Source organism: Centropristis striata, chromosome 23 (genome assembly GCF_030273125.1).
Source record: "Centropristis striata isolate RG_2023a ecotype Rhode Island chromosome 23, C.striata_1.0, whole genome shotgun sequence".
NCBI lineage: Eukaryota > Metazoa > Chordata > Actinopteri > Perciformes > Serranidae > Centropristis > Centropristis striata.
Window position 1 is genome coordinate 11,245,788 of NC_081539.1, and position 576,716 is coordinate 11,822,503.

Below are 576,716 nucleotides of genomic sequence, written 5' to 3' on the forward strand. Positions count from 1 at the left end.
TAGATGACTGTTCTATTTAACAATGGGCACAGCCCCTGCTTATCTAAACTCCTTTGTTCAGGTCCACAAACCCTCCCGCCCACTACGCTTTTCGATTGAAAGACGTCTGGCTCCTCCGCTGCTAAAGGCCTCTATGTTTCAAACCACACTCTTTTCCTCTGTAGTGCCCCAGTGGTGGAACAAACTTCCAAACTCCATCCGTTCTGCTGAGTCCTTTTCAATCTTTAAGAAGAGACTGAAGACCCAGCCCTTTACTGAACACCTTCACTCTTGATCTACACTAATGACTATGACAAGTATCAAACTGACCGCTCTTGCGACTTAAAAGCACTTGTGTCCTAATGGACTCAAATTTAACCCACAGCACTTACTGTTGCTATGTTTCTTGACTTTGTAAGTGGCTTTGGATAAAAACATCTGCTAAATGACATTGTAGAATTTTAAATATGTGGTTACTGTTAACTGAACTACTTGTTTATGTTTCGGAAAAGATCATGGTTGGGGTTAGCCTGGGGAAGAGACCTGCAAGCTCATGTTTCATCTTTTCTGACAGATTTAGTCCCCCTTCAAGTTCAGACAGATTTCTGCCCTTTCTGGCCAAAGCTCTGGTTGGGCCAATCACAAGCGTTTATCCAATAAGGTATTAAGTGGTTTTAAACGATGACTGACGGATAAGCAAAGTTAGTGTCTATCATTTTTTCTGCCCCTTTTTAGATGAAACCAAACCCACTTCATTATGATAAAAGCCTTAATGGCTGCGTTGGTAAATGTACTGTTTATAAGACTCCAAATTGGTCAACATCTAGCTATTTAGCATAACCCTTCATCACAGGCCCTCCATCACAGTCCTGCATAATAATGCCTGTATCTCCTGGCTAGTTAGCTCAACACATGGTTTTGTTGTTCTGATTGGTTATAGGTCTATCCTATTGTGTCCAGAGGTATTTTGGTCCATTCATCACAACTCTTAGGAATCAAAAAGGAACTGAGAGGTTCCAGACTAATCCTCATTTGCAAATTAGTCTGGTGGTGCTATGCAAGATTTGGGTTAAATAACTGTTTTTTTATGTAACTAACATCGTATAAGTGTAAGTTTCGTATATTATGTAATTAACTCATGCAAATAAGTTAAAATAAGTCAACATCATTTGGTTTCACATGGAACAATTATTTTCCAATAATATTCGAATAGTTTCCAGCGAATATTAATGTTCAATGTGTATGTGCTGGATGGTGTGCGTACCTTTTGAAAAGTAAGTGTTTTATGCACTTAATCTCCCACTATACGAATACATACTTCCTATGGGCACTGCACCAGTACTAAATAATGTAAGAAGTAATAACGAGCAGTTATATCTACATTTCAAAGAGATTTTGGTTATAATTGCACCATTGCATATCTGAAAGGAAAAAGAACCCAGTCGCACTTTTGTCATTTAAAAACAGTGCAGGTAACTCTTTCAGCCTGGTTACTGTGATCTCATACAAAGAGCTTTGTAACAGTAACAGAAATGGGATGGCACCATTTGTGGTTGGTTCCTGTCTAGGTGTTTTATCCATGGAACAAGCCACCTTGTTTTGGTAGACGAGATTAGATCATGATTCACTTCATGGAATCAATTTCACAGTGTATTACAGCAGCATCCCCTGCAAGATCAGTCTGAATGTCATTTTGGGGAATGATTTGTCTCGCTCCGAGTGCACAAGCATTTCCCCATGTACTGTACCTACACTCCTCAGTTTATCATATTTGCCCTCAGAAAATCTTTATTAGCGTGAAAGGCTTGCATTGGGTCTCACGGGAGAGCGGGCTGGCATTGATGCGGATGACAGCAGCAGTCTCTTTTCACACTCTGTAGTGTTGACAGACATGGAAATAGTAAAGATCTGTCAGGAAGCACTGCAGAACTGCTCGAGCTGCGCCGGCTATAAATATTTCAGGAAATAACAATCAGGGCTGTTTATTCTTTCCGAAGTTATCCATAAGTATGACTGACTTGTTTTGAAGATGCTTGTTGTTTTGACAGATTTCGGGGCTGACAGTGAGTGCTCCCTGTCTGTGTGCATGCTGACGTGGTGTCTGCCACCTGAAGTCAACAAGCTGCAAGTGCACACGGTGTACAGAGACACTGCAGCTGCATGTCAACGCTTGACTCTGTCTGAAATGTCTTATTTTTGTAAATTTGCACTTACTTTTACATCCTTGTTTTCATCAGGGGCGATATTGTAAAACTAAAGCTAATTATAGATTCAAGGATGAATAAAGTGCACTGCCACCATTGAGGACATATTTACTATTTAATGTTTAATGTAGTTCTATTCTATTTGTGTTAAGTCATCCACTTCAGACTGAAATATCTCTGTAAATAGCAATTATGGGATGAAATTTTGTTTAAATATTCATGTTCCCCAGAGGATGAAGCCTACTTCGTTTGGTGATCTACTGAGGGTTCCTTCTAGCACCACCTGCAGGTTAAAGTTTTCACTTTTCCTCTACATGTTTACCTGATGGACCACCAAGACATTTGGATAGAATGCACAGGTGTTTTAATGATCAATGAGCCTTTCAACACTATAAACGTGCCACTGGAACACAGGAGTGATGGTTGCTGACTATATATAATAGATATTCCATAAGAAAATCAGCTGTTTCCAGCTTTAATAGTCTTTTACCACATTGACAATGTCTAGACTGTATGTCTGATCATTGTAATTTAAAAAAATGTGCTTTTCTTCCAAAAATAAGGACATCTCTAAGTGACCCCAACATTCTGATCTTGTAATGTAGTTCTATCCTATTAGTGTTAAGCTGTCCACTTTGGACTGAAATTTCTCAGCAATTATGCAATGAAATTTTGTTTAAATATTCATGTTCCCCAGAGGGTAAAGCCTATACTTAATTTGGTGATCTCCTGAGTTTTTTTTCTAGCGCCACCTGCAGGTTGTAGGTTTTCACTTATCCTCTACATGTTTACCTGATGGACCACCAAGACATTTGGATAGATATTTACATACCCAAAACAATGGTACTGTTAATCTGACATCATAATCAGATCAAACCCTGCAGTCATTTGTTCAGCAGCTTTTTCTTGTTGTTGTTGTTGTTGTTGTTGTTGCTTCAAAGCCTGGAGCTTGCAAAAGCAACAAGGTTACTGTTCAGTTATAATTCCGTGCAATTATTTTCTCAAACAGATTGGAAGCTGTGAGCTAAAATTAGTGTCAGACAAATGAGGATTGATTTAGAAGCAAGCATTGATTACTCCGGTCATGACCAATGATTCTAATTAGCGATAGCCTTTAACTTTGCTGTCAGCGTCCTCATTTACTAAACTGGGTGATAATATATATAAAAATTTGCCTTGGATGAACACTTGATAGATGAAGTGTTTCTGCAGAATAGTGAAACACTTTTATTAAACTGACTGTAAATCAGGAGAGGAGTATCCTCGAAGATCATTTTTATAGTCTGAAGTGTTTTAATAACCTTTCATTGTATTTTTTTCCCCCAGAAAAACCCATCAGACTGCTTTTATTAAATTCTTCTTAGCAGATTTTAGTTTATTTATCAAGAGGCATCTTGAAAAATTGAGGCAAATTACTTGATGTTCTTGTTGCTTAAAAAGCAAATAATTGTTTAAGTAAAACAGGCTTGTAATATTCTGAATGCATTCTCACAATGGTATTTAATAAATCACTGAAACAACAATGACACTGATAAATCACCTCCATAAAGTGGAGGCAAAAATATATATATATTTTTAAATCTGTTTATCTAAGAAATGGCAGAGAGGGAAAAAGCCTTAAAATAACCAACAAAACTGATCCATGATACTTGAGAACACATCTGACACGTCTAAATGTAATGTTTAGGAAAGCAGGGCGAAAAGGAAAACAAACAATGAGAAAAAGAGGCAGAGGCGAGGCGTGAGGCCTTCCTGAGCAGGTGGCAGAGGCATCCAGATGCTGCAGAGAAGCAGCGAAGCAGATAATGTCCTGCCTAGATTACCTCGAGGGCCTGATTACAGTGGAGCGTCGTCATCTGGGTCAGCTCCAAGCTGGTTCTGCAGGGATCAGCTGTTCCCACTGTCGTCCTGATGGTCTGAGGTCTCATCTGTCCCGAAACACAGAGGTTTGAAAACATATTTATGTGTAGTGAAATTAAATGTAAATTTGGAAAATGTCACATTTCCATTTAGGGAAATGGTTATGCCTGTACTCTGTTACACCAAAAAATATCTCAATGGTTTAACATGCTGGATTCATGGAAGTGCCTTAAATCTGCATTCTTTCTAATGACCAACTGGGGGCAACTGGTTTAAAAAAAGAAGTCAGACTCTATAGACGTCTATTAGGGCTTTTCAACTGGGAGCTGGTGCTCGGCCGGAGCCCAGCCAAGGCTTTTGTGGTTTGCAGTTACTTCAACTTGCGAATCATATAAAGTGCGTTACAGTAATCCAGCCGAGTGGTCACGAAGGCATGGATTACTGTCTCAAAGTGCCGTGTTTGCAGGAGTGGTTTTATTTTTGCCAGCTGCCGTAGCTGGAAGAAACTGGACTTCACCACATCTTTAATCTGGCTGTCAAATTTAAGGTCAGTGTCCACTTTAACCCCCAGATTACTCACAATTCGCTTTTGATGTTGTGCCAAAGAACCCAGATCAACCAGGGGGGTGGCCACCAAAGACCATGACTTCGGTCTTTTTTTCATTAAAACTCAAGAAATTTGAGGACATCCTGGCTTTAATGTCATGTAAGCACCTTAAGAGTGGGTCATTAGAGTAGGAGTCAGCTTTTTTGAGGGGGACATAGATCTGGCTGTCGTCTGCATAACAGTGAAACGAAATACCATGTTTCCTGAGAATGGACCTAAGTGGGAGTAGATAGAGGGAGAATAGAAGAGGGCCAAGCATAGAGCCCTGCAGGACCCCACATGAGAGAGGAGCAGTGGAGGACTAACAGTCTCTGAGCCTAACACAGAAAGTCCGATGTGACCAGTAGGACCTGAACCATTCCAGTGCTGTGCCACTGATGCCCACCCACTGCTCCAAACGAGCCAACAGGATTTCATGGTCCACTGTATCAAATGCTGCAGACAAATCTAAAAGTACCAGGACAACACAATGACCAGGGTCAGTAGATAAAAAGATGTCATTAAAAACTCTTAAAAGCGCTGATTCTGTGCTAGCTAGTTAACGCAAGTGGTGACTTGGCGTTTGATTTGCGTGACCTAGCTCCACACTCTTATCCACATATGGTCACCCAAAGAAGATGGCAATGGCCAAAATGTCAAACTTTAGGCTTCAAAACGGAAGTCCACAAATCAGTGGGTGACTTTATAGTGGCTACATCCATTTCTGTTCCATACAGTCTGTGGTTGTCAGTCAAACTGTGTGCTGGCATCTTGCTTGCTCGGTTTCCTGTGGACATACCATGACCAATAGACCCCTTTATCAGAAAACGTCATACTAGCATCACACACGATTGTGCATGCATGCTGGTTGCAGAAGGAATCAGAAGTAGGCTTAATTCATGAGAACTTTAATTGTAATATGTTTTGAACAACAACAACATAGGTACAAAAGGTACCTATAAACTTCTTAATTTTTATACATATACATTTTTTATAATTGCCTATCCCTGAGTGACAAGTTGTTGTAATATCAAGACAGCATTTCAACATTAAAATAATAAGAACATTGGTTGCAATGAAAAGTAGTGAGCAAAAAATACTTTTGTCAGTCCGGGTTTTTGCAACTGGCATATGTGTGCATTGTCAATGTTTGTATACATATAATTGGTCTATAAATTAACATGGAGTCAGACAAATGTTGCAGTGGGCTCTTCAAACATTTTAACCACAGGCGTAAGGGTCATACAAGTGTAATAGAATTTTTTTTTTAAAAGGCTTAATTACCTAAAACTGGACGTTTATTTATTTAATTAATTAATTAAATTTAATCTAAACTAACTTAAAACATTGTCAAAGTATATTAGAACTGTGTTTATATGCAGGATTATCTAACTAAATCATCTGAAAACTCTGATTAGTGAGTAGGCTATGTGTTAATGGCTGCTGATCTGAAACATTTTATTTCTGACTCATGTAGCGAGCCTGCTATCTTTTCATCAGCTACCACTGTCTAACACTGTTAACCTAATTGGTACATGACTGCCTGCACACTGAGCAACTGATTATTATTGCTTATAGTGGTCATTTTGTCTCTTGATGGAACTTCCAAAATTATAAAGGCCAGAGGCTTATAGGCCTAATGATGACCAGTAACCGATATAGAGTAGATACTCAATCTTTAGACGAATGTGTTAGAGGATAATCTTTTCAGCTTTTTAACTTAAATCCAACAGAGGCACCACCAAAGCATCTGTACACAGTTCTTTTTTTTTAAAGTGGTGTTGCATGAGCGACTTATTCATAGTCAGTGTTTTACAGTAGATGGTGGTCAGCATGCCCTCAGTTTGGAGAAGCAATGTACTGCTGTGGTTGGGGGCAGCAGCAAAATGTATTTCAGCCACATAAAAATGGCCAACCATCAGTTTGTGTATGTCAAATTTAAAATATTCTCCCCACATTATCCTGCCGACTGAAGCTGTTACATCCATCCATCTACGCTCTCTTCACAGCCACACTTTGTGTTAATTTGTGACTTTGGTGTGAATGGGAACCAACCCTTTTAAACACCAACAAACCAATCCAAGACCAGCAACTCCCGTGTTCTAAAAAGCAAAATAATCGTTTTTGTCAAAGGAGTCTGGTGGCTCTGGAAAGACCATAACTGCTTCAATTCTCTGACATAAAGGGCTGTCTGACAGCAAAGTAAAGGGTGAAAATGGTCTAAATATAGCATTCAATTTGATTGGGCATGTGAAAAGGTATAGAGAGAACACAGAGTTCCTACATGTCCTGCCGCAATCACTGCAATCAGGCTCAGGCAGGCCACCTAGGCCTATGTACTCACTGTGGTCAGGTGGGCTGAGTGGAGGACCCAGTAGTTTCTTCTGTGTGACCTGTTGGCTAGTTAAAGGCTCAAATATACTTTCTTTTGAACCACACATACAAATAGACAACCGGCTGCGTCATAAACGTAAATGTTCACATACTTGACTATGTAAAATGTGTGTTACTTGAGGATTCCTCTAGAGAGAGCACCACATAAATCAGACCGCGTAAGGTCTCAAATAAAATACAGAAGTATAGCTTCCATATTTGAGTAATGTAAACAAACCTGATGATTGGTTGACAAAGAACGCCATTGTTTTTTCATAATTTTCCGCCATGCAAGGACGTACCAGTACACATAACCCTACACTGCTCCTAGCAGTTTTATGCATATTGCATCTCAATGGCATGTAGTGTTAATAGTGATCAAGCCACCGCAAGATATGCAAGCTGATGTCATGCATAAAAGCAAGTATATTTGAGCCTTAAGGGTGGAGGGAGAACTGATGAGTTTATGATTAGTTGCTCACTTTGGAATGTTGTTGGCATTCAGTCCCATTTAATGTCATTAATTTCCTGTTAAGATTAGATTTTAGTCCCTCTCCGGTTTACCTTACCCCCATGCAGTAGTACAGTGCTATTAGGGTGAGGCCCAGGTGTGGTATATAAAACCACTTAGGCATTACCTGTGGGAGAGTTGTTGCCAGCAGCTTGTGATGTAGCTGTGTTATTTCACTTATTTTTTCAGCCTTATTTGTTCTTTTTTCATTTTCTCCCAGGACTTTTGTTCTTCTCTTGTAGTTCTCTTGTGGTGTTGGTTAATAAAATGAAAGCCTTTTTGCATGGACTTCTGCCTCCCAAGCCGTTCTTCAAATCAACATCATTTTATTTTTTTGTTCACTTCCAAAGCCATACAGCCACTCTCAAATCCCTAATTTTGTAGAATTACTACCAGTGAAACAACACTTATATTGATTTTTTTGTCTAAAATATGCTTAGCTGCTGCACCCGTCCACAGCAGTACATTGCTAAGCTTCTGTGCCATTACTAAGTGCATCATAGAGCCCCACTTAAAAAATCCGAACTGTCCCTTTAAATTATTTGCATTCATATTTGTATTTGTCAGAACACGATTCATTCTTTGAGGGCCTGCAACTGGACATACATCTAAAATAGAGTAATTGGACTGCTTTTGGTGCTTTTTATAATATCTTCATATTTATTGAACTGCAGAGAGTGATCAGTCTTATCTAATTCTCAAACTATTCCTTTATCCAAAAACAGTGTACCATTAACTGAACATCCAGTTTTGAATACGTTGTGATGACGGATTCCCAGATGTTGACATCTTGCAGCAAGCCACAGTCAACATGTAGACATGTAACTCATTTTTACTATTTAATAAAAATATTTTTTACTATCCCTCTATGCCTAAACATTGTAATAGCCAAAGGTGTTTGTGTGTGTGTGAGTGCCAGAAGTGTAACTTGAGCTGAAGAATCAGCTGAGAGACACTTGGCAGTGCCATCGTTAGAGAGTGCAAACATAATTAACTAATCATGCTGGCTGACACGTTACAAATACAGATGTAATTGACTGCCAATGTGAGTTTGAAATATTCATACAGATGAGTTGCAATGGTTAGAGAGTGATACTGTAACAAACACAATCCCAAAACTAATTGGGTCAGCCACCGCTCAAAGAAGCAATTTGGAAAGCAATTACAGTCTCCAGTTTGCTCGTTAGCGACTGATAACCGCGCGAAAATGTCTAAATCCTCTGATGAATCTCACCCAAATGTGAGGTTTGCTCTTATCAAACTTCACGACACCTTAATCATCCCAGCATTGCAGGTAAAGGCGATGAATGCACAGATATTACAGCTACCAATCCTTGAATGAACTATATTCTGTAAGAATGTGTCCAATCCCATGATCCAATCCCATTATCACCAAAGTAACGGCCCCTGGCTGCATATGATCAAACACCGGATTTGTGCCTCTGAAGTTTCTCTGACTGAAACCAAATCCAAAGGAGTTGAAAATGGAGCGACTGATGTTGAAGGTGAATGAAATTGCTCACGCATTCATGCTTTTATAAAGGGTAGCATATAGAAAGGCAATCAGCGGCGCGAGGCTGGGTGATACAACATGTCATGCTGTCGTAATTGCTCAGTAATGGATGAATAATTGATGTCAAGTTTTAAATTAAAAGGTTATAATGAGTTCTTAATTACTAGCTTTTGTTTATTTAGTCAATATTCACCATGTTGTGGTGATCATAAAGGATCAGCTTTTTTAAATTAAACATTTTTCCCCCCACGCACCACTGGTGGAAACTGGTAATGCCCATAGTTTGTTTTAGGGTTTTCATATATCTGCCTCTGAGAATTCTGCCTCTACACTAATGCATTGGAGAGATTGTGTGAATTTTACATGCATGGCCTCCAGCTTTGGAAAATGAAAGTAGTGACTCCAGAAACCATGTGTAGGTCAACAGTACTTTCTATTTTTTCTAATAGTAAATATCTCCAGTAATCGCATTGAAATTCAGACGAAGGAGTCGATTATATGGGGATCATGAAATGTACTCAGAAACTCTGCAACCCCACGCATTTATTTACCATATTTTTTCCTTTTTATTTAAGCACCAACATATCACCTTTAAATACAGTTCAAATATCTATATCTGCAGTATATGAATACAGAGCTACAGGCAGTTACAGGTGTGGTTAAGGTTTATGTGACAACTGGTAATGAAAAGATGGTGGCAACGGTGTTTAGACCGTGATTGGCAGATGGTTTATCCAATCACCTGCCTTTTTTTGTTAAGTGCCTGCCCTATTCCAAACAGTTTCCAATGACAGCTTGTGTAACAAACCATCTGGCAGCGTCAGGTTATAAAATTCCAACTTAGAAACACTGACAGCGAGAACAGATTGCCTCCAAATTAGAAAGAATGATTTTGAAAGCATGCAAGGATTCAGTTTCCTGCAGTCAGCAAAATATTAAAGTTCATCCCCTGGGGACCGTTGATATTCACAGCAACTTTCATGGAAATTTGCCCATTGAGGCTTGAGATACTTTGTCATGGACATAAGTGCTGCTCAAGAGGACATGATGGTGTTCTCGACACAAGGTCAATGTAGGCTGCAGGTAGGCTGCAACCACTGTAAGCTTTATTTTATTATTATTATTTTTTTTATCCAATCTTTAGTTCACTGTTCCACTGGAATCTTTGTCAATTGTCTCAATAAACTTGTCAAAAAAAAAAAGACAAATCATCACAGGTATAGAGGAAACAAAATGACGTATTGTTGTAGGCCGACCCGTAAGTTCCCTCAAGCATCTCCACAGGGTCTACTGAGAATTCCTCTATGGGATTTTTGCATTGCATTTTAGTTTTGCAGAAAATAAGCTCTGTGGCAAACACACGTTTCTGATGCTTACACGTTTTGTTCAGCAGGAATATCTTCACAAATGGTCACCACTTTTATGATGTTTGAAGCGTTAATGCGGCCAAGTAAAAAGCTAACGTTATGCTATAGAGAACTACACCATGGTCGCATGACTTGAACGTCACTACTGTTAGCTTCAGACGATGTCCTACGGCGCGGCTGTGGCTCAGTTGGTAGAGCGGCCGCCTACTGATTGGAAGGTTGGTGGTTCGATCCCTTGACCATGGCAGCCTACATGTCGAAGTATCCTTGAGCAAGTTACTGAACCCCAAATTGCTCCCGATGCTGTGTTCATCGGTGTGAATTAATTCCCAGTGGTGGCAGGTGGCACCAGTGTACCCTGGTAGCCTCGGCCACCTCTATGAATGTGTGAATGAGCATAGTGTAAAACGCTATATAAGTGCACTCCATTTACCATTTATTTTACCATTTATCCAACAAGCTAGCGAAACCGTAGCCTAATAAATTGTTCATTAATCTAATCTACAATCTACAATCTTCCAAAAACATGACTAGGGGCTGTAAGGCGACTAGTGAGAGAGTTCCTGTCCTTGTCCGGTGTGATGACGTTTAATCTACCTGACAACCACTATAGACTCAGTTAGCCACTTGTGAATTTTGAAGTTGCTAACGTATTTTATGCCGTACAACAAAACAGAAACATCCCTTCAGCTTTTGTTTACCACGGACCTTATTTCAGGCTTTTAACCACAAACCCATTTAAAATCCTCATTTAGTTTGAGGGGAGAGACCCCGGGGTGCTGAAATGCTAACTTGCTTTTTGGTTTAAGAACTGATTCCCTATACATGGATGTATCCTCGCTTATAGCTCCTCCAGTGAGCCTCCTTGATCCTCGTCTTCAAGATGGAGCGCAGAGATCAATTTCTGGGTCACAAGCCGAAGGATTGAGGATGGAGGATCTAGGAGGCACAAAACTGGGAATTGAGACGAAGCTTTAGTCTTGTTATAATGTAATGAAAGTGGGAAAAAAAAAGTTCTTTCTGGCAAAGTCTAGTTCAAAAAGAATCATCCTCTGGGGACCATGAGTACTGCAACCAAATTTCATTGCTTGTATATCTTGACACACTGATTAACTGACATAATAAAATGCTGTTGTTCGCCTATTTATTTCTAACTGAAATATTATTAAATATAAAGCTTATGATCGTGGATAAATCCTGCTATGTTTGCCATACAGCAGCAGCAGGGAGACGCCTCTTCATCAACACCGCTGCTGCTTTGCAAGCAAATAATGATTCACAGCTCTTTCAATTAGCTCAGGGGTCCTAATATAGTAGCCAGGGAACAGCACATTGCCTCACCCATAAATCAAATGGAATTATAAACTAGAAGACATGCCAAGTGTGAACATGGAAATATATCCCACTTCTAAATATGCATCTACATATTCCATCAATTCATTCATACACTACCATTTCCACATCCATCAGTGCATAGCTTGATAAAGATTAGTCACAATGAGTGCCTTGAGTCAGCTAATGCTCAGCTAAATCATTAATTTGCTCCAATTAAAGAGGCGAAAACCTATTTCTGGCTCACATACTCAGTCTTTGAAACAGCTGCGTTATTAGTTGTTGATTAAGTTTGTTTGTGAGCTTCTGTTCATTTGCATTTTTGAAGCTCCTTACAATTTTCAGCCTCCAAACGGCATCCAGAGGCAGCCGGCAGATGGCTGCTATTCAGTGTTTATCAAGCAACACTAACTTTTATGTCTTTCACTCTGGTCTTCAGAGACTCATTATCAATGCTAGTTAGACAGTATAATAAAAAGGCAGTTCAAAGGTTGTACACCTGGCAGCCGAGATGAAGACACCTTTTTTTTATATAAATCTATAAAAAGACATGTACTATATAAGAAATAGCAGTTGAAAGGAACACATTTCAAGGTTAATCCTAATATGGGAAACCCCACTGGTCTGGTCATTCATCGAGGACACCCTGCAATCCTGTGTAAATAGACCATCCTGAGATTCTATTTGTACATCCATCACTTAAGCCTATTTTCTTTCATAGCCAGGCTTTATCAGTGAGGGGTGTCAGGGCCTGAGGCACAAGCCTACTGAAAACCATCAGAATAATTCAATCAGATTGCCCAGAGATCTCATTACAGGTCTGGAGTGGGACGCTAAGCATTACACTTTCAGTGTTGCCAGCAGAGGCTCTCTGAAGGCGGTGGGTCGGCTGATTGACAGGCTGAAGGTTCTTTCAGGGTGAGTTCATAGTTAAATTGCTTCCCGCTCCCCATTCTCTATATCAGTGCTCTGTCTCTCAACTCTCACATTCTCTGATACCCACTTTGAAGTCCTTCATGTAAAAGGTGTAGCAGAGCAGCCAATACACATATTAGGGTTTTTTTTTCTGGTTTTTAGATGGGCTGGAGATTCTTCAATAAAACCAGGTTTTCATTATAATACTTGAACTCCCCAGTTGCCCTTAGATAGCTCTTAAATAATGTATTTTTTAATGCAATCACTAACTTTATGGGTCTTTAATGACTTTCAGTCTGGTCCAGTTAAAGTATTGGTTGTAATTGGCCAATAGCAACATGGTTCTGGTAGGGACGGTAATGTTGCTCTGACAGTTAGTAGAAAGTAGTGGAGCAACCAACCATCTCAGCAACTATTGCATGGATTGCCATGAAACTTGGTATTAGGTATACCCTTGGTGCACTTGGTGACTTTGGTGCACTTGGTGACTTTGGCAATCAACTGATTTTCTTTAAGCACCACTATGAGGTTGGTGTTTGTAGTTTTAAGGCATTAGATCATGAAAAGTATTATTTTTAAAGAGTGAGCTATATTATATGTTTTATTGATGTATATAGTGCTTAACAATTTTTTAGACCAGCTGTTATAAAAACGAGAAAACATTAATATTTTAGAAATCTTTCAAAAACTTGTTTTTGCCGGCTCACTGAGCTTCTCTGAGAAGTCAGAAATTAATCAAGCAGAACATTCAACCACCAAAACCCATTTTTCTGTTCAGGAATGCAAGTAAATAACTATAATTTGACATCTTAATCAAGAAATAATGATGTGCTTTACTATTTTTACAGGTTTTTTTGTAAAACAGTAAATTTGAAAATTCAGTAATAACAATAATAAATATATTTAACATTAAAAATATAATTTGGGTTAAAGAGCTTCTACATACTGCTGTATTAAACATTACAGAAACATAAGTAAAAACACACGTATGTCTATCTAGGCAAAAAAGTTAGTGTATATTGTTTACTCTTGTTGATACAATGAATTGACGTTGGAAGTAAAATTACAGTGAATGTCGTTGTAACAGCGCTTTACTGTTCAAACAGAGCAGGGCAGAAAGTGTTATCGTGCATTTAATCATCTTAATTTAATAATAACATTTAATACAACAAAAGAATCACTTAAATTTGTTGAGTGCTCCTGCTGTGGTTTTGTATATTGGAGCTGTGTGTCACGCCTCTTTTTATACATCATGCATTGATACATTTGCTTGTTATTTATGACTAAATGTTATATTCACAAATCCAAATTCTTAAGCCTTTTTTTCACTTTTCAGATACATTTCCTCTTTGTTAAATGTAGGCTATAAATATTATTGTAAGCTTTACAAGACATTATAGTTTCTTTTATTCCCCCTGGCATGTCTGTTGACTAATCAATTCAGTAAAATTGTAAAAACTTTTCGAAATTTTTTTTGTATTCCGACCTTTAGTTCCCCTGAGAAAAAACCATCACGGGTGTTGAAAAGACTTCCTCAGAGTAAACACTGGTGTATCCTCACTTATAGTTCCTGCAGCGAGCCTCCTCAATCCTCAAGATATATTTTAGAATTTGGGATGTCTTCCAGATGGAGCGCAGAGATCCATTTCTGGGTCACAAACCGGAGGATCGAGGTTCGAAGCACGTAATTGGGAATTGAGAGGCAGTTTAGTCTTGTTATAATGTAATAAAAGTTTTTGTTTTTTTTAAGATGTGCTTTCTGGCAAAGTTTGTATCCTTAAAGTTTGGTACGTCATCAATCTGCACAATAACAACTTCTCCAAAAAATATTCATGTTATCTGCTTGACTCATGGGACTACGAATACCTTGCCACTTACTAAAAGCCCCACATATCATGTAAAACATCTTACCTGGAAGCATGTTTACTCAAAAGAAAATATCTTGAGATCACTGGATCCTTTTTCTCTCGTGCAGTGTTTCCATGGTGCAGAAATAGAAGTGATTTTTCAAATAGTCTCAAGGGCAAAGTGTGAATTGTACATTGTCAGATAAAAAGCTGCTCAGCGGCTACACGGCATCTAACTAATGAAATACAAATCTCAGTTTGAAGCTGTGCTAGGAATTTGGAGTCGGGAATCTCTTTATATGAGCCTAACTAAAGCATCAGGAAAGGAGACCGTGCACATTTTCTCCAACTAAAGTCTCTGCTGGGAGCTGCAGGTTTAATAGCTTCAGGTTGCTTTGCAAAAGGCTTTTAGGTTGTCCTGTTTTGTATTATAGACGGCATACAGTGGGGAAAAATCTTTACAACACTACCTACCTGCTGATATTCCTTAAATTATACAATTTAATTCCTTACTGACACATAATAACATATGTTTTATCCGTTGCACCTTGTATTTTTATTTTTTTCATTTCTGTCACCTCGCCTCTCTTACGAAGGTATAGTCCCTCCAACAGCAGCTTTCCCCGACTTCACTAACCTGTCCTTCTCCTGATCGTAGTCTCCCACTGACTTGCTCCATTTATTCTTCAATTATATCCCATTACTGGACCAGTACTGCAGACTGGACCATTTAGCTTTCTGACCCCTCTTTCTCTGTCTCTCTTTCCCTCTGTGTCGACCACTTCATGCGACTCCGTTTTAGACACTCAAAAAAGGAGAGTATCTACTGAAAAATAAACCTGCTCTCAATAAGGAATAACCTTTGCTGAATAAATATCAATCTCTGAAAATACTATTAGAAATATTCTTAATAAATATACATATATATAACTCTGAATAGATAACTCTTGTTTCAGATATTTTCTCTGCAAAAATAAACAGTATCAGAGCACATGAAACTCATTTTGAGTTATTTTAGTGAACTTTATTTCTCAAGTGACATATCAGTCGAGAATTTTTGGCTTTAAAGCTGCTACTGACTTCTGGGGAGACTTGGGAAGCACCAGATGATACATCAGAGTAACTACAGGGGGGTAAAGTTTAGGCCAATGAAGGTCAGCCAAATAAAATGCATGAAACTTTTTTCGTGTTTTCTATGTTAACCTAGAAATATGAGTAACTAGAAGGGTTAAAAAAATGTGATTGTAGATCTGTATAAATTATAAAAGCCTGATCAACTTTTAGTACCATTGCACATGGATATTCCATCCTTTTTTATGCCAGTGGTATGGAAAATTTTGAGTGTATTGAACTTGGCATTGGTATTGATTGGTGGGTGGGTGGCATGACTTTCAAAAGCCAAGATTTATTTGATATACAAAATAACAATACAGGATTGTTTCAAGTAATAAAATTCTTGCTCAATCTCAGTGCCATCTCAAAAGACCTTCTCATTGGTATTATACTAAAAAGAGTAAAGCTGACAATGAATAGACCAAATTTTAAGTTACAAGAAATAAAGTTACAAGAAATAAAGATAAAATGTGCAAAAGTAGATGTAAGGAGTAGATGGATGTAGCAGTATGTGCTTAAAGTGCTCAGTATATATGTATAAGTGTGTGTCTGGTGTATGTGTGGGGGTTAGCAGTTCAGTAGCCTGATGGCTTTATGTGGGCAGAAGCTGTCTCTGAACCAGCTTGTTGGTTTCCGGATGCTCCTAAACCTGGGGTCAGAGAGGATCTGCTGTGCCTTCCTCCTGCAGCTTTGGTTGGATCTTGGCTGGTCGGAGCATCAGACCTGGTCATGCTCTGAGCTGACTTGACTTGACCACCCTCTACAGAGCTTCTCGTTCGAGGGCAGTGCAGCTGCCGTACCCCGCTGTGACTTATCCATGCAATGTCTTGTTGCAGTAGCACATCATAGGAACGTAATTTTTCTTTTCTGCCAATCCATTTCAACATGGATCCAGCTTACTGAGTATAATTTTGTGACATTATATGAATTACAATTACTCTATAGTGCCATTGACAGGTGACCAAATGAAATGCATGTTACCTTAAAAATCTGGGGTTGAAAATAGCTGGAAACGTGATCATTTTACACATTATTGTACTGTAACATCACTGTATCCCAACTCGGACACTGTTTGGCTAAGATTCTATCAAAATTTCACATAAACTACAAATATAAATGATAATGTTATGCTTCCAATTAATTAAATGGTGTGAAACTAAAGTCTCACTTCTTATCTTTTGAACCGTATATTGTTTTAACCGTGTATGTTAGCGTCATTTCACCAACTCTAGAAAACCCAAGGCTAATGCTGGTCAATTAGCCGTCCGCTAACTGTATCCCAAATTGGACACTTGGATCTCCTTGCTGTAAAACAATGGGGGCTGCTGAGTTTTTCGGGGGGAATTGGATGTTTCTGGGTAACCCAAATAAATATCACCGCTACCAACCATCGTTATCAACACACTCGGACCGTACTTCCGTCCTTCACAATGAAATACAGTACAGTAAACATACAGATGTACTTTTAAGATCGTCCCCTGAGTGTCGCCCAGTCGTTCTTACTGCTTTCTGTCTTCATCGTTACTTTTGTATTGTAATTAGACATGTAAATCTCCATGTAGGTAAACTAAATTCCACACATAGATTGTTAAATATGTAGAGATCAATTATATCTCCACTGGTGGTGGCAATCTTATTCAGAATGACCGAGAAACACCGGAAAGTCCGGCATTGTCCGATTTGGGATGGTCTCTATACCTTTAATGACAAATCTGCTCAGATGAAAGTTCCAAAACACCTACGAAATGGACCTTGTGGTGAGACTGTTTGCTTCTTTACATTCCTTATATTTACTGGTAAACAAACTTTGTTGCTATAAAAATGTGGATGATAGCTGAAAAAATGCCAGACTTAATTGGAGAAATGAAGAATTTTCAAGAATCTATGCATTTTCTACACAAGTGTTCTTCTCCTGGTTGTGTTTTAATTATATTTCAGGGTCTTGTTGATGCATCGAGCATCATTTCTGAATAGTTTACACTTTTCTAATGAAATGTAACCAAGCTTTAAATTCCTTTACCACGGCGGTGTCGTCCCTGAGCAGCTTTCTTTCAGCTAATCCAAGGCTCTCGTCATGTGACAGATGAATGTTGGTAATGGGGCCACATCTTGCATACATTACATTAAAATAGCAGCAGAGAAGCGAGGAACGAACGCAGTGTGTGAATTCCTCTCGTGTTTCTTTTGCCCTCTGGCTGCGCTTGTTAGCGTTTAATGAGCACTTGATCATATGTGATGTCTTTTTGGTCAGCTAAGGATAACGTGGTGAGGAGTGGGAGGAGGTGAATGAGGTCTCCCTAATAATAACTTCTTCTCTTCCAGCCCTTTGGTTAAAAAAAATAAAATGCTTCACATTAAGGACAGTTCTCGCCTAAAGAGATGTGGGTTTGTGTTTGTGAGGTCAGGAGTTCAAATCCTACCAGTTTCCCTGACCGGCTGGGAGAATCTGGTTGGTGAGGTTGAATGAGTTACAGTCAAAGTGCCCTTAAGACACCTGGCCCTGAGCTGCTCTGCTGGGCAGTAAGCAGAAGACTGTGGTTGTACTGGGCAGCTCCCAGGTGTGAATATGTGTAACCTTATCAGGGGGAAACCATACCCATGCTGTGAACAAGCTTGTGTGCTCAGCAAACCTTCCTCTGCATAATTAACACTTGGAAAAATGAACTTGGGCGGATATGAGGTGAGGTCAGCCTGCTGCTACCATCTGTGCAAGCAGGAGTGGAGGATTTTTTTTTACTGTTTTGTGCTGAAAAACACTGAATCATATCCACACCAGCACATCCTCAAGACCCTCTAAAGCATCCAAAGGCTCCCGAGATCTCTAAATTCACACTGATAAAATGTGTTTTCAAATATTTATAAGGTTTGGCGCCCAGTTTCGAGGTAAATTTGCGAATATGTTGCAGCCCTAGGGTACATCTGCCAGGATAAAATATAGAAAATACCCAAACCTTTTATTGCAAAGTTCCCTTATGAATCAGTTTTTTATCCTTCAAGGACATAGAAATAAGTTTGTTTCCTTTGGCTCAATAAATATCAAATACATGCAGGATTAAGACTGCAGCAATATTACGAGATGCAATAAATGGTGACAGAAGACGTAAAACAATTTTTCAGATTACATAACTTAGAAATATATTGTTGATAAAAAGTAAAATGCATTGTAAAACATACATTACAATATATAAGACCAATTAAATAAATTGTGCAAATGTCTACTGCCCTGTTTGCAGCTCTGTGAGGCCATACTGACAAGAGGCAGCGTTTTGAACTAAATGCTAATGTAAGCTAATATGCTCACAATGGCAATGCTAACATACTGGTGTTCAGCAGGTAGTTTAGTTTGATAGCATGCTCACATTAGCTCATGAGCACTAAACTGTATGTCTGCACCGAGTTTGAGATTCATTGTGTGGAAATTTGTGCCAATCCATAGTAGATGTTGTAGATCGTTTCACTGGATGAGTGAATACTAGGAGCTTTGGCAGTGCTGAGGAAGACTTAGGGGATCACCAAAGTCAGTCTTGATTATCATCTGGAACCATAAACGTCTTAACAAAATTTCTTGAGTGTTTCCAGTATTTCTTGAGATATTTGTGGACAAAAGTGGTGGATCAACTAACCAACAGACCATGATGGTATAGCATATTATTATTGGATTTTAAAAGAAGAAGAATTACTTTATTAATTCCACAATGGAGAAAATTCAACCTCTCCATTTAACCCATCCTGTTTTCACACACTAGTGAACACGCTATGCACAAACATGGGCAGCACATTACTGCTACACTGGGATTCGAACCAGCGACTCTCCAGTTACAGGCCCAATCCCTAACCTCTAGGCAACAGACTGCCTTTTATGTTGTCACTTAGAATCAAGCAGACTGCTTGTAAATCTACTAGAGGCACAACCCCTGGAAGCAGCTGGCCACCAAGGCTGCCCGTAAGAGCGCCCCCGGCCAGATAACGGAGTTATATTTTATCGCAATATATTTCTATGATGCAGTGAAATATAGAGTTGGATTTGTTACTACTACTACTACTACTGTCCACTATTCCTACTCTTAAAGTAATGGAAAGATAATGCAGGTGTATTACTGTAAAGTGCTTCTTTTAGGGCCTGATTAAACAGAGTGCTGCCTTTCATGTTGAAGAAGCGTAGATTCGGCGGAGCACTTTTTGCAGTTTGCTTTTTAATGTGGCCAAGTAACCACCAGTAATCACCTTAGCCTTACTATTATTTTGCTGCAAAGTGAACTCACAGATCTGTGTATGACACGAGACCCTCAGAAAGAGAAGTGCCACCACCAGCTGGTCGATGAGCTTCGTCTGGAAAATAATCGGTCCAAGAATTAGTTTAGGATAAGTCTGGGACAGTTTGACAATCTGCTCTCAGTTTATCGGACAATGGGGAAAATAATGCGAATGACGTCAGGTGCTTTACTGTGCTGAGAGGTTTTTGCTCCTGCAAGGCATTTTTCTTCCTGCAAAAACTACAAAAGTAGTTAGCAAAACGCTTCAATCTCAGTAAAAAAACAATGACAAAAAGCTGCCCCAGGCTACTAAAAAGCGGCCTGCCTGATCAGGCCTTTAATGTGCAGCATGACTGGGTAGTAGAGGGGTATTTGTGACTTATTAATGATTGTTAAACACTGCAGGTGATGTGCTTTTACTTTGATATTAGCATTTAGCTTGACATTGACGTGCAAGCATGAAAGCAAACCCAAATACAATGGCACATGAATGTAAATTACAATCACCGTAAGCTTCTCTGCTGCGTCGATTCCAAACGTGTTATTGTGTTCGTGTCTTCCACATGAAGTGGAACTAAATGAAACTATTTTGTTCAGTCAGCAGTGAGGCTGAGCCGCCGTCTGCTGCTTCACCGGCTCCACTGCTCGCTCACTTCGGTCTGTGCCAGGGGGCTTTGTCCGTCCAGGAGATGCATGCTGTGTACTGAGCCCATCAAGAGAAACGCTTTATTGTAAACAGGGGAAGCTGAGGCCCATAATGAGGTTTTGGAAGCTGTGGAAAGTGGAGTGGGTCATAGCACAACAAATCAACAAGGCTTCACCGGGATAACGTTATCTGGCCCGCAGCCAAAGGATTACAGTAACGGGAGGAGAAAGGTGAAGGTTTTACACTTTATAGTCAGAATAATGACACACAAAACAAAAATTATAGGTGTCAAAGAGCTTCTTGTGTCACACGTTCTGTATCCTTGAGCACGCGTACTATGAGGCCATCAGTAAAAGTAGTAAAATTATAATCCAATTATTGGTTTATGGGTAACACTTTAAATCATTCGACTGTTAATGGAAGTAACTGCAGCATCCATCCCCTCATAATAAGTCATCATCAATAATTGTCTAGTTTAAAGTAATTGCTATTTAATAATGAGTCTACCCTCAAACTACTCATACATTTTATTCATGGCCTGTAGTGTTGCAGTCATTTATTATGGTTACTGTGAGTAATCTGTCCACTTTTGTGCCTTAGTTTAAGGTCTGAAGTCCTGAAATCCTTATTTTTTAAATATTTATAAAATATATCTGAAACACCTGTGGTATGATTAGCTACCAAGGGTTAACTATTTTTTATTTTTAATGTTCATATCATTCTATACTTTAATATTCTCCACCTTGTTTGTTTTATATTTATGATATATTTTACACTTCCCTTGTTTATACTGATCCTCCTTTTGGCTTTCCACTTGCTGCTGTAACAGTTCAATTTCCCCATTGTGGGACTAATAAAGGTTTATCGTATCTTATATTAACTTTATAATATTATTTGTGGCTAATTTCTATTTCCATTTGCTACTAGACAGGTTGGATTTCCAACCGGGCATCTCCTGAGGATCCCATGCTACCACGGGCCCCATTCTGACTGTTTGTTTGGGTTTTTGGATTTTCAAATTGACAAAAAAAAAAAAAAATGCTACAAAAGACCCTGTGTCAAATTAAACTCTTAGACCTCAATTGTTTCAATTAGTGTGTATTTACTGTATGGGTTATACTGAAAAAATAAGGTTTTAATCACATTGTGATACGTCAACTGTACTTGGGGGCATCACAGCATTGGTTTTAACATTTCAACCATAAACTGAAGCAGAAAAGTACAAATTGGCGCAGTAACGCCCCCCATCACAAGTCAACAAACAAACGTTGGACTTTCACCCAGGAGACTGGGGTTCGTGTCCAAAACAAAATGTGATTTATACATCACTGAACTTCCGTGACTCAAGTTTTGTGCATCACCTTTTTACGCAACTATGTCACTTCCGGTCATCATGTACTCCTTGTAACTTCCAGCTCTTACGTATATTTATTTACAGTTTAAACTGTCTTTTATAACTCCTTACCAGGACATTTTTTGCCCTAAACCTACAGCGAACCTTACGTTTATGCAGTAGTCACACTGTCCTCGTAAATACTTTACTTTTGGCATTTATGTAAATTTATTTACCTTTTTTAATGCCTTACTAGCTCTGCTCTACTCTGAACCGCAAAAAGGGAACCGCTCATATGGCTGGTATTGTCAAACGGGTTGGAGATCTTGTTGATTTTAACTTAACTAACATCACTAACATACGTGATGTAGAACATGACATACTTATGATCTAACGGCGTGACATACTTTGGTATGGAAGTTTAAACAAACATACTGATTTTAACCCAAACCATGACCTTTTCTGAAACTTAACGAAGTTGTTTTGTCGCCTTAAGAAAACCAAACTAGCCATGTGTTTAAAACTTCAGCTGTTACATTTAGGAAATGCTCCTGTGGGTCATTATATATAGTAGGCCTCCAACCCATTTTTCTCTTTAATTTTCTGGTCATCTATGGCTTAAAACATGACAAATCTAAACACGAGCTGCATACAAAGAGAAAGTTTTTTGTTTTTCTATCAATATTCAGTCTGCACGGTAAAAAAAAAAACATCTTCATTTTAATTCCAGTGATTTCACAAATATTATTTATTCTCTTCACACATTAACCCAGTTCTGATTGTTGTTGTAATAAAACAAAATGTCAATTACTTATGAATACAGAAAAGGATTGGATTATACTCCCACACTCTTCCTCATCATCTCCCATCTACACATTTCTAATCAAACAACTCTACAGTAATTATGGTATTTAATTTGCAGTGTAATTAATGGGATAATCCTTGTGTTTGGCAGTTGTCTTTGCCTCATTGTACAATAATCCTGATGGTTATCTAAGTCTATAAACAAATGAGTTGTAACAGTTGTTGAAAAAGTAGTGCAGCTGAGAGTTATTTGTACATAGGCCTGCTGTGATTCTTCATTCCAACACAGCTGTAATATACACATTTGTTATTAAAGGCATTTGTCACCAGTTATTTCTGTTGCAGGGTTCATTAAATCAGAGTTGTGTTTGGGAGTTTGTGGATGTAAATTTCTCTGTTCATTTGCTTTTCTTGGCAATTTGCATGAAGCCTTCAGCTTGATTGCCTGTAAAAAACCTATTAGATATTTGACCTATCAAAACGTAATCTCTGGTAACTGCGAAATGAAAATATATGTGATTTTTTTTTTTTTGCATATTAATCATGAAAACAGATATATTGCCATTACGCTGAGAAGTTGCCTGTGGCGTTTTCTTGAGGAAGCATTCTGAGAGAAAATTGATGTGAAAATCGCATCTTAATTGAGTTTCCGGCTCAAGGAAGGATCCATAATAGAACCAGCACCAAAATATTAGTTGTTTTATGCTTGAAATGTTAAAGGGAATCACACAACTTGAGGCAACTTTATTAGAAACATTTAGAGGAATACTAAGTGGTGGCGAGATGGATTGATGCATTGTATTCTTTATTTTAATCGAATCCTTTCCTATTATTGTCACTAATTATTCAGATGTTTCTTCTGATGAGTGGTTTATGAAATAATAACTTTTTTTAATAATTGATTTCAATAGTTAAAAGAAATGTGCATTTTTTTCTTCATACTTGTGGCATTCCTGCAAGTTTATATATTTTTATAGTGAGTAACTTACAATTGTAAAATTAAAGTAAAGAATAAGGTACATAAGAAGATAAATGAATAAAGAAAATAACAGTTGGTTGAGAAAAAAAAAGTAAAGTAAAAAAGTAAAAGTAGACTAGTATGATGCACATATATACACACTTAATGTAAATAGACAGGACTATCCCATATATACATACCTAAATAAATCTAAATATACATCTGCACACTGCATCTTAAAAACCCCCAGAAATTTCAGGGTTATACACCATAATATTATTTAATTGTGATTCTCATATCAAATCCATTTATTCCATTACTTCAAATACTGTTTTCCTTGATTTCAGAATCTATAGATTATTCTATCTATTTCAAAGATATTACTTACTTCTGACTGTACTTTTTTGAAAAAAAGAAGAAATAACTTTTGAGGATGAAAACTACATTTACATGATAGTGATGTCTCAAAAAGGTCATGATGGTATTAGATATTTCAATGGGTTTGATGGGATTTTATGGCATCTGAACAACAAAAACCTTCCGAAATATTTAAAATAAAATCATGCTCCTCACAGATCAGTTTTTTCCCCCTGTTACAGTAAAGAGCCAACATGCAGTCAGACAATCTGTTCCCCAGGAGCCTGCTAACACCTTCTATCACACACCATCAGCAGGATGTTTATTTTCCAACACCCTGCTGCTGATTGTGCTGCGGTGATTTAATGAGCAGAGAGAAATTGACTTTGCAGGGCTTGATGCTTCACCCCAGTGAGGTTAGCTCCATGGAGTACACATTATTGGTGGGGGAGCAGGCGTTTGCTGTTCACCGGGCTTTCTGATGCACGGACCAAAATGGTTACCTGGTGGGTCAGCTGCAGCAAGTCTCCTCAAGATGTCTGATTGCAGCAATCTCCTGTGTGTGCTGGTAATCACACATCAAACTGTGTACCCGCGCCAATTTGTATATGACTGAGTGCACAGCGGGGCATATAGGACAGCACCTGAGAGAACTCAAAGATTTATTTTATCAAATTTGAGCTTAAACCGACAACCTCTTCCTGAGATTATTCATGTGATACTTCTGAAACACAGTTGAGACGGTAAGTGAATATGAGCCTTGATTTAAGGACAGGGCAGCACCTGTAACAGTAAAGCCACTTTTGTAGAATTTGAAAATCTTCTTGGGGAAAAAAAGACATTATTCTAGACCACAACCTAGAAAACTTTGAGATGAAAGTGACAGTTATGCCGACATCCGTGGAACTTCACCAATGCTGCATTATGTCGTTATCACAATGGGCATATTGAGCTATTTTGCTAAAAGTTATGCTTTATATTTTTTTATGCCGAAGTACCCAGTGAGAACCCACGCTGACACGGGGAGAACATGCAAACTCCACACAGAAGAGCCACAGGCCGGAGTCGAACTGCTGTGAGGCAGAGTGCTAACCACTATATCACCCTGGAGCCCCTTTATTCGTCATAAAAGGTGAAAATATTATGCCAAAACCTGGTACTGCTGTCTGTATCACACAAGACTCCAACCTCTGTCGCCCAGGTGTTAGTCCTGTATTTCACCCACTGATCCATCTCGATTTCTATAAATCACCTGACTTTTTTGGCATTAAGCCCTGAAGGCAATCGACCTATCACCAAGGTCACAGTCTGCCCACTGTTTGCTGGGAAAGCACATAGACAAACCCTTACCCCCCTCCATGGATCCACTTGGTAGATAAATTGGCTAAAAACAACAAATAGACTGCACCACTCATCCAAAGGATATTTACATTTTTCTACAAAATGTATCAAATCAGAATTAGCATCACCATCTTAGAGTCGTAGGGTCACTCTTTTAAACACCTTTTTGTTTAAACACCTTTTTGTTTATCGCTGTATAATAGAACTACTTAGTTAAGTTTCGAAAAAAGATCATGTTTTGGGTTGAAATAACGACTCCCACACGTGACTCAGTGTCTTACATGACTTAGAACTGGGCACAGTACAGAGTTTAACTTAACTTGAGTTAATCTACAGAACTAGAAATAACAACACTAACTTTTAGTTTCACAGGGGACACGAAAAAACAGTCTACTGGATGACGTTCCTGGGTTTGTTTGATCCATGCATCCACCTCGACCTCTTCGCTTTGTGGACTTTGTCGCTCTTTATACTCGATTGTCTCACTTCCTCCTTTGCTCCCGTCATAATTACTGTGGCTACTAGAGGTCGCTGCTTCTCACAACAGACATCAATATGTGGAGTAATACTACTGTGGTGTCAGAATCATTGGAAAACTGTTTACCCAACCTCAAGTTGGAGGTCTGTGTTTCTGGGTTGACGGACGAAAGCAAATGTTGGGTTAATGGCAGCAAACTTTTTAATAATACATATCAATTCTTTGCACACAAGTCATTTGTAATAGGTGTTAGGTTAGAACCGTTAGTTGCTGTCCACATAGAGTGACCTAGACAAGTTATTTATTAGCATTTACCCTGCTGACATAGAGTAATGCAGCTTTTCCATGGCTTTAGGGAATTATTTGTTGTTTAAACGCTCCAAGCAATAAAACACAATGTATCTTCATTGTCACGTCGATGCTGTTGTAACATTTCGACTTAAGGCTCATGAACACCAATGTTGGAAGAATGACTTCCTAACTCAGAAAAACTTTTCAAGGACTACATGAATACAGCATAATACTGCATACTGCACCTCCTAGCTCACAATGACCTGGGTTATATACGAATAATAGTTCATAACTTTGCAGTTTAAGTATGAACAGTGAATGAGAACGGCCTTGTGTCTTTCATAAGATCTGAAAGATAAGTGTTTACTCTGCAAACTCCACAGCCTCCACATCCTCATTGTTATTATTTGAATCACTGAACAAATATGAAATGTGGCTTCTGATACAGGTCTGACATCATCTGGCTGAGTAGCAGTCCTTGTGATGAGTAGACTGATATTCATGTGTATAATCATTGGAGTGGCCCTTTAAAATGTCTAAACATTAGCAGAGCCATGTGCTCTACGAGTGCTTTCGAGTATTGCTTATATTCAGAAAAAAATCATTTTCTATGGATTTTGCAAAACTTAAAGGTCCCCTATTGTGAAAAATGTGTTTTTTCTCTTCTTTTTCTTCTTTTTTATACATATGTTTTTTAGTCATCCTTCAGCCAATCAGACCTGTGCATGTGGAAAGCTGAAGCCCCTGCATTGTTTTTTTACCCCTCCTTTTTGGTCTTCTGGCCCTCCTATGGGCAGTTTCAATCTGCCACTCGTTGGTGCGTAGATAAATGGTAAATGGTAAATGGACCTGCACTTATATAGCGCTTTTCTAGTCGCTTTGCGACCACTCAAAGCGCTTTACACTACAGACTGCGCTCATTCACCCTTTCACACACACATTCATACTGGTGGCAGAGGGTACCCTAAACGGTGCCACCTGCCACCATTGGGAATTCATTCACACACCGATGAACTAAAATGCAACTTTACTAACCCTTGATTTGCTCACACACTGATTTACACATCATATACTCTAAATTAGCTGTTCACACACGGCCAAAAGGCTTGAGTTTTATGACCCTTTGTGTGATGAGCTTCAACCCCCCCCCCCCCCCCCCCCCACACACACACACACACACACACACCTTTCCTGTCTTTTGTAAGCTGACTCTTTGTAGAACTCTACATTTTATAGATGTGTGCTTTTATTTGCTTTACTTGTTTATTTTGAATAAATACCGTTTTGATTACAAATGCTGTCTATATTAATATAACAATAATAATTATCTTCTGTGACAGGAATTCACAATTCCTTCAACCATTACTACATATTAATAAGGTGATTTGTGATTTTGTTTTGTTTTTTAATTTGTCTTCCAAATTAACAGTTTAGTAACTTTATGAGACTGATTTAGGTGAATTGGCTATATGTTTCGTTGTTTTACAGAATGGTGCCCCCAACGAACTGTGACTTAGAGCAAATCGAGTCATATAATTTATTATAATTAATTATTTATGATAATTATTAATAATTCTGATAGCCATCTAACCACACTTTTGAACCGTGAGATCTACACAAGTGTCACTCAGGTTAATCCTTACATATTTCATATCCTTATGGGAGGGATAGCATTTATGATAACGCCCTTTTTTTTTTTTTTTTACATATTTGACGCCCTGTGCAAGGTCATCATTTATTCATAAAAGAGGCATCCTTAATTCCCAACAGAGCCATACCCACTAGATGTGACCAAGCAACAGTAAAAGTGCCATTGGTAAGTTTGTATTTTGCTGCAAATCATAGAAGCATTGATGCAGGGACCATGTTTGCTTAATAAATATTTGTTAATTATGGCATAACATAGACCGTCAGTTATATGTAGATGCTACATAAATGCATACATGTTTCAGTAGCAGGCTGATTACTGCCCTATTCTTCACACTCTCAGCCATGTATCCAGTGTAGGCCACAGATCAATAAGTATTGATAAATCAGCCTTATTCACTGCCCTCAGCTTACAGCACCATATCTTATGATTCAGCAGATCATTTCTACACAGTGGCCCGTGTGTGTGCGGATTTGTTGCTGCAATATCTAAAGCCATGTGAGCCCATAATTAACATTTCCACTGGGATGTTTAGTGACCATCTAATAGAGACAAAGTGAATCCGAAACCAGCTCTACAAGTCCTGCGAGAACCATCATTTCAACTTCATTAGAATGCTTTCACCTTAAATTAAAAAGGGAGAAAAGGTTTATTTTGCCGACAGGAATTATAAGCAGCCTCTAATGTGGGTTCTGAGTTATTCAAATGCAACCAGACAATTTTGCGAGATGAAATAATATTTTCAGAGTCACACGGGGATTTGGGCCTTGAGCAAAACTTTGCTTTCATCACACCACTCTATTCATTAATGCAGTTTTGAACATGCTACCTTTCAACATCCCTCTGTTTAACACAAGGACACTTCGGTTTCAAGGTTGCATCTTATTTTATTGAGAAGGCTTGGGAATCACTTTTTGCATATGGCGTGTTATACTCCTTTTAGCCCTTGTTACTCAAAGGGAGGTCACTGTTTTGCATGAATGGAAGTTTTCTTTTAAAAGTTCGATGCGTCGGCGACAGAGGTAGAAGCCGACATTTGACATCGACTAATCAAATGTTAGCTTACGGCAAAAGAAAACAACAAAAGAAGTAATATATCTAATAAATTATTGAAATTTGACATTTAAAATTGAAATGAAAATAGCTTGTATGTATGTAGGAGGAAGTGTAAAGAGGCAATCTATTTGTTTGGACTTCACAAAACTTTTTAATTAAGCCTGAATCACTATAAAGGCGAACATCTTCAATCTCATACTCCTTCATCTTCTGCCTAATACACACAAGTATCCTTTCATAAATAAGCCTAGGCGTGGGTCATTAATAACAGGAGAAAGTCATTACATCTCTTCCGCATGCTGAATAATTGAGCTGCTGGTTGTGCGCTCACTGTAAATATGCTCATAAGCTCAGTTTTGGCTTGCAGTGCGTGGACCGAGGACACATCGGCCTAATCAGAGCTCCGGCTCCTCCCGCTGCTGCAGAGCGACGGCACAACCTTCATCACTGTTTTGGCTCGGGCGCATCACAACCTGAACAAACACACTTAATTGGATTAGCCTGCTGGATGCTGTGTTCTTCCAGTGTCCTCGCAGAGACAGCAGTCGCACACCTCTGATCTCCGAAGAGGCAGACGCGGCCTGTTAACAAGGCCGAACAAATCAGCTACAAGAACGGGCAACCTTTGCCATTTTCCACAGCCACGTCTGGAAGTTGACAAACCTTTTCATTTTTTAAATGTGAGGTTCTTCAAGGTCATGTTAGTGTTTAAGATGAAAAGCCTTTGAGGAGGTCTAATTGTCATTCATAGGAGAAAACGCTGTGTGGACAAAAGGCCTAGCTCCTTCATTTTTTCCTTTTTAAAATCACCTCAACCCCTGAAGGTTGCTGCAGAGCGAGCTGTTTAATGTACTTTTGGTGTTTGTTAATATGACTTCAATGTATCAGATCAATCGGTTGTATGGCTGTGCATCGATATGACACGAGTAAAAGATGCTGCATTCACTCACTCATTGAATTCATGCCTCTGGAAAGAGAGTGCAGCTTTTAAACCTTTCTTAGATTAAAAAAAATGTATTACAGCTAGCTGAAGGTCTCAGCTATCTGTGGCATGGACTTTATAAAAGAAGCGGATATAGCCAACGAGATATCACCCATTGGTTCCTACCATTTTAAAGCCCCAAGTTTGGCATTTTGGATGTAAATGTTATGACTGCGATCATTTTTGCAGACTGCTCTGCGTGTGCCCTGTGTCTTTGTTTTCTCACTTTCATATGCAAATAGAGGTGTGCCATAGCCGCTGGAGGATTGGTGGAAAGGTTCCACACCTTGGCCCGAGATTGTCTATAGCCGGGAAACCACCTTGTATAAAAAGAGCCAAGATGGCGGCGGTCGGGGGCAGCAGGCATTTCCTCATCCTTGACTGTTATCTTTCTTCCAATTCAATCCATCACTGAAGGTTGAGATTTAGATATAGTTTCTTTTGAGTAGTAAGGGTGAACTTCCAGGTGTTTTTTCCTTGTTTTCTCCTGTTTTATTAGGTTGTTTAGGTTGTTATTTTGGCCATAGTCCACCCTGAAGCCTAACAATATATATGTGTTCATCAGTTTATTTCTGTAAATACATATTTTGCCTTCCATTCAAATAAATCTTTGTTTGTGGCTACTTTGGATATGGGGAAGATGGGATCTCTTATGTTCTGTCCTGGGCACCCCTAGGCTGGAGCATAACAGTCACCCCATCTTGGTTTTTTCGAGCCAGAAGTGGCCATTGTTGGACTTGAAAGTTGTCAGCTAACGCTAGCACTGGTGAGCTAGGAGAGCAAGGTACAATCATAATTCAATATTAACAACCAACTCTTAAAGCCGGCTTCATATTTTACAAGATGATAAAAAAATGGGTGCTTATCTATCTGGCCATGCACCTCGTTTTGGTTTTATTGGCCCAGGTTAGGTGTCTGCTGCCTACTGCAATGCAATAAAATGTGAATTAAAAATGTCTAAATGACATTTAAAGAACTCAAGAGCAACATCACTTCACAGAAACAATGTCCTTGTCATCTTGATAGATCTACAGGTTGAGACTTCTTTTACAAGAAACACATCATCTGTCATTTGTTGCACTTGTAGGTCGAGGTAGAAAAGGCAGAAGTGACATTGTTTATGGCCGATCACACTAGAAAGTGGCACAGCAAAATTTAGCCACACATTTTAAATATCTCGGTGCATGGTGACATTGTGATTTAGCTTGTACTAAACCAGACTTTAGGAAACTTTAAATTTCAATTCCTCTACATCTCAGAGATAAATATTGTACTTTTGTTTTACAGCTAAAGTTACTTTACATTACTCGTTTTCATCCCAAGCATTCAATCATATGAAATGTGTAATACATGGTTTTCAGTGAAGGATGAAGAGTCCCTTTGCTCTGTGAAAATTCTCCAATATTTTAAGATAAAAAAGGATTTCAAAAACCCTTTTGGATCAGGTGGAAAATGTATCGTCACAAAGCTGAAACCAGGGCTGCTTTTCTGAGCTAAGTTGACTTTTTGTCAAACTAACTACAAACACACTTGGGATCATCTAATGCAGTCAGTTACACAAGCTATTGGCTGCTGGTGTGACAATACCTTAACAATGTACAACTCTTATCATATATCATCATATCATTGTTGTCTGTAACCAACCAGAAAGTGCTAAAGACTGCAGTTCCTCAAATGGCCACTTGAGACTGGCTCCAAAATTGAGTCACCCCATAGACACCCATGTTAAAATTCCCAAATTTACAGCAGGAATAAACATGTTTACAGCTCAGTACAAAAAACTGGGTCTCTACAGCTAGCCCTAACCCCAAATGACAACTATAATAATTCAGCACCAAATGTGTGCAACAAATGGTATCAACCCAAAACAATTTATGGGGCATAGTTGAACATGGAAATGGACTTCAGATAGCAACATATTAATGTTCTGAACCCTTATACACCTTAATAGGTTTAATGAATTAAGTCGTGTTTTTAGATATTTTTGAGCAGATCAACAGCAGCAGCCCGTCAGCTTAGCGAGCCGGCCGTATACACGTGAGATCACGCGATAATCCTGAACGTATGCGAGACCGCGAGATTCCGCGATAAACTGTGTGTGTATAAGGAAACAACAACAACAGACAGCTTACTTTGCTTCTCCAACCGTCTGAGACCCTTTGATTGATTGCCGGCTGACCTGCTGCCCCCGGGCATGACATAATGTTGATGTGAAGTAGTTTTAGACTGCATGAACTGCGTATTGTGTTTTATTTTGAAAGGGGGCAGAAGTGTTTTACGTTGATTCTGAGTCGGACTTCCTGTCTGGTGCGATCTGCTCTATTGAGATTAACGCGATTAGGCAGCGTCTCGCGGAGAAATAGAAGTCCTACCTAATGCTCGCGTAGAGACGCTGATGTGACGCTGCTGTAACGTTACGCAGCGCGCCCAGTGGAAATGCTCTCATTGATTAGAGTGTTACCTATTTGCAATGTCGTACACAACGCTGACGTGACGCTGCAGTAACGCGCCCGGTGGAAATCAGGCTTTAGGCAGCACCAAGGTGGCGATGACTGAAGCCACCACATTAGGTGCATTTCCACTATAGTCGAATACACGGAATGAGGCGGGTCTCCCTCGCTGAAACGCATCTAATTTGAATGTGAGCCATACTAGCGGCTGTTTGACCGGCCATTTTTTGGCTCCGTCAAAGAGCAGGGCCATTTTCTCCCCTGACAAAAGCCTGGTTGCTGATTGGATAGAACGCTAAGCAGGATGTGACGTAGGACTCGATGCCACAACACACGCGCCATTTTCTAAGCTGGCGAAGTAGCGAGTAGTCATCTCGTCCATCATCATTGCCACCATGTGCATGAACACAGCAACAAGAATCACAGCCAGCTCTGCTCCTACCATCTCGGCGTCTCCTTCGTTATTGTTTACGTTTGGCACGTTTCCCATGTTAAAGCCGTCGCATATATGACATCACGGTAGAAACTGTCACTAAGAGATTACGATGATCAAAAACCATACGTCACCTCCGGAGTCTCGTAAATCTCTCTGGGACCTTTTTTTGTAATGGAGACACACCGAGTAAGTGGACATTTGAGAGGGCGTGGCCTGAAACTTCCACAGCGGCCACTTTTTACCCTAATGGAAACGCACCTATTGAGTTTCAGAATGGCTCTTTACAGGAGTCTATGGGTGACGTGACGACTACAATACTATGTCCATGTTTTATATGTCTGCAAACCATTCCGCTTTTTATGGTGCACTTTATGCTCCAAAGAACCAGGGTTGAATAAAAAAGGATGCTACAACACAGTTTATTAGCCATAGCCTCATCGGTTTAAGACTCTCCAGCTCTAAAGACGGCTCGCAAATATCTTAGGATAGAGGTCTAGTCAGCATAACATGTGACTTTAAATTGTAAGTTTAACAAAGTTTTAGTTAGTTAAAGGTGATCAGGCGATAACCACACAGAAGAATGATTGTACACTGACAATCTAGTTGGTGATTTAGGTATGAAGATCTAGTGTCACATTTCTTTGATAAAAAGCAATTGGGAAATATTTTCTGTTGCATTTTCTACATTTAATTTGTCAATGTCGTGAGCACGGAAAATACCGACAGACACTTCAGAGACATCTTTTAAAACCTGGACCAATTAAAGCAGAACCATCGACGTGTCTGGATACCACTAAAGGTAGGTGAGAAAATCTGTTTTCTCTAATTTGGGTGAGCCGACAGCAAAGAAAAAAGGGTGCAGAAAAGATGCAGACAGCATGTGACAATGGTCCCAGGCTAGATTCAAACCGCACACATCACACGTAGCATTGTACAGTTATACAGCCCTATCCAGCTGAGACACACACACACACACAAAGATATTCTTTCAGCAATCATTAAAGAGTATGTATCTTTCCTCGGGCTGTACTTTGCTCACTTTTTCTCTGTTATACATCAAATCCATGCTCTCCTCTTTATGTTAACGTGTTTACTGCTTTATTTTCTCGTCTGAAGTTGTAGGTTCAAGCAAAAACAAATTGTCAGGAGGGATAACTTAGTGGAAAGGAAAGAATGAGGGCACTGTTTATACTTATTTCCTGTCAAAACTGTTCAGGGAGTCACTGTAAACTTTATTTGGCACTGACAAGCATGATTATGGGTGCTTGTATGTGAATATTAGCATGAACAACAATAGTCAACAGCAGTGTAGGAAGGAGTGAGTGAGCGGAGGGAGCATACATGTTGAAATAACGCCTTTGTTGTTGGGCTGCTCTTAACAAGCCCAATTACTCAACTGGAAACAGTGTAGTGATTAGAGTGTCAGGCTTTTTTCTCTCTGAATATTTCAAATAACAATCCACCCACTGCAGTGAGTCCACGTGTGATTGTATCATCAGTGTTTAACTTGCCTTTTGCCTGGCAAAGTTAATTAAACTGTCATTGTTTTAGAAAGGTAATCTTGATGCAATCTCCATCCTACAGAACATTTTTTAAAGACTTTAATGTTAAAGCAAAAACTTTGATGGCAGAATTCATAAAAGTGAGTTTCATTCTTATGCAAATGATGGAGGGAAAATAGTGAAGGACGCAGTGAGAATGACGCCTAAAGGTAAAAGTTTTCAAGCTGTGATACCTGAAAAGTCTTTTGATTTTTTTTTGCCGCTTTCTGAATGATGTCTTGTGAATATTTAAGTTTAAAATAGCAACCTGTTCTCTGCAGAGTGCAATATTTTCATCAGTCATTGCAGTGCTGGGGAGTATTTGTTAATATTGCATCATTCCAGTTTATTATGAAAGTTTGAAATACATGGCTGTCATTGAATATTGTTATAATTACTGAATATGAAGAGGGGGAATGAGGAAAAATATAATTGTGTGATGGAGGTTAAGACTCTTTATGTCTGTCAGTCCTGCAAGAAGAAACCTTCATCTTAAAGGGATAGTTCAGATTTTTTAAAGTGAGTATGTATGAGGTATTTACCCACAGTGGATGTATTCCCTGTTTAGATAATGTTCTGCACATTCCCAGTTTGGAGAACCAGACGCGCTCCAGTCAATAAAACTTATTTTTACCACCTAAACAAAGGCCCACCCTAAAAATGTTACATGTAAATTATGTGTATGCTATATTGACAATATGTCCACCAATTTTTTTTTGCTATCCACAGCCGTTTCATTTGGCACTACTTCTTCTCAACCGTAGAACTTCCATGTTCCTATACGCATAAGTGCACTAATATGCTTTGCACACTGTTGCAGATCAGCTGTTTTGGTCGGAATTCAGTTGCCAAGTTTTGTAAGAGACGACAAATACAAAATGAAAACAAGTGATTATGACAGCGACAATGAAATGCCGTTCAATATGGAGACAAAAGGATCTCGGAATATGAAGAAGAACTTTTGCCACAGAGGTCTCCCCTCCCAAACAAACAAAGAAAATTACTTTTTGTGAAACTTACATTTTTTACGTAACGTCAGTTGCTTGTAACTACTTCACTTCCAGCATTTATGTACATTTACTGTTTAAACTGTCTTTTATTACACTTAGAAGGATGTTGTTTGCCCTAAACCTAGGTCAGTGGTTTTGTAGCACAAATTCTCCAAAACTGGAGCCTTTTTTAAAACCGTACATGTATGTATAAGATAAGATGAGATATGACTTTATTTATCCCGCAGTAGGGAAATTTAGTTGTCAAAGCAGCTCAAGCTCAAGACGTTCACAAACATTCTATACACATTATATACATGCATTCGGCAATTTGGCATTTATTATTAATATATTATTTGTTGTGTTTGTTTGTTTGTTTTCCTGAAAGTACTTTGCATTTTACAGGTATTGCACATTGGAGAAAAATATATTTCAGCATGGTAAATAGGTTAAATAAGTTGTTGCTTGTAGTAGTATGAACATCAATGAATGGATATAGTAAAATATATGTGGAGATATACACAGTATAATATAAGTGATATAGGACATATATAATAATGTATATATGTATATGTATATATGCTATTTTTAGAACAATCCGCGGTACCAAGAGTCGCAAATCGCTATGACTTGTTATTGGTGGTATTACCAAACGGTCTATTCTGTCGTTTAGGTTGGAGATCTTGTTGCTTTTGCAGATGGAGACTGAACGGGCTGAACGATAGATAGAGGGGAAACTTCTGTGGAAACTAGACCCCAAGATGAAGCAAATAAAGCATAGGTCGGCAATAGGCGGCCCGCGGGCCAGATGTGGCCCGCAAGCATGAAACATCTGGCCCTTGAGGTTGTTTGAACTATATTGAAAAATATATGAAAATATAAATATAAAATCGGACCGACAGTCTCAAAAATGCTCTTTATTTAAAGATTTAATTTTCCAAAACAGAAAAATTTCCTGAGTCTAATAATAATGCTTCATCTGGATACGAGGGTGAATACACACATTAGCGATGTGCAGAGTGAACACTCATGCAAAGACAAATGAAGTCATTGGATAGCGCCTGGTGCTGAAATTAGCTGAAACTAGTCCACAGGTTGTCTTTCAAACAAAGCACATAGCGAAAACACGACTTCTTTCAAACATGCCAGATATCAAACAGACTGTGAAAAGTAAAACACGAGTTTCAAACATAAAGTACTCAAGTTATTTAGGCCTGTCTGTGGTGGCACCAAAAATGTAAACAATAACAATACAATTGCCCGGTCAAATTGGAGCAAATCAGAACAAAAAAGAACGAAGCAAAAATGCTGAATCCACTCGACCATGGGCTGGAGTGCTCGACGCTCCTGAAACGACAGAGCAGATGTGCGTGCTACATTTACTGTATGCTTAATAATATTAGGCCTAGCCTACAACGAGACAGTTCAGATTAGACACAATCCCTTGTTTAGATTACTCACCTAGTGTTAAAAGTGGCATCTCCCGCTTGTCACTATTTTCTGGATATCAGGTGAATTAGACGTCACTTTAATCCTCAGGCAGTTCTCGAGATTTTTGTGAGTCAGTCTATTCCTCTCGTGCGTTTTTATTGCATTCATAGCTGAAAAGGACGACTCACACATGTAGGTGGAGGGGAACATGGTCAGAGTGTAAAGTGCGACTGTCTTGAGGTTGCTGTATTCCTCAGAGCATAGTAGGCCTATCCATCGTTTCTTTTGCGTGGAGAAGTTGTCGGCTGGTTTTACTGCAGGGTCACGTATAAAGTCAATGATCAGCTCCGTCACTTCTCCCGCTGTCCTCTTTAGGGTGCTGAAATGTAGGAGCCTGCCGGTGGGCCGTCATATAATGGCTTGGAAAATATCTGGCCCGCAGCCAAACTTTATTGCCGACCCCTGAAATAAAGTGTGTAAACTGACTTGGTTCAGGTTGATTCAGACCATCTGCAGCACTTATGCGTAGGAACATGGAAGTGCTACGGTTGACAAAAAGTAGTGCCAAATGAAACAGCTGTGGATAGCAACAAAAATCTGTGGATATATCGTAAAAATACACAAACAGGTAAAACAATTTTTAGGGTGGGCCTTTGTTGAGGTGGTTAAACACGGACCATCATCTACTGCAGTAACACATTGACTGTGGGTAAGTAGTTCACACAACCTCACTTCAAAAAATCTGAACTATCCTTTTAAGAAACAATGTAGATTTTACGATTGTATTTTCTTTCCTTAAACCTGTGAATTAAGATATTGTTTTTCTTTTTTTTCCCCTTTCTCTTTCAAAGGATAAAATTCTCGACTATGGGTTTAGACATTTTGCCATTCCTGGATGTTATGAAATCCCCTCAAATCCCATTGGATAAACCCAAACATGCAATTTGGTCGACAAGAAAATAAACAGGTTGCTTTTGAATAGAAGGTGCAACATGTAAAGATTGTAAAACATGACACTGAAGACACAAAAAGGCTAATGTGTTCCTACAAATTACAAGCTCAGATTGTAGTCTCGTATGTAATCTTTTATTTTTCGGACAAAAACAGAAACATTTCAAAAGCCACGTCTGCTCAGGGAATAGACAATTTCATAAGACGACAGCAAAGCTCGGATGCAGCGGTAACATCTATTTCCGAGCGTTATCGCTTTGCCTCTGATTCACCTCTTCTATACCTTCCTGTCACCATGGCAGCAGCAATAAGAAGCAGTTTGATAACTCTGTTTCTTTATCAGGAGAGAAAAAAAGCCTGGCTGACATTTGGACTAAGATGGCTGATATAACATTGCGGCCGACGTTCATTCCACCTCTTTCAACCCACATCTTCATCTCCTTCATGCATGTATTTTCATAGACGAATAATCAGAGTGAGGACAGATGTTGTGATAAAGCTTTGGAATAAATTGTTGTAAGCAGCACTTTAATGTGAAAATGCAAGAATCTGACACCTTATCCTACATCTAGACCCCATCTCTGCTAAACCACATTAAAGACACCTGAAAAGGGTGACAGTGACACTTTTAATACTGTCATAAATATGTCGTTTTTTTTCCTTAAATTTAGGTAGGAGATTGTTTTAAATCCCTTGGTTTCTTCATCCTGTGAGGCTCCACAAATAGACCTTTTCACAGCAGAGATTTTGACAGCAGGAAGAAGAGCACAGGTGTAACTAATCACCTTAACAATGGCTCACCTGTTTCAACATGTCAAATATATGCCAGTGAAAATCACTCCCTTCCACCTGAATGCAGTTGCCAATTTTGATGTCATTATATTCTTTTAAATGGTTGAGAAATGGACATGGACATGTGGATAAATGCTTGAAATGGTGAGCTAATAAACTGATGTTTTTTTCTTTCTTTTTTTGCAAGAACAAAGACGCAGGACTTATATATAAATAGGAAGGTAGGGGTGAAAAAACAGTCATTGAAGTAGATTAACTGGTTGCACATGGAGAGGAAGACGCTTGGTGAATAATTGTGGCAGGGAAGCAGCTGTGCGGAGTCAATTTGGGCAAAGAAATATGTATTTGAGTCAATAATGATATTTGTGGCAGCAGTAGAAAAACAGTCTGTAGGAAAAACACAAGTCAATTAATAAAGAAAATAAAAAAGAGAAGATTGAGTAAATTAATAAATAAAAATGAATAAGGGCAGAAGGACATTTCAGTTAATCATTATGCTACAATAACAATATTCTTTTTAAGATTTTCTTGGCAGGTCCAATAGTGTTTGTGTCTTTTTTTAAGTTAGTTTTCTGTTGTATGCCTGCTTCTAAAGAGTGTAAGTGTGTTTGCAATAGTGTGTGCATGAAAAGAGAGATTTAAGAAGTTTTTCCTTCAATTGTTAAAATTGTCGTTGTTGTTGTTTTAAATACAGTTGAATATAATGGATGAACAGTTAAAATAGCTAAAAGAAATCAATAAACAGTGTAAGTAGTTTTTTGAAACCTCTAAAAGTTATGTACAAACGGTCAAAATAGTTAGTTAAAAGTACTGGCAAAATGGTTCTAAAAAATTAGCTAAAAGTGATGCGGAAATAGGTCAAATACTTAGCTAAAATAATGGAGAAATGGTTGCAATAGCTAACTAAAAGTGATGGATAAACGGTCAAAAAAGTAAACTGATAGTAATGGACAAATGGTTGAAATACTTTGCTAAAACAAATGGATAGACCGTATAAGTAATAGATTAACGGTCAAAATAGTTAGCTATAAACGTTAAAAATATTTAGCTAAAAGTGATGGAGAAATGGTTGAAATTGTTAGCTAAAGGTACTGGCAAAATGGTTGACAAGTAAGTGAAAAGTAACGGACAAAAGGGCGAAATGTTTTGCTATCAACATTGAAATACTTAAGGTAATCCATTACTTGGCGCATACAGCTTTAGCCATTAAGTATTAGCATTAATTCAAACGTCCCCAGAACAACCTAAATAATGACGTTATTTGACAACAACAAAAAAGAGATAGAAGATTGGAAACCTCAGCAATATTTAGCTCTATAAAAATTGGGGATTTTACTTCTTGTGCTGCACAAAGTGTATTTTTCCGCTGCTTTGTGGATATATAAAGTACATAAATTGCATACTCTGAATTCAAATGTCAAAATTCATTGTATCAGTGTAAAAGCAGTGCACTGCATGATAAATAGTGAGTGATTTCAAACACCCTTTAGGGTCTATTGTTCTAAAAGGAGACAGCTTTTTTTGACTTTGTGAGTCTCTGAACAAGGTTGTTGCCTCAGTAATATGGCTAAAATCCAAACTGTTTTTGCATTCGAAAAGGCGAGTGTTTCTCAGGTCATCATATCTTAACATTTCTTTTTGTGGAGGAAAACAACTCTAGTTAATTATTGGTTGATTTCAAAACACACAGGCACTCGTAGTAACTTTTATGACTCTATCTATTAAAGAAAGGTCAAAGAGAAGACGGCACCGGCTGCCCAGAACTCAGTTGTATTATCTGATCTTCCTATAAGGTTAATATAAGTGCCATAGTGGATGATAAGGTTGTAATGGGAATTTGAGGGCTGCGCCATCGTTAATGTTATTAGTTCCACCTTTGCTTTTACTGCAATGACAGCTCCAAACGTCTGCTGTGACGGAAATAATGGATTTCAGCACCAGGAAGATTTAAATCAGTCCCCAACCTAAGTTTGAGGAAAAAGATCAATTTATCTATTTCATTTAAGTAAACAAAAAAAATATGAATGTAAGTGAACGTGGAGGGTTTGGTGCCTGAGGAGCCCCCGCGCTAATTTATGTTCAATTAAATTAGTCATGTTGAACGTGATAATAACTCATGTTCAGCGAAATGATCATCCAACACTAGACGCTGATAGAATGTGCCATATCTTTGAGCTTGTGGGCATTTTTATTTTCTTAGTCATCACAGCTGGGGTGGACGAGCTAATTTAAAAGCGTGCAGCCTAAAAATATTCCTGCTAAAAACTGTGTGTGTGGTACAGTGAAATACACCCATGTATTGCTCATCATTTTACACCACAAAATTCACAATTTTTCTGTCTTATTAGTACTAAACCCAACTCACTCATGCTTCAGACGGTCACAGTGAAAAACATAAACTAAATGAAGTAATAAACCTTACCTATGTGTCAACTTTCAAACAACATGATAAAAAAAGAAGGAAACATTGATAAAATGTGGTGGGTTGTGTCAGGAGGCTCTGAGTCCTGCCCTCCTAGCAGGAGTGGTGGTTCTAGTAATTGAGGCTCATTATTGATGATTTGGTGCACCTGCTGTTTGGCCTATTTAAACGTCTCTCTGCTCCTCTGTTTTCTCTCTAGAAGGTGCAACCTCTCTGCAGAGGCCCCCGTCAGATTCAGCATGGTGCTCACATATAGCCCTGAACCTGTGTCCCAATTCCATGTGCCATGCTAAGCTAAAACTAGTTCTGTGCAATAATTTTGTCAAAATGACAAAATTGAGTGTCGTCAAAAGAACCTTTTCACAGCTAAAAATAAAAAAAAAGGAATACATATAACACAATATTTTCCCCCTTTTATACTTGCCTAAACTTTGCCATGATTAAAATGTTACAATAAAAATGCATTTAAAATATGGTAAAGTAAATGAATGGCCCACCTTCAGACTTGTTTTAACTTCACCTATTAACCCATTTAAGCCGGGAAAGCATTATCGCATTTGTACCATTAAAACCGGGGGCGCTGTTGGGTTATTCTACCATTAAAGCCGGGAAAGCAGATGCGTCGTTTTGTAGTTTTTTTCACCTATTTTCGGTCTCTTTGCCAATGAAGTGCATCAGAACACATGTGTCGCAATGCAACATGGGACTTTTCCAGAACTAAAATCACGGCGGAAGACGACTATAGCGGAGGGAGCTCAGATATAACAGGTATAAGCTCTCAAATACTTTTTTTGAATTTCATTTCTATCTGATACAGAGGCTGAAAAATCAATTATTTAGTCGGCGTTGACACTTGACCACTCACCCAGAGGTTTTACAGGCATTTTTTACAGGCGTTTTAGGCCTAAATGGGTTAAAATGTTTTGGTTTTTTTTAAATGTAAAAGCACTTTACTCTTTCTGGATTCTGGATCTTGCAATCCCATCTCACTGCTACTGGTGCTAGGTTGACCAGTGAAAGAGTAGTGCAAATCAATGGGAAGCACGAGGCTTTGCAGCCAGTTTTACACAGTGGCTAATGACATAAGTTAAATTTAACTTTATTTCCTGTTAATACAAATCTTTAAAGTACATTTATTTCTTGAATACTGACTCCAAGAACACCACTATGAAGATCAGGGTATATACTTAATAGAGCACTATCGGGGTCTAGAAAGTAGCACAATTTTCTCAACCAAAAAAAGTGATTATGTAGAAGAGATTGTTACTTCTCTTAGTGAGCCATTGCAGCATTTATCATTCACAATACTTCCTGTCTTTCATTGGGCTGGGATTTGGTTGTCAGGACTGTGCATGATTTCATGTAATAAAGAGTCACAGAAGAAGGTTAAAGTGGTTAAAGAAGGTTATTCGTTGGCTTAGCTTGGTTGATAATAGGACAATAAGTTCACAGCTTATTCAAAAGCTGTTTTTGAACTATCGACTCTTGACTCATTTGTATAAATCCTCACTCTTTAGAGAGACAAAGAGAGAGGAGGTTGAATAGAAGTTGATAGTACAATACAGCTAAAAACTGTGCGTCCTCTTCTTTTGACTCTCTGTTTCAGCGTGATACAGCCTTGACTTCTGAACAGACTTGCTATTGGTCTATGGTCAATTGATTTCACTATGAAATGTTGCCAGTTTAAATGTATGGCAGGACCAGGCCTTTAGTATGTCCAATTGAATTACAACTGCAGTTCAAACCCCTCAGTTTTTCTAAGAGTTAAACCCAGGGCCAAGTGGTTTTATGTTACATTCAGTGACTGTTGAGCTTCAGTAAAACATCTTCCTGCTTAACCGTGTGTGTGCATGTGTGTGTAGTTGGATTCAAGCCTTTGTTCATTCTTAAAAAAACAAACCTTTCAGCACAAATGGATTTTGAGAAGTGATTTAAAGCATGATGCAAAAAGCCTGAGCTCCTCAAGCAAAGCATTCAGAACCTATTTCTGAAACAAAAGTCTAGTCATGTTTTTCGTCTCTCACCTGGATATAATTGTAAAACTAAAAAGGTTACTTTTAGAAATAATTGGGTTGAGTTTAGTCTTTATTAGACAGCTGAGAGAGGGGGAGACAGACACTGGCTGAGCTGAACTTATTTGAAGCCACTTAAAAAGCAGACTTTGTGGGTTTTGTCCCATCTCCGAGTGTTTCTATTTATTTTTAAGACCCCCTTAACCCTAACAAAGTAGTTTTCTAGATCAAAATGCTGCCTCACTGCCTCATTTTGTAGCTTACAGATAATGACTATCTTGAAAAAAGTTCCAAGACGTGGCCACTGAAGCCAAGTGTGTCAACCCCCCTAGCCTGCAGTGTTTTGAACCATGCAGACCCCACCAGCTCGGTGATCCCTCTGGCCTCACTGGGGTCCCTGCTGGAGCTCCAACTCTGCCTCTAACTGTTTGTTTTTGCAGCAACTTGGCTTCTGAATCAGCTGCAGCTCGTGCCAGCGCTCCACACAGTCGAACAAGGTCGAACTTTACAGTATCCGCGTGTAGAAGGCCTTCTGCTGCTGCTGTACTTCTTCTTCTTTTTTATCTTTTTGCCATGGCTTATTGCTGTTATACTGCCCAGGAAACAATGAAATCCATAGCAGCCCTTGTCTTACATCTTATAAAAGCTCAGCCAGTCATTATGACTTCCCATTTGTCAGTGTTGCTTTTAATGTAACGAAGCTCAGCTGCTCATTGAGGCAATTAATTTATTTGGAACCATTTTCCTTCTAGTATGCAGAAAACTCATCGGGAACAACTGCCCACAACCTAATTTACTTTCCCAATCACCCAGCCGCTTCTGTGATGGAGTTTAATCAGTGTTATTCTTCAAAGCTTACTACATGTGTGAAAATAACATTTCATTTTTGACTTCATCTTGCTTCATGTACAAAGTCAGAAGAAATTCAAACATCCAGAATAACTGCACACCTTTCATTTTCAGGAGTTTTAAATGAACCCTTGCCAGATATCAGACAGAATTGTCAACTCGTTAGTCTGCTTCCATCTTTCGTCAGACATTGCTCCAACTCTGACTTTTAATTTCCCTAACAAACCACAAGAGACTTGCAACCTGAGAATGCTAACTTCCGAATTTGCGCACTGCTTACTTAAATGGAAATAAATAATTCAATCGCGCAACTCCTCTTGACTTTCCAAATTTTTGGAGGCAAAATGTATCAGTTATCTCAGTTATCTGGCTGCTACGACAGGCCAGGTTTAATCTATAATCTTTTTAAATTTCAAGAGAATGTGATTACTACAACTCACCTAAAATGGTTATTTTCCTCTTGCGGGTGACCATCATGTTTCCTTTGCTACTTTTAATATGGTGTACCTCAAGGCTCAATCCTAGGTCCCACATTATCCCATGCCACTATGCTGTTGGTATATGTAGATCTTACATTATAGAACTACGAAGCTCCATGTAGCACTCTAGCGTCAGTTTTGAACCTGCATGTAAAACCAAGTTAACGCTGGCTTATTTTAATTTAGGCATGTCAGTTATATTACGTAACAAACATTCATTTTATCCCAAACCATAATCATTTCCCAAAACCTGTGGCAAAAAAAAAGTGTATTAAAGTTTATTTTATGTGTTGCAGTCATGCATCAACAACATGTTGAATGGCAATCTATCATTTGATTCGCGCACGCTGCAAAAGTTTTCTGCAGTAAATGTAATCCCGTCATGAGATTACATTAATGTGACAATTTGAGAGTAAGAACGTTAGTGATCTATATTTAATGTGCAAAAAAGATGTTTTTCATCACTTCTTGTTTATTTAGATGAATTCAAAGCAAAAATAAGAACAATATGTTGTTTTCTTTTCTGTGACATTTGGAGACAATATCATCAAAAGCACCAGCTGGAAGAAAAACATTTTAGAAATCTCGTCTGTCGTGGGCTTCGTCTGATGTCGTAAATTTGTACCGTTATAGACTGTATTGTTAGGAAACTTGCTTTTACAAAGGACAAGCATCAGTGAAAATCCCAGAATAATATGCTCTACAAAGCACCAGTGACTGTTTAGAGAGCTCAAGGGATCCATATCCCCCCACTGAGCTGTGCCTCGCTGCATACAAAACCTCATAAACATTTTTAGGCTGTTAGTCCTGTAAGGCTGCTGCGTTGATGATCACAGCTCTGAGTATTTGGCATGTGGTTCTTAAATAAACAGTAATCCTGTTCCATTATGAATAAGGGGGGGTTGGGTTAAAGGCAACGACGAAGACTAAAAAAAGGAATGGTGCAAAAATGACTTTGCATGACAGGGGGGCACTTATTATCCCTGCCAGATTTAGCCATCTGTTAAAATCACTGTCACACTACCATTCAACTCATTCTAAATAATTTAGCGTCTGCTGACGTGGACAGTATACCTTCTGCTGCAAGATTCACACACTGTGAGGCAGCTATCAAATATTGAGAGCCATGTCTTTGTGTATACAGTGTCCTTCATGCTGGTGCAGGATAACTAAGAATATGTTACACATTCTGGATGTTTCTCCTTTGGAAAATATGAAAGAGTGATTGCAGAGCGCAGCTATATCCACAAGGATGCTTATGTGAACCAAATCTGGTAAGATTCTCTTTAATGTCAGGTTCCAACCTGTGATTGCACATTAGCTTGAGAGACTGGTGCTCTCCAGCACTGTAATTATCTACAGTAAGTGTCTTCAGCCAAGAGAATGGCAGCTCGCGCAGGCAGGGGGTGGACTTAGTCTCAATTAGTCTTCTCCGTTTCATCCCCTCTCCCTCCAGAGACATCAGCAACATGGAGACGGGCGTTTGTCCTGCCTGCAGCTGGTGGAACCATCCTCTCCTTGACACAACAGAGAAATGTCACAGAATGAAACGGGAAGCATTCAAACATTTTTCTTTGAAGCAAAAGCATTCGTTTTGAAGTCTGGTATTGCACTACAGATGAATTTGTGATCTGCAAACAAATTGCATCCTTTTGTGATGAAGGGACTCAGGAGTAACATCTGCTGCCGTGTGTGAAAGCAGCGTCTGATTGAGGTTTGACAGCTGACAGCTTTTGATAAGTCACTTATGACAATTTGTCTTTTTGTCTGCAGCGTTTATTTCTGCTGTTCCCATTAATGTTCAGTCTGGGGAAGGCCACAAACTAACACCTCGCTTTGTTGTTGTACACTATCAAACAGGTGTTTTGTTTCAGACTACTTTTGAATGTCCTTTCTACCTCTCATAATTAAAGAATAACCAAATATCTAGTGTCGTGGCAATTTTAACAACTGCACTAAGTTAATGGGTGAGCTGGCCAAACACAAAGCACTCAATACTCTGTTCAGCAAGTTTTATTAGCACATTCGTACTCCATACACCGCACAATTCCGCAGCATTGGCTTTTCAGCAAGACTCAATGCGGCCCTATCTTCATCACCCTATACAACACATCAGGACAGAGCCCCCTGATCTACATGTTCCCCTCAGTCATGGTGTGATCAGAGTTAAGGCCCTAGTGAGTTCCCACAAGGCCTTGTGTCTTGAATATCAAGTAGGTTGCCGCCTACTTCTTGTACCACCATGACAGGAAGTACCAAATTTCCTTCACACTAGTAAATTGAAGATAAACTTTCACAATATATAAGATCTCCACCCTGGTGGCTGAGCTGAACCCTGTACTATGAATGGATGTCTTTTCATTATCTGGCTTCACTCAACCTAACAACTGCAATCATATTAAGTGGTCACACAACAGTGGTAATCAGCTAACATTAAAGCAACAAGATCTCCAACCTTAACGACAGAATAGACTTTGTAAATTTTTGTCAATACCACCCATGGTGACACATTAGAGTGTTTCTCAAAAGCGGCTTGACACACATGTCATTATGCATACATGTGCAGTTTCTGTGATACAAAACAACTGAGCTAGGATTAGGGCAACAAAACTAACTGGTAAGGCGTGATAAAAGACAATTTAAACAGTAAATAGTTGTACGTAAATGCTGGAGGTGAAGTAGTAACAAGGGTGATGTGAGCTACCGTTAGTTACGTAAAAAATTTAAGTTACGTTAAAAAAAGTGATTCATAAAACACGAGCCACAGAAGTTACATAAATAACATAAGAATTATTTTGTTTTTGCCCCTTGTTTGTACAATCAGAAACATGGCTATTGCTGATTAATCTTATTCATGTTTTAATCAAGAAATTTCTCTGCGCATTTTGAAGATTCACATGAGAAAAGAAAAAAAAAATTGATGGAAACACCAAAATTCAATAAAACTTTCAAAAATGCGCATAAAGATTTTTACGCTCGCTTGAGGGTTTTTTTGCGTCTTTTGGAAAATAGTTAATGCAGGAGATGGGGAAGTGCTTTTCTGAATAAATTTTGACGTATTGAACATTTAACTCACACGACTGATCTTTAAAAATCGTTTACTTTTGTTTTCACACGTTCTCCTGGCTGAAAGTCTGTCGTACCTTCAGCAATATGGCAGCAGAGGAAAGTCTAAATAAGAGTTGCCTGTCTGTACAAACGCCCCATATATTGATGTTACTGAGGGGAAACTAGTCTGCAATATAGGGTAGGGTTTATAGATTATAAAAACAAGATAATTGGGATAAAACTATTATTGTGGCACATTCCTTTTCATAATAATGCTCTTGTTTTTTGTTTTCTTCTCAATCAAGCGCACCACCTTATTTGCCCAATTATAAGCGCATTATGAACCCAATTTATCAGATAAAGACAATTTGGAATCCCTTTGCTTCGGTTTTTAGACATTTCAGTAATAGGGTGTCAATTTTATGCATCGTGGCTTTTCAAAATAAGCATCAGTGTTTACAGGAAATGGTAAACTTTTGTCAATAAAAGTCCTTGAATAAGGTTAGGGTAAAAGAACAGAGTTGGGTTTAAAACAACTACATCCACAGCCAATTACAGGTTGACTCTAAATTCTATAACACAGGACACAAGCACCAATCCATGGGTCAAAAAATATACTGTACTGTAGTTAGCATAAATGTTAAATATGTGTTTATATGTTTTCATTAGGTTGTGGCAGTTCACTACATATTTTGACAAATATATTTTGATCTGATTTATTTTTTGTGAATTTTATTTAATTTACTTTAATGTGTATATATTAATACTATATTGTACATTATTTCTATTTATTTATCATGTACATACACTTGAAGTTCATAAAATCCACTGGTAAAAAATGTAATTAATTTTTTTACATTCAATAAATGCACGATGAGTTATCCTGTTAAATAATCTTTATCCCAATATTGACAAAAATATTTACTCTGCTATAATCAAGCAGACATTTCACTCGTCTGAGTACTTTAAACTTTGGAAAACGGCATCAAAATATCAAGAGGCAGCCTCACCTGACCTCTCCCGAGCACCTTACAGTCATGTACCGCTGTTAAAACAGACTGAACCTCCGGCAGGTACTTGCTCGCCGTACGTCCATTTCATCATGTTCCAATCCACCACAAGCTAAATGCAGTTACAAACGCTCACAGGGCAAAAGGCAGAACTGTCATTGTGACAGGGCACAGGGGTGTCAAAGAGGCAGGCGGCACTACAGGCAAGGTCTGCCAGTGCTATATGAGGATTGTGGCGACAAGTCAGAACAGGACAAAAGCTACAAATGTCTCACCAGCCCCTTCATGCAAAAATAACAGAACAAAGAGAGGGAATGTGCAGCAGGAAACTGGCATTAGGGAAGGTTTTTATGTAGAAAAATATCTCTTTTGTCACCAACCATGGTGCTCTGTTCTTTCTCAGGTCCTGCAGGGCTGAAGTGTTTTTATGTGATGGAAGGGGGAAAAAGGCCAAAGTCACTTTGACAAAGAAAATGTGGCAACATTGTCAGAAACTTTCATGTTCACTGGTGTCCAGTGTATAGAGACGCAAACTTTGTTTTCATGTGATATTAACTGAAATCCAGACGTTTTTCAGAGCCCCGTTTGTATTTTTTAAGTTTAGTACGTCTATTGTCTGCCAATTTTGGAAAATGAGTATCAAAGTCAAGGTTATACTTTGGTTCATTTGGCAATTTTGGCAGCAATTACGCATTTTCAAACATAAAAATCAAAAGTGGTTTTGAGCACAGCTCCAATTTTTTTAAACCAGAGTTTCTATCTGCAAAATGTTGGACTTAAATCAACTCAATTTTCCTCTCCAGTGGGATCACTGCAATCAGTGGATCGCTCATAGAGGTGAAGGAAATTTGCATGCTTCAACCCTGAAATGTGAAATTATCAGCCATCAGAAATTATTTTTTAGTTTGTTGTGAAGTGGGGTTTTCACAAACAAGGAACTTGAGTTGGTATCTTGGTGCATATCAGTAAACATTGCTCGGAAATATAGTTTGTCACGTCCTGCATCCATTTGACTCGCTCACAAACGCATTTTACCCCTTTTGGAGGCACAGTATTCGCTCAAACTGTGAAGTGTTATACAGCCCATCCATTTACTCATTTTTAAATCATGGCTGCAGATATATTCTAAACTCACCACCCACAATGCTTCCAGGCATTGTGAGCACTGACACCATCTGGCATTAAGTGAAGCACTCTAAGAAATGTGGCTTCTGCAGGGATGCCTGACTGCCAAGGGCGACTTGGGGCAAGTGTTTTGTAGTTGAAGACATGTTTACAGTGTCTAATAGATCGGCACGGGGCCAAGAATCTGACCGTCCACCTGAGGCCACAGCCGAGGGTCAAACAAGTCAGCAGAGTGAAATGTTGAGGTTTAATCACTGAAGAGTGAAGTGTTGAAGGGCGACTAGAAAATTTAAGCCATGAGCAAATGTATTTGCAGGTTGTGGAGCCATGTTTGTGATTTCCCTTTTTTTTTTTTACTACTGCTCCTTCTCTAATACAACTGCCAAGTCATTTTCTGATGATGGTTCACTTTAATGTCAAAACTCCTCGTCTGCAGGCTTGAGAAATTTGCATGCTAGGTATCATCTATTCCCTCAAGTCACAATCCCCATAAAACACGTTGCTTCCCCTCCCCTTGCCCCCTGCGCAGGTGACAAGCTAAAATGAGAGATAGCTCCATTTGCTTCCTATAGCTAATTGGATTAGTGCTTAAGGCACTACAATAACGGCTGAATTTAGAGAGGCAGGCGGAGAGAATGGGGGAGTGGGGAGCTGAGTGGTAGAGCCAATTTTCCAGTGAAATGAGCTTTGCTCCAGGTGAAGAGAAAACTCCTGCAGAGAAATAGAGAAGCTCTGTGTTGGAAGATTTTATGCTACCAGGAGCAGTAATGTGTCACAGAATTTACATTTGTTACAAGAAGGGGCACACAGTTGCATATGACATGTTTTATACCAATGCAGCAAATTAATTACATGGCAGAATATGAAATGATTGGATCCCTTATATGGCGGTCATGGAGAATACTTGAGTCAGATTAGCTGCAGGGTACCTGTCAATTTTAGATTACAGTGAATTTCTGATGCAGTCTCATGTCATATATCATAACTTAATATTCAAAGGTACATGATGCATTTAAACTAAATTCTGCTAGATAGCTTCAATTAAAAGGGTTTGCACATGGTTAGCACCTCATTGCAAGAGGGTTTGCGGCTCCTCTGTGTGCAGTTTGCATGTTCTACTTGTGTTAGCATGGTTTTCTTCAGGTTCTGCAGCTTCCTTGCACAGCCAAAAAATATGCAGGTTAGTTTAATTTACTCTAAATTGCCTGAAGGTGTGAAAGTGAGCATAAATGGTTTTCTGTCTCACTGTGTCAGCCTTGTGATAGTCTGAGGACCTGTCTAGAGTGTACTCCGCCTCTTGTCCAATGTCAGCTATAATCGGCTCCAGCACGGTGATATATATATTTTTTTAAATAAAGAAACAAATAAAGAGAGAAACACTCCAGATGCATACTACCATACTATTTAGCATGCCAGAAAAAGAAAAGTACACTGTAAAATTTAAAAACCACAGTAGTAGACACTTTTAATTTTACATGAGAAGTTTTCTACAATTTAAAAGTTTTATGGTAATTAAAAGTACGGTAATTAAAAGACCATATCATAATGTCACAAGGAGACAATTTCCCTAAAAATAAAGGGACTACTCAGTCTAAATTACAGTTTTTGCTGATATTTACATTTAAATATACAGTAGAAAACCCACTCACTGTATTTTTAAGGTGAAGTTCTGGCAACCACAGCTGCTGGTATTTTTACCGTAAATTAAACAGATTTTTTTTTACAGTGTATGTTAATATCATAGACTGAATACAAATAATGGACGTAGTCACCGTGACGTCACCCATTGGTTTGTGGACTGCCCGTTGGAAGCATCGAGTTCAGCGTTATATTCGTCGCCATCTTGTTTCTGATACGCGGAGCAGACCATATTTGGACTGTGGAGGAGTGAGAGGGATCTGATCACTGACTACAGCCTCTCTACACCGGCAACCCGACTGAGAGAAGCCGCTGCTAATTCATGTTAGCATTAACTCGAGCATTAACTGGGATGTTCATTTTGGCTAGCAAAAAACAAAAACAAAATGTACGTTACTTACCTCAGAAAAATGAACAGCGACTCCTTGGAGTGTCTATTAGTCCAATCAAACACTGAACAAAACATTCAAATAAACTGTTATTAAGTGAAAATACAGTGAAAGGGTCAAAGTTATGAGACCAAATCGGTTAACGTCCTTTTTTATATATATATTACTTTATTGACACATGGATACGCATTGTTCTGCTTCTCTCCTGATGACGGCTCGCCTTGTTAGTGACCTGTCAATCAAAGGTAGCCACGCCCCAAATCATACGATTCTTTGGGGCCATTATTTGAACTATTAACATCAAATTTTCTTGAAGATTTTTTACTAGCGTTTGAGACCATAGTGTTGTCCTAAAAAAAAAATTCTGAGGTAATAAATCAAGTGAGAAGTTTTCAAATTTTGCATTGAAATGAATGGACAGATTTTTTTGGCAGCCAAACTCAGCGCCCCCTGCTGGAATTTTCGGTAGAATGCAGCTTAAGGCACTTCCTGGTTTGCCTCCTTGCTCAGACCAGGAGGTTGCTGCCTGGTTAATATAGACTGCTCCCCAGAAGTGAAGCCAAAACCTCTTGATCGCCCCCTGGTGGCTGGCTGCAGTATAGCTCATAAACTCTGGCTCATGTCATATTTGCTAACATGGAGGGAACAATCTAAAAAATCAAAGTATATGGCAAATAAAATACTTCCAAATGATGGTTTCTGACATTTTAGGTAGTTCTTATCATGTTTATGAATGTTATGTTAATTTTTCTGATCAGTTTTATTCTAATTCATTATTTGATGCTATTAAACAGGGGTGTAATGTCATGATTGACAGATTACATTGTGCTTTGTGCGGGTGGGAACTCGATACTGCAGCTCACTACTGCGTAGACGCGCTTCCAGATGACCACAGTGTTTATGCAGTTACTCTCACTGCCAAAGGGGGGAGGCAAAAGTTCCACACTGCAGATTTAATGTAGCTTTAATATGACACACGAGAATATTGTTGTTCCTACTTTATTTTTCTGTCAGCGGGTGAAAAAATGATTACCTTTTTTTTTGGAGGTGGGTTAAGCAATCTTTTTATTCTGTTAAAAGGTTTTCTCAGTCTTGCTGCACCTTGGCAGGCTGCCTCAGAAATAATCACAGCAAAGTGATGGAGGTAGTTAGAAAAACAGCATACCATACAGTACAGGAAGTCCATTCAAGAACTATGAAAAATGATTTTAATTTGCATATTGGCATGAAACCCCCCCCACGCTCTTTTTGAAAAATCGTTTCCTTGACTGCAGCATTCATTATATTTGGTGATCCACCTGCAGCCACCTTTTCTGATAATTTTGTTGACAGTTTCTCAGTTCACCACTCATGATACCTGTAAATCTGCACAAAGCACCCAGCGCACTGGCAGCTCCAGATGGTAGCAGGAGGTAAGGTGTTTGCAAAATGTGAATATGCAGAATTTATGTAACCTGATGGAAACTCACAGTGCATACCGGTGTTTACAAATTAGCCTGTGATGCCTCATATGACAGAGACAATAGAGGCAAAATATTTCATGCAATAGTTTCAGTTTCAAGAAAAATAAGGTTTGTTGATCTTCTGCCCGAAATATTGGAGACATGTCAACATAAAAACTCTTTATTTTAGGTAAATACCCTAAGATAAACTGTGCAGATTTGGGTTTCTCACCAAAATGCAAAATATCTGATAAACTAAATTAAAGATTTTGCAGAGGAGATTTGGGGATACATTTGAAACATACACTGCCTGCAAGAAGACCTCTTTTTTTCATGCTTTTGTCAGTACCATCTGGCAACACGGACCAACAAAAGTATGCCAATCAGAGCCTAGAACTCATCCAAACTTTATGAGAGTAGCCAGAACTTGGCTGATTTTCAGATGAACAGTTCTAAATCTTGAATCTTTATTGAATTACCAGAAAACATGATATATTGTTGATGATACATGTATAAAGATATGGAGATTTTGGTCATATCAAGCAGTCTGACTAGTCAAATGTGAGAAGTGACCAGTTGTGTGGAATATAGTGAAGCTTTATTCATAGACGCATCTGAACAGGGTGATTATTGCTTTTTCCCCCTCCTAATAAACATAAAATATCAAAACATACATCATGATAAGTATGGTATCAGAAAAAACAAACACGACAGAATCATCTGATTGAGCAAATAAAAATACAGTAAGGCCAAAAATGAATTTATAATAACAATGTCAAACAACGGAAGTAAGAAAAAATAAATTTAAGTTAAAAAAAAACAAAAATCCCTAAGAATAAAAATGTTTGAAATTCATACCATTTCCTACAGTAATTCCACCTAAAATAATAATGAAAAATAAAAATACTCAACCCCAAATCCCATTTACACATTAACTACCCTACAGGACTGCTGACCACTTGGGTGGAATATAACCAAACCTTTTGTTGATTCAGAAAGTAGGTCAAATCTTTACAACTCACCCAAAACAATTTAGCAATAACATACATTGTGCATGAAAATAACCCAAAACTATATCAGGATGGCTTTCATGTGTAGTGCAAAAGGGCTATATAGAGTATATGCAGTTTATAAGCACATTATCCCATTAAAAACATCCACTGCACTTGCGGTTGAAGATGTCAGTTGTTGTGGTCAAATCAGTTTACCTACAAAAGTGAAATAAAATTGCACCTTATCAAGCCTCTAAAAAAAATCAATTACAGTGTCACAATCTTAAAGCTGTCCTTTCTTTGCATTGTTATTCTGCTACAGCTTTATTTCAAATGTGTCACCATTACCTATTATCTGTGCCAAAATGGGAAATACACTTTTATGCAGAGAGTGAATAAATGTAGCAGTCACTGTCAGGAAACGGGAGAGAAATCAGTTTGAGGCACAGTATTAAAACATGACATGTAATAGAAAATTGCTGAGATGCAATGGAGAAGACATGGACTTATGGCCGTTCTACGGTGCTGATTTATCTGATGAGAGAGGCAATTTAACACTTCTGCACTGATTTGTGGGTGTTCTTCATGCCCTGTCCACCTAGATCAATATGGGTGTCAGTGCTATGGCCTTAAATTACTGTTAGATGCTCATTACGAGGCAAAGCTCAATAGAATTGGGGGTGTTAGTATGGTTTGTGTATATGTGTGTGCAGTGCACCTGTGAGTGCATTTTTCTGAAGTGCCTGCCAATAAACACCAAGGCCATGAGGTGGTTTGAGTTGCAGAGGTTTAATCAACCAGAGGCATGATCTCTCCTCTCTCACACAAACACACATTTACACCCACACACAAGCCAAGGGGGGGAAGAGCAAACTCTCCTTGAAGTTACCCTCTGAAACCACAGGTCTCTAGGTATACAAAATAAAATATAGCAAATAATGTTGCAGTGCAGATAAAACATGAAATAGTATGTCCACAATGGGATGATCAAAGGCCAGAAAAAGCAATAAAAGAAGTGTGTCTATCCATCAACGGGCTACTGAACACCCAGAATGATCTCAGTCTCAGGTGGACTGGATGCCTGACAGAGACTCTCCTCTCTAAATCACATGGCTGCTCTCTTATTTCCTGGATGACTGGACAGTTTCTCCCCTCAGCCATGTACAAAACAAGCAACTTCTGAAAGGGAAACTTCACCAGTCACTCAATGGTGAGTCACATTTATGTATTATTGATTTTTCTTGTTCCTGCTCACAGCCACATCAGTGCATCTTATGAGGCTTTAAGAATTAATAGCACTCTGCACACACTTTGTAAACATAATAGCACTTCCACACTTGCTTTCTGCTTTGAAACTGAACTTTTTATGGGTTTACCAACTATATTCCTCACAGGCCGACTCCCTCTGCATTCTTTTCCGTGTCCTTCAAATGGAAACGTCCACTCGGGCTTGGCAAAAAGCAGTGAAAGTGAAAGTTATCAGCAAGCAGTTCAATAAGGTTAGCACAGCAGGTGGTAGCATTAACTTTGTGTTATTTCCAAACATAGAAATAGAGGAAAACTAATGTACTGCTGGACGCTGCATGACTTCAGATCTGAGAGTCTCATAATAACATGAACTAAAATAACAATGCATCATTACATAATACCAACTTCTGTGTTCTGCAAGGTAAAATTACTGTTTTTGGATCCACGAGGGAATTTTATTTCTTTTCCTGTCAGTTAAATTTAAATGTAGATTTTCAGGTCACACTGTGTCTCTAAATCATGTGAATTTGTATGTTTCTGCTGTTTTTTTAACCCTATTTGCTGAAATATCCATTTAATCTTAAATAAAATGGGGCTTTAAATGACTAGTTTTGAGTTAATTTATTTGTCGGGACCTTTTAGAAATGCTCAGATTGAAGCTGACACTATATATAAAACACGCATCGATCCTAATAGAGATTTTCCTTATGATTACTTACTTTTACTTATGATATTTTTATCGGTAGAGGAAGCTGGACTTTTAACCATCCCAAGTGATGCAGCCCAAACTAATGCATTTTATTATCGCCCACTCCTTTATTTTGTTGAAGAAATGTGATCTGACGTCTCAGATTCAGTGAAAATAATGAGTAAATACATGTGAGTGGAATTGAGTGTTGTAACGGCTTCAGTTCACCATCGAAAATGGCTGTAAAATATAAATATTCTAAATAGAAACACAAGTTAAATTGATACCGATGAGTACATATTGCTCTCTTTAAAGCCACCAGACCAAACTATGACAAAAACAGTAATGTATTGACATGTACAGTTTGGGACTGTGGAAACATAATATTGGAATATAATAAATTATAAAGTATATTAGTTTGATGCTTTGAAGGCACAAAATCTGCATCCAATTAAAATTAGGATAGAAAATACAACATTTGCCCGATTTATCGTGACTTCCGATACAAACCACAACCATTTCTGATCTTCTATCTGAACAATCCAGCATATTAAAGAAGGGATTTTAAAATACACTTGATGATAGTATAAGATCTTTAAGAAAAATATGGTATAGATACTAGTATTTTAGTCTATAGTTTAGAGAACATCATCGATCCAAGATGAAACTGACATAGATTTGTAATTGGGCTTTTTTCAGCTAGTGCCCCTGTCTGCTTTGTAGTGGTGAATCCATGTGGTACTGAAATAGTAGTTATCTTACTGATTAAGGATAAATGAGTCTGATTCTAACTTACACAAACCTCAGTCTAGTCTGCCTAATGTATTCAACTAAACAGCCACTCCGACATCCACCAATATTTTTTCTTAAATTTGTTCTGAATAAAGTTCAAAATCTGTCAGATTTATGAAGGTGTTTGAAGCTGCAGTTGAACCCTAATTAGCATGAGTAATTGCTCAGTCAATCCACATAAAAGGGTATGAGACTACAGCTATGTGCACAAATTGAAAAGTTGACAGAATGAAGAATGCCCAATAAAGCAGCATCGGACCCCAAACTTTACTAAGTTTTTTATTTTTATTTTTATTTTTTAAAGTAGTTGTGAGGTAGAGTTACTTCTGCAGGGGGAAAAAACACACCAAACAAGCTGTCATATTCAGCACCATCAGAAAAATATATAAAATAACACACAAAAAGGAGTCATAATAGTGTCCAGGTAGCTCATGTGGTAGAGCAGGAGCCTCATGTACTGAGGCTGAGTTCTCACTGCAGAGACCAGGGTTATATTCTGGCTTGCAGCACACAGCTGCAGGTCATCCACTCCTCCACTCTCTTTCTCCTGTCTGTCTCTGTGCTGTCCAATAAAGGCACAAAAAATACCACAGGCGTTTACAATTCAATAATTATTGGATGGAATTGATCTCAGTTAACTTAACCGATGTGAATTGAAGTGTTATGTTTCTCTAATTTAAAAGACTACAAGTCTTACATCATTACAAATCATGAAACATATTACAGTAATTTCAGTCTGAATTGTGCAAATAATTGGTTATTGGGTTTACTTTCAAACATGCACTCAAATGTGTGTAAGTGTGCTCTTTAGTGTGTAGATTCTGTCCTTAACTAAAAAAAAATCCTAAATAAGAAATTGTGATAAATGTTCTTGGGAAAACTGCGTAGGTGGGTTTTAAGACAAAATTTCTTCTTTAGAATGATTGATGAATGACGCCCTTTGCTACTATAAGGAGATGGAAATAGGGTTGGCAGGTTAACAAGAGGGATGACACCCCACCTCATTCCCCCTCATGTCGCCTACGGCTTGTTCCAGCTTCTCTTTAGCAGAAAAGGTGTTTAGCATGAGAAGTGACTGCTGTTTGGCAAAATGCAACATTAACTTTGTAAATATTGGCTGGAGCTGCTGGAGCATAAACTTACCCAAATCTAATTAAAAGCACAACAAAGTTGCCGGCATTAGCCTAAACTTTGTAGTATTTCCCCCACCAACAAGATCTCCAACCTAAACGGCAGCATTTCGCAGCTCCTGGCAACCTCATTATACATACACGTACGGTTTGTGGGTGTAAAAAAGGCTGCAGCTGAGGTTAATTTAGCCTACAAAACCACTTACCTAGGTTTAGGGGGAAAACATCCTGGTAAGGCATCATAACCATTTCACTTCCAGCATTTACTTACATTTATTTACAATTTTATGAGAATGACATGAGCCATGGAAGTTACGTAAAAAAAAAAACTATAGTAACGTTAAAAAACGTTTTTAAAAAACGGAAGTTACGCGAAAAACTGAAGTTACATAAAAAACGGAAGTTAAGTTAAACGGAAGTTACGTTAAACGGAAGTTACGTAAAAAACTGAAGTTACATTAAAAAAATGGAAGTTGCGTTAAAAAAAACAAAGTTACGTAAAAAGTAACTTACTTTTTGTTTTCCCACAGGACACCATCCTCATTCTCCTGGGTGAACGTCCTCTGTTTGTTCATCCCATCCACTTCCTCCACTTCCTCTCTCTCCTGCCCTGAGTGTAATATCCGCCACTTAAACTCCACATCGCCGTCTGTCCTCCGCCGTCATCTTGTGGATGAAGTAGTAATGACTGTCTAAAACGTAAATGTAAGTCGTATCTTGCAGCATGCACACACACCTTATATTGGTGTTTTTAAGGGGAGACCTGCTGGTCCAAGATACTATCAGAATCAGTGTTTATCCTGGCCTTGGATAGCCTTGGAATTAATGATGCTAACGATTGCAGCTTACAGTTTAGCATCCCTGGCTGAATGACGGTCAACTCTTTAACTGATGTTTCACAAGATAAATTCAAACCTTAGCTCTACCTTGTGAATTCACCGTAAGAGTTACGAGATGGGAAAATAGCAAACATTAGCATTAGAACTTTATTAGTGCCTGTAATTATTGTTATTGTAAAAGTATTTGTTTTACTAAATATAACAGAAGAAAATAAACTGTGTTTAAGGAAACTATAGAAGCCTTTTTGTTACTTTATATCGACTTTTGGATTACGAAGCACTCATCATTATTCACCATTCTAGCTTCATTCTGCCGTTCTACCTTTTATTTCCTGTCACTACCTTTCAAAATAAAAGCACCCGTTTTACAATCGGTGGCACCTTTTCAAAATAAAGGATCTCAAAATTGTGAAACACCTAGAAAGTATACAAACAATAAAAAAAACAAGCTATATAATACAAATACACCACAAAGAACCATGGTGAAGGTCATTTACATACAATATGTTTCATCCATTAATAAACGTTTCAAATCTGCATTTAATTTGTTTTAGCCTTTCCAAAACCCAAAACACAGAGTGCCCTCCAACCTCTTTACAAACCACAGACGCCATGTTTACTGACAGTCTACAAGGCAAACACAACTTGAAATGCAAGACATGCAACACACACCATGTCATGTGGCAACTGTGCTGTTGGATAACGTGTCCAACAGCAGCCTCCTGTTCCTCTTCAAGAGAATACCTCGACAGTATCACACTATCAGGCTACCTTGCTCTCCCAGACCTGTCACTGGCTGATGTGCTTGGCTGCCTGACTGTCTGAGGACACGAGTGAGACCATCCTAATGAGAGATAAGAAAAGAGAAGAGGCAAGTCTGTGTGTTGTACAGATGGGCTCACACTGGGAGGTGGAGCGAAGCTGTGAAAGCCTACTTTTTATGTATTCAGAAAAAGTATTCTGAAGTAACATTAACATTAAAGCCACTTCATCATTGTAAGTAAACAGGGTTGTGTTTCTATTCAGAGTTTCTAACCAAAGCACACAGTGTGCATCCAGCCTAGCAAACACACTGAATGCTTTTCATACCTTCATAAAACATTTGCAAAGAGGACTTTTTTATGTTTTGTGCAGAGCAACCCTGCAGTCTTTCTCTTCTCTTTTATTAGTGTGGTGCCACCTTTTAAAGCACATTTACGTCCTTAGCATTCTGCAGAAATATCATGGTATATAACAGAAAATATCACACAAACCTGCACAGCATACTTTTTCATATTGCTACTTATGGTTAAAGTACACATTAAACATACCTTGTGGGTTTTTTTCTTTAAAATTACATTTAATATATGAATAAATTAGTGATTGGTATTTAGTTTTATTTGTCCTTTCATCATTCTGATTGTGTTGCTTTCTATAAATTTATGTCTGCAACAAAATGCATAAATCTCAGTGTTTATTCAGATTTCTCTGGTATTATAGCATGTGATCTTCCATCTTGCCTTCATTTTTAGGCTTTTGAGACGAATTAAGCATCCATTCGACCTGGATGTTACCACATTATTGAATGAGCGTTTATTAACAATTATCATCCCATAAGTATGGCCTACTCTACCATCTAGTAGGTCCAGTAGTTTGTTATCAGCAGCGACCAGTTTCGTTACGTTAAGGCACAGAAAAAAAGCTGCAATCTTGTTTATTTTGGGCGAGAAAACTACTTTTCATGCTTCTTAATAATACTTCGCCCTTTGATTTCACACTCTGTAACGTCACTTCCACCTTGATGTAATTCCTAATCACTACAACGACTAGAGGGTGTCATCAACAATACACATTAACGTAGCATTAACAACAACCTACTGGACCTACTAGTACTTTTGGGATAATAACCACTAATTAATACCCATATCTTTTCTAATTTATGTATACCAGAATAGTTCAGCTGTTTCATGGAGATTTACACTAAATATATAGGTTAGGCAATAGTATTTTGTGGTATTTTTATACCAAATTTGTATCCTCCTCATATCTTTTAGTATGCAATGTTAGCTTGACCTTATACTTTTGTTGTTTTGCTGTTACAGACTCCCTGAATAAAATATTCATGCTGGTGAAGTTTCAGTTCGCTGTGCAATTAAAAGGCCTGGATTTGTAAAAGCCATAAGAGTGTTTTCTTTGGGTTGTGGGGGTGTAAAAATGTTTCCATATGGGTTTTTTTTTATGTATTACACATTAGCATGCTGTAGCTATTGATCCATGAACAAAGAAAGCAGAAACTTTAATTAAAAACAGGCTAATTGACACACAATTTATCATCATATCATAAAGAATTTTCTAATTTTCAAAACTTTATCTTGAAAAATGATCCACTGAGATTAATAACTGTTGTCAGAACACTTCACAGAGCCCAGTTGCTCATGTAGGAACATTTTGGAGACACCATGTTGCTAGAAGAGCACAGTGCATTCTGCGTAATTAGGATTTTGTTTGGCAGTGTCTCCAAAGCTTGTTGCCTCTGTAGATAATCCTAAAAGGCTACACAATGTGTTTGTCTGAGCTATGGGAGAACTGTGAACTCAAGCCTGAGCCTGTAAGCTGCCACAGAAGAAAATGAATGAACACCCACATTCACAACAAAGCAGATTTTAAGAGAGAGAGGCAGGAAGAGAAAAACAGAGGCAGAGAGGTGGTTGTTCAAGTGATGACACATAGCATAGCTGCCTTCCACAGCAGAGAAATTACTTTGGACACTGTGGTAAAACTTCTGGGTGTTAACTCAGCCCTGCATTTGTCCAGCAGTTGTAGTTTATTTAATGATCCTCCTGTTTACCCTTTGGCTTATGTACTTTTTGGATTTGCACCATTAAACTGTTTACATATCTGGCATTGTGTATATATTCGTTTTTTGCGCTTATTGATCATTTATATTGTTGTTTTTGCACATTTGCACACCTCCTTCTTTGTACTGCAACTGCTGCACATGGATTCCCCTCAGGATATATAGTTTAATCATATCTTACCTTTAGAAAAACAAATCCTCTAACACAAAAACCACATAGGTAATTTGTTTCTACCCTCTAAGAAGACCCACATGAGCATTTCCTATAGTAGCGCCCCTAGTGGCAGATACTCACAATGCATTTTTACTTAGTGGTTCTTAATTAAAAATGATGTGATTTGATTATTTCAACCTCAAACTCCTGGGCTTTGGCTAATTTCCTGTAATGAACATAAAATAACACATTTTCAATGACTTCACATTGTACACATTTATATTACACATTTTTTGTCAACTTTGCTATTTGTTTGTATCTGAAAGCTGGTTCAGTTTTGAAAGTTTACAAAACTACATTTACAGATAAAAAACCCAGAAAAAGTAAATTTTTGGATAATACATTACATTTATATAGCGCTTATTTAAACACTCAAAGACGTTTGAGTGTGAAATATATGAAATAATATTCCATACAAAGGAAACTATTGATTATATTTATAAAAAATCATGATCAAGTTTGTTATGTTGGTACACAACTTTATTTCCATAAGTTAAGCAGTCAATGTAAATAGTTCAGCGATGAATTTTTGTTTTGAAAAAAACAGTGGTCTTCTTGGTGAAAATCAAGTTTGTTTGACACATCTATTCACCTGCTTCTGCTCCCTCAGTGGATTGTCTCGCGCTTTATACTGTGTCACCTGACTTGTGGTGTCCAATACTGCTGCTGAAGGGTTTATATTGAAGTAAGTTGAGACATAATTAAGCATTTATTTTGTTAATTAACCCTTAATAGGGCAGTCATTGAAATACTTGCAAATTCCAAATTTCAACCCTAGAGAATATTGGAGGATATTACATACAGCCAGAATATGTAAAAAAAAAAAAAAAAAAAAAAGATATTTTGAGAATTTTTTTTACGAGATTAAAGTGACAAAACTACGAGAAAAAAATGCGTAGATTTGTGAGATTTAAAGTGGTGAATCTGGGAGAAAAAAGTCGCTTTTTTCCCCACTTTTCTCGTAAATCTGCGACTTTTTTCGCGCAGATTTGCCACTTTAAATCTCTTAAATCTGGGACTTTTTTTCTTGTAGATTTGCCACAGGTTTTAGTAAGTTGAGACATAATTAAGCATTTATTTTGTTAATTAACTAATGTTAATGATAGATTTATGATGAGAACAAATTTACACAGTGCTGAGCTGAATCACAAATTAATCTTCAGGTTCCCACTATAGTGTATATCACTTCTATATGGCATGTACTGTTGACCTGCTCACCCCCTGCCCCCCACCCTCACCCCTCTAAAACAATGAGGAAAAATGCCAAGAGGTTAGTTTGTGGCTCACAGATTTAGTTAACCTTGGGTAGAGCCACACTCGCTGTTTCCAATCTGTATGCTAAGCTAATTGGCTAACAGTCTTCAGGCCAGCATAATATTTAACAGACAGATGAAAAGATCAATATTACATTCATATCTAACTCCTGGCAAGAAAGCAGAGCAAATTAGGGGGAAGAAATTAATTATTTTTTTTAAAGTTTGACATTAAATAAATGTTGAACATCAATTTCATCTTACCTCTGAAATGTGTTAATATTCATTGCCCATGTTCCAGCTTTGAGCCGGCCATACATTAGTGGGTGAACCCATTGATTTTCATTTAATAGTTGATGACTTTGTGAGTCTGGGGCTCATTAAAACAACAACATGATGCAGATGCACAGCTTAGCGCCGTCAAACTCGCATCTCTGACCTCCAAGGACCACTGCATTTAACAGGGAACTGCCTCTCATTACTTATCCTTTATCTGCTGTCTCATTATACCCTTGTTCTGTTTTTTGAATTTTTCTATTACTGTCTTTGCAATGCAAATCTTCTGCTTAAATCAGCAGCTCCGTGTGTACAAAGGCAAGGGGAAAAATGACTCATCCTATTAGTGTTGAGAAATCTGTGCACTCGGGGAAGTAGTCAGGGTGTTAAAAGGGGAAAAGAATATTCCCATCATCCTAAATGCTTTTTTTAAAACTAAAGTATGATTTATAAAAGAGAGACTTCCTATAATCTTCGCAGCACAGCATCAGGTCTGCAGTAAACTAACGTGTATGTGCTGATATGCCTTCCTGGATGGTGGATGATAGCTCATGTGTCATGACTGCAGGCCTATCACTCGTTGCGTTTCCCCCGCAGTGTGAGCCAATATGTTCAGTAGACATAGATGTGGGCATTGCCTAATGGAATCCAGTCAGCATGGCTGATACCATCACCAAGTCACACTGCCAAGCCTCGATAACACCAGGCTCTCTCCCTCTTTGGAGCAATGGCAAGTGTCCTGGAGAGCCCTGCAGGATGTTACATATTAATACTTCTCGACATTTGCGGGGTGATAAGCAGCCTGGGTATAAATATTTCTTTTTATGAAACCACTTCGACACAGCTTCCTCATAGAAGACAATCTCAGGCTATTTTCCCTTCATGGACCTGTATCTGAAAACAAATGCTCTGTCCTCAGTAACCTGAACGTCTTAAAGAAGCAGCACCACATGAAGGTAAAGTTAAAGTACGAGGGAAGTTAAGGTTAGAATAAGTAACTTTATTGTATTATGTGGCACTAAAGGAATCATTTGACATTTTGGGACATATATAAGGGTTGAACTCTTGACAATTAGGTGGATGAGTATATGTGTGGTGTCTGACAAGTTTGCATATTTACCAAACTGGCAAAGTTTCCCTTTTATCTCCCCCTCATCCTCTTCCTAATCTATCAACAGGTATGAGAGGTGTGTGTGTGTGTGTGTGTGTGTGTGTGTGTGTGTGTGTGCTCTGTGTCATGTTAAACTCTTAGTTCGCCCCCTTTCTAGAGGACCAATTAAATGTGAAGGGTTTGATTTGAAACCCCTTTTGTAACTGCATACTGCTGAAATGTTACGCAGTACTGGAGAGAAAGATGCTCGAACTTCTGTTTCACAGGGACCCAGGGTGTTGCTGGTCCCAAACAAGAAGTAGATTGGGCACATAACCCAGGTAATTTGTTAATTAGTGAGCTTTGTGCTGTGTTACGCTGGCGTATTTGAACGTCTGAAAACATCTAAAACATCTGAAATAGAAAAATGGAGAGAGGTCTTCTGGAATGTGTTTCAATTAGGCAGGTTTTAGTTTTGATTTTTGTGTCAGCTATTATTAGCCATGTTTTATGTTGTCTAGAGACAAATTAATAGATAATCCTGCAAGACACTGACAGTAAAAAACAGCTGATCAACCGTCATGCAAGTTAGATGTTCACTACATCAGCAAAAACCACCTCAACTGAGCGTAAACTGCTACAGTCACCAGCTGTGTGTGTGTGTGTGTGTGTGTGTGTGTGTGTGTGTCCTTGTATTACTCATGTTGAGTGGACTTAAATCTGTTTACACAGTCACATTGTGGAGACTCGCCTTCCTTATGGGGACAAAATACAACATCCCCATAATGTAAATAATTAAATCTTTAGGTTAGAGGTTCGGGACAGAGTTTGGCAAGGTCTCCAGTAAATGAGTGCAAGTCAATACAATGTCCTCTAAAGTGATGGAAAACCAATGTGTGTGTTTGACCCAAGTAAGTTTTAAACTGAAGAAATGAGAGCCAACTGAAATGTCCTCTCTTCACTCTTAGACCTGTTTGGTGTATTAGACTAGGCTTAAAGGTTATGGTCACATGTAGGTTAGGGTAGTGGTTGGGTTTAGGCGTTTAGTAGGTTACGGTAAAAAGCAATGCATTATGAGTTTCTTCACAAAGATGGAAGTACAATAATTGTGTTTGTGTGAATTTTTTCTTGTACTTCCTACATAGTGAGGACCGGCTTTCGTACTTAACTAACCGGTGAGGACATTTTGGGAAGTGAGGACATTTCAGCTGATCCTTACATTTTAAGGGTTAAGACTCAGTTTTAAGGTTCTTGTAAGAATTAGGGTTAGGTGAGAGTGAGGGTGACGGCTGGTGTTAGATGTTTTTGCAATGAGAGTTAAGGTAAGGGAACACATTATGTGAATGTGGGTCCTCACAAAGAGAACAAGGATGGGTGTTGTTTTCTTTGCATGTACCTGTGTCTGCAGTTCACGTTTGGATTTTAAGGCAATGTAGCGTGCAGACTGAAACAAGTACAAACCACAGAAATGTGTGTGTCCCCTCTCTCTGTGTGCAGAGTGAAAAATGCATGTTCTATTACCCCATCAAATATGAATTGCAGTTTATAAGATCCCATTTGAAATTCCACATCCCAACTCATGCATTCCCAAATACTTTTCGCTAACATAGTCTGGGGTTTATTTCTGGAGCCAACTGATAGAGGCTGTTTACAAATGTGTGTCTTCACATCAAGCAAAAAAGGTAAAGGCAGACTGTGACAAAAAAAAGGCGATCACAGTTTTAAATGTGGAAATAATGAAGCAGAGCTACTGTATATGGAGATATATTTAAATGTGTGCATCAGCTAGCACAGTGCCGCATGAGTTATGAGATTGCCTGATCACTTGTCATGGGCTGGCATAAGGGAATGAGGCATGTGTCATATCTTGTTTAAGCAGCCTGATGCAGTGTGTGTTTTGGTGGATGGTTCACAGCTCCTCCTCAGCTTCTCATTGCAGCTCGTGTTGTTGAACGGTTCCTCCCCCCCGGCTGTTAACTGACTGGGAAACTTTCCCGCCGGATACCATGACTACGGCTGGCATCTGCGCTTTGCGCCGCGGCAAATGGAGGTCATCTGAAGAGACAGCACCCTTACCTCTTACTGTCACCATCACTGCTGCCATGGCTACACGAGCCGGGCAGACTCTCTAAGCCCTCAGCCATCCCAGCATGCAGTTCACCTCTCAGCAGGCTGGGAGCCGTGCATCCATTCCAACGTACATATGCTCATGCAGAGGAATTCAGGTGCCAGGAGACTAGAGCAGCATGTGCTTGCATCTCTTACACATCCAAGTCCTTGGGGCTTTACACATCCAAGTCCTTCCAGCTTGGCGTGGAGAGAAAAAACTACTGCAACGAACGAGTTCAGCACTCCTCTCTTGGCAAGTTGCCCACAGCATGAAATGATCAAAACACATTAATTATTCATCACAAAGTAAAGATTCCATATCTGTGATGTGTGCGCATCAACGGGGTGTTTTAAGATTTGTTTTCTTTTGCTGATCCCCTCAAAGTCCGTAGAGTTACTGTCAAAAAAAATTTAAGGATTTATCTGTTTGTGTTTTTCATCCCATGATCAGATTTCCTCAGGTTTTACGTCAAACTTTCCATTTAACATTGATCACAAGATATGACCAAACTGTTTCTCCATTCATTTGATGTATCTTCTCTTTCCAGTTCGACCACACAGCCTCATAAACACACTTTCATGAATGTAAATCACTATGTAACTGAACTAGAAAAGACCTACTGTGTCGTGATGTGGCTCTTTGTCTGAAGCTGAGGGCAGTAAATTCTGCAGTTGGAGGGCTGTGATGGGGGAAGAAGAAAAAAAAAAAAGACTGCATAGTCTCTTGCAGTGAGAGAGGAGGACAGGTACGGATGAGCCAGCAGTGGATATACAGCACAGAGAAAAGTCTTCAGCTGTAAGATTTCAGACATATTCAAGGATTTTGTGAAAACTTCACTGGCGGTTTAAAGATTGTTTCTATAAGAGCGTCGATTGAGGTCATCACTGTGTTCCCAGGGCTCTATGTTCTTGATATAAACTATTTTTGTACTGCAAAGATAGTCTTAACTAGTTGCTTACAATTGCAAAAGATAGAAGTGAGATCAGTGGCGGTTCTAGACCAATTTTACTGTGGGGGCCAAGGCCAGTGTTTAATCAGAGGGGCACATTAGCACATGAAAAAATGGCAAAGATGATATTTAAGCATTCAAAATCTTTGAATGTCTGTCTTGAAAAAGACACAAAATGACCAAAAAAGACACAAAATGGCCAAAAAAAGACAAAATAACTAAAACAGACACAAAATAGACACACAAATGACACCAATGACAAAAAAGACACAAAATGACCAAAAAAGACACAAAATGACTTGCAAAGACACGTAAAGACATGAAAAGGATTCAAAAATGGACAAAATAGCCCTATAAGACTCCATAGAGTCAAACTATTACACAATGTACACATTCTGGGTTCCTTTTGTGTACAATGAGATATTGTTTGAAAAAAAAAAAAGGTTAGAATAGCCCCTGTGTAGAACCGCCACTGAGTGAGATGGCTGTTTCAAATGTAGTTTGAATGTAAATTTCTGTTCAGCCACTGTGGGAAAATTAATGTATAAAGAAAATAAAAAAACGGAAATTGTCTTGCCTGCCGTTTTAAAGACGTATGCTTCAAGGAGTATAACATCAGTAGGCTGTGAGCTGTCGGTGGGTGATTTTAACGTTTCATGGAGAGAAACATACATTGCTGAGAACATAAAGCTCTTTGTTAATGTCCTGTTAATGTGTCAGATTAAGTGGCTATTAAGCTGGCGAGAACAGATACGCTCCCTGTTGATTTCAGACTCAATGTTGGAGTTACAGTTGACGGTATTTGCAGAAGTTTAAGACTTCAGCAGTGGTGGGAGGAGTAGAGCACACTTCACTTGGGTAAAAGTAGAAATACTCTGAATACTTTTATTTGTGGAAAAAAGTCAAAAATACAGAAGAATCTGTATGAAAATACCAGTTAATGCTGCAGGAAAATGACCCATACAACTCAAGTAAAATTAAATATGATATTAGATTGTTAAACAGCATTGTATTGTATTTTATTGAGTTTGAGCTAGTTTTAACTCTTGTCCTTATGAGAGACACACAATTTTTCCATCCTTTTTGGCTGCGTCAATGTTGTAGGTTTTTACTATTTTCCACCAGATTGAGTCACTTCCCCATGTTTGCCCTTGGGCACAAATACATGCCATTTTTCTGGGTTTCCAGGAAATTGGAGTGTTTAGTAATTCAATTAATTGCTGCTTTGTTGAAAAATAATGTTTTTTTAAAAAGTGGTTTTATGTAAAAAAAAAAATAAAATAAAAAAATAAATGAACAAATATACTGGTTTATTTTTTAAACCTGCACACACAAAAACATTTAATGTTTTGGCTATGTCAATAATTAACAAACACAAATATACCCCTATAATTTAACACCAACATTGTAGAAACAAACTTACATTTAAAGGGTTAAAATCTGAAATTGAATGAATATTTAGTAGTTATGCTCTGGACTAAAGTTGGTTAAATATTATCTCAATAAAAGTTGGAAATAACATATTTTTTTTGTCCATTTTGTCCTCTAATTGACATCAGAGCAACTTTTTAAATTGAGGGTTAACGTTTTTTTATAAGCACCTATTAGTTTAGTCCAGTAAAAATGTCCACTAAAGTACTTTAAAAGCTTTTCTTATGTTCTGAACTTCCACCACTTGACATCAGAAAGAAGGCCAGAAAAGTGCATCTACTTCAGTATCAAAATACATGATGACAATGCAAAAAAAGAAAAAATTGCAAGCATTATAAAGCTGAATAATTGTACACACCATCTTTAAAAGCCTGTTTTTCAATATTGCATTGAGCTAATGACAGTGAGGAGCGCACAAGATGAATTGACAGTGACAGTGGAGCCAAATGGCATTGCAAAAGAATCGAGAGCATGAATAACAAACCGAATCAAATATTAAATTCATTCAAAAGGAGATAACACTGGCAGTGACAGCGTAATCAATCCACATTTTGGCCTGATCTATTATGTAACAGCTCAGACAAAAGAACACAAATGAAGAAAGAAGTCGATTTCTTCTCTGCTGCGAGACCCATCTTCCTTTCACTCTCTTTCTGTCCCTGCTCATTCCTTAATGTTTCCTACCTCTTTCTGTTCTGTTTCCTCCAGATCACTTCCAGTCCATTTTCAACTGCAGTATATTACACTTTTGTGCGATAACGTGGTAGTTTCACATTTCAGAGTTATTTGCGGCGGGTTATATGTGCTGCCGCCACAGTGGAGAGACCGCCTGCTCAATTTCTCTCCTCGTGACAGATTTCATCCTCTACGTATCCATCTTTCTTACCAGCTTGGGCCACATTGCTTCTGAAATAGGAAGGAAAGGTCAGAGCGTTAATGCACAAAGTGACAGTAGATACATCACCTAAATCTATGGTGACTTTTGGCAATACATCCCACACATGGACACCCGATTTTCATTGGGAGGAAACGGGAGTGATGGGAGAGATTCGGAAATGAAAAAAATAAAGTATTTTCAGGGCTAGAAAGGGTTTTGAGTTCTAAATGTTAATGTTGTTGTTATAATAAGTAGATAAACAAAGTTATTCTTTCTAATATAAGAGATAATATAAAGACTCAATTTGCCATTAAATCAGTCTTCATTTCAGTAATTTAAAATCCAATGCACTTCATAATGGAAACACATCTCAAGAATGTGAATTTGAACCATTAAGAGACAAAACTTTCGACATTTTCTCTTAAAACACATTTGCATTTTAGCTTTTATACATTTTTCTCCATTGTAAGGATGGAGTTAACTCATTAAATGGCCTTTATAGCCTCACACATGGGTCAGAAGAAGCCTGCTCCGCCTACTATATGTGCAGATGGTCGTTATTGTTGTGTCGTAGAAGCTTCAAATAATGACCAAAACAGGCGACGTTCAAACGGAACATTTACTCTTCAATATGCTCCAAAGAAGACTATAGAAAAGTAGAAAAAGGGAGCATGCAACTCAACAGATTTTTTCCTGTTTTCAAAATAAAAGTATTCCGGTTAACACAAATTCATCTAAATACTAAATTACCAACAGCAGGCAATATTTCTTCACATATATAATATAAATAATGTTAATAGCATGTTTTAACATGTCGTTTTAAACTGTTTTAAACTTAAAAACTATAGATTACATTTAAATGGCCTTTTTAGCCTCACACATGGGTCAGAAGAAGCCTGCTCCACCTCCTATATGTGCAGATGGTCGTTAATATTGTGTAGTAGAAGCTTTAAATAATGACCAAAACGGACAACGTTCTTACAGAATATTTACTCTATAATATGCTGCAAAGAAGTCTATAAAAGTACAAAAACGGAGCGTGCAACTCAACAGATTACTTCCTGCTTTAAAAATAAAAGTATTACAGTTGGCATAAATTCATCTAAATAATAAATTACCAACAGCAGGCAATATTTCCTCACATATTCAATGTCAATAGCATGTTTTAACATATACATATCCAGTTTTAAACAAAAAAACAACAACTATAAATTACATTTAACTGGCCTTTTAGCCTCACACATGGATCAGAAGACGCCTGCTCCACCTACTATATGTGCAGATGGTTGTTATTGTTGTGTAGTAGAAGCTTATAGTGACCAAAACGGTTGAAGTTCAAACTTAAAATTTGGTCTAAAATGTGCTACAAAGACGACTTTAGAAAAGTAGAAGAAACTTCCTGTTTTCAAAGTAAAAGTATTCCACAAATTCATGTAAATACTAAATTACCAACAGCAGGCAATATTTCTTCACATATTTCATGTAAATAATGTTAAAAGCATGTTTTAACATGTCTTTTTAAACTATTTTAAACTAAACAACATAAATGACATGTAGTTACCTTAAACTTGAGTTCAAACTAAACAATTCACAGCAGTTATCAGCCTATTAAAACAAAAGTGAAACAATGGCCTAGCATCGGACAGTAAACACTGAGCTTGTCAAAAAAAAGCAGATTTATTATGTATGTAAAATTAAAATAAAAAATCTAATTATGTAATGCAGAGAACTGTAAAAAAAAGTACCAAAAAAATTCAAGGAAAATCCAATGCAATATTCAGAGGAAAAAATGTATCAAAAATCGCTCATTTTGCACAAACTTCCTGCAGTATTTTTTATGTACTTTTGGATTAATTGTACGTTTTTTAATGCTGTGCTTTGCTGTTATTGTTATGAATTGAATCTTATGAAATATCCATAAAATGTCTATTAGTTAAGGGTTGTCAGTTCACTCAATGATAGAAAAGGTTTCCTTTCAAGGAAAATATTGGGAACTGCTTTCCAGCACTTAAGATTTCCTCACAGTAAGTAAGAGGGCTCCAATTTCATACCATCATGCTTTATTTTACATTTATCCTGCAGATTCCAGCTAATGAAAGCATCTTGCTTTTGATTTGTCGCTTGGCTTCACTGGGTTGTGACTGCCAGTCGAATATTTATCTTGGAGCCAAAAAAAAAAAGTGGAAAATCAGGGAGGCAGCAACTGGAAGTAAGATGCCTTTGGCTCTCGCTGTGTTCCCAAATGTGCACATTAATTTGAAACAGAGTTTTTCAAGATGTTCAAATGTATAGTCTGATATTGGCTCTCTGCCGCTGCTTTTGCAAAATGTGATTGATGGCAGTTGTTGTTGTTTACTGTGCCATGTTGAAGTCGCTGAGAGTGAATGAGCCTGAAAAGCAACCCAGACTCTCCTGGCAAAACTGACTCGAAAATACTGTGGAAGGATGCAAATGTCAGTAAAATGAAGGATAAATGGGTGAAAAATAAGATGAAATCAAATAAGATAGAACTTTATTCATCCCAAAGGAGATGGTTGTGCACAAGATATGTGGTATACATAAAAATAATAACTAAACAGTTTAAAGGGGCATTCATTGATTTTTCAATTTCTCTTTTGTCATCGTTCAACAATGGAAACAATTAGTTTATTTGATTGGATATGGAAATCACAGTAGCGTCGGAATTGAAGACTTTTATGCAAAGGGGGCTTTTTTTAAATAGAAAAAAGAATCTACAAGTACATCCAAAAGCATTCATCCATTATCAAGCATCCAAACAAAATCTATTATACACCTTTTATTTATAAAGGTTGGTCGAAGTGGTTTTGTGATTAACCCTATGAAATCCTGGGCTATTATGTCCGTTAAAAAATCTGTTAAAAAATCTTTACCATGCCAAATTGGTATCAGTTTTTTCAGCACAACCTCACCTATATGTCCTGATAATTAATTTTTAACTTTGACTCAATTGATCAAAACATTTTAACCCAAAAGAAACAAAGGAAAACATAAAATCTGATCTTGATCTTGATCTTCTGTTTCACACAGAAATGTACATGTTAAAAATATGAACACAGGTTTAAAATTTAACATATAACAGGTAAAATGAGGATAATCTCTAGTTCTATATTTCTACACTAAATATATTTGACATTATCTCCGGTTTTACTTGGCCGAATTGCATCAAAAAAAATCTGGTATGGAGTTTCAAGCCAGAACTTTAGAGGGCAGCTGATGGCAAGGTTAGACATTTTTATGTCTTCACATCATGAAGAAGTAATGTGCAGGTGGTCTCATGGACTCCAGAGGGTTAAAGGCTGAATCCCATTACCACCCCTTACCCCTACTCTTTTCTCCTCCACCTTGTTTTTGCGTGTTCATGTGAGGAGTAGGGCTGTCTCAATTCTCATTTGGGTTAAGGGCTAGGGCCAAGGCATAGGGCTATGTAGCCCTTGAAATGAAGCTTCCGAGGGGCGTCCTGGTGGCTCACACTGGTAGAGCGTGTACCATTAAGGCCGTGTCCTTGCTGCAGCGGACCCGGGTTCGAATCCGGCCTGAGGTCCCTTTGCTGCATGTCTTCCCCTCTGTCTCCCCCTTTCTATCTGTCACTATCTAATGAAGCAGTAAAATGCCAAAAAAAAGAAATTAAGCTTCTGAAGGACCACACTTGAAAGAGAGGGCTCTGAGGAATTTCCCTGCATTCCCCGCTTAACCTGTCACCAATGTTTAAAGCCAGCTGGCAAACTTTTAGGCAGCGATGGCTCAAGCCAAGGAGTTAGTCGTAGCCGATGCTAATACTCCAGTGCTCCTTTCAGGTGGTCTCTTTTCTTAGGGGAACGTTCTTACCCCTACCACCATCAACTCTGTATTGAGGGGCAAGGGGAAGACTCAGACAGAGGGGAAGGGGAAGGGTTAAGGGGTGGTAATGGGATTCAGACAAAATGTTTTGTGAATACGGCCTCTGGTTTTTCATATCAAATGCATATCTGAAGTTCCCTTCAGCTCTACGGAGCTTTTAAGCAGCTTTCAGCTCATTGTTTCAGCTCTAAAAAATCTATTAATGTAGATTTAAGTAGCCCCATTTCATTCTGCACATACATACAAATGATGGCGCTGAGGAATGATTGAGAAGACAGTCACCAAAAACAGATGTATGCAACCTCATATCGATGTTTTGAGGCTTTCAACTCATCTCACAGTCGTCATTAGTGGTTTGTAACAACAACATTTCCAAATGTGTTTAAAAGCCCTGGAAAAACTTTGTAAGTGGACCTTTTAGATACGTTTCTTTTTGTCGGGGTGTCAAACAACTATTTCCAAGCTGAACAGTATAAACTGTTCCATTACTATAAGTGAATACATGAATAAAACCAACATTGTGATATCCCTGTCTGCCTGTGACTTGGTTTGTGTGGCTGCTTTCTTTGCAGAAACCGGAGATGGGCGTGGCAGAGGCCTTATCAGTAACGTGCCATCACCTGGACTCATCAGCTCGACTGGCAACACCTGGCTGCCGTGTGCCGTGCGCCTTTAAAAACCTTCTTGGAGCTCAGTTTCTGGTTTGCTCCTCTCTCAGACACACATTCTTTTGATGCTTTGGCTTGTTTAGTGCACTTTTCCTTACAATCTCACCTGCTGAACTCACTGATAACACATTACATTTTCCCTCTTATGCTGTTCTTTGAAAGAATAAATATTTTAATTGGCTTGGTTGGGATCGTCTCCCTCTTTTGTCAAGGCCAGTCTGTGACAATAATCTTTTGTGAAATGAAGTAACAGTTTGTCCTGTAACAGAACAGGTCAAGCTATTATCTCTAATGATTTCATAGACCACATTGTGGCTTATTCTTGTCTATCTGTTTAAGAAAACTTGACTGATTTAAATGTTATTTTTACGATCATTAGGGAGGGTTTTCCAGTCAGATTTCCTGCAGATTGCAGGCTGTTGGAGCCATTAGTAAGGAGGCTTTTTTCACACCCTCTGTCTCTCTCTATCACTCTTTGTCCTTGTGGGTGATTAGAATGCACCCTGGTTGTCTGTCTGCTCGCTCATTAATCACACAGCGAGGGACTGGGCCCAACACTAAATATACAGTTTGTCCTCATCTCAGCACTCCACACAAAGTGCTATTACAGCAGAAAACCACACAGGGTCATAAATGACTCATAAGCAGGGCTACGGGTTGCCTAGTGCTCGTTATAGTAACCCTATCAATACTCGACTCCCCTGCATTTATGTAAAATCTTATTCCCATTAAAACACTGGATGTAGCATTTTATAGTTGCTCCTGCACATAAATGCTGTGTACATTAGCATCACATTACGGGGCTAGCCAGCCAAAAGTTCGCTCAGAATGGCTAACCAGCTCCTAAACTTTAAATGAACGCAACAGTTGCACTTTTTTCTGTGTTTGTGACCTGATTCCACCTCATATGCATTTGAATTTCCAATCCACAAACGTTTATTTTTCACTCTTGTTTTAAATAGGTCTATTTTTTTTTTCATTAATGATCATTCCAATACTGAGACAATGAGAAGTGAAGGAAAGACCCAGTTTACAAAGTTCTCCAGCTCAAAGACAGTAGTTGGGACTTTTTTTTTTTTTGGACTGCAGTATCGTTTTGATCTGATTGTTCCACCTTAAATTGAAGCAGTGTTGCCAACATGGTGACTTTCTTGCTAGATTTAGTGACTTTTCAGACTGGGGAGGAGAGGGGTAGTTTTAATGGGGGGTAAGGAGAGGGTGTTTTAGCCTGAACATGACGTTCAGTGGGTATGTAGATTTTTTTTTTCTGGATAGCTTTCCTCCCTTCAGAAAAAAGAAATGTCCATTAATAGAGGCTTGTGACCTCGCTACCTCTGATTACTCTTATGAACTCTATGTTGATTAGTTGAAAGTTCCTATGTAATTAAATTGGACTAGCATAAAACTAACACCTTTATTTCACTGTCAGAGAAAGCAAGAAGTATATATATTTTAATTCATTCCATCATCTGGCCACTTTAAAGGACCTTTGGAGCTAGTGCTACCTAAATTAATTGGAAAAGAGGTGGAAACTCGAGACTTATTATAAAATGAAAGCTGTTTTATTTCTGGTTAAAAGCTTCAAAAGGCCCGTCCCCTAAACCGAACTGAGTATTTTCAGTTGATGAGGATACATCAGACAATTTTCTGGTGCGTGCTAGGGCAACTCCGGACAATGTCCACACAATCATGTCCAGACATGTCCAGAGTTCATATGAGAATTTCAGCTTCGGTGGGATGGGAAGTGTAATGTCTAACTCACATACTACATATTTAACAGTCAGAACTATTTCTGATCCTAATGCTTAAAAATAGGAAAGATGTATGAACAAAACTTGTCCCAAGACACACAAGAAATGTCTCACCATCAAAACACATTCATTCATTCATTCATTCATTCATTTATTCATTATCTGTAACTGCTTATCTGCGAGAGGCAGGGTAACCATGGACAGGTCGTCAGACTAACAGGGCTGAAACATAGAGACAGACATTCACGCTCCCATTCAAACCTACGGACAATTTAGAGGCACCAATTAAATCTAAGTGCATGTTTTTGGACTATGGGAGGAAGCCGGAGTCTCCGATGAGACGGGAATAACAATCTCTACACAGAAGAGCCGCAGGCCGGAGTCGAACCGGCGGCCCTCTGGCTGTGAGGCAATAATCTGTATTAAAGACTCATCTGTTTCCTTCTCCTCACAGATTTACAGGATTATTCAAACACAAAAGTTATTTAAGTTCTGAACTTTGCACACGGTCGTTATTGATATCCAGAAGATTAAAAAAAAGAGATTATCACTGATATTTTTTTGTAGAGAATATTGTATTGTATTGAAATATGCCAATGTACAACAAACTCTACGTCTTTTTGTATGAGTGACACTTGGTTTTTCATACTCAATAGATGTCATGTTTGCACGCTCATATTGTTTTATACACTGTTCAGAACTCACATATATGATGAATAAATGTTTATATGATTATATATATATATTGTTGTGATGTCACATTCACTTCAGTTAGCTTACTGTTTCTACAGCTTTCCATCATGCAATGCACATGCAGGTTAAGATGCTAACAGTGATAGATTTACCACACAGAATTTGTATTTAGTTTCTAAATGGCCAAATAGGAAACCCACTGTTTTTACTGTGATGTGGAGTCAGAGTACAATAGTTAATTTATTCTGAAAGAAATCAAAAGTTTGGTGCATTGATTGCTTGATTTTCATCCTTTAGAGAAGTCTGAGTGGAAGCATCAGCCCAAAGTTAACCGTTGAGTACCACGAATGAACTTTTCAGAACTAAAAGGTGACAAAGAATGCAAATGAGGACATTTTGTTTCATGAGGAGGGGAAAAAAGCAGCTGCAGTAATAAGGGCAGACAGCGTTCCTCCCTCCAGCCTCAGTGCTACCAATAATTTTCGACAGTCTTAAAGACGGAGGAGGATATTTGTGATTCAGAAAGGAACGTTCATCAGTCAACACCACTGCCAACACGCACCACAACTTCAAATAAATTGGCAATATGCCTTAACCACTCAAATACCAAGTCAAATCAGGTCAGAAGCTGCACCAAAAAGCAACATACTTTAATAACAAGTCATACTGAATATGCTGTGACTTCAAGGATATGATTAAAAAGAACAAGGACACTGTAATAAGGACCCGTTTTCATCCTTCTCTAATTATTCTGCCTCCACATTCAAAGAACCAACCTAAGGGTACTCATTTACCTGCAACCTAAACTCATCAGCCATTATTGGTGCAAGATTCACAGGCAGACATAATGAGGTTGTAGCCTTCCTAATGGAATACAACAATCTTTTTTAGATATTGTTTTCTGTCACAGCAACGTGTGGGACCGTGAATTGTTTTTAGCCTCAAATGTCTGCTCTTTGTATCAAATTAAGGCTCAGGCCTGCAGTTATTGTAGAAGATATATGTGTTCTTTATATGCATAAATGTATATGCATTGCATTCAAATTTGTCAGTCTTTAAGATTCATCCCGTTCTCTGGGGGAATAATATATGAGATTCATTCCCACTGGGAAATCTGGGAAAAGGAGCACTTTATTGATTTCACATGTTTAACTCAAATTAATGGTCATGGTGAATACTACAGTGGGTTAATCTTCTGTCTGAGGAAATCTCTGTGTGTTTACCAGACTGTTGGTCTAATGCTGCAGTCCATTGCAAGTTGGAAGTCCATAATTCTTTAAAAAAACACTTTATTCTGAGGACTTATTCCCGACTTCTGATCTAAATGCACCGTAGTGAATGTGCTCTGGAGAACATGCCACCCCCCCAGCAAACTAATGTTTGTAGATGCTTTTGAATCTCAGGGACTTAACCGAGGACCTACATCAATTACTGATGAGCGAATAATTAAAATTTAAAAATGCACCTTTTTAAGCAATGTTTTTATATGTTATGACCTTAATTTCTCAAAATCCAGTTTAAGACATTTTAAAGATCTGCAGGAACCCTATTAAAAGACACAGAAGGCTCGTACCGCATGACTGCAAAGACTTTTATCAAACACAAATCAATGAATGGGAATAGAAATGGCAGCTACAGCAGCTGTTGTTGCAACACATCTCACAACACGGTTTCACGGCATATATGTATGTATCGCCGTGTACAATGGCTCATTCTAACCATAACAAACATGTACGGTCCGCAGTTGAAAAAAAAGGCTGCAGTTTCTGTGGATTTATTTTGTAAAACCACTGACCTTAGGTTTTAGGCAAAAAACTTTTGTTAAGGTGTATAACAAAAAGTTTAAACAGTAAATAAATGTACATAAATGCCGGAAATTAAGTAGTTACAAGGGTCACGTGACTACCGCAAGTTACATAAAAAAGGAAGTTACTTTCAAAAACGTGATTCACGTAACTGAAGTAAACAGTGTAACTGAAGTAAACAATGTAACTGAAGTAAAAAAAAATTGTATTTTTGTTTTCACATGGGACATGAATCCTGCTCTCCTGAGTGAAAGTCTGCCGCTTGTTCGAATCCGCCCTGTTGAACTTCGCTTGGCTATCAATCACTACTACGTCAGCAAGATGGCAGCAGGCGCATTAAAGCGGACGGTGAAATACAGAGACATAGCTCGTTTTTTTGGCTGCCTGTACACGCAACTCATATTGACATTTTTGACGGGAGAACAGGCTGCCTGGGTGAAAGTCCTGGTTCATAATTACTATGGCTGATAGAGGGTGCCACAAAAAACACACATTATTGTAGTAGCCCAATCAATGGGCTGATAACAACCTACTGGCCTACCAGCAGGTGGAGCAGGCCTCTACTCAGTCATACTTTTGGGCCGATAACCGCTGATAAAGGCCATTCAGTCGTCTGAAATCGGGGGAGCAAATCTCAAAGAAGACCAAAGAAAAAGGCAACCATACAGTATAAGACAATAAACAATACACATATAATTCTATCCAAAATAGGCACATAACTAAAGGTAGTTTAAAGCTTTTCATAACCAGGTCTTTAGTGTGGAAAAACCACTTCATTTTCAATTCACTATCAACACCCAGCTGAATTATTCAGCTGTGCAGAGAATTCTGATTGATAAATAACACCTTAAGATTTCTAAGAATATAAATACTCCTTCGGTTTGTTTGTTTTTCTATTAACTGCCATGCTGCTTTTCTTATGTTTTACCTGTTGGTTGAACGTATGTATATACATTATGACACAAGTCGTATTATTTGATGATTAAATAAACATCAACTGGCACATATTAATATTCCTCCCTACAGCAAAGATGGAATATCCCCCAAACACTGTCAATCATCATCCTTGTTGTTGTTTTTCATAATTTCATAAACACCCAGCTACAAACCGTTCTTATTTCTTCATCCTGTTAGATTCAACAGTCTGCGGGGGTGAGTTTCCCTCCAGGTAAATATGCCTCCTGGGTGCGAGGTGCTGTGTTTTTCTCTGACAGCCTGTTTGCTCGGGAAGATGTCAGCGGTTCATCTGCAGCATATTCACTTTGAAATAACACTTAAAACATGGGAACAGTGTGTTTCTGCAGAAGCCGGTGGAGAAACAAGCTGCAGAACAAGATGCACCGACTGTATGAGTGTCTGCTGCGCCTTCAGTGCAGCGTCGAGGCTTTACAGTAGTGCAAACAGAACTGCTGAGCACACAGTGTGCAGTATTTGGCCAGGGCTTAATCTATGGAGCAAGCAATGAATCATAAACAAGATGTCTTATTGACTTATCGACCTTTACACACGTCAAAGTGGATGCCTGTTTTGTATCCACCCCCCACACGCGCCATTTCAATTTGAGCCACAATAATTCTCTGGATTGCAGCGCTCACATTTCACGCTTGATTTCATATTTCTCTCCACATTTATAGAAAAGCAGTTGTGTTTGCTTACGCAATTTATGTTAATGGCTCGGTAGATTGTTTTTGCTACGGCTCGGACCGCTGTAATGTGTGGGAAGTTGCTTTATAAAAACAGTTGTACCCTTTGTCACAGATCATCTAGCTTCGTTTCACCTTGGAGATGTGATATTTCACATGACCTAGAGCAACACTGTCCACTCTGCAAACATTATTTACTACAATCCTTTTAAAAACGTGTCATTACACGGTGATTAATGAATGCACACACTCTCCAGCCACTGCTGCCGCCACTGCTTCTGTCCATTCTAAGCAGAGTAGTATTGATCCGCAGCATCCTACAGTAAATACAGTAGCAGGTCGACAATATAACAATCGCTGCTGCAGTCAGAGCCACAGCTCGCTGATAACGACTACAGCAAAAATATGACTCAATTATTTGGTTTGGAAGAGGATGAGGTGATGAAAAAGAAGTAGAAAGGAATAAAAAAAAATATGCAGAAAAGATACAAAGATGTGTTGATAAAATGTTAAAAACTTCGTGAAAAATAACTTCACCAGAACTCAAGATTAAAAAACAAATTATTCAAGGGAAACAAATCAAATGACAAGAAATTGACAGCTCAAGGAGCAACCCAAATTTTTGCATTTTTCATTTGAAATTCAAACAGCCGTTCGAACACATGAATAATTAAAGCCGGAATATGTAACTTTCCGAAAAGGCAAACAGCAGAATCCTTGGTACACGTGCATGTTATAATTAGTCGGTTTTTTAACTTTAAAGTTGTTCTACTGTTACATTATGTTTAAAGGCATTATAATTAGGTTATCTGTATTAATTCAGGGCTACACGGTGGTGTATTGGTTAGCACTCTTGCCTCACAGCAAGTCCTCCGGCTTCCTCCCACAGTCCAAAAACATGCACTTAGGTTGAATTGGTGACTCTAAATTGCCCATAGGAGTGAATGAGAGCGTGATTGACTGTCTCTGTGTCTTCTCTGCGATAGTCTGGTGACCTGTCCAGGGTGTACCCCGCCTCTCGCCCAATGTCAGCTGGGATCGGCTCCAGCCCCCCGCGACCCTAGTGGAGATAAGCAGTTAAAGAAAATGAATTAATTAATTCAAAGTAATGAACTGAAGAGAAAATGTAGGAAACTGACTGTGCCATTATCTTGTTAAAAACTGTCACATATGTCACATCATATGCCTTTCAATTTCCAACAAGTTGTTTTTAACTGGTAATACAAACATCTCAGTTTAATACTGATCCCTCCATTTACAGAAGCAAACAAGACCATCAGCACAAATATGGCTATTTTTTATATGTCTGGTGTCCGATTCCGACTCCAGCCTGCTGCAGACAGACCCAGATCTGGCTCCGGGCAGGAGCACGGCCTCTCTGTTTCCTGGTGGTGGCTGGATGGAGAGGGCCAGGACCCGGAGCTCACCAACCTCCTTCTGGGTGTCAACACTGACATCATCTTAATGAGCCCGCTGGAGAGAAGGAAGGCACAGAAGAACCAGAACCAGGACAGAGCAGACCCTGCTGCAGTAAAATGAGAGGTCTTCTAGAGGATGTCTGGCAGCTGCTGATCTTTACGAAACAAGGCGGTGATGCTCATGGAAACACTGCCGGTTTGTCAACAGGGGGCGCCAGAATCAACACAAAATGAAAGTTTCTTATAGTAACTTTAAAAACACAGTCTGTAATGATTTTTTCCAGTTGATTATTATGATATAACTTTTTTTTTTTTTTTTTACTCTTTAATTTCCTTTTTAACTCTAACTCTGTTTTTAAATTGAGGATTTTTATTATTAGTAGTATTATTTTATTGTTTTTCATTGTTTTATTATTTTTTACTGTATTTGTGTATGATTTTATTGTATTTTAATAACTGTACAGCACTTTGGTCAACTGAGGTTGTTTTTAAATCTGCTCCATAAATAAACTTTGACTTGATTAAACAGCATGTCAATTCAACGAAAAAGTTAAGAATTCGGCTGTGTGTGTTACATTCAAAAACACTTTTACTAGTTTTTCTATTATGTAATTGTGAGCATGAATTAGTGTGGTTAACTGTATAATTTTAATTTGGTTTCCTTTTGTTGTTGTTGATATTATAATGTAATTTAATTGTTGGATGTTGCCTTATTTGTTTTTCTTTGTCTGCTTTAGGTTGCTTTTATTATATGGCCCAGATGCTCTCCCATTACTTTATGTATTTACATATCTATATATTTATATGTGTGTACATGTATAGATATAAAGGGGTATAAAACGTGGCTGGCTGCACATAATCTCCAAATTTAACAAGACCATCTTCCTTGTTCGTTAATATTCCTCACATGCTCTCGTGGAGCACAAACAGCTCTCGGTGCAAACACACAACAACTGTCCAAGCTGCAGAAAGTGTTTGTCTGTTAAAGCATCACGCAGCCAAACTTTTTTTGAATGAACGCTTCTGGAACAGCTTCAGCCCTGATGTGCCCTTCTGAAAACAAGTCCGGGGGGGTCGAAGGCGGTCGGGTGCAGATTTGGCAGGGCAAGATTCACTTTCATAATGACTTAGCAGAGCCTGACCTTATATGTCAAAGGTAAAGTGTGAAGTGGAGCTGAGCATGACATTTATGGGTCATATCTGCTGTAAATGATTGGAGCGCCCTTTGTCTACATGGTTGAAGCTAATGGGGATGTCAGGGAGAAGGTGAGGCCTCGTCTCAGTGGAGGAGAGGCATAAGTAAAACATTTGTGGGATTTTTGGAGCAGATATTGACACATATTGACAGACATGGAGATCAAGTGCGTGACATTTCTGTAATGTGATTGTACGTCTCTGCCCCCACGTGTGACAGGAGCACAATAAAGGTCAGCGCAGCGTGACCTTTGGACGGCGTCACCTTGCTGCTGAACACACAGAGCCGACACACAGCAGCAGGATGTACAAAGCTGCCCTTTTAAGACTCCGTCGTGATTGATCGGCCCTGAAGGCTTTACTCCCCTCATTCAGAGAATATTAGGTAAATCACTATCTCTGAAATTACACAGTTAATGCAGAGTCTTTAAAAAGAAACCGCTCATTAAGAGAGATTAACACCCTGTAATGTAGTCACGCTAATGGTTGGTATTCTACCTTAAATAATATGCAGCGGGCGTAATTACTGACACCATGAAAAAGTTTTTGCTGTGCATGCATGTGGAAGACTGCACAACCGCTGTTCCAGTGCCACTACTTTTAGATTTCACATTTTAATTAAAAACTACTTTGAACGCAGCCCCAGGAGGAAATCACTCAGAAAGAAAGAGCAAAAAAAAAAAAAACTGTAAACAAAACATTATCTAAAAATGTCAGCTGCGTGCATTTCCTCTCTCTTTCCGTTTTACTCTTTACGCACAATAAGAGAACAAGGTTTGACCATTAAACAGCCATTAGTTCAGCTGATTCACCTCTTCAAGGAGCAGCGTGGCCCGAGGCACTGTGATGCACTCTGGGTCGCATTATGGTTCAGTTACTGCAAAATCTCAAAGGTTAATTCAAAGTCAGCACATTAGTCTTTCGATAAATCATCCTTAACTCCTAATTATGTCCCTCGCTTGATTCCACTGTCAACAGTTAGCACAGGTAACAGCACTCTTTCTGTCCTCCAGCCACCTCACAACAGTAATGAGTTAACAAGCTCCCGTCCAGCTCTGATTAGCTGAATTTGATAAGCTTGTGCATCATGATGAATCTGGCTGTCATCCATTTTCAACAAGAGCCAGCAGCTGAAGAAGTTGAAGAACGTCTGCGTCCCTCTGCCTGCTCCCTTATCCACATAAGAATGAATTCACTCTGTCAGCAAGACTTGTCAGATATCATTATTAATGGGCATGTGTCCATATTTATGGGCTTTGGCTCAAGGATGAAAGGTGTATCTTAGTCATAACTTTCTGTTTCCCAAGTTTTATGAAATGTAGTTGATGGATTGAGATGCTCCTGGTTTAGCTTCCAGTCCTTTAGCACCACACTGTGCCTCGACAGGGGAGTGCAGCTGTTGTGCAGAGAGCGTGTGTGTGTGTGTGTGTGTGTGTGTGTGTGTGTGTGTGTGTGTGTGTGTGTGTGTGTGTGTGTGTGTGTGTGTGTGTGTGTGTGTGTGTGTGTTCTTGTACTTCCTACATAGTGAGGACCAGAACACGTTTTTAACCAACAGAGTGAGGACATTTTTGCGAAGTGAGGACATTTCAGCCGGTCCTCACTTCTTTAAAGGCTTTTTTGATATTTCAGACTTTGTTTTAAGGGTTAAAGGTTACATGATAATGATAATTAACTGAAACTGTATTGTGTGGTTACAAAACTTACTACAATTATAATGAAATTGTCCTTTGTTTTCATCTTTGTCAACTTTTTTCATACATAATGAAGATGAATAAGTCAAAGAAAATAAAGGCAAAATTTACTGTGACCTCTTTTAATCTCCCACCCAACAAATACCCCGTTACAAAAAAACTAAAACTAACACAAAAAATAATTAAAACTAAACTAAAACTCAAGCATTTAAAATAAATAAATACTGAATTAAAATTAGCAAACTGACTCTAAAAATTAACTAAAACTAACTGAATCTGAAAACAAAAATTCACAACAAAATGAAAACTAAAACTAATGAAAAATTCAAAACTATTATAACCTTGCTAGGGAATTCACTGTTCCAATGAGGGTCCTCACAAAGATAGAAGTACAAGAATGTGTGTGTGTGTGTGTGTGTGTGTGTGTGTGTGTGTGTGTGTGTGTGTGTGTGTGTGGTGTGTGTGTGTGCATTGCAAAGACCTGCCATGTGCATGTGTGGTAAAGTTAAGTATGTGTGGCAGTTTGCTGATTCTGACGTTTTTTTCAGAGGCTCAAGGTTAAGCACATAGTTAGTGATTGAATCTAGACAATTTAAGGCCTTCACAAGAAGAGTGATACAAATGTGTGTGGCGTTTTTGTTGAGCTTTTTCTTCTTTTCTTCTCTGTTTTGCTTTTTTTCTTCACAACTTTCCTGTCAGGCTGGTTGTTGCATTCCCCATCCACCTTAAAAATATAAATATATTTTCTTAATCCTACCTTACATTTCCTAGTGGCACTAACAGTAGGATTTTCCTAATAAATAAATAAACACAAGAAGGAAAAATAATCCCTCTCAAGCTCGATAAGCACAAAACAAACAAAAGAAGAAAAAAAACCTTCAGTAAGCTCTGCTAAGTTCTGCTATCTGGATACAAATGCCCATTAGCTACTTAAACTTAGGATAGCTGTGGGGCCGACTTTGAATCTTACGATAAGATAAGATAAGATAAGATAAGATAGAACTTTATTTATCTCAAATTCAATTCTGGTTACAAAGTTACAAAAACAATCACAATATAGGATAATATAAGATATAATATAAATATAAAAAATAAAAAATGAAGTGTCTAAGGAGTAAAGTGCAGATGACATGGAAGGAATCTTGTGTTTAAAAAACATAACAGAAATCATACTCATTGTGCCTTTAAGTAGCTATTGTCTATTAATCATAGACACAGTTTACATACAAGGACACTTAGTTTAATTAACAATTATTTTTGAATCACTGTAAAATATTACATGCTCCATAACATCAAGACATTCCACTCAGAATGATCCAAGTGCAAGAAATTGTACTAGATCATATCGCAAATATTGGGAATTGCCATTTAAATAGAGAGTGAATACTGCCTCATTGACCTTAACCCTAATAATAATAATAATAATAATAATAATAATAATAAAATAAAATAATAAAAATATATATATATTTATATATATATGATTTATTTTTTTGGGATGAAACTTCCTCTGCTTGGTTTAATAAGTGTAATAAACATATGAAATGAAAATGTTTCATTTCACATATCAATGTCATGTAAAACTATTGTATTTTATATGTAGGTCTTTCCAATGTACATGAAAAAAAAAAGTAACATGCATTTTTTTATGAAAAAGAGTGAATTATCCTCATTGAACCATGATCTATGAGAGGTAAAGAACACCATTACACTGAATATTGATTGAAATGGTTAGTAATGGAGTTAGTGTGAAATATAAACAATGCTATGAGGAGGGTTAAATGCTATAACAACCACTACAAGGCAGCAGATTTATAAAGAAATACATTCAATAACTATACTGGAGCCACAAATGCCAGAAGCATCGCCTGATATTCAACATGCAGATGAACAAAGAGACACACATCTGTCCTTTGTTTCAGCCGTCATATCCACATCTGAATTTGCCACACGTCACATAGCCGGTGATGAAAAAGTGATTATCTCAGAGGGGTTCCGTTCTGCAAAGCTAATTCGGAACGTGCATGGCAGCTAGTCTGTGATTAATACGGCGTGGATGATGGATTGCTGAAAATTTACGCCAGCTTCACTAGAGACTGACAGCATCATATTTTTTGTGTGAGTGATTGAAAAAACAAGTGAGTACAATTTAGTGAGGAGATGAAAAGAAGGGGCAGGGAGCGAGACAGGAAAGGTGTGTTCCACCACGGCTTTTGCCACTCAACTAAATTTGGATATAATTCAGCTTTTAAAGCGACAAAATTCTGCTTTTTCATGTCACAATGATGGGAAAACAGACGGATGTGACACTTATTTTGAGACTGAGAATAATTAAACTGATATTCTTACAAGATCCAGTCAAATTATCTGAAAACAGGCTCCAAACATCTCAGCACAACCCAGTCCTCAAAACCATCACACATGACCTGAAAACAATAATCTGGTAACGCTTTATATTAAGGTCCTTGTAAACACCATTAATTAACAAGTAATAAGGCCCTTGTAAGTCCTTACAATATGCTTATTAACATTATTGTGTGTTTATAAGCTTATATAAGTGTTAATAATGGCATTACAAACACCCATGACCCACCCATTATGTCTTTGCCATGCCTTTATTAATCTTATTTTGTTTGCTTATTGATATTAAAATATACTTTATTGCTCATCTATTATAAGTTAACTATAAGTGAACTATGATTTTTGCAACTACCGGATCTAAAGCGAGAACAATGCCTTATTACTTGTTAATTAATGGTTATTAAGGACCTTATTATAAAGCGTTACCGATAATCCTATGCAGTGCATTTCAAGAAAAAAAAGCCATAAGATGTTGTCAAAATTAATACAGATTTAATTTATGGATCCCCACTAGTGTTTAAAACAACCTTCAGTGAGTTTGAATAAGGGTTGGCTGTAACCTGCTGTGTTCGTTTATGGCTCTAAAGGTACAACCTTCCCTTATTTTTACCTTATTTTCATGTATTGCTATTTGTTTGTTTGTTTATCTTATTTTAATTTTTTTATTTTACTAACTTACTCACACCTAAATACATCTGTTTATTATTTCATTAACCACAGGCCTATAAAGAAATGTTACATGTGAAAAATATATAACTTCATGCTCAAAAAAAGAGATTTATATTTATTTAAAATAATAAAAATATATAAATACAGATGTGTATGTATCTAGTGAAATAGTAAATGATATAACAAACATATACATTGTAACAAAATTGTTATAATTAATGTGAAAAATAATAAAACTTTATCATAAAAAATGTGTATCGTGAAAATAATAAATTAAAATTAATTAATTAATTTTAACCTGATAGTAAAGGACATAAATTTACATTTTTGTAATTGTGTTTGTTTTTCTTACTTTCATAATCTCCCTGAAGATACACTGTTTACTGTTTATCCTTAATTTGATGCTTCATAAACACGAGTTGTGTCTTTAATTTTCTCTGCAGTGAGAAAACCTTGGAAAAATCATCTCATTCTAATGTTATGTGCATGATTTTATTTGAAAGCAACACCCTGTGTTTGATAAAGGTGAAAGCAGCAAAAAGGTCTATTGACATCCAGAGAAAATTCATATCAAAGTTGGCATTAAGAGGGAGCACTGAGGAGGACTGACTTGTGATCTGTGAGAAACTGTTTTCCATTAAGTTCAAAGAATGAGTTAAAGTGCTTGAAGATTGAGTCCACTGGGAGCTGTCAGCTAGTGGAACATGTTCTTTCTTCCTGACAGTCGCTGCTCTGTATCTCTCTATTGGAGGTTGTGTAATAGTTGTCTGAAACGTCATGTGTGCTGCTATCTCCTTAGCCGCGTCTCCCTTGATAAAAAGTCTCAGCAGTGCTAACCTGGCAGTTTCTTTATAAAAAGCTCCGGGTTTTCATGCTACAAATACAGCCAAAATGTGTCTATTTGCATGACACTGACTTACTCAAGGAGCTTGTCATCTTATGAATGGCGTAAAAAAAAAAAAGTGTCAAGATTTAGCTGCAGTGAAATTGTGGCTGCCAGCTAAGGTCTATTGGTTTTGAGTGAGAATTACAAGTGAGTACACTGGCTTACAGTGGCAGCACTGAATGTCAATCTGCTCCACAGTAAACCACAGTCATCTGTTGCAATGAGTGCACACTGCAGGAGAGGCAGAGTGGTGGTGTTTGACATGACACTGCCATCCAGTGGTGTGATCCATGAAGTCCCCACATCTACCACTGGTCATTTATGATGTACACTCACCGGCCAATTTATTAGGTACACAGGTTTAAGTGATTTTTTAAAGCAAATATCTTATAAATTGATCATGTACAGTGGTGGAAAAGGTGTATCTCAATAAATTAGAATATGATGGAAAAGTCTATTTCCAGTAGTTTTGAGACACTGATTTATAGGTTTTCATTAAATGTAAGCCATGGTCATTATAATTAGAAGAAATTCAATAAATTGTTTCATTTTGTGTGGCCTAGAGGTTAGGAATCTGGCTTGTAACTGGAGAGTTGCCGGTTCAAATCCCGGTACTGACAGGTCAAGGACTAAAGTGCCCTTGAGCAAGGCACCTAACCCCACTGCTCCTTGCATCGTGAGTTCACTTGTGTGTAAAAAAAGGATGGGTTAAATGCGGCGGTTGAATTTCCCCATTGTGGGATTAATAACGTTCTTAATCTATATCCATTTTTTAATTGAATTACTGACATAAATAAACTTTTCTACGATATTCTAATTTATTGAGATGTACCTGTACAAGTACTAATACCACACTGTGAAATGCCACTACAAGTAAAAGTCCTGCATTCAAAACTTACTCAAGTAAAAGTATAAAAGTGTCAGCATCAAAATGTACTTAAGTATCAAAGCTAAAAGTACTCATTATGGAGAAAGGACCGACAGATTGTTTTTTTATATTCTAAATAAATTATTAGATTATCGTTATTGATTCATTTATGTAAGCAGCATTGTAATGTTGTCTGGTATGGCTTTTTTTGATGACTTTATATATTACTTAATTTATTATCCACAAAACAGTAATCACTTTAAATGCATCATGTTTTTTATATTCAATCTCGACCTAAAAAGTAACTAAAGCTGGCAGCTAAATGTAGTGGAGTTAAACGTACAATATTTGCTTCAAACTGTAGTGGAGAAGAAGTATAAAGTTGCACAAATGGAAATAATCAAGTAAAGTACAAGTCAAAATTATACTTAAGTACAGTACTTGAGTAAATGTACTTAGTTACATTCTACCACTGCTGGTGAACACAAGATATAATAATGTGCTAGAACACAAGTTACATCTTGTCAATATGCTTTACCTTAACTTACAGATATATAGTTATCTAATAAGACAAAATGCTTGCTGCACCTGTTACGTTAGGCAAACTTAATGTCAGGATCGCACAGTTTTCCCATTCTCACTCTCAGTCAGACATATAGTCTAAATATATTATTAGATTATTTGTTGTGATGAATTTATGTAAGCCGTGTTTTCATTTTGAAAAGTAACTAAAGCTGGCAGTTAAATGTAGTGGAATAAAAAGTATAATATTTGGCCTTAAAATTTAGTGGAGTAGAAGTATGAAGTTGCATTAATGGAAACCTCAAAAATATACTTAAGTACAGTACTTGAGTTCCACCACTGGTTATGTGGCAGCAACTCAATGCATTTAAGCATGTAGACAAGATCATCTGCTGAAGTCTGCAGAGCATCAGAACTGTCTACAATGTATATAATGTTCCTAAAGTTTTTTTTATCATTTTTGTTTTAATTGTAAATCAATTTTACATTTCTACTTGCTCATATTGTAAATTGTTAATACTTAATTATATGCTTGAATTTCTAGTTTATACTGCTGTTTACTACTTATTGTTTTTTGCTATCTAATTTGCTGCTGTAACTCTTCAAATTTCCCCATTGTGGGACTAATAAAAGGAAATCTCAATCTTAAATTCAAGCACTTTTTAAGCATTTTCATGATGAGCTCATAGGTTGTTTTTTTAAAGTGTCTGTTAGCTGCAGCCTTAAAATTGTATTCTACAATTATCGATTAATAATTTGACAATTATTTTCTTGATCTATTCAAAAGTGAAAAAATGTCCACATCATGTTCTGCCATTTTTGCATGAAAAATAACATTAACTCCATTATTAGTTTTAAACAATAGTGGACGGCCATAAATTATAACAAAAAAAAAAAAACATGAAATATACTTAAAAAGGGGAAATGACTGTTTCATTTCTTGGATTCTGGAGGTGGGGATTCACAGAAATATTGTTTACTTGTTTGCTGAAAGGTTTGAAGCCTGGTGTCAACAAATTTGACAGCAAAATGTATTGAATCTTAAATATTATGAGTCTCAAAATAAGGTCTATTTATTCTATAATAATCAAAAAAGTTTGCAAATTCTGTCAGTCCACTAATCATTGCAGCTCTAACATTTGTGCACATCTGCACTACAATAACTGATTCAGAATGTATCATATTTTGCCTTTAACCAGTCTCCTGCGATTTGGATATTTCACGGATTCATTTTTCAGCCCTGGTTTCCAGCACCTTGTTGAATCTATGCTCCGATAAATTAAAGCAGCTCTGAAGCCAAAAGAGGCTCCAACCCAGTACGAGCATGGTGTACCTGATGAATTATGCAACTGAGAGAACTTCAATAACAATTGTAGTAATTAAACAGACAATAATAAGTTCTTTTGTTGGCATTTCTTTAATAAACATTTGCCAAAGGAGGAGGGAGGGGGACAAAATCATTTTAGTACAAAAAAAAAAAAAAAAAGACATTGTTTTTTTTTTTAACTTGGGTTACGTGTGTTTTTGTTTTGCTCATGATTTTACAACACCTATTGTCGAGAAAGGCATGTGGAATTTAAAGTGAAAACAGCCTTTCTCCATGACGTCGGATCAGATTTGCTGCAGTCGTCCAAGTGCTACCAGTCTGTCTGGAACTAACAGTCCGTATTCCTCAAATAGCTCCCTGCGCTGATACCTACGCCATCAACCCAATCAACTGAGCCATCAGTGTTCAACATAATCATGGCCTTAATAAAAAGAGGACACTACATTACTGGTCATATTCCTAATTGTGCCGATAAAGCACACCATCCATTTCCTTTCATAGCTAAAATAGTTTCCGCCTACTTCAGTCAGTAGTGCAAAACATTAATACTAGTCTGCCCTGGAGCAAATTACAGAAAGGCTAAGGTAGAGATTTAAAATTTACCCGGCCTGATAAATGTACACTCAAAAAAGGTAAAAGTTTAATTTAAAAGACAGCAGAATAGATTACAAAAAAATAGGAAAATGGTATGAGCAAGAAAAGCTCCTCCGGTGTTATTCAGCTGTCCTTCTGCAACGTACTCCACATTCCAGACTGAGGAGAAATACAATGCCTTACACAGATTTACAAACTGAGTGTGCATCTCCAGATCCCTCTGGTCTGGCCCAAGAGGCTTCGGGCTCACAATCGAGTCCTCCGAGCCTTTTTGTCCGTTGTCGCAAACTGCCACTTCCCGTTTCCAGTCTTTCAGAAAGGCAGGCCTCGTCCTCTGATTGTTGCCGTCGAGTTCACGTGTGGGACAAAGCCGAGGGGTAGTGGTGGCGCCCCGACTTGAGAAGGGGAGCCCCAGGGCTGTCCTGGCGCTTGGATGGGAGGGGGAGGAGGTACACCATCCTTTCTAGCCAGGGCGTGGTTGTACAGGTGGAGGGCGCCGGGGTTGGGCTGTCCCTCCACGGGTAAGGGGCTGTGATTGTAATTAAACCGGTGGTCCTTGTCCCCGGTGAACACCATGCTGCTGGGTCCGGTGGCTCCAGCGCCTGGAGGGAAGGAGTCCGGGTGGGCGGGGGCAGACGAGGAGCTAGCAGCCTGGCCGGGCCCGCTGAACACCTCCCTCAGAGCGTGAGGGGGCAGGCCTCCGCCCAACATGTGACCCATGTAGCCGTCCCCGAAGCCTGCAGGAGTGAAGGGTGGAGGAGGTGGATGGATGTAGTCTCCGCCGTATCCCGGCCCCTCTGCGGTAGGGAGGGGCGGGTAGTCTGGCTCCGGGGGTCTCCCTCCATCACCTCCACCTGCAGATGCAATGGGTGGAGCGTGGCCGGTCTTGGGTTCAGGTGGAGGCTGCCGGTAGTCCAGGTCAGCGTGTGGAGGCGGCTCTGGAGGCTCAGGTGGCCTCTGGTCTGGAGGCAGGATGGAGACTCCACCTACCTCAGACACTGAGACACAAATCACATTATTAAGACTTTTTCTTACGCTGCTCTAATGTGAATTTCCTTATTTCTTATCTCAGTCTTGACAAACGGTTTGGATAAATTAAACCTAAAGGTTGTCAAAAGTACAGATACTTTGATATCTTTCTTTATGATACCACGTGTTTAAACTATTACAATCTCTGTTAATAATACATTTGATAGTATTGAAAGTAACTAATCTATTAAAAAAAAGGGGAATAAAATTATTTTCAATCCTCTAACTCTTGAAATATCTCCGTTGTGGGACTAATAGAGGAAATTTTAATCTTAAATTCAAGCACTTTTTAAGCACCTTTTAAGCATTTGCATAGAAAAATATGTTTTTGTCTGAAGAATACAATTTTAAGACTGCAGCTAACAATTATTACCATTATTTGACGAACGGTTTGAATAAATTAAACCTAAAGTTTGTCAAAAGTACAGATACTTCGATATTTTTCTTTACGACACCATGTGTTTAAACTATTACAATCTCTGTTGATTATATATTTGATAGTATTGAAAGTAACTAATCTATAATAAAGCAATAAAAACAATTATTTTCAATCCAAGGCTGCACAGATATCACTATTATTAGTACAAACAGTGACTTTTTCTGCATTAGCAATGTGTGCAGGTTGATAAAAAGAAAAGAGTATCCTATTTTGAGTGATCTTTCTTGCCATGGTATCAAATGAGATATTTTATCATTTCATATATTTTTTTTAAGATAGTATTGTATGGAAGTTTAAAATTCCAGTATTTGGGCAACCTTATAAACCTGCTTTCTTTTACGTGTTAAGGATTATTTCACTGACACATGGTTATAAACTTTTTAAAACAAACTGACTTGCAGAACTACAAAAAGGAAAGAGATATTCCTCTATGTTCAGCTTTCTAACTGAAAACATTAAACAGAACCAGGGTTACCTGGAGACACCGGGCTGGGCTCTGGGGGCTGTTTGACCTCTGGAGGTAGCGGCTGCCCCCCCGGCGCTGCTCCTGCACTGTTGCTGCTCTCCGCTCCTTCCCCTCCTTCACTCAGCTCCTGCCTCTGAGCCTGCTGCGCCTGGAGCAGCTGGGCCAGCAGCATCGTCATGGCGGTCTGCGTGGCGGCTGCGGCCTCTCCTTCTGGAATACCCGGCGGAGCAGACATGGGGGGTGAAGGAGGCTTGGGCATCGGGGGCGTACGGGGCACTCCTGCAGGAGCGGCGGGCTGGGGAGGCTTGGCGGGTGCGGGTTGAGGAGGAGGCTCAGCTGGGTCGGTGGGAGCGAGGGCTTTGGAGAGCTGCTGTAATGTTTCCTGATTGACCTTTGTGCCCATGGACTGGACAAACTGGGCCGTGTTTACTGAACTCTTGGGCTGGCCCAGGAAGTTTAGGAGGACTGCTAGCTGCTCCTGGGTTAACTGAGAGTTTGGACCCTTTGGATCTGAAAAGAAACACAAGAATTAATCTCCAAATGAATCTTAACCTTGGGAACACAAATCTGATATTCACTGAAAGCTCTACTGTATATCACAATGAATCAAAATGGTTTTAGAGGTCTTTGTAACAGTCTCTGAAACAGTTTATATGCGCTTGTTTTTGTTTTATACAGATTCATGGTCATTCAGGTTCTCAAGGTTATTAAAATACAATAAATAAGATGGTTTATTAATATGTCTTATAAAATGGTTGGTTAAATGTATTTCCTTTTGAGAGACTTTTATTGTGAAATATAAGGGTCTGAGATGAGGGTATTGTGGCAAATGTGAGGTCGAAATGTGAGGCCGGGTCAGTTTTGTTATGGTTCAGTTGCATTTCGGGTCAGAGAAGAAGTAGAGAAGGCTGTAGAGGAGAGCACGCAACTCAAGAGTAAAAATTCTACAAGTGGTCCAAGTGGCGCACGCGGTAACTTTCTGTTTGTATGTTTACAATGATAATTAACAGTGAGTGGGAGTTGCATGTGTTTTCAAACGTGTATGTCTTTATTTATTGTAGTTTTCACAGTGTCTGCTGAAGTACAGAGAGAGAGAAAATAAACCTTCAAGACATCTGTATGAATCGTGGCCATTTTTTTGTTGGACCGGTGTAGTTACAGTCATGAAATTAAGGGGGGACAAATGGACAAATAAGAATACAGGTCCACCTGACCAAAGAAAAAAAACAGTCATAGATGTGAGGAATACTACAAGTTAAAGAGTTTTGTTTTTTTTATATATTTTTGTTAAAAAGGTGTAGGAAACTTGAGTGCGCCCCTTTCTAAACTCAAATTCAAGCACTTTTTAAGCATTGTTAAGCTTTTCCAGCAACTTACAGCTGTGGTAAATTACAAAGCATAATGACTTCTAGCCTATAACAGGGTTGGATATTATGCTATAAAAAGAAAACTAAATGATGTATATGTAAACTTGGCCTCCTGTATAATCTAAATTTCCAGCAGTTTCAAGCACTATGTTCAAAATCCAAGCACTTTACCAAACTTAAAAACACCACATTAAAGTGTTTCCAAGGATTTTCAGCACTCATTTTATCTGTCCTTGTCATAACCTCTGAAGGCCATGTGTCTATGGAGAATATGGGCATAGACAACACACTGAACCAAGTAAGTTAGTGAATGAATGAGTATTAAAGGACAAAGTTTTTTTTTACCAAGCTAAACAAGCTCTGCGACCTTTAAGACTAATCTATAAATATTAAGCAGACAACAGTTGTACTTGTTTTGGATACATTGCATAATAATCAAATCCTACTCCATTAGCAGCAGCACTTTTTATTCATGCAAGTACAATTCACCCGTGGCTGTTAAAGCTAATAATGAGACATTACAAATACAAACTCACCCAGCAGTGCAGAGGCAGCTGCGTTCTGAGCTTTAATACCTCCAGGAGCGGGGAAGCCCTGGGGAGTGTTACTACGGCTGTCGTCAAGGCCCAGCTCTTTACGGGGCGCCTTAGGGGCCGCCACTTCCTCCGGCATCTGCTTCTGTCGCCGGCGTTTCTTACTCCACAGCTCGTGACAGTCCTGCCACAGTGGAAGACTGGAGAGATGGAAACAGATAACGTTATAGCGCTGGTATTACAGCGTGAGATAAGCGTGTTGATGCAACGTGAGGCAAAAACATACTCCGGCGGGGGCATCTTGTCTGGGTCCACGTCCTTGAGGAACTCGCTGCTCAGCGCTTGTTCGGCTGTGCAGCGTTTGCTGGGGTCCAGGTTCAACATGTGGTCAAACAGATCCAGGGCAGATGGAGGGATGCTGGACAACAACAGAGGCACGAGATATCAGTATAATGCACGGCCCGATCTTTAAATATTCAGTTTGACAACATGTGCGTTAACTTACAAAGCAAACTCCTCCCGTAGCCGTCTCCTGTACTGTTTCTTTGGTTTCATGGTGTTGAAGAAGGGAAGCTTTATTACATCTGGCCAGACTGCAGGGCAGGGGCTGCCACATATCCGGCTTCAAGAGAGACATTCATTTGTCAGGGTTCGTACACTTTAGCAAGTGGTCAAATTCAAGCATTTTTATTAGGGAGGTCATGAGTCATGTTCACTTAGGAAAAAATTGATTTACTATGTACATTTACAAATGTTCTGATTTGTTTAAATTGTATGATATGTATGATGTTCTGCTTGTTTTTTCCATGTTGTAAGGCGACCTTGAGTGCCTTGAAAGGCGCCCTATTAAATAAAATGAATTATTATTAATTATTACTGTAAGAGGGACCACCAGGAAATTCTATGTCATTTGGCAGCCATTTATTTCCTTTGTTGAAAGCATGGCAGCTACTAACATTTCTATGTAACCCAAATTTATATATGTATCTGTTTTTTGTTTTGTTTTTTTCTTTTCTCTCTCCGTTGTGATTTCCTTTTTTTTTTTTATTTATCTAGTTTGTGTATGTGTCGGTGTCTGGATGTATTGAAATTAGCTTGGGGTCCAGTACTTGTGGGTGGGGGGCATTGGGAGGTTTGTTTGATTGGACAGGAACTAGACTTGATTGTCTCATGTGAGAATTGTATCTTCTTTGTCTGATGTATTTGAAAAATTTGAAAAATAAAAAAGACCTTGATCAAAAAAAGTCAAGCATTTTTCAAGGACTTTCAAGGTCAATTTTTAAGCTTTTCTAGTATCTTACACCTGTTGTAAATTGCATGTTTTAGATGAGTACTTACATACTAAAAAGAGGGAGATTTCACTTTCAACCATACCAACAACGATGGTATTACACTTTTAGGAGGAACGGTCTTAATTTCAGATAGGCTACTCATTATTTTTTACATTGAACATGTGATTATCTATAGTTTATAGATGGATATAGTCAGATTGCAAGAGAAATACAGTAAGCATTTCAAGTATTTACAAGCACTTTATCCAAAATCAAAGCACTTTTTAAACCTTGAAATACAACATTTAAATTCAAGCATTTTCAAGGATTTCAAGCACCCATATGAACCCTGATTTGTTAAAGAAGAACACTGCGATGTGTTTGAGATATGTAGGACATCTTGACTGCCAATTATCTAGAGTGACTTCATGACAACACCCAGAGAACTGGCTTGACTTGTTGCTTTAAAGTTCATCACATTTGCTTTCATTAGAGCTTATATTCTGTCCTCCCTGACTAATCATTTTGCATTGCTGATAAAGTGAGGAAATTAATGAGAGCTGTCTTTATAGAAAAAATGACTCGTGCCAACTTTCAGGGTTTCCCCCAGCAGAGGCAGGCAGCCTCCGCTCGATAATTCACAACCTTCACCTTTCCTCTAACGACGGCAGTCATAACAAAGCAAGTGACATTCGCCTCAGTCGACCATAGAGCTACGAAACCACAAGATGTGTTTTGATTAATGATCAGTGGAAAAAATGAGTGCTGCTTTATCTTCCGTTCTTGGTCCATCTCGAGCTTGAGTGGGTGAAGTACGGTGTGGGAGCAAGTCAAGAGTTTGTTGACATTTAATATGGAAAAACTGATTTAAATTTGAGTTTAAACCTTTCACAACCTCTACTTGTAATCGTTTAACATAACTGTATTTTACTTCACATTTTAATAACCTCAATGTTTCTACAAAATTAATTTTTTTATGACTTTTATAATAATGCCTCTGTTAGTAGGCCTCTTTGTTTTTCTGATTGAGGGGTGAACCTCATTTACAATGACAATGAGTCAATCATCTCGCAAGTACAAACAAAGGTTGAATGGATAAATTAATTCAGCATAAATTTACCTGATCAGCTCCAACTGGGCAAGCTCCTGATTGGCTTGAAATATTGGCTTCTTTGTGAACAGTTCTCCAAGAATGCATCTGCGAGAGACAAAACGAGATGCAATTCATCATTATAACTCGCTGAGCGGATAATCAAATAACATACAGCAAGTAAAGTGAAATCAATATGCGTCCTGCTCTTACCCGCAGCTCCACACATCGATAGCCGGTGTGTACCTCTCTTCTCCCAGAAGCAACTCTGGGGGACGGTACCATAGTGTAATCACTTTATTGGTGTATGGACGACTGAAAAGGAGAACAAAAGGCAAGAGCTGTTAGCATTATCACACGGGAGAGAACGTAAATATGAAGGTGAGACAGATTAACAGGTGTGGTGTGTATCTACGGTGAGCAGAGACTCACCTCTCTTCAGAGTTATACAGCCGAGCCAGACCAAAGTCTGCCAGCTTTATTTGACCTCTGAATAGGAGGAGGAAAAAACAAATTAAGTGTGGCTGGGAAATCGTGTGTGGCCATGCGATAAAACATAGTATTGGGGACTCACTTGTTATTGAGCAGAATATTGGAGCACTTGATGTCTCTGTGCAGAAAGTTCTTCTTGTGGCAGTAGTCGAGGCCCTCCAGCAGCTGTCGCATGAAAGACTTGATGTGGCTCTCGTTGAAGTGGACCAGACCGGACTCGAGCAGACCCATCAGGTCGTGGTCCATGTACTCAAATACAAGGTAGAAAGCACCTGAGATGACAGAATAAAGATTTGGTCATCAGTGTATTAGGGTTGTCACGATACTAAAATTTTCAACTCGATACCGATACTCAGGAAAATATTCAACACCATTTTCGATACCACAAGGATAAAAACAAAGACCCCAAAATTTAACAGAAATATTTTTAACAACAAGAAAAATGCAACATGTTAAAATTAACAGAACCACGGGTTAAATATTTATAATAAAAAACTGTTGTGCAAAAAGAAACTGCAACTATGATAACAAGCTTCAGATACTCGATACTTTTGAAAATGAGTATTGTATCCGGATACAACGTTTTAGTATCGATACTTTTTTGAGTATCGATACTTTTGACAACCCTACAATGTATTAAACAAATTGATGATGTGTGGCAGGATTATAGAGTAATTAGGAGTGACAACATAATGCACCTTTATCATTCTTGAAGTCTAGAGCATCTTCTTTGTCTGTGACGATCTCCTTCATGTTTATGATGCTCTTGTGGTTGAGTTGTCGTAGAATCTTAATCTCTCTGATGGCTGTGATTGGGAAGCCCTCCTTTTCATTGTCCAGCCGAACTTTCTTCAAAGCCACCATTTCAGCTAGGGAACAGAAGAAAAAACAGCGTGTGAAGACTACAGTCATGGTCAGGTTTTTCTTTTCTTGCAACCCCAAATTTCCCCTCACAATTTAATGGGATTTCTTAATTATATGCTTCCTGTAAATAGTGTAATCTACAGTCATGGAAAAATGATAAGACCACCCTTTGTTTTCTTCAATGTCTTGTTCATTTTAATGCCTGGCACAACTAAAGGTACATTTGTTTGGACAAATATGATAACAACAAAAATAGCTCATAAGAGTTAATTTAAGAGCTGATATCTAGCCATTTTCCATGGTTTTCTTGATAATGACTTTGGTAATTATCAAGAAAACCCTGGAAAATGTTGTTGTTTTGTAATTTTTTCCATGACTGTAATGTCAAAATGTGTTTTGTGCATATACAAAATACCAATACGATGGTACAGGACACACTGTAGGATTAAGTTTAGATCTGTAGGATGAGAATATCCTCATTACCAACCTCTATTTTACTTTATTAAGAATAGATTGAGGTTTCCAATGTTGCTGAAGCTATATGAATGAACCTGCAGCTTCAAAAACACTCACCGGTGTCTTTGTCTTTAGCTTTGTACACCTGACCGTAAGTGCCTTCTCCTGTGATTCCAATTATTTCAAACTTGTCCACACAACGTTTACCCCAATCGATCTCCGTTTCCTTAAACTCGCCGTATCTTGGGCCACAAATTCTGGAAATGATAAGGAGATATATCAGGGGGAGAAAAAAGTGCATAAACAGCAAACAATACCAGAAGAAAAGATGGCATAGGACTAATTAAATGCACGGCAACATACTTAGGTCTTCGGCGAAGAGTTTGGGACTTTTTGTCGTCGGGCGGGCTGCGTGGGGAAGACGTGCCGCCGGGAAGTTCAGGGGGGAGAGGCAAGTCGGTAAGAAGCGGACGGGCCTTTCTGTCTGACTTTTTCTTCCCTGAGAGCAGGCTGTCCTTCAAGCTGATAGACAGAGAGACAGAGAGTGAGAGTTAGTCTTGACAATCATGTATAAAAGATTCATAAGAATACTAATTGGCACAACAACACACCCATACCTTTCTCCTTTATCCATGTGCTCAAGAATAGCTGGGGGCAGCGGTAGGGATGCCAGAGAAGAGATGAGTGGACCAGCGGTTCGCTCCTTGTCTCGGCTCGGTCCGTGTGCTGGTGCTTTCCTCTTGTCCCGATGAACAGAGTCATCTCTCCCCTTTCCGTCTCGGTCCCTGCTGGTCTGGGGCTCAGTGGTCCTCTTGGACGTCCTGTCTGAGGGCGACTGGGGCTGGCTCGATGTGGGAGTTCTGGGACCTTTCTCCGGTTGCGGCGGGGAGGGAGGGCGGCCCTTCCTGGTGGTGTGATTGGACTTGGGGCTGGGCTGGTGAGCGGATGAGGCGGGACCCTTGGTTGGAGTCGACGTGTTGCTGGAGTTCTTGGCCTTGGCGGCTGCTTCTGCGGCTTTGGCCTTCTTCTGCTTGCTGAGTTCGGCAGCGAGGCTGGATTTGAAGGTGAGCGTGCTCGGTGAGAGGCTAGAGGGGCGGCTGCGAGAGCGAGAGTGGCGGTGGCGGCTGCGAGAACGTGAATGCCTTGTGGATGAATATGGACTTCTGCTACGTGACCGCGCAGATCGCCTGGAAAGAAAATTACATGGGACAACTTTTCAGATTTTGTTTCAACAATAGAAACTTCACGTGACCGTTCAATTTTCATACAGAAAAACATGTGGACATCTAATTATAAATACACAACTATAAAGTGAGTTATTACAACAATGTCACAGGCAGGCAAGGGCGTAGGTTTCGAACACTGGGGATTACACAGATTACTGGTCTTTCCCCAGAGCAGTTCAAACTTCAAACTGAATTTATTGCATTTTTAGGCACATATTTACATTGTGTTTTCCTTTACATAAATTAAGCCATTTTTAAAGTTCAAGCAAAAGGTGACATTTCCAAAATAAAATGAAATATACTGCCATAAGGCTCTTGGGCATTCTTAAATATTTATTATCCTGTTATGCCTGCTGAGTCAACACACATCACAGACTACTTTAAGGCACTTCAGGGGTCTATGAGTCACGTTTTAGCTGTTAGTACTCTGCAACTTTTTCTCTCACGTAAGAGACAGTCTGGTCAATAGGTTCTTGGAAAGACACGGCAGTAAATATTAACAGAAAACACAAGGCCTCAAAAAACACAAGTGTGGCCTTGTTTGGGCTGCACCATTATTTACCACTGTCATCTAGTGGAATGACGGTGTTTAAAACATACAACATTCTTACACAAGGCTGAACCTTAAAATCTGAAGAAAAGCCTGTTTGTGTCGGCACACAACTTTTTTGATAATAGTTTAATCATTAGAGCAAATTTACCAAAAAATGGCAGAAGGTGCCAATTTCAGCCTAAACACTGTTGCTGTTTTATATAATTATAAACTAAATATATTTGGCATTTAAAGACATCACTTTGGATTCTAGGAAACTGTGGGGACACTTTGACTATTTTCTGACATTTAATAGACATAAGGATGTAAGAACTCACCTGAAATCTGGACTTGGGCTCATGGATTTTCTGTATGGGCTCCTTGATCTCTTGCGGTTTCCATGAGGACTTGAACCAAACTCTCCTTGTTCATAGGGACTGTGTCTGCCATAACTTGGGGACCTGCGCCAGTTTGCTGGGCTCGCTGGGGACCGCTTCCTTTTGTTGCTGGAGTATGAACTGGGTGACTTTGGCACATTATATGCCCCATACCCATCTGCATCCCGGCTGTAATAAGCTGAACTCGGAGAGAGTCTTTTGCTCCCATAAGTTGGACTTCTCCTAGATATTAGTGTGTTATAACCACCAGGAGATTGGTAGCTATAAGAGTATGCTGTCCCATAGGGACTTTCTGATTTGAAACCAGGACTTCTCCTGTATGCCCTGAGTTCTTCACGGTCTTCTCTGTAAGATTGTGGCGCATCTCTGTATGCAGATGGGGGCTCTTTGTCAGATCTTGTTTTACTTTTGTGCCTTTTCGAATCCCTTTTATCTGCAGATTGTGAGGACTGAGATGTCCTCTTACCATTCCTGTCACTGCTCCTTGTAGTGTCTCTGTGATTTTTAGAGCCACTAAGGCTACCTCCACTCCTGGCTTTTAAGGAGTCTCTCTCGCGGCTCTGGCGGTCCTTTTTCTTGCCTGGCTCCTTCTCTTGCCTGCTCCTCTCAGATGGTCCTCTAGTTTGTTCGTCCTTGCTAATGCACAGTGCCTCCCGATCTCTCGGGTGACTCCTGTCCGGGGATGCTGGTCCATTATAGTCACCAAAGTCAACATCGCTGAGTCGGTCCACTGAGAGCCTGTCAGCATGGGCGTCAAGTTTGGGAGAGGGGCTCCCAGAAAATCGCTCAGACTGGGAGCTCACGTCGTCATACTCTACCAGTGTCCGAAGTTCAGCGTCTTTATCAAAAGCTCCTTTACGATCAATGTCAGGGTCTCCTGTTGTACCGGCATGCCACAAGTCTCTCCCCTTGGCCTGCCTGCGTTTCTTTCTCGTAGACGCCGACGACCGCCTCTTCTCACGGTGTCTGTCCCGCTGAGCAGCACCGCTCCCCGGCTTACTGCGCCTGTCCTGCCTGGTAGCGTTTCTCTGAGCAGAGGGGCTCCGACCCCGACCCTCGCGAAGCACCTCTGGATTAGGCATTTATCTGACAAAATAAACCCCTTTCCCCACGTTGACAATGATCTTTAATACTATACACTTTACCTAAACTATGTTCCTTGTTGTGTCGTGGAACAAAACATTGGGCTAACAGGCTAGTTAGCTAAGCAAATTCACAATCAAGACAGCCAGCCAGCTAGCTAGCTAAATCACTTAACATTAGCATTACAAAGCTAGCTCGTTTGAGGTTCAATTAAAAAGTGAGTTACCCCCAAGACGGTAGTCAATTCATGACACTTGCTGCCTGTAGATTCCGTCACATAAAGTCCACAATATGGTGTGTAGCTATAGAGCAAGCAACCATTGTACTCCGGGACGGAAATCTCCCAGATTTGCGAGCTAATGGTTGTCGGTTTAGCCAGTTAGCCTCCAAAAGCTAACCAGCTAGACATTCCACTTCATGGTCAAAGCACAGGCCCAAAGCCGATCTAAATATAAAATCCACTTCTCCCGTTATGTGACAGTCCGTGCAAGCGTGTAAATCCATTAACCAGATAGTGTTAAAGTTAAAGTGAGAAACTCCGTCTCCTTCTCACAAACTTCCATCACACTCCAATGTGCAACAAGGAAGTGAATAGCACACGAGTTGGAGCGCCGCTAGCCAGCTAGCCGCTAGCACAGTTAGCCAGCTAGCTTTCTTTTCTCCTTGCGTGGAGTTCAATGCAACTCAGTTCAGATGCAACATAACAATGCTGTTTAAAAAACACGTCTGCCTCCGCGGATCCCGCCGGATTCTCGCCCCCCTTTCACCGCCGCATAGTCCAAAAGTAGCAGGCGTGTTTCCGGGCGAAAAATGGCTTCACAAATCGTTGAATTTATTTCAAAATATTGTAACTTTGTTCGCAATGTGGCTAACGGTACAAGACGCCAGGGCCCAGACAGCTTTCAAACTACAGGCCTGGTGCGTCGGTGTGAACCAATGAGACCCGTCTGCGTCATCCAGATCAGCGGTTACGTCACCGCCAAGGGAAACCCCTACTATCAAAATATAACATAAGTAATATTGTGCAGGATTTTTGGATAGATTTGAGAAATCATTTATCAAACTTTCTTAGTGTCTCATACCTATTCACCGAAAAAGATGTTCTTTGTTATTTTACTCATTGTGTATAAAGAACAAGAGAGAATTAAGAAATTGGTTACAAAACAGATTTGTTACAAACAGATTTCTCAAAGCTAAGCCAAAGTTTAAGGCGTTTTTACTTGAATTCAACTATCTTCTTACGTCTCTCAGAATTGTAAAATAAACTATTTCTATCTCGAACTCTCGAACTATTTCTTCAATATTATGACAGCCTGATGAATGTATAACCTTAATTTCTAATAACTATATGATTTTTATCATTATCAGTGAATGCACAGGCTTTATGTACTTCATACTCTCTGCATGACCAATGTATATACCTCTTTTTCTTTTTTTTTATTATTCTTTTTATTTATTTTCTTTTTTACTACAATTTCTCCTGATTAGTTCTTTGTTTCGTGGCATTTGTTTCTTGTAATCCCTTTTTGTCTGACCTCATGATTGTAATGTTCCTTAATTGTCAATAAAGACAAAAATAAATAAATAAATAAATAACATAAACTGCAACAAGAATGGGACAATAACATCATGAATAACAACGTAATTCTCACATATAACACATAACGTTTATAATCGCATAACTCATTTTTTTCAAGTTTTGCAGGAAACACAAAAAACTTAACCAAAAGTGTAACATATGACATTTATTGATCATTTCACTCAAAAAGAATGTAACAAAGGTTGGCTATTGGCATAGTAATAACACTGTGTGTAAATTATGTAACTTAAGAGAAATAAATGACTTAGGCAAGTTTTTGAACATGCCTTTGTGACTTGAGCAAGATATGGTAACACTTTATTTTGAAGGTGTCTACATAAGAGTCACACAAGCCTGTCAGAAACATGACATGACAAGTATCATGAGCATTAATGTTACTTCAAAGTGTCATTAATGTTCATGATGACACATCCCATGTCATGTTTATGACACGCTCGTGTCACTCTTATGTAGACACCTTCAAAATAAAGTGTTACCATATCTTGCTTAAGTCAAAAGGCATGTTAAAAAATTGTCACATTTTATTTTGACTTAGGTATAATAAAGGGGTAAAGTCACATGATCTGATCAACTGAGGATGTAGATGATTTTACCATAGGTGGCCGGCGTCATGAGGAGATGATTTAGACAAAAAAAACCCAATTATGACAAAAAAATGAATGTCCTCTTTTAGATTAACTAAGACCTTTGGGGATGGTTTTGAGTCTTATATAAGATAAGTTTGTTCTCCAACATTTTGAGACAGATTTGCACTTTTCTGAGGTTTGTTATTATAAAAATGCAGATGTTTGCACTCTTTCACTTTTATTTGTAATGATTATTAAACAAAAATATTTTTGTAAGTTATTACATTTTTTCAGGAATTGAAGTCTCACACAATTTATTAAACAACATAAAAGCTTTCAAGACATTATGGTACATTTTTCTCAAAAACCTTGTTTAAGCTTCTTTTTATGTAGTTTTTACATAACTGACCTTAATTTCTTGTCTTGTACTCAAGTCTATATTTACCTTTATTGTTGTTGAATGCTACATAAAATACACCTGCTAAACACTTTAAACAACAAAGAGCTGCGACAAATTTGATTAAATTACTTAAAGTATTACTGTATTACTGGTATTGTACAAAGAAAAATACAAAACATATAACATATGTATGTGTACGTACACTACTTAAACATGTTTATATTGTCTTGTTTTTAATTCCCCCCTTTTAATATTTTTTTACTGTATTTACTTTTATTTATCTTCTTACTCAATCCTGGTCTATTTTATATTATTGTTAATATTCTCTCTGTGTCATGGGTCATGTTGTTGAAAAGTGGAATTTCAATACATTTTATAAAAAATATATTAAAATATTGACCACGTTCACCTATCTCTCCTCTTTCCTAAAGCTTTTAGACACCCCTAAATATTAATCCATGTGCATGTTGACTGCACTCTCCTCAATAATGTCACCAGCAGTCTGCATAGCACAGTAAATGCTATTTTTAAAACTCAAGTTCCACTGTTATAAAACAGCATACAGTAACTGCACCATATCCATTTCTGTACTATGGTAAATCAATACTTCCCCTTATCCTGCTCTGTGACATAACTGAACCTTCAGAGGTCCATAAATGCAGCACAAAGAATCAGTGTGATCATGTAAACTCAGCAATAAGAACAATGTGTTGCAGTCCAATTTTTCCTTAAATACTGCCAACCAAATTTGAGGTAAAGTCATAACAAAATTACATAATAAAGTGAGAAGATATATTAGAGAACTCACTGCTTTGATAGTGTAATTATGTGAAACAATTCTTTGAATCCCAACACCTGCATACTTCTCTTTTCTATTAATCAGATGAAGGTAAATTTAGTGTTCATTGACAAATGAGCAACAAAATGTAGAAAAAGTCCCAGAGGAAGCTTCCGCCTGCTCAGTGTAATAACTCAAGTCAAGACACAGATCTCCACACAAAGAATACCTGAATACATTTGGAAAATGTTATTAGTAATATCCACTTTATTTGCCATTTCCAAATAACTCACAAAAAAATGAATTGAAATGTAAGCTTCACCTCTTGCATTCACAAACAGATAGGCTACATTAGTGGTTATGTTCAAAATAAGTAAACATGAAGGAAAACATTTAATTGATGGCATACATACAACCATCCAACCAAAGACAAAGATATCTATTCTTTATTCCAAGGGTATTTATATAAAAGGCAAAAAAACAAGTTATTTGAGGACAGTTTGCTCATAGCTTTCACACAAATATCTGTTTTAGTATCACCCCTTAAATCTCGCTGAAAATATTCGGGCCATCAAGTCTATTAACACGAAGACAAAGAATTATGAATGTTTGCTTCTGGAAAAATAAACACTGAAACAAGAATTAGTGTTAAGCCAATGTTAGTGTAAGCAAGCACTATGGTGGTCACTTTAAGTAGCTTCACACAGCAGTTAATGTAAATGGCCGTAAGCTAAGGAGGGTTTGCCATAACAGACTGTGATTCTTACACTATATGTCAGTTTCTGCGCTTGTCACTTTAACTTTCAGTTGTGTTTCAATCACGGTCATGGTGTACTGGAGGTTAGCCCTTAAAATATATTTACCAAAACTTACTTTCTAAACATTCTGAAGCCCAAAACATTTTGGGTTTTGCCTCGCATATCTTAAAACTCCAACTCTCCACTGTGTGCTTTTCAGTTTACAAGAAATACCACGGACATTCTTTTGCATTACTGTGTTTTTGTACAATTAGCACACTGAAATATATGACAAACAACGCCTGTAATCAAAGCCAGAAAGTGCTCATGTACATGTAACTCAGGGAAGCTATTAAACAAATGCTTTCAAATATTAAAAACAGCTCACAATGTTTGAATGATGTTTGATTTTCTTAGCTTAGATGAACTAGTGCACTCACTGACAGTTTCATGTTCTTTCCTCTTTTAACATTTTTTAAATTTTTTTGCATAGACTCCATTGTTGGGTGTCCTAATGGTTAATGAAATCATTTTATGTAAATGGTTAATTGTTTCTGTCGGCATTGTACACAAACACATTTACTATTTAAAGGTACACTATGCAGGATAGTATAAACTCATACAAAAATAACCTTTTACAATTATCACTTCTTACCCAATATATCTGTATCTGTATTTTCTTTACATTTTGCTGTGTTTGGGAGGTTTCGGAGTGCCATTTTTCAGGAACAAAGCTAAAACCAAAAGAAAACCAAAACCAAAAGAAAAGTTCACAGTGCGAACAGAAAACACATATAGGAAGGCGAAACAACATGTGGACAAATTTCGTTTCAAAACCAGAATAAATCTGGGGTTTGCTTCATTTTCATTGAGCCGAAGAGGGGCCAAGTTTAAATGTTTTGTTTATAAACATTAAGCGACAATTCCTGCATAGTATGCCTTTAAACTGGAGAGTGAAACATAGCAAACACATCTGGTTGGTGGTCAGATTTTAAAATATAATAAAAATTAAATAAGTTATTTATATAAGTTAAAAACAAGTAAAAGAATGGCTCAGTCATAAGGGGAAATAAGAGAATAGATGGGCAGATTTCACAGTGTGTTTTGGTCTATGTGACTTAGCGGTTAAATCACATATAGCATTCTCATTTTGCCAATTTTTTTTACACTGCTTCAATCGTCACTTGCCTGTAAAATGACTTCATGAGGAGCGGGAGGAAATGAACAGATCAGGTATTTCATTAAGATGTCACTACAGCTTTATAACACCGGGTAGCCTTGCACAAAATGGAGCAAAGGTAAACAAAAAAAGTAGTCAATGACCTCTAAACTCTGCACATCAGTGGCAGGCTAAGATTACAGGCAAACAGAAAGGGTATCGGGGGGATTATTCACATTCACAATGGACAGAGAGGCAACAGTGATGCACTGTACATGAATTACTAAATCCCTCGTAACTTTGCATTTCCACCCGAGGCCATTCTCAATGAAATTCTTAAAGTTCCTCCATCAGTTTTACAAAGACAGTTTCTACACAAACACTGCTCACTATAAGTTGTCATTCACTTCCATTAATAAGTGGGCACTTGTTTGTACTAGCTAGCATTTTTCTTTGGTGACTGAGAGCAACTTTTTTGGACAGGTACCACCTCGCTACCATCAAGCCCGCATTCATTTTGTAATATTTTTTACGCCTTAAAATCAATCTATCCATTAATTTATTCCCACTCGAGTCCCTATTAAGTAAAAAAAGAGAGACTACAAGCTTTGTGATTAAAAGTCTGAGCCAGGAGGAGCAAAATAGGGAAAATAAAATATTTTCATGACTGGAAGCTATTTATTTTATAAACTTTAGATGACAGCATGTAAAGGATGTAGTGTTATGGAATCGCCTTTTATCAGAGCACCAGGGATTCCTTGCAACGAAAAAAAAAAAAAAAGGCAATAAAAACCACTGGCCAAGTGAGGTAAAACTTCTGAAATGTTATAATTGAAAAAGGTTCAAGTGTTGTAAAATCCCTCGTGGATTTAGGGTAATGACCAATGTTGTTTGTGCATTTGAGAGCACTCAAGTGAGTGACGCAAAGGGGAAAGGAAATGGAAATATTAGTGCGCTTATCTTCCACTGGTTGATATGATAGAGGACGAGAGAAGAAAGAAGACTTCACAGATAAATATAACTGTTCATAACCTTACCACGTAGTAAAATTGAGATGTAAAACAACAAATAGGAATGGCATCAAATTCCGGCTCCAAGTAACGATCCTTCAATTAAAATGCTTCATAGTTTCACCAGTGCAATGTACATTTCCTTGGTGGCACTTGATGAATTCTGGGTTGACACTACACTGAGTCTGTTCACCTACATTTCCTACCCAAGCTCCAGTTCCTACATCCCCATTTAAACCTTGGCTCTGACACTTCTATCTTTTCTTTTGAACTGCACAGTTGTCTGAATATATTATACACATCAAACTTTACAATGAAAGGTTTTGTAACTTTTTAAGGCTTAGCTTCTTGACAAGCTTAAAGCCTAAATTAAACACCATCCATTTATTACACTCTGTAATGTGGTCAGAATAAGAGAGAGAGAGAGAGTACATAAATTATTTGGAGTGTCAGCACATAAAAAGTTAGAGCTATAAATGGTGTATGGAGTGCCACCTTACTACTTCCTGACGCACGGTCAGATGTCCTGTTAGCTAGGAACAGAAAGTCATGGTCAGGTATGGGCACAAAATAAATGCAAAAGTCTGAGAAATGTATATATACATAAGCAGCTGTCCTGCTCTCTGTCACCACTATAAAATACAGCATCTCTCTCTAATTCTCTTGGCCAAACTTTTACTTTTCTTCTTCCCGTTCTTCTCTTTGCTGTCCTCCATTTTCCTCGCCCGGATCTCTCGCATCAGGTCAAAGAACACCTGTTAAAGAAAACATAAAAAGGAGAGGTTCACGATTATGTTTGTACATTTACACCACGCTACTCCTACTTTTCAACCCTTAAAACAGAGACTTTTTATACAGACAGCTGCCCTAAAAAAGGCATTACCAGCACCTCATGTATGAACAAACATACACAAAGTATTTTTAATCTTCAACTCACACTGAGGATGAATACGCTCATAACATTTTTTCAATTTTGTAGCTTGATTGTGGACTTTCCTGCAACTGTCTGCAACTGTTTTTAGCTTTGGTCATTTTAAACAGCATTTTTACTTATTTGTTCATCTTTTCTGTTATCTGTATTTTGAATTTGTATTTCTGTACTGTGTGTAAATGTACTCGTCATCACTGTATATGAGGGAAACCTCAGTGCCTTACGAGTTTAAATAAAGTGTATATAATTCAGGGATACAATATATTTTTACAAAAGGCACCTTTTAGGTTTGCACTTCATTAATCTCAGTAACAAAATGAATCTGTTTTGTTTGTTCTTGTTTTTAACAATAAAAAAAAATTAAAGCATTTTTTTTTAATTATTCCTTTGTGTAATCTTTTGTAGTTTGTTTTTTAGGAAAAAATCGTAAATTGGGTGTGTTGTGAAAAGATTAGAGGTATTATTTGTAGGCCTTTATTGCCTCTCTACATCTCTACAAGCAGATGTGCAGTTAATGCTGCTACTGGCTACATGTGCAGGAGGACAGCTATTCCCCTGTCCTGCAGCGTTATCAGCCCTACATGAAGCGCTGGTCATGTGATAAACCATTTTGGCTTTTTTGTTGAGAAAAGTGTGAGAAAATGCTGCAATTGTTGTCGTCCATACAATTTAGATATCAGTTCAGTTTGACTTAATACTTTGTTGGTCAGTCTGTGGGTTTGACTCTCATTGTGGAGAAATAAAAAGACTGAAGTGAGAGGAACAGACTGAGAATCTCTTATTTGACAAAAAATGTTTTGATTCAATTTAAGTTTGTGGACACAAAAATGCAGTTCAACAGTTAAATCTCAATATATTGTATTGCAATACTCACCATATCTCAAAATGCTTAAAATCGCAATAATATCATATTGTGACTCAAGTATCGGGATAAAATCGTATCGTGGGACCTCTGCTGATTCACACCTCTAGAAAACAGATTTTTTTTCTTCTAAAAAACGTTTATTTGTAATGAAAACCCAGTCGTACTGACGTAGCCGTAGCGGCTGACACTAACCTTGTCAACATTGGCACGGGTTTTGGCAGAAGTCTCCACGTAGCACACGCCCCACTGCTCCGCACGTGCCTTTGCCTCGTCTGCGCTAACCTGCCGTCGGTCGTCCAAATCTGACTTGTTACCTACCAAAAGAAAGGGCACATTCTCGTCCTCCTTCACTCGCAGAATCTGCTCTCTGCAAAAACAAAAAAAAACTGTCATTCAGCCATGAATTATGTAAATAAAAACAATACACTTGCTAAAGTGGCTGCATAAAAACGGTAGAAAATACAGTGGCCTTTAATGATGTTGTAGAATTTCTAAACAGCATACACTGTTTATGCATTTCAGCCAGGGAGGAATGCCTAATGGTCACTGTCATTAAATCGTAATGGATGGAAAACTGTCTCGTTAAAATATTGTGTGCTACTGGACCTGAAGTCGACTGTTGCTGCAAATGATTCCAGTTCTGTGATGGAAAATACACAGAGGAAACCCTCGCCGCTGCGGAAGTAGTTATCTCGAATGGCTGCATAGTCCTCTTGTCCAGCTGTGTCAAGGATGTCGATCTGTACCTCCTCTCCGTCCAGCACCACTTTCTTCCTGTAACTGTCTGCTTTGGTGGGCTCATAGTCTTCAACAAACTGTGATAGGGGAAAATGTTGTGGTTATCCATTATGCAAATGGAGAATTGTCCTACCTCAACAACTCGTGATTTTTATTTGATTGTTATGATGCACGTTGCTCACCTCATCATACATGAACTGAAGCGTGAGGGCTGATTTCCCAACTCCACCACTGCCCACCATTATCACTTTGTGAAGGGCTAGAGAGTTCTGCCCTTTTGGCTTAGCAGCTGCCATGGCTCTGTGTACTGAGAGATCCGAGTGTCAAAGGTAGAAAGTTCAAGGCGGAGCTGGAGGTGGAGGGAAGGATTGTGAAATGAAGACCGTAAAATCCAGCTGCAACAAGGGGCCAAATGATAATTCCTGGGGAGAAAAAAAAGAAAAAGAAAGAAGACATCCTTAGATATTTCATCATCATTTCCGAGGCTCTGGATTCCATTTCTGCTGTTAAATTGCAAAGCCATCATTGTGTCTCATAGCAGTAAAATAAAACTAGGAGAAACTGCCATTACACCATAAACGTAGTGCAGAAGATTATTCTCTGCACCTGGTTAAGACTACAGTGAGATAAAATGTGGTAATTACCTCACTGGCACCAGACTGATGCATTAGAAACTGTTTTATAATCAGTATCTTTCATTATTATTCCACCCTGCAGCTATGTGTCTGCAGGAAGATTATATGTCCCTTAAAGTAGCTATAGTGGATACTGTTCCTTTACTTTTTCTTGGCAAGGAAAAATATTTAATTGCTGAGAAAATAATAGCAACATGTCCCCATACACCATGTAGTTATTATGTGGGTGAATTAAACAAAAATATCTGCATGAACATTAAAGTTTAAGAAAAAAGGTCCCCCAGAAATGTGCATTCATCACATTTAATCTTATAGATCAGCAAAATGACAAAATTAGAAGCTACCTCATGAATGTAAATGCTATTTTGCAGCCAACCTTCACATGCTGGATATCAGACTAATCGATTAGTGTAACTAAAAATGTATAGTAGTAGTGAAATTCAAAGAATCAATTTAGTCAGTTTTTCAGCAAAGAATCCTAACACTTTCAGTTTCCATGTCTCTTAAATGTGAGAAGTTTATACTATCCTGTGTACATAATAATATACAAAATAGCTTTTTTGTATAGATTTTTGATAAAACAAAGTATAAGACAACACCTTGGGGTCGGCAGGTTTCACAGTGCATGTTTCACTGTTTTCTGACATAATATTTCCAAAACAAACAGTAGAGATAATCAGCCGGTAACACTAACAAAAATAAGCATTAGTTGCAGCCCTAACAACCACGTCATTTGCAAACCTGTAAATACTGCTTGAGGCATTCTTTGAGAAAACCTAACAACCTCAATGATAAATAGTAAACTTAACTATTGTACATCATGACAAACACTTAGCAAATTCCACTAACCCAAGAAGAACCTGTGAAACTCACTTACCAAAGAAATATAACTTTTTTAAAAGGTTCTGAGTAACATCTGGCAGTATTTTCCAAACTTTGACAGGACTGGATAAAATCTGACATATGCCAAAGCCATTTAGTGGTTACTTTCCCATACGGGATGGTCCAAAAAAGACTATGTGAATACCATGAAGTGTGTGTTAATGCTCTTTTCCTATCATAGGCCTGCACAAAAACTCTGGGGATCGGGGATAAAGATGGGAAGGCAGCCAATAGGTCATTATCCAAATTAACAAAAGGGGTGTATGCACTTTAAGTCAATATTAAGATTTAGTGCAGGAGGCTATGTACTTTTACTTAAAACCATTTAAAAGCCCCACAGTAGGTAAATATATCTTGTAACAAACAGTTTGTAGTGGGTTTGCTAACCCATATACCGTCACACTGTTAAAATAATCGCCTGAGTCATTTTTTGTCAAAATTGGGGTTTTTTGCCTAAATCATCTCCTCATGACGCCGGCCACCTGTAGTAAAATCACCTACATCCTCAGTTGATCAGATCATGTGATTTTACCCCTTCAAGATAATGGCCTATGTCAAGTGTGTGACTTAAGCGGATTTATTATGCCTAAGTCAAAATAAAATGTGACTTAGACATTTTTTTGAACATGCCTTTGCGACTTAAGCAAGATATGGTAACACTTTATTTTGAAGGTGTCTACATAAGAGTGACACGAGTGTGTCATAAACATGACATGGGATGTGTCATGAACATTAATGACACTTTGAAGTAACATTAATGTTCATGATACTTGTCATGTCATGTTTCTGACAGGCTTGTGTGTCTCTTATGTAGACACCTTCAAAATAAAGTGTTAATATATCTTGCTTAAGTCACAAAGGCATGTTCAAAAAATTGCCTAAGTCATTTATTTCTCTTAAGTTACTTAATTTACACACAGTGTTATTACTATGCCAATAGCCATCCTTCGTTACATCCTTTTTGAGTGAAATGATCAATAAATGTCATATGTTACACTTCTGGTGAAGTTTTTTGTGTTTTCTGCAAAACTTGAAAAAATGAGTTAGGCGATTATTTTAACAGGGTGACGAAATGTTAGGCAAGTTAACTAACGTTTACAATAACAAAAACAAGTATGACCTCATAATCAGGCGTAACTGTAATTAGGTGTGTCATCTTAACCGCTAAACACGTTCATGAAATTGACTCAATAACGTTAATAACAACAATACAACAAGATGGTTTATACTGTTAGCTGACAAAGCCACAATCTCTCCTTGAGATAATAGATTGAGATTGAGATAATAAATAACACTGCGCAATCCTCTAATAATCATGTTAACTTATTAACATGTCAACAGCAGGTAAACTAGCTAGCAGGTTGACTACAGTGGAGCGACGTGGCTAACAGGCTAACTAACCAACCCGAGCAGGTTAACGCCACCTGGGCGTTAATTAATTGACATGAGAGGGAAGTTCAACATGAAGATAGCTGCTCATATGAACAGACAACCCCCTTAAAAAAGCACATAAGCAGCAACAGATGTTCGGTCGATCCTCGCTAGCCACAGCTAGGGTCATGCAAAAAAAGGGCTAGCAAGCGATAACAAGCAGCTAATCACAACTAAATGATGCAGCGTTTTAAAAAATAAAAGAGAGCGAACATGAGCAGCAGAAAGCGTTAAAACAGCAGTATTTATGTGACTGACGTGACCTACCGGGAAATTAAAGAGTATTCACCTCGGTACGATGTTTCACGGAGGTTGAATTATGGTGGCAAGATGAGAAGACTCAGCTAGCTACTTGTTAGCTCATGGCTAGCTCTCGTGCTAACTCCGGAGACTTAGCAGCAGACCGATGCACGTCCTCCTGTGGGCTTGGCTCCGTCTGACAACGCCCGCCCGCCTGGGACAACCAGTCTGGTTCACTTTTTGTCTAAATGTAACATCCATTTGTCAATAAAAAAAACATAGCATGCCACTTATGAATAATAATATATTTTTCTGATTTATTTATGTTCCCGTTTGGACATGAAATACAGATTAGGGGTTAGTGGAGTGAACATGGATAATTGATTAATTGGATAATCCGCATAAATGTTGGCACGTTTGTTCAACTGGAGACCCTTTGTCAAGTCAGCAAGAGTGATAAGCGCTCAGGAGCCAGGTAATGTTGGCCTAAAGTTTTTGTATTTTATTTTCAGGCGAGACACCACATGCAAAATTGTTTTTTTTTTCTCAAGAGATTATAGGCTTTGCTTTCCTTTCAGATTAGTGGAAAGAAAACCTCCAAAGTACAAATTTAGGTGTTTATTTTGCTGCATTTCGCCGATTTGCGTCTGTAGATTTCTCCTAAATTGACCAAAAGTTTGCATTAGATCAAGCATTATTTGCCTTTTTTTGCACAAAATTTAAGAAACAAACAAAGAAAAGAATACAATTAAGGTTGAGTAATCAACGGGTTACATGGTGCTATCTATTTGTTAATTTATTTATTTGTTGCTCTTTTCTCATCTCTAGTGTCTTGCATAATGTACAAAACTTTGCAGTAGATGTCTTTAAATGCCCTTTTCCTAAAATCAGTTATTATTTTTTCAGAGGTTTGATCAGGTAAAATTCTTGTATTGCAAAATAAGAATTGTCTTAATGTAGCCTAAATTAAAAAAAAAAAAAAAAAAAAAAACTGGGGAAGGTTCATTGTATCTTAAAAAACTAAAAAACTCCCCTCCCCTAAAATAAATAAAAAATATCACAAAAATACAGAAATCGAAAAAAATGCAATAATAAATTTAAGCTTTCAGATGCTGATTTAATATTCTTACTGTTAGGTGTTTTATTTTCTCCTTCTGTAGGCCTTAATTATGAAGTCCATAATCTCTGAGCTGCACTTGAAGTTTGCAGAAAAGACATGGAATGAAACCTTTCAGCTTGTCCGAAGATGCATGGTAAGACAAAGTCCAGTAAACGTTACGTCTGTCTTCATCACCTTGTTAGTTTTCCCACCCCCCCACCCCCTCTTTTTTTTTTTTTAACATACCACAGTGCTAATCGTGGAGATCACACACAATTCCCACTGGGTTATTTGAAGATATGCCCCTTTATTATTGCTATGCAGGGATAAGTGATGGTTGCCTAAATAAAATTATGATGTTATGAGACTTGTTACTGGATGGCTTCTCTAATATGATGATGTGCTGCAAATCAGGAACTGGTGTGGTCATGCACTGAGAGTGAGATCATCTGTCCTGGAACACACGAGTCTTTGTTGAATCAGTTAGTGCGTTGACGGTTAGTTGTTTTTTAACTTGCCTTCGAGGCCTGAGCTTTGTTCCTGGTATGTTTTTGCCACTGCCCTGCTGGGTAAAACAATCACTATCTGTTCATTGCAGGATGCATCACTTGCAGATGTTTATCATTTTACAAGTTTAGGGCCAAACATGCAAAGCTTCATAGATGCTGGTGTCTTTTGCTCAACAAAAAGGCTGCTCTCAAGTGATTTTAGCACTGCTGTACTGACTATGAGAGGGTGTGTTAGTTTTCTTTAGATCCATCATGGGTGGAGCTGCAGGACAGATAATACTTTTGGATTAATACAAAGTGGAGCTTGGCAGTGGTCAGTCTCTGGAGCCTCGTAAAGAAACTTGATTACTTGGTGGTCTGAAGTGTTGTGTGGTCCAAAGGGATCAGGCAGCTGGGGATAGTCATACAGTTTCCTGCCAGGAGTGATGCTCAAGAGGACTTTTATAGCACCAAGATTCTCAAAAACAATGCAATGCTCGCTGTATTTTCACAGGCAGCCTCTGTGGCTTTTAAAAACATACCCATCCCAAAGTGCAAAGCATCCAAATGTCAACATTCCCCTCTGCCATGGTGTCATAGGATGGGCTGGGAGGACCAAACACTGTTTACACAAGGATGACTTCGCCACACAACTGCTCCATTGTGTTTTCTTTTTCTTTCCTTTGTCCCCCAATAGGACAAACCCAAAGATGAATCCATTCCCTGTAAGCTGCTGGTTAGATCACTGGAAAGGCTCCAGGAAGTGTTTAATGGTATGATTCTGTATCTAATGGAATGCCATTTAAGTTAAAATAATATAAATACATTTGCCAATGAAATACATGTATATCTTAGATCCTGAAATGAATAAATGAGGTAATAGATACACAAATGCATTTATTTATTTAATAAATAAAAAGGGCTATGAAATAAGCCATGAAGTAAATAAATTGGGCAATAAATATGTAAGTAAATTTACCTTTTAAATAAATTAATGTCTATAAAATAACCCTGAAATAAATGAATGAGACAATAAATATAAGAATTCAATTTCTTATTTAATTAGTAAATATGGCTATAAAATAAATCCTGCAATAAATAAAGGAGTCAACAATATATAAATACATTTGGCTATTAGATAAATAAATAAACATAGAATAAAATAAATATGCCTATAAATTAAATCCTGAAATAAATAAATGAGACAATAAATATATTCATTCATTTTCCTATTTAATTAATATATATGGCTATAAAATAAATCCTGGAATAAAGTAGCCAAAATGTATATTAATTTGCCTATAAATAAACATAGAATTAAATAAATATTGCTATTAAATTAATTAATTAATTAATTAATTAATAAATGAGGCAATGAATAGATACATTTGCATATAAAAAATAACATGGCTATGAAATAATGGAATTAATACATGTGGCAATAAATATATAAATAAATTTGCCTATTAATTAAATAAATATGGCTACGAACATAATCCTGAAATAAATTAATAAAACAAAGAATACACAAATATATAAATAAGTACACACACTTTAATAAATGTTAATTTTTATTTTAAGGGAAAACATTTTTTAATAATTCCAAATGTCTTTACTTCAGCAGCTTCCATATTATACAGTATGACCTTCCACAGTATGTATTAGTACATGTGACTGAGTTTGTCTCTGTGTGTTTCAGTGTCCTCCATGAAGACCATGAGGTCTCGTCTGGAAGTGATTGCCAAACAACAAGGGTAGAGTTGCGATATTTGACTTTAAAGCCCTACAATAACTTTTTTATTGGTTTAATGCTCTTTAATGACCATTATAGAGCTTAATTTCTCCAGTAATAAAATATTTAGTGGCACAAATTTCCTCCCATATTCCCGCTCTGTCCTCCCTAGAATGGGTTTCCACATTACTGAGGCCACATGCTACCTGACGGCTGATCTGTTCTACCTGGAGGTGGTGTTGCTGCCGTGTGGCGGGGTGGAGGAGGTAAAAGTGGCTCCACACGGAGGCTCCCCTGCTGTAAGTGGACACTGCCGTTCAAATTACTCCCCTTCGCTCTGCGTGATAATAAAATTAAATTGTCTTGCAGCCCAGTGAGTGCTTTCTACAGCTGCTGAGGTAAGCACTGGAGCGATGGTAAATTTTAACGCTGACATTTTGCTTGCGAGCTGCAGATGACGCCGTTATAAAAGAGATTACTAAAAGATGAATGGTTTTAGATGCTGATTGTACTGTTTCTACACAGGTCAAAACATTTTGCTGAGTTCTCCATGAAGTTGGCAGGCCTCTTCACCCAGTACAACGTCCCTGGAGACAAGTAATTCCTCTTAAAATATTATTCAATCATTAAAACTTTTGGCCTCTGGCAATCATTTAGTTTTTATCTGCATTGGTCTTTTTTCATTTGTTTCAGTGAAGTCAAATTGAAATTACTTGCCTCTCTGCAATGCCTTGTGAAAGACTTGGAGCAAATCTCACATTTGCCGAGGTAAGTGACGGAAGATCAGATAGAAACTTTATTCTGGGGAAAAACTGTTGTGCAGCTGTACAAAGTCGGAAATGGTGCAAATGTATAGAGTTTGATTAAGAAAAAGAATATCGGTAAGATGCAAAAACAAATGTTCTGATGCCAGAAATGTAAACAGGTTAATGACCAAAAACTTTTGTGCAATAAGTGCTGCAGCGACTAGTCGGATCAGGCTGTTGTCATTCACTGTTTGTACATACATTATGAAAAATAATGCACTCTAATTCAAAGATAACACGCTCATCATGAGCTCGGAGGTGCAACTTTTTCGCCCCATACTGAAATTTGTTTGGCGCCGACCCCTAGTGGCAATAGTAATTATGACAGGAGCAAAGGATTTTAAGGGGATGCAGTATAAGGAACAGAAAGATCCATTTAGGGAAAGTGAGCATCAATTTCTGTATGTAAATACATCATAGTCTTTGTTGATCTATGTCACCTACATAACTACATCCAGTAGTTATGTGCAGAAGTCTTTTTTTTTTGTTTTTTAACCAAACCTCGATCTTATTCCAGGCTATAATCAAATTGTTGCCTAAACAAAACAATTGTAGATGTAGCAGCCTTTTTTTCAGTTTTTATGTCTCCAATGTTTGTGCTTTTTTATTTTAGTAGTTGTGCTGCAAATGTGATGTTTATATTCTTGTCTTTATGAGATGATCTGGTTGCAATACATTTCCCAATTGGGGATTAATAAAACTTTATAGTTGTAATCTAAAATCTGGATCAGCAGAGTTGTTTTGATTTCAGGGTGCCAAAGGACTCTGACCCCCAAGTGGACATGATTAACAATGGCAGGATTGGGCATCTGATCACTGGAAAAGAAGGTACAAAACCAAGAAGAAAAACACAAGTTATGCATATATATTTTTCTTCAATTAATATTTAATTCATCACTTTAGATTGCCCCCTGTCGATCCAGTTCTATATCCCCCCGAGTGATGAAATAAAACCCACAGATTTACGTAAGATTTTGGCTCCTTGCTTTACAGACCTGTTAAATGTTCGCATGCATATAGGAATATGCCTCATGCATTTATTGTCTTTATCGTAGTTTTTCCTCTTTGTTTTGTAGAAACGACTGATGCAGAGACGTTCATCCAGGCAGCACAGGTGACTGTAGGCGACAGCGATGTGACCCACAAGCTTCAGATGGCGTCTGTGATCCCACTGCCTGCACAGCTGGATCCCCAGGGGTGACATGTTCCCGTTTAATCTCTCACTCAACAGGATACTTTTCACTTTACATCCCACTGTGAATGTGGATGTCACATTGATGAGGTATAACTGCGTCCTGTTGCAGTCAGCCCGTGTTCCTGCCAGTGAGTGAGGCGACACATGAGACTCTGCCTGCCTGCTTTCTGCTCAGACTGCAGCCAGCAATACCAGTGATGTCATCTTTTGTAAACAAGCTCAGCCAAATTACAGGTCAGTGTGCAGATAACAGGTTTAAAGGCTACAGGTGAAGAGGGTAAACCATTTAATTAATAGTTATGGCCATGACACTTACACACTTACACTTGCATTCACCCTCCTGTTATGTTGCAGGTCAAATTAACACATTTCAAAGTTTAAATTATTTTTTTTAAATTGCTAAGTGTTTTTTCGTGATGAAACTTCTTCTGCTTTTAGTTTAATCAACATATAAAATTAATGGTTCATTTCACATATTTGTATGTCGTGTTAACTTAAAAATGTCACTCCATTAAAACAGAAACAAATCAAAATATATAATTTTAAAAAATCAATGTCATGTAAAAGTATTTTATTTTATATTTTGATTTAAATTACATTTACATTTTTTTTTTTTTTTTTTTAAATGAAAAACAAGTAATCCTCATTGAACCATGATCTGTGAGTGGTAAACAACACTATTGCACTAAATATTAATTGAAATGGTCAGTAATGGAATTAATACTGAAATACTCTGTTTATTGGAATTTTTTAGTTTCTGACACTTTTGTATCATTAAACATGCCCCGGGTCAAATTGACGCAAGAACATTGGGTCAAGAACAACAGCTGTTCCTGAGAAACGAACATAACTGGAGAGTTAAGATAATTTAAAAAAAAATGTATATTATTAGATATGTGCTAATTTGCAAAACAGAAATCTAAACATTAAATAAAGCCAGGTTCAAAATTATTGTTTTTTTATTTTGTTAACATATTACATTCAAAGGTTTTAACAGAGGTAATGTTGCAATCTCTTTTTATTACTCCAGAAATTTGGTATTTGAATTTTTATCTCGAACATGTAAAAGATTATCATACAAACAAGGAGAAAAAACATGAAAAGAAAGTAACAGTTTCAAACATTGAAAAGCTTAATACAGAAAAAATAATAAAACACTGAGTAAATCATCTAACATGTCCGAAAAGGAGTGGGAAGAAGTGCAAACTTAAATCAAAGTTCTGCCATAAAAACACATTTTTTCAAAACGCATGTTTGGTATTAAAATGTTCTATAAAAGCGATAAAAGATACACACACACTTAACTTTTCAGTTTTATTCCCATCTGTATTCTGAAGGTTTTGGTCATGTAAGTGCTACTAAAGTGGAGATTTCTGGCTCAGATTATGGGAAGAAAACGTTTTTTTTTTTTTTTTTTTTAAATGGCCTTTACAGATGTGTCTTATAAAATTCCATATATTTTGCAAAACACGACAGGTGAATAGAGTAAAATAATTAACTTTTTATAGTTAATTATATATATAACTTTTTATATATATATATATAATATATAAAAAAAACATGGAACCTTCCCAGTTGATTATATACATTAAGACAGTTATTTTTTGTATTACAAGTTTTCTGAAATGTTATGTTTAAATATGCAAATGAGCCATGTTTAATGCTAACTTTTGGTACATTATGGAGAAATCTACTGACGCTGATAAACAAGAAGACAAGTTATGGTAGCAAAACAGCCCAAAATCTCAAACTTGACCAATGCATAAAAAGTGCATGTAGTGTCACGCTTTAAAAATTCTTTATTTGAATATAAAGTCAACAAGCACGACCCGATCATCATATGCTCTCCTGCTCCCTCTGTGTGATATTTCATAGATGTGGCCATACCAGATGTTGACCTGCAGTGGGCACCCTTACCCAAGCTTCTGATGAGACGTTCAAGTGCACACAGCCACAGGGAGACATTAGATGAGCAGGATGCTATTTCCACAGTGGTATGTGTCAACACCACACAGTTAACCGGGTTCATCTCAAGCTAAATTATGACACAAGCTTTCGATGTACTGTATGATTCAGCACTTTTTCTCCGTCCAGCCTCTTCCTGGTGGCGTGATGCACAGTTATATCCTCCCTGGAGCTGCATGGGAGGCGCCTGCCCAGAGAGGGACTGTAGTGGACAGGGTTCCCTTCACCCTGCCTGCACATGTCCCGGCCCTGCTGGAGCTGCTTCGTCATCAGTGCGTCATCAACGCCCTGCTGACGAGCTGCGTCGCCGCTCCTCAGTGTGCCAGGACAGGTAGGAGACATTTTTAAATCACAGGTTTGGTTAAAATGGAAGGTCATCCATGCATTAAAAATCTAAGAAAATGAAATTAGTGAGTTATGTTATTGTTTTAATGATGGATTCTGCTTTCAGGTTCGGCTTGTGACCGACACTTTGAAGTCCTGCCGGAGTCTGAGAGCAGCTTTTCTGTGACCTTCCATCGACCTGACACCGACTCCCTCGCTGTTTGTAAGCACTTTAGAATCTACGCCAAAGGCCTTTTTATCTGATTGGTCTTTTGTTCTTTGGCAGATAAATCTGCAGGGGTGGAGGAAGGTAATAAAAGTAGAAATATGTCCCCTGTAACTGTTAGATATTACAGTATAATATAATTATTTCTCGTGCAATAATATAAAAGCAGGATTTTACTGGCATTGTTGGGTGAGGTGGAGCTCAGTTTGAAGTAAAAAATATTTTCATTACGAATTAATCACGATTATACAGAGCCAGAAGTTACACCTCCTGTTTCTCTTGCCAACCAAGGGAAAATAAATCAAAAGAATTAAAAAATATTAGGAAAATAGAAAAATAAAGAAAATCCTTTCATTTATGAAGCTGAAACCTTTTTTTTTTTTTTGCTTTTTTTTTTTCATTCAAAATAAAATTATCAATGTTGCCAATCATTTTTTTGACAGTCAACTAATCATTTTTAGCCGTTCTTGTAAAAATATATAAATAATTGTAGGGAAATAGATATTGGAATTATTAAAAAAAATCCCCCCCAAGTCCTTTAATTTGTGAAGCTGAAACCATGAAATATAATATTTTTTAATGAAAAATTACTTAATAAAAATAGTTGCCAATTTTTTTTCAGGATTGTAGTGAATTATGTATTGGTGTAGAAGTACAGAATGGCAAAGAAAAAAGACTCAAGTAAAGTACCTTAAGTGCAGAATTAGTTAATGTACTTAGTTACATTCCACCACTGGAAATCTTACTTTTATTAATTTTTTTTGCCCACAGTACTGGTGAATGTACCGGATCCTCATCAGATTACCTGCACTCTGTTCGGAGCAGGAATAGGGAATGCTTCTATGGATGAACACCTTTCAGCTGTCATGCAGAGGTATGACTTCATGACTTACATCTTCATTTCATACAGTTTAACAGGATGCAGGAGGATAATGGCTCAGGGTTTCCCTTATGAGTACATGTTGCATCATGAGGAAAATTGACTTTAACATCAGATCAGTACTTTAACCCATTTAGGCCTAAAATGCCTGTAAAACCTAGCCTGGCTAACACCAGACCAAATCTCATTGGAGATTAGGTCTGGACACCTTCAATGCTTTTCTCCGTAGAGGAGGTGTGGTTTACGATCCTCCAGAGCCGTTTATTGGACGCTTAGAATGTCTATCAAAGTGTCTGTAGGTAGCTCTTAGCCAATCAGATCAGTTATACCAGATGACGTAGTAGAGCAACAGAGATGGATGTTTGTTGTGTGTGTGTCTGTGAGAGAGTGTTGTTTGCTGCAAGATTATTTATTTTCACGCTTTATTCCCCCTCATGTCATTCTGCCACACACATCCACTGATTTTATGGGCAACAAACAAACAACAAGAGATCACCAGTGGTGACCAGCGGTCTCGGCAGCGCCGAGCCGCCGAGACCGCTAATAGCCCCGCTACCGGTGATCTCGCTACCAGCCGGGGGACAGCGGAGCCGCCGAGAGACCTTTCGCCTTTCAACTTTCGCTCTAAACTATTTAAAACACCGTCTACAGCTAAAGAGAGTTTCGCGTCTGCAGCAGCCATTTTGGATCCGGAAAGCTTCCAAGTGCCGAGTAGTACGCGTCATCGTCTCACCGTCCCTCCCCGCTCTGTGATTGGATCCTTAAAACAGGGCTAAGATCTCCCTCAAGTTTCCAGACCCCGCCGCAGTTTGAAATTAAATTAGAGCGCGCAAGGCAGTCTGGGTATACCCAGGCTATGTAAAACCTATATTTGAGAGCTTATACATGTGGCTTTTATAAGAAGTTGAGTTTATTTGTCCAAACCTTCAATAAAGTTTTTTTTTTTGTTTTTTTTTAAATCAACGTGTTGCATTGTGACACTCCCACATGTATTCTGATGCATTTCATTGGCCAAGTGACCGAAAATAGGTGGAAAAAACTACAAATACTACAAAACGACGTATCCGATTTCCCGGCTTAAATGGGTTAAAAAATGTGCCAAACTCTCCATCTTTGCATTCTGTCCACTCAGGTCCATGTCGGTTCCTGTCACCATGAGGACGCTGTACAGCAAGCTGGAGGAGCTCACCTCTGCTCCACTTTCTCCCAGCCGCCCGGCCGCCACAAAGGCCGAAAATGACCACTCATCTCCCTCGAGCACCGCCGCGACCGACACCAACGGCGCCTCGACCATGATCCCCCAGAGTTCAGCCGTGCCAGAGGACGGCTTCAGTGTTTCTGGTTCGGCCTGCTATGGCATGTCTGTAGCCAAATCTGAGCTGCTTCCTGAAATAAACACAAGTCCTGCTGTCAACCCTTATCCATTCCCTGCTGTGGGTGTGTTCTCAAACTGGATGAGCAGTAACGGCCAGCTGTCAGAGCTGATCTGAAACCGCATGTTTGTTTACATGACTCATGTCGTTTTTTAAACTTCAATAAATATTTTGGTAAAGTTTTTTTCCCACCTAACATGTCATGTGTAACTTATATATTTTTTTTATGTCAGCTTAAGATGCTGTGAAACTGCAGCAGTTTGTCTTTGCAAAAAAAAAAAGAAGCTAGATTTAACATCCTGTGACTGGATGTTTTCCCTTGATCTAAAGAAGTTGGGACGCATGCACCAGGTAGAATGCATCAAATGCAATAAATAAAAGTTTAGTTTGAATATTAAATACATTTGCACTGTATTCAATTGAATTTAGGCTCTGTATTCTGTTTTTGTTACGTTTTTGACAGCGTCCTAAATTTTTTGGAAGTTGTACCAAATGCTTCTTGGAGCCTGAATGTTTAAACAATAATACGATACTTTCTGACGCTGTTGATAAATTAATCTGAAGAGTTTTATGTCCCAGTGTCCCCAAAATATCTCCAATATTCCAACTATAACAAAGCTACTTGGTCTTTCCTCAGGATAAGATATTTCCAAAAGTATCTCCAGAATTTAACTTGTTTTTGTAAGTGACTTTTAACTTTAACAATGGCAGAAAAAATATCAAAATGAGGGTAATTCTGAAGTATAAGTAGTCCCTTGGGCTGATTTTGCTCCGTGTATGATCACATCCATCTCCTGCAGAAAGCTGAAGTGTTTCTCGCGATGCATTCCAGTGTGGCAGAGATTGCTGCCTGTAAAGGTTTGAGGTTTGGCATTTGACCTCACTCAGACAGCCAAGGGCTGGGTTGATTGGTACCATGTGAGCCAATCAAACATTGTTAAAGTGCATTCTTGACGGTTTGTAAGAACAAAGTAGAGATCAACACAATCAGAATAACAAACTGCTGGATGCATAAATGATATCAAGGGCAGGGCTCGATTTGTGATCTACATAAAATATTACAGATGTGTCATGACTTCTAGCCCTCTTAGTCATTTTTTCCCCTTTTTAAAATAAAATTTCAGCACAATAAATAAATGGCAGTAAGGGTGAAGGGTGTAGGAGTTTAATACCTTTGTGGAATGGAAACTTACTTCCTATGTGCCAGCCAGGACAGCTGCCAATAAAACACACACACACACACACATACGTATATGTATATATATATATATATATTATCAGACATTTTTGCCATGTAAGGAAGAGAAGCAAAATATGCATCATAAAGCTCCATGAAGAAAAAATAACTGCACTTTTAAAGAAAAGCAAAAAATATTGTGCAGTTCCTTGGATCTGTAGATTTGTCCATATAGCTAAAACTAGCATTATTAGAGTTTACCAGGTTTATACCAGACTCCATTCATAAATCTTCAGATTTTGAATGTGCTGAAATGGAGCTAGAAGAAACATTTTACTTTATATTCCCTACTTTTTTTTATACTTTTTCATCGACAATTAAATGAATAAACAAGTAGACCTTTGTTATATATTTCGTTGAGTCATATTATCCCAACAATTTTCCCAACAATTTTCAAACCAAATTAGTCATTTGGGCATGAGTCAGCATTGTGGTTTTCTGCCAGAAGTTGCCATAAATTTACTTTTTGTCCAGTTTTAAGCTGCATTTTTATGATTTTAGTCTTTTTTAACTATATATTTTAAGCGGATGAAGGAATTTGGTCATGTGATGTCTGTCGGTGTCCTCTTTATAGTAAAATATTTAAGGTTGAAGCAAAAAAACACTTACAACCACTTCTCTAGACACATTTTCTCCACTAATGTTATTTTTATTCTGTGTCCAGCTTCAGTTAAAGGTATTTACATTGTGTTATCTATAATGGAAGAAATCTGACCCTGTGACCTTTTAGGAATTTGATCAACTGGATTAGATGTGTGATAAAATCCAGTGGAGCTATAATAAACTGTGCATCTAATTAAAGAGTCAAACTCACTATAGACCTAAATACCACAAGATCCTTGTTAGATCTGCAGGCTGTGTGCATTTAGAAAGGAATTTCAACTTGTATGAAGAATATTAAGTCACCTGTCAACAGCAGACAACTGGTTTTGTCCTGCGACTTTACTTCCAGATATCCAATGACCTGTACGCCTGCTATTCATAGACACATTCCCACATGTGCGGTTAAACCATTCTCTTCTTTCAGCACGCCTATATCCTCAGAATATTTAGGAGATTATGTGTCCTCAGTTCTGATTGGCTGAAGTTCTTAGAGTCACACCTGTGGTGACATAACACTTAAATATTTATGAGGTATATAGAGGAAAATTGGATCATCACTGCTTCCATTATGTCAGCTATAGACTATGAAAGTAACATTTACTCAAGTACTGAGCTGAAGTACAAGTTTGAGGTACTTTGCTTGAGTATTTACATTTTGTGCTACTCTATTCTCCTCTCCTTACTTACTTTTTGCTCCACTATGAATTATTTTTGATCAATTTAGTTACTTTAAAGATTCTGATTAATAATGAAAAATGCAATGAACAAATAGCCTCCATGATGGTAATGTATTGTTAAAGGATAACAGGAAAAAAATCTAAATATAGAGAAATTATAAGAAAAATAGCAACAAGAAATAAGTATGTAAAAATGTATGCACTATACTGGAATATATAAAAATAATACAGAAATAAGGAAAATTTAAAATAATAATAATACATTACATGTGTAAAATACTAAAATAAATAATACTAAAATAAAGAAATAAATGTTGTTCAGGCAAGTAAAGTAGAAATAAGAAAAATGTTATGTCAAAATAAAAAATAAAAAATAAAAAATGCAATGAAGAAAATAGCCTACATGATGGTAAAGTATTATTATAGGACAACAGAATGAAAATACAGAGAAATATAGAGACATTTTTAAGAAAAATAGAAATAAGAAATAAGTATGTAAAATGTATTCACTATATTGCAATACATATTACAATAATATAGAAATAAGGAAATTGCAGTAGTAGTAATAATAATAATAATAATAATAATAATGATAAATAATAATAAAAACAAATACTACTACTACTACTAATGATAATAATAATAAAAACAAATAATAATAATAGTTTGTATTCTATATTAAAATATTACATGTTGACCAGGGAAGTAAAGTTGAATAAATAAATATATCAAAATAAATAAATAATACAATATATAACCAAAAGTGTACAAAATAATTAATATTGCTGAAAATTGGCTCTACAAATATATTGGTTGATATATGTGCAGTATGAATGCAGTTTTATGACAGAAAACCAGATTATTAACAGTTGAATTATTGCATATAATTATTTACCTTTTTGGTAATGCACAGTTGAAAATATCTATTCTGAATAAATGATGGGGTTATAGGTGCACATTGTGACACTTTTGTACTTTTCCTCAGAAACCTGAATGCAGGACTTTAACTTGTAACTGTGGCACTGCTACATTTATTTACTTAAAAGATGTGAGTAACTTGTTCCAGCATTGTTTCTGAGTCACTGCCTGTCTTTGGCTTATCTTTCTTTAAATATCCACATCTCCCTCCCTGGTCTGCGGTCTCTTTAAATCCAGCTCCAGTGGAGGAGAGCAGCGAGTGCTCACAAAGTTGTCTGGCCGCTGTGATTGCCCGCACTCTGCCTGATAAACAGCTGCTTACCATTTAGGGCACTTCACAAAACTTTTTCCTCTCCGAACTCCTCGAGAGATTTTTTGTGTGCGCGTACGGCGCTCTTTGTCCTCTGTGGATGTTCAGATATAGAAAGTCTGCACCGCTGGAAGCTCGAGTGTGGACTCTGAAGGTTTGCGTAATGCTGAGGCGTCCGCTGCTCAACATCTGGATTAACTATTTGGAGTCAGAGCTAGCGGCCCTACACAAAACTCTGCCTGTCTAGCCTATCTTTATGGAAAGACTGCCCTTTTCTCTGGAATTTAACTCCTTTTGATACACCGAGTTTTGCGCATAGATTATGTATTCTTTAAAATGGGTGCGAACAATGGAAAACTGTATGGAAGCGAGGGTAAGTGCTCTAATTACCACTTTAAGACACGTTTTATTTGAATTCCACTTGAAAGAAAGCTTTTATATAGAACCAGACTCCACAGAGACTGCCATGTTGCCGCTATCTGCCACACTTTATCTCCATACAGACAGCAATGTGCGGTTTCTTGTAGCTTTCTTGAGTTTGGACATTAGCGTAAAACTAGCACTATTCACCTCTATATCTTCAATTTTCACCCAGATAAGTGTTTTCTCTCTTTGTGTAGACTTTATCTTAAGCCAGACTCCATTCAAAAATCACCAAATTGTGAGAATATGTGCTAATATGGAGCTGATAGTAACATTTGGCTTCAAAGAATCCACTTTTTATAGGCTACTTTATAAAGATGTGCAAACTTTATATTCTTCATATAAGATGCAGAGTGACATCTGCTGGTCACATTTCAAACACTTGCATTACAGTATAACACTTCTAGCAACTTCTCTTGATTTATTTTACCCATAATTTTCTCCAGAAAAGTAACTTTTAATGCCTGTTTAGCATTTTACAGTGCTATAATGAAGTTGTAGGAGGGAAAATGTCATAGATTTTATTTTACATTTAAGTTGGTAGCAAAGGTGATGTTTTAGTCTAGTAACAGTGTCAGTTTAAATTAAATATCCCCTCACACAATGAGTCAACATGAATAACTGCTGACTTGGCATGGCAGCCAGTTCATCAGACACCAAGTAGCCTAATTTATGGATTTTTTTTAAAAGAGTGTATCCCTGCAGGTCTAGTGGAGGCGGGTCACAGAGTGCTTTGGCATGTGGGCACTCAGTCTTACACTCTTATCTTGATAAGAGCCAATTCCACAGATTTTTGTCCTCAATCCCTTTACCCATTTGTTGTTTACGTTGTTTGATTTGGCAGCCATTTCTTGCATATTGGTCAATGCCATGTGATCATTATGTAAACAAAAATATGCAGATGAAAAAATGTCATGCTGATTGGTGTTGGGGCTCCTGCAGAGATGGTTTATTATAGTCGATACACCCTAAAATAATATATTTCTTCTGAGTTAACGCTCGTTTAATAAATATTTTTTGACCTTAAGTAGCCCTCCTGCAGCTGATTATTAAGAGATTCTGACTCAGGTTGCAATTATCATTATTGATTCATCTGCCAATTCCTTTCTAGATGAGCGGATTAATCATTTGGTTGATGAAATGTCAGAAAATTGTGTGAAAATGGTAATACTAGATGTCTTTAAATGTCTTGTTTTTGCAGTCCAAAACTCAAAATATTCAGTTTAATATGATATCCAACAGAGAACAGCAGGAAATCTCCATATGTGAGTAGGTGAGAAAAACATTTGCAGCAGTTTTTGCATGAAAAAATTACTTTTTCACGCAAAAATGATCAAACTAGTCAATTAATCGTTGCAGCTCTAATTCTGACCATAATGACAATATGGATATTGTTCCTCAGGCTCAGATGTTATCCCTTAATTATAGGTAAAACAACTTACTAATGATAAAAAAAATATTGAAAAAAATAAATATCACCCTTTTGGCTCATTACCTCCAATCAATAAGGGGCCAGTTATGGACTATAAGATGAAAAAAAATCATTAGTAATGAAGATCTGATGGCCGAGGAGGCAGAGAAATTCACTTTCCTGCTATCAGACACAGTCAGAAAATGATTTCACCCAAGTGGAATGCAGCTTAAAACCAGGGGAGAACATTTTTTTGTGATATTATAATAACCGAAATCTATATCTCATACCACAGAATTGATGAAATCTCCAAACATGGCATTAATGAGCTCAGCAGGACAGTCCGACTCACCTTCATTGCTATGGGCAAGATCCAGTTTGTACCAAGATATTACCTCCTCTCTCCCCCACTGTCCATCTAATCCCCAGCATTACTTATTCATAAAAAAAACTGCGGTCCGACTCAACCAAACACTTGATTTCTGTCTCCAGAGCAGAAATGTTTGCATAAATAACATTCCAGTGTGCTCTCTTCCTAAGTCAATAACTGCTGAGAAAAGATTGGAAGTCCTGATGTTAAAAATAACAAGTGGACCGGCTCCACCCAGGAATCTTGCCTGTTCAGGTGCACCAACAGATCCTATCTCACTCTGGAGTCTTCTTTGAGCTGAATTTGCAGCATTCCAGCCTTTTTTTTAACTCTCATTAGTTTAACAGGCATTAGTCAGGTGGGAAAATATGATGTAGGCTCTGCAATATTCCTGCTGCACAACTCACCTCTAGTGAGTCTTAAAGGGATATACCATCTCAATATGTATTTACATTCTGTGACTTTATAGTAGTTTTCTCTATTAGTGGCAGAGTCCGCCATTTCCTACTTTATTTATACTACGTTTGTAGCATGACAACAGATTGGGGTTAGAAAATAAGATAATTATTGACTGAAATCTTTATAGAAAAAAAACCCTGAAATGAACTATTCTGATAATTGATTGATCGTTTTGAGTGGTTAAATGTCAATACTCTCTTGTTTCGGCTTCTCGGATGTCGATATTTGCTGGTTTCAACAGTCTTCTACAACTATAAACTAAATATATTTGGATTTTTGAGCTGTTGATTGGACAAAACAAGGTGTTTGAAGCAATACCAGATTTGATACATTTAAGCATTATTATGGGTAATAGTCAATATGTATTTTTATTCTGTGATTACCTCACTATATATTAGTTTCTTCTGTTAGTGGCGGAGTCCGCCATTCCCTATTGTATTCATACTGCCTGTGTGAAGCATGAAAACAGATTGGGGTTAGTAAAAAAAGCGAATTATTGATTGACATCTTTATAAAAACAACCTGAAATGAAATATTCTGATAATTGATTGATCATTTTGAGTGGCTAAATGCCAATAATCTCTTGTTTCGGCTTCTCCAACGTAAATATTTGCTGGTTTCAACAGTCTTCTACGACTATAAACTAAATTTATTTGGATTTTTGAGCTGTTGAATGGACAAAAACAAGGTGTTTCAAGATGCAACCTTCAATTATAATGGATATTTGTCACTGTTTTATCTCATTTAGTAGACAAATCAATGAATGAATTAATGACACAAAACACATTAGTTGCACCCATTCCACGCTGGTCTACACACATATTTACTGTCTTTTTCCAGAAACAAAATAGTGCCAAGTGAAGTGTTTGATATTTGTGGTGGAATGGGTGGCCTTTTAGTGTAGTTTTGTGGAGTAAAACCTTGTAGTTTGGTGACCCCGCCAGCTTGCAGGAACTATATATCAACAATCGGAAACCATCCAGAACTCCGACACCGGAGCTTGGAAAGTAAGCTAATAGCTTTGCATCCACTATACTACTTTCAATCAACTACTTAATGTCCAAAATTCCAAACTATCCCTTTAATTCTCCCTTTTATTGCAAGATACAGTAGAATAATATCTGATTGAACCCCTTTAAACCCCCAATAAGTACAAGTGCAAATGTAAACTTTTGCAACAGTTTGTTTGGCTTAAACTCATGTTGTTTTTAGGGCGGCAACTAATGTGTCAACCAGTTAATTGATTTTTCTATAAAATGTAAGAAAACAGTGAAAAATGTCTTCTATAATACAGGGTTGCATCTTCAAACACCTTGTTTTGTCCATTCAACAGCTCAAAAACCCAAAGATATTTAGTTTATATTCGTAGAAGACTGTTGAAACCTGCAAATATTTACATTGGAGAAGCTGGAATAAGAGAATATTGGCATTTAACCACTCAATGATCCATACATTTTCAAAATAGTTAATTGCAGACTGCTTTTATGAAGAAGTCTGTCAATAATTAGCTTTTTTCTAACCCAAACTTGATTTCATGCTGCACAGGCAGAATGAACACAATAGGCAGTGGCAGACTCCGCCACTAACGGAGAAAACTACTATAAAGTGAGTTAATCACAGAATGTAAATACATATTGAATTGCTATTGCTAATAATAATGCCGACTCTTGTATGTGCCAAATCTGGTATCGCTTTTATGAAACTCATCAGGACTGTAATTCATTCAAATTATTCCACATTTTCAGGAAAGAAAATACTGAATAATATTTATAGTATCTGCATCGTTTTAGTGTCTCAGACCAGCATCTCAGTTACAAGTGCAGAGTTCTGCAGTCCGTCTGTCCACATCTGTTTTCAAGTGTGATTCCACAATTAATTACACACTGGTCACAACTATGCAGCAACCCTCCACCAACACATTATATAAGCATAATACAGGAAGCAGGAGCTTTTCTGAAAGTTGTTTTTCCATGAAAGACAGAAAACAATCGGCCTTGCACAGACACACACATGCAGAGAAGAATCAGCTCACTATTAAGATGTATTTGCTTGCCAGAATTATACTTTCAGCTCTGCTCAGATATTAGAAAAGTGGACATCTGCAAGCTCCTCATGAATTTCTGAGTCATTTCTGGGGACTGAAGGAGCCGCACCAGATGTGCCGGCTCAGTGATGTCACCGCAAAATGTCATACCATATGAGCTGCATCGCTTTAAAGTGATTTTATATGCAACGGTGTGATCGTGCGGCCGAATGTGGACTCGCAGGTTGCATTTTTTTCCCAAGCTTTCGTATTTCTTACTGCTTATTTCGGGAACTGTCTAGTCTGTTTAGGTGGCTGCGCTTGATGTGCATGTGGGTGTGACTGTTTGGGAATACCTCTTCTTCGTGCTGGGTGAAAGGCGCATACTTAGTCTCAGGAAAGCCACAAAGCTGCATTTATGATCTGACAGAGGAATGAAATGCCATAAACAACTACTCCACAGGCAGCCTGCAGTCACCATGGCAGTCGAGCCACTCTAGAGCAGCAGCAGAGGCACACATTTGAAAGAATATCTCTTTGAAATGTAGCACTCCTGTGTGACTGTATGAAAGTCTGAATGCAACAACACAATGATAGCTCTTAAATGAAGCTGTAGAGTTAATAAAAAGCACTTTCATGTGGCAGTCAGGCTGTTGACCTCAGAAGTACGCAGCTGATGATACAGTTTATTGTAATCACTCATTAAAGAGATCGCTTGTTGGTATCTTGAGTGTTTCCTCACTGAGGGGGATTTCTGGAGACTTTACTCTTCTTCCAAATATAAAAAAAAAACGGACACTTACTCAAACAAACCAGCAGAGACTTTGTACATGTGCCAAACCCGAACCATTCATCCAAAAGTGAGGAGCATAAAAGTCACGAAAGCAGAGACTGATGGGCTTTATATTTCCTTACACGTCATACCTCCTTACCTTATTAAATACACCTTATCTCTGACAGAAAGGAATTAAGCATAAAGAGTGTTTTCTCTGTTTTGTGGTAAATCCTAAGTGCAGTTTGTCATCTTAAAGTTGCTACACTTTGTCCCAGCAAGTTTTGTTTTTCTTCCCATTTCCCCTGCAGGTAAAGGGAGCTCAAGCATCTCTTCTGACATAAGTTCGAGCACAGATCACACACCAACCAAAGCTCCAAAGAATGTGGCTACCACCGAAGGTAAGGCATCTGGTGCTCATTAACCAAACTCCCCTCCCTTCTTCTCCTCCTCCTCCTCCTCCCACCACTCTCTTTGCTCCTCATCCACTCTCTGTACTGCCTATTTTTGGAGAGAAACCTGCGTGTTCCTGGGATAACCCTACACTGAAAACAAACTCACAGCTCCCATCAGAAACCAAAGGCATTTCTTGGGCTTTGTTTGAGGAGGAGAAGAAAAGAAAAAAAAACCCTCCTGGGTTCTCATTGTGGAAGAATGCTTATCTAAACTGTGGTCGTATCAGGCTCAAAGCGCTGCCAGGGAGGGAGGTACGTGTGCTCGAGAGAGAGGGATTTTGCTGGAGAAGGTGTAGGGAGTGAAACTGGGAAAAGAGCGCTGCACCTTCTGTTGTTACTCCTCTCCATATGCAGCTCTCTGGCTCCCTCTCGCCTCCCTTGCCTCCTGCCTGTTCGGGCACTTTTCCAGCCCCTGGCACAGCGTCTGTAGGGAACCGCTCCTCTTTGTCAGGAGTGTATGTGTTACGAATGTAAACTGTGTGCTCACTGTAATGGTTCAAAAATACTTTGCAGCTAACTGATGGCTTTAGGAGCCTCCTGTCAGCAGAGTTTTTAAAAAAAAAAATCTGTCAGTCAAAGAAGGAATTATATTTTATATTTAAAATAAAAAAAGTCATAGATTAAAAGTAGTGCAATGCCAGGTGTTGTTTCCTTTCTGTACTGAATTTGGGCTTGTGCTCTCTAGGAACTCGTAGTTTGTTATGATAAAAGATTTGCTGAATCCCTTTATCAGCAACCAAACAGAGGAACATCTGCACTTTGTAGGGCATAGTGCACGCCGTAGCTGTGCAGGCTGCCTTTTTTCTAAATCTGGGTCAATATCTTGGCTATTTAACCCCCCAAACCCTTAAGTTTTGGGCTATTTTGGCCGTTTTGTTGAATAGTTTTCATTCTGCATGTACAGTCATGCAATAAATTATTAGACCATTGTTCAATTTCTTGTTCATTTTAATGCATGGCACAACTAAAGGTACATTTGTTTGGACAAATATAATGATAACAACCAAAATAGCCCATAAGAGTTTATTTAAGAGCTGATATCTGGACAATTTCCATGGTTTTCTTGATAATGATTTTGATTATTAGCAAGAAAACCATGGCAAATGGCTAGGCCGATTGTTTTCTGTCTTTCGTGGAAAAACAACTTTCAGAAAAGCTCCTGTCTTTTGCTTATATAATGTGTTGGTGGAGAGTTGCTGTATAGTTGGAAAAGTTTCAAAAAAGTTATGTGATTTAAACGGCACCTCCAGAGAGGTGGCAAAAAAAGGGCAGTTTGTGCATGATGCACCAGTTTAATATTGTGGCCAAACGGTGGAATTACAACTACCGGATCCATCATGTGATGCCATGGGACCCAAAAAGTATTTTTCCCATAGACTTATATTGGAAAATAGATGTATAAAACAGCCCTTATTTAAATGATTATGTCCTAAAGGTTGTAAAGTTCACTAATAGCCGGATTTAGAAGTCTTTTCCTTTATGTGAATGGGTCCGAGGAGCTGGGAGGCGTGGCTTAAGGAAACAGTAGGGCGCTCGCTCTTTGGGCCCAGAGCTGCAGAAGATCTATTGTTATTTTGAACAAGGAAGTCAAACTTTTGGTCAAACTTTCAGCTTGAGGGGGCACTGAGCAACTTTCATATGAATGAATGGGGCTCTGCCTCCAACTCTATCCAGTTCTCTTTATACATCCATAGTGTTGCACGAGTGATGATTCTCTCTGACCAATCAGGGGCTTGCACTGTTTTAACTTCACCTTCTAGTACTCACTCAGCTCACTCAGAACCTCGTCTAAGGTAAATAGGTTCGATCCACAACTTTTGCTAATAGAAAACCAAAAAAGAGCAAGCCGAGTTGAGTAGAGCTGTGCTGAGCTGTGCAGAGGAAATGCAGCATATATTGCATCCTACAGCTCATTTATAGCATACCTCACAGTGCTTTACAGGTTTTGGGAGTGTGTTAAACTTCCACTGGGCAGGAAACATTGAAAAAGAATGAGTCAGACAGTAAATAAGAACCCCCAGTGAAGTAAGCACCAAAAACCTTATCAAACCCCCCTCAGATTCATTGTTGTCTCTCTTCCTTTGTGCTGTGGTCTCTTTCTTTGAGATGACCGGTGACTCACCGACTCTTTTGCACACTCACATATACACTGAGCTCGTTCCTCTCATGCATTGTCATCACCAATCTTAAATTTGCTCTGGCATGATGAATGTAGTATTCTTGTGGTTTCGCAGCTGCCCACAAGAAAACAAATAGCAGTGAGAGCCTGTGTTTATAACTGTCACTCAGCTGAAGATTTCAAGGTGATTCTCAGAGAGAACAAAGCGCCGGGCCAACTCCTCGCAAGACGTCAGCTTTTCGATTTCACGCAAGATGTGTGTCAATTAGTTTGTTTTAGTGAGGTTAATTCACTGATTAACCTCACTAAATATAGAGCGAGATGTACCGTCCTCCTATGGGGGGGTGCTTTAAGCCGGGGCAGATTACTCATTCGATGGAAATGCTGACTCACTTGAGGAGCTGCTGGAGTATTTTGGGGAAATTGATAATTGTTCTGAATGTGTCGACTTGGAGAACAACCTGTGCAGATAGAAATATATAGACAGAGCAAAGACCATAGCCAGTGGCTTCCCCACCATAATTTCCCTCCTGTGTTATGACTGAAATTGTTATTTTTTTTCTCCATGCTAAGTGGGAGTAATTACATGGTCTGGAACCACCACGGCCACAGTCAAATCCCCCCTCCTTAAAAAGACACACATATGCACGTACACACACACATACACACACAAACACACGTTCACACACTCACACACGGTGGCAGATTACACAGTCCTTGCCCACCTCGTCCTGTGGTCCACTAAACTAATCAGGAAGCAGTCTGGGCTGTTTCCCCACCACACACTGGGAGTATTCATGTTAGGTCCTTACACAGTATCCCCATGCTGCAGGAACGTCACGGCTGCATTAATACAGTTAGTTAGGTAGTTACAGAGTATACAATTCTGCATATTTATATTGTGATTTTTAAAATATGTTAAGAAAACAAAGACACAGCAGTATACAAACTGTTAAAAAAATCTGTCTGCCACAAATTAATTAATTTACATAACATGTAAACTATTAAGATAAGATAAGATAAGATAAGATAAGATAAGATAAGATAAGATAAGATAAGATATGACTTTATTTATCCCGCAGTGGGGAAATTAAGTTGTCACAGCAGCTCAAGATTCAGACACATTTATGTAAAAGACAGAATAAGAATATAAAAAAATAAGATATATACATACATTCTATACACATTACATACATACATTTCTGCTATTTGGCATTTGTTATTAATATATATTTTTTGCGCTTGATTGTTTTCTTTGAAGTACTTTGCATTTTACAGATATTGCACATTAGAGAAAGAATATTTCAGCATGTTAAATAGGTTAAAACTCCACACAGAAGAGCCGCAGGCTGGAGTCGAACCGGCGACCCTCTTGCTGTGAGACAAGATGCTGACTACTGTAACACTGTGTAGCACGAGGTAACAGAGGAAGTGGACCACATCATCAGAAACTCACTTCTAACTTGAGTCCAACAGTAATCGAATCATGTTCAGTAAAATGTAGAACAACATAGTTTCAGTTTGTAGAATATTTACAGTGAGAAACAGCACGCCATGCAGTTATTCCGCCATTATTGTTTTGAATGCACTCGGTTGTTGTCCACATGCTGCTGCTGCTCTGTTACACGGCACTACAGTCTCCTCCAACTTTGTTTTCCGCAAAGCCAGACTGCCATGTGAACTCACAGACTGAGGACGCCAATACTACACCATTGCAGAATCAGTATGAATGTCCTACGGGGAATGACGGCAGAGCTCGTTACGGTACTTTTGTGGAAACGCAGTATGAAAAGGGCTAAAGGGCTGATGAAGGGCAATTTCCACATAAACACTCTCCTGTTGTGAGCTACAGCTTAGGTAAGGTTGTGCTTTAAATCTTCTGGATTCAGCTTTTCATTTGTAAGAGAAAGATTGTTATTTCCTCTTGCAAAAGACACATAATCTCCCTTCAACATTAGTCAAATCCAAACCAGAGCCTCTGAGACTGAAGAGCTGGACACTGCACCAAGTCTGCCCAGATTGTTTCATTTTTCTACAAACAAAAACTGATGTCACCAGAAGATGCGATAATCATCTCAAAACTCTTCACATAGCCGCTTTAAACTCAACAAACCATAATATTAAATAATTGTTGAGCTCTAATATCAGCACACAGATGGAAAGTAGGCCATCGCCTGTTACATTTATTCCCATAAAATCAACATTAGAAAGTTACACTCCTTCTGCTCCTGAAAACAAACCAAGTCGGGGCAGTCGTCTGGCAAGTTTCTGCAACATGTCTCTGTTTTCATTTATTATTTAGACGGGCTTGTGGTGGCCTGACCCAGTTGCTTATTAGCCGCAGACTGAAAGGCACAGTCCTGGACAGTAAATCCTTCCTGTGGGATGAAACTGAGTATCTCCCAGCAGGGGTTACACTGCGACCCTGTCTGGGCCTCAAGGGTTTGCTTTGGCACAGCCGAACTCTGGGTACTTTAGGAATGTTGTTCAGACACGGCCGGAGCTAAACTGACAACACCCTGAGATGTTCGGCCTGTGTGTTTCAACTCTCCAACACGGTTTTCATCCTCCTATATGTAACGCAGACTCACAGGGGGTGTTGAAGCAGCCATGCTTTGGGGTCAGCTCCTTCACCCGTTTATAATGGCACCAGGAAGGTAGCTGAGAAACAGGGAATGGTGGGAACAATGAACATGCCGACTTCCTCTCCGTCTGCCAAGGACCACAGAAACAGTGATAACAGCGACGGGGGAAAAGCTGACTCTGTCCTTCCATGACAGAAAGCACTCTAGTAAAGGATTACACTGATTTATATCCAATTCTCCAGTTAGAATTTTCGGTAACGCTTTATATTAAGGTCCTTGTAATAACCATTAATTAACAAGTAATAAGGCCCTTGTAAGTACTTACAATATGCTTATTAACATTACTGTGTGTTTATAAGCCTATATAAGTGTTAATAATGGCATTATAATACAGCTTATAGCAGGCTATAAGAGATTTATAATAAGAACATTAATAAAAGCCTCATGAGTATCTTATAATTCTTCATAATAGCATTACAAACACCCATAACCCACCCATTATGTCTTTGCCATGCCTGTATTAATCTTTTGTTTGCTTATTGATATTAAAATATACTTTATTGCTCATCTATTATAAGTTAACTATGCACTTGTTAACAGTTAACTATGCTTTTTGCAGCTTAAGGGATCTAAAGCAAGAACAATGCCTTATTACTTGTTAATTAATGGTTATTACAAGGACCTTAATATAAAGCGTTACCAAATTTTCTTATTTACAGGTTTCTGTTTCCTGCTCTACTGTTCAAGCAATTAAAATCAGGATCACACCACTCAGATTCAGAGCAATTATGGCCAAAAATTCAGACAGTGTTTGACCTCAATTTGTCATTTTATCATAATGGAAGAAAATCAGTTCAACATGTAGGACATGTCACAAATCCCTTAAAGAACGATTAGCATGTTAGAAATGTTTTGCCTCCTTAAAGGGGAAATATTATCCTCATTTTTAGGTATATACTTATATTTTGGGCATGTACTACAACATTTTTACATGCTTTAATGTTCAAAAGACACATCAGCAGCAATAGTCTACTTAACTTTGCATCATGTGGTGAAATTTTTCACAGTTAGTGGTTAAAAATCGGCAAAGTTTAAAACTTAAATCTGGTCAGTTTCAATTTACCAAAGAAGATGAGAAAGATACCAAAAAATGTGATGCCCTGTTAATCAAAAACAATAATATTTTAATATAGAAACAAGAGAAAACCCAAAAGAACCTTAAATACAACAAATAAGTAAATAATGAGAATATATGTTTAAAAGAAATAGACAAGATTATTTAAATACAGTGGAATTAAAGTCTGTTTGTAGACATCTACATTCATCGAAAAAAATATTAAACCACTTTTTTTTCCTTCGATTTCTTGTTCATTTTAATGCCTGGTACAACTAAAGGTACATTTGTTTGGACAGATATAATGATAACAACAAAAATAGGTCATAAGAGTTTAATTTAAGAACTGATATTTAGCCATTTTCCATGGTATTCTTGATAATAACCAAAATCATCATCAAGAAAGCTGTACCTGGCATTAAAATGAACAAGAAATTGAAGAAAACAATGGTCTAATAAGTTTTTCCATGACTGTATAAGTCAAGTCTTGAAGGAATTAAAGGCATCATGATCACCTAATCCATCATAAATTGTGTTTTTATTAAAATGTGCAAGGTTTCTGTAATTCTGGCAGCAATGAAATATGAAATATGAAGTCAGCTGTGCCTCTATTGGCTTTTTTCATCACATTCTGCTTCTTCAGCCATATTCCCACCTTCCTCAAACCCATTCGGTGCCGTACTCCACCTGTCCACCAGATGCCCTGTGACCTCTTCCTCCTGTCCCAGTCACCTGACTCCCTCACCCAGCCACGCCCCCCTGCAGTCACCTGACCTGCTCACCTGTTCCCACTTCCCCTCATCAGCCCTGCAGATAATTAACCATGCAGCCCCTTCCCACTTGCTCTGTTTCTTGCCTTTGCTTCCTGATCCTCTTTATTCTGTCATCTGAAACCTTGGATCTAACCACATGGCCTGGCATTTGTTGCTTTGCACTAAACATAGCTGATCTTTTCTGATCACTGTGTGCATGCACTCACTTGGTCTCTGTCCTGTTAAAACCCTGCATACCTCCAAAAAAAGTCATCATGGGAAAAAGAAAAACTTGCCCAGTTCTAGAGTTTGTAAACGATGCATTTTTTTTAGAGAGCTTCAGTCAATTCAGCAAGTGCCCCAAAAAGTCACTCTCAAGTAGTGATGGCCAGAAGACGCCTCATGAAGCCTTGAAGCTTTCCAGTCAATTGTTTTTTTTAAAAAAAGCTTAATTCCTTGACACTTCATATGCTCACAAACCCCCCTGCTGGTCAAAACTTTGACTGTATTTTCAACTATTTGTGATGGCCTCTTGCCTGTCCTGCAACAGTGTCGGCATGGGAATAATCACTGCCAAGAACAATTAAATTTTTGTGTTGTTCATTCTTTTTATCTGTTTCTGATTGTGTGGGTAATGGTAATATCAATGAAAAACGAGTGAAATAACCTCATTGAACCATGATCTGTGAGAGGTAAAGAACACTGTTGCACTAAATATTGATTAAAATGGTTAGTAATGGAGTTAATGATGAAATATAAACAATGTGTATGCAGATCTTTTAGTTTCTGACACTTTTTGATAATTAAACACGCCCCGGGTCAAATTGACCCACAAACATTATTGCTGTTCCTGAGAAACGAACATAACAGGAGGGTTAAAAAACAAACAAACAGACTTTAACACAGAAAACCACTGTTTGTTTCCCATTTGCAAAAGCACAACAACAAAGGGCCTTTAACCTTTGCAAAATAGTCATTTTCAGGTGTTTCCAATTACACCGACTAATAAAAACCTAATGTTTTTTTTTACTTGGCTGGCTAATGCTGGAATGGCGGACTCTGATATAATAATATTACACACCCCTATTATTGATCAGTCTTGGTTCACAGTTCTTCCCACTTGAGGGTCGCCTGTACAGTCTAAACAGCCCCTCCGTGTCTCCAACATGTTAATATTTTTGCCCTCCCAAAGGCAACAAATCGCTCACACTTCATCTGCAAACTAACCTCACACACTGTCGACCCATTTGCTCGTGTTTACTCAGGCAGATATATAGTGTTTCACTGTTGATTTTTGCCGTGCCAAGTATGAAAGAGTCTGCAGAGAGGTGTTTGTGTGTGTCACCGCCATTGGGACGCTTTCACTGCAGAGAGGAGATTTAAGTTGTTATCCTCCAATGTAACTTTTTATCATCCATCAGTAGCGCAGTATATCTTGTATGCCAAACAGTTCAGGGCAAACTTTTTAGCCCTTGTGACAAATCAGTACGCATTCGTTCTGCTGCACGACAGCTGTGTTGGAAGTTCTCGCACAGGGAAGAGAAGTTTGTTTACATGGAGAAGCATCTGTTTTTTGGAGGGAAATGTTTGGCAGGTGATTGACTATTTTATGGCGGATTAGAGGAAGCTGTGTTGTAGGTTGTTCTCTTTTTATGCAGAGGAATTTGCAGCCTTGAGAAGTTGCGCTCATTAAATGCAGGCAGTATTGGTGGAAGAAAAGCCTGTCTCCTTTCACTATTCTTTCTTAGGAGACAAAGCAGCAGCCTGCAGTTATTTTAAGGCTTTTTCCAACAAGCCTATTGCAATTGCAGTGAGAAATATCAGCTCTTTTACTTCTAATCCTCATTGGAAATTGTCTACGTAAAGAGAGAATACAGAGAGGCAAAGAATGCCAATGCTATTTTCCCCAGATTTTCTCCATCAGCTGTCCTCGCTCCTCCCCCTTCCTTTCTGCCGCTCTCGGAGCCAGGAAATCTGAGCGAAAAAGCACAGAACAAGGCGGTGAAAGAAAAAAGAAAACAAGTGAAAGCAGTTTAGCGAAGGAGATGGAGGAGGAGGGGAAGGAAAGGCAGATCTCATAACTCTTCTCTGATTACTGCTTCGTCTTCTCATTCTCTGTCTCAGGAAAGGAAGCGCCGGCCCTGTTGTTTTCAATGCCATTTTCCCTCAACAGGGTCACATTTTTCAGTTCTACTACAGCAGCGTGTTTGACAGGAGTTGGGAAAGACGCCACCTGGCTCAAAACACACGCTTGCTTCCTGTAAGATTTTGGCTCGCGAGCGTAATGTTTTTACTGTGATACACCTGGGTCTTTGGGCTTTTTCATGTGGCAATATGACCACAGTTGTGCACCAGCTGAACTGACACATTGGACTTCCCCTCCCCTTTCTTTCATTCTGTGGTTTGTTTCATTACGTAAGCAGAAAAGTGTCAGTTGTGGCTGAAGCTGCAATGGTACAAAAATGAGGGGAAAATTTCTCTCTAGACAGTGTTCTTAAAGGGGGTCTTGGTTGGATAAATTGAACCAGAACAGCTAAAGGATTTTTTTTTTCCATTTAAATATCAATGTGTGGTTGAATTTAGCACCTGGCTCGTTCATATGAAGGAAAAAGATCATTCAGAAGTTTGACTTCATCTTTGCATAAATGGAGAAAATATTTATTTTGGTTGTCAAGGACCAGGACTACGACAGGGTATTAGGACCAAGTATGAAAAGAAATGAAATAAAATACAGGCACAGGGAAGGGGGGTAATATTTAGAGAAAAAAGTTGCAAATTTATGAGATTAAAAGTGGCAAATCTGCAAGAAAATGGTCACAGATATAAGAGATTAAAAGTGGCAAACCTGCAAGAAAAAGTAGCAGATTTACGAGATATAATGTGGCAAATCTGCAAGAAAAAAGTCGCAGATTTAGGAGATTTAAAGTGAAAAATCTGCAAGAAAAAAGTCTCAGATTTACGAGGTTAAGATTGGCAAATCTGCAAGAAGAAAGTTGCAGATTTACAAGATTTATAGTGGCAAATCTGCAAAAAGAAAAAAGTAAGAGATTTACAAGATTGAAAGTGGCAAATCTGTGAGAAAAAGTCGCAAATTTACGAGATTAAAAGTCGCAAATCTGCAAAATCATATGAACACACTCATGAGAATAGTAGAGTTTGACAGAAAATGTTAATGGGCATATTTCTTAGATTTTCAAGATTTTTTTGAAAGTATTATTTAGGCTTTTGGTGTTTAATTTTCCCTGACATGACCTTTCCATCTTGAAAAATAAGTAAAATAGGCTTGTTAACATTTATTTTGCCTGATTTCAGATAGAATTGTGAACTTTTTAAACTACAGTTTTCATATTTACTCAACTCAACTTGGCCTCGGCATCCACATTCTTCCTGTGGCAAATGTTGAGGAACTAAATGTTCTGGTGGTCATGAGCTGGCTGTGTGGTGTGCAGCTAGTATGATGGTCCTGCACAATGCCATCTTCAGTCTGTAGATAAATATTAATAAGTCCAGTGAAAAAACAATTACAACCATGCATAAGGTCTCAAAACCTTAATTCAGCGAATCAACAGAGGTTTTATAAAGCACTTTTTTCATAGTTTTTCACTCTCCCTTAAGAAACATTTTGGACAAAAACAAACTCTTTCTGGAGTGAAAGTGAACCCCTTTTTCGTCGGGAGTGTATAACCACAAAAGTTCCAGCACTTCCCTTGTTCTGTTGCTTCAACCACATGAGATCATTACATTTGCTCCTCATCACAATCAAATCAACCGTTTAGGCCAGCGCTCGCTTTTCCATTCCTGTGTGATGTGCAGTTCTTCTTGCTGTTTGAGGAGGGTAACGTTGGCTACACACAGCAGTCATTTAACACGACTGTCACTCCACACTGGAACCCCCCTTCACACGGCACTGCCAGAAAGGATCAACTGCACAGAAATGCATTTCACGCACATGATTCTCTGCAGAAAAGAAGTTGTCTTTGACATCCTGATTTAACAACCTGTAAAGAAAAGATGACGTCATGTTGAATTTGCCAAAGGCCAGATCGGTTTAACGTGATGCCAAATTGCTTTTGGAGTCCGACCTGTCATCTCTATTCTGGAAAATATGTGCTGTGATGAATGGACACACGCATTAATGCTCATTTCGGACTTTGAGAAGATCACGCCTTTACATTTGGCTTTAAGATATCTGTGCGTCTGCTGTCCTCCTCAGTGGAGGATTTATAAAGTGACGAGGCCAGAGTGCGGAGACGTTTGTGTCTTTTGAACTGACAGAAGGGCTTTAAGAGGCGGAAAACTCCCTTGAGGAAATTAGTCGTGTTGCGGGGAAAGAGCGTAATAGTTCCTGGCGCATGTGTAGCCGAATCTGTTGCTGCACGAGCTTCAAAAAATGAATCCTCGAGACTGAGTGAGTGTGAGAATAGCTGCAGTGCAGAAGTTGTGGAGTTTTGGGGGTTGTGTGGAGCTAAGGAGTCTGTTTCCTGTCCAAGTGTGCACATTGTAAAGGAACCAGCAGGCCCTATTGTCTTTCAGGTTGTCCAGTGACGTAAGACCTTCCTGTAGTGAAGGCTCTTGCTGATAGCCCAGCCGCCACACTGTACGGTAATATCAACTTCCATGTATTCAATAAAACCCAAGACAGACCCAGATGTTTTTTATCCCAGGCGTTCTCTCGCAGTCGGATGTTTCCCTTTAAAAAACTGGAGCACGTAACCGTTTAGTGCTGATAAATCAATTCTCCTTCAGTCAAATCCCTGCTGCCTGGTTGTTTTTTATTAGCTGATTCTTCTTCCTTGTACACTTTACCCCTCTTGCGTTGATTTGAATTTGATTTCCTGTCTTATGAGAACAAAATGAGCATCTCCGATTCTTTCGCATGCACCACACCACCGTGTCACGGTCTTGGCAGTGAAGCTTGTGGAGCAGGAACATGTCACAGGGCTAATGGCATTGAGGTAATGGATTGGTCTGTTCTGCCAGATGCAGCAGTAATAATCCTTCGAGCTCCAGACAGGGTCTTAGCAGAGCTTCACAGCACTGCAAGATCCTGCATAGAATCCCTATAGCTTTAGTTTATGACCAGACTGCGTCAAAGTCTGGATTGACCCTGCCTGTGCACTTGTCTCCGTCTCTGCTAAAGTCTGCAGACTCTTTTGCCAATTTATCTTCCCTCTCTCTTTTCCTCTTGCCCCTATTTTCTTTTAGAGGCCCTCAAATGACTCCCTAAAGTCTGTTTTTGTGCATTGCTGCTTCTTTTTTTAAAGGTTCATCAGGTTTTTGTCATTAGGGCGACATCATCCCAACATGCAGCTGCAGCCTCTTCATCACAAAAACATCTTGTCTTCTCAGTGATCACTTCCATTGATTTACATTAAACTTCTGGAATCAAAGCGAGATCCAGATGTGTCTCAGAAGTAAGTTGATGTTAATGGGATCCTGCTGCGGCACTGCTGTGGATCAGCTCAGATTTGGGTAGTAGTGGCAAAATGATTTCAGCCAAGTATGCCTTTCTGTGGCTATACGCACATTCAAAATGCATGAGTTTCTCTTTCATTTCACCACTGTTCCGTTGTTCTTTGTCCAGGGTAAAGACCAGATGTTCCACTGTTTCTCCTCTGATTTCCGAAACCAAACTGAATCTTCCACCATCTGCACTTACAGTGCCTTCAAGAGCATTTTAACAGCTGCATGGTATTTGTTCTGTTAATGATAGGTTTGCAGTGATACAGAGATATAAAACACGACACCACACTAGTTAACTTATACAGATTCCAGCAGTAAACGAGAGTTACAAGAAAGTTTATTGTTTCATGCTCAGAGTTTGGAGCTGTCGCTTTTCCCGTCAGCCGTTCATCTGATTGACTTCACACTTGGGGGGTGAATTGCTAAAGACTAGAGAAAGTTCAGTGTCAAGTGCAAGCTCTTGAGATCTACTGAACATATTTGTTAGTAGTGTGTTATGTACACACTGCAGTGCATTGAGAGGGGCTCCCTATAAACTGTTCCACTGTTTTTCCTGGAAATAGCCTGGTCCAAAATAGCTGGCTGTCGGTTAATGATGCATGTCCTCTAGCTCTACAACTGGATGCAACTATGTCATGGCAGGTGTATTGCTCAGGACCCAAGGAAGGGCAATGTCATGAGGAAAGCTGTTGCTGCAAGAAGCAGAAAGTGAAGAAAAAAGTGTTATTTTTTGTTATTTTATGTTACATAAAGTTATGTACATAGGTTGAGTATGTTAATATAGTCAACATTGAATTTTTTTTCACACGTGACACACACACAGCAGGCTTCCTGAGTCAAAATCCTTTTTGTTTGATCAATCCATCCACCCCGATCTCCTCCCAGCACGGACTATGTCACTCTTTATACTACAGTCACTGGAGGCCGTTGCCTAACAATATACGTAAATACAGCCTTTTCTTGGAAAGTGAATTTTTCTGCTCCATACTAAAATTGATAACTGAGAATATTGGGAGTTTTTGTGAGGCAAAATGACTTTTTATTATATATAGACAGGACAACTATATCAGAATGTAGTAGTCATACTAGAAAGTTGCATGCAGTTGTTTGTAGTTGTTTCTGTTTTGAGGGAAATTTTATTTAGAAGGTGTGTTTGGAGGTAACTGTTGATTAAATGTGACTCAAAAAATGATGATATACCATCTGTACCTGATGAAACACCTTTGCTTCTCATTGCCACACAGGAATGTGCTTCATCTGTGTTGTTTTATTACCCCAGGAAATGTTTTTGCATTCATACCTTGTATGCCTTAATTCCACCACTCTTTATTTAACCTGTGGCTGCATGTCTAGCTTTGAAACAATCGTCTTGTAATTGCAAATACATCACAGTACAGCATCATCACAGAGAAAAACAGCTCACACACTGCTGAAAAAGTCTTCCAGATGCAAAAAGGATACATTTACTTCATATCCAGCAATTAAAGAGTGTTAAAAATGTGAAAGAAAGGTGAAATTTTCAACAATTAGATCATTTCCAGCAAGGTCAACAGTGCAGAATCAATTGTCACTTGTGACAGATGCCTTACTCAGCTAGAAAACAGATAGCACCTGGGCATCCATAAAGAGACCCAGGTGCTATCTATCCTGAATCCAGTTCAACCAAGCAACTGCAAAGCTGTCTGCATTTAACTTTTCCCAGCAGCTGTGTGGAAGTGTGACTCTGAGAGAGGAAGAAGAAGAAGAAGGGGGTGGATGTAGTATAATTAGTAGCACTCTGTTCCTTCAGGGCCTGGAGCTCTCTTCTGATCAGTGACACATGTAATTACGCAATTTGGAAGTTGCTCCTTCTTAGCCAGTGGCATACGAGTTCGTCTCCTGCGTGCAAAATCCATCGCATTAGCTCCGACTTGGACAACAAAGAAATGCATCCATCTAAACTAATGACTGTTTCTGTGTCACGCCTGCCTGTGGAAAATGTAATTTTCTCCTGCATGACAAGACTTTTGTAGATTTTTCCCACAGAATTGATACTTGAGTTCTGCTTTTCAACTAAAAATGTATCAGCTTTAATGCATTATTCTTATTGTTTAATGAAAAGAGGTAATTGGGGGGGACCATTTGGCAAAAATAGACTGATTTCCACTTGTTTGTTTTGCTCCGTGTTGCAGAGAGTGGTTTTCAACCCTGTTGGATAAATCCTCAATCACTGGGTATTAACTCAGGAATCTTGTAATATTTTTGGTGTACGTGAATAAACATAAAAACCCAGCACCACTATTGTCTTGACATATTTGGACAGGTGTGTGAAATTGAAATAGATGAGGTGTTTATAATGACCTCAGACCATTAAATCCTTTGTATTAAGCTAAAAAATACACAGGCCAAGATAAGCAACATGACCTCAAAGAAATAATCCTACATATCTAAAGTTGAACTAATCATAGGCAGACCACCCAAGAACATGATGCCTAAAACTCAAACTGAGGTCAACCATGTCAAACAAGAACAATTAAACCTTCCTGTAAGCTGAATTAAATGAGTTTGATAAATATTTTCAACACGCGATGCATTTTGGACTGTGGCACTTGTCGTTTTCCTCGAACCTGGATGCGAGTGAGAGTTTTAAGGCACACGAGAGAGGAGTTTTAAAGTAGCCGTGAATCGGTGGACATGTTCCCCAGAGAACGAGTCTGCGGATGTCATCAGAGGCGAGGCGGGAGGCAGACCAGCCGAGGTCTGGAATACAGATCTGCAGGACAGTCGTAAGGATGGACGGTGTCACTGCCCAGCTGTCTGTCCCTGCACACAAATCCACATGCAGGAGGACAGGCAGGATGCGGCCCATTTCTCATGAAGATGCTGACATGTGCTGGGTGTAGAAACAGCTGACAGTCTGTCCGGAAGCGTCCATTAACCAACACAGTTCAATCATGGTTCAGTCTGCATGACTGGGACTAGAAGTGTGTTGATATAGTTACATTAGGGTAAATGTACGGGAGTGGCATATAGGAAAACTACCACCTCATCAGTTATCATAGAGCTAACTCAACAGATTCTGGCAATTTCAACAATCATATAATATCATAATAAATATTTCTATGTAAGTTAAGCTGAACGATATTTTTGATCAAAATAAGAAGCCAGAGGAACCCAAAATCAAGTGTCAAAAGTTCATTTTAGCCCATTTCTGGTCGCATTACCACAGGATCTGAAAAACCAAGATTAAATAAATTAGACTGATAAAATCTTAAAATTAAAGTTGAGTGATCATGACCCCTGTAGAATGAATTAGAACCTACTAAATGATTTTCTTCCTGTGAACCATATTCTAACAGCTAGCAAATTCAGTATAACTACTTTAAATATCATTCTCTCTGTTCTTCTCTATTTATCTTACTTTTATCTGAGACTGTCCTCCACCAAAAATGCACCAGTACGTCGTTTGTACAAGCAGTTTGTTACGACCTATATTTAGAATTGTTTGGTGGCAACCTCTCGTGGCCATAGTAATGATGCAGGATGGGATGAGAATGAAGGAGGAGGTGATAAAGAGTGATAAAGCCCGTGTATGGAGGGAGTCAGGGTGGATAGATGGGTCAACAAATGCAGTACTTTGACCAAGTAGGCCGCTGTTTGTGTCCCATGTGACACCAGAAGTCAAAGTTCAGTTATTTTAACTTGCATGAAATACTTAAATCTCATACATGATGTCCGTTAACTTATGAATGTTAACCATGTGTTTAAAACTGTGGCCCCTGGGTCAGATTAGAGGGTAGGAATAAATTACCCATGTGGTCGTATGGGTTGGAGGAATTGAGCTTTTTGTTAATGTTTCTACCACATTTTACCTCTAGGATTATAAATTAACTCTTTTGACTCAAGGAAGAAAGATTAAAAGATTGGTAAAGTTACTGAGTTACTAAAAAGGAAAAAAAAATTGACCGAAATTGATACATTTTCCTTGGGAACATTAGGCAAGTTCAAGACGTCCTATAAAATTCTTGAAAGAGAGTTAAATGTGTAAAATTAATTCTAAACATATTTAGAGATTTGGGCCATTTTGTCCATTTTTGAACACTTTTCTTTCTGCCACTTAAAAAATGTTTAGTCAGAAAGTCAAAGTCTACTTTATTGTCAATTTCAACATATGCACAAGTATAGTTTAAGTATAGTACAAATATAGTTTCAAACAGTTCCACTTCACTTTCACTTTGACTTCCTGGATCAACATTTTGAGCCCAAACATAAAACAACATAAAACATGATTTGGAAAATGTTATTTTTTAGTTTCAAAATGACGATCATGCTGAATGAAGAATTTTAAATGCTGGTTTCAAATATAATATATAAGAGGTTAATGAGGAGAACATCTAGTTCTATATTTTTATAGTAAATATATTTGACCTTATCTCGGGTTTTACTTGGCCTATCATCATCATCAAACAAAAACTGGCATGGAGTTTCAAGTCAGAACTTTAGAGGGAAGCTGACAGCAAGAAACACACTGCTGAAGTTTTTACATCATGATGTCATGAAGATGTAATGCACCGCCGCTTTTGTGGACTCCAGTGATATATTACCTTTTAAAACAATAGTCTTAACTGAACACTTTGAAAATGTTCTGTGAAGACAGCTCACTGAGAAAATAAAAAATGCAGTTCTAGACTCGCCCCTATCATCTCACAACTATTAGTCTCAACATACTGAATAATCTTTATTTTGAAAGATGATAACACATTATTTTTTGCCCATAACGCCTGCAGACCCATAGTTGGACAGCTGTAAGTGACATCATACTCGTGACTACTTGAAATGCTTTTAGTGATGACTATCAATCCAACTGAGCTCTTCCAGATTGGACAAGATGTGTTGGAGGGGTGATGAGGAGACGCAGATAGCATCAGAGAGGAGCACTCAGTGTCCCAGTGTGATGGGTCGACCCCGGGAGTCAGATCCCGACGCACCGGTTTACGGAGGCGAAGGGATCCGCCGTCTCACGCCACGGTGATGCGATCCAGCCACCGCTTCTCACAGCTGCGTCTTCAGTCGTGGCGGCAATCAGTGCACATCTGTCAGGAGGGCCTCAGTGTTTACACAGGGCTAACCGTACAGTGTCAGACCCAGCACCAAACGCCTCAGCTGGTCGCTTTGAAGCCAGAGTTCATCTGATGCAAGAGGCCCTGTGACTGCGGCCCGAATGCCGGGAGATAAACGTGACACATTTTTTCCCAAACATTCAAAAACATGATAACGAGATCCATGGAAACTCCTCTTCATTGATGATAAAAGCCGGTGTGGCTGTGGCCCCATCACGATGAACCCTGCACGCTTTGGCATATTCCCTCAGCTTTAGTCTATTTTTCTTATTCCCACAAATATCAGAACAATATAATGTGACATTATGACATTTCCAGCATACATAGAGGGAAGTATATTTGGAAAATGAATTTCAGTGATCTAAAACAGCAGCAGTAACAATCTGGTGTTATTCCTTTAGAATAAACACAGAAGAGCCATATGGTAAGAAATTCATGATAATAGAAGAAGTAGACTCAAAGGTCCAGAATGCAATGCAGCCACAACTCATGTTGTGTTTAAAATGGGCATATCACCTATTTAAATGTTTTAAAGATGGTCTGATCTGATCTCAAAAGTGAAGCCAATATGGAGCGTTAGCTTTACATTCTTTCTAATGGCCAGCAGGGGGCGACTCCACTGGTTGCTAAAAGAAGTCTGATTATATGGAAGTAAACGCTTTAGCAATTGAGACCATAAACTAATGAGGAAAATGTTTACTAGTTTCAAGTCTTCTTCAGTACAGCATGATGTTTATTTTGTAAATAATGGTCCCAGTTGGAGAGAAATAGACGATATAGCAGGGTATGCTTTTCCACTTCATGAAAGTTAATTGTACATTTTGGTGGCCAAAAATTGTCTTTAGCGTTTGGTTGTACTAAAAGACACTCCAAGCTATTTCGTTTTAATTTCAGGTGCAACATGCCAACCTTGCTAGATAGCACTTATGTAGCCTCATCTTCCCCAGCTCCACCCTATCGTCCAAATATGGTCACTTCTGGCTCCAAAAAAAACATGATGATGACAAACTACCAAACTCAAGGCTTCAAAACCACACCCCACAAACCAATGGTTGTTGCTCCAGAGAGAACTTGATAACATGATATCTGACTAACTGACTCAAGTGATGTCACCTAAGCTCTGTAGGTGATGACAAGGACTTTAAACCGATGCAGTTGAACGAGAGGTATCGTCTGTTTCAAACTGTCTATCTTGAGTCTCAAATCTGTGGAGTATTCTTTTAAGTGGAGTACAACTCAGCCTGTGAAAACAGCTGTGCAATGTCTTCTGTGGCTCTGAAGGGAGCTTTGATGAGTCTTGAGAAAATAACCTAAGGGTTATCTCACTTAGGGCTCGGAGTCTACCAGACTGCATTACAAACTGGGTGCACGGAGTTCGAAAGATGTTGATGTCTACCGTGCAGAGAGGGTCCCATTAAAACATGCTGCAGGTTGCATTTATGACATATATGTGATATGAGGGCCAAGATTTTTTTCTATTTATTTAAACATTATGTCATTTGTTGCTTTATGCACTTTAATGTAAAGCACATTGGGTTTCCCCTTGCTACTGTATATACTGTAGATAAAATTCTCCCCTTACCTAAGAGTCTGGATATCTCAGCCTCTGCTGCTTCAATTTGGACCGTTCTTTTTCCAATCTGTCTCATACGAGTCCCCCGACTTTATGTAATGTAATACCAAATCACTGGAGTACCCCTTTAAGGTGCTAAGCTACGTTTTTTTCTTGCATGGAAACTCTTTCCTTACTAACAGGATCACCATTAGCTGCTCTCTCCACCTCTGTAGAAACCCACCGATGACAGTACGGTCATTGTGTTTTTAGTTGTCAAAAGTCATTCTGGGAAATGCAGGAAATGAAGAGTGCATGACTCAGATTTAAGGAAAGTACAGCGAAACGTTGAATTACAGTTTTCATTGCAAAGTTATTCCTGGAATGTATTCAAAGTAATTAATGATATGAGAAAATGTTTCTTAAGGTGGATTTTTCCTTTGATCGAAGTTTAAACAGTCTGCTGCATATTGACAGATGGTGTTGAAGTTGGCTTTCCTAGTTTGCAGTTTGGTTATACAAACATTCAGTTTATGAAGTAGTAGACTTCATTGCAAAAGTCTTAACACTTTAAAACCTATGCGATTTGTGAAACCTTTTAATTGCATTATTAAGAGTGGTTCAATTGCCTTTTCTACATCTAGGAACATATAAAACTAGGTCTAGTTTAAAATCAACAGTTCTTAAACTTGTCATACCACGACTAGATTAATCAGACTTCAGAGGCAGCTTAAAACAGAACGTTTGGTCAGTGTCCCTCTGTGTCAGATGTAGATGGAGAAGGCACCAGGCTTTCCATTACCTGTAATTTTAACACATTTTCAGAGCAACAAATGTACTAAGAGAGCAAAGGTCCGCTAGGGCAGGGAATGGTGCTTGATGGGTCAAACAAACGTGCAATGTGCAATATTGTATAATATTATAATATTGTACAATATAGCTTGACTCTGTGCACTATATTTATATGTATATAATCATATAGTTACAGATTTTATATTCATACAGCTACAGATTTTATATACTGTGTTGTATTGTATTGTGTTTCTTTTTACTTGTATGTTTGGCTTGACCAGGCCTCAGTACTTAATTTTGTGCCTCATCATGTGCATGCATGTGTTGTTGGTATGACAATAAAGAATTCTTAATCTTAATCTTAACACTGACTGTCCCTCCCTTTTCTCTCTCCACACGTCTTATTCAGGTTTAGACTCCAGCACTCGGACTCTGAGCACCCCCAGCCCGGGTCTTATCCTCCCATCCAAGTCGTCCTCCCTCTCCTCACCGGCCCTCTCCAGTAACGGCCATGAGACCAACTCCTCTTCTTCCTCCTCCGCCCCCGCCGAGACGGTCGCCGTGGTCCACTCCCAACCCGGCACTCACACACGCTCCCGCCAGTCGAAAAGCCACCACCACGCCCCCATCGACCTCCTCCCCGACCACGCCCTCCTGCAGATCTTCTCCCATCTCCCCACCAATCAGCTGTGCCGATGCGCACGCGTGTGCCGCCGCTGGTACAACCTGGCGTGGGACCCGAGGCTGTGGAGCAGCGTCCGGCTAACGGGGGAGCTGCTTCATGCTGACCGAGCCATCAGGGTGCTGACCCACCGGCTGTGCCAGGACACCCCCAACGTGTGTCTCACCTTGGAGACGGTGGTGGTGAACGGCTGCAAAAGGCTCACCGACCGCGGGCTGCACGTGGTGGCTCAGTGCTGCCCGGAGCTGCGCCGCCTGGAGGTCGCCGGCTGTTATAACATCTCTAACGACGCTGTGTTTGAGGTGGTGTCCCGCTGCCCCGGCCTGGAACACCTGAACCTCTCAGGTAAACAAAAATGAACTTCTTTAGCATCTTGATTAATGGTGTAATGGCTAATGGTGGCCTCTCTCATTTTTATTACTGCGCCACTACATCATGCACATGTGTGGATTTACCTCAAAGAATTCCTCTCCTCAAACCCTCTCACTCATTTCTACCAAAGCTGGTAAAATCATTAGAGGAGCAGGAGAAGCTCTGCCAACCTCCAGCTCCCATGTGGGAGAAGAAAGGCTTTCTTTAGCTGAGAGCAGAACTTACCTCAACGTGAGTAAGGAGAGCGGTCTGCTGCTTTCATTAAGGAAGTGACACAAATAACATTGACTTGGACAGGACAGCGAGGTCTGCACCATTAGCAGGAAGTAAGCCCTTTGTTGTAAAAATAGCCTTGTGGCTTTTATTTGAAAAGGCACAAAATAATTTTAAAAATCAAGTCTGTTTTTGACTGGTAAGGACATCAGTCTTTGATTATTTTTTTCCTCTGAAAATTTACCACAATTTGGTTTTCTTGGACTTGTTTGCACTTCAACATTTTCATGCTTCTTGTTGAAGGCGTGTAGCCAAATACAGCAGGTTTTACTGTGGCGCCCTCAAGTGGCCGCTCATCTTAAAGGGAAGCTTCACAGTTTATTCCAAGTCATATACACTGAAACAGCTTTTGTCATCGGTGTCATTTCCACTCGTGATATTGGAGACATGTCCCCACCACTTTTTGAAATGGCTGATTATGTCCCCATCATTTTAAATATAGAAGAAACAAAGGAAATTAAATCTAGTTGCCAACTGAATCTAAAACATGCTGCTGGCTCGGCAGACTTTCTGATCGCATGACATAAAAGTCATGTTAAATCTTTGCATTTCAAGTCTTTTTCATGACCATTCAAGAGTTTCTTTTTCACCAAGTTTCTCTGTCTGGTAGATGTAAATGTCTGGATATTTTACAATATGTTAATCATATCAGATTGTCCATCCATTTAGTGAAATTTAATGGATTTAACATGTTGAAACGGACCAAAATTTTTGAAAGCAGTTTCAAACGAGGACAGACAGCCGATGGCAGACCACACTAAGAATGTTTGAAGAGTGTGCCATTGGCTTTGAGAGCTCCTCTCTTAATGTGTTTTCATTTAATATGGATACATATACAGTCTGAGTAAGACTGATTAAGTAGGTTACAGTCTTTTAAGATGGAAATTAACATTATGATGGAGCCCTGACTTGAAAAACTGTGAACTTATCCATTGAACATAACAAAAACTTTTGAGAAATAATTTCAACCTCTGCTTCCTCTTCCTCCAGGCTGCTCCAAAGTCACATGCATCAGCCTCACCCAGGAGGCCTCCCTCCAGCTGTCCCCTCTGCACGGCCAGCAGATCTCCATTCACTACCTGGACATGACCGATTGTTTTTCCCTCGAGGACGAGGGCTTGCGAACTATCGCCTCCCACTGCCCTCGCCTGACTCATCTGTATTTGCGCCGCTGCACCAGACTGACGGATGAAGCCTTGCGCCACCTGTCTCTCCACTGCCCCTCCATAAGGGAGCTTAGTCTCAGTGACTGCCGCTTGGTGGGGGATTTCGGCCTGCGTGAAGTCGCCCGCCTGGAGGGCTGCCTGCGCTACCTGAGTGTGGCCCACTGCACCCGCATCACTGACGTGGGCATGCGATACGTGGCCCGCTACTGCCCCAGACTGCGCTACTTGAACGCGAGAGGTTGCGAGGGGCTGACAGACCACGGCCTGAGCCACTTGGCCAGGAGCTGCCCCAAACTCAAATCCCTGGATGTGGGTAAGTGCCCGCTTGTGTCGGACAGCGGGCTGGAGCAGCTGGCCATGTACTGCCAAGGCCTGAGGCGAGTGAGTCTCAGGGCCTGTGAGAGCGTGACAGGCAGAGGACTGAAAGCTCTGGCCGCCAACTGCTGCGAGCTGCAGCTCCTCAACGTGCAGGACTGCGAGGTGTCGCCAGAGGCTCTGCGGTTTGTTAGACGCCACTGCCGGCGCTGCGTCATCGAGCACACAAACCCTGCTTTCTACTGAGACGGGGAGTTCTTGGACTGCTCTTCTGACAAGTGGATGTTCTAATATTCCTGCTCCGGAGTTGGCAGAGTTCAACGGCCGATGTGTCAGAACTGGTTGAAAACTGGTGTGCAATACTGGCCAGAATCTGTCTCCTTAAATCCGCTTGGTGGCTGAAAATACTTCCACGGACTGTATTTAACATATTTATCTGTAAAAAGGCAGAAAAGAAGTGCAGTATTTCAGTTTATTACATCCTTCAACATCACAATGTAACAACATGCTACAACTCTGAGCACTGGGTACAGTTGTGTTGCCATTTAAAAGCATTGTAATATATTTTACTTCAACAACTTACGGCCCTGAAACATAATCACTATCATACATTACAGCATCTATTTATAAACGACAAGTATCTTCAGACTAAACCACTAAGAATGTAGCTACGAAGCAGCGACTAAAGCAGATCTGGTGATTTTTAAGACAGTTTCACTTTCTTTATGTTGCATATAATATGTTGCACTTTATGCAATTGTGCTGACAATCACTTCAACTGAAAGTGTCATCATTTTTCCATTTTCTGTAAATTAGTTGATTTTTTTTTTTTACAGCCAAATAGAAACAAACTGTTGTTGAAATTAACAAAGAACACATTGCTGCTATAACTGTGCCAATAAATTCTTCAAAATCCGCCTCCACAACTGCGACTGCTTTACTAAACTCCTCATTACAGTCTGAAGGATTTAAGCCTGCACATGTTTGTGAGTCATTAAGGTAACTGAGGAATATCCAGGAATACCATATATGGATGTTTTGAGGTCTAACGTGTGTGAGATTAAAGGGCACTGCTGCTGAATAAAACCTGCTTGTTGCATGACACCGTAGTGAATGCACCTGTCTTTTCTCCCTAAAGGTACACAAACAAAGCATTTAGTTTTTAGATCTGTAAGTCATTATTCCTGCAGCTACATTTATTGTTTCAGCACCAGGCAGCTATAGAAAACCTTCTCTTCCACCTGTTCTTCATTGCTGTGCTCCTGCAGCATTCCTTGGCTCGAGCAGGCGAGTTTGTGACCTAATCAAAATAACAAATCAAAACAGGAATATTTGCACAGATTTAGATGAGGGAATTATTTTTGCTGCAAAAACATTCTGTCCATTAGAGAGTTCAGGACCTGCAGAGACTCTAAAGACAGGTGCTGTGTGAGGACACTACAGGGCAACAGGTGGACGAGTATTTAGGCTTCCCGTTTGCTCTTCCCCCTTTGCGGTTTGCTGCCCCCCAGCCTGCTGAGCCCTGGGAAGTGGTGAGGGACGCCACAAAAATGCCTAAAATGTGAGTAAACACATGTTCCTGTAGCTTATTTGGTTACACAAAGAAATTGAACAAACTTGTTCCAGACCATAGGCATTAAGTGTCATCTTTGGCATAGATAGATACGGCACAGTCACTAATGGGTCAAAATACACTCACCCGCCACTAAATTAGGTACACCTTGCCAGTGCCAGGTTTGACCCCCTTTTGTTGTAACCCTCCTGTTTATGTTGCGGGACGAATCAACCTATTTCAAAGTTAAAAAATAAAAATAAAAAAACGTTAAAAGTATTTTTTCAAAAAAAGAAAAAAATTAAAAATGTAAAATAAAATGTTTTAAAAAATCAATGTCATGTAAAACCATTGTATTTTATCTGTAAGTCTTTCCGATTTACAAAAAAGTTTTAACATGGTTTTTTTTTTAATGAAAAACAAGAATGAACTAGGACTGCAAGCAGTACTGAACGGGCCCTCGAAGTACACGCGTGTCGGGGCATGCTGCCGTCGGGGTGTGTGCGTTACAGTGTTACAGTGTGGCCACGGTACCAAATATGAAATTAAACTGCCATCACAGTGCCACCTAGGGGCCGATCAATAAAACCTTAAAGGGTTATCCTCAGGAGGGCATTGACAATAATTGTACCAAGTTTTGTATAATAATGCACAAACTATCCCTTTAATCCTCATACAGTGTCTGAAGGAGGACTCTTAACTGATATGTATAAGTTAGAAGAGGCAGGTAGCAATGGTGGAAAGTAACTATGTACATTTACTCAAGTACTGGACTTAAAGTACAATTTTGAGGTACTTTTATGTAGGTACTTTATACTTCTACTCCACTACATTTTGAGGCATATGTTGTACTTTTTACTCATCTACATTTAGTTGACAGCTTAAGTTACTTTTCAGGTCAAGATTTAAAATGTTTTTTTTTTTTTGTTTATTTATTTATTTTTTTTATTTTTTTTATTTTTGTTTTTTCATTTTTTTATTTTATTATTTATTTATTAATTTTAATTTTTTAATTTTATTTTTTTATTATTATTTTTTAATTTAATTTTTTATTATTATTTTTTTATTTTTTTTTATTTTTTTTTCAACGCTTCTGCGCATGTGCAGCCCCGTGGCGCTTCTGCGCGTGCGCGGCCTTTTGGCGCATGCGCAGAAGCGCCATGGGGCCGCACATGCGCAGAAGCGCCACAGGGCCGCACATGCGCAGAAGCGCCACGGGGCCGCACATGCGCAGAAGCGCCACAGGGCCGCACATGCGCAGAAGCGCCACGGGGCCGCACATGCGCAGAAGAGCCACGAGGCCGCACATGCGCAGAAGAGCCACGAGGCCGCACATGCGCAGAAGAGCCACGAGGCCGCACATGCGCAGAAGCGCCACGAGGCCGCACATGCGCAGAAGCGCCATGGGGCCGCACATGCGCAGAAGCGCCACAGGGCCGCACATGCGCAGAAGCGCCACGGGGCCGCACATGCGCAGAAGCGCCACAGGGCCGCACATGCGCAGAAGCGTCACGGGGCCGCACATGCGCAGAAGAGCCACGGGGCCGCACATGCGCAGAAGAGCCACGAGGCCGCACATGCGCAGAAGAGCCACGCGGCCGCACATGCGCAGAAGCGCCACAGGGCCGCACATGCGCAGAAGCGCCACGGGACCGCACATGCGCAGAAGAGCCACGGAGCTGCACATGCGCAGAAGCGCCACAGCGCCGCACATGCGCAGAAGCGTTGAAAACCCGCGCATGCGCAGAAGCACAGGAAAAAAAATAATTTAAAAATTATAAAAAAAATAAAAACAATTAATTAATTTAATTAATAAAAAAAAAAAAAAACATAAAAAAATTTAAAAAAAATAAAAATTAAAAATTAAAAATAGAAATTTAAAAATGTAAAAAATGTTTAAATTTTTTACATCCCTTCCCTACATGCTGATGAGCACGTGCCCTCCATGATTGTTTTTGGACGTCACCATATGAAAACATCAACACAAGATGTGAAAACGGCCCAAACTGTCCGGTGCCCAGAGAAGAAAAAAAGACAAGAAGAGGAGGAGAAACGAGACAAAGACAGAGGTAACGTTACATGAAACAATTTGTCTGTTACAGAACGTGATAGTAACCTGGCTTTTAACATTAAGCTACATGATTCGCTGATTGCTAATCAATAAATAGCTAGCGTTAACTGTTTTAACATCAGTGGAGGGGGCTAAGTTGTTATGGAAAATAATAATGTAGGTAATTACAGTACTCCCACCCTACATTCCTCTGGGACATTTGTAAATATAAGATCTTTTAAGCAGTTGTTTACATTTCTTTGCATTTTTATTGCCTTCTGGTTAGCTAACGTTTACCCACTTTTCATTATCACAATCATTAATGTTAATAAAGCAATATCACATGAGAGGGAATGCTGTTTTGAATATCAGCACTGCTGTGATTCGGTCAAAGATAACCATAACATAACATTCTCATATGATATACTGCTACTTTGCATTCTGATATTCAGCATTTCACTGTGATGATGACAATAAATTGAGTATAATCTAATTTGCATATCAGTCAACATCATACATATATCTGGTTTTTCATTTATATTATATGATATAATTTCATTTTATTTCATTTTATTCCTGGAATCATATGTTTTTATTATTAGACTGTAATACTCAATGGTGTCACATACTCCTCTCTTTAGATGCCTTGTTGAAGTTTCTGAATCCCCTCTGGGCCATCTACCACATCTACTGCTGCTGCCTCCACCTCAGCAACACAACCCACCAGTGATGCAGCAGCATCAAGTGGTCCTCCCGTTGCCTCCACCTCAGCAGTAGGATCTCCTTTTTTGTAATATAGTTGTTAAAGTCATTACTGGTTTCTTTAATATCTTGTTTTGTGCAGTGCCTTATTTATGTTGTATTTCTATTTTGTTTTATGCAACTTGTTGACACGTTTTATTTGTATTTGTTTTTTGTGTGTTTAGTTAGATCTTGTACTTTATGTAGGCTATTTATGAATGTACTGTATGTAAAAATGATTGTATTTCATATATTCATTTTTAATTTTTTGTATTTATTTATTTATTTATAATTTTGTATCTTGTTAACTATTCTGATTGTGAATTTGCTTTCTTTAACTAAAAAAAAAGGTCAAAGACAAAGCTCTTCGGTTTCTTGTGAGTATATACGCTACACTGGCGATGCAAGAGGGGCGCCACCTAAAATCTTGCCTAGGGCGCCAGATTGGTTAGGGCCGGGCCTGATTAAAGGGATAGTTTGTGCATTATTATACAAAACTTGAACAAACTTGATACAAACTTGAACAAATTTGTGAAAACTCTAGGCGAAAATGGGCGTGGCCTATATCACGAGATTCAGCACAACTCAGTGAACGCGTGGATATAAGGTTTTTGAATGTGCGATAAAGTATGTGGGAGTTATTAGCCAAAACGCACTTTCCTTTATTATAACGCCACCTTGTAGTGGAAATTCAGGATGACAATAGATTATAAAATATTTCGCCAAGTGTGACTTATATTTAAAGTTTCATGAGTTTTTGGGTATGTTCAGGCAGTGAAAAATGCGATCATTTGGGAAGAAAAAAAAAATCATTCGAAATACAATAGGGACCTCGCAGGTCGTTGCCTGCTCGGGCCCTAATTATTCTCATTGAACCATGACCTGTGAGAGGTAAAGAACACCATTGCACTAAGTATTGATTTAAATAGTTAGTAATGGAGTTATCAATTAAATATAAACAATGTTGATTGAATGAGTTTTTAGTTTCTGACACTTTTGGATAATTAAATATGCTCTGGGTCAAATTTACCAATGAACATTATTGCTGTTCCTGAGAAACGAACATAAGAGGAGGGTTAATTCTTCTTGGCATAGATTCAACAAGGTGCTGGAAACAGCCCTCAGAGGTTTTGGTCCATATTGACATGACAGTATTCAGATTTGTGGGCTGCACATCCATGATGGGAATCTCCCGTTTCACCACCTCCCAGAGGTTTTTATTGGATTGAGATCTGGTGACTGTGGAGGCCATTGGAGTACAGTGAACTCATTGTCAAGAAACCAGTTTGAGATGATCTGAGTTTTGTGACATGGTGCGTTATCCTGCTGAAGACGGTACACTGTGGTCATAAAGTGAGGGACATGGTCAGCCACAATCTACTATTTTTATCTTCTACTGGGCTTTGGTCTAATTTTATTAGCTTTCACCAACTTTATAATATTAACTTGTAGTAGAAGCTGTAGTAGTAGTGTTTTATTTTTTTATTACCAATCATTGGACACGTGAACAAATCTTGTATTAACTAAAATGTGTTGGCTTAGAACAATACAATTCATTATAAAGCACTAATTAATGGTCTGTACACATGCAAAAGAGGTTTAGAGCAATTTATAGATTATTATTCATGATTACAGCTACATTATGCTGTGTCACTTTTTAGTGTATTTTTGAGTTTTTGTGCGTTATAAACAACTTATCAATGAATATACTAATTATAATTTAATTAATAAAATATATATAATTAAATTGTATATATTTATTATATACTCATAATAATATTATTATTGTTATTATTAATTAATTAATTAAATTAATAAAATGATTACAATTACTATAATTTTATATATTTATCTAATTTTAATTCATATAAAGTGTAATAAATAATAATATTTTCTAATATGGGGCACCGTAATAATACCTAGCATCACCTATTGTTATGTTTTGGATCCGTGGGAGGTTTGATAACATGTTTTCTCAAACAAGGAACCTGAAAAGCTAAACTGGGGTGGAAGTACTACAGACATTTTGAGGTAGAGTGAGGGAAAAAATCAGTTGTTGCAGTTTCTTCTGTCTGCCAGCAGAGGTCTCTCATGATCCAGAGATTTCTCTATGCTTCTAATGGTGATACTGTATTTGTGTGAAATATTATCCCACAACCCAACCAAGTGACTAGTTGTTGTATGCTGTTTTTAAAAAAAACCCAGAGATAATCATGCACCTGGACCAAATCGCTGGCCTTCAGTCAGTTAGTGACATCAGCCTTTAATGGAGATCTAAATTTCAGTCACCATCTGGCGGCATCAGCGTCTCTATGTTGGTGAGAACGAAAGTTGATGATCACAGACCTGTTATATACAGAATATATAAATATAAAAAAGGGAGATTATTTATGAGCATTTTTTATTTCAGTTTAAGGCATTTTTGGGGTCCAGCTGTTGAGGGCGTGTTCCTGAAAGGTTTCCCTGAGGTTTTGTTTTTTCAAGAGCCAAGAATTCCAGAAGCTTCCTATGCTGATGGGAGTGACCAACCAAACTCTCAAAACCTTTTTATTTACTTCAGTATTTTTCTTTTTGTTTGCATTTTACTACCTGTTGGACACTTGCACCAACTGGCAGTTACCATACTATGAACATTTACATGCATTTGCACCACACAATCAGTTTTGTTTTGTTTTTTAATAATAAAAAAATGCACAGAGGAGTAAATATGTGACACCTTGATAGTATATGATATGTATGTCTCTTGTGTTATCGCATAGTACTTTTTTGTTTTTGTGTAAGTGAGAGTCCAGCCATTAACACACATGCACTTACATTTTTATTATTTCCATGATAAATAGACAAGAAACAGGAAAATATACTTTAAACATTCATAAATATACTGCAAAAATAATTGCTCTTATATATATATATATATATTGTCCTTCTCCCACAACCCCATAACCCTTCCTCTGCCAGGCCTCAGGTATAAATGAACTAATACTGAATGAATACTTGCAGCAGGAGCTTAAGGTACTCTTTTACCAAGGTACTTGGCGACATGATGCAAGTTCTCCCTGAGCACCTCACAGAGGTGCTTTACCATGAGTCAGAATCAATTACAGCCTTTGTCGCCACATGACTTTTTATTTTTATAAAAATTCCCCCTGACAGATGCAGACGTGCCTGTGTATGTCTATGAGTTTCAGTATTCCCCTCTGGTGCACAGCGGGACACTTGTATGTTACTTTTGCACCGGGCACACTATACTTACAGGCAGAGGCGGGACCAAGTCTTTGTTTTGCAAGTCACAAGTAAGTCTCAAGCCTTTGCCCTAAAGTTCTGAGTGAGCCAAGTCCCAAGTCAAGACCAATAAGTCTCAAGTCAAGTCCCAAGTCCAACAGTTTGAGTATTGAGTCCTTTCGAGTCCTTTTCGCAACAGAGTAATAATATTGAATCATGGGTTTTTTTCCCACTAATTTAGCAAGGCTGCTAGCAAAGTTACTTAGCCGAGAAGCTAACGTTAGCGTTCATTCAAAACTTACAGTTCTTTGTGCAACTTCAAATGTCGTACGAAGTTGGAAGTTGTTGTGTCCGTCTGTAATCTTCGACCCACATTGTTTTGCATACTGCAGTTCATTTTTTGTTGACCACTTCGTAGTTTTTATACCCAAACAAAACGATCTTTGGTATCATTTTTGCCAACTGACGCCATTTTGACAGTTCTTCTTCATTGGTTGTCCTGCAATTTGATTGGATGGATGCTGTCGGATCAAAATAACGTGGGTTGAATTTGATTGGATGTTGTGCCGACAGCACACGTCAGACACAGCGAGAGATGCACACATTTACACAAAGAGAGATAAAGCGGTCCTTAGTAACAGACTTTTTAATCTTTGGATTTTGGGGAGAGTAGCAAGTCTTTTCAAGTCAAAAGGCTCAAGTCCATGTGAAGTCAAAAGTCACAAGTTATTAGTTCAAGTCGAGTTGCAAGTCTCTTTACATTTTGTCAAGTCGAGTCAAAAGTCATCAAATTCATGACTCAAGTCTGACTTGAGTCCAAGTCATGTAACTTGGACTCAAGTCTGACTTGAGTCCAAGTCATGTAACTTGAGTCCACACCTCTGCTTACAGGTCCCTGAAACAGGAAGATCATTCATACATGTTAATAGTGTTTGGGCAGTGAAATAATCTATACCTCCCTCAGGACTTGTGTCACAAGAAGAGGAGGATCTGAGCATGAGGGTATTTTATTTCACTCTTTGCTGCTTTTCTCCTCCTGGGAAGTGTTTACACTAGAGCGTCATATTACTAGTTCACAGACTGTTTAAGTGTCTTTTTATGAGTTTGCTTCCTAGGTCTCCTAATGGGCCAGGACTGGTGGTTTGACTACGAAGAGCTCAACTTGAAGCTGACCCTGCAGCAGACAGTCGGCCGAGGACTGAAACAGAACACAGCTTGCCTCCTTGATGTCGTCCTGACTCATAAACTAACAAAGTCTGCTAATGATGAACTGTGATCTGAGCTGTGCGACATTCATAGTCACACAAAAACTAAAGAAGAGGTTGTTGATTTCACGGTTTGGCAGCAAGAGTGCAACGTCTTTGTAGCTGGATGTGGTTCTTGTTAATCTGGCGGACCTCCCAGTTGGCGGCTTGGTTTGCACAGGTGCATTCAAGTGCAGGCTGCGGCGATCGAGTCCGAGTCACCTGCAAAAACCGCAACATCATATTAAAGCCTCCATGTCTTAACTTTATATTTACTGAAGTGAACATGGCAGAAAACAAAGCACATAAACTCCAGATGGTTGGAAGAGATTTACCTGAGATTTGAGGACACAGAGCTCATTGTGAACTTTCCTAAACTTCTTCTCTTGTTCCAGATATTTATCCTTTAGCTTCTCTCGGTCTTTGCGCTCCTTCAGAAAGTCTTCCTTGTAGACTTGGGCCTGAAAGTAGACCAAAAAATAAACTTTATATATGAATTTAAACGAGCAAGTGCATTAAAGGAATCATTACAGACATTTTTTTTTTATTTCTTGCGTGGTATCATTGTTCTCACCTCACTCTTTGCAAGAAATTAGTTCATTTCCTAAAACAATTAATTTAAAAATGCACATAAATGATGATGAACAAAGCTCACCTGGTGTTTCCAGACATCCTGTAGTGTTTCGCTGCTCACATCGAGAGGCTGAGTCGTCAGAAGTGCCTCCTCTAGAGCCTGCACAAACACATCAAAGCAACTATTATACCACTGTTGTTGCAGGGAACAAACACTCAAAACACCTTCATTCTTCAGACTATTTTCATTCACTGTTCATAGTTGTACCTATATAAATGTATGCACTCTCATTCATAAATAACCCATGATATTGTGAGCCTTGAGGCGTAGTTTATTAAGTGCAAAATCAATGTTTGTTGTAGACAGCGACTTCTAGTGGCCACAGTAGGTATGACAGGAATGAGGAAGAACTTTGAGCCGGGACACCAGTTTTTGTGACTTAAAGTCAGTAGTGGAATGTAACTAAGTACATTAAATCAAGTACTGTACTTTACTTGAGTATTTCCACATATGTAACTTTATACTTCTACATTTTAGGGGCAAATATTGTACTTTTTACTCCCCTACATTTAGCTGCCAGCTTTATTTAGTTTTCCAGTAAAGATTTAACATGAAAAACATGATCAATTTAAAATGCTTATGCGGGTTTAAAAATTAAACTTTAAAAGTATATTAAGTAATTAAAATAAGCTCTACCTTAAGAGTAAAGCACTGCTTACATAAATGCATCAAAAATGATAATACAATAATATATATCTAGAATATATAAAACAATCTGAGTGGGGCCATTCAGCATAATGAGTACTTTTACTTTTGATAATTTAAGTACATTTTGGCACTGATACTTTTGTACTTTACCTTCAGTAAGTTTTGAATGCAGGACTTTTACTTGAAGTGGAGTTATTTCACAGTGTGGTATTTGTACTTTTACTTAAGTGAGGGATCTGAATACTTCTTTCACCACTGCTAATAGTCAACATTGATATTTTAAGTTAACTTTCAAAAAATAACTTTAAAACCTGATGTTTTTTTCCTAACTTTAACCACTTCATCTTGCAGCCTCAACCTAACCAAGTAGTTTGGTGTTAAAAAAGCAAATATGTGACGTTTCACAACATAAAATGCTTAATATAGCTATTTATTGTTATTTTATTGATGCATCTTTCTATTTTTGCTTCAGACTTTTGCTCCTGTAACACTGAAAATGTCCCCGCTGTGGGACTAATAAATAATTTTATCTTAACATTCAGGACTTACCTTGTTCAGCCGTCTGATCTCCTCTCGCTGATGCTGCCCTTTTCGGGTCAAAGTGCTGTTTTTCTCTCGCAGCTCTTTCGCCTCCTCCTCTGCTTTTAATAACTCATAACCAGTCTGAAAGAATTTTCACAACAAGATCAAATTATTACGCAGATTTTTACAGATCTCAATCCATTAAAACACCTTGAATCGAATCAAGAATTAAGATACATGCTCTATTTACCCATGTGTGCTCTTTATCTTTTACGTTTTTGTGTAGTGTGACGTTCTTTTGTCCTTCTTCACACATCTCTTTAATGTTATCTTGTTGCAGTAATGCTTTTAAATCTCTGACCTGTGGTAAAAAAAAAAAAAACACGAAAGAAAAGGACACGAGGCATTAGATCACCAAAATAACATTTGAGTAATAAAACAAGCTCCTGGGCACAGAATTTACCTTTTCTTTGTAGTACTGTACCATGGTGTGGTACTCTTTCGCCCATTTCTCATTAATAGAAAGAAGCTGAGTAAAAGAGAGAGAACATGAATCTGTTAAGTACTGAAATGTACATGTTTGTTTAAGGATGAGTATAAATCTCACTTCTGAAATGTGCTCACCTCCTCCTTCTGCTCCTCCAAGATAAGTATCTGTGATCTCATTCGGACGTCACTGCTGGCAGCTTCTGACTGAATCAAATACAAAAGAAAAAAGAGGAACTATTACAACGTGGCACTGGGTACATCCATTTATGACTGCACGGGCAATTATGCAACATCATGATATCCACCGACTTCCTTTTACACATTTTTGGAAGTTTTGCCTGGGAGAGTTTCCAGTAACACAGACAACATTTCTGTCATTTCATTGCGGTCGGGTTAATGGACGTATCTTCCACTGTTGCAGCTATTAATATTACCTGAGTGTCTCCCAGCAGACTGTCGGGATGATTAACTGCAGCCATACGAAGCCTTTCTCCACTGGCGGGGCCAGCCACACGAAACTCATACCTGAAACATGAATCACAAGAATAAAAATGAAAAAATTAAACATTTTGCATTTGATATTAACCTTTTGAGTCAATTTTTCATTATTTTATGTTCTTTTATTATGCTTTCTATTGTTTTATTTCCTTTTTATTGGATTTTGCTTTAATTCTTTACCATGTTTTGAAGGTTCCATACAAATAAAATAAAATATTATTATTATTTTTCGTTTTATAATGCTTTATACCTCTCCTACACTACATTTTAGAGGTGAATATACAGTTAAAATGTACATACTTTTTACTGCACTACATTTATTTAAAACGTTGATGCTGTAATTGCTCAGAATACTTCTGTACTTTTATTTAAGAAACATTCTGAATTCAGGACTTGTACTTGTACTTTATATCATATTTTTATACTATATTAATAACAATGATAAACTGCATTTATTTTGCATTTTATCTTCTAAACAATTATCCAACATACTTCACAATGAGATGAAATACAATTAAATGATAATAAATATAGATAAAAATACAAATAAATAAATTAAATACAATTCATGCTGAGATAAAAGGTATAATTATACTGTTATTAAATAAGAATCTAAATACTTCTTCCACCACTGTAAGACAATATATTATATTAAATACTCTGCATGTAGTAATAATAATATGTGTTACCTGTCGATGTTCGGCAGTGATGGATACAGTCTGTGTGTCTGTCTGTCGGCTGTGGTCTGTAGTTTCTCCACAGCTGGCCTGTCCATTTGGTTTTCATGTAGTGACTGTCCAAACACACAGGAGAACATATGATATACATCATATACATCATAAAATCCTTGCTTAAAATATTTATATGGCACAATTCCGTTTATATAGGATCTTGATATATGAGCATTTTATTTACAATGCTTATTTTATGTTATACAAAACTGACCTACTTATTCATTTCTCTCTAACACTTTGCTTCTCTATTTCTTTCTTTATTATTTACTTCACTGTTTCTTGCTGCTTTATTTTTAAAAAAAATATAAAGCGTCTTTGAGTACCTTTTAAAGTGCTGTAACAATACAATGTATTATTATTAGTAGTAGTAGTACTAGTAGTGGTAGTATCCTTTCATCTCTCAGTGATAATACAATAGCATCATAAATATTAATGAAATTCATGAAAAACGATGTACTTATACATATTACATTATATAATATACAAAAAAGCATAAGCCAACAAATTAAGCAATAAAATAAACCAAAGACAAAAAAAAATAAAATAAAAAAATATTTAATATACGATTATTATTATTATTATTATTATCATCAACAATAATGATGATGATAATAATAATAATAATACACTTAAATATATGCAAAATAAAAGCGTATTTCAATTCAATATATGAAAATAATAAAATAAAAAAATATTTTAATGAATATATATAGAGACTTTAAAAAACATATTGTTGTAATATTAGGCTATTAATTAAAGCATTAAGCAAGACACCTTTAAGTCTCTGCTCTTGAGATATAAACTTTTTTACATTTCTTAGAACTGTCTAAATAGAGCAGCGTGCAGAAAATGTCACAACCATAGACTGTATAAAATAGGTCACAGCCCACTCAGAAGAATGGAATTATCTCCTCACCCACGCCGTTACCTAAACTCATTCTGCACGTGGAGCTCTGATATCTTCACACCACATCATTTCACAATAAACACACATAGAAGAAGAAGAAGTATGTCCTTTATCTGCTATTGATGAACTATTGAACTGTGTAGACTGAGGAAAAATCTCTAAAGTTCATTAATAAAACTTTTTAGTAACTTTCTAAAACATGCAGAAATGACCAGAAAACAATGATTAAATATTAAATCTCACCATCTTGTTATTTTCCTGGGTCCTTGTCTTGCTCAGATCCCACAACAGCTGGATTTGAAGCAGCTGCTCGCTCCGCACGTTGAGGTTATAGGATCCTCTGTGACGTAGAAGAACCGGTCTCGTCCAATCAGCTGCTGGGTTTCCCTCGCGTGGCTGCCGCAGTCACAGTCAGAGCCGCTGACGGACTTTTATTGAAGGAAAGGAAAGTACAACTAGCTGATCAGCGGCTCGAGCGGTAATTATCGATGAGTTATGTATGGATCGATGACTAAGCGAAATATCTGAGTCTGCACTGCAAGAAATGACGCACAGCAGGGGTATTTCGTTTTTAAGCAATGTATTTACATTTATTTATTTATTTATCTATTGAAATGTTAATCCTATACGGCTGCCTGACGTTTCTTAGTCATTCCTCAGCGTTTCTTTACTTTATTGTATTAGTTTGAAGCTTCAATAACAATAGATTCATAAATATTCATAGATTTAATTTAATAAATGCATGAAAAAATTAAACTTGCAATAAAAGACAAGAGACAAAATAATTATGAAGAAATAATAAATATTTATATGTATAAAAGAACAAAAAAACAATTACCATTACATTCATTTAATTAAATGTGAAAAAATAATAAATGTGTAGAAAAATACCTTAATTAACTCTATTAGTATTAGTATGAGCCTATTTTTTATGTTGTATAATAATAAATATTGTATTATTATTATTATTATTATTATTATTATTATTATTATTATTATGATTATTGTTGCTGTTGTTGTTGTTATTAATAATAACAATCAAAATAATAATAATATAATAATAATATAATAAATAAACGAAATAGGAATAAATAATATAATAATATAGAATGAAAGAGTAAAATAAAAACAACTATTAACTCTTCCATTATTACAAGCAGAGCCTATTTTCTATTTAAGTATTTCGTATAATAATAAATACATTTTTAAATAAATTACACCAAAGATGGTATGCAATAACATAATAATATGGATATGAATATGAATACATATAAAAGACACATTAAATAATATATAATCAAAGAGTAAAATACAAAATTGATAATAAAGAATATTTTAACAACAGAAAATAAACACTAATTTCATCGTTGATCTTTCCAAATAAGGACAATATTAAAATTAAAACTAAAATAAATTAAGTTTTATAAATGAATAAACTACCAATAGTAATGAAGCCTCGTTTACTTCAGTTCTACTCAAGGTGGAAATGAAAAATCGTCATTTTTTACAGCGGACCGCCTGCAGGGTGAACTTGTCAGTGCACTCTGTGTGTTTTCTTCCTGGATGGTTGAAACTTCGCACACCCAGAAGCCGGAAAACGTTTTATGAAAAAGGACACAGAGTGATAAATGTCAAGATGAAACTGTCCCACAAAAAACACACCAAAGGAACCTAACGTGCGGCTGCGGGCTGTGGGAAAATCACACATCTCGCAGGGTTATCAAGTTACTCAATGTGTTGACTCACAGCGGACTTGTTTCAGGGAAGAAGGAGAGGGGAAACCACGCCGCCGCTCCTCCTCCAGTAACCGGCACTCAGAGCAGGGGAGGCTGCTCCTTTATTCTTTCTAGAAACATGTGTTACTGAAGCCTTATTTGCATATTAATCACGTTTAAATCTGAAAGACCCCTTTCTTCCATTAGATATTGACTCAAAAAGAGACACAATGCCCGGATGTAAATACAGAATCCCCCTAGTGAAACTTTTGCACATTAAGGTAACTCGTTTAACTTTTTTGGTTGGTTTTCTTTGCTGAAGTGGGAGCTTCCACCTTCATTAGTTTTAGCAGATGCTGGGAAGGTTTCAGCAGGGTATTATTATGGGGTGTCCCACTTCACCAAGAAAACTTATTTTAATGCTAGAAACGAATTGTCCTCAACAAGGATTTTTTTATATGTTGGGAAAAACAAAAGTACCAAGCCAATGCAGTTTCTTTAGTTGCAAATCTTTAGTTTTTCTAAATTCTATATGGAAATGCCATTAAAAAAAATAGCTAAATCACTTTTTTTTCTTCAAATATTAAGCATACAATTGACGTGTATTTATGTAATTGTCGAGTATTATTCAATTGCTTAATGGTCTTGAATGTCAAATTATAGTTAATTCTATGTAAAAAAAAAAAAAAAAAAAAAAAGATCATATTAGGCTACTGAATGTAAAATCAAGGCAACTTTCTGTTTATTTAATGTAAAAAGAAAAAGTAATGAGTCTTATTTTCATATTAAAGTAAAAACAAAAAGTATTTAATCCATATTTTTGAAGAAATTATCTGTAAAATAAGTGTTTGGCAACTTTTGTTTATTTATGATTTTCTTTTTTACCGTGTATAATAGTCTCTGTGACCGGTCTAATTATAAGGAAGCCCAATTGGGAAAATCTTAAAGGATAAAGTTCAACATTTTGGGAAACATGCTAGTTAATTTTCTTGCTATGAGTTAGATGACAAGGCTTCTATCATAAATATAAAGCTTTAAAGCTAAAATGACAGGTAGCTTAGCTTAGCTTAGCTTAATGTGAAGTAAGTACCTTGCAGGTGAAGCTGCTGCCAGTTAATTACCGTAAATTTACACAAAACTTAAATAACTCCTCAATAACAACCTAGATATGATATTAAAGATATTTTTAAGAGTCCCAAACCCAAGATCACCTGAACTTTTACACTTTAAAATGCAAAAATGGCTCATCAATTATTTGAAAAGAAGGTTGAAATAACTTTTTTGCTCTGTGTAAAATGTAAATAGCTGTTTGGGGTAAAGTGGCAAGCACATATAAACCCAGAAATAATTTAAATTCAAAGTTCAGTTGTGGATAAAAGTGTTAAAACGTCACTTTAACACTTTAATGTACGAGGAGGAGGTGGATGAGGATTATCACTAGTTGGTAGCAGCGGTGGTGACTAAAACCGTGACCGTGTTTACCGACACTACAGTACTTGTCACAGTAGCCCATGCTGTGGTTTCTACAGAGGGGGCCCTTTCTAAATGTAACACCTGTGCAGCGTGTTCCCAGCACCGACAGCAGCCCGTTTACGGTACGTGTGACACAGCAACAAGTCACCAGAAAGGAAAGAGGAGGTTGATCACTGCACTCCTTCTTCCTGCCACAACACTCTCAAAGATTCACACTTTGACTTCCTGTCTGCGTCGCCATGTGAACGCCCTCGCCCCACACACATCACAGATAAGACATCTTGTGGCCGACACCTCCAAATATAAAACCAAAGGCAGGTGTCATCTTTTCACAAGCACTTTCTATTCTGTTCAGCGGTTTAGTGGTTGAAGATATTTGCATACAACCTCCAGTTTCACCTGAATCAAAAAAGAAAGAAAAATGGAAACAGGAGCAAGACGTTTGCTAAAGTGCACACTTATTAAATGTCAGGGGGGAAAGGATTTCTCGTAAGTAATTCAAGAAGTTTTCTGTTTCTGTGTGGTTGATAGAAGAGCCCACAAAGGTCACTCAACTTCATAGAAAGTAACACGAGATTAATTTATTATCATTGAGGAATCACTGTCATATTTGTGTCAATCTGTTTCTGGAAGAACACATAATTTATTGTTTTTTTCTAATTCAAATCAAACTTAAAAATTCTACTTTTGTTTTGCTCAGATTATTTATTTAACAGGTACAAAAAATATGATTTACTTTTTCTTCAGACTTAAATCAAACTTAAAAATTCTGCTTTAATTGTTGCTCAGATTATTTATTTCACAGGTACACTCCAGTAATGTATGCACATTCAAAAACTGCCCAAAAAGTAAATAAATTGTTCTTTTATTTCCCAAAACTGTCACTTGAGGATCATTTCACACAATTGTTTTGACTTTTACCACAAAGATAATTTTACCATATATTTAGCATTTTATTTAAACAACATTTTCTGACTTAAATCAAACTTACAAATTTCGATTTTATTTTTGCTTAGATTACTTATTTTACAGGTACAAAAAAAATATTACTTACTTGTTTTTTTCTGACTTAAATCAAACTTAAATATTGTGATTATTTATTTCACAGGTACACTCCGGTAATATTTGGACATTCAAAAACTGCCCAAATAGTAAATAAATTGTTATTTTATTTCCCAAAACTGTCACTTAAAGATCATTACACACTTTTTTTTTTACTTTTACAACACAAATATAATAATAATAATTTCACCATATATTTAGCATTTTATTGAAACATATTTACATTTTTGACACAAAATAAAAAGTGAGATCAGTTTAACATGATTTTATAGAGCAGACCTAAAAGCGCATTATATTTGACCACAAATCAAGATTTAAAGAAACAAAAAAAGAAAAAGAACCTTTTAAACAAAAGCTTGTCATATGATTAATGTGCTAATAAATTCTGTATAAAAACAATACCTGGATATGAATATTAGATGTTATAGGTCAAACAGGTCAGTGTGTGAAAAAGGAGTTAATAAGAAAAAATAATTGGTATTTGCAGCTGTTTCTTTATCTGATTTATTTTATAGGCTATCTCTACGGATATTGTAGTTGAACTTACCTTGTCACTGACTTGCAGCTATAAGTAATGTTTTTTTGAGTCACTATATCCTTCAACTCCTGTAGAGTATTGTTTTTTTCACACTTGTCCCTGAATAGAAAAATATAATATCCGTATTATCAATTATGCCTTGTTAGTCTTTGTACATTTTTTAAAATCTAGTTAAACAACTAGATCAGAGCACAGCAACACAGCAAGGTAACACTAAATTGATGCATTAATAAAAAGGAGTGTGGAAAAAAAAATCTGAGAAATTAGAAAATCTTACACATTCTTCTTGTCAGTGATTAAAACAACATTGAGGTCCGTCACCTGGTCGGGATTGAGGTTCTTTACCTCAATGGCAAAAACACTAAAAGCAGAAACAGCATTATTTAATCAAATCAGCATATAAGTTTATAAATAAAAGCTAAGTAACATAAAGACATAAAGGACTAGAACATTTTTGGGGATTTACATTTTGCATATGAAACAACACAAACTTAGAAAAAGGGTTATGCATTTTTCTAGCCATCACTTAAGAGGTCATAAAACTGTCAGCACAGTGAGTGTCGTGCTGTTTACCTGGTCTTATTGTATGGATTATCCCAGTTACCATTTAGCATTGCTGTTACGACACCACCTGCATATTCTGCAAACTGCAGACATAAAAACATGATGTATTATTATATGTAATTTGGACTTTGACCACAGGTCTACCTCAAGCAAAACACAAGCATATGCGTATATTTATTTTATTTTTTAAAGGTTTTTTCTCTCTCTTACTGAACTGAAAGTTTTAGTGCTAATGGTCAATTTTGGTGATCCAGGAATGAGGCTGTGCCTGAATAAGCCCTAAATGCATTACAAAGTATTTCTCTGTATTTTTAGTATATTAGTAAATATGTCTGAAGCAGCACTCGCGCCTACCCGAGCAGAGGCACGTCTCCAGAATGAAATCACAGGGTTGCTCTCCTGGTCAATTTTGCAAAAAAACTCAAAGGTGTCTAAAAAAGCAAACAGAGAATATGTCGATAAAATGATTCTTATTCACTGTTAAAGTTTCGACCTACTGAAAACACCTAAAACCAGTGTTGGAATGTATCTAAGTACGTTTACTCAAGTGCTGTAGTTCAATGAAATTTGGGGTATTTTCACATTATGTGGGCTAACTTTACACTTCTACTTCACTTTAGAGGCAAATATTGTGATTTTTACTCCATTACATTTAGCTGACAGCTTTAGTTACTTTTATATAGTATAATAGTATAATAATGCATCAAAAATAATATATTGGAATATATAAAACAATCCGACTGGGGCCATTCTGGGGCAATTTTTCTGAAGCATAAAAGGAAGGTCTGTGTTGCTGTAATTGTAATTACTGCATTTTGCTGTATTTCATGCATGCAACTTGACAAACACAATTTCTAATGTTATCTGTTGCACAGTGTCTAACAACTCATACAATTGATGTCCTTCAGGCTACACCAGGTCAAATCGTCCAAGATAGATCCCAGCAGAGTGTCCTCCAGCGTGATAAGACAATCCTTCGTCTTCTTAGTGTAGTCATGGACCAGCCCTTTTGTGCCTCTCCAGAGCATTGTCTAACCCCCAAAAAGGAAATATTGCATTGTTAAATGTTAAAATGCACTATGGAACTTAAGGAAATCCGCATTTATCACAACTCTTTACCTTTTTGTTGTCATGTGTGAAACGGTTTTTGTCCAAGAACTTATCATAGTTGCTCTCAGAAAAGTTGCATGGGGCGATCTTTACATAGGCATCTTCAAAGGTACGCAGCATAACTTCACAACTGAAAAATAAATGCAAGTGCTTCATGGATAAAACGTTAATCAGGTGCATTCTGTTGCTCAGGCCTACCACATTGGTTGAAGTTGTTGTCAATGCCAAAATCATACTAAAATGTATTCAAATAGAAATCCTAAGATGCTTACCTAGGGCTCCTTGGCTCTTCCTTGAAGTTCCCACATCTCTCTCTGAATGTTTTCCTGAACACGTCTGTTTGTGATAAACAGCACCAGTAGAATCACAGCAATCAAAGCAGTCCCAATGGTGACAGATCCACCGACCACTTTACCATTCATTTTTAAGCTGTTTCTAGGAAACAGACCCTCTGAGGAAGTTTTGATCACAGAGTTGTTTCATAAAGAAGTGCTATCATCAAGGAAATTCATCCCCTCATCAATCTTCAAGAGAAATGGTTTTTAGATATTTTTTTGCATGAAAAGAGAAAAGACATATATTGCTTTAGGTATTTAGACACTTTGCTATAAGACTCAAATGCAGCTCAGGTGCGTCCCATTGCTCTTTATCATCTTTCAGATCTTTCTACACCTCACTGGATTCCACCTGTGGTAAATTCAACTGATTGGAAAGATACACAAGCCTGGCTATAAAAAGGACCATGTTGGCTTCAGTAGAAGGAGTTTTTTTAAGCAACAAAGTCGTGTTGAATGTTAAAAATAATTATTTATGATAATTATTAATAATTCTGATAGCCATCTAACCACACTTCTGAACCACAAGATCCACACAAGTGTTGCTCAGGTTCATCCTTACATATTGGAGGGATCACATTCATGATAACGCCCTTTTTTTTTTCTACATATTTGACGCCCCTTGCAAGGAATTATTTATTCATAAAAGAGGTATCCTAAATTCCCAATACAGGTCAAGATTCAACATGAAAAACATGATCAATTTAAAATGATGATGGATTTTTTATAAATTAAAGCTCATAACAGTATATAAAGTAATCAGAATTAGCCCTATCTTGTCAATAGTAAAACTCTGCTAACATGCATCAATAATAATAATCCAATAATATATTTAGAATGTATAAAACAATCTGAGTGGGTCCATTCTGCAAAACAAGTACTTTACTTTTACTTTTGATACTTTAAGTACATTTTGATGCTGATACTTTTGTAGTGGAGTAATTTCACAGTGTGGTATTAGTACTTTTACTTAAGTAATAAATCTGAATAGTTTTTCCACCACTGCCTAATACAAGAAACTTAGACACTGTCCAACAGATAACATTACAAATTGTGCCCGTCAAGTTGCATGCATGAAATGTCAAATAACTCTTACCCTCGCTGCTCTTCAGTCCACACCTGGTCAGATTTTCCATGATAGATCCCAGCCGAGTGTCCTCCAGGGTGATAAAATGGAACAGGTCTGTTATGCTGCTCCAGAGCATTGTCTAACCCCAAAAAAGTATATTATGAATTGTTCAATGTTATATTGCATTGTTCAACTGAAGGAAATCTGCATTCATCATGACTCTTCACCTTGCTGTTGTTATGTGTGAAAGGATTATCTTTCAAGAGCTGATCATATTTGCTCTCATGAAAGTTGCATGGGTCCTTCCTTACATAGTCATCTATAAAGGTACGCAGCATAACTTCACAGCTGAAAAATAAATACAAGTGCTTCATGGATAAAACGTTGTGCATTCTGTTGCACAGGCCTACCATATATGTTGAAGTCGTTGTCAATGCCAAAACCATATTTATTCACAATACTAAATTGTATTCAAATAGAAATCGTAAAAGAGGCTTACCTTTGGTTGTTCGGCGTGAATTTCTCAGATTTTTCTGTGAATGTTTCACTGCCCTTGGCTGATTGATAAATACACCGCACCAGTAGAGCCGAACACACAAGCAAAACTAGGCAATAGGTGAAACATACTAAGCTGTCTTTAGAAACCATTTTTAAGCTTTTTCTAGGAAACAGAAGCTCTGAGGGAGTTTTGATCACAGACTTGTTTTATAGAGATGTGATATCACGCGCCAGTGGTCAAAGGTTGTACACAAAAGGCTCATCTGTAATCTAAATGAGTTAGATAGACAGACACAGACAGGTGGAGGCTGTACATACTGTCCAGCCTGAGGAGTTTTAAAAAGGTATTTTATATTTTTTACATTTAATAAAGTATATTTGATGTGATTTGTGATCATGCACAATGTAATAGCAACTCTAGCAAAATATATTTATTTCAGAGTGAAAATCAGTCTGCAAAGTCATTTAAATGACTAACTAATATAAATAACCTTCAGGGGGAAAATATATATATTTTTTAAAAGGTAATGAATCCACTCATCAATCTTCAAGAGAAAACAGAGTTTTTAGATTATTTATTTTTTAGCATGAAAAGAACTGAAATATATTGCCTCAAGTATTTAGACACTTTGCTATGAGACTCAAATGTTGCTCAGGTTCTTCCCATTGCTCTTGATCATCTTTCAGATCTGTCAACACCTGACTGGATTCCCCCTGTGGTAAATTCAACTGATTGGAAAGATACACAAGCCTGGCTATGTAAGGACCATGTTGGCTTCAGTAGAAGGTGTTTTTTAAGCAACAAAGTCATGTTGCTCCATGCTAATCCTGCAAACTAACAAAAAATTTAGATTAAAAATGTCACATTCAAGTGTTGCAAGAATAATATAGGTCAAGGTTTTTTTTCTGAGCATGGCTGCAGTAACATGATGTTTAAATGCTCTTCAGGCTTTCTCTGTTCAGCGGTTTAGTGGTTGAAGATATTTGCATACAACCTACAGTTTCACCTGAATCAAAAAAGAAAGAAAAAATGGAAACAGGAGCAAGACATTTGCAAAAGCGCACACTTATTAAATGTCAGGGGGGAAAGGATTTCTCGTAAGTAATTCAAGAAGTTTTCTGTTTCTGTGTGGTTGAAAGAAGAGACCACAAAGGTCACTCAACTTCATAGAAAGTAACATGAGATTAATTTATTATTACTGAGGATTAGCTGTTATATTTTTATCAATCTGATTCTTTTATGACTAAAACTAAAATCCTGCTTTTATTTCTGCTGAAAATATTTATTTTACAGGTCAAAAAATATATAATTAACTTATTTTTTCTGACTTAAATCAAACTTAAAAATTCTGCTTTTATTTTTGTTTCTTTTATTTCCTAAAACTGTCACTTGAAGATCATTACACACAATTGTTCTAACTTTTACGACAAAAAGATAATTCCGCCATATATTTAGCATTTTATTTAAACATATTTCAAATTTTGACACAAAATAAGAAGTGAGATCATCAGTTTTACATGATTTTACAGCAGACCTAATAGCACATTATAATTGACCATAAATCAAGATTTAAAGAAACGAAAAAAATAAAAAGAACCTTATAAACAAAAGCTTATCATGTGATTAATGTAATAATTAATTCTGTATAAAAAAAGCCCAGATATTAAATATTAGATGTTATAGGTCAAACAGGTCAGTGTGTAAAAAAGGAATTTAATCTGCTCAACATAAGATAACATAATAATGACTTTCAATGAGTTTAATGAGAAAAATTCAAACAAAATGGTATTTGCAGCTGTTTCTTTATCTACTTTCTTTTTTGATCTTTTCTAATATTGCAGTTGAACATTTAGTTCAGATGCTTCACCAACAGGCTCCACATGCAACGTTTTCTTTAATGCACTGCCGGACACGAGACCTACAAACAAAATGAAGTTTACTGTGTAAACACAAACAAACATGGTGCAATGTCATTTATTATTTGCACAATGAGCTGTAGTGAACTTACCTCGCCACTGACTTGCAATTATAATCAATTCCTTTTTGATTCACTATATTCCTCAAATTCTGCAGAGATTCATTGTCACACTTGTTGCTGAATAGAAAAATATATACAGAAAAACAATTCCTTTATTATCAATTATGCCTTGTAAGTCTTAGTATGTTTTTGTTTTGTTTTTAAATCTAGTTAAACAACTAGATCAGAACACAGCAACTTAACAGAAAATTGAAACATTACTAAAAAAGAGTGTGGTAAAAAAAATTGTAGTAAGAAACTAGGAAATCTTACACATTCTCCTTGTCAGTGAGTAAAACAACATCGAGGCGTGACACCTTGTAGGCATGGAGGTTATTTACCTCAATGGCAAAAACACTAAAACCAGAAGACAGCAATATTTAGAAGGATTACACCAAATAAGCTGATAAGGGGCTCTTATAAGTATCCAAATGTATGCTGAGTAACTCCTGACATAAAGGACTAGAAGCTTTATTGGGAGTTACATTTTGCACATGAAACAACACAAAATTAGAAAAGGGTTATACATTTTTCTAGTCATCACTTAAGAGGTTATAAAACTGCCATCATGGTAAGTGTCGTGCTGTTTACCTTTTCGGATCGTACGGATTCTTCTGGCTGCCATCTAGCATTGCTGTGACGACACCACCTGCATATGCTGCAAACTGCAGACATAAAAACATGTATTATTATATGGAATTTGGACTTTGACCACAGGTCTATCTCACCTTTTGCGGGGAAAAAACACCAAAAATATGCATATACAAAGTTCTTTTTAAAAGCTTTTTTCTATCTCTCTTACTGGAATCACAGTAAATCAAAGTGCTAGTGTTAAATTTTGCTGATCCGGGAATAAGGCTGTGCCCGGAAAAGCTCCCAGATGCATTACAAAGCATTTTTTCTGTATTTTTAGTATTTTAGTTTATAGTTTTAGTTACTATTTAACTGGGAACGCAGATAACACAGAGTCATGTGTTAAACAGCTATAGTTCTGTACGGTAAATATGTCTGAAGCAGCAATCTCACTGGCACCTACCCGAGCAGAGACACGTCTCCAGAATGAAATCACAGGGTTGTTTCTCGGGTCGATTTTGCAAAACAAATCGAAGGTGTCTAAAATAACACAAGCAGAGAACATGTTGATAAAATGTTTCTTATTCACTGTTAAAGCTTCAACCTAAGAACACCTTTTACCAGTGGTGCACAAATTACATATACATAAGTAAAGTACTTAAATGCAATTTTGAGTATTTTCACATTATGTACTTTACACTTCTACTTCATTTTAGAGGCAAATATTGTACTTTTTACTCCCCTACATTTAGCCGACAGCTTTAGTTACTTTTCAGATTGAGATTTAACATGAAAAACATGATACATTTAAAATGATGATTGATTTTTATAAATTAAGCCACATAAAAGTATATTATGTAGTTAAAATGAGCCCTACCTTCACAACATTAAAACTCTGCTTACATATACACGTCAATAATAATAATCCAATACTTTATTTAGAATGTATAAAACAATCTGAATGGGGCCGTTCTGCAGAACAAGTACTTTTACTTTTGAGTACATTTTGATGCTGATTTTACTTTTACTTATAGTTGAGTAATTCTGGAGTGTGGTATTTTTTATGTGGTACTTTTACTTAAATAAAGGATCTGAATACTTTTTTCCACCACTGCCTTATACAATAAACTGTGATTGATATCAAAATATTCCCATTTTACTGAAGCATAAAATGCAGGTCTGTGTTGCTGTAATTGTAATTACTGTATTTTGCTGTATTCCATGCATGCAACTTGACAAACTTACTGAACTAAAATACAAATGGGATCACAATTTGTAATATTATCTATCTGACAACTCTTACGCTCGCTGCCCTTCAGTCCACACCAGGTCAGACCGTCCATAATAGATCCCAGCAGAGTGTCCTCCAGGGTGATAAAACAACCCGTCCCCTCAGCGTAGTCATGGACCAGTCCTTTTGTGCTGCTCCAGAGCATTGTCTAACCCCAAAAAGTGTATTATGAATTGTTAAATGCTAAAATGCATTCAGAAACTGAAGGAAATCTGCATTTATTATGACCCTTTACCTTGCTGTTGTCATGTGTGAAAGGGTTATCGTTCAAGAACTGATCATAGTTGCTCTCAGGAAAGTAGCGTGGGTCCTTCCCCACATAGGCATATTCAAAGGTACGCAGCATAACTTCACATCTGAAAAATATATGCAAGTGCTTCATGGATAAACTCATGGATCAGGTGCATTTTGTTGCACAGGTCTACCATATATATTGAAGTTGATGTCAATGTCTAAAATGTATTCAGATAGAAATCCAGAGAGGCTTACCTATGGCTCTGTTGAGGGAACTTCCCACATTTCCCCTTGAATGTTTTCCTGAACACGGCTGTTCGAGGAATAAACAGCACCAGTAGAATCACAAGCACAAGCAAAACGGTCACACCTCCCCCGATCACTTTACCTTTCATTTTTAAGCCCGTTCTATGAAATAGAAGCTCTGAGGAAGATTTAAATCACAGAGTTGTTTGTCCATCTAGCTAGCGTGCTTAGATTACTGATAGCAGCCTTCTGTGTGCAACCTTTGACCACTGGTGAGTGATAGCACGTCTCTACAAACACAGACAGCTGATGCCTACAATGTAATAAATTATTCTGTAGTCATTTCATTTTACTTAATATATTTGATAAAATGTATTAAATATAAATGCATCAGTTGTTTAAGTAACTTTAATATAAATATGTTTGAGATAGAACCTACTCATTTTGGTCACATTAAATATAATCTTTATGTGTATATAATTCTAAATCAAGAGAATTTTGAATGAATTCAACACAATAGAATTAGTCCGTTTTTAATTGACAGGCACTTCCTGTTAAGTTGTTATTAACTCAACTTGTAAAGTAGTTAGATTTAACTAATAATATTGCATGCAATCTGTTGCCTCAATTTTATTGAGTAGCTATTGTTTATCTTTTTTTTACAGTGTAAAATAACTTCACCCTGAGAAGTTTTAAAAAGGTATTTTATATTTTTTACATTTAATAAAGCATGTTTGACGTGAGTTGTGATTACACACAATGTAATAGCAACTCAGGGGAAAAAATATTATTTAGATAAAGTAAATTAATCCCCTCATCAATCTTCAAAAGAAAACAGGGTTTTTAGATTTTTTTTTTTTTGCATGAAAAAACTGAAATATATTGCTTCAAGTATTTAGACACTTGCTATGAGACTCAAAAGTAGCTCAGGTGCTTCCTATTTCTCTTGATCATCTTTCAGATCTTTTTACACCTCACTGGATTCCCCCTGTGGTAAATTCAACTGGTTGGAAAGATACACAAGCCTGGCTATGTAAGGACCATGTTGGCTTTTTTCAGTAGGTGTTTTTTTTAAGCAACAAAGTCATGTTGCCCCATGCTAATCCTGCAAACTAACAAATAGATGAAGAAAGTCACATTCAGGTGTTGCATTTCTATCATCAAACTCATCAAATTCTGAGCACGGCTGCAGTAACATGATGTTAAAATGCTCGTCATGCACGAAAAAAGTTAATTACAATCATCTTGTTGATCATTTTTAACAGACTGATATCTAAATTGGCGCAAGAATGTTACATAATATGTGCTGCATTCAGAGTGGTGCACAGATTCATAACAGGTTATCAGGAGATAATAATTGTGTAATATTTAATCATATGAGGCAGTAGTCAAGGGTCAAAGATTATCTTATTGGGGAAATCATAAACCGACAATTTTAATTTACCTAATTTTGTTTTGGGTTTTTTTGTGCTGGGTGAATCATGTAAAATGTGTTATTTTTCTCATAAAATAACTATTACACAAGAATCATTGTCACACTTTAGAATCCAAAGACAACTTCACAACCTCATATTTTAAAACATTTTATTTAAAAAACATTGTGCCACCAGGAGGAATGAGCTCATTATTTGGACGTAATAAGATAGCAGCACTGGTATTTTACCTCACAGCACCTGCACAGTACATGACGCTTTACTGCATTATTGTTTAGATTTGATTTTTTTAAAAAGATGAAGATTAAAGTTAAAAAGTTGTATTGTAAAAATGTTTCAGTGACATTTGTATAAAACGACACATTCACTGGCCCACAGAAACTAAAAGAATAGAACATTATTTCATTTACAAAGACTTTTTACAGAAATAAACTCTAGACAAATATGTACTTTACAGCTGGTTAGTGTTTAGTTATCATCTTCACCAACAGGCTCCACAGGGTTTCTCTGGATTAGAGCTGCACTCCTGAATCTGAGCTCTGCAGAGAGAAAGAGAAACAAGATGCAGTCAGCAAACTGTGAGCACAGAAGACGTCCTCTCACACCAACATGCTGTACTTACTCAGACACTTCTTTGCAGTTATATTTAACTCCTGGATCCAACTCCTTCTGTAAATTCTTTAAAGATGCATTTGTGCAGTTTGTCCTGAAGAGGAGACAGAAAACATGACATTAGGATCAAGTATGTCTTTATGGTGCATTTATGTACTTATATCAATCAAAAATAAGGGGAAAAGTACATTAATATTGCAGAAGGCATGTGTGTCTTACACAGTGGTTTCTTGTGTGACCAGAACAACATTCAAGTTTTTCACCCGGGGGGAGTCCAACCTCTCGAGCTCGATGGTCGCAAAAATACTGACAACAAAACATAAAAAGAGCACAATCAACTCACAGTGAAAAAGAAAAGAATAAGGAAAATAATAGCATGCAAGATGGGATAAAACCTAAATTCTCAGCAATGTGGCATTTTATTTCACTCAAAGGTTCAATTTTTAGGCATGAAATCCCCATATACAGCCACCAGTCCACAACTATTTCTTATACTCTTATACTTCTTATTTTCTTATTTTCAGTTTGTCCTTGTTTGTATTCTGCAGTTCCTCCTTAAGTGCCAATTTAAGGTCACACGCTAATCTCAGAAAATTGTTTATTGTTGCAAAATGTCTTAATCTTTTTTTTTAACATGAAATTTTAAAGGGAAATTGGTCTGATAAACAAATCCAAGAGAAATGCACACAACTGAATAATTCAGAGTTAAAACATTTATTTATGTATTTATTTATTTATTGAACACTTTTATTTTTGACAATTTTGTTAATGCATATGGCATACATTTTGGCAGGGGTGTGAATTTTTTTACAATAAAAATAAGAAAAATTAATATTAATACAATGTATTTATTTACAATTTATTTGTGTTTAAGAAGGGGATATTTTCATCCTCCTAATGTCAAAAGTGGGGGATTACTTTCTTAATCTGCCATGCCCAAAAAAATAAAAAATACAAAAGGATCAGTGTTGTTACTAATCATTGACATTTCCTATATCCCTGTGATTTGTTTATTTTTAAATTTCCCCTTGTATTAAGTATACAGAAAATAATTATTCATTTTTTTTATTAAATAAAAACATTTAAAGAGTTTAAATGATAAAATAGTAACATTTTTTGTTATAATCACAACTTTGGTTCACAGTTGGTTCAATAAATATCTCAATGATGTAAAACATAATATTAATTACATATTATTATTATGGAAATTCTCTTTTCTAAAGATATTGAGGCAACTCTGATACAAAACACAATTAATTTTACAAGAACATTGATACCATACCGTGTGTAATCCACAAAAGCAGTCTTAAAGAAATGCAGAAACATGCACATTGTTTTTAATTATGGCTGAGAATGAGCTTCTGAAAGTCAAAAAACCTGTAAATATCAGAGGTGCAGAGAAGCTCACCTTGTAGGATTGAATGGTGTGACGATTGATCCATTTAGCATGGCTGTGACTTGACCGCAGGCGGCATCTGCAAACTACAGACATGAAGATAAAGTTAAAGAATATGCACTTTAGATTAATACGACAGACTCACTATTTCTTTTGCATTTTAGACAATTATGAATCATGCAGCAGAACATACACTGTACATTCATACTATCAACTGTGCCCTTAGCTATCAAGCTGCTAAATGCTACCGATAGCAGTAATTAGTCATTTATTTATTCCAGCCATAAGGTGGAAATGTATTTATTTATTTATTACTCTTCCCCTCATTTTGTCCTGAGATTGTTTGCACTGTGGTCCATTGGGGACTGGATATTGCTGCTACCCTCACACTGATTTGTTGCCACTGACAGAGGGAATTGTTTGGTTTATGTGCTGTCCTGCTTTTGTTTTGTTTGTTGTTTTGTTTTTGCTTTGTCTCGTGCGCTGTCTGACTGGAGACTGCAAATTGAATTGCCCTATTTGGGATAAATAAAGTTGTTTGAATTGAATTGAATTGGGTTTAACTGTAGAAACAGGTCAAATGGGTAAATAATCTGTTGATAAATAGGAAAAGATGCTAAATTACACTACTTTTGCCATTATAGGAACTATCAGAATTAATCAGCTGAACAAACATGCACAGAAGCACAAAAAATAACCACAATTTATGAGAAATCACTGAAATATGAGATTGTTCCAGAATCCCTTATTATGAAAGGTATAAGGCTGAATAAATCATATCACTAAGAGGCACTTTTATCCCACTTTTGTTTGATTTACTGTCAAAATAATGCCGTCATTTTAAAAATCACTTTTTCGATGCAGCTACAGGAATTCAGGGATTTTCCAAGTGTATTAAAAATCCACGAGTAGACAAACAATTCCTGCCGCAGAACGAAACGCAGCCCTCATACTGATTTTTATCGGGTACACTTTGGAAAACAACCAGGTTGTTTGAAGGACTTTCCCCCTCGAGGAAATAACTCACAGCTGAGATAATGAGTAGGTGAACAGCAGCAACACATTCCAAGCAGAACAACAACTTTCCGCTCTGCAGAGACTTCACCGGCTATAAAAACTGAATTGTAATAATATTGAATTACCGAAACTTCTTCTTCTTTCTTGTACTTCCTCTTTGTTTTTCTGACCCAGACACAGTCATGCTACTTTATTTAATGCTGACTGTATGTCACATGTTTAAATGTGTCTATGTAGTCCAATAAAGTAATTTATCTGCTTTTTAAATACTGTACATACTTTGTGCCATTGTTAGCCTAAGTCCCAATTTTTTTTTTCAAATTTAATCATTAGTTATTGTCCTTATTCTAATTCTTAGCCAACTGGGGGCAGCAGAAACAAGTTGTGAACACAATGTTGACAAATCAGCACCTTCTAGCTTCTGGCTTTACCCGGATCAAAGTAACAGAGGACTGGGCATTTGCTGTTCGGGCTCCGAACATTTAGAATAGAGAATTTTATCTGAGAAAATCCACTGCCCTCTTTTAAATCCTCTCTCAAGACCAACATTTTCCAATTGATTGTTTCCTCAAATATTTAATTTGTTCTTTTATGTCTACTTTTATCCATTATTTTAACTCTCAGCTCTTTTTTTATATTTGAATGTGATTTTGTTTTTGATTGTTCTCCTGCTTTATATATTTGTCTTTGTTCGTGAGGCACTTTGGAGCAGTAGTTTTTGAAAGGTGTTATAGAAATAAAGTATTTTTAAAGGGTCAGTGTGTAAGATTCAAGCATTTAACTTATTTACACATTTAGTGTTTATGTAACAACATGATTATTCATTTGAAGTTTTGTCCACCTGAAGAATGTAAGTCACTTTCTTTTATCACCGTTTTTGGTCTCTACCTGCTGAGAGTAAATGTGTGTTTCTTTAGCTGCCAGATGTTCTACTATTTTCACCAGCTGTGTGTATCTGCTGTTTGCTCCTGAGCAGGTGGTGTACAACAACTTTTTACAGCTTTCATTTGAACAATGACCTGAAACTCACTCACAAACCCTGTAAAGCTGAGGATTCTGCAGATTCAGGTAGCAAGTTTATATCGGTCCATCACACCAAACAACAGCTTTCACACTGTTTCCCATATCGTCATTTGATGCATTTTAATTGTAAAAATATCAGTTAAAGCTGCAGCTGTCTGAGGATAAGAAAATCCGAGATTTGACCAATTATCTTGCTGCATTTTAAACTCTATAAGGTGACATAAGGTTGGATTTTGGCGCTTTTTCGTGAAATTGATATATACGTGAAACACTTTCTTACTACTACTCACTTACTCTAAGCACCATGAGAATGTGTACCAAATGTGATGCCAGTCAGCCACTAGGCAGCGCTTTTTCACAAAATTGCAAAGTAAAAAAAAATAGCAATTTCTAGCACAGGGGTTGGCAACCTTTACTAACAAAAGAGCCATTGTTGGACAAAAAAACAGAAAAAACATGGGAATGGAGCCACAAACCTTATTTTGAGTCTTACAATGAAGATAAAACAGCCTGCTAAGTCTAAATTAGCCTACCAATATTACTAAAAGGTCATAATAAGTTTTATTATTATGATTTTGTCAGAATGCAGCGAGGACCCGGGTGCAAATGAGAGACTGGACCCCAAAGAAATGTCTCAGGAGATTTAGAATCAAAAGGGAAACACAAAACAAGACATGAAGTTGGCAAAATTTAGAGGTTGATGCACCAGGCCGTAGACTTTCGTAAGCTGTAATGCACATTTTAGTTGTGACTGTATATAAGCGAAACATTTTTACAATTGTAGAATACTAATTGCTTTGGGCCTATACCAGTGATGAATTAAAATGACCCCTGTTCTAGCGGAAAAGCTTCCCGTAGGCTGCAGTAAAAACAAAAAGTGTTGCCTACACAACAATTACTCCTATTAACACGAAAGTTGGTAAAGTATTTTCCGATGCTGCACTGAGGCTTTGTGCTAAATGTGATGCCAATCAGCCACCAGGTGGCACTGTGCAAAAATGCAGAAGCTACAAAGAAAAAACTTGGATGCATACAAAAAGGAATGTCATATCTCCGCAAAGTTCTGTCTGATTTACATGAAACAAGGGCCAGTAGTGTGATGCCACACTACGGCCCTCAGCTAAATTAAGTGCATAACACAAAAATGTGTTAACTGTTGGTTGTGTAATGTCAGAAAATAATTTAAAACTCAGACAAGCCAAACCGGGGCTCCTCTGAATGTGTGGGTTGTCGCTGCTCGCTCAGGAGAGAGCTGCACAATGTGGCTCCATGGAGACCGACACAAAGCCTCATTGATGAAGAATCAGGCTTAGTGACCTTTTTCTTCTCTCCTCTCCATCATCATCACTTTTACACAGAGGAGATTTCACCTTATGCTTCACATATGTGTTATTTTAACCACAGTTTGATCCCACAACTGTCGTGTTTTTTGGCAAAACGAGTGAATTCTTGTGGATAACTTACAGCAGCTGAGGCTCTGTTCCAAAATGAGCGAACAGTGTTGTTCACACAGTCTGTCCATCCTGGGCAGCCGGTAGTGAAAGTTTCTAGAAGAACACACACAGAGTTGATACTTCTTTTAGCATATCAATGTGCAATGTAGTTGATAAGATATCACAGAAAGACGTAACATATGTGACTAGTACAAACATAACATCGTCTAGCAATAAAACATTTATAAGAAATCGTGAAAAGCATCCCATAGAGATGCTTTTAGCACTATAATTAAATTATGATGTCAACCATTCAGGTATGTAGTGCAGGGTTACGCATGAATACGGGGTATAACCACCTCTTTTTCTCCACAAACCCACCAGAATATAATATAATACTCCTCACTAACCTCCCATCTACCTTGTAGTGCAGCCACCTCATTAGCTACCACTACACCTAGGCCTGTCACCATGACCACATTTTGTTGGACGATATATTGTCCTTAAAAAATATAAGAAAAGAAAAAAAAATATTGACATTATCGTCATTTTCCTTGACTTTGTAGAGAGCTTTAACAAATTTGGGAACTGCTGCAAGCAGGGTAAATAGGTTCCTGGTTTCAGATAGTTTAAAAAGTGAAATAAATGCATGTTGATGCCAGAAGTTAAGGTGTTACTATGATGACATGAGCACCTGAAGTGACATAGTGTCAACCTTGAAATGTGACAAGAACTCCGGTATCCTGGTGGGTTTGTTTGATGCATCCACCTCCACCGCCACCTGCCTGAACAGCAACTTTCCATAATTACTACGACTAATACAGCAGCCCATTCAATGGGATGATAACGACCTACTGGCCTACCAGCAGGTGGAGCAGGCCCCGATTCACTCATACTTAAAGGATGATAACTGCTGATAATGCAGATTAAATTGTCTGATATCATTTAAATCAGGTTTGAATGAAAGTACTACTCTTGTTTTTGTTTCCTTTTAACTTTTAATCTATTTTGTAAATGATGAACCCAACTGAGTTAAACTTTACCCAGTTGTGTTGAAAAGCACTGCACTTTTCAGACCTTTTTTGCCCAAGGCACAAAAAAGTTCAAGCTAAAGTCTTACTGTCCACTTGGACATGAAGTCGCTAGCCAGTGAGGAAAAGTAGCCAGCCAGGGAGGCCCGGGGAGCCTGCAGTTTTGTAGCCTAAATTCAATAAAACTGCAGCCTTTTATAATGACGCATTATTTTTAGAATGCTCCGCAAACGGTGATATGGGTTGTTTTAAAAGAGGGCTAAAATGGGTTATTATGGGTTGTTTCAGCAGGTGCAAGTGATGTCGACTGCAGTCAGAGGCTGTTTAACCAGCTAAGCCACTGCATCTCCATCTAACTCTTTTTGTGCCTAAAGCTAAACAACCTGTGGCCCCTTGACAGCATTATCCAGGTGTTTAAAATGGCAATTATTACATTTAGGTAGGACACGATGATCTCCTGCTGCCAATAGCAGACACTCATTTTGGCAATACTGCATTAATAGTGTATGGTTGTCACAAAATTTCACGGCACAATTGAGCTTGTCTCATGGCACACCATTCGGGAACCACTGGTCTTTTATTGCATGAAGAGTCTTACCAGGGCTGCCCTCCTTTCCACACCAAGTCAGACCATCCATCACAGATCCCAGCAGAGTGTCCTCCAGGGTCAGAAAACAATCTTTCTTCTCAGTGAAGTCATGGACCACATCCGTCGTTTTGCTCCAGAACATCATCTAACACGTTAAATAAAAAAGGGAAACAGTAGTTATTACTCTGCATTTAAAAGCTATCATGAGTGGATAATGTGCACACAGATGGACAGTGTTGTGATGAGCAATGTTTTTTTACTCTGTTGCATGCAGGTTGGAAGGGGGCTGCAGCAATGAAGGGGTCATAGGCTTCCATGGGAACTTTACAAGGGTCCCGTCCTACATAGGACTGTTCAAATGCATCCCAAATCTTTGGACAGTCGTATCTGAAAAATAAATGACAGTGCTGTATAGTCTCGGGGATGTGGGTCAGCCTCATTTTGGCTGAAAAAGCTCAAGTGAGGGGTAAAATCTGGATTATAGTTTATTTACTGATAAAAGTGTCACTTTGTTTGTGAAACATGAGCATAAAGAAACTATTTCAAGCCAAAAAAAAGTCAAAATTGGCGAAATTATGATACATAATGCGGACGAATATTATTAGTGCTTGTTACCAGCCTCAATTGGATACAAACTGCTGAAAAGTAGCAACAAATTCATTGCAAGCACTCATATTTTTTAAAGATATTTTAAAAAAGCACACCTGTATATTTTACAACCCTGATTACAAAAAAGGTAGGACACTGTGTAAAAGTAGAATCAAAGTGTATAAATGAATAAATAAAATGTAATGTTGTTCCACAGTTAAATTGAATATATGTTCCAATGGATTTGAAAAAGATCACATTCTGTTTTATTTTTATTTTAGTCAATGCCCACAACTTTTTGGGGACTACATAGGGATGCACATGTGTTTATGAATAAAGAACATATGGTGGAAAAAAAGTTTTAATGTGAAAACAGAGGTTTTTGTCAGGATCTTTTTTTGAAGTATTTGTTGTTGTAATACTTATTCAGGTCCCTAGAGGCTGAAGTTTTCTCCCAGGTGAGTTTTAAATGCAGGATTGCACATACTCTCATTACACGTCATGCAATGACAATGAAAGGCTTTTTATTTTATTTTTATTTTATTTTATTATATTGTAGCCAAGGTGTTTTTAGAGTAAATGATGAAATTAAAACTCACCTGGAAGAAAACAGGAGTTATATTTAGAACATGTGGCATTGATTTACAGTCAGCCCCTTGTGGCCAAAATGAGTACTACAACAACAACCACTTGTAAATAAAATGATCTTGACAAAATAAACATCCACAAAAAACTTTTTTGTGTTCCAAAATGGAAAAAAAAAAATTTGTACCTGAAACCCCTTTTCCCTGTTAATAAGTCATAAACACAGGAAAGAAAACATTTTAGATCAGACTTTTTTTTTTAAATGAAAACCATATTTTTTTCTCACTCTCCTCAAGGCTTCCATACTTCCCCTCTTCATTAAAAATCTTAATAAACATCATCCAAAGAAATTGTGTCAACACTGTGTGTAAAACTCCCTACGCAATATGCCCAGTGTGTATTTCCAGTCAATATTTGCTTAATTACAGTAGATAAGAGTGAAAGTACAGGGCATTTAGAAATGTACACATTGGACACTAACAATGTGCATGCAGAGACTAGTCCATGCATTTAATCATTGACTGGGCTGAATTCCAACTTAACTAAAATTTTCTTTTCCTTGGAAGTGCGTCTTATAAGTCACACCTCCCTGTTTACTTCAAGTGAAATGTGAATCATCATCAAAAACTGCCAATATTACTCAAGCTTGCAAGCAAGTATGCGCACACACTGACTGTTCAATAAATCACTACATCTGCATCTTAAATTGTTAGAGAAAAAATAGAATATGTCTGTTAACATACACTCACAGGTAGCTAAACAAATGCCTTTGGGGATGAGATTTGCTTTTTAGCTGCATTACATTACACATAAATTCATTTCTGTTATTTAGCCAGCTCTCATTGATTAGAATTGGAGGGACAAAATAATAAAAACACCTGCCAGTTTAATGCAATACAGTTAAAAAGCCCCCCAAACGGCATCATCCTCCAAAATGACCAAAAAGTTGAATTGAACTGCATTAGCTAGGTGTACCTAATAAATGGGCAATAACATGTAAAGGTCGCCCATGAAGTTATCATTTTTGTTTTATAGACACAATTCTCTGTTCATTTTGGTTTCATTTTCATTATTATATATAACGTTTTGAGAAGATATAAACTTTAACTTTATTAAAGAGGTTATATATATATATATATATATATATATATATATATATATATATATATATATATATATATTATGTTAGGCCTACTGAGTGTCACAAATATTTAACATATCTTAAATTGTATTCCTAATTGAATTATTCTCAGCCTCCGTGTTGAGTGAGGTGCGCCACTTTTTCATACATGATACTTTTCTTGACATAGAAATAATAAATTAAAAACACTTACTCTTTGAACGCTTTACACCTAGAAATAAAAGTTGTCTTAAGGCTGTCTGTGTTCTTCCGCAGCGTCAGTCCCAACACAACAGCGACGATAATAATGAGTAGCAGGACAGCGAGGACACTCAAAATAAGACAGCGTCTCCTCCGTCTCTTCTCCGGGGAATGGTCCATTTCAAAAGCTCTCAAAAGGGACAAATATGACAGTAAAAGTTTGGACGGCAGGTTATTTTTGTTGTTGTCAATGACACTTTGCTCGCGCTCCGGCGTCTATTTATGGAGGTGCGCACACGCGGTGCGCGCGCACGTGCGTTGGCTCGCGGCCAGTTCGGCTCAGCTCCAATCAGGACTGTGATGTTATCTGCTGAGGTGGAGCTGTCCAAAGTGGGGTCCGAGGGTCACAAAGAGGCCGTCGTGCAGTGGTGGAAAGTTGTATTTACATGAGTATTAATATTTCATGCTACTTTAAAGTAACTAAGCATATTTATTCAAGTGCTGTCAGTACCAGCGTTGAGTAGTTGTCTCATTTAGTATTTTTTACCTATGCAAAGACTGTAGTCTATTTGCAGCGCTTTTTCTTATTGTGTTGTGTTGTGGTCTTTGCAGCGAGTTTTTTAAAAGCTTTGCATGTGTTGTGAAATTGATGAAAATGTTTTCTTAATTTGCTTGTGTTTTGTGTATTTGCATGTGTTTTCTTAAGTTGCAGTGCTGTGAGCTCTAAGGGCCACCGTAGTGAAGGCATGCCCAGGGAATGCCTTGGTAAGAAAGCCACACACACACACACACACACACTTGACCTTTCACTTTTGTGCACCACGTGTTGCTCCGTGCATGCTGTGCTGGGCAGTGGTGGCAAAGGAACTATTTACTCAAGCATTGTATTGATGTACAAATCTGCTGTACTTATACTTTACTTGAGTATTTCCATTTTACTCTGTTTTATACATTTACTCAATTACATTAATTTGATAACTTTCATTACTTTGCAGATTCAGAATATGATAACACATAACCAACAAATAAACTGTGGTACATTATTATAGATTATTATAGATAAACTTTTTTATTTATTTATTTATTCAGTTAACTGTTTCTTTTTTTTCCTTACATGAAGGTCTAAATACAGTTTCAGCACCTTTTTTAATGTTGTAAAATATAATTCAGGGACAGAAATAAACACATGAGGAACAACAAAAACAACTACATTTTTTTGAGTGTAAAGTTATTAAAAATTAATTATTTTGAGTACTTACTGTTAGTAATACTTTTTAATTTATTTTTCTAAAGGTCTAAATACAGTTTCAGTAGCTTCTTCACATACAGTAAAATTTAATTCAGATATACAGAAATAAACAGGATTAAAACAAAAACAATTGTTTTTGTAAAAACAAAATCAGTGAATTTGATTTTTGGCTGTATTTTGTTTATTCAGTTTACCTTCTCATTCAATAAAATATAATTTAGGTATAGAAATAAGCAGATGAGAAACAACAACTAAAATAAAGCATAACAATTAATTTAGTAATATTTATTGTATTTTATTTATTCAGTTAACTGTAATACTTATTTTTCTTTTTGATAAAGGTCAAAATACAGTTTCAGTGACTTCTTCACATACCATAAAATATACTTCAGATATATATAAATAAAAAATCTAAATTAGAACAAAAACAATAATGTTTAAAAAAAAATCCTGTATTTTATTTCTTCAGTTTCTCATGAAAAAAATATAATTTGCGTATAGAAATACTGAATTGTTTATTTGTGGCTGATCATTATGTCCCCCAAAAATAAAAAGCAAATTCTAATGGCGTCACCTGCTTTGACTACAGAGACCTCCTACCTCCTTGTGCTTCATTCACAAAGCACAAAAATGTACCAGTAGTAGCAGCAAGCATAAACAAGTTTGGACCTATCTCTCTCCTGACTTTGTGGTTTTTCACTTTGACTGCTCTTACTCTTTCAACTCTTTGTATCAGGTCATGTAAGTTATTTTAAAGCCAGGAGCTGTGACAGTAGGTGGGTGAAGTTTGGGCAATTAAATTCTTAAGAAAGCTGTGGTTGAAACTTAAAGGTCATGGGAATGCCATCAGTAGTAAAACATGTTGAGAAATGCCACAAACTAAAGGTTAGCCATTACAGTAAACAGATTCTTTATCTCTGTTTTGCAGGATCTGTAATGACTTAATGATCTAATAAAATGTATCACCTGGTGGATTTCCAGCACTAATCTATCTATAAAAGCAAGAAGCTTCTGAGTGTGTGTGTGTGTGTGTGTGTGTGTGTGTGTGTGTGTGTGTGTGTGTGTGCGTGTGTTTCTAGGGCATATCTCGCTGACCGTTAGTCAGACTGACCTAAGATTTTGTATGTGGCTTGCGCATGGCACGGAGGTGTGCATCCTCAATTTTGAAGATTTTTTCATTAATTTTTCAAAATATGATTATCTCTGTAGGACGTGTTGCAGCATTGCACTGTTTCCGATCGGACGCCTTTTAGGGGAGTTCCGCCCCATTGTGTGATAGGCCTACACCTGGTCAGTAACACAATTTGCTCTGGATTTACACGCCTGACTCATCTCGTCTGTAAGTCTATTTAGCCGACCTATCTTTTAGAGTTTTAAAGTGCGCTGCAAGTTTCGATTTTCCAATTATATACAAATAGTTTCCAGCGAATATCAATGTTCAATGTGTATGTGCTGGATGGTGTGGTACCTTTTGAAAAGTAAGTGTTTTATGGAGTTGCAGACGTTGTAGTGGTCTGCATGTAATGTGCAAATTCTGTTATTCGCGATTAGCATGCTAAGCAGAGATTTAGCTTTATTCACTTCTTATGTTGCAATACTCTGTAATTCAGGGATGACATTCATGTTGCTTTGCGTAATGCCCATAATCATTTGATATGAGATACTTACATGAAATATAGTATGTCAGCTAATTGGGTTCATGTTAATGTACTTTTAGTGCAGCATACTGCATAATGTGCTATCTCACAATTAGCATGCTAACGAATACATACTTTCTACGGGCACTGCACTAGTAAGCATAAATCATACGTGTGAATAGTGATGGCAAGTAGGCCTAAATAGATTTTCTCAAATAAACTTTGTAAACCTTTAGTTTTGAGATTTTTTAGATACTCAGCTACATTTCAGAGACAAATATTGCACCTTTTCCCCACTGCATTTATCTAATAGCATTAATAACATGCTGATTCAGATTAATAATGCAAAATATAATTAAATAAACAAATAAATGACATATTATTATGAGATATATATAATTATCCCCAGTTGGGAAATTACAAGTTTCCCAACGATATTTAAACGTATAAAAATTAGCCTGACATATACCAGCAGCAAAATTAAAGTAATGTACACATAGATGCATTAATAATTATAATATAATATATATTATTCTGAAATGGGCCATTCTGCACAGTGAGTACTTTTCTTTTTGGTACTGTAAGTAACTAACAGAGTACTTCTTCTGCCACTGAAAGTGATAAACCTGAAAGTCCAGTTTTGTCTACCTATCTACAATCTACCTATTGTGAACTAAAAAGCAAATAGCTCTGGTTGCACAGTGCATCTGGGTGTGTCGGAGCCTGCGGGTTCACACTGATAAAAACTCTAAACAAAACCCTTGCAACTCTTGACTCTTTGAAATTCTTACAACATTTTTGGCACTTCCCTTGAGATCTTTGATCCCATAAACACTCAGCAGCAAACACACGGTGCTATGAGGCTCAGGGCGAGAATGAGCTGCTTGACCCCATTTAACCCCTCAATCCTCCAACGGATGAACGCTTTCAGAAAACACTTGAAAGCATGAAATTCAAACTAGATTTTGACAAAAATAGGACATCAAAATAAGGTTACAATAATCCACAGTGAGACTATGATCATGTCAGGTAATATTGCTTTAGTTATGCATTTTATAAAACGAAAAGTGAAACCAACGTGGACGTGCCTTAAACCTGCATTCTATCCAATGGCCAGCAGGGGGCGACTCTACTGGTTGAAAAAATAAGTATCTTTGTATGTAAGTCACTTGATTTTTTACCTCAGTTAACATTCTCATAATGAGTTTATGTTCTCCACTTCTAGTTTAAGTCTTTTTCAATACAGCATGGTGTTAATTTTGTAAATGATGGTCCCATTTGGAGAAAAAAGACGATAAAGCAGGGTATGATTTAGGGCGGGTCTACCATATGGTTGCCATATCGCTACCACAGAGCACTGTGTGTTTGTGTCTTTGAACTCTGACCCTTTCACAATGTGTTTTCATTTCACCAAAGTTAACTGGAACATTTTTGGTCGCTTAAAAACATCTTGTTCAAGTGTTCGGTCGGGCTAAAAGACAATCTAAGGAGTTGGCTGTTTCATTTAGAAGAACAATCGTCCCTTGCTAACCAAGCTGGCGCTAACGTTGGCTAATGACTTAGCATCATTCTGACTCCTGATCCGTTCTGCTCTTGTACTGGTTATAAAACAATAATATGGCAACCAAGATAGTGACTGCATCCACCATTACTATACAGTTGATGATTTCACCCCTCAAAATGTCATTTAAATTAGCATCATCCAGTTGAAATTAAAGCACAATCTTCAGAATCCGATCAATTTTGAACTCCAAGAGGCTTTGAGGTGTTTTCAGAGTACAAAAATCTTTTAATATCAGAATTTTGAATCTGTGGGTGATTCAGGAGAATGTGACACTCTTTCTCTGTGAGAAGCTGTTTGCACACGAGTGGCAGGAAGATGGTTTGTGGTTCTGGATACACTGAAGGATCATCAGGGTCCTGTGGACAAATATGACATCTGTCACTTCATACTTTTATCAGGAAGTTCATTACTAGGACATAAACAACATCTGCATCTGTATCACACTTCATCTACCTGTTATCTATCTGTCTGATTAAGATAAAGGCGTGACAGCCCTGCTGAAAGGGGCTTCAGGTCACAAAGATCCTCTATGTTTTGTTCTAGAGGGTTTCGACTTGTTGAACGTGACTTACTGGTCGTTGTCTGTACACGTCCAGCGGAAACCTCTGGACTGGAGGATCTGGATCAGGTCCAGAATGGATCCTTCACCACATGATTCTCTGTAGAAGAGGAGAAACAACGGGGCTTAATTTGCCACATTAGTCAAGATAAGGGTTCAGCTAAGCTGTAAGAAATGGCGATGTAAATAATAATCATAATAATAATACTTTATAGATTTATTACATTACAAGCCATGAAAGAGCGGCTCGTTGGTTGCCAGGTTCTGAATCCTATCCTTTCTATTTTTATTTATTCATTTTTGCCAACCACATTTTTATTGTTTTCCTATTTTAAATTCATTCTGGAGGGGAAATAAAAAAATATATATGTGGAAATCAAGTAACTGAAATATTGTCTATCCATCTAAATCTACATCTACATAAATGTAAATAAATTCATATGATGACATGGAATAAAATACAAATATAAATGTGAATAACACAGAAAATGATTACATTTTGTGTGTGCTTATCTATTTGTTAATTATTCAGTTCCACATTATTGTTGTGAAACATGCAAATAACATAACATCGTCTTATCATTCCACCATAATAAAGTCATAAATGTTGAAAATCAGTTAATAGATATTTGCGGACTTTAAACCTCGTTATAAGCCATAAAAGTTACAGTGACAAGTATTAATAAGGTAATAAATGGATTTTAATCAAGATTGTCTTCATGTTTTTCCAGAAGTTGTCCACTGGAGAGACTTCCCAGTGAATAAAGACACTAAAAAGATGAATTTTCTGGTGGAAGAACTTGCAAGAGTAATATTTCACAACCTGGCAACTTCCTTCTTTTAACTGATCTTGGCATAAGTTAGTCATTAGTCACAACATGAAAAAGAAAGTTGGACGAAAGGTTGACTTTCACAAGTTTTATGTGAAAGTCAAATTTTACTGCAATAGAAAATATCAGCTGTATTTATCCTCACATAAAAGGTCCTTCTAGGTTGGTCACCACCTTTATGTTGACATAATCCACCCTGCAGGGGTTCAGACTGTCCAGTTCAACACTTCCAAACATGCTGCGAGATAAATAAAGAAAAATAGATTATTTTATACACACTCAGCTAACACTATAACTAAAATATTTGCTTTAGTGTTATAAATATATTACCTTTTCCTATTGAAGGCATTCACAATGGAGCCATTGAGTAACACAGTGATGTTGCCACATGCCATTTCTGCAAACTAACAAACAGGTGAAGAAAATCGCATGAGAGGAATTATTCCACTGCCGTTTTTAGAGCAGTATTCTGCCTATGAACGATAACCAACGCTGTGTGTTGGACATTAAACTCACATTCTGCGAGGCTTGCCTCCACAAGGAATACACCGGATGGTTTCTACACGCCGACCACTTCGGACAAGAGCTGAAATCAAAACCTGTGTGTCAAATTCACAGCTATCAGTTAAAAGAAGTGATAATATTCAGATGAGACATGACTGAATGGTGAGAAAAACAAGTCTAGCTGTTGTGTTGATACGCAACACCATGCAGTTAATCACTCAGCACACTGCTGTAGTAAAAAGATCCTGGAGGCACGTGGGAACATATGGGAGCAGCTGCCTGAGAGATTACAGTGTCATCTGTTCAACGTGTCTCTTCATTATAAAAACTGAAATCTAGTTATAAAAATGCATGAATAAAAGCTATTTTTTTAGAGAGATAAAAAAAATGGTTAAAGACAGTTGGTATATTATTGGTCATTTAGTGTACATTATTATTATTATTATTATTATTATTATTATTATTATTATTATTATTATTTCTGTACTTTATTTTTATTTTGATGTATGCAGTTTAACTGCTTACAATTTTTTAAAAACAAAACTAAAGGACTGTAACAAAATAAACAAAGAATAAAATAAATATAAAAATATCTATAATATAAATATTTTTAAAATATATTATATATATAAACAATAATAATAATAATAATAATAATAATAATAATAAATAATAATAATAGTAATAAACAGATTATTTTAAAACTATTTAAAGATGCATTCATTTCCTTTTTTTGCAAACAAATGGAAACAAAAGCTCTAAACACACACAACACTGACTAGTTAAAATGCAGCTCTCATTATCATTTATTTATGTTTCTGTCCACATGACAAATGTAAAACATTTATAAAGTCACTTTATTTTGTAATAACTAATCAGGAACTTTTTGCCTTATCCTTAGAGAAGTATTTTTGTAGTGTAAACCTAACAAAACTGCAGCATTTAACCACATGTAACACTTAGTTTTAAGTGACTGGGCCTTGATTGAGCTGATAACAACCTACTGGACCTACTAGAAGACGGAGCAGGCTCCAAATGGCCCAATTTCTGTTACAGAAAATGTTCTATCATGATTGAGTTGCTGCAGTGTTCAGGGCCTCTCCAACAACTCACGAGATAAATGTGAGGATTTCTGAGATAATTAATCAGACAGGAAAGAAGAAAATTTCTCTTTTGCTCCTGCCAGACTCTTCCCTAATCTGTTTTATTGTGAATATATTTGAGGACACAATCTGTCTTTAATGAAGCTGTTCAGAGAATATAGATAAATGTGACCTGTGATGAGGGGTCACAAGAATTGCATTGCTTTGAACATTATGTTTCAGTTGTCTTTTTCTTGTTAAAACTAGAAAAGACCTACCGGAGTCTTTGTCTTGTCCACACCAGACGAGGTCGTTGAACATGTAGCCGACCAGCGTGTCCTCCAGAGTCCAGAAGTGACGCAAAACAGCTGCGTAGCTCTGCATCAGCGTCCTGGTTTTACTCCAGAAGAGGAACTGGAGGAACAGATGGGAAGATAAATATAAAGAACTTCCATCTAATGAGTTATAGATGAATAAAAACATATATATGTGGTTTTGGAGCTCTTCCTCACCCTGTCACAAGGCCAGGTTTGTGGCATGGCATAAAACATGTGATGATAATCCTCCACCGTCACATTACAGGAGGACTGACGGACAACCGCCGCCTCAAACTGTCTCCAGATCTCCTCACAGTCGAACCTACACATCAAGGTTAGGCGATTAATTAGATGAATGACAGAAAATAATTTTAAAAAGGGAAATATTTTGTAATTGCAGATTCTTAACTGTGAAAAAACTGTTGCTTTTCTCTGTTTTTGATCGCTAGTTGGACAAAACCTTGGATTTTTTTTTTTTTTTTTTTTTTTTTTACAATTCAGACACTAAACAATTATATATTCATTATTTTTTATATATGTATGTATGTATGTATGTGTATATATATATATATATATATATATATATATATATATATATATATATATATATATACATGTCACAATATTTGTTCTGATCTGGACATTGCTTTGCCCAGTATTGTTAAAATAATTGATTATTTTCTATTTTGGTAAATCATTTGATTGCTTGATTTCTGCTTCTCTGTTTTTTGACTCCCTGGTGTCTGTCTCTGTTCTCTGTCTCTGTGAGTGACGCAGGTCAATATCAAAGGTCAAACCTTGGGTGTAATATCTCTCTCTATGCGTTTATATTAAATCAGGCAATAGGATTTTGATACAATGATTATGTTTGTGTGTTAATGTTGATTTAGAAACTGTGATTATGACATCCAGATGTATTGATGCACAATTTGTGAGTGTGTGTATGTGTGTCTGGAGAGAGCGATGACCACAGAAGGCCGAATGAAAATCCCGTGTGAAGCGATCTCTGTAAAGACATAACAAGGCAGAATGTTTGTCCTAAGAAAGTTTGTTAGCAGGTCAGGGCAAGGCAAGGCCTTGTTCCGGCAGCAAGCAACCAGGTGGCATGACGTTCGGTTGTATTGATTAAAACTGGCGAATCAGCGGATTAAGAAGGCGGAACTTCCTGGAAGAAATCGACCAGCATGTTTTGTAAACAAATGTTAGTATTTTAATGGGTTCTGGGAGAGAGACGTGGTTCAGACTTCACGAACTGAAACCCGTCTGTTTTTTATTCAGGGACATGAGTTTTTGAACCCGGAGAATCTCTGTAAAATGCAAATTTTTTGACGTATTGTAATAAAACTATGTTAAACTGAGAACTTCCACGGCCTCCTGCTCTTCATTCCCCATCAACGATCTGCGCAGAAAAATGGTGAGGTTTTTTCTGTTGGTGACAGATTATTCAATTTTCAAGGTTTCCTCATGCAATTTTTCTAACAGTATCTAACAGTCCATTTTTAGATCACCTAAAATTGATGAAAGTACATTCATGTTTATAAAATGTCTTCTATATGAAATATATTTGTTTATAATACATATCTGTACAGCATTTGAATAGCTTTGATATATATATTGTCCTCTTAGTTATGTCTGAGATATAGACATTTTCATATCATACTATATTTAGTATTTGGGCACATGGGACTTCTGTTTTATGCCAGAAATAAATGAAATAGAAAAAAGCACTAGATATACTATGGTCAACAGAAACAAACCCTCACATTTCAGCCAAATGGTTTTAAAAATGGTTCAAATGGTTTGAAAATATCTTGTGCTTACAGGCAAGCCCAGAGAATAATATTAAACTTTCAGCTGCAGGCACAAATTAACAATTAATTAACACAAGTTAATTAATTAATCATAAAATATGCCAAAATTCTCTTGTTCACTTTTCAAATGAAAATATTAGCTTTTATACTACTATAACATGATTGTAAACTGAGATATGTTTCGGTTTTGGACTGATGTTTAAAAAATACAAGACATGTAAAGACGTCACATTGGGCTCTGTGATACTAAGACATTATTGATTATTAATCAATAATGATGATAATCATAAGTTGCAGCCCTTTTAATGCACATATGCATATGCATGTATGTTTTATTCAACTACCAGGTCAGATCCTCAAGACATAAACTGCTAACTAGGGAGGAATAATGCCCCTAATTAGTATGTAGGCTAATAAAACACTCATTTACACTCACACTCTTTATTCAACTACCAGATCAGATCTTCAAGACATAAATTAAACACAAAAAATTCAGAAACAACAGACAAAAGGCAAAAATCCCAAAATATCCTGCAAAATGACACTTAATAAATGTTCTCGCCATTAAACAGTCAGCTAGATGTTGAAAGCATGATTTACCACCTCCTAAATGTGTATTTTTTTGGTTTTATATTTGTATTTTGCAGACTGTGCATTTTCTTTTAGCTATATCTTGCATCAGCTTAGTCTCACCTCATTGGATTTTGCAGTAAATTGGGAGGATTAATGCCTCTAGTTAGTATGTAGGCTAATAAAACACTCATTTACAAACACTGGTTAAATAACTTAACATCGAGTTTGGCTCTTGAAAAACTGACCTACATTGGAAAGAGGGCTTCTGAATTTTATAACATTTGGAAGATATTTCTGGGACTGTTGAGGAATGGAGATATGGAGGAGGCGGTGGGACAATAACATAATGAAAAATATCTAATTTGTTGTTGGGAATGTAACCTACAGTAAGAATACATACCACAGTTTAATTTTTTATTTTTTTTTATTTTATTTATTTGTTTTTGTTAGTTATTTTTTGTTATCTTCGTAAATGTAATAATTCATTTGTTTTGGTCCTTTTCTGTATTATTGATATTCTAATTATTGTTTTCATTGCTGCCCTATGTTTGTGAAGTTTTGGTTGTTGGATGTTGTTATATTAACACAAAAACCAATAAATATATGTTTAAAAAAAACAACAAAAAACACTCTTTATTCGACTACCAGGTCAGATCTTCAAGACATGAACTGCGAATTATATGCTATTTACTAAATGTAAAGTAAAATATAAACATCAACAGGATGGTAGTTAGTAGTGCATCTAATTTGCATCTAATAGTGCATCAATAAACCATGACCTGACATATGAAATGAGATATCTTTTTTTTTTTTTTTATAGACTAAACAAACCAAACCAAACCAGATGCCACTGAAATGTTCATGCACGAACTAGTGTCAATGAGGCCTTGAATTACCCCTTGCATAAAACGTCTTGTCATATAAAAGCATATCAGTAGATGCTCTGGTTCAACAGTCACCCTCTGTGTCTCAGTGAGAAAAGAGAAGAAAAAAACTCATTCAACATTACTTCAAAACAAGTGTTACTGTCCCTAATGTGGTCTTTGAGGCTGCTCTGATCATTCTTTTGGACTTTTTTTCTGTTTTGGGGAGGAAATCTTTCATGTCTTTCAAGTTTTGAACTCAAAAGTCATTACATCTGCACTCAAGACTGTAAATGTTATAATGTGAGTGCTGGTACATTACCTCAAGCCGGGGTTTACAAGTGTGACGTAATTGTAACACCTTCCAACCACAATGTGTTTAATGTTGGGGGTAGTCCCCAGCTGTGCTCGCAGTGGACTGGGGCAGAGCAGGCACATAATAAACCCTTTGAAAATTGGACACAAAGACGGAAAGAAGAATACATTATCTGTCACATTTAGGAGGGGCGCATCAAAGGAAGGAAAGAAAGAAATGTGGGAAAGTTACTTACATATTGTCACGCAGATCATTACAAAGGACGCAGATGTTTCAGGGGAGCTCATGGGACCCTGCTGGGCCTCGTGTTTGCACATGCCTTTATACGCCTTACTGTTGATCAAAATGTTTTCTATCAGTTCAATTCAGGTCAGTAGGTGTGTGTTTGCAGTTGCATGATTGGCTGAAATCTAATTTTCCTGTGGCGTGTACATAACTTTCTTCCCACGTTTTTCTTTTTGTCTGGAGCTGTCAAACCTGGCACCTTTTCAAACCCCCTGCAGGAGTTTTTAACCCATATTGATGGCTGACCTTTAGAGCACAATAAGCATCCCGGCATATCAAGGAGATACACAACGGATACGCATTTTTCTTTTAAATTACAGTGGTTAGCACATGCAATCTTAAAATATCACATGAGTAAACAGGTATGCATGCCCAGTTTTGCAAATCAATGAGAAAACAGAAGTGTGCTCACCTGTTTCCATGCAAAAGGCTAAATTGCAACAATCGGCTTCAACGTTGCGATGAGAAATGCTTTCCTCAGGTTAGATTTCTGCACAAATTGAGTCCCGTTGTGTTGCTTTGTGATGTGTACCCTCCACTCAGTTCTAATGGCTGACATGCCCAAGAGACTCCTCTTCATATGTTGCAGCAGACAAAGACATTCTTTAAGCACAGTTGACGTGTTTTCTTCAGCCTCCTGTTGCAAAAAGTAGATCCACATGACTCCCATCATGGTTCCAATAACAGAGTGTGTGCTGTTCTCTGCAGCATGGTGTGATGGGCTGCAGGAAGAAATATGACAAATATATGTTGCTGTCTGTGCTATTGGATACACTGAATCATATAAACAACGAAAATGTAACACTGAGTCATTTTCCTTCATTCTTCACAGTTTGTACTTTTACTTTTTATGAGGTCTTGTGCTCTTTTCTATCACTGGGAATGGCAGTAACCTTAACTAACTTTTCCTATATAACAGTTTTCTTTTTTCTTTTCTTTTTTACACACATTATATGAAAGCATATCTTGTATTCTCAGAAATAAACACAAAAATTTAATCAAAAACAACACAGACAAAAGGCAAAATCCACAAATACCCTGCAAAATGAAACTGACTTAATTTTCTCGCCATTACGATACAGTTGGCTAGGTGTTAAGTGCATGATTTTCCACCTCCTAAATGTTTTTTGTGTGTATTTTCTTGGTTTATATATTTGAATTTTGCAGACTGTGCATTTTCTTTTAGCTATATCTTGCATCAGCTGCTAAGCTTAAACTCACCTTATTGCATTTAAAAGTAACTTGGGAGGAATAATGCCTCTAATTAGTATGTAGCCTAATAAAACACTCCTAGAACGTGCTAATAGGTAAAAGTTTACATGCTTGCACTGTAAAATAGTTAGCAGTGCAACATGTTAGCATGCTGTTTAGCTTGTGTCACAGGTCTTATGAGAAGGTCTTGCTCTTTAACCCTTAAAAGGGCACTCCTTGAAATACTTCCAAATTCCAAATTTCAACCCTAGAGAATATTGGAGGATATTACATACTGCCAGAAAGTGTAAAAAAAAAAACATAGGAAAATAATATTTTGAGAAAAAAGTTTACAAGATTAAAGTGGCAAATCTACAAAAACAAAAAGCGCAGATTTATGAGATTTAAAGTGGTGAATCTGGGAGAAAAAAGTTGCTTTTTTCCCATAAAACTGCGACTTTTTTCGCACAGATTTGCCACTTTAAATCTCTTAGATCTGCGACTTTTTTTCTTGTAGGTTTGCCACTTTAATCTAGTAAATTTGCAACTTCTTCTCTAAATATTACCTGAAGTTACCAAATATAGTTATTTGCCTGACAAAGGGTTAACTATGAAACTATGACTATCATGAGGAAAGGATACATTTCATCATTGACGTGTAGTGTTTTCAAAATATCACAGATTTGCCAATGAGGCATGTTGCAATAAACTGTCAAACATTATGTCATTTGTCACCAAATATAAAGAAAACTGCTTTCAAAGTGGGATTCAACTGAAAGTGATTTTCATTATACCACTTTGTCTTAAAGTATACAAAAAATCACATTACTCTAGCTTGGAGGAGATAGATTTAATGTATGTCTAACTGTTGCCAAACTTTTCATTAACTGCTTGTAATGATTTTCTAATTCTTCCACCTCTTTGAGAAATAAAAGCTGCCTGAGGTTAAATCTGTAACACAGCATGAAAGAGATGGTGCCCTTGTGTTTTTAAAGCTAATTGCATTGTTGGTGCTCCAGCACAGGAGGACAGGGCGTCTCCACAGGACATGAAATGCTCTGAGGTTAATAATCCAATATAGCCTCAAAGAAAAGGAAGCCAAAATTTAATCTGGATCTTAAAGCTCTCTTTTCATACATTCAATGCTTCATTGACAAACGAAAATGCTTCTCAACTACTTCATGCCAGTAAAACAAGCTTTTAAGAAGAATAATAGTAATTTCCACAGACATGTTAAGTGGATGCTGTCAGATTCCTTGCCTAGATTTTGTGTTAGGATACTAAAACCATTATTTCACTACAATAAATGTTTTTTAAAAAGTTAACAATTTTGTTTATGCATTAAGGAATGTGTAGAGTGTTGTTTATTTTTCTTACTAGAGATATTTAGCAATTTGGTGCTCTCTAAAGGGCGTTTATTTGTCATTATCTCCGCAGGAAATGTTGATAAAATGTGATAAAAGTGGGAAACAAATTTGCTTTGAGGCAGAGATGAACAAATCATGTCTATCATGTCACATCTGCGCTTTTGCTGCATCAGTCCCTAGCTCTACAATAACATATAGCTGCAACTATCATATAAAAATGACATGATGTTGCCTAAAAAATGTTTTCTGAGACCAGCAGCCACATCAGAAACAGAATACTCAAAAAACAACCAGTTCCTTACTTTTGCGAAGCTATAACCAGCAAATATGTTGTCTATTACTTGATTAAAACGAACAAAACTACCTTGCTAGTTGTAAATACATCTTCAAAATCTTGATATGAACCATTTCATTTAAAATAATTTGCATATTAGACATTATTATGTCTATGAGAACAGGTTCTGACATGGATTTCATCCTTAAATGTCAACTAACCACACCCACAGTGGCCTGCAGCAATAAAAGCCTCCATGCAGCATCATGTTTGACATCTTACAGCTGGGTGGCATCACATTCAGTGTTACTGCTGCCCCCTTCTGGCCTAAACAGGGATTGTATGTATTTACATTGGTGGTTTTACAAACTCTTTGAACCAAGAGATCCCACGAGAGTATGGCTGCACAATTTGGCAAAATATTTAATTGTGATTATTTTGACTATTGTTGTAATATGACTCGTGATATTTTTTTCCCTGTTAATATTTTCTACTATTTGGATGTTGCACTGGTCCATATTGCCATTTTGATTAGATTAATTGTGCAGCCCTCTTTAACTGTGATTTTTTTTTTTTACAATTAATAACAATTTTTATTTTTTATTTTTACATTACATTTTATTGTATTTTATTGTATTTTTATATTTTATTGCTTGAAGTATGCCTAGGTTGTTCTTTTTATTTAATTGTGTTGTCATTGTCTCTGTGTGTAATGCTGCTGCTACACTGTAATTTCCCAGCTTGGGATAAATAAAGTCTATCTATCAATCTATCTATCCATCTATCTATCCATCTATCTATCTATCTATCTATCTATCTATCTATCTATCTATCTATCTATCTATCTATCCATCTATAATTAAAAACACAAACAAGGTTAGAGTATGTGTCATATAAACTTACATCAATATTAAGTGAAATAATCAGTGGTTTTATGCTATTTCTCTGTGTGGATTTGCACATAAATATTTAACCTAAACAGTTATAAATAAAAGAAGTAGCACTTAATGATAAATAGTTTTATTATTTAAAACTTGGACACCATTAACTGTGTTTCGGTGTAAAATAATTTCTCTGATTTATAATAATCCATAATAGTCAACATTTCTGACTGCCCTATACCTAGAAAAGTCACATGCTGCCAAGTGTCTTTTGCTATTGAAAATGGCAACTGGATTTTTTTGGTTTATGTCCTGTCCATTTCCTCTTGATGTTTTAAAACAAAACATAAAATATGGTAAATGCAGCATCATTTTCTAGCATGGTGAAACATTAAATATTAAAGTCTGTCCTTGAAACCTGCATTAAAGCCATTCATCATATTTGTTTTTGTTTTTTAGATGACAAAGTTTAACATGGTCTCCATAAGAACTAAACTCAAAGCCTGGATAAAGCGGCTCTGTGAATGTGGTTTGGACTCTGTGGAGGAGAACTGCTGAGTCAGAGATGCTGTAAAAGGACAGAGCCCCAGCTTCGTGGTCCAAGAATATTCCCACCCTCGAAGACGGAGGTGCTTTTAAGTCAGTGCATTCATCGTTGTGCCAAAAAGAAAATCCAAATTCAGAACAGTCCAAGCTCCAGGAGAGCTGATTCATTCCAAACCGACTGTCGTTGCTCCCACCTTTCCTGCCAATGTCTTTGTACGACACTGCTACACAAACCTGCTCCCCTCTCCACTCTAGCTCCCAGTAACAGCGTCCCTGCAGGCCCTGGCTGCACAGCACCTCCTCCCAGTAGTCAAACCTCTCTGTGTGGTCGGGGACAGACAGAGGGTGCTCCAAATATGTAGCTTCAGTGCAGTCTTCAGAGAGGCCGAGCTCAGGGTAGGCAGTGTTTGGGTCCAGAGTGAGATTCTTCCAGTCTGGTACAAAAAAATACAATAAAAGTGTTTTGCTGAAGAAAGGGGGAAGCTTTTCTTGTGAAAACAACCTACTTTTACACCCATGAATACACACATACCAGACACCTACACTCACAAGCACTTGTATATTTGCACCTTATATTCCCTTTTTCTTCCTTTAAGCATTTATAATGCATATGGACACCAATGCATTTGTCTTGTTTTCCTGTTTTTTTAAAAATGTTGCCACCAAAGCATAAATGTTCACCTTATGACTGTTTTTGATTAAGAAAGACTAGCAATACTAGCAAGACGTCGAATTACTCTGTTATAAATAAAAGTCCTGCATTAAAAAAACATATTTACATCCTACTAATTTACTAACACCATACTATATGTTTTACTTGATGTTTTCTTGTTTATGTTAAAGATTATTTATTTAACCCAGATGTAACATAAAACAGGTAACAGTAGTGGAAGAAAGAGTGGAAATAAAAAATATCAATAAGCTGCAGATCCAAGATATAAAAGGTATAAAAGATAGCGATATAAAAACTCACACTTGTGGAAATCATCCATTGCTGCAGCATTTCCTTCTAAGTCTGACAGCGAGGAAAAGTTAAGTTTGAGCAGTTTCCTGTAAATAATGAATGAATGACAACCTTCTAGCCAATGGGCGCGGTGAATTTGTATACTGTGGCATTTATTGACCAATGAGAGCGGGAGAATTACCTTTAGTCCCGCCCATCTTAAAGCTAGCTAAAGTCAACAGTGTGGAAGTCAGTCAGTCCGTCTGTTAGCTGGTGGGTTGAGTTATCGTTAGCCCATTAATGTAATATTATTGTTGCTAGTTAAACGTTAAAAAGAGACATTAAAAAGCTACCTAGCTAATCCATTAATTGCATATGTGTAGCCGTACTTGTCATGTTACTCAGCGGCACTTTATTTGTGTAAAAGCTAACTAGCATAGAGAGCTAGTTGTGCTAACTTGACATTTTAATAGATTTACTTGTTTCTTAATTATTTTTTTTCAGCCAGGATCTTGCTGTATGTGAAACTTTGAATGTGTATGAAACTGAAGTGTCTTTTTTTTTTCCTCTAACAGGAACTTCAACGTCACAATATACCTGGAAATATAACGTTGTATACTCCTCATCCTGTATCAATATGAGTGATCCTTGGAAAGAGTGTATGGATCACTGTGTGGAGGTCACCAAAGCGGCTGGGAAGGTGAGCAAATGCTACTGTAATTGGATATAATTGTATTGTGTGTGTGTGTGTGGTACAAGATTTGCATCCACTTTTATTTGTTTCATTGTGGGATCTGTGTTTTGTGAAATCTGTGCAGGTGCATGATACAATTATAAACAGGTCAGTTGATGCAGAGGCAAACCCCTCTCAACAACACTGCTCTCTAAATCGTCACCCTGTTAAAATAATCGCCTAACACATTTTTTCAAGTTTTGCAGGAAACACAAAAAACTTCACCAAAAGTGTAACATATGACATTTATTGATCATTTCACTCAAAAAGGATGTAACACTGTGTGTACATGATGTAACTTAAGAGAAATAAATGACTTCGGCATTTTTTTGCCTTTGTGACTTAAGCAAGATATGGTAACACTTTATTTTGAAGGTGTCTACATAAGAGTCACACAAGCCTGTCAGAAACATGACATGACAAGTATCATGAGCATTAATGTTACTTCAAAGTGTCATTAATGTTCATGACACATCCCATGTCATGTTTATGACACGGTCATGTCACTCTTATGTAGACACCTTAGAGTAAAGTGTTACCAATATTGGTGTCAACAATAAAACACTGATAAACTAAACTGATAACTAAACAATCTTCCTCTAGCTGTTCTTTGCTGGGTTCTTATCTGATGCCTATGAATGTGGCAAATTGTCAAAGAAGTGATGATCTTAAAGGGGTAAAATCACATGATCTGATCAACTGAGGATGTAGGTGATTTTACCATAGGTGGCCGGCGTCATGAGGAGATGATTTAGGCAAAAAAAACCCAATTTTGACAAAAAATGACTAAGGCGATTATTTTAACAAGGTGACGAAATTTAAATCACAGTCAACTATACTATAATGCAGTGTAGAGACATATGTAGCACTGGAAAGAAGAAAATAAAAAGCCAAAGTAGATTTGATTAATATCTGGCTTTACTGGCAATAAAAAGAGGAAGACACAAATAAATCACAGCAACCAAAATATAAAAAAAACCCACATCTATTGTACGTCTATTGCACGTCTATCTGTCCTGCATGGGGGATCCCTCTGCTGTTGCTCTGGCTGAGGTTTTTCCTTTCTTCCCTTATCCTCTGTGAGGGTCAAATGACAGAGGGTGTCATAACCTGTACAATCTATAAACGCCTTTAAGGCAAATTTGTGATTCTGGGCTCTATATATTAAATTGAACTGAATAGGTTTGATTGTAACAAACTAGATGTCAATAAATATTTGGTCACGATCTAGTTTGAGGCTTTGACAACATCATTCTCGAAACCTTTATGCAAATAAAACTTAATAAAAACAGTTGGAGAGATCTAATGTTTTGAACACATTGTGGTGTAGTAACAGCACATTAACAAAGGACCTGAAAGGCATACTGGGGAGAATCCTACTATTTAAATCTGTTGTTTTTCTCATGAAACATGAATTACAAATGTGAAGTTGTAATCCCTGGAATGAAGGCAGTTTCCAATTTCATTTTCATTTCATTTATTAGGATTCACATTAGCTGTAGCCGAAGCAGCAGCTTTTCTTCCTGGGGTACAAACGTTCGTCTTGTAAATTATTCTTAGCTGGGGGTTTGTAGTAAAAAAAACTGCTGTTATGACAAGTTCAAAACAGACTCAGGCAACACTGAAGATGATTCATTTTGATAATCGGGTCAGAGAACTGTTAGAACTGTGAGAAAGCATTTCATAGAGGAAGACAGGAAATTTAACAAAAATGGCTTTGAAGTTGAGATGCAACAAATGAACCTTCTTTATTTTCAGTTGGCTCCTTTTGTGATACAACATTTAAAATAAAATGCAGAGATGGATGATAGACAGGATCAAGCAGACTGAAAATGACTATTTTTATTGCTCAAAGCCCTTCATAAAGCAGAAATAAGGGTTTACAGTAAGTTTAATCTTATGTTATTAATGCGAGTATAGAAGGTTAAATTGTCATCCAGCTGTTTTATACGGAGATTTTTATTAATTCGGTTCCATCTGTGGTTTGATGATAAGTGTTATCTACCTACAAAATGGGTATCCCTTCAAAGGAAAGTTACGGTAATGTGTATTGAACATAATAAAGACATTGGAGCTTACACATAATCATCTCTGACCCGTCACTGCCAACGGTATGTAACCCACGTTAGGCTTAATTAAAGTAGCAGATGTAGTCAGTCATCCAAAAAATCCCCTTTCTTAGTTTGTGGTTGTTGTGTTTCTGCCAGATGATCCGCGAGGCGCTCCAGAAGGACATCGCCGTCATGCAGAAGAGCTCACCAGTTGACCTGGTGACTGAGACGGACCAGAAAGTGGAACAGCTCATTATATCCTCCATCAAGGAAAAGTACCCCACTCACAGGTAGAGAGGCATGAGAGGCGGTTTATGAACTGAAGTACTGCAGGACAGTGAAGTGTGACAGTGTATTTTTATTCACTCACTCAGAGTTCAGTCCTTGTTTCATTCTATGTTTCTTACTGTTAACTGTTACAAGGTATTTAATGCTGTATTTCACTAATCTAATGTGGAGTTCTCTATGCTTTGGATGTGGATCACAAAAAGCTACTTACTCTCTGTCGCTAAACACATGCAGCTTTCAAAATAAGAGCACGGTGTGTTAAGAGAATCCACCACAGAATTTACAATGAGACTGTCAAAATAAGATGCCTTAAATAAAACATAGAACCTTTATTCTCCTTTACAAAATTTCATTAAAATATGCCCCCGGAACCCCTAAATGGTTATTTGTATTATTTGCTCATACTCAAGAGTCAAGAGTAAATTTTTTTTGTATTTGGCAACTGTTGAGATTTGCACTTCAAACTACATTTTAGATTTTGAATTATTTATACAGACAAAAAAAAAATCATGTTTTAGATATCTTTTTAAATATTTCCTAATATCGTCAAGAATATCGTTATCCGGAGCATGTTTACACTCTTACTCTTACCATTAACACTGGCAGGGCTGTAGCCAAGAATTTGGAAATACTGATGTCATGAACCACAAACAACAGAAATTAGACACCAAAAATCGAATCGTCTTAATAATTTGTATTTTTTGAAATATAACGCTATTTATTTAGTTAATTGTAAATATAAAGATCTTAATGGCTTGCAGTGTCTTCTCTACACTTTGTGAAATACACTCTGGTGGGAATACTGAATCCATTTTCTGTTGATTTAAAGAAACATACAGTTGGGGCGTTCCCGGTGGCACACCTGGTAGAGCGCATACCACAGAGGCCCAGTCCTCGTAAGCGAGCGGCCCGGGTTCGAATCCGGCTCGGAGCCCTTTCCCGCATGTCTTCCCCTCTGTCTCCCCCTTTCACTCTCAATATCTCTCCTATCAATAAAGGTACAAAATGCCCCAAAAAAAAAATCTTAAAAAAAAAAAAAAAAACATACAGTCATGAAAAAAATGATTAGACCAGCCTTGTTTTCTTCAATTTCTTGCAACTAAAGGTACATTTGTTTGGACAAACATAATGATAACAACAAAAATAGCTCATAAAAGTTTAATTTAAGAGCTGATATCTTGCCATTTTCCATGGTTTTCTTGACAATAACCAAAATCATTATTATATTAGTCCAAACAAATGTCCCTTAATTGTACCAGGCATTAAAATGAACAAGAAATTGAAGAAAACAATGGTCTAATAATTTTTTTCCATAACTTTATTATGGACTTTAACTTTACTTTACTTTATATTAGACTAAAGGCCCTTTCACACTTGGACAAAATTCAGAATATTTGTTAAGATTTTTTTCACTTTCAAACTTTTAATTCCAAGCCTTACACAAATTCTCAAGTTTCGTGCATTCCACTGAAAAGTTAAGCTTTGCACCATCACCCAAATATCAGTTAGTCATTGCAAGTGTTGTTTTTACGGTAATAGACACCAGGAAACTTACTGTATTGGATATTTGAACAAAATACAGATTTAGAAGGGGAAGAATACACCAGTTACTGATATCGCATTCGCAGCCAGTATATTTAATGGAATATTGAAATGAGCTGGAAATTAAAATAATACATATATATGATAATGCAAAGGCACTGAAATATCAAAGTTTTGTATTCAGTGTGGGTGGATTGATTGATTGATTGATTGATTGATTATATGGATTATCAGATACTCTGAACACAACTTCCTTCCAACATGGTCCCATAGTGTTAAAAGACAAAGAAAACAGAAAAATCTCAAGAACAAAACAAAACAAACCAGAAACACCTCATCAAAATAAAATAAAAAAAACAAGTAAGTACAACAACAGCTAAAATATTTATGTCATTGCAAATGATTAGTATATGAATATGAATATCCAGCAAAAATAACTGGAGAATGTTTACTTGCTCCAGGACCTTGATCTCCGTGGTAGCTACAGCTACAAGGGAAACTCTACCTCATATCACATATTCTAGACTTCCCTTTTAGTAGAAAGGGGAAAGTAAACACAGCCGGTAGACCTTATCAAGTGCAATAGCATTATTGATTTTACAGCTGAGGTAACAGTCGTATAGTAAATAAAAAAATGTTTGTTTCTGGGGTTTTTTGGTCTGATTTTGCAGCTTCATAGGTGAGGAGTCAGTCGCAGCAGGCGCTCCCAGTGTTCTCAGTGACAACCCCACTTGGATCATCGACCCCATCGATGGCACCACCAACTTCGTTCACAGGTACCGCCTGCGCTTTAATGCTGTGTAAACCATCAAGGAACGTGATGCAACACTGGATTCGTTTCATCTGTCGCTCCTTATCTATTTTTATCTTTTAATTAGGTTCTTTCTTGGATTGTCCTCTCTGTCAGGGATAATTAGACGACGTAGATGAAACTGAACTGATAATAGAAAGTGATTCCTCCGAGCTTAAACCTAAAGGGAGTTCATTAAAGGGATGTTTTTTTATATTGTTTAATTGCTTTCTCACAGGTTTCCATTTGTGTCCGTATCAATTGGCTTCACCGTGAAGAAAGAGGTAGGTTTGATTATTTGTTAAGCACGTTTTTTCGACACTGTAACACCTTTATAAAAAGAAACATTAACATGCTAATTAGCCTGATAACCCAGTGAATTTACAGTACAGTACTTCTCGCTTTTTACACGGCTGTTGTTCTATTCTTAGCCCTCCTCCCACACTACATTCATCACTGCTGTTTTCTGTGCTGCTTCTTGTTCTTAGATAGAGTTTGGGATTGTCTACAGCTGCATCGAGGACAAAATGTACACAGCACGGAAAGGAAAAGGAGCGTTCTGCAACGGAGAACCAATCAAAGTTTCAGGACAAGAAGGTAAATGGAGACAATCACACCAGACTTCAGTGTTGCAGTTTCAAACAAATCCACCAGGTGGAGGCAGTATCACAGCCAGATCTCCACAGTTAGCCTTCAATACCTCAATCCTGATTCCAAAAAAAGTTTAGATACCGGAAAATGGAAATTAAAATAAAAATAAACATAAAATGTATTGTCTTTGTACGGTTTTCAATTTAATATATTTCACAAAAGATGAGCAAATTGTCTTGTTCTGCTGTAAAAATGGATCAGGGTTGTAACCAATACTCAGTTTTTTCAGGGGTGTAAACAGGCTTGTTGACTGATATTTTTCGTGTTTTCATCCAAGATATCAGCCAGTCTCTAGTGCTGACAGAAATGGGCTTCAAGAAGAATCCTGAGCAGTTCAAAACAATGCTGGCCAACATCAGGAGCATCCTCACCATCCCTGTTCATGGGTAAATATACACTCCTTCATATCCAATCCTTGACATTTCCGTCCTGTTTGATCTAGTGACTCCCGTGATGCGAACTTCAGCAAACACTGCGAGCAGCTACTCCTCTATCAAAAATACAACAGAAGAGTAGCCGCCGGTGTATCTGTTTACAGTGCAGCCAAACAAAGTCATGTTGTTTTGATAAAGAATTCCACCAGAAATAATTGCAACAACAATCTGATTTTATGTTGCACAGGGTGTGAGTAGTTTCCCACACAGCAGCAGGGAGCTGTGAGCTGAGGTCGGAGGTGTAGCAGCCTGTTGGCTTCAGATCTCTGTGGCGGCCCCTTCTTTTTCCATTACTCGCATAAAAAAAAGAAATACAAACAATCCACTAAAGACAAATGCTGAAAACTAGCATTGTCATGTTTTGTAGATACTCATTCAGTGAGTCATTGTGATCAGCACGAACCTCAGTGATACTAGAGTCCGACTGATTCTTGAGGCTGATGCCGATACTGATTTTAGAGGGGGAAAGTTATAGATGACTGATATGGTGGCTGATATAGTAATTGTTTGAGCTGGAATAAAAATAGGCTTTTTTTTTGTATGTATATTTTGCACTGATTTTTCACCACTCTGCAAAGGTACCCAGAGAGCTACTTTCTCAAACATAAGATTGAGATTAAGATTAGGATTAAGATTGAGACTAAGATTTCATTTATTAGTCCCACAGCAGGGAAATTTCAAGAGTTACAGCGGCAAAGTGTAGAGCAAAAAACAGTAAACAGCAGTATAAAGGAGAAATATAAGAGAGGTACTGGCAAATAAACAAGTAAAAAATAATAAAAAAGTATTAACAATTGACAATATAAACAAGTAGAAATATAAAAAGTGTTAACAATTAAAACAGTAGCTAAATAAACATAATTACTGTTCAGTCAATTGCTGCCCATTTCTTAATTTTTCAAGCAATATTTTCTGCTTTATATATTGTGTAAATAAAGGGTTTTGTTACAGCAGATATCAGACTGCATATACACTGATACCGATATGCCTTTAATATCATCAATATCACCGGTATCGGCCAATAATATCTGTCAACTGGTATATCTGTCGGGCTCTAACTGATGCATTGTGTTTCCTGTTGCAGCTTCATAATAAAGGCATCAGTGGAACATGCTTTTCATATGAAGTGGCAGTAGGATTTTATCAATAAATACAGTCATGGAAAAAATTATTAGACCGCCCTTGTTTTCTATTTCTTGTTCATTTTAATGCCTGGTACAACTAAAGGTACATTTGTTTGAAAAAATATAATGATAACAACTAAAATAACTCATAAGAGTTTAATTTAAGAGCTGATAACTAGACATTTTACATGGTTTTCTTGATAATGATTTTGGTTATTATCAAGAAAACACTGGATTCAATGTACATATTGAAAGTACTATATAGTGGACCACCCTGGTCCCCCACTGGTTAAGGTGCAAACCACATGACCTGCAACTATCAAATAATGGCAAAAATTCAAATAACCCCTTTTCTCTTATTCTTAAACTACTAAAATAAGAAAGGTAACAATACCAAATGCCATAAGCAAAAAAATTGTATCACATGCAGAGTTTAATTCCATGAAAGTATTTTATTTGAAACACACGCTAAACTTTCAATAAACCATCTGGAGGTAAACAGTTTGTCACGTGCAGTCAAATGCAGAGCCGACATCCCATTTCCATCCACAGGATCCGCTCCCCGGGCAGTGCAGCTGTCAACATGTGTCTGGTGGCGTGCGGCTCGGCGGATGCTTACTACCACATGGGCATCCACTGCTGGGACATGGCTGGAGGGGCGGCGGTCGTCACTGAAGCTGGAGGAGTTATCATGGACATCTCAGGTGAGTCATTGAACACTTGAGCTAAACTTTTTCCGAGCTGAGTCACTGCACGAAATGAAGGAAGTGGGCAGCACGGTGATTGACTTGTGGAGAAACTGCTGAAGGGGATTGTGAGATTGGGCTGCAGACACAACAGAAGTTATTAATGTTTATGAATTATTTATTGTTGCTAATTCTCGTTGTTATTGGTTTTTATCCCTTTTTCTGCACGCAAATGCCTGTGAACCAGTCAAAAATGGAGAACAGGACAGCTGGTGGCTTTAATCTTGAAACAGGAAGAAACAGAGTTTGAGACATTTTGAGTTAAATTTGGGCAACACTGCTATCGACATAGCATCTGAGTTTTAGGATGCTAAGGAAGCTATAAAGCCAGAACTGTACAGCTTACAGTGGCAGGACTCCTGCCAACACACTACCTTTATATATAATTAAATGTAAGGACTGGAGGGGTGCATGTTTGTGGTGGAGCAAACTTCGTTTCATGAATAGTGATGAATTTCGCCCCGGAACAGTCTTTCCTCCTTGGATAATATCTGAAGGTTATAGCTTACTGATCACCTCTCCTCCTCAAAATCTGATCCTGCAGTGTCAAATTTTTAAACGAGTGGGATGATGATCTTGTAAATTCATCGCCCACGCCTTCATCATCTGATTTATAACGGTCTTTACCCTTGCGACCCACTTGGCAACTGTTCTGCTGTATGAAGGACGGAGCTGCCAAAATAAAAAATACATAAATAGAGATTAATTGATTTAAAAAAAAAAAAAAAAAAAAAAGAGCATAAATAAACAATTTCTTGTTAAAATGTATTTAAAAAATGTGAAAATTGCAAAGAAAAAAATATATGAATAATAAAATAATAAATGAAATTAAATAAATAATAGAAAAAGTAGAATAAAAATAAAGAAGTCATTTATTTTAAACAGGGATATCATCAATGTATATTGCATTTTGTTATTTTATTAATGCTAACACACACACACACACGTATATGTATATATATCTTGGTGCATTTTACGTAAAAATGTATGTATTTATAGAGTCATGTATGTACTCATTTTAGATTAGCTTCCGTCCTCCATATTCATACTTCATAATTCATAATTTAATCTGATCATGATTAAAATACTAAGTCTCATTGAATTGTGGTTTTGAAGAATCAGGACACCCATATTTGGTGCTACATCATCTTTGCCTAGGTTTAACTGTGCAAAAAACCTATGGATTTTTTAGATTTAACCCCGCTACAATGACTTTTTGACCAACCAGCATGTGACATCCCAAGTTAAACAGTGCAGAACTAAAAGAAAAGAGTTAATTCTATCAGGAAAGAAGAGAAGTGATACCAAGTCTCTATTAGTCAACAAAGTGGCTCAACAAGGAATTTAAATTCTAGAGAAATGTGGATAATTCAGCGCTGACTAATGGCTACATCAGGAGCAGAACCGTAAGGGGCTGTCAGCTGGTTTATTCAGGTTAACACAACACACATTTCAATTGTTAATTTTACCGTTGTGTACCAACAAAATGTGAATTTAAACTTATTGCACTATTACTTACTTCTTCTTTCCTCTTTGGTCCAGGTGGGCCGTTTGATCTGATGTCTCGGAGGCTGATCATCGCCAGCAGCAGAGCAATAGCGGAGCGCATCGCCAAGGAGATAACAGAGTTTGATGTTGGCAGGGACGACACAGATGGCCAGTAAATTTCTCACAACTTTACAGATATTTAATCACCCGACTGTTTTGTATTTAACAAGTCACGATTCCGTCTTTGCCTTAAGAACCAAAACAATAAAGTTACCTCTGAAGAACTCTGAAGTTTGTGAGCGCGTCAGCGCTTCAGACTTCTTTTCATTGTTGTGTTTCTGCACTTTGCCAATCACAGATTCAGACTTTTTTTTATGTTGTTACTTATTTAGACAGTATTGATGTGAGGAATTACGCCTGTGTGTTCTAATACACACTTGTTTTTAAGCCATATTTACTTATTTATTTGTGTGGACAATGCAGTCAGAACAAGATCATGGAATTACTTTGATAACATAGCATTCAGCACTCCTGAAGTAATTTTAGTATATGATCAGATGTTGACCAAAACTAGGAGTTGGGATTAAGTTTTGAAGTATAAACATAGAAATTTGTCGGTGTGTGTGTGTCCTTCACATATCTTGAGAACCGTTCATCAGATCTACTTCACACTTGGCAGATGTTTTATTGGAGATCAAAAGCACGTGCAGTGTCAAAGTTGGTGCAATTCAGACACACGACATTCAGACACACGACCTGCAGAAATGGGGGGCGGGGCTCTGGGCTCTGCTGACTGGATTGAGCATGTCGTCCTGCAAAATCTCTTCCCTAAATCCATGCTCTACTTTATACCCGCGGTGGTTTTGTTAAAGCCCATGACTAATACGCCTGTTTGGAAATGAATAGCTATAACTCACCAGGGTTTGTGACCTTAAGTGTCTGCAACTTGGGTGTGTTTTACAAGAGCGGATTTAGTGATTTGGTGCTCACACCTTCTTCTTTACTTTACACCCTTTCCTTAAATTAGCACTCAAGTACTCAAAACTTCTCATCCAAAGTAAAGAAATATTAACTACAAATATTAAAACTATTAAATTACACACAGCAAAAGTCCTGCATTCAATTTTATTTTTAAAGTAAAGAGTAAAAGAGAGGTATTATCCACACAATGCCCTTAAATGTACCTAATATCTGTTCAAAGTGGAGCTTCTCATTCTAATATAATGCTGAATAGTTTAATGCATCATATTTAAATTGTTATATTAAGACACAATACATACTGTTGGTAGAGTTGCAAATATTCAAGTACTTTGGGCACCTTTTGTAAGTCAATCTGACCTACTGTGAGTTAAAAAACAACATATTTGATATCTAAACATCAGATTAAATGTACAGCTGGTTGGGGCACCAGACAGTTTCCTGCCTTGCTTAATGGTAAAGTCTGCCCATGGTGTTTTTCCATCAGTGGTCAGGACATGGGTGTGTGTCGCAACTATGTCACGAGTGTGACGCTGTTTGGGTGAGCGTTTCTCAAGAAGATTGCAAACAGCAATATTAAAGGAAAAAAAACCCACAATGTTTTGAACGGGTTCATTGCGTGTTCAGTTAAAGATGCATTTGTTTACACAGTAAGTAAATTAACTGTAGTGCCATCCCATTTCTAGTTTGCACTATTGTTATTGCAAGAATTTGTACACACTGTGTGCATATAAATGCTGTACTGTATAACTTCTTTATTAGTTCCAGACTTGAAATACACTGGTATTCTTGAAAACATGTTTTAATATTGTGTTGTGTAAGGATGTAATGAAGGCAGCAAATAAAGAGCACTATAAATATATCTGTGTCACGCCCACCTCTTTCATACACAGCATAGATGGATAAAGTAATATCATTAAAGCACTGTGGAGACAAGTGACAGCATGCATCTGCATGTTGGATTTGCTTGAAGACTACATTTGGCAGCAGGAGGTAAACTTGAGTACAAACATTAGTGCAGAAAATGCTGAATTTCTTTAACCAAACATGGGCGTGGCTAAATTTGTGCATTCCACGTTGTGACTCGTTCTTGTGAAATTCGTAAGTGCAGAACAGCAGAACACCAAAGACATAGAAAAACAACAATTCATACTAAAGTCTGCCAAGACAGCTTCCTTCACCGTGAGAAAACAAAAGCTGCTACACCAGCCTATATCTTCTGAAATCTGATATTATCTAGGGCTACATTGGCGAATGGAAAATCCCCCTGTACTCAATCTCTAGCAAGCTCCTAAACACCTTCCTGACATCCTGACAGTGGCCTGTATCAGCCGTGTGTTGAGAACATAAATAAATGTCCTTATTTGCTCTGACCTAGAAAAATGATAAACCGTCTTTTCTCCTTATAAAATCTATAAAGTAGAAAATATGAAGAAAGAAAGTGTCTCCTGTGGCAAACAGGAAACCAAATAAACAGAAAAACAGGCCTCTGACACTCCATAAAACACTAGAAAAAAAACACACTGACTGCTACCGTTGTGATTTAGTAGAGAGATAAAAGCATTCACAGCCATTACACCATGTAAAATTCTCTGCTGCATTTCCCCTGCCCTTTCAGTCACTGCTGCAGATACTGCACATGTAGAGCGGTGGACTGCCCCCCGGGCTCATGTGCTCTATGAAATAGCCCCGAGTTTGGCTCTCCACGGACTATTGTCTCTGTTTTTTTTCCAGTCTGTGTTCGCTGATGACTAACAAATGGTTTTAAAACACTTTACTTGAGCAAACTGAGGTCTTATACCGCTGCGGCCCCCTCCTCAGAAATCAATGGTCCATGTTAGTCTGCAGCAGGGGGTTCAGACGTAATCACCAGTGTTGGGAATGATTTCCAGAGTCACCCAGCTGAAAGTCCTCATGTCAACTGCACCTTTACAACAACACCTGCTCATATTGTAGCTTTCATTCTTAGCATTTCTTTACTTGATTACAGAGTTTTATTACACAGGTTTGTATACTTGTGTTTCCTGTTTGCCATTAGGAAGTACCAGCTATTGTTCTTTGAAAAGCCGGCGAGGCTGTTTTCCTGCTACATCATAAAAAATGGTCCCCTGGAGACTGGAGTCATTTTGTTGTAATTTTTAAACAATGTTAGCAGTTTTCTTTCTGCAACCCAATACGTCTTTTTGTGCTCTGCCTTTGGCTTCATCGGCCTTCACATTATCATGTATTTCCTTTATTTTCTTTAGTTAGGGATGCACAGATGCTGGATCAGATATCAGGCCGATACTGACTCAAATAGCTGGGTGCAGCTATAAAGTTCTCTATTACTGTTTTTTTCTTTTTTGATAATATTTTTTTTAAATCTAAATAACAATTTAGTATGTTTTTCTATTTAACCTATGCATTTATTTGTTCCATTATGTTTAACAAAGTTATTTAAGTCAAGCCTGATGTTACTTTACACATAAAAGAATGATCCCAGTTTCTTAATTGACAGGGACCATGTACAGAACAGGTTCTATACCAGAGTTAGCTGAATAGCTAATTTGCATCTGTGGTATCTTATCGATACTCAAGTTCAGGTATCAATATCAGGACTGAAAAAGTCTGAATTGGTGCATCCCTAGCTTTATACGCGCTACCTGTATGGTCATGTCAATGTCGGATTGAACGGGCGGTCCACAACTTTGGTCTGAACTGAAATATCTCAACTACAGTCATACTAGATGTTTGATTATTTTCATATTTGTCCAATAGTTTTGGCCTCTGTACAATAAACAATTTATAATGCCCTATTAAAGTGCCATAATGTAAGATAATTTGCCCATTTTGTGACACTTACAACTAGCAGTTGATTTTAATCTGTGCTTGTCACATTTTCATCCATTTCCCAGCATAAGGATAGCAAAATATTACCTCTATTCAGCCAATCAGCTTATGACAGGCTAGGATGGATGGATGGATGGATGGATGGAAGAAAGATAGATATATAGATAGGAACTTTATTAATCCCTCGGGAGGTTCCCTCAGGAAATCGCACTTCCAGCAGCACCAATACAATAAAATAGAATAAAAGTTAAAAACTAGAATAAATGTGCATTACAGAATGCCAATAACAATATAAATACAAGGAAATAATATACAAAAAGAAATACTGTACAATATTTGATGATGAAAGTGACTTGCGGCTTAAAAAACGACAAAAAGAACGCAAGTAGATCTGTATAGATGGATTATATTAATACATGTTTTGTAAAATTTAAATGTATGCCTATTCTCATGGTTATGACTAAAGTACGATAATTTCCCTCAAAATCAGATAATTTCAAGTCTTTGTCATGATAGTTAAGACTTCCCATCTGCCAACGCTGCTCATCCAATATTAAAGGGTTTGTAAGGAACTTTGTATTCACATTTGAACCCAACTGACTGGTGATCCTCGTCTCTTATAGTACCACCATGAGGTGAAATGCCAGAACAACTATTGAATGGATTGCTATAGAATTTGGTACAGATATTCATGGTCCCCAGAGGATGAAGCCTACAGACTTCCATGAGTTGCACCAGCAGCAGGGTCACATTATTGGTTTTACTGAATTATTTGAACACGTATTGGAGAGATTAAAAAAATAATTGGTTACTGACACTCATGTTCCATAGAGGCAAACCCTCAGTTTGTTCTGTACTTTATGGCCAAATTCAAACTCAAAAGGGACTTATAGAGAAGTCTAGACAGGAAACAACATGTCTGAAGCTCCCTGCTCATCTTTCAGGGCGCACCATTGACCTTCAGCAACGCCAGCATCATGGCAGGCCTCAGTTACAGCTGTGATTCCAGGGAACCAAACATCCAAAACATCCGTCATCCTGGATAAATTATTCATAACAGACCTGCCAGGGAGACAGCAGGACTGATGTATTTGTTTTGCTCGTCCTATCACTTCCCTCAGCCTGTCTCCCAACATTTTAGAGAGCGCCTTATATTTAGTGCACAACAGGGACAGCAGGGTGACAACCGCTCTCCTGCTGCTCTCGGTCAAACAAAAACTTTCATCAAACCCCCTCTTCATGATACCACATACTGATCTGTTAAGTTAAACAGAAGTCTGTTTATTTTGGCTGCACAGCTTGTGAATCAGGATTTCTAGTGAATCCAGTAAATTGTGTAGCAGGATGTCAACATTTCCTGCCAATGTTTAGAAGTATAATATGTAATTTCTCCACATTGAAATGTATGAATAGGCCTATGTTATATATTTTGTTGAGTTTTATACTCGTACTAATTTTCAAACCCAAAGAAATCTGTCATTTTAATCAAGATAATGTTCTATACCGTTCATTTGTCATCGTTGTGGTTTTCTGCCAGAACCATACATCAACTTTTTATCCAGTTACAGGCCCCATTTTTATGATGCACTTCTGGTTGTTTATAACTATATATTGTAGCTGGTTTTTAGTCTTTTAGTCATTAGCCGTCTAGATCTTAAGTTGCAAATGTTAGCTGCTTAAAGTGAAACTGCTTCATTCATTGTGTTTATGGATTTTTATCACCTGGTCTGTTTGTTCTAGAGAAGAGGAGACCTCTATGGATAATTCGGCTTTTGGTAAAATCCTACAAGAACTTCTGGATGTTAAGATATCAGAGAAACATATTGAGCAATTGTGAAAGGCAGCTCATCTCGCTGCCCCCTCTGGGACGTCCTGTGTGTTCCAAACAGTGTTGGAAAAACATTGATTTTTATGTGAAACTGCTTTATTTTGTATTTTTTCTTCTAAACAACAAACACTGAAGGAATCCTGATGGGGAGAAGCCGACTGCAGGTGCTACAGGCCATAGCTCGACCACACTCAAACGCTGTATTTTCTTATTATTTGATTGAGTGACTCCTGGAAGCAAAAATCACATATTGTGTGTTTTAAGTGTGGGGCTTGAAAGTCTGTTGCATTCATGCCTTTACCAAACAAGTTCACACAATGCTAATTAAGCCTGGAGCTGCCAGGGAAAGCTCTCTGAATTTCTCGGTTTACCAGAGTATTTGGTATCTGTGGTGACTTTCCCGTGCTGACATGCTTTCCGGCTGCTCTTGGACTGGTTGGTAGTCACCCGCAGGCGTACAGTGTGTAAGTAAGCACACAGTGTTTGTGTTGCTACTCTCACTGCCAGAGGGGGAGAAAAACTGCAGCACTGCAGGTTTAATTTAACTATTATCACATAATAATCCATATTAGCTCATTAACTTGCTATAAGATGGTCACATGTTGCAGTGGATTTGCTGTTGTAATCATCCTGTCTTCACTAGTGCACCAGTCAGAACAGGTTTGACGTGTTCCAACACATAAAATTGAGTTACGTAAGGTTTGGCAGTGATGTATATCATGTCTGAACGAGCCTGGGAACATAGAAAACCCAGACTGGTTCTGCTTTTTATAGTGTCTAAACAATGTTGAATCTCATGCATATTTTCAGATTTCAGGTTGTAAGCACGTAAAAGAAACATAATGTAATTTTCTTGAGACATGCAGCTTTTACCACAAATTGATCAATCCGTCTTTCAGCAAGGTATGACTTCCTGCAAGGCAACTTTTGGTGCTTTACGACAAGAAGGTTGAAGATTTTTTTAACTCCCCTTTTGGCCAAAGGGCAGCCTGCATTTGAATGAAAGAGGGAGTTAAAATATGTTACTTTAGGGCCAAAACATTGCACATATTCAGACTTAAGCACACTTTATTGTAATGTGAAAATGGCTCATTTTAATCATTCCCACTATTGTTACTTCTACTTTGCAGTATCTCCAGATTCTCTTACAGATGAGGAGAATTAATGGGCATTTAACTTAGCTCACCTTGCAGTGAAATGTAAAAATAGCACGCTTCAATTTGTGAACACTTATGATGAACATTTTGACAGATAAATGTAGAAAAGGACACATCTAGATCAGTGTGTCTGCAGAATATTATACTTTCATCCAGTTCATGAGGACATTGCCAGGGCTTGCACAGTAAGAGACGGGCATGCATGCACATATAATCCATGCTGACTCACCAGGGGGCCATTCAAAGTATTTTCTACTAGTGGAACACAATAAAAGGACATAAAGGAAAAGCTCAATAGCTGTGAAACTGTCAGGAAGTATAAAACTGACAGGAGCTTTTGTTTGTTATGCCAAATCCCATGTTAAAACTTAGTCAGGAGCTGGAACGTACACTTATTTCTCCAGAAAATGCCGGATTTTCACCAGATTTGTGAGGTTTATGAGCTGACATCAGCAACAAGAGCACGGTATTTGAATGCAGCAATGTTGAGCATGTACATGTGCGACACAGACAAGCCCACAGCAGGGTGTGACTTTCTGAATGACAAAAACAAAAAATTTCCACTTGCTTACATTAATGCACATGATGCACTTAAAGTACAGTTAAACGACAGCATGTTGTTGCAAGTCGGCCTTCGTAGACAGAATGTTTTCTTCTTTAGGTTGCTATGAAGAAACACATGAAGGCGGTGCTAGTACTTTTCCCACTCTGTCATGCCAGCCTACTTTTTTCATTGCTTCATCCCCCAAATGAAGTAACTTAAGGTTGCTGTCTTTTCAAAAGAAAGCCCACTGGCATAGGAGCTACCTTTGAGAGCACCGCCTCACCTCACCTCACAAGTAAGGCCTTCTTTTATTTTATACACATTTATACAATATACAGTTAACAGTGCATGATACATGTGTAAATGTGAGTGCTGATAGATATAAAGTTATTATAATCATAATAACTCAAACTTTTTTGACATTATTGTGTAACTTATCACCAAAAACTCTTTGTGACGGTGGATCTTTCATAAAGCAGCAACTATGCAGACACATCATTTTACATGAAGAACTAAAGTACAGCATGTTCTGAAACAAAAAATGACACGAAAACAAAACATTCACATACAATTTTTATCAACCATCATCAAACACTTAGTTTTACTATTAGTTAGTGGAGTTTTTTAATATATATTAGACTGCCCAGTGATGGAATCAAACTAAATACACTCAAGTACTAAACGTATGTATACATTTATGGTACTTTTACTTGACTTGAATGTTTTCTTTCTGCACAACTTTATACTTCACTACATCACAAAGGCAAATAAATTACTTTTTTACTGCACTACATCTGTGACAGCTTTAGTCACTATTCAGATGACACTTTTTCATCCTCTTTCGGTCCAGTGAAAACCATGTTTCTTCCAGATGTGTTGGCTTTGAATGTGATAAACTGAAGGGTGAAGTGTTCCGGAGATAGCTTACTTCTTAAACTAAATGTCGAACCTGTGCCACACCCTGTTTCTTAAAACCGATCCTCCAACATCAGTGTTACTTCACATCTTGAAGTCTTAGACCTGTGTCCTCCGGTGGTGATTTCAAACAGTGCAGCACAGACAGATTCCAGCTGCGGAAGTGTTGCATAACTCTCCGTTGTAGTGTGCCAAGCATGCAGGATTAGAAGTATTGTTTTTTCATGCGTCAGAGATTGGGCGTCACCACCTTTTACACCAGACATGCTACAACTACTAAAAGCTTCTCATTATTTTGTACTCATTTCAGTTTGTGAATGACATCTGACACTTTTTTTTGCATTAATCAGTCATTGCCAAACTTTTACTAGCTTTTTTTCATTTTACAGGTTCTCCTCAGTAAGCCCCCCATACAAACATAATGGCAGATGACGAATGGCAAACTGCGTATGAATTCGCTGTTCAAGTGGCGAGAGCAGCTGGAGCGGTACGTAAGACCTGACAATGAGTTTATAGTATATACCCTATTTTATCCTCATGATCCCTAAGCATGTGCCCATGTTGTTCCAATTGTTTAGGTAATTAGAAAAGCTGGGGAGGATGAAATAAAGATCCAGACAAAGAGCTCCACTGTGGACCTCGTCACTCAGACTGATGAGAGGGTGGAGAAAATTATCATTGGCTCTCTTAAAGAACAATTCGGAGAAGACACACACTGGTGAGACATGCACACAGACACAATCACAGCTGCATATGAATATTCGTACTGTTGGTGTCATTTCTTGATATTTGTCATTGATTCTTCTGTGCTGCAGTTTCATTGGAGAGGAGTCAGTCGCAACAGGGAAGCCGTGTATCTTAACTGATAAACCTACATGGATCATAGACCCTGTGGATGGCACCACTAACTTTGTGCATGGGTAAGATGTCAGATTTGCCTTTTTCGTTAGGTGGCGACCTCTAATGGCTGTTGTAATTATGACGAACAAATGAGGAAGTGAGGTGACAATATAAAGGGTGACAGAAATCCATTTAGATGGTTACAGGTGTGATTCTAGACCATTTTTACACAGGGGTGCCAGGTAGGGATCACAAGCAAATTTACTGGTACCAAATATAATGACAAAAATGTATTAAAAAATTGTATAAAATCCTTGAAAATACCACATTAAGAAACCAATACCTTGAGGAACAGTATAGAAAAGATAATGCTGTGGTTTGCTATCAATAGCCATGTTTCAATTAGAATCAAACAAAATTTGAATGTTGCATTAAAGAATTTCCATCAACTGGTTTAGAGCAAATAAACAAAGCTGAATTAATATACTTTGGTCTGAAGATGGCAGTGTAATGTGTTGCTGTAAGCTTATCCGTCAGTAAACAGCAGAAGACTTACACACGTTATGGTGGCAATTACTTTTGGCATCGCCCTTACCAACCGTAGAATCACTATTGGACGGGTGGTGGGTGATTCAAACTATACAGGACCTTAACCCAGGAGACGTGTGTGTGTGTGTGTGACAAAGACTCCAACTTGAGTAAACTTACCCAGTTATTTTGTCACATGGTTATGTAACAACTTTATGTCACAACGTCTTTTCAAAGAACCTAAACAAGTTTGTTTTGTTACCTAAACATAACCAAGTAGTTCCATTTCCAATGTTAATCATATGTGCTTTAAACAGTCACATTCACTTGTTTTAAACTGTGACCTTAAATCACACAGTCACATATGCAATCTTAAGAGTTATTAGGAAACAGCCTGTCCTTTGTCTGAAGATGGGTGAATATTCACAGTATCTAAATATGAAGCTATAGCCAGTTAGCTTAGCTTAGCACAACAACTGGAATCAGGGGAAAACAGATTAATGAAAAACACATATGTTTATTTCCCAAAAAACTCCTTCAAGGAAGTCTCTCAACATCATTTATTAAGTGTTTCTGGGGGGGCCTTTAATAGATGCATATACAGGTGCATCTCAATGAATTAGAATATCATAAAAAAGTTTATTTATGTCAGAAATCCAATTCAAAAAGTGGAAATAATAGCTGTTGATGTGTTATTCTGGGAATGTAATAGGACATGAATGAATGTGCAAAAATTAAACCAAAGGTGGACTTTTTACTCTTATCTCCCTTGTTTTCTTGCTAGATGTGCACACATGGGATGTACAGGTGCATCTCAATAAATTAGAATATTATAGAAAAGTTTATTTATGTCAGTAATTCAATTCAAAAAGTGAAAATAATACATTATATAGATCCATTACAAACAGAATGAAACATTTAATGTCTTAATTTATTTAATTTCTTCTAATTATAATGATTATGGCTTACATTTAGTGAAGTTCTAAAATTCAGTGTCTCAACAACAACAAAAAAATTAAAAAGACCAATTTTAAAAAGTATGTTTAATATGGAAATGTTGGCCTCTGAAAAGTATGTCCATCTATATGCACTCTATACTTGGTTGGGGCTATTTGACTTTGCTATTTGATTTTCCATGATATTCTAATTTATTGAGATGCACCTGTTGTAAGAAAAATGTGCATTTTCTTCAGGCTATGTAATCAAACTCTCACTCAACTACTTATTCACAGATTCCCATTCGTGGCTGTGTCCATTGCCTTTGCTGTCAATAAGCAGGTATGTTGAATCAAATAAAAGTATTTTATCCGTGCTTGGTCTGTAGAAGCTGAAAGAAAGATGTCTGTTTTCAGTTGGAGTTTGGTGTGGTGTACAGCTGCTTGGAAGACAAGATGTATAAAGCCAGGAGAGGAAAGGGAGCTTTCTGCGATGATGAAAAACTCGAGGTGTCGGATGTAAAAGGTAACACTGTCATATTTCTTTAAATTGACCATCATTTGCTTGGCCTTGCTTTTAAAACCTCAAGGTTACACATTTCTGTAACCATAAATATTCAAGCAGAATCGTCCAGATTAAAAAGGTTACAAAAAGGTGTATATGTGAGTGTGTACCTGTACAGTCACACCTGTAACAATATTAACCCTTTTGGCATGTTGTTTTTACAGAAATCAAAAAGTCCATTATCATATCTGAGCATGGGACTGACAGGAGGCCAGAAGTAGTATCCAAGATCTTCTCCACCATGCGGAGGATCCTCTGCATCCCGGTGCACGGGTGAGTGGTCAGGACATGTATAAACTGGCTTATTTCTATTGCTGCCATTTCACTTTTTGGCATTTGTTTTACCATATTATAAATGATCGTGCATTAGAAATGCGTAATTTCTGAAAACTGTGCCATCACAATGTAGTTCGCAAACCAAGCCTTACAACAGTTCCTGCACATAGCCACAGCTAGCCATAGCTAAAGCAAAAACTTAATATATTAAGGCCTTTTTTATGTTGCTGTTTTATTGGTGAACTGAAAAATACCCATTTAAATTTATGGTAATTTTAGTTTTCTTTGTTCCACACATATAAATTAAACTACATCCAATCTTGACAAAGTAAAAATGCAGCTACTTATGCTCCTGCTTAAGCTAACTAGCTTAGCAGAGTATCATGTTGTCTCGAAATTTGATGTAGTTATGATATCTTGAAATATGGTGCATTACATCGAAAGCCCTTTAGTTAGATAGATAGCCTGTTATCCAGAAAACAAAAGCCCCTTGCTCCCAAACATATTTCCCCGAAAATACACACTCTCCTTGGAATTTTTTGCCTTTAGCATAGCATACAAAGTCATACGTTATATTAAAGGAGTCTGGTTGGTAGAAAGGCTGACAGTCACTGACCTCCAACCATTACAGTATATACAGTCATGGAAAAAATGATTAGACCATTGTTTTCTTCAATTTCTTGTTCATTTCAACGCCTGACACAACTAAAGGTACACTTGTTTGGACAAATATAATGATAACAACCAAAATAGCTCATAAGAGTTCAATTTCAGAGCTGCTATCTAGCCATTTTCCATGGTTTTCTTGATAATACCCAAAATCATTATCAAGAAATTATAATTATATAATTATATTTGTCCAAACAAATTTGCATTTACTTGTACCAGGTATTAAAATGAACAAGAAAATGAAAAAGACAAAGGTGGTCTAATATTTTTTTCCCTGACTGTATTTTCAGAGCAATGAGCCTTCAGAACTGTGGACTTTTGTTTCAGGGATAATGGGCCATTGGATTTATGGGCTTTAGGCCAAATGGGACATTTTTCAGACAATTGGGGTTTTGGAATAATGGACTGTCGTACCAGTGGGAACACCCCAGTCAGTTTTAGGATGTTTCATTTAAAAATTTGGAAGAAACTGCAACTTTTCTAAATGTTACACAGTTTTCCTGCCAGCCTGTTTTTTCTTTTCTCTTCACTGGCCTTCATCTACAATTACAGCCTTTGTAGGGCAGTGTAGCCTACTTGCACCATTCATTTTTAACTGTCCTGACAGGCTCCGTGGATCAGGGACAGCTGCCACCAACATGTGTCTGGTGGCGTCCGGAGCGGTGGAGGCCTTCTTTGAGATTGGGATCCACTGCTGGGACATCGCTGCTGGAGCAGTTATCGTCCAGGAAGCTGGTGGAATACTACTGGATGTTGATGGTGTGTATGCTTTCAAATCCAATCACAGAGCGTCAAGTAATTATGCAGCTTTAAACTGAATGCAAAGTCTTACAACTTAGTAAATTAATGAGAACGTTATGAGAACAAAAAAGCAGGAATTGTTTTTTGGTGAAACCCCACTTAATAAACTCTTTGTTTGGCAATTTAGGCGGCCCGTTCGATCTGATGTCTCGAAGGATGGTTTCAGCTAACAACACGGTTATTGCAAACCGGATCATCAAGGAAATTGAAATATTCCCAGTGGTGAGGGACGACGCTGAGGCGGCAAAGGAATGAGGATGTCTAATTGCATTCTAAAATGAGTAGAAGAGGAAAAAAGTCCAGTAAATAAAGTCAATGTGCTGTAATCAACACTGATTGTCTTTTAATTTTGCATACTGGGTGTGTTTCATCAGCTGCACATTTTAAACTAAAGGAAGTCTTTCAATTCAGTCACCAGCTCAAGTGACCTCAAGAAAAAGTGCAAAAGTATCAGAAACAAAAAGTTAAAGTGATCGTTATGCAGTATGGCCCACTTCAGAATGATACATGGGCTAATACTGGATTATCATTATTGATGCAGTAACACTTTAGTGTTACAGCTGGTCAAGGTCGAGCTAATTTTAACAACTTTATATACTGCTTGGTACCTTAATATATAATGATGATATCACATTTTATTAGATGATTGTATTTTGTATTCTCAATTTGGATCTGTAAAGTTATTAAATAACCGTACTGGAGTAAAAAAATGTCCCTCTGACATGTAGTGGAGTATTAGATGAAAATACCCAAATACTTGTAGATAAGTAAAGTATTTAAGGAAATATCCTTAGTGAAATTACAACACGGTCACATAAATACATTTATTAATAATAATGCTAATAATAATCATAACTTTATTGAGATAGCACCTTTCACAAAAGCTACACAGTGGAATTAATGAACAACAACAACAACAAATTAAAAACAAAAGTAGAAGATATGCATACACAGCAAGGCAACAGAGAAAGCAAATCAGTCAAGAGCAAGTCTAAACAAATGGGTCTTAAGCTTTATTATTAATCAGACAAAATCCAAAGGGAGAGAGTTCCGAATGTAATGACTGTTTTTTTTCAACTCTGGTCAGTAAATGTTTAATGACAGCCGTTGTGAAGTGTTCAGTTTCCACTCATACTGCTAATATTTTAACATCAGTTAAAAACAATCACAGTTTTTGAGGTACACATTTTAATTTTAACTGATTAAGACATGCAATCTGAATGCAAATTAGGAGCCCGAGTGCATAAAAAAGCATCTAAATAGAGCTTATTTATCAGAAAACGATCCTGGGGGATGATTCCCACAGGACCCTCCTAGTCCCTGGATGTCAGTCCAAGAAACGCCCCTGGTGACCTCCAGGTTACATTTGATTACTCCTTTGGGATTTTCTGTGATCACAATTATTGATTGAAGAGGGAAACAGGTGTGATTTTGCACTTTTTATACAGTTTTATACAGCACGCATGTCTGCATTTGATTGACATTAATTATTCAGTCTATAGACCCAAATCAGGGTATTTGTCTTGGTTGAATTTTTTTCACAATTTAGAACTGTACCATGTCAGACTGCATGAGAAGATTGATTCGTTTTTGTTTTTAACTGGATTTCCAATCAGTGAATTAATCTCAGTCTCATGTGACCCTAATGTGTAATTATCTGATGGAAATGAGTAGAATTCTGTCAGGGTGATTACCCTCATTAGAGGCCACAGTCCTGAGCACATAGTGAAATCAATGTTGAAGTGACTTTATAAACACAGGCTCCTGTCTTATGTCATATAATTTACTCACATTGAAAATCACCATATTGCCTGGGAGCCTCTGTTTCAGCCTTATTGCTGTTTACTCAATTTATTACACTCATATCACCGTTCACCACTAGAGGCCAGTAATGCATCAGCAATTAGATGGGATCATCAAGATCCTGTCATTTTACATTGCTGGTTGAACTTGCAGTATTTTTAAAAAAATAATTATTTAAGTTTGTACTTTAGTTGAGTTTAACAGCATGCTCTTAAGCCCCTTAATGCTTTTTCAACACCTTTTCTGGTCTCGCAACGAGAAAAAAATGACCCCACCCAAGAGATGAGGTCATTTTTTCCCCCATGTTTGCTCTTGTTTTTCTGATCTGGAAATTAAAAGTTGGCCATGGGATCGGCTGCAAATGAAGAAAAAGCAAAAGGTGGAGGAGCAAGCTGAGAGCGAAAACTAACAGCAACGGCGAATGGAGCAGCAGCAACAACACAAACAGCAGGAACAACAACAGCAGCAGCAATAACAGCAGGAGGTTGGGGGGATGAGGAGTGTTTGAACTGGTGCCTTTGAAACATAAATAACTGCAATTTCTTGTATAATTATGCCACTATACATCTGCCACCGCTGTAGTGTATGATGATGTGTGTGATACTCTAATAGAGATGTTTTTTTTTCTGTCTTTGAAATGGCAGAAATCGAATTCCACAGCACTTTGAGCATCAAATGTGTAATTTGAAGCTCTTTTTTTCATTATCATGTAAGGGGAAGCGGATGAAATAACATGTTGCAGCAGAGTGGGGCCAAATTATTGTTGCAAATACAGTACATCTTAACATTTGCTTGAACTTGCCCGGAGTACCAGATGGCTGGAATTTGCCTTGTAGGACAACACAGTAAATGCCACGGAGGTCAGATGACCACAGACAAGTTCATAAAAGTCAATTTAGCATATTTATTCAAAACTATGAGGGTTTCCTTCGCCATAAATCATAAACATTTTATAATCCAAGGACATTAGGACAATGGTTACATAATTGAATTCACCTATATTTGATGTATTGTGTTGGCTGAGTAAATAAGTAATTTATCATCTAACAGTTACAGTAAATCAAGTATCGTAGTAGCTCTTAATCAATTTATTGTGAAGGGTTTCAAAGGGAAATTACTTAAGACTTGTAAGATGGTTGTATATCCTACTAGACACAATTTTTATAGAATGCATTGTATATAAACAATGTGTATGAAGAATTAATAAATGGTGTTTAACACACCATACTGTATGGTACTTGTAAGAATGTTTATGGATATTTACAAGGCACTCCTCCCCCCGTAAGCATCTATAACTGACGGATAAACAGATTTATTATAGAGTCATTGACAATACAATATAACAATAAGTGTTTTTAAAAAAACTTCTGACAACTAAGGAAACTTCATCTTGCGACGAACCCAATTGCATGTAGCTGAAAGCATGATGAGTTTTCAAACATATTTAGCAGCAGAAAATAAATGTGTTATTTTAAAATAAGGATGTGTTCATAATTGGGCAAATATGATTATGTGTTTGCAATCATTCATTACCTGTTAATACACACCAGTTACACGTGCCTCATTGATGAGGTTATAATCACTGATAAAAATTCAAATAATTATTACATGGCTTTTTTAACACCCCTAATACTGATTGATTGGTTAATTAGGCTAGGTCTGGTATTTCACATTAACAGAACACAGCTATGTATGACATTATAACCCTCTGATTGCAGTTTTGTTCAACCCTAGAAACTAACAGACTACTTTTCTTTTCTTTTTTACCAGATGTCATAATAAAAGTCATTTTTTAATCAATAAAGTGATTTAACGACTTATTTTGTTAGTTGCCATTTAATAAGTGGGATAATGTCAAGCCATCTGGTATTTACTGGGAAATAAACCTCTTCAGGGTAATTCACTGTCAAGATGTATTTGGCAATAAGGGGCTGTAAAGTAAATCATCCCTTACATAGTGTCCTTATGTGTACTTGTGGGCACAGCACCTCCTGTTGGCAGCAGAAAAAAAAGGTTATTATAGCTATACAAAGTCACTTAGAAATTAAAGCTATTCTGGGTTAATGCATGACATAAAAATGTTGCTGCTGCTATTTCTTGCTATTCCACAAATCAAGTCAGTGGCTGATTTGTATTATTTTTAATCGGATTTTAATTGGCTTCCACATTGGCAATGTCAAAAACAAGTACGCATGCTCAACGCTGATTGGCTGTCGCTCAGCTTCAATTTGATTGGCTGTGGTCATTTCTTCGAAGTTATTTATCAGCCGTTAGGAATTCCTAAAAAGCCTAAAGTGAAGCTAACTGCGGTCACCATGAACGATGTGGATTATCTTTTACAGCACGGATTTGAAAGTCTATCTTTAAGAGAAAAACTTGGTACTAATCACCGGTGCTCACCAGGTCGCGGTATAGTCATAAACCGCTACGTTTGGTAAAAATATTTGGAGAGGTTTTCCAAGAAAAAAACGGCTAACGCTAACTGCTAGCTTGTTTGAGAGGGCAACTTCTTTGCTTTGCTTCATTGTGTGATGGTACCTGGCCAAGAACAGACTTCCAGGATGCTAAGCATTTTTCTAAGAGGATTGCAAAAAATATAAAAGCCGCAGGACTACGCAGTGAAATTGGACTTACTCGGCAGAGGAAACAGCTACCCGGATGGACAGCGCACAGGCTGAGAACAGGTAATGTCAAGTGTCAGTCATTATGAACCCTCCGAACCCCAAGCCGTTTCTTTTTACATTTACTATGGTCTTGTATTTCACTGCAATATCGTCACCCTGTTAAAATAATCGCTAATAAACTCATTTTTTCATGTTTTGCAGGAAACAAAAAAAACTTCTTTGCTATTGGCATAATAATAACACAGTGTGTAAATTATGTAACTTAAGAGAAATAAATGACTAAGGCAATTTTTTGAACATGCCTTTGTGACTTAAGCAAGATATGGTAACACTTTATTTTGAAGGTGTCTACATAAGAGTCACACAAGCCTGTCAGAAACATGACATGACAAGTATCATGAGCATTAATGTTACTTCAAAGTATCATTAATGTTCATGATAACACATCCCATGTCATGTTTATGACACGCTTATGCCACTCTTATGTAGACACCTTCAAAATAAAGTGTTACCATACCTTGCTTAAGTCACAAAGGCATGTTCAAAAAAATTGCCTAAGTCACATTTTATTTTGACTCAGGCATAATAAATCCGCTTAAGTCACACACTTGACATAGGCCATTATCTTAATGGGGTAAAATCACATGATCTGATCAACTGAGGATGTTGATGATTTTACCATAGGTGGCCGGCGTCATGAGGAGATGATTTAGGCAAAAAAACAAACAATTTTGACAAAAAATGACTAAGGCGATTATTTTAACAGTGTGACGATATAGAAGTCCTTAGATGATAAATAGATGTTGGGGTTAAGGTGAAGTGTTAGTAAAGAGGGTGATAAATATTTAAAATAATACCCAAACTTCTTTTTGCACCTACTAATAGCTAAGGGACAGGTTTGGGTCAGATTATTTTGACATGTAGTCAGTTACTGAATACAAGGCGGTTTCTGTAAGAAGTAACATATCCTATTGTATAACATATAAATGTAATCTAATCTGAATACTTTTTTATTACTTCAAAATCAGACATTGAAAGTATTGCCCCTTATAGTAAAAAAAGATGGACACAGCCACCAAACTGCACATACTCTTTTTTTTTTTTGTCTTTAAACATCTCAAAACATTTTCAGTGCAAATAAAATGCTTTATTTATTATATTTGGCATTTGCCATTGGTTAAATCAAATCACCTTTACAAAAACAACTTATTGGTCAGACACACTTTTTATGAGTTAAAAGCATTGGTTATTGTGAAAAAACTCAAAAATAATTTTAAAATTGCCATATTTCAAAGATGGTATTAAACATGTATTTAAGATATCCTAGATTATAACTTTAATCTAATTGCACTTTTTTTCAAATGTAATATAGGCTGATTATAGTTACTTATTGTTTGTAACCTGGCGACTACTACCAAACCCTATCAAAAGATACAAATGCAAGAAGGCCAGCCAACTAGTACTATTTAAAGAGTATATAGAAACACGATAATCAGCCTTTTATGGCTCTATAAAACCGTCCAAATTGTCTTAACAGTTATTTACATTCAGTGTGAGATTAATTATTTGAGTGTGTGATCATGAGGTTTCCACTTGCTAATTGAGAACAGCAATTAGTATAGAAATAAAACAGCAGGTATGAGGCAAATAAAGAGTAATACAAATGAGCTCCTGACCCGATGGACCAATCTAACACCAGCTGAAGATGCTTTAAAATGCACACACAAAAATCTGAACCCCCCTAATAGAAACTAGGCTCAAACACTTTAGATAATGGGACCAGAAACAGTGACCAGCAAATTGGTTGTTAACAATTACACTCAACTCCCATTGTGAAGTTCGCTTCATTATTCCAAGAATTTTCTCACTTGTAGGAACTTTTCTCTCTGGCACTTGTTATTAGTCACCTACTGAGTCTGGCAAAAAAAATAAATCAATAGCCAGCATGGCTGTCTCCCCGTCCAAATACTCCAACAGGTACAATCTCTACCAAGATTTAGCCAAGTGAGTAATTTATTGGTGTTTTGATTGCCTGGCTGGAGGTGCAGCTTGTGAGGCTCGTGTTATCAGGTGATTTTCAGGTGCTTTCAGGTCCTGTCGGATCCGATGAAGATCTCGCACATGCCACAGACCTGTAACAGTTTTAGTTGGACTAGATGAAGAGCAGAGGTGTACAGAGGTGTTAGTGTGAACCTTATATTAATGAATCTCAGCAGAGTTGGTTCCTTAGATTTTTGAGGTTGCTGTACTTTCACAGTGTGAAAGTAAAGCATGAGGAGTGCTGGAGCTTTCTATGAATAAAGCTGAAATGGGCCTCTCTATTAAGACTGCAAATGATGATTTTTACCATTGATTGATTTTTGTAATTGGTTGGCCTGTGAAACATTAGAAACCAGTGTAAAATGCTCATCACAAGTACCAAGAGACCTAGAGTTTGTGGTACTTATTTGTTATTTTGTGTGAATGAAGTGCTACAATATGTTCTGACAATATGGTCTATGGTCTGGCTGGCACTCCTCATGCTCAAAAGAGCCCAAACCATTATCAATGACTCATCCCACCCCGGCCACACCATTTTTGTTACCCTCGGGCAGGCGATACAGGACAATGATAACACATACAAACAGACTAAAAACAGCTTTTATGCAAAGGCCATTGCATTGTATGTATGTGGACGTGGATTTATGTGCTATTTATTTTAAATTCTCCATGTTTTTTTTTAATCCCTTTTATCTGTTTGATTTATGTTTTATACTATGCTTTTTTTGTTACATAGTATACATTTGTTTACTCCTGCACTGAGTATTGCACTTATTTCGTTATGCATTGCAAAACGACAAATAAAGATATTCTATTCTATTCTATTTAAGGTTTAGAGCCCAGGACTTTGACCCTACACTGCAAAAAAAGGGGGTCTAAAACCAAGATAAAAACACAAAATCTGAGGGAAATGATCTTGCTGCATGGACAGATAGTTTCACTTGACAAGATTTCTTAAATTAAGATTGTTAAATCTAGAAATAAGCATGTTGAATGCTTAAAATAAGAAATTAACTCTTAAAACAAGATAAATTATGTAACACTTGTAAATCAATTTTTTTAACAAATAATTTACAATGCACTCTGCTCGGGCCAGTTCATTGCTGCTTGCAGCTTTACTTTATCTTGTTTTAAGAGTTAATTTCTTATTTTGCGTACAACATGCTTATTTCTAGATTTAACAATCTTAATTTAAGAAATCTTGTCAAGTGAAATTTTCTGTCCATGCAGCAAGATCATTTCCCTCAGATGAAGTGTTTTTATCTTGGTTTTAGACACCCCTTTTGGCAGTGCAGTATATTGATTTCCTGTATATGGCCTTTTCCCTAACCTTAACCAAGTGTCACCAGTGCCTAAACATAAAAAAGTTCAATAATGCTGCAGTCACAATGAAAGAGATAATTAAACGGGCGCACGGGAGTGCACTGGATGCTCACACCTCGGTGGCTGTCACAAACACACTCGGCCTTCTCTAGTCACTTTCTCCGGTCACCTCACTGGGATCATCATCATCATCATTTTGGCAATATGTTAATCAATTCCGAAGATTGCTGTAAACATAGAAGTGCTGCGGTGACAATGCTGTGCATAATGCTTCATGATGGATGCCCAATCGGTTGTGGCTGTGATTGACCATGACTCACTGTAAAGAACCATTGATCTGCTGCTTCATTACTATGCATTGACATCCATGAGGTGCTTTGTGTTGACTAGTTTTGGTTGAATGTGGGTATGTAGAGGGTGGGCTAGTCAGCTAATCCACTCGTGGACATTTCCATGTTCTTTTGAGATTCATACAAGCACACACAGTTTTATGAATCATTATATTCTTTCGGGTTTCCTCATTTGTACGAGTGCAAACATTTAGTGAGGATTCTTTGTAGAATTTTAGAAATGAGGCTTCAGGTTGATCATTTTTTGTGGTAGCATGGCTTTACAAAGAAAAACCGTGTTCAGACACTTTTATAGAGGGGTAATTGAGCAAAGGCGGCTGGAGCAAGACCAAGACGTTAGTGTTAAAACTTAGAGCTGAAACCTGGAAATGACAACACGTTGGCTCTGGCTGTTAATCAAACTGCAAGTGGAGAAAGCGTTTCAATGAAAGCAGTTGAAAGATAAGTACAGCACTGATTCCAGGCAGGCAGGATAATTTACACTTTGTCTTTCTTGTCCACGAAAAAGAGGTGGCAATCATCTCATCTGTATAAATTATATATGATATAACAGAATATTATGTTTCAATTCAGCAATCAGTATTGCAGAGTGTATACTGTATACTATAATCTGCAATCAATAGTGCTGGTAGTGTAAGAGAGCTGAGAAATGGGCTGCTACTTTTTTCCTGGTTTCATAAAGTTAATGTCCAGAAGTGTGTCAGTAAGTGTAATAAAACTGAACACACAGACCATCACAAGCACACAAAAGCCCCCAGATATCCACTAAGAGTCCATCTTTTCTGGTTCAGTAGAGCCAGAAACAAAGGAGGCTGCAGGAGATTGAGTCTGCAAATCCTGTGGGTCCAGCCTATAAAACCACAGTAAACAACAATAACCATAATCAAAATGGAAAAGGCAGGAACCCTTTAATTTGTGCTTGTTACCATTAGCTGTCATCATTAGGTAATAGAGGCCTGTGGTCGCCGTAAGTGCATGATATAATCATACACATCACTGTACATCCAGTAATTTACAGAACAGTTCAGTTCCCTTTTGGTGATTTGCAGGGATTATTACACATAGTAAACCCAAGTTTAATTTCTGCTTCTATCTCTTCTCTTTCCCGTCTACTTTTTGTCAGTCAGTTCAAGTCATGTTATGCAAAACATCTGAAGCAAAGCCAAAGAAATTAGCTTGTCCTGGCCGACAGCCATATTGACTCGGGGGCTCCCAGTCCCAGTTGTTTTTGATGCGCTATTACGCCAATAATAAAAAAAAAAACTTGAGACACATTTCATCAAAGCATACGCTGAACTTATGCTTTCTATCTGGAGCGGATCGATGCTCATAACGCTCCTTGAGGAAATGAGGGAACGGTCCGGACATTGTAATGAAATCTAAAACTGAGAGTTTTACGAGCTGCAGCGTCTGAGCGGTGTCTATCAAAAGCTGCTCAAAAGTGGTGAATCAATAGAGATATTAACATCGCACCCCCACACAGATATAGACAAAATCAATGATGATAATCCTAAGTAATAGCCCTTGAAGCCTTTCTTACATTTATTTAGCGTCTTTTTTTTTGTCCCAGAGAGGTTTCCCTGACATATTAATTGCGTGCCTAAGTGCTCTACTTTCTGAGCACTTTGATTTATATTCTTTGTCTTGTCTGTCCATCATTATTGATCCGCTAAACACACACTTAATCTTTGCTTTTTAATACCAGAGATTTAATTACGTCTGCTGATAATGTACTATTTGTCTGAGTGTACACATGTCTTCCTCACTAGCCGCCACATGTCACCTGTCCTCATGTGTTACAGTCTAAGGAGTTTTTTTAGTGCGATCGCAGCAGTATGGGCATGTATGTACACAGTCCCAGTAAATTACCCTCCTCCAGCAGCATGGTGCCCTATAATGCACTGGTCTATCGCAACTGGTTCCTCAGTGTCATTCAATGTGTTTGCGATGTGAGGACGAGAAATCAATATCCCTGCCTGGTGCTTGTGTAGGCGTTAGCAATTAGCAGTTACAGCCTCAGACCAGTGGCAGATGGATCAAACTGCAGTGGGGGAAGGTTTCCTATTAATCGCTAATTTGACAAATAACCATGCAAAATGTACCAGTCTCACCTTGCACTTCGGCACTTTTAATTGACAGGAGTGGAAGACATCATAAAAGTTCTGAACTCCTAATTGGAGAGTTAAAGAAGACATCTGGTGGTATAAAAATAAATTGAATCAACTCATATATTTTGCCTGTGTCTGCAAAGACTGATTCAGCTCTTCTGAAAAACATCCAGTCAGTGTTGTTATTTTAAGTATTTTTCCACCTCAAGATCTGCGTCATGTTCTACGTCACCAACATAACTGGGTTCAGTAGTTAAACCAGTAATTAAATATGGAACAGTGTTTCCTCTAGGCCTTTTTTCAGCAGCGGGGGTAAAAGGGTTATTTATCCTGGATGGTGTGTGCATCTAATTATCAATCAGCAATTTAGAAATTATAAAAAATGACACTTGACTGCAAAACAAGCTTTCGGACCAGTGTTTCCCATCGGATTTTCAGAGACTATGATGGGGGACCTGAACAAAGTAGGGGGATCCAGACAATTTTTTTTGCCCTAAAAGCCTGAATTTGGTGCCTCTCCAAAATTGTAATGCCACTATTCCATCGTAATCATTGCATATTTTAATGAATTATTGTAAAAAAGAATAACAGTTCTTCTGTTTTATTAATTAAAAGGCATCATATTTTGACAGTTTCCTTGTAGATTATGTGGTGGACTCTGCTAACATATCCATGTGCTCTTATTTTAAAAAGTGTGTTTGCTTTTATTTTAAAGGCGGGTCTAACACGTCCTTATTGTAACGCTCAGTAAAAACAAGCACCTGGAAAACAAGTGGAGGTTGACTGACCGCAGTGTGCTTTTGTTCTATTCCAGTAACGGGAGCTAGCCATCCACTCTAACAGGCAGTCTAACCTCACTCAGAAACTCCAATCATGCTGACAGAGAGCTCGCGCTGTTACGGTTGTCATGACATCTCAAGTGACTGACGTCCTGGCAGTGTTCCATTCGCTCATCCTTGCCGCAAGAGAGTGGAAGACTGTTTGGCGGAGCCTCCCATTGTGGTCACTGCTACAGAGTAAAAAAAAAAGCCCAATTCCCTATTCTGAAGTTGCGGCGGGCGTAATATAGCAGCGGCAGGCCACCGCTACCAAATGATTACCTAAAATCAACTGTTTTCTGTGAAGACAGAAATGTATTTTGAAAGGCCAATCACGCCGCCCCTAACACATTCAAAAACTGGGGCTATGGGTGTATCTAATGCTGAGGGACACTGACAAAGCACCGGTATTGTACAACTTGCATGTGAGAATGTGTTGGGTCATATTGAGATTTTGTCTTATATCCTTCAGAGATGAGGCGATGCTTTCAGGTGGAAGAGGCAAAACAGTGCTACCTTGCTAACCTTGCTAAGAATGTTTTTAAAATAGCCCCAGACTTTATATAGAGGAAACGAAATGATTTATTTTTGAAGGCCAACGTGGAAGTAGAATCACCATGGGGTCTATTCAGAATTAGCCTATGGGATTTTTGCATTGGATTTTGTATCATGGCAGAAAATAAGCTCTTTGGGAAAAACACACGTTTGTTCAGCAGGATAATCTTCACAAATGAACACCACTTTTATGAAGTTTGAAGCGTTAATGCAGCCAACAGAAGTAAAAAGCTAGCAAACTACCCCACAGTCGTGTGTCTTGAACGTCACTACCGTTAGCTTCAGACAGTCTCAGGCAGGCTAACCAGAGTTTCTGACAAGCTTGTGAAACTGTAGCCTAATAAATGTATTAACCTAATCTACAATCTAAATACCTGGTAAGAGCACTGAAAAAAAAGACTAGAGGCTGTAAGTTCCTGTTCCTGTCCGTGTCTGGTCTGATGATATTTAATTTCCCTGACAACCACTGTAGTCTCATTTAGCCACTTTTTAGCAACCACCTTTTTAAGGACATGTAAAAACTTCACAGTTTGGGGTATTTACTTATGTATTTTATGTCGTCAAACAAAACACAAACATCTCTTCAGCTTGTGTGAACCACAGACCTTATTTCAGGCACCTAACCTAAAACCCATTCAAAATCCTCATTGAGTTTGAGAGGAGAGACCCCAGGGCGCTAAAATGCTAACTTACTTACCGGTTTAAGAATTAATTTCTATGGAGGAATATGAAAAACTACAGGTCATATTTTCAAGAAACTTGGTAGAAGTGTGTAGCAAAGGCCAACAAAGAACCCATCGGATAATGGAACAGATCCAATCCACGGGGCAGGTACACAATTTATTTTTTTTCAATTTTGAAAAAAAGATAGGACATTGTGAGATAGGACATGGCCTTGGCTGAGGTGTGCACTCTTTGTGTGCCCTTCTGGTTCCAAAATGAGTTTGAGCACATTTTTATTTCTAAAAAGCTAGATGTCTTGTGAAATTCGCCAAAAAGGATGTCAAGCAGCCACTCATCCATTCAGCTCTTATGTGGGTGGCCCACAAGCCATCGGCTAGACCGTGTCACCTTGTGTCACCCGTGTGACTGGAAACAGTCACCACCCCACCCCCCCAACTTTAGAGAGAACGAGATTATTACACACGGGGGAGTGACCACGGCTCGGCAGCAGGGCAACCCCAAAGGCAAAGCATCTATGCATTTGAATAATCTATTGCACCAACTCACACATTTGCATATCTGGGCACTTCCAAGTCACTGGGGCACTATGATTCACTTCCCCGTGCCAGACTGTGTTGTTACTAGTATGAAACATGATGGATATTAAGCTTGTTTGAATGCAAGTTCCCTCATGAATCTTTAAGGCCACTGTGTAATAGGAAAAAGAAAAACAGAAAGCGACACCATCAGACTGTAGAATTACTTTGCTGTTTCATTCAGAGACATCAGTGATTGGGGGGAGGTAAGTTTTGTCCACGAGGAGATACCTGACAGGGCTCTAAATTGTGAAGAAGACTGACACGAGTGTGAATTTAACAATTGCCAGTTAGAGTGTAAAGAGAGGTTGTGTGCTGTGCAGTGAAGCAGCTCCTCCATGCTCTCTGGCTCTTACCCACCTCTCATGGATCCTGTAATGGATACAGCCTCTGAAGGATTTAAAGATGGCCAGGCTGCTCACCTGTTAAAAGAGAGCTTGCACGCCAGTCTGTCATCTGGCAAACTTCTACAAAGCATGACTTTTCTGGTGCAAACAAATGATCCGGGGGTTGAGAGGGGATATTTGTTGTTGTTCGGTGTTGTACACATGCGTGGCACACAATAAAAAGTAATTAAATCTGTACTCTGACCTTTTGTGATGTTTTGACAGCACTCTGCTGTGTATTCAACACATTTTTTAAAATGAATGTGGGGTGTTCGAGCGCTGATATCCACCAGTGCGCTGCACTGAATCAACAGAAAGCAACGGGGAACACTGTGTAGTCATGCACTCACCACCGAGGTTATTGTGAGGATTGTCTAGGAAGAAAAAGAAGAGCACAGAGGAGCTACAGGAATGAAAGATGTTAGTCTGCCAGTTTGTCACAAAAGCGGTGTGCTCCTGTGTGATAGACTGGCAGACCGTGCTAGCTCAGTATCCTTGGGGACACGCAGGCTACTGTTATAGAGTCACAGTTTTTGAGAAGCTCCTCTCATTTTCTGAAGCAGAGACACAGAAAGAGAAGAAGGGAGAGAGAAGCCAGTGGGTCGTTGTCTTGGAGCAGACATGCTTAAGTCTTGTTAGGCTGCTTATGTCTGTGAAGGTTTATGGCCTGTGTCGAGCAGAAAGTCCACAATCAACTATCATGACACGGAGGATAACAAAAAAAATGTTACACTGGATGGATCCTCTCAGCAGCGTTTGAGTGTGTTTGAAGAGCTGCCCAAAACTTTTGTATAATGACATCGAGCAAAGCATCAGGACATTGCTGGAGGAGGTGAGAATAAGAGCCAGGCTTCCGAATTTTCGCTTGACACTGTGTGTAGTCAATTCAATTCCAGTCGAGTCGAGTTTATTTTCATAGTTGGACTCAAAACTTGGTCTCGGAGGACTTTTCTATCAGCACAGAACACCCTCTGTCCTTCGACCCTTGATTTGGATGAGGAAAAACTCCCTGCATGCACTAGTAATAAACTTAAATCATCAATCTGCTGCTATAACAGCCTCCACTACCACCAGGAACCTGGCTGCAGGGCTTTGGTCCCATTCAGTGAGGTCGGCCACGGAGGTGCAGTTCATTCCAAACGTGTTGAACTGCGTTGAGGTCAGGGCTCTGTGCACGCCAGTAAAGTTCTTCCACATCAATTAAGGAAAATGTTTCTTTCAGGGCCCAAGTTGGTGTGTTTGGGCAGTTGTGTTGCATCAAGAACTGTTTGCTACCAAACTGTTGCCACATAGTTGGGAGTAGGGGTGGACGTTTGGAAAAAACCTGCCAACTTGAGCATCTAGAATGTTGACGATCAATTAATCACTATGTTTTTATACATACTCCAGTATGTATATATATATATATATATATATATTAGGGCTGCACGATAAATCGTTAAAAAATCGCGATCTCGATTCCCACATACACGTGATCTAATTTCTACACACGTCGATTCTGAAGCATTTTATACCTGGAGCTGCATCAGAAAAAAATGCTCCTATTATCTCCCGGATTTTTTCAAGCGCCCCCAAACGCTGCTGCGTTTGGGGGCGCTTGAAAAAATCCTCCCTCAACCAATGGTAAAGCATCTTTACGTTAACACGTGATTCAGTGGAGGACGCCCGCCTGCAGTTGAGCGTTTTGGAAAGAGTGAGCTAAAGCGGAGGAAAGTCGCCAGTAAGGAGGGTTGAATGGATGGCGAAGAAAACCAAAGCTGTAGTGGCGAGAGTCACCCACCGTCCCGAACCGACCTCGTGCCCAAAAAAGGTTCACATTCGGCGGTGTGGAAGTATTTTGGATTTCAGCCAGACGATGACAAACAGTGTGAGGTGCATTGTAGCGTGTGTTTTGCCCTCATTGCGGCGCCGCAAGGCAACACTACAAATCTCTACAATCACCTTAAACGTCACCACAAAGTACAGCATGATGAAGCCGTACAAGGCAAGAAACAAACACAGACGTCAATAACCGGAACCTTGTACAATGCGACGGCATACCCACTAAACTCCAGTAGACATAAGGAGATCACAGCAGCTATCACATATCACCTAGCCAAAGATATGGCCCCAATAAACACTGTACAACATACACTCTACGTTCTAAGGAAATCAGACTGTTTGATGTGCATATGATGATAGGAGGAAGTTGTTATCACCTGCATGTCTTAATTTTAATTTTTTATTTTTGTTAAAGTAATTTATCTTCCAATGATTTAACTACTAATATGCCCTTGCCAAAGCACTGTTTTTTTGTTTTGTCAAAGTTCATCAGTGCAACAAACATTTTGTGAAAAAAAATCGTGCCAGAGAATCGTGATCTCAATTCTAAGCAGAAAAATCGTGATTCACATTTTTTCCAGAATCGTGCAGCCCTATATATATATATATATATATATATATATATATATATATATATATATATATATATATAAAAAATAAAACAAAACAGAGGGGTAAAAAAGCACAAACAAGAGTCATCTGTGCGATGGGGACGAAGAAGAATGGAGGGAGCAGCCAGGGTGAAGAGCTGCCTCCTCTTATATATATGTGTGTGTGTGTGTGTGTGTGTGTAAGTAAAAGCCTGTTTTGATAACCGATGCTTTTATTTTGAAAGGACGAAAAAAGACTTCCTGTCGATCGTAAAACTAACTCAAATGAGATGAGACTGTAAAGATAACGTCAAGGAGTTCAAGGTTTTATTTTATAGCCCCTGAAGAAGCATGAGGTTAGTTTTCACAGTATTTTGTGTTTAAATAAGTTTTGGATAAAATTAAACTTAATTAAGTAATTTATGCTAGCAAGGTGTGATATAGTAAGCTAGTTTTGCTCAAATTAATACTCTTGTATTTCTGTGTGTTTTATAATTGTTGTTGCAACTTTCAGTTTGCAAACTTTAGCTTGATCCAATTTAATTCTCAGCTCATTGGCTTATTGACGTACGGCCACAGAACTGAATGATCGGCCGTGTTTCAGTTAAGTGAGTACTGATACGCAGTCATAGATACAATTAAAATAATAAAACACACAAATCTATTAAAAATTCCACGTGATCGACCAAATTCTTAACGACTATTAATCTATCATCGATTAATTATTCAGATCCCTAGATGCCACATAGTTGGGAGCACACTTCTGTCTAAAATATATCATGTTGTAGCATTAACAATGATGCAGCTCATGTGTTGAGCAGGGTTGTGTTGAGTGTGTATGACTAAATATTTACCATCACTAACAGATTTTTTCCTCTTTTCTGTTCATTTTTTCCCCGGCCTTTTCTATCTAATGTTATGCCCTTAAAACCACATACTCTATATATAGGCCCATAAGATTGCTCTTTAAAATTAATTATTAAAGATTAAAATTGAATTATATTTAATGCCTCATTATAAAATGAAAATGATGGGTAATAATAGATTATGATGGAATTTTTACGACCCTTGATGGGCAATGGTAAAGTCTCTCAGGTCTGTCCAAATAGTCCAGTTCCTTATTTCAAATAGACTATTTATTAATTGAGTTTCCAGAAAGTAAAGTAGTACCGCTGTAAAAGCCAGCCGGCAGAGAACAGATACAACATGCCTGCAAACAGTAAAACACATCACCATAGTTTTTTCTGTTTATTTGGCATGCACATAGTGAAAAAAGGATTATTATTATCTCAGGGGAATCCCCTGACTTAGAATATGCATCTATAATATGGCAAATTTCACATTTACCCATTTACTGTAGATATGTTTTAATTATAAAATATTGAAATTTGGGGCATCCCGGTGGGTCATGGGTAAATCGCATAGCAGGCTTAGTCCTTGCACTTAGTGGGCCCAGATTTGAATTAGTCTCGAGCCCTTTCCTGCAGGTCTTCTTCTCAGTCTCCCCCTTTCACTCTGTATTTCTACAACTGTTAAAGTAAGCCGAAAAAGGCTAAAAAAAAAACCCATATTGCAATTTTTTCTGCTGGTCGTAGAGCCCTAGATATCATGTACATGATTCCCTTCCATAGTGCCATTTCATGCCGGGACATCTACGGCTCTGTAATTTCTCGCCTGCACTATGAACGCGCACAGATCTTTACGGAAATATAGTGGGACATTTGCGGGACCGCACTTTGAAAGGGCTAATGTTAAACCAAATAACTACATAGAAAAATAATAGTATTGCAAATCCATTTTAGGTGTCTGAAAAAGGGTAGTTTTATATCAGCATGTATAGTTTTAGTTTTAGTTTAAGCAGCTCTTAAATAAGAATAGATATGGATCACACATAATTGGATGATTTCTGTTTCCGCTTCCTGCTCGAAGCTACATCTGGTTTCTGATCTGATCTCTGCTGTGCAAGTTCAAATAACCGTGTGTGACAAATTTTTAGTATTTTTAAATCCTTAGTTCTGTATTACCTTGAACATTGTTGTTTTTTTGGCTCTGATGTGTTTTTAAATTTGTACTTCTTCTGCTGGGGGGAAAACAAACTTATGGAGAGATAAATAAGGGAATAATAGTATGAAAAACTGCAAAGAAATAAAAAACAAACACTGTTGTCATATCTTGTAAAGCTGTTTACACGTATCGCCCACACAACATATCTGGCTGTAGCATCGTGGTAGTAAAATCTGGCAGTAAAACATGACGGCTATAGAGTAAATGCTCAGGGCAGAGGTTGAACAGGAGCAGGATGCTGCCCCGCTAAATAGCTAATTTCACTTGGTGCCCTGTTACTGTTGCTTAGATACTGTGTGATTCTAATTAACAGTTTTGTGATTCACATGCTCTCCTGTTAACCTCAGTTTCCCACACTTGCTACTACACTATTATAGTTTATGAGCCTCGGTATTGGGATGGACGCTAAATTAAAGATAAAATCCAATTTTTCAAATCATTGCCTAAATTGCTAAAATAGAACGTGTGCTGTCTTTTGGATAGAAACTCAGTTTGTTGGCAGATCTGCCTTTAAGGGTCACAGACTAATGACCTCTCTGTAGGTACCCCTTTCTTACTTGTTATTTTTCGTATTATAACACCACATGATTACATAAAATCACCATGGTGTATTATTTCACCAGCAAACAATAAAACTCCTTTATATTTCCTGAAAGCCTGAATGGCACCCCAGGGACTGGAGCTCTTTTAGCGATTAGGATAGCTGAACTCTCACAGAGTCTGCTCTTTGAATTAAGTCCCCCTCCCGTCTCCAGCCGGCCTCTCACTAGGCTGCTCTTGCAGGCTAATTGGCCTCGGGGTTGACGTGCAGTGTTTACCAGCGGTCCTCTGGGAGCCGGATGAACCAGTATAGGGGAAGGGGTGCTGCGCCTCCCCTACCATCAGAGCCGGCTCACGGCATGGACCGCTAGTCCTCATAACTGTCCCCTGCAGTGCCTGGTCGGGACTGAAGCTGTAGCCTCAAGTTAAAATATAATTTTTTATTCTGAGTTCATGTTAGGTGGCTTGAACAACACAGTAGCAGGAAATGCAGGAAAAACAAACTCTGGATCGCTGATTGCAGACATGAATTATGTAAAGATTGTATTTCTTTCTACGTGATAGTATAAGGTGTTGCATTAGCATGGAGAAGAGGAGGACAGAACAAAACACTGGTGTTGAGGCTTGAGGAAAACGGGAAGGAAAAAAGCCAGAAGTATTACAAGCCAGACCATTTATTAGTGGAGCACATTTTTCTATATAGGCTACTTGGCGGTGTAGTGGTTAGCACTCTCGCCTCACAATGCATGTTCTCCTGCGTCAGTGTGGGTTCTCTGTAGCTTTCTCCCACTGTCCAGAGACATGCAGCTCTAAACTGACCGCATGAGTGAATTAGAGCGTGAACTGCTATCTGTCTCTCTTACCCTTTTTCGACCAGAGACGGTTCTTGGCCGGTTTCAGGCCGGCGCTCGTGCTGGTTCACCATTGGTTCAACTTGTGACCCAGCTCTGAACCTGTTTGCTACGTCAATACGTCACTGTTAACGTCTGTCTGTCTCAGCCCTCAAGTATAATAACAACAGCAGAGATGTCTCTACAACACATCTTTGCTGCTCATTTTAAAAACTATGGACGCCGAATACATTCTTATTAACACTGAATGTGAGATCTTAATGTTGGACTAGCTAGCCCGCTAATGCTAGCATGCTAGCTCGCCTGTGTCAATCACATTGCAGTTAAAAAAATCAAGTGAATTAATGATACATGTTAGTTGGTCTCTCTCAATGGCACCTAGTTGGTCTCGGTCTTAGTAGCCTGCTAACGTTAGGACGCTATTGATCGCCCGCTAACGTTAGCACACTAGCTAGCCCATATCAATCTGATTGCAATTAAACAAATCAAACAAATGAATGATACACGTTAGTTGGTTTCTCAACGTCACTGAGTTGGTCTTGTTGGTCAGATAGCCCCACCCCCAGCCCCTGACGAAAGCGGTTTACGGTTCAAGACCAGCAAAGAGTTGGTACCGCTGTGGAACCAGCTTTCCCGGCCGGAGGCTGGTCCTTTGGCGGTGGAAAACCAAAGATGCGTTAGCAATTAATTAATTTAATAATTAATATATATATATATATATATATATATATATATATATATATATATTATATAAATTCACCAAAGTTGAACTTGTCTAATGCTAACCCACCTAAACCAGGTGGGTTTTAAGGTTATTTTTCAAACTGATACATGTCTGTCTTCATAAATATTAACTGTCATTTTAATTTTCTGTTGTTACTGATAGTGATGCTTTTTAATAAATATGGATGGAACTATCCATGCAAATTTCAAGTCGGCCACAGATCTCCAGGGCTTGGTGTGTGGGTGCCAAAGAAAGCAAGCGGCGCTTCCCATAGAAAGTAGAAGACAGAGTGACTGTGCCCGTAACGACACCAAAATATTTTTTCTGTTCATTCAGCTTCGGCACTGCTGATCATAGAAGGGAAAACCCTGCTTTTTATGAAATACATAAATTCCATGATTTTTTGTGTTTCACAGTTGGTCCAAAGCAAGCATTGGTAAGAATGAGAAAATACTGTAGGATTACTGGATTGCCTTTGTATAGCAGCTTTTCTATGAAAATCATGTTTTCATGCAAACTTATTCATTTATAAAAAACAAGAGCCTCATTGCAAACTGTGATTCAAGGCTGTAGCTGGCTAAAGGCTGCGATTAATTCAAGGCTAAACTATTCAATAAAAGTGACATTATTTACATTTGTGCACAGAGCAGTTCTCTCCATAAAGCCATGACATTTAGAAAATATATATTTCCAGTGTATATTGTCCAGGGAGTAGATGACAAAAGTCAGAAGTGCTGTGACTCTGCTGGAGTTTGAACACCGGCTCATTTACCGCATTTACATGTCGTCTCACCCCGCCTCCAGCATTTCATTGTTCCAAATCGAGCAGCAGTCAATGAAACTGGCCTCGCAGGCTATCGGGACTTTGACAGTAAAACACAGTGATATTGATACTCATTTTATTGCTGATACTAAGGAGAACTGGCTGCCATGCATCTTTGAAGTTGGCCTGACGAAGAAGCTGTCTCCTGTACAGCCACTGTTGAGACTATGAATGGGAATCAATGATCGATCAATGGTCATTAAGAATTTGGTCGATCACGTGGAATTTTATCGATCTTTGGATTTTTTAATCTTAATTTTAACTATGACTGCGTATCAGTGCTCACTGAACTGAAACACGCCGAGCGTTTAGTTCTGCGGCCGTACGTCAATAAGCCAATGAGCTGAGAATTAAGTTGGATAAAGCTACAGTTTGCAAACTGAAAGTTGCAAAAACATTTAGAAAACACAGAAATACAAGAGTATTAATTTGAGCAAAACTAGCTGACTGTATCAAACCTTACTAGCATGAATTACTAAGTTTAATTTTTATCCAAAACTTATTTTTTAACACGAAACACATTTAAATATGCAAGATTACCGTGAAAACTAACCTCGTGCCTCTTTGGGGGCTAAAACATAAAACATTAAAATCTTTGAGGTTATCTTTACAGTATCACCTCACCTGAGTTAGTTTTATGATTGACAGGAAGTCTCTTTTTGTCCTTTTAAATTAAAGTGTTATCAAAACAGACTTTTGCACAGTTCTGTATCTGTTATTTTGCCAATGTATGCATGTTTTACATACTTGAGTATGTATGAATACATAGAGATTAATTGATTAATTGATCTCTAACGTTACAGATGTTCCAGTTGGCAGGTTTCTTCCAAACGCCCATCCTTAGTTAAGACCTTCATTATACAATAGCTAAAGGCTGATTCCAGCAGACCAGCAGCTCTCCCAACGATTTTCAAAGTACATCTCCGCTCCCTGGACAGTAAACTAAACTACCTGTTTACACGATTACATGCCTCTATGTACCTGCACTGCACTGCATATAGATGGATCACACTTAATAGTTTAGTCTTGAATTAGCCGCAGCCGTCAGCCCGTGGTGTAGAAGATGTGTGTACACTCCTGTATGTCTGCAAACAGCAGGAGTGCCTGCTCTCTGATATGACCTGGGATTGGCAAAAGTCTCCCGTCATTACTTTCTGAAGCAGAACAGAGCCCAGTGCAGGTGCAGAAGTCTAGTTTTCTCTCAGACCACTTTAATTATACTGAAAGGTTAATGTGGAATTTTTTTCCCAGCGACGCCAAAATCTTATTACAAACTTTTCTTTAAGTGCAAAGTGCTTTTTCTTACAAAGGGGAAAGCATATCTCGTGGAAGGTTTTTCTTTCTTCACAATGCTGCGGCTGACATGACAATGAAAATTTCTGCTTTTTTTCCCAATGTCACGCAATTCATTACAAACCTAAGGTTAAGCAACTCCTCAGAGCCCATATTTTTACATCACAATACCACAATAAATACTCCAGTTCTCCCTATCGTCAATGTCAAACTAAAGCTCTTTTCTACTGCAGGCTTAAGTATGGAAAATGCATTATAATTTTTGAGACAACTTGCTCATTTCACAACATTTTGGTAGACCAGACTTCAATTAAAACTAATGTATTCTGATCACTGTTTTCTGTTTATTTGTCAACTTCTCAAGCAGCGAGAAAATCTTCATCTGTTACATTATGCTCTCTTCTCACTTGAAAACTCGCTTTGAGCACAGCGACATTGTTAGCGGTTATGAATGGGACGCACTGATGGAGAGTTCCTGCTTCCAAAAATGCTGTAGAATCATATTGTCTGTAAATTAAGCAGACACTCTTGGTTTCAAACGGGCATTTGTTTCAATTATCCAGATAGAGCGAGAAGCTGTGCAACCGCTTTCCTTAAATCGTTCCCTGATTGAATGGGAAGCCAGATGGGAAGCACTGCATACAGAGAGAGAAAGAGGGAGAGAGAGAGAGAGAGTCGACAAATGTGCTCCTGGTGTAAGGCATTCACAGTGGCTGAGACAAATCAATTACAGATAAATGCCATGTGCACCAAAAGAATGCAAAGGCTTTTTCAGTAGTTTTGGAGTCAATCGAAAATGGGGCACAGCTTGAGCGTCTCTGACCCTGCGAAGCAGAAATATGAAAAATACCAAACAATGTCAAAATTACATGTTGACACGCTAAAATCATCCTAGGGTCAAACACTGTAACGTTTTTTCTCCACGGCAGTTGTTTCTTTGTTCCAAAAATTGGCCAGTGCTTCTAGGAAATTCCACCAAACATTTTCGGAACAGAACTCCATAAAAGAAAGTCTGCAAATTAATGAGAACATGCGCCTCCATCCTCTGGGATTTGTAGCATTATGCAGTAAGTCCTGGATTATGATATTTCACAGGCAGCAAGAACTGCACATCCTTAACAGGAATGGCACCCTAATTTCAAATTAAAAGTGCGATAGCAAGCTTCGGATGAATGACATCCAAAACCAAGCTGCCTCAAAAATGCTGAATTTGAGGCTTTCTTTCCTTGTTTGTGTGACAAGTGAGTCCACTTTCTTGTTGCTAATACCCAATTAGGGAGATGATTATTGATTGAGGTGTTGAAAGTTGACTGCTAATCTCCCTCCTCTCAGGTTGAGGCGATCAATAGGTGAGTGTAATGAGCAACCTGGTTTCTCAGTGCTAATAAATGGAATTAGATTTGGACTGGATACATATTTGTAATACAATTGACGGAGGATTTGAGCTGTAGGTACTCAGGATTTTCTGTTTAACTGACATGAAAAGGTGAACCGTTGCGTTTTTGCTTGCCAGTTTCACAAAAAAGTTCATTTTGCGTGTGCAAAGTGCACAAATTTGTGCCCAAAAGCTATTTCAGGACTGCTACTTAAAAATGTTCCATACATATCCACAAAGCCACCTCTGAAGTTCAGTCTTGTGCTTTTATTTAAATTTTTAAAACCCTTGGGTGCTTATAAACAAACAGTGATTAAGAGCGAAGGTAAGCTAATGCCACCAATAGCTACAGAACAGCATGATTATGGTTAATTACTTCCAGAAGGCAACCTCCTCCACTTTGTTTTACCAACTTCGTTATGATGAAAGTGGCTCATGAATGAATGACCCATCAAGGGCAGCTAAACAATCAAACAGTGCAATCGCAGGGCCATTATAGTAAAGAGGAATTTGCTCTTCAAGGACGATACAATTGTTCTTGACATACAGGTCCTACACCATCGCTTTGATTAGCGTTAATACCTCAGCGAGGCATCTCTTTTGAGTTCTAGTTGCCATTTTGAATTAATTCCTGTCTTCCAGTGTCCTGTAAAACACACTTTATATACAACCAAGCAACATCACCTGTTTTCGTGTAAAGAAAATGTCATGTTTGCCTCCTGGTTGTCACTTTCCTCCGAAAGGATGCTACACTGTGCCATGATGAAGTCTCTGTGGGCCAACTTCTGTTTTCAGACTGTATTAAAATGCAGGAAAACTTTAGGAAACATGACACATACTCCAGCACATTAAATCTCAGATTTTTCAGGCTTGCAGACTTATTGTAGAATGCAGAGATGTGTGACAGTTGCTATATAAAAAAAAAAATATCTACTCAATGTCTGTAATGATAAATAAAGCCAAAGAAGCTGAAGGCTTGACTATAAAATGTTTCAAGTGGTGACAGTTCAACATATAATTGCTTCATATATTGGTTTATCCAAGTCATTCATTTCTTTTTATATATAGGTATCTTGTAAAAATGTTAAATATTTTTGTTGAGTTGCTGATTATCTTTTCTTGATTTCACTCTTCATTCCTAAACACTTAATTTGATATTTGAAGAAATGCCTAAAAATGAGTCATATTTATAGCCTCTGCCAAGGAGGTCATGTTTTCATCACGGGTTGTGCGTTTGTTGAGCAGGATTATGGAAATACTAGTGGCCCAATAATTTGATGGAAGGGAGGATCCAAATTACGGCCCAATTCACAAATTATTTTCTCTTTTGTGATTTGTGCAACATTTTTGTGGTGTTGGAAAAGTTCCTGACTGGAAAAAATGACATTAATGCCTGCCAGAGTCTGAATATTAACATTGTGACTAAGACGTTTTCAGTTTAAAATGCTGAAAATGTACCAAATAGTTCACTAGAGCCCCAAAGTGATGTCTTAAAATTGTTGTCTGATAGCCAAAGACATTCAGCTTACTATTAGATCAAATAAAGCAGCACAGCCTCACATTGGGGAACCCGTGATGAACTTTTTTCCCCCGTAAACAGCGACTCAGATGGTAATTAATCATCAAAATAGTTGCTAATGAATTTTCTGTTTATTCTCCGCCTGATACTTGACTCTTTTAACCATGATAATGATCTTCAGATTCTGATAAACAGTGCAGTTTTGTGATGTCTTAATCATTTTTAATAGGCTAATGGCCATTTCTAAATGTTTTGAAAGGCACAAACAAACAATGTAGACTCTTAAAAACAATAATATTAATAAAATGGGTAATTTTGGAATATATTTTTCTATTTAGAAGTTGTTATTGAAGGACACCTGCACATAATGTGTTGCTGTTACTGGAGGAATCCGAATCTGTTGGTCCTTTCCAATAAAAAGGCCCCTCTCTTTGCCCCCTTACTTCAGATTTGTTTTATTTACTATGTTGTGCAACAGAAATGTGCATTAAATAAAATATATTCAGCACATCTTCATGCTGTAAACAAATACTTACAAGTCAACACTTTCAACTGGGTTAGCTTTCATTTTCCCTCCCTTTAAAGTTTGGACTTTTCCTACTTGCCGACATCAGTGGAGAGTCTTTACAGGTACTCTCCTGCAAAAAGTTTGCCAGCTCATTTGCAAAGCTAGGTTAAGCTTATGTAAACGAGATGCATTCTGAATACGTTGGAGGCCCGGAAACAAACATTTTCCCCTCCTCCCCTCCCCTTGACAGACGAGTGACAGCTATTTAAATGCAAACTGTCATTAACAAACACAACCCTGCGCGACACCTGCTTTAATCACGGCAACAAAGGCGCAGCAAGTGGCCGAGTAGGAGCCCCCTCTCTGTGTGATATTCAAATGATGGGGCGGTGCAACATACAAAAACAACAACATCAAAGAATAGGCTGTGCAGGGAGAGGGATATGCTGCACTATGTGCCTCCTACCACCACTGTTAATCAGCTTCATTTTTAAAGTGATTAAAGCAAGAAGGGCTGAAAGTCACTAAATCGCTTACCCTTAGAATTGCAGTGCTTTACTTCAAATCTCTTTTTCTACTAGCTGTTTCCCGCAGCCCACTTTCACATTCTTTTCATGCAGCATTCATCAAGGCTTCTGGTAATTGTATAAGACCACTTTAATATGGGTTGAAATATAGAACACTCCATGATCACTGCGATGTCAGGCATGTTATTGAGAAAGTATTACAAATGTAGTTAGAAGAGTCGAAGCAGTATATTCTGAAATTTGGGGAATTGTTTCGCCTTGGACATTGGCCTGATTCGTCTTGGTTGTGGTCCTGTCTTGGGTTGTTGTTGTTCTGCCCGGTCATAATTTAAATGAGGAAGTCTTTGGGCTGTAACATCCTGCATACCGGCCAAGGACAGTGCACTTGTAACTAATGCATGGCATTTGCTTTGATTAGTTTTTGTCTCTTTTGTTGTTGTTTTCAAAGCACCTACCGCACAATATCCAGCTGTATTTGCTGCAAATTCGCTATTGTTTGTTCTACCACAAATCTGCACAGTTTGAGCTCATCAAATTAATATAATCATTTCTCCTAGTGTATCCTTTCACTTATTTGTTCCTCAGTTGGTGTGCATCTACTGTACAAAAAAGATCGCATGCCACTCAAAATAATCAAGGGACCGAGTCACTTTTATAACTGTGTTTTTCTGTTTTTCTTCATTTCTTTTTCCACATGTACAAGCTACGTTAACATTTGGATCAAAGAATCCACCAAATGGTATCCTCTATACAAGATTTTGAGTACAGGTGCATCTCAATACATTAGAATATGATGGAAAAGTCAATTTCCAGTATTTCAAGTCAAATACCCCCAACAGAGTATGAGTGCATACACTAAAAGACTACCCTTGTTTTCTCCTTGCTTTCTTGTTTATTTAATGAATGGTGGTACAACTAAAGGTACATTTGGATGGGAAAAAATAATGATAACAACAAAAAAATAATAATAAGAGTATAATTTAAGAGCTGGTATCTAGCCACTTTCCATGTTTTTTTAAAACGATTTTGGTTATTATCAAGAAACCATGGAAAATGGCTAGATACCAGGTCTTAAATTATACTCCTTGTGAGCTATTTTTGTTGTTATCATTATATTTGTCCAAACAAATGTACCTTTTACCAGGCATTTAAATGAACAAGAAATTGAAGAATACAATGGTCTCATTTTTTCCCCCCATGACTGTAGATGGACATACTTTTCACATAAACATACTTTAATAAACGCTCCATTGTAATATTACATTTTTTTGAGACACTGGATTTTAGGTCTTCATTAAATGTAAGCCATAATCATTATAATTAGAAGAGATTAAATAAATTAAGACATAAAATGTTTCATTATGTGTGTAATGGATCTATATAATGTGTTATTTTGACTTTTTAAATTGAATTACTGACATAAATAAACTTTTCTATAATATTCTAATTTATTGAGATGCACCTGTATATCACATGACAATTTGTGAACATCTAAGATATGAAAGAAAATCCACCTTTTGTTTCATTTTTGTTTCATTTTTGCACATTCAATTCCTATTGCATTCCCAGAATGACGCATGTGTATCAGCAAATTTTTTTTTGGAGTAAATGCTTTTTTTGATGGATTTCATGAGCAAACCTTGACATTTAAACCTATATGTTTACAGATTCAGAAGTCGGTTTTATATGTCAGTAGAATCCACACAGTCTGAGCAGCTTTGTGCCACATTTAATTCAGATGCGTCACTGATTTGACTAATTCCTGAAGTGAATCATGCATCTGTCCAGCAGATCTAGCAGCAGCAGACTTGTGCATGTGTGTCGGTTCTATCGCTATGACTTTGGAACCGATATAACTGCGATTATTAGACATCTGGTACAAGAACAGAAGAGAATAAATCACGAGCCACTCTAACTAATCAAATTTAATCACACAACCAGCCTACTGGAAATAATTAATGGACACAGCATATAACACATATCTACTTCAATCTGCTGGGAATTCTACCTCCTAAATATTGTAATTATATGCAACAACATGTTTCATACACATATGTAGAAGAAAAATTGATTGTCAAGATAAATCAATACAAAGATCATTTACTTAGGTAGAGGAAAATACTTAATTACAAATGTATTTAAAATCCTTTTAAGAGAAAAAACAGCAAAATGTGCTTTTTGCAACAATAGAGGAATTGTTTTTGTTTCTATTTATAATTTAGCATTCTCACAGTTAGAGTGCATTTTTAGACTGCTATCATAATATGAACAAATATACATGCCCACATGTTATGATTACATTACTTATGATCAAAAAATAGTCTACATTGCTACGACATCCTAACAGCAAGCAAGAGCAGACATAGCTTGGAAGCTAATATTAACTATACACTAACAACTAAAAAGGCCATCTTGGCATCAGGTAGATGTCAATTTCTCAACAAAATATCCAACCTAAAAGACAATAGTTTTGTGTTTGTCAATACCATCCATAACAACATAAATGAGCGTTTGTCAAAATGAGCGTTCAGCAGCTCAGGGTACCGCGGATCATTCTACAAATAGCACACACGCTATTATACATACACATACGGTTTGCGGTTGTAAAGAAAAAGCTGCAGTTTCAGTGAATTTAGGCTACAAATCCACTGACCTACGTTTAAGGCAAAAAAAACCAATTGGTAATACATTATAAAAGACAGATTAAACAGTAAGTATATGTATGTAAATGCCTCAAGTGAAGTAGTTACGAGGGTGACGTGACAAGTAGCCAAGTAACGTAATTTTACATTAATTCACAAACCGTGAGCCACGGAGGTTACGTTTTTTACGTAAGTATAGAAAAAAAAGTAAGTTGCGGAAGTAAAGTTTAAAAAAAAGTTAGGTAAAAAGCCGTTTACTTTTGTTTTCACATGGGACACGAACACCGTTCTCCTGGGTGAAAGTTTGTCATTTGTTGTTGTACCATTACATCCGCAAGATAACGGCAGAGGACAGTCTAAAACATAATTGCGAGTTGTATTTTGCTGCATGTATGTTTTTGAGGGGAGAGCAGTCTCCAATTTCTGGCTATTTCACAGTAGTTACATTGAGACATGAGAGACTGTATGGGTTGGCCAATCTAGTCCCGTCAGTTACTGTTGGTTAAACACTTGTTGTACCGTAGAGCGAGTGACTGGAATTATTCAGAGAAACATTTTTTTTCTTTAGCCATTGTTTAAAAGAACCCAACAAAAGTTGCAAAGCCAGCATTGTCTAATGTGTTCAGAGAATTATTCCTCCAACAAGAAAAAAATCAAAATGTTCAATAACAGAAAAGAGGTATTTTAGTGGCCAGTGTAGATTTGAAATTATTTTGAAGCTGTTATACTTGTCGTACAAAAAAATGCCCTCTGTGACTGATATGAATAAATCTGACATTATTAGACTCTTAGTAATCCATGCATTTTTAATAACTTTATAATAATAATTTTGCTGTTGTCGAGGTTGAGCTAGTTCTACCTGTATTATAGACCGTTTTTGTGATAGATTAATGCTATGACCCTCTGGTCAAAGTGTCACTGAATGAATCTGAGGGGTCGTGAGATAAGGAAATTATGTGACAGAAATAATTAACATTATTTTTAATCTGACATTTCACTCACATTTTGCTTTGTTTTTTTTTTTTTTTTAAATAAAGAATAGTTTTACCTCTTTGGGCCCTGAACGGTTATTTAGATCAAATCATCTGAAGTTAAGAGGGTGAATGGCTCTCTGTGGAACAACTTACAATTAATTTGCATTTCCTTCGGCGATTGACTGAAAATTCGTTTGGAAACTATAAACACATAATACATGAATAAAGGATCCAACCAGACAGACCGAATTATTTGGAAACCAATGGTTTATTTTCAAGTTCCTTGAATGTTTTTAATGAAAAACCTTAATATAAAACAGCTGTCAGAAAAGTATAGCAAAAAGTCCAATAGTCCTCCAAATTTCAGTGGAGTAGTGTATGGAGTGTCTTAAAATATTTAAGTAAAGCACTTGTACCTCAAAATTATACTTACTTGAGTAAAAATACTTTACCCTGCTGTTACCTTTCATCAGTAGTAAACAGTTCTTTAGCTTTAAATTTTCCAACAGTTCAAACTTAAACACTTCCACGTTCTCGCTGTGAAATCTCTTCACACTATAAGATTAGACCTTCAGTGTGCACAAAACGGCCGAGCCATGACAGTGAATGATGGCTTTATTTAAAATCATAATACTTTTAATAAATGAAGTACAGGGTGCACTGCGAACTCGTAAGACGTGATTAAATACTCCGGTCCCTTGTTAATTAGATTCCTTCAGGTGTTAACTGCAAATGCCAAGCCTCCCAAAACGCACCGGTGGTGAGGTCTGAACAAAGACGGCAGACTATAAAGAGGCCACTCTCGATGTCAGGAGCAAAATTTCCTTTATATATATCGGCCCATGAAGCTTATGAGGCCTTGATCAGATGAGGATTTGGGGGCTTTGTCTCACGGCAGATGTGCAAAAAGCCGCCATATCCACAAGCATGACAATCTAGGTGACATTTAGAGAAGAGAACCTGTGGAAGTCACTTTCATAAAGCCATCGATCTGTAACTTGGCGATTTAACATTTGTGACAATGAGTGAGGAACTGCAGTTTTATTTCGTCTTAACTTCACAGTCATTGTCATTATTATTATTGCATTTTTTGACAGTCTTCTTCACACTGAGAGCAGGGCTCATAAACAGTTGACAGAATTATACAGAAAATCTCTAGGGCTTAAGTGGATCACTGCTTTTCTTTGGCAACGACTAAGTTGCAATTACAAAGAAAGACATTAAGTCTGTGACATGATACAAATCTGTATATCAAGGATTTAGATGTCTCATTTGTCCCTCTGGGGTCTATCTTGGATGGAAAACAGGGTTTGATTCTTTGCGTTCCCATTTGAATTCCGAATGCATTTATACATCACAGAAAGCACCTGAACAGCACAATATCGTGCTTATATTGTTCTGAGCTCGGACACAGGCAAGTGTGGGTTCAATTTAGCCTCCGCTGTGCATATGAAATAGTAAATAGATGTGCTCTTCGAGGTGGAAAGCATCAAGTAACTCTGAATATTGAATAACAGCTCTGCTAGAAGGCTGCTATTTTTGCTTACCTTTTTTCTTATGTGCGTGTGTGTTGTATTTCAACACAAACCCTCCTCAACGCTCTTTGTTCTCAACACCATGAACTGTATTTAACTCTCTGAACCCACCTCCTCATAGCCGTCAGTAAACTCTTTGCACCTGCTTGAATGTTTGCACCACATTTGATGTGATGAATGACAGCGTTGTCTTTGTACATGATACCGAGTGCGAGCAGAATGCCAGATGAGCAGGAGGTGCTTTAATTCAACCACCACAGGGTGAAACGATATCCCGGCTGATACAGTTTATTGTGGGTTTTAATATTAATGTTAAATTAATATTATATTATATTAATGGTTGAGCCGGTGAGGTCTAAAGTGACTAAGGCAGCTAGGCCTTATGCATGAGTAACCCTGCAGACTGACATAACGGGTGAAACAGACCGGGGCGACGAACATCAGCTGGTCGTCTCGCTCAGTTGGGAGACTGTCTAATAACATCCTCCTCATATTCATGCATTTTTTCCTCCTGTTTTTGTCTTGCTAAGAAAAAGGTCCTTGAGCATCAACTAAAACCAATCCCCTCCCAAATGAATTTACCAACTTCTTGATGAATCCTTGGTCACAAACAGCTGTGTTTGTTTTCCATCCTTACCCCTCCCACACACTCTGTCCTTGGCGCTTTTGGTCTCAACCTTGGCTACTTGTCAAGTGCACAGGGTTCACTCAATTTATTTGGACTTTTTCTTTTTTTTGGTTATGAAAACCAGTCAGATGCAGCTGCTGATTGCAAGGAGGTGCGGGATGTGTTAAGCACCTCAGGGCTGAAAGGAAATAATTGATTTTTGCCTACAAGGTTAGAAAGAGTGAACTTTGAAAACCTACACAGGCTCAGCAGTGCGCCAATTAGTGGTTTTGATTTGGTAAAAAGCGTGCAGGAACCTCTCTTCTTGTTTGCCTGAAATTGGTGGGAATTATCAAGCATAAACAATGTGTCAAACAAAACCCCTCACATTCAAACCGTGTGTCTTTGTTTGAACATTTTAAGCTCACAGGAAGTGTGTTTACACAATCGGAAAAAAGTATTTTCTTAAAAAACTGCACATATTTCCTTTGGCATTAAGATCAAATACAGATATTTTTAGCCCCCTCTCCGTCTCTTACCTCGAAAGCAAGTGCGACTTTTAGTGAAATTAGAGAAGTTGCTTCACAATGGCATCTCCTGTGACTTCTATTTATACTTTTCAGCAACATATATTATTAAGCATCAAAGGCTTTTGTCAGCATATTTATAATAATTTTGATAATTTCATCGGGTTGTGCATTTCATTATGCGAGGGTAAGAGGGAAGTGGGAGTTTTATTGTCTTGAACATAAAAGAAAATATTAATAACTGTCTCACTATCGGTCACTTTGCATGCTGTTATGGGCTTTAAATAAGTCCCTGTAGATATCTAAGCCAAATGCAGTGGTAAGCAGATAAACACATCTGTTCTTGCAGAATTTACTGCATTAGGAGACTCCTCGAGCTTCAGGTGAGTTTTTCATTTTCTGTGATGGAACAGCTTCTAAAAACGATGATTCACGGCTGAAGTAAACGCAGCCAGCTCAGTGTGAGTCGGCCCATCCGTCTTTTCACCCCTTCATTGTTTGTACTGTAGAGCAGGTTGCTTCAGAAAGCAATCAAGATCTGTCTATGAAATGTTGGTTTTATCTGAGCCTGTCCATTTACCAAACTCCTGTGGAGCAAACTGAGGGAGAATGCACTGGGCAGTTTAAATGACACAAGTACTGTCGGATCAACATATCTTAATACTTACACCTTACCTTAATCCACCAACATTATAATGTAGTAAAAGGTCATCAGAGTTAAAGTAAGACCATATCAGGGCTAAAACGATTCCTTGAGAAACTTGCGAAAGGCGGGGTACACCCTGGACAGGTCGCCAGGCCATCGCAGGGCTGAGACATAAGGCATGTTTCCATTAGGTACTTTTCCCTCAAGTGAGCCGCTATGGGTGTGGCTTGGGAGAGAGGATTCGCACAACTTCACCGGTTAGCAGCTCAGGTAGCGGCTCAGAAAGTACCTGCCTCGGGTAGGTACTTTTCTGAGCCGCTATTAACTAGTCGATGCTGATTGGATAGGGTTGAGGCGGGATATGACTTGAGTAGAACTCGACACAACCACAACATAACAGCACCATTTTTAAAAGAAATAAGCAGAGCAGACTGAGAAGACAGAATCGAGAACAAGAAACCAAAGAAGAGAAGATGATGGACAATGGAAAAAGAAAGCACGCCGACTGTTTGGATTTGTTACGTCGGTCTGTTGTCAGCGTCGCGTCACTGACGTCACGGTCAAATTTGTTGCTGAATAATCACGTATGTGTCGCAGAATTATTTACGTCACATTGGAACTCCGTCTGTTAGCTGCTATAAAAGTACCTGTATGGGATCAGAGGCCAAGGAGAACTAGTAGTGTGCGTAGCCAAAACACTCACTTTCCAAAACGTACTCAGTGGAATCATGCCTGTAGAGACAGACAACCATTCACGCTCTCATTCACTCCTACTGGCAATTTCGAGTCACTAATTAAACCTGAGCTGCATGTCTTTGGACTGTTCGAGGAAGCCGGAGGACCCAGTGAGAACTCACGCTGACATGAAGAGAACATGCAAACTCCACACAGAGGAGGTGCAAGCTGGATGTGTTTCCACACGGATCTTATTACTGTCACACAAGGGGCTTAGCTGATCAAAACATTGAGGAAGGAAGAGAAAATAGCGAGGGCAAAGAGAAGAGACAGAACAGAGAAATTGTCAAAGTCTCTGCTGAAACTAGCTTACCACAATAGCACGACATCAAGGCTTTAGGATCTCAATTGAAAGCATCCAGTCCATGGAGCCGACCCAGTGTATGGTAATGCCAATTTTAGCATTCATAAGGGAAACTTAAATGCTCCACATCAATGCAATGCATGCACCATATGAAGCATTTGCAGCTAAAAGGCACTCGGCCAAGCTGCCTATGGTCCGCTCCATTAAAGAATGACGCAAGAGACTTTTGCAGGCTTGCTGTCCCAGCTGCAGTGACAGAGAGCAGGCTGAATACCTTCAGAGCCTTAAGATCTAAATATCAATATGATAGTTACACACACACACACACACACACACACACACACACACACACACACCAACCTAACCCATCACAGTGTATAAAATACCACAGAAAGCAAAATATGTGGTGGTGCAAGTTGCACCAATGAAAGTCAAACCTTAAATGTAGTCTGCATTTTGCATAGAGGCAACTCAACAAAATAGCTTTCAAAAGCTTTTGATGACAAAAATATGCATCAACTGCCTTCTCGACCTGCTGGTCTTGGTTGTCTTTTCCAGTTGCATCTTTGGGATCCTGAGGAAGGTTTCCAGCATGACTCTGTCCGAGTGAGGAGTAAAACTCACACAGGCTCTCTAAGGAGTAGGTGTTGATGATGCTGCTGGCAGCATGATTCCATTTCTGTTGGCATCAGAGGGCAATTTGAGCAAATATACCACTTGTAGATGTTTGCTCTAGGCAGCTCAGGTTCTGAAGGGTCCCTGCCGGCCATATCCTCAGCCAACACACTTTAATATGTATCCTCATCAATAACATCCTCTGAACTTTGGGATGCCATCTTGCTGTTGGAAACTAGTATGCAGTACAAGTAAAGACAACACGAAAGTCCTGTATTTGGTCGGCATCTTGAGCATGCCGGTTACCTACTGCAATCCAAGCTGAAAAACCTGGAGTTCTTCCTAGCCGCCAACAAGTCATGGTCAAGTTAAATAATTGCACTGGGTGCAGGTAAAACAACAAACTCAGCTTTATCTGTCAATACAGTACACACTCAGAAATGTATTGCTTCAATTGACTATTTACCATAAAAACTGATTGGACATTCAAATAAATGGTAACATTTTTTTCTTTGAAGCAAGCTGGCCTTACAGCTCCCCTCGTAAACTGACAAACAACCTGTAATCTTAAACCTATTTACATTGTGGTCCTTGACAAGAAAACATAAGACATGCACTTGAAGATAAAGATAGTTAGAAGTACGGACTGTGTCTATAATTCCATAACATCATGCTATTTTTATATGCTAACAGTGTGTGAAAGGTTTTTGTATGTCCAAAACCGTAGTATGAAACCACGACCATTGAATTGCATACTATTTCAGGTAAAATATTAGTATGCAATATAGTATGCAAACACTGCACACTACGCCGTGTATTGTGTAAATATCATACAATGCAAGGCATTGGTGAAGATAATGTTCAGAACAGACAATGGTGGAAAGCAACCAAGGCATAATTTATTTATTTTGCATTATTATTATTATTATTATTATTATTATTATTATTTATCTTTTTGCGTGTGCCACTGCCTTTTGTTTTGTTTTCTTGTCTTGATCTGTATTAGAGTTGCAAAATTCAAAAGTTGGATTTTACTTAATTTTTGAACGGGCAGGGTCGAGGTGGATGAGTAATATATAACTCAACATTCATGTTTTTGTTGTTCAATGAAATAATTGATTGTTCAAGAAAATAATTAAAACTTTATAAAGTTCTACTTACAAATAAATCTGTTGAAATAGAAAGTATTAATTTGCATGGATATCTGCTTATGACAAAAACAAAATGTTATATTTATGTTTGGATATGATACAGTTTGTTTAAATTACCCCCAATTTCCAGTTAATTCCCATAAATTTCCATAATTCCAAAGGAAATTTTCCAATTTGAATATTACTTCATAACTTCCCATAGAAAGTTTCTGGAAATTTACAGAAAATTTCCCAGCCCTTTGCAACACTAATCTGTATGTGTATTATTCTGTATGTGTGGCCATGGCTGGCCTGTAACAAGATTAAGCCAGTTCCCCCCTTTCAGCTGTTAGAAAATGTGAACCGCCAGAAGAAAAACCAAAAACTTGGGTTGAGTTTGTCTGCTATGAGAGACAGTGGAGCTGGTAAAGCTGAGGTTGGCACCACTTTTCCATGGTTATAGGTCTCCAACAAAAACAGAAGCTTAGAATATGGCATTTTTTATTCATTCTATGAGGAAAAAAGTAAAAATCTTTGTGTGTTTCCCGAACTTGGAGTTTGAAGGAAAAGTGCTTTATATTTCTCTTGCACTCCATTTTAATCATTTAAAAACATTGTCTTTCAGACTATTTGTATTTTGTGTAATAACATGCCGTTGCTCCACATAACACACAGCATGTGAGCTTCGAAAAAGAGGTCCAATCTGAGAAAATAACCAGAAAGAAGCAGGAGTGGACTGTGCAATCATCGTTGGGAGCCATTGCTTGGGGGACATCGAGTCAGATTTATGTGAAATGATTTAGGAGATAAAACCAGGATGTGCTACATTTTGGCGTGTACATATCCATTTATGTAATTAACTAGGAGTGCTCCCGTTAGCGACAACGGTTAATAAGCTCCAGTGGGAACACGGGGAGGCAGGTGAACCCGTGGCCCTGGAGATGTTAAACACAGATGAATAGATGCCATAGCACACACACAGCCTAGTAAATCAGATAAAATGAGCAGTGGAACAGGACCCAAATGGGCCTCACGGTAAAAACTCAATATCACATAAATGGACAGGCCTCTCATAGATATTGGAAACTGGTAACCTTGCCACTGTAAGCTCACCTTTTCTATTGCTCACACGCCCACTTGTACATTTACAGGCTTTACCTTCTCGACGTCCATTTCAGCCTTCGAAACCTTTACACGTGCGGGCTGGCCTTAATGGGCAGTTGGCTTAATGAATGTATAATTTTAATGGCTCTGGAAACAAGACCGTGACAACAATATATTATGAAGCTATGGGTGGTAACTGCTACATTCCCAGTTATCAGGTGAGGTACTGTGGCCTCAGGGTATAGAGGCCAGAAACCACAAGAAAATGCAAGGTCACAAGCGTGTTGTTTATTTGGAGGAGAGGCAATGACCTCCTGAACCCTTTGCACCTTGTGAAAACAAGCAAGTTTTACTGAGATTTCGATAAATCTGCTTCAGGGATGACCCATTTAAATCTTGTATTTTGTGGTATATTCCTTTGAGACACTTGGAAATCCTTTACTGCTTCCTGTAGCTTTGAATAAATCTCAAATGGATTCTCCTATATACATCAAGCTTGGCTATTACTGTTTTTATTTTTTCAGACTTACATTTTACTGTTTCTTACTCGGGTGTGGAGGGAAATGTCAAGATATTGAGACTAGCAGGAGAGGAAGCCACTAAACATTTATGCAGAATCCACATTGAATTCAAAAGTTTTGTTATGAATGAATGTCTCTCTGAATTACTTTTGGAGTTTAAATATGAGACCAAAATTCTACTGAAATAAATTGAATAAACTTAAGCCAGAATTATTTTCTATTGACCATATCTTTGTCAACAAGAGGTGATGATTTACTGAGAACATTGCGAGTTCTTTTGTGATTTTTATAGGCAATCCAACTTTTAAAGTTAGTTGGAAAGACACCTAAAGACAAGACGATACAATAGGTAGGTTAAGGCCACACAATGAATCAAAATTGTTATCTATATTGCAATATTGACTAGTGCAAAATCCTAATCCCAGGAGGTGCAATATTTGTTAAAAGCTAAATATTTATTAAAATACCAGTCTGAATATAAATAATAAACATAGTCACCGTGATGTCACCCATTGGTTAGTGGACTGCCCGTTGGAAGCATTGAGTTCAGTGTTACAGCTGTTGCTATCTTGATTTAAATCCATCGGCATCTTTGTATCTAAAAATAAACTGTTAACGCTAAAACAAAATGTACATCACATCAAATATGTGGATCATCTGAGGCGCCACCACCTCGAGGCCTATAACAACATACACATTGTTTGCTATCCAACTGTTAATGTTTAAATTGAGACGTATGTAACATTTGTTATCATTGTGTCATTTTTATCATGTAAATGGGGGGAGAAAAGGTAATATCGGCTTTAAGAAACGGCCTAAAAATCGGCAGCACATATCGGAGATCGGTTAAGACTGATGTCAAAATAATCGGTATCTGCATCGGCATTAAAAAAACAGTATCGGTCGACCACTAATTCTGAGACAAAAAACAACAGCTATTTAGACGTACACAGTGCCGTGGATACACATTTTTTTCTTTCCTCATTGACAACTTGCAGTGTTAGAGACCTGTCATTCACAAGGTGGCCACGCCCCACATCACACCCTAATTTGTTGTCTATTTTCTTCTTAATGGGACCATTATTTACACAATTAACATTGTATTTATCGGAGAAGACTTGGATCGAAGTGATTGAGACCATAATGTTGCCACAAGCTTTTTTTCTGAAGTAATAAATCAAGTGAGAAGTAGTCTTATTTTGCATTGAGATACATAGGACCGGGGTTCTTTGCAACTGCCGTTGGCGACCCCTCTTGGATTTTTGAAAGAATGCAGGCTGAAGGCACTTCTGGATTTGCTTCACTGCTCAGACTAGTAGGTTGCTGCCTGGTTTGAATGAAATACTGTGGTGCTGGATGTTTCAGTCCACAAATCATATAATAAAGACTTGAAAAAGAATCTTTGGTTGGTAGAAATACTCTCAAAAAAAAATAAAACAAACTTAGAATAATGATGCAAAAATGATCATTCTCTCTTATCGTGAATCATATTACAATTGCAGTATCAATCAAAATAATGCAATCAGATATTGTTTCCAAATGGTGCAGCCCCATAATCAGTGGTCTGCTATGTCTCTTTGGCAAGATATTTTTTTCTGACTCTGTGATTTCCTAATCTGACACAGTGATCATCGCGAAAGATAAAAAATATTGTGTGTTCTGATCCCGACATCACAGGTCAGTAAGAAAATCCTCATATGAAGCGTAAAAAATACACACTGTGCTGACAATGAGGCACAGTTGCAGGCTTATATATTCTCTTCAAACCAAACACTGTCATATATCATTAGGAGAATATTCTACACACAAATGTACCAGAGAGAATAGGGAATAATTAAACCGTTTGATGCCAGAAATATCCATTTAGATTCATAATGCAAGAAAACAGAGCTGAGAGTATGAAGAGAACTGAGAGGAAACACACCATGACTGTGACGACCAACACAGGTCATATTATATAGAATTATACAGTTTTTTTTGTGTTAAATCCGCTAAATGATAAATTAGGGCCAAGAAGTTTATTCTTCTTCCTTTAAAATAAATAAAATTGTAAACAGTAGACAGTGTAGAATATACTGTAGGCCATTACTTATATACTTCCAGTCTTTTTGCATAATTCGCCTCACGGTTATCTTGCTATTTTTATGGCCTTTGTAATTACAAAATAATGGCTTGAACTTCTCCAGCTCAACTATCTTCACTTACATTGTTATAATAATAAAATAAAACCATGTAATAACCCCATAACATGGCACTAATCAGAAAAGTGTCCCCCATTTAAGTTGGCCCTAATTGCATAGAGTTATGGTCTATTAGATGGGTCTAGAATAGCTGCACTTGGCACTTTTATGAAGTGGGGATATGAGAGAGAAAGTGTGGGAAAGAATGCTTTTCGTGGTGTTTTTTATTTTATGAGCTTTTCAGTAACTTTGGGCCAGACATCCCCTCGGCTTGCCCTTTTACTTTGCCTATTCATTCCTATGATTTAAATAATGAAACTCCTGTGTTTTGCCTTTTAGCAGTGCTCTTGTACATCACAGTTGCACACAAGAAGAGTGCTTGGATCACCAGTCGCTGTCACAAAGGACTTTACCGCACAGCGGAGACAAAGATGGAAATTCTTTTTTCAAGCAATGTCACCTTGATAGAATCACAAGACTGGAGTTCAAGATTTCTCTGGGAGTCACCGTGCCGCGTTGTTACGAGCACTTTGATGCCATGTAAGGTGTCAGTTAACAATAAGAAATGTATTTCTTGACTTCAGGTGCATGGAGAGGCGCAGTAGGCTCTCATCCTTTAAGTCAGATGAGAGACTCTCCCCAATGACCATTAATGTAGAACAAGAAATATCGTCTCTAAGTTATGTGCTCTTATTTTGGGAACACAGGCCTGATTAGCATACTCTTCCACCGCACAAGTCCCTTCGGTGGTGTTTGGATGATTTGCACGCCGATACGTTTTCATAGATTCATACCACAATTTCAATAAAACAGGAGTCCGGTTGCTCCTCCAGACTTCTCACTCCCGCCCTTTCTCCAGCCCTCTCACTCACTCCTCCGTCCTTCACACTGCTCATATCCAGCTCTGCAGCGGTAATTAACAGCAGCGTTACATCTGGGGAGATACTGCGAGCTATGTCAGAAAATTAGGCTGTGGAATAATGAGGGTTGAGGGACATGTACTGTACTGCTGGTCTGTAGTGCTGCATTAAAATCAAAGGGCTTTCACAGCTAATTGGAGAGGGGTTAAACTGCTTGGCTGCCTCACCCCTGTCCCGAGCCCTCCGCCCAAACCCGCCCCTTAGGACATGAATGCCTCCCTTTTTACAGTAATTTCGTGTTTCATTTCCATACCAAAGTATGATTTTTTTTCCCTCTTTACAGGGGGAATGTGTGGTGGTGAGACACTGTTGAGATAACTTTGGCTACACTCTATACTGAGCCAATTTAAACTACAAGCAATTGCTACTTGTTATGACTTTTTTTCCCCTCCTCTTTCTGGGACCGGATAGGCCGCCCAGCTGGGTTGTTTTCTGTTGAATGGCCACCAATTACCTCAACGTCCTCGCAATTGACCATAAGATACACACAGCATAAATCAATGCAATGCTCCTTCATTTGAGCCGACCGGCACGTTGGCACACACAAGTGGAATTAGCACAGCACGGAGAGGCGACACCCCTTGCTCCTGCCTCCTCCCTGGTTACAATGATGGCATCAGCAGCATGACACTGTATAATGAGCACAGCCACGGTCCACTGCTCAGAAGAATACAGTAAATACACACCCTCTCCATTGTGTTCGGGCAGTGCTGAGCAGCTGCATGGTGCCACTGTGAACGTCTGCATGGCGGCTAATTACAAGTCAGCACTTGTATTTATATATATATATATATATATATATATATATTTTCGGGGGAAATCAAACCAAACTATGCTTTACTTTTGATATCAAAACATATCCAACAGTCAGTGTTTGTTTTTCACACTGTTCTGTACATTCTGCATCCACATGGCATTTGTGCTAAATGATCATAATGATGTGTTTTAATTACAGCAATGCTTTTTAGCTACACTTATAATGATAATGATGTTTAATAGACTAATATTAAAGGAGATTGGTACTGCAGGATCAGTGACCATGGTAATGGACCACTAATTAAGCATAATGACGTTATAAAAACATGATAATTATGTCATAAACAGTATGATAGCAGATTAAAATGTATTATGCATTGTGGTGAAAGTGTTTGTGACAAGTGATATTACCTTCCTCCCTTTTTTATACCCTATCTATTGCAATATAAAGTTCTTGCTTGATTTGGTCATCAGTAGTCCTGCAGTGTATGGCTAGGTGTTATGGAGAAAATCAAATATAATATAATATTTTTCACCAAATACCTTAATATTGACACTGCAACAGTATCATAGGGTTGACTATCAGGCCAAACATTTACACAGTGAGATGTATACATCAGTAGTCTGGACTAAATATTGTACTGGAACCTCATTTTTGAATAACAAGTGGCATTATCAACAAGAGAAGACAAAAATGCCTCTGAATAGACCTACAAGAAATCAGCAACAAAAGGAAACCCCCAACCAATAGAAGCAGTGAAGCATGTAACTCAGTGCTGAGTGACACATACAGGTTGGGGCCAGGCTGCAACCTCCTGGTCTGAGCAGTGAAGCAAGTGGAAGTGCCTTACGTCTGCATTCTTTTTGATAAATGCCAGTGGATGTCAACACCGTCGGTTGCAAAAGAAGTCCGGTCCTATCTATCTCAATACAAAATGAGACTATTTCTCACTTATCTGAGTAAAAATGCTTGTGTCAAGATTATGGCCTCAATCGGTTGTTTCAAGTCTTCATCAATACAATATGATGTTAACTATGTAAATAATGGTCGCATTTAGAAGAAAATTGATGATAAAGCAGGGTATGATTTGGGGCGTGGCTACCTTGCGTTTGACAGGTCGCTATTTTGGCAATGCCACTACATCCACTTTTTATATACAGTTTATGGTTGGGGCTGTGTTTGTTCTGTTTCCAGCAGGAAATACATGTCGACCTGTTTACAAACAACATCATTTGAAAGTCTCAGGCCACACCCTCTCAAATGTCCGCTCACTCTGCGTGTCTCCATTACAAAAAGGCCCCCAGAGGGATTTACTGGACTCCGGAGGTGGCATATGGTTTTCACCGGAGACGCAACTGTGGCTGTCGTCACTAACTGTGCACAACGTCTGCAGCTGATCATAAAGTAGCATGGCTAATTATGCACAGCGTCTCCGCTGATCATAAACATAGCCATCGTGAATTAACTGGCATCGCTAACAGTGCACAGTGTCCAGTGCTTGTTATAAACAAACCGAGATCTCCAAGTGAACACCTCCAGAAAAAGTCGCTGGTTTTGTCACAAGTTGCTTTTTTAAAAAATAGTCGCTAAGGGGGTCTGAAAAGTAGCTAAATATAGCAACAAAGTCGATAAGTTGGCAACAGTGCTTCGCCGGCTTTTACAAATAGCGTCTGTTATTGTGGCGTCGAGTACTACGTCACATCCTGCTTAGCGTTCTATCCAATCAGCAGCCAGGCCGTTTTCAGGGGACGAAAACGGCCCAGCTCTTCAACAGGGACAAAAAAAGTCCTGTCGAAAGACCGCTCCGGATGGCTCATATTAAATTAGAGGCGTTTCGGCCTCATTCAGGGTATTGGGCTGTAGTGGAAACACCCTTATAGTTTGTTCCATCTACTATTGTTTTTTTTTTTAAACAAAGGACAATCTGTATCTGTTTGTGCTACCTTTGTGGAGACTTTACCCTCCTGCCCTGATGGAAGCATCTGGAACTCAACCTATGTATAAAGGTTTAGGCTCCAAAACAGTTCTCTGTGCCTTTGAAATGACCCTCAGCTTAGACAGGTGTTGAAAGTCTGTAAATAGCAGCCCCAGTAACCTTATGCCAGCCTCCGTGTTATTATTCTATTATCTTCTTAAATATAGACGCAACTCATAACCCTTGACTATATTACAATAACTCATCTATAAGCATTTGAGAATGAATACTACTCTAGGGAAGCCACTCCACTCCACCACTTCATCCACTTTCAAGTAATTTAATGCAAGTATTCGACATCGGAATGACATAAAATGCGATCGATTTTAGATTTTCTTCTCATTACCACCCATGTGCTTAGGAACACCTGTTAATAAAATTTATTAGCAGATCTGTAACTGTTAAACGCATTACTTTTAAATGGTAAATAAAGAAATACTCTGACAGCTACTTTTAGGATCAAATTAAACCACATTAAACAACATCCAAAATGGCATATATTTAAATCAACAGCAGATACCAGTCTAAAAATAAGGGAAGAGTTAAAATGCTTTCCAAAAATCTGAAGATGATAAACTTCTTTGAACTATCTTGTTTATAATCTGTGTGAAATCACTTTGACAGTGAAGCTGTTTATAAATGTGAGAAAATGACAACAAACATCACTTCATGAAAATATTCAGTAATTATTTTTAGCACACACACAGCCCAGTAAATTAAAATTTTAATAAAATGACTATAATAATAATGTGATGGGAGATATGCATTTCATTAAAACTATCTAAGAGCCGTGAGAGCTTCCAGGAAAGGAGGATAAATGTTTTCTCCTTGCAGGTATTTTGAAACAGTTTTTTTTTGCATGTATGTAATTACAAAAATTCCATAACTTCATGACAGTTTGTTCTTAAATTAATTTATGCTCTATGGTAATGGTATAGTAGCTCATGTCCTCAAGGATTCATCAAAAAGCCATTTTTAGTGAGTTCATGTTCTTTAGAAAACACCTGCTGATTATCAATGAACTAATCACAGCATGGGAAGTTTTTGTTTGTTGTGCTCATCACAGAAACGTGGCTTGTGTTGCTAAATTACGGCTAGATGTTTTGAAAGTTGTAGCAATGGGGACTATTGTTACTATTACTGCTGATATGAACAAGAGGTAGAAGCAATGTGTGTGAAAAGCAGGATTTCAGTTATCTGGTTACTGGTTGTTGACCATGCAAATCTGTTAAAGTCTGACATATTTTAATCTTTTTGGTCTGGAGTAATTAAGTATCTCCAGAGAAACTAATTCCCTCTTAACTGCACATCTCACTACTGCAAAAAAAGCACAACAAGTAAAAATGTATTGTATGAGCCAGCAATAATATGTTAAAGTTACTAATGCATACTGTTTATTCTACACTGCAAAAATTCTGTGCAAATTTACAGTAAATTTACAGTGCTGTATTTAATTTTTTTTTTTTTTTTACAATTTCTTACTCTATTTTAGAAAATACAGTGTATCACTAGAAATACATGTGCAGTATATTACTGTATTCTTGAAATTCAATACACAATACTGTTCACAGTTAAGCCAGTAAATTACTGAATATTTACAGTACACTCTAAACCAGGGTTATTCAATTGGGCCAGATTTTAAAACCAAGAAATTTAGCTGGGCCAGATATTTGCTGTGGCCAGTAAACCAATAAACCAACACCAATGTATGCAATGAAAAACAAGCAATGTTTATTAATTGTTCCCCTTTTAAATGCGGTCCCATCTGATACAGGCACATCTAAAAAGTGCATTAAAAAACAATAAAAGCAATACTTTATTTACATTTTGAAATAATAAAAATAAACACATATTAATAATATATTAAAACAAAAAAGTGCATAGTGGCAATAAAATTTTTTCCCCCTTATGAAATAAAGTAAACATTCAAATATGTGGCATTGCCTCACAGCAAGAGGGTCGCCGGTTCGACTCTGGCCTGCGGCTCTTCTGTGTGCAGTTTGCATTTTCTCCCCTTTTCAGCGTAGGTTCTCACCGGGTCCTCTGGCTTCCTCCCACAGTCCAAGAACATGCCCTTAGGTTTAATTTGGCGACTCTAAATTTCCCATAGGAGTGAATGACAGCTGGATTGTCTGTCTCTATGTGTCTGCCCTGTGATTGTCTGACTACATGTCCAGGCTGTATCCCGCCTCTCGCCCAATGTCAGCTGGGATCGGCTCCAGCCCCTGTGTCCCGAGTGCAGATAAGCGGTTAAGGATAATGAATGAATGAATGAATGAATGAATTAATATGTGGCATTGTGGGATGTATGTTACTAGGCCACCCCGAGCGCTGCGTATGGCTGAAGGGTGTGAAGTGTGTGTTTTCTTGGGTTTTCTCTGCTTTTCTGGCTTGACTACGGCCACTCTGGGCCTCTTGGGGGTTAATCCTGGGACGCATGTCAATACATAGAAATAATGTCATTCTCTCAAAATTAAGGATGGGCGTTTGGAAGAAACCTGCCAACTCGAGCATCTGTATCGTTAACGATCAATTAATCAATTAATCGTCGCATGCATGCATGGGCAAAATAAAAGATATACATACAGTACTATGCAAAAGCCTGTTTTGATAACTGCCGCTTTTATTTTGAAAGGACGAAAAGAGACTTGATCCTGTCGATCGTAAAACTAACTCAAGTGAGATTAAACTATATAGACCGTGTCATGGAGTTGAATGTTTTATGTTTTAGCCCCGAAGAGGCATGAGGTTCGTTTTCACAGTAATCTTGCATATTTAAGTGTGTTTTGTGTTTAAATTAGTTTTCTATAAAATTAAACCTAGTAATTCATGCTAGCAAGGTTTAATTAATTAATACTCGTACTTGTAATTCTGTGTGTTTTATAATTGTTAGTACAACTTCCAGTTTGCAAACTGTAGCTTTATCCAACTTAATTCTCCGGTCTTTGGCTCATTGACGTACGGTCGCAGAACTGAACGCTCAGTTCAGTGATACTGATATGCAGCCATTGATAAAATCAAAATTTAAAAATACACAGATTGATTAAAAATTCCGTGTGATCGACTAAATTCTTAAAGACCATTAATTGATCACCATTAATTATCCCCATCCCTAGTTAATTCCTAGTAATAATGGCATTCTTTTAAAATTCTGTAGTCACATATTTTTTCTCCCACACTGCATTACAATATACGGTATGACACTGTATGACATCATTACAGTAGAGTACTGTTCACATTTCACTAAATTTACATCTAAGCTTTTACAATATATTGTTTTATCTGAGGAAAGGCCTATGGCGAGAATAATTTACTTGTTTCAAGTCGACAGCCGCATGCTGTGCTGCTATGAGCCAGGGGGCGCCACCTGCTCCCCATGGAACTGCCAACCAGGTCATCAGCAAATACCGTATCAAAAAATGAATATAATATTACAAATCTATAAGCTTTGATGATGCCATCCTTAAGCTCAATAATCTGATGATATTTGACCAGGATTTCTCCCATCTGTCCAGGACAATAAAATCTTCCCGGACACATGGACCAGCACCAAACCCAACCATCTGTTCAGTTATAGGTGCCGCCTAGACCCTTGAAGTGAAAACGAGTCATTAAAATATACCTTTTAAACACGTTTTATTGTGAAGAGTTTCCAAGTCCTGCAGTTTAAACTGCTGCTGTACCTGTGGTGTCATTTGCAATATTGGATAAGTAGTAAAAAAGCTGATTTTAATAGCTAATTTATAGCTGATATATACTTGGATAATAGTCATGAATCTTGATCTTATCTTATAAATCTGGGTCAAATAGAGCCCTCTCATTGTACTTGGCCAAGAAGGTGAATGAGGCCCAGATGAAGTCAAATTTATTGTTTTCATACATGAAGCGAGCATCTTATGGCTCCACAAAGTCAGCGACCCATTTATTATCCGTGAAGCAGCTGATTTTATGTCCTTGTGACAGCACATTCTCGGGTTTTCTCTTTGATTTCCATCTTTCAGAAAGATCGGCTCCTTCTGTCCTGGGATACCGTGGAAACATACTGACTGTAAATTTTTTAAATGGCTGGCATCTTCCCCTTTAAGTGTCAGTGTGAAGTGAAGGTGTTTTTATTTTAGCAACCCGAGTGTGTCGTATTATATATTGAAAAGCACCTTCAAAATAGAGCTCCTCATGTTTGACTTCACCCTAATAAGGTGTGCTATTTTCCAGCTGCTGCTGCTATTGTTAGTTTTTTTTATTATTATTATTATTATTTGTGTCTGCTAGAGAGCTTCTGCTGTCACTGTCAGTCATTAACAGAAGGCACAATGGGTCCTGACAGATGAAAGAAGCAAATTAATTCAAGACTGATATTAGAATCTGAAGTGTTACCATCTTGGCATGAGCGGGCTGCATTCTTGGAATCTGCTTATTGCATTGGAAATGCGTCCAGAGCTGGAAGACGAACAAATCAACAAAAATGAACAGGAAACTTGTTTTTTCCAATCATTCTACAGCACATAAATAGCATCAGCATGTCCCGAGAAATAAAACGTGTGATGTCAAAATGGCTAATTCTTCAGATATTTCAAATGTTCCCTGGCAGTAAATTACTTCCTCTGTGGTAGTTTTTGTGGGTTTGAAAATGGTTTTCAGACATCTCGGCACAGGAGTGTTATGTTTTTTTATGCTTTGCATCAGAAGGATACTTTAAGAAAACAATCCACATAATGTTGTTGTGAAAGTAAAAGCTAAAATGTTCTTTTAATCTGCTAATTTATCAAGTCGCTTTACTCAAAATGTCATGAGACTCCATTATAACTGCCTACCTCTATTTGGACATCATCCTTCCAGTCTCTCTATTCTGCTTCCCGATTATGTTCCCCGTCCAGGCGATGCCGTTGATATGGGAGGGAGGCCATAGCTTTGTTCATTCCCAGAGGGAGCATGTGAGGTCTGCAGGCTGAAGCAGCTTTTCTCTTGTCACAACTTTTCTTTTTGCAGTCGATGAGGCGGCCAGTGAATGCAGTGAGGCTTCCACTTCGTTTAAATAGAAAGAGAGAGTTTTGCATGGAGATTCACTGGAAACATAAGTCTCTTTAAACATTCAAATGTGTCTTTCACAATGTCTAGGACAGTCCAGCACGATAACATGAGTACTGTACTTCCGAAAGATAGAAAAAAAGGGTTAATACTCAAAGCGCTCGATTCATCTGGATGTAAAGCCTTGTGCTTATTCCTTCTGAAATGAATGGAAAACTTACTAGAAATAATTATAAAGGGCTTTGCTTTAGGCTATACAGGTTCAAAATTAATAACACAAGCAGAGAGTAGAGCTGTTTTGATTCGAAGAAAGTTCGGATACAGTTTTTCTTTCATACTTTCGCATTAAATCTCTTTAAACCTTTTCATTGGAAATTTGTGTTAAGTCTAGTGCATCATGAATCAACCAAACTGTCCTTGGGCTGAGAGGTTTGGTGCATTTTGGTACAAAGATAGTTTAAGCCAAAAAAAGTAAATTTTCCTAAAGTAATAATCTCGTCTACTAAGTCACTGTCTGTAACTGAATGAGGTAATACAATGCTGATTGAGCCAATGGTCCACTCATTAAAGCCCTTCAATTTGCAGTATTAGGCCTTGCTGTGAACTAAGTGAACATTCAAATGTGTCTTTTACAATGTTTGGGACAGTCCAGCATGAGTACTGTACTTCCGAAAAGTAGAATAGTGAAAAGAGTATTACTCAGAGCGCACATTTCATCAATATGTAAAGCCTTGTGCTTATTCCTTCTGAAATGAATGAGAAAAAAAATTACAAGAAATAATTATAAAGGGCTTTGCTTCGGGCTATACAGGTTCAAAATTGATAACACAAGCAGAGAGTAGATTCAATTAAAGTTCGAATACAGTTTTTCTTTTCTTCTTTTGCATTCAATGTCAATTCAGAGTCTTTAAACCTTTTCATTTGAAATTTGTGACTGGATGATTCAAGATTCATTATGCAACAGAATGTCCTTGGACTGTGGAGTTTTGTACTTCATGGTTCATCGCTATTACAGCAAAAGTTATTCTTAAAGTAATAATGTTGTCTTTGAAGTCTGAACTGAATGAGGTAATACAATGCTGATTGAGTCCACTAATGAAAGGCCAGTATTAGACCCAGCTATGAACTGGTATCTGTGGAGACAAAATCATTAGCAGGCCGATCCTAGCAGTGGAGAGGTGATCACAGTGGAGCATTTAGCGGCCAAAAACACAGCTAAAAGGAGAATGAATATTGTACCTGAATTAGTAATTCCAATGACAGGAAACAGTTTGCTAAGAACTTTACCATTTCAGTTCTATAAGGTGATACACACTATTAGATGTGGGAATCAGCAGAGGCCCCATAATACGATTTTATCCCAATACTTAGGTCACGATACGGTATTATTGCGATTTTAAGCATTTTGCGATATGGTGAGTTTTGCGATACAATATATTGTGATTTAACTGTTTAACTGCATTTTGCGTCCACAAAATGAAATTCAATCAAGAATTGTTTTGTCGAATAAGAGAAAAGTCTCATTTCCTCCAACTTTCCTTAACTTTAAGCTTCACTGCTCTGTATAGCTACGGGATGGCCGTGTCCTTGAAATAACGTTGTGACAGAGTCACATACATGGGTTTCAGTGTCTTTAGCATGTAGCTAAACCATCATAGCTTTGCAGCATTATTTTGATATCCTGACGCACACTGTGGGAATCAGATTCTGTTAGAAAAATTGCATGAGGAAACCTTGAAAATTTGAAAAAATCTGTCACCAACAGAAAAAACCTCACCATTTTTCTGCGCATTCTTTGATGGGGAAATGAAGAGCTGGAGAACGTCCAAGTTTCTCAGTTTAACAAAAGTTTTATTACAATACGTCAAAAAATGTGCACTTTACAGAGATCTCCGGGTTCAAAATTAACTCATGTCCCTGAATACAAACAGACGTGTTTCAGTTCGTGAAGTCTGAACCACGACTCCCTCCCTGGAACCCATTAAAATACTAACATTTGTTTACAAAACATGCTGGTCGATTTCTTCCAGGAAGTCCCGCCTTCTTGATCCGCTCATTCGCCAGTCTTCTTTCATACCGTCACACATCAGGCCACCTGGGCAATACAATCACTGCTGCCCATAACAAAGCCTTGTGGCCTGCTAACAAACTTGTTAGCACAAACATTTTTCCTTGTTATGACTTACAGAGATTCTCACAAGGGATTTTCATTCGGCCTTCTGTGGTCTCCCCACTCCAGACACACATACTCACACACACACACACTCACACTCACAAACGCACATACACACACAGCAAAAACTGTGTATCAATATATCTGGATGTCATTCTTTGTGATTTATAGAATCTTAATCAGTTTAAGCAAATGGAATATATGTAATTAAAGTAATCATAGTTTTCTACATCAATATTAACACACAAACACAATCAATGTATCAAATCATATTGTCTGACTTAATATAAATGCATAGAGATATTTATTACAGTTAAGGTTTGACCTTATAGTGACCTGCGTCACTCACAGAGAACAGAGACAGACCACAGAGAAGCAGAAATAAAGCATAAAACCATTTACCAATATAGAAAATAATCAATTATTTTAACAATTCCTTAGATCTTCTAATTTCATATGATACAGTATATTTCTTAAAAGTGAGCCTGCTACGGCCTCCGGGAAAAAAAAAAAAAAACGGCGAAAATACTGACGTTAAATAAAGGCTAAATATGAAGCTTATTCACTTTCTTGCTGAGGGTTAGTTGATGACAGGGGTCGGCAACCTTTACTAAAAAAAGAGCCATTGTTGGACGAAAAAAGAGAAATAATGTCGGAACGGAGTCGCAAACCTTATTTTGAGCCTTACAATGAAGATGTAACAGTCTACAAAGTCTAAATTAGCCTACCAACATTACTAATAAGTGATGATGAACATTTATTTATATGATTTTGTCAGAAAGCAACGAGGAGCAAGTGCAAATGAGAGGCTGGACACCAAAAAAATATCTCAGGAGATTTGGAATCGAAAGCTAGTCTAGCTGGAGAAACTCAAAGCTAGACTTGATGTTGGCAAAAAGTTGATGTTAAGGTGCCGGGCTGTAGACGTTTTAATACCACTTATAGGGAAAACAGAAATAATTGTTCATGTATTATGATTTTTTTTTGTCACAGCCACAGGGAGCTACTGCAGATGGCCTAAAGATCCACAAGTGGCTCGGGAGCTGCAGGTCCCCCCCCCCACCCCCCAAAAAAGACTCTAAAAAATCTTTCTAACCAAGCTAAAACTTGGCATCTTGTGTGTTAATTCCCTACCAAAACCGACAAGTAAAAACATCAATTTGTGGTCAGCAGCAGGAATGGGCTGTTTCCCCCTGCTTTCTGTCTTTATGCTAAGCTAAGATAATCAGCACCTGGCTCTTGCTTTAAATCTTGTGTACAAACATGACAGTGGTATTGATCTTTTCTTCTTACTCTCTGCAGGAATGCAAATATGTGTTTTCCCCAGCTATTCCTCGACCAAATGCTTTGCCTTCACAAAAGAAATGATTGTGGGTGACAGGCAACCTGAGTAAAACCACAATCAAGTGAAATTATCACAGAAGCCATCAGAATTTGTTTGACTGCAAAATCAAAACCTCAGTAATTTAGCGTATGGTGGCCATTAGATTATTCTTCTTTTTTTTTTCAAAAATCCATTAAAATAGAGTGAAGAATGAAAAAAAAATTGAAAAACACAGCAGCATCTGCAGTAACTCAAATCTGCATTCAGTCTCAATAATGAAATTTGAAAGAAAGCCCTTGAGAGATTAGGGATTCCCCTTTGCCAACAGATGTTTGTGAAATGAAAGAGTTTCAAAGAGAAGAGGCCAGGGGAGGGGCGGAGAGGCAGGGCAAGAAAACAAGCAAAGTGTAATCTTGAGATGGAGGGAAAATGTTTGGATTCTCTCCGCATTTGCGCGGTGGGGGTAAGAGGACAATGGATGAGGCTGATTTCTACATTGTAAATGTGCAATCCCCCAGCAGAGGAGTGCTGCATCAGGATCAAGACTTAAACAATGTCGCCTTGCCTTTATCTTGCCGCCACACTCTCAAACGGACCTGCTGGAATTGACTCGCAGTCTGTTATTCCCAAATGCCTGAATCACAAGCAGCTCCCTCTCATTCAAGTGCAACTTCATTACTGCTTGAAATATGCTCCGATTCAAGCATACATCGCTATTATATTCCTTGGCTTGTGTGACAATTTAGTTTACACAGGGCTGCCATTTAATCACAGTGAAATATATCTTTCCGTAGCGCCAAAACGCGTCTAAAGTTAACTTTGTGATAACCCTGGAAGGCCAACTTTAACCTTGAGCTATGATAGAAACATCAAACAACGTGAGAATCTGAGAAAGAAATTGCTTTAAGATGGGGAGATACAATCTCCCATTCGCCCTCTGTACAAATTCAACTAAAAGAACACTTGTTAAAGACCTCCACTTTATTGGACCCAAGCTGTCACATCTGATAAAGCTCACTGTAACGGAGTGGGCGACCCAGGGACAGCAGGGAGACCGGGGAGATTGGTTGGTGCCAAACTCGCCTGACACTAAAATGCACCTTTAACTCAGGTTTCATCGGATGATCATTTCAAGCTGGAAAAAGAAGTCCCAGCCTCAAAAGGCAGCCGACCCTTACCTTAAACAATATAATAGCTGTTTAAAATCAGCTCCAAATGACAGACTTTGCTGCAATCTGGGAGCAATATTTGCCTGGAACACCTTGGACTTTAATGATGGCCATGAAACCACAAATGAGCAAGTGAAGTCTTCCAGTGTGGAATCAGGAATGAACACATTAGCGTGCGCTGACAGATGAGTCTTAATTGTTACCTCTGGCAAATGGGACTTCACACAAGAGAACAAAAGCTCTCCTCCCAGCGCCCTGTTTGATGCAATGTGACGATGACCTTGCTGCAATGCACCCTCCGCAAGATCCTTAAGAGTTTATCTTGACAGACTCCCAAAGACTGTCTCTCAGGTGTCGCACTGATAGACCAATTCATTTAACTCTGTCACGATCCGGGGCTTTAGAGGCTGCTGCTTGATGAATCCCTATTGTTCCTCTGCCTGTCTGGCTGTTTGCACTCCTTGAGGCGAAGCTACATTACTGTTTCAATAGCCTTTAGACTATTACCACAAGAAAAAACGGCGCTATTTTCATTGAGCATTGTCCTCTCTGTCCTATGTGCGATACCATGGTAACAATGATAATGTGCGCAGCCGGATAAAGGAAACGTGGGTTGCTTGAAGTCTTCCATGCTTATTAAATAAGTTTAAGTGTTATGTTGTCTACAGGTGCTGTGATTATATGCCTTGTATGTTTACTCACTGAGTGTTTGCATACAATTTCCTCCACTACAGCTTCACAAGAACAGACCCAGAAAGCCTGTTTTTTTGTTCTTATTTTCCACCATATTGTATTGAATTGTACATTGAACATGTACTGCATGTATTCAGGAGCTGTGCATCCAGTTTGCCTCTGTTAAAATAGAGAAATAAGTCAATATTTTTTATCTTTGGTTATTTCATATCTTGATAATGATACATATCACAATATAGCATTTTTTTCTTGTCAATTCTAACAAATAAATAGCTAATAATCACATGGTAAAGCCTTTTTTATGTACTCCTGTGTGAATGATGAACGTGACTAATAAAAAAAGTACTGGGTAGTTTCTTATTTAATTAAAACTTTTATGTCAAATGAGTAGTTTCAAGTCAAATTACAGTGAATAAAAAAATCAGATTTTCTGAGAAATCTGAGTTACTATGTGCTTGTTGGTATCAATTTAGGCAGCAAAATGTGTATCACGTTATCTTGATTGCATCATGATATGTTTCCATTGAAAGGTGATAAAGTATCATATTTGATCATTGCATATTTAATCAGGCAACACGGTAGTGTAGTGATTAGCACTTTATCCTCAGAGCATGACGGCCCTCTTTTTGATGCTTACAGTGTTCTCCCAGTGTCTGTGGTATCTCCAGACCCTCCGGCTCTCTCCCACAGTCCAAAGACATGCAGCTTAGGTTTAATTGATGACTCTGAATTACCCGTAGGAGTGAATGAGAGCATGAATGGTTGTCTGTCTCTATATGTCAGCCCTGGGATAGTCTGGCCTCCACCTCTCGGCCAATGTCAGCTGGGATTGGCTCCAGCCTCCCACAACAAGAGTCTGGATAGGCAGTTAAGGAGAATGAATTAATGAATTGTTGCCCAGCATTATGTCTGTATGCTAAATATAAAGATCCAGTCCAAGGACGGTTAGTTTGGCTTGGAATAAAGACTGGAACAGGAGAAAAAAACTAGCCTATTAGCATATGAGCACCACTAAAGCTTACTAAACAAGTTGGACACACACCAAATCTCTCAATGTTAATAAAAGTGACAAATAAATAGTGGATTTGCCCAAAATGTAATGGCGTCCTTGGCCCATCCTTCTACAAATCTTTATGATAATCAGGCCAATAGTTTTTTTTTTTTCTTTAATCCTGCCACAAACCAACAAACTGAACTAGCTTTCAGCAGCAGCCGGTTAGCCTAGCTTAGCATAAAGACTAGAAACAGCCTGGCTCTGTCCAAAGGTAACAAAACCCAACTCCCATCAACTAAAGCTCATGAATTACATCATATCTTGTTCCTTGTCTGTTTCCTTCCCCTTTTCACTCTTTGTGCTAATTTAAGCTAACTGGCTCCCAGCTGTAGCTTCATATGTACCCAACAAACGTAGGAGTGGTATCAATCTTCTCATCTATCCCTTGGAAAGAAACCAAATAAGCCTATTCCAAAAATTGTCGAGCTCTTCCTTTATCTATTGTCCTCTTGACTGTCTCTTGTGCATTGAATACAGCAGCGTGACAAAGGAGAGTAAAAATAAGCTGCAGTCTTGTCTTTGAAAGATGATTCTTGTAGCGGAAGACGGTAAACGATAAGAATGATTTAATATGTGTGTTGAAAGGTCAAACACAAATACAAGTTTATAGATTTGAATTCCGTTTGAAAAGTCCTTTTACATCTTGTTTTACAGTAGCTATACAACTGTGCAAGCAAAGGTGCGAGAAGAGTTATAGTGTGAAGTTATATTTTCTTTTTTCTAACAAAAGTACATCAACTGCCCTTGAACACAGCTGCATCTTCAGCTAAACAAAGGAGGTTCATTTTTAACACTGAGCCAAGTTCTGTGAGATAAATACAGAATTAGCTCACTTTTGCTCACATTGTGACAGCATGATTGGCACCCTTGTATTTGGTAACTAAATAGTTATAAATAGCACTTTGGAGAACGTGTTTGAGCGAGACTTCCTTCACACCAACACAATGCATGTTAGAGGCTCCATATGGTCAGCAGGAATGCTTGAACACTGTTTGAAAACCCAGTGCTTACAATGATTGTGGTAAACTTCACACAGCGTTGCTTCATATGAAAGGATACCAGAGGGATGAGAGAAATAAAAGATCAAAAGCGAGGTATGTCCAGTTTTCTCTCATGGAGCAACTTCCCCTCTGCTGTTACAGTTTCACTTTAACCAACTGTTTTGGTTCCAGATAGCTAATATTCATCTGAGAACACAGATAGTTAAGTATAGGAAAGTGCAAAGTCGACTTTCCTCAGCGTGTCACCAATGCTTCCATGTAATACATCAACAGATCGCCACAAGTGGCTACATCTCACTGTGCACACTCATTCCGAGCAGCTGGACAACCTCATTGCCAGGCGGGGAGTGTGTGAGGAGTGCGAGTGGTCTTGCCTGGTTCAGGAGTGGGCATGTGGGTGTTAGATGAGCCATTGATCCTTCCCAGCAGGCTTTTCCACCAGGCGATTTCTCCGCTCGCACACCCCCTCCCCCACTCCATTGACTTTCTGCCATGACGTTCCGCTGTCACGGCAGGACCTGACATTTAATGATCCTCTGATGGAGTAACGTCACATTTATCACTTTCTGGCAGATGTGACGGGGCAGAATCTGTGCAGCGAGCATAGGCCAAAGCAACAAGCAAACAATATAAGTCGGGAAGAGGAGCTGCACTCTGACTGACAGTGGGAGTTATTCAGGATAAAGTCCCCACAATGATCCCAAGTGCCCCAAATTAGACAGATGTAGCAGGACAGTCAGGCATTGTATTTTGAAGGGAAAAAGTCACACCAAGGCAGCCCCACCCTGGCTGAAACTCCATCATGCTTTTTCTTTTCTTAAATATTTGTCCACATTTTAAATGGTAATCCACCTGTGATAAAAGCAATGTTCTGCATTGAAAGAGTTTGGCCAGGTTGTGGCATTTTTTTTTTGCCTTCCCAAAACCAAAACCACAAGAGCAAAACTCTGAGGAAGAGATTAAATAGTTTGTGTATGTGCAGCCAGACATTTCTTTAACGCTGACTCAGCGCCATGGCGAAGTGAGACTACTACATGGATAATTAACTCTTTGGTTACAGTAGGACATGCAGCTTTAGCCTCAGTCTTCTAGCATTAGGACCATGTCATGTAGGTAGCTTTCAAGTGCGAGTCATATTTGGATTTTGCTGAAGCTCCTTTTGATGTGTACTAAAAATATGTTAAATTGTAGATGTTAAATTATAATATATATATTTCGTAGTACTGCCAAAAGAATTTTAGCTCACTATGCATGCTCAGAATCTTCTTTGGAATTTGTTTTTACGTTAGATAGATATTTTGAAAAATCTCAATTGGGTGGACAGAATTTTCCTTTTTTTTAAACAGTGGGGAAAAATGAATATTTGTAGACAGGGCTCAAAAACTTAGAGGCAGAATTTGTTATAACCAACCTATGGCGCTAATGTTTGTTGTCAATTCTCATTTCAGCTGGTCAAGTCGATGTTCGAAGAAGAAAATTGAGAATTTTTTTTGTACCACTTTTTGAAGTCAAAGACCCACTTTCAGTCACTTGCATCTGGAAACAGGTGATTTTAAAGTTTTCACCTGTGCGGTTATAGTTCATGACCAAGCAGGTGGTCTAACCTGTCACCTAACCTCCCATCTGTAGGAGAAATAAAGGAGGAAATATTTAATAATAGATATGTTGAGCTCTTTTTAGGAAGTTATCTGTGTCTGTACCAGAAGACAGAAATAGTCATAGAATTTAAGACAGCTGTATCCATCTGAGACGAACTCCTACACTAAGATACTGAAAATCTAGCCCGAGTCTTTGGCCTGCGGTTCTCTGAATATCAGAAATAAAAATCTTATATGCTGAAGTGATTCGCATACTATTTGGCGAGTACAAAAACATCCCAAGTGCGCTCTAGCCTCAAGCAACCGGTCTGACTTACATCTGAAGGGAAAAATCTGCACTGTAAGTTAAAACAGCGACTTTAAGGTTGGATAATTATGCATACCTCCATGTGGCAAATCGCTGCACAAAAAAGCTGTCGAACAAATTCTGACCGGGGAAAAAAAAAAAAGAAGTAGAAAAAGCTAAAGAAAAACAATGTGGAAGGACACTGAAAGAGATGTGTTAATTTACAAAAGGCTTGAGGAAGAGTTAATTAAGCCAGCTGCGGGAATGGGAGAAAGTGCTGAGTCCTGGAGACACAAAATATTTATTCATCAGCCCATTAAAGTTTAATTCCTTTTTTTTCTCCCTATTTTTAAAAGGGAGGGAGAATGGAGGAAAGCTTTGAACATTTGACCTTATATGTAAAAGTGTAGGGTGAGTCTGAGGAGCCCCAGGGATTGTTTTAATCATTAAGAACCAGCAGAAAGAAAAAAAAGAAGAATTTGCTCTATTGGAGCGAACTTTCATATTATTCAAATCAGATTATTGCAGCATTTGATTATTCCATTTTCCTGTAAAATTGTTATCATGCTTGGGCGAGAAAACAGATATGTGACAGCTTGAGCAGGTGACCTCTTTCTGGAGGATCAATAATTGCTTGAGACAAATGGTTACATGACAGAACAATGACAGATCTCTGTGTCAAGCAGCACGCCTGTCCGAATCCAGCTCCAAATATCCATCATGTCATGTAACACTTCACTGTACTGTAGGTAGCCTTCCTTCAATCTGCGTCTGATGAAAGGATGAGGCCCGGCTGAGGAGGAAACAGTCGTGTGCTTGATTTGTCTGCAGCCTAATTATATGGCAACAAACGAGTTGCCAATCATGAGAATATATTGTCTGGTTTTATCTCAGGAACTCATCAAGTCAACCCAATTAAAAGCTGCAATGAGAAAGACATCGGCAGTGAACAGGGCTTTCATTCAGTTAATTCATGATTGCCAATTAAAATAGAATAGCGTGCAAAGTTGTAAAGCTGTCAGGAGGGCCAAGCTAAATTACCCTTTTCCACTTTGAATGATGGATGCGTTCATTGCTCTCCCTTATCTTATTTATTCTCTGGGCAGAGGAGGGAGGGAGAGGGGGGACAAAAGCAGGAACAGTTTAAAGAGTGTGTCGCTATTGAAGAAGGTTCCTCCTTTTGGAAAACCAAAACGCTCCTGTGGAAGATTGTTTTGCTTTTCTGGGGTGAAAAAAACTTAATTAAATCAAGTACAGTATCCTAGATCCATGCAGATGGCCCAATTTTATTTCACAATCACTTATGAGAAGACTGCAAATTATGTTGCAAGTCAGTATTGATATTGATATTGCAGGTATATTAATATGCATTTTTATTTTCACCAATAGTACCAACAGAATCAGCCCATCCTGACAGCATAAATCAAGTTATTTTGCTGAAACACTCCTAAAAAGTCTTTGTTTGTGTCAACACAACGCTTTAAATGCCATTTTAATGTGTCCACAGCAGTTAAAGTGAAGGCAACTTATCCTGGTTGTGTCTTCTGCACCATTAGCCACTGTTGCCATACTATTGATGGCCTAATTAAAATGTGTCAGGCTGAAATATGTCACATTTTTTTAAAGGCTGAAATTGATAGCTCACATTAATTTTCACTTTCTCAAAATGACCTTTAATTTCGCTCGCCAAATGCAGGCTTGTGTCTACACCGGCACACCCTCCCGTTCCCGCTCCTGAAACAATATGTCAAACGGCTTTGACAACACACGGAGGAAGCCGACCGTTTGTCTCAAACCTCAAATTGAAGCCGCTCAGGTTTCAAATATCCACCAGAAAATGATATGCAACCGCCTCCCTGCAGAGTCCCGGTGTCCGGTGCTTTCGTTTTTTTCTGTTAATAACTTATCACTGATCTCAGCCCACTCCCTTCTGCAATTTGTTCACTTTTGCTCCTTTCCGGGTAGCCCAGCTTTTAAATCCACCCCCTGGGATTCTGTCTTTGTGAAAGCAAAACAACCCCCAGATCCTGACGTGTCGCTGTGGAGAGGTTTTCCCTCAAACAGCCAGGGAGAAAGTGATAGTTTCCATTTGGAGTTTGTTCTCATCCTCGGGAGACGTGCTCCACAGGTCAGGCTCTTTGCAACAGATTAAAAGAGAGTGTCACTAATGTCACCCGGCCAGGGAATCAATGGCATAGCGTAGGAAATGAAAGCTGTGACGGACGTGGACGACCACATCAGCTCCTGTCACTGTGTGTCCGCTCAGAGTATTCTCTTCATCCTGGCAGCTGCTGGGGACCTGAGGGGAGGGGGGCTCTGTCAGTTGGAGCCAGTGTGGCCCCGGCACGCTCCTGAACCATGGAAAGCCCACTGGGGCCTCTTTTCGAAAAGGCTTACAGGGCTTCAGACACTCACACCATCAGCGCAATCAACTTGTGCCACTCTGGGCTGAGCTTTACTGCTGCAACTTTTCTCATTTTCAAACGTGAGGTTTGTCCTCACATGAGAAATCAAACTGTTACAAGTTGGAAACAGAGAAAAATTAAGTGAAAATGGGAAATAGTGAACGGACCGAAAGCAGTTATTTACTCTTTTTTTGTTTTGTCTGTTCACATTTATAATCAACAGAGCTCATTGTTGCCTTCATATACTGATTGCAGCCATTTTTCAGACAGTGGTTTTAATTACAGTTTTTCATCCTCCATTTATTTCCTTGCCTCTGTGAACATGGAATCCCGTACATTTAGATGTATACATGTGTTGTCACTGGTATACAACACCAGTATAATTTTTATTCGCCCATCAAATGGCCGTTATCAGCTGTTATTAGCCTTATATATGGGTTAGTAGGGCCCAGCTCCACTCACTAGCAGGTGCTGAAGGTTGTTATTAGCCCTTTAAATGGCTGGTCACAGTTTTGTTAGGTCTTCCTTTCAGTCTCATTAGGTTTAGGTGGCAAAAATACGTGGTTAGGTTTAGTAACAAAAAATTAGATACTGAATGGTTTGGATTAATTGCCTTAAAATTATTTATAAACTGGTCAAACATCGTGGTTAGTTTTAGGAAAAAAGACAACGGGTAGGAATATATACCTTATGTTACTAAACATACATGTAGGGACAATTACAAGATAAAAAAAATTAAATTGGCCTTATATATGGGTTAGTAGGGGCCGGTTCCACTCACTAGCAGGTGCAGAAGGTCATTCTGAGCCGTTTATATGGCCGGTCACAGTTTTGTTAGGTTTCACTTTCAGTCTCATTAGGTTTTGGTGCCAAAATATGTAGTTAGGTTTAGCAACTAAAAAATACATAGTTAAGTTTAGGAAAAAAATGGAATGGTTTGGATTAAACATCTAAAATTGCTAATAAAGAGCTGAAACTATGGTTATGTTTAGAAAAAAAGGATCATGGATACGTTACTAAGCGTACATGTAGGGATAATATCAGGATATAAAAATGACTCATAAAATGATTTTTTATTTCACTCTTCACATGGTTAGTGACCTGAACGCCCCCTTGTCTCTGATTGGCTTACCCTGATATTGTTATCTTAAACTTAACTAGTCTTACTTCTCAGGCCTAAACCTAACCAACCCAGTCACCTTTCATTAGGCACATTCTAGCAGCTGCAACAAGTTAGTCTTTTCAGATAATCCAAAAAAAAACAGACTACTTTATTCTGACACTGCTTAGCTTACAAACTTAAAATTTTACCTTTATTACTTGTGCTTTTAAACAGTTCGTTTCACTTTAACTTTACTCGAGAAAAAGCATAGAAAAGGTTCAAGGTCCTTTTTTTTTTCTCCTTTTTTTTTAGAATTGGTGGTTGTGGGCATTGGATGTTTAGGGGGAGATAGCAGGTCAACAATACATGCCACATAGAAGTGATGAACATCATCGGAGGGCTATGAACCTTAAGATTAATATGAGATGCAGCTCAGCACTTTATGTCAAGTTGTTCTGGTATATTTAATAAAAATGACTTAATTGATTCATTATTTATTGAAACCTATTAATGTGTATAAGGGTTCATAACATTAATATTATGCTTTCTGAAGACCATTTCCATCTTCAACTATGTCCCATAAGTTTTTGCAACAAATTTTGGGTTGATACAATTTGTTACACACATTTGGTGCTGAATAATGCAATTTTATTCATATCGAGAATGAATAGAAATAGTAAAAAAGAAAACCTTCCAGAACATAACATCAATAGATCAAGACCTTTGAAACAACATAGTTAAATCCATGCTGTGATTTGGGTTCAAAAACTTTGTTCATTTGGGAGATTTCTGTATTTTCAGCGATTGGATGACGAGCAGGCCGTGTGAATGCTAAGTAGTTTCAACAAGTGTTTAGCGTAGGGCTGTTGATTTTAATCTGACTGTGGTGAAAAAGTACTGGAAAAACTGCAAATATAGAGTAGAGAGATACTATACAGTGGACATTCTTTTTACAGGCATTTTTAATGTAGCACTTCCCACAAAATAATGTAGCATGAAAGGCTTCTTGGTCTTGGATGTGGGCCAGCTATGTTAACCTTTGTCAGTTTACATTACAGCAGATTAATTTATTTAAATAACACTTTTGCTCTTATTTTTCTCAGTTTTGGAAAGGCTAGAAGAAGATTCCAAAATACAGATTACAACTCTTACTGCAGCCTCATGCCCGCTGCTTCAACAAGCGGAGAAATTCAAACCTTGACAGGCCTGCTGTGTCTAGTTATAGTTGTTAAGCTATAATTGGACAGTAGCTGTTTGGATGGGGTGTTTAGCAAACAGTCACCCCAAACCAGTGGCCACGAGGGAAATCAACAATTTGCAAAGGACGGTTTTTGGCAGTTTCATCCCTGATTCTCAAGTAGCACAGGGAGTTTCATAGTTATGCTGTCCTGAAAGTTTATTCCATTATGAGTATGCGCCGAGAAGCAGCGTCATTTTAACAAATTGAGGTATTCCACACTTGACAGCAAATAGTTGTCCTCATTTTCCCATTTTGAACACAATCTGCTACCCCTCGAAAGTCTATTTTTACGCCTAAAACAATGCCTTACTTTATATTCACTTTCTGTGTTCAAGAAGAAAAAAATATTGGTAATGTATTTTGTTCTGCTCGCCCTCCACCCACTGACTCAGCAAGTGTTCTTGGCTCGTACAATCCCATTCACATAACGGCAGAAAGAACATTTAATGGGTAGAATAGAAACTCCTGCAGTTAATGAGAAACATTTGAAATATGCCCGATAAGAAGAAGAAGACCTGAGTTTTCCACCTGCATTTATTACCCAGTGTATTCAGTCAGCCCGGCTCCTCATGCGTGCCTGTGTATTCCCATTTGACACTTGTTGGTTGATCGACTCCATTAGATTATCACTGTTCATTTCCTTTTCTGGAGATTGGGAACTCACTTCTGTCACCGGCAGGACGGTTCAGGCACCGCAGGAGCACCACATTCAGCTTGACAGGACCGCATTTGATTTTCAGGAACGGGACGCATCTGCTGACGCAAACGCCACCTGGGCTGTTGGTCGTGCTGTTTGTGTTCACCTGTGTCTCTGCAAGGAGAATAAAAAGGCGCTGCTTGTTTCCTTGTTACATGGTGGCCAGGAAACACGGGGGCTCGTTGAAGCAAACAGAATGCAGATGCTTGTGGTGTGGGAAAAGGGATGTGGAAAGAAGAGGAGCAAGCAGATGAAGGGATGGGGGGGATAACAAGCTCTTTGCCAGCCAGGCAACCATGAGTGCTATTGCTCTGCTGGAGTGAATGCAACAGGCCCGGGTTTTTCAGCCTGACTACTGGAGCATGTGAACACACATCTTCCCCGCCATGGGAGAGGAGACTGTCATGACAAAGCCAATGCCTTTGCCTCGACTATCCCTTCCTGCTCCTCGTCTATGTCTCTGTCTCATCCTGTCCTCGTTTCTGTCTTGTTTGTGCTTACTCTCTGTTTGGCTCTTCCTTTCTTTCTCATTGTATATAACACAAGGTGACATTATTTTCCCTCTTTTCAAAATGGAAAGAAAAGCATCTGGGTGATATGCAGTCAAGGCTTGCTGTCAAAAGCTTGGAACATTTGCCACCTTTTGGGGAAAATCCTAATTGAAAAACCCTGGCTCTGGAGGTGCAACAAATAAACTAGAAATGTATAAACTAGAAATGAATACAGATGCATTCTGATATGCAACTACTACAACTTACTTTTAAGAAAGTAGTTTATTGAAATGATTCTGTTTGTTAACATGAAGGAACAATTTTTTGAAGAATTTGAGGAATGGCTTCAGAGGAAACTTTTTCATTTTGATAATTCTCATAAAATCTATCTTCTGTTTGCCTTGCAGAGATGAAAGATGGAATTTGAAAGTTGTAAGTAGCTCCTTCACAGAAGGTGCCAGCTGTAGTCACCTTGGATTTACAGCAGTTACAATGGATACAAGGATTCCAGTTTTAAAATATTAAAACTTCTCAAACTACTCCTGTAGCAAAACACTTCCACTTGTTTGCCCTTCATCGTGCATGCTTAATACTTATAGTTACACTTGTTCTATTTGAACACAATGCACATAGATGAGCCTCTCAAGGCTACATTAGCACCTGCATTATGCCCTTCAGTTGATCAGAACAGCTCAAATATTATTGCATGATCCTGCATATTGTTGTAGCAGATATTTATTTCCATGAAGAAAATGTTTCCTTTGCAATTGCAAATTTGTGGACTGCTGTTGTGAACCCTCCAGTCATGTTAGGCACTAACTACACCTTCACTACTTCAGTTTAATCAATCCGTTTTATTTGTCACATGGAATTGTAGAAACTTGTGAATCCTGTCAGCTCCTTGAACTTGTGCATTATTAATCATAAAGCAAACGCTTTCTCCCTTCTCTTGCCAGACTCCTCTGTTCTGTCAGATCAGTGAATAGGAAAAGAGTCACCTGTTTGAATGGCACTCTCCAGTATTTCACAATCTAGCCAAAATTGGGTGAAAAACAAAGCATAATAATAGTGTTCAAGGTCCTTTTTTTGAGAATTGGTGGCTGTGGGCAGTGGATGTTTATGGGGAGATAGCAGGTCAACAATAAATGCCATATAGAAGTGTACTACTAATAACTAACATCATCCCACATGAAGAAAACTGGGCTCACTGTATCCAAAAGAGTCTCAGCTTTCCAGTGATACCCAGTTTATGTAATTCTAAGTCTGTTCAGGGACCTCAGTAGGTCCTAATGTATACTACATGAGAAAACCTATGTAGTTTTTGACCTAAACTGCATGTTACAGCATAAAGTAGGCATGTATGTTCAGTGGAGACTTGTGGGAACCCAGAGAGCCTATTTTCATTAAAATCACATGATGCTTTCAAAATAAAGTATATTCCTAAAAGTAGTTAAAGTTCTTGTATAAAACTGATCCCAGTAGCGGGGGTTGTCCAGCCCACCATCCAGCACCTGCATATTGGCGTTGGTTTTGCCTGTCCATGTGGTCTGGATCTCAGCTGGTGCTCATATTCCCCACCTTTCCCTCTGTGTTTCCATCTATACATTAGTAAACCTCGACCGTCTGGGTAGCAGAGTTGTCAGGAGGAGAGCTCACCAAGCGATGAGTTGATTTGTCTATCCTGATGAGCGACTTGTAGTCATAGTCTGTGCCACTGTTGTCCAATATCAATCACAAAAAGTAGAACTAATACTTGTAAAATAGATGTAAGGGCATACATTTGCATGAATTTAGCATACATTTATCTGAGCTGACGAGGAGGAGACTGGCTATACGTTCACGCCTTCAGTAGTGATTGATCTGCCTCCTTTTCACCACACTACAGTTTGTCTGAGATCCAGTTTAACAACATTGTCTGCTGCTTCAAGCTAGCTAATGAATGAGCATAGGCTTATGCATTAATACAGAAACAAAGAATTTAGCTACATGTTAGGCTGTCAAATAGATGTTTGGTTTGGACTAGGCATGGGCGTTTGGAAGGAACCTGCCAACTCCAGCATCTATAACATTAACGATCAATTAATCGATTAATCGCTATGTTTTTATACATATGTATACAGTACTATGCAAAAGCCTGTTTTGCATAGATGCTTTTATTTTGAAAGGACAGAAAGAGATTTCCTGGCAATCGTAAAACTAACTCAAGTGAGGTGATACTGTAAAGATAACCTCAAGGAATTGAATGTTTTATGTTTAAGCCCCTGAAGAGGCATGAGGTTAGTTTTCACAGTAATCTTGCATATTTAAGTGTGTTTTGTGTTTAAATTAGTTTTGGATAAAATTAAACCTAGTAATTCATGCTAGCAAGGTTTGATACAGTAAGCTAGTTAGATCTTGAGAACGTAAAGAATAAGGACCAGCACTTCTCTGTGCAATTAGGGTATGAAGTTAAAACTTTATAACCCAAACAATGGGCTAAATAGGGATGGGAATAATTAATTGATCGAATAATGGTTGTTAAGAATTTGGTTGATCACATGGAATTTTTAATTGATCTGTGTATTTTTTATTTATTTTATCCATCAGTACTCACTGAACTGAAACACGGCAGAGCGTCAGTTCTGTGGCCGTACATGAATAAGCCAATGAGCTGAGAATTAAGTTGGATCAAGCTACAGCTTGCAAACTGAAAGTTGCAATAACAATTATAACACACAGAAATACAAGAGGATTAATTTGAGCAAAACTAGCTTACTGTATCAAACCTTGCTAGCATGAATTACTAGGTTTAATTTTTTCCAAAACTTATTTAAACACAAACACACTTAAATATGCAAGATTACTGTGAAAACTAACTTCATCCCTCTTCGGGGGATAAAACATAAAACATTGAACTCTTTGACGTTATCTTCACAGTTTAATCAGGTGATTTAGTTTTACGAACGACAGAAAGTCTTTTTTTCGTCCTTTCAAAATAAAAGCTTCTGTTATCAAAACAGGCTTTTGCATAGTACTGTATATACAGCATGGCTTTATTTATTCCCATGTCGGGAATAATCGATTAATTGATCGTTAACGGTATAGAAGCTGAGTTGGCAAGTTCCTTCCAAACACCCATCCTTAGAGCTAAAACGGGCTTAAATACTCTGTAAAGCTTAGTGAGTCTGGATAATGTCTGTGAATTTGTCGTTGAACAAACTCCTTTACACAACATGCAGTCATTTATCATATGGAATAACTTTATACAAAACATTTTTTGTTATTTTTGGTCAGTGGAAGAAAAATGACAGCTGTGAATCAAATGAATTTTGGCATTTTAACCCAGGGGTTTCAAAAGCTATACCTACATGCAGTGTACATTATAGTATATTATAATGGCAGTGGTTACAAGCAGGATCCTCTGACAGCCTTATTTCCCTTTTGCAGAGATTTTGTAGGTGCAGATTTGAGTGTGAATTGAGAGCACAGCCCAGGCTGACACCGCTCAGTGACACACAGACCGCTGAATGCTCGCAAGTTGGTGTGTCATTAGGATTCGGATCAGGATGCTGTCTCAGTCGACACAAACTGAGGTGAATGAACATGTCTGTCTGCAGTGAGACGTTTCTCTTTCAGAACCTGCTGTGACGTGTCTGAGGAGGAAAATTGCAGAGGATGACCTCTGTACTTCTCTGTTATCTATCTCAAGTATTTACCTAGATTTCCCCCCCTATCTTAAGTGTTCTGTGTCTCGATCCTCCCGAGAAAGAACGAACGCCACTTTACTTCCAGATGCGCTTTGCTGAAGTGATACTGCCTGACGTGATATGAGAGATGCCACGAGTTCATGATAAACTTTCAGTAACATTGATTATCCGCACAGATGCAGAAGATTGTCCTTGAAGAATGACTGTCTCTGCAGCGTTGGCAGACCGTGTCAACAACCACCAAGTCATAATTTTGCTTGCGTGCAAAATTGCATCTGCAAGCATGACAACATTTTCAACACTGTATATCAATGAGGATTAAGACAATTTATATATGAAGGGTGCAAGCCGAGGTAGTGTGCTGCAGAATCCTTGTCAGGGAATATGAGAAAAATATAAAATACCTAAAAAGGGAGAAGGGATGATAAAAACCTGTTACATTAAATTATTCGAAGTCTAACCCTCTGGAAGACAAGTTCTAAGCTGCAACTCAGCAAGATTGCCATTCCTCCCCCGTAATCTATTTAACCCCCAGGGGAACAGGAGAGGTATGGGCTAAATTAGTGTAATCTGAATGAGGGTTTCTTGAATATGGTGGTTTCAGCCAGTGAGGGATTGTATCCGCCTCCAGCTTCAGTGGCCTGACAGACAATGAGGATATGACCATCTGAATCGATACAGCCAATCCCCCATGATTAGGTCATCCATTAGTTCACTTGATCTTTCGACCCTCTTACATAGCATTAGATGAAAATGTAATCGCTCAATACTTGCTGGATGATTAGTCCAAATCCCTGCGTCTCAAAGAGGAGAAGCAGGAATGTTTTGATGCAGCGTATGCAAATAAGTCCGGCTTTTGTATTTTGGTCATGGTGCCGGAGTCAGGGGGACGCCAACTCCCTGGCCTTGTCCCTTGAACATCAAGGCCCCTCTGCTCCCTCTGATCCCCGGCTCTCTGCAGCCTTATGAACACCATGTAGTGAAATGCATGTTCACATACTGTGTGCAGTGCAATGCAAAAAAAAAAAAAAAGAAGAAAAACCCACTCCGGCTGAGCCTCTCTGAGAGAAAACACTGCGCCTCAAAGTGTCTGAGCTCAACAGAAAGAAAAATCAATCAACGCAAAGAATTAGAATAAAATAAAAAAACAATTAAGGGGGCATTTTAACTTGTGTGCAAATGTCTCGGTGCAATTATGGAGAAGAGAAAGAGTCAGAGATGAATTAGAACAACCACTAAATGGAATTCGGTTTGATGATAAATCAGGATCCCACTGTCAAGATCACGGTGTGAAAAAGGTCACTTGCTTTGAATCATTGCTCCGGCAGCACTAAAGAACGTGAAGGCCAACGCAGTGCAGTGAATTCTATTTTCATAAACTTAAATTTAATTAAACTGCAAATGCAAGGACATTTTTAAATTTAAATGTGTATTTTCTTATGTGCATGTGCATAATAACAAGAGCCAGATCATGTGTGTCTGCCTCAACATTACTCTCCTGCCCTCGCTTGCTGTGCCCGACTATCTTTGTCTCTGCAGTGCTGTGCTAAAAACGCATGTTATGACAGCTCTTTAGCTGTGAGCAGAGCGACATGTTTTCTTTAAATGTCCACTGGGGAAATCAATACCTTGTTTACAGCTGCAATTGGCCAGTCAATGTTACAATCATCTGTTTCCAATGACAGTAAAAGGCTGTTACTGGAATTATAATGTCAATTGTCTTTTAGCAGGTCAGAGATTGACCAGCAATTAACATTACTTATCCTGAGTATCAATCCATATTTATACGTCAGTTAGAGCAGTGATATCCAACCTGGAGTGCTTGTACCTGAAGAGACAGTTGTCAATGTGTACGTGATGAGTTTTTAGAGCAGCTCATCTAATTAAAGAAATAGATGTGACAATTTGACATGTTGTGATTGAGCGTGTGTGAAAACTTGCAGAGATGTCAAACAGTTGATAAAAAAGTTATGAATAAACACATATAATTATCTAAAAGTTCTGCATAAACAGTTGAGGTGTTAAGATCAAAGTTCTGCATGAACAGTTAAAATTCTGACTTCTGAATGTAATGGGTAAGCAGCAGAGCCCTGCAGATATGGGATTTTTGAGACAGATTTTAGAGCTCTGAAATTGACCAATTACTGAAATTTTGAGGTACAATGAACATAGACCGTCTCTGTAACAATTGTCCAGCGTTTTTGCAACGATATAACAATGCAAAGGTACTCATAAGGCTGCTATCTTGAATGTATAACTTTATTATAGAATGTATCACATTTTCTATGTTACGATACAATATATAAAACAAAGAAATAGAAATAGAAAGAAATTTGCAAACTGTAGCTTTATCCAACTTAATTCTGAGCTCATTGGCTTATTGATGTACGGCCGCAGAATTTAACGATCCGCCGTGTTTCAGTTCAGTTCGATTAAAAATTCCATGTGATCGACCAAATTCTTATCATTGATGAATTATTCCCATCCCTACTAGCTTAAAGTATTGGATAAAAATATTGGTTGAAATAAATAACTTTAAAAATTGATAGGCCTAATTATCTTTTATAACATTTATTAGGGCCGGGACTCGATTAAAAATATTAATCTAATTAATTAGAGGCTTTGTAATTAATTAATCGCATTTTAATCGCATATAAATATTTGACCTGAGAACAGTGAGAAGTAATTTTTTTCACATGGATTTTTAGTATACCTTTGAATAATGACTAAATACATAAGCTCAAGCAACAAAAATATTGTTTATTTTTGTTCAAGTCAGACAGAGCAGTGCAATTTTTGCCATTAAGTGTAGCAATAGCATATTTAGATATATAGTACATTTCAGAAATTCAGGTAGCCTATAGGTAGGTAGACCTTCTGTACACTATAATACTTTGTTTTTTTAAGTAAAACACAATCCATGCTAGCTACCACACTAGCCACTAGCTGCACACTAGCTACCACACTAGCTGCTAGCTGCACGCTAGCTACCACACTAGCCACAAGCTGCACGCTAGCTACCACATTAGCCATTAGCTGCACGCTAGCTACCACACTAGCCGCTAGCTGCTATATGTTTTGCATTGAGGTGATACTTGAGGCTCGATGTGCTGCGGTGATATGTGAATTCCTTGTTGCATAGCAACACAACCATGCTCTTATCGACGCTTCCATCAGTTCGTTTCTTGTAACAAAATTTCCCATCCATGGGGCTAACCAAAGCTGTCTCATCAGCTTCTTCGTTCATGTTCACTGTGGTTTGTTGTTGTCTGAACTCATGAACGCTAGTTGGTGCTCCACTATAATCGGTCTGCCTGAAACTCATCCAGTGAGAAACGTTCCGCGGTGCAAAAATAAGTGTGATTAAAATGCGTCAATTTTTTTAACAAGTTAATTTTTGTGTAATTAATTAATCTTAATTAACGTGTTAACGGCCCTACAATTTATATCTTTAAGCAAAAATAAGTGTGATTAAAATGCGTCAATTTTTTTAACGAGTTAATTTTTGTGTAATTAATTCATCTTAATTAACGTGTTAATGGCCCTGCAATTTATATCTAAGAGATATACAATTACTCGTATTTCTATCAACATACATATATATTGCACTACTGCCCTGGAGGCACTGTATTTTGTTCTTTACATGCCTGCAAGTAGAAGTAAAGCTGATAAAAGCTCTTATACATGTCCAATTTAAAATACCTAAAAACAACTGTTTTTTTGTTGTTGAGTTGTGTTCTCACATTGTCCCAAACGGTTCCGGCAATTTTCAAACCGAGAGAAATCTGTCATTTCAATTCACGACACACTTCTGGTCCTTTGCCTATCAATGGTGCCATATACGCTTTGCACATGCATTGTGATTGTCTTTCATATCAATACACTTTTTAGATCTTGGTCAATTTATTGATACTAGTGCAGTGCCCGTAGAAAGTATGTATTCGTATAGTGGGAGATTAAGTAGCTTTTTCAATTATGGCCAAATGAGGTTGTGTGTGAAAGTGGGATGTACAATGAGGTGTAATACCTTGCATAGTGTTAATATACAAAGTGTTTATTGGATAATACATGAATGTACATTGAGATATAAAGAGACACAGAAATAGTTATTTTAAGAAAAAGGTATAGGAGGGAATAAGTTTACATGTAGCACAAACAGATGGATGTGAATAATGTGAGTAAGGGTTATTAGGTGTGTTGTGGAATGTGTAGATTGATTGATAACTATTGTGTTTCATATATTGTGGCTATGTAGACCACGACAACGTCTGCAACTCCATAAAACACTTACTTTTCATAATGTATACACACCATCCAGCACATACACATTGAACATTAATATTTGCTGGAAACTATGGAAACTACTATATATCGAACCTTGTAGCACACTTTAGAACTCCGAAAGATAGGTAGGCTAAATAGACTTACAGATGAGATGAGTCAGGCATGGAAATCCAGGCGTCCGATCGGAAGTGCAATGCCGCAACACGTCCTACGTAAATAATGATATTTTGAAAAATGAATGAAAAAATCTTCAAAATCTGTGATGCATTCCTTTGTGCCATGCGCAAGCCAAATACGAAATCTTAGGTCAGTCTGACTAACGGTCAGCAAGATATGCCCTAGACACACACACACACACACGCTTCTTGCTTTTAAGATGTATAGATATTTTAACAGCAGGAATGATTTTAGTCGCTGAATGTCTGGGTCCTAAATTATCAAGGGAACAAGCTGGTCAAACGTTGGCAGTTTTGGCTCCAGCCTCTCCTCCGGCGTACCAAACCGCATTGGAGAAACACCGCTTTTTGACGTGACAATGCTTATTTCAGTGTTTCAATCACTTTAAATCACTGGGTCGATTTGTTTTGGAGAGGAAGATAACTGCTGATAATTCGGCTCCTGGTAAAAACCTCCTGACCACTGAACACTGAGAGAACTCTAACCAGGAGAAACCAATTTCAATGACGGGATTGCTCCGTCTTTTGTTATCGTGAAATTACATTTAGAAAATTACACATGGCACATTTAATAGTTGAGATAGGTAGCGTATAATAATGGAGATGTCTGGCCTCAGACATGCCAAGTAGTGGTACAAACTTGACCAAACCACCTACACATATCACCTTAGCTCATCTTTCTGTATAAAAGCCATAACAACTCATGTAAATATTATGTGCAGCTACTGAAATGCAGTATAAAGTGTCACATATTATGCAAAATTCAAACTTGATTGTCCTTGAAGGTCATATTTTATTAATGCTGGATAAGCTGCTACAGTAACCCTTCACTGTTTTTCTTGTTAGCGTGTGAACAAAAAGACCCATCAAGCGGCGTGTCACAGGGGAGCAGATAACAGTAGGCCAGGTGAGCGGAGGTCAGAGCATCCTGATGCGGGGAGGCGGCGGCGAGGGTGGAGGAGGTGTAATGGAGGCATGGCAGTTAAATGCCGGGGCCGGCCGCGGGATCCGGAGGGAACGGGACGCGGGCCACATCACCTCAGGCATCTCCTGACCGCGAGTGATTGATGGGGAAGAGCTGACGAGCCGGGCTCCCAATGTCACTCTCCAATTAAATAACTCTCACCGCTGAACTGCTGCCTCCCCCCTCTCACCGCTCACCCCCTCCTGCGATACACCTCCCTCTCCTCCTCCCTTTCACCTCTCCCTCTATTATCACACACCCACTCTCCCTCTGTACTCTGTCTTCCCTTTAAGTTGAGTTCTTATTTAGTCCAGCTTTCCTCCCTTTTATCATCTTGGCATTATGCTCCTTTATTTTCACCTCAAACATTATTCTCCCTCTCATCCCACTGCATTGTTCTGTGGCTTATTTTTACCTGTCCATTGTCCCCCGTGTCTAATTTCATTTCTGCTAACTGCTCTTCCAGGTATGACAGACAGAGGCTGCTCTTTCTATTAGTTTGGGTCAGTGATCCTTTTCCTAAATGACAGAGAGAGCTGGGAAATATTCCGTCTCTAAAATGCAAATAATACGGAGACAAACACATGGAAACTAAACCCTTTGCATGAATAATGATCAAGGCTGTGTTTAAACTAAAATGAAATGTTTCCTTATGCGAAAACAGGTGTAAATATTTTAATATAATGTATGTAAAAAATTCAAAGTGTTTGCCCTGACAAGCCTGGAGGAGTCTAGTGTTATATTCAGTGCAAATGCATGTGTTATTAAGCGGAGATGCTGGTGCAATGCTGTATGTTTACTGTCCCTAATTAGGAGTGTAACTAATACTGGTTTTGGTTTCAAAGGTCTGGGAGTGTGGAGGTGCTGTAGTTTACAGAGGCCAGACTCACGCTGCATTCTTCTGTCACTGCAGGAGCTCGGTTTGCAGCTAATTGGATGAAAAACAGAACTGTGGATAGAAATGAGCATCTGCATGGAAGTGCACTTAAAAAAGTGGGTATTTAAAAAGTCAATTTGGAGTTTGGATTATGCAAAGAAATGTGACAAGTTGAATCTTCAATGATGATATACACAATGCAATTGCTTTGCACTTTTAAAAAAAATCATTATTTTAGCCCATTTTGTCATGTGACTTGCAGGATTTAATTAATTCTCAATGTGGAGGGGGGAGGTGTTGAGTTTCTCTCATTGGTTGAAGGTGTCAAGAATTTTGTATTGACTTTCTTTCCACCAGCTAGGCGATCATTTAGCAGTACACATGCCATCTGCTGCCAAAAACCTGGCAGGTTTGGAAATTCGGCTCCTGATTCTCTCTGCCAAAAACGCTGCGTGTGTTTCTGGCTCCCAGCTCGCCAACTTATTTTGGTCAAACTATTTCGACAGGCTTCTCTCCACTCCAGTCGGCGAGCATTTTTGGCTCAGATGAGAGCGTTTCCTGTCTCGTCCTCTTCGCTGCTGCGCGTCCCCCTGTTGCCTATGTAAGAGAGCGATAGATACATACCCAAAACCCTGCAGCTGGGGTTCCCTGCACAGAGGCAGTACTGCGCAGGATACAGAGAGAGAGAGAATGAGAGAGAGAGGGAGGGAGAGAGAGAAAGAGAGAGAGAGGGATCAGACTTGCCACATCCCTGCCAAGGGTGAGCATTTACGCGCGATCCAGTAGCCGATCTCCAGCAGCCCTGCTCTGCCACCAGGACTAATTTCATCATGAAAACTTTTAAACTCTTTATTTTGACATAAGCCGATATATTCTGCGTGGTCTGTGGAGAGAGAAAAAACACAACTTTTCGCAGCAGACACCATCTGTGCGGCGGTGAAGTTATTCCATCTTCTTTTGGTGAGTAATTCCAATTGATTTCAATCATGTGTCGACTTCTGCATCCCCACAATGCATCTGAGTTAATTTGTGGTCTACTTATGTATTCTGTGCATTTATGTCCCGTCTCTTATTGTGTAATTAGTATTCCATAGACACTGGTTTCCTGCGGCGGCCGCTCACTGACATTTTTACTGTCGGTTTCCGTGCTGCTTGATTCCCATCATGTGCTTATTTGCCATCTTTTCCCTCTCTTTCTCTCTATCTATCTCTCTCTCTCTCCAAATCCCAAAGTTGTTTCATCGATCTGTGTTAATGACGCGAGCTTTTTTTTTTTTTTTTTTTTTTTTTTTTTATCGGACAAACGTCTTATCGATCCGGGAACAGGTGCGCCCCTGCGAACTTTTCCCCCCCTCTGCATTGTGCAGGTGTTGACAGCTAATGCGCAATGATTGATACTTAACAGGAGGGTCAAAGCAGTCAGGTCACACCGGTGCGCAGGGCCGAGCAGAGGGCTACCTGCTGATTTACACTGCAAAGAGTCGCTGAGTGCACAACTGGGCTGCAAGATCTCATTTTATTAATGAGAAGTGGAAAAAAAAACTGCAAGCAGAGTAAAAAAAAAAAAGAGGGAGAGAGAGAGAACTTATATTCCATCAAATTAAGGATTTTCTAAATTAAAAATGTGTCCTATTTCAGGGTAATATACCTCTACATGTTTCGAGGAAATTCATGAAACTCTTCACTGCAGTGGCAATGAGACAGGAACTGGCAGAATATTCCACTTATTTAAGGAGACATATAATAAAAATGACTTTTAATGATGGTTATTTATTGCAGTGCAAGTCTTTTTTTTATAGCAAAATGCACTAAATGATATATCTGACTGTATTTTGCTGCCTGTAAGCTCTACAGTCCCCACAGTTATAGGAATATACAGTGTGATATAGTTCTGCATAACCCATCATGTCATTTATAATTCATATTATCATGTCGCTGTTTGTGTCTGTGCTTGTGTGGAACTTCAGCTCTCACTTTAAGGACTTTTAAAAAAAACCCATATTCATTAGTCATTGCAGTTTTTGCTTTTTATCGCAGGGATATAAATTAAAATGCATGACTGACACCAGATAGGATTCTGTCTGTGTCACACCTTTTTCATTTATCAATTATCCACTTCACCCTGCCACTTCAGCATCTTTTGCCAGAGTTATTAAACTAAAAAAAAGAGGCACACACAGCAGCATGTGTATTAACCTCTAAAAAGCCCTCTAGTGAACTCTTTACAGATGTTGCATTGTTTTTTCTATGCAGCAACATACTGAGTCAGATTCAAATCTACTAGTGAGGGATGCGAGAGGAATTCAGATGAGTTTGAGATCATAAATGTGGGGGACCACCCTTTGAACTGGGTTCATGCTCTTGCATCAGCAATACTCTGGACTATCTGAGCTGTAGGTGTCCTTGAAGAGGACCCACCAGCTACAGCGTTGTTGCTCTCTGGCTGACCCTCTGCTCTGCTTTTCTCCCTCCAAAGAGACAAACAAATGTAGAAAGGTGCAGCAGAAATCAATGAAGTGGCATGTTATTGGAAACTGCTCATATGCTGCTGCTCTTTATTACAAACGGAGCTTCAAATGTCACAAAAACATATCAAAAAAAGCTCATAATCTACTCCCTTGGTCAGCTCGTGCAACACCATAAACAACCTTTATGAAGTGTCTGAAACCGTAATTAACTTAGCAGTTTGTGTTGTGTATTCCAGCCCATGAGCGAAGACACTGAATGATTGAGGAGAATATGGATCAGAGGAAGCGTGTGATTGGTTACTGAGCGCTGTAGCACTCGTAATCCTGTTGTGAGACTGGCAAATGGGATTAGAACACTGTGTGTAAGAGAAACAGAGCCGGGGGATGACTGGGAGGCTTTACATTCACGGCTTTATCTCACATTTTCACTTAATTTGGCGTCATCGCTTTGACACCTTGGCCCGGCAATGAGTCTGCTGCTCCACAGGGGAGTCCAACGTGGACTTTGACCGCTTATTAAAGGCTGGTATTGGCTGACAGAGGATGATGCTTATATTTGAATATTTCTAAAATGATAAAAAGGAAACAGTTTTAAAGGATTTGGCATGAAAACATTGCCAATGCTTTAAGGCATGATCCTCACTTTTCATCAGAAGGCTAAAACTGCCTTTGAATAATAGGTTTGATATCTGCTAGTTAAAGCACAATGCCTCTGTTTTTATCACACTTGTGTCAGTCCATTTTTTTAGCTCCACAGTCATACTTGAAGACATGAGGACTGGTTTTCACTCCTGTACAGTGTAAAAAAAAAACCAACTTCCAGCGAGTGAGATAATCCATCACAGTCGACACAACGCCTTCATTTGTTTTTGTTGTTTTTTTTTAGCCCCAAAGTTTTTTTATTTAGCTTTTCTGCTTCGTTGTCACTTCATTGTGCCCGAGTCGAGTGTTTTCATATCGGCACTGCGTTACGTTACGCTCTGCTTACTGTCAATCACCTGACACCAACAGGAAGAAGAAAAATAGTCCTGAGAAAACACACTGGTGAAACACTCTTGTCACATTCATCTCTCTTGTGTTCGTCTGCGACTACAGAAGCTCATTTCAAGCTAGATTTGACGCTTTTAATCTATATGATGATTAACAATAGAAATGTATTAAAAAATTGATTCCTCCACAGCATAAATCGCTTAATAATTTGGACAGTAAATCAGCAAAAACTCATTTAATAACAAGCCAATATCTGCTGCACCCATAACTACATTAGTGTTATCTCCAGTCTGGATCTCTTTTAGCAAAATGAGAAGCATTAACCTGGCCGCTTGGCTCCAACTGACCCTGCGCCGATTCTCTCCTCCACAATACCACCGCTGCAACCTGCCTCCACCACCCGTGCTGCCCTGCAGCCAGATCTGCTCCACTTTCCACCTCTACCATTAAATTGTCATGCAGAGGCAGTCACTTTGAATGTGTGTCTACGTGCGTGCACGCTCAGCCTTCACGTGTATTCATATTAAAACAGATCAGAATGATTGTTTCCACAGATTTATTGCATTTTGGACAAAGTTCTACCTTGCAGGCTTTTTTTTTTTGGGTGCTTTCTGCACTTTGAGTGAGAAAAAAGCAAATAATTCAAGATTCCTCCATTAAGAATTTGAGCATTTAAAAGCAAGGAATGCTTAAAATAAATCCTCACATTCTCCGCTTCCCACAAACATCTATGTATCTGCAGAGGTGACAGTCGCACCACTGTTATTTATTTCTGTGTTGATTATTAGCACCGGGTAATGACTTTACGATGGCAAAATATAACAAATCACTTCCACAGGATGTGTGCTCTGCTGTTTTTATTTTGCTAGGGGGAACAGAGAGGAAGTGAGATGAGAACTGAAGAATCTGTGTGGGAAGAAAGAGGTCACTTTATGCCAAAGCAATTACCTTCCTCGTCCAGGTCCCTGCCAATACTTTTCGTAAAGGAGAGAGAAAGAGAGGTCAGCGAGGAAATAAATATACGTGCTCTCAGTTTTCTTAACGTCTGCTTTCAGAAGACCTCCTGAAGTTTAAATGCCATTCGTGAGTCAGAATCATCCCGAGATATTGCATAAATTTGCCGGCGAGTGCTTCTGCATGTTTTTATGTTTCTCCTACAAAATATTTATCGTGGGGAAGTCATTGTTACGTGTCAAAATGGACAGATGATACCAGCGATATTATGAAGTTTATGTAATTGCTTGACTACACAGGACTGCCAGGATGTGTTGTGACATGAAGAACATTATCTGTCAGGAGCTGATGCTTTTTTCTGCTTTGACAAGTCTTCATGTTCTGGCATCTTGGGGGATCTGTCACGGCATGACGACGGCAGGGAGACAGATCCCCCTCGCATGTGCTCAGGCCGGCAAACAGGCTGCTCGGAGTAGAGGTCAGGAGCGCTCGGGCCATCATGCTGCTGACAGCTCAGATTTATTTTTAATCTCGGTGATGAGCGCTCGCCACACAGATCATGTGGCTTGTTAGTGTTGAGTGGAGAGCCTCCGCAACCATTAAGCCACGCTCTTATACAAAGAAAATGTGACAAAATAATGACCTTGGTGAGGTAAAGCCCAGATAATTGGGATCCAGCTGAATGGCGTTTGATTGTTATTCCACGCAGCCACTGTTGTTTCACTCGCTGTGAAATCTCTTGCAGGTCGTTTCCCTCCCATCTTACCTTTATTAACATTTTGACCTCGCCCAACTTTCCTCCGCCATGTGTGTAGTTGTGCGAAGGTCATTGTGTTGATTGCATGTACAATATTTACTGTCTGTTCATTTTTGACCAATTTCTCCATGATTGGTGAAAAACGTCATTATCATTGCATCAGCAAGCACATTACTTGCTGTCTAAAGTGACTGCGGTCACAGAGGCAATTTTGCTGACGGTACTTTCTCTCTTCTCTCCTCTATGTCTTTGTCTCTCTCCTTCTCCCCTCCCTCTCTCTCTGTTCTGATAGGTGCCAATTATAAAGCCTTTGTGCTGAAGCCTGCCCGGTCGCCACTGACCCAGCTTTAATGTCAACTCTGTGGCTCCTAAGTGGAGGGAATTACCCCACTTTTAGTCTCCAATCAGGAAAAAAAGAAGAGCAACACAGCAAAATGCAGAGCTTGACTCTTTTTCAACCCGTGCACTCTTTTCAGGGTCTGACTGCTCTTGCTCGCTGGTGAAACACAGGGTCAGGACAGTGTGGATAAAACCCTGAGGGTTTTGACATTTCAGCCTCACACAGTCTTTTTTCCTTTTTTCCCTTTTTTCCCTTTTTTTTTGCTCCTCTTCTGGCCTCGGTGCTTTTTGGAGGTGGCCCAGATGATGGGGTGGTGTTGCTCAGGCATATGCACAGCCCTGGCTCTCCTGGCACTCCTGTTTCCCTTGCGGGAGAGGGGCTGCTGGGGGCTGAATCCCAGCTCTGGGGATCTGGAGAAGTCCCCACACTCTGATCCAGACCCCTGGGAGGCCCTGCACAGGCACAAACGCAGCTGGGTATGGAACCAGTTCTTCGTATTGGAGGAGTTCACAGGAAACGAACCACTCTATGTTGGCAAGGTAAGCAATCTGTGGCTGTTAATGGGTCAGTATTAGCACCGCTTAACAATATGTTGTTACATGCACATAAACCAATCTCATGATTTACACATACCCTATTTTTTGCAGCTATAGCACCATGTTTTGTGCACCTGTACAGTAATACACATATCAATAACTTCTTACCATAATGACCTGCAGAATCTGGGACACAGCAGTGTTTTACAGAGTTGTACATATTCCCAATGCCCTATATAAAATGTTAAATAAATGAAAAGGAGAAACACAGACAGCGTAGGAAGGCGTTCTGCATTTATTGCAGCCAGGCTGAAGTATGTGCTCATACAACTGTGCAGTTTTAGTTTAGAGGCCGCTGTTCGACACGACAAGGTAATTTGCATCGTAATTAGTCACCAGAAAAGGTATATATATTACTCAAATGTGTCTTTGTACAGTAGGTGTTCTGTCAAGGTAGAAGCGGATAGATCAAAGTAATGTGTGTTTTGGCAGATAAATAAGTATGGAACCTTCACGATGTCACAAATGGCATAGTTAACGTGAGGGTGAACTGACAAAGTGACTAATCATGCAGATATGTGATATATGAGATTTGGTAACAGTGCTGTTTTTTATCATGGATCAGGTTTCCTCAGGTAAAAATGTATGCAGAGATGTGAAAGAAGGATTCAGATACCACTATCTCAATTTAAAAAAAAATGTTTCTGTTATATCTCTGTATTATTGTAATTGGTGCACTGCTGTGTTGTGTTCTATGAGCTGTTTTGACCTGATTTATATATGGCAGGGTTGTTTAATTAATGATGATTCACTGTATTGTATAAGCCTGTCTTCTTTGTAAATCAACAAAGTAACTCGCAATCTGGGAACCCATCGGATGCCATTCTGATGATGATTCAGTGCAGATTCTGCATTCATATGTACATATTTGTTTATAGATATGAAGTAACTAGTAACTAAATCTGTCCTATCCATATAGTCAAGTAGAAGATGGATTTTTCTCTCTGAAATGTAGAAGTATGAAGAAACATACAGGCAAAGTACCTCAAAATGTACTTAAGTACAAAACTTAACTTAACCTAATATATTTATATATGTTAGATACATTCAGTGGAGTGAAAACACATTATTACCTTCTGAAACGAAGTGAAATAGATGTACAAGACAGTATTGAAATGAAAGAGTCAAGCTAAAAGTAGGCTTGAAATGTACAAAACCTGAATGAAATACTGAGTGACAGTCTGCTGATGGAAGTAACTAGTTACTGTAGCTGCCAAAAACAATGAATGTAAAATAAAATGTAATTATTTCCTTGAAAATGCAGTGGAGTAGAAGTATAAAGCAGAATGAAATGAAAATACACAAGTAAAAAAAGGCACAAGTACCTCAAAATCTACAATACTTGAATATACTGCTTGTAGATAAATGTAGTGCAGTAAAAAAAACATTTCCTTCTGAAATGTAGTAAAGAAGTTGTACAAGACAGTGTTGAAATGAAAGAGTCAAGCTAAATGTATGCACAAGTACCTTAAAATGTACTTAAGTACAGAGCCTGAATAAAATATTTAGTGACAGTAAAATGTACATTTTTCCTTCAAAATGCAGTGGAGCAGAAGAATAAAGCATCATGAAATGGAAATACACAAGTAAAAGGAAGGCACAAGTAACTCAAAATCTACAAAAGATGAGTAAACTACTTGCAGTTATATATGTCAGATAAATGTGGTGGAGGAAAAAAATACATTTCCTCCTGAAATGTAGTAAAGTACATGTACAAGACAGTATTGAAAAGAAGAAGTCAACCTAAATGTAGGCTCAAAAGTCCAGAACCAGAATAAAATACTAAGTGACTGTCTGCTACTGGTTGTAACTAGATACTATAGCTGTCAAAAAAAGTAAAATGTACATTTTTCCTTGAAAATGCAGTAGAGTAGAAATATAAAGCCACAAGGAAGTCTAAAATAAGTATAATAACTATAAATAAGGAAGTCACAAGTACCTCAAAATCTACAAAACTTGAATATACTGCTTGAGTCTACATAAATACTGAACGACTGCTACCGAAGGAAACTAGATACTATAGCTGTCCAAAAAATTGTAATGTAAAAGTAAAATGTACATTTTCTCTTGAAAATGCAGTAGAGTAGAAGAATAAAGCAGAATAAAATGAAAACGCACCAGTACAGGAGAGGTTAAAGCTCCTTAAAAATGTATTTGACTATGAAGTTGAATAAACTACTTGTAGATATATATGTCAGATAAATGTAGTGGAGTAAAAAAGACATATCCTTCTGAAATGTACTAAAGTAGTTGGAAAAGACAGTATTGAAATGAAAGAGTCAAGATAAATGTAGGCTTGAAATGTACAGAACCTGAATAAAATACTGAGTGACAGTAAAATGTACATTTTTCCCTTTAAATGCAGTGCAGTAGATGTATAAAGCAAAGTAAAATGGAAATATACAGGTAAAAGGACCTTAAAATGTATTTGAGTACAGAACTTAAAAAACAAACTTGAAGTTTTCTATGTCAGATAAATGTAGTGGAGTTAAAGAACAATATTTCCTTCTGAAATGTAAAGGAAAAGTAAAAGATGCACAAACTTGGAATGGTCAACTAAAATGTAGGCACAAGTACCTTAAAATGTACTTCAGTACAGAACCTGAATAAATTAACCTAATTACAGTCTGCTACTGCAAGTATACAGGTACTCTTGTTGTCAAAACATATGTAAAAAGTCAATTGCAAAGTCAAAGCATCAAGTAGAATGTAGGAACAATAAATTAAAATGAACTTAAGTACTGAACCTGAATAAAATACTTGGCAACAGTCCATTGAAGGTAACTAGTTACTATATCTGTAAAACAAATGTGGCGTACAAGGAGGTACAAGAGGTAGGGGGAAAATTCAATACAGCATAGTATCGTGATATTTTTTGTGCCAATATTATATCAATTCATGGTCGCCAAGTATTTATGTTTAGCATTCCGGCAGTTTTTGGCATTTTGTTTTTTGTTTTTTTTGCCAGAGGCCGCAGTGGACTCAATTTTAGGAATATACTGGAGATACTGGTACCATATGAAATTAGATCTAAGGAATCTATAGGCCCCATGCGTCAGGATATCGTGTTGGGAATTTGTCAAAATAACGCTGCAAAATTAGGCTATTTTTTATGTTTTTACTCAAAAAATATTCAGAGCAGTCTGTGGGTTTGACTCTCACTGTGGAGAAATAAAAAGACTGAAGTGAGATGAATACACTGAGAATTTTCTCTTGATTTAATTTAATTTTGTGGACACAAAATGCAGGAGAACAGTAAAATTGCAAGATAATGTATCACAATACTCACTCAAGGCTTAAAATCGCAATAATATCATATTGTGACTCAAGAATCTGGATAATATCGTATCACGGGGCCTCTGCTGATTCCCACCTAGTACAAAGTAAAAAGTACTATAGTATAAGTATGAAGCAGAAGCAAATGAAAATACTGAAGAAAAGTACTACTCTGTTACCTGCCAGGTGACATTAACATTCATAATATAATAACCTCTATTTAGTTTTTAAAAAAATACTAATGTTGAAGTTGTTAATGATGAATTTGCTGGTTTCCATCACAGTGTTGGGTGTACACAGAGCTTTCAGCACCACTGTAAGTGGACAGCTCCTGCCTAGAAAATGGCTCCAGTGTGTGCAGTGCAGGCCAGATGGGTCTTGGATTGCTCTCTAGATCCCTGTTATCTTGGAGAATTTTCTGGTCTTATTATTAAATTAGTTTTCATCTTTCCGCTCATCTGCAGGATAATCATTCTCATCTGCATGTATTTGCCGGGGCTGCTCTCACAAGCCCATTTCCTTGCTGTCTCTGAACTGGATTAGCGTCTCCAGCTGGAATTAGGATACATTTGACTGTCCTATTGTTCTCCCCTCTATTTTTCGCCAGAGGGATGCTGGAGAAAAAAAGCATCTAAATCAGAATGAGCGTGTTCGCGACACTGCCGGAGTTCAGCTAAAGGTCATTTCTTGTCCGAGCCGCAGTTTCTTAAAATCCCGCCTCGTCTGATCTCTCTCGTCCCCAGATATCTACTCCATCTGACTTGTGCGGAGAGTATTTTTTTTTTGCTTTTTGAACATCTGTTGTCTGATTCAGTTGTTGTGTCCTTGTCCTGCATTCCCCATTTGAAAGTTACAGAAGAGAGGCCGGTGCAGTCGTCAGGAATTTCAAGTGCTTCTTTTCTTTTACACATGCTCGTGTCTGATTGCTTTTCTTGTTAGTAAATCCCGAAGGACGTGAACGGGCTGATTATTTATTCATAGATGTGTAGAGATCTGCTTATCCACGTGGAATATATGCATTTGCAACCCATTTTCTAACAGGTAGTTTTTTTTCCCCCATACATGTATTGATTGTTTTTTTTTTTTTTGTATGTATGTGTTTATAGGGGTAGCCCCAGCAGTCTTGGGCAAAGACAACATGTAATAAGCCAGACTGGCTACATCTTTACATCTGACCCGGTGCCCAAGCTCAATCCAACCCTTTCAGAAATATGAAAAATCAGATTCATTTACTCCCCGTGGGCACAGCAGGCTGCCTGGGAGCTTGAGAAGCTGTCACGTTATTTGTTCCCTAAGATCATAGTTGTCACATAGTGTGTGTTTGTTTGGTATCACAAGGACACGCTGCCGCTGATGCAAAAAGTCTGGGCGGGACACCCTGACCTCGTGACTCAGTGTGAGCGACACGGAAGGTCCTGCCGTGTCAAGAGAATGACCTTACTAGAAATCATTTTTTTTATGTAGCTTCTGCAAAAAAAGAATAAAAAATAAAAAAAAACACTGCTTCATACTCAGCTCCAACATTTCCAGCAGGTTACAGGCAAAAACCACCAGAGTGACATTAACAGTAATTGCTTTTGTCAGATTTGTGTGGGTATCTAATACGACAAACAATGGGATGCTGTGTCCAAACAATGGCGCAGTGGCTGCACAATTTGGTCATTTGTTTGGCTGGAAGCAAAGGGAAATATGATATAGTTGCAAGGAAATGGGAAGTCATCACTTTGGCCCGGCTGCTCCCTTTGCATCTGCAGTCTGCTTGGCTTTAATGCATTCTGTCAGATTCTGAATTTCACAACCAAATGTCCTATTATGCCTTGGCACTCTGCCTCGGGTAAGTACACTGGCCTGGAATCAGCTGCAGTCACATCAAGCCAGTGGAAACACACTTTAAATAACAAACTGCACGAGCCCACCGCCCGCAAATTGGTGACGCACGTATTTAAACAAGCGAAAACGCCGGAGCAACTCATCCACTTAACAAACATTTGCTTGTAAACACGATGTGATTAACATTTTCTGCCTGGTGTTCATGTGACTAAATATTTGCAATTGTATAAATGTAGCAATCTGTAGCTTCTGCTGAATAAGCAATGTCAGCAGGCGGCCAGTTCTGCAGCACAAGTTTGGATCTTTGCTTTGTTACAGCTCCAGCTCACTCCTCGTTTAAACTTTGGAATATCGCTTGTTAAGGACATTTTTTTTTCATGGATCTGTTTATGTTCAAGTTACTGGAGAGATTCACAGTGCTGCCTCACATCACAGGAGGTTCAAGCACAAAAGTTGCTTGCTGAATCTCGCTTTATTTATAGAGATGTCTTTAAATTTGGCAGTCTGGCTAACCGTCAGAGTAATGGATGGACTTATTTCACCTTATAATTCAGGCTGCACTCAGGCTCACACTCACACATTTCTTCCAATACAAATAAAATAACCTCAAATGGGAAGCAACTCTTGATGGAAGAATCTCATATAGCTTGCTGTAGGGCTGTGGCCCAAAAGTCATATCCCGATATATTTAGGCTGAATATTGATATACGATATATTTATTGCAAAGTGAGACCAAATGTTCAGTCAAAGTCAAAGCCAAATATGACATGTCACAAGTACTTTTGTTAAAACCCTTTATTTAAGTGATTCATTTAAGCTCCATAAAGTGCACATTTAAATGAAAAAATATCTTAAATACAAATAGCCTACGGAATAAAAATGTTTTTCTGAAATAAATATAATTATATGAGAAAAGAATAACGAACATTACAAAATAACTAAATATGACAAACCCTTTTAAGGGCAGCATTTATATATAAAGAAAGAAAATACATTTTAACAATATCAATATATGCGATATGGTTTAATAACATATCACATTTAAAAATATATCGATATATCTTTTTATGTCAATATATTGCCCAGCCCTAACTTTCTATGCTTTGTCAAATCTTCAAATGAGGCTGTAAAGAAAAGGGAAATCACTTGTTTCTCACATTGCAACATAACACATTTTAATTGTCCTGTTTGCAACAAGTGGCGCTGTTTGATTATATTTATTGCAACAACCATGATGCATTTTTATGAGCATGCATCATGAGTAATCCTTGACCTGGTAGCAAGAGCCTGGTGTTGTGCATGACAGTAATTCAGTTTAATAATCAAACAATTTGCATCATGGGCATCAGGGATAATCCCACAGATAATTACAATGGAGCCAGCATAGCATGTTACTATGCAAGCTACTTGATTAGCATTCTATTAGACGCTCACTGTCAAATGGGTTAGAATCATAGAGCACGGGGCGCTGCAGCAAAGGTCAGTCTCAATAGCATCTACTCACACTCGCTGGTGCCGCAAACACATCGGCACAGCTGGGGAGTGGTGAGAGCAGCATGTTGAGCCGGAGAGGAGGGTGATTCGAGCTGACAGGGGGGGACATCATACACACGGTATCCAGGGACAAGAGCTCACAGAGGGGGGAGCTCATGAGACGTTCTGGGGGCCTTTGGGAGAGTGGGAAAGCCTTTATCTGAGCCAGAGAATCAAAGAGGATGAAAACAGCAGTGTAAACTAGACCAGAGGGTAGTTATCAGCCGAGAAGGGGAAAGGACAGGAGAGGAACATTGTTTACACTCTCTTTCTCACATACAGGGAGCAGACGGGAGTCGACATCAGCAGAGCAATTTTTAGATGTCCAGTAAAGAGGTCGGGACAAAGTCAGGAGTGAGTTGTGTAAACTGAGGCTGATTCAAGACCAAGGAACATAAACTGTTTATGTTCCTTGGATGTTCTTGAATCAGCCTCAGTTCAGACAACTCTGTCTTTCAGAAAAGTGTGTAAGAGTTTATTTAATAGGTCAACAGAGAATGTAATGTAAAAAAGACAATTCATAATTAGTTAGTTTGTCAGAAGGACTGCAGAAAAATATCATGCTGGTTTTCATTAAGCTTGATGGAAGGGTGGGCCGAGGAAGAACTCATAAAATTTTAGGGCGGATCTGAATCATACAAATTAAATTTCCCCTTTGTTAACATTGGAAGATATGTAATTTGTGCTGCACTCAAGTGCTGTTCCAAATAATCAGAAAAATGTGTTTTTAGTACCTTTTTAGGATTGCGATATTTTGCGTGGCAATATAATATTGATTATCGAGTATCGATATTTATCGGCCATCTGTATTTTCCCAGAGGCAATAGCGGGCTTATTTTTAGGAATATACTGTATATATGAAACTAGAAGATCTAAGGAATCTATAGGCAGAGCAGTGAAACTTAAAGTTGAGGAAAGTTTGAGAAAATACTGCAGTTGTTCACGTCCATACATGTTTGATATCACTTCAGTTCAGTTTGACTGAATACTTTGTTGGTCAGTCTGTGGGTTTGACTCTCATTGTGGAGAAATAAAAAGACTGAAGTGACATGAATAGACTGAGAATTCTCTTTTATTTTCAATTCTTGACTGAATTTAATTTTGTGGACGCAAAATGTAGTTAAACAGCAATAATCACCATACTGCAAAATGCTTAAAATCGCAATAATATCATCTCGTGACTCAATTATCGGTATAAAAACGTATCGTGGGGCTACACGGTGGTGTAGTGGTTAGCGCTCTCACCTCACAGCTAGAGGGTCGCTGGTTCGCCTCCCGCCTGCAGCTCTTCTGTGTGGACTTTGCATGTTCTCCCCGTGTCAGCGTGGGTTCTCACCGGGTTCTCCGGCTTCCTCTCACAGTCCAAAAACATGCACTTAGGTTTAATTGGTGACTCTAAATTGCCCGTAGGTGTGACTGAGAGTGTGATTGTCTGTCTCTATGTGTTAGCCCTGTGATAGTCTGGCGACCTGTCCAGGGTATACCCCGCCTCTCGCCCAATGACAGCTGGGATCGGCTCCAGCCCCCCGCGACCCGATTGCGGATAAGCGGTTAATGGTAATGAAAAAAAAAAAAAAAAAAAAGAATATTTCATGACCTGATTTGTTTCCTTTGCACTTTACACAACATAAATACTGGACAGAGCTGTCAACGTGTTCTTTAACCGTTCTGAAAAAATTATATGAAAATAAATATTTGTATTGTTCGTGTTGATTCCACATCCAAGATGTTGGAAAAACGACTTCCCAATCAGGAAATGGGACGATCAAAGGACCATGCAATGCACCACTGGCCTTGGCGGATTCTACTTCCACAGTAATTTACTGTGGTAAAAAGATAAAATTAAGCTAACAGCGCAGTCACTGTAAATATTTCTTCCACATCTTGCGAATGACAAATTCAAAATGGAATTCAAAAATCAAATCCGAATGATGTTATTTTGAAGAAACAATTGGCCAAAAATCTTTTGATGGGGAAAAAAAAACATTATAGTGCAAAAATGATAATTCCCTCCAACATCATGAGTCATATTACTGCTAAAATCAGTCAAAATAAGAGCAATAAGACTTTTCTTCCAAATATTCAACCTATTTTGTAGTTGTTTCTTTCATCTGGATTAGTTCTTTTAAATACGACCACACAGTATAAAATGTCTTTCTTTTGAAAAGCTGTCTAAGTTTAGCCATGCAAGACTTCATGCTGTTTAAAGGCTGATTAGACATGATGTCCCCAAACTGTACAGTGATAATAATGGTTTACGTGTTCCCAACAGCAACAATTCTTACAGGAGAATGCGAGAGACGTGTCAATTAAGCACAGTTTGTACATGCCCACGCAGTCCAGAGAAAGGTCTAATCAGGCAACATCAGAAAAACAACACCTGAGTGGGTGGACTGAGGGTCTGCAGGGGTTTGCAGCTGCTTCGACCCATAAGCTCCAAAGCCAAATTTGCTCCAGTGGGTAGCTTACTCTCTCTAAATTTGATAAATCTGTCACATTAAAAATGTTGTTTTCGAGGACAGTGCGTAAAATGAACTACAGCCCAGCATTTTCTCTTTTTGTTTACAACATGTTTACAAAAAAAGACCTGTCAAAACAGGCAACAGGCAAAGACAGAGGCATCCCAGACATTGTGAAAAAGGGGTGTTGGTCGTGTTCTGTGATTTACGTCACTTATCACAGAAGCAGTTTGTCTTTTTGGCAATCTTAAGTTGTTATTTAGAGCTTGGATTTACTCACTCTCCCCTCGTCTCACCTCATGGCTTCGGTTCTTCAAATTTATGGTGGTCTGTTGATGCCGTGGCAAAAACAAAGCTACATCACTGTGGCTTTGGGCTCTACTGTAAAAGATAAATACTCTTTATTCTAGCTGGTATTATTGTAACTTAATTAAATATTAAAGAGTATTGTAGGGGGATAACAGTTCTGAGATAGTTTGGAGTTGTTTCTTTTTTTATGTTCTCTGTCTGAATCCTCTTTTATGTGCTTTTTTTTTTTGTCTGAGTATGGCGTAGCTGAAGTTTCCTGAAGTGCTGATGTATTGGATTTTCCACATCCCCAACAGGTCTGATCTTGAATAATTCAAGAGAAGTCCTCGGCCTGTGCTGAGAGTATAGACGTACTATGAATACACACAAAAGTTAAGTTTTTAGATCACTCTATTTTCCCTCTTCGAAGTGGATAACAGGTGGCCTGGAGACTATTGTGTTAGGTGTAACAGTAGCATCAAGCGTTCTTCCCCATTTCAACGGATATTGTAAGCGCGGCGGGGCCAAACAGCAGTTCATGCATAACAAGGAAGTCTGTTAAATGCCAGCCACTTGTTCCTCCTAGAAGATTTTGTGGTTTAAAGAAGAGGTTGGAAGACTATTTACCTTGAGCAAAGTATCTATTTTAGAAAGCAGAAAATGAGAAACAAGAGACAAATCTGTTGCTCAGGCTACTTGACTTTTCTGCACAAAGACTTTCTAGAAAGGTGCTAATTTTTCATGCACTACCTAATTGCATTTTACATGATATCTGTATAAAAAGAAAGCAGTTTGATGTGCGCGTATCTGAAATTGGTTTTCATACAGCTTGATTCACTACCAGACGAGAGATTGAGGAATTACAAATGTTTCCTTTCAGTACAATTGCAGAGATATTGAGTTTCCTCATCTCTATTATTACTCCTCTTACTACAGATACCTTCAGAGAATTGCTTATTGTGTCAAGCGTGTTTTGAGATTGATTCATTATGTATTACCCGCCGTTGCTTATGGGACCCCAGGTTTAAAGCCTATCAAACCTCCATCGACTCTAACAAACATTGAAGCTCCATCGTAATTAGATTATTTGCCACTTTTTGCTGCGGTCTAATTTCAGAAACATCAAAGTGAAGAACTTCAGGTTTCCTTTTTCATGTAAAGGGCGGAAGAATAATTTGATTAACAGACGTAGATTTGTGAAGGTGAAACCCAATGACTTGGTACAGTAAAACCTTATCTGGGTTTCTGGGAGGTGATGCATGTAACTTTATGTTGGAAAGTACCATTAAAGGAACACTACACCATTGAGTCCCAACCAGCAAAGGCAAGAATATAGACAGAACTGGCAATGCGGTTGAGCCGAGGCCCATGATTCAATGAGTAAATTGCCACATTGAATAGAACGTGTGTTCAAAGACAACAGTTCCATTTACTGCAGTAAATTCCCCTTAACCCTTTATCAGTCAAAGAACTATATTTGGTAACTTCAGGTAATATTTCGAGAAAAAAAGTTGCAAATTTACTAGATTAAAGTGGCAAATCTACAAGAAAAAAAGTCACAGATTTAAGAGATTTAAAGTGGCAAATCTGTGCGAAAAGGGTCGCAGATTTACAAGAAAAAGTGGGAAAAAACCAACTTCTTTCTCCCATATTCAACACTTTAACCCTTAATAGGACACTCATTGAAATACTTGCAAATTCCAAATGTCAACCCTAGAGAATATTGGAGGATATTACATACAGCCAGAATGTGTACAAAAAAACATATGAAAATAATATTTTAAGAAAAAAGTCTACGAGATTAAAGTGGCAAATCTACAAGAAATAGAAATTCGCTTTTTTCGCGCAGATTTGCCACTTTAAATCTCTTAAATCTGCGACTTTTCTTCTTGTAGATTTGCCACTTTAATCTAGTAAACCAAGTTGCAACTTTTTCCTTGAAATATTACCTGAAGTGACCAAATATATTTCTTTATAGTTAGTGCCTGATAAAGGGTTAAATAGACAAACCCAAAAAAACATTTTCTATGGTATTTTATCATATACTGATATACAGTGATGATTGCTGGAAAGTACGTATGTTGGTGTCGTCCAATGCCAAGTCTCTTTTGATCATATGATAAGACGATACGATATAGGATAGCTAGCTATAGAATAACACGAGGCGTATTTCCATTTGGTACTTTTCCCTCTACTGAGCCGCTATGAGTGTGGCTTTGGAGAGAGGATCCGCCCAACTTCACTGGTTAGCGGCTCAGGTAGCGGCTCAGAAAGTACCTGCCTTGGGTACGTGCTTTTCTGAACCGCTACTAACTATTCGACGCTGATTGGATAGGGTTGAGGCAGGATATGATGTGAGTAGAACTCGACACAACCACAATATAACAGCGCCATTTTTAAAAAAAGTAAGCAGAGCAAACTGAGACGAGAGAATCGAGAATAAGAAACCAAAGATGTTTAGCAAAGTCCTTAATACAAGATTAGAACCCTGCCCACTGATATCCATCTTTGGGGTATCTCCCGTTCCAACTAGTCTCACTAAAGAAAATTCTGATGTTATTGCTTTTGCCTCGCTCATAGCCCGCAGACGTATTCTATTACATTGGAAAAGCCCAAACGCTCCCCCTGCCTCTTCATGGATGAGTGATTTAATGTCTTTTCTGTCTTTAGAAAAAATTAGATATTCCTTGAGAGGCTCAGCAGCCAATTTTTTTATAAAAGATGGCGGCCTCTCATCACATATGTGAGTACCCTCACCTCTCTGGACCCCAACTGAGTTGATTTGATGCATCCAATTTTCATTTATTTCATTAACGTATTTTTTTAATCTTTATTTTTATTTTTTTAATGATAAATACTTACTTGCCATCCTGTGTTTATTTATGTATTGGTATTATTAGTATAATTGTTAATGTTTCTGTTTCTCTGCTTTTTTGCCTCCCTATATATTATTATAATACTATGTTTTTTTGTTTTGTTTTGTATTTATTTTTCTTTTTGTTTTGTGGGTTGTCTTTTTTGTGGTACTTTGTTCTAATGTACCCTTTAAAAACAAAAATGTGGAAAACAGCTGTGGGATAAGTTATGTCTTGTACTGATTATAAATGCTAACTTCCAATAAAAATATATTAAAAAAAACCCCAAAAAAACAAAGAAGAGAAGACAATGTCTCGATTGTTTGGACTTGCCGCGTCGGTCTGTTGTCACTGTTGCGTCACAGACGTCACGGTCAACATGGAAAGGTTGCTAACTGGTAAATCTGGGCAGAAAATATGATTTGATAAGACCTATAATGTAATAGTACATCATTGTGATTAGGCATGGAACATAAGTAAACTTTGAAATTTGTGTGAGGCTGATTTTAAGCATGTTGCCAATAAACTTTCCAGTAAACTTCATCCTGTGTCAGTTCTAAGACCTTAAAGACACACAATGCAATGGGAAATTTGTGAACTCTAACTGGCAAGTGAGAGGAGAACCTTAAACTTGCCAAAATGAATGGATAAATGGTCAAAAAGTTCTAGTAGTTGTGGTAGTATGACTTAAAATTTTTCCAAACCTACTAAAACAACACAAAAAATCTACAGCAACGCTAGCAGCTCTGTAAGAATGCTTAAAGCTAACATGCTCACAAGGACAGATTTTTAGAAAGTATATTGTTGACTTGCATGCTTACATTTCTTAATTAAACCAAGCTCAGCTATGGCATATGGGAATGTCATTAACTTAGTAGGTGATAAATCAGTTTAGATAAAAACAATCTAGCACCAAAGTTATTACAAGTTATCCTGAGGAGCAGATGAATGGCTGTACCAAATCTCATGGCAGTCTATGTAATAGTTGTTGAGATATTTCAGTGTGGATCAAAGTGGAGGCCTACCCCTGGAATGGTGCTGTTAACACGGCTAAAAATATTGCAACAATATCCACTTAATAGTGTTACCTTCTGAATATCCTGTTTAAATCAGTTCAATTGTCTATCCAGTGATACCGGAGCTCATTTGACAGGCATATAAAGGTTCATAAGACACTGCTCTACAACATCTGCAATTGACAGTAATTGATTGTTACAACAAGCTGGCTGTTTGTGATTCATATCAGTGGTGGAAAGTTCTACTGTAATAATAATTTGCATGCACTTTCTTTGTTTACAATAGTGCACCGAGGGTTGATTCTGACGTCAGACAGTTTTTGGGGAAATGGTAGAAGGAGAAGAAATACGTAAACGAGTTATCCGACTTTCTCACCTTAACTTGATTACCCTCAGTAATCTGCTTTTGTGTGTGTGTGTGTGTGTGTGTGCGCATATGAATGTGTTCCAATTGCAGCTCTGCTAAAGTAATGTGAAGCCTCCTCTCCTCCTCCATCCCCTACTCTTTATACAACCCAACCCCCACACTCTCCTCTAGACATTTACCATCCAATGGATGAAGGGACCCTAATATGCTAAAACCGGGCATGCATTGGCCACCTCTCGCTGTAATTAAATTCAGTCATAATGAATCATAGCCCCTAATCCTAAAACAGGCTATATTTCCACAGGGAGGAGAAATGACCTACATGTACTGGAAAAGCTCTTAGTATAGCCTTTCTACTACGGCTTTTTTACTTGGCATTTGCTCTCAAAACACACACAAACTTCACTTTGAGCTGTGATGAAAGTAAATGCAGCAGTGCTGTTCCTTTATATATTTATATATATAAATAAATAAATATATGGGTAACGCTTTATAATAAGGTCCTTAATAACCATTAATTAACAAGTAATAAGGCATTGTTGTCGCTTTAGATCCGGTAGTTGCAAAAAGCATAGTTAACTTATAGTTAACTTATAATAGATGAGCAATAAAGTATATTTTAATATCAATAAGCAAACAAAATAAGATTAATAAAGCCATGGCAAAGACATAATGGGTGGGTCATGGGTGTTTGTAATGCCATTATTAACACTTATATAAGCGTATAAACACACAATAATGTTAATAAGCATCTTGTAAGGACTTACAAGGGCCTTATTACTTGTTAATTAATGGTTATTACAAGGACCTTAATATAAAGCGTTACCAATATATGTATATATATCACACTGGGTGACGTTAACAAAATGAGGTAGCAGCTTTAAAAGATTTGCAGCAAGTCACAGTTTGCAAGTGTTTCTTAATAATCTGGTCAAATCTTTTTTTATTTCTGAGTCTGGTTCCAGCTAATGTTTTGTGACTTGAATAGCAATATGATGTGCATCGGCTCATTGCTCTTTGGAGAAAGAATCCGTGCATAGTAACACCAGGCAATTAAGGTATTGTATGAGCCAGTCATCGCACTAATGTTGGTGATTCACAATGGTGCCTCTGTACCTTTTGCTCTTCGAGGTGTATTTTATCATTTGCAGACCATGTTGGTAGCAGCCCAAGACGCTGTCACTGGCTCATTGTGTAAAAAAAAATACACTTGGCAGCAGGAGAACACAGAGATAATACCTACTTTGTTTTGCTGTTTTGAATGGCCACGGATGGAGAAGAAATAGTGCACTTGGTCGCGTTAATTACGATTTCTATCTTTGTTTCGCATGTTTGAATCATTGTCTTGAATTCATTAGTCTTTTTTTTTTTAATTGCACATAGTCACTAATTGCATAAAAAAATCTGAAAAACATATTTCAAGCTTTTACTCGTGCCTAATAATAGGGCTCCTCTACCATTCGTGTGGTAATGGAAAACATATTTTTCATCTGGGCAGATTGGATAGTGGTTTCTGGTAAATATGTATATATTCTTCCTTCCACTGCATATTTGTCAAAGGCCTCAATTACACTTGGTATTAACATGTGATATGTATCTGGATAATGACATCCCAAGTTTGTCAATTTATTTCTTTTATAAAAGAGTTTTCTGTTATTTTGATTCTGCCCAGCTGTAATGGCATAACCCAGGTCAATGGATGCCACAGGCTTCTTTAATTTTACATTAATGCTCGCTACTGTGATTTCTACAATTAGTTTTTGTTGGAGATATACCACCTGCTTTAGTAACACGTGCGTTTGGCTATGATGGCTGCCCATTGTCATTACCTGCTTGATTAAGGGGCCTTACATATCATCTGCAGTGGTGCCACAGTTACTTGTCATGATTTTAAAGTATTGGACAAGCTTTGACCCAATGCGTAAAGCCACATGAATGTCTAAACCAAAATTTATGCTAAATTGTCTGAGACATTTCACCCAAATCCACAAATGTCACCTTCATGGTGGCGCCAGAGGAAAGGTCAGGAATCACCAAAGTCATTAGAATTCATTGTCTGGGCACCTTAAATGTCTGAAATAAATGTGTGCCAATCCATCTAAGAGTTGAGATATTTCAGTCTGAACCACCAGTGAAGCTGGGGAAATTCAGTTGTGCCATTTATCCGAAGGTATTCCATTCAAAGCCGAGCTTAACAGACAAGTAATTCATCAGAATGTAAAAAATGACCTTGGCCCTCTTCATCTGGTGTGTATAGGCATAGCTCTAAAAGCATTATTTCCCAGATACCAGCTGCTTCAGTGAACAAAACTAACCTCCTCTCATCACTAACTCAACATGAGTTATTTAGAAAATATGATCAAGTCAGGATCTTACTTTCATAGCTTCAAGGCTAATTCATGAAATTCAGAACCACAATAACTGTATTGGAAAGATCAGGTGGGTGAATTGATTCTGTTTCTTTTGATTCTCTTAGCCCCAAAAAAATTCAATTTCAGGGACATCAGGGATAAGTGAATCTTAGGTGGTGCAGAGATGTGTGTTGTTGTTCTTTTCCATACACGACTCTAGTTTTTTATGTCCATGAAGGACATTTTTCTTTCATGTGGCCAGCTACAAAACTTCCTATGGATGATTTTGTAAAAGGGACTACTTTTATAACAATTTCCAAACTATTCGTATTAAACTTAACTTCCAGCCAATGGGATCTCAGCCTTAAGGTGCCGATTGATTTGGACCCATATACAATGTAAATTAAGAGGTGCAAGACACATTTTTTCCTCCTCCATTCAGACCAAATTTCAGTCCATTTCAGTTCATTTTTGTCCTTCCAGTCGATATCACTTTGACACAGCCTGAATTCAGTTAAATTTAGTGGCTCCAGAGAAGTTTGAGGGATTTCTGTGAAGATATCCTGTTCTTGGAACGGAGCCCATTCATTTTCTATGGAGGAGATGAGTTCATAGTCTGACAGTGCTAAATTATGCCGAGGGGCTAAGGCTATGCAAAGACTATGTGATGATTCAGAGATGGATTGGGCTATGATCTAAAGTTGTTATTGAATTTGGCTCCTGATATCCCTCACAGTGAAGAATAGAGTCAGGAGAGTGATTTGCTCTTTTTTTTTTTCTTGGTGCAAGACTAAATATATTCACTACTGGAGGGATTGTGTACACATCAAAAGTCTTCCATCCCAAAGGCCCTCTCATGTTGGGGTTTAATAAGGTATTTTATTGTTTGAAGTAGTACTGCTTGTTTGAGTTGTTTATAATCCCTTTGGATCGTAGCTGCACTGTCGGTAGTGTAAAAGAGATGGCATTATCCTTGTGTTCGTCTTTTCTTTCCCACCAGCGCAGCGTCTTCGGTCACACTGTGTAATCCAGGTGGGCTTTTTCTTTCTTTCCCCAAAGAATTAAAAGAAAGGCTTGAGTCACAGGGCTCTGAATTCGTATTATATACTTCAATGCCGTTGGTGGGCGATGGATATGTTTGTTGGTTATAACAGAATGGAAGGGAAATGGAAAGCTGGGACAAGGAAAACAGAAGAAATGCGTAGGTCTAGAAAATATCTAGTGATATTCAAGTGGAGCTCACATAACACGGCTGCAGTCCTTGAACGTCTCACGGTGAAGTCTGTATTAACGACACTGGATTTAGTCAGCGGTCAGTCGATCCTTGCTCCGTGTTACATCAGTGCTGCAGAAGTTCAAACAATTCTGCCAAGTTTGAAAGATTCTTTGTTTCTTTTCTCTCAAACTTTTAACAACTGGAACAATGTTGGCCAACTACACCAATGACAACAAGGTCAAAAAATAAAAAATCGAATTCAGACCCGCAGACGAACTAGATAAAAGTCCTTGGTCCTTCAGTGACGAAATTCGTCATCTCAGGCAGTATTTTGTTGTGTCTTCATGGTCCTCAGATCAAAGTTACCAAACAGAAGTGGAAAGAGACATTTCAAAAGTTTCATTTCAACTTTTTCGGCAGTTTTTCTCATCCTTTTTACTGTATTCAACTAACTTGAAGTATTAGCGACTTGTCGACACCTTCGTTGTATAAGTCAGTGAATTCAATCAGACAGTTTTCATCCTGTTTGATTCATTCAATACCTTTCAGAACTCCGAAGAAATAACTTTGTCCAGAATTTTACAAAAGGGCAGAAATAGCGATACAAGTGAGACTTTTGGTGTATCTGTTGTCTTCTTTCTTATCCTGTTCCCATCTTGCGACCCCCCAGAATAATCTTGTGATCCCTCTGAGATCACAAGAATGGGAAGCAATTCTAAAATTCTGACCTTATACCTTTTGAACTTGATTGCATGAAATATTTTTGTTACAAGGCTTTTATTAAATATTGTAATAGTAACTTAAAGAGAACTGTAAATACAGAACACTATATCACTTCTTCTTGTCATGTCATAAGCTACAACCATTCTGGGGCTTCTTGTTCGAGTTCTTCACTAAGGCCCTTAATCATCCATGTAACCCAGACCCATTCACCGTGTTGTTCGGGGTGGCCAGTCCTCTCAAACTCAATGAGTCTTTGAAATCTGAAAGGGCTCCTACATTTGAAATGTGGTTGAGAGAGCTGGGAAATGTGTTACACTTGGAGAAAATCCGGTACATCATATCGGCTAAAGAGGACATCTTTCTTAATATCTGACAACCTTTTCTCATTTAATGTCTAAAAACTGAATTAGTGCTATTCTGTTGCTGTGCCATTTATTTTATACCCATTGTTATGAAAACAATAAAAAAAATACACAAAAAAGAACTAAATACAAACAACTCAGAATATTGTTACTGAATGCACCTTAGGTTAAATCTGTTGACTAGCAATTTGTAATCTTTAATGCAGTTTATGGCAAACTTATTCACAAAAAAGACTGTAGCTTTTGTTGAGTTGTTTGAGGCTTTTCTTTATTAAAACAAAACAAAATCTTGCTCTTTGACAAAGGAAACACATCCTAAAATTTGTGTAATTACTTAAGTCAATTTCAATTATGATTGTTACATTTTCTTAATACCAAACAGAATATTTACTGTGAGTTTTAGCTGCTTTTTTATCTGATTATCTTTGTCTGATGTATCACTGTTTTGTGGATGAAAATAAAGGAAAAAAAATCATCATATTCATCCTAATTAATTAACTGTTGGTTGCCTTATTTGTTTTTTAAATTCAGTTTTGTAGTCTAATGGAAAAACCAATGGTTATCATTTTTACAGTCACTAGGTGATAAAAGAATCACAGATAATATGCAATACTGAATGTGGAAAGTTCCTCCACTGAGTCTCCTTTACATGCAGAGGACAGGCTGCAGCACATAACTGGACCGACCAGAGAGGTGATTCCCACATGGCCACCTGACATGAAAAATTGGTATAGATACAAGCACAGTTTGACTTCTTTAAACCAATGTCCAGCAGAGCAATGTGTCAAATATTTGAAAGAGGCTCGGGACATAAATTATATTTTACTGCACTCCTCTGCTAAAAACGCTTCACCTCTCAAAACTATTAACAGCAGCAGGACATGAGGTGATCAGAATGTGAAAAAGATGAAAGACTTTTCAATCTGCTGACCGAAATGGAAATAACCTGCAACTATGTTGATGGTCCAATAATGGCAATTTTCATTCAAAAATACATACAACAAAAAGAGCCTTTCGTTTCTCAATTTTAATTAATGTTAAACTGAGATATCTTTTGGTTTCAGACTATTTTTCGGACAAAGGAAGACTTTTTCAAGGGCAGCTTTTCATTATTATCCGACATTTTTTAGACGATTAATTAATAATCCGCGTTTTAATCTATATCGAAAATAAGCATTAGTTGGAGCCAAATGTCTTTTTCAAAATGATTTTTAAATGTGAATAAATCTCTTTATTAGAGAATAGTTATGTGTTTGAGCTGAATGTATATTTGTGTTTTTTTTCTTCACTGTCCCTGAGACTGTCATACAAATTCTCAAAAATCCAATTATACACACACAAAGGCCTACAGAAGGCAAACTGAAGGTCTTTTAATTGTAAGAACAAAAGTGGCATTGTTTGTTTATTAACTGCTAGCTGATATAATATAACCTGTATGTGTCAGCCACGTGTCAAAAACTGAGGAAAAGATGGACTTAATTTTCAGTATTTTTCACACATCTAACAGTGCAGAGGATAGATAGCACAGTATGATGTAGTGCAGTATTTATTTCAGAGTCTGGCGTCAACACGGTGATACAGTACAGAGTGGACATGCATCAGCCGAGCTATAGGCTTTCATTATAATTAGCTGTGGACTGTAATGCAGATGGGTAAATGCTTTGTGGGGTCATTTACGTCTGTTTTATTTTCCTGTAGATGATCAATTCTGCTTTACATGGCATCCCATCAATTAAAGTACATCTTATAAATCTGTCTGCTCGCCACGAGCTCTTGGAGCATTTACATATTGATTTTAAGCATTGAGTACGCTGGCCAAATGCAGAAATGTCCAGGTAGATTAAAAAACGTGTGGTGTAAAATAATTTTACTGTTCTTTTCTGAGACACAACTTAAGATTTACTTTACCTCCCACACTAGGTTAAAAGTTTAAGCTTGAAAGCCTGAATCGACCACCTACACGGGTATTAACCGTAACTGGATTTAATACAGGAATAAGGGTCTTTAAAAAGTCTACCATAGATTTAATTCACTGCTTTTTTAAGATCTAAAACATTGATGTCAAGAGAACTTCATACAGGCAAAAATAAAATCAATAGACCAGAATGCACCCACAAGACATTGTTGAGTTAGGTCTCGAAACACTTGAACTTTTGCTCTTACTGTAGAAATGTTTCTGAATTATCTATCACTCTTTTCTCTGTCTACACATAAAGGCCATACAAGCAACTCCAAGTACATTGTGTGAGTGTTTTGGGAAATACAGGAACATATTTAGTGAAGACGAGGAAGACTCGCTCAGATTAAATGTAGAAATAAGCTGTTATACAGCACTTGTACTGAACATTAATAATGGATGGCAGACATAGTGTAAGCCTATGGTTTTTATTTGACCTCTGTATCGACTAAATAGCATAAGTGAACAAATCTTATCCGGATCTACATCGTGCACATGCATTTTGTACATGTAAAAGTGATGGAAATGCAAACATGCTGCACTTTTTGACCCGATTCATGGTAAATGTCAAACTCAGTTATTCAATTCATTACAGACCCATTGCATCTGATTAGCTAAAGAATAATATGCACTTTCACCCACATGGTGTCCCTGATAACTTGTTGAAAATTTGTTGTACTTATTATAATGCAGCAGAGAGATTTCTAACACTCTTTTAAAATCAATTAAATCCAATTTTATTTATCTAGCCCGACATAATAAATCACTTCAAGTTTGCCTTGAAGGGCTGTCTGTACATAATTTATTAATTATAATAATATTAACTTTATTTGTATAGCACCTTTGATACATACAATGCAGCTCAGATGACACCCTCTGCCCTTTGGCTCCCACAAAAAACAAAATGCACTGTAGTTTTCAGATTCAGACCTTCACGGGTGGTTTCATTCAAGGATATTAGCAGTAAGAGTTAGAAAGTAGAAACGTCTTGCTTGACGTGATTGTGATTTTTTTTTTCTTAATTTAGTCTACTTTCCAAGGATTTACTGAACAGAATCATGTTAATGAATCCCCCCGAACATTGTGATAACCTCTGATAATTCAAATTGGTTGAAATAACCATTGATGCTAAATAAAGCATGACTGAGACTGAAGATGAAAACCTACATATCCTTGTTTTACCATAAGCACAAATACAAAGCACTTGTCCATATCAAGATATTTTACATTCATCTTCAAATAGTGAAATTCTGGGCCGATGCCGACACCAGTATTTGTTGTTGTTTATTTAGTTGGTGTTTATATTTATGACCCCTTTTGTGTCAGGGAAACCAAGAAGTCTTCCTTATAAAAAAGAACTCAACTGTTTTAAAGGACTGTTTTGTCCAATTGGGATTGCAAATAAGCAAAACCAGATTTAGCCAGTGCAAAATTGATGTGACAAGCATCGCCGGATAGCAATGTTTTATCCTTAAAGTAATTACTTGTATTTCACTTTAATGAAGAAAAATCCATTCAGATGTCTATAAATGAACTTCTAAACTGTTTGGTAATAACTCACATTTAAAAAATAGAGCGCCACAGGAATGAGTTGTTAAACCCGGAAGTAAGATAGCATTTTAGCGTCCTGGGGTCTCTTCTCTCAAACTCAATGAGAATTTTGAATGGGTTTTTGGTTAAATGCCTAAAATAAGGTCTGTGGTTAACACAAGCTGAAGAGATGTTCTCGTTTTGTTGTACAACATAAAATACATCAGTTAGTCCCCCCACTTTTGAAATTAAAAGGCTGTTGCTAACAAGTGGCTAAATGAGACTACATTGGTTTTCGGGGACATTAAACGTCATTACGCTGGACACGGACAGGAACTCTCTCACTAGTCGCCTTACAGCCTCTAGTCATGTTTTTCAGTGCACTTGCATACTCTTGTAGATTGTAGATTAGGTTAATAAACAATTTATCAGGCTACGGTTTTGCTAGCTTGTCAAACCCGCTGGTTAGCTAGGAGATCGTCTGAAGCTAACTTGAAGCAATGTGACCGTGGAGTCGTTCGCTATAGCATAATGTTACATTTTTACTTCTGTCGGCTGCATTAATGCTTCAACCATCATAAAAGTGGCATTCATTTGTGAAGATTATCTTGCTAAACAAAAGGTGTAAGCATCAGAAATATGTTTTTGCCACAGAGCTTATTTCATGCAATGATCCAAAATCCAATGCAAAAATCCCATAGACAAATTTTCAATAGACCCCATGGAGATGCTACTTCCGGGTTGGCCTACAAAAAAATACATTTCATTTGCTCCCTATTGTGTGCTTGATTTTAAAAAGTGGTAGAAGTGGGTAAAGCAAAGAAGAAGAACCCAAAAATTCCATTGCTTTCTTTTATTTTATTGTTCTAAAACCATTAATTGACCTTATTTCAGATAAATGAAGAGGTAAAAGTATGAACATGTTGCCAGCAGTCCTGGTTTGATTTGGAATCCTCTACCACAGAGAGTCATGATATCTCTGCATTGGCCAAACTTTTGCTGACTCTTCATCTCGTGGCCTCGGGGTCTTTTCAGCAAACGGTGGCACATCCAGCAGAGATGTCATGCTCACTCTTGTGCTGTCTGGGGTACTTAAGGCAGCGACACAGCGACAGGAACAACACATTGGTTTCCCACAAGCAGCAGACAAAATCAAAGTTGACTTGTTCTTGACAGCGAGATTCCCAAATGTCATGTGAGCAATAGATGGAACACAGTAGCCCATAATACCACATTTACTCACAAAGGAAACATACCGCCTGAATGTCCAGGGTGTCTGCCCTGCTCAGCATTTCCTACAAATGTAGTGGCCGGGTTCTTAGGTTCAACTCCATATTATCCATTTGAGCAATAGACTGCATGATGTGTTGTACATATTGTAGTTCAAAAATAAGAATAGGTAGCTCGCTATACTAATGTCACGGTCATATCCACAGGAAAGATTCTCATGGTCTGTTGTTCAACACGGTATCGGTTGGCAACAATAATAGTCCTCAAGTGTGTTATAGGTCTATTCAGTTGCTTTTCCTGCATTCTCTATACTATACAACAACTACTGCATTGCTGTTGTTGTTGTATCATATGAAAGGGACATGCGAGCATTTATTCAGACCAAGGTTTACTGGACTTTTTAAAATCCTGGCCACATACACAACTATCAGGCATATGTTTGAAATAGAGGACAATGGACAAAGAAGCGGTATGACGACCAGGCAACATGTCTGTACAAGGACGTCAATGTTTTTCAGCCATAATTGTTACTTGAATGTTCAGTGCTATTTTTGTCAGATCTTAACAAATATAGATGACAAGAGTTAGAAAGACAGACCTGTGCGGGATTTATCAAAACAGATACAATACTCAAGATACACAAACGGTTACCTGATCCAAACAGCAAGAGCAGTTCATTTTCTATTCCTCGTTCTATATACCTAAGGTTCGTGCTTAAAGTCTGACTCATGATTTGCTGTTTTATTCCAATCTGGTGTATTTGTTGTGGAAAATCTTAACAAATCTAGACGACAAGAGTTTCTTAGAAAGAGAGCCCTGTGTGGGATTCAATCCAAAGGTATCAAAAACAGATACAATACTCAATATACACAAATGGGTACTTGATCCAAACAGCAAGAGCAGTGCATTTTCTATTCCTCACCATTAATTATCATCCAGCAACTTTTTGTAAGATGTGTGACATGCTAGAAACTTTTATATAGCCGTATGGACACATAGGTGTTTAACATTTATATACATTTTCCAATGAAATCTCCATGATTTACAAGTTAGAACTAGATGAAATATCATGGGGTTTAAGTTATTTGGTTGATCCTGAGGGTATGAGGATTATGAATGTTGTATAGCAAATATAGAAAGTTTGTAGAAATCCATTCAATCTAGTATTTGTTGAGATATTTCCTTCTGGACCATAGTGGTGGAGTGGCAATACCTCACCCTTAAAATGACTCTTTGTATGACTTACTCACTCTGTTACCTTGAAACTTTATTTTTTGTTCATGCCTTCGCAATGAATGGAAAGTCTGAAAGCAAGAGTAAATCCTTGATGAATTGAAGTAAATGGAGGCCGCATTTAACGACTCTGTTTTCAGATTCTGCTTTCGTGACACAGGAAGAGTAATAGATTTACAAATGGTCATTTTAATGATGAAGTTCTGCTTTCATTCAAGTTTAGTTCACTCTAAATTCGCTGCAGCAGGGATTTGCTCATGTCTAAGTAAATGCAGATGGAAGTGTTTCAAAGTTTAATCCTCTGAGGGCACCTGTTACTTAGCTGATGTGCCTGACTGATGTATTTCTCTATTAACACACCAGTTTCTGTCTTATTGGCCCGGAAGATGGAGAAGCTTCACAGGCTCATCAGAAAACCCCTTCACGCTTTAGCTATGACTTTTACTAAAGGCCACTTTCAATAAATGTCAAGCTCCAAACATTGGTAAACAGTTTTAGCTCTGATCAAATTCCAGAGGGGTGGTATACACGGTGAGGTTGCCATGTCTGTACGATTACAAGGGTTCCACTTCGGAAATGGCACATTAAACAAATGGAGCATTTCCCACTGGTGAGGACAGTATTTATTCCCAACACTGAGGAGGCCTGCCCTTTCACTTCACGTCCCACTCAACCAAACCTTGAGCCCCTCCCAATCCCAACCCGTCCCATCTGAAACTAGGATGAAACAAGTCCTTATCAAAGTGCAGCTTTATTAGGGTGAAGACTGCTGAGAATTAACAAGAAATGATGGGCAATGACATGCAATAAATGTCTCAGACCGAACCGGGCTCTTTGAGATTCCCTGGCCAATGTCCCAAACCCCCAGCAACAGTTTTTATCTGTTAAACATAAATGGTTAAGTAATGCCAGTCTCTCGTTCTTTAAATTGTGTGATTTATGGGTAATAATAAGGTGGTTATCATCCTCCTGATCCACATCTCCAATATTTGGATTGTTCATTGTCCTTGTCGGTCATCTTCATCCGTGTATTGTAGGTGAATAGCGCCCGAGAAGAGATTATTGATGTCACTGTCATCAGGCGGTCACCTCCGAGTGCTCGGAGCGATGAGTACTCTTCACTGAACAGGTTTTTAATCAAAATAATGTGTGTCAAACACCATCGAAACCTGCTGTAGAGAGCTTGAGTGCATGCGAAAAACAAAAGTAAACAAACATAAGGCAATTATGCTTCCCCAAGCATTCAAAAAATATGTGAATGACATGAAAACAGTGTTTGTTAAAGGCACCAAAGCAAACATGGAAAGAAGAGGAATTGAAATGCTGAGAACACCTTATGTGATTATTTTATTCTTTGAAAACAAATATTTTTTAAGGCACATAAACACAAAAACGGATATGTTTTAATATTTCATTTTTCACAGCTGTTTTTTTCAGCTGGATATCTGTTGACTGTATAAGCATGTATATACTGAACATTCCCATGGATAAAACGCTGCTACACAATGGGGTTTGATTGATAATTTTGGCACAATGGGTCACAAAGGGTACAAGAATGGGAATTATTGAATGCATGAATAATTAAGAGAGTTTCTCTATGGATCCATGTGGATATTCACACCACAGAGAGAGTCTGCAGCTGTGCTAGCAGGTCTGTGAGACTGTACTAAGACACAGCATGTTAAATACTAACGTCAGCATGTTTACAATGAGAATGCTAACGCTATCAGACATTTTACTGACTACTTATCATGTATTTTAATGGTAGTTATATGTATTTGATGACATTTGGCAAATTGGCATCATTAAAACTTGTGCTCTGCTCTTTGCTTTTGGTCATTCTCAGGTCAGTTACAAGTATTACTTAAAGTGTAACTGCACCCCAAAGTCTGAGCCTAACTCCATTTGCTGCATAGTTGGAAAATGCTAAAAAAAAAAAGTTGGCCGGCTGCTGAGAGGAGCAAGGGGGGGAAGGGCTGAGGAGAGGGTTGAGTGGGTGGCAGGCCCAATGAATGTGACCAATTTGTACAAACTTTTCCGCTGTCTGCCGGTCACTTTTTTACATTTTTTAAATATTCATACCCTCTTGTCCCTCCATCGCCTTGGTCTGTGTTGCCAGGTTTCCCAGCATGCTTGGTATAGTAAATTAGTTGCTTCCCATTGACGATGAACAGGTTTTGTCAGCCAAAGGGTTGGGTTCTGTTCACATTTGAACCGATATCATTACTGGTACCAGAACCTGAAATATGTAGCAGTACCCAACTGTAGTTTTTTTCTGTACTTTACTGTCCCTGTAATAACAAAAAACATAATTTCAGTTGTAAAAACAAGTCAGAACTTCTCAACTTCAACATTGTTATTCTATGTTACTGTTTCTATGTAGCTCCTGACTGTCCCGAAAATGAGACTAAAGCATAGAGGTGACAGAGCCTTTTCTATTGTGGCCCCCAAACTCTGGAATGAGCTCCCTCACAAATCAGTCTGACCCCTACACTGCCTTTTTTTTTAAAATCTCTTTTAAAACCATCTGTTCTCCCTGGCCTTTGAAGTCTCTGTCTGTGTTAACCATCTGTATTCTGTAATTTTTTGCTTATTGTTGTGCAGCGCTTTGGTTAACACTGTTGTTTTTAAATGCGCTTGATAAATAAACTTGTATTGTATTGTATTATATTGTACGTTGAGAAGGTAAGATTAGATCGACCATAAAAGTCAACAAATGTGCAAGATGACTTTCAGCATATTTTTTGTTTCCAATCATTTGGCTGTGAAAAAACATACTCTAAACCAGATGGGCTTTCAGGTACCGAGATGAGGTATTGATTGATTTAACGTGAATCTGTAGTACTGATGTAGTTTGGTTGGTACCCCTAAAAGTACCACGTTTGGTCCCCAACCCAAGTCATCAGTTAATCCTGCGCCATTAACTAATGGTACTTCCTGTTTGCCATTCATGTACAGACAACTATTACAGGGTTACTTTTACACTGAAGGAAGCTTTAAAACCTGGTGAGTCTTATGCAAGTTCTTGGGTTATAAGAAGCACCTTTTTTGATGAGTTCTAAGTGGCTTTATGGATTTTAAGAGTCTACAGCCGACTCTGCTAGGCTGCACTTTGGCACAGTGGTGCTTTAGATCACCCAAGTCGGTAGCACTCCTCTTCTGCAGACCATGAAGTTCTGAACAAAGTTTTATCAAGATCCATCCAATGATTGTCACCCACTCTGATCCAGACTGAAACATCAACAGACAGATCTGCGATTATCAACTACTTTGAAGTGCTGTACTGAAATCCCTTCCGAGGCAGTTGCACACCACTTCACAGTTTAATTAATGTGACTTTGGCAACTCATGAGCGCCGTGCAACCCCAAACCACCTGGATGGGTTTAAATGTCTTGGAACTCTTCATGATTATCAGTCAAAAGATGAGTTTGAAGATTAAAACTCCAAAGCCTTCCTGATATAGGCCTATATATATCCAAACATGTATAATAAGGCCTTTATAAATGCATTTTCTAATGGCATCTTTACACTACAGTAGAGTGAATGCCACTCCATGGTGTAGTGGAAAAACCCTCCTCATTCTGGCCACTTTTTAAGGCGTTTTAACAAACTGCCAGGGCCTTTTTCATACAACAGCCAATGGGGAGCGGCTGCAAGACAGATGGAACAGCCACTTTGGAAAGGCCTGCCATTTTTGTTGGCAGAATGGAGCTCTTTCCAAAGTTGTAGAACATTTTAACTTTATAGATGTGATCACACATAGTGGACTGCTGTTTTTGTGAGCAAGCTTATCACAAGGATTCACCTCACACACCTGACACTATGCTATATAAAGAACGTAACAACAGAGCAGGTAGTATTAGTTTTGGATGGATGATGGATGATGGATCATGGATGATTTTAAGAAAAAAAACATTAAAAGGCTTTTGGCTTTGATGAGTATGGCATTAAAATACTTTTTTTTCCTTTATATGATGACAAAGAGTTTCAATCAGTTAACTCTATGTGAGCATTTGCCTTGCAAAGTTCAATGCTGAGACATTTTTTAACCATAAAATGCAGATTAATGTCCATATTAACACTCGCACTGATGTGTGCCGTCACAGTAATGTATATAATTTAGTTTACAGTTTAGTGAATGCATTTAAATGTACAATACCCCTTTAAGTAATATATATATATATATATATATATATATATATATATATATATATATTATATATTTTTCTTTTTACCTCTTTACATGAAATGTGAAATGATGGTGACAATGTAATTTGTTCTTGACAGATAAAGTGTATATCTTCTCAAAACTTTATTGATCAATCTCTTCTGAACATATCACAATGAAAATGAAACCACAATAAACAGTGGAATGGGTGTGAAAACAACATTATTCCAACTTTATGGGCGACCATGTATGTGACTTCCAGGTGAAAATTCATAAATGACCCAGCAGTATGTAAAGTAACTATATATATATATATATATAAATATATGAAGATAAATTGAATGTAGCTCCATATTTACCAGCTACGACATTAAAACAATGTCATGCATCAGTAATTATAATCTAGTAATATAATAAATATGCTTATATTATAAAATTAGTTCATCAAGAAAGATATTTTCTCTTTGTATTTCTATTCAAACACTAAAAAAAACCTGAATTTGCGTACTAAAACCACTAAAATGTTCTCCCCTGAACTTTTTACTACGGTTGGGTGTTTTGAAGAAACCTGCCAATTCGGGCATCTATAACATTAACGATTAATTAATTGATTAATCCCTATGTTTTTCTACATACTTCAGTATGTTTCAGTGGGTACTGATATGCAGTCATAGATGAAATTAAAATTAAAAAAATACACAGAACGACAAAATTCCACGTGATCCACCAGATTCTTAACAACTTTTAATCAATCATCGATAAATTATTCCCATCCCTACCCTCTACACCAGATCTGGGCATTAGGGAGCCCGGGGGCCACATCCGGCCCGATTGCTTTCCCTGTCCGGCCCGCGTGAGGTTACCCCGAAATTAGAAATCAATACAACCACAGTGCTTTTATTTTGAAGGCGATTTACATATGTGCATGCATGCATACCGATGTGCACATATTTATCTTGTTAAAAACACTTTGCTTTTTGCACAGGGTAAATAAATGGTTTGTTTACTGCACAACATACATATAACACTATATTATTTTTGTTGTTTGAATGTATGTTGTGTTCAAAATAAATTGTTTTTTACATTTTTTTACTGCTACATTTGACTTACTCCACACTAACATAGTCTTTTCATAACATATATCCTTACCACTAACAGCTCTAAAACCACATAATTTACTGCACAAAGCGATGAAATTCATATTGAGCAGAATTTAGTTCAGAGTATTGGTCCGGCCCTCCGCAGCCTTTACAGTATCTCATGTGGCCCCTTGGGAAAATGAATTGCCCACCCCTGCTCTACACTGTCAGGAATAATGTGCTTAACTCTCTACCTTTAGGGGCTTCACATTGGGCCGGTACAATCTAAAGTAAAGCTTTTGTACCCTTGACATTGGCTTGAAAACATATACTGTATGTACCTTTTTGCCCCTCAAAAAAGAACACATAGTTAGTTAGGGTCCAATAATTCACCCTTGGTGGTACATTAATGTATATTGTTCCCTGGGGGACAGAAATGGACTCTGCCCCTATTTCTGATGGGGCTAATCATTGGACCTCAAGGTATGTACCAAAAAGGTACATATATGTTCCCAAACCAGTGTCAAGGGTACAACAGCTATACATTAGAGGGTACCCCTAAAGCTATACATTCAGCACTTAAGCAATTATTTCTGAGAGTATGCCTCGAGTTTAATATCTGATTATGAATGAATGAAGCGTTTCATATTGACCTGGAGCGAGGACACATACACTCAAGAAAAAATGTTTTAATTAATTACCGAACAGTAATGTTACATATTATTTCTGCCTTTCTAGCAACTATTTGATCTGACTGTATAGCCCTTAAATTCCTTTGGATAATAAAGGTTGCTGTGAAGAAAGATGAGACAAGTGCAGCATTTTTTAAACCGGACACTTTAAGCTCAATAGGACTCAGGAGAGAATCAATTCACAGTGATTCACAGAGGAGGGGAAAAGAGTGAGTTGGTTCTATAGTAAGCCGTCTTGTCTGGTTAGAATACAGTGTAGGCTGTCACAAAAGGCAGGCAAAAAGACACATGCAATTCTGTAGCATCTCTCAGATAGTAGATGTATTATGTTATAGTAAAAATGAATTAACAAGATTAAACCTGAGTGTGGCAGCTCCCAAAGTAACTAAAATCTACATATTTCGATTAAGATTTTGATATAGATTTGGCTTCTTTTTTTTTTTTTACTTTTATGTCTACCAGACTCCATTTATAAAGGTGACATTTTTATTGCCTTCAGAATGGAAATGCTGTATAATTACCCTACTTTAAACAGTAAAATGATAAAGGTAGTCTTGTTTGTTTCAAATCGTATTTAGCTGTTTAACATTCAAAAGGAAGAAAAAAAGGTACACTTAACCTCAGTGTACACTTTCCTACACTTAATTTTGAATCTAATTTAATAACCATTTATTGCACACATGCTTCTTTTTTTTTAAGGCCCACATTTCTCGTAAACATGTCACAAATAAAACATTTCAATCTTGAATCCTCCTCGTGGAAGGACCTTGGTCCAATAATGTCTTTGTTAGCTTTAATTTATACTAAATTAAAATGCAGCTGAAACACCAATTAAATGTATAACTACAAGGGCATTCAGAGAGTGCAGACCTCCGTCTGGGCCATGCCCTTTCTCGCTCATTTCACTGTAGGAAATGTGAAAAAAATAATTAGTGTTTCTGCCTCATAATTATCATCTGCTGTTGAATATAACGGTTCTTCCTTTAGCCTAGGCTTCCAGTGAGTTTCATGACGATTTGACCAGTAGTTTTTCTACAAATGCACAAACCAACGAGCAAATCAAACTTAAAATCTGCTTTTAAAATGTGTCAGGATTCTGTGCAGACATTATAGACTGGTGCATTTTAATAGGAAACAATAGTATATGTGTCAAATTGTGATAAATTAATATAAAAAAACTATCTATAATCCATGACCTAGGGGTATAGTCAATAGGGATTTATAGAAACAGTGTTTCAGTCGATTCAGTGGGCTGTAACGATGGAAGAGCCAGAGTTTGAGCCTGAAACTGTGAGTCTGGGACAAGAGGTTCAGAACAGTATGTCAAGTGGTATTTATAGCCTGCTGTGGCCTCTTATACTGTACTGTATGTCCTGCACTCGTCCCCAGCAGCTCTTTTTGTCACAATTGCATCTAGTTGTTTTTTTTTCAGTTGTGTGGTTTATAAGCCTGGAGCAATGTCACCAAAATAAACTTTTTTTCCCTCCATTTTATTGGAGCATACTTTGCAAACATAGTTATCAAAACTCTGAGAATATATTCTCAATTTTTTAAGCGTCTTGTCCTCACTTTAATTTCAGCCAATTGGTTCATCAAACTTGGATCAATAACTCTGGTCCTCATAAGCCTAAATAACCATCATATTTGCTTGTAACTCCAAAACAAACAATGCATGAGTATTAAAGTTTGTTAGTGTCCCAATCTACTAAATCTGATTAAAAGTTTTCTTTGTTATTTAATCAATTTTTTTTCAATCTATTTTATGTATTGATTAAGAGGCTGTTGTAACTTCTCACTTGTCAGTTTCACCAGAAACCTTTCAGATTAATTGGATATAGGGCTTGGCGATATATCAATATAAAAAATATATCGATATATTTTTAAATGTGATATGGAATTAGACCATATCGCATTTATCAATATAAATTTAGTTAAATTTTTCTTTTCTTTCTTTATATATAAATGCTGCTCTTACTAGGGTTTGTCATATGTGGTTCTTTTGTAATGTTCGTTATTCTTTTCTCATATAAATACATTTATTTCAGAAAAAGATTGGCATATTTTATTCCATAGGCTATTTTTATTTAACATATTTCTTAATTTAAATGTGCATTTTATGGAGCTTTGATTTAAAAATTAAAAAAAGGTACTTATGTTGTCATACAGTATTTATGTTCACGTAAATAAACGGTTTCAATAAAGCTACTTGTGACATGTCATATTTGGCTTTGACTGAACATTTGCTCTCACTTTGCGAATATAATATTGGGAAATATATCGTATATCCATATTCATCCTAAATATATCGGGATATGACTTTTGGTCCATATCGCCCAGCCCTAGTTGCCAGCTTCAAAATTCAGATGAAATGCATTTTGCAGAAGTTTCGAGGCACAGCTACATTCTTAATGTACATATAATCCATCATACATCTTGAATGCAGCTATTCATATAAAATAAATCTTCTCATTCAAACAGTCAAGGTTATCCTGATAAAGAACATGTGCAATACATTCATATTTGAAGCTGGTGAGAGACTTTGAAAGGCTGATACAAGCAGTACAAAAACAGATTTTTTTTAAAAAGTAATATGTAATTTGCTTTTTCAGCTTGCACTCGAGTCAAATTGATACAACCTTATGTTCAATAACGATGTTTCTGTCTGAATGGGTTTTTTTTCCGATTTTTTTTTGTCAAGTTTTGTTATTTTTCTTCATTTTAACCTGCAGATGAGAGGAATAACACGTATTGTGGCTCCCGCATGGAGAGATGGTTTATTTTATTGACACCACCTGGTATGGAAATACAGTTTCCCCCTCAGTATTCACGTTTTGATTTGTCCTTCAATAGACTGTCAGTTGTAGCCTGTACTCACTTGCACATGAAAAAGAAAAACAGTCGTCACAACGATAGCATCTAAGGAGCCTTTTTGTGACAACAGAGCTTTGATTCACTCCTCCATAATACTTTGAAAGGGATGCCTATTCCTGTCTTCCATTTATGTGCATCTCTGTGATGAGGGCAGCTGAATACCACACACACACACACACACACACACACAACATAAAAAATAAGTGAAAGCTTGCCCTGATTGCTAGCTTGATTACTTTCATTGATGTGGATGACAAATCGGCATGGTGGCAAGGCTGGCACGCCACAAAAAGGCAGCAGGGCAGCAGATTGACAGGCCTGGGAAGCACTCCTGCATGTCTTTAATTAACATGTGTGTGTCAAGGGCTACTCCAAACACAATGTATTGTGCTCAAGTAAATTAAAGTAAATTTTCGTCTCATTTGAAATGGATGTTAAAGCTCATGTTGGCCAGTAGATAAGCAGCTTTGATGTGACAGATGCTGCAGTGCTGTAAAACCTGTAGTTTTTCATTTGTGTCTGGCTGTATATATGTAGTATTTTTAGAATGACTGAATGACATTTTTATTATTGTGTCATGCATACTGCTGTGCTATGTTTCTTACAAGACACAATAAATTCACACGAGGCAGGACCAGCAGGAAAACAGGGAAAAACAGCATCTTTCATGGTCCATTCTTCAGACCATTATTGAGTACGACTAAATTCATAAATCACTGACAGAATAATTCACTATCTAGTGCTGGGGGGGAAAAAAATCAAAAATAAATACTGATTAAACAATCTATCTTTTGAGTCAAAGTTAGCGGACTTAAACACGTCAAAATTAAACACAGCCATTCGCATTTTTGTTCATCTGTACAGCAGAATATTTCAGGCTTTCGTCAGGGCCATTTCATGGAACATTAGCTCTCTTAAATTATATGTACAGTACAAAAGAAAATGGGACTCACTTTCCACTTCACCCAAATCACAGAGCTCACAGACGTTCAGTGATACGATGGCATGTGTCTGCATTAATACAGCTGCTTAGTACTTTTACATAACACCAGAAATTGAAATTTCCCATTTCTGTTTCCAAAGCCATCATTTTAATGCCTGTCACATATCTATACCGTCACTTGACCACCTCTAGTTTAATATTATGCATTTTATATCTAAAAATGTATTTTGACTAATTACAAACTGACCATTTCTCAAATGCATTATTTAATATATCTGCATATGCTGTCTGGTTAATTCCAGTAATTTCTAATAGATTTCAACCAGTCAGACATCTTTAAGTTATCTATAATGACACAGAAATTATCACTCTCTTTTAAAATTTTAACATAATGAGTGATATCCACAGTGCACTTATGAATAGGCAGATAACTTAAATTAAATTTAAGATGTTTTAAATTTAGTCCTGGACCATAGAGTTGTATGGGGATCTCATGAGAGAATAATTTCATTTAAAACTCCAGATATCATATCTGTTATATTCTCCATACAAATCAGTGGTTCATTCTTACTGTTCAGAATGTAATTTGAGATATATTGACTTGCAGATATGTTTTCAAATATTTTAAAGGTTTGCTACAGATTATCATTTATCAATACACTGTTGGTTATCTCTTGCAAGCCCTTGTTTTTGGCCTTTTTTTTTAACTTTTTTTGTCTGCTCCATTGTTTCCTGTCAGATCAGATTGTTTCGGAAGCAGAGCCTCTTGTGCACCACAGGCTGCATTATGTTTCAGGGTTATATTGAGTGCAGCCTTTTGTACGAATACAGTGTACTGACACCCACATTCACATTCATTTATTATGAAAATACGGACAGGAAATTGAACGAGTAATTGAATAAATATTCGGATCGGATCTTAAAATTGTGTATATGCCATTGTTTTGCCTTTTCTAAAATTTCTTCAAGCCCATTTCTATGAAAACTCCAAATTCTTTCCCCCCACATGGAATCACAAGCATTATCTCTCCGGTGTTATGACTCAGCCAGCAGGTGCAGATATGAGCTGCTGCTGTCGGATGGAGACAAAGTGTATAAATGGCAGTCAGAATTCAGAAAATCATTCTGACTTTGATTGAAAGCCGATTCTCGTATGTGAACAGTCGGCACGTCGGAGAGGGAGAGCAGTGAACCCTGCCTTATCCTCGCTGAAAACTGCCTCTCTGCATTTTCATATTTATCCTTGAAAAAACAGCTATCTGTGCTGGCTTTGTACCTGCTGTCAAGCCATCACACACATCTGTTTGTGTATATTTATCAGTCTATTAAACTGCTGCCTTCGCTTATTGTGAAGCAGCTTATTCAGGACAGAAAATAGAATTTCTCCTTTTTTTATTTTGCTCAATAAATTACAAAATAAGCGTGTCGCTCTTTTGATGAATATTCAACACATTTTTACCGTTTAAAGTGACAGTGTAATACACACATCTTGTGCTTTACCTTCAACTGACGGTTCAACTGCTTTTATTTCTTGCATTCCGGCAGGCAGTTCAACTGCCTGCAGGCTTTAACCTTAAAACTGAAAATGCTCCCAGGGAAATAAACTGACACAGTTCTACTGACACTTCACCTCCTTTCAGTGCTTAAACAGGAACTGACACTTGAAATGCTTTTGACTGAAACCTCAAAAGCCTTGAAGTACTTCAACTTAAAACGCAACTGCCGTATAATATTTATCATGCAAATAATTCACATTTTACGATATTTTAAGATTGGTACACATGCAACAAGAAAACATTTTTACTGAAGCCTTTTTTAATTTCATAATGTGAGAAGCCTCCAAAATGTGTTCATAAAGACTTAAGTTACACACTGGAGTATATATATATATATATATATGTGTGTGTGTGTGTGTGTGTGTGTGTGTGTGTGTGTGTATGTAGCAAAGGGGCCTTGGGCCAGATTCAGAAAATAAAATTTCACCTTTTTAAATTTTGTTTTCGTTTATTGCTTGCAGTTCCACTGACACTTCATCTCCTTTCAGTGCTTTAACATGAGCTGACACTTCAAATGCTTTCAGTGTTTCAGTTTCGACTGAAACTTCAAAAACCTTTAAGTTCTTTAGCTTAAAATAAAATAATTCACATTTAAGATATTCTGAGTTGTTTATACATGTAGCTTTTGGTGCATATGAAAAAAAGCTTTTTTTAAATGTAATATTAATTGAATGTTGAATCATATACAACCCAGGTGCATACAGAATCAAAAAGGATTCCAGTCACTATTATCAACCTTTTTAACTGTCAATTGCTGTAAAATATTTGTTAAATTGAGGTTTTTACATGGAAGTTAGCAGGCGACCACACGACAGACTGTGTTCCAAATTACTTGCTGGAGTAAAGTTAATATACTAATATGATAATATAAGATTTTTATTTTATTTTAGCACTTTCATGCTTTATTAGATGGTGATGGGAATGGAAGAGGAAGACATGTAGCAGATTGGCCTGAGGCCAGATTTTAGAATTAAATTTCACCTTATTAAATTTTGTGCAAAAAAAGTGTGCAGCTTTTTCAGTAAGAATTTAACTCTTCTTTACTGTGACACTTTCACTATTTGTCAAACTAAGATATAGTTTTTATCAAATTTAACCTTTTTTTTGAATGGTGAATTCTGTGCCTTACTCAGGAAACTGTTACTGCAGAAAGAATTCTCCATTGCTATAAAACATCTGCTTATTTTCTCTGTAGGTAAGTGTAATTTTTAGCATGACAGCCTGCCACACTTCCAATGACATATAAACCTCAGATACTTAAGGGAGTTAAGCTAAAAGGAAAGTAAAATGTCTCCTCCTGCAGCATCCGATATCTTTGTGCTTGAGAATGTTTTTTTATCTGGCAAAGTAAATAACTTGCAGTTATTCTGGGAAAATGGACTGATTAACTGCAAATAAGCCCAAAAAACATCACTTCTGCTGAAAAAATATATGCATCTTTGTTGGAGAGATATCTTTGTTTCAGTAAATCTCTTAAATTGCCTCACAAATTGCGGATAGGTTTATGTTTTTATATTATATCTTCATCTCAATTTCATATAGCTCCGGTCCAAAGAAGTATATGTAATCATGTCATTTTGAATGTTTAGCTGAATATAACAACGCTAATTTTCCAAAACAAAGCAGACAATCCAAACATTATGAAAAAGTGAAACATAAAGACGTGAAACATTTAATTTAAGGCGTCCAACTTTAAGCCTTTGTGTACAGATCCCAGGCATCTATACACCACTGTGTGATAGCTAACAGTTTCTCCATGGTGATCGCTAATTCCCCACCTCCCAACTTGAAATGAAAGGAGGAGAGGCTGAGCGGCTGAGCCTCCCTCCGAGCACGGCACCATGGCTACTCACCAGAACATGGCCGAGTGAATAGATGAAAAGCCAAGCATGTCAGTGACAGCTGCACCGAAGCCCTCGTCTACATTTCAGCTTCCCTTTGTAGCAGAATGACCCTTTTCCCCCTCTTCCTCTGTATGTGCGCTCTATGTCTGTTTTATTGTATGAGTCTGAAGTCCCTGCTGTGCCGTGTAATAACCTTTATTTACCAGCAAACTTGTGATTTCTGCTGGATAAAAAACATTATATGTTGTATGATTTACGCTGTGGGGAGGCTTATTATGTGCAACTTTTATGTATAAAATCAGGAAACAATGTCAGAGTGCAGCCTTTCACATTTTATTTTTAGGGTTGTTTGTGAAACATACCTTGCTCGCTAAGCCCCGATGTTCAGCTGCTCTGTGCAGTATCTTGAGGGCGATTGTTGATTAAGGGCTCTTGAACAGCGGTGTACCGGATCCAGTATTGCTCACAGGTTGCCTGTAGGTATGGACTTTTGTATCCATTCTGGATTGTGCACAGTCCATTGAATAGAAGAATTTGTACTCTCCTCAAGGGAGGTGCAAATACAAAGCTTGCAACATACATCTCGGGGTTTGAGCGTGTTTATTTTTATATTTATTTCTATTTTTCTACTTGCAGTGCACAGAGCCAAGCCAAATGGGCATACAGAGGAACAACACAGAATTACACACTTTCCAACAAGACTTTTCATGTAGCATATAATGGTGAAAATGAAAATCGGAAAGCTGGAACACATTGCGAAGCAGTTCTAGTGGTAGGACAAGCATGTATCAGTGGTTTGTTACGGGTTCTTTTATGCTTTTTACCCCTCTCTCTCTTTCTCTCTCTCTCTCTCTCTCTCGCTACAAGGTAAACAAGCAAACACAAAGCTAACAGGCTGTTCCCTGGAGAACTGCCTGCATACAAAGCGATGATAAGTGTCAGCACTGATTTCAGAAGGGTTTGTGTTCAGATCCCACCCCTCCCTCACAATCCCTAAGAGTGCCTTTGAGCTACACCGCCGTGCTGCATGCTGTGTTACACTCACCTCAAGAGAGGCAATGAAAAGAATTACACAGGAGTCTTTACATTTTTTGCAAATGAAGCAACTATGCTGCTCGGTAAAGGTAATAAGAGTTGAAACTTCAAATACCACCTGAAAATGAGCAGTGGCAGTTTTAAAATGGGTTAGATTAATGAGAGAGAAAAGTATTTGACCAGGCTATACTTTTAATAAGCCCTGCCAAGCTATACATATTTTATGTAGCCCTCAGTGTTGATGAGATTTGGAGATGGAATATGTGGCGACAGTTGCTACACTGTTGTGTGTCCTACTAGCAGGCAGAGAATGGGAAATGGAGCAAACAGTTCACTGAAAAGACCACATAGTGTGCTTGACCCTTGACCAGGCTTGCATGCTTTGTGGCCTGCCAGCTTTGTCCTCCCTGTCCATGGCATTTACCGGAAACAAACGGCCACGGATGGCTTCCTCAAGATTAAATGTTGACTCTTCTCCACCGCTGACAGTTTACCTCAAGTTTGCTCCTGACAGCAGGAGATGGTGAATAAACATGGTGAGCTCCATGAGGGAGGCGAGATATGCACGCTGGGGCTTGAGGACATAACCAATGCAATCATCACGTCTCTAACGCGGCATCCATCAGCCGGCTGATAGATTCCATTAATAAAAGACCTTTGGTGTTGTATCCAGTGTTCGGCATGTACTCCTTCAGTGCCACCAATATAATATTGACCTAATCATTCTCCTCCCCTGCAGCGCTGGCTTGGAACCTGAAATACCATTGTTATTTATCCCATAATGAGATGTTGACATTTACACATAAATTGAAGGAAGAGTTTGAGCAATAATCCTGTGTGAGTACATTGTAATATAAAAAGAAATGCCACATAATAGGCTTTTGTCGTTGCGTTACACAATAAACAAGAGAAGCTACTTAATTGAAAAGCACTGTTTGCACAATGTGCGTGTTCTTTATTTGTTCTGTTTTGACAGTAAAAAGGAATTATCATAATGATAAAAAATAAATTACAATAATTTCCTTTCTGCAGTTATACAGTAGCTGTACTTTTTCTTGGATCAGGTGTGGTAAGGATATCGAAATTTCAGAACTGAAGCCCTGACTCTGATGCTTTTATCAGCTGTAGTTGACCTCAACTGGGGATCGTGCAGCGGTAGGATCTTCCGAACCCTAATGACGATCTTCTGAACCCTAATAACAATCTTCTGAACCCTAATGACGCTCCTCTGAACCCTAATAACAGTCTTCTGAACCCTAATGACGCTCCTCTGAACCCTAATAACAGTCTTCCGAACCCTAATGACGATCTTCCGAACCCTAATGACGATCTTCCGAACCCTAATGACAATCTTCCGAACCCTAATAACAATCTTCTGAACCCAAATGACGATCTTCCGAACCCTAATAACGCTCTTCTGAACCCTAATAATGATCTTCTGAACCCTAATAACAATCTTCTGAACCCTAATGACGATCTTCCGAACCCTAATAACGCTCTTCTGAGCCCTAATATCAATTTTCTGAACCCTAATAACGCTCTTCTGAACCCTAATGACGATCTTCTGAACCCTAATGACGATCTTCTGAACCCTAATGATGATCTTCCGATCCCTAATGACGAACTCATTCTAAGACATCCCATCTCCCTGCTTACTTAGGTAGTTAAAGAGCACCACAGCTATACACGGTGCCTGCTGGTGGAGGAAAATTCACCTTGAGATGCAGAAGCCTCTGGCTGTTTTCTGGCTGTCATTTGGTAGCACGCTTCTTCAGTGTCACTTGGAGTTCAGGAACAACGCCTCAGGCTCTTGAGGAAAGAGACCAGTCTGACAGGGAAGCTCCAACTGATTGGCGAACTTTAGATTCAGAAAGAGTAAGACGGATTTTCCGTCCAGTTCCTGGAAGAGTTGATCATTACTTCACTAGCGCCAAGAATGTGTAGTGGTAATCAGGTTTACATGTGTTTGGTAACTTGAAGAAGGTTAAGTGTCTTGGAAGGTTCTTGGAAGACCTGAGTTTGCATCTCCAGGAGTGATTTAGGAGCATTGTTGGTGATGATTATGCATGGTCACCCATTCTCGGTCCCATTGGATAACCTGAAGCAGCCATAAGGTCTCAACTGGCACAGAAGTATTTTTGCATTAAGTGTTTCCTAGTGCAGCTTTCAGAATCTAACCCTTAAAATGATGAGATAAATATTTTATGGGGAATCATTTTATATTTAGTTTTGATGAAAGAAATACAATTCCATTGATCAAAACAAAAGTAGTGCTTTTAACATTAGCTGTGGTTGAGTTTTATGTGAGAATAATAAGCTTGTTTTGTCATTTATAGCAAGTGACAGTGTCGTTAAAAGTAATTTGCACCATTTTTCTTTCATTTCCTTCTGTTTAGCACAATGAAAATCACTGTGGATTGGTGAAATCATAATATTCCAACATGAAGCATTGATGAGATCTGTGTTGGCATTCCTAGCAAAGATTTAAGAGCTTTCAAACAACAAAGTAAAAGAGTAAAATGTCCTGTTTGGTAACATTGAGGTTGGGTTCTGCTCCTTCAGGACTAAATAAGACCTTTTGTGAATCAAATCAACATTTTTGTAGTTGTTTAAAACTGCTATGCTCATATCTGCTGTTGGAAAAGTTTTTTTTTGTGGAAGTTATTCTTGTATTTCTACTTTTTGCTGACAATTTAGTTCTTTCGGCCTCAGGAGGCGTCTAGCACACCTTGAGGTGTTTTGAGGTTTACAGATTTTACACAAGGAGTTCATACACTAGCGCTCAAAAGTTTGGGGTCACCCAGAAAATGTCTCTTGTTTTCCATTGAAAAACAAATTGTTTTAGTCATGAAATGAGTTACAAAATGAATCGAAAATATAGTATAGACATTGACAAGGATATTACAGCATCAGTGTTAATAGTTATTATTTTAATGTGTTTCTCTTGTGTTTGTTCAACTTAATGGAAGTGAAATACTAAACATCTGGAGAACCATATTAAGTCTGCAAAGTTCACACTATAGACATTGTTGATGTACTTGGCACTTAACAGAAACCATTTGTCTGCATTAGAATATGCAAAGTGTGGCTTATGAGTAAGTAGGGGAAGCAACTTGTATCTTAGTTTTAACAGGCAGACAGATATTCGGCCCAGTCCTTTCTGATTTTCATAGATTTGGAGGCAATAGGATGCAAAACAATTGGAAGATTGAGAACGCTGTTGTAGTGTAGATATTACAGGTTCAACTGAAGCCTTATTCTTTACACTTAACACCGAATATTGACAATCAGGAATAAACAAAATCCTGTAAAAGCTTGCTCAGCGTGCTTTGCTGTTAATTGAGGTGTTTTGTCACGTTGAAGGTATTGGGGTAAAGACAGAAATACGCACTCTGCTAAATACTGACAGATGAAAAATGGTCCATGTGTCCGTCTTTAGAAACCAACACTGGCCTTCCTCTCAGATATATGGCAGCTTCTGTGATTGCTCTGATGTTCAGAACATTGAAGGGGTTGATGGCCATCAGACAGCTCCGACTTCAAACAGGATTATTCAAGGCTGGGTACTTGTCATGGTAATTTGAATGCTCCAAAAAGCCTCAACTGTTCTTTCTTTAGAGTTGTTCAAGGATTATTTTTGTTGGAGTCGTACTTTGAGGAGGGGTCTTAAAGTCATCTTTAAACTTGTAACTCTTTCTTCTGAGATTAAAACTCTGCCATAAGAAAAAGGTTGTAGTAGTGACTGCTAAGGTTCACTGATACAAATGTAGCTTGTCTGACTTCTTTGTCAACCTTTATTTATGGAACATTAAAACAACTTCTATTAATATTCTTGCAAAGAAACACAGGTCAGATTTTAAATTGCTAGTCCACATGCTTTGAGCTGAAATCATTTGATATAAAGACATGAACTTGACTGTTATTTGGTCTGCTGCTAGTTTTTGACAAGGATCTTTTATGTGGCCTTTAAAAAGGACTGACCTGACAGCGTGGCCTCAGCTCTTGTTATTGAGTCTCTAAAATCAAAAACCTGTAGAATCATTCTCGCTGTGAGAAGTATACCAGGCTGGTCTTAATGGCTATGAGAGGGAACTTTGAAAAATATTTAAGCTTTAATAAGCCAGATGTCATCTCATACAGATATGTCATTGAGAAACGTTCACAGAGAGTATTCACATCTTCCAAACCATCTGTGCTCCTTTTATTCCAAAGGGTAGATCATGAATAAAAGGAATCATATCATGGAGAATTGAGTCCAGCTTTCACCCATTAGAGTATTTATTCAGTGCCATTTAAAAGATTATTAAAAACTGTACTACTTGTGTGGAAAAGAAAAGTGTCTACACCTGAGATCAGTATCATTTAACCCTCTAAGACTGGCAGACATTACCTTCTGTAAGAGGCTGTAGCGGGCTTCGTTTTACAGCTGGAATCACATTAAACTAGATGATGGGAATTTATTGGTAGCAACCTTAGGCGTGTTTCCACTAAGTACTTTTTGGGTACTTTTTAGAAAGCAGTTGAGTGTTTTGGCTACGCCCTAGTTCCCCTTGGCCTCTGTTCCCATACAGGTACTTTTGTAGCGGCTAACCGACGAGATTCGAATGTGACAACTGACAATTGCCAAATATATTTAGCTACTTTTTGGACCCCTCTTGCAACTCTTTATCAAAAAAGCAACTAGCGACAAATCTAGCGACTTTTTCTGGTGTTATTGGAGACTTGTTTCTACTCTTCTTGATGAGCAGCAAGCGCCGTCCCAAAGCACTCACAAGGCTGTGAGTCCTCCCGCAGCAGTCTCTCCCAGCTGCAGTCACAGCAGGAGATGTTAACCCCTCAGCGTCCAGTCTGCAAATTAATCACGTTTGCACAAAGTCGCCGCCTCAACCGTATCCAATCAGCATCAACTAGTTAGTAGCGGCTCAGAAAGTGCCTACCCGAGGCAGGTACTTTCTGAGCTGCTACCTGAGCCGCTAACCAGTGAAGTTGGGCAGATCTTGGGCGGATCCTATCTCCCAAGCCACACCCATAGCGACTCACTAGAGCAGGGATGGGCAACTTAAATGCTGGAGGGGGCCACAATTTTTCATTGACAGGCGGGCGGCTGTGGCTCAGTTGGTAGAGCCGAACCGAAGGTTGGTGGTTCGATCCCCGACCATGGCAGCTACATGTCCAAGTATCCTTGAGCAAGATACTGAAACCCAAATTGCTTCCGATGCTGCGTTCATCGGTGTGTGAATGAATTCCCAATGGTGGCAGGTGGCACCAGTGTGCCCTGGTAGCCTCAGCCACCAGTATGAATGTGTGTGTGAATGGGTGAATGAGCGTAGTGTGTAGTGTAAACCGCTTATGATAAAATCGCTATATAAGTGCACCCCATTTACCATTTACCCATTTACACTACCACAGGGCCACATATAGGACCGTGCACTTAAAAAGATTTCATGCTCAAATGCATGTAGTTGTACTGAGGGCCACTTCAAGTGAGGGTGCAGGCCGTGTGCGGCCCCCGGGCCTCCAGTTGCCCATCCCTGCATGAGAGGGAAAAGTGCCTCATGGAATTGCGCCTCATGATGCTCCAAAGTTAGACTACATAATGTTGAAGGGAAAAGTGACTTGGCCTTTTTCAAAGTGGTCCCTTGAAGAATGGCTTAACTGGATATATGGAGGGATTATTAAACCATAAGTATCAATTCTCAAATGGTCAGAAATGGTTAAGCTTTGCACAAAATAAGTGTTAGTGTAATGTTTGAAGCCCTTCTACATTTTACTGTAAATGTTCAAGATTATTACAGATTTATGACAAGAATAACTCGACACACAGTGCTGAGCTGAATCTTAAATTAATCTGTTGGTTCCCAGCTTTGAGATGATGTACACGACTTCTATGTGGCATCTGCTGTTGACCTGCTATCTTCCAAACACATATCAGATCCCCTGCCTCTCATGACATTATAGATTACATCTCCTGGTCGACAAAAGATGTTATTGAGTTGCATCCATTAGAAAATGTAGGCGTCCAGTGTTTTTGGTTCCTGGACAAAAACAAATAAAGTACAAATGTCCATTTGATGAATTATTATTGTGTTTTGTAAGAGCTTTAACATGTTTTTACATGTGAGAAGAGCTACTTATTGATGGAGGTTTTAATGGAAAATTGCTGGTTTGATCATTTGTAATGACCATTACATTAGTTAGCAAAGCCACAATGACATTACAGTAAGTGGCACCATTTCATTTCATTCCATTCCATTATTTTGTAGCAAAATGCAAATCACGGTGGGATTTTGTAACATAATGAATTCATGAATAAATACGGCATGTTTTGATCTTCTGATCTGATTCAGATGTTTGTCCAATAAACATGGTGTGTATTTGCTTGTGTTAGTGTGTATCTGCAGTGAAATTGACATAGTGTAAATGAATATCTCATATAACATTTACATATTTTAGTAGCATTTAATATGAGATATTTATACATTACATTAAATAGGATGAGTGACGTGAAATATCCCAGTTAAAATTCCAGCTTAATCAATTTAGCTTGTTATCTCTGCATAGGTAATGTGCATCATTCAATAACTGCTGGCGGAACAATCCTTTAAGACAAATACCCTCAAGCCATTCTTTATTAAGCACAGAAACATGTAAAGAATCTTTTACTTTTTTTATAGAGTGGCTGTAATCTGGTGTTCTTTTATCTTTCAGCTCCACTCAGATGTGGACAAAGGAGATGGCAAGGTTAAGTATGTGTTATCTGGCGAGGGAGCCACCTCCATCTTCACCATTGATGAGAACACAGGGGACATCCATGCTACAAAGCGCCTCGATCGGGAGGCGCAGGCCTACTACACACTCCAGGCTCAAGCTGTAGACCGAGTCACCAACATACCCGTAGAGCCCAGGTCTGAATTTGTGGTCAAGGTCCAGGACATCAACGATAATGAGCCAAAGTTTCTCGACGGACCGTACTTGGCAGGAGTTCCAGAGATGTCACCTTTAGGTAAGCCTCTCTATTTGTCTTAAATATAATTCTCTCTTATGTCCTCCCTCTCCCAGTTCTATCCTTTTACTTTATCCCTCTTTTCTACTCCCTCTCATACTCTCACTTTCTCTTTGACTTGCCCTCGCTCCGACATCTGCATTTGATAATTTTCCACCTCACTGAATTTGTCTTCATCTCTCTCAGTCTTTAGGTCATGGGGGAATCGGGAAGTTTGCAATATTAATTTGAATCCAGTGTTCGCTTTGTAACGCTCAATACGTGCTAATCACATCGGGCCCAATTTAAACTGCATGAACTTCTAGCGCATGAGCTCCACGTCAATCGAGGTCTAGGTTGAACTACTTGGATTTTGCCAACCCTTTGCCAGAGCATGGAGGTTTATTGTCTGCTTTGTTCTTTTCACTAATACTGCACAGTGATACTTATGTCCTCTTGAGGCCTTTGAGCTTTTAAACACCATTAGTTCGGATTTTGAAAAAACAATGATGTGGAAAGAAATCTACACCAAGCAATTCATTAGAAATCGAAAGTACTTCACAAAAGATATTGAGTGAGATAACAGAATGAAAAAGTCAAAGTAATACAAGTCAGTAGTCAGAAAAGTGTTGAAGATCAATTAAAAGAATGTGGTGTTTTTTTAAGCTGGCAAAATATTAAAAAACCAACAATGATGAACAGAAATGTTTTAGCTAAAGCACAGTGGATGAAAGCAGCTTCACCATGCTGTGTTTGAAATCTAACAACAAGCAGACAAGTGCCAGATAGGGTTCATGTTGTTGGTGTAAATATGGTTTTCAAACATTTAGGAGGTTATAAACATTTATTTATCAGTTGCATTAGAGTTTTTAGTTTTTGTAGAATTACCAACATTTTAAATATTTTCCACTTGGTTATCAGAGAGTTCTTATCCACCGGATTAAGTCCTGTTCCAATTCTTTTCTTTGGGATGTTTCTGTACATCACCCTTTGGGCACAAAGCACAAAAAAAATGCAAATATAGAGAGGCAAAACGCCAAACTGACAAAGCTTGTTCCAAACCAAAAGTGAATCTGGGATTGGTTTCACTTCTGTTGAGCTCGGGAGGGGGGACCAAGCTAAAGCGACGGTTCCTGCTTAGTCTTCCTATAATTACAGTGCTACTTTAAACTAAATGCTAACGTCATGCTTATGTACAAGCTACACCAAGTACAGCTCAATCTGACAGGACTGTTATAAGTCATTTGTATGTTTTTAGTTACAATTCAATCCAAAAGTTGTTGAGACATTTCACCCAAAAGCACAAACACCAACCAAATGGTGACAAAAAATTCAGAGTATCACCAAAGTTAATATGATTCCTCCTCTGGGGACAATGAATGTCCATCTCATAGTTGTTGAACAGTTAAATTTTAACAAGAAGTGGTGGACCAAGTTAGCAACATTGCCATTTATAGAGCCTAAAAGTTAATATTCTGTTGATCACATTAGCATTTATTACTGCAGATATGTCTTTTATCAGTCTGTTTTAAATGCAGTCCCAGGGGAAGCGGTGATATAAGCCCCTGTCTTTAACTTACTGCTTCTTGCTGCATGGTCAAGATTTCCTCCAAGCTTTAGAACGGGTCACGCTCGAGCTCAAAGTGCTAGTAAATTCAAATGAGCCACAACAACATCCTGAGGCTTTTCAACTTAGCAGGTGTATAAGAAACAGAGAGAGTGACCTCCATATTGATAAGCCATCGTGTTTGTGCTCTTTTTATGCAACTTAACACAGCACTCCAAAAAAAATCTATTTACTAAAGCTTGTTTGGGTCATTTTTAAGGGTTTGTTTTCCCTTTCTTAGTCTGACTCTCTATTTTACAATTATTGCTATTTAAATGCTACATTTTTGCCAAAAGGAAGTGTGTGGTTCTGAGCTTTAGATGCTGTTTTTGTGGTGTTTTTCAGCCAGTGTATTGTAATGAAGTCTGATGTGCCTTAATTTACATATTTATCACCTCACATATGCCAGCACAGACCTCTAGGCTTAGCAGTGTTGATGAGTGACGCATGCTTAAAAACTGACTCAAGCAAAGTTAGGGTCTGAATCAGGCTTGAAGGCCACGGGCATGTTTTCCACAAATTGGGCTCAGAGTTCACACTAGCTGGTACACTGCAGGTACCTCTCAGCTTAAACATGTGTGAGCCAAACCAAAACACTTCTGTCCATCCATAAAACACAGCAGCACGGACACCTCTAACTTCCTGCAGCTCCTCCCAGGGGTTCCCAAGGCGCTCACAGGCATGCTGGGAGCTGTGGTTTAATCACAAGTAAGCTATGAGTTATGGGATGGAGGCAGGTATGAACTTGGGTTTCAATTGACAGGAAAAGGGTGATATGTGGTAGGTTGCAATTTGTGTGATTTAAAACTGTGGTCTCTAAGCCTCCTTCTAGAGAGCGACTGGCCTGTATGTTTTAGATATGTCCCTCTTTCCTCTTACTAGGGATGGGTGTTTGCAAGAAACCTGCCAACATGAGCATCTATAATGTTAACGATCAATTAACCGATTAATCGCTAACCTTTCTACATACTCCAGTATGTATAAAAACATGCATACATGGGCAAAATAAAAGATATATACACAGTACTATGCAAAAGCCTTTGATAATGGATGCTTTTATTTTGAAAGAACAAAAAGTGACTTCCTGTTGATCGTAAAACTGAGATTAAACTGTAAATATAACGTCAAGTAGTTCAATGTTTTATGTTTTAGCCCCTGCATATTTATGTGTGTTTTATAAGTTTTGGATAAAATAAAATCTTCATGCTAGCAAGGTTTGATACAGTAAGCTAGAGTACTGATACACATTCATAGATAAAATTAAAATTAAAAAATACCAAGATCGATCAAAAATTCCACGTGACGACCATCGATCATCGATTAATTATTCCCATCCCTACATCTGATTTGAATGATTTGTTCATAAATAAGCAGTTGAAGCTTGTGAAGGGCTTAATAATTGTAATAATTAAAATTAGGTGTGTTAGAGTAGAGAAATACCTAAAAACATACAGGGCAGTAGCTTTCCAGGAGCACGGTTGGAGACAGCTCATTTAAAAAACATAAACAGCATTTTGAACCTGGGGATTACTGTAGGTGAATGACAAATTATATGTATTTCCCTTTGAGGTGTTCCTGTTGATTATTAATAGTAGTCATTTATTAAAATGTATTCAAATGCAGCTACACAATGCATCCTCTGAGAGTGGAGTAAATAATTTGAGATATTTGATACCGAAGCCTGAACATAAACAAAAAATAATTTGTCAGGCAGCACAATTTGCAGCTTGAATAATAATGAATTATCAGAATGGGAGTTAGCAATCAGTCCTCTAACAATGTTGAAAAGATCTGAAGTAGATGCAGATTAGTCAGTTAACACAATCAACTTAACTTTGTTCAAATGTGATAGATAAGGCACAATCGGCATCAGGTTTGTCTGAGAATGCCTTTAAGGAGTAACTTAAAGGGACAGTTTGGATTTATTGAAGCGTGGTTGAATGAGGTACTTATCCATCGTCAGTGTATTACCTGCAGTCCACGGCGGTCGGCACGCCCCCAGTTTGGAGAAGCAGGCAGGCGAACTGACACAGAAGCTAGAAAATGTACTGCTGAGGAGGGGGGCAGCAGTAAAATGTGTTTGTTTTTTTTCACCTTAAACAAAAAAACCCAATATCATTTAGTTTGTACTCTATACTTAGAATGCTTTCTCTAGGTTATTTTGACATCAGACAGCCCTGTCTCGGTTTATGCTTGGGGAACTGAACCCCTTATTGATGCCTTCTTCAATGCCACCACCCCTTTGACAAAAACAGTAATTTTACCTTGCAGAACATGAGAGTTAGTTTGTTTGTGTTCTTGTGTGACTTTGGTCCTTTAGAGGGTTAGTTTAGATTCAAGTTACACAAGGTTCCGATCTAAGACAAAAAAATAAATCTTCGTTTGGTACCGTGCAAAAATTCACACCATCATTTTAATACATTTATTCTGGTACTTGTTCAAGAGACCATTTAGTAATTCTGCAATCAATCATGTTGCCACCCAGTCTTTGGTTTCACTATTAATACTGTATTCATATGCATAACTCTCACTGTAATTTAAAAGGAGAGACTGAAAATGTGTGACAAAGAGTTGTCGGATGATTGAAACGCTCAGAGCGATATGTTGCTCTTTAAACCAGCAACGACAGATGTTTGGATGTGGAAACAACACCAATATATTTTCACTTTTTAAGTTAATGGAAAACTTGTTAGCCAGTTAGTTAGCTGTTAACACTCCCAGGAGATACAGAGCAACGTCATCTTTCAATATATTTCTATCCACCTGACAGATGCTGGTCCCATATTCACTCCCTTCTAGCTCTGTTTTTGGTCTCCACCAACTCTTGAGGGAAATGTTTCTTTAGCTACCAAATGCTTCGCTATTACCTTATTTCCATTGCAGGATACAGCTCAGCTCACTCACGGTACCAGGTCCTTTTCTCTATTTCGTTTTCTGCCATTTTTCAAACTCAAATTTAATAAACACCATTTAAATCAACACTAGCTTGGCTTTTCAAAAATAGTGAGTATGTACAAGATGTCTTTTCTCCAATCAAACAATGGTCTGCAGTGTTGAAATTAAACTTTACCAGGTCTAACCAGGTACTATCCATTAGGGATGGGAATAATTCATTAATGATTAATGTTCATTAAGAATTTGGTCGATCACTTGGAATTTTCAATCGATCTGTGTATTTATTTATTTATTGTAATTTTATCTCTGACTGCGTATCAGTACTCACTGAACTGAAACACGGCCGAGAGTTCAGTTCTGCGGCTGTATCTCAATAAGAAAATGAGCTGAGAATTAATTTGGATAAAGCTACAGTTCGCAAGCTGAAAGTTGCAATAACAATTATAAAACACACAGAAAAACAAGAGTATTAATTTGAGCAAAACTAGCTAGCATGAATTACTAGGTTTAATTTGATCCAAAACTGATTTAAACATTATTTTGTCCATGTTTGCATGTTTTTACACATACTGGAGTATGCATATACGCCCATGCCTACTATCCATAACTTTTGCTAATGGAAAACCAAAAAATTGCAAGTTGAGTTGACCCAAGCCGAGTCGTACCATACAGGGGAAATGTGGCATATGTTAACCAGCTAGTTGCAAACTGTGTCTTTCCTTTGCTTGGTGCTAGGCAGGTAGTGTAGAGCAGGTTTTTAGATTATTCTTTGTTTACTTCACAACCAGGGAGAGTGAAGCAAAACAATAAAGTTGCAATCCAGAAAACCAAAACAATGAAAGATGCCATAAAGCTCCGTAACACTGAGAGGAAACTGCTGAACTTCATTTTCCCTGGGTTAATCACTAAGCAGCACAACCTCTTAAACATGCATGTTAAAATGAAATTATTCATTGACGCCACTTTAAATTTCAGGGTATTACCAGCATGATAGATTAAAGCATACTTTATTTCCTCACAGCAATAAACAGGAAGAACTGAAAAGCTCATTGTGCGTATCAGCATCGCCCTCAAAACCCTCAAACGTGCATGGTGCCATACAGATGGAAATTAGCGAAAAACAAAGGTGTTTATGGCTCTTTTGCAACCTTCAAAGTGAAAATGAAAATTTCAGCAGGCGTACAGTGGCAGTGGGAGTCGTTCCAAGAGAGGCAGTGCCTTGCTTACTACACAAGCAGGGAGATCTCTGAAGGATTACACAGCCGACTGTCAACGGGGGGTACAGAGCTCAGGCTTAAGGAACCAGAGGATTAGAGTACAAGGGCTTGGAGTCTTGTGTCCAACCCGAGATAAGACAGCAACTCGGTGCATCAACCACAGAGGAGCAACGCGTTCACACCACGAGCGCCGAGACGCAGGGTCACCCTCGCCACTTTATTTACTCTGCCAGTTCCTGTGAAGGTCTTAATCACAAGTTGAGAGGACAACAGGAGAATAATGCATCGCCTCTCTTTGTAAATATCTGCTCAAAGCAATCATCAGTGCAGTAAAGTGCAAGTAAGGGGCCATGCACCTCTTGTCCTCAATAATTCCTTTATAGATGTCTTTAAATCATTAATGGTCACAGCTCTGCACCGCTGATGAATGAGTTCAATTTAGAGGAAATCATGAATTTAATTAATTAAAGTAATTAGAGGCAGTGCTCGTCCACACACGTGGAGACCTTATGGCCTGAGGATCTCTGAAGGCTTTTTGTCTTAATCACGGCGGGGATGTCAAATAAAAGACAAGAGAGCTTGAGGACAGTTGGAGGTGTGACAATCGCCAGGCTTGGCTCTCTCCTGCTGCACATCCAAGGGCCAAAGGAGCAGTTTGAGGGCTCATTACAAGCAGAGAGAATGTAATGTCAACCCAAGGCCACAGCTCTTGAATTTACTACTCACCAGTCCTATATCCAGCTGTCATTGTTCCTGTCTAATTCATGAGAGCTGAGATCAAGGAAGGGACAGACGCTCAAGTCCGGAAATGAAAAAGGCGTTCCGGTTTAGGGAAAGTTGATCCAAATTATTCTTTGTCATCACTCTTGGGGTAAAGTTGATTCCTTTTTGCATACTGGGTCACGGATATATAATCTCTGTGGTCACTTTATTAGGCACACCTGTACAATCTAATCTCTTTTCTTTCTGTGTCAAACATTTTTCCAAAACCACATGGGATTAAAAGACACAACTATTAGGCAGGTTTGGGGGAAAAAAGGAAATAAAAGAAGAATTGTTCACACCAAATATTGATTTGATGTAGATTTTTCTTCTGTTCACTCACTAATAACGATTCTATTTTTGAAAGCATTCTTATTTTACTGAAATTTTCACACCTGCCTAAGACTTTTGCACAGTGTTGTACATCTTCTGGTCTTGTGCATAGAAAGCGTGTGGAAAAGAAAAAAGAAAAGAAACACAAATAAACTGAAAACAAAATCAATAAAACTATTCACATAATTCAATGTTTACAAATAATTTTGGTAAAGATTATTCCCTCTTATCCCAGGCTCTAATTTATATGTGTCATATGTGAACATTCTTTGTGCATCATCCACATTTACAAAATCAATTTCTATTTTTAACTTTTCTTTGTGGTGTTCACAATTAAAAGGACAGTTGGAAAAAAAAGCCCAAATAATTTTCCATATCTTTTAAACAACATTTTGAAGCATCTATCTGAAGCTCAGTTTTTAGTGACAATGTATTTAAAGTGTAAATTAGATTAGATGTTTATTACAGAGTTTTAACTAATTACTGTACTTACAAATTTGGGGTGCTTTATTTTACATTTTATCTTACTTCATGCTGTTACTCCACTAAAACACAGAGGTAGATATTTTCTTAACTGCACTACAATTATCTAACAGCTTTAGTTAATATTCAGATGAACATTTCTCATCCGCTTCCTGTCCTGTGAAAAACAAAAAAATATATATCTTTAATGTTCGTGATAAACTGAAGGATACAGTGTTCCTATATGTTCCTTATGTGCTGTGAAAATCCTCCTACTTATTTAGCTAAACACAGGGCTGTTTTTCTGAATTTTTTTTAAGAGATATTTTGTTCTCACAGGACAGAGACATTACAAAAATATGATGATCTTATAGAATATAATGCATTACTGAAGATTAAACTACCCAACAGTTTATAAAGGAGTTAAAATGAGCACACTCTTAAACATCTACAGCAGTAAAATGAAACATGCTCATTAATGCAAGTAAAGTGATATCAATCAAAAAACATTATATATACTCGTAAAACATGCACAGGGAACATTTCACTGCACAATGAGCACTTTTAGATAATATTTGACACTTAATTTTGCCAATAATACTTTCACACCTTTTGTGAAGTATTTTCATAGTGTGGTATTTTACATTTACTGTCTAAAGGATCCAATCTTCTGTCAATGAACTGAACATTTTATGCATCATGCAAGTAGATTTGATTGCAGAACAGTGTGACTAATAAACTGGCCACTGAGTGTACAGTATTTATTAAAACAAACATGGAAAACAGTGGGTAGTTAGTAACTTTATTTAAAAGCGTTGCAATTCGTTCTCTCTTGATAATTGCTAATAAGGGTGAACTGAACTCAGAGCGATAATCCCTGCTTATCTGAAGCAACGGGGAGCAGGTGTGATTGTGCAAGAATATAATCAACTTAATCAACAGTGGCAGCTTTGAATACTCATGAAGGAATTGCAAAATTACTTGGCTTACGCAGAATGTTTTAATATGTTTAATATTGATTTTATTTAATTTATTTATTATAACCAAATTTCAAAGCCGAGACTGTATGGTAACCTCATCCTATAGACTGGTGTATATGGAAAATGGTATATGAAATGGTGGATATAGTCTTAAATGGATCATTGGGATTTTTTTGAAGTGGGTGAATGAGGTACATACCTGTAGTCAGTGTATTATCTACGGTACTTATATGAAAGCTTTATACAAAATGCAAAATGTATTTTAGATATCTACTACATCTACTGTTTAATTAGTTTAAGTTTACAATATATTAGGGGTGGGCGATATGGCCCTAAAAGAATATCACGATATTTCAGGCTATTTTTGCGATAACGATTATTCTTCAAGATATTACAAAAATATGTTTTTTTAGTCTGTATAAATAAATAAAAATCTAAAATGTAGTGTGAAGTGCAAATCTCAACAGTTGCCAAATACAAAAACGTTTACTCTTGACTCTTGAGTATGAGCAAATAATAAAAAATAACCATTTAGGGGTTCCGGGGGCATATTTTAATGACATTTTGTAAAGGAGGATAAAGTTCTTGTATGTTTTATTTAAGGCATCTTATTTTGACAGTCTTCTTGTAAGTTCTGTGGTGGATTCTGTTAACACACTGTGCTCTTATTTTGAAAGCTGCATGTGTTTAGCGACAGAGAGTAAGTAGCTTTTTGTGATTAAAACAACTTTAATTGTTAGCCTTACGCCACTACATCAAGAAGCAGGAATGTTGCCAATATCTTATTATTAACCGTAAACAAAATATACCGATATTATCGTGAATGATACGATATGGCACACCCCTACAAAATATATTTAAAATAGTACTGCTTTACCTTGCCGTCAGACGGTCCTTTCTATCGTTTCATCAGAGCCACCAGACTCCATTGACAAAAACAATAATTTTAACTTATAGAACAAGCGAGTTGCTGGACTACGCTGCCTCAATCTGTTCTTTTGTTTGTGTTATTATGTGACTGTGGTGAATCCAGACTAACCCGTAAAAACACACAAACAATAATAACACAAACACAGTAAACAATAAATGCAGCGGTAGACTAACAACTCAGTTGTGTTTTCAAATGTAGAAATTCTGATTTTGTCAAAGGAGTCTGGTAGAGCACAGATAACAGCTTCGGTTCCAAAACTGTAAAGCTGTGAAAATATTCTAAATAAAACTGAGAGTGATATTGATTTTTTTAGGTGACTAAACTTTGCAGCTGCCCCCATCCAAGCAGTACATTGTTTAGATTATGTGTAGCTATTCCTGCCTGCTATATGCTATTATGTTGACCACCATCACCACCTACTGTAGCTAATTCACTGACGATGCATAATTGCCTCATACAATCCCACTTCAAAAAAATCCACACTCTATGTTAATGTAAGTACATTATAATTGCACTTTCAGGTCACAGATTTCACATTTGCTCTCTTTTTGTTTCTACTTCTACCTGCGAAAACACATGCAGCTTGTACTAATATAAAATTACATTCTGGGTCACATCCCTCAAATTTGCATTGCGAGTGCACACTCAGAAATGCATATTGTACTTGACAGCTGGATGCAGCCTGTATACGCAAGTCGCTGAAGAATACCTGTCTCCCATTCAGATTTAAGCACGCCACATTTATTTTCATTACTGGCAGATGACAGTTGCTCACCCAAGATGCGGAATTGATTAGGAAACCTGTTTTGTACACAGCTGCAGGGGTTGAATAAAAAAAATTGCGGAGATCAGATCCATCACGTCAATGAAGACGGACAAATACTGAAGGGACACAGACAGGCCAAATTGAGTAGCAGATGACAGCTTTGTGGAGCAGAAAAATCTATTCAAATTTCAGGGTGTTTTTCTGACATCCTGCTCACCCGGCTGGGATTACCTTTCATTCTGACAGTGTTGTTACTTAGGACAGGATGTTCGCTGGACAACCTGGAGGAGAAAAAATAAACCCTTAAAAGCTGTGCTCTATCCGAGTCCATATTGAATGTTAATTTACAACCTCGTCTGCAGAGCACTCTGTGGCGTGATTTTAACTATCAACCTGTAATAGAGATTTAGACATCGGCATAGCTCTCTTTCATACAGTCATCCTTTGACCTTGGTGTTTTAAACTACCTGTAATATAACCTGTCATGACTAAGAGGTGATGATATAATCTAGGTGTCCTTCTACAACTGGCTTGGTGATAACTTCTCCAGCTTCTACTAGCTTTTTCCCCCCTCCCTCTCTTATATTGTTCACATCCAGGGCCAGAGCCTGTTAATTCTGCTTTACGGCCAGAATGGAGGACTCTAATCTTCAATTTCCATGATCACTTTCATTCTGTAAAAAGCCTGTAAAATGCATCTCATGTTAGAAAGTGAGATTTTTATTAGGATGTTTTCTTCAAAGTAAAATATCACCAACTTGCAAGATGGCACTTTCTGTCAGATGCTGCAATATGAGCTGGAGAAATGTGCAGCTGGCCGTTAAAGTGAAATACTCAAGCAGCTATTCATATGGCCAGCTGGAAAAGGCATTTTTTTTCATTTTCAAGGTTATTTCAACAATGTTTTATTCTATTGTTGATGATTTCACCACTGCAAAGTGTGCAATAGGCGTCAGCTTTAATACCAACACTGACGTACAGTCTAACAGTAGCCTGGACTATAATGTTTGATTTTGATAGTTTACAATTAAATGGCATTTCCTGCCTATTATCACGTGGACATCAATACTTTGACAAGAGAAATCTGTATATGTTCTGTTGGAGCAATAAGGTTAATTTCTACCATCATGACCGACCTATTGAAATTGATTGGCATTGATTGTCGCTGATTATTTTTTCTCTGTGAAATCTTCAAACGCTTCTCAGCCTTTACCTTCCACAGCCACGGCTGTCAGCTCGAGTCACATCAGCCGCGTTCAGTCGGTTTGTTTAAAAAGAAATGCATAAGGAGTCATGTCTGATGTCTTCTTCTCTGCCTCGGAGGAAGAGTGGGAGAGGACAATACTGTACTGCACGCAGAAACAACAGTTGTCAGTTGTCAGCAGAGTTCACAGTCGAGTTTGAAAACAAATTTCCTTCTTGTAAGCTGGGAGGAGGTTTGGGGATTCGGGGGCACAACAGGGCACTAAAACAAATTCAAGCTTTATATCTTGGGTTTTATAACTTTATCTGCAGAACTCCACTGCATAATGTTAGTTTTTCACACTCCCTAAGACTAAGGCGATATAACAATATGGCAATCATTTCTTTACAGAGTGAAATAAATGCAACATTGTCTGTTAGACTGTAATGCAGTAGACACATTCCTTCCCTGTCAATCAAACATTATGGTCGTTAACTGTCTTGGCATAAGCTTAATTAACATTTTGGCCAAGTGAAGTGTGCCTTATATAATACTTTTTTTTTAGTGGGAATTGTGTTTATTAATTAATTATTTAATTAGTGTATTATTCAAACAGCCAATTTCTTCCATTGAAACCTGTTTGAATGCACAATGTGACATTTTCTCTGAATCAAAACGATAACATAATATTGATTTGCTAATTTGTTTCTCTTTAGATTTTTACATTTTATTTTATTTATTTTTATCCCATTTTTAATTTATTTTATCTTATTGCATTTTACTCTTCTATTGTTTACTACATCTCTTTGTATTGTGTTATCTATTTATTGTTTGTGCAGCACTTTGGAAATCTTGTGTTTGCTAAAATTGTGCTATATAAATAAAGTGAATTGGATTGGATTGGATAAAAAAAATTGAGATCAATTGTTTTACTTGGAGCTAAATTATCTGCAGAGGTCTCATTATATCCAAAACAAATGTGCCTGGTGATTTAAACAATTAAAAAATACAGAAGAGAGCGGTTTCCAGTTTAAAATCAGTGTTGTTTGGCAGGCAGCTGCTGCTAACGTTCGATCTGCGTGTTTTTCTGAGAACAAGATCCAAGAGTTCTATGGCTGAATTTCTTTTGATTTTATTATATTGTTAAGACCAGCCAAGATCTAAAAAGTGTACTGTTAAATTGTGGTTTAAAACTGGATAAAAAGTCAGTTTAAAGCAGAATCAGTGACACAACTACAACAGAAATTGGTTTGAAAATAATAATAAAAAAAATCCAAGTACAGAACATAACAAAATATATGTCAATGGCTTCATTATTTTGTAGACATCTTAATGCAAAAAAGTTACATATTATACCTTTAAAACAGTAATTATGGGTCTTCAAATTAAGGGATATTTGGTATCTTTGAATTATATATTCATGTACCCCTTATATTATACTAATTATCAATTAATGTTTTTTATTTAAAGAGGGGGTTTGATTTTCACCTTTTTAAATTAATGCAGACATTAAGAGATCCCTGGTTACTGGACCAAATCGAATATGTTTTCAGGAGTGAATTCAGGATGGATTTCTTGTTATTTAAGGTGTCATTTGTAAGTTATACTGTTTGGACTCCCAGCTCAGTATATTATTTTGGATGCATAACTTGTGCTGAATTAAAAATGTACCCCTTTTCACTGTGCTAAATTCATCCATCTAAACAAAAAGCTCTGCCTTCCTCTGTGTTCCAGCACCAGAATCTGACAGAGTGTCTCAAACAAACAACACTTAAGATGTGTGTGCAACAAATCTGCTGTCCTGGCTCTCGCCTTCACATTTTATTTTGTTTTCATAGCTACATTTTCCTCTCTGCAGATCAACATCTTCTCCAGAAGCAGTTTGGTGCACCCTAAAATCAGTAACTGAATGTGTTACCATCTGTGCATATTAACATAGATTTTAACTGGAAAATAAAATACTAAGAGTAAAGAAAAACGGGGTATAAAGGAAGGAAAAATGTTTTCCCAACTGTGCCTTTTTCTTTAACTTTGTGTCGTAAAATTCTTTAATCTACAGAGTTTTATTGACCCTAATTAGCGCAACAAAAAGATCCGCTGTCCTCCGATGACACCGCTGGAGGACAAGTTCAAACTCTTTGACTCTTCTAAAAAAGTTTGCACTTTTGGGATCAGTGTGATATGAGATACATAATAATTTCTTTGTGTGGTGGGGGTGAAGTGCCTGTTTAGCAGAGCACAGATTGGTTGCAGAACCCATTTGGCTGCTGAATTAGAATCAACAGATTGAAGTTACCGGAAAAGATGCTGCTGACTGATCTGCGGGAGGGAAATGGAAACAATGGCAGTGAAATGATCTCCAAAGGCTCGGAGTTACGCTTTAATCTTGCTGCAGCATCCCTGCAAATGATGGCAACAAGCGAAAGTGTTATTTGTTTAGCAGCGTTTGAGGCCGAGAGCCAGTACACAGCACATGTCAGATCTTTCGGTGCTGCTGAAGTGAAGAACTGCTTTAAACTCAGGCATTTTGTCTAAAAATGAAACTCAAAACAAAACTAAAGTAAACACCAGCCCCAACAAAGAAAGACAGTGTAATGACTAATGACTAATGAGATTATTTACCGCCTCAGAAGTCACATTTTCATTGCTTTCTCGCTTTTTTTCCCTCTTTCAAGTGGAATTGGTCACACACTCTGTTGATATGATGACTGTTTCCACATTTAGCTCTGTTTGACTTGGCCTCTGGATGCTGTCTTGGAAACTAATGAAGGGTTGTCTGCCCACAGGAACCATGGTAGTGCAAGTGGCAGCCACAGATGCGGATGACCCAACATATGGGAACAGTGCCAGGGTGGTCTACAGCATCATCCACGGACAGCCCTACTTCTCTGTGGAGCCCAAGACAGGTAGGAACAGCCAAACCATGGTGATTTACTGCACAGATGTGGCCACAGTGAGTCATTTAAAGGCCCCAGAAATATATTTTCTCAATCAGAATTTTACTGCAAGTGATAAAAGCTTAATTAAACCCAAATATCTGCCAAAGTTGGAACATTTTGGGTAATTTCCAGAGAGATTTCTGTATTTGTGTTCTTTTCTGTGCTTCCACTTACTAGTTTGAAGTGGGCGGGCTCAATGGGGGAATGGTAATGTCATTTTCTTATGTGCACCAATCGGGATTTAGCAATATTGGAGTCAAAATGACCAAAAAACCCACCATGTTCACACGGCAACCAATTGGCTCCAACGTCATGCTAAGGATGGGAAAGAATCTCCTGGAAACTATAATCAGTCAGCTAGTTATGGTGAAGACTTTTATAACCCAGCTAGTTGTTGAAACAATTAAAATATGGACTGATAATTCTGTAAAAATCATCAAAAGGATGCATGGGAATAATTAATCAATGATCGATTAATGGTCTTTTAGAATTTGGTCGATTACATTGAATTTTTAATTGATCTGTGTATTTTTTTTCATTTTAATTTGATCTCTGACTGCGTATCAGTACTCACTGAACTGAAACATGGCCGAGCGTTCAGTTCTGCGGCCGTACGTCAATAAGCCAATGCGCTGAGAATTAAGTTGGATAAAGCTACAGTTTGCAAACTGAAAGTTGCAATAACAATTATAAAACACACAGAAATACATTATAGTATTAATTTGAGCAAAACTAGCTTACTGTATCAAATCTTGCTAGCATAAATTACTAGGTTTAATTTATCCAAATCATATTTAAACACAAAACACACTTAAATATGCAAGATGCAACTAACCTCATGCCTCTTCGGGGGCTAAAACATAAAACGTTGAACTCCTTGACGTTATCTTTACAATATAATCTCACTTGAGTTAGTTTTAGGATCGACAGGAAGTCTCTTTTCGTCCTTTCAAAATAAAAGTGTAATTTAACACAACAGGCTTTTGCATAGTGGATGTACATCTTTTTTATACATACTGGAGTCTGTATAAATACAGCTATTCATCCATTAATTGATGGTTGACGTTATAGATGCTTGAGTTGGCAGGTTTCTTCCAAACGCCCATCACAAAGGGATACAGCAATCGAATTTGAGGTGAAATTGCCTACTTTGAAGACAAGACCCAAAAATTAGCTAAATTGGCAAGCAGCTAACTAGTTAAAGTTGTCATAAGGAATGAATGCTCGAGCATGACCTAAGAGCAAATTGGTGGCTGGGTTAATATGGTTAGTTGGCACATTCCCCCAGTTTTTGAGTGGTAAAGTCTCTATAGATAATTCCAATGATGTTATTTTTCTAAACCTTGATCTAGATTTTTGCTTTAAATAGCCTATTCATTCATGTAAAATGAAATAAATGAATGAGTGAATGGAAAAAATACTTAGAATCACCAAGATTTAAAAAAATTAAAGTACTCATTAGACAGGCAAATTTTAGAATGATGTGTATTATTATTTTATATTGTATTATAAGCATTGGTAGATTAATGTACCTATCTTTAATGTCAGAGTTGGTTTTAATTACCTTTATAAATGGCGTTATAGCTTCTAAAGTATGTTGATTTATACTTAATTTTGTTTTGATAATCTGAACCTGTAAATAACTATGTTTATCAATTTAAATATAAGAAAGTAATAGTAAATAAAGTAAAAAAAATTGAAATACTCCTTACTAAACTAACTGGAAATTGAACTTAAGGACAGTACTTGAGTAAATGTACTTAGTTGACTCCGCCACTGAGCTGTAAAAAACAAAAACACCTGACAATAAAAACACAATTGACACTTTTATTTTGTCATCAAAAAATTAAAAAACTGAGTTTCAAAGAATGCAGCTGACAACCAAATTCTATCTCCAACTTTCCTCACTTGGTGCAATAAAGATAACACAGTAATCAGAAGAAAAAACCTATTCAAAGCCAGAGAAAAAGGATCTGAAATAAAAACTGCTAGATAAGATGTGAGGTAGTTTGTTGACTTGTGGGGCGTTTTATCCTGAGAAGTGCAGCGGCAGTCCTCGCTACATCTTCATCGCTGGCTCATTAGCCACTGCCCTGCCGAGGCTGGCTACTTCATGCAAAGCGCTCTTGCAAGAAAACAGAAAAAGATGGGCCATCCCATAATATTAGGCTTCATCCTCTGCTTGGAGAGCAACACATACACACAAACACGTCGGGGTTTTTATGAATGTAGTTCCAATTCATGAACTGGTGAAAGCCACTGCAATGCAGGGATTTATGTCGGTTATATTTCACACTCAGGCAGACACAGAAATATGAGGGATGCTCGACAACAACATCTCCGTGACCTGTAAGGTTCACAGTAAACATTCAATAAGCCTAACCACCGGAAGAAAACGGAGCATTCAAGAAAAATGAACGTATATCACAAGAAAGGAAATGACTGTATTCTGTGTTGGCATAATGGATGTGGTGTCTAAAGAGGAAAAGATGTTGTGAGCAGCAAGATTTCAGCACGCTTAGCTCTGAAGTCTGCACAGTTTCACAGCACTTCTGTGTTGTTTTTCACTTTCTGGAGAACGTCGACTAATGAAGCCTCACGCTGGAGCTTTCATTAGGGAGCATTTCCGTGTTCCCATGTTTTGGGGCGAACATTTACATGTTTTACACACTCTAAATAAAAAAGTTCCTCATAGATGCTCCTTAAGCTCCGACAGTTCCACTGGGACTCCTCTGAGGCTGTAAATCTTTGATTTTAAGTGATTCCTCGTGGCTGCTTAGAAGCTAAAACTTCTGTGGACTAATTAATATGTTAAAAAGCTATGATCACCTTCCTTAAGATGAGAATTTGTGCGTCAATGTTTTTCTGGTACCTTCCTGCAATTAATTCAGCTGGTGATCAAGCACCAGACATCCATGGGTGTTGGTATAACTGGTCCTTTTTTTAACTACCAGTCAAGCCCAAAATAGCTGGTCATTTGGCTGATTTTGCAAACTTTCCAGATTCTCCCTAAGACAGGCCATATCACTCCAGATGGCTGTTTTACATTTCTGATATCAGATGGCAATTTGTTATATTCCATTTCATCTTCAGTCTGACATCGCCTCCACTCTAACCTAACAAATCACTGCAGTCTAATGCATCCACCTGAATCTAACAGCATATTAACTCAACACTGATAAATAACCATGCAAACAAACTGGTTTTCTAACATTTTAGGATGTAAATGTTAAGAAGATGTGCCATCAATGTAAATGCACAGCTTGACAACAGTGTTGGACCCTGATTGGCTAATCATTAGTCCCCCTGCGGCGCACATTGGGTCGATTGCTTTTTAAGCTCAAGACCACAGTTTAATATCATGATATCTGACAAATCAGTTAACTCGGCGGAGTGGATGGATGCAAAAGGACTGGACCAAAGCAATTACACTTCATGTTCATTTTGTAAAACCAGAGAAGTTTATGTGATCTTAAATCATTTCTCAGGTAATTCACTTTCCGACCCCATAGATTCCAAGTATATGTAATATAATATATATAATTAATATGTTAATTTTATCAGCTTTTGGGTCTAAACACATAGCATTAAGTGGGTTTGTTTAAGGGTTTTTTTTTAGCCTAAACAACTCAGTTTACAGCGATGTTTTCTGGCCATATTATGGATTTAAGTGCAACCATCACTTTCCTTTTAGCTTTAGTCTCCAACAACTGAGGGAAATATTTGCCTGTTTAGCATCTTAATAATCCACTTTGTTCATCAGCTGGTTGCCAACTGATGAATATGTTGGCAAATGTGCTGTTTGATGCTGGACTGGTCACGTTCAATGGGTTTGTGCAATGGGAGTGCTTTTTCATTAACCAGGAACCAAATTTTCACTTCATGCAGACGACCTGCAAGATTTTCCTCAGAATCTTATGTGACTAAAACATTGACGAAATTTTCACTGATAAGACGCCACATAATCAGTGTCTTGCACAAATTAAATTCTAGCCCTGGGTATAGAAAGATAGACAGTTCTTCTGGCGGTTGAAACTAGGGATGGGAATAATTAATCAATGATCGATTAATGGTCGTTAAGAATTTGGTCGATCACGTTGAATTTTTAACTGACTGTGTGTGAAATGCGTATCAGTACCCACTGAACTGAAACACGGCCGAGCGTTCAGTTCTACGGACGTACGTGAATAAGCCAATGAGCTGAGAATTAAGTTGGATAAAGCTACAGTTTGCAAACTGAAAGTTGCAATAACTATTATAAAAAACAGAAATAAAAGAGTATTCATTTGAGCAAAACTAGCTTACTTTATCAAACCTTGCTAGCATAAATACTGAGTTTAATTTTTATCCAAAACTTATTTAAACACAAAACACACTTAAATATGCAAGATTACTGTGAAAACTAACCTCATGCCTCTTCGGGGGCTAAAACATAAAATAATGAACTTATCTTTATGTTATCTTTACGGTTTGTCCTTTCAAAATAAAAGCGTCAGTTTTCAAAACTGGCTTTTGCATAGTATTGTGTGTATATATCTTTTATTTTGTCCATGGATGCATGTTTTGATACATACTGGAGTATATATAAAAACATAGTGATTAATTGATTAATTGATCGTTAACGTTACAGATAGATAATGGAGTTGGCAGGTTACTTCCAAACGCCCATCCCTAGTTGAAACGTAAAACAAGAACTAGGTATAATCCTTTTGGAGAGCAAAATGCAGTCAAGTAACCAATCGAATGTCGTCTGAATACCATTTCACATTTCAATGGCTTTTTTATTTATTTTTCTGCATTCATATATCCAATATAAACCGACTAATTGTGCAAAAAAATCTAGTCAAAGACATCATCTGTCAACTCTTATTTTGCTAATCAGACTATAAACAATGACGATGGAGAGGAAGTCTTGGCCCGTTTACACCAAATCCCAGAAATATTGTCTGTTACCCCCAGAGGAGGCTAAATCACCATCAGATCAATAGCCGTTTGCTTTCGAGATTGCTGCGGTGGTGTGGAGTGCGTCAGGCATTAATTATAGGTTTGGTGTTTGATCCCTGACTCCAAATGTGTCCTGGAGCAACACACTGAACCCCACCTGCTACCAATGTGTTATAAGAAAAAAAACAGTATCCTCTCTTGTTTTTTTCAGGTGTTAAAATGGAAAGTTGCTTTAAGCGTAAAACTTGAAGCTCAGAGATAAATCCCACATTGCTACTCTTTCTGTAGGACAAGAGCTAGTTTATTAACCTGTCAAACAAGAGGCAGACACACACACACACACACACACACACACACAAACCTGCATGTGCACCCAGACACAGCCCTTGGGTCCCTGCCAGCGCCTCGGCTTTCTGCTGCCCATCTCTTCCTGACCACGACTGATTATACTTGGCTCTCTTTCCGTCCACGTAAGAAAGTGATTGGATCTCATGGTTATGAGATGCAATATTGGTGTCAGAAGTGAACAGCATGGATGGCTGTCAGAGAGGTGTGACTCCGTGTGGGACTCGATGCAGGGAAGCATGAAGACATGTTGTTTGACAAGAGTAACCTTAATAACAACCTGGTGTAAAAACACGGCTTATAGAACAGCAAGTTGTGTGTCGGGGGGGAAATCCTGCTGGCTTTTATAGCAGCATTGTTACTGTCTCCAAGTCTCTGTTGGTTTGGGGAAGATTCCTTTTTTTGACAGATTTCTTTTTAGATTTTTTCCTACTATATTGCTCCCTGAAAAAGTCGAGCCACAGCTGTAATTGAGAGAAATATTAGAAGGTGTTCGCCCGGTTAGCTTCGTCTTCATCTTAATTTAGTTACCTTTCAAGAAGAACTACCTTGGGGAAATAAAAATTTATGCTGGTAAAAAAAATGCTCTGCTGGTTTCCTGTAAGAAGGATCCTGTTGTGTCATCAATTTTTAACTCTGTTATATCTTTTATGAACTCCTAAACTTTTTTGTATATATTGGTCTATTTGTGGTTAATTTATTTTACATTTTGTGGAAAAATCACTTCAAATATGATCAAATTACCCACCAGCAACTTATCTCACTTTCTGCTGCTTATTATTGTAAATTAAATTAAAATTATCACCATGAAGGAGTGAAAATGGGCCTCATTTATCATGTTGTGGCCAAACGGGGTGATAGAAACTTAACCGCTTGCCTCTGGCTCTTCAATGATCTTTAACAAAGTTTGCGAGAACACTTGAACCCATCGACGAGTCTCAAGTGGGACTTCATGACACCAATACCAATTAGAGCAAGAGCAGACATTTACTTAAGTGATGTTCAAACAGCAAGTCTGTCCCATAAAGTCCCCATTACTCTCATATCATGTTTTTCTTAGAGCCCTTCAGCTCAATGACCACAGCTCATACTTTCATAGCCTCAGCTGCTGACGTGTTTTTCATTAAGCTAAGTGGATTCTTTAAACCCCCATGGTTGATATTTCAAAAGCTTTAATGGCTCATGATTGCCTACTGTAAGTGGCCTGTGTTCTCTTAGAATAGATTGTGGCGCTAACCAGAGTTAACTTCTGCTACACGCCGCTCGGCCCAGCGTACATACTGGGAAACAAGCAGCATGGTGGATGAGACTTCGTCTGGTGTCAGTCTGATTTCTATTGAACTGTCAGTGTGCTTAAAGCGTCATTCAGCGGATCTTAAGATCTCGAGAGTGACAGTTGTTTGCATCTTGACACTATTTTACTTTTTCAGATTTTCCACCACATAAGAATTTAGAAAGATTTATAGAAATGTCAGTTGCAACGACGCTAAATGCCTGTACAGCAGTTGACTTTTTATCTTGTTTTCTTATCTAAAGCATACAGTCCTTTGTGTAGTTTACTTCTCAGATGATCATGTTTTAAGTCTTTGAAAGAAGAAACACAATTCTTTCAAATTGTGTTTCTTCTTTCAAAGACTTAAAACAGAAATACAAGAGTATTAATTTGAGCAAAACTAGCTAACTAACTAGGTTTGTATCAAACCTTGCTAGCATGAATACTGAGTTTAATTATATCCAAAACTTATTTAAACACACTTAAATATGCAAGATTACTGTGAAAACTAACCTCATACCTCTTCGGGGTCCTAAGATCTTGAGAGTGACAGTTGTTTGCATTTTGACACCATTTTACTTTTTCAGATTTTCCACCACATAAGAATTTAGAAAGATTTATAGAAATGTCAGTTGCAACGACGCTAAATGCCTGTATAGCAGTTGACTTTTTATCTTGTTTTCTTATCTAAAGCATACGGGCTCGCCCTTTGGGTCCTTCAGCGGCTTCCCATCGGTGCACCCCTATCTGTTTTTTTTTTATTTTTTGTAACGCACTTTGTGTTACATTTCTATGTATGAAAATTGCTATGTAAACAAAGTTTGATTGATTGGTCAAAGCTACTTGGATAACCAACCAAAATCAGAACTCTTCCACAACCAAAATCTTGTCTTGTTGTCTGCAGATTCTGTTCTCATGCAAATTATACAATATTAATTATATTGTTATAGAGTTTGAGGTTGAAATTATTATTTTTTAATTGTCTCCCATGTGAAAATATTGTGTTAAATTACCAACCAGTTTATAAGTAGTTCAAATGCTGCAACATTAAAATGATAAGAAACATTAATGCATCAATAATTGTATTCCAGTAATATTATAAACGGACCATCCTGTATTAGAAGTACTTTTATTTTTGGTACATTTGATGCCAAATACCTTTGCACTTAAGCTTTTAGGTAAAAACCACCTCAGTGTTTTTGAGAATCCTTACAGTATCACCAAAGCTCATATGTTTAGTAGTCAAGTGGATCGATATTTTTCTTAAACAGCTACTAAACAACACTTATAAACTTGTGGCTGTTACACTACTACTACTCTGTTACACTACATTTTAGCATTTGCTCTTTCCACCATGTTTCCACAGTGGCTGGTATTTAGCAGAAGTCAAACCTGGAGGAGACACACATCATCTGTTGGCCAGCCAGACACCAAATTGATGGTGTAATTAGTGTTTGTGTTGAGGGAAATAACCTGAGCACACACCGAGTCATTTTCCAAGATTCTCTTGAGTGAGGTGCTTGTTTTAATTTCATGATTATACCATTGAAATGTTTATCCGTAGAACACGAATAGAAGAGTTGTGAAATCAGCTCATGATGTAGTATTTCGATATATAAAGTTTTATGACATGACCTATCATAAGCTCCTGGTCGTACCAGGTAAAGTAAGGCTGTTTTTAAGATAAGTCTTGTTGTGTTTTTTCTCACAAAAGCGTCAGATTCTTGGTTCAAATATAATTTCTGCAGGTGTTAAAGACTGTGTCTGTCGTCTTGGCTGTGAAAGGGACCACACTGTGTGTGTTAACTGTTAGTTTTTAACATATTGTCAATACCATGTATCTTACAGAATACACTCAGGGGGTGAGACACACCGCGCTTTAGACAGCAGGCCAGGATTGAGTGTGGCGGGATGAGCGTTGTGCTTCTGTCTTTGCAAGTTACTAATTAGTCCCATTTGCAGCACACGCCTGGGCCATAGCAGAGGGTGACTTTGACAGAGTGGCTGGTCTGAAATACACTCTAAGCTTCACACTGCAATACTGCGCTAGCGATTAAGTGGCAGAGGGCTAATGGTCAGGGGGGGAGGAGGATCCGTGTGACCCGGTGTTAGGTGGGTAGCATCCTGGCTCTCTTTCGTCTAACAAGTCTCTTTACTCTGCTTCTTAATCCCAAATTGAATCTACAAGGTGCCCTTGGGAAAAGTACTTAATCCCGAATGGCTCCAATAACTTCCAAGAAATACATAATGTCTGCAGAAATACATACGTTCCTGCACCCAAAGGTGCTCGGTTAAGTCAGTATTTTGTGATATATATTGATTGATAGCTTGTAGTTTAGTTTGAAGGTGAAGCTGAAATCGTAAACGCTGTTAAGGACTGCGTTCTAATTGATGGCAAGCTCAAGGAGGTTTGAACAGCTGCCTCCAGCTCCGTACACCTTGGCGATATGGCAAGTCCTTTAGAGACAATTATCCGCGCACATTAACACTGCTAAGCATGCATGCATGCTCACAAGCCTCAATGGCTGGAATAACAAGAGAAGAATTTAGTTAGTAGAAAATGCCAGGTGCCTGAATGAGAGGATTAATTACACTCTGAAGGGGGTATTTAAGATGTGACACGGTTTGCCTCTCACAGCGACACGAGTATGACATCTGAATATGACAGGCTCTCAGGTGAGAGGAGCCTGGACGGGCCGAGCTTTGTCTCTTCTCAGCCTGAGAATCTAATTACACTGGAAAATGAAGGGAAAGGCCAGGTCCAAATCCTTGTGTAATCATCACATGTGGAATAATGACGCAGAGGTCAGGAGGAGACGGGTTCGCTGTGATTAAGTTATTAGGGTGGCCTTTTTAAAAACCCTATGTGCTTTCCGTCACCCTCTTCTTTAAAAGCGTGTGCTGCTGTGGCTCCGTACGAGACCCTTGTGGTGGCGAGCGCACTAAATCGAGAACATTACAGCTGAAGGCTAGATATAAATCTGGCTGCCTCCTGTAATATAGAGAGGGAGATGCAATTTTTCAATTCTAATCACAAACAACAACACAACCACCTGGATGTTTGCAACACACGAATCAACGAATCAACACAAATGGATCCCTTGTCCTGTGGCACGTTTGTATAACACTTTGTTATAGAACTCTATAACCATTGTGTTGTGGCCCTTTCACACTGAGCAGACATAGTGACCCGTGATTAGAGCGTGATGCCTGAATGTCGCTCAGTAATAAACTACCTGAGCTGAAGGTTTTATTCCCTGTTTGTGTGGCCTGTTTTTGTGTTATGGGATCTATTCTTTGTAAGTGGACCGCCTGAGGGTTCAGCAAATCACATACTGCACCCTTCATGTTTAAGTGTTCATCACCTTCATCAGTACCTCTCATAGCTGCATGCAGAGCCAGAGGGTTTCTCCAAAGTCTGCACTTTTATTTCCTCCTTCCAAGACAAATGTCAAGTATCTGGGCTTTAGCAGGGAGCATGGCCCACCCGTCTGCCGCCAGTGGTGTGGAGACAGCTAGATAAATGCACGGCTACAATGCGTCTGGCTTTGCACCGGAGGCAAGGAGTCACGGCGCAATGCGAGGCCACGCCGTGATAGCGACAGAAGGATTTTAATCATCGCCTCTCCCCAGGAATGACACTAGCGCCGCACGGGGTAACAGAGATAGAGAGCGAGGGGCTGGCACCCAGCAGACAAACAACAGTCTCGCAACATCGGCGTGTGGATTAGCAGCGTCGCTCGGTGAGAAGTATGTGTGCTTCTGGCCAGGCGGGAGGAAACACATGTTTTTTTTTTTTTAGCATGCTGGAATCAGGATTCATGGCATCATTAACCACAGCCAATGTCTCTCTGGCTCCAACACACCAAGCTGATATTAAATAAGTATATCAATTGCGTGTGAAGCCTATCTATGGTTTAGTGAGAGCATTCATTTGTCTCACTGCTGGCTGCATGAGCTTAACATCTTTTTCTAGTTTATTTCACCTTTTAGGAGCCATCCGTTGCAGCTGTTATTATAATCCAACCATTATCCTGCTTCCTTCTCGGCTTTGCTTCTCCTGAATGTTTAAAGATGCTTCTTTCAAGTCTAGACATGCATGCTTTGTCCCTGTGGTGGTGTTGTATGAAGTAGAGAACAAAAAAAGTTTTGTTCTGTTTGTCTCTAGTTAGTATTATGTGGGCCTCACTGGATTGAAGGCTTGAAGTTACCTTTTCTAATGCAACTCAAGTAAACAGGGTTCATAGGTGTAGCTGCAGCAGGCACCCGAGCAGTGGTGGTGCTCTTTAATTGGCTACGAGGTTACACAAGAAGCAACAGAGAAGCGATGAAAGGATGGATGGAGGATGGATGTAAGGGATAAACGGAGCAGATGAGTGAGTATCCACAGCACTGCGATAGATGCCTAAATTCTCAACATAAAAGCATAAAAGCATTAAAAAAAAGACACAAATGACATGTTTTGACTTTGTCGTTGAGGCTTAACCAAAGGAGAGAAAGGCAGCTTTGTTTTCCCCCACTGCTGCATGACAACGTCCCACTGTTCATTATTTGATGCAGGACTGAAATGGCATATTTTGCAGAGCAACAACTAAAGATTATTGCTTTATTGACCACAGTCATTCCACTGTAAGCCCACTGGCAGGGACTTTGGAGAAAAGAAAGTGGACAGCTCACTATAATTTAGCTAACTGAGCCATTTAGTTTAGAGCAGCCAATAACAGTTTTCAGCTGGAGGGACTGTAATGACATTAATAAAGGATGGCAGAGAGAGAAAATTAAACACTTAATGGAATTGTTTATTTTCAAGTACACCCGCAGTTGACGGTCAAAAAGCATCTTCATTTTCCTTGAAGTCTTTTGACCTACTTTTCTTAATTTGTTTGCCCTTCCTCCTTTGTTCTTTGATCAAGCTTAATTGCAAATACTACAAGTGTGTGTTTGTGTGTGTGTTTGTACTTTTACTATTCTACGAGAACCAGCCTTTCAATGTTCAGAAATGCTCGACAATAGTTTGCTTATAGGTTTGTGAATGTAGCATTTTAAATGAACCCTGAGCACTCACTAAATAATCAGCACCTGTCTTTATTAGAGTCATAGCTCAGTCAAAACAGAGCACAGAAAGCTAAAATACATAGTGCAGACTTTAAATGCGCTATTGATCAGAAATCCATTCATGGTGATTCCTTATTTAAAACCAACACAGTCCTCGTCAAGGGCAGAGCTGATTGTGAATTCTACAATGCACGAACGAGCAAATAAATATTGCCTTTCTTATTCTTTTTCTTCCTTGAGAGATTGGACCTCAATTACATGTCACATTTCTGGGTAATTTAAAGGATTATGAGGAATTCTTCAGGTGCGAACTCCAAGCAAGAGCCCCGCTTTGATCTGCTTCATCAGTCTGTGAATGCGATAAAGCAACTAAAAAAAATGATTCATTTATTAGGGAACTGTGTGCTGTGGCTTTGTGTGTTTCCTAATGAGTTATCTGCCATGTTCCGTATGAATCTTTAATAAGTGCCATTTAATGAACGAAACACATTGTGTGGTAAGTCATTAACTTTGAAAGCAACAGTGATTGCTTTTGAGGGATTAGGACGCTTTTTCTTTGCATTTAAATGCGCGGCGTTCATTTTTCTGGTATTATCATCTTTGCAGTCCATAGATAAAGTTAAGATTAGAAAATCACCATTAATGAAAAGATTTCTCTTGAAGCATTTTAGAACATTATGCATGTGTACCACATCTCGGCTTAACAGTAGCTCTTTCATACAGCAGCTCAGGTGCAAACAGATAAATACCAGTCATTTGATGCCAGCGTTGTCACATCTCTGATCCTTTTCTGATGACAGATCAATCATGACAGGAGGACAGACAGATAATGCCTCCCCTGGCGGCAAAAATGTCCCTTTGCATGTGCTCACTTTTTTGACAGCGTCTCGGCATTAACCTCATCATATGTCAGACTACTAAACCACTTGGAGTGACAGCACATTTGAGGGCACGTAAGAGTCACAATTCGTTGCTGTTGTGTAAACAAGCTACAAGCCATGATGGACATCTAACCATTAACCTCAAGTCACATATTCTTGTAATCACTCCTTGAAGGGTTGAAGTGAACAGGTTTTTCAACACTGAATTCATATTTTTAGACTATTCATTCTGACATGAATAGAGCCTGCCGGTACTTGAGTGGTCTACTTGTCAACTAGCTGGGTGGTTGAAATAATTTCAGGGCAGGAAGTATAATTTTGTTGATGTCATTTAGACACTTTTTGTTTGGTACTGGTGAAGCTTTTTTCATATCTTTGGATTAAAACACTTGCCGGGAACTGGAGGCTACTCTGTGGTGAAGTAAGTTCCCCATTGACGGAAGAAGAAGAACAAGCAAAATACAGATGAAAGTAACAGAAACATAACTTTTATAAACAGTGATTCCTATTGTTTAAAGGTTTTAAGCTAAACTAATTTGATAAATAAAAAAAAATAGAAATTACTACTGAATTAAAAAAGTTCGGTTTTGTCACCTGATCACTATGTGCTGCTATTAAACTAGCAAGCAAATTCTAATAGTTAGATTAAAAATAATGGACAAACACTTGAAGTAGTTTGCTACTAGATCAACTATTTTAATAGTTAGCTTAGAGTACTTGATTAACAGTTGCTATTGTTAGCTAAAAGTACTAGATTAACAGTCAAAATATATTAAAAATAACGGATAAACAGTTGAAATATTTGGTGGTTAACTATTTAACTGATATCTAGTACCTTTAGCTCAGTAAAAAAGTAATAGAGGAACAGTATTGATATTTAGCTAAACGTATTAGAGACATGCTTAAAATAACTACAAGTGCTCGATAAACAGTAAAAAAGTTAGATTAAAGTCATGGATAAACGGAGTAGTTAGCTAAAAGTACAATGTACTAGCTATACCGTTAAAACAACAACTGGAAAAAATACAAAAAGATTAATGTAATCATTTCAGCTCATGTTAACGTTGTTCGCTAATGGAAAGTAGCATAGCTTGCTCACATTAGTCAACATCTGCAAACGCTTAAGGTTCCAAAAAATGTGGTTATTTGCTGCTTAACATTATATTAACTTACTTTATAGGGATTAGGCTTTAAATAGAAAGATTAAGGTTTATTTTTTCCCCTTCGTATTATTGTTGGAGTTCAGGTGGCTGATTTACACTAATGCATGCTAGCATACCCTCTCTGGCCTACTCCTAAAAATTTTCCGACTACCCTTGTTTTCTTCAGTTTCTTTTTCATTTTAATGCCTGGTACAACTAAAGGTAAATTTGTTTAGACAAATACAATGATAACAACAAAAATAGCTCATAAGAGTTTAATTTAAGAGCTGATATCTAGCTATTTTACATGGTTTTCTTGATAATGATTTTGATTAACATCAAGAAAACCATGGAAAATGGCTGGATCCATGACTGTATTTCAGACATCACAAGCTGAACAGAGTAGGGGGTGTTAACCTGGAGCTCTGCAGCTAGACCCCTCTCAGTATGTCTTAATTAAGCCTGTCCCCCTCTGTCTTCCTCTCTCTTCAGGTGTCATCAGGACAGCTCTGCCCAACATGGACCGGGAGACGAGGGACCAGTATGTGCTCGTCATCCAGGCCAAAGACATGGTGGGCCAGATGGGCGGCCTCTCCGGCACCACCTCCGTCACCGTAACACTTACCGATGTCAACGACAACCCGCCTCGGTTCACTCACAGTAAGACTGCTGCTCCTGATTGTCCCCGCAGGGTCGATTAAGCTTGTCATGTACAGTGCATGCCATGTTTTCAACAGCTACTCAGCAATCACAATGAAACCACCGGCTTTTTGCTTCATTTGCATGTTTTTTTGTTCCAGCTGAGTGGGGCTTTAAAGATCTATTAACGCTGGAAAACCACTTGAACTCAAAGAACCAAATGAGGGCATACTTTGTACTGTATGCAATGAATACAGCTGAACAAAAAAGACTTGGCTGGTATTTCACTAGAGAAAGAACTCACTTGAAAATATTTCCTTCGCTATTATAACACTTTTCCTGTAATTTGTGATAACATTGAACAGAAAGTACTTAGGAATCTTATAAGCAAAATACGCTCATTAAATCTTCACCATTAAAATGTATCTCATCAGTTTTCTACAGGTATATTAACCGCCCTCCTAACGCCATTCTCTCTTCATCTTCGTAACTTTGCTGCTTTTGTATTTTCAGTAAATATTCTGACTTTTTATGACTAAATTAAAAAGCAGCCTTTTCTGCAAGGTGTGCACCTCCCTGCTTTACTCTTCATCAGAGCGGGAGGCTGCTTCAGCGTTGGATACCAGGATCAATCAGGCTCCATTTTTTTGTTGTCAGCCTATTTCACGGGCTGCAAATGGTTTTCCAGGCCGAGCTTTAAGATTCAAAGGCATGCAGTGCTTCTCATGATAATCCGAAGCGCCGGCAATCGGTTTACCGCTGATAGCCCAACAACTGTCTGGCTGGTGCACTCGCCACTGGACTGCCATGAAGCAGAGTCAATTTGCAGGCCCCTGGGGGAGGGGAGAAAGGTTCAAGTTTGCACAACAAGTCATCAATGCTGTTTTAACCCAGCGCTGTCACGCTGGGAAGAAAGAGACATTGGAGGAGTTTGGGGTTCTGCTCCTGCTGTCGTGCTCACAGGGTCATGGGTCAGAATCGATAGGCCATTATGGAGCATCAGAACTGATAGAGAGTCCAGGAGCTATGGCTGGTCCTTGGAAGGAGCGAGGGAAGAGAAGCCAAGGTTAGCTGCATGAGAGGACGTGCGGAGGGGAGGGCGGGGAAGGAAGGGAAAAGAGGTAGGTGCACGGGGCAAATCGGAGGGAGGAAAGCAATTCTTCGGTCTTTTAAAGAGCTGCTATTCCACGGCAAATTAAAAAGCCATTATAAAGATTACATGGCGGCAAACAATGTCAGGCAGATTAGCATTTAGACGGTGGCTGAGGGAGACACTGTAAGGAACACAGAAAGGTCTGGTAATGAGCTCTGCCATGGTGATTCGGGAGATTATGATTATGAATATGATTCCCTTCTTTATTCTTATAAGAGTACTTTAAATCCGAAGGGTCAGACAAAAGCTCAGGGTCCACAATGGAGAGTTTCATAGTAATAGAATCTTCAAGTGGACATTTCATCCTGTGAAAAGGTACCAGAGTGATCTGAGAATGACTCGACTGCCTTTTTTTTCTTTTTTGCTTAGTTCTGGGTTTTTTTTGGTCCAAGGAAAAGCCTATTACACCCAGACAGCATTTAAAGAGTTCTATGTTTGCTAAATAGATTCTTCCAGCTGTAAAACTCGCAGAAATGTGACAACTAAAATTGGTCTTTACTTTCTTAATTGCATATTTTACTTTTCTATCGCCTTCCCCGCCGCCTGTGCAGGAGCGAAGTGGAAGCAAACTGCTTTATTCCATTTGTGTCACTACTGCTGCCTGTCCCTGTTATGCAACATGAATTTATTGAGGAACCACACAGCTGAATCAAAGCTGAAGGGGGTATAAGAAAAGCTGAGCTGCTTGAAGGTGAGTTGGTGGTGAAATAAGCACATCCATTACCAGCATCCGCTCCTGTCCTCCCTCTGCCAGAGAACTATCAGTACACGGTGCTGGAGTCGCTGCCGGTGCAATCTGTGGTGGCCAGAATCAAAGCGGCCGACGCTGATATTGGCTCCAACGCAGAGATGGACTACAGGATCATGGACGGCGACGGGCCTGGCATGTTCAACATAACAACAGACGAGAACACACAAGACGGGGTCATCCTCCTGCTGAAGGTACAGAATATAAAAAACAAAGGGAGCCTTTGCTATTTTGTCAGAAACTGAAGCCTTTGTACCCTGACTTTCTGCCCATAAAATGGGACTACACCCTCCCTCCTGAAAGTCAGTGAGACATAGGGCAAAATTTTCCGGCTGTTGGGTAAAGCCCTGTACTTGAGCAGCTGGTGTGGCATTGAATATTGCTCGGAATTTAGATTGAACTGCTCTATGCTTTTCCACATACAGTTAACTTTTTCCTTTTTATATACCTGCAATCACTTACAAAGAAATACATTAGTGCAATTTTCCTTCCTACTGAATGTTGACTGTGACTGTGAAAGCTACATTTATGTGCTTATTATTTTGTCCAGAAGCTAACATGTTATTATACCAAGGCTGGGTAACATTTCATTTCAAGAGAGCCTTACTAACATTAAACACAACATACAGAATTATTTTAAACTTCCATAAATATGGAAGACGTGGCAGATTATTTTCTGTGTGAGACGGTTTTTACTTGTAGCACAGATCTACATCACTGGAAAAAATCAGTCTAATATTCACCTTTTAATGATGAATACATCGATTTCTGTTCAGTTTTACTTGTGTAGCTGTGTAACTAACCTATTAGAATGAATTATAGTTGAGAAATATTCGTAATTGTCACTAATTTAGCCCAATGGGAACAATGAGACAGTTAACTCTTTCTGCAAGACCATCAAACTTAAAATTCCCAGCACAGATGATCGATGTTTTTTCCATGAGACAGTAGTAGTAGTAGCCTACAGTAAATATATATATACATACATACATAGATAATGGGGTAATATAGCGGCACAGGCTCATTGTAATCATTTGCCCTTCATTTCATTCACATAATGCTCATTATATTGATGATTGAAGGTCTTTTTGAGATTGTTCAAGGACTGGCCCTGGAAAAATATGTTAAGTTAATTAATCTTAAAGCATCATGTTATTACTTTTTTCATAGTGCATAGATGTGTCTGGTATTGTACTGGTATAGTTTCCTTTCCTGTGAAAGTCCTAAACTAATGAGCAGTATTAGTGCATGTATGTGTATGTGTAAATCATTCATAGCGTTTTTATTGAAAGAAAAACTCCATATTTGTGCACAGTATATAGTGGGGATGAATGGGCATGGGTCTGAGTGCAGAGGCAGGCTGGGGAGTCAGAAGGTATTAAGAGACTCTAGCATTGTTGATTTTGGTCTTTTCATTGGATTTGGCAGCAGAGGAAATATAGAGTAACTCTTAGCTTTGTTCTTCTGCCTATTTGGATGTGTGGTTGTTGGACAGTACGCTAGCACAGCATGGTGGTGCCCACACAAGAATGGATAAATATAACAACCTATATATATAAAATGATAACATTTCACTGCTTGTTTAGTTAAGGACTTATTCGCCTAGTTTCTTCTTCTTCCTTTTTAACCATCTCACCCTGTTTCAAAATGTTCTCTGCACTTTTCCATCCGGTGATAATCACTAGTGACAACTAGGGTTGTCACGATACTAAAATTTTCAACTCGGTACGATACTCAGGAAAATATTCGATACTCGATACCCTTTTCGATACCACAAGGATAAAAACAAAGACCCCAAAATTTAACAGAAATATTTTTAACAACAAGAAAAATGCAACATGTAAAAATGAACAGAACCACAGGTTAAATATTTATAATAAAAAACAGTTGTGCAAAAAGAAACTGCAACTATGATAACAAGCTTCAGGTCTGAGGTAGTGCAAAAATTAAATTAATACAACAAACAATAACAATTATGCTGTGGCTGGGGGTATCGTTCTTTTGAAAATGAGTATTGTATCCGATATATATCCGGATACAACGTTTTAGTATCGATACTTTTTTGAGTATCGCTACTTTTGACAACCCTAGTGACAACTCAGCATTGACTAACTCCAACACCTCTGATGGAAGTAAACACACCATGGTCACTCATATGTTTTCTACCAAATCAGCTCCAGACTTCCTCTTAACACAAGAATGTATAGAGATCACTTTAAGAATTAATGAAGGGAACAGAGACACTTTATCACTTAAAAAAACACTCCTCCCACCATGAGAACCAAAACGCTATAAATAATATCATTGATATCCGCCTACATAAATAAAATAAAACATCTCAAGTTAAATGTGAAACAAAGGCACTTATTCATTTACACAGGAAATTTGTTGCACATTCTTGCCTCACTTTTGGACGCTCCGGCGCTCACACTTTACATTTCATGGTTTCAGAGGACTTGAAATAGGCTCCTCAGGCCACATGGATGTGACAGTTCATTGCTGCAGCTCTTTTGTGGCAGAGGCAGAGCCATTGTTGGACACTAGCAATTCTATGTCAGATGGGCCAATTTGATCCTTTGTTTGTTTTGCACCAAACTCAGACAATTACAAGAGTCACTGACAATGAAAGTGTCAAATCAATGTTCGCCTGCAGTATATTATATGTTGCGAAAGGGAGTTCGATAAGCTGGACAAAATGACAAAATGTTTCAAAAGCATTTATTTCTGAATGCTTTTCACTATGATGCTCTGAAAATCAATATGATTGCTTACACAGCACAAAGTAACAATAATCCATCAGCAAATGACTTTGTTTAAATCTAACTTTGTGTTAAATTAAAATTGGTCTTTAGAATCCACATGCTTAATTGGGATCAATATCTCCGCATTGTATAAATGATTTACAGATTTACATCCAAATATAAACCGTTTTTTACCCTTGACTGACTGGAAATGTGAAGCAGCCACAGCAGTGTAGTTTTAAAGTACACTTTCAACAAAGAACTTTTTTTTGTGCTACCTCTCTGATTTTGACAAGAAAAGTGTCTCACATATGTTGTGTATTCTGTCTCCTCTTCTCCAGCCTCTGGACTTTGAAACAAAAAGCAGCTTCTCTCTGAGAATCGAGGCCACGAACAGGAATATTGACTCCAACTTTTTGAGCTTGGGTCCATTTAGTGACACGACGGCAGTCAAGGTGACGGTGGAAGATGTGAACGAGCCACCCGTCTTTTCCACACCGCTTAGCAAGATGGATGTTTCAGAAGACGCCAGAGTGGGCACCTCAATCGGAAGAGTCTCTGCCCATGACCCAGACACCTCGAACAACGCCATCAGGTAACCTTTTGCCCACCTGCCATTTCAACAACTGAAGTCTCTCTTCTCATGCTACTCCCTCACTCACAGTTCACTATAAAGTGGTAGTATGTAAGAAATGGCCATATGCTCCAAAAAATAGTTGTTTTTTTACATGATTGCAGTGATGACTGTCCAAGATTGAGTAAAGTTAAAGTTAGATAGGCTATATAAATCTTGTAATGTCTTTTTAAAACTTTCCAAACTAGAATTAAGACCTACTTCTCACTTGAGATTCTGCATTTAAGAGACTGTTACAATGGACAGGTGAACGGAGAGTCTAGCTCAATTCAGCAGAGATGAGAGCGCACAGAGAGCAACAGCCAGGCAGAGAAGATAAAAAGGCATGCAATGGAGAGTCGGGTGTATGGTGTCTGCAAGGTAGATGATGCAGCCTGCTAGCTGCAAGACTCAGTTAAGTTAGATATAATGTATGTGCAGCCAGGTCTCACCATAATGCAGCTATCTGTTCTTTGTTTGATTATCCACAATGTCATGTTGTCCAGCTTGTTGACGAGAGAGCAGCGTTTTTAAGAAAGACGCTGGATACAGCAGGTTTAGTTTATCCTGGATCCTGGATCCCAGCTCGCCACCAGGAAGCAGCATAAGTTTTGTGGGAATTATCCATTGCAACATTCTCTTAAATGAAGAATCTCAGTTTGGGTGAGGGTCTAAATTTTAGTTTTAGGTGTCAACTACTGTTACTTCTTCACATTTTCTTAATAATATAAGTTCATTTTTACAATTTTATAAACTAACATTTTGTACATATCTCATACATTGTCCTTTTATTCAGAAAATAGTTTAAGTTCCAGAGCTGTGTCTCAGGGAATAAATGCGCTCTTAGAGTCCAAAGTACTCCCAAATCAAGTCAAAAAAGACAAATGTTTTCATAATCCATTCAACTCCTCCACATTATCTGCAAACACAGAATCTGTGGACCCTCGAAAGTCCCCCATGCGGCTGTTGCTAAAAGACAATGCCAGATGGTGGGAGGGCCGAGGAGTGCAGCATTTGCAAAAGTAAAATGCCATCTTGAACGAGAGAAGGGCATTCCTGCAGGAGGGTCAAGGCTCAACACTCGTGTCGTGGCATTTGGGACTCAAAACAAGCACTCACGTTGCCAATCTGTGCCGTGTCACTCGAGATCCCCAACTATTTTGCATTAATTGAATGAATATTGTATGGTATTCATGCTTGGTCTGTTAGGATTGTTAGTAATCTTAATCAGAAAATCAAATTACTGCAGCATTGTAGCTGTAAATTGCCTCTTTTTGCTCCTGTGACTGTTATCAGCGTCTGCAATATATTTCACTACATCTGTTGAAATTAAAATTATTGTGGAACTAATGCAGCCACAAGAGTCAAATTACATTGCAATAATACCCTTTGGATGTAGGCTAATTGAAGTTGTAATTTTCTCTAGAAATACGAGTTGCTGTGTATTGAGAGGGTTTGATCAGTGTTGTGTGCTGAGGGACAAGCAGACAGACTTCAATTTGATCCAAATTTAATAGGGTTTTGTTTCACTCATGGTATCAAGTTCCAACTTTCTGCTGCGTCTCTGAATTCAAAGTCCGCTTTCGTGTTAATTATTTGTACTTTAGAGATTGAAAAACATCTTATATAATCTATAAAGACTGAACACAATTCATTGATGATTGATTAAAGTTCTCTCTCTGTATCCACTGAAAATCTTCAGTGCGATTGCTGCTCAGTTTGATGGAAGAAAAAATATCACAATCTGTTCTCACAAGTAGAAGAAAGAGTAAAATGTCAAATCAATAGCACTATCAAAAAGCAATTTTTTTAAAAGTGTGTATGCCATGTGCATGGTTGTGTATTTATTTATTTTATTTTTTTACAGGTACTCCATTGACAGAAACACAGACTTGGAGCGCTTCTTTAACGTGGACGCTTTAAGTGGGGTCATCAGCACAGCCAAGCCTCTGGACCGAGAGGTCAACTTGGTGCATAACCTCACCATCTTCGCCATCGAGAGCCGTAAGTTTACTCACAGCACACACACTCTCAAATCTACTGTCAGAGCTGACTTTTCACTAAACTGCTGGTGGTTTTTGTAGTAAGAGCTTTTTTATAGTTTGAAGGAGGTAGTGCCTTTTTTAGCCTTTACAAAAAAACTGTGAAAGTGAAAAGGTAATTGTTGGCATGTCTGGCCAACTAGCTTAATACCCAGTGTAGTGATAAAGTGTTACATCTTTGGCCAAAGAGTTTTTTGTTTGCTTACCACATACATTTTGGAGTAAGTTTTTAAAATTGCAGTTTAAAGGTATAATATGGAACTTTTCTGCATTAAAATGTCCTTTTTTGACATCATATCCCCTTTGCACATGCCTCAGTGTTACTTTTTATTCCGTTTTTACGATATATTTTAACCAAATGATGCCTTTAGTCATCCAACATCTGAAGTTATCAGAGGAACAAGCAGAGCAAACGTTAGCTTCAGCTCAGCTCCTAACCCCTCCAGGACTTGTCCACCAGAAGCTTTGATTTATAAAGTTAAACTGCTTTATTAGGTGTTGTTACTGGTTTTGATCACCGGGTTAGTTTGTTTTGCAGAGGAGGAGACCTCTGTGGATAATTCGGCTCCTGGTAAAAACGTCTGAAACGATGAGCGCTGAAGGAATCATAATCCAACATTAAATGTGAAAAACAAACTTTCCCTTTGAAAATACAAGTATGTATATAAGTGCTGTAAGCTACATAACAGGGTTATGTCGAGATAAAATTAGAACCCTATCTTTCTTTTTTTTGCTAGTTGCACTGCAAGAGCAAAACTGTTTGTTTATTTCCATGAATCACAAACAGGAAGGCCGGGGGCAAAATAAGACAATTTAGCTTATTTACGGGTCATGCATGAAGCCACCAAGCACACATTTTACAACCCCTATTCCAAAAAAGTTATATAAGATAAGCTTTTGTGTTTGTATATATACACTCCGAATTCTGAATTAGTTTTCAACCAACTAATGGAGTTTAAAATGTTAGCTTAATTAGCCAGGTACAGCTGATACAATATACAAGCAGCAGCTGTCACTTCAGTCTGCAAAATCGATGGTCGCTGGCTAGAAATGGGAAACCATTTCTTGTCTTTCTCTATTTGAACCATTGTTTCAAATATCACTGAGACTTTCAAACGGTAAATCTGCCACCGGGCCTTAGCGAACGGTCACTTGTTAGTCCTGTCCTGTTATCCTCTTCATAATGTCCCACAGCCTTCTGTGCAGAGGGCAATACCGTTGTTGGGTTTGTTGTAGGGCTGTCGGGGAATGTTAATTCACACACAGGACGGTCGTTTTGACCTCCACGTGTCCCTGAGCCGTGGGGACGAGATGCTGACTAAGGGTGGGCGATCTCACCCACGGGTGAACTATGTTAATGTGATGTGAAGAAGTGCCGCCTGCCTTTTCTGTTCATCTCTCAATGGCTCGAAGGACACGAGTGCCTTTTTTTTTTTTTTACAGCCGTCATTCCACTGCCATCATACAAACACAATGGACAAAAATCATCAGCACACAATCCGCACAGCGCTCTCGACAGCTGCGTCACATCAGTATAAGTTAAAAAAGACAACCAGCCTGTCAGCCTGGCAGTTCCTCTGCTTTTACATCTTCACACTGAGTGAAAAAGGGTATTCATTTTTTTCTTCAAAACCTTTTTATCACTCTTTGCTTCAAAGATGTGTTTTTATTTACATCTAAAACGGCACACAGACGCACCACTTGGTTGATTCCCGAGTGTGAGTGCTTGCCTGATATAGCAACAAAGAGAAGGCAGCATATAATAATAGCCATATGAAATGTCACAACAGTCCCTCATGCATGAGGTACTGGCTTCTGACACATAGTGACACTCGGGCGCTGTTTCCAGCTGAAAACATCTTTGAGTTCACAGACTGGCTACAAAATCCACTGCCCTGTACGCCTGATGACAGTATTTATAGTAAATAGGTTCTTTGTAACTGAAGAGAGTGCGGGGACTCTTTGGTTGAGGGATGTTGTGCATTTGAGCTGCAGTCACTCACATTTCATCCGCTCTGGCCGGACCACGGCAATGACAAGAAGCCTGTGGCCCGGGGCTCCGCGCGTCCTTTTTATCACCATCAAATCAGCCGGCCCGAATGTCAGCGCGTCATTTCTGGCCAGGATGGCGGCGACGCCAGGCTAAATCATCATCTTGCACTCAGACGCAGCCATTTGGCCATCAGTGTGTGTCAGGCAGACAGAGGCGTGAAGCCACACAGTGCAAGATGGCTCGTCCACACACGCAGCCGTCCCCCCCGACAACCGGGCCGGCTCCGAGTGTAATCACTTTGGCTGAGCCACAGCAGAGTGTGTAAGGACGCCAGCTGTTGGAGGCACGCTGCATATTTCATTACAACAGCACTTTTTTCCCCCCCTCCTCCTTTGTGATTAATTAAAACACATGAGAAAGATCAATATTCCATAAATTGGCCAAGTGCATCAAGGAAAAGTTAAGGCAGAAATAAAGTGTTTAAAAAGAAACTTTGCTGAAAGCTTTGACAAGAACAGGGACTCTGTTCTCCTGCTTTTCTCTTTCAGAGGACCCAACCCAAATTGGAAAAGGCATCGCTCTCATCACGGTGCTGGACATAAATGATAATGCTCCGGTCTTTGCCATAGACTATGAAACTCTCCTCTGTGAAAACGCCATGCCAGGACAGGTAAGACCCAGAAACCTCTCTCTGCAGTTGGTCCAGCTTCCCTTTCCTTTTTTTCTCTCCACGCTTGCTTGAAGTTTGACTCACAAAGACAGCCCGCTGACTCTCAAAGCCATTAAAACTCTTTCTTGTTCCTCAAAACAAGTCCACTGTGCACACATCCACTTCACAGCTCGAGGTCATTCCAGGGAGACGGCATCATTAGTACCAGACACATCCTTAAGATTTAATAGCAGGTATTGTAGGTGTTATCACTCATTAGAGATGTTACTCTCATTCAATACTGTCAAAGCTGACTAAATTAATGACAGTGCTTGACTCAGCCTGTGGTCTTAATCCACAATAATATCACGCAGTAATGTGATACCTCATGCTGGGATGAATTGGTGCTCTGCCGCAGTTTGACTTTCCATTCTGAAGCTTTGTGTAATTAGACGATCACCACGGAGGGCACCGGGGCAGAGCATGCACCGCAACAGCACGAGAAAGGGACCCGGAGAGATTTGAGAGCTTCAAGATTTGGTGATAAAAGGAGAGAAAAGCCAGGCATTGCATTTTCCCTGTGTTTAGCATTTGGCCTCATTGTTGCTAAATGACTTGTGTGTCTGCAGCGGCGATTTGTCTGCTCTTGGCATTTGGAAAATACAATCAGAGGCGAAGGGTAAAGGAGGCGTGTAGACCTGAATAAGTACAATTGATCAGTATGATGCATTATATTGGAAAATGGCTATTAGGCCCTTTTTAAATATGTTATTTGCATTCATATTTTGAAGCTGTTTGTCACCGTGCTCACGGGAGGGTAACCTAAAATAGCAAATGATTTCATTTGCAGAAATGAGAGACTATATTTCATGTGTGCGTTTTTTTTTTCTGTGTGCATGATGCTTGACCACAAAGTGTAGCCTTACAGGTGAAGCTTTGTCTCTTATTTGTTGTGTTCAGACTTAAAATCGCACAAAAACTAAATGAAGTTCAGTACCTTATACCTTAAGGTATTGTGAGATATTGCAAAATCTAACTTTAATTAATCATATTCTAGCCTTAGGGTACAGACTATTTGCTGGAATAAACATTGCCTCTACATCAGTTGCCATCATTATTGAAGAATGCATTTCTACCGCAGCTGAATGTCTATTTTTGGTTAATGATGCTGCCACTTATCTTGAGATGAGTGTTGTTGCTCCGTGATATTAAATTTAGAGCAACCTCGGGATCCATCTATCACCCATCAATATACCCTGACTTTAAATTCAACAGATAATTTGTACATTTCTCCTGACTCGTGCTCTGTGACAATACTGAAACAAAGTAATTCACCAACAATCAAACCGGCCCCCAGGACATAGCAACAGCCCTGGCCCATGACAGCATCATCAGCAGGAAAAGGTACAGCAAATCTGTAATTACTCAGCTGAAGCAGACAGATTGCTTACTCAATGCCAGTGATAGCTGAGCTGTGAGGTCCCCCCTAGGTGTAGCTAGGAGCTACTCTGCTGTAAAGCGAGGAGCTGTTGGTGACGGAGGCCTCTGTCCTCACCCACCCGGCGAGAAGACGTGCTGCATTCAAATTCTGTCCATATTGTCTTAAAGTGGTGCAGTCGTAAAACGAGCTGCTTTAGCTACGAGCTACTTCTAACCTGCTAATAGTTTGTGTGTGTGCAAATGTTTTTACCTCCTTTATATTCAGCTGCAGTGAAATGTTGCAGAATATCAAAGAGCTGCAGGCAGGTTTAGTTACAGGAGTTTGAAAGGTAGTTTGTTAACCGTATAAAGCCAAGTGTATCATATTTGATACTCAAGTTTTTGAGACCTCTGCATCATCAGTGTATTTTTTTTCCCCCAGAAAAACCTGATGTATACATGTGTTGTAGATAAACAAATTGCACAAAAATACCAGATGTAGCAAAAATGATATGCAGGTTTGATGTTGTGTTATATGGGAAAAAATATTTTTGCATGTTTGAGGAAAATGTTAAAAGGAAAGTCAAAGTCTTAATATGTTAAAAATTTAAGGTTTTATATGTTTTTGTTAGTTCAAGAAAAACAAACAAACTGCACAAATTTTAATGATTCAGGCTTTATAGGGTTAATAGCAACATGACTTGGATTCACCACAAAAACAAGTTGATTCAAGATACCAAGAACAGGATTTAGAATATAAATACATTTCTGGGAAAATCATCATTAAAATACAAACAAGCTGTGGGTAGAAAATTTCATCTCTCTTTGTCATGATTTTGATTTGGGGGCACAGCACAGAAACACAAGTGAAATATGTGTTTTTATATGGGAAATATGATTGTTCCCAAGTGAATTATCCATTAAAACCAGGGGCGTCGCACATAAAACTGTAGATTCATGACTAAAACTGTGTACGCTCAAAGACAGAAATATGCAAATTCTTTCACTAGATTTATAAAGCTTCACATATGGCTGATTCTGTATTTTAGAAATCTAGAAACACATATAGACTGGAGTTGTAGCCCATTGCAACCATAGACTGTAAAAAAAAAAAAAAAAGTGGATTTAGCCTCTGGGTCTGAAAAGTGAAGCCAATACAGAAGTTCCTTAAACATGCATTCTTTTAAATGACCAGCAGGGGGCGACAATACTGACTCGAAAAAGAAATCCAACAAGAAGTCTATGAGAAAATGACCCTACCTCTTACTTGATTTATTAATAACACAGGCATTATACTAAGTGATTGTTCCCAAGTGAATCATCCATTAAAACCAGGGGCATCACACATAAAACTGTAGATTGCTCAAAAGACAGAAATATGCAAAAGCTTTCACTAGATTTATAAAGCTGCACTTATGGCTGATTCTGTATTTTAGAAATCTCAATAAACGTGGAGCTGTGTGCACATGCATATGTCTCATTTGCCATAAATTGATATAGAAATGCCCTCAAACATCGAAAAAAGGATATGCATTTTATGACATGATCAATACAAAAGAGCACAAAATGTGTGTTTTAATATGTGACATATTAAATATGTGAATTTCATATACAGTTACATTATCTGCAGTGGTGGTAGAAGTACTCAGATCAGTAAAAAATAGAAATATTATAGTCTAAAAATACTCCATTACAATGCAAAACAACTCTTTTCAAAATTTTAAATTAATAAAAAATATGATATTATTCAGCTTTTATCATTGACAAATACATGTAAAAGCATTTTAATGTTGTAGCTTCTGAATGTGGAGCCAGTTTAAGATACTTTGTTTACTACTGGATTGGTGAGTAAACTACACAGTCTCCCATAAAGTTGGAATAATTTTGTTTTTGGGCACAATCCCCTGTTAATTGTGGGTTTTATTTTCATTGTGATATGTTTGGAAGAGATTAATTAATAATGTTTTGAGAAGATATACACTTTACATGTCAAGAATAAATCACATTGTCACAATCATTTCATGGAAAGAGGTAAAAAATAATTTATTCCAACTTTATAAGCGACCGTGTAATACATCATATCATACAAGGACATCATGATTTTTATTTAAAAAAATTGAACCAAGTGTCAAATAAATGTAGTGGAAGAAAAAACATTTACTTCTCTACTTTAGTGGCAGCAGTATAAACTAGCATAAAATCGAAATACTCAAGTAAAGTACCTCAAAACTGTCCTTAAGTAGAGTACTTTGTTAATTTCCACCACTGGATATCAGCATGTAGCTTTCAGATTTTTCACATGTGAACTTTCCGCAAACCATGTGTTTATTATGTTTATTTTCCCTAATAAAATTATTTTTTTTAAAACAAGAATCATTGTGCTATACAGGTATGAGAAGTTAAGACACAAGCAATCTGTTTTACATATAATTTTACATCGGAAATGATTAATTCACAATGTGACTCACTTGTGAAAAAACATGAAAATAAAACATCAATATAATGCAAATGTATAATATACATTTAATATACAAATGTGTGTTTACCTGAGAGATATGCTTTGTCATCTCCTCCACCTGACTGTCTGAGTTTGTACAAACAGAATGTGCTTGCTCGCATTTTTTATTTCCCACTAATTCTGCTTCCTATTAAATCCCATTCAAACACAGCCTGCTGTTGCTGTTTGGGCAACACTGGGGCACCAGTGGGACTGCACCTTCAGACTGAATAATGAAGGCAGGCAAAATGGAAATTTCATGATGAAATTTACACCCAAAAAACACATACAGAGCAAAGGGAAGGAGAGAGGTTGACATTTGAATGCAAAACCCAGTTTGAATTACAACTAGGTGTCGGCTGTCTTTTAGCAGACAGGCTGGGCGGACTCATAACCTGTCAGATGTGCGAACCACCGGCTCCCTGATTCCTAATTAATTAAAATGCTCCCGTTGTGTACTGTATGTCCGGCTGCAGCGGCGGCGAACACTCGGCTGTACTAACTGCGTCTGCCTCCCTGTAAAGCTTTGTTAAGAATCTGAGGCCGCCCACTGGCTGTCACGCCCATTGGCTTATTCACAGCTGCGACAAAGATGAAATAATAACATTTGCCAGTTGGGGCCGAGGTTGACTCTGTGGCTCTGTAGCACAGATTAACAGGGAGTGCAGGGATGGAATAACCTGCCATTTTTCAGGCCTAATTAAGGCCGTCTCGTGGCACTGGTTCTCTCCAGAGATGCCACTTGTTACGGATCATCGGTGCGTCTGTCTTCTGCCATAATATTAATTGATATTATGGTGAGGTGGAGGGGGCAGGGGCAGTGGGGACGGCAGGGTAGGAGGAGGAGGAGGAGGAGGGGGGGTTACGTTGTACAATCACTTCAGTGTAACCATTACATACATGAGTGGACTTGGCATTCTGCTGCCCCCAATCTGCTCCCCTGCCCCTCCCTGCGCTCCTGCAGCATCCCTGAGGAGCCCCAGCATCCTCCAGAGATTCATGAATGTCGGCTCGTCAGGAGTTTCCAAACTGTGAGAGAGTTAAAAGGGGGCGTGGAGGGAGAGATGTGAGGCAAAGATGCTGCGTGAGGAGGAAGAGACGTGCTAAGTTTGTTCTAAAAGTTCGTTTTGGGTCACAATTTGCATCAAATGTCAAGTATTTCTCTGAGTCATAAGTCTGTAAAATCTAAACTAGGGCTGAATAACAACAATGAATTGAAGAAAACAATGGTGGTCTGATCATTTTTTCCATGACTGGAAAGGGAATAGTGAAAAATGTCTTTAAATGCCTTTTGTGTCAGTCCAAGAGACATTCAGTGTCATATGATATAAAACAGAGAAATGCAGGAAATCTCTATATTTGGAACTCTGAAAAACTACTTTATTAATTAATATTTTATTAAATGAATTGCCAGTTATTTTTCAATCAATCAATCAATCAATCAATCAATCAATCAATCAATCGGCAAATCAATAACTTTACACACTTACATAACACACAGACTTCATTATCATATCAACAGATGTTAGTTTCAAATGCAATTATTTAGTATCAAAATAATCTAGTGATAGTTGTCTGTGTCTGATCTATTTTTTCCCAAAGTAACAAATATAGGCTAAAGTTGTAGCCCATTGCAACCATAGACTTTAAAAAAAAAACGAAGAAAAAAAAACTGGATGAAGCCTCTGGGTCTGAAAAGTGAAGCCAATGCAGACATTCCTTAAATCTGCATTCTTTTTAATGGCCAGCAGGGGGCGGCTACTGACTAGAAAAAGAAATCCAACAAGAAGTCTGTGAGAAAATGACCCTTTACTTGATTTATTCCCTAAATAAACAATATACTAATGAGTTTATGGTCTCAATCTCTAGTTTCAAGTCCTCTACAACACATCATGATGTTTATTTTAGTTAAGTATATTAGTAAAATAGACATTAAAGCAGGGAAGGCTTTATTTCACCAGCCAAATGAGCTTCAAAATGAATATCCCAGAATATTCTGTATGCCCCTTGCAAGCCAAGCTAGTGCTTTTATGCAGAACCTGCATCACCTTTCATTCAAATATGGTCACTTCTGGTTCCAACAAACCAATATGGTGACAGCCAAAATGCCAAAGCTTAACCAGTGAGTCCACTTCCTTTATACAGTCTATGATTGCAGCATTATACTCATCATGTTTGCATATCCCAAAGCGTTATGTGATGTTAACCCCACAGGGGTTAAACTTCAATTAATATGACTTATTTTTCATGCATTGCTTTTGCTCACGTCTCATCAACATGGTTCTTATATTCCTGGAACATACTGACACTCTCTGCCCATTTATATAAATACATGTGCCCGGTGTTGAAAACCAGCTGACACACTGACAAAAAAAAGTCTGAAACTTTACTTCACCAGCTCTTAAACACTGCCTCGAATGTCAACATCAACAACACAGATGACAGGAAGTTTCTTCACACCGACCTGTCTTCATCCAAATTATCAGTTTATTATAGGTGTTGCATCAAGGTGGGAGATGAAAACAGACATGTCAAGGCTCAAAGGGGCGCGGAACATTCTAGCACATGGCAGCAAACTGTTTGTACTATAAAAAGATGAAGAACACAGAGAAGATTTAATCTCAGATCTTACCAGGAGATCACTTTAGCCTCAGCAGTTTCGTTTTGTCGGGACCATGTCAACAAACGTGTTAAAACGAATCCCCGCGAATGATTCGGCTGATCGATGTGAAATGAGAAAATGGGCTTATAAAGAATGAAAAGAGATTGAAAGATGACATTTTGTTGAGTGGGTACATATTGATTGCCGTTACGAAATGTGTGTGTTTGTGTGTGTGTGTGTGTTTGTGTATGTGATGACAGCAGGGTGGGTGCTGTTGATCCGCCGGTGCACAAAGTTGCGGGTGTCACATGTGGGTGATGTTTGGGGCGTCGATGTCATAGGAAGGGTGTGAAAAACGCAGGACCTCTTCCTCTTCCTTCGTCAACACAAACCCCCCTGGTGACAGCTGTCTCGTCGCCATAGCAACAAGTGCCACCTATTTGATGCGATGCTTATTTATACTCTCGGTTCAACTTTTTTTTTTCAAGTGGCTGGCTTGATGTGACCGTGTGACTCATCCGGGGTTGACTATCTGATAATTACACTCTAAAGACAATATAACACTTACAGCTATATTTTAGAGGAGTAGATTTTTAAAAAAAAATGCAGTGCAGCCTTTACTCCGCTGGTGTCAAAGAGGGGAAAGAGTTATTCAAGCTCGTTATCTCTCAGATTTTTCACACACCAAAGCCTCTCGGTCTGGCCATGCTACATTAGCCGACATTTCTTTCCTCATTACGGAGGCCACATTTCCAACCACCTCTGCAGCGAGCGTCAGCACAGACGGATGCTTTGTGTCAAATGGTGCAGTGACTGATGGGCATTGTAGTTCACTAAGAAAACTTCAGGAGAATTAAATCTTGATTGTTGTTTTGTACCGCACACTGGCGAGAACACACACACTTCAGTTGGCAGGATGCTATTTGTGGAATTACTGAGCGAACAGTCCGTGTTTGGTCTGTGAAGGTTCAGCTCAATCATCCAGGTGGTAGGATGTCTGGAGAAATGTCTGCCCAAATTACTACTCACTCACTCTTCTATCAGAAAAATAAAATAGACTCAGTATTTGGCTTTGGATAAAAGACACACGAGTGCTTTTGGATTAAAGCTGTAGCTCATGTCTAGGGCTGGATATGATTTCAAAATTTTAGATGTCAATACAATAATGAAAATTGTATGATTTAGAATGTATGTAAATAGCTTTTCTCACACTTCATTGTTTTATTTTAATGAAACAAATTATACATAACTACACGGTTGCCCCTTTAAGTTGTACTAATTTTGTTTTCAGACACAATCCACTGTTAGTTGTGGTTTTATTTTCATTTTGATATGTTAGGAAAAGATTTATTAATAAAGTTTTGAGAAGATATACACTTTATCTGACAAGAATAAATCACATTGTCACAATCATTTCATGGAAAGAGGTAAAAAGAATATTTATTTCCAACTTGATGGGCGGCCGTGTATATTAATATGCAATCAAACATGCGATAAAAATAAAATAATAAAAAATAAATAAATGATAAATAAAAATATATCAAGCAAAGGAAACATATTGAATATCTCAATTATGTACAAAGCTTTTTATTTTTTAAACAAAATTAATTTTTGTAATTTAATAAAATACGCTAAACTCATTGCATCAGTTTTAAATGGACAACTTTGCCCAAATAAAATATTTTAAATGTGCAAAAATTGGTTAATTTTTAGTTTTAGGCCAGGAAAATATTCACAGATTTCAGATAATCAGATTTTCAATATCAGTATCAGTATTCCTGAAACGGTTTGGCTATAGATTGCTGCAGAAATTACGTATTTTTGAGGCCAACCTTTTTTCCATTGGATTTTAGATAACTGCAGAAAAAAAGCTCTGTGGCAAACAAAAGTTTATGGTCATTACATATTTTGTTCAGTAATATAATCTTCACAACTGAACACCACTTTCATCATTTTTGAAGCAGCAGTAAAAAGCCAACATTAGACTTCACCACCACCACTTAGCTGACAATGATGTTAGATGTTCCCAACAACCTTCAGACATATTAAAGTTTAAAGGCTATTTATTGACATATTTTACGTCATAGAACAAAACCACAGATCTTTTTTCAAAGCACTTAAGCAAAAAACATTCAAAAAACGATTGGCTTCAAGAAGATGGAGACAAAAGTGCAAAAATGCCAACTCATTCCTGCAGCACTCTATTGTAGACAAGTAAAAACATGTAAATAATTTTTTAAAAATCTCTTTTTTAAGTTTTTAAGTTCTTTTTTTTAAATCTTACTTTTTTAAGTAAAAAGTTTTTCAAATGCTGGTAGGTGAAGCCAATGCAGAAATACTTAAACCTGTATTCTTTTTAATGACCAGCAGGGGGGGACTACTGACTAGAAAAATAAATCCAACAAGAAGTCTATGAGAAAATGACACTACGTCTTACTTGATTTATTACCTTGGTAAACATTATACTAAGTTTATGGTCTCAATCTCTGGTTTCAGATTTCAGGCACTTAAGCAAAAAATAATTAAAAAAAAACAGATTGACTTCAAGAAGATATAGACAGAATTGCAAAAATGCCAACTCATTCCTGCAGACAGGTAAAAACATGTAAAGAATGTCTCTTTCAGGACACTATTTATACCCTAAAAAGTTTTATAATTCTTGTACTTAGTGTGAAAATGTTTTCAACACACAGTAGAATTGCTTGTATTGAAGATAAAAGTTAAAAGTAAATGCCAGTCACTGCAGGTTGACAATCTTCTGCTATATGTGTATGGAAATGTGTCTGCATGCCTCTGTTGTTTGCACATTCTCCTACTCCTCCTCCTCCTCCGAAGCGACAAACAGAGACACCTTTGTCCTTTTATATCCCTTTTGATCTGACGCGCAGCCATGTGTAAACTCAAAAAACCTTTAATTCTGTGATTCATAGGCCTCCTCAGTCTTGCCTTGCGACAGGCACCAGTCTACCGCTGCCGTTAATGTCTTTCAGCGAGAATTTATGTCTACATCCATGCCTCTCTCCTCCTGTCTGCTACTCAACCCATTAGAGAATTCCCCACCAAAGGTTCCCGGGAACGCCTTGCATCAGAGCCACACTAATGAAAGGCATTATACATTACAAAGTGTTTGATTTAAGGATGATTTACAGTCCTTTCCCTCAGCAGAGGGGAATGGAAACCTTCCTCGAGATAAGCTCCGAATCCATCTGCAATATTCAAAGGACATCAAAGGGTTCAAATTGTGTATAGGCTTCATCATCGGTGTAAGAACGACAAAGAAAGGTTTCTATCAGATGTGAAATTTCCATAACAGAGTGAGAGGCATGTGAGTTATTATAATCCTGGAATCAATGGCAGCTTTCATGATATGCAGCTGAGCATGCATGTTGAGGTGCTCAGCAGCGGTTGTGTCACACAAACACCACTCCTGTCTGAATATATATCCCAAAATGTTGTTGAAGCAGAGCGGATCGCCTCTTTGCATTTCCCTGTATAAATTCCCCTTGCGTTGCAAAACCAAACGCACACACAAAGAAAGAAAAAAAAGACGACTTTGTGATTACTTTTGCTGATGAAAGAGCAACTATTTTAATTTTGTTAAGAAACAGAGTAAAATATTCATGAATTTTCACCCCGCCTGCCAGTTTTAATAATTGGCAGGATGTCGTTTACCACCTACACCAACCCCTAATACCTGACAGCTTGTAACCAGCAGCATTTAATCACAGCTGACAACTGATAATCCATGTCTCAGCACTGATGGATCATTGGCTTTTACTTTTTTCTCCTTCTTCTTCCTCGCCCCTTTTTATTTATTAATTTCATAATTTTGTTTTTGTCTTGATGTTTGACGCCGAGCTGTTTGGGGCCGGGAGATGTGATAATTTACTGTGAATTGCTTTTAAGAATCTCTTGGAACCCATCCATGGGTGTGAGTTGTCACAGGGTTGAGTTTCTAGATTGCCTACAAAGGATTCAGGAGGCTTGATCTAAATTTATAAGGACACTGCTGCAGTAACTCCCACTTTGATGGCCGTCGTGGCGGCTATCATTTGTCGTCCATATGGCGTGTTTGTGTGTGATACGCTCCTCCTGTACAGCATGTACTGAGCAACATTTCCCCTTTTTTTTCCCTTTCTTGCTGCAGAAGTGCTGCAGACTCAAAAGCTTAATGTTTTCTCTTTGCTCTAAATGGATAACTTGATTTTCAGATACCACGTTTGTACCAATGAGAAAAGCATTACAGCACATGCTGGTGGGTGTAAATAAATTGGTTTATTTGGTAATTTGATTTCCTGCATTATTTATAGTTGTCAACCCTGCTATATAATAAAAGAGAGGGAGATTCTGTTTAGACTCAGGTTCATGGGCGAAATAAAGTGGGCCGAAACAAATAGCTTGTTTAACTCACTGATATGAACGCTTGTCTTGCATCGCCTCGAGCAAGAGCAGTTCTTATCGTGACTCATTTTCATACTTTCATAATAATGAAGTAGGAATGGCTCAGTGCAAAGCATATGCATTTATTTTGAAGAGGAGCAACACTCAGAGGACTGACCTGACATTGAATGTATTTATTATGTGGTGGTCAATGCAGGCAGGTACATGTGACTGTGCTGAAGAGCACTTTAAAATATATTTATTTATCTTTCCTAACAAACACAACAAAGACTGACTAGAGAGAAATAAGTGGTAATACAAAAAACTCTTTATAAATTTAAAAAGATACAAAATGATCAGAATATATACATAAAAACAAATACAAAATGATCAGATAGATACATAAAAACAGTCGCAGTACATACAGTCATGGAAAAAATGATTAGACTACCCTTGTTTTCTTCAATTTCTTGTTCATTTTAATGTCTGCTAGAACTAAAGGTACATTTGTTTGGACAAATGTAATGATAACAACAAAAATAGCTGATATGAGTTTAATTTAAGAGCTGATATCTAGACATTTTCCAATGATTTTGGTTATTATCAAGAAAATCATGGAAAATACATTTTTCCTCATTCATGCACCGCCTTCCATAACTGTTTTAATTCTCCGCATTCCCATAAAATATGGATAACTGATCCTGCACATATTTTAAAAATGAAGAGGATGAGTTAGGATACATCTTGCTCAACAAGTCGATACATCCTGTGCATTAATTTTTAATTCTGTTCAATTATTTTATTACAAGAAAATGAAGTAACAACATTCAGGGACATAATGTCACACTGAAATCCCATCCTAGGTGTTTAAGAAGAGCCTTTTCTTCTGAGCTGTGATATTTTGTTGAAAACTTAATGAACCTAAACTTAAGATCTCTAACACCTGGTTGAAGTATTTTAAATGTATGCATGTAAAATAATATCTCCAGGGCGTGCAGCAGTTTTCAGATATTTCAGGTTCAGCAGAAACACTCTCAGCATGTGTCCTGCTCATGTCTTACTGCTGTAGTTCTGTAGTTAGAGCCTAGTTTAGAGCTGACTGAACAGGATTATTTTTGTTGTTTTTAAAAAGTATGTGCAACCAAAAGTACCATACAATCATACCGACATGATTATTGAAGAGCTTAGCATTAACACATTGTTTTAGCTGTGTTTCTGCCTGGCATTCGATTGTTTTTTTCAATACTTTTATTGCAATAAAGCCTTGAATCAATACAGTGGTACAGTGTGCAGGATGAATCTGTCAGGAAAGTTACCACCACTGAAGAACCCTTAAAGCAAGGTCCTTAATCCCAAAATGCTCCAGTAACCAACCAGTAACACTGTGGTTGTACTGGGCAACTTCCAGAGTGTGAATGTGATCAGAGTGTTCCTGAAAAAGAGCACTGCTCTCAGTGAAACTTCCCTCAACAACATACAAAACAAAATACATCCTCAGTGCCCAGTATTTTTAGGTTTTTATACACCTTGACATATGAACAGAAAAAACGGAAACCAGAAATTAAAAAACAACAACAATGTAGCTACATCTATTACAGGGATGGGCGAGGGGCCACATAAGATATTGTGAAGGTTGTGGAGAGCTGGACCAATACTCTGAACTAAAATTCTGCTCCAAATGAATTTCATCGCTTTATAAAATGCAGTAAATTATCTGGTTTTGAGCTGCTACTGGTAAGGACACATGTTATTATAAGACTATGTTAATGTTCAGTAAGTCAAATATAGCAGTAAAAAACTGTAAAAACTCCAATCATGATCTCACTTTTCCATTTATTTTAAACACAACATACATTCAAACCACAAACACAATATCGAGCATGTATGTTATGCAGTAAAGCAGCAATTTATTAACTTTATGCAAAAAGCAATAAGTATTTTTCACAAGGTAACAGGTAACTCAATGTTTCTGTGCAGGTGTGTATGCATGCACAAACATACAAAAATCGCCTTCAAAATAAAAGCACTGTAGTTTTATTGATTTCTAAATTTTCCGGGTAACCTCACGCGGGTCGTCAGGGATGCCCAGGTCTGATCTGTACCCTTTCATTGTGCATACTCTGTGTTGCTCAGTCAGCAGTCAAAAAGCGACAAATTTTGCAGGAAAAAAAAACTTAAAATGCAGTAAGAAGAGCCATGATGTTGACTAGGATTTGTGGGTTAAATTGGCCTTCGTACTAAAACAGTATGGCGTGCAGACACACGGCTGACAACATGGCAGCTATGCTAGCCGTGGAGCCTTGGTGTCGTGGCTGCAACAGTTCAAAACAAGTCTGCAGCTTTGGCTCTCCCACTCAGGTGACCTGATCAGATAACAAGGGACAGCTATCCATTTGGGAAAAAAGTCTAAATTAGCATCACTACTCTGATCAGTGGAGGTGCTGCAGCTCCTGCTCACAGAGTGAGTAAATAAGTCGACAATGGCCTAACCTTCCTGTTGTCCTTGGTTTTAAATGAGACAGTGGGGGGTTTTCAGCCACAAATTAACATGATTCAATCCCGAAAATAAGTTTTAAGACTTGTGGTAATGAGCTTGAAGAGGGTGTAGCAGAGTATTGGGTGATACTTTAATCAAGCAAAATCAGGTCAGTTTTGACCCCGGAGGACAAAAGATGCAAACATTTAAAGGTTAAAAATAAAACAGAAAATTAAAGCTCCTTTACCCCCCCCAAAAAAAAAGATTTTTCTGTTGTTGTTGTTGTTGTTGTTGTTTTGACTGACTGTTAATATCACTTTTATTTTATTCTATTTCATTTCATTTCATCTTTTATATTTTATATTATTTTATTTATTATTATAAATATTTATTATTGTACTTTTTTTACAATTATTTTATGTATTATATTAATCATTCTCTGTTTCATGCTTTATTTCTTGGGTTTTACATATTGCTGTTGTCCAAAAAATGAAATGTATCACTCAAAAAGAAGTTTTTTTCTTTCTTTTGTTTTGACTGACTGTTATCATCAGTTTTACTATTTTATTTATTTTATATTATTTTATTTTATTTATTATATTATTTTTGTTTTATTTTTGCATTATATATATTTATTATTGTATTATTTATTATTATTTTATGTATTATATTAATCAATATTTGTTTCATGCTTTATTTATTGGGTTTTGCATATGGCTGTTGTCCAAAATATGAAATGTATAACTCAAAAAAATCTTTTATTTCACTAACATTAACCTTTACTTAATCAGAAATCACTGCTGTTTGATAGAAATGAATGTTAACAGTTAAAGTGCACATCAACTGTAAGGTAGAGGTTGATAATTTAAAAACTGTGTTGTCAGTTGAAAAAAATATATAATATTTGATTTCTGTTGTTAGTGCCCAAAGGAACTTTGTAAGACAAACAAAAAAAATCAATTGTATTTTTCTGGGTCGGAGTATTATTTCACTAAATGGATGTTATGGTCTGGGGTGCTGGGACACAGCGAAAAGTCTCTGGACAATGATTTGCTCCAGAAGAAATCACTTCCCCAAAGAAAACACTTCATCCCTAAGAGGATGCCGGGCTCTTGCCAAATAAGCACTTACTGTACTTGAAGAGATAAATGACACGAAAGCACAGCCAAACATTATAAAACAAATCTTTCTCCATCAGTCAGAATCAAGTTGATTTTCTCCAGTTCACTCACTCAGTTGCTCTGGCTTTTTAAGGAAAGATTTATAGCCCCATGTGAATAAATATATGACACAGTGAAAAGTGATGCAGATACAATGCTTTCCTTCAACGTCATACTGCATGCAAACATGAATCCATTTACAGCTTAACAAAGAATCAGCCAGTAAGATCAGATAAAGATCTTCGAGATAACTCACCCTGAATGTCTTGTTGTCCTCAGGTGATCCAGACCATCAGCGCCGTGGATAAGGACGAACCTCTGATCGGTCACCGCTTTTATTTCACCCTGGCGGCGCCCGTAGCCGGCAACCTCAACTTCACCCTGCGAGACAACAAAGGTGCGTCTGTGTTATCACTCAGCATTACCTGGTGTTATTTTGTTATTATCTGTTGTTAGAATGTGTTCATTTTTCAGTCTGGTATGAAAGATTCACACAGAAATCCCAGGGAGAAAGCCCTGAGCTCCGAAAAATACATTAGAAGATATAAAAAAGTAAAATTTCAAATATGTGCACAGTGTGCTCTGCCTTTTACTGGAGCCTGCTGTTGGCAATAATTAAAGCAATTTTTTTTTTAAACCTTTTTTTCTAAAAGATTAAGGTATTCACACTGCAGTGTCCTAATGTCCAAGTTAAGGAAGGTACACTTAATTCAAGTGCACTCAGTATGATTCTGTGCGCATTTTATTAAAAGTGTGCTATTTTTATGTACTAATTATACTAGTAATTTATCATGATTCTAACTAAAGATGTACTCAAGCACAATTTAGTGAACTGTTCTTCCTGAGACACCATTAAGGTGCACTTATTGATACTTAAGGACAACTTTTTTTAGTGTTAGGGGTATTAGGGCCACATTTAAAACAAAAAAAAAATTTAATTACGAGATTAAAGTCGAAAATATTGAATGAATTACAAAAATAATAATAATAAAATATTTACGACTGTAATCTCGTGAATATTATTTTTTTCTAAATGGGGCCCTAATAATTATATTTAGTAATACAATACTTTAAAAAAAAAACTTTAAAACATTTTTAAAAAAACATATATTTCAAAAATTTGATGCAACTTTCAGTATATTTTAACTATGTTGGAGTGCAATTCAAAGTTGTTTGAAATGCTAATAAATCATTCATTTAAATGTGTTATCGCGTCTTCTAATACATTAAAAGTATATTATTGTTATCTCAAATGTGATTGAAAATATACTTAAGTTTAAAAAAAAAGATTAGGAAAAAAAGAAAAAAAGATGTACTTAAGTATATTTAAGTTCATCTTCATGGAGCCCAAAATAGTAGAGTCAGGTACACTTAAGTTTAATTTTTTTGTATCTTTAAAGCTACCAATTATATGTAATTAGCACCAAGAACATAGCGCATTTTTAGTTTTCAAATAACACATGGAAGTATACGAATTTTACTTACCGTAAATTAAGTGCACTTAAGTGTACTTTTTACCTGAGTCAAACCCCTTTAAGGTCTTTTTAATCTCTCCATCACATTGTCTGTTGTTAATGCATATATTATAAATAATTCATAATAATAATAATTTTATTTATATTGCACTTTTGAAGTTTATTAGTCTGAGTTGGACAAATTAAATTGTATTTTTAGTGAACTTTTGAAAAAATATTAGCAAAAATGAGGACTGTGGATGTTGTCCACCATCACTTACATTGAAAACCAATAAGAAACGTATATTTTAATTAACAGGATGGACAGGAGAAATGTCTATAACAAGATTATTGAGATAAACAAGACAAGATAAACTGGTTTTGTTGCACCTACTGGTTTCCCATTATACTTTAAAGGGTATTAATTATCTCCTATTTGGTATTTAAAATTCCGAAATGTAACTTGCTGCATAAACCCTGAAGTCACTTACCAATTAATGTTCATACTAAATGTCTAAGTCCTTGTCAAAGCTGCATGCGTCCGATGATCCCTGTTGAATTCAACTGCTAAATCAAAAACTCCATGTATGATATACAGAAGAAAGAAAAAAGTGAATTCATAACTATAAATTAAGTTTATTAGTTAGACAAATTAAGTAGTAGCTTAAATCTTAAATCTTAAATAAAATAAAACATTTTATTATATAAATGATGTCCGCCGTCATTTATATAATACAAAAACAATAAGAAATTGATCTTTTAATGAACAGGATGGACAGGAGGAGTGTCTATAACAAGAAAATGATTGCTATAAACTGCTGAAAAATACTAAAAAAACATGATATCATGGTTTTGTCGCACCTACTGGTTTTACATCATACTTTTAAAGGTATTAATTGTGTTCTATGTGGTATTTGAAAGTCTTAAATTTAACTGGCTGCAAGTCAGTCACCAATTAAAGCTCATACTAAATGTCTAAGTCCTTGTCAAAGCAGCATGTGTCCAATGATCCCTGTTGAATTCAGCTGCTAAATCAAAAACTCCCCTGAGAAAATTGCCAGTGGCCGTCGGAGTCTGTAAAGAGTGTTGGTCAAGTTAGGTACGGTCTATTTGCTGCTTACTTCCTTCGAATTGAGCCTGGCAGCAATGCAATTGACACTTTGGCCATTGCTCACTCTGGCCCTCTATATCTGCCCGCATCTGGACACAATCTACTCGGCAGTCTGACTCAGGAGGAGAAGCACAGAGTAACTGGTGCCCCCCAGCATGCCTGGCCGTGCCAAATGAAACCATAATTCTGCCATGACAATGCCCTCCCTACCCTTTTTCTTGTAATTGTTTATCAAAACTGAATGCAAAAACAAAACTTTCTGCTGCAACTGGAGCACATCTGAGATTTGTGCCACAATCCACAACAGCAGCGTCTTCATGTACTAGATCACAGACTACCTCTAACCTAAACACACCGGCTGAAAAAACTGCCTTTGTGCCTTAATGATTTGCTCACCACCTACACAAAAAAAGCAGTGGGTGGGAAAAAAAAGAAAATTAGCTTCTCATATAGGAGAACTTTGCATACAGCTTTAAAAACACACGAGAACTGTGCCCGACTGCACCATGAATCGCCCCCTGCTTTAAAAACATGCAGCGCTGATGCTCTCTCTGAGGTAAATACCCCGCGTTTAGTGTTTGTTTGAGCTCAGCTCAGGCTGCTGTGTTACATTTCAGAGGTAGAATCAGCAGCCAGGTTGTGCCACAGTAATCCATGTGATGATGAACTGGGTGTTTAATGGTAATTTATTCGTAGATTACGAGCAACTTGACTGAAAGACGGGTTTTGATCGCTTTGTTGAAGCTATTTTCTCACTGAAAATCCAGTGTTTTGTTCAGTATATATGTGCATTTAATGTTTCAAAATGATTTATTTCTACAACTTTAGCACATGGCATGGTTAAGGTTACAGAGAGAGATTGTGGTTATAGCAAATAAACTCTTAAATTTGACCCATAGACTGTAAATAAACATGCATGACGTGCCTCCACTTCCTCCCACTGCACAAAAATGAAGCCAAGCCGATCCTGGATGCAGTTGCTGCCATCTTGCACTGGTGACATCATTTTGAAGCATAGATCTATTATAAACCTGGATAAACCTTATTGCCATTTTCCCAGTTGCCACTTGCAGCATTGCAATAAAAAGTCCCTGTAGTTTCCCTGTAGATAAAAGATATGATAATAAAAGACAGCTCTTCATAACCGTTGAGAGGATTCATGGAACTGCCAACAAGTTTCATTATGACTCTTTCTATTAATTTTTTAGCTATGACTTTTTTATATTTATAAAATTTCAATCAAATAGCAAATTAAAACTTATCAGAAACCTTACCCCTTGAACATACATCAGAATGATAAGAACTAACTAAAATGATGGAAACCATCTTTGGGAAAAATCTATTGAATGTGTACTTTCAGTCTTTAGTTTGGCTCATGTCCCTGTTAACCATTTCCATCTGTTAACATATAGGGGGCGGGGTTTATAACCTATACTGCAGCCAGCCACCAGGGGGCGATCAAGATGTCTTGGCTTCACTTTAGGGAGCTTTCATTACCATGTTTCACATTTAGAACATATTTATTTAACAAGCGTTTTATTTTCAACTCAGCACCAAACCGTCTGTTATTTCTTCACCCGTGAGGCAATCTCTGCTGATTTGACTAATGTGGCATTTACAAGAGGATCCATCTCCATTTTTTACCTTGTTCTTAGACTCAAAGAGAAATCTGAAAGTCTTTCAGAAAAACAAAGGAGTTGTCCTTCAAGGCAAAATCTACATTTCAAAAGTAACTGCTCATTTTGAAAGTGCATTTCAATCTATTGAAACAGTTGTCATGAAATGGCTTTTTTTCTTCTTGTAATAGCATATTGTTCTCCTCTGGCTGCCTCTTTCCCTCTCATACGCTGAGATTTCATATAAGATTTTGAGCATCAAGCCAAAGCTGTTATCAGCCAACAGGTGGTCAAGACCAGGGAGAGACGCCACAGTGTGTCATATAATGAATTGTGTTAATGACACCATCTGTTGGCGTTCCTGCTTTTAATACTGTAAAATCATGTCAAACTGCACAACCAAAGCACAGCAATCATTACAGAGTACACGTTAAGCCTCCTGCTAGTCATATACATGCACTTCATTGTTCATTTGAAGCCGATAAAACTGCAAATTAAAAAGAAAAATCCCCAGGCTATTTCTTAAAAGTCTGACCCATGTACAAGTGCATCTCAATAAATTAGAATATCATAGAAAAGTTTATTTATGTCAGTAATTAAATTCAAAAAGTAGAAATAACACATTATATAGTTCCACTACACACAGAATGAAACATTTCGTGTCCTAATTAATTACATTTCTTCTAATTATAATGATTATGGCTTACATTTAATGAAGACCTAAAATTCAGTGTTTCAAAAAAAATGTATATTTCAAAGGATCAATTTTAAAAATTATGTTTAATATGGGAATGTTGGCCTCTGAAAAGTATGTCCATCTCTCAATACTTGGTTGGAGCTATTTGACTTGAACTACTGGAAATTGACTTTTCCATGACATTCCAATTTATTGAGAGGTACAAGGTACAATTATAGTTATTAGCAGCAAGAACATTGTTATCAAAAATTAGCACATTTTTAGTCATCAAATCCACATGGAAATATATGACTTATACTTAAATTAAATGCACTTAAGTGTACGTTTTACCCGAGTCAAACCCCTTTGAGGTCTTTTTAATCTCTCCTTCACATTGTCTGTTGTGAATGCATTAATAATGAATAATTAAGAATAATAATAATTTTATTTACATTGCACTATTGAAGCTTAATGTATTCAGAATAAATCTTGTATGGCATATAGAAGAAATACAGAAAGTTAAGTTATCTGAAGCTGTAAAATGAAGTTTATTAGACTAAGTAGGACAAGTATTATAGTATTTTTAGTAAACTTTTGAATACATCTTTGCAAAAATGAGGATTCTGGATGTTGTCCGCCATCACTTACATTGAAAAACCAATAAGAAATGTATCTTTTAACGAACAGGATGGACACGAGGAGTGCCTATAACAAGAAAATCGTTGGTTTAAACTGCTGAAAAAGTACTGAAAAAACATGATATAATGGACTCCATTAGGACTTCCATGACATACTAATTTACTGAGATGCACCTGTATATTTTATCCTCTACTTTGCAGACAACACGGCGTCCATACTGACGAAGCGAGGGGGCTTCAGGCGGCGGGAGCAGCCTATGTACCGGCTGCCGGTGCTGATCGTGGACAGCGGAACTCCCGCATTGAGCAGCACAAACACGCTGTCGGTGCGAGTGTGTGAGTGTGACTCTGATGGCGTGGCCTTGTCGTGTGGAGCTGTGGCCTACACTGCGACCGGCCTGAGCACCGGCGCCCTCCTGGCTATTCTGGGCTGCATCATTACGCTTCTGGGTAAGAGCCATATGACCTCAGTGTCAGAGGTAATATCTACTCGTGGTTCTTTGTTTGTAGCCGAAGAGCTTCACGGTGATCATTATTGTGGAGGTGATCTTGTTGCAGCTTTGACCACTATTCCTCTTTATCCTCTGTAGTTTTTCACTTGTCTCTCAAAGCTTCAAGCCCCATCAAAGTGTTACTTATCATTTCTTTGGAGTTCTCTTGACTTAAACGCAACTAGAAGGGCATTTTCAGAGCGCAGCCCTATCTCTTAAAGTTAACACTCCAACCCGAGGGGGATGTTCACGTGAATTTTTACAGTTAGGAAGTCTTTTTTTACGATTATTCCAACACCACTTGAATGCAACAGAAATGGCCTATCTCTCAATGTTGATTAAATGACAAATAATTACCGTTTCTACACCCTCCACCAAGTTTTATTAAAATTGGGCCAGTAGTCCTTCCGTAATCCTGCTGACAAACAGACAAAACAACATGAAAACAACAAAATAACACAATACAGACTTCATACAAAGTCTTATTTTTAAATATTATGTTTTCAAAGTCATGAATATGTTCAATTTATACTCATTCTCAACATAATCACTTTCCTCCGCATGAAACTCATCTTAATCTGAATCTTTTATATTTGAAATTAAACAATCAAACTTTGTTAATTTCTGTTAAATTCTTGAAATTTGCAAGCATTAAATACTCATCAAATATCATTAAAACATAAAATCAAAGCCAGCATGAACATCTGGTAAAATAAATAAAGTGTATATATAAATTGATTGCCGTGGGTATAAATGAATTCAGTAAGCCTTATCTTTAGCTATTTCTTTCATAGTGTGAAAAGTGTGATTTTAGAGGATTTAAGAGTCTAGAAATTGTTGCTTTAGGTACCTTGAAAGTGCTTGAATTTTACTTTAAAAAAGCTCTATGAATCCTAACTATATCTCAAACTGATATATTAATGACAAACATGATAAAAATGCACATTTCAGCCACTTGAGAAATATAAAATCAGAAGAAAAGTGAATTAAATCACATGGTGCTTTACAGCCTGGTATGTATGAGACCAGATCATAATTATCTTGTGCAATAAATCTCACAAGGGAGGAATGAGTGTCGGATAAAGACCCTCCCCCTCTTTCCAATAAAACTCTGACTACTCTTCTTCGAGCAGAAAGAGAAAATACAAACCCTCCCCCTCCTCTGACCCTCTCTCCTGCTCATAATAATCTTCTCTACAGTCCCTTAGCAAATCAAAAGAGTGGGCCGGGCATTGATAGCTTAAACAGACTCTAGGATCACTTTCGAGTTGTCTGCCTGAGGTATCTCGCAGGCTTTGTTGCAGCGGGAATACATTTAAGCCAACAATCTTTGCAGTTCAGATTGAAGTTCAGATTTAAGTGGAGGTAGTGTTGGATATACAGTGCTGCACTACTCAACACTCCTTACCTCAGTATTTACAAACCATTCAGACTTCTCTTTGCTTCTGCAGGCGGTGGAAATGTGTGAGAAAGCTTTTGCTGAAACACAGTTGCATCTTGAGGTCTTGCAAATGTCAAACCTGCAGGGAGATATCTTACCCTCATATTTCCTATTCGGTAAATACATGTGACCCGGGTCAGCCGGCTCTGAATAGCAGCCTGGATGTTTACAACTAAAATACCACTGAAATCCTGCCAGCAGGATCAATTAGCTGCAGTCGGTTTACTGGGTTTTAGTGGAGTATTTTTTTATTTTGCCCGAGTTTTGAGCTGGACCCAGTAGACGATGAAATTCATTCTGTGGGTTGTTTCGCTAAACTGAGTCGAGAACTGATTGAAAAAGTGGTCACCCAACACCTTTACCTTGACTTTATTTAAGACGGTTTGTCCAACCGTTGAGAAATGAAAAAGAATAACATTATTTGTCCAAAAGGCGCATTCGCCGTAATGGCATGACTCTAAAAATGACTTTATATGAATATGTGCACTTTTCATGGAAATATTAGGTCACTATTAAAAGAGTTGTGATTCACCAGAACTGTACTTATTTTTAAAAGTAGTTGGCATCAGCTTTTAGTTTGCCAAAACTGGAAAAAAAAGATTGTTTTTTGTTTTATTTAAGAAAATTGTACAGCCAGAGTAAAAACTGTTCCTTTTTAAGATGCATCAAAGTATAAAAAATGTCAGTCTGACTTAACTTGTTACGATAATTTAAATTCACCACGATCAACTTATTGCGAGTGTTTATTTTTTCTATCTTCCCATCCCTGCTTTATCAGCTTCTCAAATAAGTATAAGTGTTTATACTTCATGTTTAGGTCTTCAGCAGCTATTTTTTTTTAAAAACCCATGATTGTGTCATTTATGTGACAGTGCTCCTCCTCCGTCTGAGCTCACTGTTCTGAAAAATAAAGTGTAATATCATTGAGAGAAAGCAGCGCCTGAAGGCAGCCTGAGTCAGTGATGAGATTTTAGATTTTAGATCATTTTCTCTCCTAAAAGGAGCTCTCATGGTGCCTTCCCCTTAGATACATTTCAGTGTATTTTATAAACTTAATTACGGTATTTCATGGAGGTCACAGAGAGAACTAATGTATGGAATACTGCATTTCAAGGACACACACTACTCTGCTTCTGTTTTACTGGTTTAACACCAAGATAGTAAAGATACTTGTAAATGAGAATTCATTACCATAACCTTAAAGATGATGCAGCACTGAGCTGTCATTTCCTGGCTGCATTTTTCCTCACAAAACAAAAGCTGTTTCTTTCTACATTAGCACATGGCAACAACAGCATGGTTGAGGTTAGCGAGAGGTTGTAATTATGGCACAAAAAGAACGTTTATGGCCTTTACACACTGCGATTGTGATAAATAAAATACATAACAATGCAAAAATACTCATTAAAACTATTCATATTGGAGGTAATGAGAATTTGCGAAGTGTAAATAAAAGGTTTAAATAGTTTTGTGAAGGAAGAGGACCAATTGGTATCCTTTGAACAGTGTCCAGCAGTGCCATAAACTGTTGTATAGCCTGAGCTGTTGTTAGCTATTTTTATTGAGTTTACTTTTCCCTGGTTAACAGGAAAACAGTGTTTATGTCTATTGTTTTTATTATGAAAGGTAGAACAGAAGGGGTGCATCTGGTATGTGTCACGCTGTCGGCCATCTAATATTCTTGTTCTGTGTGAAAGTACTAATAACAAAAACAACATGAGAAAATATATATTTACAGAAAAATAATTTAAAAATCCCCAAAAATATGCCTCCCATGAGTAACAGTTCAATATCTTGGGAGACATGTTTATTTTCTTTCTTGCAGAGAGTTAGATGAAGAGATCGAAACCCCTCTCTTCGTTAAGTACTATGCTGCAGAGCCAGGAGACAGTTAGCTTAGCACCTGGCTAAGAAATAGATACTTTCCTGCAAAGCAACAACTTGGCATTTGTTCAGTTTTTTTGTATTACTTTGGACAGAGCCAGCATAGGCCTAAAATAACCACATTTTGTTGGAGGATATATTGTCTCAGAAGTAATTGCCTTAAACAATAGTACTGTCATTTTAAAACCATTTTATGCTACAGATATAATGATAATATCAGAGCATAATAATGCAAGTACACCCTTTGCCTTAGCCCCGCCCGCAGGGAAACTCTGACACAGAGAGCGGAGGAGAGGACAGAAACAGCCCAACCAGAATTAACCACTCCATATGCATTTCTATTTTTAATTGAAAATGTTTTGGCCCACCAGCCTGCTAATCAACTAAAAATAAGACACAGACGTTGGTGTATATATAGGCCACACCCTCGTCACACATGTGATTTGATAATCATGTTCCACCAGGCTGAGTAGAAAACAATCAGCAGGCCTTCAGAAAAATTTGATACAGCCACAACCCGAAGCAGAAAGAGCACATTATGTCCCTTGCAATATACAGAAATACACATTTTATATACAATGGTTTAGTACTATATATTCAGAAAAGTTGAGAAAAAAAGTTCTCATTTTTAAAAACATGAGCTCTAAACCAATATAAACAACTTCATCGAAATATCCCATAAGTATAGGAACATTACAAAAAGCACTTTAAGTCTAAATCTATATGTAAACCATGAGAGTGGTGAGAATGCTTTCAGACTGTGGATCCAATATTGTTCCCTCCTGTGGAGTAAAACATTTAAATCACCTCCTCTTGAGAAGCAAAACAAAACTTGTGTCAACATCGTCTTTTCTGTTTGGCTTCCTGTTTATTCTGGTATCATGTTGACTAAAATGTTGGAGGCTTTCCTATGTGAACAAACATGCATGTAAACAAAACACATATGCTGTAGAGTATGAACGTGACCTCGATAACTTTAACTGAGCCTGATAAGTCATTATTGTAATTATTGTGACATGCCTAAGCCAGAAGAAATGTGTTGATTACTGCATTTCAAGGACAGGCACTCCTCTGCTTCTATGTTCTTTTCTAACACCGAGAGAGTTAAGATTCTTGTAAATGAGAATTCATTAACATAACCTTAAATATGATGCAGCACCGAGCCGTCACCTCCTGGCTGCTTTATTGCTCATAAAACCCACAGACAAAGCGTTACCACATCAGGGCACAGTTGTAGTTTAACGCTTAAGTGATCTTCATTGAAAGCTGAAGAGGATCTAAACAGCATATACAATAAACGAAATGAGTTCTGAGATGGGTCAAGTTTGCTTTTTTATTCCAGCCTCCTTGAAGTTTGCCTTCATTTTATTGCAACAAAGAATACTTTTACTTGATGAATGAAAACTTCAAAAGAGCAACAGGGGGAAATATGTAGCAGTGCAACCCTGAACTCGGCATCGCTAATGAAAGCTGGCTCTGTTTTGCACGGCATGGCCTGAGGCCACAGGCTTAGAACTAATGGCCTCCAGTTTAATATACCTCCAAGTCGCCTTGTCTCTGTGTGTGTGTGTGTGTGTGTGAGTGTGTGTGTCTGTGAGTGAGTGTGTGAGTCCTTAGCTGTCCCCATCAGTCTGTTTTGCTCAATTGGATCAGCCTCTTTCCTTCTTTTCTCTGTTTCCTCTTTGTGCATACCCCCCACCCCCACCTCCCCTTCCTTTCTCCCCTTGTATTAACAGCCCATGTACCATCCTTTATTCTGATCTTCCTCGATGCTCCTCCATCAAGACCTCTTTCAATCTGTAGGTAGCAATTGAGTCTGTGATTGCGTGTGATTGTATTGTTTTGGATGAGACACGAGCCGGAATAAGACCCGAGCTGCCGTCATCCGCAGACGCTGTCAGTCTTAAATAATGGTAGAAGATGTATTCACATCTTTTACTTCAAGCAAGAGATGCAGAGCTTTTTTGTTGTTGTTGTTGTGTTTAGAGTCATTTGAGCAAAAGGTCTATAATAACCTTTAGGCATATTGTAATTAACTTGGTCTGAGAGAAAACTAGACTTCTCCACCTCGTCTGTTTTTAGGCTTCAGAAAATGTAGCCTGTGACTGGAGACTTTGGCCAATTGGAGGTAATTTCAGAGAGGGGAGGTTCTAGAAATATACACGCTAGCACATAAAGTTAGACTTATGATTCATTCTTGATAAAGTGTATATCTTGTCAAAACATTATCTTCTCAAAACTTTATAAACCAATCTCTTCCAAACATATCACAATGAAAATTAAACCACGATTACAGAGGATTGTGCCTTAAAACAAAATTATTCTAACTTTCTGGGCGACCATGTATATACGCATATATTTACAGATGACTTATAGAGACATAAGAGGCTTTATTATCATTGTAGGCCAGCAGCAATAAAGAGCAGTAATAATAAAAGCAGCAAGATCAGATAAAAAATGTTACAGTATACATTATTATAAAATTATGCATTATTTAAGGTGTAACTTTGAGTGACAGGAAAGTGCCGTTACAGGTGGCTGTTAATAGGCGGGTAGTCAATTGACTAATGTTTATGCTTATTTTTGGTACATTAAGTGGAATATTAATTTACTGATCATGTCATTTGCTTATTTGTTTATTTTGGTGTCTGGCAGAATCCATCCTCCACTAATGTAGGCTGGAGAAAAAATCTTGTAGACAAGTAAAATAATTTAGAATCATTTCTAAAGACAGAGACAGTGCAGGTTAGCTAATACTAAAGTAAGAGTGATATGCTGTAGTTAAAAGCCTGGGAGCAGAGTTAATTCAATTGTAGTTTGGTCAATAATCATGGCTCGATATTTTTGTCCAAGTACAATATTTTCCTATTTGTAGGCAAGTAAAAAGCAGCAAATACTCAAGTACAAGTAGCTCAAAATTGTACTGAAGCACACACTTATTTCTTACCTGCAGCACTGATTCTAGTTACCTGTCATCAGCCTAATGACTACAATACAAAGCTGATAGTGGAGGGCTCTTCACAGCAACACTCCTCTACTTGTCTTAGGAGTCTGAGAGCTTCAATCACAACAGTTGACACAAAGTGCGCGCTTTCCACCTGCCTGCCTTTAAACCACACGGATCTGAGCGCACGCTAGCTTTGGCTCGACGTACTCATAAGCTAAGTGGCCATTAATCATAAGTTGATATTTTTAGATTTAATTACAGAGTTTGTCCTCTACTTCTTGTGGTGTAACTATGTTGTTTTTTCTCTGTGGTTGTTTTTGTAAATGTCATTTAAAACCCTTTTTTTTAATGATGCAGTGCCTTTTAGATGATGCATCCAAACTACTGAGACGATCATTATCTTGTTAAGATCCTGTGCCTTTTTCCCCAGCACAGGTCAGGTATAGCTCAATCCTCCAGAGGGCCAATTAGGACATTACGTAGCACTGTGAATCTCCAGGCAGTTATTTCTGTCCGAGCGTTGCTTATCAGACTCATTCTATAAATCTTCATGTCCATTCATCTGTCTCTTATTTCACTGTCCGTCTCCCGTGTTGGCTTCTGTCTCTGTCTCTATTTATGTGTCTGTATTCAGACGGCAGATGATTTATTTTCCCAGATTTGATCTTTAAGCTCCACTGTGCACATTGTAACCTGCGTATTTGTGCGTTTTAACTGTGTAATTATTTGCTATCACACTGGTTGACAGGTTAAAAATAAAAGAAGAAAGAGGAAATCCAACCTTTTTTTTTTTTTTAACTTAGCGAGTCAATTAGAGTAGATTTGTCTTCATAATGACAGCCTGGCAGGAGTTAAAAAGACCTCTTGTAAGGGAATTTGGAGGAAAGAAAGCCAACAGCTTGCAGAAGGATACATAGAACAAAATAAAAAATGCAGTGAAAAAGCACAGGGACATAATCCGGACAGACACACAGTGTGACAGATAACATCAACAACAACAAAGAAACCGTAAAAGCTGTTTGAATCATGCAGCAAACATACAGCGGCGCTGATAAAGAAGCCTAAACATGAAGGATTTGTGTTTGCTGTTTCTGATTGTTTCTGTGCCCTTCGTCAAGATGAGGTGCACGATGCATTTTGTTGCAGCATCATCCGTACAGCAGAGTGATATCTGTCATGTTGATGAGGACGCATGAGACCCCTTCATGTGTCTAGACACCTTTATTTTCTTGCCAGCTTCTCTTCCTATTTTCTCTTTTCAGAGCTCAATAAGTCAGAATCTGGAGCTAAACAACTGATAATAACATAACCTGGAATTGTTTAGGTCATTTATTATAATTTTATTATAGTTCCATACTTCAAAAAGCCAATCAAATAATTTTGTACCTTTGAACTATATTATTTATTTGTATTGTATTATTTCATAATTACCTATTCCTTAATTTAATCTATTTCTTATGTGTTAATTCTATATAAATACCTTATAATTATCCTATTTTATCTACTTATTTTCACTTCTTTTTTATTTGTTTATTATTATTATTATTATTATTATTATATGTATATATATTTTATTCTTATTTATTTTCCTTCTTTTTTTTCCTTTTATTTACTTATCTATTCTCCCCTCATGTTTTGTGTGTTGATGTTTATTATGATGTCATGGATGTTATGTTTGTAAAACGATTAAAATGCTAAAATAAAAATCGAAAGGCCTTAAAAGTAACCTAAAAAGTCCAAAAATAACATTAGATTAGATACATTAATGTATGTGCCCCACATTATTTGTCACACAGAAATAGGAATAGGAAGTTAGTCGCGAAAAAAGTTGTTCGCCTTGGAGGCAACATGAGGCAACATCATTTCCAGAAGATAAAATAATATATAATTCTGTCCAGCTTTGTGTACAAGTTGGCGATAAACCACCTCATGCTGCTTTTATATGTACAGCTGATACCGAACAGCTGGTTAATTATTCTCCCGTCAGATCAGGCTGTTAATCAGAACCTAAACTGTGGCAGGATGTGCTGTCCACTCAGATAACGAGCTCACAGAAACAATTGACTGTATGCTCATTTTTCAAGAACAATCAGTTTACTAATTAAACATATTCACAGTTTGGTCCAGAATGCTTTTTGTCAGTGATTTAGCTCAGGGGGTTTCATTCATTTGCTTAAAGTGGGACATCCTGTTCAACTTCAGCAACACTGTATGCAATAAAACTGCTGATCATTACATGTCAGGGTTTCATCGCTGTTTTGAGCATCACACAAGTTGAGTAAATGTCAAATCAATGTGGAGAGCACAGAAAGTAGACAAATGACTTTTACCAGATCCGGTTTAAGTTGGTCCCCAGTGGATTTTCTTTTTGTTTCAGTTCTTGGGTGTTGTTTATTTTATTATCTGCTCTACAGTAGCTTTTCCAACTTTTGATGATGGTTCAAAATAATGTTAAGTTGCTTATTCTTTTTTTAAATGTTAAATTTTCTCGGGGGGAGGGCCATCAACCTGCCAAATACATGCATAAACCTATAGGGGAGACACTGCATTTACTCATCAAGTAAAGTACCTTGAATTTGTATTTTTCATGCTACTTTATCCTTCTATTCCACCAAATTTGAGAGGGAAATAATGCACTTTTTACTCTTTAGAAGATATAATGTTAATAATATAATATATTATAAATTCAACTACACAACAACTGCTGGACCAATAATGAAAATAAACATAACTTGCAATCCTTCATACAAAATAGTTTGAGAATAACCAGCTACAACAATAAAATACTGCTTTAACATTAGTGCATGAGTAACTAGAAGGGTATTTGGAGAATGCCAACCTCTGCCAAGGCCACGCTCCTTCTCGTAATGTCTATTAGTGTAGCCACTGAAAAAGCAAATGGGTTATTTCTTGTCCAATGCTACAGTCTCCCACCAAGTTTCATGAAAATCAGGCCAGTAGTTTTTGTATAAACTTGCTGATGAACGGACATGCAAACCCAACTGAAGGTAAAAACAATGTAATGATAGAATTAACAGTACATTTCCCTGATTATACCTCTTACTTTAGAAAAATGTTCTTTTTATTTGTTTTTGCATATTTTCTATTGGCATTTACCATCAGACATAATCTGTGTTTAAAAGCTTTGTACCGACATAAACTGTCTAAAAGACCAAACTTTTATGATTTAAGTATAATTTTCAATGCATTTTTACAGTTTGGTATTAGTACGTTTATTGAAGTAAATTTTTCCTTCACCATTGCTTATAACCAAATTATATGGTCAAAACTGTTCCATCGTTTGCAGAAAAGTTGAAAATAATAATTTTGGGGAGGATGACATTACAAAAATACAATTTTCCTTGGAGAAATTCTTATATGAATACAAATTCAGACAGTTGCTTGATGGATGGATGGATGAATGGATAAATAGATAGATACTTGAGATTGCCCTGCTGCACAGACACAAAATCAGTGAATAATCAGTCCCAGTTTCACCAGAATTACCCAGCACATGGGGAAAAAATAAGATACTCTAATGAGAAAGTGCATTCAATGATTCATGCTGGTAAGAAAAGGGCAGCACAGAAAACTCACCTTGTTCAGTATCGATTGTGCAGGGTAGATCATTTAAACAATTCAATTACAGCCAAAAGCCTTTGTAACACTAAATTGATCTCCTTTGCTTCTGTTTTTCATTTAGTGTACATCGTCAGTAAATGTGTTATGAAGAGTCCTATCTTTGTCACGTGTTTGGGCTGGAAATGATTTCTTACAGGACCCTTTGGTACCTGACACTGACTCACTATTTGTATGCCCGGCCATCCACCTGCTCATCCTAGTAGGACGTGATTGGATGTTGGCAGGCTTCCAGTCTGCGACGCATCGTGGCTGCCTTCTAGGCATTAAACCCTAAAGAGCTTTGCTGGAAAGCACTGAGAATATTCTATTTCAATGTGCCACTTTGTAATTCACTTTGGAGAAGCCCTACTGAATTGAAAAGAATTTAGAATGACTTGAGTTCCTAAAATTAAAGGAAACAATCTTCCACTGAGATGTTTGGCGTTCTGTCTTAAAAAAGGAAAAAAAAAAAAAAGAAAGAAAAAGTGTCACGGATATTGTGGTTATTAGACTGGAGGGACCATTCCAAGTATTCCACAAAAACTGATGTAGGGTACCAGCAGTCACCAAATAGCCAACAGAGAGCTACCCATTCATCTCCTGCAGCCTGTCCATGTGACACTTTCTTCCCTTCCATCTCTTCCATTTGCTCCCTTATTAGAGGGTGTGAAGTAGAGTTTGAATTCGGTTCCTGGGCCCCTTCCTCGGCTGCCTGCAGTAGCCAGACGTCGAGAAGGGAAAGAAATATGGGCCCGTGGAGCGATATTTCACTGGCACCAGCTTGACATTGATGGATAGAGGATCATTAGACATTTGCCAGTTTGCTTGGGCGTAGAGTTATTTTCAGCAATAATGTATGGGAGAGGGAACAGGGGCTGGACGAGGGCGACTGGAAAGATCTCTGAGGGACACAGATTCCAGTTTGGTGGAGTTTTGTACAAGTCTCCAAGCAGAATGTAGGTGGTGGAAACCACAAAGGGGAACAATATATTACATTGCAGGTTTAGTTTTGTAAACTCTAATTGGATTCATAGTAAAGTGGTTTTCCAACCTGTTTAGTCAGATGTTCACCGAAAGCGCTACCATGAATACTCAGAAACCTCTTCACTGACATCGCTGTCATGTTTCAAATGTGTTCATTTGATTTGATTTTAAACTTGATGTATAACACTGACAATTACATACAAACTCAATGCTCAGACTGCTCAATTCTATTTACATACAATTAACTATCAATGTTTGGGAGGTTTGAGTTTGGATATGTACCTCTACCATTTGGAGAAATTAAAGCTGTCATTCATCATGTATCCATTACTTTTAGCTCATATTTTCAGGTTCATCCAGGTACTTTAAGCTAACAATGTCAACCGTTTTTCAGCTACTTTTGTTGAAAAGTTCTACCATTAATATATTACTTTAAGCTGACAATTTTAACTGTTTATCTAATATTTTTAGCTCACAGTTTCATCTGTTTATCCATTACTTGTAGGTCACAGTTGAAACTGTTTCTCCATTATTTTTTAGCTAACAATTTTAGCCTTTTAGCCATTACTTTAGCTAACTCTTTTAATCGTTTAGCAGTTATTTCTATGAAACTGTTTCAACCGTTCATCAATTAGCTTACCGTTTCCACCTTACTGTTTCAACCTTTCAGCCATAATTTTAAGGTAATTGTTTCAGCCATTTAGCCATTACTTTTGATAACTCTTTTAATCGTTTAGCCATTATTTTTAACCATTTCAACCATTTTAGCTAACTATTTAATCTGTTCATCAATTATTTTAAAGTTTCCAGTTCCACCTGTTTATCCATTTTTTTTTACAAAACAATCTCAACCACTTAACCTCAACTTAAGCTTACTTTTTCTAACCATTTACCAATTACTTCTAAACTCTTCTATCAACCGCAGCAGTAGCGCCTGGGGTAAAGCACCCCTGGTTGGGTATAATTGCCATAATGTATTCAGCTCTGTCAAAGTCACATATTCCTGCATCCTTTCAGCTGACTGGCACAGAAAAAAAATGCTGATTTCCAGTCATTATTGACATCTCTCCTCCCTGTCTCTGCAGTGATGGTTCTGCTAATTGTGACAATGCGTCGAAGGAGGAAGGAGCCTCTGATTCTGGAGGAGGAGAGGGACATCAGAGAGAACATTGTCCGCTACGACGACGAGGGCGGGGGAGAGGAGGACACGGAGGCCTTCGACATGGTTACACTCCGCAACCTCAACGTCATCAGAGACCCCAACGTTAGGCGAGACGTCACACCAGATACCCCCACCTTCTTTCATTACCCACCAACCTCTCGCCCGTCCTATAAATCCCTGCCGGACAACGTGGTGTTTCGAGAGTTTATTTGGGAGCGATTAAAGGATGCTGATGTGGACCCGTCAGCTCCCCCGTATGATTCTCTGCAGACATATGCTTTTGAAGGCAGCGGCTCTGTTGCAGAGTCACTAAGCTCTTTGGAGTCACTAAGTACAGACTCAGATCAGAACTATGACTATCTCAGCAACTGGGGACCACGCTTCAAAAAGCTGGCCGACCTGTACGGCAACAGCGACGGCACCAGCGTCTTCTCATAGCCCCTAAATGTCTCTCTTAACATTTCTCGGACTCTCGGAAAAAAAACAAAAAAAACGAGTAATTTATTGTCAGAGAAAAAATGATTTTGTCTGCCTTAGTGCATCAGAGGAAATGATTCAAAGACAACAACACAAGAGAGATTGAAAGAAAAACATTTTGACTTCAAAAGGTTTTTGGTTTGTTTACCTCCTTGTGTGGATTTTTCAAAAGCGTGCCATGGTGAGTTTTGACACAGACTTCAAAAGTGGCTTGACTGAGGAGCAGACCTTGTGTGCAAAAGACATTAAAAGGTTTCAGATTTTGGGCTCCAGTCCAAACATTGACTGCTGTATGCATACATGTTGGAGCACTTTTATGGGGAGGCACCTGTCCTTTCATTCCAGCGGTGGGCACGGGCCCAGCACTCTTTGCTTTGATGCATTCCTTTGCTATCTTTGTGCTATAAAAAAAAAAAACATAAACGTTTCTCATGAAATGCTGTGTCCCTGGCGGCTAATCAGCAGTCATTTGACTGTTCAGATGAAGTTTGACAACAATTTCTGTGGGTTTATTTTCGTCTTTTCCTTTTGGTTGGGGATCAGGGTAACGAGAAGCTGTTTTTTCATAAACTTTTTCCACATTATTCATGGACTCATATCTCTCAACATGATATGAAAAGTGCAGCGGCACTCATACAGTATAAACAAGTAGTTGATGTGTTAAGGAAGTGATGTGAAGACATAAGTTGTGCAAATATAAAAAGAATGACACTTCAGTTCGATGTCTCCACTGGGTGAAACAGGAAAGTATAATTTCTCTTATTCTCCTAACAATACATTTTGCAGATGTTGCAATGTAGTGTTTGTCTGAGTCTGTTTTTTCTTCCGCCCTTTCTATTGACAAGTCCAATGTATGATTTCTGAGCTATGAAATGCCAGGATTCAGTTGTTCTGCTTTTGTACGAGCCGGGGGGTACTGGGAACGTCTGCTACATGAGAAAGCTTTGTTGAAGGATCAGTCCTTGTTGTGCTTGACAGTGAGATTCACGCCACATAGACTCTAGAAAAATGAATTTGTTTCTGAAGTGACAGTCCTTAACCGGGTGAAGTTTGTAAGTAAATGAGTTTTGCTTCTGTAGTTTGCAGAGTCCAGCATATATTGTCATTCAGAAATGAAATCAATAATGTCCATGTTTTGTTTGTTAATTGATGGTGAAAGGACACACTGTATAATATAATTTGTTTTTCAAGCTTAAACAAATTATGTTAAAAATTGGGTGTCAACATGTACAACCGATATGTATTATTATTTATTTTGAAGAGGCAGAATTGTGCAAATGATGTTTTTATCCTTTTTGCTGAAAATAAAATTGACATTCAGTTCCTTAGAGGACTGCAGGGATCTCTTTCATTCCACCTAAACATCAAATAAATCAGGGGGTTTTCTGAAGCTAAACCAAAACCAGTATCTAACAAGAATAATCAATGATTTTTTTTAAAAGAATGGTGCCCTTACTCTGTGCATTTGGAGAGCTCAAGGATCCAGAGAATAGGTGTGAGGGTTTTTTTTTCTTTCATATCTCTTTTTGATGAGCCTTTTGTAGTTGAAAGGCCTGAATAAGGTGCTCCACAGAGGCATGTGTGATGACTGCGAGGCTCACCGTTGGCCATCTGAGGAGCCTTACAAGTTAGCCAGGACTGCATCATACAGTAAAACGTAGCTCAATATAATTTATGTTAAATTACTCTTTCATACGATGCCGACTGACCCCATGACAAAGAAACACGTACAATAAGGTACATGTAGGGTAAGAACAACTGTCTTTGTGAATGTTTTGACCAGAACCAGGAAGTACTCATGTATACAAGTCTCATGCAAATTACCTTCCCCTAGGACTCTCAAAATGGTCTTATTATAGTCTGTTGAAACGTGCAGTAGGGTGGCTTTTCCAGAAATAACAGAAAAACAACATATTTCAAGATGTCCAAAATTTTAATAAAAAGTCATAATATAGCATACTAAATTATCTTCCGCCAGGACTCTCAAAATGGTCGTATTATAGTCTGTTGAAACATGTAGTAGTATAGATTGTCCAAAAATATCAGAAAACACCATATTATGTGATGTCCAAAAATGACCCCCTCAAAAAAAGTCATACTATATCATGTCGTTTTTTGTCAAAAATTGTCAAATTTTAAAATGCCTAAAAAAGCTTCACATAGGTCAATTTTGCTCTGTTGATACATGTTGTAGTATATTTTGTCAAAAAATTGTGGAAAAACACCATATTATGGGATGTTCAAAAACTGAACAAAAGTCATACTATAGCGTCTCGAATTTTGTCAAAAATTGTCAAGTTTTAAAATGCCTATAAATGCTTCAAATGGGTCAATTATAGTCTGTTGATACATGTAGTAGTATAGTTTGTCCAAAAAACACCATATTATGGGATGTCCAAAAATGACCCACTCCAAAAAAAAGTCAAACTATAGCATGCCTTTTTTTTTTGACAAAAATGGTCAAATTCTAAAATGCCTAAAAATGCTTAAAACTGGTCAATTATAGTCTGTGGTTACATGAAGCACTATAGTTGGTCAAAAACTGTGGAAAAAACACCAAATTATGGGAAGTCCAAAAATGACTCCCTCAAAAAAAGTCATACTAAAGCATGTCGATTTTTGCCAAAAATTGTCAAATTTTAAAATGCCCAAAATGCTTCAAATTGGTCAATTATAGTCTGTTGATACATGTTATAGTGTAATTTGTTCAGAAATAAATAAAGAAAAAACATATTATGGGATGTCCAAAAACTGAACAAAAATGGTAACATCTTAAAATGCCTGAATATGCTTAAAATGGTCTTATTGTAGTGTGTTAAAACATGAAGCGGTTGGCTTTTGAGATGTCCAAAATTTGAAAAGAAGTCATAGTCTATAGCATGTTTCTGGGAATGTCATACAATTTTCAAATTCCCCAATACTCCCAAAATGGTCTTATTGTGTATTGGTACATGTAGTAGTGTGTCTTTCAGAAATAACAAAAAATCACCATGTTTTGAGATGTTGAAAATTTGAAAAAAAAAATCATATTTATATTCATAGCTTATAACGGTTTTATTATAGTCTTTTGAAACATGTATTAGTATAGTTTTTACATAACAGAAAAACACCATATTATGGGATGTCCAAAAACTAAAGAAAGAAAAAAAACGCTATACTATATAGTATGTCGAAAAATGTCGAAAAAGTTTTTAAAAATGCTCTGAAATGCTTAAAGGTCTTTTACTTTAGCATGTTGAAAAATTATGGTAAAAGGTCATAAAAATCATAAAGTCATAAAGATCTGTTTCATGTCTCAATAAAATGAATCTTAACATGTCTTATGAAAAGGGAAAGAATCACAACCAGAAAAAAAAGTTTATTGACAAGTGGGTTTTTATAAGGACTTTTCTTTGGATTTTGGGTCATCACAAAGGACACAGCAGACAAAATTAAAGACAACAGAAATAACAGAAAACAGTCATGAATTAAATTAATTTCAAACAATGACATGTACATTTGCTTAAAAAAAAGAACTGACAAGTATTGTGTAGGACTGTGCAAAATATTGACCAAGAAATCTGCAAAAGTTCACAGTAGAATGTATCCAGAATATGTGCAATTTTGTGCAAAGACGATAATCCAAAGATTGGCCTTGATGTTCAGTGATTTTTGATGTTGAGACTTTCCCTGTTTGTTGCAAGTTTTTGGTTGTGATACACCACATCCTTCTGCCAGAGGAGAGTGGGTACAAGACACCTCAGGGTCCTGTAGGGATAGCAGAATAATACAAATAACTATTCTATACAGAGGGAATTATATTTAAAAATGGAAAAATCTGCATACTATAGTATGTAGAAAAATGTAAAAAAATATATATTTTTAAATGCCCCAAAATGCTTAACGTGATTATATTATAGTCTGTTGATACATACTGTAGTATAATCTTTCCAAAAATGACAGAAAAACACCATAATATAGTATGTCCAAAAACTGAAAAAACCCTGCCTTCCTATACATAGTATGTTGAAAAATGTCAAAAACATAAATTTTCAAAAATGGCCCAAATTGCTACAGATCGCCTTTTTGCAGTGTCTTGCTGAATTTAGTATGATGTTCTGTCCAAAAATCAAAACAAAAAAACCCAATAAATTACAGGATGTCCAAAAATTTAGAAAAAAACCCTGCCATACTATGTAGCATAGCCCAAAGTGCTACAAATGGCCTTCTAACAGTGTGCTGATACATATATTCGTATATTCTGTGCAAAATTGACAGAAAATCAACTTATTGTAAGATGACCAAAAATGCCTTAAAAGCTTTAAAGTAGTATATCAATCAGTTATAATATAGTATGTTTAAAAAAATACATTTAACTAGGACTGCAAGCAGTACTGAATGGGCCCTCGCAGTACACGCGTGTCGTGTGCGTTACAGGGGCCAGTCTATACCACCCCTATGAATTTCATTGCCTTAAGTGTTATAGTGTGGCCACGGTACCAAATATGAAATTATTAGGGGCCGATCAATAAAACCTTAAAGGGTTATCCTCAGGAAGGCATTGACAATATTTGTACCAAGTTTTGTATAATAATGCACAAACTATCCCTTTAATCCTCATACAGTGTCTGAAGGAGGACTCTTAAATTATATGTATAAGTTAGAAGAGGCAGGTAGCAATGGTGGAGTAAAAAGTACAATATATGCCTCAAAATGTAGTGGAGTAGAAGTATAAAGTTACATAAAATGTACATAAAAGTACCTCAAAATTGTACTTTAAGTCCAGTACTTGATTAAATATACATAGTTACTTTCCACCATTGCTACCTGCCTCTTCTAACTTATATCAGTTAAGAGTCCTCCTTCAGACACTGTATGAGGATTAATTATAGTTTGTCCGAAAATGTATGGAAAAAAACACCTTATAAAAGGTTGTACTGCTGTTTGGCAATTCTGCTTTATATCTAAAAATGTACTTTTGAATCCAGTCTGCTAAAATTTCAGCTGCAGGGTACTTGTCAAAGTCAGAATCTGAAGGCACTGGTTTTTCCATTTTGTCACTTTTAAACCTCAGTAATAACTGTTTTGGAGCGTGCAAATCGAGCTCAGTTGATGACCCACAATAATCTAGATTTGGGTTCAAAAGTAGCCGTGTTGCGTCTCTGAGCTGTCGCTGCATCTCAACAGCACTCAGAGGTTCATGAATACAACTGACAGTATAATTCACAGTGATGCAAGAGATTGCAATGAGCTTGTTATGCATCTTTGCTCGGTAAATATGCCGTCTCCTTACAGGTATTGACATAGTTTCCAAAGCTTTGAACCTGGCAAAAACAAAACATCTGAGATTTTAAGTGTGAGTCAGAAGTAACCAAGGTCATGGTGTGTGCTCATTATGATGCAGATCACACAAAGTTACAGGAAGAGATGTGGAGGGTTCTTTGTTACATATTCACAGGTTACCGTACATGATAGCCCCTTGCATAGCAAAATTCAAAGCCACACTTAGTAATAACAAACAAAAAGTTCTTGTGAAAAACTCTTTTGGAATCAGTTAAAAAATAGGAAAATCACTGCTTTTTAACACTTTCCAATGTTCAAAAACACACTGAATCCTGACAAAATGCTCATATAACATTTTTTTAGATGTTTTTTACAATTGAATGAATTGTATGTAACATTTGAGAGAACACATTCTTCCTCTTACATATTCAAAAGTCCAATTCATAAGCAATTAAACTAACTGCTTTGTTGCTACAACCTTGGATACTTTTGTATGACAAGTAACTCATGGCGCTAATGTTAGGAAACTTAACTTTCAAAAACAGAGATTTACAAATAAAAGTTAATAGGGATGCTCATATGTGTTCACAAAGTAAGATAAGTAAGCTGGCAATGAAAAAGGACTGCAGGTTATGGAAATTTTTAAATTGTGATTATTTTGACCAACATTACAGTTGTGATATCACAATATTGGATAAATTTATAGTTTTTGCATCACTATTCTCATTTTCTCTGTAAAGTACGTTAAAATGATCAAAGTGAAATTTGTTGTCAGGATAAGAATGCCATTTTGAGAGACTTTTTTTAGCTCCTGCAGTACTTCAGAGAAGGTACTCAGCCAGCACAAGAGGACCCGTGAGTGACATAAGTGTATGGTAATTGTGAGAACGCAGCCAATGCAGCATCAGCAATTTCTCAAAAAACCTTTAGCTGTGTAAACAATAGACAACATAAAACCAAACAACAGCTCATAATTAAAAAAAAATGGAAGAAAACAAAGAGAAATGGAGATACAGTGAAGTCCAGGCTTTACTGAACATAATGCGACAATGTAAATGTGATTTTAACTCATCAAAGCAAAAAGACGGCTGGATTACGCAACTTCAACGTACCTTTTGAATGCAGGTACTGTATGTAGTTCTCAGGGGGGTCCAAAAACATCTTTACCCACATTTTTTCTTATTGTTTAATGAGATGAACTCCACTTACTGGAACAATACTTAAGCAGTGTTTTTTTTGTTGTTTTTTTTTTTGTGTTTCTCACAGAAGCCACAATGCAGCAAAAAGTATTTAGTCTCACCATAAAATGTATTAAGTCCAAATTTTAATTAATTAATAATAGTGACTTTCAGCCACAGTAGCTTTCAGCAACAGGCTCACTTTAAAACTCTTATTTCTCTATTTTACTCTTAAAAATGTGTTGAAGCTCAAATACAACTCTCCAAAGCCATTTGTTTTCCGAGTTTTACAAGACAAGTAATAATACCAATATAGATTTTAGTGATATTATAGCAAGATATAGCTTTTATCTAAGCCGATAAGACTCGAAAACACAGACATCTGATGTAAACTCTGGCACTGATAGCGGCTGCGACAAGATGCTGATTTTGATTGACCAGCTGTCAATCAAAATCAGCAGAAAGTGTCTTAAACGGCTGCTGCCTGGGGGTACTTATGAGCAATCAGGGACCCTCTGCTATCAGGGGCTCAATCTGGGCCTCGGTTGATTACTCGTGTTGGCCCCGGCACCTTAGCTCCGGAGGCCCAGGGCAGCGACAGACACTTCACTCAATTCTTATCATAACCATGCATCATCAACAAATTGCCCTGACAAAGAGGTGCCCATTTTCAGAGACTCGCTGCAAGATGAGGAACACGCTTTTGCTCAGATTGTCTGCTGGAACATCGTTAATAGAGTTTGACCTCCTGGCTGCCTGTTAAAGAAATCATTCTCTGCAGTAGCCTTTTAGCTATATGTGCAACACAGGTGTCTGGGATCATTCTTCATGCAATTAACCTCTTGCATTTACAGTGAATAATGGCGATTTTGGTACTTTCATGTGATTAAAAAGCCTCTTTTCTTTAATTACGTGTTTGTGAAAAACTTTAAGAAAAAGAAGATTACCAAGGGTTTGTGATGTTTGTGCCACTACACAATGCATCAACTAAACAACCGTTAACAGAACTATTGTGATGCGTAGGCAGTTAATCATGAGAGGAATTTGTTATAGATATTAGGGTGAAAAAATGTGCCATAGTTATAGTCTTTCTGCTGGGGTTTAACACATTACTTCTAGTATAAACTGCCTTGCTTTCTAGCACAGAGGCTGAGGAACGAGTTGAAATATAAGCTTAACTCTAAGCCAACTGGGGACTAAGTCTTCGCATATTAATGCATGCGGGTGAATATTTATTTCTGCGATTACCCAGCATGAAACAAAACTCCAAAGGAGGTCTGTCTCCGTTTTCGTGCTCACATGCAGAACAAAAAATAAAAATAAATAATGTGCCGGCCGTCGATCGCAGGGAGCCTGTTGGTGGCGGAGAAATTGGGCCCCTGCACCGGCATCAGCTGGACGACTCCTCTCTGGTCCTTTGAAAAAGAGTAAAGGGGGGAAAGGAAGATCAAAGGCCGTTGCAGCACCATGTTTTATTCTCTGTCTCCCTCCACAGCGCTCACAGTTTGCCTGCCTTCAGCAAGAGAAATGTCAGACCTGAGGTTTGTGTACTCTATAGTTCCACACAAATTAGACTGGTCCCAGACCTGGGCAATATAAATAATTCTCTTGAGATGTATTTGTGTGAGTGGGAGTGCAACAGCTTGCTCCTGAGGCGCCTGGGGAATGTAAGCAGTGGAAAAGTAGGTCAAAGTGGCAAGATTAGGGTAATAGGGTGTAAAAGAAGAGAAATTTAGGATAATAACTGAAAAATAACTCCTAATGGATCCATCAATGATACATCAATGTCCAAGGAAATTGGCCAGAGTGATAAAGTAGCTAGTGGAGGAAAATTTGGAGTGAAGATGAATATATAAACGTAATTGTCAGGATGAGAAACTCGTTTAGCTTTTGAATGCTGCCATTTTGTTCGTCTCAGAAAGGTCAAGTGCAACAACATAATTGTGAGAACTCTTATTCAAAATTCACTCATGTTAGAGGCGAGGGTTTACACAACTTCGCAGACATTTCTATGCACGTTTAATGGCTTGACATACCACAGATATGCAGTTATTTAAAGCGACAAAATGTAGGATATGGATTCATTTTTAGATCATTTTCAAAAAAGGAGCTAACACTATTGACAGAAGAAAGAGTTTTGACATTATGTCAAAGACGTCTATGTATTCTGCTGCGGAGATATTTATTGAAATTAGCATGCTAACCAGCTACCTGTCCCGTCTTGTCTCGTAAGGAGGCGTTAGTGAATCCCTCAGAGAGGAAGTAGACATAGCTACACCCTTGGTAGTAGCTACAACAGTTACCAGCTTTACACCTAAAACTAAAAGTGAGACCTTGACCCGTAATAACATTCTGTGTTTCAGAGAACGGACAAGTCTTCAACTTGCCAGAGAGGAGGCACAATGGTGATTGTAACATTACGGTCACCATATTTTGATTTCCAAAAAAGAGGACAATCGGCACGGCCTCGAGACAAATTCAGACAGGCTTCTCGGAGGTTGATGAACATGCTTTATTATGCTTCAATGGTGCAAAATTAACGTCTGTAATAAAATAAAATGAAATCTGTAAAAACTTGTAACAAAATAATAGCTCTCGTAGACTATTTTCAAATAAATGAATAAATAATATGAAATAATGTTCTAAATATGAACTCTTCTGTTAGAAAATCTAGCTTCAACAATATATCTCTTAATAACTGCAATAAGATAAATAATAGCTGTTGTGGTGTTTCAGTATGAAATGCCATTGCACCTTCCGCTGTATTTACAGCATCCCCTGTTTTCCCAGGTCTAACAAAGAACTTTGCAGAAGAACTCTCACCTCGCACAGCTTTTTTATGTTTTTCGGTGTCCATGTGAGCTTTGAGATCTCCAGCACCTTTATTAGACACTGAGACATATGTGCCAGCTTCACACACGGTGCACTCCGCCTCCCACCCCCACCTCCCACCTGTCCCGGTCGGGACAGGTGGGAGGTGGTGTAACGCTGAACTCAATGCTTTCAACGGGTAGTTCACAAACCAATGGGTGACGTCACAGTGACTAAGTCCATTATTTATATAGTCTATGGTTATGGTGATATTGGAGTTCTGGCTGCACAAAACCTTTCTGATTTAGCTTAGCTGAGGAGCTGGCAGGCTGCACTGTCTACCTTGCAGACCTCTACACCTGACTCTACATTGCATCCACCTGTGTCTCCTCTCTGCCAAGCTGTTACTCCCTGTGTGCGCTGCTGAACATGTCATCTTTTCCGTGATGAAGCTGGACTCTCTTGGGACTCATCCACTGCAACAGTCCTAAATGCAAAATATCAGCTCAGATGTAGGTCTTAATTCTAGTTTTGAAAAATCACTACACGTTGGACGAAATTACAAGGTTTACTGCATGACTAACTGTAATAAAATTTTTGAACAGTGTTATTCATGCAATTAATACACAAAGTCGAACACTTCCCACTATTTTTTGGAGCATGTGAACAGAAAATACAGATTGCTCCTCTAAGTCATACATAACACCATTTCCAGACTAGTATTTCTAGGCCCAAAGGCCATTAAGTTTCAGATTTTATTTGATCCTGGCAACATTTTCTGTGACTTTTTACATTTTGAGCTTTGAAATCCCACCCTGTAAGAAAACCTTATTACATCATCCAATTTCTTTGCCTTGGACGGTTGAAAGAAATCCTTTTTGGAGCAATGTCTCATACAAAAATAAAATAAGAGCGAGTGGACAGTCCATTCCCTGCAAAAACAAACCCCAGTTCTTCTTATTTTTGGGGTCATTTTTTTCCACCAATTCTCCTTCAAACATGTGATCATAGATACAAACATGCTCAGAGCATCAGTACAATGATGAATTAAAGTAATTAGAAAATGATGCACTGGAGCCCTCTCCAGTGATGATTGGCAAAAACATGTCAGGGCAACATCAGCATTAATGAGCCATAATCGACATAGGCCTAATTAGCAGCACTTTGTACTTTTACGAAGGTTTATCATCATTAGCCAAGCCTGGCTTGATATAGCACAGAATATGTGGGTGGCATAAGTGTTTGTTTATCATGTAGACACGGAAAATAGTTACATGCTACAATAGCCTTGGTGGAGGGGGGTGTTTCAGCAGGCCTATATCTGCCATCAGGAGGGGCTCCGGGGCTAATTAGATCTCAGAAGACTCTCAAAAGTGTGAAAGGAAACATGCATATTTAAACAAACCGCAAGATTTACTGTAGGTGTTTGGGGTTTATTTATTAGTCATCTTCGGCTGAATTATACATTCAAATCAGGATGACTAATAAATCATCTATCAATGGGACTATTACAAGCTATCAACGATTTAACACCACTTCTGTGCATTTTAGCACCACCACTGTGTTTAAATCTATCGGCCTGATGTCCTTGAGCTGCAAAGAAAGGTCTGAATCCACTGTCTCTCTGTCTCTCTTAGGGTGTTTGTCTGACATAATTAATGAAAATATTCATCGATCATGTCTTCTGCCATCCACTAATTTACATATTTTTACATGAAGCGACTAAGCACACAGTCGACGCCCTGCTTAATAATTCACTGGCTGTTTTCCCCTTTTCTATTGTCATTTCAAGGTGTGAGCATGCCGGGTTTATTTTTCTAATAAAACCGAATGGCACAATGAGAGGATGGAATTATCCTGGTTGTATTTAATTGAGTTTGACCAGGTCCCTGCTCAGTGTCGGTCTAATCTCCCCCGCAGCACTGTAGTCTCTCTCCCAGGGAGACAGGGGAGGCCGATAAACTTTGAAGCTTGCGCTGAGAACCTGCTCGCTGCACCTTCTGCATTATTCATGATGCAGGGACTAGAGCATCTTCAAATGGCCTGTCATTTCCTTTTACCCTCCATCACAATGGCCATATGCTGCACACACTAGAGGAGGGGATGGGGGAAAGCAATCTCAAGCTAAGCCTAGCCAAACATGAACACATACATACTAACAGATACATTCACAGGTAAACCCACACAAGGGGATATGCACAAGTGGGAAAGCTTGGGAATTCAAAAATCTGCTGTGGCATATTTCAATCTTGTGCCATTCAAAACTAACCTCCTCCCACTGCTTCCACCCCACACAGCTCCTGCTGCTGCTAAAGTAAACATGATGATATTCCAGTATTCCTGCCAAACCGGAGTGCCGGAAAAGTTACAAACAAAGGGAACAATCAAAAGTTTTCTGCAATATTTTCAAAGAAAGTTTTGTGACATTTTTTGGAAAGGTAAGCTATGCGCCGGCATAATTGTTCTCAAAGGACACGAAAGATGTAAATCTCTCACAGTGAGGTGCAGTTCATCTCTGTGTTGCTGTTTTTTTAAACAAAGTGCGGAGGCGTAATCATTGTTTGAGTGTAAGTCGCATGGTCTGCAGTTCCTCAATTCTTTTCTCAGAGCCTTGACATTTTGTCAGCCACCCCGGAGTCCTTTCAGCCAATGTTCCGCACGTTATTTGTATTTACCGAGTTTGTTTGCGTGACAAAACCACACAAGACACGTCCCTCAGAGGTAATTGGGATTGCCGTCATTTGGCCTCCCTAATGTCTGCCATTCAGCATTAACATATCATTAGCTCTTTCTGGGACCGTTCACTCAGAAAATTAGAGGTCTCCATAGACCCCCGGCTCCATCAATATGGCAAAACCAGTTGACACTTTCTCTTTGTTGTTCTCCAGAGAGAGAAGCAGAAAGAAAAGAGTTGTGGGAGTAAAAATGGTATTTCAGGTGATTATATTAATTTGTAATACTTTGTTTTCGTGGCCGCCGTTGATGGAATATAACAAAGAAGGTAATTGACGTTTTTTTCCCCCCTGACCTTCACCTTGAAGTAAGAAGACAGATTGTGGAACGTGATAAAATTGCATATATGGTTCCCGAGGGCGGCCATGGATTCTCCTAAAATAACATCAGCCTTAAAGTGATTTGTTTAAATGCTATTGTAAAAACCCTGTCCTTGTTGAATGGTGGAGATGAACTGTGCTGCCTTGATACCTAATGACAAAACATCTGGTAGATTGTTCCTACGCTGTGATGGAATTGCTGTAGCTCCAGCATTTAGTCTTAGTAAATACCTTGTTTTGACACCTAGAATGGCATGAAGTGCAACTTGTTTGTGTTGTTGCTTCACACACTAAATAGGTAGCTGCTGTAAAGTGAAGCCAGTTCTTCTCCAGGGTAATTAGAGGTTAAAATTGCAATACAAATAGGCAACGTCACAAATAACAGAAGAATGGCCACTCAGGATTATAATGTGCCTGCAAGGTCGATATGATTTAGCTGTTGTCAATGTCAACCTTTTCTCCCATTTCTCCTGTACATAGCACTATTTTCAGGTGTGTTCGAAGTACAAGAAGGACTGCTAATGAAATTATACAACCCCGATTCCAAAAACATTGGGACACTGTGAAGAACATAAACAGAATAAAAACAGAATGCATTGGTTTCCAAATCCTTTTCTAACAACATTCAATTAAAAACTGTACAAACACAAGATATTTACTCCTTGACGGATTCTGTTATTATCTATGTGTTAACAAGCATCCAAACTTCTTTGTAATCAGAATGGTATTAAAGGGATAGTTTAGATATTTGGAAATGGGATCGGATGAGGTATTTATCCAAATTCAGTGTATTACCTACAGTAGATGGTGGTCGGCACATCTCCATTTGGAGAAATAGGAAATATTATCGGCAAGAAATTGAGCATCATTCAGGAATGATTTCTGCATCAAGTCACTTAATTGCAATTATGTCTTCCAATGGTGGCAAACTTGTATGAACCTGAGAGATAGCAAGAGTTTTCCACTACACAGCCATCTTTACCATCTTTTCTTCAGAAATACACCAAGTTAACAGAACCTAGAACAGAAAGCGACAACCTAATTATATGAATTGTAAACTATTTTATTGAAATAATATGTATTTTACTGCAAAGATGTAGAACTATGATTATGAGACAAATACATCTTTGAATCTTGAGTCTTAATTAGCAAAATTAGAAACCCAAAATACCAATTCCTTGCACGACTGTCTTATTTGACTTTGTGTAATTAAAGTTCCCATTTACAACTTGTATTAAATGTGAATGTAATATAAATTGTTAAAACTTGAGTGTTTCTGCCTTTATTACATCTGCCAAGAAGGTGATGCTTTCAGTTCAGTTTGTTGGTTTGTCAGCAGGATTACAGAAAAACTACTGGCCTGATTTTCATCAAACTTTGTGGCAGGTTGTATCATGCGCCAAAGAAGAACCCATTCAATTATTTTTTTTACTTTAATTACCATTGTGATATTGGGCATTTGGCCTTGGCGGAGGTCTCACTCTCCAAGTGCCCTTTGAGTTATTTCTACTTTGTAGAAAAACTGCTGGAGAGGGAAGTATAAAAACAAATATAATTGGTGATTAGCATAAAAAATGTCTTCATCGTCATTTAGTTAAAGAGAAGAGGGATGCTGAAATTTAACTATAAAATTAGTTATTTTTTTAAATTTTATTTTTAAAAAGTAGGTTTTTGGAATTTTAATCATACTCAGTATAATGTGAAGAAGGTGGAGTACAAGTAGAAGATGTAACAATAGTATTATGTATTATATCAGTTCTTATAGGTGACCAATTCTGTTTTTTGGGTTTGTTTTTCTCTTGTTTTGTTTACTCTTGTTGGTCTATTTCTCTTTAATTTTCCATTTTGTAATTACTTACAGCCTTATTTGAAACCTCATTTGTAAAAAAAAAACACAAATCAGTTTGTTTGTTTTTTTAAATGCCAAACATCTGCTGGTTCCAGCACATTAAATTTTTTTTAATTTATTTAAAGATTTGCAAATTTAATACTTAGGCGGTTTGAGGTTGTTTGTTGGATAAAACACATAATTAGAAGACTTCCCTTTGTGTAATTGTTCATTTTTCACAATTTTCTAAGCTTCTAAGCCACAAAAATGGTATTTGGGAAATCCCTACATCCTGCAAATTTACCACCTGCAGTACAACACAAATCAAAGACTTCGACATGAATGCAAATGTCATAAAAAAAACAACTTTTATAAGTCCATAAAGTAGTCCTGCTTATTGTCTGCAGCATTGCCCACAATGACATAATGCCCAGAAAAAAATATGAGGCTCAGTATAAACAATATGGCAATGGGACAAGTTTCTGTGGTCTTACAGTATGTGTCCCCATATCACCTGTCCTCATATCACCTGTCCTCATATCACCTGTCCTCATATCACCTGTCCTCTGCAGGAAGTCACTGCCAGATTCATCTAAAAGCATTAGCAAGTTGCAGACCCAGTGGTATTGTTATTACCTTGTATTTGTATGATCATAAACTAAAAACCAAACACAATCAGAGAGAAAAGTTTGGGCCGCTCAGGGCTTCCTGTATCAATCAAAAACAGAAAATATCCTCAAGGTTGCGACATAGCTGGCAGCTAAATAAAGCTATCTGGCCAGGGGGACGAGCTCGGGCTCCTGATGGGCGTATCAACACATGCGAGACAGAGAGTAAATATTTCCCATGGACGACCATTAGAAAGTCACTGTTCGGTGGTAAAGGCTGTCTAATCCCTGCTGGTGTGTGTTTCAAATTCAGCAGACAGAAGGAAGCTGATCCAATTCCCTGCATCCTGCAGGACACAGATCTGCATTTCCTCTGCACTTTGATGAAACAGCAGCCAAGCTGTCCGCCTCCATTAACAGCCCCTCTGATTTTACACTGTGCTCTGACAACTCTGTGTGTGTGTGTGTGTGTGTGTGTGTGTGTGTGTGTGTGTCTGCTTGCAGTGTGTGTCTGTGGGTGCATATAATAAATATGTTGGAGCGCCTGTGATGTATGTCTTGGGATGTGTATGTTTATGTTGCTTCATAGCAGGGAGCTTTAAGGTATCACGTCCGGGACAGACTGTGTTTATTTTTAGAAAAACCTGGATGGCATGAAGTCTGTTGGGAAACATAAAAACTAATATATATAATATATATTGGTAAAAGCTTTAGATTGCAGCCTGTAACTCTCTGCAAATCTTTTTTTTTTTTGTAGTAAGAGTGCACCAGTACAGAGTACAGTGTTTCCCCTAGGTTTACAGGTTTTTTTTTTTTTTGGGGGGGGGGGGGGTTACATATTTTCCAACGTGTTTGCCCCCCAGGAGAAAATTTTGTGCATTTTTAAGTAAAATGCATCAATCTTGTACACTTTGAAAGCTAAATGAGAGCAAACACCTGGCATTACATTTTCACAGTCAGGAGATACGGTGCTGCTGTTAGCTGGCTCGGAGAATTTTTTTTTCCATAAAAAGCCCAAATTTAGTGGCTACTTACAGATTCTAATGCCAGTATTCCATCATATACACTGATCTTAATCATTGCAAATTTTAATTAATTATTGTAAAAGGAGCATAAAGGCCCCTTATATAATGGTAGGGGAAACGCTGGAGTATGCATAGGTACACACATAGGTACAAGGGAAAAGAAGTTAAGTGAAGTTAGAGGGTAAGGTGGGTACAATATGGGAACGTATAATGCATTTATACTTATTAACTAAAGGGTATCCATTACAAAAACTTTCACTGTAAATTGGGAGGAGTTATGTTGTACTTTGCATGCTGTAATATAGATTAGATTAAATTTTGTCATTGCACAGTACTGAGACAGCGAACTGGGAGCTACGTTCTAAATCGCATACTTCTTTTTACTTTTAGTATGAACTCCACTTTCCCTACAAATGTTTTACTATAGCTGGCAGTATGCATACAGTTGGGACATACTTCTTCAACAAAACATGTTACTTGAACTTTTATGATCTGCATGTAGCTCAAAAATATGCTGTGCAGAGGAGTGTGGGTCCGAATAGCTAGAAAAGCTGCTTTGACTGGATTTATTAGGACATCCTGGTACTTTATACCAAATATTTTTCTGGCATACTTAATAGTATGATACTTGGGTATTGGAATTGTATGGAAATGTACTAGGGCTGTTCAGGAGTCAAATACAAATCAAATAGTAAAGAAAATCCATACTAATCAAATGCTGAAATAACTATTCAAATGTGTAGCTGCCACTCCTACTCTGATCTCAACTCAGCTGCTCCTGACTCACTTTCACCCAGGAGCATTCTTCCAGCCCCCGCCTGCCACCTCCTGTTCTTCTTTTTCTTTCTGAAATAATTGCTGAATTAGCAGTTTGGCCAGCAGCACACTGAAATTAGTCTACTAGCTAGCCAGCGAGCACGTATGATACGGTACAACTTTTCTGCAGTGCTATCAACTAGCTCAAGGGATCAAACTTGCACGCTTAGACACTAATGGTGTACTTCTTAGACAACAGTCTCTGCTAGCGTTTCATCAAATAACATTAATGTCATTACACACCACACAGCAGGTAAAAGCCTAAATTTGGTGGCCTCTCGAATATTATCATATACCATCATATACACTGATCTTAATCATTGCATATTTTAATGAATTATTGTAAAGGAAAATAAAGGTTATTCTATGTTTTATTTAAGGCATCATATTTTGACAGTCTTCTTGTTATTCTGTGGTGGACTCTGTTAACACATCCAAGTGCTCTTATTTTGAAATATGTTTAACGACAGGAGGTAATTCATATGGTTAGCAATTAATAATAGAAGGGTTTAGCTATTTGGGATAAAAACAACTTTTTATTGACCCTCTAAGGAGGTGTACTCACTCCGAAGTCAAACTGGCCTTTGTAATTGTAGTTATTATTAAAGTCTGTCCAGGCTACTCACAGTTGAAATACTTAAGTCTCGACCATCAAGAAGCTTGAGCATTTCCTTTTATTATTTATTTAGTTTTACTTGTTCATGCATTTTTTAAAATATATTTTTTGACCATTTTACAGCTTTATTTACAGTAAAGAGATTTTCAGAGTGAAAGGGGAAGACAGAGAGGAAGAATTGTGGGAAAGGGCTCCGAGCCGGATTCGAACCTGGGGCTGCCCGCTCACAAGGACTGAGCCTCTTTGGTATGCGCTCTACCAGGTGTGACACCGGAGACACCCCATGCATTTTTTAAAATATAGAATACAATAGCCTTCATGTGCTTCCATTCCTGTATTCATAAGTGATGCACTTGTGAATTTTGTGATCCCGGGGTCCCTCAAGGCTCTGTCCTTGGTCCACTCCTTTTCTCTCCTCTTCTCCTATCATAGCTATGCCGACGACACCCAGCTAATCCTCTCATTTCCCCAGTCTGAAACACATGCAGCAGCACGTATCTCCGCATGTCTGGCCGACATCTCCCAGTGGATGTCCTCGCACCACCTTAAACTCAACCTGGGAAAGACTGAGCTACTTTACCTTCCAGGAAAGGGCTCCCCCACCACTGACCTCCACATAACTGACCAGAAAACAGTGGTTGTCTCCACACAAACATCACCGCTACCACCAGATCTTGCAGATTCTTGCTGCATAACATCAGGAGAATCTGCCCGTTTCTCACTCAGAAGGCAGCTCAGGTCCTGGTCCAAGCACTGGTCATCTCACACCTGGACTACTGCAACTCCCTCATGGCAGGTCTGACTGCCAAAGCCATCCGACCTCTACAACTCATCCAGAATGCAGCTGCTCAATTGGTCTTCAATCTTCCCAAATTTTCACAAACAACACCCCTCCTCCGCTCCCTCCACTGGCTACCGGTGGCTGCGCAGATACGCTTCAAGACTCTAGCTCTGGCGTACTCTGCTGCTAACGGTTCAGGTCCTATTTACATCCAGGACCTTGTCAAACTCTACACCCCTGCTCGCCCTCTCCGCTCTGCATCAGCCAAACAGCTGGCAACCCCCACCCTGCATGGGTCAACTCGCCTCAAAACCACTTCCAGGCTTTTCTCTGTCCTGGCACCCAAATGGTGGAACGAGCTCCCCACCGACATCAGGACCTCAGACAGCCTGTACATCTTCCGTTACAGGCTGAAGACCTATCTCTTCCAACAATACCTTGGTTAAGTCATGGTCACCTAACATATATATATATATATATATATATTTTTTTTTTTTAAATGCTCTTCTTCTTTTCTCTTCTTCTCTTCTTTTCTTTAACATATAGCACTCCTGTAGCGATTACAGTTGGCTCTTAAAGTTATGTACTTACTTGATTCCTGTGGTCTAACGCTTATACCATCAGGTTGAATGCACTTATTGTAAGTCGCTTTGGACAAAAGCGTCAGTTAAATGACATGTAATGTAATAATGTAAAAAAAAAACGGCGTTTTATCTTTTCATTTCTTTAGTGTATTTTCAGGCTTATAGTAAAGACATGACTCATTCTTACATGCAATCATTTCATTTTAGTATATATATATTATAGGATTATTTATGATGAAAAATTGGTTTGAGGCAATTTGCATTCAGGTAGCTCAAGGGGTTAAATTCTGTTTAAACTCTGTGACAGTGTTGTTATATTTAGAATTTCCAATTAACCAGCTATTCATCACCTTCAATTCAAAGACATTACACTGTAATTAGTCTGGGTTTATACTTTTATATTCTTATATACAGTACCTACTAACATGAAAAAGTAAAGTTTCTCTTTGCAAATTGCTCTCGCTAATTTGAGAGTCATTTCTTTGTTAATTTTAGAGGAAATCTGCTTTTAAGCAGCAACAAAGGCACAGTGAGACGGAAGTGTTTCAACCTGCAGTTAAAGATTGAAGCAGCAGGAGGTGTATTAAAACACAACATGGCAGTATTTTTATTGTCCTGTGCTGTCATCTTTTAATACAGGTGTTATAAGACAGAGACAAGGACAGTGCAGTGTAAACCAGCCCTGGTGCCTTTTCTTTTTGTTTTTTTGTTCCACAGTAGTATTTTCCAGGTCACATCCTTCTTACACTATCAGTACGAACATGGCTGGTGGCTCGAATACTCAGACTTTAGGGTCTGCTAAATGCCACGCATGCTTGTCACAGTTATGCAGAACAATGATCCACACAGCTTGAAGGGCAGGACAAAAAAAAAAAAAAAACATTGCATATTTTTGTTCCACCTCCACGATGACGTGTATACACAGGATGGTTAACTGCGATAAATTGGCCAGAAATTGGCCAATGAGTTCAGACGTGCTTGTAATGTGGCTTAAATTGCATGCCCTTTCAGGCGGGGGAACAAACCTCCTCAATGTCAGTGCTCTCTCCCACATGTTGAGTGCTTAGTTTGCCATGCAGTACAAGATCTCCGGGCCTGTTTAGTATTCACCCACTTGAGTTTCCTAAAGGTTACCAAACCTAATTAGACATTTATGCAGGATCTTCAAAGGTCCCTCCGTTATTAATGATGTGCTACTTCTGAGGACTGCATCGATGGCTTTTTTTCTGACTCGAAGAGCACACTCCTCACAATATGCGCATACACAATGGAGACACGCAGACATCCAAAATGCAGGGAGAGACCGGTGGCTGGCTGGTAGTGATTACAAAAATTGCTTGCTTAGAGTGCTAAAGTGCACACACACACACACACACACACACACACACACACACACGCACACAGACAGGCACGTCATATTCCCATGCTGTGGTTGAATAGAGGGTCAGAAACACCAAAGAAAGGCTGCTCTACATGAGCCAACAGAATGTAACTAACCTAGGCCTAGTAAAGCCTTCAAAATAAAAGCACTGAGACCTTGAATTTGTTGTATATTCAGCTGTTATATACATACATGGATAACTTAAAATTTTAATGTAAAAATTAGAGTCATAACTACAACAATCTGCAAATTATTTTCTCAATAAATGATTAAAGTTGTTTTTAAAAAATGTCAGAAAATAGTATCAACAGACCTTTAAAGTAGCGGATTTTGTCCAAGCAACAGTCCAAAACCCAAAGATATTCAGCTTACTATCACCAGTGATGGAGGTTGTATTCAGATCCTCTGCTTGAGGGATAATTTGTAACATTTATGCATTTATCTCAAATGTAAAGAGACAGAAACTAGAGACATATGTAATTTTAATCAAGGTAATGGTCCATATCATATCCCCAATTCGTCAGCATTGTGATTATCTGCCAAATTGATTTTTATCCATTTTTAAGCCATATTTTTATGATACACTTTTTAGATCTTGGTAATGTTAAACTGCACATTTACCCTGAAGCTGACTGCAATGATGGTAATGATCTTGAAGACAACTTCTCCCATCTCAAAGTTAAGGAAAAAGTAGTAACACTGCAATGCAATGCAATGTAAATGTCCTGCATTCATAACTCCTCTTGAATCAAAGTACACAAGTATAATCTTAAAAAGCACTTGCTTTACAGAATGACGTTTGTGCACTAATTGTCTCATGCAACAAGACAAACAAGCATATATATTGTGCAGAACTCAAACCTAAGTAGGTCTAATAAGCCACATCATTCAAAACAACACTATGGATATTCATGGCCTTTAATCTACAATGACATGTCTTTTAAATGAATCATAGTAGACCAAAGTAACAAGTTACTAAGGCAGTTGAATTATGCAATAAAGTATAAAGTGTGATATTTATTCCTGGAATGCAGTTACTAACTAGAAAATTTCCTCTGGGGAAATTCTGAAAGGGCCAAGGGGGCTACTGCCGGTGTGTGTACACTATGATGAGATTCTTCAGAGATTTCAAACACTTATAACTATAACAATAGTTATACAGGGACCCTACTGGTCCCTACAGTATTATTATTATTATTATTATATACTGTAACAGAATCTATAAAACCTGGTGAATTTTTTTGAAAATGATTATTATTTTTTTTTAAGCGAGTGATCTATTAAATCAGCGATTAGTTAAATGTAGGTGTAAGGCAAACATACTGAGATACAATAATGCTAACAATAACCATAACTCATAATGATTATTACAAGGACACAAAAACAATTTTGTTACAGTAACAAGGGTAAATTTAAATATTTTTTTAACTTTCCATAACTGATAATTGTATTAAACAAACAAAAGCTGCAAGATGGTAAAAAGTAATTTTTTTTGTAATTTTTGCCAACAATAAATAAAGATTGTCACTGATTATTTTATTGATTAATCGACTATTTGTTGCAGCTTCATTTATTATTTCCACCCTTTTTAAGAAAAATGTAAACAAGAAAAATATCAGAAAAGCAACATTGATATTGTACATTAAATAGCTTTCACATAGGCTACTTCTTGTATGAACACATAAAAAACGAACTTCGGAAGAATTTATAGAAAAAATTATTATACCATATTGATCATGAAGATGGATGTATGGGAATATCTACTTTTTGATTTATTTCCAATTAAATGCAGAGACATGTCTCATTTTCTATTTGAACTAAAGACAAGAACTTTGTAATCAATGCAAATGACCACATTCAATTCCTGCACACTGCGGAACATGAATCATTATAAATAATTTCAGGAGTCACATGCACTTTATTAATTATCTTCCAATGGTGTGAATTAGTCATTTCTGTTGGCATTGTACAAAACTTTACGCCAGGTTCGGTCATCTAGGTGAATACCAAAGTCATTCTCCCATCTTCATTAAAATCTTTTGTTTATAAACAGCACCTTGAAGGAAGAAAATGGAAAAAACTTCTCAGAGGAACTCATCTATGAGCATTAATTGACTCATTTATTGGATCAATTTTCTCCCCCAAAAAACTACAAATTACATTCTACCTCATGCATAAAGAGAAATAGAGAAAAGGTATAATTATTCTATTTGTGCATTCCTCTCAGGAACATGTAAAAGATCCTCCAAAAAAAGTCAAGTTCAGATCGGTTAAGTATCAGATTTTATGTGCTGCCTTCAGAGGACGACCAGGACCCCGGTCTATCCTTTCTTCACGTCCTGAATTTTGAATCAAATCAGAAAAAAACTGTGTGAAGACTGAAATAAAAACCACGTTTGCTAAATCTGATTGGTCATTTTTTTTGCAATAATTCAGCCATGTTTACGTCCGGTATCAGCAGTGCCCCAGGTAAATGTAGTTGACAAGACACCCTAAATAAAATTCAATTTCCATTTATTATTTACATTCGGACTTTAATCAATTATGAATGACAGCTAATTAGTGGTATGCAGGGGCCATCGCTCTCTGCAGTGTCAAAGTCTACTAAATGTACTGTATGTCATGGAGTGTGGACATTGACAAAAAACCTCTCACCACTTTACAGATTTGGGTGTCTTTTCGCTGAGGAGACTTCACTAATCATCTGTGAAAAGTGCATGCAGTGTGTGTGCGTGCACGTGCCCGCGTGAGCTATGCGCGTGTGAGTGCGGGGGTGCATGTGTTTGATAATAATAAGGCAAGTGAAAATGAAGAGGAGCTAAACTGTGTAAGTCATTTCTCATTTCCTTGCTTCAGTGCCTGTCAGAAGAAAGCCCTGCATTTTGAATGATGGCTCAGACAACAAAAAGTGAACAACAAACCCTGTGGCTCTGAGGAGAAATGGAGGAAGAAGAAAGAAGGAGGTAAAGAAAGAAAGAAAGAAAGTGTGCAAACATCAATGACAAATACACAGTTTTTAAAAAATGACCAAACCAACAAACAAACAAAGCAAAATCCCAATATCAATGCCTTGATAATACGACCGAACATGCCCTGAAAGTGAAACATAATAGAGAAAAAAATCACCTATACAGTTGGCACTCATACAGTTTTGGAAGGACCTTTCAAGGGGCTGATTTAATGTGAGAGCATCAATCCTTTAGCAGCACAGGGCCTTGACAGCAAGTGAAAGTAATCTCTTCTTTATTAATGGGACTTTTCACTTTGGACCCGAGGCCTTTGGTATTCCATAACAGTAGTTTCATAGTACAGACCTAAGGAAAGAACAATATGAAATCAGATCAAGTGGATGTGTTATGTATGATAAGTGGAGAGTGTTTCTTTCTAAATTCAGCAGCGCACTTCGAGAAGAAGAGGAAGAAGAAAAGAAAGTATGTAAGAAGCCTAACATAAAAATATAAATAAAAAAAGCTTGTGTATTTTGATTCAATGAAAAAAGTCTCGACGCATGGAAGAAGAAAACTTTTCTTCTTGTGATGAGTTGCAGCAAAGGGAAACTCATTATTTTGTTACTTTAGTTTAAAATCAAAAGAACTCAGAAGTAAAATTAGTGATAACACTGTAGAAATGCTCTCTTATTAAAAGTAAAAGTCCTGCATTGCAAATCTTACTTCATTAGTATTAGCATTGAAAATATACTTAAAACTACCAAAAAATTAAAATTCTCCTCATGCAGAATGGCCCATTTCAAAAATACTATACAATCCGAATTCCCCAAAACTTTGGGGCGGTGCCTAAAATGAAAATTAAACTGAAATTTTGTAATTATTTGTGTGGTTTACTGTTTAAAGGATATCGAATCCAACTTTATTTATAAAGCACTTTAAAACAACCACAGAGGGCAGAAGTGATGTGCATAGCGATAAATAAAACAACACAATGAAATAAATTATTTTATTTAATCCAAAAACTGGTTCACACCTTTTTAAGATTAAACCAAAGATACTGGATATAAGGAATATGGCACTTATGCAATTAAATCTTACACATTTCCTGTCTCCTAGGTGGGCGTGGTCGCCACTTATGCCACTCCTTTGAAAGTATTGTAACAAACATGAGATTCCTACACAATGAACAGTCACATTTAGCATCACTAAAATTAAATTATTTAGCTGGGACGTTCTTAAACGGTTTTGAGAGTCTTGCAAGACTTTGGGCAACCTCAAAGCTATCTATGTTGCCAGATCCTGCGAGAATAAGTTGCTGAGTCAGACAGGTCTGGAACAAAGTTTCTCTTGATTTGTCTCTCAGAAGAATATCATTTTCTGTCAGATTATTCAGGAGTTATGTGGCCCGTGAAAAATTGGTCCATTATTTACTATTTTTTAATCTCCTTTTTTTAAATAATATTTGTATAGATTTATTGTCTATATTGCGTCTACCCATTTATTTGTATTTTTGCGTTATATTTTTTTATTTATATTTATTTTTTATGATGAAAATTACTTCATCATTTGCTGTCTGCTATGATTTTACATCTTTGTATTCTTGTATAATTTTACCCTGACTTTGTCTTGCTCTTGGTTAGCCGCACTGTTTAGCCTTTTATGGTCACGTTGCCTTTTGACTTCTGCTCTTGCTTGGCTTTGTCTGTCAAAGCACTTCGTAAACGCTGCCAGGTGCTATATAAATAAAGTTATTACTATTATTATTGTTAGTGACTCTAAGACAAAAGACTTGGTCATAATCTGTGCTCACTTACATTTCTCCCATTGAAATCAATAAACCTGCCACAGAGAAAAAACAATTAATATAGAAATCTTTAATGTAAAACAACCAAAACATTTCTAATTTTGGCAGAAAACAGAATGTCCATGTAGGTTTAGGTTTATTTATTCGTACATTTAGAATTACATAAAATTACAATAATAAAAAATTGTGCAGGGAGAGACAGAAAACCCAGATGAGCTTATTTAAAGCCTCCACCTAAAATGCCACAGTTATAAGAAAGTAATAACAAACAGATAAAAGAAAAAAAATATGTATAACATCAACAAGTTATAATGACAATAACAAAAATATTAATATAAAAAAGAAAAATATGAACATGATGTAAAAGTGTATTTGTTTGTGAATTAGAATTTTAAATGTTAAATGGGCTTTTAGACATCTTTTGAAACATTTTATAGAGATGGAGTTCTTTGCCAGATGGGAAAATATATTCCATAATTTGGTGCCCCAAAATGTAACAATAAATTGACCTCTGCATGTAAGAAATCTTGGAGGATGAAGATCTAAAGATTGATACGTTAGATAAGAGTGAACCTGAGAATTAAATTTAAAATAAACCTAGAGTGCTCTGGAAAGTTTTCATGATCTGAATATAACTTATAAATAAAAACAGATATTGATGTCATGAACTTATATTCTCTATCAGTTTCTTATTATAAGTGTTCAGTGTCTTTAATTAACCGAGGACCAACTGGCTCAGCTAGGAAAGCTAATTTTTTTGTATGTTTTAAAAGAGTACAAGGTTATTTAGCTGCTATAAAAAACCGTACATCCCTACCAATAAAGACAAACAGGAAATTACAGAATCACAATAAGTGCCAAGCGCTCTTTGTCAGTGCTAATGGTGGTTGTGATGGCGCTTGAAGCCGAGCCTTTAGTTGAAGGATGACCTCTTTCCTGTGCATAACACCACTCGATTGCCTCGTGTTGCTCGCTGTTCAGTTTTCATGAGCTGGGGTGAATTGCAATCTGATTTGTCAAAGGAAATGGCAGGACATGTTTTTTATGTTCATTTTATGCCGGAGTCAAAATGATGATTGGTGATTAGCAACAGGCTCACTAACTCTACAATCACACAGTCACAGCCTGTTCTGCTTTCCTCTCATTTCAGGAGGAAGTCACCAAGCGGGTGACTTGCAAAATGGCCCCAACCTAAATTTGCATCATCATCAGTGATAGATAAAACTGGAAATGAAAAAGTGTATTTGATGTGTCAAATGGGGGCTTACAATGTCATGGCAGTAGGCCTAAATCAAACATTTCTAAAGTATAAGAACAAAAATATCTCATAAGAGTTTAATTTAAGAGATAAAGACAGAAAAATATCTAGCCATTTTCCATGGTTTTCTTGATGATAACCGAAATCATTATCAAGAATACCATGGAAAATGTCTAGATATCAGCTTTTAAATTAAACTCTTATGAGCTATTTTTGTTGTTATCATTATATTTGTCCGAACAAATGTATCTTTAGTTGTACCAGGCATTAAAATGAACAAGAAATTGAAGAAAACAATGGTCTGATATTTTTTTCAATGACTATATACCTGTGTATTTAGTTTGGATTTTAAGATTGTCTTAGTGATAAATAGCCTACAATATATAAATATATATATATATATATATATATATAGATTTGTCACTCAAAAATCCTTTAGGCAATAGGTCATTCATTTCAGATAAAAGAAGACAAAAGAAGGATATAATTTCCGCCTGGTGACTGTTGATTTAGACTTTTAACTTTAGATCTAGATTTTATCAGCTTGCTAAACGTAGGCTACAGCTCCAGGACCAGGTTATGGTTAAAAAAGGGGTCATTGATTTCAGTTAAAAGTAGACAATAGTGAGCTTCTTTTTTTTCTGTTTTCTACATTGTTATTTTGTTGGCTAAGAACCTTCACCTGGCACATTTTGTGAGCCGTAGTTAGCTGGCAAGCTAACAATAGCTCCATTACAAAGCCCTTGGAAGGTCACACCAGGATTTATTTTTTTTCCTTTTTCCTTTGATTTTTATTTATCTTATCTATAAGGGCTCATTTACAATATTTTGTACACATTTTACTATTTGAGTTAGCGTGAAGCTAATTTTCATGTGCAGATCTATAGGGTGATGGTCTACTCCTGTTAAAATACTCTGTCTTTTAAGTAAACACTCACAGCACGTAAACGTTACACAAACAATTGCAAATTAGACTTTTTTAATGCAACCTGCACACACTACTGTTGTTAATTATGGTGTACTTTTAGCTTAGCCTGGCTAGCTAGGTTACTGCCTAAAGTAGTAACCTCCTACTTTAAGGAGTTACTACTACTACAACTACTTTAGCTAGTTAGCTTATTAGCCCAATGTGCTAACAATGCATGTGGTCTCGGGATAATGGAAAAGTCTTGGCTGGGAAAAATCATGTCAACTTCCGCTCAGTTCAGCGCGACAACTCGAAGAGTCGGCTAAAATTTTGTTACATGACTTGCCAAGTTGGAATATGGAGCATGAAAATATGTGTAGTGTTGACTGAAAGAAACATTTTATCCATTGATGTATTTTGAATTTCACTGTAATTTGTAATATTGTATTAGGTTGTAGTTGCCAGTTTGTCAGGTAAAGCATTTTCTTAGAGTTTAAGGGAATTAACTTGTTTTTTTAAACATTCTGAGGAATAAAATCACTGACTGACTTAACTTAAGGTTCAAAAACACTCTGAAGTCGGAAAAATGGCTTCCAAACTTGGGAAATGGACCATCTTAGCAGCTTGTTGATGCAGCAGCTGTGTGTGGAGTACATGATGTATATTGTGTTTTTTATACAGTCTATACCCAGTATGCTACAATTGAATCACTGTCGGAGAGAGGAGTTCACCAAATGGTCAATTTGCAATGTAAAGCAGTTCAGCCAGATCCATCAACCCAAAACAAAATTCAGCCTGAGCATGAATAGTTTTGATAATAATCAAGTTGCCTCAGGCATTATATGAAACTGTCTTGTAAGTGATGCTGCATATTACCCCCAAAACAGCCTCCAATTAGCCTTTGATGAACAACAAAACAAGTTTCCAAAGTTTTTGCACAGAATTATTACTTATTAATTTCGTTTCAAAGTGTGACAATCCCCAAGTCTCATCACAATGAGGGAAAGCTCATTAATGGACTGGAGTGGCAAAGGCTCCCATGGAATAACTTGCAGGAAATGTATTCTGTAAATCCCAAAATATTAAAGTTTGCATAATCTTTTAACACATTTGCTGTCAAATGTGACACCAGCGCACATGCTGGCGTGATAGCAGCCTGGATAAGTGTACAGGCTCACACATGGAAGTCATCTCTGCTGGTGTCAGTTTGCTTTAAGATTAGAGTGTGGTGAATGTTTATAATATTGTTTGTTGTTATTTAAGTCTTTGTCCTCTTCCTGCTCATTCATTTGACTTCACTGTGATCAGTGGTTAACCCATTTTAATATATAAGCAGTAGTCACATATTATCCTCCTCAACCAGCATCTTTCTGTATTAGTAGAGATCAGATTTAAGATACAGGGGCCTAAAAAATCTGTATTGGGTGAAATTACATTTTACTTTAAAGCCTTCATATTGTACACATTGTTTTTGAAAGTTTTGTTTGATTGTACACTCTCAAAATAATTAATTACATTCAATTTAGAGAGCATCTGCACACTTAAATCTGTGCAAAAATCTCTTATATTTGAAAGCTTTTGATCAGAGACCTTCTTCAATGCAAAACAGTTAAAAAGTGAATGCAACAACATAAAATGTTCAGAGTACAGATGCTTTTTTAATTGAGTTTGATAGTTTTAAAGCTCTAGCACCTCAGCTAATTCTGATACCAGGTGAGGAAAGATTTCTCTCCCATTTTTCAATCAATAATATGAATTAAAAATGCTAGCAATATCGACATTTCTTGTTACACAGTATTTAAAACTTCAGAACTGGCACACTGCAAGCTCCAACACTTAATATTAGGGTTAGGTTAAAAGCCAGGGTTTGGGTAAGGGTTATCATTACAACTAATTACTTATAAAGTGAGTCACGTCTTCATGTGTAATGAATTATAATTAAGCAACAGCTCACACCAGGCCTCCGCTTTGTGTCGGGCTGAACGACACCCTTAGCTGTGAAATAATCACAGCAAATCAAGGCCTGAAGTGAGCTATTACTTTTATAAGTGATCATCAAATATGGCAATATGAAGGTTTAAGATAGCTTCCAATTAAATGTTTCTTTAAATAATAAATAATTATTTTCACAATAAAAAAGGCCCTCCTTGGCTGGCTGGCTGTACACACTGTGGAAGTTGCTATAAAAGCCTTTTTTTAAATCAGCTCATTAGTTTAATGGCTTTTTTCTCAGACATGGAGTGATACTTGATTGCATAAAGGTATTACACGTCATTGATGTTGTATGTGGTTACAGAGTTCGTACACCTTTTCTAAGGTCAATTTCAAGAACTTTTCAAGCACTTTCAAGGTCAATTTTCAATCTTTTCCAGCATCTTACAGCTGTGGTAAATTACATATTTCTTCGAATACATACATACTGAAAATTATTATTTTACGTTTTCATTTCAGGTTCTCCAACTAATTATATTTCTGTTCTAAAGGATTTTGTTGTCGAAGAAATGCAGATACAATTTTAAGCACTTTATCCAGAATTCAAGCACTTTCAAACCTTGAAAACACAACATTAAAATTCCAGCATTTTCAAGGGTTTCAAGCACCTGTACGAACCCTGTGGTTATTACATATTTCTTGATTTGAGTTACCCGCTTTTAAAGCATATTATTACTTTGTTTTGCCTCATATTTATTAACTACGTCACATTGTAACAGGGTTACATTACCATCTGTGCATTGACCCCTTTACAGTTTATGCGTTGTTTAGTGGGTACGTATTACCTTCTACTATTGACCTCTTCCATATGCGGACGTTGTCGCTCTTTATAGTACATATCTTGAATTTTAAGGCATACCTACACGTCCTGGTTCACAATTATGTGATCATATATGAATCATACTGCATTATTTTTCGTAGGTAAAACTACAAATTGTGAATGAGAAAAGCTTGTGTCCAAATGCAATGGTTAAACCAGCAATGTATAGTATTGATGAGTTTTGTTGGATTAGAACTATCAGAAACATGCTCAGACTCACGTCCAAACCTTAATCTCTGTACTCTATAATTACATTCACATTACCAAATTGCACATGAATGACTTGATCAGCTAAACCTTGAGGCATACATGTTGCAAATGATTTTATTTTTTTTAAATGGGTCTCAAAATCCTTTCAGGCATCTTTTCAATCAACTCTCTGTCTGCCAAATGAGAGCCCCCTCTCTCAAAGACCCGCCAGTGAGCATTGTGGCGCTTTGTGATGAGTTTGGCACCAGGTTTGAAAAGAAGAGCAAAATCTATAACCTGTGCAGAGGACAGAGACAGTTGACGGAGCGAAATCCTTCACATTGCTGTAATGGGTATAATTACACAAAGAAAAGGGCTGTTAGGTTAAATTACCCGTGATATTCACCATGGGTAATGACAGAAATTCAGAAGGTTAAATGACACCAGGAGCTGAATGACTTTTGACATTAAGGTACTTTCTGAAAAGGGAATTATAACGGAGCCTTTATGGGCAAATCCAATACCCTCCATGTTGGACTGTAGAGATTGGTTTGAAAGCACTTTAAAAAGACCTTTTTTTTGAGAGCACCTGTGTCTTTAGAAGCCATTGTGAGACAATGATTTAGTCTAAAAAGCACTGGCCGATAGATTGTTTCCAACAGTGGAAGCTATTTGAAGCTCACTTGGAGTTGCAGTGATGTCTAAAAATTGTCCTGCTGAGTGGTGCACCTACTCATACAAGGAACCACGGCAGGAAAGGAAAAGCTGAATAGATTCGTGCAATTAGTTGTTTCCCTCAAATTTGTCTTTGTCCTCGAGGCTTTCCAACAACTTTTGAAACAGGTTTGGATTTGAAATTCTTCAGTTTTTCCTTCAGTGAGAACAATAAATGTTGACCTTCACAGACAGCAAACAGCCCAATTAGTGGATGAGAAGGTGAAGGGGGCTGGACCTGAGCCCCATAATTACCTCAAGTCACCCCGCGAGCAGCCACCCACACAACAAACACCATCATGTAGTGTTTGCCAATAATACTGTAAATGACCGTGAAGAAAGAAGCGAGCCGAGCACTCTATATTATGCACTTTTGTTCTCCCACAGTGCTCCAGCTGATTTGTTTCTCAAGAGTTTCACTCTCTTTATACATTTCAAATCAAGCCTTTTTCTCTCTCTTTTCCCTCAATCTTACTTTGCTGGAGTTTTGCTGCCCGTCACCCGCGCCGCTCTCTCCCCGCCGCTGATTGGAATACATGAGTAGTGTGATCTGCTCTCCCGTGACTCGACGAAAAAGCAGAAATCATACAGCATAATGCATGTTAGATGCAGTTCATATTTAATTGATGCTCTTCTGCATGTGAACTTTAATTTGTGTGAGAAAAAAAGGCTAATCAGGAAACAAAATCTCTGTTTAAAAAAATATGTTGCCGTTCATATATATGCCCGAGGGAAGTAAGAATTAATTTACATAATTTCATAATGCAAAATACAAATACTGTACAGTAAAAACTGTTATGAAGCAAATATAAAACATGATAAGAAGTAAATACAAATATTATAAGAAATGTACATTTCACAGGTAAGTAATATTGTAGGTATTATACAGTAAATATGATAGTATCACTGTAATAACTGTAATAATTAAAACATTAATCACATTGTTGTACTCTTCAAGAAACCCATCTTGCATACTCTCATTCTGCACATTATGTCAATGGTAAGGCATTATTTTAACTTTATTTTTTGTGTTCCCACTTGCTCCCAAAATGATTTGCATAATTGTTTTGTATTTCAGATTTTGAGTAACAAACACCTGCCAAAGTGACTTTTACAGACTTGTGAATCAACATCTGGGTGTAGACTGACCTGTGATCCCACTAGTGACTTGTTCTCAGTGTGGGTGTAGTGAGGAAACAATATACAGTAAATGCAGTAGAGTACTGTAAATACAAGAAAGCATCCAGTCAAGAAAAAGTCACACACAGTAAGTTGTCTTATTCTTGGATCCTATTATAGGCTAATGACGCTGCTGTACATGCAACAACTCCTAAACAACAATAAAGGTTGTTTGTCAATGCATTAATAATCAACTCATGTGGCCGATTCAAATATAAATCTTACAGTTTCTGATCATTCACTGTTTTTGATTAACATTTTGCTAAATTAAGGCTAAAGTACTTGGTGGAAGCTGCACTTATCAATATTATCTGAAAGCAACACTGGATTAAATGGCTATATGCCATGTTAAGGAGTCGTTCATAGTGATGAACTAACAAAGAAATGATCTTAAGAGTGCTTTTGTCTCATTGTTTTGGTATTCCAGCCAACAAAAACTGCTCTCAACAGCTTTTTTTCCAGCATGCAGCTAAAATAAAAGTCTAGTAAATCCACTACTCATGCCAAGTACAACACAACAAACAGAGGAGCTAAACATAAGCTGTGTTTCCATTCCCCTATTGTATACACATTTTAAAGTGTTGCATTTGGAAAGCTCAATGTAAACGTCAAAAATCAATAAAACTTTACGCTTGCTTGAGGTGGTTCTTGCCTTTATAAGCTAAGCGTCGATGTGCTAAATGGGACATGGAAAGGCCTTTATTGAATAAGTTCTGCTGTAGCAAAATTTAACTCACATGACTGATCAGCTGTTTCCCCTGTTGGCATCTTCCCTGATTATTAATTTGTCTTTGTCTCCGGATAGCATGAAACATGTATTATAATTAAAACTTGTCCAAATCGAACCAAATTTCTTAAGACCTCTCTCTTTTTTTTTTCCGTCATAGATTTTTCCAGATTGCAACTTCTACTTTTTCTACTCTGTTTACTGATGATTACCACCATGTGTAGTCTCATGGTGCCAGAAAAACTATGTTGTAGCCTAGAGTCTTCGCTCCAGAAGGGCCATTGTTTGCCCTTCTTTTTTTATCTTTTTTTTTTTTTTAACATTTCAATAGTTTGCTTCACAATTGAATGGAAACACAGCTATAGTGGCACAGCTACCAGCTAAGAAATCATACAACGTTTCTAGTGAGTGGTGGAGAACTAAACTGCGCTATAAGAAGATTATATTATATTATAAGATTATATTCCTATATAACACGTTCACCATAACAACTTAAGTTTGTGATAATACTTTGTCTACAGCTTTGTCCACTGCCCCCAAGTGGCCAATAAATAAATTAACTCAGCTTTAAGGTTAAGGAAGGGTGATGGTTAAAGTTAAACAAACAAAAAAACAAAACATTTATGGTAGGAGGAAGGATGCTAACTACAGTTTCTGGAGTTTAAGTTAAATTCTTTGTACACTCAACATGTTGTTATGTGGTCCTTAGAGAGCACATTCATTAATTGCACAACCACCAGAGGTTGCTTGTCAAGAATTAAAAATAAAAATGTTTTTTGCATTTTTACAAATGGCCAATAGTGTAGATGTTTTGGTGAGAACAGCCTGGTAAATTTCTTAAATCAAAGTCAACATGTTGAAAATAACCAGATCTGGGAAAACTTGGCAGCCAATAAATATTGCCAGATTGGGCAATTTTCTGCCCAGTTTGCCAGCTTAACGGTTGATTATTTCAGTAAAAGTCTATTTCAGTAAATATTTCTTGGGTGGATTGATTAAATTTTGGCGTAGTTTGTCAGTGGTGCAGATATTTTTCTTTCTTTCTTTCTTTCTTTCTTTCTTTCTGGTACACTTTATGAACCTGGTTTTTGTCTTCAAGCAAGCCAAGGGGATCCCTGTGTCGCTGACTTTAAAAATACCAAAATGGCTAAAATAAACAGATCTACTTATAGTGCTGTAGGCCTGGCAAGTGAAAAAAGTTCCACCACTGCTAATTAAAGAATTAAAATGGTGAAACAGATGCAGAACGTAAGAAAATTGCACGTCCTTATCCTCCATAGAAAGAGTCAAGCTATGTCTTTTATTGTGTTTCCAGTCTATTCTATTCTAAGCTAAACTAAGCTAAGCTAACAGGCTGCTATAGCTTTATATGTATTTAGCATACAGTGATTTCAATCAGCTCGTCTAACTCAAGAAAGGGAATAAGCTTATTTTCATAAATGATGAACCATTTCTTTAAGTGCAACTCTTGATACACAATTTTTGTTTTCCATTTTCATGTCATTGACGTGTGCTCATTGGAAAACACAAAACTGGAAGAAGAAGAAGAAGAAGAAGAAGAAGAAGAAGAAGAGCCTCTCAGAAGGTGTCTTCCTCTCCTCCCCCATGCCAAGGGGTGAGTCTAACCACGTAGGGTCTGGGATTACAAACAGGCTGTTCAGACTCCAGAGTAGATGACTCCAGTGAGCTCAGGGACCCGGTGGGAGATCCCGACCCTTCATATGAAAAGGTTCTTAGGCAGTCGAATGGGGGGACGTAAGGGTCGTCATCCGCCTCCGCCAGCCTGTCCAGAATAAACTGCCTGAATACCTCGTCGTCTGGCCCGATGAGGTGGGATTCTCTGAGGGACATCCGTATGCTGGCCCTGACGTCCTCCCTCCGCAGCCTCCTCTCCCTCCTCCGGGGGTGACGGCGCAGAGGCACGGCGGCAGGCTGGCAGAAGTCCAGGTCCGCTCCACCACCACCCCCTCGTTCTCCGTAATACAGCACCTTCTGCGATACCGTCTCCGGCAGCTCCAGCTCCTTCACCTCCACCTCCAGTCCCTCCTGCTGCTTCCGCCTGTGCCTCCTCACCATCAGCATTAGAATTGACAGCACTGCAGACACAACACAGCAGGAGATCATTACCGTTAAACACCAGGGCATGAGCTTAGTGAGACAAAAAGCATCTAAGGTGCCTGATGGAGCATAAAATGCAAGTGTGCACCGGAAATAATGGCAGGCAGATTTGTTTTTCTGTAACTTATCGTGGGTGCAAAAATGCAAAATGAACGCAAAATGGGCTATAACTTATCTTTTTTAATTTCAGCTCACACATTAAGGAAGACTTCTTTTATTTGCTCCATGTGGCACAGAATGCAAAAAGAGTTTGTTTTTGTTTTCGCCGGGTATTGGGCTCATCTGACAGAATGTTAGCATAGCAGGTATTGTCATTAATCTTTCATGTGATGGGCACAGGGAGGACACAAAGCAGCCGAGGTCATAATAAAGCTCTTCACTATGCAAACCCATCAATGTCCCAGGATGGCATTGCTACTGATGTATTGCAACCAATATGCTCATTACCTGACATCATTGCTCTGCAAGCTTTCAGCATTTTAAAAGGGGGTGTTAAAGGCACGCTGGTGAGTTTTAAAAAAAGGAATCAAATGAAAGTACAAATTTGTTAATGAAAATTCCTGCTGTTTAACACACGTTTATATACTTGCCAACATGATGTGGGGGGGAAAGCTGCTCTAGCTCAACAGATCCGCTGAAAAAGAATAACTTCTTTACAACAAAGTATAGATAGATAGATAGATAGATAGATAGATAGATAGATAGATAGATAGATAGATAGATAGATAGATAGATAGATAGATAGATAGATAGATTCACTCTTCTTGTGTAAACAACATTTCCAACAGAGAGAGTAATCCTGTTTGACGTCTGTCTTGTCAGTCTTACTGAGGTCTGGAGAAAGTCTTGCCAAAATATTGGCAGAACAAGCTCTTCATTAATCCTGCAGTGGCCTTTATATTGACGGTTTTGAAAGATGTGTGAAGAGGCCAAATTCCAGAAACGGCACCTCTGGATGACTTTCTGCAAATTCTTTGTAATTCTTTTTCCCTGGTGTAATTTTACTGGCTAGCGCTGTATATCATCAGCCGGCTGTGTTTGTTGTTACGGAGGTCTTAAGTGTCTGGAAGATGGAGCTATGAAAGCTATAAACAATAACAAAGAGCTTCTCCCCTTGAAAGTGCATTATTACTGATATGTTTTTATGGAGTGTTCAGATTTTTTTTGATGTGGAGTTGTATGAGGTACTTATTCGGAGTCAAGCCCAATTTGGAGAGGCAGATATGAGCGCTGGCATAGAAGCTAAGCAATGTATTGCTGTGCAGCAGCAAACCAAATAATTAAAAATTAAAAATTAAAAATTAAAAGTGTATGCTTTATTTGGATGATTTTTGGGATAATTTGACTATACTTATACATAATAATACTCATTTTTTAAACTATTTTACAGCCCTGTTCAGGGGAAACTGAAGCTGTTCTATGCTCTTTTCTAAGCCACCAGACTCCATTGACAGAAACAACAATTTTACCTTGTAGAACCCGGGAGTTGCTAGTTTACCACTGCTTGTTTACTTGTTTGTTATTGTGTGTATTTTGCGCTTTAAAGGGTTAGTTCAGATTCACCAAAAATATCCTGAACTATCCCTTTAAAAAGGTATTTACTAAAGTCCCACAATAACACAAACTAACTAACAGATCTAAGCAGCATTACACCAGCAACTTTTGCAAGGTAAAATCACTGTTTTTGTCAATGGAGTCTGGTGGCTTTGACAAAGGGCTGTGATTAGAAGTTAAAGCCGTCTTTTTACTTATTCAACTAGCAATAACATTTATTGATGTATTCGGTTATATTTCTGACTTGACTTTAACTACTTTTGGAGATTCATATAGTCATGAAAAAATAATTTGACCTCCCTTGTTTTCTTCAGTTTCTTGTTCATTTTAATGCCTGGTACAACTAAAGGTACATTTGTTTGGACAAATATAATGATAACAGCAAAAAATAGCTCATAATAGTTTAAGAGCTGGTATTTATCCATTTTCCATGGTGTTCTTGATAATAACCAAAATCAAAACCATGGATATTTGCTAGATATCATCCCTTAAATAAAACTTGTATGAACGATGTTTGTTGTTTTTTTTATCATATTTGTCCAAACAAATATACCTTTAGTTGCACCAGGCATTAAAATGAACAAGAAATGAAAGAAAACAAGGGTGGTCTGATCATTTTTTCCATGACTGTATAGTAAAAGTTTTATTTATTTTTTACCAACTGATTAGAAGATAAAGCTATCCTTTTTACTTATTAAACCAGCAATAACATTTATTGATGTATTCAGTGTATTCTGACTTGACTTTAACTACTTTTGGAGCTTCATATGTAGACATCTGTCATTTAAATGAACTAATCTTACAGCTTAAATTTTTGCTTCTTAAGTTTAACACAGAAAGAGAGGATTTTGATGCCAGATGGCTAAGACTTCCCGGAGCTCCAAAAAGAGCCAGAGTATCCCTTTTTTAAAAAGTATAAATTCTTATTTAGTATTCTGGACTCGGATGGGATATAAATACAAGGTAAGGCCATGCTTTCTTACCTGTGAATGTGACAAAGCAGACCAGAAGCCCTAACAAGGTTTGCAGGCTGACCCCCATTGACAGGGCGAGGGCCTCCACCCCCCCTGTGGGACAGTGACCTGCAGGCTGGCAGCTGCACACGCTGATGGTCAAAGTGCTGGTACTGGAGAGAGCTGGAGAGCCGCTGTCCATCACCACAACAGGAAGGAGGTACTGGGTTCGATCCTTGCGGGTAAAAGTACTCCTGCGTGCAACGATGCCGGCTGTATTGTCTAAAAATAAAGTGAAGAGAGGTGCACTTTTCAATCTCTTTTAAAAAAAACATGAGCACTGCTCTCAATGCCAGCGCTGATATTTTTTGGGGGGAATTCAACTGACACACGTAATGTGATTTAAAATACAATCCGAGCTCTGTGAGAGGCCCGAGCACCTTGTCAAATCTAATTTTCAGAGTGTACAAAAGTAAATTTGGAAAACCTGTTTCAGATGCACCCGCAAGACTTCATCAAGGCCCTTAACAATAACTTTTGGGAAGTCAAATATGTCTTGTGGCATTTGGAAATGTGTTTTATTAAATGTGTGATTCATTATTAATTTCCTGGTTGCTAACTGGAGTGCTGAGCTTGCACTGCCAACCACCCGTACACTGCACCTGCACATATTTCATTCCGACTTATTCGACACTTTCAAACATCCCTCTGCTGCACGCAACACTGTTTGTTTTCCTGCTGCCCATTTTCATTATAAACTTTGAGAAAGGGTCGGCCGCCCACTGACTCGAAGGCAAACATTCCTTCAATTTACTAACTTGAGAGGCTGTCAGCCACAGAAACGTCAACCTACTTGAAGGATTTCATTCCAAAAATGTGGCAAAACATTTGCGGCTACATAGTGTTCATTTAAATTCAAATTTCTTGTAATCATAACAATATGCCTTTTATTCTGCCTTCGTCTCACAGATTATACTGCAGCTCACCATCATCTAACAGCCACCAAATAGGACTTTAAGGTAACGCTTTATAATAAGGTCCTTAATAACCATTAATTAAGAAGTAATAAGGCATTGTTCTCGCTTTAGATCCGGTAGTTGCAAAAAGCATAGTTAAGTTATAGTTATCTTGTAATAGATGAGCAATAAAGTATAATTTAATATCAATAAGCAAACAAAATAAGATTAATAAAGGCATGGCAAAGACATAATGGGTGGGTCATGGGTGTTTGTAATGCCATTATTAACACTTATATAAGCTTATAAACACACAGTAATGTTAATAAGCATCTTGTAAGGACTTACAAGGGCCTTATTACTTGTCAATTAATGGTTATTACAAGGACCTTAATATAAAGCGTTACCGACTTTAAATATGGCTTCATATGTTTCATGTATTCACTTTCATCCCATAGTTTTAAAACTAAATAAAATGTAAGCAAAAGCTTGTTTGCAATAATGTCAATTAGGGATGGGCGTTTGGAAGAAACCTGTCAATGAGAGCATCTATCCATGGTTTTCTTGATAATGATTTTTGTTATTATCAAGTAAACCATGGACAATGGCTAGATATCAGCTCTTAAATTAAACTCTTAGGGGCTATTTTTGTTGTTATCATTACATTTGTCCAAACAAATGTACCTTTAGTTGTACCAGGCATTAAAATGAACAAGAAATTGAAGAAAACTAGGATCCAATCATTTTACCCATGACTGTACTTTCGTACATTTACATTTACATTTACTTTGAATACAGGACTCTCTACACTGTGGTTACTGCTATATCCACTCAAATAAAAATATCTGAGTACTTCTTCCTCTGTTGCTTATTTTATACCTTGATTGTCTCGGATAGTGAAATTTGGATTGATGTGCTTCTCAGGGACCATGGAGAAGTAGAAGTGGTGGCCCTCAGCGGGCTCGTCCGGATCAACAGCACTGAGCAGCTGAATGAGCTGCGAGAAACAAAGACACCTTTCTGAGAAAATAGGAGTACATTTATTATATGCATCCTTTCATAGTTCTTAGAAAGACACTCAACATATGGTTGTAATACAGGTAGATTGCTGTACCATGGTCAAATCGCTTCTTGGTTTTAAAACCGTACATTAGTGTAATACAATAGGTTGCAATAAGAGCCTTATTGTCCACTTCCTGGAAAATCTCATTGCCACACTGTTATATACTGTAGTAAATCATGAACATCAGTGCATCATAATATACATACTTCTCCCGCCTGTGTTCCCTCACAGATATATGGCTGGTAATCTCTTGCAAGCCTTGGCACATTGTCGTTTATGTCCAGCACTTTGATGAACACCACCACAGAGGAGGATAAATGGTTCTGCGCTGCAGTAGTGAAGATAGACATTTGCTGGAGTCCACTGGGTGCATGTATCATAAATGCTTTGTAAAAGCTTTGTCAAAATAATGCTTAAGAGTGATAAATGTTTCTTCTTCTGGAAACACGACTGTGGAACAAAAAAAACAACACGGGCATCGAAATTTCACTGCTTTCTCCAAACCAAGATAAAATCAACATTAAAAAACTGTGTAAAAAGAAAATCCTTCTGTGAAACTTTAAAGTTTTGTAGATGAGTGGTTCCCAACCTTTTGAAGTACCTCTTCATCAATGTCTTCTGTTGTGTTGAATCACTCTGACTCTAACTAGTATAAAATAATGTTGGCTTTGTACTTTTTATTCTTTTATTCCCTTTTTAACTCTAACTCTTTTTTTTAAATTGAGTTTTTTATTATTATTTTATTTTTTTCGTGTTATTTTATTGTTTTCATTGTTTGTTTGTTTTTATTTATTATTATGTTTGTGTATGATTTTATTGTTTTTTAACTGTACAGCACTTTATTCAGCTGAGGTTATTTTTAAATGTGCTCTATGAATAAACTTTGACTTGACTTGACCTGACTTTTCATACAACTGAACTGTCAATGTTCAGATGGATCAGTTTGCTTTTGTAGTACTTCCACTTAGAGCGGCTGAATCTCAATGTCAACCCTGTGTCCATAACTTTAAGCTAACAATTTCAAGTGTTACTTTAAGCTTCAAATTTGTTTCTGAAATACCTTTTGTTAACAATATTAAAAAGGGACGCACACTATTGTCAGCACATTATTGGCCAATGCTAGTTTTAAAATGGACTATCGGACATCGGTCAACACGCCAAAATTTGTCGTTATAATAAACTGATAAAATAATAGGATTTAACGCCTGACTTCAATGCCAAGTCTCCGGCGCAAGACGTGCACAGCACAACGTAGTGACGTCACGTGCATCTACCAGCAGCATGACCGAGGGAGGAGCCAAAAAATTTGTGGAGTGGAAGTTTTTCCAAGTGTTGGAAACGGATCGCAAATCTGCTATTTGCAATGACTGCTCAGCGTGAGTGAAGCGAGGAGGAGGCAAGAATAAGAATGGCAACACTGCAAGCTTAATTATCCACCTCAAGAACAGTCATCTTGAGCTTTACGAGTTTGTGGCAGAAAAGAAGTAAAACAAAAAAAAACAGGAAATGGATGGGGGAAAAAAATCGGTATCCTTAATGGACCAAATGAGTAGTAAAATATCGGCATATTGGATATTGGCAGAAAATCCTAATTTTAAACATTCATTAATTACTTATTCTAACCATTTAAAATGTTACATTTTATCGCATTTCTAACTTTTTGCTATGATATATTGTTGTTTATCTTTACATTTAGCTAACTATTTCAAACAGTTTAAACATTACTTTTTGAGAGCAATTTTTTACTGTGTGTATGACTGTGTATTAATGCCAAGTATGAAATAAATAAATAAATACGGACCCGGGGCAGGGGGTAATATTTCAAGAAAAAAGTTGCAAATTTATGAGATTAAAGTTACAAATCTACGAGAAAAAAAAGTCATAGATTTATGAAAAACAAAACACTAGCCTATTTTTCCTACTTTTTTCCCCTCATAAATCTGCTTCTTTTTTTCCTCATAGATTTGTCACTTTTTTTTCAAAATATTAGCCCCCTCCCCCAGGTTTTTTTTTCCATACTTGGGCCTAATCTGCTGTGTAACTATGTCTATCTAACTATCTAATATTTTATTTATTTCAACATTTCTTTTGTTAACATTATTTCCAGCTAACGATTTCAAATGTTTATTCGTGACTTTAAGCTCATGATTTTCAACGTTTATTCCTAAGTGTTAGGTAACAATATCAACAATGCACTTTGAGCTAAACATGTATATGGGGTTGAGCATTTTACATCCCCTCATGTTTTATGTTTAACTGGTAACCGTTACAAGTTTGTGGCAGAAAAGAAGTAAAAGGAGAAACAACAGGAAAATAGATGGGGGAAAAAATATCGGCCAAACGAGTTGTAAAATATCCGCAAATTGGGTATCGGAAAAAAAATCCAATATCGTGCATCCCTAATTTTAATCATTCAATCCTTACTATTAGCTTTAAATTTTAACCATTTAAAAAGTTAAATTTTTATTTTAATATTTTCTTTTGTTAACATTTTTTACAGCTAACAATTTAAAATAAACATTCAAACATACATTTATTATTCATTAAGTGTTGGTTGACAGTTTCAACTATACACTGCTTTTAGCGAAACATGTTGATGGGGTTGTTCCTGTGGGATATGAGCATTTTACATCCCTTCATGTTTTAGGTTTAACTTAAAGTTAAAAATCAGTTCTGCCAGCCTGGCTTCGCTTTTACTGTCTGTAGTTGCAGTAGCTGTTTTTTTTATTTTTTAAATATGGATATTGTTTATGCTGTTTCTTGCTATTGTCTCATATTATGGAAAGTATATTTAAGTACATTTTATAACTGAGGTACACCTTTAATTTTCACATAATAGATACTTTTCAAACTTGAAGTATTCTTTAAATTCACAGAATTAAATGTAAAAAAAAAAAGGCAGCATACTCCATACCGGCATTTTTCTAGTGTGTGCAAATGTAATCCAAACATTCCAGTTGTATGCAAGTTAAATTAGCAATTACACATTCAGTTCCAACACATATTGTTCAGGTGTTACAGCTAACTCAATATATTTTCTTGATCAAATTGTAGTTCATATCTTTCCAAATTACCCTGTGGTCCTTCGGGTTGGGAATCACTGCTACAGACATTTGTTTGAATATGTATCATCAACAGATTGCTGTGAATATGTTCCAGGTTTATGACTGAATAAGGATAATTGTGCCATAAGTTAAAGGCAATATCAACACAACGCTGTTGTACAAGACATGAAATTCTCCTTACTTGTTTCCTTGGCTTCAATAGTCACATTATGCCAGTCTGTAGTCTCTCGGTCCAAAGCTTTGGCGACAGTAATAGTTCCATTGTTTGGGTCTATTTTGAAAGCTTTTGTGCTATCGCTCCTTTTGTCAATTGAATATCTGGAAGAAAAATCACAGAGAAACACATTTTAGCAGGCAAGGTTGTTTCCTGAGCCGAGAAAACATTGCGATACCACAGGGAGATTAATTAGGCAAACTGCTCAGTTTTTTAATCTGTTGACAGATATCCAACAAAGGGAGCACATACAAGCTAGTGTGACACAGAGACAACAACACTATGAAAACAAAGCCGCTCACACAGATGGCAAAGACACACAATTTGTATATTTTTCCTGTTATTTTTAATTGAATATTATTTCAAACCTGACCACGCACCTTTTTCTATTTGTCTTCAGTCAGGAAATATAATTTAAAAACAGCGAGACACGAAATCTTGTAAACATAGAGAAACTTTGTTCAGTCTTTCTGAAAATAAATAATAGACTATCTGCACAATGTTAAAGGTGGTGCAGCTGCAGGAACAGAATACACATCCGTGTGTCTTGTTTTCTGATAATGGTTGAAAAGTTACTGCCTGGATTCTTTTTTTTTATGTGAAAATAAACTTTGAAAAACTTACATTTATCATTCAAAGACCAACAAAACAGAATTGTGTCTGTTTTTGCTTGGTACTGCACCGGTCTTTCACACAACTATACCTTTAACACATTAAACAATCATTAATATAAGTGATTATAACACCATGCTGAATTAGGGTAGAGGGTCTTCATCATTTCCAGAGAGAGAATAAACTAGGAACACCTTCATGTATGTCCTTTCCAGTAATTTTCTGGAGCCTATTTTTTGCATTTCTATGGTCCAGGGTTCTTAAAGGAACACTTGAATTTTAATGTGGTGTTTTCAAGGTTTAAGAATTGCTCGAATTTTGAATAAAATGCTTGAAACTGCTTGAAATTGAGGTTACACAGAATGACAAAACGACTGTACTTACAAACAGGAGACACTTTAAAACATGAAACTCTGATGGATTTTCCTTTAATTTCTTCAGTAGAATGATGTTTTTAAAGCCGTAGAACATACCTCAGTTTTAAATATAATCAGTATGCTGTATGTACTGTATTATTGATTTTTTTTTTAACCTTAGATCTTCTAGTTTGGTAAGCTATCAATATCTTCTCTGTAGGATTAAAATGTAGTGTTTCCATTAAAGTTGAAGCGAAATTTCGTAAATGCATCAAAGACAATGCAAATTAGGGACGCTTCCATCGACATGTTTAGAGCAAATAAACAAAGCTACAGAAACGTACTTTCTTTAGAAGATGGCAGTGTAATGTATTGCTGTAGGCTAATCCGTCAGTAAACAGGAGAAGAAGTAGAGATTGTGCAAGAGAGAAAAAAAAAAGAGGTTGCTAATCGGACAACTTTGGCCATTGTTCTTTGATGCCAGCTCGTCTTGAAACAGTTGTAGTCAGTCGTAGTTAAATGTTCTCTACGTCAGAACTTATTCGGAAAAGGTGTTTCTCCCAATTCAGCACTTAAACAATTTTTCGAAAAAGACAAAAAACACCAAGTTAGCATAAAAACTTTGAATTTTGGTGTTTCCATCAAGCTTTTCCCATGCAAATATTTTAAATGCACATAGAAATGTCTTGATAGAAACACAACTACTGAGACCACTACAGCCTCTGAAAGAGAAAAAAACAGCAGAGAAGTCTGGATCACCAAGTTAATTAACTAATTTTCATTACAGATTTATGAGCTGCATCTCAAATTAATCCCAGCTTTCAGATGGTGTGCACCACTTCAATGTGGCATCTACTGTTGACCTGCTATTTCCCCTAAATACCCCCTGGCTCCCACCTAAAAAGACACTAAAAAGGAGGGGTTTAGTGGAAGAGGTTCAAACAAAATCTATTAACACTCATTGATTTGAAAATGTGTAATGCTTATGTGTTGAACAATGAAGCCTTTCGTATTTTTTATCATGATAAATGAATAAATCTGAAAACTTTTCAGGGACCCCCTGGCCGAGTGCCACGGACCCCTGGGGCTCCCTGGAAGCCTCTTTGAGAATCACCGAATTAGTGTAAGCAGGAGTGAAAACACACTGAGTAATGAATCATTTCTGTGAGCCACTTTGCTGATAACAACATGGAATATAAGCCAATTTGACCAAAGCAAACTTAATCATATTTAGTAGAACTGTGGAAACCTCTAAAATGTCAGGCTGAATTTATTAATCAATGAGACACTGTCTCCAAAGGGACAGTAATAGACGCTAGGCTGAGGATGATATGCAGCACCTGCCACTCTTAAGCTCTGCTGAGATGGACTACAGGCACCAGTACTGCTGCTGTCTCCTCTGCAACGTGCCCCACTTGCAAATGACTGCAAATCTCAATTCCATATGCCACCTCGTATGGTGCTTTATTACATTCCCACGTCCTAGCCACGTTGCTTTGTGATAATACCACGGCAATAGATAGAAAAGCCTGTGAGGTATAAAAAAAAAAGAAAGAAAAAAATCTTCATGATTTATTCAGCAGGGCTCATTTCCTACTAAAGTAATATGAGATAAATATGACCATGTACAGGGTATCCAGAGATCAAGGGTAAAAATGGATGCACCGAGCCAGTAACACTATTTGAAATGGAATGATTTTTCACCCTGTGGAGGAAGCTGTCTAGAGACGGGCCGCCCCCACCTGCTTGGGTATCCACCGCGTCATTATCATACTTGCAGCTGGGTGGCAGATGCCATTCTTCCCAGTGTTAGACGGCTCACATTACTGTACCTGATGGGATTGTTGACTGTGTCAGTGTCTCTGGCACTAACGCTGCCAACCACAGTTCCCACGGCTGCATTTTCAGGAACTTTCCACTCGTAGGCCGCCGAGAGGAAGACAGGATTCTCGTCCACATCCTCCACGACGATCTTGAGCGTCGTCCTGTCCCTGAACTCCTCCAGAGGCAGGAAGCGAGTGTCCACGTGGTCGTTGACGGCCTCTGCGGCCATGACAAAACGCCTTTTACTTTCAAAGTCCAAAGGCTGTGAAGAAAAGACAAAAACAATTAATATTAATGCAGCTGTTATGAGCATGAAAACAACTTGTTCATCATCATTAAGCAAGCTTAAAGAGTAACAGCTTTTCAAATATGCTTTGCCAACTTGTACTTAAGACAGATCATTATTCCAGTGGGAGCAGGACAAGACTCAGACTGGATGTTAAAATTGTTTAGTCAATGTCAATAAGCTCCCAGCTGTGAGCATGCACTTAAATAATGCTGCGTTATTGATTAACATGTTGATGCCAGTAATAAGAAAACAGCATGCAAACCATTACAGCGTTCCCAGAATGATTCAGAGAAAGAGTCAATAATGTATTTTTTTTCTTCATTATCACAGCATCGGTATTGAAATCTCCTGTGTTGTAAAGGAGAGGCGTACTGTATGTGGGAAAATAAAGTAGGAAGAGGAAAACAAAAATAATCTTTGAGGAATTAACAGACACATATTTATATACATTTACTCAACTTTCACAAACTATTACTTTAATTAAGTAATTTAATTTTATACTACTTTCTCCACTAGATTTTGGAAGCCAATATTTTATTTTTCACTGCACTAGATTGACTTAATAACTTTGCAGATATAGATTAATAATGCAACAAATAACAAATATATTTTCATGTTTTATTATAGATACTTACAGGATAGTTTTGGTGAAGCTGAACTCACCCTTTAAAAGACCAAAGTCCTACAATAACACAATTTTAGAGGCAGCAGTAGACCAGAAACTCCTGAGGTAGAAAATATTGTTTTTGTCAATGGGGTCTGGTGGCTTGGAAGAGAACTTTCTAACAAAGAACGGCTTCAGTTTCCTGTTAGAAAAGGATGTTTGATGACAAGGAAATATGTAACATATACAGTCATGGAAAACATTATTAGACCACCTTGTTTTCTTCATTTTTTTTGTTCATTTTAATGCCTGGTACAACTTAAAGTTTAGTTTGGACTGATATAATGATAACAACAAAAATAGCTCATAAGAGTTTAATTTAATCAAGCTTATATCAAGCCATTTTCCATGGTTATGTCCATAATAACCAAAAGGTTTATCATGAAAATCATGGAAAATGGCTAGATATCAGCTCTTAAATTAAACTCTTATGAGCTATTTTTGTTGTTATCATTATATTTGTCGAAACAAATGAACCTTTAGTTGTACCAGGCATTAAAATTAACAAGAAATTGAGGAAAACAAGGGTGGTCTAATATTTTTTTCATGACTCTAGATTAATAATACAACAAATAACAATTACATTATTATTTTTTATTATAGATAGGTCATGATAGTTTTGGTGAAGCCAAACTGACTGGAATGCAGTCTGGTGGTTTTTAAGACAACTTTCTAATGGAGAACGGCTTTAGCTTCCTGTTAAAAAAGGCTGTTTGATGACAAGGAAAGGTGGTTAAAATATGTAAAATATAGCATACAATTGAACTGATATTGGCTAAAATACATGTCCTGCTGCCCCCGTCCATAGCAGGACATTGTTTAGCTTGTGTGTCAGTACTCCTTCCTGTTTCTCCAAACTGGGGGCATGCCGTCCATTGAAGCACCTCATACAACCCCACTTAAAATAGAATATGACTAGTTTCAGTGTTGATGTTCAATCATCAAAAGCAGGCTATTTACATTCTCTGTCTTGTCTTCTTGTCTTCTTATCGTCTTGTAGCCTATAGTTTATTATGCATATGTTCCAAGACTGTGCAGCTACACTCTCATGACCTTAAAAGAAGCTCATATTGCTGCTGCTGCTGCCAGGTGTGTGCGACTGTCTGTGCTTGTTTGGTCTCCGTGCCAAGCTGTGACACTGTTGCGTCTGGTCGGCTTTGATGCTGCTGCTCTTGTTTCTGCCAGCTGTCTGTGTGTGCGCATCGTGCCATAAAATGTTGCCATGCCCTCTGTCAGGTGTAATGATTTTAAAAAATTTGCTCGTGGTGGTGTCTGTAATGTTAATTAAATACTAAACGTTGGATATTTCACAGTTTCAAAGAGAGATTTTGTTTAAAAAAAAACCACCCAGACATTTTGGCCTCTGTGTCCACCCACACTATGATTTCTGGCTACACTATGGCCTTTTAAACATCAGATGAAAAACATAAAAACGTTGAATATTAATATTTTAGGAAAAGGGATATGTACTTAGGGGTTATATTGGGCTGGTGCTGTCCTGGTATCATTATTCAAACAATGACTAAAACACCTTTTATTTTGAAGCTGTGGAGAAAATAGGCCTGAATGAGGTGATTAAGGAACTTGTGAAGAACACTGGTTTCCTTTTATTCCTGTGAATGGGATTCAATGGGTTAAAAGCTACTTATCAGATCAGCAACCTCAGTCTAGGTGGCGATAAAGCCACCTGCCATAAAACGGGAAAAAAGAAGAGGTGACCTCACTGCGAGGAGGGTAAAAAGAGGAGAAGTCAATGGGTCAAATGGTGTCATAACTAACTGGAGCTGGGATGTTACAGCAGGTGGTGCGAGAAATAAAAGGATGGTTGTCACTCAGGTGCTCACTGGGTGTGTTCGGCTTGACAGAACCAAGTTGTACCACCAATTGCAGCTTTCCAGACCAGATTTTCCTGCGCATGTGTCATACCCATGGTCTTATAAAGAGAACTGGATACAGTGTTGGAGGCGGGACTCAACGCAGCATGATGCCAAAAACATTTCGTACATAAAAATCATGTGGATCTTCTGCTGCTCTATTGGGCCCATGGAACATATATATTACTGGCTTCCTGTGTGGAGCATTCTACCAATCACTTCAAAAGCCTGCAGTGAACTGGTCAAGTGTGGTTGTAAAGGGGCAAGTGGCTGTGGTGCAAGGTGCTCATGCAGGAAGGCACACTGAAATTGCATAGATCTTTGTAGTTGAAAATGTAATAAATAATAAAAGTGAAACTGCTAATAAAGTTTAATTAAATGTATGCATGTCATCAATTTTACAGAATACATGCACTGTATATGACCTATAATAATATATGTCGACCCCTTAGGAACTGAGTTGGAAATAACGTAAATACATGGTGAAAATGAACATATCTATTTGATCAAATAATCATCTAGTGATATTCTCAATAAATTTTTTGGATTCCTTGACCCAGAAAATGTATATTTTCACACCAAGATTGACCTTCTAATTGGCTTGGAAGATGTATTGGTTCTTATAGATTTTATATGGCTGCCATCTCCGATCCGCAATCTTGATAAAGTGGCTGCCACCAAAAATTGAAACCTATGGTGATAAAGAGCCTGGAGAGTGTCTGGCGTGTCCCCTTTATTTAGCTAAGCCGCCTGACTATATGCACTAAAGACTTCCTCCAGCCGAGCCAGCTTACTCCGGTTTAGTGCTCCACTAACTTGAATGTGAATAAAACGATTTACTTTCATGGCTCGTCTAGACTTTCCAAATGTTATCGGACTGAATGGATCAAATTCTGACAGCGAAACGAGTCATTTAGTGGGAGTTGTGACGATAAACAAAGACTATCCCTTGATTTCTATACCAATGTAAGTCAATGGGAAAAGTCTTTCTGGGCCCGATGACATCACAAGATGACCGGAAATTGTAGTTACACTGTTTTGCCACTATGTCAAATGGGTACCAAAGCCTGGCGCTCTTCCTGAGCTTGGATGTACCCCCATGATATGACGCCATGTGACCCTGTGACTCTTTTTTATTTATACTCAATACACTTAGTGCAGGTTGTTGTCTCACCTTGTTATATTTTTTCTACCATTTGTCAAATTATATAATTAGATTTTTGAGTCTTTGTGCACTCATCTGTATATACTGTAAGTGCACTCACCTTGGCTAGAAGAACAACTCCCTCCTGCGACACTGGATCTGTTTTGATGATAAAAGTCGAGCTCTCCTCCAGGTCATCCTCCAAACTGTAGGTCATCCTGGCATTGATGCCAATGTCCCCATCCAGGGCCATAATCCTGCCCACTGTGGTGCCCACAGCTGCATTTTCAGGGACGGCGAAGGTGTAGAGGTCTGTAAAAATAAAGATGTTTCTTTTAAAATCCTTCATTTGGACAAGAAAAGAAACACAAAATCTTGATGATACCGAATTGATACTTTTGCAGCGCATAATAATTCACAATCTGAGGAAAACAATGAATAAAAAGTTGTTTTTTTTGGTTTTACTTAAACATCGGCAACAGAACTTGACAGTAAGTTGTTAATAGCTAGTCAAGCAGAGAGTCTGCTAGTGTGTAAAGTGATAAGAAGGGAGAACATTGCGGTGGAGGGTCAATTTGTGTGAGTCACAGATAAGTTGTGGCAACTCCACATAATCCCAGCCTAACTCTAATAAGAAGATGAGAAAATGCGATTGTGTCTTTGAGTGACTCTATTTGGACGGCTGCCACAACTGGGAGGAACTCAACAGCAACCAGCTGCTCCTGAAATAATAAAAAAAAACCCTGCTGATAATAATTACCAATTATGTTACAAAACAGAGGGCACAGTTCAAAGAGAAGTGCGGTTATACAATATTTATAAGGCCTTTTGACTCAACATGGAACCCACAGGATACAGTAGCGGCAGCAATGAATGTGAATGTGACATTAATAGTTAAAGGTATCATCCTTGCTGTCTCATTTCTACAGAATTGATTTCTTCCCAGGGCATTCATTTAGTGGGGTTTATCGCTGAGAAAGCTAGGTTTGTTTCTAAAGGTCATGACAAATGTCCTCTCATGTGTGAATGATTAAATTCATCCAGTGGGCGACAAATGTACACATGCACGCGCAGATGAACATCCCCATCTCCTTTTCCCGGTCTCCTTCACACCCTCTCTCTCTCTGTCTCTCTTTCTCGCTCTCTTTCTTCGACTGTCTCCTTTTAATTTTGGCTGCCGGCTGAATAACAAGATGTGTACAGCCGAATGAGGTGCCACCGGCGGCGCAAACCTCCCACGAAACCGAGAAAAGTGTGATCAAATAAATGCCTCTTAGGTATAATATTAAACATGTCCTCGCAGTCTGTAATGCTTTGTGCTCTTTCATTGATTCCCACAGTGTGTATGGCCTGGTGTTTGCATCACTGTGACTCATACGAGTGACTCACGGTGCTGGAAAGTGGGTCCATTGTCGTTCACATCAGTCAGGCTGACGGTGACGGTGGTGGAGGAGGAGTAGCCCCCGCTGAGGCCGAGCATATCCTTCACCTGCACCACCACCAGGTACTGCTCTCTGGCCTCACGGTCCATGTTTGGCCATGATGTAACAATAATCCCTGCAGGTGGAAGAGGTAGACGGACAAAAGATTCAGTGAAACACCATCGAGTGTATCGGATGGTTTTCTAGGATTTTAAACAAAATGTAAGTAAACTTTTTTATAGATATTTAATGAGTATTGTTGAAGGGGTGCCTGAGGCCTTAGATGTTCATTGCTAAAGATTGCTGCTCTGTAATTGTCGCGCACATGACAGGAATAAAGAACCTGGAATTGAGCTTTGCCTCGAGTAGTCAGCACCACAATAAAGTCTGCAAATTTTATCAATACATAGAAATATCAAGAGGGCTTTAAGATGACTAATGCTTGCTCTGTCTGGCCAGAGTGGAGGCTTTAGGCGACAGTAAACAGATCAACAATCTGACTCAAGAGCATTAGATTAAACTGGAAAATTAAATAGCTATTTTAACCTCAGAAGTCATCATTTTAATCACTTATTCATCTGATCTTCAGTTTAGATGAAATACGTATTTTTTAGCAGCCCTTCACTATCTGTAGCAGCTGTTTTTTTCAAGGATAAGATGAATGATCATATTTATTTTTACTCCTGAAAAGACCAAAACCAACAATTTGCCAGTCTGTCAGTTTCAAGTACATAATTCCGAAAGTAATGTAATAATAATAATATACACACATTTTTCAGTTTAATAACATTTTTTTTAAAAACCTAATTACTTTCCTTGAACACAACGCAAACAGTAGTGAATTCTGCGTTTAATGGTGATTATTTTCAGCAACAGATTATTATACATTTGGGCATGACTGTTTTGTACAAAAAAGCCGGAGCACTGTGAAAAAGGCCTATAAAAACTGAATACATCAAATTCAGTTTGTATATTTACACAAGCAAAAATGTTTCCGATTGAATATAAAATACACTGTACAGAGCTTCAACTGAATATGTCCCAACTTTTTTGGAATCTGGGTTGTTTTAGCAGGACTGTAAAGGGCCCATGCTGTTTGCAATTAAGGAATATGTCGCTGCAGTGCAACACTGTGGCTCACTGCTGAGTTTTTAATAGATACTGGACAACAAAAGAGCTCTATGGAAGGAATAAGTAGAACACCCACAAAAAAAAAAAAAAAAATGTGTGTACAGGTGGTTGGTGCAAGCAAAGATTTTTGACTATTAGTAATGTTGTTAGGGGCCCTGTTAGACGACCTCTAGTGGCCATAAAAAAATTATGACAGGAGCAAAAGACAGTCAGGTGATGACGTGAAAGATCGATAAATCCGCGTATTGGACTTTTACTAAGGACGCAGCTGTTTGTGTCCTGGGTGAAACCATAGGTCAACATTTTTTTTTAAAGTTGACAATTTTTACTTATTTACATAACCACAGTATGTAACCACATCATATATTAAGTCACCTATGTTGTGTAACTTAACTTCATTGCATGCTTTTGATCTAATGCATGATCTTTTCCTAAACCTAAACAAGAAGGTTTGTTGCCTGAACCTAACCAAGTAGTTGCATTTCACAAAGTTAACCACGTGTTTTAAAATCAAATAGGTCATGTATATCGTTTACACTTTACATTGGCAAACTGAGGATGTGTTGGGAACAAGATATGTCAGACTTTGGCAACACAGACAATACTTACTTGTAGGATCAATGCATTGTTTTTTTTCTTTTCATTGTTCACAGTAAGACAAATATCTCCAGGGCTATCCTGACAGGTTAACTGAAGCCATGAGCAAAACTACAACTCATATTGACTGCTCAATAAAAGCTCACAGTTACTTCCCTTAAAAAAATCAGATATGCCCTTTTAAACACTGCATTTATTTGCATTTAAACTTTTTTTACTTCAATAATGGCCTCCCCCAACTCCTCACAGTTCAGGTCAACAATGTGTGTGGGAAGTGCTGCAGCTGACCTTTGTATCACACAACTAAATAGTGTAAATGTACATGCACTGGCATCAGTTGAACCAATTTTCTATCAGGGGTGTAAACACTCAACACATTTTTCCCCGATGGTCTACATAAAAATAAGTAGATAAATCTATGAATAGTTGTTTAAAGAGATATAGTTGCCAGGGGAGTTTATACAATTTTCAAAGTGATAAGCAGTGTATGACTTGTCAAAAGTGACTAGGACCAGAGGGAGCAAGTGGGAGAGAACACAGATTTCAGTCTCAACAGTGTGAGATTGGAAACATTTCTGCCCTTCTGTCTCTTTTTAAGTCCACTTGTTATAAAGTTAAACATATTTTCTGCACAGACAAATCTCTAGTGTGCTTTCCTAATAGTCCAAACGGAGGTTGTTGAGAGATTTGTGCAGCCTCCACTGATTACGATTAAAGTTACAGCAGTTCAGACTAAAAGCATTTGCGTTACCCGTCTTCGGCTCCACGGAGAAGTAGGGCTCCCCCTGCAGGATGGAGTAGATGAGCTTGGCATTGTTTCCGAACATGGGATCATCAGCATCTGTGGCTGTCACCTGGGCCACTGTGGTCCCTGTGGGGGGGAAGTGGAGCACACAGTCAGAGTTAGCTCAGGCAGCAGTTCCAGTCGACGGGGAAATAAAGTGATTATGCCACAGTCCCGCAGGGTCTGTCTGTCTGGCTCAGGGGGGAGCAGTGGAAATGGAAGAAGGGAGGGAGGGAGGTTGAGGTAGGGTTAGAGGAGGCGTGTTGACAAAGAGACGAGGGTTGGAGAAGAGGCGGTGGGGGAGCAGCGTTGGCCTTTCACAACTCAGTAAAGCTGTGCAGGTGTGTATGACAACCTCTCCAGCCCTATAGCGACATCTCTCTCACTATCCACCTGCTGCTCCTTTTCTCTCCATCGTGCCCCAATTCAGTTTCACCTCTCTATCTTTCACACTTACTACCCTTTTCCCCACTGACCATATCCTCTACCTCAGTCCTCTTGTCTATCTCATTCCCTTTTTCCTCCCAGAAAGCGCTCTGTTTTTTCCTCACAGGCAGGGATTTACTGCACAATTTCTTATTTTCAGTCGCCCGCACTCCAACCTTCCCCTCTCCCTTTCCTCTCTCCGAGTCAAATGCATTATGATTTATTACGAGTGAGATATTATGCTGCAAAAGCAGATTACATATAAATTGAAATGGTAATGTTTGCGGTATGAAAGGGCAGTGGTTATAATAACATTATTTAAGAAATTTATCCATAAAGACATTCAAGCTACGAGTCAGAATCCAATACTTTTAACTTCCTGAATGGGGACAGATGACAGACATTCATATAACCTTTTGTTCATAGTCTTCAGTCAAGATTTAAGTTAAGAAAATTCATTTTAAAAGTAAAACCAAGCTAATAAAAAGCCTATTCAAAAGAAAATGTTTTTTTTTTGTAAATGAAACAAATCACTTGTTTGTATGAATAATGCCTTATATATATGATTATTTGAAACATTCCAACAATGAAAAATATATTGAAGATACATATTTGAATCTTAAATAATGCCACTGTTACCAAACCATTCAGGGAAAAATACATTTAAACTGCCCATTAACTTGGACACAGCTGTGTTTTTAGCTAAATGCTAACACCACGTTAGCTTGTGGTGACTGCGTTAAGGAATTATTTGACATTTCAGAAAATACATTTACTCTCGTTTTTATCAAGAGTTAAAGCTAGATGACAAAATGAATACCGCTGTTACATGTGTATAGTAAATATGTAGCTGTAGCTAACAAAGGGTTAGCTTAGCTTAACTGAGCAAACAAACTGAAAATGGGGGAGCAGCTAAACTGTCTCTGTCCAAAGGTCACAAAATACACCCAGTAACACCTTAAAACTCTCTAATTACTAACTAAAATGACAACACCCTGTTCTTTTTCTCCAGCAACAATGACAGGAAGTTACTGCCATGACATATTATGTGGTAATGAGTGAGTGACATGACGATGTTTAACCTTGTTTAATCTTGACATTTGCTAAAAGATGTTTAATAGCACAAAAACACAAAGCACAGCTCATGTTGGTGGGGATGTCATGTGTTCCTGTGGTTTGTTTTTGTTGTCATGGAGAAAAATAGTGGAGAGATTTAACTTTGATCTGATGATGGTACATGAAAAGCAAAGGGTTCACCTACGGTCAACCTACGGAGAAGAGCATTTTCTGTAATGGCAATACATCTAACAGCTATCAATATTCAGTCTGAAGTCAAGAAGCTCACTTAAAAAAACATCAACAGCAGCATGTCATCAAAACAGATGTTCTCCATTTTCTGGATAATCCACAGACCTCACAGTGAACTTTTATATAAGGACTATTTATTCGGTAAGATGTAGTTCCAGTAGAAACAGCAAGTGAGGTCTGTGGATTATCCTCAGTAACAGGGGCATAGATTTTTTGAAACAGATGTTGCTCTTGAATTTTTAACATCGGTTTTCCTTGTTGTGAGCACCACAAATTAAACCCCATTCATCTCCACTGTATTGAGTAAATCTCAGAGACACATTGGCTCTTTCAAAACATGTTTAAATAAAACCAGACTACCTAGATACTAGAGCTATCCCCTCTTTGTCGATTAGTCAAATAAATAGTTGTATTGGGATTTTTTATATGCTTTTTTCATGTTGAATGAATTATTTCCAAGAAACTCAAGTACACATCTCTGGTAAACACAAGAGTGGTGCTTTTGCATGTTTCAACAGATCTGTTGATCGATTAGTCCATAAAATGGTATGAGTATTAGTTTTTCTTTCTTTTGTTGAGGACAAACTGACTTTATTTCAGACTTTTAGTGAATCAAACCTTTAAATTTCATTCTGCCTACTTGTACTTTCAATTGTTTCCTTTTGCCCTTCTTAAACATACCCGTTGGACACATCTCAGGGATGCTGGAGACATACGGTTCGTTCTGGAACTGCGGGACATTGTCATTGATGTCCTGCACCTTGATGATGAACTCAGACTGGGGTTCCTCTGGTTCATTGGACCTCCTGTTGATAGCCTGGGCTTGAAGGACGTAGAAGGCTTTTTCCTCTCGGTCGAGTTTCTTCAGCGCCCGGATTTCACCAGAGTACTCATCTATCTCAAACACATCTCCGGCGCCTTCTCCTGTTAATATGTACTTGATGGTAAACTCTCCTCGGTCATAGTCAGATTTGAGCTACAAAAAGAGGAGGGGGTATATAAAAAAGCTTGATATTTTAAAACATTTTTTTCAGAGGTAACCAGAAAACATGCATTTTCAAAGGGAAGTGGCGTGTCAAGGACGTGGAGGACATTCAATCTGAAGTGGTACCTGGCCAATAACGCGAGGAGTGGGATCTTCCTCGGGGACAAACAGCTGTTTCCAGATCCAGCCTCTCTTCAGGCGACGGTGCAGATGAGTGGACCCTTGGGCCAATTGTTGGGCTTCCAGACCCTGAGTACCTCTCATATCGCTCAGCACCCCGCCAGGAATCATAGAAAAGACCGTAACCATGGCCAAGACACTCGGCATGCTCATTTTTACTGTCCATCCGTGCATTTCCTCTGCACTTGCCATGGTTAGTGGACAGAGGATGGAGGTTTCACTGGTCCAGCGTTACCAATTCTTCATTCAGCTGCACAGTAATTCATGATCCCGGCAGTGCTGTATCCCATCTTGTTATGGTGTGGTTTGTATGCATGCCCATTTCTCTGAAATAAAAGTTAACAATTTAATTAATGGCTGCAGTGAGAAATTTCCAGCAGTGCACAGAGATTGCAGGTCTGAGGAAATTGAAATCTGTAGCAGTGTGTAAAATCAAAAAAACAAGTGTTTAATTTCACTAAGCTTTAAACTTTAAATAAATATGTGGAATATTCTGTATTTATATCAAAAAACTAAATTTAAAATGCTCAACTTAATGGCTGTGTATATATTTTAAGTATATGAAAGGCAAATCTAAGTGTTTATGCTGTGAATAAAAGAGATGACTGGCTTTTATATTAGTGATTACAAACAGGACGTACTTGTACCTCAAGGGTTATTTCTGCAATTGGTATGAGTAAAGATTGTGGAGTCGTTCAACTAATTTGAAAAAAATAAACATTATTCTTTTGTTTAAAAAAGAATGCAATGTCAGATAGCCGTAACTCAAACATATGGCTGCATTTTAAAGTGTGTGTAGTAAACGAGTTAGCTAAAATAAATGGATAAATGCTTGAAATAGAAAAAAAGGTATTAAGCATTGGAAAAATGGTTAAAATATTCAACAAAAAGTACTGAATAAGAGTTCAAATACTATATACTGTACTAAGATTTTTTTTTTTAATCTGTGGATAACTTACAGAAATGGATAAATGGTTGAAACAGTTATTGTTACCTAGCTAAACATAATGGATACATTATTAAATACTAAACATTAGCTAAATTAGTTAAACATTATCTTAATGTATTATGTTATCCTTTTTTCTGTAAAGCACTTTGTGATTTAATCTGTGAAAAATCTGCTCTGATGAATAAAACCTACTTACTTACTTACTTACTTACTTACTTAATAAATGTAATTGATACATAGATATAATAGCAAATATTAGCGAACATTAGCTGAATGAGGGTTAACTAGTTTAAAAAGTTAAGTAATGTAGCAAATCATAATGTAATTTAAAATGGTTGAAATAGTTAATGCTCATTAAACTTAGCTTAACTTTTTTTTTGTCTATTACCTTTAACTTACTATTTTTTGCCAACTATTTCAATTATTTATGATAAGATGCTAATGAAATAATTAGGTTAATGTAATAGATAAATGGTTGAAATAGTTAACGTTAACTAAACATAGCATGACTGTTTTTTTAGTCACTTTTACTTTCAGTTACTTTTAGGTAACTTTGATCATTAAATAAATTATAGTTGAAATGGTTAACGGTGTAAATAGAATGGGTACATTTTTAAAATAGTTAACATTAGCTAGCTAAAGAATAAAAATGTTGAAAAACTACTACAGGTTGTTGTTGTTTTTTTTTTAAGCTATTTTAATTGTTTATGATAAAATGTCTATGATGAATGGTTGCTAGCTTAAAGTTATGGATAAATGGTTGAAACAGTAAGTTAGCTAGCTAAATGTAATGAATAAAAGGGTGAAATAATTTATGTTTATCTAGCCATTATCCTTGATTTTCTTGGTAATAACCAAAATCATAAATAAGAAAACCATGGAAAATGGCTAGATATCAACTCTTAAATTAAACTCTTATGAGCTATTTTTGTTGTTATCATTATATTTGTCCAAACAAATGTACCTTTAGTTGTACCAGGCATTACAATTGAAAAGAAATTGAAGAAAAAGGGTGGTGTAATAATTTTTTCCATGACTTTAGTTGAATTGGTTAACAATTATAATGGATAAATTGTTTCAGTAGTTAATGTTAGCTTGCTAAACGTAATGGAAAAGAGGTTGAAAAAATTAATGTTCGGAAGCTAAATTTGATGCATAAATAGTTGAATTAGTTAAAGTTTGAAATATAATGGATAAATTGTTTAAGTAGTTAATGTTAGCTAACTAAATGTAATGGATAAATGGTTGAAAGAGTCAACTCAATGTGAAGTGGTTGCAACTTCAACCACTGCAAGCAGTAATAGTGCAAATACAAACTTTACCAAACCAGCTTAACATTGGTCGTTAAAGTGGATTAACCATTATTGGATGCTAACAATACCCCCTATTATTTAATTAATATATGCGTTAAATAAAATCCAGTTTAAAATCAATTCCACATGGTGGGTGGTGTCGATGAAGGGGAACTTGAGGTCGTCTGACAGGGCGGTGGGAGTTATATGAGCTCTATGATGACATGATTCTTTTATCTATCTGAAGAGTTATGGCAAATCTATTGCACAGCAACAAGTCAGATAACAAATTCTTAGCAAGAAAGCCAGAGCAGAATTGCATTTTAAAAGAGAAAAACAAATCCTTTGTCTGAGCTCTACCCTTTCTTTTCTTTTTTTTAGTCTTGCATCCTGCAGTCCTGCACGGGCGTCTGAAAACAGCCCTCTATTTTGAATTCAGACAAGGGCCTGTATTGTGTTTCACGGGGGGAGCAGGGCCTGAACATCATTCCTTAAGCATGACACTGCACTCTGCAGCTGACTAATGAAGACTTCTAATTAGATCAATGTCTCCCCAGACATAGAAAACAGAGACACACATGCCTCTGACAAACTATGAGTCGAATCGATGCGCCAATTATAATGTGCATCAGGGTCAGGAGTGTAAGGACAATGAAAGTCAGACAAGACAGCAAATTAGTCAGGACAACACAAATACAATATCTTGCTCTGACAACCCTGCCAAAGTTAACAGAGTTTAACTCCAACAAACTCATCAATTCCCTTTATAAACATGGCTTAACTTGTCTTTTTCATTGTCTTGGCAACACTGTCAACATCTCAGAAATACCAAAATATCACATCTCAGCTTTTTCATCATATGTAACCAATGGTGATCGCTGGTGTCAACCTCTTCTTTTCTCTTAGTAAATTAGCAGTTTCTCCTGTGAAATTATTATTTTTTTCTCCCTCCTCAGCAGCGTAGGTGGTTTGCCTGGAAACTATGGATGTTCCGTTGCTTCCCTTTCATTTCAGACTTTTGACACATAGCAGTTTACTTTGAAAAGCAACGCAAATTATTTGTGAAGAAGGAAGGAACCCCTGAACCAAACTTTACGGCTCTCCAGTCATGCAGGAAACCATACATCAGCACACGGTGGGATCAGATGTTATTAAAAGCACAACAGCCATAATTCTGAACAATTTTAATAGTTTTTTGACACTGCAACATCAGCACAGAACATATAGAGTCCCACTATGTGGATGCTTTAATCCAACACAGGAATGCAAGTATATGCATTTTAAGCATGGGTGGTCCCGGCGGAAATATAGAATATAAAGTATACCGCAAGACATTGTTTCAGCAGTTAGAGTAGTTGCAGTATTAATGCTTTAACAGCTCATAATGTTCATGTTAAAGCTTGTAAAAGTAAATTAGCTGTCAAGAGCCATTTGTAATGAGCTGGCAAAATCAATTACTGATGCGGGCTTTCATTTCTTGGAATTCAATTTCGTAACAGAACGCGGACGAGAGTATGCGTTTGTGCTAATGTATGTCTTTAACGGGCCGTATTCATATCTCCCAGGATTGTGGAGTGACAGTCCAATTAGTAGCCAGTGAATCGTGAGCTGTTATAGTCTTTCATAGGGGCTGCCATGCACGTGCCCCTGAACTGAACGCCTTGAGCCAAAACTAGTCAACAGCCCTCAATGATGTTACTCTGAGCAACTGCCAACATGCCAAGGAGTCTGCTTAAAAATCCTTCCTCGGGGGTATCAGCCTTTACTGATGTGGCTGGAATAGTGCACAGGTCAACAGATGTTTAGGTGCCAATTTAACAAGATGGGCCTTTCTAGAAATAAGTGATGAAATTCTGGGAAAATAATGGGTATGCCGAAAAAGCTCCCAGCTCCAGGTCTGTAAATAGCAAAGGTATTAGGGAGCAAGAAAAACACATGTCCATGTATGACAGCTATCGTGATAATGCTTGATAATAATTGTGACCCTGTCAATGTTGGATTTTAAGAGTATCATGTAAATCTATACAAGCCTTTAGTTATATAAATCCATTACATTTACAGATATGTATGTTCTGGAAAGAATAAAGATAATCTAAAAATATCAACAACAAAAAACCCATTGAACTCAAGGGTCAATTTTCACCTTTCAAAAGAAATACTCATTTCGACAAGACATGCCGTACATGCAGAGTGCCCTGTGGTTGACAGCCATTCATTAGCTCTAATAGGCCTTTTTCCCATTTCCAGCAGACCTCCTGTAGCCTGTATGTATAGTACAGTACTCTACCACATGACAGAATGACAATGAGCTGCAGTCTCGCAATGTTAAGCACCAGATGCGCTGCGACCGTCACATTATTTTCCTATATGGTGATGTGCTCTAGCTAATAAAATGTTGCTCGGTTGTAGAAATGGTTCCATGACGCTGTTAAAGATGTTAAAACGCAGCAATAAAGAAAAAGGAGTTTCTACTTGACATTGTGGATGACACATCAATATCAATTTGCACCGCCGGCGCTAACTGCTAAGTAATGCTAACTCTATATGAGCATTAATTATGTAGTTTTTCATGGATCATGGAAATACATGAAAATGTGTAAAAGCTGAAAATGTGCGATGGATCTAAACATAGAGAAATCCATCTGTTATGCTTCTTTAAGATCACTCTTCCAGGACAATATGTCCTTAATTGGGCATTTGGGAGCCTATCAAGGGACCTGTTGTTTACTGCTCTGTTCCATAAAACAATTTCACTGACATGTAGTTTGTGTTTTCTAAATAAGGAGCACAAATGAGTCCAGAGACTGAGCTACAACAACAGGGGAATGTCAAGCCATCATGTACTCGCTCGTAGGTAATTTGTTTGATTTTATTATGTGCACAAGTGGAAATCATTACTGTTAAGCAAAGTGTCACGAATTTCCTCTGACATTCATCAGCGATAGGACTTCTTTTTCATCAAAAACAATTAACTGATGCTAAAAAGAGAGAGAGAGAGAGAGAGAGAGAGAGAGCAGTGAATTTAAACTACAGGCAATTATCTATAAAGACTTAATTATGGTGATAAAAAAGAAAGTTTGTGACAAAAGTTTTACAAGTTTCAAGGAATATCAGACACGGACCAAATTCCGAGAACAGACAATCATCTTAATACAATTATTAGAACCGAAAAATGTTTACTCCCCCAGTTTTTCCAATCATATTATCTATAAGCCTGTGGTTGGGAACATACTGTAATACCACATCATTTTAGCAGTTTCCACACATTTCATTGTTTGGCCAAGGTTTCCCCCTCATACACTGAGGATGTTCTGTAGCTACAAATGTATTTGTGCATCACTGTTTACTGCCCTTGAATAAGTGGACCAAAATATTGGACAGAAGACTTATTTCACTGCAAACCGACTGAAATTCCCATCTTAAAGAAAGGTCATGGGAGCAGTATAATAATTATTTAATCACACGGTTTGGTGAATAATACGTGAATCATGTTTTCACTCACAATTTTCAATGGCAGAATGTGCTGAAGGCTCATGTTTTGTTGCTACACTCTATAGGCCATCATAAAAAGGTCAGGTATGAAACAGTCTTTACTTCAATGGGAAAAAAACTTTTTTAGATGATAAATACTGACGTCTCAATGGTCAACTCTGACATATCACTTGGGCACATTCATTGAATTGACTTTTTCCTAACATCATTGTCATTGCTATTTCTCAAGGAAGAAAACACCTAAAAAGAAGCTAGAAACCATCATAAAAGATGCAAGAAATTTGCTGATTTCTTGCTGTGGCAAACACAAAGAACCCCTAGCTCTTAAAGAGTGACAATATTCAGTTATTATGAATCTCAGAATTCCTGCTGCTGCTTTTATATTGAAAGCTTCTTTGTACTCCTCCATACATCGCTTTCTGGAGAATATATAAAATTGCATTATTATCTTCTGATAAAACATAATTTCTCATAGGTTGCATAGCGTCCAACACTCACACCCACCTGTTTGTGTGATTCTTCTGTCTGTCCCCCAAGCCACTTGTCACCAACCGCCGTCAAGAGAGATCATCGCCGGGGTGTAAAGAAACACAATCTGCTTAACTAAATGCCCTGGTACTGGAACCCACAATAGCAGAAGCGAATGCGCGTGGATCTCACAATGCGTAATCCCCTCCGCTGACGACCTCCCCTTTTCTTCTTCTTCTCTCCCCTTTTCTGCCCTTCTCAAACTTCCCGGGGAAGAACAAACACAGGCTCTATTGTCTGGGACACTGCAGAACACTCAGGGCCTTCATCGCCATGCAAATAGTCACAGCCGAGTCTTACAAATGGATTTCTATCTTTTCACCCTCTCTGGTTTTTTCCTCCCCATTTTTGTGAACAATCCGGCGCTTATTAGAGTCGAGCTGGAGCATGGCAGGGATGGTAATTCATCCACTGTATGACGACTATTTCTGCTAGTGATAGGAAGGCAACAGTCTGTTTTTTGACATTCAAGCCGGGAGGGCATGCTGTTCCTGCATGCCTCGTCCAGATACGGTCACATTTAAAAATTGACCTGCCATGACACGGAGCATGCCAAATCACTCGACAAGTTGTTTGTCCTCCACAGTCTCCCGGTTGTTTACATGTGCTTCTAATCAGAGCCATAGTGGTAAATAAAGGATGGGTCAACTGCACCACACCTCCCCAATCTGGATGGAAAGATGGACGGATCAGTCTTCAGGCTGCTTTTACACCAAATAATTTAATAGTGAAGGGTTTGTGTGGGGCTGTGGCAGTGTCATTTAAATGGGCCTTTGTGGGATGTCATGTTGTGAACTTTAACCTGGGGGTTAACACAAATAAGCCCGTTTTCAACTGCAGGAGCTTTCCTCAGGGACTAGGAACCTTTTGAGGAACTTATTGTGGTTTTGCCCCAGGGACCGGGGTTTAAAATGAGTTCCAGGGACAATTTAACCCCAGAAAAGGCCCTGGTTGATGGGTAGTACAAGTTCAAGAAAAACACACAATACAGCTGCTTCAACTCGTGTTCCACTTCATTCATAAAACATGGATTTAGTCTAGTATCGATTTAGGACCATTTTAGGACGAGGGGAAACCATTTCTTTCTGTTTGAAACCATTAAAATTAAAGTGAGACTCTGCTGTCAGCTTCTCAACTCTTTTTTTTTTTTTTTTTTTTTTTAATGGGGGAGGGATCATGCAAGCGAGCCGAGAGAATGGCGACCAAGCGGCCGCCACACTAAACTGTAGGCTGCAAAGATCTGTGTCAAGCTGGTGAGCGAGAGACAGCGCTGCTGTGAATGAGAGGAATACAACCTTTCCAATTGTTTCTCGCAGATTATGTTCCAAAGCACAACTAGATAACCATTAATCAATCTCTGCATCCATTCATTACATCCAGTGGTCATCAGTAAATACAATGCGGCAGTACGCTACATCTCTCGACACTGAGACAAAACAAGATATATTGATGACCACCAGCATCGCTCGTCCGATGCCATGTTGCCTCTTCATATGTCAGCGGACTAATTTGCCTAATCTTCGCAGGTCTTAAGACCACCACGGAAGCACAGACAACGACAAGCTTAAGGAAGCTTTTAGTTCCTTAAAAAGTAATTCTGTGTCTTAAATGACCAGGAACTTTGTGGTTAGAACGCAGCTGTATTTGTTCTACATTTTCCACAATCATTGTCTTCGGTCAGAGCGTTTTTAAGATAAGAAGCTTCATCCATGTCACAGCAGCTGTACAAGAAAAGACGGAGGGTTGTGCCTTGTTCTTTAGCTTGCTAATTTCGTAAACTTTCCGGTACCAATATTGTGTTCGGCCTCTGTCCCGTGACACTGAGACTGAGGTCTGATTTGATGTGAATGCAGCCTGAAGTCTAAAAAAAATAAATGTTGAAACATAATCTAAAGGCCTGTATTATATATTAATGTTTTTAATATAACAAAATATCAAAAAAAAAAATGTGGATTTGTTGAAACCAAATCACAGGTGAACAGTTTAACTTATAGATATCAAATCTAAAAAATCATGGTTCTCAGTTGATCATGACTGAAACTATCTGACAGTTTTTCTGCTTTTTCTTTCTTTCTTTCTTACACTACTAACGTTGACAAAGACTTGACAACACAAGAAAACAACCATTAAAATATAGTTAGGGCATTGGATTTAATTGGATGTAAATTGGATGTAAATTATGCTATAAATTATAACATGAAATCAGTTAGAGCTTCTTTTCTTTCCCCAGGTTTCTCTACCTTCGTCTTACCACCCTGTTTGTCTTCTCTCTCGTCTCTCTTTAACCCTAAAATATAAAAAGCATTCATTTGACAAGCGTTAATTGCTACAATTATGGATAAAATAGATTTAATGCTGTGACAGTTTACAACCTATGAGTTAAAGTCATGCTAATTTAGACAATTCAGTAATTTAGATGATTTATTTAATGTAACGGTGACAGATTGAAAACAGGAAAATGACAAAAAACTTTCTTTTCTCCAAGTTTTAACTTGTCCGTGTGTGTTGACAGAATTGGTCAGATAACTCTTGTTGTTGTTGTCTATCTTGGGGTGAACAGCATACACAGTCCATTATATAAATTACGGCATGTAGCTTGTTGTTTTACATTTCCCAAAGAGTATGATTTTTGCATTAATGTATTAAATTCTCCAATATAATTTTCACCCTGACCTTGCAACACAGCGGGTGGTGTGGGTGGAACTCCTACATCTCAGATCCAATGAAATTTTAAGACAGTCTTGTAACTAAACACCGCTCATATTCACTTGGACAGAGATTTAAGAAGGTGCAGACCTCACCGTCAGCTCCACTAAATTTATGCAAATTTGTCCTCTTACATTTCACAAATATTAGTTGTACTTGACATTGTACAATGACGATAGTCTCATGTCGACTCTGCTACCCAGCCAGTAAAGGTTTCCAGATTTAAACATCAGAGTAAACACAGAAATGGTGGCAAGTGTGGAGGAATTAAACACTGGCTGCGATTCATGGATCGTCTCTGCCGGGCAGCCTGCTGGCGAGTAGGCAGGTGTTGGCCGGTGAGCTGAGTGGCCTCCGTGACTGCGTCTGCTTCCAGCAGAATGTCGGAAGCTGTAATGTTCTTTGTTTTCATTGAGACTTGGCTGGGTTTTGGAGTGCCGTACAACATTATTCAATCTGGTGACTCTGTTTCCTGTGTGCCAAACTGACGGCCACATTCTCCTTTGTGATGAATTCTGCACAAGTTGAACATAAGTTTCTTTATGAAACCACTTACAGAAGCGTTTCCTAACATAGCGGCCTACCTGTAGCAGGAGATTCACGATGTCAAACAGTCACAGTTTGGTTAGGTTTAGGCAAAACTACATTGTTAGGCCTTAATATAACTACTGCTGGACATAAGGTAGTTATGGTAGTCACGTACATGGCATGAAAAGTGATATAGGACATGATGTAGCTATGCATGTAACTTAAATTACATACATAACCGGACACGAACACCCGTCCCCTGGGTCAAAGTCCCGTTTGTTTGACCCACTCACCATAAAAGGACCATGTCGCTCTTTGTACTATGTGTCCTTGTTTCGGCCTTCATTTTTGTCAGAATTACTATGGCCACTAGATATAAACAACATAGGGTAATTTTTGTGGGGAAGACAGTCTCAATCTTAAGCTGCAGCACATAGATACACTGTAACAAATTGCTGTAAGAAAACAGCCAAATTGTGACAGTAACATACTTTTTTCCATTAAAAAGGTATTATACTGTAGAAAACAATGCATTCTGGGCAATATTTGTAGGTAGTTTGCCGTTTCCCATAAAATACTATAATATACCATAAATAGCATTGCATTCTGGGAGTTATGGTAGAATCAACAGCGGTGAGGCTGAGAAAATACGGAAAGCTACTGTATTTCTAGAGGAGACATTCAGCCAACTTTGGTCTTTCCTTTCTTGGAACATCCATTTTAATCCTGCATTTCTTGAGCAAATCACAGGGTAAGTTGAACTATGTTTTATTTGTTAGATGATGTTTGCAGTATCCATATTTTACTGTCAAATCAAGGAGATACAGGATTGTACTGTAATTCAGTATGTGGTTTTATCAAAGTAACATACTGTAAAGTAAATAAAAGTAGAGGAACTGTAAAATGAATTAGTTAATTTACAAGACAAATGTTTACAGTGTAGCTACTTCTTAAATTCTTTCTTGAAGCAGCAGGTTAAAGATGATGTCCAGCCTCTATTAACGTGGTGGTACTAAAATGTTTTAGATGAGCAAAGAACAAACAGTGCTAGAACTGTATTAACATGCAATTGCTCTCCCATACAGCTTTGCTGGTAATTGTGGTCACTCCAATTACCACAAGTAAAAAGTTTCTAATTTCTTGAGTCATTTTTGATTTGACGACCAAATAACCTTTTGGATAAAATACCCAAAGAGCCTTCATTACACGCTTCTCGTACACATGCTAACCTCCGAGGGCTAATTACAAACCTAAACAATGCTAATAAATTCAATCATTAGAATGCTCTAACAGGGGCACGCTAGCATCGTCGGGGTGTAAATGTCTCCGAAGTGGCCGCGCCAGCCTTCCCTCAGAGCATTGTGACAGGTTGGAATTTGTTATTTCGGAAGTTGAGATTAGTTCTCCCTGTGAACTCCTCCGCTCCCATTCTGATTCCATATCAAACAGAGAAATGTCAGGACCTGCACTGTGACATTTAAAACCCCCATTGTAGACCTTGTCTAATTGAACCTCCCTCATTATAATGATGGAGTGTGGACCGACCACTGAAAAAGAACATCAGAGAGGAAAGCTATGGTTTGGTGCCAGCAAGGATTATTTACATCCCCGCTGTCTTCTTCTCTTTGAACACAGCGGTGAAGCCGACTATCTCTCCGTCTCCGGTGACATTTCAGGGCTGTCAAATAATGGCCACGGAGTAATGGTCAGCATATTTGCAACAAGATAAAGGTGACGCTGGTCAAATCAGCACTCACAGGGATGTCATGTTGTATAAATAATGTAAGCTGTAATGGTGATATACGGCGTGCTTATATTCTGTATTATTCACTATCAGTGAAGACATCATTCTCCTCACAGGAGGCACAAAGAGAAGATAATGCGCCTCTGACATTAAACTGATGATTTCACACAGTCGTGCATTGTTGTTTTCCCACTATTGCGCCCCTCTGATTAATGTTTTTTTGAATATCTCTTTGAAAAACAAGTTATTGCCTAATCCAACACTGCAGCAACGTCAATATGAAGTTCACAAGTTCAGCCTCGCAGGAGATGAAGTGCTGAACTGTTCAGGCTTTGTCATGTTGTGCCCTTCACGGCTTACATTCATATTGTTGCATCGTCTCGCTGTAATTGGAAGAAGAATAAAGCGTCATTGGCATTCTGCTCAGTCCACTGTGGTGAATTTGATGAGAATGTCACATTAAAAATGCATGTTCCTCATACGTTCTTTGGCCTTTGTCTTTAGCCATGGGAAACAGCGGACACTTATGACAAATAAGGACGGAGCTGACGCTGCCTGAGGTGGATCTCTCTATTCAGACAGGAAACATCCGCGTCTCCTCCCAGTGTCTGCCTCCTCCACACGAGACCGTGCATTTGTCAACCGCCTGGGCTGATGGAGGGGAACAGAAATTGGGTCATAATAGAAAAGTTGCTTAGACTTCTAAACATTATTCTTGAGGAAATCCAAGCAAATCCCTCACCTGATAAATGAAATATAAATCCTGGTCACTTTCTCGGGAAACGCTCAACTAAACCAAGCTGCATTCATCACTGTTTATCTATATTTCTGTGGTAATGTTTCAACCAACAGCCCAGACAGCCGACTCATGGCCGGCAGCCAACTCTCAACCAGCTGCTGGCCGGCTACTTGTGAGACATCTCAGGTCTCCTAAATCCTCCAGGAATCTGCTACAAATGAGCACTAACTCTGCACTCCTGGGCACCAGGGGAAATCTTCTGGAACCCGACAGAAACGTTTTGTTTACACAAAGTGGTTCTGTCCATAAACCATATAGCTTAAGTGCTGCATTTGATCAAGCAGAGTATTTAAAAACACTTCGGAGGTGCTTACACTTGGCTTATGCCTACTATATATCTATCTAACAGTTGTAATTACTTGTTATTTTACAGATATATGTTTTATGTACAAAACATGCATGTGTAAGCTCAAATACAAAGTGCTAATGTTTAGGCTACCTCAAAAATGTTAAAAATAGCACTAAAATGAACAGAAATTTACTTGACCATAGAGAATACTGGTTTCTAGCTGGCATTTATTACCTCAACAGTTTTAGCACCATCCGAAATCATCCATCATATGATAAAAATTTGCAGTGCTATTACAAGCTCCCCTGATTTCAAAATGTAGTTTTCTGGAATAGTTTGACAGCTTGAATGGACTTAAAGCTCTCCCAATTGCATCATCTGTACAAAGGATAGACAACTTTGTAAGAAAAAATGTGATTCATTGATAACAAAAAAACGATTACAAAACACTTATATAACACTTTAAATAGATCTGAACTTTGCTTGGAAAGTGGCTGTGAAAGTTCTGAAAATGCAAATGTAATAAATAGAGGGGAGAGAGTGCCACAGAGTAATTTACATGGCATTTTGCTCCAAAGAGTGTGTGGAGTCTTTTTGTTTGGCACATTTCGGCCTGTTTAAGAAGAGAATTAACCACTGATGCAACACCTAAAGAATGCCACGCTGAAACTGAATAAAAAGGTTTTATTATGTTGTTTGGAACTGTTTAACAAGTTGGAAGTTTGCCACACAGGTTTTATCATAATAACAAATTTAAATATCCACCGAGGAGATGACCAACCGAGGCCACAACAGATTTGAGGCAAGTTTGGGATTCATAAGTAGGGCTTTTCCATTGGTACTTTTGGCTGTATGAGTCAAACAATGCTAGATGATTTGCCATTCAATTACCAATTTTTTAGCGGCATGCGTGTATGGAAAGTCTCACTGGAGATGGTGCCTTCTCTGGAGTGGTTAAAGCCTTCAATGAGGTTGTAGTGACAGGCCTTGTCCTCATTCAGTTACGGTTCAGCAGCATGTTTAAATAGCCTCTGCTGCTTTTGCCAGATATCATCAGTTTCAACTGTGTCTCAAAAATGCAAACAGAAAAAAGTATGGCAAGCACTAGGTCTGCTAAAAAAAAAAAAAGGTGCAAAGTACAATAATAAACAGCGTGAAAGATAAGCTCGTCATTAGTTACTTACATACGTATTCTCATGAATGGATTCATGTGGTATCTAACAAAAAGTTTTGCACAAAAGTTTGTCTGATATCCTTAATAAATAACAATTGACAGTAACATTGTAAAACAGTTGCTCAAACACAAGCTACTTAGTTGGGTTTAGGAAACAAAACTACTTGGTTAGGGTTAGGAAAAAAACAGGGTTTGGGTTCAAATAACTTCCTCTGTATGTAACTACTGGATGTGATTGCACAAATGACGTAGACCAAGATGTACTCACACACAACAAGTTTATTTACAAGTTCACTTAAAATTACTATTTTATTTTTAGTTTCCAATGGAAAAAAAACAGCGGTCTCCCTGGTCAAAGTTTGGAGTTTGTTTGAGCCATCCACCACCCTTCCTGCCACTTCCGCCATAATTACTACGGCCACTAGAGGTTGCCATCTGACGACAAATAAGCAGCGTCTCCTCACTCAACATTACGTTGGTTTCTTACGAATTCGGTACATTAGGCGCATTTCCATTAGGTTCAGAAAGTCCCTACCCGAGGCAGGGACTTTCTGAACCTCTAATGACTAGTCAACGCTGATTGGATACGGTTGAAGCGGTGATTTCGCTCATGCGTGATTCATTTGCAGACTGGTGCAAACTGGATGCTGAAGGGTTAACCGCTCCTGCTCTGACTGCAGCTGGGAGAAACTACTGCGGGAGGACTGGGCCGCTTGTGAGTGCTTTGGGACGGCACCTGCTCCTTGTTAAGAAGAATAGGAATGAGTCTCCAAAAAAAAAAAACACCAGAAAAAGTCGCAGTCGCAGTCGTAGATTTGTCGCTTATGCTTTTTTGAAAGAGAGTCACTAGAGGGGCCTGAGTAGTCACTAAATGTTGCTAAGTTGGGAACACTGCTTGCCACGTCGGGTCTGTTGTCACATTCAAACTCCGTTGGTTTGCGGCTACAAAAGCGCCTGCATGGGAACAGAGGCCAAGGAGAACTAACTAGTAGCCGTAGCCAAAACACTCAGCCGCTTTCCAAAAAGTACTCAGAAAGTACTCAGTGGAAACACTCCTTTTATTGAGGATGACCTACCTCTGAACAGTGGATGAGAACAGCCTGTACCAACACACCTTAAAGTGGTTAACCCTGTTGTAATGGAGATGTAAATCCCTGCATCACAGGGCTGACGTGCCAGATCAAACCGAGTCAAGCCCCAAGCTGGCGTGTGTATGTGGAAAGGCTGGTGTTTTTCAAAATGAAGGTGTGATTTCGAAGGATGTTCTGCAGTCTATTTATTAACTTAGTTACATTTATAATGCAGTATTCTTGAGAGTGTTAGGTTGGCAGGAAGTAAAACACCTACATTAGTCACTGCGGTGAGAAAGTCATATGACTGTTTTTTTAATTTTATGTCAGTGAAGTTTCATCTTCTGAGAGTGAGAACTGACAGCTTTTCTCAAAGGAGTCACTCAAAGAACGAGCAGACTCCTCTCTGTTCTCGGGGGAAATATAGTTTTGAGTTGAACGTGCGGTATCCATCATGCTGATGAAATGCATAATTAATTCTCATCATTCCTGTAATCCTTCTCTAGACTTGACCGCAAAGATGAAAATTACAAGTCTGGGCCCGTGTCAGCCGGCTGGGTTGATATCTATTGTAGTTTTCTCACACAGTGGCAAAGAAATGCAGATGATAAATCGGCAAGGTTACAAAGTATTTACACAAATAAGTTGAACACAATCGATCCAGTGCAGCACACTGTCATACCCTTAGGGATGTGGTTCCCCTGGAAGAATGCACAATCCCCCTGGCCTGGGTTCATTTGAGACGCAGATTGTGTCTGATTGATCAATGAGAACCACTGCTGAGCCATCAATCTAACAGGAGGGGAATAGGAAAAAAGGGAACATTAACATGTATAAGCTGCCGCGTCCCGACAATGTCCTCTACCTTGAGTTGGTGGGAAAGCAGCCACCTCTGGGGACACGAACAAAAGTGGTAAGTCTAAGACCTGCGACAGGAACGCGTTATATAAGGACAACAGGGACGATGTCAACATCTCAGCTCCTTTGTGATCTCATCTCTGTCGCAGCAGAGGCTCCTTATCTCTCTATTTTACCGGGAAAAAAACATCTATCACGAAGCTGCTGCTACTCCGGCACAGCCTTTCTGCACAGGTTAGAGAGTTAATAATCTCTGAATTGTACAAAAATTGAATATCACCTTCAAATGCCCTCCAGGTAATCATCACTGTGAACCGCTAATGAAAGCATAAAATTGCTGGCACCTTTTTGGCCACCTCCGTGCTGCAGTATTTAAGACAAACAGGTGATTAATGAGTGATTTGTGCTGGTATAGGTGGTAGACAGCTGTTCCTCATTGCAGCAATGATTGGGCGGAGCAGTTAAGATCTGTTCTTCAAGGTCTTTCCACGAGAGTGTGCTGCTTCTGAGATTTATTACTAAGAAAATGGCTAGCATGTTGTGATAGAGGGGTCGAAATCACATGCTAACATACCGCATACCCAATCTGTTTGCACGACTACATTAACAATTAAGTACGACATTACCAGCAGACTGTTCACACTAAAGTTTACTCAAACATTATTTCTTTCTGCAACACATGGCGTTACCGTTTAAGTTACCAATTAATGAAAATAGTTTTTAGCAAAAATGTAAATGAACGTCACTTCTTCCACTCAATTTAATACTTTCCTGGTTAATTAGGAGGCAATTAAATGTTAATATTGTTGTGTTAAACATGTTTTCTACAATATATGTATATACTATATATATATATATATATTTGTATATATATATTTAGGCTCAAGTACATCGCCATCATTCAGAAATATTTCATACAACGATTCATTATTTTGAGCAGTCTACCTCTCAGTCGTTTGACAGCACTGCAATGCATTTTGGGATGATTAGCATGTCCAGGAAGCTCATGTCTCACACTCTAGTCTAGTATTAATTGAGGCATTTCCTTACATAAAAGGCTAACAAATAAAATTCACAAAGTGTTTCACGAAAACAAAAAAACCCCAAACGATTAAAGACAAAAAAACATGCAAATGATAAAGGAAAAAATAAAAAGAATAACAACCTAAGATAAAAATGTATGGCTTAGTATAAATAGTACATTAGCATAAGAATGACCACAGACTTGTTCCGAGATCTGTTTCTAGACCGCAAGCGCTTCAGAGGCGCTCGCACGTCTCATGCAGCAGACATGCTCTCATTTGGAACCAGTCTGCACCAGGTCCCTGCAGGCTCACGTCTCTCAATACATGTGCAGATGTGAGGCTCTTGCCCAATAAAAAGCAGAGAAAGGAACCAGATAAGTATATTTAATCTACATTTTGCAACTAATTAATTAATCATTAATGACACAGTCAGTTTTCCCCTTTTTCCAACTGATTCATGCATTCTTAATATATATCATTCAGGAGAACGCATCATGCTCTTAAGTTTGTATTGCTCTTGGAAAGTGGGAGCTAGCAAGCTAAGCTACCAAGTTAGTTAGTTAGTTTCCACTTGTTAGTTAAAATCATTATCTCAGAAGGTTCCCTCTACATGTACTTTTTTGCTGATGTTATGTTATGGTCTTTAAACAGCAAACAGCAACATTTAGCATTGAGAAAATTCGTTCAATTTTTTGCAGACTTTATTTGATGTTAGCTTTACATTTTGACAGTTTGGCTAATAATAACTCTGTGTTGCCAGATCACACAAGAATTTGTTGCTGAGACCAAACCAGGTATCGAACAAAGTTCATTTTCTCACAGTAGAGAGTGTTGTCTGTACTCTGCTCTGGTTTGTAATCCCTCAGACTTTTTTGCTGCAGCTGAGAAGGAAAACAAGGCAACTTCTTGCGTCTTGAGCTGAGGTGTTTTATCTTTATTTTTTATTTATCTGCAAACTGTGACCTACGGCGTACTTCTACTGACACACTGTGCAGACAATTTGGCCGCTCCTTTGCTGCTTGACAGACAAAGTACAGCAGTGGTGTAGACAGGTGAGAGCTACTGTCACCCTAGCACGGCGCTGACATGACGTCTCCGGTCTAGACACGGGGTTAATGTATTTTTAAACAAACATGGCAACTGTACCTACAAAAATACAGTAACTACACAGTGTGCAACATGGTTCTTTGTAAGCAATTTAAAATTTGAATTCTCCTCACGTTGTCTAAAGGAAATATGAACTAGCCAGTAAAGTTTTAAAGTTGTTCTTGGACTTATTTGCCTTCGATGTTCAACCCTCTGTGTGGGCAGTTAAGAGACACTAATTACAACTAATGATTAATGACACAGTCAGTTTTCCCCTTTTTCCAACTGATTCATGCATTCTTAATATATATCATTCAGGAGAACGCACCAGTCTCTTAAGTTTGTATTGCTCTTGGAAAGTGGGAGCTAGCACGCTAAGCTACCAAGTTAGTTAGTTAGTTTCCACTTGTTAGTTAAAATCATTATGTTACTGAAGGTTCCCTCTACATGTACTTTTTGCTGATGTTATGTTATGGTATTTATACAGCAAACAGCAACATTTAGCATTGAGAAAATTAGTTCAATTGTTTGCAAACTTTATTTGATGTTAGCTTTACATTTTGACAGTTTGGCTAATAATAACTCTGTGTTGCCAGATCTCACAAGAATTTGTTGCTGAGACCAAAGCACGTATAGAACAAAGTTCATTTTCTAAAATTTTTCCATCTACAAAATTCAATTTCAGTGTCAATATGCTTGGAAGATATGTGGCTTTTGAAAATTCGGATCAATATTTACTTTGGTGACGCTGATGCGAAACAACAAGTGGTCATATGCTGCCTTCAAATGGAACTTGCAAACATGTAAATACGACATTGGGAAAAACTGAGGCTAAAAATTTAAAATGGGTAAGGGTAAAGGTAAAATCAATGCAGGTAATGCTGATGTGCAATGGCTGTTGGGAATATCAACATTACCTCATGACATATGGTAAAGTTACGGAAATAACTACGCTACTAAAATAACAATATATTAATTTACTATTTGCTGAAAATCTAACTTCCATGGTGTGAACTTGGAGCTTTCAGGTATTTACAACGGTTCGCATTCACTTTGTAGCTCCATAGTAGTTCACGAGGCCTGAGATCGTGGTTAAATAAGGGGTTCATTTGTCAGCACCAACCAACCCTTTAGACCTGGGTTAAAAAAGAGAGAATAAATGACATAAATGAACAGTTTATAAATTCCATGCATGTATGTCTTTACAGCAAACAGATGGCACATTACTCTACAACACAATATAACCACACCACACAAAGCCCACAGCCTTTAGCTTACAATACAATAGCATAATCACAAAAAGATTACTAAGAATAAACATTTATGCATTGCATTGAAAAGCATGTGCCCAAATTGTAAACAACGCAACACAATACTAGGCCAAATAAGTAAAAAAAAAATGACATACCTTGTCTACTGCTTATTACTTAATAATTTATTTTTTCCTTCTTGGTGATCTGCTATTTTCTGTCTTTTTGAGCTTGTTTACTTAATATTAAACTTATTTTAGCGGAGTATCCTTCCTGTATGGATTCCTCCGTTTCGTGGCTTGCAAGGTTCGCCAATGTACGGGAAATCAGGTCGGCCAAATAGCTCCGCGCTTAGGAACGCTATTAAGACAGGTAGGGACCAAACTGAACTGCCGATGTGGGGTGGTTATAGTGGAGTGAAGTCTGAAGAAGTCTGAAGTCAAGAAAAAGACTTACAAGTGGGACTATTACGCCATAATTACATGTTATTTAGCAGACGCTTTTGTCCAGAGCGACTTACAATAAGTGCATTCAACCTGATGGTACTAGCCTTAGACTACAGGAACCAAGTAAGAACATAACGTGATGATCTGAATCACAATGAGAGTAACGTAACTAAAGTGCTCAAATAACAGACACCAGCGATTCAGCTAACCACTTTTCTGCCCACGTTGGTGGTGGTCATCCCTGTGCGCCCGGGGTCTAAACAAGACTAACATGTAAGAGATTGGTAAGGGATATCTATGGAGTTTGAATATCAAAAGAACAAAGGGAGATGGTTGTTTCAAAGACAGTTTGAATGATAATCTAGTAAATCTTTTTAGCCGGTGTGGAGACATCAGTGTCGGAAGTCAAGAAAACTGTTTTGCCCACAAATGTGCTATTTGGTGTAAGTTTCATGGAGTTTCACATCAGTAAGTGATGTAGGTGGGATATTTCAACCCTGGGAAATAAACACTGAACATTTGATCTGGTGAAAAACATTGCTGTGAACATAAACCCTTAGAAAATGCATCATAATAGTAGTTTACTGAGCGGAGGAACATTTATAGGACCCTGGGAACATGGATCCCTCCTGCTGATTACTGACTGTGACGCTGTTGTGTGCAGAGCGACAAACTGTTTTTAGTGACCACCCACGCACTGCACCAATCGAATAACAGCCTGGAGAATGCAGGTAAAAAAATAAATCAAACTTCTTTACTATAGTAATAACATTTTCCACTAACTACAAAAGTCAAAACAAACATCAAGGATTTATTTATATATTTACTGATGTCTTGGAAAAAAAGAAATTCTATTTCAGTTTGACTCTATGATTGATTGGATTTTCACAAAGTTCCCGACCCTCATGGGTTTACAAGTCAAGAAAAATAGTTGAAGCTATCAAACATTTCATTCCAAATCGACTTATTTAGTAATTTACAGCTTGCTCTTAAACAAAACATTGCACTATTCTCCCCAAGATTGACAAATAAAGTCTGCTTCCAAAAAAGGTTCCCTAATAAAGCACAACTCCACTTTTTCATCTTCATTCAGAGCCAAAAGAAATCAACATAAATTGAAGCCATTTCACCAAAAAGTACATCCTCGTAGAGGATATGTAAAGCAAAAATGAACCTCATTCTCTATTTCATCCAGCTCCAAAAACAAACTAAATCTTTTGGAGTTGCATTTAGTCTCCAGGTCTAACAAATAGTTTTTTTATTTAACTATATAAGGAAAACCCATTTCCAAGACAAACCCAGGTACAGAGGGACATTTGCATACTGGAAGGCGCTTATTACAGCCACAAGCGGCTCATCTGAGGATATTGGAAGTTAAAGTGCTTGCCAAGGGGCATCTTGACACAAACTGACAAGTCGCGAGAACGGCATGTCTTGTTAAGTTGTGCCACCCTGATTTTTGCACCTAATCTTGGAGGTTGAGAAGTTGATATTCCAGTTGCTCCCTCAACCATCATGCCACGAAGAGACAGCACATTCAAAAACAATATTAGCACTAAAATGTGTTTGCAGTTAATGTGCAGATATGTTGGCACGCCGACAAGTTTATCGCTCCGGCTGGTTTGTGATAAATAATAGATGAGTTTACAAATTACTACAGACTGTAACATTATTTTTATAAGCTGCAAAAAATATCTGCGGGGTGAACAAATGTCAGTAGTGGGGATATACGGTTATGAGCTTAAATATTGACATTCAGATTGCAGCAGAATCAGTCCTCACAGTAGCCAGTCACAGTAATACTCAGCTCGTGGCATTATTCATTCAGTCCTGCAGTCATGCGTTGGCGCAGTAGCTAATCTCTGCCCCCAAGGCACTTCAGCAGTAATGCACCTGTTAAAAAATCCCCATCCATGTCATTCTGAATTGTAAAAAGATTAGCTAATATTTTATAATAGTTTGGGGGGATTTATTGCACACTCGTGTGTTACTCTCTGGAAGGCTGCACTGTCACTCCGTCCTGGTTTTAAAGGGACATTTCGCTCTAGTTGTACATTATTTGACAAATAAAAATAAATTATTTCATGCTTTGAATTAAGCAAATGCAATTTCTGTGCAGAACTTAATATAAAAATCTTCACATTTTTTACAAAGTGCTGGGAAGTCTTTAAACACTTTGTGTCCTGGTGTCACGGGGCTGCATTTTGCTGTCTCATTTCTTATCTATTTTAGGCGTGCACCTATTTTTGGTTTGCTTCTTTTCAGTTCAAAGAGCAGGATTGCTCCAGAGTGTAATTTCTTCCTGCTTTTGCAGATATAAACAGCAGCACCTGGTTCCAGTCGCTGGCACTAAAACATACGGTTGCAGGAAAAACCAACTGAGAAATGTTGGCAGTGAGTGTTTTGATGATTTTAATGTGAGCCTTAAATGCAGGAGATCAAAAGAGAAAATAATAAATCAGTCCACGCCTTTAATCCATAAAGGGTATTTTGCTGTATATGAAAGAATATATGTAAATACATGAACGTAAATAGGAGTTGTGACATTATTTAAGATTCTAATTAGCACCTGTAAAATGTTATCATTAGTAAACATCCGATTCTCTGTTTGAAGCCCGGCTAATCTTTCCATCACAAGCCGGCATTCCCTCAGGCATTTGTTGCTTTTACACTTTTAGAGCTGTTAAACTTGGTAAGTATTGAAATAAATCATCTCAAATTTAATCACACAGTATAGGCAGAATGTCAGATTTTTATGATGGGCTGTATCTCTTCTAAGGGAACAGGAAGTTAAATCGAAATTGGTATTTTTTAACTCTTTACACCTCCAACACTTTGAAAAATGTTTAAATTGTTACTGCCGCCAACAAGGTCATGTTTTCTGTTCGGTTTGTCTGTTTATCATCAGGATTACAGAAAAAACTACTACTTTATTTTCATGAAAATTGGTGGAATGGTGTAGCATGGGCCTATAGATGAACCTATTACATTTTGAAGCGGATCTGAATTATTGGGGCTGATACACAAATAATTTTTCACTTTTATTTACAATGCGAGATTAGCATTTGTGAAAGGGCTTTTTAATACACAAAACCTTATTAGAAAATCATTTTAAACCAAAACAAAATTAATAGGATCCATTTTAAACCTTCTACTGTATGTGTTTCCACTGAGATGTATCAATAAATTAAAATAGAGTATGTGGTGTATTGAGTTCTCTTCTTTGACACATATTTTAAATTCAACTTGTGCCCTTGGAATACCTTCACCGAGGCAAATACTATCTCCTGATTTTCCCATTACATGTTCTTTTAACATCACACGTTGACAAGAATAATAAACCTGTAAATCTATTAGCAGCTCTATGGAAGCTGTTGGAGGATAATTCACTGACAAAAGGACACCTTGACACAAGGTAGCATGTGGGGGAGGTGGGAGCAGGTCTTGTTAATGTATTTCACTTCACCAAGCGGTTTGAACTGTAGATAAATCTGAAATGGAGTCCAGAAATGGTCACAGCGGGAGCACTCTGAGGTAGAGTCATGAAATGTTTTGGAAAGTGTTGGAATGTAACATCTCACAGAAGTCAACAGAAACTTGATAAAACCGACAGGAAAAGCAGGAAAATATGAACATTTCTAACCTTTTCCCATCACATGATTGGAAGTAAGACCTTGGTAACCCGTCACCTCCTCCGTAACCCAACCTTCATTTTAGGAGATCCTAAAACAAACAGAACAAATGATATGACAGAATTATCTCATTCCAAAAGTGGATATTTCCTGTGTTTGACTCGTGAGAAAAGACGGACAGATTAAACCTCCTTATTCAGACCTATCAGAACTGTGATTGCAAAAGCTAATTTGGGTGTGATAGCTCAAACAAATGTTCAGCACAGACTCAGTCTCCAGTGAATTATAGTTAATTGCAAAAGGAGGCAGCCACAGGATTTGTCTCTGCATGGTATTAGGATCTGTATTATTCTGAGTCTTGTCAGGTTCAAAAATGATGGGCCCTATGTAAACGATCTTTAGAGCATGGGCTAGAGTGCGTTTAGGGCGTGTCCATGTCCACTTAAACAGCGCACAATCTGGGCGCACAGTAAGGTGCCTGGGGCAAAAGGGATATATTTAGTTAATCATAGGGGTAACATAAATTAAACCAATCAGAGAATCATCTCCCATTCCCTTTGAAAGCCAGGTGTGCAAATGAGCAGATGCACCGAACCAATTTAACTTGTGTGTGTACCAAGCAGAGTGTACAGAAGTTGTTTATCCACCTATGTAAGCACTTAATATCCGAACAATCCACCTTTTAAATTTAGCATTTAGCATTTAATATAGCAACAGTGCCATTGACCAAAAGCGTGCTAATAATTTCTTAACAATAAAATTGGTGATCCCTTGACTTTTAACCTACATGTTGACTTCTGTAACACGGGTTTATGACCAGATAGTGAAATGTATAACAATGGGATTAGGAATAAGGCAATTAGCAATTGGGTAAATGATAGCATGCTAACATGCTAAACTACATAAAATAATTGGACTAACAGCCTCCGGGTCTGAAAAGTTAAAGGAACACTCCATCGTTTTTTCATATTAAAACATGTTATTCGGTCAAGTAAGACAAGTTGATACAGACCTCTTGCGTCTCAATGCGTGCACTCAATCGCCCTGGTGCGCGGCGCCACTTGGCTAGCACTTAGTTTAGCCCAGTTCATTCATTCGGATCCAAACAGATGGACAGTTAGAAGCGACCAAACTCCTCCACGTTTTCCCTATTTAAATACAGCTACACGAGTAGTTAAACGACCAAGTATGGCGGAACAAATTAAAACGTGGCGCTTTTCTAAGCGGATAAAAAGGATAACTATAATGTATGGCGGAATAGCACTTGGGAGCACTTCGACTCGGCGCAGTAATATCATCACTCCTGAAAAATCTTCTGGCAGGCAATCACTACGGCACTATATACCTTCTGCTTGTTATCGCAACCCTTTACGATGCACGTTATAACCATGATTGTTCACAAATATCTTCCTACAACCTGATACTTCGTCAGCTCTGCTCGAACTACTACTCCTGGTGCAGCTCACGTTGGTTCTGTTGACGGAAGTGAGAGGGAGAGGGAGGGGGAGAAGATTTTTCAGGAGTTTTTTTTTACTGCGCCGAGTCGAAGTGCTCCCAAGTGCTATTCCGCCATACATTATAGTTATCCTTTTTATCCGCTTAGAAAAGCGCCACGTTTTATTTTGTGTCGCCATACTTGGTCGTTTAACTACTCGTGTAGCTGTATTTAAATAGGGAAAACGTGGAGGAGTTTGGTCGCTTCTAACTGTCCATCTGTTTGGATCCGAATGAATGAACTGGGCTAAGCTAAGTGCTAGCCAAGTGGCGCCGCGCGCCAGGGAGTTTGAGTGCACGCATTGAGACGCAAGAGGTCTGTATCAACTCGTCTTACTTGACCGAATAACATGTTTTAATATGAAAAAACGGTGGAGTGTTCCTTTAAGCCAATGTTGAAGTTCCCTAAACCTGCATTCTTTCTTAGGGCCTGCAGGGGGCGGCTCCACTGGTTGCAAGAAGATGTCTCAATTGAATAGAAGTCTATGAGAAAACAACCCTACTTCTCACCTGATTTATTATCTCAGTAAATATTTTCACAATTAGTTTATGGTCTCAATCGCTAGTTTCAAGTCTTCTTCAATACAGCATAATGTTAATTTTGTAAATAATGGTCCCATTTAGAGTAAAATAGATGATAAAGCAGAACATGCTTTATGGCGGGGCTATCTTGTGAGGTGGAGATATGTCTATCTATGTGCACATCTAAATAGCTGAACTTTTTGTTTTTGGTTTACCTTAATTAAGGGAGCTAATTTTGTTAGCAGGTTAGCAGAAGCCAGCCACCCATTTATTCCAAATGTGGCAACTTCTGCCCCCCAAAAAACAAGATGGCTATGACATAAATGCCAAAATTGAGGCTCCAAATTGATAGTGCACAAAACGCTCACTTCTTTTATGCAGTCTGTGTGTAAAACCTGCTAAACATCAGCATGTTAACACTGTCATTGTGCACGGAGCCTATAAACTCTTGCCACATACACAAGCATAAAGCCACTGTGGTTTATTTGAGGGTTTAAGTAGCAGCATATATTTATATTTTTATGGAAAAAAATAAAACAAACATACGATTTAACAATGGTACAACAAAATGAAAAAGTAAAAGACACAAAGGGATAGATCGCCTCAGGGGGATAAGGTGGTGGCTCAGCGTTCGCCTCACAGCAAGAAAGTCCTCTGTTCAAACCTGAGTTGTCTGTGTGTTGTCCCTTTGATAGACTGGCAGCCCGTCCACGGCGTGTCTCTCCTCCTGCACAATGCATGCTGGGATAGACGCCAGCCCCCCTGCTAGCCTGAAGAGGATAAGCAATAAGACAGACAGTTGTATGGACAGACAGTGTTTAAACCACACTCACTCAATTATTTATAGCAAATGCACTTTTAAAAATAGATTGAGTAATATAGAGTAATTAGATTGGATTAAATAACTTCCCGCACATTATTGCATTATAAACGGACACATTATTGCCTCATCACATCCGACACTTTGACATTGAATCTCTGTTAAGAGCACTCCACAACTTTGTCGAGAGTGAATTTTTCCTTGACCATGACAATGCTGCCAGTGCTAACCCTGAATGTCAGTCTGGACAATTGATACGATAAACCCAATTGAAACTTTCAATCTCCCTCCCGCTGATAAGAACAGAGGGAGTCCGCGAGGGGGAAGAAGGAGGGGGACTTTCTTTTCTTGACGGCCTAGTGTCAGTAACGGCAGAATCTCCATTAGACTGGCGAGGAAAACAACATTTGGGAGCACATCTCCTGCGGCTCCGCTCAATACATTTTCCTTTTTCCTCAGCAATAAGGGTTCAGGTTTTAGAGGAAGGTGAAAAGAGGCTACCTTCGTGATTCATTGTGTTTTTGTAAAGGCTGCTCGATGTTATGTACGCAGCTCAAAAGGTGCGAACAAAAATACAGTTTTTAGCTTCCCAGGATGAGAGCCTCTCCATTCATTAGTGTAATGGCTAATGAAATCTCAGTGGTATAAAATGTGTCTGCAAATTAAAGGGGCACTTGTGTCAATTCAACATGTCAAAAAACCAATTTACATATCACTGGGAATATTACTCAGCCTGTGAAAATAGTCTTATAATCGCCTTTAGCTTGGAGACAGCACATATTTTTTGGAGCTTCACCCACACGTACACCCCATGTATTTGCCTCATGATTCTTCTTATTGTTTTTAGTCTTTCTCCTGCAAATCCCCAGAACTTAATAAAATTCAATACTAAATCTCTGGAGTACTCTTTCAGGTAAAAGTAGCAACATCATCATGTTTTTGCAAGCAGAAGTCATTCGTTCAAACTATACATATTATCAGTAAAATGCATTGAAATATCAATAGTAAAATAGCTCAGTTTGCAGAAAGAGATCTTTCATTTGTGTCATGCAAGGCCAAAAGTATGTGGACACGAACAATGGGTTGCACAAGTTATGCAAAAGTGAAAACTTAGCCCCTTTGCTTTCTTAGGTCAAGGTGTATGGGTGACATTGGGTGAATGACATGGGTAACATTTTAAGGGTAGCACTAGTGCATAAGGTGCATACATAAAACATAACACATTTAAGTATGTTACATGTAAATGTCCTTTGCAGCCTCAGTAGTTGACTGTTTCACCTCTCATTTTGCTCTAAAGCTATAGATTAAGGTTGCATAGTCATCACTTAATCTGAGCTGTTTTTAGCCCTTAGCACACATATGGAAAAAATTATTAGACCACCCTTGTTTTCACCATTTTCTTGTTCATTTTAATGCCTGGTACAACTAAAGGTACATTTGTTTGGACAAATATAATGATAACAACAAAAATGGCTCATAAGAGTTTAATTTAAGAGCTGAAATCCAGCCATTTTCCATGGTACTCTTGATAATGATTTTGGTTATCATCAAGAAAACCATGCTCTTAAATTAAACTCTTATCATTAGTTTTTTGTTGTTATCCTTATATTTGTCCAAATAAATGTAGTTTTAGTTGTACCAGGCATTAAAATGAACAAGAAATTAAAGAAAACAATGGTCTAATCATTTTTTTCTATGACTGTAGCGATCAAATACCAATCGGACAAAGAATATTAAAAAATGAGAGTGAATCTGGGTTTGCTTTCGGGAAGGAGGGGCCACATTTAAATGATGTGTTTACAAACAAGTAAGTGACAATTCCTGCATAGCATGCCTTTGACATCTCACTCAAAAGCCATGGGCATTATTCTGCTGCTATAACACTCCTCAAGGAAGGAAAGAGTTTGGAAGCTGGCTGCAGGGATTTACTCAGAGCATTAGTGAGGTCCAACACTGATGTTAGTGATAAGGCCTGGCTTGCCGTCGGCGTTCCAGTTCATCCTTAAAGTGTCGGACGGGGTTGAGGTCGGGACTCTGTGCAGCCGAGCCAAGTTCAGACTGGGGGAAACATTTCTTTGTGGACCACAAAGGTGAAAGCAAATGATTATTTTTGTATTCTGGAACATTAAGATTTCACTTCATTGTAACTAATTCCAGCATGACATGAAACAACTTTTAACATATTTTCATTTTTGGAATATTATCACGAGAGTTTTGTTAAAGTACTGGCACACTCCCCTCATCTTGATCTTTTCATTTTGGGCTGTCTTTTTCTCATCTTGATGTTCCAATAAACTCTTAACATGCTTTTAGTCTTGGCCATGAAAAAAAGCAAAGTTTGTTTCTCTTAGACTGTGGGGGAGGAGGAGAAACCTTTTTGGAGTGAATAACACAGTGTTGTTAGGACTGGTGTTAAATTCATCATGCGTATGATTGACCAATTAGCACCTGCTTTAGTGAGAAATCTTAATTTTTTAAAACAGTTCGCCTCCTATTTCCACGTTCAAAATAGCACTGTTAACCAACAGAGGCTGGTAGAGAGTTGAGGTGACACAATCTAAAAAAAATCTTTCTGGATCATATTGATGCTGAATTTCCAAGAATATTGACAGCATATTATTATTATTATTATTATATTTTTTATATTGTTATTCCTATATTTATATTATATATTATTATTGTTACCTATTTTGTTCATTGTTTTCTTCTATTATATTATCTTATCTTATCTCTTGTGTTTCTAGAGTTTTGTGTTTTGTTGACCCGTAAAGAATTGTCCAAATGTCTTATTTCTTAAAGCGAGTTTGGTGTTATATTTTCCAGCTGGAGCAGGATGGGAAATAATCATAAAGAAGCTTGTTGTAGTCTGGAAATTAGTGACCCAGCAAGATTCCCAGTCCTTGTAAAAAATCTTATAGTCTGTCACCAAAAACTCACATTGTCTTCAGATGTGAGAGGGTGTCAGACTTTAGTCCTCGAGTGTGTGTTAGGCACATGTGTAGCCCCAGAACAAAGGTACGAACAGCATAAAATGAAAATTTAGAAATACCTCAAATTGTACTTAATGTACCTCCACCACTGTGAAATCCTGATTTTAAGAAGAACACACTGCTCCCAGGAAACACTGTTCAGTGAAGATGTTCGTGCGTCAGTCAAGGTCCAACATGATGAGCCAATCCAGTCGCAACACAACACATGAAAAGATCCTGGTGGTTGGAAGTACATAACCGCCCTGCCTCTGTCACTGTGTCCATCAGCGCATCGATCCAAAGACCTTATCAAGCACTGTATCTGAAGCTAACAGGGCGGTGGGGATTGACTTTGCAGATCTCTACCTCTTCTAACTTTCCTTTTGATGTGAGCATGGCCTCTTTGGTCTGCGTTTCATAATCAGCTGAGCTGAACTCGTCTACGTCTCAGTATCTCGAGACACGTAAAGACCGGAGCAGAGCCGAGAGTCTTTGGGGTTCCCAAAACGCCACTTCAGATTTCTTTCACCTAATTCTGTCAGTGTGATGATGTATCTGATTGCAAAAAGAGAGCGTCTTTAGTAAAGTTTCAAACCATTTAAAAAATTTAAATCAAGTCATCAGCATATTCATATGTCACACAGCTTGTTGGCTTTTACATTAGCGCTATGTTTTATTGATGCACCTTGTGTAACTATTGCATCATAGATTACAAAGAATAAAAGTGCGGGAACATCAGTATCATCAGAATAAATTTAATAATTGCAATAGTTGCACTGCCTCTGGTGATTTCAGGATGACAAGAGACAGAAGCATACGTCATGTCTCACTTCCTCACAGCAATCCAAAGATGACACGGAGCCATAACAAATACAGGCAGAGCACACTGAATACAGGGCTGCCATGCCTCATGTGAGAGACTAATTGAAAGAAATGTTGATGTGTTAACTGCTTGTCCAGTAATGTGCACCATCAAAGACACTTGAAACCATTTACTCAAAATATGATTTTTAAGTTGTCAGTATGAATGCTTGTCATGTGATTGGAGGGAAATGGTCAATTTTACAACCACATCTAAGTACTTGGTATCTCAAGTCGGGTTTGTCCTGTACTGACATAAAATGCACTTGCCATCAGTGAAACCATACGGGATGCAATTTGTCCCCTATTGTTGTGCACACTTTCCTCTAATGCAAACACTACATTTGCACATGCTTGAAAAAAAAAAAAGAGAGTTTCACAAGATACTCTTATCAAGGTCTTATCCTCATGTACACTGGTCATTTCGTACGACGGCGTATTATGGCTAAGTATGAAACAATAAAATAAAATACAGTCCCGGCCAAGGGGCATCATTTTTCAATTAAAAAAGGCACAGATTTATGAGATTAAAGTGGCAAATCTAGAGAAACAAAGTCACAGCTTTACGACATTAAAAGTGGCAAATCTGCGAGAAAAAAAATCGCAAATTTTCTAGATTAAAAGTGGCAAATCTGTGAGAAAAAAGTTGCAGATTTTCGAGATTAAAAGTGGCAAATCTACAAGAATCTGTGACATTTTTCTCGCAGATTTGTCACTATAAATCTCATAAATCTGAAACTCCTTTTTTCTCAAAATATTACCCCCCATTTTGTTTCATACTTAGCCCTAATACGCTGTAGTAATTTCGGCCTTTTGTCCATCTACAAATAGCGAATAAGAACACTAAAAAGATTTTCCATAACTCATTGTTAAATCAGGGTGTCTGCCGTTATTTTCTTTGTGATCCGTCATAAATTAGTTGACATTCTGGGCGACCAATGGCCAAAACAGTGCTGATTCTCAACTTGCTAATGGGACCTTTTTCCATATTTACACATAAATGTACCGTTACTCTTCCAATATATTGAGGAACAGAGGTAGCGGTGTTGTCAGGCCTGTGAGTCCGACGCAACAGCTCATAAACAGATATGAGAAGTTTTGTTTTATTCATAAAACATTTCTTGCTGTTGCCTCGTATGCCCAGGCCTCATGACGCCGCTGGACAGAGGTGCTGAAGGCGAATTGATTTGCCATTGCAGCGCATGAATCTATGAATGTTTTTGGCCCAGGGAACTGCCGCTCACTGGATATTTTCTCTTCTTCTGACCATTCTCTGTGAACCCTAGAAGTGGCTGTGCATGAAAATCCCAGTAGATCAGTAGTTTGATCTCTTGACAACCATGCCACGTTCAAAGTCACTTAAATCACCTTTCTTCCCGGTTCTGATGCTCAGTTTGATCTTCAGCAGCTCGTCTTCACCATGTCTACATGCCTAAATTCATTGAGTTGCTGCCATGTGATTGGCTGATTAGATAGCAGTGTTAATGAGCAGTTGCACAGGTGTACCTAATAAAGTGGTGAGTGTATATGTGGACAAGGCCTTAAATAGATTGTCTGAACCTAGAATGTTTTATTTACATCTGCTCGAAACTGATTCATTGTTGAAAAGACTAAGAAATTAACCTCTGGAAAATGTAATTAAAATGGTGTTAAGACAGTTGGAATATACTGTATATTACTAAAATAATGACTAATGCGCATTCGTTTAGAGTTTAAGTAATATTTACAGATTCAAAACCATCTAAGTGAACCATGTAAGTGTTGCACTGAACCTGAATTTGAATTATGTTTACATACACAGAGCTGTTCCTGCTAACACTCGAGGTATTAACCCTCTTAGCCTGAGTCATACTGTTGCTTTTAATACACGAGAAAGGAAATGATGATTCCAGTGTTAGCTGTGTAATCCTCTTGGCACCTAGACAAACAGACAGGGGCAGAAAAAGTGATTTTTTTTTTTCCTTCCGAAACTAAAAGTACAGTGACGGCTGGCTGGAAGATTTCTGCTATGCTTCGCCTTCTGTTTATTTAGCTTCAGGAAAGAGTGAATGTAGTTCAGCATTCTTCCGGGCGCTCCACGCTGTTCGATGCTGGAGTTTCGGTTCCCAGAGAAGCTGGTTTTTAAGCTGTGCATTGCTACAGTATGCATATTGCATTAGAGGGGTATTAAGAGCTTTGTAACCAGGAGAAAACACGGATTTAGATTAGATGTTCTCTCACTGCTATTTATTTGTCAGTTTGAGAATGAACAAATATTCAATTTGCACAGGATCAGATATCAGATCAAATGGATCTAATGAATTTTAAAATATGGTGATATTAAAACCGAAACATGTCACTGGTACCATCTGATGCTGCAGTTTGACCTCTGAATAAAAAACAGTCACAGGACACTGTAATGCTTTTTCAGAGTTTCAGCTTTAAGCTCTGTGATCATGCATGTGCATCAGGCGTATTACATTACAGACTGGAATTTAAGGCTTTTTTGTCTAAAAAACATAATTATAATGAGGGAGGATGAGAGGAAATGCAGGCGTAATGTTTTATGCACAGAATGATAATTAGTTGCACATCGTGGGATGTTTTTCCAACATACACAATCAATTAGGCTTGCTTATTTTACAATATGTGCATGCTAAATAATTGGAGACAAATGTTTGCTCTTATATTGTATTTAAGATGTGGTAAAATAGGTCAATGTTGTAATAATGTCAATGTTGGCTTTTATGTATTTGTTTTACGAAAGCAGATGTTTAAATCTGTGCACAAACCTTTGTTTAACTGTTTTACCTTCATAATATGATATTGCATCTTATATTTTAATGGTTGTATGAAGAGTCTGTTAGACTTTAACTCCATAAGAAAGATTTTAAGGTGCACAGCTGCAGACAAACATCTCAAAATCATAAATCAGCAGTGTGAACGCTCCGAGGAAGAGTTGCCCATATTAATCCACGAGAGCGATTCAAGGTCAAGGTCAGTGATCTCACAGTTGTATAGCTGAGCTGGGAAGGTTCTGCACAAATGTATCAAACCTGTCCAGTGTCCACGGTATAGAGTCTAATTCAGTGTGAGCCAAACATGGATTTTCTTTTTCCCCGTGTTGTGAAATGTGAGCATGTAGTCCGGCAAGAACAGATCTTGTTGAGTCTTGTGGTGTAAAAGGAAAGTCAACAAAGTCACGCATACAGGCTATAAATTGTGCAAATTACTCCCCAAATTTAAACATTTAAGTGACTTTATAAGCACGCTAAACTTTGGTATTCTTACATCTTTATTACTAGCTGGATGAAGATACTGAAATTAATCCGAAATGTCCTGCATTCAAAATCCTACTAAAGACAAAGTACAAAATGATTATAAAGAATAGCCCATTCAGATAATAATATATATAACTGGATTCTAATTATTGATGCATTAATGTGTTCATCCCTTTAATGGTGTCGCTGTTAAAGGTGGGGCTCATTTTCAATTATTTTAATTACTTTATATACTGCTGGGGAGCTTGACCAGTAATGTAACATCATAATTTATTACTAGCTGCGACAGTGTGTGGCTGGTATTGTTTTCACCTTGTGAGTCAATGTGTGTGTGTGTGTGTGTGTGTGTGTGTGTGTAATAATGGCAAAATGTGGCACTAAAGACACCCACTGTATCAGGAAGTACCACTGATTAATGTTTGTTTTTTAATCTGTCACAATTACAGCAGTTGAGGTTTGTTTAGGTGTTAACTACTTGTCAAAGGTAAGGTCAAGCAGTCCAGACACAAGCCGGAAATGTTGGCATTGTACGAGTCTAGATAGGTTCGTCAGCAACATTTCTTTTGTCGTTGTGACATAGTATGATGTTTATAGTGGCATATTAGGCCTGGTGATCGCGATTAGTTATCGCGAGAAATTTCAGATCAATCATATCGGAAATGTGCCTGGCAACAGCCAATCAGAGTCAACCTTTTCCTGCTACACTTCTGTTTATAAATTGCCGAAGTAAACAGAAAGTAAACAGAAAGACCGAACCTGGAGCTAAATGCTCCCGAATGTTGGGAAAGAGCAAAGGAAATTACAATCTATCCGCGAGAGAAAATGAACATTCACAGCATGGCAATTTACACAGTTATGGTGCATTCAATAGTGTCGTTCGGCTTAGGTGCGTTCAAGAGCGTGGCAAATATGAAAACTTACAGAGAAACAAGTTAGTACTGAATGGAACTTAGTTCAATAAACAACTTACCAAACATTAACCGTCTGGGCTTTCTAACAACAACAAATCTGTTTAATCTTTTGAAGAAGTACCACCCAAATTATTATGCAGAAAGCATGAAAATGCAAGCAGTTTGCACAGCCTGCCACTGCTGCCAGCACACATAGAATTAGCAGTTCTCTCGCAGTACTTTTGTAACTTAACTTTAGAATAAGTTTTTCAGTATTTTCAGTGTTTAAAACGGCAGTCATCATTTTTAGGCAACTTTAGTCACATGTCACTATAGTCATGTTTCCATCAATTAATTGCGAGGCACATTTTGAAGATTTGCATGAGAGAAGCTTGATGGAAACACCCCAAAAAAAACATCTAAAAATTATGCATTAGTTTTTACACTCGCTTGAGGATGTTTTTGTCTTTTTCAAAAAATAGTTAATTCGCTAAATGGGAGATGGAAATGCTTCTTGCAAATAAGTTCAAACGTAGCGAACATTTAACTCACATGACTGATCAGTTGTTTCCACTCTGACATGAAAGAGCAATCAAACGTTGCCCAATTGAATCTAATTCCTGAAGACATATTTTCTCTCATGGGTAGCCAAAGTTTGGATAACAACCAATTTTTTTCATTGTTTTATCTCTTGCTCAATCTCTACTTCTTCTACAGTTTACTGCCTACAGCAATACATTACACTGCCATCTTCTGACAAAAGTACATTCATGCAACTTTGTTTATTTACTCTAACCAGTTGATGGAAACGTCCCTAATTCAGTTTCTTTAATGTGGCATTTCAAAATTTCGCTACAGAATTCGATTCTACTTTAATGGAAACAGCTAGTGACGATGGGTTGCAGCAGTTCAAATCATCAGTCAACTTATTTTGGTTAAATATGTAGAACTGCAACTTTATCTGTGGTATGCATGGACGCTAAAACATATTCCTGCAACTGGGCTGGGTTATGTCAAAGTAACACAATTTGTTAAAAACTGAATTTTTGTGGGGATAAAACCTCACTTAGACGGTTTCCTTCGACAGACAATAGTTGCAGTGAATATGAACATCAGCCACTTCATGCACGACAGAAGGCCAGGACCTCAGACAAAAAGTTGCAATCACAAATCCGTCTGCTACTTCAGCACCATGGACACACCATTGATTTATCAATACTCAGCACAGTTTGGCTACTCATATTTCAGAGCCGTGGTCGGGGCCATGGATTCTCACTTGCCCAAACTTCAGTCAGATAAAGAATCAATGAGTCAGGCGGACTAACACATCCAACTAAACAACCCTCTGCCTCTGCACTCTCTCTGCTACTGTAGGGGGATGGAGAAGGGGGACGGCAGGTTAACGAAGAGGGGGATGCATTTTGGTAATTTTGCCAACAACAAGGATGGCATCCCTCTTAATAACGCCTGCCTGCTTCACCTATGACTTTAGTCGAATGGTAAACATTTTAACATGCAGCTCTAGCTGTGTCTAATACATATAAAATGGATACATTTTGACATATGGTGACATTTGGCTCCAGCCTACACTTCAGCCAAGCCGCTCTGTATCTCCTCCACTTTAGCCTCTGCTCTCTTTCACTCAGTTCTTCAATGCTCTTTTTTTTCTCCCTTCTCACTTAATCTATCCTGCCTCCATTTCTCTCTCTCTCTCTCTCTCTCTCTCTCTCTCTAAATACTGCAGCCTTATGACAGGGTCAACATCCCTCTGGGCACACTACTCTCTCTGTCTGTCTGCTGCTGCTGTGATTGGTGCCATTGTAAAACTGTGCGAATCGAAATTACAGTGAGTCCTTTGAATCGAATACATTTGGAAACCATCTTCTTAATTAAACTGTAAAAACTATAATTATGTGTCAGTAAAGGTTACTCAGAGGACCAGTGACACACACTTATGGTTAGCATTAAAATGATGGCAACATCTTTTCATGCAACATTTCATCTATGTGTTTAAGCTTATCTTAACACTTACATTTTCCATATACAACAGGGTTGACAGACATGTCCATATACATTAGATTTTGAAGAATACTGCCTGTTCTACCGTCAAAAACAACAATATAGGTTGTGTGTACAGGCAGCGAAAAACGAGCGATATTTACGTATTTCACCAACCGCTGCCGCCATCTTCCTGACATATCGATTGACGACAAATTTAAAATTTCCGCCGAACAAGCAGCAGACTTTCATTCAGGAGAGCAGGGTTCGCATCTGGTGTGAAAATAAAAGTAAACCATTTTGAACTTAAGTTACGTTAACTTACATTTTTTTTACGTAAGTTGCAGTAGTCACGTGACCCTTGCAACTACTTCACTTCCTTCATTTACGTACATTTATTTACTGTTAAAAATGTCTTTTATAACACCTTACCAGAATTGTTTTGCCCTAAACCTAAGGTCAGTGGTTTTACAACATAAATCCAGAAAAACTGCAGCTATTTTTAGAATGCGCCGTTGTACGCAATACGTACCTACGTGCCGTACTTTGTGGTACTGACACTTGACCTCTTCTGCCGTTTATATTAGAGAACCTGTTGAAAAATAAGGAGAATTAGCCTTCTGCCTTGTATTGTGTGATGTATTGCTTCCTTAAAATCATGAATTTCAAATTAAAAGGCACATTTTTTTCTCATCTTGGGGAGCTTGTTGCTTCCCAAATGTTTATCTAGTCATGTTAATTATTGCACATCTTATACAAATGTGTCTTTGCATAGAAGCCCAGCCGGGCACTTTTATTAGGAACTGAGAGACAATCAGGCTTCAGCATCCTGAACAGATTCCACCTGAGGCTCCACACAGGACCAGTTTGCAAATCCACTCACTGCAGCACTTCAGAAGCTGCAACTCATCGATGCACACTAACATACTGATCAAAGCACAGAGGTATTAGGCTCAGTGCATACACACATCCAGACAGCTGAAATCCTTTGAATTGTTTGCAGTGCTGCAGAGAAACCATGGCTTATTATATGTTTATACAGTAGTACAGTTATATTATTGAATACCCAGCTGTAACCAAAACCACAAAAATACATTTTTCAGCTCTGTTTTGAGAATTTTTACTCTTATGGTTAATCTTTGGATTGCTGAAAATGCACAAGAATTCAAAACAACCCACAGTGTTCATGCTTAGCATTAACATACAGCATGATGCCACCATATTGCCCCAACTATGTCAGTGTTTTCCTAGATTATTGAGCATTTGCATAAAAATAAATTTGACTGCAAATGCAAAGCCTGCTATTTCCCCCTCACATGAGGGATCATCCCGGAGCCATGACAAATCCTGAGCTTTGTTCATTGACCCTGTGGGGTCAATTACGTCTGCTGTGAGAAGACGCGGCGAGCGCCTGGGGTTCACGAGACCGCGGCGTTGGCACGTTGATCGATGACGGGGGATGCTTATCAGCCACAGTGTGTTACAGACACCTAATTGCAATTGATCCCCCTTTGCTGTACCATTAATTGTAAATCCTGTCTCAATCACAAACTCCACACTACACGTGTTGTGCCCTAAAACTGAAACTTCATTCATCAGTGCACATCGGTTTTCAATACAGGAGTGCTGCGGGGGAGACAGTACCAGAGCGGAGAGACACACTGTCTCACTCAGAGCTTCACTCTGCCGTACGCGGCGCCTGGATGGTCTAAAGGTCAAGGTTGATAGCTAACAGCTGAGTGCTCTCATCAAGATGTCAGCACACGGACTCCTATGTGTCAAAACACTAATAAGAAACCCAAATATCATAAAACCAGTGATGCAGCATGGCTCTTTGGGGACAGTTTGTCCAACACTGAAATGACCAAACTAATATTTGATGGAATTATAACATAACTAGCATAATTTGATCTGAGTCTAATAGTATATGTTAGTTATTCCGCTCTGATTAACCCAGAGAACTAAGACAGTTTCTTCTAAATATGAATACATATATTACATACATTGATTTGTATTCATTCATTTTTAGCTCATACTATTTTATTGTATTATTATTAATAACAATAATAATATGTATATTTATAATAATAATATTGTTTTTCATACATTTCTTTCTATTTATTTCTTTTTATCTTTTTTAATGTCATGTATTGTGTTGTATGACTATGATTATTATTATTATTATTACTTATTTTTCATACATACATTTATTTCTATGAATTAATTTATATCGTATTTTATTTTATTGTATTATTATTTTATTTTATTCTATTTATTTTATTGTATTATTTTTATTAATATTATTACTTGTTTCTCAACCATACATTTATTTCTATTAATTTCTTTTTATCTTATTCTATTTTATTGTATTGTTATCATAATTTGTTTTTCCTCTCTTTCCTTTGCTTATATTTAAAAAAAAATCTATCTTCCTATTATGGAATAATAAATGTATGTATCTCTTTAATCCATTCATCTCTTTATTTTGTTGCGGGTGGGGGTGGCATGTGTTCTGTATGTCCTGTATGTCTTTGCATGTTTGTTACCAAAAAAAAATGTATGGAACTATAAAGAAGACTATGCGTTGCCATAAGGTGTATATAACTATTATATTAATCATATGTATGGACATGTCCTGTGGGTAAAATGAAAGTAATGGGCAAAAATTTGAATAAACGTTTAATCATAAGACTAATTTCTTTGCTTTCAAAGACAAATTAAATGCCACATTATGCAAACATCTTTCAAGAAACTTTTTTGCTCAGCTTCATGTGTATTCTAAACACCTCGGCCCAGTGAAACACCCAGGAGCTTTATTGGAATAACCATAATATGAGACAGGGCGACAGGCAGCGTGCAGCTATGAGGCTAACAGCTATGAAACATCTCCTTCCCCTCTGGCAACAGAGTGTACATAACTAAACAGCACATTCTCAGCTGCAAGGAGAGGCTCGCCCAAAGGAGAGACTCCTCCAAGAAGCCTTGAAAGAAATTGGTTATTAAATAAGGTAGACGGGAGATAAAGATGTCAGCAGTAATAATGCTTTTCATTTTGACTCTGATCCTATTTGTTCGGCGGGGAGGGTGAGCCGTGCAGTCTGACGGAGTTGACATAAGGGTTTCTCCCGCCGCTGAGAGACTGATCTGTCAGCAGATACATGGAAATGCCGTCTTTGTCGCCTCCTGCCCTGCTGAGGACAAACTAATATAGCGGAACTGCAGAGGTGGCGCTTTCTTCCAAACACACAGACAGAGCAGACCTGAGCAGAGTAACAGTCGCTGCTGATGTATACAGGCTGTGGTGGTTAGACTGAGTGTAGCTCAGGTGCTCTGCTGTCCTACACGTCCCAGTGGCAAACAGAAATGATGGGACAGATTGTACAGTAGACCATTTGGTCATCCTTCTGTAAACAAGCCCAGAGCTCAACCTGAGCTCACTGTATTCTTCTCCGTTAGCGTCAAGTATGTTTCTGTTACCACAAAGAGAGCATCTGTGGGCTGAGGAGACAAACAAACCAACATAAATACAGTAAACTGATACCATTTTTAACAAAACAAATCCTCTCAAATAATATTAAACCGCGCGTTAGATACAACATAAAAGGACACATAATGGAAATCACCTGGAGACACAATTACTTTGGGGAAGAAACTAATTAAAGAGATCAAAATAATTAAGGAAATTTACATAATTGTTGTGGAAGTTTCTTCGCAGAGAAAGTGCACAAACAGGAACGGTGAGGAGAGTTTAAACCGGAGAACTTTTTATTGCTAATTGCAGTTTCGGCTGTAACGAACCACAATCTCTCTTCTGCCTTTTTAAGACCACAGTTAATAGCAGCAAAGGTCTGTAGCTCCATTAACTCATGCTGAACTCTCAGCTGATATCTCAGGTCAGTCTGACCCTACAACCATACAGATGCACTGACATTAAAATTCATGTAACAGCCTAGTATTAGCTCATAGGTACCTCAAACTGACTAAGCAGCAGTCTAACACAACAGTCCTGCAATAAATATGAACACCAATAGGACTGTAATGTTCAGTTTGTGTTTTAGAGATGTGTTGTTTCAACTTTATGGTCATTTTGAAGGCTGTGTATAGTAGTGTTATAGTTGTAGTTATAGTTTTAATATTATGTCTTCCTCCATTGACTTTTTAAGCAGCTGGACCCACAACAACAAAATACCCATCCTCCTGCCAAATATTTCTCCTTTAAACATACTTAAAACACACTATCAGTGGCTGGCCTTTAACTGTGACTCACCCAACATGCTCCTGAAACCTCTGGTGTTTGTTGTCTGTGTGTGTGTGATCTTGTTTTTTTATTTGTTTAATCTTCTCTTTCTCTCCCACTCCCTTTCCCTTTTCTTGTCTGTCTTTCTTGACTGTGTTTTAAATACTATAGAGTAAATGGTAAAGTTCTGTCTGTCTGTCAGTCTGTCTAGTGACACTGTTATAAAGAGCGACAAAGTCCGCAAAGAGAGCAGGTCGGTCTAACAAACAGCGGACTTTCACACAGGAGAATTGGGCTCGTGTCCTGTGTGAAAACAGAAGTAAATTACTTTTAACGTAACTTCCGTTTTTACGTAACTTCTGTGGCTCATGTCGCACTTGTAACTAATTCACTTCTAGCATTTACATACATTTATTTACAGTTTAAACTGTCTTTTACAACGACTAACCAGTAGGGTTGTTGTTTTTTTTGTGCCCTAAACCTAGGTCAGTGGTTTTGTAGCCTAAATTCACCGAAAGTACAGCCATTTTTACAACTGCGATCCGTATGTGTATGAATAATGACGTGTGTGTGCTATTTTTAGAACAATCTGCTGTACCGAGAGCCGCTTTTAACGCTTGTCTGAGTTGCTATGGGTGGTATTGACAAACGGCCTGTTCTGTGGTTTAGGTTGGAGATCTTGTTGCACATTCTACATCAGGTGCGTACTCACATCACATACATAATTCTCATATCTGCATACAAAAGTAACATAACAGACATATTTACTTTTAACCCAAACCATGATCCTTAATCTAACCAAGTTGTTTTGATGCCAAAACCAACATCATGTTTACATTTAAGTATTGTGTTGATCTCTTACCACTGGTAGTGGAGCTAATTTTGGAAACGTTCCTTTGTCACTTTATCAATGTTTTCTTTTGGTTTCACATGGTACCTGAACATCGTATTTCTGGGTGAATGTCCAAGGTTTGTTTGAGCCGCCACCAGCCCTCCCGTCGACCATAAGAGTTATAAATGCTATAGAGTAATGGTAAAGTTATTTCTGTCTGTCAGTCGGTCTGTCTAGTGACACTGTTATAAAGAGCGACAAAGTCTGCAACTTTTCGAGCATTATGCTACCTTTTCCTGTTCCCCCCATGCTTCCGAACTCTGTCACATTACTCATTTATAATTACTCACTAGAGGGTGCCGCCAAATTATACACCTTCATATAGCAGTCCATTCAACGAGCTGATAACTACCCGCTGCACCACCGACTCTGACAACGATCTAAGTGTCAGAAAAACTCTGCAGGGTGTCTTGAAACAGTGATGTTAAACTGTTACATTTCCTGATCAACCTGCTACACGACTAGTGCTAATATAAAACCAAATTTGATTTATTTTGAGGGTTTTTGACACTTTAAGGTTGTGCAAAGCCAGACATTGTTCTGAACAAAAATACACATGTGGAGGCAAGCTGTTGAAACCGCTCTGATGTGGATGGTGCTGACAAAGCTACACCCTGAAGCTTTTTTTCTGGTTGCTTGTTATTTTTCTTTATTTGTTGTTTTGTGTGGTTTTGTGGTGTCAGGGTTTTATAGATTTTTTTTTCTTCAAGTAGTGCCTCTCACACACACTACTCCACCTACACTATGCTGCCTGTTCTCCTTTATAACGTTGCTGCATATCAGAATCAGAATCATCTTTATTGGCCAAGTGTGCTTATGCATACAAGGAATTTGATTTCTGGTTTGCAGTTGCTTCGAGTACTTTCATATATCACTCAAAGCAAGAGAGAAGGCAACACACGGAAAGAAATACAAAAGAGATAAAAAGGAATAATAAATAGAATACTGGAGGTATGCACAGCAATGTCACAACTATACAAAGTGTAGAATCTGCGACAGAAATACTGCAGTTTCATCAATTAATTATTATATATAAAGGCAAATAAAATCCTCTGAAGATGGGGGACACATTAAATAGGCCAAGCATTATCCCTGCAGCAGCACTAGGAGCCATGATTGGACAATTGACAGCAAACCACCTACAGGGTGGGCTCGTTAATCGTCAGTCAATGACATGCAGGCTGGCTGGAGTTCAATATTAAATGGACTCTCTCACTGGCAGCCTCTCAACCTGCCCACTCTGAAATTTCGGCATGTACCGCAACAAGCCACATGGCTGAAAAACAAACAACAACCGGAAGGGTAAACACAATTCACAGAAGAACAAGCCAATTCTGTTAAATATTTAGACCTCTTCTTCTTCTTACTTTTTTACCTAAATTTCTTTCAGTGATAAAAAGCTTGTTTTTTCCTTCGAACAACACTACAAATAAACAATAAAACATGAAGAGTGTGAGCTAAATCCAGGTTTAAGTCCACTCTACTTTAAGAGGTTTTATTGTGACTTTATAGCCTGCTTTTATTCTCCCTGTAATAGACGTCTAGTGTGAGGGCGATAACAGCTGCGGCTCCTTTTCTCATCCTCTCTGTATTATGTATTACAGGATGAGTCAATTTGCTTAAATATATACTGTCCTCTGTAAATACTATCCCCGACTGTTTTCTGTCTGTGGTGTGACCAGAAGGGGACAAGGCACCCTGTAATAAGTGAAGAGGTTACTCAAGGATACTGAGGCCATTTCCCCAAAATGAAAAGCAGTACACAAATAAAAACATTTACCCAGTGAGTATTTTGAAGGTTGATTATGATGCAATATCCCAATATGTGACTGTGTGTGATACTTTCAGGCCAATGAAATATAGACAATTAAAGGACTGGAGTTGGGTGTCAGGTAAGACTGCTGATGCATGCACAATACATATATTGATTTATAGGTTAAGTTTATTTTTAATGTCTATCTATCTATCTATCTATCTATCTATCTATCTATCTATCTATCTATCTATCTATCTATCTATCTATCTATCTATCTATCTATCTAGTTTGTTTTTATTAGTTTTAGTTTTTTTCTATTGAGGTATTTGTTGGGTGCGAGATTCAAAATCTGACCATCTATACTTATAAAAACGGTGTATTATGTCATAAATGATTGAATGCTGTTCCACTTCAACAATCAGTATCTCGTCGTCCATGTCGCCGACCCTCTGAGACCCTTTGATTGATTGATTGCTGATCTGGTGCCCTGCTCAAGACGTAATGTTGATGTGAAGTAGTTTTAGGCCGCATGAACTGCATATTGTGTTTTATTTTTAAAAGGGGCAGAAGTGTATTACGTTGATTCTGTGTCAGATTTCCTGTCTGGTGCAATCTGCTCTGTTGAGCTTGACGCGGTTTAGCAACGGCTCGCGGCAAAAGTAGAAGTGCTACGGATTGATCGCGCTGCTGGGACGCAGCGATCAGCAATGGTGACCGCAGCACAGCCATTCCACACCCAGTGGAAATCAGGCTTTAGCCCCAATAAGGTTATTAATTCTTGCAGCTCTGGGTGTTTTGAATTTTTGTTTCGAGTGAAGTGCTGAACTTTTTGAAGGCAATCGACTCAAAAACTCGTGTAGACATCTCAGTCTCAATAATGTCAAAGTCAGCTTTATTGTCAATTCTTCACATGTACCAGACATACAAAGGAATCAAAATGATGTTATATTTCTATCCCCACAGTGAAGATAAGAGAAGACATTTCTAACACTAAAGTAATGGCACAACAAATAGAGACAAACCTATCCTAACACTAAAGTAGACAATAAATAAAGTGCACAGTATATAGACATGATATCAAAATATACAAAAAAAGCTATCTATCTATCTATCTATCTATCTATCTATCTATCTATCTATCTATCTATCTATCTATATATATATATATATATTTACAGCATGCAACTGTTGGACTCATCACAAACGTTATATTTAGGTATGTGTGTATTTCAGGAACAGCCTTAACGTATGCACTGGCAGAACTAGAGTAAGATGTCGCTTCTGTGTTGACAGGCTGATCATTACATTCTTGTAATGCTTTAGGCTTCAATGTACAAGAATAGCTGGCTCTGAACCAAGACTGTATAAGATCCTTCTGTCCTGTATTCTTCATTCGTTCTGCGGCATGAGAGAATTAAATCCGAGCTTGTGTGTATTAAATGTGCATTGAACGCCACTTCTCCGCTTCTTCTCCTCTGTCATCCAACCACATCAAAAACGCATCATATCAGTGACCCCTCAGTGGACTTTATAGTCTTTAAGTCGAGTTTGTTTCATGTAGGGGTGTTAGTCAGCGTGCAATTCATTGTTAGATTTCAGCAAGGCAACAGTGCTTGCAAGGGAATTATAAAACTAAACTCATGTTTACATTGTTTCCCACAGGTTTTTCTCAGTGATGGATATGAATAGTAATGACACAGTGCAAAATAGTGTGTAAAGAGAAGGGGTCTGTGTTTCAGGAGGGTTGGGTGTGTTGCTAACATGGCCACAGATCGGAGGATAGTCTGCCTAGATCAGGGGACAGCAACCATTACTAACAAAAGAGCCACTGAGAAAAAAATGTCGGAATAGCGAGCCTTACAATGAAGATAAAACAAGCCTACATGTATGCTATGATGCACAGTTGACTAAAATATTTTTCTTAAATGTTAATACTAGGGCCTGGACTTTAACGCGTTAATTAAGATTAATTAATTACACAAAAATTAACGGATTAAAAAAATTGACGCATTTTAATCGCACTTATTTTTGCACCACGGACCGATTATACTGGAGCACCAACCAGGGTGGGAATTTCACGACGGCCGGCCGCCATTGCCCCGCACTTTGGCCTTGATGCCCTGTGAAAAAATGTTACGTGGCCTTTGCACCTGGCATTTGAATATTCAAATGAGCCATGTGTTGATGCGCAGCACAGGTAAGCTAGCGGGACAAGCTGTTTTGATATGTTGTAACTGAAGTATGTGGTAGTATTTGACAGGACTTAACATTTAAGTTTTTATAGAAAGTACTATTGATAGGAAATTACCATTGTATTTGCCTATTTAAAGTCAACTCGTTAACGTTACATTTTTGGATCATGAAAACTAGCGATAGCTAGCTAGTTGGGATAGTGCTAACATCTTCCCTACCTCAGGGACAAGGGGTCGAGGTCAAATATTTATATGCGATTAATTTCGTTTAATTAATTACAAAGCCTCTAATTAATTCGATAATTTTTTTTCATTGAGTCCCGGCCCTAGTTAATACCGTATATCAGGCATACATTTTTACAATAAAGAATACAGAATGCTTTAACATGTAAAGAAATTAACATTTAATTTTGTATAATTTTTGGTCAAGGCCACAGGAAGCCACTGCAGATGGCCTGAACAGGTTCCCTAACCCTGGCCTAGGTTGACAGGAACAGCCCCTCCCCTCAGCGAGCAGTAAATCCACAGTGAGGTTCAAGCAAGAGATGTCGGTAAAGTTTCCTCGCACCTGGAGTGACCAGAGTACAGAACATTCAGGATACAGCGTTTTATTTTTAGCCGCCGCTAAAGCTGCTTCCACCAGGTAAATTTTCAATCACTGCCGGCCCCACTGACGTTAATCAACGTTAATTGTGTGGGTAACTTGATAATGGGCTGAAATTAAACGTGGCTGTTGTCTGGCTGGCTGGAGAGTCATTTATAAAGGAAGGAGCTCCACTCTGTAACATGGCTGTACAATAAGGAGTGGACTGAATGACGCATCCTCTCTTAACGGATCACTTCACATCAATTTCAGGAGTCGTGCTCTCCCAGTGAATCTTCCATTTATACCATATCAATAATTTAAGCTTAAAAATCTCATATTTTCAGACAAGGACATTCAGTGTTTGAATCAAGGAGCTTGTGAAAAATTATACCTACATACATATATTATTATAATGTGTCAGATGCATATTCAATCAGCATTTAGGTTAATATAGCTTATTATAATCTAATTTTGGCTTAAATAAACATTCTTTGGCTTTATATCTGAAGTTGACCAACTTTTAAGACTTGACATTTTAATATGTTATGCTAAATATACATTTTTGCACACAGATAACTTTCAAACTGCTTCTTCTAATGTGCTACTCTTTGTCCTTACTATAAATTATTTCCGGCAAACAGTATGTGGCCTTAAAAGGAGAATCTTTTATAAGAAACTTGGCCTAACTGGGGCAGAGACAAACTTTGGTCATTTAGCTCTGCCAGGTTTAACTAAACTAATAAGATTACTTCTGCCTCTGGAGCAGCTCTACCTCTGAGAAATGCTTATACAACTAAAACTCCAATTTACTTAATGCAAATAAAGCGCCGCACATTGTCTCTTTAGGCCTCCACTCAGCTCTGTCCTTTTCCCAACCAAACTTGATTTCTCTGCCTGCTCCCCTGCCATTTGATCATGCAAATCAATACAGGTTAAAAATGTTATAAAGAGAGAAAGTTAACAACCACACAGTTTAAAGTTATGCTCAAAATAACTTTTCCATGCTCATATGTTGCAGGATACAGCTGCCAAACACTAAAGAGGAATTTTATAGTTAATGTTGCACTAATAATTTATATGTATCACTACTACTCAGAGGTATGGATTCGAGTAACATGGCTTGGATTAAAGTCAGCCTTGAGTCAAAAATTTGCAACAAGTTCTCCAACATAAACGGCACAGGAGGTTGTGTGTCAGTACCACAAATAACGGCACGTAGGTATGTATCACGCGGCTCGTGTTTCACGGCACATATTAACAATGGGGTACGACGGCACATTCTAAAAATAGCACACAAGTACAGTCCGCAGTTGTAAAAAAGGCTGCCATTTCTGTGGATTTATGTTGAAAAAGCTCCGACCTTAGGTTTAGGGCAAAAAACTTCTGGTACGGCTTTATAAAAGACAGTTTAAACAGTAAATAAATGTACGTAAATGCTGGAAGTAAAGTAGTTACGAGGGTCACATGACTGCCACAAGTAAAAAATGTAAGTTACGTTCATGAAAGTAACTAAAGTTAAAAAGGTTTTCTTTTGTTTTTGTTTTGTTTTGTTTGTACTTAGACTTGATATATGACTTCACTCTGACTTGGGCCTTTTAACTTGTAAGCATCCAATCAGGTTGCGGGAAAGAAACGTTAAGAATTAACATCATGTTCAGACTGTTCTACCCTCAAAAAACATCAGTATAAGGCGTTCGTACATGCAGCAAAATACATCAATTTACGTTTTGTCCTCTGCCGCCATCTTGCAGACATAGTAGTGATGATTGACTGCATGCAAAGTTTAAATGTCGGATGTCACACCCACACGAGTGGGAGGGACAAACTAACTTTCATCCAAGAGACATGGTTCGTGTCCCTTGTGAAAAAAACTTGACTATGACTCCATTGCACCTCTGCTACTATTATATTTAAAACCCACTGGCAGTAATAGTTACGCTAGTTTAGTTATGAAGTTTTGAACATTGTGGATCATTTAGAAGCTAATGAGCTAAATGTTTTTCTCAGGAGGTGGTGGAGACTGAAAATAGTGCTAAATGAAAAGTAAAAATTACAGTCATCAGGTGTCCAGAAGAATGAAATGCTTAATGTTGCTGTATCCACTGGATGAGGAGAGAAACAAGTGTTTGCTAACAAGCTAGCCATTTTACTTTATCCTGTTGTATTATGCTGTGTTTACAGCTTGTAAGTGCCAAGAAAAAACAGTTACCAAACTGGAAAGGAACATTGCTTGAGAGGAAAGACATTTTTGCTGGAATGAATGACACTCCCATTAAATTGCAGTATGTAGTTAGCAGTCAGACCAGCGATGAGAAGAACATAAGACTGAATCAGTGATTAATTCTCACAGTTTACAGTCTGTTGAACACAGAGACAGCAACATATGTTAAAGCCATTGTAAATAATGTTAGATAAGCCTTAGAAAATAATGATTGAACGATTAATTCCCCACAAATTGGAAAATTAAAGCTTGACATGCTGTGGTGTGCTCAAATGTTCTGCTTTAAAATATCACACAGAATTTTATAATAAGGTACAGCCTAATTTTCTTAGTGTGCTCTTTTCATTGAAACGAAAAATTCTCAGTAAAATAGCTGTAAAATGTACAGTGATCTAATGAACAGGGTGCAGGCCTCATTTATTAGTAAATCATTAGTGTTGTAAGCTCTTTTAAAGGCCTCTGCATGCAGCTTATTATCAAGGTGGGACAGACTCTGTACCTTTCTCCTTTGGTGCGAAAATCTCCCGGCGAAAAGGTCTTAGGACATCACAAGCAATTTACAATGTTTTTCTATTGGCTATAGCTCTATTTACAGGTTGTCAGACACAATAGAGCTTAATTAAAAAGAACACAGTTATCAACCTCATTAATGACGCAAATTTAGACAAGTCAACTCAGGCATCTCATTTAATTAACTAGCCTTTATAAAGCCTCTTAGCTCTTTCAAAAAGTGAATCTCTATTTTTTTTCTCCTGCTTTTTCCTCATCCGCGATTCCATGCACAAATACACACAACATAAGCACCACTGTGTCTGGTTCTTTATCTCAAGGTTACACACACACACACACACACACACCTACGCATATTTGTTTGCATTTGTCTGTGCTGTGAATCATCCTTTCACTTTGGGACATTTGGCTGAAGAATGTTAAGATAAGCTGCTACTGATCTTAATGTTATTCTTTATAAAATTAGCTACTGTGAACTTATACATATATAGAATCGTATGATTTGGGGCGTGGCTACCTTTGATTGACAGGTCACTAACAAGGCGAGCCGAAGAAGCAGAAGAGAAGCCGACGTGACGTCACGGTGACTACGTCCGTTATTTATACAGTCTATGGCTCTTACACAAAGTAATAAGAGGAAAACAAAAAAACTCCTATGTGCGATCATGACGCAAAAGCAAAGTCTGTTTTTATTTTTTACCATGAGAAAATGTTGATTAATCATGTTTGATTTTGAATTGGTTGGGCCTGCCAGGAAACTTGCAATATGTATAAGGAAACAGCCCAATAAATCCATATAAGGGCAGTAAATGTATGCAGCGTGTACGAACTAGCATCCACTGTCGCTGGCCTGCCAGAACTGTCAGAAGTCCAAACCATCCAACAAATGCTTTCCCACCACAAATGAGAATGTGGTTGAATTTGATCCAGACATAGACCAACTTTTTTTTCCTCTTTTTGTTTTGGTCTGCACCATGTTCTGAAAGAGGCTTTCCAACCAGTAATTTTTAATCAAACTGAAAAGTCAGGCAGCCTGTAACAAATGAGATAGGTGTTAAAAGGTCCCTTATTAACATGCTAACATTTGCCAATTAGCAATAAACACAAAGTGCAGCTGGGGCTGTTGGAAATGTCAGTAGTTTTGCAAGGGGACAAATTAAATTTTGACCTAATGATGGTATTAGAGACAAAATTAAGGGATCACTAAACTTGTTGCAATTCAGCCTTAAAAAAGGAATTTAATGTCTATTCCAAATTTGATACCAATACATCCAATAATTGTAGAGATTTTTTACTCAAAACCACAAACGTCATTTGGCATTATGAAATGTCAGGGGATCACCAAAGTCTTTAAAGTTCATCCTCTTGGAATCATGAATGGCTGTACCAAATATGACGCCAATCCATTGAGTACATGAGGAGCTATCACTCTGAATAGTTGAAGATTTGACCTGATGTAGGCGCTACAGGGAAAGGTAATGGCTCACAAAAATGAGTAGGATTCATCCTCTGGGTACCATCAATGTCTGCATCAAACATCATTGCAATCCATTAAACAGTTGTTGAGATATTTCTGTCTGGACCGAAGGGCAGCCAACCAACAGACAGAATAATGTCTGGATATATAAATGACCTCATAAACAGGGACTAAGCATGTGGCTGGTTCCATTGCTGCAGCTCAGCCTGTTAACCTTGGCTTGGCCTGCCAATAAAACCTGCAAACACCTTCACCACTGATGCACCTGACCTTTCAAAATCCTCTACCTCTGCATGACATTTCATTTAGCATCTATACACTGTATTAGTTTTTTGGTCTGCACCCACATCATATGCCAGCACAGCTCTCACACATTAGGCACACTGGATAAACCGCCCATATTGATTAAAGGGTGTTTTCAAACCTGGTTGCTCTCGGTTCTTCCCCCTTGAATAAATCAATGCTCTCACCTCAGTAGGATACCGAGGTGACACTGGTAACACAACCGAGTCAATGGACCCCCCACTCAATGACCACTATTCACCTCATTGAACCTGCCACAAGCTCTTAAGATGTGCAGATTGAAACAAAGATGCAAGACTGGGAGAACATTACACCAAGGCCTTTTTAATTACACATCCCCAAATGATAATCCTCAGATCCCAGAACTCATTGAGCTTTGTTCTCAGCTATCAGTTTTGTCTGTGTCTAACCTTGAGTCACTGTAATTATACATTACGTTCCTATGAAGGGGCCCAACGGCGCAGTCTGGCTGCTGAAATGTGGGTCGTGAGTGTTTTGTGTTCTTTTCTTTAATCTAAAATATATTTAAGGGAGTCAGGGGCCAGACAGGACACAGCTCTACATCACCCAGTGGGGTGCCTGTCTGCTGTAGCCACAGGGTCCGGTTGGGTGATTTATACCACAATACCGATGGCTGTGATGGTAATATACAACAGGTAATTGAAAAGAAAATTGAATTAGGTCAACAGAGGCAGTGACAGTCATTGGATGTCACACAGAGGCTTTACAACTACAACATCTTTCTGCCGCACTAGCCCCATTAAGTATCTTGCTGCCAATTCTAATATCAGGCGACTAGATAATTGTCGCCATATTTCATTTAGACTTAACAACCTGAAAATGTGGCTCAACCTATTGTGATACACGAACTGTAGCACTGATAAGGTTCCGTACAAGTTGTCGAGTTGTATAAAATGAGATAAGACCTTATCTCTATCGTCTCCCTCTCTCGCTGTGTGGTGGATCCCTCAGGGGGGGAAGTGGCATGGATAGTCCGGGTAATGTCCTGACATCATGTACTGACATCATGCCATGGGCCAGAGGGGTGGCCCGGAATCTGATTGGCCATCCCTGGTGCCCCCCCCCTGCAAGAGTCAGAAGGTGAGAGGTAGTTGGCTTGTTAGCAATCTCGGAGCCCATTGGTCATTGGTCTGATGACAATTTGTCCTCTGGGGCCAAGGGTTAATATTTCTGGGGTTATTGTGTAGCCAGCAGATATCCAGATAAGAAAAGGAATGGAAAGAGACACAATACATCCACAGAGACACAAGAGTACGACAAAGAGACACATGAGAACCACAAAGAGGCCCAAAATGACCGCAAAGAGGTCCAGCATGACTACAAGATGTGTGATAGAACCACAAATAGACACAACATGACCACAAAGAGACATACAACAAGCAAGAAGAGGCAAAGAATGACCACAAAGAGACATAAAACAACCGCAAAGAGGCACAGAACGACTAAAAGATGAGTAATAGAACCATAAAATAGACACAAAATGACCACAGAAACATAAAACAGCTGAAAGAGACACAACATGTCTACAGGATGTGCAATGCAAACACAAATAGATACAAAATAACCACAAATACACATAAACAACCACAAACAGACATACAAAAACCACAAACAGACACAAAATGACCACAAAGAGACACAACAGTACCACACAGCGGTACATAATGACCACAAAGAGGCATTCAACAACCGAAAAGAGGAAAATAATGACTTAAAAGAGACATAAAACAACCGCAAAAAGGCACATGTCTACAAGATGTGCAATACAACCACAAATAGACACAAAATGACCACAAAAAGACACAAGAGTACCACAAAGCGGCACAAAATGACCACAAAGTGACATAAAACAACCACAAAGAGACATAAAACAACTGCAAAGAGGCACAGAATGACTAAAAGATGTGTAATAGAACAAAAAATAGACACAAAATGACCACAAAGAGACATAAAACAGCCACAAAAAGGCACATGTCTACAAGATGTGCAATACAACCACGAATAGACACAAATTGAACCCAAAGAGACACAACAGTACCACAAAGCAACACGAAATGAACATAAAGCACATAAAACAACCACAAAGAGACATAAAACAACTGCAAAGAGGCACAGAATGACTACAACATGTGAAATAGAACCACAAAATGACCACAAAGAGGCACAGAGTGACCATTAAATTACACAAAATGACCACAAAGTGACACAAAACAAGAAATAACTACTGCCAGGCACAAAACCATCATGCTGAAACCCAAAGCGACCATAAACTGTGCATGATGAAAATGAGATGCAAATCGATAACAAAGACACACATAACGATAATAAATGATGCCTGGGTGTCTCACTCGTATGTCCATGTCTGTAGGCCATTTGAACTTACAATTAGCAATTATTAATTGATATTTCTTTATATTAGCTGGTTATTTTTGCATTAATTCTTTGCCCTGAATAAATTATGTAATTTTTAATAATGCACAGTGTATTACTGTCAAGAACCAGAGCTTTAAATGTGAAAAGTTTCTAAACCTGCCCATCAGTCATGTATACGTAACAATGAATTTTCCATAAGAGTGCATATGAATCATGAGCCCACGCTTGCTGGAGTGGCGCTAAATGAGCTCCTCTTCCATGTCAAAGACTTAAATATTAATCTCACACTTTGCATGAATAAAAAGCTACCCTGAATGTTGGCGGGTAAACGGCGGAGCGAGCCGTAATTCAGTCTAACCATCTCTAATGACACACAATGTAATTAACCGATAACAAAATTAATTAATTTGGATTTACCGCGACACCTTTGTGGCTTTGAAGTCACTTGTTTACTCGAATTAAGCCGTTTTGTTGATGCACAGCCACAGGACCTTTTAAGTGCAATGGAGATGGCCGTGAGCGGTGTATGAAATGAGGGGAAAAAATACTGTCCAGACCAGGATGCACTCTGGGAGAAAACATTAGACGTTTGGCACGAATCCAGCTTCTGTCTTTTACTTGGAGCAGTGTCACAAGTTGTTTACAACATTTTACACACTTTACTGTAATCATCTTGTGAGGTATAGGTACAGTATGCACTCTAATGGAGCCTAAATTACTAGACTAGCCCTACAGCTTTGTATGGCATGAAGAACACATTTTTATTTCCATGTACTGAACATGCTCTGCAAAATCCCATCCTGTCAGTCATATTACTATAACATAACCCCGACTGCATAACTAAAACAGCAATGCAGTTTCCAAGACTTTTCTGGGATGCGGTTCAATGAACATTTCTGCAGTGATATAAAACTGGAACACACCTGCTACTCAGTTATTGTACATTATAACAACAGTCGTGAGAGAATATTGACAGAGCTCAGCCAGAACGAGAACATTACTTTTATGCAGCAAAATGTTGGATTATTACAGCTGCTTTTTAGCTCAGTCAAATAAAAGTCCACAGCTGCCTGTGCAGAAAGGGAGAAGGAGGGAAATGAAAATATAATATGCATTGCTTTCATTCACACAATTATTGCCTCACACGTGGAAGATGGTAATATGAAATATCCCTACAACAGCTGGGTCGCAGTCTTTTCGCAGCATGTTGAATATATTCATGATCTGGCCACAAGATGCTAAGCTCTCCCTCTCTGATTCCTTATATCCTCTCTGTGTTGCGGCGCTGAGGCTGATCAGCACGGACAGTTTTGTCTGAGGGGAAACAGAAGAGGAGACAGGAGTGACACAACTGTGGCCTCCTGCTGAGAAAAGAGAAGAGGTAAAGCAGGAGGAGAGGGTGGCTAGTAGATAAATAGACTAATCTAATTTGTTACCTCAGCCAAATGTATTCCAAATCCTCCTCTGTGCCTCTCTGTCCCAGCTCGTGCTGGATGATGTTAAAATGTTTGGGCAGGAGGGGACACAACTGGGAGAGAGCTCGCCCAGAGGAAGTTCAACACTATCCCACGGTGCTCTCTGACAGATTGCACAATCTGTATTCTGCATTAAAAGCCTTTGCCCATACCCGTGCTGCAATGAAATGCATATACTTATGCAAATCAGAGTCCGCAGAATAACCTATGATATTACTCTAATCATGTATTGATAGTAATGTATCACCAGTCGAAATTGAAACTGAGAGATTTTGTCTCATCGGACCAGAAACCAAAAGTACAGATCAATTTAAAATGGCAAATGACTGTGCTCCCTGAGCCCATTTCTAAGAAGTGAGTAATAGATCTCTGATCATAGGCTATTACAGCCTGGTCAGGCAGGGCCGAGGCTGCCTGTGGAATACAGAGAGCACTCCTTGACTTTTACATCAAAAAGATGCCTCAGAAAAAGTCCTCAGAGCTCTGGGCACCATGGCTCTCTGGGGCCGCACCGCATGAGGAGTACAGTCGAGTATTTGGTTTCATCTTTTTCTCTGGTCTTTATTAATGTCGGCAGGATTCTAATTCAGAGAGTTGTGCTGAGTTCACTGATGCTAATCACACGTGCCTGTTTCAGACAGAGGGAGCTGGTGTTGAGTGAGGAAATGAATACAGTGGAAGAAAGGCTGCAGCAGTTTCTAGCTGCTAATGCTGGGTCAAAAACTCTTATTGTAACTGAGAGAAAAGTTGATATGAGAAGACATTGATAGGCGGAGTTCCCCTTTATTTTCTGTGTTTTGTTGATATTGTCTTTGCTTCCACATTTACTTCCAAATTTAGTGAACATCTTAAACACATTTTCAGAAAATCGATAAAAGAAAATTGAAGGTGGAATCAACAATTGTAATCAAAAACACTTTGTCAAATTCATCCAATTATCTCCTCACTAGGGGTGATTTAGAATGTAAGAATATTGGAGGATTTGATCTAAGGCAGGGGTTCCCAACCTGGGGTCCGGGCCTTCCTTAGGGGGGCGCCAGAGATCACTGGGGGTGCACAAAACTTTCTCTGCTTTGAGGTTATCAAAATATTTGTTGAATTTAAAAAAAACTGTCCAAAAAAAACATGCAGCCTAGGTTTAATTGGTGACTTTAAATTGACCGTAGGAGTGAATGAGAGCGTCTGCTTGTCTCAGACAAAAGTAGGTGGAGCTCCAAGGAAACGGTTGGGAACCACTGATCTAAGGAAACAGATACGACAATCAAATCGTCATTGTTGGGCGGAAATGTGGTTATGAAACAACAGATTATTCCATTCAGGCCAAATTTGGGTGCTGAATTTCTCATTTAACTCAGTTTGCACATTTGTTAAAGGTGACCAAATACAGAAATTATACCCTATAGGCCATTTGCACAAGCAGCTAATTACAACCAATATTTATGTTGATTGAGATGGCAGCTTGTTGTGGATCTAGTAACTGTCAAGAGCGACAAAGCCCGTGAACAGCCCGGAGCCAAATGTGACTTTGGCCTCTTTCCAAAGGCAGATGAAGAATTATCTTATTAAATATGTGCTAATTTGCAAACGTTTGCAGAACAAAAATGTGGACATTGGATAAAGCCAGATTCAAAAATATTTTCAAAGGTTTTATATAAAAGGGATTCAGAATTTATTTTATTTTTTATCTCTTGAAACAATTTTCGCCTTTTTTCAGGAATAAAATGTTCTATAAACCAGCCTGTGAATGATGTATGAACAACCCCCCCAGGAAAAACCTTCAGAATACAGATAGACATTAAACTGGAAGGTTTGGTTTTTGTAAGTGCTACTGAAGTGGAGATTTCTGGCTCAGTTTGAGAAAAAACTCATTTTGAGAAAAGCTTAAAGATATTTATTGCAAGACACTACAGGTGAATGGGGTAAAACTTTTAATAGATACCAACATTAAACTTCCCCAACTGACCAATTATATTAAGACAATTCATTTTTGTATGACAAGTTTTCTGATATGTTTAAATAAACATATGAGGCATTATGTAATGTTAACTTTTATTACATTTAGGAGAAATATACAAATACAAATAGACAAAGTTCATTAAAATAAACACCTAAATGTGTATTTTGGATGTTTTCTTGCCACTAGTCTAAAAGGAGACATAGTATGGAAGCAGAATGGCCCAAAATCTCGGAATTTACCAGAGCATTAAATGTTGACAAACCCAAACTTGCCTTTGTTTTTACATCCTTGACTCAAGTAAGCTTTAGAGCAGGATGCACAAGAATGTTTTAGTCACACCAAAGTGTTTTTAATTATTCAAACGTTTCGCAGACAATAAAAACTCAATATGTGAGATGAAAATTCATACGAGCCAATGCAAATGAAGACCTTTTTGATCTGACAGTCAAAATTGATGGGTGGGTCCTTAGATCACTATGCCGGTGTGATGAGAGATGAGAGAAAAGAAATTTGAATTTCAAATTTCCATCTTATTACATGGTGTGTGTTACAGGTTTATGAAGGCGCTGAGAGTGGACATACAGTGCAGGGAGTGTATGAGATAAATTGGTATTTTGAAAGCCTTGAACCTCAGTGAACATCATTGTGCAATAACGACCGCTCAGCCACTCTACTGCTCAATATTTCTATCTTGACAACAATATTCCTGCCTGTACAACACTCCCCAGGTCAAACTTAAAGATTCTGTGGGTCTTAAGGGCTGGAATATTTTGCATCTAAATGTCTTATTTGCAGTGTTCCAGGGTTCAACAGCATGCATAAGCATAAAAAAGGACTCTGTTTATATACCATCGCCTTTAGTACGTTCTTATTGATCAAAGTTGACAGCTACACATGTTGGATAAAGAGAAACATCATGATGATGTATTTTTGTTGCATTATTTATCATGGCTGGCCTGGTAGGGCGACAGTCCCTGAGGTAATATGTCTCCTGATACATTATATCAGACAAATCTCTGGCTCACTCTGGAGAGTTTTCGCCTCAGAGTTTTATAATGCATTCATTTTCTGTTATGTAACATTTATGTTTTAGGTTGGGGAATTTGTGTGTGTGTGTGTGTGTGTGTGTGAGAAATGCTGCAGAGTAATATCTGTTGCTAATTCCATGTTTTATTTATCATCAGATTGCAGTTTCAAGGGAAGGACTTTGAATTGTGTTTGTTTAATGTGAGATAATTTGCAACATTTGTGGAGCTGGCCTGGTGTCTTCAATAAGATAATCTCTAAATGTACAATTGTAAGACACACAACTAAGTTTTTTGTGGATACAACAACTAAACACAGGGTACTTTTGAAGGGGTATTCCACAGATTTAATAATGCATAGCCCTACAGCTGGGGAATTGTGAGAGACATATTTACAAAAGATGGCTGAGATACTCTCAGCAAACTCCCCAAACACTGGTTCCTACATTTCCCATAATGCACCACGCCTGTCAGAGCCTCCTTGACCTCAAGATTTGTCGGGAAAAAGTTGGAAAGTCAAAAATAAAGTTGAAATACAATGTGGGAAAAAGTCCAAATGACGAGAGTGAAGTTGAAATATAATGTGGGAAAAAGCTAGCCTGGGTATACCCAGACTGCCTTGCGCGCTCAAATTTAATTTTGAACCTCCAGGCGGTCTGGAAACCACGGGAGTTTCTTAGCCCTGTTTTAGGGATCCAATCACAGAGCGGGGAGGGACGGTGAGACGATGACGCGTACTACTCGGCACTTGGAAGCTTTCCGGATCCAACATGGCTGCTGCAGACGCGAAACTCTCTTTAGCTGTAGACGGTGTTTTAAATAGTTTAGAGCGAAAGTTGAAAGGCGAAAGGTCTCCCGGCGGCTCCGCTGTCCCCCGGCTCGTAGCGAGATCACCGGTAGCGGGGCTATTAGCGCCGCACCGGCGGTCTTGGCGGCTCGTTGCGCCGAGCCGGCGAGACCGTCGGTCACCGCCGGTGATCTCGCTCCGAATCGGGGGACAGCGGAGCCGCCGAGAGACCCGCAGCAGCTTGTTTGTTGCCCATAAAATCAGTGGATGTGTGTGGCAGAATGACATGAGGGGGAATAAAGCGTGAAAATAAATAATCTTGCAGAAAGCGAGAACTGGAGAAGCAAAGCAGCAAACAACACTCTCTCACAGACACACACACAACAACCATCCATTTCTGTTGCTCTACTACGTCATCTGGTATAACTGATCTGATTGGCTAAGAGCTACCTACAGACGCTTTTGATAGACATTCTAAGCTCCCAATAAACGGCTCTGGAGGATCGTAAACCACACCTCCTCTACGGAGAAATAAACGGCAGGTGTCCAGACCTAATCTCCAATGAGATTTGGTCTGGTGTTAGCCAGGCTAGGAAAAAGCTGGAAAGTCGAGAAAAAAGTTGAAATACAATGTCGGGAAAAAGTTGGAAAGTCGAGACTAAAGATGAAATACAATGTGGGAAAAAGTTGGAATGTCAAGACTAAAGTTGAAATTCAATGCTGAGAAAAAGTTGGAATGACAAAAATAAAGTATAACTACAATGTCAGGAAAAATTCGGAATGTCGAGAATAAAGTTGAAACACAATGTGGGAAAAAGTCGGAATGTCAAGACTAAAGTTGAAATACAATGCTGAGAAAAAGTTGGAATGACAAAAATAAAGTTGAAATACAATTTGGGGAAAAAGTTGTAATGTCGAGAATAAAGTATAACTACAATGTCAGGAAAAATTCGGAATGTGGAGAATAAAGTTGAAACACAATGTGGGAAAAAGTCGGAATGACAAGAAAAAAGTGGAAATACAATGCTGAGAAAAAGTCAGAATGTCGATAAAAAAAGTTGGTGTGTGTCCGTGTCTCAGACTTTGTGAAACCTTCACTGTTGTAAATATTTCTAGTACAAATTTAAATTACACTTTACACATGCATATTTTGTCTCTGTGCAAAAAAAATATCTAAAAAACAATACATCTAAAATATAGATCAGAATTCACACATTCAGATACATGCATGCAATTTTTGTCTTCTTTTTTACATGAACTCAAAACTTGATATCAGACTGCACACAGTAAAATTATTTGTGAATTTAATTTAAAAAACTTAGAATATTATTGATAAATGTTTCTTTAGTTCATTTTGAGAACCACAAGCAATATTTGGCCATGTCCATTGCTAGACACAATCTATGAGATTGATATCTTAAAACCTCAGCAGATAAAACCAAAACTATTCTGTGTATTATATTTGTTGTTGTTGTTGTTATTTGCCCTTTAAGGTTTGTTAAAAAAATACATCTGATAAAATGTAGAAACTGCAATCAGTTACTCTGCAGCTAAGAACTGGAGGGAGTCGCCTGACACCACTTATGTCCTGGAGCAGATAGGCAATTATTATGTTTAATCAATTACGAGGCGCCAGATTAGATTAAAATGGAATTATTAACATGCTACTTTCCCCACAATGCTTGTAAACAACATAATAGGTTTATGTACATAATCAGGGTGAGGGCAATAATGAGATTATTGCATGTAAACACAGCTATAGTGCTAATGACATGCTCAGCTCCAGTCGTCTGATGTTGCTGTGATTAGCTGCTGCAGACCCTCATTGAGATCCAGTATTAGATTTCACTCAAGTGACGGGAAGATTTGGATGCCTGGAGTTTATAGTCTGTGTGTTTGTGAGTAAGATGTACCGTAGAGAGAAGACAAAGTGATTTGAGAGACGGAAGATGTTTGAAAGGTGTTAAACAGTTCAGAGTTGTTGTAAAAAACTGGGAGTTTTCTGTCAAAGCACCAAGTGTGCAGAGAGTTTTCAGCACAATAAATGGCTGTTAAAGTGTCATGTTCAGATTCCATGTACAGAATCAACACATCCGCGGGAGCAAAACACCACTTTCATATCATAAAATCCTATTACGGGTGAAGTGAATGGGGTAAATATTTTAACTACTAGATATCACCATGACACTTCCCCAGTTGATTATTTACATTTAGACACCTAATTTTTGTATTACAAGTTTTCTGAAACGTTATGTTTGAATAAGCATGCATTATCTTATTGAATATGTGCAAATTTGCATACATTTCGAGCTCTGTCTAATAGCAGGAATTAACATTATCTAACGTTGCCATTCTAATATGCTAAAATACTATTAGTTGAGTCGACTGCTAAACATTCACACTAAAAATGTCATGATATTGAATATTTGTAACATTATAACATTACTGTATGCATTAGCTTGATGGCTGGCATGAGCCACTTGTCACAGCTGCACATTGTAATAAGATACTGACAAAGTGACATAGCGAAAGAAAGAATAAAACAAACAATGCAAGTACTCCACTTTATACTTTGGGGTGCCACCAAAGTTACTAGATAGAAACAAGATGCTCATTACAAGCTTGTTTAGCTTGTAATGGCACATTTACACAGCTAAACATAACATTTAGCACTATGAAAGTTAGTGTGCAACATGAACGCGAATGCCGTTTCCAGATCTTGCGCGAGAACGTTGCTGGAGAGAGACAGGTCTCAAAGTAATTTTCTCCTGATTTGTCTGCCTGAAAATTCCATGTCAGTGTCAATATACTCAAGACATATGGCCTGTGAAAAATGGATCCAATATCTACTGGTGACTCTGGGACCAAAGAATTGGTCAAAATCTGTGCTTACTTTCACTTCTCCCATTGGAATGAATGGACAAAGGTCCTGCCGCTACTCACCTGAAGACGTTATTATGGATCCCACTATAGTTGCGAACCAGACCCACCCTGTGATGCTCTGACTGTCCTTGTGGCAGGAGTATGGAGGGATGTTTTCTCAACTGGCTGCTTAGCTCAGGTTGGAAGTCTTGAGGTTATCAAACGGCGAACCTTATATTTTGTTCAATTTAGTATGGATTGGTGAAAAATGGTAGAGATTGCAGAGGCAAAACTAACGGTTGACGGTAACTTAAGGGTTAGGGTAAGTATTAACTTGGGGTGGCTGTAGCTCAGTTGGTAGATCTTTGGTAGAACGGTCTCCAATCCCTGTCCATGGCAGCCTACATGACAAAGTATCCTTGGGCAAGATACTGAACCCAAAATGGCTCCCGATGCAGCGTTCATCGGTGTGTGAATGAATTCCCAATGGTGGCAGGTGGCACTCTGCCACCAGCGTGAGTGTGAATGGGTGCATAAGCGCAGCCTGTAGCGTAAAACGATTTGAGTGGTCGCAATGCAACTAGAAAAGCGTTATGTAAGTGCAGGTCCATTTAACTTATGATTACACGAGGTCTCATGTAAGTTTAATCGCAGAATGCTACGTTGTTAGTTTCTTCCAAAGGTGACAAGAAGGGCATAAATAAGAAGAACACCCAATGCTGTGGCATGACACTATGTGAATCAGGATGTAAAGCACCACGCGACCAGTCCTAGCATTGCAGGGACTGGCTCGTTCATAACTGCAGTGGGATCAATAACAACTCCTCCTAAAGGGACGCAGCAGTAAAACCCAGCTCAAAGACCATCTGTTTAAACTGGCATACTGTACCTGAAAATTATTTTTTACATCCCAATTCTATTCACTAAGTTGTTAAATTATTTTTGTTATTTATTAGATATTTGGTTTGTTTAATAGTTAGTTGGTTATTTTTTTCAATTTTGTAGCTTGATTGCGGACTTTCCTGTAACTGTTTTTAGCTTTGGTGATTTTAAATAGCATTTATACTTATTCATTTATCGTGTTTGTTATCTGTATTTTGAATTTGTATTTCTGTCCTGTCTGTAAAAGTACTAGTCCTCACTGTAAATGATGGAAACATCACTGCCATACAAGTTTAAATAAAAATGGGTGTAATTATGTACGATGACGTTTAGTGATATGAAAGGTGCCTATAAATAAAATGTATTATTATTATTATTATTATTATTATTAGTAGTAGTAGTAGTAGTAATGAAACTCACGTGATACAGATACAGAACCTGTCTTGTGGGTGAACTGGCTTGCTTCTTAACGATCTCTGGCTCTACTGTGGAAAATGTAATTATGAGTGAAATGAAAATTAGCAGCACATAATTAAAGACCAGTTGCTAGCCATGGTAACTAACTGCCAATATAATTAAAAATCTAAAGTAATTGGCCTTCAAATTAGCAAATACTGCTTTGTTTCTTTTAACAGATATAAAACCTATATTTGATTACATTAGATTGTACAGGTATACCTAATAAAGTGGCCACTAAGTGCGTAATAAATAGGACACAAATGATCAATATGTGAGTTTGAGGTAGGAGGTGATTAGAAGGTGAGAAAATGGAGGATGAGTAGAAGTGGCATGTAAGAATTGCTTAAAGAGATCTTTGGAAAACTGTGAACGTGTCATTTAATCAGTGTTTTTGTCTCTATGTGAAATCCAGCTGCAATCTTGTCATGCGCTGCTGATTTGCATGACAGCAGAAGTGTGTGTTTACAGCTTTCATTACACTCACATACAGTACTCAGCACCATGCAATTTGCTCTTTTCATATCGATTGGAAAATGATGACTTAATTATGATAATTCGCTTTTTGCCCTGCAATTTCTCCCCCCCTCTCTACGGAGAATTGTAATTAATCCATTACAAACAACACCTGTTATTCAATATGTTGATGAAGACACCTCTGAGGTAAAGCATTAGAATGTTGGCGATAGCAGCACAGCGCATCAATGCGTGTGACTTGTACTCTTCAAAGGGGCGATTAAGCTTTCCTGATTGATTTCCCCCGATGAATCATAACAGCAGCGGTGGGTAAACTCCACCGCAGACTGGAGACCAGCACACAGAATGTGCATTTTTCATCCCTGAAAAGACAGGAGTGGATTTCTGAGCTTTGAGTCTATACACGGTGGTTTTTACTCTCTTGTTCTATTTTGTTTTTCAGCATTTTTAAATTGTCTTTAACAACATTAAGGCAATAGATTGACATTTGAGGAAATGTTTGCCTTCTGGCAGAGGTTTAGAGAAGAAGATCTATGTGAATCTTGTATAAGTCTGTTGAATATTAAACTACAGCTGCTAAGCTCAGTTTAGCATAGAGACTGGAAACGGGGGGAAATAGCTAGTCTGGCTCTGTCTAAAGGTAATGAAATCCACTTACCGGCATCTTAAAAGCTCACAAATTGACACGTTAAATCTCATTTAAATTAAAATTCACCATGTTACCTGGGTGCTTGGTGCCAGTTGCTTCCAGCCATCACAAAACTGGGATTTCTCTGTTTATTGACCTTTTTTGTTGTTTATTTGTCATACGTTTTTGTACAGACTACATTAACAATATATAACATGTTAACTGGTGAGCTTCAGAGGAGCTGGTAGATTGATTTTTAAAAAATTGGACTGAATCTGACTAGCTGCTTCCCCATTGGTTATATGCTTTTTGTTTCAAAACACTGATCAGCATAATATGTTAAATGGACCTTATGTAATTTTTTGACGATATTAAAATGATTGACATTTTTTTTGTTCATTTATTTCATTAAATGAAATAAATGAACATTGAATAAATGAAATTATTTCATGTTTTTGTTAACATTTATTTCACATTTTCTCTGAAAAACACAAGATTCAGACATTGACAAGGTTTTTATTGGGTCTCCATCCCTCCAAAACAAACGAACCTCGTAATTAAAACCAGGAAAAACACTGAATTAAGCAATTTTTCCTAAAAATTTGTGTTTCTCCAAAGCTGTTTGGAGCAGAGCTGCTACTAAAATTTGCACAGCTTGTTTCTTTGATCTCTGGCATCCTTAAATCCAGTCCACTGACTTAAATCCTTTACCTGGCTAAAATACATAGTTAAAAACAACATAGATCTATGTGTAGAATGTGTATCAAAACTGAATAAAAAGTAAATAAATGACAGCTCCTGGCAGACAGCCAGCATCTGCAGAAGGAGATATGAATCCGTTGATGGGTGATCAAATAAAATTGTTACCTTGATTGAAATTAAATGTTTGTCTGGGTTTTAAAATTTTTGGAAACATTTGGGATAATGTTAGAGCATTATAGCTTAACATTTAACTGTTTGCTTTAGGTCATTGTTAGTAATGATAAATTCAGTCAGATTTTGTGAACAGCTAGAAAACAGCATTTGAAATCAAAACGGTGTCCCAGTGAACACCTTCCAGCTGCTCCAGCTATAATTAATAGGATACTTCGTGCACTATAAAGCAGTTTCAACAATGCCTGTCTAAACTTTTCCATTTGATTGAGTTTTATATCCAAGCTGCGTTGTAAATTCCGAGCCATAAATGCATCCTGATCCTCAGGAAATCATCCCGGATTACTGTCAAAGTCACATTTTCTATCATTTACAATTCATTTTCAATGGATCCGCTCAGTGCGAAGTCAGACTGACATCCCACATTATGGCACAGGACAAAATTTTCTTTCTTGTTTTTTGCTATAAGGAGACAGACGCGAATGTTCACTCAGGATTTGAAGCTAAATATAATATGAAGACGTCGGCGAGACATTTGACAAGTTGAGACACTGTTTCTCCCCAAAACGCTGTTGTCAATGCACTGTCACTTTTATACAGCATTGTTTCTATCCTCGATATCTTCATTATACTCTGTCAGTATAATACGTAGCATTTCGAAAACACAAGCAGCATATTGGTCAAATTCCTCCACCGTATATTAAGGCATCAGAAATAATCCCTCAGGATGACATGTTCCTATTTAGCCAGCCTTTTCAAACAGCTGCTGCCTTATTGTCCTGACATTTCCAGGGAATTAGTTATTATTCAGACGTGTTTATTGAGACTTATTGTCTGATCTTGTATTATTAAACTCCCTCTCTGCTGACTTGATATTCCACTTTACTAAAGTGCTTTGCCTTCGACCCAACTTGAAGTGAGATATGAATAGTAAACAATCAACCTCGGTCTTTGAGCAGACATCTACCAACAGTTTTAGAAATAAAGCTTCATGTATGTGATTTTTAAGAAAAACTGTATATAATTAAAAGGGACCGATTATGCTTTTTCTAATTATTTGTCATGTGTTTAATACAGTGTCAGATGCTCATATTAAACATGTCAAAATGTCAAAAAAATATAAAAAATAAAAAATAAGCCAAACATATGTAAAAAATAATCCTGTGAGCAAAAAAAAAAAAATCATATTTCCGTCTGATCAGAGCACTTTGTTTCCAACATTTTAACTCTCATCTCAAACTGATATAATTATCTGACAGGTTTTATACATGGCCATCTGATCCAGACAAATTACTGCATTGCTTACATACATTGCTAATGTAGCTACATGCTAATTCCAAGAAAACTTGTAATTAATCATGGTTGCAGTTGTTGTATATGTCTCTCCAATATGGGTTCACACTCCTGTTCAATTGTGCAATTTTTCATTTAGAAGTTTTTACTTGTGATTTGTCACAGTGCTATACTCCATTACAGCCATTACAATGCTACATGTAGCTTCATGCTAACGTCAGGGAAACCTGTAACCTTGGTTGAATATTGTTATGTTTCCCCCAATTTCAGACTACGTTATAGCTGTTCAGTTGTGCAGTTTTTGGTTTAGGAGCTTTTATTTGTCTTTTTCAACAATAAAAATGCTGCTGCTATACTCATATATATATTCACTGCTACACGTAGCTACTTGCTAACTTCAGGAAAACCTATATTCTCGGTTATGGATGGTTGCTAATGGTAATTTCTCCCCAATTTTCCATTCCTTTTGTTTAGAAGAATTTATTGGTGATTTTCCCATCATAAGAAGTTTTGCTTCATTCCGTTACAGTCATTCCTACAGCTGGCTGTTTCGGCTGCGATGAGAGACGAGACATGGGAATAATCTGCCCTCATTATAAGGTAAGGCACAGATGGCACCAAAAAGTGTTAACATACAACTGTGCAACAACTTCTTAACCTAATGTTTCTAGGAAAACTTCCGATCAAACAGCTTGTGAAACACCCTCAGAGTCTACGGTCTAGACTTTCTGAACGGCAAAGAAACTGCTCCTTTGAACTCATACAAATAGTTAAAAGCAAAACAGGTTTTTTAGGGAGGGGGTACTGGAGGATGCGGTGTCTTGTTAACAAGGTCCATCATGTGTGGAGGGAAACTTTCAGACTGTGTTCTCATTTAGAGTTGATTCACTGAAAACCAGAAGGGAGGCTTATTGTGTGACTGAGAAAAGGTCAGGAGTAATTTTTGACTAATGTTGTTTTTATCTTTAGCTTGCTGTCTTCCTGATTAATTATGTTCAAGATGAACATGCAGAGGACAGAGTGAGGATGCTAACTGTGGCCTGTGTGTGGGTGTGAAAGGCACCCTCAGTTCAGCACATCTTATAGAAAGAGAGATACAGTTTGGCTAAAAAAAACATGTAAATACCCATTTATCCTTATGAGTTATGACACTGAGTTGCTGAAAACTTTGGAGCTTTGGATTTGTCTGCAGTGATAGGTCAAATATTTGTGCATGGTGGAACTGACTGACAAAAAGTTATACTTTAAAAAGATAAGCCATAGTGTGCTACACAAAATACTTTACAGTGTGTTCAGATATTTATTATTTAACTGCAGCAAGAACAGTCCTCCCACGACCTGCCGCCATATCACCTATTGACATCATACATTTTTTAAAAAGATGTTGGCATTCTAACCTTTGCAAAGTAGCACTAAACACAAAGGTCTCATTATTTGTAGTTTTTGCAGATATACAGTCATAAACAAAAGTAGTCAAAATAAAGAAGATCTGATGATGGTACAATTACCATTCGTCCTGTGTTTGTGACAAGTTTCATGGCAGTCCATCCAATAGTTTCTAGGTAAGTTCATGTCATGTCATGTCATGTCATGTCATGTCATGGTGGTGCTACAGGAAATGTCAGGGCATAACCAAAGTCAATGACCATACTAATAATAAGAAACAACAATGAAATTAGTGAACTGCCAGAATAAAGTAATTTATTTTACCATCATATTTAGAGGGTCAAAAAGGACTTCCAGATGTAAGAAAAAGAGGAATGTTATTCCAATATTAGAAAACATTTTTTTCCTGATTTTATCTCGGAGTTAACATGGATAGGAGTACTCCAGCTAAGAACCTGAGTGGCCTGGAAATGTTTAGTAGAGTTAAAGGATTATTAATGCAGCTTAGATTAAAGCCCTATAATACCCTGTGCATAATTAAACACATTTTAAAAATCAATTCTGTGAATGTAAGGCTACAACTGCAAAGAGCAGCTGAAATGGTATGATATATGTATGATCTGCAGTCATCCATACATCTTGTCCGTGGACTTCATCCTGTCACACTCTCCAACAGGAGATGCCAAACAAACCCAACAAGCTCCCCTAAATATCGAGTTCCAAACTGTGACTGATCTTGTTTTGGATCGCTGAGCTTGTCACCCGGTCAGAAGGAGGAACACCTTCACTGGCATCATTCTTTTGATCCCTTAAATATAACTTTAGCCGGACAATAACCAACGGGTAAGTCAAGAGTTTTTCTCTATTGCCCAGCTCTATTTATCACAACACTCTAAAATGACATTACTGCTACCACTGCTGCAAACAATTGCAGATTCAGTAAATCTCACAATTTTACCCTCAGAGGTGAAGAAGACCCAAGGATACTTGAACTCTACCACTTGAGGCAGCTGCTTACTTCCCATCTGAGTGGGGCAGGTCATGTTTTTGCAGATATAGATAAATATTCTACTCCTGACAAGTTCCCATTGAGCAGCAAACCACGCAAAAGATCATCCCTCTCTGAAGATGTACTACCTAAATATCAAGGTTTTTCAGATATCTTGACATCCGAAACACTTTGCAGGAGAATATGTTGAGTAAACAAGAATACAAACATCACTTTACATGAGAGCTGTCTTCATGCTCATAACAGTAAAATATTTGTAGCACAAACAGCAGCACAAAACCCCAAATGCTCCCAATGCACATTCCCATTGGATTCTTTGGGAAACATAAAATAAAGAACATGAATATAAGATGAGTAATCTCTTACAACCCTTTTTTTTTTCCTGTAATGGGACTAGAGGTTGGTCAACCTTTCAGTGACCGGGTAGATTGGAACTGTCAGCCTCCCTTGTGATCATCTAGTTGCTCGAACGTACCCTCTGGGCCCTACTTTAAAAAACAAAAGACCACCATCTAGCCCTCCGGTCCAACGTCACTGTTCCAGAAATCTCAATGTCATTTCAGAGATGTATCAAGCATGACACCCTGATGTCCACAGCCCTCATTACATCAGCACAAATCTTGTCCAACCCTGGCAGCCTCCCATTGTGAAGACCTATTCAGGTGACCTCTGCCAAAGAGATGAGCAAGGCCTCTCTTTACGAATAGGTAGAAGACGGTGTTACTGTTGAGTTTGGGATCTGGTCAAAGTGTTTCTTCTGCCTTCAGTCATTTCCTACTCATGCTGAGAACCATGTCTCAAGGAATGGTTTGCCTGAATCTTGTGCAGATTGGATCTGCATACCTTGTCTGGATTAAGGGGTCAATATGACTCATTCTGATGGTTGTCAGATGGTCAATTCTTGTCTGAAACCCCCTCCACCAACACCTTGCTCAACAATATTTGTAACTTCCCCAGAAACTGACAATCCAGTGAGAACACCAACGTCCTGCAGCAATTTGTCGATGAGCTGGCATAGCAGTCAGTGATTTCTCTCAAGTTCTTTAACAAAAAACCCCTTCACATAACTACTTCCATCACTTTGTATGAGTACAATGCTGTCATTTTTGATTGGTTGCCAAGCCTTAAGAGGCAGTTCTTATCTGATATGAGGCTGCCAGAGGGCATACACAGGGAGAAATTTTTCATTGAAACCATTCATGATAACTTTCATCCCAGAAGTATTTGGATTAATTTAGTTGTTGTCTGTGTCTCTTTGTTGACCTATATGAACTGAAACCAATGCTGAGCTCAGTGAGTGGTTGTTGACTCTAGAAGAGGACCGGAGTATGCGGGCTTAATGATGCAATAAGTAGAGCGATGGTGGGAAGTTAGTAGAGCTCACATTTTCAGGTCAGGCCTGCAACCTTTTCTTTTAGATTGGTAACAAAAGGCATCCAGCCTATGTTGTGGCCTGTTAGTAGCTGACACAAACATATTGTGGTGATCAAATCCCTTAGACCTAACCACAAATCATTTCACTAGTTCTACCTCATGACAAACACCATGAATGTCTTTGAGAGGAGATACTTTTGCCATTAGACTAGGTTAGTTTGTTAATGCCCACCTGTTCTTGCCTCTATGATTGTCACCCACAGACATAGATGTAGTCTCTATGACGTCACCTTAAGGTTTCTGAAAACCCATTAATGAAGCTCTCTGTGGTGGCTTCAGCTGTGGCCATCTTGGCAATGCATGACTCCTCCTAACTCCTGGCTAATGGGCAGAGAAGTGGAGCTGAATGGGGCCAAATGAAGCTGAAACATGCCACCTTTGAGGGCATAAACCTGTCACTCTAAGCATCAACACCCTTAATTATGCATAATTTTAAGCACTAATATAATTAAAAGAGGTGAGTTATACAGCTGTTATGCATGGGGGAAATTAGCAATAGACACCAAAAAGTGTTTTTCTTCTGTAAAGTTGGCTATTTTAACATGGGGGTCTATGGGGATTGATTCATAGAACTGCAGTTTTTGGCACTGCCACGTCGGCTTCTGCCGCTTGTTTAAAAAGGATTAACTGTACAAATCATCAAAACAAACAAGCAGTGCATAAAGAATCTGTACCATGAGATGCAACTGATCCACATTACCCATTCACAGCCATAAAAGAATCTCTTCCCTTTACTGTGGTGGCTCAGTGACAAGCCGGCAGCATACACTGTGGTGAGGGATGTCGATGGCCAGAATAGAGTAATTGCTCTTGTATCGTGGGGATGAGACCAAATTGGAATGAGTCTTGGAGGTTGGAGCTATGTTGATTGAGAAGCAGTAGCGATGGCGAGAAGGGGCAGACTTTCTCCATGGGGGCACAGATAAGGAGGACACAGACAAAAAGAGTAAGGAGACCCAGGCATCTATTAAGAGGTGTGTGTGGGCTGCCAGCAGGGACACACAAGCAAGCAAGAGAGTCAGAAAAGCGCTAGTTTGCTCTGTAATGAGCTGAATGAGTGTAATATTCTGTGGCGGTAAGTCTAGTTTGGCCTCGGCGTGGGAGGCTTCTGCCACGTCACCTTGGGCCCTGCCATTGTTTCATCAAAGCTTAATGATCCTGCATGCACTGTGACAAGCACAGGGGTATATTAGTGACACTGTGCATTCATAGGAGGCATCATTATAATGAATATGCTGCACAGGCCAATATATTAGAAAGCATTTTGACAGTGGCGTAAATCTAAGAGTGCTACAAGTCAAGAAAAAGCAAATGTTGGGCTACATCAGTCTCAATGAAGCACTCAAATAGTATTTTTTATTGCAGGTTGGCTGTATATGATTATATAATTAGTGGAACTTGCATTTTGAAATACATTGAGTAATACATAGAAATACATTATACATGTACCATGGACATTTAAGGTGTGATGTCTACCATAGAGCATAATTACTGACTTTGCTTGTCATCTATAAATTCTTTAAAACAGGTATTTTGCTGCTTCTGAACCACTTAGCAGAAAAAGTGTTTTTGCTGTTTTTGTCTTTCAGAAGCTGTAGTGGACTCAGTTTTAAGGCTTTCCATTCATTCATTTCCATCAGGAAATGAATGAATTAAATTATGAGGGAAAAAAGGGGCCCCTGACCTTTGACCTGAAGATTCCTCAATAAAACTGGGTTCAATGGGTACGCACAAGCCTCCTCTTCACAGGGATGCTAGTTTAATGTCAACCCTACGCAGTTTGAGGCAAAAAACATGCAGTCTATTGCAACTGAATATTTCTGCATACTGGGTTCCCTCAATAGTCGTGTTATTACATTAATTGAGTGTGCCTAGAAAGCTGAGACTCTTGTGGATTCAATGAGCCTAATATTATTAATGTGTGATGATGTTATGCACCTACTTTACCAATACCTAAAATCACAACAAAGTAAATTAAAAAAAGTTGTCTGCCTTGTCTTTGTGAAAAGTAGGCTTTTTCCCCCCCTCACCATTAAGGTGTTTTTTTTTTCTTCTCTGGATAAAGCTGAATAAGAGGGTCTTTTGCACGCAGCATCATTCTCCCGAAAACCCCCAGATAATTAAAGAAAAGTAGGAGCTTGGGGTGATCTTTGTATCCTGATGCACAGCCATGGAGCTCGGCGTTCAAGCACCACTTGTGATCTCTTCGGGCCTCCGTTGGGGGACAGGAGAGGTCATGACACTGCCCAGCTTGATCAAAGATTCCTCTGTCTTTTGTTCCCCATAGTTTTCCTCTCTGGTGTGCTCTCTTGCTGTTGGCAATCTGTGCTATGTTGTGTACTGGCCTTTAATGATACAAAATTAAAATAATTCCATGCCTTTTCATACACTGTCTGGGAAAATTGGCAATACAACTTAGTATGATAATTAGTATCTGCTGTATTTGTAATCACAGATTGCCGGTAATGAAAATTCTGTACTATTCCAACTCTACAAAGCACACGTAGGGACACACAGATGTCAGTGTCTCTATGATGCATGGTAGCCAGCCTGTTTTCTTTATCAGTGCAGTGTACTGTACTCTTCGGCTCGCTCCCAGCAACATACCTCCCCTGACTCTCTGATAAAACATGGGGTCTGTCACACAGACTTGTGCTGAGGCCCGGCAGGGGAGCCCTAATGATTGCAATAAAAAACAAATGCAAATGATTACCTTGGGGTTCCCTCTTGTGTGGAATCTGTCGCTCAGCCTCTGGCTGTCAGGATGGATCACTGCCATCGTCTGTGGACATGGAGTGTTAGGAAAATAAACACCAACTGGGCCAACGCAGGCAGGAACAATGCAATAACAATAATACTATTATCTGTTACATTGTAGGGTGGCAAGCTAAGACCATTTTTGGTGAAGAATGATGGGTCGTGGCTGAGCAGAATCACACTCTGCCAGTCCTAGCAATCAAATTAGGTCGTTTTCATTTGTGAGTTTTGATATTGCACCATTTCACAGCCATACAAGCACTAAGACAATTATTTCTGTCATTTATGTGAATTCATGATCACCCTAAGTCATTTTTAATATCATCGTTTCTGCAAAGCATCAACTGTGAACTAAGAAAACAGCCCTGTATTCAGCTCGATGACAATGCACTTTAAGTATACTTAAGTACAATTTTGAGGTGCTTCACTTGAGTATTTTCATTTTGTTATACATTTTCGAGGTATAGTTACTGGTTACTAGGGTGGCTGCAATTCTCCAAATCCACAAATCCATTAGAATTAAGACTTTAAGGTCACAATTAGGCCAAGCTACTTTTGTTGGACAATAATATAACTGCGATAAATTATTTTATTGTACTTTTAAGACCATTTTATGCCACAGATATAAAGATTATGTAATAGCGTAATAATGGAAGTACAGCAAGGAAGTTTTCATTCATAAGAAAATTCAGACTTTGGAATTCAATTGTTAAAAAAATATGAAAAATATACTATAAGTAAATAGTAATTATAAAAAAGTTTAAAAAAAAACCCACAAATCAAACTGCCAAATCTGCTTTTGATTTAATTAGCTGAAACTGAAGGAATTAAATACACGAGAAAACTTTAATCACAGGAAGAGTAATCAATTTTTCAACATTTCGTGTTGTGGGCTGCCAAAACTAAAAATATACTAATAAAAGTCTTAATTTTTTACACATTATACATTTCATTATTGTTTCATACATTCATCTATACATTTTTGGTGACAAGTTTTTATAATATTGAGACAGCATTCAACAGTGAAATAGAGAAAAAGTTGGTCAAAAAGTTGGTGATTGGTCAATACTTCAACTTAAATAACATCATAAATGCACAAATTTTACTTGTTATTGAGTATTTTTACAGTGCTGTGCTGCCAATTTACCTAATTATTAGGTAAAACAAATAGATAGGCTAGTTAAGGTTTACTCATCTTAAAAAGGAGGCAAATAAACATCTCAATTTACCTTAAGAAAATGTATCAAATTTGGATAGCGCCTGTATAAAAGTTACACATAATGAGTATTGTACCTGTAATTATTCTGGAGCTGTGCAATACAGACACCAGCACTTGTATAATTATTAATTTATAAGAAGAAGAAATGATGTCAAACATACACTACATATAACTGTATGCTTTTGTAATTGTTAGTGAAACTATAATTGCCTGACAACATCTACACTGCTCTTGACAGTTTAAATTATGTTCTGTGTATGTGCAGAGCTTCTTAAATGAGGATATGATCATTAGTATGCTGGTCAAGTTTTCAGCCACAAGCCAAGTTGCTCAACATTACTTTAATGTTAATCTTTTTTGTTTTTTTACAATTTATTCCCAGGTCAGGGTTAGAAAGAAACAAATGCATCCACTCCGTCAACTGGAGGATCATCAGCAGTTATGTTTTTTTCACTGCAAGCAGAGAAAATGGAAATTAGTCCCGTGCCTGCTGTTGAATGGCCAGAGTTATATTTGAAAATGTTTTGGCTCTAGTAGGTCATAACGAAAGAGTTGAGTCAACACAAAATGAGAGGCTCATATAAATGGATTTTATGAATTATTTCCTAAAGTGTCAGGCTTTTGGATTTAGAGGACAACAGAGGTCACAGCAAACAAGAGCACAGATGCACAGAACAGTATATCACTCTGTAATAAAAAAGAAAGTCATGGATTTCTGAAATTAGGCCTCGGGGGCTGCATGTTCCACATGAAATCTCCTTCGTTGGTCCTTGGTGAATGGAGCAGAGATGTGATGTTCGACTCAGGGGTAAAATCTGCCTCCAGCCTTCCGTCAACAGGTGAATTGAGACTTGCGGTTATAGCGATGTGAGATTAGTTCAGGGAAGGGCGAGGAAGACTTTCTCTGCAGACAGATGGATCATACATTGTCTCTGGTAAGCATTCCACAGTGTAAGCCGGGCTAATCCTCAAGGCAAGATGTATAGCTTGGGCTGCATTTGTCTGGAAATAGACAGTTTTAGCAGTAAAAGAACGCTATAATACTTAAATAACTTACACAGCGATTCTGTATACATTGATTCAAGGTCAACAGGAGCCTCAGCTGATGTTTCTACATACATATAAAATGTAAAATAGTAAGATTACAAGCTTGAGATCACATTATGGCAATGAAATACAAATATACCTGCAGCTGTATTGCTGCAGTTGGAAATGCCTGCTTTTCTATTTCACCTATTTTTAGTGTGTGTTGTAGTGATTTGGTTGTTTGGCTCCTTCAGGGCTCAAGGTGCCTATCGGTCAAAACAATCTAAACAACGATTTTATGATTGATTTGTCATGCAGTTACATAAGAGGCTGATATAAAGTGCACACAGTGTGTCCTGGAAGACCTGAGAAAGAGATGGTATTGGCAATAACAATGATTCATTCATTGTTGTCGGGAAAACAATATCAGGGGCTTTTGTTTTTTAGCTCATCTTGCTAATGATGTCTTCGTCATTAAGCAAATGACCTAAAAAGACACCAGACGTGCTTCTTAAAATATTAGAAAGTTCTTTTTAAATGTGATTTTTGCTCGGATAAAAATAAATGAAAAGAAAAGTTAACTTCACATGCCTCCTTTGATATTTTGGGAATGTATATGTCATTATGAATGATAGTAAATGGCTTCAATATCCCCCACTGCAAGAGCAGAGAATTACAATGAAACATAATGTCATTAGGGCCGTTCTCCAAGTTTTAGGTGGACTTAACTGTCGGCTGAAATGACTTTTCTAATGAACTAAATTTGAATAATGTATTCGCAGACAGATTTGGAACGCTGATATGGTGATGATTAGGATATATGACTAAAGACCAGATGCGGCAAACCACCTCTGTGTGATGCATGACACATTCACATGATTAATGATGACTTGTGACGTTTGCGCTAGGTTACTCAAACAGCGACTCCGAGACAGCTCCTCTTACAGAGATAAAACCACAGGGCTCAAGTATTCTGTGAGAGCATGTGAGATGAGAATCTTTATCCAGCTCGTAGATTCTCCTCAGCGCTGGGACCTGGCAAAGACAAATGTAAGGCACACGGTGCTCTAATTCTTTTTGCTTACTTATAAACAATTTTGCTGATCTCTAAGCACGCAGATTCCTCATTCAACAAACATCAGCATACATATGCATGGGGTCTGGTTTGATACAACATGCATGTGTTGAATCAACAGTGATGCGGGGCAGGTCAGTAATGTACAATTTATGAGGCTGAAGAAAAAAACACTTGATGCAAAATCACCTTTTTCCCCTCCCTCCTCTACTGAAGCTTTTAAAACACCCCCAAACCTTCACCTCTATTAAGGCCTGCATGCACCTCAGTGGAAAAAGGTTGCATCACCACTCAATATCTGAGATGCTCCAGCTTTTTAATCACTTGTGAGAGAATGGCAAGATATGGGCAGCACACAAATCAGGGTTTCTTCATTGCTGATAACGTCCTTGAGGGCCCTGTGGTGACTATAAACAGCAGGAGATTAACCCAGCCTCCCTCAGCCACCTTCAATGAGACGCTCCACACGGGCGTTTTTTCAGCACCTGTAATCTCGAGATGTGCATCACACTTCTAGCAACCAATTAACAAAGGGCATTACACTTGAACCTAGTGTTAAGTTGTATTTTCGGCTTTCTCAAGAGTGTATACACACAAGATGGAGATCAATATGATGTGGCATTGAAGTGAAGCACTTCACTAATAATAGAGGGTTTGTTTGTGTCACAGAGACACCTACTGGTTCGCCTGTCCTTTGGGGTTTTTGTGCAGAAAAAAGAAAAGAACTGGTAAGAGTTTACAAGGAGTGTGATATTGTGTCCTCAGTCGTCCACGTCTATAGCTAAAAGACAGACAGAGTATGTGTTTTGTGTACGTGCAGCTCGTTTGTGCTTCTTTACTCTCCAAACAAAGGCAGATGTGTGTAGATTGGGATTTAAGATTCTGATTTAATTAGCTTTGACTCTTGGGGCTGCCTCTAAGGTAGTTGCTCCTACATGCTGCAAAACTCATTATGGATGAATTAATGAAGTGGGACGTACACTTGGCATCATCCATGTGGCATGCACTGATGCATTATGTATTATTATTATTATTTTAGGGCATGAGCAAATCAGGTTTGTTTGTCGGGTGTATATCAGGGACAGTTACTGCGAGGCATATTGATTCCAATGTCAAACTTGCGTCATATAACACAAGTCTTCTATATACTCTGTTAGTTATTCATATCCCAGATCATTATATAAGATACTTGTGTGCAGAATACTTTTGATATTGACTACTTTTGATTTGCATGACAATGTTCTCTTCCAGCACTCCACGTCTTTTCGCCCGTATTACATAAAATATTGTTCACTTCAGATTCCATTTATTCAACTGAGGAAGGTGCTTTACAATCCATTTCCATTTCCTTTGATTAGATGTGGTTTCAACATGAAAGAAAGAAAAGACTTGAGATGCGCTCAAGTATGAGGGAGGATACTTTGCAGTGCACTGTCACTAACATTTATGCCTTATATGAAGCTTCAGCTCGCTAAAAGGAAAAGGTTTTTGTTGTTTGTCTGGACTCAGTGGCTTAAAGCTGCACTAATCCATAATTTCATGTTAACGACGGATCAAATGATACATGTAATGCTTAAGGAGCTGCTTGTAGTGACTTCACCTCAACAAAAAAACCTCTGGACTGCCAGGGCTACAGCTAGGATAATTTTATTTATAGATTCATCAGTCAGTTACTTTTTTCACTAATTGATTCATCATATAAATTTTCTCCAGCGAATAAATTATTTACGGATATTTATATACAAAACCTAAAAAAAAAACGTATTTTACCGTCAAATAAAACAAGGAAAAGCTGCCAAAAATGTCAAAATTTAGAAGCCGGAGTGAGTAAATTTTTGACAATTTTGCTGGAAAAGTGATGCTAATGATTATCAAAATACAAATTACCAATTCATTAATGACTTAATTGTATTAGTTCTACACTGTATGTTACCTGCCCAGCAAATGGACAGAGAAAGTTATCAGCTAGCCTGTGAACATTATGTAGCATTTAGCAGCTAAAGAGATAGATAATTTTGATTTTGAAGGGAAGAAGAGAAACACAAAGCTAAACACAGACTGATTATTTTGTCAGAAACATTCAAAATGAATGCTAATGTTGCTCTGTGTCACTTAAAGTGTATATTTAGGTAACTGCTGGCTAGCATGCCAGCTACAACAACTTCATACTGTGATACTTTGTCGACCGATCTGCCATTCGCTGGTGAGCATGGGTGCTGATACCGGGAAAAATAAACTATTTACAGATGCCCAAACCAACAATATAAATTATTATTTCTTTACATTTCTTTAAAAAACAAGCCAACTGTACGCCAACCAACACCAACCAATAGACAGTTAGCAACTAGCCAGCGAATGTGTAGCGTTTAGCCGCTAAACAGCCAGATATTTTTCTATTGAAGTGACAAAAGATAAACAGAGAGTGACTATTTTCCAGGTAGAGCACAAATCAAACTAAATCCTTATGTTGCTACGTGTCAGTTTGAAAGAAAAAAGGCAACTGCTGGTGAACATAGATTAGCATTAAGCAGCTAAAGAGTCAGAGATTTTCCTTTGGAGTTGGTGTAGAGCAAAACAAAGGTTAAAGGAGAGTGAAAACTGAACTGATTGTCCCATTTCCCAAGTCGCAAAGTAGTTTTTCCGACTTTTGTCGTAATGTGGAAACAACATCGATGCTACAAAGAATCTGTATTGTATTTTTTGAGCGTTTAAAGAACACGTCAATTTCCTAAAACTAGGGCGACCAAGCGTCCTCTTTTGCCCGGACATGTCCACTTTTTAGGTCCTGTCTGGGGCGTCCGGCCGGGTTTTATAAATTCACGAAAATGTCCGGTGTTCACTGTTTTTCATAGGGCCAGTACACGTGCACGTAAATTGACCGGCGCTTTGCACACAATTTTGCGAGACGTAATTACCAAGAGGCTGCCTAGTGGGCGGGTCAGCGCTGCGCACACACACAGAGAGAGACAGAGAGCAGAGCAGACAGAGGGCAGATCGAACAGCGGAGCAGCATTGCACGGGAAATGCCGAAGCGTAAGTCCAGCTTCAGTATCTTTGTTAGTTAATATCTTTGTGAGACTCTTCTATTATTTATCTTATTGCAGTTATTAAGAGATATATTGTTGAAGCTAGATTTTCTAACAGAAGAGTTCATATTTAGAACATTATTTCATATTATTTATTCATTTATTTGCAAAGAGTCTACGAGAGCTATTATTTTGTTACAAGTTTTTACAGATTTCATTTCATTTTATTACAGAAGTTAATTTTGCACCATTGAAGCATAATAAAGCATGTTCATCAACCTCCGAGAAGCCTGTCTGAATTTGTGTCTCGAGGCCGTGCCGATTGTCCTCTTTTTTGGAAATCAAAATATGGTCACCCTACTAAAACCACTAAGAAAAGCCAGAAAAGGAGTAATATCCACGTCAGTTGGAAATTAAATTAAGATAGCATAGTCGCTAGCGAGTTACAACAGCCTTCTATGGTGATATTATGACAGACTTGTGTTTACAGCTTGTTCCACTGCCCAAAAACCAACAATATAAATCATTACTGCTTTAAACCCACTGCTAACCAAACAACAGAAAAGTTAGTGACTAGCTTGTGATAGATAGATAGATAGATAGATAGATAGATAGATAGATAGATAGATAGATAGATTTCGTGATAATAATGAGTCAGTCAAGAGCATGTCACTTCTATGTAATGTGTATATATGAGCCCTGTGCACTTGACATGAGCTCTACTGGAGGTGATAAACTTCACCTCGGCATCATAAATATCCTCGGCTTGTTTATTGCATCTTATCACACCTCGTGGTCGACAATGCATCATTAATTTAAGATCCTTTCTAATGAATGTGAAATGAAAGACTCTCAAGCAAGCAATTTCTCCACACTTATCACACATGGAGAGACTGTAGTGGCAGTATTTTCAGAGTCCTTACCTGGGCGCTTGTGAAACTGGTGAGCTCCGCCGTCCCGCTTTTGCAAGCCCCTCATCTTTCACCCGTGACAGAAATTACATGATTCAATGGTCCCGTGGAAGAAGCTGATGGACAGCACGCTCTAAAATGTTAATAAACACACTGTTTTATATAGCAGCCTTTCATTTTTCACCAACAAATACAGCTTTAACCTTGTATGTCGCCCACCCCCTCTTCTGCTGCAGAGGTTACAGCTATAGTGACATCTGCAATTCAATTCCCACCCCCCACAAAAAAACCATATGTGAAAATACTTCAAAATGAGATTCAAACACTGTGAGTTCTTGTCCTTGTCACTTCTGATCTCATCGATACAGGTAGAGTATGAAAGCAAATAAAAGGATGGTTAATGATTTTCAGTGGTGCGCTTGACCTTCCAACTACACTAGTGCTTGTCCTCAAGGAAACGCTCCAGTGCTGCCGGAGGCCAAGTCCACTGGGCAGAACATATACAGGATACCAGACAAATGCTGCCATAAAGAGCTTGTTTTCTGCATCACTCAATGCTGCATGTGTGCACAGAGAGGGAAGAGAAAAAGTGCATAGATTAATCCTATTTGCATCAATACTACATAATGATTTATCTGCAGAAAGCTGCACAATGGTCCCCGTATTATCTCCAATAACGACATTAAACTAAATTTTTGCACAGCAGCTTGTTCAGATCAATGAATGATATGCAGCCGGAGTTTCTTCTCCTCCAGCACATCAAAAAACAGATTTGTTCTGAATATTGTTATGGGTCTTTTCATATTGTATTGACCTTTCACTATGATGGATGCTCTTAACTACTGTAATAAGACTTTCACACTGTGTGGGAGATGAGTCAGAGCTTTTTTTTTTTTTAATCCCCCCCCCCCCTCTCTCTCTTAAGGTAAAAGCAGTTTTGATGATGAGACACAGACACACTGTAGCACTTTAAGTGATTGTGAATTATTGATTCATCTCATAAAGGTTTCCTAAACATATTACGGTAATTTTTTACTCTTTCAACACAAACTGATATTTAATTTAAATTGAAATAAGGACAGTGGTTCTACTTAATGTAATGTAATGTGTTCGTTTCAGCCATAAGAGACAGATGAAAGGAGGTGAATGTATATTACAATTTAATTATAGCTTTAATTAATGGACAGCGTAAGGACAAAGTCATTAACTTGCTCTAGCTGAAGTGGGAGACTGCTCTACTCAAACCAACCACACACATTGTATTTGAAGGCAGTGCCATCTAGTGGAAATTATCTGCAAGTACAAATAATATTACTGGTTTGACAAAGTTCTTAAAATGCATACATGTGATTAAGTGATAACAATGCTTTTCATACAGCAAACAAACAAAAAAAAATCTTAAATGCATATATAAAAAGTAATAAAAATGAGAAAACGGTGAGAAAATATAAAAAATGGAGCAAAAACGCTCCAGAAAATTAACAGTAATATGTGTTACTCTTTGGTCAAACTACATGAAAATTAGATCATAAATAAGAATAAACTACATATATCAATTTCAACTTTATTCGCCTCTAAAAAAGCATTGGTTTTGCAGCAAATTGCAACATAAAACAAGCATAAAATAACAGTCGGAGAACACAGACTTAGCAGCACTGCATCAGTGAACAAGCATCATCAGAACAGCACTGTAGTGGGTGCAGATGTGCTCCACTAAATCGGTTTGCCTTGTGCTGGACTGGACCTGTGTGCCTTTTTTCCACCCAAATGCATTTTGAGAGAGACTCAAACCATTTCACTCCAAAGAAAAAAAAATAGCAGCACAAAAGGTTTATAATGCACACAAGTATAGGAAATGCAACACATAAGGAATGCTTCTGTGTGTGAGCAGACTGGATCTCTGTGTGTTTATGGGACTGTGTGTCATGCTGGGCTTTTTTAGACACTACATTTAGTGCAAAAGATATATAAAATGTCTTAAATTAGAAGCCAAGAGCAAAAAATATCAGCCCAGTCAGATATTGTTTTTTGTATTATACGTTTACGGCCACTAGGTAGAGCTCATCCTCCTCTACTGTGTCTGATTCAGCCTGTAAGTGACCTGATTCGCTTTAAGATTATACTTAATTAAAGGCCCCGCACACCCACACAGATGTTTTCAGTTAGTTGAGTAATATCTTATTAGCTGGAAATGACACAATGTCGCTTGACTCTTTGTATTATGAATTATGATGAAGTGTAAGTTGTCCCACCCAAACAAAGTTCAACAGAAGAATACACACACAGTATTGAGAAGAGGTCACATGGCGCATTATTGAAAGTTATCTCTGTCAGTTTTCTTCTTCTGAACAAATATGCTTGTTGAAAGGATGTTTCGGTTAATAAGCACAAAGAGTGTCGACTGAAGCATCACAAGCGTCACTACAATCTCTTTTTCTTTAGTCAGATTTGACAGCTCATAAGACTTCACTGACAAGAGTGTCAAGCACAGAAATGCTGTCAGTTCATAACAGCCTGCATGTGTGACTATAAGAGGTAAGTGAAATAAAGTAACTGGCTATAAGTGTTATAAATACTTGTAATTTGATGAAAAGTAAGTATGAAATAGTTGGGTTTTTTTCAGTTTATTGGCGTACACATCAATGAGTTATTTTCAGCTTCTTTGAACGATTTTCTTGTCATCACTTCTAATGGGCTTTACAAGAAAATAAATTGCCGTAAACGATCGGAGATTTAATGAATGAATCGTAATCAGTGTGTCAGCGTAGTGGAAGGCTACAGCATGTTGGATCTGATCTGAGAGAGGAACAAACATAGTTTGCATAATAAGCTATATTTTAAAACCATCAGAGTTGAGCTTATTATGTCTGACATTTAAAGTCTGCCTGAAAATGCAAATGAGGTTACTAAGTGGTTCCATGCCACTATTTCACATTACCAATCAGAAAGTACATTTGCAGAGAAAAGACAAATAGGACAGACAGCAGAGCTGCTGGAATTAATTTGAAAGTCGCTGCCAAATCTCTGGCTACAGTGTTAACACAAATGATTTTCCGTAACTCACTACTTGTTTTCATATACTACATAACTTTATATGCTGTGCACAACATCCCGTGTCATAGCTGTCTGTTTAATGTGAAACTACAGTCTCAGCAGAAAGACTGGAGACAGGGGAAACCTGAATGTACAAAGTAAAAAGAAAATTAGCCCAGCTCCTACTTTAATTAACACATTATTTGTTTTGTTTAATCAAAAAACAACCCTGCCTCAAAACACCACCTGTTATTTTCACACCTCGGTTTTTGTACAGATGAAACAATGTGTTGATTATTGAGATGTAGAGGTGTTAGAAGCTCCATTGGTTTCTACTGTTTCCTGTCTCCAGCTTCACATTTAATGGACCGATGTCAGAGTGTGATTGATCTTCTCATTTAACTCTCTGAAATGAAACCAGAACTTTTGGATTCTGTTCCAAATCTGTAACAAAAGTGCAAAAGTGCAATGACATTCATAAATAACGCTAACTACTTACCTCAACGGTATTCTGTATGGGTCACACCATTTATCTACATGAGAATGGTCTTATATTGTTGTTTCTTCTATATCTACGTTTTTTAAATCAGCCTTTAAAAAAAACACCAATTCCCAGAAGCCAACTGGTGAGTCCAGGGGTTGTGATTAACATGACATGTTTGTAATAATGACAAGACAGAATGGACTGAACAATAGTTACAGTTTAAAAAGGTGGAAAAATAACTTCAGTAGAGAGTCATGGTGAATATGGATAGGAAGTTATCCCTAAAATTGTTCATTTACGTTGAATTTCTCAATTAAATTAGGAGGTGCTGTAGTGGACGCCAAACATAGAAAGTAAATCCCGGCAACATTTTTTCAGAAAGACCAATAAAAGAAATGCTGAATCAAAGATGAATCCGGTTGCCAGAATAAAATGTTGGCAAATAGCTGATTTGCTGAATCTCAATGTTTCTGAACTAGTTCTGACTCCCAACTCATCAAACACTGTTTGTCAGGACCGATTGGCGTCCCTTTTTGACACAATGAGGTCAAACAATGACACTCCACTACAGTTGCAGTTTTAGACACGTGGTTAATGTTGGGAATTCAAACAGAAACTACTTGGTAACGTTTAGGCAAAAAAACCCTACTTGGATAGGTTTACGAAAAGATCATGGTATTATAGTTGACATCTAAATCATTATTCAAATGTTTTGGGATTTCTTTTATTGTTCACTTTTTATTTTTTATTAAAGAGCAAGAAAGAAGCTCCCGCTTTGAAGCAAAGGAAAAACATAGAGGACTATTTAATAGACAGGCTGAAACCTGATCCCAGTCCTCTAAAGTGGTGGAACCCCAATATGGAGCACAACATAGTTCATACCAGGCGCAGCTTTGCCACATTCTGGTTGGGACCCAGTTTTGTCCCGTCCTCTGTAGTAACAATTTTCAACTAGGAAGCACGAATAATTATCACAGAAGTCATTCAATATTGGATTTATCATTATGGATTTGTTTTACAAAGGCTACATTAAGACACCGCAGTTCAAGGCTGGATTATAAAACTTCTGAACCTTGTATGAATACATCAGAGCTCTCATTAAAATGAATGGGCAAAAAAAAGTACTTCTCTCATATGTCCCGGGTATATTTAAACTTAGTTTATTATGTTAGATACAACATTGACTTCTATAGTGTCCAGTGTGTCCAGAGTACATGTGCATTAAGCATCAATGTTTATTTTAACCTGATCCCGGTTCTCTTAAGTGGTGGAGCCCCAATATGGAGCACAACGTAAGTTTCCACCAGGCGCAGCTTTGCCACATTCTGGCTGGGAACCAGTATTGTCCCGTCTAGGGAGCATGAATAATTATCACAGAAGACATCCAATGTTGGATTTATCATTATGGATTATGAATCTTTCGAACGGTATATGAAGACGGAGCGCTCATTGGAATGAATGGGCACAAAAAAGTACTTCTCTCATATGTTCCAGGAATATTTAACCTTAGTTGATTATGTTAGTTAAAACATTAACTTCTATAGTGTGCAGTGTGTCCAAAGTACATTAACATTAAACATCATATAATTTGAATTCCCGCTTTCTTTGAATAATTGTCAAATTGTTGTCAATGACTATCGAATGGTGTTTTGCTTCCATCCCCACATAACCCACCAGCCACCCTGCAAAAATGGCACTGAAAGACAGAAGCTAGTGGGTCAGCGGCAAGCCTGGATGTGATAAGAGCATTTTAAGCTCTATAATTATAAACCTCTCTAAATCTTGTTGGATCACATGCATTCTCTGAAACTGCACACCTCATAATTTACTATTTATATGCCTGGCCTGCCATATTTTACATTTTTGTAATAGGTTTGTCAGTCAGTTCGGCTGCCAGTATTATGAAAATCAGCGGTTGCTTCTGAAATGGAGACTGGAGTTAGTAGTGCGTGTGTGTGTGTGTGTGTGTGTGTGTGTGTGTGTGTGTGTGTGTGTCTGGTTTCCTTGGAGATAAAAGGGGGAGCACTTGTAATGGATACTTAGCCTTGAATGAGTTATTGGCTGTTTGTTATTCTCTGTTGAGAGAACCAATTTGAGGGTTACAGAGCAATTAGCTATTTATGCACAGTGTCTGGAAGAATAAGTCTGGAGACTCCTAAGTGGGACCATCCAAGAGTCAAAAGCCGTACATACACCTCTCCAATACTACAATATCCTTTTGTGTTTGACTGTAAAGCACCATCAAACGTGTGTAAAGTGGAGAGAGATTCATATTACCTAACTAATACAGAATATTACCCCTCCACTTAAGGAGCCACCATTAAAACTAAGCCAGGTTATGTTATGGCGCCGTAGGGGGAAATGGTCTGATTCAAGTTCCCATAAAGTATCAGATTGAATGTCATGATGAATATTCATAAATTGCTTTAATGAAGACCTCACATTGATTAAGCCTTTTCTAATGGGCTGTATCATAGTGAATGCCAGAATATAATTGGATTACGGTGACTTTGGGAAGTACTTTGAGACAGTGCCCACATTGGAAATGAAGATGTGCAGCCTGCTAACGGCATAATTGACAAGGATGAAGATGGATGGATCCAGGCGACTCCCAAGCTCTTCCTGCCCAAAGCAGAGGAGCCTACAGCTGTGCCCCCTGCACACTGAGGCGAGATTTAATTAGCTTCACAGGCCTTTTTTTTTTTTTTTTAGAAAAAACCTGTGCCTGCATAGATTCAGTAAAAAGGGAAATGGTTTGCATCCTGTTTTGATTCAGAGTACATAGAACCGGCACCATTTTTAGATTCAAAGACTTATAAGTTACTAGTTTCCCAAACTGGGAAATGAAATGAAAATTTCCCAACTTAAAAATGTAGACAGTGGACGCATACCTTCTGGAGTGATTGTTCAAAATATCCTCAAGTCGTAATTTATCAAGGCTGCAAAGAAGAATAAAGTTAATCAGTCATGAAAAAAAATATTAGACCATTGTTTTCTTCAATTTCTTGTTCATTTAATGCCTGGTACAACTAAAGGTACATTTGTTTGGACAAATATAATGATAACAACAAAAATAACTCATAAGAGTTAGGGTTTTCCATGGTTTTCTTGATTATGATTTTGGTTATTACCAAGAAAACCATGGAAAATGGCTCTTGAATTAAACTCTTATGAGCTATTTTTGTTGTTATCATTATATTTGTCCAAACAAATGTACCTTTAGTAGTATCAGGCATTAAAATGAACAAAAATTGAAGAAAACAAGGGTGGTCTAGTGTTTCTTTCTGTGACTGTATACATTATGGTTGCAATCAGTTTTCATGCATCTTTGCTGTCTTCATCTGAATTTGTCATTCTTTGTTTTCTCTGCTTTACTTCATCGACCCTTTAACTAATTTCCTATTATTTCATCTTTCTTTTTAAATGCCACACATATTAGACTGTTGTTAGCTACTGAACAGATTAAGGGTTTTCATGCAAATACAATTAACTTAAAATCATTAGTTATTATTTGCATGAAAACCTCATTGAGTAAAAATGTGACAATTAAAAATAAAAGATGACATTACAGCTGCAGGGGTGGAGAGGATATGAAACACTGGGCAGATACACAAATTAGTTTTCATTTGTAACATTGCAGATGGAGAGGGCATTTGTGTTGCATTCATGTGGTTGTAATAATCTGAAATATGAGCGTCCAACTGGGAAAGTGAACGCCCCCTCAAGTCAGAGGGTTAACATTGCAAGATCGGCCATAGCTTGGCTGAGGTCAGCACTCCCAGGGTGCCCTTTAAGTTTTATATTCTGAGAAATATTCTGATGTTATTTTATATTGAAATAAACATTCATCTATAAACTCTACAATAAACATGTATTACTTCATTTGTATTCCTGGCCAGCAGAGCTTTAACTAATGTCCAAAATCATCCCTGTTCAGATTAAAAAAAAAAAAAAAAAAAAAAAAAACATCTTTAGGCTAAGCTCATTATGATCTAAGAACCCCTTTGTGTATTCCTGAACTTCTACACATAAAAAGCACACCATTGTTCCAAATTATGCAAATCCCTTTTCCTACTTAATCAAGTCTACATCTAATTGAGATTGGAAAGCCTGCCTTCAGTGTTGCATTTGCTCTGGCTGGCCATCAAGAAGCATCAATGTGAGGAAAAGGAATTGCCGTTGTCACACATAAACTGCTTTATGCAATGCATCTAGCATGTTCTGAGACACTTCTTGTTATTTTATCACTTAGAGAGGCAGGAACACAGCTGTAACATGCGATCCAAGAATGGTGCGCTAATGAATGAGGTGATGGGCAAGCTGCAGAAGCAAAGCTGACGTCTCCTGGGTCTGGTTAGACTGTTGGTTTAATAAGCTTTTTGGCAGATCCACAAAAACGCTCCCCCGTGCTCGTCATTGTGTAGATAAATGCTTGATTCACATCTTAATTTTTCCTGTGTGAAGGTATGTAATATGTATTTAAACAAATGTTCCTTTTCCTGTCTTTTCTTAATGCATTACACACACTGTTTACACTGCAGAGAAGGTGCAATTTTCACTTTTCATTTTTAAGACACCTGCACAAACAAACACCTGATGTTGCCCTCCTTGTGCAATCAGTTACATAAAGTCATTATGGGCTCCTCCCTGTATGACTGTGTGCTGAATTACCATAAACCTATACACTCAGAGTCTTAGCAAAGCCTCAGTAAATTGCAGCTGTGGAGAATTTTCCCATCTTTCTCTAAATGGGAACATTACGTAATTCTCTATAATCATCAATCTCAATAGTCACATGGTTGAACCCTTTGACTGGAAATATGTGTAAACATGAATCATTATGGGTGAAACAGGTACTTAGGAGCGTCTAATGCAAGAGGCTCTTGTGGTAAAGTGCAGTTTTGTGGGCCATAGGGCACAAAGAAGACTTGTTTTTAATCATCGGTTCATGTGTTAAGCTGAGAAAAGGAGTGCTAGTGGCAGTTGCATTACATCACGGTTTTAAAACCGGAATAACTGAAGACATCCATGGTGCCCAGGGGCGCGTTCAATATCAAAACAATGTGCAACCTTTTGCTACGGTTTTTGGATCGTTTCCTGTAAATGGTGGAAAACCAGTGGGAGTTTTTCCTTACTCCGTGGGTGTGTCCAATACAAACTGTTACAAGACATCTCATGTGTACATTTTTTTCCTGGTGTAATGACTCTAAAAAGAAAATCATCGTAGTCTTATCAAACATGCGTTTTGATGAAACGGTGCCGAATAAAAATGCAGTGCACTTGTGTAACACAACAGGCTTTACAACACACCATTGTTTCCGATTTAACGTTTGTCCAGAGATTCCTGCAATTTTGATCTTATAAAAAAAGAAACTTGCCAGTTTGTGTGTCCAGTGAAATCTCCTCTCACCTGAGTCACGTAACACACATGTACGACGGTTTGTTTTGTGAGTGAGAGAATCGTGTCACTACAGGGTCTCTGCAGGTTTCAACAAGTCAAATTTAAGACTTTTAAAGACTTTTTTAAGACCGTACTGACTACAATTTAAGACCCATTTCACATCCATACTGGAAAAAAGTATAAAAGACATGAAGGAAAATCGGAGGCCCGGAATTACTTGCAAAGTATATGAATTTATTCACAGCTCAAATTCTGACCGGGTTGCACAGTTCCGTTTTGTTATAGCGTCCTTAAAAATGGGGCCCCTAAAAATAAAACCTTTAAAAATGAGACTGAAGTTTATGCATTTGTTTTTTATTAAAGGAACGTTAACACATTTTTAAGACCTTTCAAAATCGTGTTTAAGACATTTCATGTAATTTTAAGAGAATTATAGATATTTTAAGGCCTAAATTCATGAGTTGATTTTAGATGTTTTAAGACTTTTTAAGACCCCGCGGATTCCCTGCACTAACCTGAAGCACTGAGAAGAGCTGTAAAGATGTCAGAGGTTGACAGATCTTATTCATTTTCTATGTAGAGCAGGAGATCCTGCTGTGCGTTGCATTATGGGTACGACACGGTGAGTTAAAATTAGCATGAACGCAACTTCAACTTCATGAAAATGAGGTTCGTCCATCACAAAACACCAGGCTGCGAAACTCAGATCAAACTAGGCAGCGCTGGTCAAATACGAATAAAGCTTCTGCTACCACATTGCCCATTTTTTTATTGAAATATTGTCAGAAACATAATTTTGCGTACCGTTTCCCTGTAAAATGAGATGGTTTGATGGTGAAAATATTCAAACCAAAACCCGAGCACCACCCATCATTTTTTTGCCAGACTTGGTGTACCACTATCTTAAGTTTACTTGAAATCCTTACATGAGACCAACAGCTGAAATTTAACCTGTGTGTAATTTTTTTCAGCAAACATGACAGACTCAACTACTGAGGCCAAAACATCTCGATCGCCCCCTGGTGGCGGGCTGCAGTATAATTCACAAGTCCCGCCTCCATGTCAGTGAAGGGACAAGAGCAAAACTATAATAAATAAATGAAGTAGAGGTCAAAAACATTTTTCCCTGAGATGGTTTCTGTATTTTAATGTATTTTCTTTTACTGAGAGGTGTACTTTAATTAGTTAATTGTTGTTAGAAATTGGGCTATTGTCTATTCTGTAAAGGCTCAGGTTTGTTGATTGGAAGCCCAAGTGTAAACACAACTGGAGAAAAAAGTCTAGTCTCAATGCTGGCCTTTATTCAGGTCACAGGTAAAGTCATGCAGCACTGGACTGACATAGCTCTCACTGGATCTCAACCACAGTTAACCCCCGATTTTTGTAATAATTCACATTTCATCTTCTTGGGCTGGGCCTGCCTCGTACAAAGATAGGACTTACACGCAACCGAGTTCTGTTGACCAGTTACCTACAACATGGACAGGCCAACAGCTGTGTCATGGCCGGACGATGTTTGTTATACACAATGAGTGTGAGTGTTGTCTCACAGCTGAGTATCTAACAAAGCCTAAACATGATCAAATACAGCTTGTGGTCACATCTTGCTTCTAGCATAGTAAAAAGCTACAGTGGAGCACAACACATTGGCTATATGAGCTATCAGCCTTATGATAATTACCCAATTATAACAATTCTTTATAAAGTCTATGTTTGAAACACTTTGGGAACCATCTGTTTAATCTTTAACCACGAAACAAACATTTAAACATAGGTATTGACTGTAAATCTAATTTACAGTCAATAAGTCAAAAAATCTAAATCCGCAAAGTCATGAGTAACCATAGCTCTGAGATAAATTCAGTGGAATAAAGAAATAATATATTTTCGTTTAATGTGTACTGGAGCTGGAGTATAAAGTAGAAGGAAAATAAAATACTTAACCCCCTAAAACCTGAAGTTTTTCTGGAAATTCAACAGAAGTGTCAACGTTTCCTACTAAATAATCGATTTTTCAGCCTCTGTAGCAGATAGAAATGAAATTAAAAAAGTATTTGAGAGCTTATAGCTGTTATATCTGAGCTCCCTCCGCTATAGTCGTCTTCCGCCATGATTTCAAAGTTCTGGAAAAGTCCCATGTTGCATTGCAACACTCCCACATGTGTCTTTTTTGTCATTTTGTGTCTTTTTTTGTCATTTTGTCTTTTTTTTTTGTTATTTTGTGTTTTTTTGTGTCTTTTTTTGGTGATTTTCTGTCTTTTTTTGTGATGATTTCAGAGTTCTGGAAAAGTCTCATGTTGCATTGCGACACTCCCACATGTAATCTGATGCATTTCATTGGCCAAGAGACCGAAAATAGGTGGAAAAAAATAGAAATACTACAAAACGACGTATCCACTTTCCCGGCTTTAATGGGTTAAGTATAAGCACTTCTATACTCAGTTTCTTTCCACCACTGTTCATGTCAACATGGTTCATAAAGGTAAGGGGATGCAGTTACTGAAGCCAGCCAGAAGATGGCAGTCAGCACAGCCACTGTTACTAAAGAGGAGTCTCACTAGCTTATTGATTGTCTCATATTCATTGATTTGTTTACCTGCAACAGACAGGCACTCCATCAAACTGTTATTAGATGCTTCATGAAAACAGATTTTTTGGAAGTGTGAGCTAAGCCACTCTTGTACTTGCTATCGACAGCTGAGAACATAATCAATCACTGCTCAGAGAAACCTTGAGAGTCATGATGCCGCTGGAAAACAAACAACATCTGCCAAAATGTATAACGGTGAAAATCAGTTACTTTTCCACCACGCTGCATGCTCATGTCCAAGCGTGTTCCTCGCATTTAGCTTTGCTGTGGAGGATCCTATCATGCACTGTGCTCATTTCACAAAATCAACCCTGATCGGGGTAATTAAGTGCTCATCCAGTGTGGCAAGAGGAAGCCGAGCCCTGAGTCACAAGCTGCCTGCGGTCACCGCCACGTGTTTTAACTGCACGGTTACTGTGCGTGACGGAGAAAGGGTAAAGGTGTCCCAGCCACTCCTCTCATTCATCACAAGTTGCAGCAGTACAGACACGGAGAAAAAACATGACAAATGGGTGGGCAAACGCTGCCCGCTCCTTGTCATCTTCTGCAGGATCCCTTAGGGGCCGCAGAGGGTCATAAAGCAAGGAGGTCAGAACATGGAGGTTGTCAGTGTCTTTTAAAGCAGAGAGGAGGGAAAATACACAGTATGTCTCTGAACCATGACCTTGTGTTTGAGCAGGATCCTGTCTTACATTCACCCGCACACATAATCTTTCTCCAGACTGACAAATATCACTCCAGCAAATAACGACTGAAACACTTTGTTTGAGTGACACCCTGTGCAGAGGAAGATTTGTTCCCAAAATCCAAATGTCTCAAACTGCAAGCAAAAACTGCAAATAATTTCACTACTTGTGAGGATTCTAAGAGTCTCTAACAGATGTCAATATAAGTTAAACCTCAGCTGAGAAATCTGGGATATAAGTCACAAGTTGATTGCACGGGGCAATGGCTGCAGAATAATGACACCAGCTGCGTTTGGATTGGTTCCCATAAAAATCACTTTCACTATGTGACTCTGTCTGTAACTTGTAACTTGGCTCATAAATCTAGCTACTCACTTGCCCAATCTGGCAACTGGT

The 576,716-nt window shown here is 38.0% G+C and overlaps 11 protein-coding genes across 18 annotated transcripts; 5 read left to right on the forward strand and 6 right to left on the reverse strand.

Moving 5' to 3' along the window:
* Positions 1-90,993: 90,993 nt before the first annotated feature.
* cdk13 (cyclin dependent kinase 13) lies at positions 90,994-103,567 on the reverse strand. Its single transcript, XM_059327125.1, has 14 exons — positions 101,528-103,567; positions 100,049-100,618; positions 99,795-99,953; positions 99,549-99,688; positions 98,810-98,980; positions 98,194-98,383; positions 98,052-98,108; positions 97,833-97,934; positions 97,650-97,727; positions 95,764-95,880; positions 95,545-95,676; positions 95,262-95,458; positions 93,368-93,868; positions 90,994-92,422 (listed from the first exon to the last, which is right to left on the reverse strand). The coding sequence occupies exons 1-14, from the start codon at positions 102,667-102,669 to the stop codon at positions 91,737-91,739; spliced, it is 4,242 nt and encodes a 1,413-aa protein (XP_059183108.1). The 5' UTR covers positions 102,670-103,567; the 3' UTR covers positions 90,994-91,736.
* Positions 103,568-106,261: 2,694 nt separating this feature from the next.
* ralaa (v-ral simian leukemia viral oncogene homolog Aa (ras related)) lies at positions 106,262-115,788 on the reverse strand. 3 transcript variants are annotated; one of them, XM_059326748.1, is made up of 5 exons: positions 115,773-115,788; positions 111,637-111,876; positions 111,323-111,531; positions 110,909-111,083; positions 106,262-109,675 (listed from the first exon to the last, which is right to left on the reverse strand). In XM_059326748.1, exons 2-5 carry the CDS (start codon positions 111,748-111,750, stop codon positions 109,553-109,555), a joined length of 621 nt encoding a protein of 206 aa, XP_059182731.1. In that variant the 5' UTR covers positions 111,751-111,876; positions 115,773-115,788; the 3' UTR covers positions 106,262-109,552. The 3 variants fall into 3 exon arrangements, with proteins under 3 accessions (XP_059182731.1, XP_059182730.1, XP_059182729.1); XM_059326747.1 differs by lacking the exon at positions 115,773-115,788 and adding an exon at positions 114,692-114,823; XM_059326746.1 differs by lacking the exon at positions 115,773-115,788 and adding an exon at positions 114,670-114,809.
* Positions 114,963-124,914, forward strand: zgc:111976 (mediator of RNA polymerase II transcription subunit 1-like). 3 transcript variants are annotated; one of them, XM_059326743.1, is made up of 17 exons: positions 114,963-115,117; positions 115,803-115,895; positions 116,927-117,002; positions 117,929-117,983; positions 118,134-118,260; positions 118,331-118,359; positions 118,487-118,558; positions 118,655-118,729; positions 119,519-119,595; positions 119,671-119,733; positions 119,844-119,964; positions 120,072-120,196; positions 121,838-121,956; positions 122,057-122,258; positions 122,379-122,474; positions 123,249-123,351; positions 124,490-124,914. In XM_059326743.1, the coding sequence occupies exons 2-17, from the start codon at positions 115,812-115,814 to the stop codon at positions 124,845-124,847; spliced, it is 1,782 nt and encodes a 593-aa protein (XP_059182726.1). In that variant the 5' UTR covers positions 114,963-115,117; positions 115,803-115,811; the 3' UTR covers positions 124,848-124,914. The 3 variants fall into 3 exon arrangements, with proteins under 3 accessions (XP_059182726.1, XP_059182728.1, XP_059182727.1); XM_059326745.1 differs by lacking the exon at positions 114,963-115,117 and adding an exon at positions 115,140-115,395; XM_059326744.1 differs by lacking the exon at positions 114,963-115,117 and adding an exon at positions 115,197-115,256.
* Positions 124,915-128,346: 3,432 nt separating this feature from the next.
* Positions 128,347-157,585, forward strand: si:dkey-192l18.9 (F-box/LRR-repeat protein 7). The gene is made up of 4 exons (XM_059326504.1): positions 128,347-128,848; positions 134,245-134,334; positions 154,274-154,891; positions 156,182-157,585. The coding sequence occupies exons 1-4, from the start codon at positions 128,812-128,814 to the stop codon at positions 156,916-156,918; spliced, it is 1,482 nt and encodes a 493-aa protein (XP_059182487.1). The 5' UTR covers positions 128,347-128,811; the 3' UTR covers positions 156,919-157,585.
* Positions 157,586-179,748: 22,163 nt separating this feature from the next.
* Positions 179,749-182,885, reverse strand: LOC131962070 (ADP-ribosyl cyclase/cyclic ADP-ribose hydrolase 1-like). Its single transcript, XM_059327025.1, has 8 exons — positions 182,649-182,885; positions 182,395-182,515; positions 182,172-182,307; positions 181,332-181,408; positions 180,887-180,960; positions 180,569-180,652; positions 180,287-180,373; positions 179,749-180,196 (listed from the first exon to the last, which is right to left on the reverse strand). The coding sequence occupies exons 1-8, from the start codon at positions 182,786-182,788 to the stop codon at positions 180,142-180,144; spliced, it is 774 nt and encodes a 257-aa protein (XP_059183008.1). The 5' UTR covers positions 182,789-182,885; the 3' UTR covers positions 179,749-180,141.
* A 1,331-nt stretch (positions 182,886-184,216) lies between these two features.
* LOC131962069 (ADP-ribosyl cyclase/cyclic ADP-ribose hydrolase 1-like) lies at positions 184,217-193,941 on the reverse strand. Its single transcript, XM_059327024.1, has 8 exons — positions 193,681-193,941; positions 191,434-191,560; positions 191,183-191,318; positions 189,585-189,667; positions 186,093-186,166; positions 184,904-184,990; positions 184,695-184,778; positions 184,217-184,611 (listed from the first exon to the last, which is right to left on the reverse strand). The coding sequence occupies exons 1-8, from the start codon at positions 193,845-193,847 to the stop codon at positions 184,554-184,556; spliced, it is 816 nt and encodes a 271-aa protein (XP_059183007.1). The 5' UTR covers positions 193,848-193,941; the 3' UTR covers positions 184,217-184,553.
* A 3,490-nt stretch (positions 193,942-197,431) lies between these two features.
* LOC131962160 (ADP-ribosyl cyclase/cyclic ADP-ribose hydrolase 1-like) lies at positions 197,432-206,756 on the reverse strand. 2 transcript variants are annotated; one of them, XM_059327123.1, is made up of 10 exons: positions 205,670-206,756; positions 205,208-205,305; positions 204,979-205,102; positions 201,605-201,731; positions 201,371-201,506; positions 200,023-200,105; positions 199,837-199,910; positions 199,652-199,744; positions 198,690-198,776; positions 197,432-198,473 (listed from the first exon to the last, which is right to left on the reverse strand). In XM_059327123.1, the coding sequence occupies exons 2-10, from the start codon at positions 205,287-205,289 to the stop codon at positions 198,374-198,376; spliced, it is 906 nt and encodes a 301-aa protein (XP_059183106.1). In that variant the 5' UTR covers positions 205,290-205,305; positions 205,670-206,756; the 3' UTR covers positions 197,432-198,373. The 2 variants fall into 2 exon arrangements, with proteins under 2 accessions (XP_059183106.1, XP_059183105.1); XM_059327122.1 differs by having other exon boundaries at positions 205,208-206,756.
* A 3,920-nt stretch (positions 206,757-210,676) lies between these two features.
* Positions 210,677-222,144, forward strand: LOC131962287 (inositol monophosphatase 1-like). Its single transcript, XM_059327265.1, has 9 exons — positions 210,677-210,732; positions 211,035-211,159; positions 213,400-213,533; positions 215,745-215,849; positions 216,102-216,147; positions 216,352-216,460; positions 216,792-216,900; positions 218,625-218,776; positions 220,361-222,144. Exons 2-9 carry the CDS (start codon positions 211,097-211,099, stop codon positions 220,480-220,482), a joined length of 840 nt encoding a protein of 279 aa, XP_059183248.1. The 5' UTR covers positions 210,677-210,732; positions 211,035-211,096; the 3' UTR covers positions 220,483-222,144.
* Positions 222,145-227,888: 5,744 nt separating this feature from the next.
* Positions 227,889-233,548, forward strand: LOC131962159 (inositol monophosphatase 1-like). Its single transcript, XM_059327121.1, has 9 exons — positions 227,889-227,937; positions 228,947-229,044; positions 229,136-229,275; positions 229,373-229,477; positions 231,158-231,203; positions 231,278-231,386; positions 231,590-231,698; positions 232,978-233,129; positions 233,299-233,548. Exons 2-9 carry the CDS (start codon positions 228,979-228,981, stop codon positions 233,424-233,426), a joined length of 855 nt encoding a protein of 284 aa, XP_059183104.1. The 5' UTR covers positions 227,889-227,937; positions 228,947-228,978; the 3' UTR covers positions 233,427-233,548.
* A 3,714-nt stretch (positions 233,549-237,262) lies between these two features.
* LOC131962029 (cadherin-7-like) lies at positions 237,263-430,622 on the forward strand. 2 transcript variants are annotated; one of them, XM_059326979.1, is made up of 13 exons: positions 237,263-237,658; positions 306,526-306,605; positions 311,951-312,537; positions 357,718-358,012; positions 371,913-372,032; positions 386,198-386,365; positions 388,252-388,439; positions 391,328-391,581; positions 393,467-393,603; positions 396,183-396,304; positions 411,097-411,214; positions 416,514-416,762; positions 428,766-430,622. In XM_059326979.1, the coding sequence occupies exons 3-13, from the start codon at positions 312,301-312,303 to the stop codon at positions 429,278-429,280; spliced, it is 2,403 nt and encodes an 800-aa protein (XP_059182962.1). In that variant the 5' UTR covers positions 237,263-237,658; positions 306,526-306,605; positions 311,951-312,300; the 3' UTR covers positions 429,281-430,622. The 2 variants fall into 2 exon arrangements, with proteins under 2 accessions (XP_059182962.1, XP_059182961.1); XM_059326978.1 differs by lacking the exons at positions 237,263-237,658; positions 306,526-306,605 and adding an exon at positions 307,291-307,449.
* Positions 430,623-463,325: 32,703 nt separating this feature from the next.
* Positions 463,326-491,580, reverse strand: cdh19 (cadherin 19, type 2). 2 transcript variants are annotated; one of them, XM_059327158.1, is made up of 12 exons: positions 491,556-491,580; positions 485,265-485,644; positions 484,835-485,129; positions 482,387-482,506; positions 479,876-480,043; positions 478,608-478,798; positions 474,524-474,777; positions 471,691-471,827; positions 468,651-468,772; positions 468,261-468,378; positions 466,456-466,707; positions 463,326-463,896 (listed from the first exon to the last, which is right to left on the reverse strand). In XM_059327158.1, the coding sequence occupies exons 2-12, from the start codon at positions 485,508-485,510 to the stop codon at positions 463,379-463,381; spliced, it is 2,421 nt and encodes an 806-aa protein (XP_059183141.1). In that variant the 5' UTR covers positions 485,511-485,644; positions 491,556-491,580; the 3' UTR covers positions 463,326-463,378. The 2 variants fall into 2 exon arrangements, with proteins under 2 accessions (XP_059183141.1, XP_059183142.1); XM_059327159.1 differs by lacking the exon at positions 491,556-491,580 and having other exon boundaries at positions 485,265-485,710.
* Positions 491,581-576,716: the final 85,136 nt, after the last annotated feature.

What these genes read in the sequence shown, in the direction of transcription:
- ralaa (XM_059326748.1), bottom strand. Translation starts at nt 111,750, where the DNA reads ATGGCAGCTGCTAAGCCAAAAGGGCAGAACTCTCTAGCCCTTCACAAA. An exon ending in TTCAGTTCATGTATGATGAG is followed by an intron (nt 111,532 to 111,636) that starts GTGAGCAACGTG and finishes CCCCTATCACAG; the next exon opens with TTTGTTGAAGACTATGAGCC. An exon ending in CCCGTGCCAATGTTGACAAG is followed by an intron (nt 109,676 to 110,908) that starts GTTAGTGTCAGC and finishes TTTCTTTAACAG; the next exon opens with GTGTTCTTTGACCTGATGCG.
- LOC131962287 (XM_059327265.1), top strand. Translation starts at nt 211,097, where the DNA reads ATGAGTGATCCTTGGAAAGAGTGTATGGATCACTGTGTGGAGGTCACC. An exon ending in TCACCAAAGCGGCTGGGAAG is followed by an intron (nt 211,160 to 213,399) that starts GTGAGCAAATGC and finishes TGTTTCTGCCAG; the next exon opens with ATGATCCGCGAGGCGCTCCA. An exon ending in CAAAGTTTCAGGACAAGAAG is followed by an intron (nt 216,461 to 216,791) that starts GTAAATGGAGAC and finishes TTTTCATCCAAG; the next exon opens with ATATCAGCCAGTCTCTAGTG.
- LOC131962159 (XM_059327121.1), top strand. Translation starts at nt 228,979, where the DNA reads ATGGCAGATGACGAATGGCAAACTGCGTATGAATTCGCTGTTCAAGTG. An exon ending in ACCACTAACTTTGTGCATGG is followed by an intron (nt 229,478 to 231,157) that starts GTAAGATGTCAG and finishes ACTTATTCACAG; the next exon opens with ATTCCCATTCGTGGCTGTGT. An exon ending in AATACTACTGGATGTTGATG is followed by an intron (nt 233,130 to 233,298) that starts GTGTGTATGCTT and finishes TTGGCAATTTAG; the next exon opens with GCGGCCCGTTCGATCTGATG.
- cdh19 (XM_059327158.1), bottom strand. Translation starts at nt 485,510, where the DNA reads ATGGCAAGTGCAGAGGAAATGCACGGATGGACAGTAAAAATGAGCATG. An exon ending in CTCCTCGCGTTATTGGCCAG is followed by an intron (nt 485,130 to 485,264) that starts GTACCACTTCAG and finishes CTCTTTTTGTAG; the next exon opens with CTCAAATCTGACTATGACCG. An exon ending in GAGTTGTTCTTCTAGCCAAG is followed by an intron (nt 474,778 to 478,607) that starts GTGAGTGCACTT and finishes TTTTCTTCACAG; the next exon opens with CCTTTGGACTTTGAAAGTAA.
- LOC131962160 (XM_059327123.1), bottom strand. Translation starts at nt 205,289, where the DNA reads ATGTGCAAACACGAGGCCCAGCAGGGTCCCATGAGCTCCCCTGAAACA. An exon ending in GGAGGCAAGCCTCGCAGAAT is followed by an intron (nt 199,911 to 200,022) that starts GTGAGTTTAATG and finishes CCTGTTTGTTAG; the next exon opens with TTTGCAGAAATGGCATGTGG. An exon ending in AACCTAGAAGGACCTTTTAT is followed by an intron (nt 198,777 to 199,651) that starts GTGAGGATAAAT and finishes CCTCTTCTACAG; the next exon opens with AGAATCATGTGGTGAAGGAT.
- LOC131962069 (XM_059327024.1), bottom strand. Translation starts at nt 193,847, where the DNA reads ATGGACCATTCCCCGGAGAAGAGACGGAGGAGACGCTGTCTTATTTTG. An exon ending in AGGTGTAAAGCGTTCAAAGA is followed by an intron (nt 191,561 to 193,680) that starts GTAAGTGTTTTT and finishes TTTATTTTTCAG; the next exon opens with ATACGACTGTCCAAAGATTT. An exon ending in ACACCATTCAATCCTACAAG is followed by an intron (nt 184,991 to 186,092) that starts GTGAGCTTCTCT and finishes TTTTGTTGTCAG; the next exon opens with TATTTTTGCGACCATCGAGC.
- si:dkey-192l18.9 (XM_059326504.1), top strand. Translation starts at nt 128,812, where the DNA reads ATGGGTGCGAACAATGGAAAACTGTATGGAAGCGAGG. An exon ending in GAATGTGGCTACCACCGAAG is followed by an intron (nt 134,335 to 154,273) that starts GTAAGGCATCTG and finishes CGTCTTATTCAG; the next exon opens with GTTTAGACTCCAGCACTCGG. An exon ending in GGAACACCTGAACCTCTCAG is followed by an intron (nt 154,892 to 156,181) that starts GTAAACAAAAAT and finishes CTCTTCCTCCAG; the next exon opens with GCTGCTCCAAAGTCACATGC.
- cdk13 (XM_059327125.1), bottom strand. Translation starts at nt 102,669, where the DNA reads ATGCCTAATCCAGAGGTGCTTCGCGAGGGTCGGGGTCGGAGCCCCTCT. An exon ending in AGCTAAAGACAAAGACACCG is followed by an intron (nt 98,981 to 99,548) that starts GTGAGTGTTTTT and finishes TCTGTTCCCTAG; the next exon opens with CTGAAATGGTGGCTTTGAAG. An exon ending in AGCTGCCTCTGCACTGCTGG is followed by an intron (nt 93,869 to 95,261) that starts GTGAGTTTGTAT and finishes GTTTCTTTTCAG; the next exon opens with ATCCAAAGGGTCCAAACTCT.
- LOC131962029 (XM_059326979.1), top strand. Translation starts at nt 312,301, where the DNA reads ATGATGGGGTGGTGTTGCTCAGGCATATGCACAGCCCTGGCTCTCCTG. An exon ending in ACCTCGAACAACGCCATCAG is followed by an intron (nt 391,582 to 393,466) that starts GTAACCTTTTGC and finishes ATTTTTTTACAG; the next exon opens with GTACTCCATTGACAGAAACA. An exon ending in AAAACGCCATGCCAGGACAG is followed by an intron (nt 396,305 to 411,096) that starts GTAAGACCCAGA and finishes TGTTGTCCTCAG; the next exon opens with GTGATCCAGACCATCAGCGC.
- LOC131962070 (XM_059327025.1), bottom strand. Translation starts at nt 182,788, where the DNA reads ATGAAAGGTAAAGTGATCGGGGGAGGTGTGACCGTTTTGCTTGTGCTT. An exon ending in AATCCGTACGATCCGAAAAG is followed by an intron (nt 180,653 to 180,886) that starts GTAAACAGCACG and finishes TTCTGGTTTTAG; the next exon opens with TGTTTTTGCCATTGAGGTAA. An exon ending in AATTGCAAGTCAGTGGCGAG is followed by an intron (nt 180,197 to 180,286) that starts GTAAGTTCACTA and finishes TTTTGTTTGTAG; the next exon opens with GTCTCGTGTCCGGCAGTGCA.
- zgc:111976 (XM_059326743.1), top strand. Translation starts at nt 115,812, where the DNA reads ATGAAGTCCATAATCTCTGAGCTGCACTTGAAGTTTGCAGAAAAGACA. An exon ending in CAAATCTCACATTTGCCGAG is followed by an intron (nt 118,730 to 119,518) that starts GTAAGTGACGGA and finishes TTTTGATTTCAG; the next exon opens with GGTGCCAAAGGACTCTGACC. An exon ending in TCTGATCACTGGAAAAGAAG is followed by an intron (nt 119,596 to 119,670) that starts GTACAAAACCAA and finishes TCATCACTTTAG; the next exon opens with ATTGCCCCCTGTCGATCCAG.